This window comes from Stenella coeruleoalba (assembly GCF_951394435.1).
Source record: "Stenella coeruleoalba genome assembly, chromosome: 10".
In the NCBI taxonomy this organism is placed as follows: Eukaryota; Metazoa; Chordata; class Mammalia; order Artiodactyla; family Delphinidae; genus Stenella; species Stenella coeruleoalba.
Genome location: NC_137156.1, coordinates 36,740,211 through 37,227,797, shown reverse-complemented (window position 1 = coordinate 37,227,797; position 487,587 = coordinate 36,740,211). Strand labels below are relative to the sequence as shown.

At 41.2% G+C, this 487,587-nt stretch overlaps 4 protein-coding genes and 1 pseudogene across 20 annotated transcripts; 3 read left to right on the top strand and 2 right to left on the bottom strand.

Annotated features, from left to right (window-relative positions):
* Window positions 1–16,802: 16,802 nt before the first annotated feature.
* On the bottom strand, window positions 16,803–44,774 carry GLO1 (glyoxalase I). Its single transcript, XM_079934166.1, has 7 exons — window positions 44,590–44,774; window positions 32,687–32,769; window positions 29,757–29,897; window positions 28,830–28,897; window positions 28,026–28,115; window positions 18,008–25,374; window positions 16,803–17,852 (listed from the first exon to the last, which is right to left on the bottom strand). Exons 1-6 carry the CDS (start codon window positions 44,671–44,673, stop codon window positions 25,286–25,288), a joined length of 555 nt encoding a protein of 184 aa, XP_079790292.1. The 5' UTR covers window positions 44,674–44,774; the 3' UTR covers window positions 16,803–17,852; window positions 18,008–25,285.
* Window positions 44,775–50,431: 5,657 nt separating this feature from the next.
* On the top strand, window positions 50,432–377,632 carry DNAH8 (dynein axonemal heavy chain 8). Of its 15 annotated transcripts, none has more exons than XM_079934717.1 (95): window positions 50,432–50,674; window positions 55,582–56,139; window positions 56,249–56,383; window positions 60,135–60,219; window positions 62,600–62,649; window positions 63,014–63,125; window positions 66,540–66,691; window positions 67,438–67,627; window positions 68,126–68,289; window positions 74,715–74,891; window positions 77,128–77,241; window positions 80,904–81,011; window positions 83,376–83,477; window positions 88,859–89,005; window positions 93,661–93,858; window positions 95,736–95,812; window positions 97,123–97,222; window positions 98,835–98,954; window positions 100,359–100,494; window positions 103,869–104,056; window positions 108,642–108,722; window positions 109,121–109,237; window positions 110,051–110,170; window positions 123,603–123,738; window positions 124,594–124,709; window positions 126,869–126,975; window positions 138,312–138,387; window positions 139,351–139,546; window positions 141,327–141,523; window positions 142,510–142,636; window positions 143,468–143,703; window positions 145,669–145,773; window positions 150,276–150,389; window positions 153,061–153,123; window positions 156,553–156,653; window positions 159,858–159,995; window positions 160,159–160,399; window positions 175,329–175,528; window positions 178,276–178,429; window positions 180,435–180,598; window positions 181,722–181,824; window positions 182,837–182,872; window positions 183,311–183,472; window positions 194,039–194,263; window positions 197,379–197,551; window positions 199,383–199,561; window positions 204,683–204,870; window positions 207,784–207,870; window positions 207,961–208,068; window positions 209,268–209,402; window positions 211,013–211,174; window positions 213,157–213,403; window positions 213,533–213,774; window positions 213,862–214,002; window positions 215,335–215,572; window positions 219,430–219,572; window positions 220,490–220,624; window positions 221,439–221,561; window positions 228,064–228,277; window positions 232,925–233,034; window positions 237,819–237,982; window positions 239,197–239,389; window positions 242,188–242,310; window positions 243,863–243,993; window positions 246,176–246,329; window positions 247,631–247,795; window positions 249,322–249,548; window positions 251,389–251,507; window positions 253,930–254,033; window positions 255,051–255,227; window positions 257,016–257,183; window positions 257,705–257,920; window positions 261,059–261,196; window positions 262,374–262,501; window positions 263,313–263,484; window positions 264,981–265,136; window positions 269,002–269,157; window positions 270,624–270,806; window positions 274,861–274,966; window positions 276,635–276,887; window positions 276,987–277,177; window positions 282,131–282,252; window positions 285,259–285,377; window positions 286,954–287,156; window positions 316,358–316,431; window positions 318,977–319,129; window positions 319,497–319,652; window positions 329,897–330,013; window positions 331,865–331,966; window positions 337,236–337,396; window positions 358,512–358,668; window positions 362,519–362,671; window positions 362,755–362,944; window positions 374,295–374,416; window positions 377,219–377,632. In XM_079934717.1, exons 2-95 carry the CDS (start codon window positions 55,627–55,629, stop codon window positions 377,504–377,506), a joined length of 14,349 nt encoding a protein of 4,782 aa, XP_079790843.1. In that variant the 5' UTR covers window positions 50,432–50,674; window positions 55,582–55,626; the 3' UTR covers window positions 377,507–377,632. The 15 variants fall into 15 exon arrangements, 14 of the variants coding, with proteins under 14 accessions (XP_079790843.1, XP_079790837.1, XP_079790844.1 ...); XM_079934711.1 differs by having other exon boundaries at window positions 182,837–182,941; XM_079934718.1 differs by lacking the exon at window positions 77,128–77,241 and having other exon boundaries at window positions 182,837–182,941.
* LOC307192349 (dnaJ homolog subfamily C member 2-like) lies at window positions 84,618–86,302 on the top strand (annotated as a pseudogene). Its single transcript has 2 exons — window positions 84,618–85,474; window positions 85,553–86,302. The product of its transcript is annotated as a dnaJ homolog subfamily C member 2-like (transcript).
* Window positions 377,633–397,809: 20,177 nt separating the features above from the next.
* On the top strand, window positions 397,810–435,959 carry GLP1R (glucagon like peptide 1 receptor). Of its 2 annotated transcripts, XR_013830119.1 has the most exons (14): window positions 397,810–398,027; window positions 405,272–405,368; window positions 406,395–406,502; window positions 414,052–414,170; window positions 414,512–414,618; window positions 418,030–418,183; window positions 418,719–418,878; window positions 423,854–423,914; window positions 424,453–424,522; window positions 424,643–424,731; window positions 425,074–425,212; window positions 426,115–426,156; window positions 429,654–429,876; window positions 433,683–435,959. XR_013830119.1 is itself a non-coding variant. In XM_079933571.1 (13 exons), the coding sequence occupies exons 1-13, from the start codon at window positions 397,950–397,952 to the stop codon at window positions 429,819–429,821; spliced, it is 1,392 nt and encodes a 463-aa protein (XP_079789697.1). In that variant the 5' UTR covers window positions 397,810–397,949; the 3' UTR covers window positions 429,822–432,636. The 2 variants fall into 2 exon arrangements, 1 of the variants encoding a protein (XP_079789697.1); XM_079933571.1 differs by lacking the exon at window positions 433,683–435,959 and having other exon boundaries at window positions 429,654–432,636.
* A 10,912-nt stretch (window positions 435,960–446,871) lies between these two features.
* SAYSD1 (SAYSVFN motif domain containing 1) lies at window positions 446,872–466,262 on the bottom strand. Its single transcript, XM_079933572.1, has 2 exons — window positions 465,983–466,262; window positions 446,872–460,689 (listed from the first exon to the last, which is right to left on the bottom strand). The coding sequence occupies exons 1-2, from the start codon at window positions 466,187–466,189 to the stop codon at window positions 460,339–460,341; spliced, it is 558 nt and encodes a 185-aa protein (XP_079789698.1). The 5' UTR covers window positions 466,190–466,262; the 3' UTR covers window positions 446,872–460,338.
* Window positions 466,263–487,587: the final 21,325 nt, after the last annotated feature.

Here is a 487,587-nt window from a genome sequence, read left to right as displayed (position 1 = left end):
CGGTTAATGTGTAAGGCTGCTGAATGACACTCGTTAACTCAGCAGCAGCGTGTGATGGACCGGGCCTTGAATTCCTCTGTTTCCTCATTTTATAAATGAGGATAACAATACCCATCTTTACTACGTTGAAGAATTGTACCGCTAAAAGGAAATAATGTATGCAAAGGTGCTTTTTAAAGTATAAAGCTCACTAGACTTTAAAATATCTTTATTATAAGAGAAGGCAGTCGAGCAAGAGCAGTTAAGAGCATGGACTTTGGAGTCAGGGAAACCTAGGTTCAAGTCTGATCCTGGATGTTGGACAGTCAATTCTGCTTGAGGCTTGGGCGAACTGGAGGTCCACTGGGGTGTGGAGATTTGGAGAGAGTGACTGGAAAGGACGTAATTCCAGCCAAAGGAAGCTTCATGAGTAAAGGTATGGAAGTGAAAATAGGAAGAACAAAACTTGAGGCAGAGAGATCAGTTATGAGGCCATTGCTGTACCCCAGGAAGAGATCAGAGCCTTAACCAAAGCTTTGGCAGTGGGAGTGTAGAGGAAGGGATAGATGTGAGTGCTGTTAAGGTGGTAGAATTGACAGCGCTGAGTGAGGGATAAATGAGTAAGCCAAGTTTCCAGCACGGGTGCTGGGGTAGGTGGTGGAAACATTTAACAAAATGTGAATGAAAATGAGTCTGGGTTATCCACAAGTTTCTGATCCAGCGTATTAGATAGTGCTGGTGACAGTCCCAGGAGGATGATTGGATTTCTAGAAAATGATGGTGTGTTCAAAAATGGATATGTTTGTTGGGGAAACACTTATTCTCCACTCATGATGTTTCCTCCCACACAGAGTAACATCTGTTAATAAAATACATAATATATATAGTATGATATTGGCCTCTCACTGCACCTGCCCCAGCTCACTCCTCCCTAGAGCAGTGACCTCCTAATTGGTGAATTTAAAAGGAGAAACGGGACAGCTGTAGCCCATCCCATCACTTTCCTCTTAAAGGAAAGCTTCTGTCAGGGAACTATCTTTGTGTTCTTTTCTGATTCACCAGGAGCAGGGCCTATGTGTGGGATTGAGGGTGCCTGGTCCAGGGCTACAAAGTTATAAGCCTATTTAATACCAGAGTTTCGCATTAGGAAGCTCTCTGTCCACAGGTAATATCCAATACTAATTTTGTCAATTGTAGTATACAGAATTATGGCTCCTGAAAGATTTTCATGTCCTAATCTCCAAAACCTGTGAATGTTACCTTACAGGGCACGAGGGACTTTGCAGGTGTGTTAAATTAAGGATCTTGAGGTGGGGAGATTGTCTTGGATTATCTGGCTGGACTGGAGGCAGGAGGGTCAGAGAATGAGATATGATGATGGAAGCAGAGGTCAGAGAGAAAGATTTTAAGAATCTGTGCTGCTGGCTTTGAAGATGGAGCCAAGGAATGCAGGCAGCTTTTAGAAGCTGGAAAAGGCAAGGAAGCAGATTCTCCCCTAGAGCCCCAAGAGAGAACGCAGCCCTGCCAATGCCTTGATTTTAGAATGTCTGACCTCCAGAACTGTAAGCTAATAAATCTGTGTTGTTTTAAGCCACTAATTTTGTGGTAATTTGTTACAACAGCAATCAAAATGAATACATTCAGTAACAAAGATGATAGTTGGTCCCCTGCTGCATTCTCTTTTATCTAGAAAAAAGGGTGTAATTTATTAGGCTCCCTCAAAGACTACTGCAAGGTGACTGTGACTTGAAGAGAACCTTCACATCCAGAGGGAAATATCCAATAAACAGTCGAATTACACAAGTCTGCGCATGAGGAGAGAAGTTGAGTTAAACTAGATTTAGAGGATATTAACTTATATCAATAATTGGTAATTTAAGTCCTAGTCATGGATGAGATCAATCAGAAAATATAGAAGAAACGATAAAGAGGACCAAAGATAGATCCCCGGGAAGCACTCAGTTTAAAAGGCAGTGGCAGATGAACGGAAGCCCACAAGGTGTGAGGAACAATGGCCAGAGAGATAAAAGAACTAGGTGAGTGTAATGCCTCTGAAACCAAGGTGGGAAAGAATTGCAATATGGTCTCAGCAGAGTTAGAGACCACAAATAGGGCAAGTATATCAAGGGCTGAAAAGCACTGACTGGATTTAGCAACACAAAAGTGATTGATGACCAACAATAGCAGCTTTAGTGAGGTAGTAGAGATAAACACCAAATTACCTGATCAGAAAGGCAGGTCAGTATACTGGATTGCCATCTGGACTAATTGATGGCAGTTTGAGATTCTACTCTTAGTTCTGGCCATTAACTAGCTAAGTAACCTTTGGCAAATCACTTAACTATTCCATGCTTTGGTTTCTTATCTAACAAAGAAGAAGATCAGACTGACTGATTTCACATAAATTCCTAGAGAGTCCCCTTAACTTTATTTTTTTTTAACATATTTATTGAAGTATAATTGCTTTACAATGGTGTGTTAGTTTTTTCGGTATAACAAAGTGAATCAGCTATACATATACATATATCCCCATATCTCCTTCCTCTTGCACCTCCCTCCCATCCTCCCTATCCCACCCCTCTAGGTGGACACAAACCACCGAGCTGATCTCCCTGTGTATGCGGCTGCTTCCCACTAGCTGTCTATTTTACATTTGGCAGTGTATATATGTCCATGCCACTCTCTCACTTCATCCCAGCTTACCCTTCCCCCACCATGTCCTCAAGTCCATTCTCCACATCTGCGTCTTTATTCCTGTCCTGCCCCTACATTTATCAGAACCTTTTTTTTTTCAAATTCCATATATATGTGTTAGCATACAGTATTTGTTTTTCTCTTTCTGACTTCACGCTGTATGACAGACTCTAGGTCCATCCACCTCACTACAAATAACTCAATTTCATTTCTTCTTATGGCTGAGTAATATTCCATTGTATATATGTGCCACATCTTCTTTACCCATTCATCTGTCGATGGACACTTAGGTTGCTTCCACATCCTGGCTATTGTAAATAGAGCTGCAATGAAAATTGAGGTACATGACTTTTTGAACTATGGTTTTCTCAGGGTATATGCCCAGTAGTGGGATTGCTGGGTCTTATGTTAGTTCTATTTTTAGTTTTTTAAGGAACCTCCATACTGTTCTCCATAGTGGCTGTATCAATTTACATTCCCACCAACAGTGCAAGAGTGTTCCCTTTTCTCCACACCCTCTCCAGCATTTATTGTTTGTAGATTTTTTGATGATGGCTATTCTGACTAGTGTGAGATGATGCCTCATTGTAGTTTTGATTTGCATTTTTCTAATGATTAATGATGTTGAGCATTCTTTCATGTGTTTGTTGGCAGTCTGTATGTCTTCTTTGAAGAAATGTGTGTTTAGGTCTTCTGCCCATTTTTGGATTGGGTTGTTTTATTGATATTGAGCTGCATGAGCTGCTTGTAAATTTTGGAGATTAATCCTTTGTCAATTGCTTCATTTGCAAATATTTTCTCCCATTCTGAGGGTTGTCTTTTCATCTTGTTTATGGTTTCCTTTGCTGTGCAAAAGCTTTTAAGTTTCATTAGGTCCCATTTGTTAATTTTTCTTTTTATTTCCATTTCTCTAGAAGGTGGGTCAAAAAGGATCTTGCTGTGATTCATGTCACAGAGTGTTCTGCCTGTGTTTTCCTCTAAGGGTTTTATAGTGTCTGGTCTTACATTTAGGTCTTTAATCCATTTTGAGTTTATTTTTGTGTATGGTGTTAAGGAGTGTTCTAATTTAATTATTTTACATGTAGCTGTCCAGTTTTCCCAGCACCACTTACTGAAGAGGCTGTCTTTTTTTTAATGCCTTTTATTCATTTTATTGTGTTAATTAACTTAAATTAATTTTTATTGGAGTATAGTTGATTTACAATGTTGTGTTACTTTCTGCTGTACAGCAAAGTGAATCAGTTATATCCACTGTTTTTTAGATTCTACTCCCATACAGGTCATTACAGAGAGTACTGAGTGGAGTTACCTGTGCTATACAATAGGTTCTTTTTTTTTTTTTTCACAAACACACTGTATTTTATTTTTACAAGAGATAACTAAACTGACACCAAGCATTGTAAATAGATGACCACAACAAAAGCAACAATGATTGCAATTACCAAACTGGAAACACACTCATACTATGTCATAATATTGACTTTCAGTCCAGTAATCCTCCACTGTAACAGCTCCTTTACTTTGCAGTGAAAATTGATTTCTATATTTTTTTGAAGAGGTTGTCTTTTCTCCATTGTATAGTCTTGCCTTCTTTATCAAAAATAAGGTGACCATATGTGCATGGGTTTATCTCTGGGCTTTCTATCCTGTTCCATTGATCTATATTTCCCTTTTTGTGCCAGTACCATACTGTCTTGATTACTGTAGCTTTGTAGTATAGTCTGAAGTCCGGAAGCGTGACTCCTCCAGCTCCGTTTTTCTTTCTCAAGATTGCTTTGGCTCTTCGGGGTCTTTTGCGTTTCCATACAAAATGTGAAATTTTTTGTTCCAGTTCTGTGAAAATTGCCATTGGTAGTTTGATAGGGATTGCATTGAATCTGTAGATTGCTTTGGGTAGTATAGTCATTTTCACACTGTTGATTCTTCCGTTCCAAGAGCATGGTATATCTCTCCATCTGTTTGTGCCATCTTTAATTTCTTTCATCAGTGTCTTATAGCTTTCTGCATACAGGTCTTTTATCGCCTTAGGTAGGTTTATTCCTAGGTATTTTATTCCTTTTGTTGCAATGGTAAGTGAGAGTGTTTCCTTAATTTCTTTTTCTCATTTTTCATCATTAATGTATAGGAATGCAAGAGATTTCTGGTGCATTAATTTTGTATCCTGCTACTTTACCAAATTCATTGATTACCTCTAGTAGTTTTCTGGTAGCATCTTTAGGATACTCTATGTAGAGCATCATGTCATCTGCAAACAGTGACAGCTTTACTTCTTCTTTTCTGATTTGGATTCCTTTTATTTCTTTTTCTTCTCTGATTGCTGTGGCTTAAACTTCCAAAACTATGCTGAACAATAGTGGTGACAGTGACAACCTTGTCTTGTTCCTGATCTCAGCGGAAATGGTTTCAGTTTTTCACCGTTGAGAATGATGCTGGCTGTGGGTTTGTCATATATGGCCTTTATTATGTTGAGGTAAGTTCCCTCTATGCCTACTTTCTGGAGGGTTTTTATCATAAATGGGTGTTGAATTTTGTCCAACTTTTTCTGCATCTACTGAGATAATCATATGGTTTTTCTCCTTCAATTTATTAATATGTTTTATAACATTCATTGATTTGTGTATATTGAAGAATCCTTGCATCCCTGGGATAAACCCCACTTGATCATGGTGTATGATCCTTTTAATGTGCTGTTGGATTCTGTTTGCTAGTATTTTGTTGAGGATGTTTGCATCTATGTTCATCAGTGATATTGGCCTGTAGTTTTCTTTCTTTGTGACAACTTTGTCTGGTTTTGGTATCAGGGTGATGGTGGCCTCGTAGAATGAGTTTGGGAGTGTTTCTCCCTCTACTATATTTTGGAAGAGTTTGAGAAGGATAGGTGTTAGCTCTTCTCTAAATGTTTGATAGAATTCACCTGTGAAGCCATCTGGTCCTGGGCTTTTTTTTTGTTGGAAGATTTTTAATCGCAGTTTCAATTTCAGTACTTGTGATTGGTCTGTTTATATTTTCTATTTCTTCCTGGTTCAGTCTCAGAAGGTTGTGCTTTTCTAAGAATTTGTCCATTTCTTCCAGGTTGTCCATTTTATTGGCATATACTTGCTTGTAGTAATGTCTCATGATCCTTTGTATTTCTGCAATGTCAGCTGTTACTTCTCCTTTTTCATTTCTATTGATTTGGGTCTTCTCTCTGTTTTAATTGATGAGTCTGGCTAATGGTTTATCAATTTTGTTTATCTTCTCAAGGAACGAGCTTTTAGTTTTATTGATCTTTGCTATTGTTTCCTTCATTTCTTTTTCATTTATTTCTGATCTGATCTTTATGATTTCTTTCCTTCTGCTAACTTTGGGGGTTTTTTGTTCTTCTTTCTCTAATTTCTTTAGGTGTAAGATTAGGTTGTTTATTTGAAATGTTTTTTTTTTCTTGAGGTAGGATTGTATTGCTATAAACTTCCCTCTTAGAACTGCTTTTGCTGCATCCCATAGGTTTTGCGTTGTCGGGTTTTCATTGTCATTTGTTTCTAGGTATTTTTAATTTACCCTTTGATTTCTTCAGTGATCTCTTGGTTATTTAGTAGTGTATTGTTTAACCTCCATGTGTTTCTATTTTTTACAGATTTTTTTCCTGTAATGGATATCTAGTCTCATAGCATTGTGGTCAGAAAAGATACTTGATACATTTCAGTTTTCTTAAATTTACCAACACTTGATTTGTGACTGAAGAATGTTCCATGAGCACTTGAGAAGAAAGTGTATTCTGTTGGTTTTGGATGGAATGTCCTATAAATATCAATTAAGTCCATCTTGTTTAATGTATAATTTTAAGCTTGTGTTTCCTTATTTATTTTCATTTTGGATGATCTGTCCATTGGTGAAAGTGGGGTGTTATAGTGCCCTACTATGCTTGTGTTACTGTCAATTTCCCCTTTTATGGCTGTTAGCATTTGCCTTATGTATTGAGGTGCTCCTATGTTGGGTGCATAAATATTTACAATTGTTATATCTTCTTCTTGGATTGATCCCTTGATCATTATATAGTGTCCTTCTTTGTGTCTTGTAATAGTCTTTATTTTAAAGTCTATTTTGTCTGATATGAGAATTGCTACTCCAGCTTTCTTTTGATTCCCATTTGCATGGAATATCTTTTTCCATTCCCTCACTTTCAGTCTCTATGTGTCCCTAAGTCTGAGGTGGGTCTCTTGTAGACAGCATATATACGGGTCTTGTTTTTGTATCCATTCAGCCTGTCTGTGTCTTCTGTTGGGAGCATTTAAACCATTTACATTAAGGTAATTATGGATATGTATGTTCCTATTACCATTTTCTTAATTGTTTTGGGTTTGTTATTGTAGGTCTTTTCCTTCTCTTGTGTTTCCTCCCTAGAGAAGTTCCTTTAGCATTTTTTGTAAAGGTGGTTTGGTGGTGCTGAATTCTCTCAGCTTTTGCTTGTCTGTAAAGGTTTTAATTTCTCTGTTGAATGTGAATGAGATCCTTGCTAGATAGAGTAATCTTGGCTGTAGGTTTTTCCCTTTGATCACTTTAAATATGTCCTGCCACTCCCTTCTAGCTTGCAGAGTTTCTGTTGAAAGATCAGCTGTTAACCTTATGGGCATTCCCTTGTGTGTTATTTGTTGTTTTTCCCTTGCTGCTTGTAGTATTTTTTCTTTGTATTTCATTTTTGATAGTTTGACTAATTTGTGTCTTGGCATGTTTCTCCTTGGAATTATCCTGTATGAGACTCTCTGCACTTTCTGGACTTGATTGACTATTTCCTTTCCCATATTAGGGAAGTTTTCAACTATAATCTCTTCAAATATTTTCTCAGTCCCTTTCTTTTTCTCTTCTTCTTCTGGGACCCCTATAATTCAAATGTTGGTGTGTTTAATGTTGTCCCAGAGGTCTCTGAGACTGTCCTCAATTCTTTTCATTCTTTTTTCTTTATTCTGGTCTGTGGTAATTATTTCCACTATTTTATCTTCCAGGTCATTTATCTGTTCTTCTGCCTCAGTTATTCTGCTATTGATTCCTTCTAGAGAATTTTTAATTTCATTTATTGTGTTGTTCATCATTGTTTGTTTGTTCTTTAGTTCTTCTAGGTCCTTGTTAAACATATCTTGTATTTTCTCCATTCTACTTCCAAGATTTTGGATCATCTTTACTATCATTACACTGACTTCTTTTTCAGGTGGACTGCCTATTGCCTCTTCATTTGTTTGGTCTGGTGGGTTTTTACCTTGCTCCTTCATCTGCTGTGTGTTTCTATGTCTTCTCATTTTGCTTAACTTACTGTGTTTGGGGTCTCCTTTTTGCAGGCTGCAGGTTCATAGTTCCCATTGTTTTTGGTGTCTGTCCCCAGTGGCTAAGGTTGGTTTAGTGGGTTGTGTAGCCTTCCTGGTGGAGCAGACTGGTGCCTGTGTTCTGGTGTATGAGGCTGGATCTTGTCTTTCTGGTGGCCAGGACCATGTCCGGAGGTGTGTTTTGGGGTGTCTGTGACCTTATTATTATTTTAGACAGCCTCTCTGCTAATGGGTGGGGTTGTGTTCCCTTCTTGATAGTTGTTTGGCATAGGGTGTCCAGCACTGTAGCTTGCTGGTCATTGAGTGGAGCTGGGTCTTAGTGTTGAGATGGAGATCTCTTGGAGAGCTTTCACTGTTTGATATTACATGGAGCCAGGAGGTCTCTGGTGGACCAGTGTCCAGAAGTTGGCTCTCCCACTTCAGAGGCACAGGCCTGACACCCAGCCATAGCATGAAGACCCTGTCAGCCACATGGCTCAGAAGAAAAGGGAGAAAAAAATAAAGAAAGAAATAAAATAATAAAATAAAATAAAGTTATTAAAATAAAAACAAAAAAATATTAAAAATTAAAAGAAATTAAAAGGTAATAAAAAATGGAAAAAAGAAAGAAAGAAAAGAGCAACCAAACCAAAAAACAAATCCACCGTGATAACAAGTGCTAAAAACTATACTAAAACAAACAAACAATAAAAAATGGACAGATAGAACCCTAGGACAAATGGTAAAAGCAAAGCTATACAGACAAAATCACACAAAGAAGCATACACATACTCACAAAAAGGGAAAAAGGAAAAATATATATATATCTATATATATATAAAAAAAGGAAGAGAGCAATCAAATCAATAAACAAATCTACCAATGATAATAAACTCTAATTACTAAACTAAGACAAACATAAAACCAGAAACAAATTAGATGCAGAAAGCAAACCCCAAGTCTACAGTTGCTCCTAAAGTCCACTGCCTCAGTTTTGGGATGATTCGTTGTCTGTTCAGATATTCCAGAGATGCAGGGTACATCACGTTCATTGTGGAGATTTAATCCGCTGCTCCTGAGGCTGCTGGAAGAGATTTCCCTTTCTCTTCTTTGTTCGCACAGCTCCCAGGGTTCAGCTTTGGATTTGGCCCCACCGCTGCGTGTAGGTCGCCTGAAGTCTTCTGTTCTTCGCTCAGACAGGACGGGATTAAAGTAGCAGCTGATTAGGGGGCTCTGGCTCACTCAGGCCTGGGCGAGGGAGGGGTATGGAATGCGGAGTGAGCCTGCCAGGGCAGAGGCCGGCGTGACGTTGCACCAGCCTGAGGCACGCCATATGTTCTCCCGGGGAGGTTGTCCCTGGATCATGGGACCCTGGCAGTCGTGAGCGACACAGGCTCCCGGGATAGGAGGTGTGGATAGTGACCTGTGCTTGCACACAGGCTTCTTGGTGGCTGCAGCAGCAGCCTTAGCATTTCATGCTTGTCTGTGGTGTCCACGCTGATAGCCACGACTCGCGCCTGTCTCTGGAGCTCGTTTAGGTGGTGCTCTGAATCCCCTCTCCTCGTGCATCCCAAAACAATGGTCTCTTGACTCTTAGGCAGGTCCAGACTTTTTCCCGGACACCCTCCCGGCTAGCTGTGGTGCACTAGCCCCCTTCAGGCTGTGTTCATGCAGCCAACCCGAGTCTTCTCCCTGGGGTCTGACCTCCGAAGCCGAGCCTCAGCTCCCAGCCCCCACTCACCCTGGCAGGTGAGCAGACAAACCTCTCAGGCTGGTGAGTGCTGGTCGGCACCGATCCTCTGTGCGGGAATCTCTCCACTTTGCCCTCTGCACCCCTGTTGCTGTGCTCTCCTCCGTGGCTCTGAAGCTTCCCCACTGCCACACCCTGTCTCTGCCAGTGAAGGGGCTTCCTAGTGTGTGGAAACTTTTCCTTCTTCACAGCTCCCTCCCACTGGTGCAGGTCCCGTCCCTATTCTTTTGTCTTTGTTTTTTCTTTTTTCTTTTGCCCTACCCAGGTATGTGGGGAGTTTCTTGCCTTTTGGGAAGTCTGAGATCTTCTGCCGGCATTCAGTAGGTTCTGTAGGAGTTGTTCCACATGTAGATGTATTTCTGATATATTTGTGGAGAGGAAGGTAATCTCCATGTCTTACTCCTCCGCCATCCTGAAGGTCTCTCTCCCCCTTAACTTTATATTAGGCTCATTTGCTTATGACAGCACACTTCAAATCCTACTCATTTCACCAAACAGTGAGAATCAGTATATTATGTTCCAGCTTATGTCCAGATACTATGGATGTGGTTATGATACAGTTAGTTGAGAAACTCACAGTTTTGGAAGGGAGATAAACATATAAGTTTGTAACTAATCGCCATAGCTCTTTTTTAAACAAAGCAAGGTATAAATCGAATGAACCGTGACTGTAACACAGTATTCTACATACTATAATAGAATTCTATATGAAGTGACATGAGGGATATATAAAGTAATGCAGATGAGGCAGTAGTCATTTTTGCCAAATGGAAATCAAGGTGTTATATTTACCTACTCTCTCAGGTGGACACAATGTGCCTCAAAAATGATGTAACCATAAGGCATTTCCGTGGTGATTAAAAAAAACAGGAGAGTTGTGCTAATCCACCACTGATCATTTAACATTACTTCTAGGTAGCTTTGTTGTGATATGAATTAATATTTTTGTACAGCTACTTGTGAACTTAAGTACACCCTTTAATTGGAAAAATGGACACATGTAAAATTTGAATGCAAGGGTAGTTTATTTACTTTTCCACCAGATCCAAGTGGAAACATTTGTTTTACATGCCATGCTCTCTTCCATTTGCTCATCTAATCCTCATATATTATCTCATTTAATTTCACAAACATCAGTTTATTGTATCAGTATCTGATATTATATCTCTGTTTTAGCAGGTGGGGATACAAAGTTTAAGTAATTGGGCCAAGTTCACGCTAACAGCAGTTAAGTAGTAAACCAGGCATCCTCTCTTTAGGAAACCTTCCCTCCAGCCCTTATTTGGTCTAAGTGCCCATCCTGTACTATTACATCATGTGTACACCTTTATTTTAGCGTTTACTGAAATAATGATGATGCTTACTATGTGCCAGGTACTGTTTTAAGTATGTTCTGGGCATTAACTCATTTAAGCTTCATACCCCTTTGAGAGAGGTAATATCATTAATCACAGTACTTTATAATTCAGGAAACTAAGACCTAGAAAAGTTAAGTAATTTACTCAAGGTCACACAATTAATAGTCATGGAACCAGGATTCAAACCCAAGTAGTTAGGTTCTAGAATCCATGCTCTTAACCCCCAGGCTGCTGCCTTCCTTCATACAACGCATGCTCTGCTAACATTGAGAGATTCTAGATGAAATAGTTTACAGAACTCACCAGTGCAGTTATTGTGTATGATATCACTTTGTATTCTTTATGAAGTGAACACAAGAGAATTTTTCTCTCATGGGGGGAAGGGGGGGTGGGATGAATTGGGAGATTAGGACTGACATATATACACTATCATGTGTAAAATAGCTAGTGGAAACCTGCTGTATAGCACAGGGAGATCAGCTCAGTGCTCTGTGGTGACCTAGATGAGTGGGATGGGGGGGTGGGAGGGAGGTCCAAGAGGGAGGGAATATATGTATACATATAGCTGTATACATATAGCTGTACACTTCATTGTATAGCAGAAACTAACAAAACATTGTAAAGCAACTATACCCCAATTAAAAAATAAATTAAAAATTTTTTTTTAAATTTTTAATAAGAGAATTTTTCTCTCTCAGCCAAATGCCATGAAACACTTGGCTACTCTTTTTTTTTTTTTTTTTTTTGCGGTATGCTGGTCTCTCACTGTTGTGGCCTCTCCCATTGCGGAGCACAGGCTCCAGACGCACAGGCTCAGTGGCCATGGCTCACGGGCCCAGCCACTCCGTGGCATGTGGGATCTTCCCAGACCGGGGCATGAACCCGTGTCCCCTGCATTGGCAGGCGGACGCTTAACCACTGCGCCACCAGGGAAGCCCCTTGGCTACTCTTAAGTAACTGATATGTTTTCTCCTTATAGGTGATGTGAATTACATAACTGGCTGTTTTCTCCTTTCACTCTGACTGCCAAGAAGCTCTGAGAAATTTGCGGCTCAGCCTTAGTAACTGGAAGGACCCTTGGCCTGCATATCTGTATTCTGTTGGTTTGAAATTTTTCAAAATAAAAACCTGAGGGAAAACAGTCTAAATTCTTCTTTATTTTCTAAATTATTGATATTGTACATTTATTTTATAATTAGAAAAAGTAAACTTTGCTTTTAAAAGAAAGGTTGCAGCTTTGCATGATTTCTCAGGCTTTGAGTCTGTGGACAAGGACTAGTTTCGGGTTGAGCTCCATGAGTTCAATATAGAATCATATAAAACCAGGACTTCTGTGACCTTGAAAGTCCAGATCAATAGAATTGGTGTTCAGACAGATCAGAAAGTATTTCAAGTAGCATAAAACAGGCAAGTTGTGGCCCTCCTTATTTTTAAACTAAATAATTTGAAACCACTTTTGTATTATTTGAACATATGCTGTCTTGCTTTGGAGATAAGAAAGTCAATCTTCCTTAATGCTGATGATATTTTATTATAATTTAACGTACGGTTGATTTTGTGGTTTAGCATTTGTCAGAAGTGGGTGAAGATCACCTGTTCTAAAACTAAAATAATTATTTTGGTACATGTCCTGAAATTTAACTGGTTTAGATCCAGTAACTCAGTATCAGATTCATTTCTTTACTTAAGGGTATGTTTTGCAAGGAATTCTTCCAGGTAGATTTACTGAGCAGTCACTTTGCTAAAAGCCATACATCTCATGGGAGCTTTATTCAGATTTTTCTTAGCGAGAGTCAGCAACTGTTAATTTCTTCTTTGAAAATTTTTCCATCCAAATCTTCATCCTCCAACAGGACATTCAGTTGCCTAGAGGGTGGGCAAATGCCCCACACCCAGCCAGCAGATTGTTGCCGAGTGGTGTGCGAGCATCTGGGCTTGCCAGATTTGAAATCTATTCATCTCTTAACATTGGTAACTAATGTGAACTTTGTTTAAAAAAAAACATGACTTGTCTGTGAGTTTGCAGACCCTCTTCTCTATTGAATAGAACTTTACAAACTTGAATACTTCGTTCTTATTTTGAAGAATTGGTTTTCTTAAGGAAAAACCTGCACTGCCTGCAGCCTCCCTCTGTCCACCCCCATGAAGAGAGAAATGTTCCTATTTAGGTGAGAATCTCAATGGGATGACTCACTCTTCACAAAAGGCTGTCAACCACCCACCATCTGCTGATGAGATTACTGAGTTCTGAACAATATGTATCTGCTTTTAGTCAGCCAGGGCATTAGCTGGTCCATCAGAAAACTGCATCCCTGACCACATTGTCCTGAGCTCATACACACAGAAACATTTCTCACCCTCTACCAGGAGTGTTTTTCTGACTTGTCTTTTGAATATTGTGGCTTCTACATACATTAAGGGATTCTAGAAGAGACAATTCCACAAAGCCCACTAGTGCATTTGCTGTAGAGCTATTGTGCACTTGGTCATTTTATGTTTCTTATGGAAAATCCCATGAGAGAATTTTCTTTCAGAGCCAAGTGTCAGGAAATGCTTGACTACCTTTGAGTAAGTGATGTGTCTTCCTTACAGACAAATAATGTAACCAGTTTATGTGTTTCCCTTTTCACTTTCATCGTCATGAAGCTCCAAGTCAAGTTTTAGCTCAGCTTTAGTGCTTACATAGGAACTGTGGCCTGTGAATCTGCGTTCTTATTCCCTGGTCCTGATCTATCTATCATCTATCATCTATCTATCTATGTATTTATTATTTTTTCACTATTGTACTTTTTAAACTTTTTATTTTATATTGGAGTACAGTTGATTAACAATATTTTTGCAGTTTCAGGTGTACAGCAAAGTGATTAAGTTATATATATACACGTATCTATTCTTTTTCAAATTCTTTTCCCATTTAGGTTGTTACATAACATTGGGCAGAGTTCCCTGTGCCATACAGTAAGTAGGTCCTTGTTGCTGACCTTCTATTTAAATTTGGGTTTTCTCTTGCTCAGATTTATTTATAATTTTCTACATTATGTGTATTGTTGCACTAGCCACCTCAGGTTGATCATGGAAAAGCTAGGGAAATAAGTGATAATTATGCTAATGATGACTACCTTATAGTCCCTTACCCTTACTTCAGGCAAGAGTTAAAACTTATTGATCCTTCCATGCTGATAAGAATGTTTTGTTTACAAGTTCTCTAGGGTTTTACATCAACTAAACCAACAGAACAATGAATTATTTTCAAAGAAGTTTTAATATTATTGCAAATCTAAAGAATGTCACTTTTAACTTTGCTTTTGCTCTTCTGAGGAAAGTAGATAGGTAAAGTAACGGCTGGCAAGCGTAAGTGCGAAACGTCACGTCCCAAATTCTCCAAACACTATTCTCACAGCCTCTCTTAGTATATTCTTCCGGTAGGCCACAATATGAAGAAGTAGCTTTCCTGTATCTAATCTATGATTATTTTGTTTTAAACCCTTTTATACCTCATGAATTAGTGATCTGATTTGTATACACTGGTGATATTTGCACATATACACTTTAACTGAAGTTACATGGAAAGATCTTAAGCAAGATTCATTGTCTTAATGCACCTTTTATATTTGCTAAATCAAAGGTAGAAAGATAACTGAGTACCCCCATGGCTATTAGGTATTGCTCTTAGACACTATATGTCTATGATTTAATATTTTAATCCTGTATCTTGAGAATAGGACAATAAAGCTGCTTTGTAAGTGTAAAGATTTAAAATGTTTGTCCAGAAAACACTTTTTGTAATCCTGTTTTGGCATTTCTTCTTTTAATATACCAGGAACCTCAAAAATGGAAGTAGTGCAGGCCTATTTCCTATTTCAGTTATTATTTACTGGGCTACTCTGTGTCAGGCACAAAGGGGATACAGAGATTGAAGATACAGTTCTTGCTTTCAAGGACGAAGAGTCTAGAACTGTGCTGTCTAACATGGGAGCCTCTAGCCATGTGTGGCTCTTCAAATAAATTAAAAATTCAGTTCCTCAGTCATACTAGTCACACTTCAAGAGCTCAGTATCCACATGTGGCTAGTGTACTGGAGTATACATAGAGAGTACCTTTCTATCAATGCAGAAAGTTCTGTTGGATGATGCTGGTCTAGAAATCATGTGGGAATCACAAGGTAGAGCAAGGTGATTTCAGACTAAGAAAGATCATGTGTGAAGTGAGCGTAAGAATGACTTGGGGGCACGTTGAGTCCTGCCAGAGATTCTGATTTGAGCAATACTGTGGGAGTCTGTTTTTAACAAATACCCCCAGGTGATTGCGATGCAGAGGGTGTATCAACTACATTGAGCAAAAACAATGTAGGGTAAATGGGAATAACTCAATAGAGTGATTCTAAACTTTCTACCTAAATAGCATCTGGGTGCTTGAGCCAATTTAAATTTGATTTAGAGAGACAAGAGTCATGGGACTACATTTGTACCTTAAGAGTTATGGAGCATTTTATACCCATTATGTGTCTGAAGACTTATATTATTATAAGAGCCTTTAATTTGTCATGTATACTTTAAATACCTGAAAAAAGGTATGCGATAGTTTCAGTCAAGATAGGCTAGGCTATGCAACAGTAAAAAAAAATAACCCCAAAATATCAGTGGCTTTTTCCAGAAGGAAAAGAGAAAACTCTGGAAGCCTCACACTAACAAATTCTTCAGCTCAAAAGTGACAGACACCATTTCTACTCACAATTCATGCCAGCATTAGTCACAGAACCAATCTTAAGGAAGTCTGGAAATGCATCCTACTATGTGACCAGAAGAGAGGAGAACCAGATATCAGTGTGTAGCACTAATGATTACCCCTGTGATGATCAGGGGTAACGTGGTGATCAAGCTGCAAGAGAGATGAGACCTCCAGAAACACACAGCAGGGTGGTGAATGGCAAAGACATAAAGGACTAGAATGAACTTTCAGAAAAATTCTTGGCTTAGAGAAAGAAGCCAAGATACAATGACCAAGAACAGAATGCTGAGTTAGTGTTTTCTGAATAAACATCCTTGATTACCTCTCTCTTCTAGAGAACCTTGATCCCGAACGGGATCTTATCTGATGCTTCCGGTTCTTTCTTGAGAAGCTAGTGTAGAGCATTATGATAGAGGCACAGGGACACATCTGTGTGCTAATATGACTACGCCAGAGAAGGACTAGGGAGCCAGCAGCCTTGGAGGAGTCCTGCGTCTTTCTGAACCTGGGGTGAAGAATGTTCAGTCCAGTGGCTGCCTGAAAGGCCCTTTCTATACCTCAATAAAGGCAGCTCTTGGAGAAGCCATTTATTCCACTGACACCAGGAGTTGCCTGTTCTGCAACTGCATCATTAGCTGTAGCTGAGATAATCAGTGGACATGCAGTGTGAGGGAGAAATAAACCTTTCTTGTAAGCCACTGAGATTTGGGGGATCATTTGTTACTGCAGTATAACCTCACCCACACTAACTGATACTATGCTTATTCTTTTAGTATCTATGCAGATGAAGCCACTGAGATTCATCAGGCAGGCAATGATGAATTAAAAATGGGAGATAAGGGAGAATATCTGTTCAAAAATACTATTGGGTGGGCCAAAGGTTCGGTTTTTTCCATAAGATAGCTCTAGTAGCACTTAGTTGTCTTTAACTTCATTCAAAACAATTTTGTTTGTATGTGACAGCTGTCATATCAGCATGCATTTAAAAAAAGACATCAAAATTGGTGAATTTTGGTGTAGCCATTTTAATATTGAATATGGAAGAAGAAAGCAACAATTTTGGTATATTATGCTTTATTATTTCAAGAAAGGTAAAAACGCAACTGAAACACAAAAAAAAGATTTGTGCAGTGTATGGAGAAGATGCCGTGATGGATCGAAGGTGTCAAAAGTGGTTTGCAAAGTTTCGTGCTGGAGATTCTCGCTGGACGATGCTCCACAGTTGGGTAGACCCGTTGAAGTTGATAGCAATCAAATTGAAACAATAATTGAGAACAATCAACGTTATACCACACGGGAGATAGCGGACATACTCAAAATATCCAAACCAAGCATTGAAAATCATTTGCACCAGCTTGGTTATGTGAATTGCTTTGATGTTTGGGTTCCACATAGGTTAAGCCAAAAAAACCCTCTTGACTGTATTTCCACATGTGATTCTCTACTGAAACATAATGAAAACGTTCTGTTTTTAAAACAAATTGTGATGGGCAATGAAAAGTGGATACTGTACAACAGTGTGGAATGGAAGAGATCATGGGGCAAGTGAAATGAACCACCACCAACCACACCAAAGGCCAGTCTTCATCCAAAGAAGGTGATGTCGTGTATATAGTGAGATTGGAAGGGAGTCCTCTATTATGAGCTCCTTCCAGAAAACCAAATGATTAATTCCAACAAGTACTGCTCCCAATTAGACCAACTGAAAGCGGCACTCGACAAAAAGCGTGCAGAATTAGTCAGCAGAAAACGCATAATCTTCCATCAGGATAACGCAAGCCCACATATTTCTTTGATGACCAGGCAAAAACTGTTACAGCTTGGCTGGGAAGTTCTGATTCATCCACTGTATTCACCAGACATTGCACCTTCGGATTTCCATTTATTTCGGTCTTTACAAAATTCTCTTAATGGAAAAAATTTCAATTCCCTGGAAGACTGTAAAAGGCAGCTGGAACAGTTCTTTGCTCAAAAAGATTAAAAGTTTTGGGAAGATGGAATTATGAAGTTGCCTGAAAAATGGCAGAAGGTAGTGGAACAAAAGGGTGGATATGTTGTTCAATAAAGTTCCTGGTGAAAATGAAAAACGTGTCTTTTATTTTTACTTAAAAACCGAAGGGACACATTATATACCCAAAATCAATTATCATGATTAGTACTATACTCCCAATAGGTATCATATGGGTTCAGCAACTACGGTGGAAAATATAAGCAGCCCCTCTTACCACCATTGCTCCAGTTATCTTCTTGGAGAATTTGTGTTTCCTATCCCCACAACTCCAGGTTCTGCTTGTCTAGAGGTCCTTCTAAAAAGTGAGACACTTTCACCAGGGCACACAATATGAGTCCCATTAATTCTTTTACTGTGGTAAAATATACAAAACGAAGTTTACCATTTTAACCATTTTTAAGTATACAACTCAATGGCATTAAGTACATTTACATTGTTGTGAAACCATCACCATCATCCATCTCCAGAACTTTTTCAGCTTCCCCATCTGAAACTCTGTACCTATATTCAACAATCACTCCCCATTTCCTTTTCCCTCCAATCCTTGGAAACCACCATTCTTTCAGTCTCTATGAATTTGACTATTCTAGGTATCTCATATAAATGGAATCACACAGTATTTATCTTTTTGTGTTTGATTTATTTCAGTTAGCCCAGCGTCTTCAAGGTTCATCTATGTTGTAGCATGTTTCAGGATTTCATTCCTTTTTAAGGCTGAATAACATTCCATCGTATGTATATATCACATTTCATTTATCCGCTCATCCATCAATGGACATTTGGGTTGTTTCCACCTTTTGGCTATTGTGAATAATGCTGCTAACAAACACTGGTGTACAAATATCAGTTTGAGTCTCTGTTTTCTTTTGGGTATATATCCAGAAGTGGAATTGCTGAACATACGGTTATTCTATGTTTAATTTTTTGAAGAACTGCCATACTGTTTTCTACAGCAGCTGCACTGTTTTACATTCCCGCCAGCAGTGAACAAGGGGTCTAATTTCTTCACATCTTTGTCAACACTTGTTATTTTGTTTTTGTTTTCATTTATATATAATAGCTACCTGAATAGGTGCAAATGGTATCTCATTGTGGTTTTGATTTTCAATCCTCTGCTCATTTTTTAACTGGGTTGTTTTTGTTGTTGTATTGGAGGAGTTCTTTATATATTCTGGATATTAACTCCTTATCAGATGTGATTTTCAAGTATGTTTTCCCACTCTGTGGGTTACCTTTTCACTCTGTTGATAGTGTCCTTTAATTTAAATTTAAATTTGTTTTAATTGGGCTTCCCTGGTGGCGGAGTGGTTGAGAGTCCGCCTGTCGATGCAGGGGACACGGGTTCGTGCCCCTGTCCGGGAAGATCCCACATGCCGCGAAGCGGCTGGGCCCGTGAGCCATGGCCGCTGAGCCTGCGCGTCCGGAGCCTGTGCTCCGCAACGGGAGAGGCCACAACAGTGAGAGGCCTGCGTACAGCAAAAAGAAAAAAAAAAAAAGCAGGTAAATTTGTTTTAAATTTTAGTGAAGTCCAATTTGTCTATGTTTTTCTTTTGTTGCCTGTTTGTTTTGGTATCATATCCAAGAAATTTGTGCCAAGTCCAATGTCATGCAGCTTTCCCCCATGTTTTCTTCTAAGAGTTTTATACTTTTAGCTTTTACATTTGTTTGATCCATTCTGAGCTAATTTTTACAGATGATATAAGATAAAGGTCCAACTTCATTCTTTTGTGTGTGGATATCCAGTTTTTCCAGAACTATTTGTTGAAAACATTGTCCTTTCCACACTGAATGCTCTTGGTATCCTTGTCAAAAATCATTTGACATATGTGTGAGGGTTTGTTTCTGCGCTCTATGCTATCCCATTGGTCTATATGTCTGTCTTTATGCCAGTATCATGCTGTTTTGATTACTGAAGGCTTGTGGTAAGTTCTGAAATCAGAAAGTGTGAATCCTCCAACTTTATTCTTCTTTTTCAAGATTGTTTTGGCTATTTGGGGTCCCTTGAGATTCCATGTGAATTTTAGTTTGAATTTTTCCATTTCTGAAAAAAAGTCACTAAGATTTGGATAGTTTTTTAATTGAATCTGTAGGTTGCTTTGGGATTAATCCCATTACTTTTAAGCTTTGGTTGCTGCCCTGTTACTTTGGACAAGAAGAATCACCATTCCGGCAGTAGCAAGTGACCCTTATCATTAGGAAGAAGTGGGGCTGCTGCTACACAATGGGGGCAGCCAGGAGTATGCTTAGCAACCATGTGACCCACTTAGGTGCCTGTTGGTATGCTCATGCCCAGTTTTAAAGGCAAATGGACAAGTGCAGCAACCCTGGCTGGTCTGAAAAGGACATGTCATCCAGGGGCTCAGACCCCTCAGAGATGACAGTCTGGGTCACTCCACCAGGGTCACCACCTATATACTAGCAGAAGTGCTAGCCAAGGATGGTTTTGTTTGTTCTTTTCCTTTAGGTGTAAGGTTAGATTGAGATTTCTTATTTCCTGAGGTAGGCCTCTATAACCATAAACTTCCCTCTTAGAACTGCTTTTGCTGTAACCCATAGATTTTGGATCATTGTGTTTCCATTTTCATTTGTCACCAGATATTTTTTAATTTCCTCTTTGATTTCTTCAGTGACCCACTGGTTATTGAGTAGCATATTGTTTAGTCTCCATGTTTGTGTTTTTTGCAGTTTTTTCTTGTAGTTGATTTCTAGGCTAAGAGACTAGATCTTAATCATTCCCATCACAATAAAGAATTGATTATTATGTGACATGATAGAGGTGTTACTAACCCTATGGTGGTATCAAATCAACATACTGCACACCTTAAACTTACACAATGTTATGTCAATTAAAAAATTATAACATCTGCTTTTATCTTCTGAGCCTAGAACTTCCATTTTACTTATTTGTATGTATAATTTTAATATTCACTGGGGACAAAACTACCCTATAAACAGAAGGAATATTATTCTTTTATTCAAAACCTCCATGAGAATTGATCACCATTTTGGAAAATGATGTTTCCAACAGTAGCATCATTCAATTTCTTTGAGTGACCAATAAAACACACCTGTTATCAGTATGCATTTAAAGTTGTAACACTGGTACTTCCCTGCCGGTTCAGTGGTTAAGACTTCGAGGGCACTGCAGGGGGCATGGGTTTGATCCCTGGTTGGGGAACTAAGATTTCCCCATGCCACGTGGCGTGGCCAAAAAAATAAATAAGTAAATAAAGTTGTAACATTATAGCTCTTCAGGAATCATGAATTTAGTCTCTATTTTAAAATACCAAATAGAGTTATCAGTACGCTATTGAACAGTTTTACTTCTTCCATATATAAGAGAAAGCACCTGACTACTTCATTGTTTTCTAGTGTAGTAGTATCTGGGCATTTACATATTGAAATGCATATTTTATTAAAAATTGATTTATTTCTCCTTTTTATTACAATAAAGGCATTGGACTGATCCTTTTTGAAACTGTGTATATAGGTAAGTTATATATGAATTTTGTTTTAGGATAGTGGGTGTGATAGATGTTATAAACGTTCCCATGTTATAATAAGGAGGGTTTGGTAAGTCTGGTATAGAGAAACACAATCTCAGAACAAGTTCTTTGAGGGCAGGAAATGTCTTCTGATTTCTTACAGCACGCTTGCACCCACTAAGTTTTCAATATTTAATTTCACCCTGTTGCAGCTTCTGTTTCGCCTTTTCAGAAGCCCTTATTTGCTCCTTCATTCTGGCAGTTTCAGTTTGGATGCGGTGTCTACCCTCATGTAGGTAACTGCAGTAAATACGATCTAAGTCAGAGTGGTCTCAGTCCCTCTGTCAATGATTAGAGCCAAGCGAGTGACCCAATTCTGGTTTGAGACATAAGGAGAATTCTGCTGATGAGCTTTGAGAAAGGTTTTACACTCATTAAAGACACAAAAGGAAAAACAGGTTATTTTCTTTCACTGGACATTGTACAGTGACACCTGGAATCATAGTAGGCGTTTTTGTTTTTTTTTAATTAATTAATTTATTTATTGTTGGCTGCGTTGGGTCTTCGTTGCTGTGCACGGGCTTTCTCTAGTTGCAGTGAGCCGGGGCTACTCTTTGTTGTGGCTCACGGGCTCTAGAGCGCAGGCTCAGTAGTTGTGGCACACGGGCTTAGTTGCTCTGCGGCATGTGGGATCTTTCCGGATCAGGGCTCGAACCCGTGTCCCCTACATTGGCAGGCGGATTCTTAACCATTGCGCCACCAGGGAAGTCCTCATAGTAGGCGTTTTTGATCACAGGTATTATTAGCCCCCCAAACAACTGCTGAGAATGACAGTTTGGCAAAGATAGAAGGAAACCAGAGTGCCTGATAGTTCTGAACCCTCTATCAACTAATTCCAGAACTTCTGAAGTGCTTGTTACATCTGATAGAGTTAGGACTTTTCTTTTTTTTTTTTTTTTTTGCGGTACACGGGCCTCTCACTGTTGTGGCCTCTCCCATTGCAGAGCACAGGCTCCGGACGCGCAGGCTCAGCGGCCATGGCTCACGGGCCCAGCCGCTCCGCAGCATGTGGGATCTTCCTGGACCAGGGCACGAACCCGTGTCCCCTGCATCGGCAGGCGGACTCTCAACCACTGCGCCACCAGAGAAGCCCAGGTCTTTTCTTATTGTCAGCAGCATGCATCTTTACCGATATAACCCTCTTCACAGGCAGTTGTGTTGCCAAGGAATATTTATATACACTGTACGCAATCCTGGTCAGAATGCTATATGGGGAAGCCGTAGCGATTCTCTCACAGTCATCAGCTCCTATTCAGACCATATGTATTATAACTGAGTCTCATGTAGGGTTCATGAGCAACTGATTTATTTTACATTAACAGTAAGCTATACAGTCTGGCTGTCCAATAATGGAAAAGAAGAAAACTTCTTGTGCTCTAATTCACCCTTTCATGTCACCGCTGCTCAGATAAATTAATTTAGAAGTGAATTGTTCTAATCCCTAGCAAGGCCCAGTGATACAATACATATTTTTTCAATGCATACAGGGATCAGATTTAAAGAGTAGCAAGGGCTATCTTTTGGCAAGTTTTACTTAGCAAGTAGAGAAGGCTTCTTTCTGAGGAAAAAAGGTTTAAATGACTAAATTTATGAATCTAATAACCCTCCCACTTGGTAATGCTAGTACCCAAAATGTACCAGCACTGGTTTCCATGACTCATTTTTGATATTTGTCTTCTCTTCTTCTCTGCACTTTTTCTACCAAAACCCTTTATCCATTTACTTTCCTCTTCTCATCTTCCCGACCCTTCCTTATCCATAGAAATTATGTGCTTTGCCTGATGTATAGAATTACAACTATTCCCAGTTCTCAATGAGTCTGCAAGCCCCTTCAAAAATCCTTGCAGTACCCCCCAAGGGCAGATTTTTTTTTAAAAAGAACATGCTGGATAGAAGTTTACAAACTAAACACAGTCTTTTCTAAAATTTTATTTTACTTCAGTCTATAAGTACTGCTTTTTGTTTGAACTGCTCACATAAATCCATTCCATCCAAAAAGGAAATGAAAGTGCTTCTAGCAGTGTAAGCACAGTTGGCAAGGCCTATCCAAAGGTCTTCCACTAGAGTCCACAAAAAATCCAGATGTAGTTAAACCACAAACTGGATGTTCTTATTATCTGTGCCATAAGAGATTTTCAAAATCAGTTTGTTTTTTAAAACCTATCAAATGTCAATCATGGGGCTTTCCTGGTGGCACAGCGGTTGAGAATCTGCCTGCTAATGCAGGGGACACGGGTCCAAGCCCTGGTGTGGGAAGATCCCACGTGCCGCGGAGCAACTGGGCCTGTGAGCAACAATTACTGAGCCTGCGCGTCTGGAGCCTGTCCTCCACAACAAGAGAGGCCGCGATAGTGAGACGCCTGCACCCCGCGATGAAGAGTGGCCCCCGCTTGCCACAACTAGAGAAAGCCCTCGCACAGAAACGAAGACCCAACACAGCCATAAATAAATAAATTTTAAAAATTAAAAAAAAAAAGTCAATCATGGCAGGGAAGACCACTGAGCTGATTTCTGATAACTAAGTTATGTTATCACTGAACATAATTTATCCTAAATAATTACTGGCATCTGGAAGACCTTGGGGTAGGGGCTCTTCACAAGAAACACAAGCACCACTTGCACAGGGACAACCAGGCACCCCCAGAGCAGCCGCATGCTCCAGACTTCCTCCACTGCTTCTTCCTCACCGTGGTACTCAGGCTCGAAAGCTGAGAGGACAGTGCTCAAACTCTTTGAAGGTTTTTACAAAGAACACTAGTGAAGGAGGTACTGTGAGGTACTAATTTTTTATTTATTTATTTATTTTATTTTTGGCTGCATTGGGTCTTTGTTGCTGCACGCGGGCTTTCTCTAGTTGTGAGCAGGGGCTACTCTTCGTTGCTGTGCACGGGTTTCTCATTGCGGTGGCTTCTCTTGTTGCAGAACACGGGCTCTAGGCACGCAGGCTTCAGTAGTTGTGACTCACGGGTTGTAGAGCGCAGGCTCAGTAGCTGTGGCACACGGTCTTAGTTGCTCCGTGGCATGTAGGGTCTTCCCGAACCAGGGCTTGAACCCGTGTCCCCTGCATTGGCAGGCAGATTCTCAACCACAGCGCCACCAGGGAAGCCCCAAGGTACTAATTTTTGAGGTATAATCTAAATACTAAAAATGATGATGAGATCTTGAGTCCTTAGCCTATTTATATTGCCTTGGATTCATTAAAGTTATTTTGCATGTCCAGCCTACTTTCTATCTCACAGGATACTGTGGAGGATTAAGGGAGATAAAGTATGTGACAGCCTAGTCCGTGTCTGCATACCCAGTATGTAATATTCCCATCCTCTTCCCCATCCCAAAATAAAGAGGTTAGTCCTTCAACTTTCAAAGTACTTTGTAACGAGAAGAAATTAGTTTTTCTATCCACATCCTTGTCAGCATAATTCTGAATTTCTCCCAAGAGTAACTTTTCTTTTGTAAAATAAACTTTATACTATTTGAAATATACATGAAGCTTCATTTTTGTTTGGGGTTCTTTACTTCCCATTCTGAAGTTACTTCTGAGGAACTGAAACCTCAGAAGGTAATCACAACAAAACATATTAAGTGGTTTTTTTTTTTTTTTAAATGATGATTCAAAGGCAGACTTGTAGACTTGTATCTCGTCAGAAGATAGAAGGCAAATGCAGCCTCTGAATGGAATTGTTCTAATTATTGTCTAAAAAAGTAGTTGTACAACTACATTCAAGGACATAAGACAAAGCACTACTTTAAAACTAGAATGACTGAACAGTTAGGTGAAAAACATAGCTGAAATAGGAAAGGGAAATAGACTTAAGAACAATTTGAATTCAGACAATAATCCATCAGTCCTAGTTGCTTCTGTTAAATGAATATCTTGAATCACATTGTCTCCTTTTTTACCTTCCACAATGTCTTCACTGAAATCTCAAAGCAGCATTCTCACAGAACTAAATAATAGTTATCATTTTGTTTGGATTCAAAATTTCAATCCAGTAGCCATCAGGATCTTGAATAAATGCCAGGCCTTTCATTTTACCTGTAAAACAAAATGATTTTCATTATTGAAAAGACTTTAAAAAAAAAACCTTAAAAATTTTAAATACATTTTTTATTAATTCAATTTTTAATTTGCATTTTAGTTAATTACATTGTTTTGTTTATAGTTTTAACTTAAAAAAATTCTATTGTCGGTGTTGCCCAGATGCACGATTTTCAGAATGACATATTTTATCTTCTACACATAGCTGTAAACCAACTCTCCTGAAATAAACTGTGGGACTGGCTGCATCTTGTAAGTATCAGGTATTTATTTCACCTGCACATTATCACTTCATGCTACTAGCTGAGTAGTCAAAGAAATTGTCTTATTTTTAAAGAGGATAAAGGAAATAGATAGGTGCTCAAGGGAGGAGGTAGCATGGCTTATCTACACAGCCAAAGGACCGAGATGCTTAGGTCATACACTATTCTGTGTAACCCAAGCTCTGCCAATCAGATTCTTTCTCCCAGGAATTCAAAACTGGGATTGAGAGGTTAGTAGGTCTAGTAGTAGAGTTCTTTGCTTAAATGGAAAAATGTGACCTTGGAAATTTATTTTGGTACCGAGATGCTGAAGTAGTTGACTCCTATCTCTGGCTCCTTTCTTCAAGATCAACCCCAGAGGAAAAAAAAATAGGAAAATTTTTTTTCCTATTAAAAAAATAGGAAAAAAAAAAAAAAGTACAATGCCCCTGAGGTGATAGTTGGGGAGAGGAATGGTGGGGATGGGGTAGTAACTGTTTAAACTGCTTTGTGTGGAAGGGGGTACTTTTGGCTGGACCACAAGGCTGTGGGAGAATAAACAGGAGTTTTGTTAGTTTGGCTCTTGCTTCTTCCAGTGCCTTGGGCATTAGCACCTACTCCCACGGGGTGGGGGTGGGGGGTTGAAACTACTGGTTCAAATGTCCTCAGGAGTAGATAAGGGCAGAAAGACAGGTGGGTACCAACTGATCTCACTTTCCCCACAACCAGGGTGAGGGAAAGACAATCCCAGAAGTGTCTCCTACTAATACTACTACTCCATCAGGGACAAAGTGGGGGAAAAGGATCTGACTACAGAATGTGAAGTATTTGTTTAACTCTTATTTTCTCTCTCTGCTCAGCACATCTCCCTGAGAACATGTGGATTTTTAAGGACTGAGGTCTGGCCTTCCCCCATTCACACTGCCTGATGTTTGGAATAGCTAATGGTTTCAGTTTCAAAACAAAAAAACAAAAAACCTCTGAGACCAAAATAATAAGAATTTGAGGAATATAACTATAAAACAAACAATGGATTATACATTCAAACAGAAGAACAAATATTAGATCAATGGGGACCAAGAACTATTAAGACATGTAAAAGCAACAAGGAATATTCAATACGACCAATACGAAACAAGAACAAGAAAATATTAAAGGAGCCCAGCAAAAATTCAGGATCAATATCATAATAGCTGAAATTAATTACATAATAGGTGAGAATACAGAAGATAAATATAAGAACAGATACATCTGAGGAAAAATTAGCTAACTGGTATGCCAGTTTGAAGAAATCTCCCAGAAGGAAGGCAAGGACAAAGAAATAACAAATATAAAAAGCCTCTAGAACAAAACAGAAGAAACTAGATGAAGGAACACAAATCAGATTTTTCAGCAGCAACACTGGATGGGAAAAATAAGACAATATAGATGTACTTTCAAGACTGAAGGAAAATAAACCTAAGATTTTACAGTCAACAAAACTGTCATTCATATGTATAAAGGCATGGTTCTGGGACATACAGAGCTTCAAGAGTTTTGCCTCACAAACCCTTTAAAAACAGTTTTGGTTGAGGTACTTAATAAAGGAATGGAAAAATCTGAAAGATGCTGCAAGAGATCTATGGAGAAAAAATATATACCTTGATATATTTATTACCTTAAAATAAAAAGCCAAAGCCAAAGAAAAAGGAAAAAGAGACCAATAATATCCCAGCCTGAGTAACAGCAACATAATGGAGGTAGAGGGAAGCAAGTTCTTTCCTTACTAGGGAGGAGGATATTTGGATATCAAATCTCCTAATTGAAAAAAAAAAAAGGATTGAAATGAAACAGTGAAATATTTCAAATGAAAATTAAATAATAAATTATGGTGGCAAAAACAGATCTAAATAAAATAATTATAATACATGTAAATCCAACAAAATCCAGATATATACTATGTCAAGTGATATATGTAAAACTGAAGGACACGCAAAGGTTGAAAAAGGATGAAAAAAAAATTCAGGAAATTATTAACTGAAGAGACTTGGTGTAGTTACATTAACAGCAGATGAAACAGACTTTAAGGAACTTACTTTTTTGGGTGGTTAGATATACCTGAGAGAGCGAAAGCTGGTGGTCACTGAGAGAATGGTAGGGTCAAAGGGTGGAGAGAGCCTAGGTCCTTGACAGCTCTCTAGATCCTGTGACTAGTCCCATGTGAAGCCACCCTAGGTGCTGCCTTTCAGTTCCCTGAGATAACTAGGTATTCTTCCAATCATTTCCCTTCTTTCCTTAAGCTGGCTGGAGTAGAATTCCAAGTTACTTGCAACCCAAATGATTTTATTACAACAGTACCCTCTGTGGGTACTTAGTAAATGTTATATAACTAAACATAGGCCTGAAGAAGACAAGTAGCAGACTCACCATCATCAGGTTTCTTCACAAATTTGACTCCCAGTTCTTCAAATCTTTTACAAGCACCGTGAACATCAGGAACAGCAATTCCAATGTGACCTTAGGTAATCACCCCCAAAACAAGGCAGAGAGAAAGAAGGAAAAATTACAACAGCGTACCCATGTGCCACAAGTGGCTTCCAAAACTAGTTTATTTCAAAACATAAGGCATCTGAAAACAGACTGAATCAAGCTGGTTCAAAACCTATAATACATTAAAGAACAAGAATCAAACTGGCTGGGTATAATAAATTAATTAGTTGCTCTGAATTATAAATTATTTAACATAGCCCAATACTGGCTCATAAATAGTTTGATCTGTTAAGAATAACCTACAACACAAAAGAGTAACCATTTACTCATGCTTAATGGGCTTATTATTGATACTGACTACATAGCAGCCAATTTAAATTGGTAATACTCTTGTTTTGGTTGAGAGATTTGAGATCAAGGCAGAAGTGTATGCTGGCAGAAATCGGGATTATTATTAACCATCATTTTTGTTTTTCTGTTTTTTAAATTAAAACATCTACTGGAAATATAATACTGAAACTGAAAGGTAAAATCATTGTGAGAGAGTAAATGTAAAAAGTTTAGACTGAGATGATGAAATTAAACAACTCCTAAATAAAATTATTTGTGGAAAATAAAAATAACCATACTCCTAACAAATTGACTATACTTAATGTTTTAGATTGCTTACAATCATAAATAGGTACATAGTGGAAAAATCACACAAATCCATGTTTATTACACACAAATAGGCAAACATACCAAATCCCCGAGGGTCTGAATTGCCACTGTGGTAACTCTGGGCCTCATCATCTTCAGTGCCCCAATTGCTACAAAAGGAGGGAAAACATAATTACAAGTGACCTGGAGAACAGATATTCTGAAAAGAAAGCTGCAACAATCTTTGAAATCTTACCATGTATATATGCTACTTAATATACTTGGTCTAATCTCTGTTACTGTAAATATTAAGTTTTCAACTATAGAAAGAGCTAATGGGCAAAGAATGACTAAGGAGACAATAAAACTAGGCATCTGGATAAGAACAATAATTATAATAATAGCAACTATCATTTCTTGTGCTAAGTACTTTATACTTCTTTAAGTCCTCAGAACAGCTCCAAGGGCTAGATCTGAGTATCTCCATTTTATAAATGAGACTGCCACTTAGGGAGGTGATATAACTTGTTTAGGGTCGCAGAGGTATTGTCAGAGCCAAGACTCATGTCTAGGTCTTTCTGATTCCAGGGCTGTTTTGAATCAGGGGACACATTAAATCACACACCCTGAAACAAATAGTCTTTTGATAGTTTTTAGCGGGTGCACAGAAACAACATAAAGAATAAAAAAGAAAGAAGGGGAATGCCAATTTCAACAAAAATGCTGAAATTATGAAGGCCTTACTTACAGTACCTAAACATTCATTAGCTACCGTTTGAAAAATATCTTGCCATTTCAGTCTTATATTCTCTATCTAAAAGGCAAATGATCTCACTTGCCCTATCCATGCCACAAGAACAATACAAAGACCATAAGATCCATATAAAATACTCAAACATACTGTTACAAGTTGAAAGTGATTAGGTAGACCTGGTTTGAATTAAGCTGATAAGAAAGGAAAAAAAGTTTAAAAAAAATAAGCTTAAAAAAAATGTAGAGTATATAAAAAAAATAAAAACTGATACTCACTGTGTCAGTTCAAGTGTAGCTTTTCTGGAGAATGCCCATGCTACTCTTTCATCTTTATCTTTTGGGATGTCATTTTTATCCTCATAAGCCAAGAAATAGAGTGAAAATTTCATAGTGGGAAAATCTAATTTTTGGAGTAGTCTGAAATTAAACAACAAGTCTGAATCAATTAACAATAGGAAAAGCTGATTCATACTAAAATCAACATAACAATATTCAAGTTCTACTAAGAATAAGAGCTGTACGTGGTGAGGCTGGGTTTTTTTGTTTTGTTTTGTTTTTTGCGGTACGCGGGCCTCTCACTGCTGTGGCCTCTCGCGTTGCGGAGCACAGGCTCGGGACGCGCAGGCTCAGCGGCCATGGCTCACGGGTGTAGCCGCTCCGCGGCATGTGGGATCTTCCTGGACCGGGGCACGAACCCGCGTCCCCTGCATCGGCAGGCGGACTCTCAACCACTGCGCCACCAGGGAAGCCTGGTGAGGCTGTTTTAATAGAAAAAGCAAGGAAAATCAATTTTAAAAAGTCTAATTTAAAAATATTTATTCATCTATATATATCAGTGAAATAAATTTTTTTTTTAAATGGAAACTTTTGGGCTTCCCTGGTGGTGCAGTGGTTGAGAGTCCGCCTGCCAATACAAGGGATGCGGGTTCGTGACCCAGTCCGGGAAGATCCCACATGCTGTGGAGCAGCTAGGCCTGTGAGCCACGGACGCTGAGCCTGTGCGTCCGGAGCCTGTTGCTCCGCAACGGGAGAGGCCACAACAGTGAGAGGCCCGCGGACCGCACAAAAAATAAAAAATAAAAATAAAAATGGAAACTTTTGTAATTCATCAATTCTTCAAATATAATGAAACTTAGCTGGATTTATGGTACTTGCTTATAAATGGCAAAAGGTATCTTCAAAAGAAAATTTTATTTATTTTTAGTGAAAAATATAACACATCACACCTTATTGTTCTTTCAGCTATAAGACATTGAGTTAAAGAAAAATAAATTTATTGAGTTCTTACTATGCCAAAACTCCTAGGAAACTGAGGATAGGTGTTAAGAGAGAAGGACAGATTAATATCACAAAAGACATGAATGTCAACAATAAAGTGGTTACAGTATCAAATACTGCAGAAAGGTCAGACAGGATTAGGTCTGAGAAGAGGTGAGCAGATATGGAAAGGTCCTGTGAGGGCAGTTTCAGCAGCATGCGACAGCAGAAGCTGGAGAATGGGAGGTGAGCAAGTGACACAGTAAGTGGTGGTCTACCTGTACAGATGGTCATGATGACGGGAAGGACAGCAAGAGAGCGGAGGGCAAGAATTATCCTAGAATAGAGAAGACTTAAGCTTTTTTGTAGGTTGAGGGGAAAGAGCAGTGGAAAAGGAGAGACTGATGATGAGAGTGCGTGATGAATTACTCATCCTGAGGTTCTGAGAAGATTCACTGAAGTCGTGGCCTCTAAACTGAGTTTAAAGACGGTAAGATTATTTTGCAAGGAGTAGGGTAGAATGAGGATACACACAATACAATTTTCTTTAGATTAGGGACGATTAAATGCTCAAACACGACCTCATTCAAAATCAACGAGAGGGAATTGTTGCAGCATAGCAAATGGAAAGTTTCTAGAGTTCTGTTCCAAATCTTTTACTTATTACTGTCATGTTATATGCCTTGGCCCACTAAGAGCTATGTACTGACTCATCACAAATAAGATTTACTCTAATTTGTTTATAACGATGTATCAAACACCTCAAATACTCCAATTCTGAAAACTATCTCTGCACCTACCAAAGCAGACAGACCAATCAGATGGGAAATGGAACACTTGAACCTGTTTTAACTTGCCTTTCTCAGCTCAGCATATCTTTCAATATAATGTCAAGTTGTACCCTAGTTGGGGGCTCTTTAAAAACAAGGTCAACGTTGGAGTTGATCAAACCTGGATTCAAATTCCAGCTCTGCCATGTGCCCACTGTGGAATCTGGGGTCATTAAGTTAATGTCTTTAAACTTTGGTTTCTTCCTTCCATGTAAAATAGGGATATAAGCTATCTCATAAACCTACTGTAAAGACAACGAAATGAGATATAAAGTGCCTGGCAAATAGCACGTGTTCAGTAAATCTGGTTTCATTCTGCCCTTTAAATATGTCATAAATACACACAAAACTACTTTTTCTGGAAAGCATTATAAGAAACTGTTAACAGCAGTTATCTTTGAAGAGGACTGGGGGACGGAAGCTGTCACTTTTCACTTTGTATTTCTCAGAATTGGTCAGATTTTCTAACATAGACATATACTGTATTACTTGAAGTTTTCTCTCAATGTCAATGGAGGTTATCTAGGCAGTAAATTAAAGATTGTTTTATTCTTTATGTATCTATATTACCCAAAACAAATAAAAACCCTCATGTTATTTTGGGAAACAAATCAAGAAAAAGACATATGTCTTAAAGATTATAAGATCAGTGAATATTACCTATTCAGCAAAAGAGAACACATCCTATAAAAATGGAATAGACGGCCAGTTTACCTAAAACTTAGAAAATGAATGAGTTTACCTAAAACTCATTCATTTTCTAAGTATTGTGTCTTAATAGCTATATCTTTTCTGAAGTAAACAAGAGGCTAAAAGTGGCCATAACATCAAAACAGTCTGGACACATTAAGGATTTAACTGGCAGCTCTTAGAGAGAAGGGAGTCAGAGAAAATGCAAGTATTGGTGTCATGTTGCCCAGTGAGCCTGGCTGGGATAGAGGAGAGGAACCTGACAGAACCCCTAGTCAGTCAAGCCTAGTCCCAGACTCCTGGCCAAAAGGACTTTTGTGACCTTTGAAGCAAACTTTAATCCATTTTTACAATGGATCTGAAAACATTCCCTATATTTGCAAAGCTATGTATTTAAACATTATAGGCACCAATAAACAGTTTACTTACGTCATTCCAAGAATTCTAGTATAAAAGTCCAATGACTTCTTAGGATCCTTAATTCGCAGCATGGTCTGCTGCAAGAGAAAATCCTAAAGGGAAACAGTATATATTAAACACCTTTAACTTTTACTACTTGTTATCAACACTAATTTTGCTTCCTGTAACAAAATACCAACAGTCCACCATTGCAACACACTGTTTAAGAAGAAAGAAATTTTGTCCCCTCAGTCCATCATGGCTTTATTATTATTAAATACCTGTGTTCAGTCCATAAAGGCTATGTTCAAATCCAGGTACCTTAGTCAGAGAGGATTTTTTTGTTGTTGTTTTGTTTGTTTGTTTTTCTTTTCTGTAGACTCTGTGCCAAGTGCTGTAAAACAAGTTCAACAACCCTGTTTATCCTATCCCTATCCTTATCCTATCCTAACCCTATACCTATCCTACAATCTTTCTAAGAAGCAATTTGGATCTGAAGAGTCTTTAAAAGTCTTAAAGAGTTCATACTCATCGATCAAAATGTTGCCCTTCTAAAAACCTATGTAAGGAAATAATTAGAAACTTGGACAAAGATTTATGTATAAAGACATTCATCACAACATTTACACAGTAACTATGGTCCAGACACTGTTCTAAATGATTTACAGAAATTAACTTATATAATCTTCACAACTACTCTCTGAGATAAGTATTATACCATCCCCATTTTACTGCTAAGAAAGTAAGTGGCAGAGAAAAAACTGCAGTGCAAACAGTTTGGTTCCAAAGTCCTTGCTTTCAACCACCTTGCTAACCTACCTCTAACAATGAAGAAATAGATAAATTATGACGCAGGCATAATAGAATATATGAAGACATTTAAAACGCTGCTTTAGAAGCACTTGGACATGCCCATGGTATATGACATACACCTTATATGTCAATTTTATCTCAATAAAGCTGGAAAAAATAGTTTAAAAAATGGAAAGATACACCATTTTTCTGACTGAGAAGACTTAACATGATAGATTATTTCTAAGAAAACACAAATATAAACTCTAAAATCATTTTTAACTTGTAAAAAGGAGTCTATACATGCCAAAAAGATTAAAAGTATATTCAATGTTAGTGGAGTTATTCATAAAAAATAGAGGTGTGTAAATCCTTTGTTGCCAAAGTATTATTTGGACGATATAAAAAAACAAGCAGGGCTTGCTTTTTATAAGATGATCAAGTTATTCTATGCTCAGATAACAGTTTTCTTTTTATCACCAAGATATTCTGCTAACTCTCTGTAACAGAATACCTCTGCTACTTTTGATAAACACTTGAATGATCTTGGAAAAATGTTCCTTTCTTTAAAAGTTTCTAAAAATCACTGTTTATTGCTATGGTTCTAAAATATTGTTTGAAATAAATATATCTTGCATTTAAAAAAGACTAAAGTTGATGTCTTGTCTCATGAGACAGTTCTTAACTTTGTCTTTTCCTTATTATGCTCTAAATTCAGAATAATAAAAGATGTCTTTTATGCTCAAACTATCTTTGGGTTTTCTGGGATGATTACAAGGTAACAAAGATTTGCTCCTTTGCCTTATAAAAAGGAAGAATGGTAGAAATAATCAGTCTTTTGTGAGGGTCGGGGTGGGCAATCTCCAAATCTAATTAATTTAAAACTACTGTGAAAAAACTTTAAAGGTACAATCAGGGATATTTCTAGTACATGTACTACGTGCCTACAATGTAATCCTGACAAAACTATAAAAAGTGGAGCAGGGAGTGAACCAAAGGGTCAAAGTGAAGGTCCCTTTGAGCACCTCTAAATGGATTTTCTGGTATAAGATGTGAACTCAGGTAAAGCTTCATTTTTTACCTATGGATGGCCAATTGCTACAGCACCATTTGTTGAAAAAAATCTGTCCTTTCTCCACTGAATTGCTTTTGCATCTTTGTGAAAAATCTGTTGGGTTTATTAGTGTGAGTCTATTTCTGGGTTCTCTACTCTTTTCCACTGATCTATATCTATCTCTCTGACAATACCATGGAGTAATGATTACTGCAGCTATATAGTGAGTCTTAAAATCAGGTAGACTGATTCCTTCCACCCTATTCTTTTCAAGATTTAGTTATTCTACTCTCTTTGCCTTCCACATAAATTTTAGAATAACCTTGACTATATCTAAAGAGAAAAGGTTTGATAGGGACTGTGTTAAACATGTATACCAATTTGTGGAGAACTGACATCTTTGCTATGCTGAGTCTTCCAATCATGAACACAGTATGTCTCTCCATTATTTAGATTTTGATTCCCTTTATCAACGATGTGTAATTTTCAGCATACAAATTCTGTACATGTTTGATAGATTTATACCTAGATATTTAATTTTGTTGAGCAATTGTAAATGGTATTGTATTTTTAATCTTGGTGCTCATGTGTTCTTTGCTAATATATAGAAATCCAATTGATTTTTGTATGTTTATCTTGTATTCTGCAACCTTGCTGAACTCACTTACTAGTTCCAGGGTTTTTAGACTCCTTAAGATTCCTATGTAGACAATCATGTCATCTGCAAATAGGGACAGTTTTATTTCTCTCTTCCAATCTGCCTGACTGTTATTTCCTTTTTTGCTTTACTGTACCAGCTGGAACTTCCAGCACTACGTCAAATAAGAGTGGTGAGAGCAAACTTGCCTTGTTCCCCCAAATTAAGGAGAAAGCATCACCATTTAGTATAATGTTAGCTCTTAAGTTTTTCATAGATGCTCTTTACCAAGTTGAGGAAGTTCCCTCCCATTCCTATTTTTTCTGAAAAAACAAAAGTGTTTAAATCATGGTGTTGAATTTTGTCATGTGATATTTCTTCTTTAGCTTCCTAATATGGTGAGTTACTGTGATTTTTTTTAATACTGAACCAGCCTTGCATACCTGGAGTAAACCTCACTTGATCATGGTATGCAATTCTTTTTATATACCACTGAATTCTATTTGCTAATATTTTGTTAAGGATTTTTACATCCATACTTATGAAAGATATCGGTCTGTAATATCTCTTTTTTTTTGTACTGTCTTCACCTAGTTTTGATATCAGGGTAGTATGACAGCTTTATAAAATGAATAAAAGTGTTCCTTCCTCTTCAATTTTCTTGAAGGGATTGTGTAGAATTGATGCTAATTCTTCCTTAATGTTTGGAAGAATGCTCCAGTGAAATCATCTGGAACTGAAGATATTTTTTTAAAAAGCTTATTATGAATTCAATTTCCTTATGCTATAGAGCTATTCAAATTATTTATTTCATATGGGTAAGTTATGGTAGTTGGTGTTTTTCAAGGAATCGGTGTATTTCATGTAAGTTGTCAAATTTATGTATGTAGAACTGTTTTCAGTATTCCCTTATCACCCTTCTCTTGTCTGCAGTCCGTAGTGGTATCCCCTATTTCATTCCTGATATTGGTAATTCGTGTCTTCTCTCTTTTCTTGTCAGTCTTGATACAAGTTTGTTAATTCTGTTGGTTTTTTTCAAAGAATCAGCTGTTTCACTGATTTTTTTCTAATTTGTTTTAAATTTCATTGATTTCTGCTCTTTATTATTTCCTTCCTTCTGTTTGCTTTGCGTTATTCTGCTCTTCTTTTTCTAGGTTCTTGAGGAGGAAACAAATTCTTGATTTAAGACATTTCCTATTTCCTAATATATGCATTTAATACTATAAATTTCCCTCTTAGCACTGTCTTAGCTGAGATGCTCTTTTCATTTTCATCCAGTTCAATGTAATTTTTAAAATTTCCCTTGAGACTTCCTCTTGATCCACGGATTATTTAGAAATGTGTTATTTAGTTTCCAAGTTTTTAGAGATTTTCCTGTTATGTTTCTGCTACTGATGTCTAGTTTGATTCTACTGTGGTTGAACATGCTCTATATAATTTCAATTATTTCAAGTTTGTTGAAGTTAGTTTTAGGGCCCATGATATGGTCTACCTTGGTATCTCTTCTGTGTGCACTTGAAAAAAAAACTATACAGGCATACCTCGGTAATATCATGGGTTTGCCACCACTGCAACAAAGCAAAGATCACAATGAAGAGTCACACAGGGACTTTGTGGTCCAGTAGTTAAGACTCCACGTTCCCAGTGCAGGGGGTTCAATCCCTGGTCAGGGAACTAGATTCTGCATGCTGCAACTAAGAGCCTGCATGATGCAACTAAAGGAGCCCACATGCTGCAACTAAAAGATCCCGCATGTTGCAACGAAGATCCTATGTGCCACAATTAAGACCCGGCGCAGCCAAATAAATAAATATTTTTTAAAAAAAGTCACAAATTTTTTGGTTTCCCAGTGCATGTATGTTTACTCTATACTGTAGTCTATTAAGTGTGCAATAGTACTATGTCTAAAAAAATGTACATACCTCAATTAAAAATATTTTATTGCTAAAAAATGCTAACCATCATGTGAGCCTTCAGTGAGTTGTAAAGGTTACTGATCACAGATCACCATAACAAATATAACAGTGGAAGTTTGAAATATTGCAAGAATTACTAAAATGTGACACAGAGAGAATCAAGCAAATGCTGTTGGAAAAATAGCACCAACACGCTTGTTTCATGCAGGGTTGCAACAAACTTTCAATTTGTAAAAAAAACCTAGTATCTACAAAGTGCAATACAAACAAGGTATGCCCCTATTCAGCTGTTACTGGCTGTAATGTTCTATAAATCTTGATTAGATCTTGTTTATTGATGGTGTTGCTGAGTTTGTCTATATCCTTGCTAATTTTCTGTCTAGTTCAATCAATTGTTGAGAGAGGAGTATAGTCTCCAACTAAAACTGTGGATTTTTCTTTTTCCTTCCATATATCAGTCTTTGCTTCACTTATTTTTTGCAGTTCTATTGTTTGAGGCACACACATTTAGGATTGCTATGTCTTCTTAGTCAATGGACCCTATTATCATTATATAATGTACTTCTCTATGATAACTGTCTTTGCTCTAGAGTCTACTGCATTTGAAACAATATAGCCACTCCTGCTTTCTTCTGATTAATGTTTATATATCTTTTTCCATCCTTTTAGTTGCCTCTGTCATCACATTTGAAGTAAGTTTCGTGTAGACAGCATATAGGTGGGGTATGTTTTTATTTTTCTTTCAGTTTTATTAAGATATAATTGACATACAGTATTATATAAGGTTAAGGTATACAGCATGACTTCAACTTACATATGTTGAGAAATGATTACCACAAATTTAGTTAACACCCATCACCTCACAAATAGATAACTTGAGGCATGCTTTTAAATCCACTCCACCAATATCTGTCTTAATTGGTATATTTACATCTAATGTAATTATTGAAATATTAGGGCTTAAATTGGCCATTTTATTTTTGTTTTCTGTTTGTCCTTTCTTTTTATCTTTGCCTTCTTGTGGGTCACTGGAATTTTTTTTTATAATTCCATTTTGATTTATCTATAGTGTTTCTGCATACACTCTTTGCATAGCGTGTGTGTGTGTGTGTGTGTGTGTGTGTGTGTGTGTGTGTATATACCACCATGTTATTCCTAGGGTCTCAAGGTCCCTAGCCAGTCTGCCATTCTCTCTGCTTTTCAGAGTCCTCCTGTTTTTGTTTTATCTAAGCACAGCTTGTTTTATTGCATTTCACTTTGTTGCAGTTCACAGATATTGTTTTTTTTGTTTTTTGTGTTTTTTTTTTTTACAAAGTGAAGGTTTGTGGCAACCCTGTGTCCAGCAAGTCTGTCAGTGCCATTCTTCCAAGAGCATTTGCTCACTTTATGTCTCTGTGCCACATTTTGGTAATTCTCACAATATTTCAAACTTTTTCATTGTATTTGTTATGGTGATATGTGATCAATGATCTTTGATGACACTATTGTAATCCTTTTGGGGTGCCATGAACCATGCCCACATAAGATGACAAACTTAATTGATAATTGTGTGTGTTCTGACTGCTCCACTGATAGACCATTGCCCCATCTCTCTCCCTCTCCTCGGACCTCTCTATTCCCTGAGACACAATATTGAAATTAGGTCAATTAATAACCCTACAATGGCCTCTAAGTGTTCAAGTGAAAGGAAGAGTTGCATGTCTCTCACTTTACATCAAATGCTAGAAATGATTAAGCTTAGTGAGAAAGGTGTGTCAAAAGCTGAGACACGCTGAAAGCTAGGCCTCTTGCACCAGTTAGCCAAACTGTGAAAGCAGAGGAAAAGTTCTTGAAGGAAATGAAAAGTGCTCTTCCAGTGAACACACAAATGATAAGAAAGCAAAACAGCCTTATTGCTGATATGGAGAAAGTTTTAGTGGTCTGGATAGAAGAGCAAGCCAGCCACACCATTCCCTCAAGCCAAAGCCTGATCCGGAGCAGGGCCCTAACTCTCTTCAATTCTAGAAGGCTATGAGAAGTGAGGAAGCTGCAGAAGAAAAGTTTGAAGTTAGCAGTGGTTGGTTCATGAGGTTTAAGGAAAGAAGCCAGCTCCATAACATAAAAATACAAGGTAAAGCAGCAAGTGCTGATGTAGAAGCTGCAGCAAGTTATCCAAATAGCTAAGATAATGAATGAAGGTGGCAACACTAAACAACAGATTTTCAGTGTGGATGAAATAGCTTTATATTAGAAGAAGATATCACCTAGGACTTTCATAGTTAGAGAGAAGTCAATGCCTTCAAAGCTTCCAAGGACAGGCTGATTCTCTTGTTAGGAGCTAATACGCTGGTGACTTGAAGTTGAAGCCAATGCTCATAACCATTCTGAAAATCCTAGGGTTTTTAAGAATTATGCTGGGAACTTCCCTGGTGGCGCAGTGGTTAAGAATCCTCCTGCCAATGCAGGGGATACGGGTTTGATCCCTGGTCCGGGAAGGTCCCACATGTCGCGGAGCAACTGAGCCCGTGTGCCACAACTACTGAGCCTGTGCTCTAGAAACTGCGAGCCACAACTGCTGAGCCTGCATGCCACAACTACTGAAGCCCACATGCCTAGAGCCCGTGCTCTGCAACAAGAGAAGCCACCGCAAGGAGAACCCTGTGCACCGCAATGAAGAGTAGCCCCGCTCACCGCAACTAGAGAAAGCCTGCATACAGCAACGAAGACACACCACGGCCAAAAATAAATAAATAAATAAATAATATATTTTTTAAAAAAAGCTACAACAGTGGCAAAAAAGTTTCTTGACTTTGTGTCCTACCTTTCAAATTCTCTTTCTAGTGATGAACACACTCATTTCTCTAGAACTGTTACTAAGGAGCTTTACATATTAAATCTTACTCAGAATCAAAATCAAAATCTCCATTGCCTCTACCATCTTCCATCTTCAGAAAAGGGAAGTTTCAATCTTGCAGCCATACCTCTAACCTCAGCTCTGGTTTTACATCTCCATCCAGTCTACTCAACATTTCCACCTGAGTCAAAATATCAAATTAATTACAGCCCAAATAAATATTCCCTCCTACATCACCAACAGGGAATGCCTCTAGAATCTGACTTGGGTGTCAGCCCAAGTCAGACCCCTGAAGTCTTCTCAGATTCCTTCCTCGCCACTCCCTCTGTAATCCAATCCAAGTGTCCCATTAACCTGACTGCTCAAGTCCCTCTGGAATCTTTCTCCTTGCCTTTCCAAAGATCACTACTACCTTGCTCATGTCCTCTCTACTTCCTGCCTAGACGACTGTCAAAGCCTGCCTGGTCTCTCTGCTTCTTGCAGGCTAACCCAAATGCAATCCAGAGTGATCTTCCTATAATGGTACCAGACTGATCTTTCTATAACAAAAGGCCAACTGTGTCATTTCTAGGTTAAAAATCAATCCTTCAGGCGCTTCTCTGGTGGCTCAGTGGTTAAGAGTACGCCTGCCAATGCAGGGGACACAGGTTCGAGCCCTGGTTCAGGAAGATCCCACATGCCATGGAGTGGCTGGGCCCGTGCACCACAACTACTGATCCTGCGCTCTGGAGCCCGGGAGCCACAATGGGAGAGGCCGCCGCAGTGAGAGGCCCGTGTGCCACGGCGAAGAGTGGTCCCTGCTCGCCACAGCTGGAGAGGGCCCGCACACAGCAATGAAGACCCAATGCAGCCAAAAATAAACAAATAAATAAATAAATAAAATCTATTTTAAAAAAAAAGATGTTAAAAAAAAATCAATCCTTCAGTAGTACCTCACAACTTTTAGAAGAAAGTCCCCAAAGGACACACATGCAGTTGCTGCATACTTCTCTAACTTCATCTTTTATTACCACTCCACTAAACTGGTCACCTTAAATGGTGTTGACTTCATACCTTTAGCAGTTAAAAAAAAAAGAGTATGCCCCATCATAAATGTATATATATTTTAATTGTATACACAGAGAAATATACATAAATAATAATAAAATAATAATAATAAAGCATATATTAAAAAAAACACATTTACCAAACAGAAATCTTCATAGGATGAGAAAAACAAATGAACCAAGTGAGAATGTTCATATTTTCTTTGAGCATCCCAATGACTGTTTTATGTACCTTCCCCTTAACTCCTATTGCCTGTAACTTCAGTCTCATTGTATACCTGTAGGTCCCTGCATCAGCTCTCTGATGTCACCGTGCTTTTATATATACTACAGTTCTCTCTGCCGAGAACAGTCATTCATCCATCTGGCCATTGTCCTTCTTCCTTCCTTGCCATTCTTTCTTCCCTCAACCCCTACCCGCAACTCTGCCTAGCTACCTCCTTTGATTTGGTAAAACCCAGCTTAAGTGTTGCCAACACTGAAAGTTTTCCCTGACCTCATCATTTACCACTCAGGTGGGAAGGGACTCCAAATAATTTTATCAAAGGACACTGATAGACAGTAAAAAGAATGTATTTCAGGAGATCACTACTTGGGAAAAGAAGCACTTGGCCTTTGAAGAAAGTTAGCTAAGTAAGACAGCCCAGAAGGTGGTGCAGCCGTACATTCTTTGGTCTGCCTTTATGACAAAGATGCAAATAATCAACAAACAAGTTGACTTTCTATCACTGCTGTTCTCTCTTCTTTCCAAACTAGGCCCTCATCACTTTTCTCACCTTCTGGAAGAGCCTTTTAGGTGTTCTCATCACCTCCAGGCTTGGATCCCTCCAATCTATTCTGTAGAATGATTTGAATCCCTCAGTGATTCCCCACTAACTATATAAAATTCGATTTTCTTAGAAGTAACATTCTAAGCTCTCTCCATGATCTGGCTCCAACCTACCATTCTAGTCTTCTCCACCACTGCTCCACCACTTAGATAACTTGAACGTGAACCAAAAACAAGGTAACTCATTTCTCCAGAACATGCTCCACATTGCATCTTTCTGCCATCTCACCACATTTTTGCTCAGATGTTTCCTCCCCCTAGAATGCCCTCCCATGTAACCGTCCCCCATGTGATGTTGGGACCCCATCCATCTTTCAAGGCCTAGACTCACCCCCACCTTCTGCTTGACGCATTCCCTGATATCCACAGTTGAAATACAACCTTGAATTGTATTGCTTTTCATAGTTTAAAGATCATAGATACATTTTATCCTTATAGCAGCTTTGTTTACACCCTGCTAAGATCACTATAGCCAATGATAGAATTGGGGATTCAAACGTAGGTCTTCAGCCTCCAAATACCCTGTGTATACCACAGACGCCACCTTTGAAAATCTCTACTTTCTGCGCTCCCACAGTGCTTTATAATTTCAAAAGCACATAATCCCAGTTCCATCTTATGTTAGAGTTGGTGTATGTTTGGTGAAGGGAGGAACTTCATCTTGTTCATTTGAATGTCCCCCAAGGTATCTACCATGCTCTTTACATATAGCAGATGATCAGTGATCAGACTGAATTAATTCATTTAGGTTTTCTATTTTCCTTCATGTCAAGTTCCAAAATTACTGCTGTAGTCAGTACTCTAGAAGCACAATAGGGAGTGTGGGTTCCTCGCTAGGCAAATTACTCAACACCTCTGTGCCATTGTCTACTTATATATAAAACGGAGATAATTTTGCCTTCCTCACAGGGTTGTTGTGAGGATTAAATTAAGTAATGTACTTAAAATAACAAACCGGGGCCTGGCACACTCAGTATATCCCAGCTGCTATTATATACTCCATTTTATGTCCCCCATACGGTGCTTCTAGGGTGCAAAACAACTAATCTCAAAAAATAATTACTGGGACTTCTCTGGAGGTCCAGTGGTTAAGACTCCATGCTCTCAATGCAGGGGCACAGGTTCGATCCCTGGTCAGGGAACTAAGATCATGCATACCACATGGCATGGCCAAAAACAAAAAAAACCTTCTAATCAAGAGAAATTGACATAAATTAAGAGTGTGTAGGACTTCCCTGGTGGCAAGAATCCGTCTGCCAATACAGGGGACATGGGTTTGAGCCCTGGTCCGGAAGAGCCCACATGCCGCGGAGCAACTAAGCCCGTGAGTCACAACTACTGAGCCTCTGCTCTAGAGCTGGCGAGCCACAACTACTGAGCCTGCGAGCCACAACTACTGAAGCTCGCACGCCTAGAGCCCGTGCTCGGCAACAAGAGAAGCCACCACAATAAGAAGCCCGTGCACCGCAACGAAGAGTAGCCCCCCGCTCTCCGCAACCAGAGAAAGCCCACTTGCAGCAACGAAGACCCAACGCAGCCAAAAAAAAAAAGGTGTAAATTAAGAATGGAAAGAATTGTACTCAATCAATTTTATCAAGCTCTCCTTCAAATATTTTTTTTAATAGTCCAGTATATAAAATGCCCAGTTACCTGGGAAATTAATTTACACTGAATAATCTATATTATGTGAAATAACAAGGTATTAACATTAAAGAGTATAAAAAGTAAGATTAAGTGTAAGAGGAAATGTATATATTTACTTCTTCCCTCTTAATTTTGCAGTGGCTAACATTTTTCCTAAGCTAAGTACTACCAGGTGCTAGTCAAAGGATTTAGCAATTAGAAGTATCTGACTCTTCACCCTAAAGGCAAAGAGCAAGAAGGGACTAAAGTCACCAACCGGTCTTAGAGGTCTGTACAAAGCACATACTCAAACTTCAGGGATTTTAGAACTTCCCCAGTCAAATGAATACATACAAAGGCGTTTTCTGACAGTGATGAGTACACTGGAGTAAACCCCCGGAGCGGCTGCCCGGTCTGATCTTGACAACGCCCGGAGGCACCACACCTGAGTGAGTTACAATGACTCTCAGTATAGACCTGTTAAGCAAGCTGAAGGGATGAGAGCCTTCATATGCAACTGGTCATTCCTCTTACTGGGTCTCAGCTGCAAGGAGATGGTCTGTGAAGGAATTTCCAAGATTCCCTTCGGATCTAAGCTCCATGATTCTGCCAGTCTCTCCCGGGGCCACCGAGCAAAGTGCGCCCGTGAGCAACCGGAAAGGCCAAACCCAAAGGGAAATTCTGGGCGCGGCTAAAGTCAGGAGCTATCAGATTGGTTTGGAGGAGTTAAACGCGGAGCCAGGACAGTTACAGAAAATGATCCCGGCTGGGAAAAGCCGGCCCGTAGACCTTCGAACGTAGACTGGAGTTCAGAAACTTCTTTTCTTACCCTCCACCTCTATTGCCCTGGGGAACACGCACACCCACAGACATGAGCTCTGACCCTGGGTTAGCCATGGTTTCCTGTTACCGTCCCAAATCAAGCAAGTTAAAGCAAGCAGGATCGCAGTCTTTCAAACAACTTGAAGAAACGGACCCTCTCCAGATCCCCCACTGGACACCACTGGCCCTCTTCCCAGCCCACTCCGATCCGCCCAAGGCGGGCAGAGCTGCAGTGGTGGTAGGATGGGGTTCGAATCCAGAGTTCGAATCATCCAGCCCAAGCGAGGCCTGGTTGAGCCCGAGGGACTGCTCCCTCCTTGGGGTCCCAGTCGCGCCACGCACGGCAGGCCCCGACTCTGGAGAATTAGGTTCTGCGCCCACCTTGGTGCTGGGGTCCGGGTCTTTGCAGCAGCCGAGGGCGGCCTCATCGGTGAGGCCGCCGGACGCGGGCTGCGGTTCTGCCATGGCCGTACTGTTGTAACGCGGACGAAGGTGGCCAGGAACGCAGCAGCTACTCTCACTCTGCCGGCCGCGAAGCTCCCTTCACCAGCGCCCGCAAGACCGCACCACGGGGTGGGCGGCCGCTGAATTCCAGCCAATTGCTACGCGGAGGGCAAGTTGGCTGTCTGCTGATTGGGTCCCAGTGAGTCAGCGCCTCGGGCCACAGCGCTCAACACCCAAGACTACAATTCCCAAGGTGCCTTGCGTATGATGGAGGGCACCTTGAGGTTAAAAAAAAAAATCCAAACCGGCCAGCTTGAAAGCGCGTTTCTCGCTGTTGCTTGATGACCTAATTTTGTTTCTGTTTAACTGTTGAAGTTCAGTAACCACCCATACCTCAGGGCTGCAACGTGGTAGGAAATACGAATCTGATGGAAAGAGAATTGGGAGTTATGATTTTTAAATTATAAGGATCCAAAACTATTTTCTCACTTTAAGCAGCACAGGATAATTAAAACAACTCTAGAAACCTAGGTTCAAGTTTTGGTTCCACTGTTTATTAGCTGTAGAAGCTTGGAGTAATTACTGAACCTTCTCTGCGCTTCCTTGCAGGATTTTGGTGAGGATCAAACAAGATTTAAGTTATGGTTTCACTGCTTATCTAAATGTCCATAACTTACAGTGAGTTTTACGTTAATTTTGCTAAGGCACATATTTTAATTGTGTTCATTGGAAAACTTAGTCATCACTGTGTTCTTTGATGACGGGCACATAGTAGATTCTCAATAAATACTTCCTGTTGTTGAAAGACTAAATGATCATGATCACTGTAACCATAATTTAGGAAAGGACTTTGTATTAATAAATGAATGGGGAATGAGATTTGACAATGTTTTTAAGTGAATAGGATGGTCTATATAAATTAGCAAAAAGATGGATGGATGTCAGGAATTTGGGTTTCAGGGAGTTGGGCAAAATGGGAATTTATTGGCTCACCCAATCAAACTGAAGCAGGGCAGGGAGGCATCTCGCACCAGGCATCTAGCACCAGGCACCTGGCCACCACCAAGATGTCTCCATCTCTTATCTCAGCTTCTTTCTTCATCTCAGCTTCATTTTGTCAGACATAACTGCTCCTCTAGTCTAGAAACCTGGAGCTCTCAGCCTCTCACCAGAGAAAGAGTGAACCTCTTCCCTGAATTCCAATTTTGATAAAATCCAGGGAGGAGCCTCTGTTGGCCTAGACTAGGACCTGTGCTTACTCCTGTGGTCAGAGCACAGTAATTGACAGCCTGGATTAGAGCCACCTGCTTGGAATCGGGGAGCAAAGCAGTTCCCCAAAAGAAGAGGGATGCTGTTCTTATAAGAAGAGAGTTCCTGTGCAAACTGAAGTATAGAGTTTCAACAGAAATTTTGTGCATACCTGGTGCTAACTTATTGAGGGATATCTTGTCAAAACTCAATGTACTACAACTACAGAACTTGGACATGGAGATAGACCTTAAAGCTGCTAAACCAAGGAGTTGAGGCAATACACTAACCCTCAACGCACTGTGCATTACCACTGAATTTTTGCATAGGAAGCTCAGACAAAAGAAATTTGTCTGAAACATTTTATTGAAAAGCCATCCCAAGCTGTGTTTTTCCTCTAACCCCTCTGGTGAACTTCCCAGAATATATGAGATAAACCATGTAAATGGGTAGGAAGACTCAATATCATAAAATACTGATTCATTTACAAATTAATACATTAATGTAGTGCAATTCCAATAAAAATCCTGATGGGTTTTTCAATGAACTGAATAAGCTGATTGTAGATTCTAATTTTAGAGCCCCAAATAGACAAGACACATTTGAAGAATAAATGAGGGGAGTTCCCTGGTGATCTAGTGGTTAGAATTTGGCACTTTCACTGCTGTGGCCCCAGTTCAATCCCTGGTTGGGGAACTGAGATCCCGCAAACTGCACAGCAAGGCCAAAAAAAAAAAGAAAAAAAGTAGGGGAACCTACCCATCCAAGACAGTATAAATCTACAGTAAGACAATGTGGCAATGGCACTGGTATAGATCAATAAATGGGAACTGCGGCAAGCAGCTCTAAAATAGCCCCAATGATCCCCACCCCCTGGTAATTATGCTCTTGTGTTATTCTCTCCCCATGAATATGGATTTAGTGACTCACTTCTAGGGAATAGAATATGGCAGAAGTGATGGGATGTCACTTCTGAGTTAGACTATGTAGAGGCTGTGATTCTTGTCTTGGGATGTCTCTCTTACTTTCTTTTTCTCCAGTCTCTCACTCAGAGGGTAAGCAAGCTAAAACGTTGTGAGCAACATATGGAGAGACTCATGTAGCAAGGAACTGATGTCCCCTGTCAACAGCCAGTGAGGATCTGAGGCTTGCCAACAGCCACATGAGTGAGCTTGGAAGTGGGTCCTCTCCTAGGAGAACGTTGAGATGACTGCTGCCCCAGTTGACCCCTTAACAAGTTGATCTTGTGAGAACCTTGAGCCAGAACTACCCGGCTAGACCACTCCCAGATTCCTAACTCACAGAAACTATGAGGTAATAAATGTTTGTTATTTTTAACTGCTAAGTTTTGGGGTAATTTGTTGTGCAGCAATACACAACTATCACACACATGTACACACATGAAAACTTGATTTAGATCAGAGCTAGTACTGCAGATCATTGGGGAAAGGATGACTTTTTCAATGAATGGTGCTAGGATGTCATCATTTATCTATATGAAAAAAAAAAAAAAAAGCAGATTTCTCCATTTCATACCATAAAGAAAAACAGAAGTCCAAGTGTGTATTAAAGATATAAAAGTGAAAAGGTAAAACTTAAACATGTAAAGAATAAAATATCAGAGAATATCTTTATGAATTCATGGTAGGAATTTCTTAGTGAGATGTAAAAGCACAAAATATAAAAGAAAAAATATCTTAACTAAAACACAGCATAAAAAAGTAAAAAGACAAACCACAAAGTGGGAGAAGGTATGGGCAACACACATAGCCAACAAAGGATCAGTATCCATAATATGTAAAAACCCTTACAAATCAATGAGGAAAAGGTAACTCAATAGAAAAAATGGCAAAAGAGAAAAATGGGCAGTTTACAAAAGAGGAAACACAAGTAACTAATAGGCACATGAAAAAATGCTCTAACTTACTGGAAAACAGGGAAATGCAATTTAATATAAAAATGAGCTTCCCTTCATACCCTTCAGACTGACAAAAATTTTTTAATTCATAGTGTATCAGTATCAAGTGTTGGTGTGAATGAGGAGCAGTGTTTGCTGGTGGAAACCTAAATTATTATAAACACTTTGGAAAATAATTTGACAGTATTTAAGTAAGGTTAAATACAGTACATCCTACTAAGTACATATCCAGAGGACTATTATGCCTACACTCTAAGTATAAGAGACAAAGTTTGAATAGAAAAAAAAATTGATAAAACCTAAATGTCCAACTGTGAGAAAATAAATTGTGTTATTTTCACAGTGGACTAATATACATAAGTGAAAATGAATCTGAGGAACATATTCCAACAGTGATAAACCTCACAAATAGAAATGAAATAATTAAAAGTTGCAGAAGAATTCATATGACCAATACAACTTTTAAAAAAGTTTTAAACTCTGTAAGAATATAATGTATTGCTTAGGGCTAAATATACATCCAGTAATGGCATCAGGAAGTACCTGGGAAAAACAACTCCAAATTCAAGAACATGATTTGCTCTAAGCAACAATGGAAAACGCCAAAGGGGAGGGATATACTGGGGATTTAAATGTTTTGACGTTGTTTCATAACTTAAGCTGGATGTTGAGTAAATGGATAGTTGTATTATTCTTTATACCTCTCTGTATCTCTTAAATATATATAATATACTTTTTAAAAGCTTAAAAGTAATAAGCACCACATAGAGAAACAAAAGAAAAGACAGCAATAGTCGGGAAGGAATAGTTTAGAATAGTCACTATTTTAGAAGACACAAATTCCAAATAGAGTTTAGAATTGTTTCCTTTTTGGTAGAAGGGATATTAGTTTCCTTGAGCTGATGTAACAAATCATCAAAAACTTGGTGGTTTAAAACAACAAAAATTTATTCTCTCACAATTCTGGAAGCTAGAAGTGTGAAATCAAGTTGTTGATAGGACTATACTCTCTCTAAAGGCTCTAGGGGAGAATCCTTCCTTGCCTCTTCCATCTTTTGTTGGCTCCATGTGTTCCTTGGTTTGTGGCAGCATAACTGCAATCTCTGTCTGGGTCTTCACATGGCCTCCTTCCCTGTGTCTGAAATCTCTCTCCTCTTTCTCTTCTAAGGACACCAGTCATAGGATTAAGGGCCCACTGTAGATCCAGGGTGATCTCACCTTGAGATCCTTAAGTTTACCTGCAAAGACACTATTTCCAAATAATGTCACATTCACAGACAGGTACCAGGAAACAACAGACTTGGACTTATTTTAGGGGGACACAATTCGACCCACTGCAAGGTGAACATACCTGTTTTGTTTTTTGTTCTGTTTTGTATGTTAGTAAAATTAAGATTAGGAAATCTACTCAGAGTATGTTTAAAATACTTTTATGGTAGAGTTAATTTTCTTTAATGAACTTTGTTTTATTAGTTGCTTAGGTCTCTATTGTCAGGTTTTTTTTTTTTCAAACTAAATAGGATGGACAACTAAACAGGGTATAGGTATGCTGTTTCAGCCATAAAAAAAAGCTCAAAGAATGAACTGTGGGTAGTTACTCAATATTTATATATATTTCATATATATTTTACTTGAATGGCTGGCTACTTAAATTGTTATTTGATAATAAGATCATGTGGCTATGTTAGGACAATTATAACAACAAATATTGATAATCTGTGTACTTTAATTGCACATTCCCTACAACATTTAGACATTTCCAGTGGGTTGTCTTGATGTTTTTATTTCTGTCCATAGTATCATCTTTCAGTCAATGAGTCTTGAAACCAAACATCACGGAGTTATAGATTTTTGGAACAGGAAACTTAGAGATCATCTTATCTCCTGCATTTTATTTTATAAATGAGGACACCCAGGACTACAGCATGTTCACAATCTGAGTTTCAGAACTAATTGAGTTACTGGGTAGCGCAGAATATATATATATATATATATATATATATATATATATATATATATATATATATAAACACCTAATTAAAATGGAGACCCATCACACCTCGTCAGGGGTAAACGCAGAAATGTACTGGAGGGCTTCCCTGGTGGCGCAGGGGTTGAGAGTCGGCCTGCCAATGCAGGCGACACGCTTCGTGCCCCGATCTGGGAAGATCCCACATTCCGCGGAGCGGCTACGCCCGTGAACCATGGCCGCTGAGCCTGCGCGTCCGGAGCCTGTGCTCCGCAACGGGAGAGGCCACAACAGTGAGAGACCTGCGTACCGCAAAAAAAAAAAAGTACTGGAAAGGGCGGAGGGGGATTGTAAACTTTGAAAAGTAGTCCATTTTTTTCCGTCCTTCTACTCTCTATATTACCAGTCATAGGTTTCTGAGCAAACAAATTCAAAAGAAAACATTTAATGTTCTCTGGTGAGACACGAAGTAACTTCAGAAAACGTAAAGGTCATAGAAAACGCTATTTTATATATCAACACATTTCCGTACCAATCCCCTCAGAGCCTACCTTGGAATCCTCCCAAGTCCCCACCCCCTGAAATATTCCATCTCTAGGCAGCTGCTCCTTCCGCGGGGCCCCTAAACAGTGTTTCACTTCTCAGGCTCGTAGGGTGAGTGTCCCGGCCCGCGAGCGCGCGGGGGCCGGCACGGGGTGGGGAAAGACCGCGTCCCAGCGCCCCGCGCCCCGCAGGGAGCAGAGCCCGGCGGAGCCCGCGCTACGCGCCGGGGAGCGAGCTGGCCTCGGACTCCCAACGGCCGAGCCTCGGTGGCCGCGGAGACCAAGCAGGAGCAGCTCCCGGGGCTTCGCGGCCGCTCGGGGTCGCCAGGCTGAGCTGAGTGGCTGGTGAGTGCGCCTCGGAGACCCGCGCAGAGCCGGATTCCCAGCCCCGCTGAGGTCCGGCCTACTTGCCTCCCTCTGCCCCCCAGCTCCCCGCTAATGCCCCCAAGCTGTCCAGTTCCCACCCGACTACAACCCGCAGCCAGCTCCTGCCCTTGGTGAATCCCAGTCTCTTCGTTGGACGTCTGACAGACTCCACACCCCGCTCCCCCTTTTAAGGATTCAAAAGTAAGACAAACAGAAGGCCTAGCCATTCAGGCTTATCTTCTGCTCCTCGCTCCTCCTCACTCCCCTACACCCCGAAATCTCATCACTAAATTTGCCACTTCTTCTAAGCAATCTAAGCCTTTCCCTGCTTTCTTGCTAGGAGAGTCCCCTCTCCCGTCCTCTCCTGACAGCTCTTCAGACCCAAGTCAAATGTCATCATCTCTGTCGTTTTTTTCCAGAAGTTTCTTTCCCTTCTAGTCTCTTTCAGCCCTTTGTTCATTCACCTTTTCTTGACGTTGACCACCCTGTGTGTGTTTAACAGTCTGCCCTCTCCCCCCCTCCGTTTGTGCGTTTTGCTTTGGAGGGGCTTCTCGGTTGTGTATGTCATCACAGCGGCCAAGCACGCAGAGACCCCTTAGTCATCATGAAGGGATAGGGGTACAGAGATGGGCACAAGAGAAAGGGGTGTGGTTGAAATGGCAACTTGCTCCTGGAAATGACTAGGAATGATTTTATGGGCGTCCAATGAAGCTCCAAAATTGAACTTAAAGAGAAGGGGTGGTGGGAATTTAAAATGATTGTATTTGGCAGCAAGTTGTCTGGGGAGGACACGGGGAGGAGGAGAACACGAAAAGGTGTTTATCCTGCATCCCCTCTGTGCTCTTATAGCCAGCAAAGCGTGAATACTTGGAGTAAAGACCCGCCCCTTCGTTGCCGAAGTAATCTTGTTAAATTCTAAAATTCAGAGGGAAATTTAGCTTCTAAATTTTAAGTCCTAAGATACATAGGAGAAAAATATAAACACATATTGTGTGTTATTGTATAAACACATATTATACGAGTAAAACATGCACATGATTATAATTTTTTAAAAACCATAAAGTTATCAAATTGAAAAGTACAGCTCTTCCTCTGCTTCTCTTATCTGGCCTTTTTTACTCAAGGTAATCATTGTTCATAGTTCATTGTGTATCTTTCCTGGAAAGCTTCTAATGCATTTTATTAAATCTAAACTGTTACTGATTATAATTTTATACAATTACATAGATGGAAACTACATATTATATGTAACAGCATAAAGAAAAAGATGTGAGGAAAGGAAAAAAGGTTGCCAGTTAAACCTTCTTAAAAGTGTGCATCTTAGAATAGGTGAAATACCATGTATATGCCTACATACACTTTAAAAAATTTATACAGCTTGATATACAATGCACTGTACTACCTTGGTTTTTTCTCCATGTAACAATATGTGATTGAGACGTTTCTATATCTGTATATATAGCTTTACCTCATTATTTTTATTGCTAATGTTAAATTAAAATTTTATTGAACAGTGTACTACGGTACAATTAATGCATCCTTTATTAAGGAACATTTTGGTTGTTTCCAGGAAGTGTATTTGTTTACTTGCTTCTTTTTGCTGTTGCAAACATGTTGCATATATGCAAACATGTGAATGTGTATATATAGTAAGCTAATTTATATTTACTAAAAATTTTTCCATTTCAACTATGTAATCTATTAAAATTTTTGCTACAGTTTTTAGGAATTCTTCTGTATAAAACAGCTGTGTACATTTTCTAAGTTACAGTTAAATAATTGCATCAGTCTTTGGGAGTGGTAAACTGACATTTTATATTTAGAGTTCATTACATGCCAACTATGATTTGACATTTGAAAACAATGTAGGAAAAGCATCTCAAATGATTTCATCAGAGGAAAAATTCTATAGCTTCCTTAAGCAAAATCTCCCCAAAATGGCAGTAGTAATTTATTTATTTTGAGAGTCTGAGGTATATGATTTACTTTAAAAATGTAAACTGTAACAAATTATTTAGAAATTACTTGTTTCTCAGTCATGATAGCAATTAAAACCTTATCATTTTCCGTATTGTCGGTGTGTACAGACTACTGACCATAAAGACTCTTTATGTTCACAAAATAAGAGCTTATCCTGTCCTTAGCGTGAGATATATGTGTCAGCACTCAATTCACAGAGCACAAATTGAACTCTTTACATAAAACATATATTCCGAGAGGAGTATTCTAATAAGTTTTAGAAATTAAATGCTGTTTCCCCCACCACCACCCCCTTATACAGCTTCACATAAATCCCAAGGAAACTGAGGTAAGGAGACACACATAGAGGTGGAAAGTATATGTATATTATATTTAAATATGTTTACCTGAATTGAGGCTATCGACTATGTTTATTATATCACCATGGGAGCAGAGTAACTCACAATGACCTCTTTCAGTGTATTTTATTATAAACTTGGGGAATTCTTGATTAGGAGGGAGAGGATTTCCGGGTTTTTTTCTTCTCTTTACACTGTATTTGTCTTATTTTCAGCTTTCTTTCCTTCTTTTTCCCATTCCTTTTTACTTGCTTTCAATTTTCCTTCTTTAAGCCTATCGATTCAGCCTGACCTTAGTCATAGATTTTGTTTAACCTAACTGATGTTATTCAGGACTACCTTAAGCTTTTTTAGCTTTTAATATCCTTTCATTGCAAGATTACAAAGAGCTAGGTGAACAAGGGGGCAAAACTAAATAGGGCCGTGATGTGACATGCTCTGAAGTTTAGAAAGATCAATTGGGTGTGCAGTTGGATAAGATCTGTGACTCTGCTGGATCTTAGTTTCATTATCAGTAAAAAGGGAGAGTTAAGCTAGGTGATTTCTGAGGTTTATTTTCTAGTTCTGAAATGATGTGCCATGAATCTTAACTATCTGGAATCTCCAGGGAATTAATTGTGTTGGGTAATAACATTTTCTGAAAATTTAATCTGTGCCAGTACTTAAGAAATAGTTGTCATTTTTAGATGGAAAACTCATTAAGATTTATTGTATACTTCCTTGATTTCTTAAACAAAATGTCATGATTCAACTTTAGTCTTTCCTTGATGGCTTAAATAATAGTGGCTCTATACTGGCTTAAATAACTGTGTGTCTCTAGAAAGAGCATTTATTGCCTATGGAGAAGCTCTCCGGCCCTACTGAGCTCAGTCAGTACATGTGTTTCACCATTTATTGAAATTAAAGTAAATTTTGCTTTCGTTTCAGAAACCAGACAACAATGCCTGTTGATATCCTTTGAGAGAAGGCACGATTCTCTTACGGGAGTAAAGTAAATTGTTTGGCAGAATTCAAAAGCATAAATTTGAGCAGAGTGACAGGTAGTTGATAGGACTTCACTAATGTGTATCATCATAATTGTTCTTGAGTTACTATAGATGGCACAACCAACTCCTCTAGGCCAGTTTCAAGTGTAAGAATGTAATGCACACACAACTCCTGGGTATTGTAGATCTTTATTGTGCCCAATAATAACTCAAGAGACATTTAATTAGTTACTATCCAAGCAAATTTTCTCTTGTGTGAAAAAGCTAGACATTAGATTGTGGCCAAGAGTCAAAGACAAAAACCAGGATCTATAAAAGACAGAGGAGAGAGGGATGAGAAAATAAATACTTCAGACAGTTTGAGAACATTGGTCCTTGTTTGACATCTTGGGTGTGGGTAGGTAAACTGGTTAGCTGGCAGCTAAAAGGTCAGTTTGGGTCTTTCTGTTCTTGAATAGGCCAACCTTAGCATATCAAAGAAAACAATTTCAGCTGTTTATGGGTCCTTTGGAAAACCTGGTGAGGGCAGATGTCAGGTGCAGGTTACAGGCTATCTCTGTCTGATGGAGGGCTGCTGGTGTCCCTTTCATACGAAGCACCGTCTTACTTAGGCCAGGTCTGCACCAGTGTCCTCAGAATTTCTCACTAGAAAGCCTCTTTATCTTCTTCTTTTGGACTGTCTGCTTTGGAATTTGTTCTTTTGTTCTTCAGGTATTTACTGTTTATACTGGTTTCTGGATCTTAGCCATATCCCAAACTCCTATTTATTTTGATGGAGGCTTGATTACTGTCCTAAATATGATTTTTTTTTCTGTAAGTAACATTTTGTCCCATTCCGCTGGTGCCCCCTAATTTTCCTTGTTATGTGCTCATGATAACTTCCACACTCCTTTATAATTGGAGCTTTTCTGATTGGGTAGGTTGGATTTATACTTTATATGATACCGTTGCTTCAGTAAATAGTCACAATCACATTTTAGCATGAATTTTATGTTTGGACTTGGGATATTCATTTTGGCTTCCAAGAGTATGTTTTATGCTTTTTGGGTGGTCCTGGTTATGCTCATATAGATGAGATGGCTGGACAGTTGAGTGTCTGATTGGTGAATTGGAGAGTAGCAGAGTTCCCCCAAGCAAGGAACATTTCAGTCCATGTAGTTCTTTGCTTGATCTCTTGGATAAGTATCCTGGTGTTGATCACCAGTTGGTCCTGGAGTACAGTCGCTCTCAATCTTTTTTCAGCCCTTTTTCCATACCTGAGGACAGGTGTCCTCCCATCAATTGCAGTGGTTACTTATAGTTTGAAAAAGACCCTAGAGGTGTGTAGGTGTAGGGGTGTGTGTGTGTGTGTGTGTGTGTGTGTGTGTGTGTGTGTATGTGCGCGCGTGCACGTGCGCGCGCGCGCGCGCTGTCCCACTTTAAAAAAAATTCTCTCTCTAGCCCTATAAACTTAGTTTCTTTAGATAATGCAGTATGAGAGAAACAGATAATTTTGCTACCTGTCTAGCTTCAATGGGAGGGATAAATTAATACATCATACTCAATTTATTGAACAATTAAAAAAAAAATTTTATAATCCTAGGTTTTGAAGTTTTAAGGTGCTCTGCAGGTGGAAGGAGTGGATAACATGAGCGCTGAAGAAGGTGACCCACCCCCTCCGGAAGAAGAAGCCCCGTCCTCTTCGGGAGAGGCAGCACCTCCTAGCTCAGAAGATGTTGCCCCTCCGGATCCAGGAGATGAGGCTCCCCCGCCTCCGGAAGAAGAGGCTCCTCCTCCTTCCAGTGAAGAGGCCCCAGGAGATGAGGCTCCCCCGCCTCCGGAAGAAGAGGCTCCTCCTCCTTCCAGTGAAGAGGCCCCTCCCCTCCCAGTAGAGGCATCTGCAGAAGATACTGTCTCTCTTTCCGAAAAAGGTCCTACTTCCTCTTTAAGTGATTATGTGAATCACATTCCTTCTGATGAAAGGATAGTTATGCCAGATGAAGATGACCCAGATCTGAGAAGGGTTCGACCTAGGCCTGCGCCACGATTGGTTCAACCAGTGCCTTCTGAGGTGCTCTCTCAGTCTTCCCGCAGATCATCCAAATATCTCCGAAGTATGAGTGGCGTTACAAATCTACAGGAAACATTAAAAGAGAGACAGGTTTTGCTTATAATACCATTTTTATTAAGTGTCGCTTTTATCTGAAATGAAATATTTTGGTGATTTTTCTTCATAATTACAATTTTTACACATGGTTTTCATTCTTTAGGCAAGATTCAGAGATGCAAGGGAAAACCGAAAAATGAAAATTGACCCTTCATACAAATATATATTTGAAATTCTATCAGCAAAGCTTGGCCTGGACATAACAACTGTTGAAGAATTAATTTTGGATTGCCCATCTGTAAGTTTAAGTCTTATTATTTTTTAATTACTCTTTGAGAAGTGATTGGTTGAAGAAACTTGAATCGTTGTGAACAACAAAACATTTAGAAAGAGAAGGTTGGGATTTAACTGAATAGAGAAGAAGCTTTATTTTACATAGTTATAGCCAGTTGGATGATATTTCTAGTTTGGCCTACTATTGTGGAGGAAGGGAAAAAAAGAGTTGGCAACTAGAATTGAGCTAAGATTCTAACTCAAAATGGCTTCAGAAGTTAGAGGGATGGTCAAGCACAGGTAGAGTGATATTTTAAAAGTACGGGTTATATAAACTACGCGTGCAAACCATTTGGATAGAAAAACAAATAGAGAAAATATTTCTATTCTGCAGAAATAGAGCTAGGGAACAGTGACTACTGCATGAATATAGTCGAAAACAACGAGGTGATTATCGTGCGTCTCTGCGTGCCAGGGAGAGCCCTGGATTATGCCTACTTTTCTAGCATAATTATTAACAGTTCCTCCTTTCACTCCTAAAAGGGTCCCAGATTTGGATGATGAATTTATATGGTCACCTTAATTATAGTAATATATGATAAACTGTGACATTGATAGCAGCTCCTGGAAGCACTGTCATAGCTTCCTTATAGCTCAGGTTCTAAATTTTCAACAAAATTACTCTTAGCTGCTTGAGTTTTTGTCAAGTCTAGGAGTGACCTGGGCTGGAGCTTCTACAAGACCCGTGAGCAGGTACATGCTGGTGGTGAGCTGATTGTCCCACTGAATGCAAGGGTGAGAGAGTTGCAATGGGGGCGGCATTGTGGTGAGGTTGCCATTATCAGGGTCCATACTCCCTGTTCTTGCCCAGTGAACTTGGGCAAAACTCTTTAGCTTGCTCTAGGAGCGAAGAGTCTGTGGAATGTTTCCTAAAAGAGCCTCTCCCTTGCTCGATGCAGTATGTTACCAAGTTCTGGAAGTTGTCTGCCCTTCATTTCTTCCAGGACCCTTATAAAGCTTTAGAACTGGCAGGCCCCTGACAGTTGAATGGGATTGATCATTTTCTTGTTCCCTTAGTGTGTTACAGTGACATGGGCATGTGATTGATGCAGAGAGATCAATAGCTCTGAGCTATTTTAATGGCAAAGGATAGACAACCTTGGAGATGTGTACGTAAAACAAGAGGTGCCACAGCAAGCGACTGGAAGTAGGATGGTTTCCCGGGTCACCAGAGTTCCCTGTGGGAGTGTGCGTGTGGCTAAGGAGGGCTTCACGGGCATGCGGGCTGTTAGTTGAGTAGGCCCTTGTGCTGAAGGGCCCTACCCTTGGATAAATGATCTCCTGTTGCCATCTTAAAATTATTAATAATTTCTAAACAAGTGGTTCTGAATTTTCAGTTTTCACTGGGCCTCACGAATTCTGTAACCTGCCCGGGCTATGGATGGTACCACCCAATGGCAGCAGGATTCTCTTTGCCACTCTCAATTGTTTTTGTTTGTTTGTATTGTTTTTTCATTTGTTTTCATCTCTCCTGGCCTCCCTTCTCTATTTTGGCTCCTCTGGTGACTCTGGTTATGTGTCTGCCTATTCTCTAGGTAGAAGGAAGTGATGCAAAACAACCTTGCACACATCACTGAGCAGATGACCAAGAGAGGAAGGGAAGGCCAATTTCTAAAAAATGTGACTAAGTTGGGGAGATGAGTATCTACAGAGGTGATATTATCACCCTTAAGTATTTGCCACCTGGTTTTCTGGGCTGGCATTCTCTACTTGGAGGAAGTCTCTCTCACTGGCTAACATGCTGCCCAGGAAGTGGGAGTGCCCAATGCTTGCAAACCCTTCCATTTGTCATTCCTGGGGCGTGTCTTGGACTTTGGGTCTTTGTGGTTAGCTTCTTCCTTTAAGGCTCTCATAGACCAGGCCAGACACTGCTTAGGCTGCAAGGAATGGGAAATCTAGGTTTAAGGGAAGAGTCAAGCCAGGAAAGGTGTTTCCTTAAGAGTTGCTGGTGAATTGCAAAGCCACAGTGGAGGGAAGATAGTAAGTACATCTAGGATGGAAACCAATGTCAAAATCTGGGAGAGATTAGAGTGCTCATTTGATTACATGGACAGAGCAAGAACACGTAGTAAATTGGCATCGCGATTAGTGGATGGGTGAGTAAGAAGTTGGAGCAAGAGGTGGTATGTTTTGTTGTGGTTGTTTAGGTAACTGGGTGTATGGAAAAGTTTTTCTTTTATGTGAGGCCTGTTGCGCAATCCAGAGTGAAAACAGTTCATTAAAGGCTCCGCAAAAGGGTAGACAGCAGCAGAGGTGGTGGTTATTTTGTTTGCCTTCAGATCCATTCCCGACTGTGCTCCACCCTGCTCTGTGGCCTGGAAGGCTGACCTCTCTGGAATCTACCACATGGGCTCCCTTATCCTCTGGTTTCCACGTGGCTCGGCTTCTGGGAGCCACCAGCAGGAGATTGGAGGGCAGAAGAGAAAGAAGCCTGATCCCTCCCCACTTGGCCACGTTTCTGCCAGTGTCCTCCCGAACAGTCCCTTTCCCCCAGCTCCAGCTCTCAGCCTGCTTCCCGCTACCCCATTCCCCCCAACGCCCTCCCTTCCAGGCCTCGAGGTGGTACTGGTTTTCCTCTGTTGCTAGTCCTGTGTTGCTGCTAGTGCCACAGCTTCCCTTACCCTGTTCTGGCCTCTAGAAGTAGCCTCTTTAGGTTTCTTCAGAGCCTCTTTGTTACGACTCCTTTGCTTGCCAGGACCCTAACCAATACAGAGGTTTCTGCCGCATTGGCATTCAAGCTTTTGCTACTTTGTGTGTTCCTGCTACTTTCATTCAGCGCTGCTCATGATAGTCACAGACATTACTTTCCTGGCTTACATGATAGTGTTTTCCAAAGTCAAGACAGCAGCAGCACAGTTCTGTGGAAAGAGAGCAGATCTGGAGTTCCAGGTTCTGCACTTGTGGGTATGTGTCTTTGGGTCCTTCACTCAAATTCTTTTTATTTTTATTTATTTTTAATTTATTATTATTATTATTATTTTGGCTGGGCTGCACAGCACATGGGATCTTAGTTCCCTGACCAGGGATCAAACCTGTGCCCCCTCCCTGCAATGGAAGCGCAGAGTCTTAACCACTGGACCACCAGGGAAGTCCTCAAATTCTTTTTATTTATTTATTTATTTATGGCTGTGTTGGGTCTTCGTTGCTGCGTGGGCTTTCTCTAGTTGCAGCGAGTGGGGGTTACTCTTCGTTGTGGTGCGCGGGCTTCTCATTGCAGTGGCTTCTCTTCTTGCAGATCACAGGCTCTCGGCACGCGGGCTTCCGTAGTTGTGGCACGTGGGCTCAGTGGTTGTGGCTCACAGGCTCTAGAGCACAGGCTCAGTAGTTGTGGCGTACGGGCTTAGTTGCTCCACGGCATGTGGGGGTCTTCCTGGACCAGGGCTCGAAACCATGTCCCCTGCATTGAGAAGCAGATTCTTAACCATTGCACCACCAGGGAAGTCCCCCACTTATATATGTAGATAAGTAATGGAGGTTTGGAAATAGAATTCACCCTATATTCCATGATAATTTTGGAGTTAAATTAGTTCGGATTCTAATGCTGCCTCTGATGTACCTGCTTCTGTGTACCTTGAATAAACTCTTTTAGCTTCATTTTCTTTATTTACAAAACTATGAGGACTAAGGTATGTAAAATGCCTAGCACAGGGCTTGGTTCATTTTATTGTAGTTTCTTAGTCATTTTATTGATTATCATTTTCTCTTTTGTTTAACAGCTGGAAGCATTTACTCTTTTTTTTATGAAAGATGGTTGTAAGACATTGAAGTTTTTGTACCAAGAAGGAGATGTACCTGGTCTTGGTAAGGATGTTTTGCAAGGGTAATGTGCCAGCTATTCATGAATGAATGTTAAAGTGCAGCATATCTTTTCTCTTATACATAGACAATCCTATATTTATAAAGAAAATTTACCAGGAGCTTACAAGATTGCTATAATGATTGAAGAAGAAAGCATCCTTATAGAAGTCATTGACCTATCCTGGGAATACACATTTTCACTAGAATTTAATTGCCTTTTCCTTGAAACAGGTAGAGCTATTTTGTACACGTGTTGTCAGATGACTAGAAATAGTCATGAAACCACCCGAAAGCACAGCAGTCGCTCCCTGTGGTCCTGGGTCTGCATCTTGTGTTTGCTGCAGCTGGCAGGGGAATATCTGGCTTTCTCTACTTTTCACGTTATTCCAAAAAGAATTGATACTTTACCAGGTCATTGAACTTTTGTCTTAATAACTAGGTACACAGATCATCCTTTGGTTTTAGACTACTTATCTTATAAATCTTGTGGATTTTACCGTGTCCCCTCTGTTGGTTCTTTCTTGCTTTCCTCCTCTGCTGCCTTTTTTTTTTTTTTTTTTTTTTTTTTTGCGGTACGCGGGCCTCTCACTGCTGTGGCCTCTCCCATTGCGGAGCACAGGCTCCGGACGTGCAGGCTCAGCGGCCATGGCTCACAGGCCCAGCCGCGCCGCAGCATGTGGGATCTTCGCGGACCGGGGCATGAACCTGCCTCCCCTGCATCGGCAGGCGGACTCTCAACCACTGCGCCACCAGGGAAGCCCCCTCCTGTGCTGCCTTTAAGCTTAGGCTCCTATCTCATGCCTGCCCCAGTTTTCCAGATTGAAAACCAGTATCTCTGTTACCAGATTTCCTCTCTGAAATCCATACTACTTATTCCTGCCAAGTAAATCTTTCATTGTCCTGTTGTTGGATTGAGTCCAAACTCTTCATTTATTCTACTAAGGCCTGTCATGACCTGGACACACAGTACTTGTTTAGTCTGATCTCCTATTCTGCCGAACATGAACTTGCTGCTCTCTCTAAGCCAGTCTTCATGGTTGTCTGTCCACACCAGTCATTTCTGTGCCCTTTTCTCCACCCTCCTAAGTGTCTCCACCCAGCCAAATCCTACCCCTCCTCCGGATTGCCTCAGGCATTCTCTTTACTTCAGAGCTTTCTCAGAGTGTTCCAAACCACATCCATCACTATCCTCCAGACGCCTGTCTCTTTTAAAGTTTGCATTGTAAAATACACCACTTGATCATGTTCTTCTGTTTTCATCTAATTGTTTAATATATATGTCTTTCTTCACCAACAAAATATGTAGACTCATGATTAGTGACCATGTCTGCTCTATTGATCTTCTGTCTCACAATTCTTATGCTGGGACATTATTGTAAGGTCCACATTTTCATAATTCATTAAAAATTAAAACAATAGGGGCTTCCCTGGTGGCGCAGCGGTTGAGAGTCCACCTGCTGATTCAGGGGACACGGGTTTGTGCCCCAGTCTGGGAAGATCCCACATGCCGCGGAGCGGCTGGGCCCGTGGGCCATGGCCGCTGAGCCTGCGCGTCCGGAGCCTGTGCTCTGCAATGGGAGAGGCCACAACAGCGAGAGGCCCGTGTACCGCAAAAAAAATAAAAATAAAAATAAAATAAATAAATAAAACAATAACTGAAAATATAGAAAGGTGAGAAAATATCTACAATTAGAAGAAAAATTAAAACTACCACCCACATTCCCACTCACTTGGAATAATCAAGTTAACTCCTTGATGAGTATCCTTCTGTAACTTCTTTGGTATATATATATATGTGTGTGTGTGTGTGTGTGTGTGTGTGTGTGTGTGTGTGTGTGTGTTTGTTTATTTCCCTTTCTCTATGTATTTTGATATGTATATGTACAGTATGTATGAGATATGTACATATATATACACAGTATATATACCACTATGTATATAGTTTGATCTTCTGCTAGTTTTATCTTCTGATCACTAATTTAGATGTTTGTAATGACCCAAATTATAAGTATGGCTGCAAGTCTAAGACATATTCACGGTTCATTGACTCCTTGACATCCAGAGTTGCATATATAATATGTAGAGTTGGATCCTATTTTGCAGTATATATATATATATATATATATATATATATATATATATATATATATATATATATATATATATATACTGCTATACATATATATATTTGGGGGGACACATTCAGTCCATAGCATTTATTGTTATCCTATATTGCCTCAAACCTTCTTTGGAAGAGTATAGTATAAATAATAATAATGAAACTCTCAAGTTTTCAGCCGAAAAAAAAAAAAAGTATCATTTTCAAACTTATTGGGCCAAAACAAGAATGTAGAGCTAGTGAGAATATTCCTTTTGTGCCAAGATTACAACACCAGACAGACAGAGCTCTCCAGGATGCTTCTGGATGACAAGGTAAGTTTGAGACGGTCTCTCTGTGCCTCCACCTTGGTCTCTCTGTGCCTCCACCTTTCCACAGCCTACGGCATTCTTGCTGCCTTTAACCAGGAAAGTAATCACCTCTTTTATGGCTCACAAGTAGCATCTCACTTATGCCAAATGTGCTGGAGGCTGGGAATGCTTTGTGATTTGCTGACCTTGTACCCACTCTGGTGCTTTGGGTCATTCTTTGTCAAAATTTATGAAAGTACAAGACAGATGAGAAGGGGGACGTGCATTCTTCAGCTGGAAGAGTGACCAAGTAACTACAAACTGCTGCCCCTCCCGGGATCGTGCTGGTCACTGCAAACTTCAGCAGCCCAATGACTTGTTCCTCCAGACAGCGACTGTGCCTATGCCTTGTTCACCCAGACCACCAGCCCTGTGGGTCCTGAGGAGGAAAAGCTTGATGGGGAGCAGGCGGGTACTGGATGAGAGTGTAAGGGGCCAAGGTAGGACTGCGAAGGAAGCCACTTTCCCCATACTCAGTGCCCTGCTAGATTCTAAGAACCCTCTACCCTAACAATTATCTTTCTAAATAGCCTTGGTCCAAACTTTGGAGCTCAGGGTGGATTTCAAGTCAGTGTCAACAGTGTGAAACTTTCCTTTTCTTCTAGACAGGTTATCCTGTGTATCCTGGTATATGGGTGAGAGTATCCCAGACCAGATGTTGTTTTCTTAAACTGCAGAGCTTATCACACCCTCCATTGACAGTGTGCAGACCCCTGGGCCTGCAGGGAGGAGGAGATCACAGATAGACACTGTTTGACACACTGGTTTAAAGCTCGATCCTGGAGAGGGTCAGAAGTGAGGTGGTGAAGACAAGCTCCACTCTTTACTCGCTGGGTCACACTGGGAAAGTTATTTCACCTCTCCGAGCCTTGGTTTTCTCATCTGTAAAATGGGAACAGTAATGGAACTCACCTCATGGGATTGGGAGGACCGTGGTTATGCTGGGCTCAGGGCAAGTGCCACGTAAACTTTGCCTCACTCCCTAAAAATGTCTTGTCCTCCAAGATTATAGTCCAGTCTCAGAAAGAAAAAGGAACTCAGTAGCCATGAGAGTTAGTTCAGCCTTCTCTTAATTATTTTCAAAAACATTGCATTTCCTGTTTGGGGACCATGTCACCCAAGATATGCTTCCTTTTTTTTTTTTTCAATTTAATTGAACTAAGAAAAAACAATTTATAGATGCTTTATAAAAATGTAATCCAACTCTATATATTATTCTATGGTAGCTTTTAAAAATTGATAATATTGTCTTCTCCATGCCACTGATACATTTCCACAATTAAATTTTAAACAGTTGCATTGTACTTCATTAGACTGAGACAACTATTAGGTTCAAAACTTATTATTAGAATTTAGGTTGTTCACAACTTTTTTCTCCTTTAAACAATGCCTCAATGAATATCATTGAAGCTAATTCTACGTGGATTAGGAAGACTTTTTAGGAAGAATTCTCAGGAGAAGTGCCAGAAGAAAGGGTAAACATACTTTTAATTATTATTTTTGCTATTTCCAAAAATAATATACTTATCAGCTTGGTGAGTATTTCTCTACATGTCTTTCTTATATGCATGTGCTAACACGTAGACACTTAGTATCATTTTAAAAATATGATCATGTAACACGTTTTATTCTTGACTTACTTTTTGGACTTGACAGTATAACCTAGACATTTTTTATGTTATTAAATATAGATTTATCTAATTTAAAAGATGCTGTATAATATTCTTTAGTGTAGCTGCATTTGAATTTTTAGAAGCCAGGTATATGTTCAGCTGTGAGTAATGGAAAACCTAATAGTAGCTTAAACAAATAGGGAGTCTATTTTTCTCTCATAACTGGGCAGGCAGTGGCTAGCAGTGGTTCAAGTGCTCAGTAACGCCATCAGAAACCCAGATTCTTATTTTATTTCTGTTCTGCCATTCTTTTTTTTTTTTAATTTAATTAATTTATTTATTCGGCTGCATTGGGTCTTTGTTGCTGTGTGCGGGCTTTTCTCTAGTTGCCGCGAGTGGGAGCTACTTTTCGTTGTGGTGCACGGGCTTCTCATTGCGGTGGCCTCTCTTGCTTTAGAGCACTGGCTCTAGAGCGCGGGCTTAGTTGCTCCACAGCATGTGGGATCTTCCCGGACCAGGGATTGAACCGGTGTCCCCTGCATTGGCAGGTGGATTTTTAACCACTGCGCCACAAGGCAAGTCCCCTATTCTGCCATTCTTAACACATTGCTTTGTGTTCATATTTGTTCCACATGGTTGCAAGATGAAGTCTAGACATTATGTACAGGTTTTCATCATGTAGGAAAGGGGCCTACTAGTCACACCTCTCCCCTTTATCAGGAAAGCCCAAGATTCTTAATGTCATATGACTACCCTAGGGGCTAGGGAGGCTGAGAAAGCAGTTGTCTCCCTGAGAATGTACAGATTGCTAAATGGGACAAATTCAGGTTGACTTATCAAGGAAAAAAGGGAGAATATTAAGGGTAAAGGTAATTCTGCCAACCTCCATGAACGAGCATTTGAGCTCTACATTGCTGCATACCATGTCTCAGGGTTCTTTGGCTGCAAGCAAGGTGCAGACTCTGGCTTAGGTAAGCAAAAAAATTAAAACATTTGGGTAGTTCACAAAATTTAGAACTAGCTGAACAATCAGGCCTTGGGAAAAATAGGAATAGAGCATTTCCATGGATTTCAGGGCAGTTTCTTTGGATTCATCAGTAGATTGACCTTGCTCAGATACCCTTTTATCTTTGTGTCTCTGCATTCAAGATTTACAGTCTTGCAGAGAGTCTAATTAGTATAGTTTTCACATGTGTACCCCTGCAGGGCTCTGAGACTGGTGTCCTCCAGAATCCCAGGATGGGAGAAATTCCCCAAACCCAAAGGAAGGAGGGCTGGGCAGACAAAAGATGTTTATGGTTTTGTGATAGGGATGTAAAATTTTCTTAGATCATACTTCAAATTGGTTATGGTTGTGAACAGGAAGACTGTTGATTTTTTGCTTATTAATATTGCAACCAAGGAATTCCCTGATGGTACCAGTGGTAAAGAGCCCACCTTCCAATGCAGGGAATGCAGGTTCGATCCCTGGTTGGGGAACTAAGATCCCACAACTAAGCCCGCATGCCACAACTACTGAGCTCACACGCCTCAACGTGAGAGCCTGCGTGCTGCAAACTACAGAGCCCACGTGCTCTGGAGTCCGCATGCCACAACTAGAGAGAGGAAACCTGCAGTCTACTACTAGAGAGAAGCCCACACGCCACAAAGAAAAGATCCCACATGCCTCAATGAAGATCCTGTGTGCCGCAACTAGGACCCGACGCAGCCAAAAAAAATAAAGAAAAAAATATTGCAACTAGCTATCTAACAGAATTCTCATATTTTAAATAGTTTTTAAACATCAAAGAAAGATTTCTAATGATACATTTTCATTGAAATTAGTTCAAGGAAGGATTTAATATAAGTCGGGTGCTATGAGAGTATTTAGTGGGGGACAGGATCTTCTTGGGGGAGTCAGTGAAAGTTTACCTGAGAGGTGGCATTTTGGCTGAGATACGAAAGATTAGCAAGGATTAAGGAGGCAAAGGGTTGAGAATGGGATAAGAGAAGGGTTTCCATGAAAGTTCTGCCTGAGGCCAGGCCAAAAGGAGCAAAGTGCAGAACTCAGTGAAAGGCACCCAAGGAGGCTGCAATTTAAGATTTGCAATTACATTTTTTTGTAGATAAAAAATTTTATTCCACAATTATATTGAAAACTTCTTAAACTAAAGCAAGGAACAAGGGTGTAAGATCCACAGTAATTTATCACATTTGATCAGTCATGTGATCGTATGCTAAGTTCTTGACTTTTGTTTTCAGAATGTGGTCGAACTATTCCTGGAGCAACCAAAGGGGCAAAAATGATGAGATTGTATATAGACAGCGCAGCCCCAGAGAAACTAAAAGGAGTGTGTGTAGTTTTTGTTCGCTGTCGCAATGATGCCCCTATAAATACTAAAAATATTCATGAAGTATGTTTACACTTTTTTCAAATATATGGTTAAGCATTTTTGCCAGCTTTATTGAGATATAATTGACATATAGCATTATGTAAGTTTAAGGTATACAAAGAATTGATTTAACACATTGTGAAATGATTACCACCATAGCATTAGCTAACACCTCCATTGCCTCACATAATTACCTTTTTTCTCCTTTTTTGGTAATGACACTTAAGATCTACTCCCTTAGCAACTTTTAAGTATACAATACAGTATCGTTAACTACAGTCACCATGCTGTACGTTAGATCCCCAGAACTTATTCATCTTATAACTGGAAGTTAGTACCCTTTGACCAATGTTTTTTCCATCCAAATTTCTGGGCAGAGGGCTAGTTTAATTGCTTTTTACCTCAACTGACAGAGTTTTTCTCGTCCCCTTTTCATGGACAGGGCAACTGTCCACCTAGAACTTTCTTTATGTAGGAGGCTCAGTTTCATTTCCCTCACATTGTATGGACTCCAGGCCATACCTCCTTCCCTATGCAGAAATTAAAGCACCAGGGAAAGTGTTTACTTGATGAGCAAGTATGTGAATGGTTAAATGCAGGCAGAATATAAGTTTGTTGATTTTAGAACCTTAATATTCACCACTTAAGTTTTCCTAATAGTTTATAAGATATATTGTCTATACTTATTGTAATGTAAAATAGGTTATGATTTTCAGTTCTTTAATGGGATCAGCATGTAAAATAACATTTGAACACTACCCTTTTAGGAAGTGCTATTTACTTTTCTGGACGTATCAGAAGGACTCCTAGTTGGGATTAGGAATATGCTGGCAAATATATTTCTACCAGCTATTCTTGCGACAAATAATTGGGGTGCTTTAAACCAGTCCCAGCAAGGAGAATCTGAAAAACACATTTTCACTGAAACCATCAGCAGATACCTTTCATCTTTAGATGGTAAGTATAGTATTTAATGTTTAATCAGTTACTACAAATGAGCAAATTAACTATAAGTTATTAAAAATAAGCATTAGAGAAAACATTTCCATCTTAAAAGATGTAAATCAAAGCAATTATGAGACCTAGAGATAAGATATCAAATCATTAGAACTTCTCTTTCCACGGATCTCTGAAGGCATAAGATACATTTTCTTTTATATCTCCCATTGTAGAAGGAGGATTCTCTTCCTATATTATTTGAGAAAATTTTTACCATATTTAAAAATATATATGTTATGATGAACTCTTTTTAAAATATAAATTATATTATTTCATATTGTTAAAATATGCAATTTTATTAATAAATCATAGTCACAATCTAATGATCAACTAGAATTATATTTCTATGAAGTGTTAGATCTCTAACATTTTAGTAATTACAGCTTAAAACCACACATTGGCATTTAATGCATTGACATTAAACACCTCTTGTCAATATTATTTTTTCCCTTTTAGGTGCTAGAATAAGTATTGAGGGAACAGTTAAGTTAAAGAAGATAGACAATGTTGATTTTTCCAAACTGCATACCTTTGAAGAAGTGACACTCGCAGCTAGCAATTCAGAAACTGTTCGTCAGCTAGAGGACGTGCTGATGATATGGTACAGACAGATTGAACAGGTGAGCCGACCTGAGTGATTTCACCAGATATGAGTCATAGTTCATATCTGTGTCCTAGTCACTGCATTTTGTCCCTAAAAGTAAAGGGAAGAGGAGCCTTCCAGATTCTACTATGAAATTCAGCCTATTTTTGATTCTAGTGCAAAATCATTGTTCTCTTTGGACCACTTAATATCAACTTTAAGATATTTCCCACTTTAAGGAGGAAACCATAACATTATGGCTTGAGAATGGAATAATGAAGAAACAGAAATAGCCAGCATTTATCTCCAATATCTTATGTATTGTTTATGCTCTTCATTAGAGAGAGAGGAAAAGTACACAGTGAAGAGACTATAGCCACAATGCTAGACACTTAATAAATACCTCTTGGTTGATCAATGGAATTGTCTGTGTTGACAGAGAGGTTCAAACTAGGCTCATTCCTATCAGTACTGCAGTGGCAAGTCTGCAGCTCTCTGGCCAAATACATTTTCTTTCTGGCAGTAAGAAAAGCAGTGATAGGAATGGGGGTATATGTCAACATTCTGAGAGGTGCCAACTTACACTACAAACGTTGACCACAACCAAATATTAGGTAATTGCTCTAAACAGAAAGAGGACTCTAGAAGCCAACTCACAGATCTCTAGTTCATGAGCACAGGACAGTGAAACTGGAGAAGAAAATCTTCAGTTGAATGAGGACTAGGGGAGGAAAATCTTGAGCAAGCAAGAGTTAGAGAAAAACATTTCTGATTTTACCTCTCTTAGAACTGTTAGAAGGAGGGAGGTGTAGTTGGAGTGGAAAAATTGGAGGACTTTGGAAACTCCATCAAGGCCTGGAGTGCCGGCCACAAAATTTGCTCCCAGGTGTCCCTAGGTACTCGAAGTAATTGTCCACCAAGGACTCCTGCAGCTGCCTACTATGCCAGTTGGCATAGGAAGAGGGAGTTGTAAGCCATTGTGGAATTCAAGCTGTGTCCTACACAGTGGCTGAGGAGATCTCCTCCAATTATCATGATCAATCAAAATAGATCTTCTTTTATAAAAATGAGCAAGCAAAAGAAATAGCTTAACATAAGGAGATTAGGCAACTTGAAATAAGAAAAGTTGGAGGGAATTCCCTGGTGGTCCAGTGATTAGGACTCTGCGCTTTCACATTGGTTGGGGAACTAAGAACTAAGATCCCACAATCCTGTAAGCCGCACAGCCAAAAAAAAAAAAAGGAAAATCATGTTGGGCAATTGTAGCAAATGGTCTCCAGTTAAGCAGAATCAGTGCAAGAAATGGGAGACTTCTTTAAAAAATATTACATCTAAAATAAACCTTGACCTCTTGTCATACACAAAAATTAATTCAAGATGGATCATAGACATAAATATGAAAGCTAAAACTAAAAAAAGAGATACATGCAACAACATGGATGAATCTCAAAAACATGTTGAGTGAACGAATCCAGCCTTAAAAAAGTAATGTGAAAAATAGAACAAAAAATATACTTGAATCAGAACATAATGCAGAACTATATTAATATCTTATTAAGATACAAACCCCAGAAGCCATGAAAGGAAAAACCTGACATATATGACTATATAAACAAATTAATGTAAGATCCATATGGCAGAAATCACTGTAAGCAACATTAGAAGATAATTGACCTTCTGGGAGAAAATATTATCAGCATATGTAACAGAGTTAGTATACATAATATGTAAAGAACGGCTATAAATCATTAAGAAATGGGCATTTCAGAGAAAACTTGGCCAAGGATATGAACAATGTCATTCAAAGAAAGTATGTGGACATATTTGACCTGGGAAAAGAAGGGGACCTAGGAGTGACGTGATGTCTTCAAATATTTGATGGTATTTCATGTGGACTTAAACTTGTACTGTAATGGCCCTAACAGGCAGAATTAAGAGTGGAGTGTGATGGTTATAAGGAGGGAGATTTTATTAGGATCACTTTCTCACAGACTTTCCCCCCCCCCACCCGAAAATGGAATGTTTTGTATCCCTGAAAGTATCCGATTTGAGGTTGGATTATCATCTATGAATAATGTTGTAGCAGGAATTAAACATCAAAAGTGTTGCTTGATTTAGTTAATTTTAAGGTCCATTTTCATTCTTTAATTCAGTGATTCAAATTATATAGACTTTCAGCCACTAAGAAAAGTTTAAATTATGTCTAGTATCCTTTATTTAACGAGGTGGAGAAACTTATAATAAGATTAGGAAAGAGTTCCATAAACCATGGTTAAAATTATAAGCATTTCATGGATTAAAGAGAGAAGCTTCATAGGTTTGAAAAATCAACTGTGTATTTTGACTCATTTGTATTCTTAATTCCATCACGATTGTAGTTATGGAAAGTTATAAGCATAAAAAATGTACAGAAAATAAGAAACACCCCTGTAAGTACCACTGAGATTAAACAGATACTAACCATTTGCTATTTTTGCTTCAGATCTCTTATTTTCACTAAATCCTCCACCCCTTTCCTCTCCGTCCCTGTATATTACCACCATTCTGATGTTATTGTCTCCTCCATTCCCCTGAAAGTTTTATACTTTTATTGCATTTGCATATTTATAAGCTTTATATTATATATAAATAAATTATATATATGAAAATACAGAATATATATTTGTGTTTAAAATCTTTACATAAATGGTATCCTTTTACAGTTTTTTTTTTATTTAACATTCTCTTTCATCCATGTTGATACAAGTAAATTTATTTCATTCACTTAACTATTGTCTGGTATTCCTCTATGAGAGAATCCGTTTATTCTGTAGATTTCCAGACATTTAGGAGACATTCAAATTATGTCTAGTATCCTCTGTTTAAGGAGGTAGAGAACTCACCTGTTCCCTCAGAAAGCAGTTGTTTCTACTTTTTTTCCTGTTACAAACAATAATAATACATCTTCAATGAATATCTTTATTCTGGTCTCGTTTGCACATGTTCAAGAGTTTCCCAGGGAATGGCCGAGAGAAGTAGTATAGATTTTTTATTGGGTACTACAAGGCCCTCCAAATAGTGGTTATATTAACTTATATTTTTTTACAGAAGTAAATGGGAGCTCCCATGTCTTCATATCTTTCGTTACACTTGGGACTGTTGGATTTTTAATGGATGCCAGTATGTTGGATGTGAAATGGTATCTTGATTTATTTTGCATTACCCTGAACACTGTTGAGGCTGTGGACGTTTAATGACTATTTAGATTTCCTCCTTGTTGAATTGCCTGTTCATATCCTTTACCTAGTTTTCTTTCAGATTGCTTGATGATATCTTAACTGAATTGTTGGAGTTTGAATAATATTTTCCGCCTGTTAATCTTTTGTTGGTCCCCATTGTGTCCTGCATTTTCGTTTGGTATTGGTGTCTTTAGTCATGTGGAAGTTTTACATTTTAATGTAAATATCTTTAAAAATGGTAATCCAGCCTCAATTTAGCTACCTCCAGTGACTAGAACCTTTGTGCTTTTTGTATTTTGGAAACACTTTCCTACTCCAGTGTTGTGAAGATATTCTCCTAAATTATTTATTTATTTTAAATACTGAAATATACAGAAATGAACAACAAATGAATAAAAATAAAATAAACAAATTATTGTAAAATTAACACCTGTGTAACTTTTGCACAAGACATAGAGCATTACCAGCACCTTGCAATCTCCATGCATTTTTCTTCCCAATTTTAACTCCCTTTTCTTCTCCCTAGTGGTAACCATTTTCTTGGCAATTATGTTGTTCAGTTCCATGCTTTTCTTTATAGTTTTACCCCCATCTCCTGTATTTTCTTTAAATGTTTTACCATTTAGGTTTTTAATCTTTCTGGAATTATTTTTGTGTGTGTATAATGTGAGGTAGGAATCTAATTTTGTCTTTTTCCATATGGTTAGCCAATTGTCTCAGAAGTGTATTTAGTAGTCCATTCTTTACCAGCAAATTTGTAATATCTATCAAGTCTCTAGACCCCTTTATCTATCCCACCTGTCTACTTATTTGTTTTTTGTACTCATACCATACTGCTTTAATTTATGTTGCTTTTTACTAAATCAACGTTTGGTATGGCAAGTCCCTTTCATTATTTTTCTTCAAAATTACATTGATTATTTCTGGTTGATTGTTCTTCCAAATTAATTTTAAGACTAGTTTGCTGGGGCTTCCCTGGTGGCGCAGTGGTTGAGAGTCTGCCTGCCGATGCAGGGGACGTAGGTTCGTGCCCCGGTCCGGGAAGATCCCACATGCCGCGGAGTGGCGGGGCCCATGAGCCATGGCCGCTGAGCCTGCGCGTCCGGAGCCTGTGCTCCACAACAGGAGGGGCCACAACAGTGAGAGGCCCGCGTACCGCAAAAAAAAAAAAAAAAAAAGAAGACTAGTTCGCTAAGTATCATGAAAAGAAAACCTTGTTGAGATTTTGACTGGAAATTTCATTGAATGAAATAAATTTCGTTTCATTAATTTAGAGAAAATTTCCATCTTTATATGTTGAATTTTTCCATCCATGAACATGGTATATTTCTCCACTGATTTAGGCCTTCTTTTGTGTGCTGAAAGTAAGTTTTCTAATTTTCTCCAAAAAGGTCTTGTACATTTTTTGTTAATCTCTAGATATCTTACATTGTTATTATTTGTTATAGCAAATACCGTCATTTTAGAAATTACATTTTCAGATTGCTAGATGGCTTGTAAAGAAATGCTACTGATATTTATATATACAGCCCCAAACCTTACTGAATTATTCACTTTTATTAATTGTAAAAGTTTGTCTTTAGATATTCTTGAATTTTTAAAATGTGGCCAACCATTCCCTCCATGATAATGCCATTGTTTTTTTATTTCCAATTCTTATACCTTTTGTTTACTTTCCTTATCCTGTGCTATGATCTCCATGACCTGGTTGAATGGAAGTGGGTGGTGATAGTGGCAAAATTGTCTTGTCTTTGGTTTTAAAGTGGTATTTTCTAAAATTTCATCTTTAAGTATGATGTTTTAAATCACAGCAAGATCCTTTTTGACCCATCTCCTAGAGAAATGGAAATAAAAACAAAAATAAACAAATGGGACCTAATGAAACTTAGAAGCTTTTGCACAGCAAAGGAAACCATAAACAAGATGAAAAGACAATCCTCAGAATGGGAGAAAATATTTGCAAATGAAGCAACCAACCGACAAAGGATTAATCTCCAAAATTTACCAGCAGCTCAATATCAAAAAAACAAACAACTCAATCCAAAAATGGGCAGAAGACGTAAATAGACATTTCTCCCAAGAAGATATACAGATTGCCAACAAACACATGAAAGGATGCTCAACATCACTAATCATTAGAGAAATGCAAATCAAAATTACAATGAGGTATCACCTCACACTAGTCAGAATGGCCATCATCAAAAAATCTAGAAACAATAAATGCTGGAGAGGGTGTGGAGAAAAGGGAACCCTCTTGCACTGTTGGTGGGAATGTAAATTGATACAGCCACTCTGGAGAAAAGTGTGGAGGTTCCTTACAAAACTAAAAATAGAACTGTCATATGACCCAGCCATCCCACTACTGGGCATATACCCTGAGAAAACCATAATTCAAAAAGAGTCATGTACCACAATGTTCATTGTAGCTCTGTTTACAATAGCCAGGACATGGTAGCAACCTAAGTGTCCATCGACAGATGAATGGATAAAGAAGATGTGGTACATATATACAATGGAATATTACTCAGCCATAAAAAGAAACGAAATTGAGTTATTTGTAGTGAGGTGGATGGACCTAGAGTCTGTCATACAGAGTGAAGTAAGTCAGAAAGAGAAAAACAAATACCGTATGCTAACACATATATGTGGAATCCAAAAAAAAAAAGGTTCTGAAGAACCTACAAGCAGGACAGGAATAAAGATGCAGACATAGAGAATGGACTTGAGGACACGGGGAGGGGGAAGGGTAAGCTGGGACGAAGTGAGAGAGTGGCATGGACTTATATATACACTACCAAATGTAAAATAGCTGGTGGGAAGCAGCCACATAGCACAGGGAGATCAGCTTGGTGCATTGTGACCACCTAGAGGGGTGGGATAGGGAGGGTGGGAGGGAGACACAAGCAGGAGGAGATATGGGAACATATGTATATATATAGCTGATTCACTTTGTTATACAGCAGAAACCAGCACACCATTGTAAAGCAATTATACTCCCATAAAGATGTTTAAAAATTATAATATACATGTAAAACAAAGTATGATATTTGCTGCAGACTTTTGGCAGGTACTAATTATCATGGTAAAGAAATTCTCTTCTAGTCTTAGTTTGCTAAGAGTTCTTAATATTATTCAGTTGTTGAATGTTATTTGTACTTTTAACTTTCTTTGAAAAGGTGCAAATAATGAGGTTCTAAAAGCAGAAAGTAACGTTTCTATACTCTGTGAACTTTTCTGATTGCAGGTACTTATTGAAAGTGTGCAGATGAGAAGAGAAGCTGATGACTCAGGTCCTCTCACTGAACTGGAACACTGGAAACGCATGTCAGCCAAATTCAGTTATATCATTGAACAGATTAAAGGGCCAAGTTGTAAGGCTGTTATAAATGTGCTTAATGTTGCACGCTCCAAACTCTTAAAGGTAAAAGGCCTTGTATTTTAAAGTTTACTTCAGAGCAACCAACTGGAAAATTACCCTTCTTGAACTGCTTCTTCACATCATATACTTTGCACCATGTATTTAGAAGTGTTAAAACTTTGAGTAAGGCTTTCTCTTGTACCATCGTTACTTCCAGAAGAGGAAAAGGAAGTATAGAAATGAAAATTTATTTCTCAATATTTCACACACCAATTTTGACAGTACTACTATGGGGTGATTGCTATTTATTTTTAAATTGTTTTTGAAATTGTAAATCAATAGAGGCTTATTGAATTAGAGGACTATATAGAAAGTCAAAAGCAAAAATGTCCTCTATCTTACATCTCATCCCCACTATTTCATCTCCTTTCCTAGAGGTCATATTTATTAACAGTTTAGCTTGATTCTCTCCAGGTCCTTTTCTGTTTCTTCCTTAAAAAAAAAAAAAAAATATATATATATATATATATATATATATATATATATTTGTTTTGTGTTTCTAAATTTTTAAAATTACATGGCATCATCATACTCTGTTTTTCTTTAACTCCTTGGTCCCCCCAGCAGCATATCTTGGAGAGTTATACCTATCAGATCAGGCTATTTCGTTTTCCATAATGTTAATGCATCAGGTTTTATTTAATCATTTTCTTGTTTTTAGACAAATTGTTTCCTTTCTTTTTTTGAACAGTCTTGAGATATAATTCACATATTACTCATTTCTGCCATTTAAGGAGCAAAATTCAGTGGTTTTTAGTACATTCACAGAGTTGTGCAACCATCACCACAATCAGTTTTAGAACATTTTATCACCTCAGAAAGAAACCCTGTACTCTTTAGCTATCACCTCCCATCTCCATCTGTCTCCTTCCCCTCATTCTAGCCCTAAGTAACCACCAATCCACTTTTTATCTCTATAGATTTGCTTGTTTTGGACATTTCATATAAATGGAATCATATAATATGTGGTCTTTTGTTACTGGTTTCTTTCACTTGGCATAATGTTTTCAAGGTTTATCCATGTTGTAGTATGTATCAGTAATTATTCCTTTTCACAGCTGAATAATGTTCCATTTTATAGATAACACCACATTTTGTTTATCAGTTTATGGATATTTGCATTATCTCTATTTTTTGGCTATTATGAATAATGCTGCTGTGAACATTCTTGTACACGTTCTTTTTTTATTTTTTTTGCGGTACGCGGGCCTCTCACTGCCGCGGCCTCTCCCGCCGCGGAGCACAGGCTCCGGACGCGCAGACCCAGCGGCCATGGCTCACGGACCCAGCCGCTCCACGGCATGTGGGATCTTCCCGGACCGGGGCACGAACCCGTGTCCCCTGCATCGGCAGGCAGACTCTCAACCACTGCGCCACCAGGGAAGCCCCTGGTACACGTTCTTGTGTGGACATATGTTGTCATTTTTCTTGTATATACCTGGGAGTGGAATTTCTGGCTCAATGTGTTTAACTTTTTGAGGAAAATTGTTCCTTTTCTATGTGTTCACAAACATTACTACAGTTAAAGCCTCTACACGCCTACAAGCAAGCATTTCCCTAGGGTGTATACTCCACAACTTTGTTAATACTTATTATCAGTTAAAAATTTTTGTTTGCCTGTCGAACATGTGGAAAATGGCTTGTTGTATTTTGCCTTTTCCTTATTAATAATGAAGTTGAGCATCTTTTAAAGTTTATTTGCTATTTGCATTTATTCTCCTGAGAATTGTTTGTTTCTATCTTTCCCTCACTCAGAAAGTTTCAGATATTGTTTTGTTCTGATTCTAGTAGTCCTTTATTACTATGGCTATTAATCAATTGTTATATATGGTGGATGAGGCAAACGGCCATGGTCCCTGAGCATCTCTGCACATTATTTCTGGATATGAAAAATACACTTTGCTGATGGGAATATTTTCTATCCTGAAGACCCAGAATAATGTAATGTCACTTTTCTAACCTAGAAAAGTCACTCCAGGTAGAAGCAGGTCTGGTTTAAGCCAACAGACAGAATGTTAATTACAAACAGAATGAGCCTTCAGTTTTAGTAAGTCACTTAAGGTTTTTATAATAACTTTAATTCTTAAATAATATAAGAAAAAGATATATCAATCACATTTAAGTATCTACTCTTTTAGTATATGAATGATTAGGGAAGACAGCTTGAATTTCATGATTAAACCTTAGCACAGTGATATATTTGGGTGTTTCATAGGACTCTTATACTTTCTTTTCTTAGAATTGGCGTGATTTGGATGCAAGAATCACAGATACAGCAAATGAATCAAAAGATAATGTCAGATATTTGTACACTCTAGAAAAAGTGTGTCAGCCTCTCTATAACTGTGATCTAGTAAGTATTCTTTTTAAAGTGTAGTTTAAAAAATTAGCGCATACACTTTGTTATAAAGCAGAAACTAACACACCATTGTAAAGCAATTATACTCCAATAAAGATGTTAAATAAAATAAAATAAAAATTAGCGCATAAAATCGATTTAATATGTGTGTATTGGGAAAAACATATTGCAGAAAAGTTATTTAAAAGATATCTTTTCCTATTATATATCTGTAATGAATTATAAACTATATTTATTATTTTAACCTACATTTAAATATATAGCATTATCATAACTATGACCTGATTTGTGAATTGAGAAAGACAAATATATTAGTTATTCATTGCTTCATAACAAATTACCCCAGAACCGAGTGGCTTGAAACAATAAGCATTTATTATATCACAGTTTTTGTAGGTCAGGAATTTAGGGACAGCATAGCTGAGTACCTCTGCTTCAGGGTCTCTCATGAGGCCACACTCAAGCTGCTGTCTTGGGATGTGGTCTCTTCTGAAGGGGAGGCTGACTGGGGAGGGTCCACTTCTATTGCACACCACATGGGCCTTTGCACAGGACAACTCGCTTCCCCTAGAGTGAGTGACCCAGGAGTGAGCAAGAGAAAGTGCCCAACTAGCATTACGCTGATACCAAAGCCAGATAAGAACACCTCAAGAAAATAAAATTACAGGTCAATACTCCTGATGAATAGAGATGCAGAAATTATCAACAAAACAGTGGCAAACCAAATTCCACGGCACATTAAAAGGATCACACACTAAGATCAAAGGGGATTTATTCCTGGAATGCAAAGATGGTTCAACATATGCAAATGGATAAATGTGATACACCACATTAATAGAATGAAAGATAAAAATCATATGATTATTTCAATAGATGCAGAAAAAGCATTTGACAAAATACAACACCCTTTCATGATAAAAGCTCTCAATAGAGTATAGAAGGAATGTACCTCAACATAATAAAAGAATACATATCCCTTAAAAATTGTATAAATAAAATAAACATGCAAAAATAATGTATATGAATATTATAACATCTCTGTACTTTTAAAAATATATTTAAAGCTTTTCACTATAAAAAGTAAACTTGGAAGAAAGATATAATGCTTTTTGCTGTTACCAAGACCTGTAAATTTTAAGGTATACTAATTTCAACTTCTTGATTCAAAAGACTTATTTAAATTCATATAATTTTCAAATCTTTTAGTTTTGGTTTTAGTTCTTTTCATCCTAGTATTTTTTTTTTCATCCTAGTAATTTAAAAAACTTTGTTCAATTCCTCTAGCGATGCATGTACTTTATTATTATTGTTATCATTGAGCTTTTTACATTCTCTGATGTAAGAATGTTTCTAACATTATCTTTTGAAATTAGAGAAGTACTGTTAGTATTAAGTCTTATAATTTCTTCCCCCTCATATACCAACTATTTCTGTAGATTCAAAAATTCTTTTTTTCTCATTTTCTTTATTCTCCTTAAGATAAACCAGAAGCTGCTGTTTAGTTTGTAACTGTCAGTTGAGCAGGAAAAGTGTAGAGGACTCATGCTTCCATTTCTTGTTGATAAAATTTTATGAGTTTTGTGTTTCATTTTATCATCTTGGTATTGTGCTATTGGCATATCGACTAATATATTTTATGCATAAAATGTGCGAACACTATGTATAGATAAGAACTGTGCACTCAAGGAGCTACTATTATAAATAATGATGTTTAAAATTCAGATGAAGGGTATTTCCCCGGTTGGCCCATTTGATACTGTCTCCAGGCCTTTTTCATTCTTTGTAGAGTTGCCTTATTGAGGGTGGAAGGGACTCCTAGGCATATTTTAATTAGAATCTTTTTGGTCTACAGATAACACGTATAATATGAATTCTGACAGGGTTAACTACAAAGTGACGATACTAATTTCCATAAGCCACATAAAATTGATTTCATTATGTCATGGTTACACCTCACAGCTAGGACATACAGTACACTCAAAAGTAGTTGTTCTTCCTGGCTTATTTATTCCACCACTATTAAAAAATCTTTTTATATATTTTAAATTGTCCTAGCAATTAAAAGTCCAGCTCCTTGAGGGTGGGAAGGCCACTGACCTTCTGTTGTTCTTCCATAGTGATTTATGATTTACATCAAGGTTAAAAGCAGGATCTCAAAATCTCGGGCACATAGCTGTGGTTATGCTACAGCTCTAGGACCTTGGACAAGGTACTCTACATCTCTATTTTCTCATTTGCAAAATGGGAATAATCATAACACTTTATTTTATAGATTCTAAGACTTTTCTTTCACATTTTAACATCTCTGTATTCAGAGCACAACTTACAGTCAGTCAGGTTTTATGAATCATTGTCAAGGTGACTTGACACCATCTGAGATTATTAGTTCTTTCCTTGCGGGGGAAGGAAAGAACTAATGTTTGTTTTGTTTTTGGTACCATGGGTGTGAATTCAGACTACAGTGATCGAGCCCCAGCTTGTGGAACAAGTTCTCAGGATAGTTTATTTTCCACTCCTCCCCCAAGGAGCAGGATTGGGACAGGTAGGCTTTATCCCTGTCTTTTTCTCCATGGCTTGTTAATTTCATGCATCGTTTGGTGGCTTAGATTTTTGTAGGAGTTAGACCCCCCATCTTGAGCCTTTTGTTTCCCTTCTTCAGTAGACTGTAAAGCAGTGGTACAGTCTTACAATCAGTGATGTTTTAGATCTGATGAAATCAAACCTGCCTTAAATGGTCATTGTTGGGACTTCCCTGGTGGTGCAGTGGCTAAGACTCCACGCTCCCAATGCAGGGGGCTGGGGTTTGATGCCTGGTCAGGGAACTAGATCCCACATGCGTGCTGCAACTGAGAGTTCGCATGCCGCAACTAAGACCCAGTGCAACCAAATAAATAAATAAATATTTTAAAAAATGGTCATTGTCAACATAAATTAAGATAATATGTGAAGCTCTTCACCTAGTGCCTGGTGCATAGTAATCATTCAATATACATTAGCAATAGTTTGATATCTCAGATGCACTTGCTCTGCTTTGCTCTATGCTGTTCTACTTGATGGCTCTAGGCTGTTCTACCTATTTCACTTCTCTGTGTGTGTCGTTTCCACCCTGCCTTGACCTCCTCCAGGATAGTTTCTTTATATTTGGAATTCTCTCAATATTCTCAGGACTTCGTGGTACTTAGTAGGTTTGCTGAAAGGTGAATTGAGTTGAATAATGAGGAAATGAGTTCTAGTCTGATCTCTGTTTCTAATTAGCTTTCTGGCCATACATTAGTCACTTTACCCTTTAAGATATCAGTTTCTTCATCCTTAAAAAGAGCAAGTTGAGCTATTAATACTTAAAATCACTTTCACCTCCAATATTTTATCTTTAAATAAAATTTTAAGTTTACACGTACAGAAAAGTTGCCGTGATAGTACAGAATTCTTTTCATCTAATTTCTCCTGTTAACATCTTGCAATACCTTGGTACCTTTGTCAAAATTCACGTCCTTTCTCTGTTTCAGTATCCAGTCAAGGATACCATGTTGCTTTTAGTAAAATTTGACTTTTAAGATTAAAATGTTACACTGTTTTATGTATGTTTAGAGTTTTGAATATTATAGGATGGGGGTTATTAAAAATATAAATGTATGCTTAATATATTTCAATTTTAGGTTTCCATGGCACATGGGATACAAAATTTGATAAATGCCATCAAAATGATTCACAGTGTGTCAAGGTATTATAATACTTCGGAGAGAATGACCTCATTGTTTATCAAGGTAAGTTTCTAAGGGAAGAAATCACATTGTAACCCTGTGAAAAGGTTAACAGTGCTTTCCCTCTGAGCCAGGGAAGGGAATTGGGAACTTCGGGTGCCTCTCAGAGTTCTGGATTTTCATACTTTGTGGAAAAGAAAAGAAAGGCATGCCTGGAGTCAGTTGTACTTAATTGAAGGGGGACCTTTCTGCTTGTCAGAGGTAAACCCCCAGGTTTTTTGTTTAAAAGTAACTGATGATTTTCTAATTTATTTGTTCCAAATAGTTTTGCATAAGAGCTAAGAATTGTGCCTAGACTGTTACAAGAAACGAAGAAGGACTCTACATAATGATCAAGGGAAAAATAATGCTTCTTTAGCTACTCCCACCCACACTGTGGTTTATGTAAAATCTTCCCATTTAGTGCCATATGATTAATTATTTTAAATAATTGGAAAAATCATCCAAGAAACACAGGAGTAGAATTTACTTATAAACAATTCAAGCAGAACGTAACAGTCACATTTCAACTTTCTTTTAGATCAAAGAATAGATTTAATCATTGTCTATGTCCCAAGCAAGGCAAGAACCTTAGGATTCTTCCCTGTCACTTGTCTTCCTCCTTGCTACATGTTCCACATTGAGATTTCTAGTTCCATATTATTGTTACTGTGTTTTCAGTGTATGAATCAACAAGTGATCAGACTAAAATCTAAGTATTGCTAGCATTTTTGATCACCTCTGTTTTGTGATTTCCACATCTTCCTCTGCCTTGGATTTATTATTTCTTTTGCTGAAAAAAATTCTTCAGTAGTTCTGTGGTGAACCCCCTGAATTCCTGCATGTCTGAAAATCACTTCATTTTGTCTTACCACTGAAATGTTAGTTTGAGATTCTTAAGTTCAATATAATTTTTTCCTGGAACTGTAAAGATACTGTTGTATACTATCTACAATTGTTGATAAGAAATTTGATGCTAATCTGATTTTTTTCCTTTGTGGGAAACCTATTTTATTCTCCCAGGAAGCTTGTAGGATTTTTTCTTCATTCTTGAACTTCTAAAATTTCAAAGTGATGTGGTTCTTTTTACCTTTATCTTGTTCTATACTTGCTGGGTTGTTTCATTCCCAAGACTTTCCTCTCTCTTCATTCCTGGGAAGTTTTCCTGTTTACCTCTGATTATTCCTTATCCACCTATTCAATTTATTCTCTCCCCTTGAATCTAAAATCCATGTTCCTTAACTTTTTTTTTGGGGGGGGGTCCATCTTTGTCCTTTGATCTTTCAGCTCACTCATTGACTGTTCATTTATGTCCCAATTGCTGGTCGGTGCATCAAAAAAAAATTCAATTTCTGAGTTCTTTTCTTTTATGATGTAAAAATCCTCTCATATCTTTCCTATAAACTTAGTTAATAAAAAATATTTTAAAAGATTTTACATATATCTTTTCTGTATTTTCTCTCTTTGTTGAATTTAATGCTTCTGTTACCATGTTTGTTTTCTTCAGTTGCTTGGTGATTCTTGGTTGTCTGCCCATCTTTGTGTTTGAGACTGCTGATTTGCCTCCCTGTTCTGTTTATTTTGTCTGTCTCTTGTGAGTAAGGAGTATAACTTACTGTTTGGAGGGGAGTGAGAATAGCTTTTTCTCTGATATGTCCTCCTGGGAGTGCAGTAGCTACCTGGGCCACACTTCTCGAAGACTGTGGTCCACACTCATACCTTTGTCCTTTCAGCATATGTCGCTGTTGCCTGCTGTACAAGTTGCTCTAAATTCGGTGTTCAGGGTTACAACTGAGGGTTACCTCACATTGTCTCCCATCTTGAAAAATTTCCATAACTGTTCTACCTTCAAGTAACCTTCTCCAGAACCGGGTTCTGGCTTTCTCTAGTCTTTTTTTTTTTTCTCTGTAGATTTGGTACTGTGTGATTTCCATATTTTAGGAATTCTCCAAAATTTCTGTGTGTCAGCCTGCCATCTTGATTTAACTTCCAGACCATTTAAATGGCTGTCTTGCTTTTTCTTTTTTCCTTCTTTATTTTGGGGGATGTGAGAGGTGGTTAACTTAATATTTAGTTTGCATGTTGAAGGATGGAGAAGAATCACAGTTGGACTGGATCAAGACCTAATTAGAGGAGAACTAGACAAAGAGAAAATATAGTTGACTTTGAAATTGATGGCCTCAGTGACGTAGACTTAAATACAGTAGGTAAATGTGACTTTGGGTTTTCTTTGTTTTACCCGGAATGTATATTTCTTTGTTTTTATATTCTGTAATTAATTCATTCCATAAGGTTTCTATTTATCATATTTTTATGCTTCTGATTTAAAAAACTTAAATTTTATTTCTTTCTCTACCTATAGTTATTCTGGACTTATATTTATTTTAGGTAACAAATCAAATGGTGACAGCATGTAAAGCATATATTTCTGATGGGGGAACTAACCACGTATGGGATCAGGAAATACCAGTTGTACTAAAGAAAATTCAGGTTTGTATAAGTATTTTTATTTTCATAAAGTAAAGCTTTTACCATCTGGCCCACTTTTGCTTACTTTTTTCATTGACAAAGCATGTTAGCTTTGAAAAAACATTGTACAGAGTAGCATGAGCATATAAGAAGAACTTCATTAAAATTATCTACTTCCCTTTATGCTTAGTGCTCCTGTTAGGGCATAATTTAATCCTCATCTTGTCCATGGCTGCCTGTATCAGACACCTCGCATGTGCCATTTCATATGCTCTGGCCCCCATCTTTTACTCCAGCCCCTGTTAGTTTCATTTTCTTGCCTTTTTGCATTGGTTAGGATTGCCATGCATCCTTAAATGGACCTGGTAATAGTTGGCATCTGATTCTGATCTTCTTTTAGAAGAAAATGCTTCTAACATTTCCCCATTTAGTTTGATGCTTTAATACATCATTGATTAGATTCAAGGAAGTTTTATTCCTAGTTTTAGTACTAGGAGATACTATTAAAAGTTATGAATGGGTTTTGAAAAAATTTTTCAGCACATATTTTTGAGGAGCTTATAAGATTTTTCTCCTCAATCTATTAATGTTATAGATGACATTTTTAGGTTTTCTAAAATGAAACTATTCTAATATCCCTAGGATAAACTCGACTTAGTCATGGTGTAATTATCTTTTTAAAAACATTCTTAAGTTCACTTTGCTACAATTTTCTTTAGGGCTTTTTGCAACTATATTCATGAGAGAGATAGCCTGTAATTTTTCCTTTCTCATAGTGTCCTTGTTAGTGTTTCTGGCACTAAGGTCTCAGAATAAGTACGACTGGAGGAGGGGAAGGAAGTACTCCCCTCTTTTCTAGCCTCTAGAAGAGTTTGTAGAAAATCAAAGCGATCTGTTATTTTGAAAGTCTGAAAGAAATGGCCATACCAGCAAGTCTCCATCTGGAAGTGGTTATTGGCTTTCTTCATGTGCTGGTTCCTGGGCTTCGTAGAGCCTAGGTGGGAGGCTGGGACTGTTGCGGTAGAGCAAGAAAGGATGCTCAGTGCCCTCCACCTAGGACGTGAACTGCTGTGCTTGCAGGGTTGGCCCTGAGCACTCTCATCACCACTCTCTGACCTCTGGAATTGGAGGATAAGAAAGAGTTGTCAGAGGAAACATAAGATGTACTTAAGTGAAACAGAAGATGAGGAATTGCAGTTAGGATAGTTTCTCTTCCTGAAAACACTTGATCTCAACGACTGGAAGAACCAGAATCATTATGCAGTTCTTGGATTTGTTCATGTAAAATACAAAGTTATGCAGAGAGAGACCAAAGCAGCACATAAAGCAGTGGTTCTAAACAATACCAAAAGCAGCTGGTGAATCCGTTAAAGAAGGAGATAATGACAACTTCACTTGCATAACTGAAACTTATGAAATGTCTGAGTCAGTGAAAAGAGGAGAAATTAACAGTGTAGATCTTACTTTTGATAACTCAGTTCCTTAGAAAAGTGAAGCAAAGGACAATTTCTTCTAAGTGTTTTCCCAAGTGTTTGAAATGCATTACAGGTGGTAAAAAAGAAAAAGTTCCTAAACTTGGTGATATGAATTCATCATTTGATGATGCAGAGGCATTTTATTCCTGCTGGCATAATTTTTATTACTGGAGAGAATTTTTCTTATTTAAATGAAGGAAAAAAAGCAGAATGTCATGATGAAAGGAGAGAGATTGAAAAGCAGAACAGAGCAGCAAGGGCACAAAGGAAAAAGAAGAAATGAATTGAATGTTAGATGATAATGCATATAACTGTGATGCAAGGATTTTAAAAATTCAAAGAAAAAGAAAAAGCCAAGAAAGAAGCAGAGGAAAAAGCAAAAGCTGAAGGAAAATTGAAGAAGGAAGAAGCTAAAGAAAAGCAGAGATGAGGTGAATTAGGAGCTGCTTGGATAGGTAAGGAGAAAGAGGAAGTTAGACAAAAGGCATTACTGGCAAAGAAGAAAAAGGATAACCAGGAAAAAAAGCCATTAAGAGGGAAAGGCAATATCAAATCATTATGTTGTATGCCTGAAACTAATATAATGTTATATGTCAATTATATAAGAAAAGAGAAAGGTAGCAAAAACTTCAAAATTCATGGAAGACCTGGAATTACTTTCCTGATGATGAGATAAAGCCGGTTAAAATGATGGAAGAAGTGGAAAAACTTTGCGATAGGCTCGAACTTGCAAGCTTACTGTATTTAAATGAAACGTTCACATCACCTACAAAAGAAATAGGAATTGCTGCTCTGCCAAAACAGAAGAAATTAATGAGCAAATTAGAAAAGAGAAAGAGGAAATTGAGGCTTGTGTGTGCCAAGTATCTAAGAATGCAGAGACATCAACTGTTGAAGGTGGAAATGGCAGTAAAAATTTGTCAGAAGAGAATTGATCTGCACTTGCTAATTAAAACTGTGAGCCTCTTTCTTGCTGGGACAAATTCAAGATGGGAAGTTATTGCCAAGTACATGAACACGCATTCTACTTCTGGAAGTCAAAAGAACTGCCAAAGATTTTATTGGCAAAGAACCGTCTCCCAAAACTTGGCCCTCATCAGAAAGACGACATACTGTGTGGAGTAGAGCCTCAGACTGTCAATATAACACCTCAGAACAATTTGGAAATCCATGTGCAGATTTCACCTCTTGACAACAGAAGCACAGAAGCTTTTGGAATGAGCTTTGAAAATGTATCCAGTAAAGATACCTGAAAGATGTAGCGTGTATCAGAATTTCATTTCGTTATGGCTGAGTAATATCCCATTGTATGGATAGACCCCATTTTGTTTATTCATTCGTCTTTTGATAGACATTTGGATTGTTACCACCTTCCGACTACTGTGAATAATGCTGCTATGAACACTGCTGTTTAATGATCTCTTTGAGTCTCTGCTTTCAATTATTTTGGGTATATACCTAGAAGTGAAATTGCTGGATCATATGGCAGTTCTGTTTTTAACTTTTTGTGGAACCACCATACTGTTTTCCCTAGCAGCTCTTCCATTTCACGTTCTCACCAGCAATGCACAAGAGTTCCAGTTTCTCCACACTGTGCCAATACTTGTTATTTTCTCTTTTTTTTGGTAATAGGTATCCTAATGCATATGAAATGGTATCTTATTGTGTTTTGATTTGCATGTCCCTAATGGCTAGTGATGGTTGAGCATCTTTTCATGTGCTTATTGGCCATTTGTATATCTTCTTTGGAGACATGGCTATTCAAATCCTTTACTCATTTTTGAAGTGGGTTCTGTTTTTGTTGAGTTGGAGGAGTTCTTTATATATTCTAGATATTAATCCCTTATATATATGTTTTATGAATACATATTGCTTCATTTAAAAAAACTAGTTATTTGACTATTCTTTCTATTTCTTCTTGAGACAGTTTTTGTAAGTTTATATTTTTGAGGAATTTCTTCAATTTTTCTAAAATTTGTAATTTATTGGCATAATGTTGACAATATTCTCTTACTAATCTTTGCCTTGTTATGTAATATGTCCCCTTATTCATTAACAATATTACTTATCTTCTCTGTTTTCTTAATCATTCTTGCTCACTCAATCCTCAGATTCAGAACAACCCATCCTCCTCCCAGGAGTTTATCACTTCTGTTTTCGTTGTTATTGTTATTTGCTGGATTCCATGTTTCCCTCTATAGTTTCTCCAGGGTTAATTTTGGGAGTGGGAGTGAGAAATCATTCCCCCCAAATTGTCCAATTGGCAGAAACCAGGACTCTTGACATAGAACTTAGCAATTTATTCTCATAATTGTTTTAATATGCTTCAAGTCACTAGCCATTTACTTACTGAATTAGAAATGAAAGCTTGGTTTTCTGCATTCTAGTTTAACTTGCTTTCTACTACATCTGAAATTTTTTCAGGAAACTTTTATTGTATAGTTTTGGGGAATAATTTTCAGATGAGTTGGAGGAAGCAATGAGAAGAATTGTTATTTAGGATGTTATCTGTCCAACAGGAAGGAATTGGTTGGTGAAGAAGAAGTAATAGAAAGTAATTCCTATTAGATGGCATATTCCAGGAGGGTAGGGATCTTATCTGTACTCCTAGCATCTCAAGGAGTTCCTAACATATGGTAGGCACCAAGAAACTTTCTTTTTTTAAAATATTTATTTGGCTGCGCTGGCATCTTTATTGGCACATGCGAGATCTTCATTGTGGCATGCTGGATTTTTTTAGTTGCAGCATGCAGGATCTAGTTCCTTGACCAGGGATCAAACCCGGGTCCCCTGCATTGGGAGCCTGGAGTCTTAACCACTGGACCACCAGGGAAGTCCTTAAACTTTTGTTTAATAAGTGGAAAAATAATCAGTGACCTCGAAGAGAGTAATGATTCTGTTTTAGAGGTTGAGAGGTGGGGAGGCGTATCATAGCTAGAAGTAGGTATGAGACTAGTTATATAAGCTTGAATGTTTATAGAATCACCTGGGCAACTGGTTGAAAGTACGGCTTCCTGAGTCTGACTCACAGAGATTCTGACTTAGTGGCTGAGGCAGGCAGAATAAAGATGTCCACATCCTGATCCCCGGAATTTGTGACTATGTTATATTAAATGTCAAGGGGAATTAAGGTTACAGGAGGAATTAAGGTTGGAGAGATTATCCTGGATTATCTAAGTGGGACCAACGTAAGCACAAAGGTCCTTATAGAGTGAAGAGGGAGATGGAAGAGTCAGAACCAGGGAGCTGGCATTATGTTAAAGATTTGACTGGCCATCGGTGGCTTTGAAAAAGTTTAACATTATTTTTTTTTTAAGACGGTTTGGTTAGCTGGACATGACAGTAAGTTCCTACTGGAGCCTAGTGACAATGTCCTCCTTTTTTAGCCTGGTTGAACTGACCTGGTATAGCTGTAGTCAAATATTAGGATTTCAGCAATGCACCCATCAAAGACTTTATGATCTCCTCATGGAGAACTGACAGTTGGATGATAAATCAGTATTGCACAGTCTTAATGTTTTTTATACCTGTATGTGAATAATGCTGATTAAAAGATGCCAACTGACTAGATAGATAATTGAAAATAGACAGAATTGATACATAATTTTTGGCCTCCTGGGAGCTCTGATTAGCCATGAAAACATGACAACAAATAGTGTATGTGGTAACTTTGATAAGGATAAGAGTTAAGGGGAAATAATGAGGATAAAGAAGATGAGACTATATTGTAAAATAGAAAAAAAAACTGTATTGATTTTCATAGGCCTTTCAATGTGTGGGCAGAGAACTTGAATTTTCAATGTTAACAGCGGCAGCCCCTATTGAGGGGTTGATGTGATCAGTTTTGTGTGAGGATAGAATTTTTGAATATTTCACTCATAAACAAGTGTCTCACTATGTATTATACCCCTTTTAAATCTCTCATAGGACTGCATTTTTCTATTCAAGGAGTATCAGACATCTTTTCACAAAACGAGGAAACAGATTTTAGAATCCTCAGGGGAGAAATCTTTTGAGGTTTCAGAAATGTATATATTTGGAAAATTTGAAGCTTTCTGCAAAAGACTGGAGAAGGTAAGCGTCGTGCAGCCACAGTTGCCACTACCAACCGTACCTTTCCAGTTATTTCATACTTTATGTAGCATCACTGAGAATTATTTTTCCAGATCTCTTGTCTTACTATTGATCTGACTCATCCACTATCACTCATAGATTACTGCATTTTATTTTATTTATTTTATTTTTTAATTTTTTTGCGTTACGTGGGCCTCTCACTGTTGTGGCCCCTCCTGTTGCGGAGCACAGGCTCCAGACACGCAGGCTCAGTGGCCGTGGCTCGTGGGCCCAGCTGCTCCGTGGCATGTGGAATCTTCCCGGACCGGGGCACGAACCCACATCCCCTGCATCGGCAGGCGGACTCTCAACCACTGCGCCACCAGGGAAGCCCTACTGCATTTTTTATAACTTATTTTTTCATTCCTAATTACTATCTTCTGCCTGTCTCACAAAAGCTATTGCAGACTTTCACTTCTCTTGAGACCTCAATTCTATCTTTACCTATAGAGCTTGAACTTAAAGCCTCTGCTCTTAACCATTTTATCAGGCTGAGAAAAGGTGTGAGGTGACATATCTGCAATATCTGGCAGAACCCAGTAGTTGTGTCATATCTGGATGTGTGAGCACCTTCCCTTACCAGGCCATATATATGGTCTAAACATAGAGATTGTATGGGCAATGTCTTTGCTGGGCGGATATGGGTTAGAAACTTCAGCACCCTTTTTTTTTTTTTTTGCGGTACGCGGGCCTCTCACTGCTGTGGCCTCTCCCGTTGCGGAGCACAGGCTCTGGACGCGCAGGCTCAGCAGCCATGGCTCACGGGCCCAGCCGCTCCGCGGCATATGGGATCTTTCTGGACAGGGGCACGAACCCGTGTCCCCTGCATTGGCAGGCGGACTCCCAACCACTGCGCCACTAGGGAAGCCCTTCAGCACCTTTGATTCATTCATTGATTAGGACTGGCTGGAGAGGAGTGATGTTTTTCCAGGGGATACAGGGCAGCCCATATCAGAGGCTTCTTCGAATCAACCTTTGCAAAGCCTACAAAGATATCATCTAGGTACCACCCTCCCCATGGCCCTACCATTCTGCCAACTCCCTAGGTCCTAATAACAGGAGTCTGCTCGTCATTTGTTGGAAATTGGTGGGGGGCATTTCACAAGTTGAAGGGCATTTCCTATACATGCCAGGATAGGAAAATATGGGTGGTGAACAAAACCAAGTTACTGAGTGGGGCTGTTTTTTGTTTGTTTCTTTAGCAGCTTAACTGAGATATAATTCACATACCATATAATGTATTCATTTAAAGTGTACAAGTCAATATTTTCCAATATATTCACAGGATTGTGCAACCATACCACCACCTAATTTTAGAATATTTTCATTCCCACTAAAAGAAACCCTGTGCCCATTAGCAGTGATACCCCATTCTCCCCTCTACCCAGCCCTAAGCACCTGCTAATCTACTTTCTGTTTCTATAGATTTGCCTATTCTCGACATTTCATATAAATGGAATCATATAATATGTGGTCTTTTGTGACTGGCTTCTTTCACTTAGTATAATATTTTCAAGGCTCATCTATGTTGTAGTATTCCTTTTTATTGCTGAATAATATTCCATCATCTGGATATACCATATTTTACTTATCCATTCATTTGTTGGTGGACATTTGGGTTTTTCTACTTTTTGGCTATTACGACTAATGCTGCTATGAATATATATGTATGTGTTTTTGTGTGAGCATATGTTGTCATTTCTTTTGAGTATATGTGTAGGAGTGGAATTGCTGGGTCAGATAATAACTCCATGTTTACCTTTATGGAGGAAGTGCCAAACTGTTTTTCCAAGTAGTTGCATCATTTTATAGTCTCATAAACAATGTATGAGGGTTCCAATTTCTCTGCATCCTTGTAACACTTATTGTCTGTCTTTTTGAATTTAGCCATCCTAGTGGGTGTGAAGTGACATCTCATTGTAGTTTTGATTTGCATTTCCCTGATGACTAATGGTGTTGAGCATCTTTTTTTTTTTTTTTGCGGTACGCGGGCCTCTCACTGTCGTGGCCTCTCCCGTTGCGGAGCACAGGCTCCGGACGCGCAGGCTCAGCAGCCATGGCTCACGGGCCCAGCCGCTCCGTGGCATGTGGGATCTTCCCGGACCCGGCCACGAACCTGTGTCCCCTGCATCGGCAGGCGGACTCTCAACCACTGTGCCACCAGGGAAGCCCGTGTTGAGCATCTTTTTAAATGCTTATTGTCCATCTGTATTTCTTCTTTGGAGAAATTTCTATTTAAATTCTTTGCACATTTTAAATTTAGTTATTTGTGTTTTCGTAGTTCAGTTTATAAGAGTTCTTTATATATTCTGGGTCTTAAGTCCCTTATCAGATATGGTTTTCAAATATTTTCTCTCTTTCTACAGGTTATCTTTTCACTTTCTTGATTGTGTTCTTTGAAGCAGGACGTTTTGTTTTGTTTTGCTTTAATATTTATTTATTTATTTTGGCTGCACTGAGTCTTAGTTGCGGCCCGTGGGATCTTCGTTGCAGCATGCTGGCTCTTAGTTGCAGCATATGGACTTCTTAGTGGCATGCATGCGGGATCTAGTTCCCCGACCAGGGATCGAACCTGGGCCCCCTGCATTGGGAGGGCGGAGTCTTGCCCACTGGACCGCCAGGGAATTCCTTGAAGCAGGAAGTTTTAAATTTTGATGAAGTCCAATTTATCAAGTATTTCTTCTGTTGCTTGTGCTTTTGGTGCCGCATCTGGGAATATGTTGTGTGAGGCTGTTTTGTGAACAGTGAGGATTTCTTGGGGACAAGTGTCCAATTTAGAATGATATTGGCATGGGGCAAATGAATAATAAGCCCCGTTGGTCAGGACCTGTTCTACAGAAATGTTTAACATTTCTGAAACCATTAGGATGTAAACCTGGAGGTGAGTCCTGGTTACTGTTCATTTTTCCAGGAGCGGGGGCCCTTGCTAACTTGGGTGCAGTTTTACATTTGGTAGAGTTTCCTGGCTGGACCTTAATTATTAGCCCATGTGCAGTAAAGATCTTTGGTGGCAGGTATAATGCTGGGCATAATGAACATCCATCTGTAGAGCAGCAGCCCAAGCATTCCTGATGCTAGAGGGAGTGGGTAATAATGGCCAGCTACATTAGCTACTCCTCCTGCCTTACCTCTGGAGAAGCCCTGCCTGTAGTCTTAAGGATACAACTTCATGCCACAAAGGCTCAGCAGTCAGAGCCAACGCAGCACTCCCTAGGGGCCTTACTTGAAGTGCATCCTGGTTACTAGGTTATTCCAACTCCCCTGTGCTAAGAATTCCTTGGCTGACTGGCATCTCTCCCAGGTGTAATTGGTGGATGTTGGTGTCCAGATTCTTAAAGGTGGGGCATAATAGTTACCCTGAAATGTGGCCAGAATTTTTATAATCCTCTAGAGGTGGTTACTGAACTGCCTTGGTGGGCTTCCCCTGCTGAGTGGGGCACAGCAGGGACCACTGTGGGACTACCCCTATGAGCTCTTAAATAGTTGAAGAGGAGAGACAGAAGGGCAGGTTAAGCCAGAGCCTGTAAGGGAAAGCTCAGATCCAGATGTCAGGATGACCAAGTATGAAAGTCAAAGGACAGATAGGATTGAGCTTGGGGTTGGAGAACCAAGACCTCAGAGTTGGGCAGAGATGTTGGGGATCTTTAAGGAACAAGTGAGGAGGAAAGTGCTAGTGTGTCAGCTTAGGGTGCCTGAAATGCATCTTTTTTGGTAGATGGAGACTTGGTGCATTGAGTGTTAGTCTGCCCTAAAGAACCAGAATTGTGTATAATATCCCTTGTTTCTTCTTCCTGTTCCTGCCATGTAAATTTTGGTGAATATTGGTTTCCCAATATTGATGAATTTGGTTTCCCAGAGCTCTGTCTTTAGTTTTCTTCTCACCCTGAACACTTGTGGGAGAGAAGCGAAGGAGTGGGAAGCTTTGAGGATTGTTTTCCAGAGCAGGAATCAAAATGGGGAATCATTTTGATGAATATTAAGGAACTGAGTAGCCTGTGGACATGAAAGACTTTTTTTTTTTTTGGTGAAGTAGGTGGTGTTGGTACGTTGAGATGGAGCCAGCTGTTTCTGAAATAAAGTTCATTGTGAGGATTTTCCAGGGTTCTTTAGGGGTCAGAAGTGACTACGGTCGTCTTTCAGGATTGTGTGACCTTTCCTTTGCCTGAATGTGGAATTATGCTAGTGTTACATATCAGAACTATGGTGAGGGCCAGAAAAATGGGAACACTTTTGAATCCAGTGATCCAGTGAAACGATTTTCAGAACATTCTCCAGAACAAAATGCTGAAACTATTTAGACATCTGCAAGGGCTTTTACTCACTGTCCCTCACCACCCCACCTCCTCTTGGAAGACAAGGTGATCAGATTCTGAGAAAGGCTCTAAACTCTCTCTACTTATGGCAGAACATCCTCCGTCTTAAATAGTCTAAGGGTAGTAATGACTGGAACAGAAATTTGTCTTCTGTTTTATCTCCTCTGGTTGGTTTTACCTTAAATGATTCTAAAGCCTGTTTATTGGCTTGTTTTTTAAAAATCATTAATTCATTAAGAGTTAATTCTAGGGAAGGGTGCTAATTTCTAACTTTTAAACTAAAGTAACACTTTTCTTTTTAAGATTACAGAAATGATAACTACTGTGCAAACATATTCAGCCTTGAGCAATTCTCCCATAGAGGGAATAGACATTATGGCAATAAAATTCAAAAATATATATCAAGGGGTTAAGACAAAGCAGTATGATATTTTGGATCCAAGAAGGACAGAATTTGACATGGATTACTTAGATTTCACGGCAAAAATCAAGGCTTTAGAGGTAAGTAATTATACATACTTTTGATTTAGTAAAGCTGAAATGTAATCAATAGTACTGAAATTCACATATTTACTATTTATTACAAATTACTCTTGCAAATTGATCAAAAATATTTGCCAGCATGAATAATTTTCTAACCAGCCCACAAAATGTTTTCTTTTTTTTTTTTAAATGAAAAATGAGCTTATTCAATAAAAGATATCAGTAACTAACCAGAAGCCCAAAGGGCTTATTGTAGCTGGGTTTATTTTTAATGTGCATTAAAAAATATATTTGATTTTTGTTGTGCCAAGGACTAGTGTCACTTGTCCTGTGTAAGAATTCGTAGGCCTTGTTCTTTGTTCAGTGTGAGAAGATTTGAGAGCAGATTAGGACAGTGGAACACTCTTCCCTTGGCACTGCGCTTTATGGCCACATTCTCTCTGCAGCTTAGAGGATGACTCTGAAGAGACCCTCCTCCTGTCTGTCGTAGCTGAAGGGACACCAGAGGGATGAGACTGTAACAGGTTTCTTTCTCACCTTTTGGGCTAATATGACTTCAGTTACTCTCTTACTGAAAACTGTTAACCCAGGTGTAGCCCCAGGGAATGGTCTCCTCTTTGCTGCAGAATGTCTTGGAGACACAGAGAGGGACAAGAATATACCCTGCCCACTTCCTGAGTCTTAAATCCTTGCCAAGAAGGTGAGGAAGATGATATATTTTTTCTCAAGACTCTCTAAAAACTATATTACATGTAATTTGTGCAATATAAATTTAAAAGATCCTAAAATTCTAGCAACAACACTTTTTCTTTTTGACACAAATTTCCTTTCAGTTTTTGAAAGTTAGACTCTGATAGGAAGATATATTTTACTTTTTACTTTTAATGTTTGGTTTTGGGAGTTATATCTTGATAGCAGTGAGAATTTGTGTTTTTTAAAAAACTTATTGCTTAAATTATTTTTATGATTCATTAATAAGATTATATGTTATAAAGCCTTAACTGTGGTCTTAGATACAAGTTTAGCTTTCAGTAAATTTAGAGGCCATATTAAGTTTTTAGTATCTAAAAAGATATGTCAGTGTTTTAACTTTTCTTCCTTTTCCAATGTTTGATTAATGGGTGTAGTATGTATTTGTAGACAGTACCAATATAATCTATAAGTGAAAGTAATTTGTGGAGTGCTTCAGTTCCGTCAGTTGGGCACCAGGAGTTTGGAGTTCACTGCTCGGGATGGTGGGAGTCTTGGAAGAACATCTTTGGCTTCTTATTCCTCCTTAGCGTGGCAAAGAGGTTTCTGAGAGCAGCAGTGTTAGAAAATGACACCTGTTCACGTTGGGTGTCTATAGTGTCATTACACTGCTCTACCGACATGCTAAGAAATCCTAAATCTCCCCCAAAAATGTACTTTGTAAGGGACTTACACTCCTTTCATAAATGCTCTAGGTCAACATCCAATAAATAATGAGCGGCAAATGCAAACCACATATATGATTTTAATTTTTTAGTAACCACGTGCATAAAAGTAAAAAAAGTAGGTGATGTTAATTTTAATGATATACTTTATTCAACCCAACATATTCAAAATATTATCATTTTAACATGTCACTAATAAAAACCATTATGAGATATTCTTTTTTCATACTGTCTTTGAAGTTTTGTGTGTATTTTACATTTATAGCACATCTCACTTAGAAGTAGTGACATTTTTAAGTGCTCAGTAGAAACATGTGGCCAGTGGCCACCATACCAGACAGTGCAGTTCTAGATGCTTAGGTGGTAGATGTATTTAAGGCTCGTATTTTGATTCTGTAGGAGAATCATTCATTGTTGTTAAACAAAACTAATCTTTTCCTTAACTCAAAAAATCATTCAAACATTAATATTGCATTTCAGGTACAAATACAGGCATTTATGAACAGTACTTTTGGAAAAATTTTGTCTTCTCAGCAGGCTCTTCAGCTGCTTCAGAGGTATTTATAATGCATTAAGCAGTATAGTTTCTAGGTGGGATAACTTTATAGCTGAAAATAACAATTTGAAAAAAATCTTGGAAATCTCTCCTATGTAAACTTTAAAACTTATAAACAGTAATCTCCCAATTACCATTAAATAGACTGGTGAAAATTGAAATATAGTATGATATTTTTCATTTTCAATTTTCATTGCATTTTTTGGTAGCGGAAAATCTTTCAATAAGGAAGTGATTTCACATTTTCCCCCAGCTATGTAATATGTTAAGGTTAATTTCGTAAGTGTTATTGGAAAGGGAACAAATAATGTTTAATTCTGCATACTGAAAGGATTTCTAACAGTGAAATTATCTAAGAATAGTAGGTCCCCAAACTTTCTGTTTTTCCTCCTGAGTGCTTCTGTAGCTGCCTTTCCTTCTAGTCCTGACAGCGGTGCTCCCCTAAAGGGCAGGAAAGCCTGGATTAGAAGGATGGGCTGGACCAGAAGCCGTTTTCTTGCAGCTCAGGAAGGGCTCACTACCCATGTTAGGGACCGTTTTGAAATTCTCCCCTGAGAGCCAGTGGATCTGGGTTTGGGTCTGACTTTGGGTTTGGGTCTGACTTTCCCATCTCTCTAATGCTGGATCATACCTGTGAAACCTTACCTCATGAGACCATCATAAGAGTTGAAACAGGCATATAATGATTTTGATGAGTGACAGTACTGTACAAACAGATGGCAGTACCATTTTCTTGGCAATTTCTCTGTCTCTGTCTCTCTCTTTTTACCTATGGTATGCTGGTGTCAACTCATTTTATTATCAGAAAGTTATGGTTCTAGTACTTCCGATGCATAACTTAGTCTCTTAGTGGAAGTGACATTTGGCTGACAAAATCATGATATCATTATGCCTATTTGGGATGACGTGAGCAGTAATATTGGCAAGGGGACATTCATTGAGCTCCCCTCCATCTTTGCTAAGCCAGCTCCCCACTCATCTTTTTAATCTCAGTTCAGATGTCACTTTTTCAAGGAAGTCTTTCTTGACTTCCCAGACTTGGCTGGGTTCCCCTGTTACATGCATTTCTGGCACCCTTGTAATTTAAATAATTATTTATGTCACTCCTGACCGATCTCTGCCTTTTCCGTAAGGTAATCATTGGCTCCAAGAGGGCTGGAACCATACCTGTCTTGTCCATCACTGTAACCTAGGGCAATGCATGAGGCCTGGTGTGAATATTTGTCAAATGAGTGAATGGATTTTTAGGATTGCAACAATTAAGTGTGTTTCTCATTTATTTTTACACTATTCACCCTCAATTGCTTTTAGATTCCAAAAACTGAACATTCCCTGTCTTCAATTAGAAATAAACCACACCATTGAGCTTATTCTTCAGTATTATGTGGCTGAACTTGAAGCTATTAAGAAGGCAAGTATCATATTTATAAATAGAATGGTACTCAGTACAAAAATATTCTGGAAGTATTTGCCATCATTATCCTGTGCCAAGCTTATCAGACAAATCCTGTCACTGCTGAGTATCTTTTTTTTTTTGGCGGTACGCGGGCCTCTCTCTGTTGTGACCTCTCCCGCTGCGGAGCACAGGCTCCTGATGCACGGGCTCAGTGGCCATGGCTCACCGGCCCAGCCGCTCCGCGGCATGCGGGATCCTCCCGGACCGCGGCACGAACCCATGTTCCCTGCATCGGCAGGCGGACTCTCAACCACTACGCCACCAGGAAAGCCCTGCTGAGTATCTTTGATGCTCCTCTCTCTGTGGGAGAAGGTGCTGACAGTGTGTGTCCCTGGACAGCCAGATCACACTCCTTTGCTCTTAAGAACTGTCTTTTTATGACAGCATTCATGTATGCATGGGAAAGCCCGTTTAAGTTAATATTTTTGGGTATCAAAATTTGGGCTCTGGAGAATATTATGACAGATATAATGTAGCTGTGTGCTCCTGCTTTATTTTTTAATTTTTTTTAAGATAAGAAGTGATTTATTAGAGCATCCCTTGTGGTGTGGTGGCTAAGAATCCACCTGCCAGTGCAGGGGACAGGGGTTCGAGCCCTGGTCCGGGAAGATCCCACATGCCATGGACCATGCATGCAACTAAGCCTGTGTGCCACAGCTACTGAGCCTGTGCTCTAGAGTCCGTGAACCACAACTACTGAGCCCACGTGCCACAACTACTGAAGCCTGCGTGCCTAGAGCCTGTGCTCCGCAACAAGAGAAGCCACTGCAATGAGAAGCCCGCACACCACAACGAAGAGTAGCCCCCGCTCACCGCCACTAGAGAAAGCCCGCACGCAGCAACGAAGACCCAACAGCCAAAAATAAAATAAATAAATTTATAAAAAATAAAAGAAGTGATTTATTAGAATAGGACGCTTGTGAGGCTTACAAGTGGGTGGGCCAGAGGGTGCTGCGCACAGAGAACTTAGTGGGCAACAATTTTATAATTAAAGGAAAAGTTGGGAGGGGGAGAAGACCACCTTCTTCCTCATTTTTTTTTAATTTTACTTAAAAACATTTTTTTTTATTGGGGTATAGTTGATTTACAATGTTGTATTAGTTTCAGGTGTACAGCAAAGTGAAACAGTTATACATATACATATATCCACTCTTTTTTTTCTTGATTCTCTTCCCATATAGGCCACTACAGAGTACTGAGTAGAGTTCCCTGTGCTATACAGCAGGTTCTTATTAGTTATGTATTTTATGTATAGTGGTGTGTATATGTCAACCCCAAGCTCCAGCTTTTGAATACCTCCTTAAAATTGGGGATAAAAGGCAGAAAAAAAGTATACATGTAATGGGAAGTAAGGGTTAAGAGAGAATTAAGTGTCGTATATTGTAATCATCATAGTTTTTGAGCCTCAGGTTGATATCTCTGGAGTGCATTTATGTATTTATTGACTACCTCTTGTGTATAAAACATGTGAATAATGGTAAAACATCAATACAAATATAGCTGTATATATTTTTGCCTTTTCCATTGTATTGAATTTCAAACATTAATGCCAGACCTTTAATTACAGCTTTATCATTCTCAAAAAGATGACCCACCTCTTGCTCGCAACATGCCCCCTATAGCAGGAAAGATCCTTTGGGTGAGGCAGCTCTATCACCGGATAAGTGAGCCCATCAACTATTTTTTTGTAAGCCAATAGTTAAATTTACAGTATGTGGATCATGGTGGTTTTTAATACAAGAAATATATTTTATCCTGTAACATTTGTGTCCAGTAAAGTAGCTAGAGCTAATTCTTTTACTGGGCAAAGGAAATTTAGTTTACAAATATGCTTGAGAGAGACTAAGCCATTTCTTTCATGTTTGGTAGATAATCCCATTTAATTATAGTTAATCTCTAAGGGGATGAATCTTAAAAACTTACGACGCTTAATAAACAGGACACTCTCTTTTGTAAAATAATTGTTTTGAAAATAATAGAACACAGACCTAGTACTGAAACTTACTTCTATATGCGGATGAATAGGTCACTGATACACATTAGTGAAGGTTAGGATGCACTCAGAGTATATTCCTGTGTATTGGACTGAGACCAAGAGCAGAGTATAATAGAGTACATTCATCCTCTGTGTCCTTAAGACTATTAGATTTCTGAAAAACACCGGGATAGTCTTAAGCCTTGTTAGCATTCTGAAATTGCCAGTTTGTTTTCTCTTTCTCTCTTTTTTTTTTTTTTTTGTTTTCTGTTTGTTTTGCTTTATTTGCTTTGTTTTTTAAAAAGACAGAGTAGCAAAGCAGAGTTGGTTTGCCTGGTGTTATGTCTTAGGCCTAAATGTGGAACAAAATAGCTACAAAACAACAGTCCTGCAAATAATTTTATTATTTAAGCATTATCAAATATTAAGTTTTTGTTGTTTCCGTTTGGCTGCTATCATTTATTTTATTGTTATCAATATTAAAAAAAAATTAAAACGATGACCTTAGACAAGAGGCCAGGATGGGGACTGAATTGTTTATTGACTTTATAGTGACAGAGCAGAGATTGTCCTGTTTTTGGTAATGTGTGAATCAAAACAAAAAAATGTTCAATTTCTTCATAAAGAAATTTGGTTTCTGTTCTTTGATGTACATTTACTTTTTTTTTTTTTTTTAATTTGGAGAGGAGGGAGGGAGAGGGAGGGAGGGAGGGAATCTATACTTACTTCTTTTTTTGGTGCTGAATTTAGGAATTTGCCCTGATAGTCACAGTTCAAGGAAAATCAGTTCATTGTATCTTGCCCAGAAAAGTAGGGAGGGAACAGAGCATTGGAGGTGGAGACTTTCAGTGCCTGGGACCGGCTGTAGGCCTAGAGACCTCTCTTTTTAAATCCTTTGTTTCCTTTTCCAGTTTCCCCTTTCTACTGATCAGGTTTCCCTACTTCCATCTGTAGCTTGTCTGGCCTTCCTCATCTCTGATTTTTGTCTGAGGTAAAATCTAAATGGGTAGTATCATTATTTGATGTCATTTAAAATGTAAATAGCTTTATGGTTTGGGTAAGAAAACAATCAGCAGACTTTTAAAAATAAATCTTTGTTTTTCCCTTAAAAAACAGAAAAACTCGGAAATTTTGTCAAGTGCGGAAGGCAAAGCTGTCATTCGTCAGTATAATAAAATTTCCTACGTTCTGGTGGAATTTGAGGTGGTCTATCATACAGCCTGGATCAAAGAGATCTCGCAGTTACAGTATGGTGTGTGTAAGACTGCAGTGACACTACAGAGCGGGTGTTAGGAGATTTTGAATGAGTTTGTGGTTCCGGAGAATTTTTACATCTTTTTTATATAACTGTATGATGGTTAAATTTAGATTTGGAGAGGATACAGTTATTTATTTCTTTACAGTTAATAATATTCTGATTTTATAAGCAGAAATTGTCATGAGCTTAAAGTTGATATACTAAGATTATGACTTTATCCTGAAAAATAGTATTTAAAAGTAATTAACAAGACTCCTTATTGATATTTCTCCATCTATTTGGGAAGGTTTTATATCCAGTTTTATCATGCTATAGATTCAAATCACAGTCCTAATCAGAGGAAAAGGAATTGCAGCTTGCTTGTCTTCCTTCCTTTCTCCCTCTCTCCTCCTTTCCTCCCTTCCTTCCTTCCTCCCTCCCTTCCTTTTTTCCCCTCCTCTCTTCCTCCCTCCCTCCCTTTCTTTCTCTTCCTGTAACTGAATTTAACTTCACTTCTGATCTCCATTAAATTAAGAGTATTAGGGCTGTGTTCAGGTACCTCTGAGGGGTGCCAAGGTGTTGGGAAGAGTTAAGTGTGAGGTGCGGGGGTGGATGGTTTTAAGCCATCATCCATCTATGCTGGCATCACCTGGGATGTTGTTGTTATTGTGTGGGCTCAGTTGTTGGTCAGTTCAGGTTCCTGCTTTGTCTCATATTTACCTTAATCTCTTATTCGTAACCTTGGTGGAACCCTGACTGTGTCCCCTGGTAGGAAAGTTTCTCCCTCCCACGCCAGGATCTCCACTTCAGCAGAGCACAGAATTGCAGGCATAGGAAGCACAAATTCGGAGGTCGGCTCACTGGGAGTGATGGTGAGAGGGGCCACTCCTAGTTCTGACTCTTGGTTCCAGACCCATGTACTTTAGTTGTTGGGGACACAGCACTATATACAGGCCATTGATCCACTGCATGATTGCATCCTGGAGGACAGGGCTTCAACCCTGCAGGATGTCTTCCCACCTGGCACCTTAGTTAAGCCTCAAATACACCACTTCTATCAGGCAAGCTGTTTCTGGGTAATGCACATGGTAGGGCCCTATGGATCCTAATGAAAACCTGCTAATGGAGCAACGGTCTCAAAAGAGCATTAAAAGAAGGTTATAATTCACATTATAGAAGAGAGCAAAGAGCATTTTTAGCAATTGAAATATGGAGCAGGTACTGTTTTGCTTCTACAATACTATGCACTTTTCTAAATTGTTTTTGTCCTGCTGATTTTTCCTCTTATCTGCACACATTCCATAAAAAGTTCAACAATCCCCTGATCTATAAAGCCCTTCTTTATTCTTCCTGGCCGATAATAATGTCTTCCTCCTCCAGAGGCCCCCCCCCCCAACACTTTATCATGACATTTGTTGCTTTATAGATCTGTCTTATCTCCCCTACACATTCCAGGAATACTCTCTGTGTCTGTTTCATCTTTGTGTCCTTTTAATAACAGTCATAGTTAACATTTATATAATATTTATCATATGCCAGGCTGTGTCTAAGCACTTTACATATACAACCTCCTTTGATTCTCATGGCAACCCTCTGAGGAATTATTATTATCCTCATTTTACAGATGAGGAAACTGAGGTACTGAGAAGTTAAGCAACTTGCCCAAGATCACAGAGCTAGGAAGTGGCAGGGCCAGGATTCAAACATGCCTTTCATGTGAACACAGGCTAGTGGAAATGAATTGCTCTGGAAGGCTTCTTCTTGTTATATTGATGTAACTATACTTAACCATATAGAAACTTGGAATAATAATTGGAGAACTAGTATTGGCCTCCTTTTGATCTGCTGTATAAAGTTTCTCTAATGATGATTCACATAGAATGTTCACTCAGTCCTGGAGCAGACTTCCTGGCTATCATTTTTTTTTTTTTTGTGAAGATATTGGGGGTAGGAGTTTATTAATTAATTTATTTATTTTTGCTGTGTTGGGTCTTCGTTTCTGTGCGAGGGCTTTCTCTAGTTGTGGCAAGCAGGGGCCACTCTTCATCGCGGTGCGCGGGCCTCTCACTATCACGACCTCTCTTGTTGCGGAGCACAGGCTCCAGACGCGCAGGCTCAGTAATTGTGGCTCACGGGCCTAGTTGCTCCGTGGCATGTGGGATCCTCTCAGACCAGGGCTCGAACCCGTGTCCCCTGCATTAGCAGGCAGATTCTCAACCACTGCGCCACCAGGGAAGCCCTGGCTGTCATTATTATTAGTGGTCTTGCTGATCATTTTGTCCTGTCAAGGAAGCTCAGAACTGTCTTGAGGAACACAAATTTCATTACTGGAATGTCCCAATGTTATTTTGGAATTTACTTGGGAGGATAAATGATTTCTAGCCAAATTTTAAAAAGATTCCAAATGAATTGGGTAAAGTTTTTAGTTGACATCTTCATGAAACCAGCATCATTAAGAATCATATCAAGACTAATTTTATTTGTTGAGTAAAAGTCAACTAACTTCAAAGAGAGATACAGTCTATTTTGCTTTACTAGAAATTTGATGCAGCCATAGTCTGTGAAGTAATGTGAGGCTTGGAAGATACATGTCCAATTCTCATGTTATCAGTGTTCGTCAATATAAAATGCAACTCAAGCTGGCACATACTAGTCTATAAGTGTGTTATTATTATTCCTCTAGAAGTAATTCATGTTGGGATAACAAATGATCTAAGGCTATTCAGCATGAACCATTTGGGATTATGTATTTCAATTCTCAATAAAAAACATATCTGAAAGTGCCTATTTATATGAATGATGTTCATGTAGTAACTCAGGTGTAGGCTAAAAAATATCTTCCTCTACATTCTAGGAGTTCACAACTCAATGGTGTTTAATAAATATTTCTTACTGATACTGAGCCTAGTTATTGATTTAAGTCAGACAAACCTCCTTAAAGAAGCCACTTTGGAGTTAGGTGTAGAAAAGTGTTTGAAATCTATGAAGTGTGTCATATTTTGTAGTTGGACACATCTTCCAGTTCTCTCTCCCAGGGGTTAAATCACAATCCATAAAAATAAACTGACAGTGTATTACAGCCCTTTTAGATCCACTCAGAAAAGTATCGCAGTTCATAGCACAAAGGCTAACCATTCTTGGTCCATTTTTATACCTCTCTGGATCTGATTTTATAGTTTGCAGATACTCTGCATTCGTTTATCTAAGTTTTGAGCACTGACTGTGTATCAGATACTGTGCCTTAGCACCTGGGATATCCAAAACTATTGTTCTATTCTTAAGAAGTCAGTAGTTCAATGGTGAAGACAGGCATGTAAACAGGGCTGGAAGCAGAAATCTAGAATAACAGAAATCTAGAATAAGTTATGTCAATAATTGTTTATTTGTAGCTTTGCAAGCCACACTTTTTGTGCGACATCCAGAAACAGGGAAGTTGCTGGTTAATTTTGATCCCAAAATTTTGGAAGTTGTTCGGGAAACTAAATGCATGATAAAAATGAAGCTGGATGTACCAGAACAGGCAAAGAGATTGCTAAAATTGGAAAGTAAATTGAAAGGAGATAAATTGTACTTGCAGGTAAGATGGATGCTATTTTCTAGTGATTTTGAAAGAGTTTTTTTTTTTTGTATTTTTTTTTTTAAAGAAAAAGATACCTTTGCAGTTGTGCTAATGCAGCATTGGGGAGAAATTTGTTATTATGTTGATTCTTTTAATTTTTTCAGCTTTATTGAGGGTTAATTGACAAATAAAATTGTAAGATAATTAAAGTGTACATTGTGATGATTTGATATACATATATATTGTGAAAGGATTCCTTCCATCTAGTCAGTTAACTAACACATCCATCACTATATATATATGGGTGAGAACATTTAAGTTCTACTCTCTTAGCAGATTTCAATTGTACGATAACGGTGTTATCAACTAGTCACCATGTTATACATTAGATTCTCATATCTTATTTGTCTTATAGCTGAAAGTTTGTACCTTTTTACTAATACCTCCCTATTTCCCCTGCCCCTGACAACTACTTTTCTACTCTGTGTTGGATTTTTTAGATTCCACATATAAGTGATATTATACAGTTTGTCTTCCTCTGTCTGACTTACTTCACTTAGCACAATGCCCTCAAGGTCCATCCATATTGTCACAAATGCAGGATGTCCTTCTTTCTCATGGTTGAATAATATTCCATTGTGTATATATCACCTCTTTATCCCTTCATCCATTGATGGATGGCTGTTTCCATATTTTGGCTATTGTGAATAATGCTGCAATGAACATTGGAGTGCATATATATTTTCAAATTAGTATTTTTATATTCTTTGGATAAAATCCCAGAAGTGGAATTGCTGGATCATATGGTAGTTCTCCTTTAGTTTCTTGAGGAACCTCCATACTGTTTTCCATAATGGTTGCACCAATTTATATTCCCGCCAACAGTGCCTGAGGGTTCCTTACTCTCCACATCCTCACTAGCATTTGTTATTTGTTATCTTTTTTTTGATAATAGCTATTCTGATAGTTGTGAGGTGGTATCTCACTATGGTTTTGATTAGTGAAGGTGAACAATTTTTAATGTTCCTATTGGCCATTTTTATGTCTTCTTCAGAAAAATGTCTATTCAGTTCCTTTGCCCATGTTTTAACTGGATTGTTTGCTATTGAGTTTTGTGAGTTCTTTATGTATTTGGATATTAATCCCTTATCACATATATGATTTGTAAGTATTTTACCGTAGGTTGTCTTTTCATTTAGTTGACGAAAACAAAATGAGGACGTTTTTTAGTTTGATGTAGTCTCACTCATTTATTTTTGCTTTTGCTGCTTGTGCTTTTGGTGTTAAATCCAAAAAAATCATGGCCAATACTGATGTCAAGAAGTTTACCCCCTATGTTTACTTCTAGGAGTTTTATGGTTTCGGGTCTTAAATTTAAGGCTTTAATCCATTTTGAGTTTATTTTTGTGTACAGTATAAGGTAGAGGTCCAGTTTCATTCTTTTGCATGTGACTGTCCAGTTTTCCCAATATCATTTACTGAAGAGATTGTCCTTTCACCATTGAATATTTTTGACTTAGTATACTCTTGGTTGTTTGTAAATGAATTGACCATATATGCATGGGTTTATTTCTGGGCTCTATTCTGTTCCATTGTCGATTCTTGTTAGCATTAAAATACTGACATGCAAACAAAAGGGAAGGAAGTGAAAGGATTATCAGGAATCAGATTTAGACTTATGGATAACGACAATGATGAAGAGTGAGTTTAAAAAATTCTTAATATTATAATTTTATAGATTAAGTGCATTATATTTTATAATATGTTTAATGATACTAGTAAGATATAAATTAATGAAGTAGTATGACTGTAAAATGACGTGAGTGGAAAGTGATTTTCAACATTGTGGTGTAAAATGGAGCAACAACAAAAAAGATCAGAGTATTAGAATAGAGATTCTCAAAACCATTTTTTAAAAATAACAAGCTTATTGAGAGATAATTCACATACCGTACAATTTATCCATTTTAAGTGTACAATTTAATGGTGTTAGTATATTCACACACTTGCACAATCACCATCAATTTTAGAACATTTTCATCATTCCCAAAAGAAACCCCATATCCGTTAGCAGTCACTTCCCATGTTCCCCCAAGTCTTTCTACATCTTCCCCTGGCAACCACTAATCTACTTACTGTCTCTATGGATTTGCCTATTCTGGGCATTTCATACAAATGGAATCATTCAATATGTGGTGTTTTGTGATTCGCTTCTTTAACCTAGCACAATATTTTCAAAGTTCATTCATATTGTTCCATGGATCAGTACCTTATTCTTTTTATGGCTAAATAATATTCCATCGTGTGGTTATACCACATTTTAGGCATCCATTCATCAGTTGATGGACATCTGGGTTATTTTCACTTTTTTGCATTATGAGTTATGCTGCTGTGAACATTTGTATACAAGCTTTTGGGTGGACGTATGTTTTCATTCTCTTAGGAATATGAACTAGGTGTGAAATTGCTGAGTTTCATTAACTTTGTAACTCTATGTTTAACCTTTTGAATAACTGACACACTCTGTTTTCCAAAAAGGCTGCATGCATTATTTTATATGTGCACCAGCAGTGGATGATGGTTCCACTTTCTCCACATCCTTGCCAACACTTGTTACTGTCTTTTTCATTTAAACATCATTTGGATGTGAAGTGGTATTTCCATGCGTTTTGATTTGCATTTCTTCATGGCTGTTGATGTTGAGGATGTTTTCATGTGCATATTGGCCATTTGTAGATCTTTGGCGGAGTGTCTGTTCGAATTGCTACCCATTTATTTGTTATTTGTCTTTTTTATTATTGAGTTGTGAGAATTCATTATACATTCAAATCCTTTATGAGATATATGATTTGCAGATATTTTCTTCTGTTCTGTGGGTTTTTTCATTTCTTTTTTTTTTTATAAGCCAAGCAAATTAAGAATGGGTTTTTTAAAAAAATATTTATTTATTTATTTGGTTACACTGGGTCTTAGTTGCAACAGGCGGGCTCCTTAGTTGCGGCTCCAGGGCTTCTTAGTTGCGGCTCACTGGCTCCTTAGTTGCAGCTTGCCAGCTTCTTAGCTGTGGTATGCAGACTCCTTAGTTGTGGCATGCAAACTCTTAGTTGCGGCCTACATGTGGGATCTAGTTCTCTGACCAGGGATCAAACCCGGGCCCCCTGCATTGGGAGTGCAGAGTCTTATCCACTGCGCTACCAGGGAAGTCCCCTCTTTTCATTTTCTTGATAGTATCCTTTGAAGCACAAGCATTTAAAAATTTTGATGAAGTCCAATTTATCTACTTTATCTTTTGTCCCTTGTGATTTTAGTGTCATTTCTAAGAAATCATTGCTGAATCCAAGGTCACAAAGATGTATGCATATGCTTTGTTCTAGGAGTTTAATAGTTTTAGCTCTTACCAAAATATTATATACATATATATACACACACACATATATATATTTAAAAACCTGGACTTCCCTGGTGGCGTAGTGGTTAAGAATCCGCCTGCCAATGCAGGGGACATGGGTTCGATCCCTGGTCCAGGAAGATCCCACATGCTGTGGAGCAACTAAGCCCGTGCACCATAACTACTGAGCCTGCACTCTAGAGCTCGCGAGCCACGACTACTGAAACCCGCGCACCTAGAGCCCATGCTCCGCAACAAGAGAAGCCACCGCAATGAGAAGCCTGTGCACCGTAACGAAGAGTAGCCCCTGCTCACCACAGCTAGAGAAAGCCCACATGCAGCAAGGAAGACCCAATGCAGCCAGTAAATAGATAAATAAATGTTCCTTTAAAAAACCTCAGAGGAACGTTGGCATTGTGAAAACTTGGCTTCAGCAACAAAAGCCCTAGGTTTTCGTACTGGTTAGTTGCAACTTTACATGACTAAATGTCAAAGTACTGTTTATAAATTGAGGTTAATATCACATGCACTGAATCTTACAGGATTTTAGTTAGTATTGAATAATATTATGAAAGTCAAAGTCCTTTGCCAAGTGTCAAGTGTAAATAAAAGTTCAACTGCAAGTAAGAGAAAAGGAGGAAAGGACTTAATAACTTTGAAACTATTAAGCAAACATTGCAACAGTTTAATATTATTAATTTGGGGAAGAATTAACTTGAAACCACATCTCCCATCACAGTGCAATAAGTTACAAAATGGTAAAAAATTGATCATCATGGTTCATCTGTAAGAAATATCTAAAAGAAAGTAGAATAGCTTTGTGTGTACATTTATTCTGATTCAAGAAAACAAGTGTGGCATCAGTGATAAGTATGCTGTAATATGTCAGAAGACAGGGAGCAGAAAGGGTGAAAATGTGTAATGACAGACATAATGAAAGAAGAATTGTCCAAACCATTTAAAATGGCATAAATCTAGAAAGACAGATAATAATTATGAAAAATGTAAATCTAGGAATCTCCAATGACTTACTGTTTAAAGGGGATGCTCAGGTAATTTACAGGTGAGGAAAAAGTATAGCAAATTAGTATAAATAGTCAGCCTCCATCTTTCAGGGCTATGAGAAAACAGGTAAAATGAAACCTTCCGGGTATGAATCAAAATATGACTGTTGCTTTAAAATAAAGTAAAACATGCCATTTTGACTCTTAACAGGGTCTTCTGCAGTATTATGATGAGTTATGTCAGGAAGTGCCTCCTGTGTTTGTCAATCTGATGACCCCTAAAGTGAAAAAGGTTGGTAATATTGAAGGCTTATATTGACTTCCCTGTCGTTTAAAATTAGATTCCAGTTCTACAGATAATGGATTTTAGAACATCTATTCTTGCCAAAACCCTCTTTCTACTTCAACTTTATAGCTCTATTTTCCCTACAGGATGATTTCTTGTCTTAAGTTTTGTTGCCTTTGAAAAACAAATAAATCTAAATAATGAGCACTTTCTAAGAATCCATGATTGCTTTATGGACAGCCAAAGATGATTAAAAACAAAACGTCACCTTTACTAGGTATAATGGAGGGGAAATAGAATTAAGGAAATACAGCCTATAATATTTCCAGGTAATAAAAGGCAGCCTTTTTTATAAATGCAGATGCTCCTTTTTAATAATGGAAACTGTTTTTCTCTTTTTCTAGGTGGAATCTGTGTTGAGACAAGGGCTCACAATATTGACATGGTCATCTTTAACACTAGAAAGCTTTTTTCAAGAAGTTGACTCAGTTTTGGATATGTTCAATCAACTCTTAAAGAAGGTATGATGGATACATTTTTAAAAACTACATACATTAATACTCAGGCTGTAAGTAATGGTTTGATTACCTATGAAAGCTCTTTAAAGGGTGTGACTTTTAACTAAAAGAACATCCATTACGTTAAAAAAAAAAAGCTTTATATTTCTTTAACTGATTTGGGGCCTTTTCATTTAGGGTTGCCTTGTTCTTGTCCCCAAATTACCTTGCCTTTAATATGTTAAAACGATGGTTCAACACCACAGCATAGTTTAGAAAATGGAATAGTTGTAGACTGTGCAAGATGGCAGGATGGAGTGCTTACATTTTAAGGCATCTAATGTTAATTAGATGAGGTAGTCGTCCAGTTGGAGACTGTCTATTGATTTCTGAAATGTTTGCTACATGAAACTTGTAGATCTTTTTAGATGTGCTAGTCTGTCTGTGGTGGCAGCATAGTGTTACAGACAAAACCCAGAGGCTTGAGAGTCAGATAAACCGAGGTAGGATTCTTTGACTTTCACCAGCTGTGTGTTCCTCCCTGGGTTACTTGACTTATCTGAGCCTTGGTTTCTCTAGCTGTAAAACTGGGATAGTAATGATTCATGGGCTGGAATGAGGACTGAAGGAGATAACGCATATGAGGTCATGGCACATGTTGCTGCTCAATTAAACTTCAGTTCCATGTCAAGCACAGATGTACTCCTAAAATTCCCACCAAATTATGCTCGTCTCAGGCTGCAAGTTTCCAGATGTAGCCCTCTAAATCAATTTGTAACTCAAGGGCATTTTGGATGAAAGAGGATTTTTCTTCTATGTGTGTTTTCTCATTGGTAGATCAGTGACTTGTGTGAAATGCATATTGATACAGTTCTAAAGGAGATAGCCAAAACAGTGCTAATTTCCCTGCCGGAAAGCGGTGCTACCAAAGTAGAAGATATGTTGACACTCAATGAGGTATGCATTTATGTATTATATTTTATTCATAGAAATATTGGCTCATAAACCTAAAATGTGAATTTGCAATCTAAACGTAGAAATCTCTGTCCATGGCATTTAGACATTCTGGGGGCTTTTTGGACATCCTCAGCTCCAAAGACTTATAAGGTATCAACAGCTCAAGCCCAGGGTCACACCTTAGACATTATCTTAAAAATGTCCTCAGCCTCATGCTGGAGTCCCCTTGGGTCCTGTCAGCGCTCACTGCTCTTCTTCCTCTGTGCATGCTCCCAGGGCAATATCATCTACACTCATGGTTTTAACTACCACATCCTTTCCCCTTAAGTCATCCATACACCTGGGCGTCATCCAGCCTCCTCTCCTCACTTCCATTCCCAAACCCAGTCAGTCTTTTAGGGCTTAGCCAGGTTTTGCCTCTTACTAAGATTCTGCTTGAATTGCCTCTTCTTTTCCATACCTACTACCCTTTTCTTAGGTCACGCTTTTATTTATTTAATTTTTGAGCAGAGAAAGGTTTATCGCAAGGGCCATGCAAGGAGAACGTGTAAGCTCATGCTCAAAAAGCCTGAACTCCAGATCAGGCTTTTAATGCTCATTTGAGTTGAGCATGTGATGTTGTGATCTTACTGGTTTCTCTGCTGCCATATTTGGCCCCATCATCCTCCACCTTGCCACCAAAGCTGATTGTGGAAACTCCCCAGCTTAAATCCTTCAATGGCGGTGGCACCCACCTAACCTCCTCAGCATCACATTATAGTGATCTTATTTGATTACCTATTTATCCTCCATTGGCTCAAAAGCACAAAGACAGGAACCCTGTCTAATCATTTTTGAGGCCTGGCATATAACACAGTCTTTCTCAAAAGCACTCACTTTATGTTTTGTTCAAAACGTAAAGTGAAGGCATTTTTCTTTCTTGCCTGCCTTGTGCTTCAGCTATACCCCCACCTTGCTGGTTTGGGTCACCTTGCTAATGTCCTTTTCAAGACAACCGAGGATGGCTCCATCTCAAGGGATCTAACCTGACCCATGGGAAACAGGTGCCTTTGCCTCTCTTTCTATGGAAATGCAGCTTCTTCTTCCCAGGACACCTTTCTGGGCCTTTTGGGCAGCCAGCCAGCCTCTTGTTTCAGGACTACTTAGACATGGAGAAGCCCCTCTATTCCCAGATTGTAGAGGTCATGGATCAAGGTCTCTGAGTAGCTGTTTTGAAATTCCCTTCACTTATTTCTACCAAATCTCTATCAATGATCAAACTTCCCTTCTATAACCTCAAGGTGGGCAATGTGCTGAGGGTTACCTCCCCTGCTACCTTTGGATAAACTGCCTTTTTCATAATGTGTAGGATCTTAAAAGCATTTGTTCTCAGCGTTGGGGCCTTGGCTGTAACGGAGACAGCACTAAATGACCAATTATAACATCCTGTGTTCAGAGTATGCAAGTTTGAAATGATTATGTCTTCCTGGCCATTTTTCTCTTTTATCATTGTTAAGCTTTTTATCCTTAAAGTCTATTTTGTTTGCTATCAGTGTAGTTACACCAGCTCTTTTTGGTTATTATTATCCAGATATATCTTTCTGTGTTCTGTTATTTTCAACCTTTCTGGGTTCTCCTATTTTAGGTTTTCTCTTGTAAAGAACATTTAGCTGGATTTTGTTTTTAATCTACTCTGAAAAATCTCTGTTTTTTAAAAATCGGTAATTTTAGTCTATTCACATTTATCCTATCAGTATATTTGGGTATACTTCTACTCTCTACCCTCTTACTTTGAATTTTCTATTTACCCAAATTTACTTATCTGTTTCTTGAAGTTACTTTTTATTCTTTTTCAAATATATGTGGTCTTTTATATAATCTTCTTCCTTTCTCTTTTTTAAATTCTACTTCTTCATTTAGATATTTAAAATATATTTTATAACAGTCCCATTATCTGAAGAAATTGGAGGTCTAATTCTGCTCTTTGCTGTCTCTGTCAAATCTTGCTCAGGGTGGCTTGTGTCTTCATGTTTTTAATATTTTGGATTGTGAGCTAATCTGCACATGTCTGTTTAGTTGAGAGCCTGTCTCTTTTTATTTGCTCCTGTGTGGTACCTAGGAGGTTTACCAACTCAGTCGATAGTTTGAGTTAGTTTCTCACACGATAGAATTTCCAAAACTCCAAGGCAGTATAGATATAATCTCAAGTCCTAAACCTGTGTGAGGTGAGATAGTGGTTGTAAATTTCCAAGGGAGACGTTATCCGTCTACCCCAGAGCCTCAACCAAGGTCGCTAACTGTGCTTGAGACAGTAGCCCTTGATTAGCCTGGTGACATGTGGGGGAAGGGGAAGGGTTCCAACCTCCTACCCTTGTGAAGGGATCCAAGGCCTCATGTAGTTTTTTGGTTATGGGAAAAAAACCTACAAAAGTTGTAGCTTCAGCTTACTTTTCATTTTAGGCCTGTGTCTTTTTCTGTGTGTGTGAGATATAATGTGTATACAGCAGATTGCACAAATCTTAAGTGCACTATTCAGTGAATGTTTACCTATGACACACCCTTGTAACCTTCTCCAAGAGCAAGATTTTTTTTTTAAGATTTATTTATTATTAATTTATTTATTTTTGGCTGCGTCAGGTCTTAGTTGTGGCACACAGGATCTTCGTTGAGGCATGCGGTGTGCAGGCTTCTCTCTAGTTGTGGCATGTGGGTTTTCTCTTCTCTAGTGGAGGCACACGAGCTCAGTAGTTGTGGTGCGTGGGCTTAGTTGCCCCATGGTATGTGGGATCCTAGTTCCCTGACCAGGGTTCGAACCCGCATTCCCTGCATTGTAAGGTGGATTCTTTGCCACTGGACCCCAGGGAAGTCCCAATCCAAGAGCAAGATATTGAACATTTCCTTCACCGCAAGTGATTCCCTCCTGCTCCATTCCAGGCAACAAACATCCTCCACCCCAAAGTAATTACCATTTTGGCTTCTGTCACTGTATATTAGCTTTACCTGTTTTTGAACTTCACATAAATGGAATCATGCAGCATATATTCTTTTTTTCAAAGTTTTTTTTTTTTTTTTGATGTGGACCATTTTTAAAGCCTTTATTGAATATGTTGTAATATTGCTTCTATTTTATGTTTTGGTGTTTTGCCCATGAGGCATGTGGGATCTTAGCTTCCCTGACCAGTGATCTAACCCGCGCCCCCTGCATTGGAAGGCAAAGTCTTTACTACGGGACTGCCAGGGAAGTCCCACACATATTCTTTTTGTCTGGCTTATTTTGCTCAGGGTCTGTGAGATTCATCTGTGTAGTTGTGTGCGATAGTGGGTTCTTTCATTCTCATTCATTGCTGACTAGTATTTAAATTTCTGAGTTTATTACAATTTATGTATCTGTTCTACTGTTGAAGGCATTTGGGTAGTTCATAGCGTTTGATTATACACTGAGCATTCTTGGGCATGGTTTTTTTTGTGTGAACCTAAGCACCTATTTTGGTGGGTATATTCCCATACGTGAAATTGCTGGGTCATAGTCATAGATCATGAATATATTTATCTTTCGTAGAAACTTTCTTTTTAGAGTTGATGTGTTTGAATTAGGAACTAAACAGGTTCACACATTGCATTTGATTCATATACCTCTTAAGTTTCTTTTTATCATCTCCCCTTTCTTTGCTTGTATCTTTTTTATTGCAGTAAAATATACATAACACAAAATTTATAATTTTAACCATTTTTTTAGTGTACAGTTCAGTGGCATTAAGTACATTCACAGTGTTCTGTAACCATTACCACCATCTGCTTCCAGAGCTTTTTATTATCATCTACACAGGAACTCTGTACCTATTAAACAATAATTTCCCATTTCCCTCCCCTCCACCCCAGACCGTGGTAACCTCTATTCTACTTTCTATCTTTATGAATTTGCCTGTTCTATGTATGTCATGTAAGTGAAATCATACAACATTGTCCTTTTGTATCTGCCTCATTTCACTTAGCACAAGGTTAATCCATATTGTAGCATGTATCAGAATTTGATTCCTTTTTAGAGCCAGATAATATTCCATTGTATAGATATGCCACATTGTGTTTATCCATTCATCTGTTGGTAGATGTTTGGGTTAGCTATTGTGAATTAAGCTAGTATGAGCACTAGTGTATAATTATCTGAGTCCCTACTTTCAATTCTTTTGGGTATATACTCAGAGTGGAATTACTGGATCACATGTTAATTCTGTTTAGCTTTTGAGAAATCACCAGATATTTTTCCACGGTGGCCATACCATTTTACCTTCCCACCAGCAATGTACAGCAAGGGTTCCAATTTCTCCACCTGCTTGCTGACAGTTGTTATTTTCCACTTTTAAAGATTAAAGCATTTTTTGTAATAATCTGAATGGGTACGAAGTCTCATAGTGGTTTTGATTTGCCTTTTCCTAATGACTACTGATGCTGAGCATCTTTTCATGTGTTTATTGGCCATTTGTGTATTTCTTTGGGGGAATGTCTATTCAAGTTTTTTTTTTTTTTTGCCATCTTCCTTCTTTTAATGCTCTTCATTTGTTGAAGAAATGGGATCATTTGTCCTATAGAATTTTCCATGTTCTAAATTTTGCTAATCATATCCTAGTAGTATGGTTTAACATATTAACATATTCTTCTATCCCCTGAGTTTCCTGTATATTTTAATTAGCTCTGGAGGATTGATTCAGTTCAGGTTCAATTACCTTTTCTTTTCCTGACTGAATAGTCCACAGGTGACACTGTGTACTTCCTATTGCATTACATCAGGAGGCACATTTTATCGCGCTGTTTCCCTTTTCGTGATATTAAGGTTAATTAGTGGGCTGAGGTGCAGTCAGCTTTATCCATTATCATAAAGTTTCCCACCAACCTTTCACCTGAAGAGTTTAGCAGCCTTTGATTATTATTGCCTAGAGCCATTATTGTTGCCTAGAGATGGCAAAATGTTGATTTTCTAATTTTAGCATTTATGGATAAAATATTTCTATAAAGAAGAAATTTCCCTCATTATCTGGTGGGTTACTGTGAAATAATGTTTGTACAGAAAAGTCAGGTTCAGTGCTTCAGTTTTTCTTTTATATACCAGTTTTCAAAATAATGAGTTGGCTAACATACCCATTGCGGTTTAAATTATTTAAAGATCATTATGAATATATGGATTATTATATATTTGAGGGATTCAGTCCATTGCAGTCATTATTCTTTTTTATGTTTAAATTTTCTCATCTTTGTCCAGTGGAATTCTACAGGCTGGCTTCTATGTTTTTGATGTGACTCCAGTAGTCTTTGAAAGCTTTCCTGCTTCCTGGAACCGTAGGAAATCTTAGGCTTATCTTGCACATTTCCTGCCCTGATTACTCATTTTTCCAGTCAGCCCTCATTCCTTTCAGTGTTACTTGTGGAAAATGGTATTTGGAGATCACAACCTAGGTGCTAGGAAAGGCACTCATTGTTAACTTTTAGCTATTCTTATAGTATTATTTCTGCATCTCTAACTAATATACTTGGGGTACTATTTCTTGAGTTGGCAAATAGAGTCTGCCCTATTTCCTGGGCTCCGTGTTATTTTAGGACGGAGAGCCCTTCAAATGCTGTGTGGGTCTTTTTTCACCAATTGAAATTTTCCAAAAAAGTCTCCGGTTTCCTGCCTGGGGATGAGGGGTAATTTCCTCCTTGTCATTTTCTTCTCACTCATTCTAGAACCTGACTGTATATACTTCATACCAGGTCTTACTGATAAACGAACAGCATATGAAGGAGTAGGGAAATTTCTACATTGGTTTCCTTCATTTTGTCTCCTTTACAATGAAAATCATTTCTGTTGGTATGTGCACATAACTGTTCTGACACTATCCACTGCTCAGTGGGGTGAAATTCACACTACCAAAGAAAATTTACTTTGAACATACGAACAAAAAACTTTCATGTGCATAGAAAAAGAAATAAATCACACAAACGAGGCAAATTAGGATCGATTAAAGGTGACTGAGTGTGAATGTGCTGGTTACATTGATGGCACAAGTCAAAATACAGGAAGTGGAACTTTGAAGAGCACCTTTGTCAATCAGTATGCCGCAGTCACTTGCCCTAGAGGGATCTAAGATCTAGTAACACATGGGCTGCCTTCCCACAAGCCTATCACTAGGTGGACCATTACATTGAAGACAGAATAACATATGTAATGACAAAGCAAGTTGGATAACACTTTGGGCAGAAATCAGTTTTGGAAACATGCTATATATAATGCTAATTTTTGGGGACAAATTTAGTTTGCACTAACCAGTGGTTTCAGACAATACTGGGAACCAGGGCTATTTGCAGTAATGACAAGTCCTCCTTATCTTGGAGCACCTAATTGTGGTTGTAGGACAGATTATGTTAATTATTAAAAAGCTACCTTGTGTTAGCTTCAAATCTGTCCTTCTACTCTATGACTCTGCAAATCACATTTATCCTTGGCCAGCTGGCTCCCTTTTAGGCTTTGCAGTGGGGGCGATAGGAGGCTGGACAAGAGAGAATGGGCTTGCTCGTTCCTGTTTTGCCTCTTGTTGCTGACGCCTTTACATGAGCTATAGCTCTTCACCCTGGCAGTGGCCACTAGTTCCAGGCCCTAGCTTTTTCCAGCCTTTCCGGAATCAGCCTTGTGTGCCTCTCAGATGTACCAGCTTCAGGAGGTCCCTCTCTGAGCTTCTGAGCCAGCAGTGCTAGCCAGGCACCTCCCTCACTTCCCAGTTCCAGGTTCCAATAACTGTACCCCCCTCCGTGGGCTCCCCCGCACCCCGGAACGGGCACTGCTTCCTGTGGTTACTGTCTCTCTGTGACCTCTGTGTCCCTTTTTGCCTTTTTGGTCATTTAATAGCTGTTTAACCAATTTTTTTTTTTTTTTTTTTTTTATAAATCTACTTATTTTATTTATTACTTTTTGGCTGCATTGGGTCTTCATTGCTGCGCGCAGGCTTTCTCTAGTTGCGGCAAGCGGGGGCCACTCTTTGTTGTGGTGCACAGGCTTCTCATTGCAGTGGCCTCTCCCGTTGCGGAGCACAGGCTCCAGGCACACGGGCTTCCGTAGTTGTGGCTCGTGGGCTCAGTAGTTGTGGCTCACGGGCTCTAGAGCGCAGGCTCAGTAGTTGTGGCGCACGGGCTTAGCCGCTCCGTAGCATGTGGGATCCTCCTGAACCAGGGCTCGAACCCGTGTCCCCTGCATTGACAGGCAGACTCTCAATCACTGCGCCACCAGGGAAGCCCTGTTAGACACAGTTGTTTTTTTTTTTAACTTTTTATGACCTACATAGTCAATCTTATTAAAGATATTTATTTATTTTTGGCTGCGTTGGGTCTTCGTTTCTGTGCAAGGGCTTTCTCCAGTTGCGGCGAGCCGGGGCCACTCTTCATCACGGTGCGCGGGCCTCTCACTATCGCGGCCTCTCTCGTTGCGGAGCACAGGCTCCAGAAGCGCAGGCTCAGTAGTTGTGGCTCACGGGCTTAGTTGCTCCGCGGCATGTGGGATCTTCCCAGACCAGGGCTCGAACCCGTGTCCCCTGCATTGGCAGGCGGATTCTTAACCACTGTGCCACCAGGGAAGCCCTAACCAATTTTTTATATTAAATTTTCTCGTTCTGTCTGTTAAAATAGCTGGTGTGGCATCTGTTTTCCTTATTGGACCCTGATTAACATACCTGTATATTGGTAGATAGACAAATGGAATAGAAAATTCAGGGAAATATTATGATCCAAGTTATGATAGGAAAACACCAGGAAATACATGAAAGGGTATTAAAACTTCTATCAGCAAATTCACCCTGGCTCCATGGAGACAGAAAGTAGATGAGTGGTTGCCAGGGCGGTGGAGATGGGGGAGTGAGGCCTGACTAATGGGAATGGGGATTCTTTTGGGGTGATGAAAATGTTCTGGAATTAGATAGCAGTGATGGTTGCCCAGCTCTGTGAAGATACTAAAAACCAATGAATTGTGCACTTGACAAGGGTATATCTGTGTTATATGAATTATATCTCAATTTTTAAAAATAAGAACACCCCCCCTCCCCACCCATAAAATCAGTTTGGCTGCCTTCTGGTCCATCCCCGGCCCACTCCTCGGCGTTGCAGTCTGTTCTCCACTGACTTGTAAGAATGGTCTTATTAATCTTCGGTGACTAGTTAGTCTTCCCAAGAAGAGATGCTTTACTTTGTGTGGCCCCAGCTGGTAGTGACACCATATAGAGGCAGTTTGTGCAGTCTATTGTGCCATGGCATTATTTTGCCACTTGTTAAACAAAAGAGGATGGCTGGGCCACTGGGTCACCAACTGAGACAGGAAATTTCTTTGCAGTGGAATGTGTACATCTAAGTTTCTTACTCCTGGCTTTTATGGCAGTGTGAGTTGTCATGGTTATCTGGGATGATCTAATTCACCAAGGACCAAATGTGAGTTCTTTTTTTTTTTTTTTTTTGCGGTATGCGGGCCTCTCACTGCTGTGGCCTCTCCCGTTGCGGAGCGCAGGCTCCAGACGCGCAGGCTCAGCGGCCATGGCTCACGGGCCCAGCCGCTCCGCGGCATGTGGGATCTTCCCAGACCGGGGCACAAACCCGTGTCCCCTGCATCGGCAGGCGGACTCCCAACCACTGTGCCACCAGGGAAGCCCCAAATGTGAGTTCTTTGATCAGGGTTCAGGTACTAGGATGGAGCTGGGAATATTGTGTATGGGACAGTGCCAGTGAAGATCCCAGCAAGGTGAAACACCTCAGGAGTTGCAAGGGAGAGAGTCATCAGCACTGCTGGGGCTGAAGGTACCAAAGAAGGAAACAGTGCTTTCAGAATCCAGTAAAAGTGGGAACCATATGGGAGGGCTCATCGCGTAGGAGCTGAGTTTGTGAAGAGACACAGCCTCTACCAGAGATGCAGCCCTACCGTCTTCTACCAAGGAGGGGGTGAGAGTTACCCGCCCTGCAGCTCTCTTATCTTCTGCTAGTGCTTCCCGTTGGGTCAAGCCCAACTGCAAGTCAGAGAATAAGGGAGCCCCAGGAGGCAGCTTCCCTCTGCACAGAGCAGGGCAGAGAAGAGCTGAGAATGGGTTGCAGGGGGCGAACGGAGAATAACCAGCACCTGGAGTGCCTGGCAAGATGGCCTTGACAGAGTTGCAGGGATTATTTATAGTTTTCTGAATTAAAGTCATGTAAATAGTTTGCACAGCCAGAGCTCTTGGTACATTGCTGACTGCTTCTGCATCCAACTCTTCTTTCCTTCTGGTTCCATGGAGAAAGTTCCCACCTCTTTTCAAAATTGAGTTGGCACCTCTTTTCAAAATTGAGTTCCCACCTCTTTTCAAAATCCACACACAGGCTGTAGATTCCATGCCTTTTTGCCTTCTTGGCAACCTTACTCCACCAGTCTTTCTTCCTCTTCTAGGTCTTCAGCTTTGTCCTCTCTACGGGACCCCTCCCACCAGTAGTCTAATATACTCTCCCCTTTTCCTCGCCAACAAACAAAAACATTTGCATATCTTCTTCATTTCTTATTCACAACTAAACTTCTCCAAATGCTCACACATGCTGCTTTCACTTTCCCATCTCTCATTTCCCTGCTCCATTTTCCCCCCAGTTCCTGCTTCAAATTATTTCTGGTACTAGCTATTATTTTTGACAACTTTATTGAGATATAATTCACATACCATATAATTCACCCATTTAAAGTGTACAATTCAGTGGTTTTAGCTCACAGACTTGTGCAGCTATCGCCACAGTCAGTTTTAGAACTGTTCATCACCCCCAAAGAAATACCATACTCATTAGCAGTCATTACCAATTTCCTCTCAACCCTCCTAGCCCTGGGCAGCCACTATCCTACTTTCTGCCTCTACAGATTTGCTTATTGTAGGCATTTCATACAAAGGGAATCATATAGCATGTGGTATTTTGTGACTGGCGCTTTTGTCACTTAGCACAGTGTCTTCAAAGTTCATTCATATTGTCCCATGTATCCGTACTGCATTTCTTTTTACTGCTGAATAATAGTGCATTGTATGGATGGACCACGTTTTAGTTATCCATTCATCAGTTGATGGACATATAGGTTGTTTCCACTTTTTGGCCATTATGAATAATGCTGCTGTGAACATAAATGTACAAGTTTTGCAAGGACACGTTTTCATTTCTCTTGGGTGTATATTTAGGAGTGGAATTGTTGGGTCATATGTTAACTCCAAGTTTAACCCTTTGAAGAACTGGCAGACTTCTCCAAAGTAGCTGCATTGTTTTACATTCCCACCAGCAGTGTATGAGGGTTCCAAGTTCTCTGCATCCTTGCCAACACTTATTATTAGTGGTTTTTTTTTTTTTTTTGCGGTACGCGGGCCTCTCACTGCTGTGGACTCTCCCGTTGTAGAGCACAGGCTCCGGATGCGCAGGCTCAGAGGCCATGGCTCACGGGCCCAGCTGCTCTGTGGCATGTGGGAACTTCCCAGACCGGGGCGTGAACCCATGTCCCCTGCATCGGCAGGCAGACTCTCAACCACTGCGCCACCAGGGAAGCCCTATTTGCGGTTTTGATTATAGCCTTCCTAATGGAGTAAAGTGGTATCTCATTGTGGCTTAAATTTGTATTTCCCTAATTGCTAGTGATGTCGAACACTTTTTCATGTGCTTATTAACCTGTTATGTGCCTTCTTTTAGTAATGTCTATTCAAATCCTTTGCTCATTTTAAAATTGGATGATCTGTCTTTTTATGTTTTAGTTGTGATAGTTCTTTGTATGTTCTAGATACTAGTCCCGTATCAGATTGCAAAATTTTTCTCCCAGTCTGTGGGTTGTCTTTTCACTTTCTTGATGGTGTCCTTTGAAGGCCCAAAGTTTTAAATTTTGGTGATGTCCAGTTCATCTATATATTTTTTTGCTGTTGCTTTGCTTTGGTGTCATATCTAAGAAAAATTTGCCTAATCCAAGATCATGAAGATCCATACTTATGTTTTTTTAAAGAGTTTTATAGTTTTTGCCCTTACATTTATTTACTTTAAAAAATTATTTATTTATTTTTGGCTGCTTTGGGTCTTCATTGCTGCTCCCGGGCTTTCTCTAGTTGTGGTGAGTGGGGGCTACTCTTTGTTGCGGTGCGCGGGCTTCTCATTGCAGTGAGTTCTCCTGTTGTGGAGCACAGGCTATAGGTGCACGGACTTCAGGAGTTGCGGCTCGCAGACTCTAGAGCACAGGCTCAGTAGCTGTGGAGCAAGGGCTTAGTTGCTCTGCGGCATGTGGGATCTTCCTGGACCAGGGATCGAACCTGTGTCCCCTGCATTGGCAGGCGGATTCTTAACCACTGCGCCACCAGGGAAGTCCCTCGCCCTTACATTTAGATCTATGCTTCATTTTAAGTTAGTTTTTGTGTACGGTCCAAGGATCTACTTTCATTATTTTGCAAGTGGATATTCAGTGATCCTAGCACCAATTATCAAATTCCATTAACTTTATTATTATATAGTATTGGAAACATACAGAAGAATTTATGTGGCATCTTCCCACTTATTCCTGTGACCCTGTTCTTTTAACATAAAAGCTGACTTTATGTTATTTTGTCTAGGTTTCCAGAGATATCATGGGAGTACCAAGATAAACATATGTGTTTAATCTGTCATGTTTGACTAGTAGTCTGGTTTCTTTCTTAGGGATTTCAAAGCAAATGGAGGGGGTGTGTAAATAAACACGTGTGTCCAATCTTCCATGATCAGCTGTGAGTGTCCACTTGCTTAACACTTGTTTTCCTTGCTAGACTGAAGTGGCTCTCAACCACCATTGTCATTCCAAAGGTTAACACTGTGTTGAATAAATTAGAAAGGGTGTAATGAGCGAATGATGAAGCAAAATCTGAAGAGTTCGTGGGGGTGGGGAGGATCAGAGAGTGCCTTCAGGTGGGAGGAGGAACACCGTTTCCCCTGAGACTGAGAAAAGATGAAGGTGGGTTCAGATGCAGATGAGGTGGTGTAAATCGGGGGGACAAACTTGCAAGTCTCTCTCTCTCAATCTAGTAGCCAAGAAAGGAACACATGAAGGCAGTACAGAGGGAATATGGGATCTCCCAAGACTTATCTGGGGAGAGGTTGCATAGATAGGCTCGGGTTCCTTTGCAGAGGTGATTTTGAAGGCCCAAGTTGGCTGCTACCATTTACTTTTCTCTTTCCTAAGACGCATGGACATTGTATGTTAAAGGGCCTATTCAATTTTATAATCCAGTTTTCTTTTCTGAATTTAGTTCTGCACTTCTTCCTAAAGCCTTTGCTGACTATTAGAAAAGTTCAAAAGGCAAAAAGCACAGGCTTTTAGAATCACACAAAGCTGGTTTCAAACCCCTATTCTTACCACCTACTGTGTGACCTTGCGCAAATTTTTAATTCTTTCTGAGAGTCAGTTTTCTCATCTGTGAAATGGGTACAGTAATATTACCTATCCCAAGAGGTTGTCATTTAGTTAAATGAGTTCATACACATAAAGCTCTTAAATTGATGCCTGGCATACAACATCATGCTCATTTAAAAACCTTATCACATTTGAATCTCAAAACAACACTTTGGATTGTCCTTTTCATTCTTTTTCTTTTTTTAAAAAAATAAGTTTATTTATTTATTTATTTAGCTGCATTGGGTCTTTTGTTGCTCCGTCGGGGCTTTCTCTAGTTGCGGCGAGCGGGGGCTACTCTTTGTTGTGGTGCACAGGTTTCTCATTATGGTGGCTTCTCTTGTGTCAGAGCATGGGCTCTAGGTGCGCAGGCTTTGGTAGTTGTGGCACACAGGCTCAGTAGTTGTGGCTCACGGGCTCTAGAGCGCAGGCTCAGTAGTTGTGGCACAAGGGCTTAGTTGCTCCGTGGCATGTGGGATCTTCCCGGACCAGGGCTCGAATCCGTGTCCCCTGCATTGGCAGGCAGATTCTTAACCACTGCACCACCAGGGAAGTCCCTGGATTGTCCTTTTAAAAAACCATTTCTCATTTTCAACTTTGACATCTTCATCTCCTAGGCCTTTAGGCTTCTTTCTTTTTGCCCATATGAATGGGACTGTAGATCTCTGTGTGTGAATGAGTCAGGTAAGGTGAAAAACTTTGAATTTGCAACTTCTCTGGCAGTCCAGTGGTTAAAACTCCACGCTTCCACTACAGGGGTGCAGGTTCGATCCCTGGTCGGGGAGCTAAGATCCCGCATGCCACGTGGTGCGGCCAAAAAAAAAAAAAAAACTTTGAATTTTTCTTCTTTCTCCTTTTCTTTGCTTGAGACTTAGCAGCTGTCTCAAGCTGCTTTTAGCCATTGACACTTTGGGGTCTGAAACATTATGCTATTGGCCACTATCTCTAGGTATTTTCAAATGGCATTAGAGTTTGATAAGTTGAAGTCGTATTAATAAATTTCACAGTAGTTTTAAGTATCTGGAAATTAATAGTCATTTCTTTACTTAATAGACATACACAAAAGAATGGGCTGAGGTTCTAAACCACAAAAGTAAGCACGTGGAAGAAGCTGTCAAAGAACTTATATCAATATTTGAGACTATTTATGAAGTTAAATACAGTGGGAAAACAGCAAAACAGTTACCAGGTAATGTGGCTGGGTACAATGTTTGAATCACAAGTGTTACAGATACGTTCTCAAGTAGGCACCTTGTGCCCAGCAGGCACCAAAATTCCAGACTCCCAGAAGGAGAGCAGATGTTCAGCATAAACCACACCGTTTGCAGTTTAGGCACAGTGAGCCCTTTTTATGAATGAGGGAATGGTGGGCACCCCTCTGAAATCCAAGTTCATAGATACTTACTGGGGACCAACCTTGCAAGCAGGCCCTTCCATGGATAGCAGTCTCTGGCCTGCTATGTTAACTTTTTTTTTTTGGTACAGCATTCCACTATGCTGGCTGTCACACTGAGTGGGGATGGCATCTAGTGAGTAGAGGCCAGGGACGCTGCTGAATATCCTCTATGGCATAGGACAGCTGCAACAACAAAGCCTGTCAGTAGCGCTGAGGTTGAGAAACTCCAGCTTAAACAAGTATTCGCCGCATCTCTTCTTTCTCTGAGAGGTTTTCCACTTAGTTTAAGTAGTTTTCATCAGAAGTATCAAAAACACGAACATGTCAGCTTAAGATGGCAAACCCAAAAGGTAAACAGGTATTTTAGAAAGATAGCCTATAAAATAACCCCTCTTTAAATGTTTCTTAATTCTAGATACTAATACAGAGTACAGTATATTTAAAGAGGGTATTTCTTAATAGAATGTTAATTCTGTTGAGATGGGTGATTTAAATTGAATTCAAGGGTGATTTCTCCCAGCAACAAATTTTTAATTTTTAAATTAAGAATTCTTTTAAGAAGGACCTTCCTAAGAAGGTTTGGTTGCATAGAATAAACCAAATGCCAAGTATTAACTGTTATATTTTTGTTTTATCTTTTATCTATAGAACAGAGAAAACATGTTGTTTTTGGAAGTGAAACAGAAGAGGGTGAAAGTGTTGATTATGAGACTAATATTGTGCCTGAGGTTGATGTTAATCATAAAGAAGATGAATTTAAAAAGGTATTTATTGTAAAGCAACCTTATGCAATTTCACAGAATTATGACTTATAGGATTGTAGATAACCCCAAATGGTGGATTTTTTTTTTTCCAGGCAGTTCTGCAAGCAGTCTGTGTGGATTTATAACAAAATCCAGAAAATATAATTTTCAGTTCTACACTGTAGCATCTGACAAGACACAGCAATCCTTACAGTTTTCCCCAGCACTGTCAACTTTTAATGCTATTCTATCAATTACAGTTTATATAGTTGTCTCCCCTATTGTGACTGACTGTGTTTTCTTATGTAGTAAATGTCACATCTGGAATTGTAGTGCCAATCCATTTGACTCAAAGTGGAGAACTTTGTTCTCAGTTATTGTTTTTGATAGAATTACCTGTATTGCAAGACCGGGTTTTGATTCTCTTGGGGTCCAGGGATCTGCATTTTTTATTAACACTGTGGATTCTCCCGCAGGAGAAACCCTAGGTGGGCAGATTCTCACATTATGCTGAGCTGTGTTGAGAATGAAAGTTGAGGAGGAGACATGGGGATTCTTCATCCTTCTTAGGCCTTCTTAGGCCTTCTGGTCGTGCATCAACTCTAAATGCCACTCTCACATTTGTACCAATTTGTGCTTTCTCCTGCTTCCGTCAGTTTTCTTTTAATCCTCCGTACTCATCTTTTTTTTTTTTTTTTTTAATTTTTAATTTATTTTTGGCTGTGTTGGTCTTAGTTTCTGTGCGAGGGCTTTCTCCAGTTGCAGCGAGCAGGGGCCACTCTTCATCGCGGTGCACGGTCCTCTCACTATCACAGCCTCTCGTTGCGGAGCACAGGCTCCAGATGCGCAGGCTCAGTAGTTGTGGCTCACAGGCCCAGTTGCTCCGCGGCATGTGGGATCCTCCCAGACCAGGGCTCGAACCCGTGTCCCCTGCATCGGCAGGCAGACTCTCAACCACTGCGCCACCAGGGAAGCCCCGTACTCATCTTTTCATTCTTTCTCCATTTTACATTCTTTTACACTCTCTAACCCCTACCCTAACACAGTCTTGGAAATAAACAGCACACGTTTGTTTCACTTTCACCTTCTGGCTCAAGGATGCTATCACTAATTGATCGGGAAACACTTTCCCGCTGAGTCTAGATTTTAGCTGTAGATTGCTTCTCAATACCATGCACCAGGCAGCCACTATCAGTTGGTGGGGGTCAGCAGGAGAGTTCTTCGCTTCCAGCTGCATTCCCTTTGACACTGGCTGGGGTCCTTAGAGCAAGACTGAGTACCATCAGAGCCTCTCAAGATGGGAGATCACTTAGAGCTGCATCAGTGCAGACATCTCCTAAACAGCCTCTGCCTCTCAAATCCACCTTCCACATCGCTTCCACAGTGGTCTAACGTAAACATCTGATTATGTCATGCCTGCTCTTTAGCCTGGTAGTTGACCAACCCAATCATATTCCTCTTTGTTCACACCTGATAAGCCTCCCTTCTGACTCAACTCAACCTGGCTGGCCCACCCAGACTCAGAGGGTCAGGGTGTAGGGTGGAGAGGAACAGTGTGGCCAGAGCCTGGCTCCGGATGTGTGAATCACTGTGCAAGCAAGACGTAGTGCCCAGATTCCTGCCCAGGCTCAATATTTATTCTGTGCTCTGACCAATAAATGTGGCTACTTCTTCTCTGGTGGGAAAGAAGGGCTTGCAGAGAGGGACAAACCATGGTGCCAGGACGGTGGAAGTTTCATCCTATGTATTTTGGTATCATACATTTTAAAATATGTTTATCCACCAAGCTGAGATTTTTGAGGTTGGAGACTACATATCCTCTTGTGCCCATACCTCTAAGCATTGAAAAGTGCACCACACTTAAGTGCTTCAGTTTTGTTGAGTGAATTATTGAATATTGAGCAAACCAGGATTATTTTCAATTAGCTGTTTTTGAATTTTGGCTTTTGAGTAATGCCTTATAATTTGCTAGGGTGTTTATGAAAGCACACCTTTCACGTATTCTTACTTGTTTAAAAAAACAAGTAATTTAGGATTGAATTTATTTCTACAATATAATTGAAATTGTATAGTTTATTATTTTTCATCTTTCGCATGTCACTTCTAATATTGTATTATTGCTTTGGAGGTGTTAGAGTTTTTATTTTTTGTACCAAATTTAATATGATTTCTCATTACAGGAATGTAAAGAGGTCTACGCTTTTTTCTCTCATCAATTACTAGACAGTCTTCAAAAAGCTACACGGTTATCTTTGGACACAATGAAAAGAAGAATATTTGTTGCCAGGCAAGTTGAAAATATGCTAAATATGTCTGGTAAAACTATCACAGCATAACACTAAAGCACTTTTTATTTTTATTAATTAATTTTAATAATTGTAAAATTTAAAACACGGCATTTATGAAAAGACTGTATGAAAACAAGCGTGTAATACTGCAAGAACACTGATAAATGAACAGCCATGTTCCTAGCACCCAGGCCAAGACAAAGAACACTGAACACTACCAGTACCCTTACTGGTCCTTCCTCTGCTCACCCAAAGGTAACCACTATCCTGAACTTGATGTTTATCATTGTCTTGGTTTGCCTGACAGTTTACCCCATGTTTGTATCATTTAATTTGCCTGTATTTGAACTGTGTTCAGTATTGCTTTTGAGATGCATCTATGCTGATAGATTGGGTTGTTTCCAGTTTGGGCTATTGTGAACATTCTTGTGCCTGTCTCCTGCTGCACCTGCTCAGAGTGGAATGGCTGGGCCCTGGGCTGTGTGCATGCCTCAATTTACCAGGCAGTGCCTAGCATGAGAGTGCCTATGGATCCTCATCCTTGCACACAGTTGGTGTCATGCAATTAAAAAATTGTTGCCAGCATATAGGGTGTGAAATGGCGTATCACTGGGATTTAAATCATTTAAATCATTTTCCTGGTTACTGATGAGGTTAAACATATTTTCATGTTTATGAGCCATTTGTGCTTTCTCTTTTTAAAAATTTGCCTTCCCTTCCCTTTCTTTCCCCCTCTCTTCCTCCCTCCCTCCCTCCTCCTCTTTCCCTCCCTTGTTTCTTCCTTCCTTCTGCCTGTTTTTCTATTGGATTGGATTTATTCATGGGTGGTCTCAATGTATTATTTTGTTGATGATACTTTTAAACTCCTATTTATGATATTCTTTGCTGAGTTTAAAAATATTCAAATCTATCAGTCTTTTCCTTAGTAGTTTGTGATTTTTATGTCTTTTAAAAGAAATCTTTCTGTACTTCATAATATCTTCTAAAAGTTTTAAAGTTTTATCTTTTGCAGTTAGGGGTTTAATCCACATGGTATTTATTTTGTGTTTAGTGTGAGGTAGGAGACCAGTATATTTTTTCCCATATGGTTAATTAGTTAAAAGAAAATTAATTTTCCTTTTGGGATGGTTATTTAAATTACACTGAATCTATAGGTAGATTTGGAGAGAATTAGCATCCTTACAATATTGAGTCTTCCATTCAGAGTCATGGATTATCTCTCCATTTATTTGTCTTTTTTATTACTTCTCAATGAAGTTTTGTAATTCCCTGTGTAAAAGTCTTCTACATTTTTGTTAGGTTTATTCCTTGGTTATTCATTGCTGAATTTTAATTTACTTGCACTATTAAAATCTCCCAATGTGATAGTGAAGTTGTCAAATTTTCCTTCTGTTTCAGTCGTTGTTTTATATCTTTTAAGACTGTGTTGTTAGGTGCATGTGATGTCATATAGTTAAGTCCGCCTAGAACACTGTTTATTTTATTTTTATTTGATGAGCCTCTTTATCCATATTAATCTTGATTTCTCAAATTATTTTTAGTCTGTCATTAATTTTACTTTCCCAGATTTTTTGGTATACCTTTTCTATCCCTTCATTTAATTTTTTCTGTGAAGCTTTTTTGTTTTACCTTTTAAAAGCATAATATACCTGATATATTTTAATATTGACATAGAGTTGATTTACAATGTTGTGCCAGTCTCTGCTGTACAGCAAAGTGACTCAGTTATACACATATATATAGATACATTCTTCTTTTATGTTCTTTTCTATTATGGTTTATCACAGGATGTTGAGTATAGTTCTCTGTGCTATACATTAGGACCTGTTGTTTATCCATTCTAAATGTAGTAGTTTGCATCTACCAACCCCAAACTCCCAGTCCATCCCTCTCCCTCCCTCCCTCACCCTTGGCAACCACAAGTCTGTTCCCTATGTCTATGAGTCTTATACCTGATATTTTTATTTAATCTGATTATTTCTGCCTTTTAAAGAGTTTAATCTGCTTACATTTTTGTGATTTTTTAATATAGTTACACTTAATTTATGACATTTTATTTTGTGGTTTCTTACTATCCTTTGTCTGGTTCATTTATTATCTGTTCCCTTTGGAATGGATAATTTTTCCCTTTTATTCTCTTTCCTATACTTAAGTTCTTTCAGTAGTTACCTTCAAATTTAGAATACATATATTTAGCTATATTTTTAAAAAAGTACTGTGTATAGTTTTTTCAATTTTCTCATTTCTAACTACAAGGGCCTTGGCATGAGGGCTATCTACTTTCTCATTCTTTTATTTATTTATTTATTTTAACATCTTTATTGGAGTATAATTGCTTTACAATGTTGTGTTACTTTCTGCTGTATCACAAAGTGAATCAGTTATATGTATACATATATCCCCATATACCCTCCCTCTTGCGTCTCCCTCCCACCCTCCCTATCCCACCCTTCTAGGTGGTCACAAAGCACTGAGCTGATCTCCCTGTGCTATGCAGCTGCTTCCCACTAGCTATCTATTTTACATTGGGCAGTGTATATATGTCAATGCTACTCTCTCACTTCATCCCAGCTTACTCTTCTCGCTTCCTGTGTCCTCAAGTCCATTCTCTATGTCTGCATCTTTATTCCTGTCCTGCCCCTAGGTTCATCAGAAGTATTTTTTTTTTTTAGATTCCATATATATGTGTTAGCATATGGTATTTGTTTTTCTCTTTCTGACTTACTTCACTCTGTATGACAGACTCTATGTCCATCCACCTCACTACAAATAACTCAATTTCATTTCTTTTTATGGCTGAGTAATATTCCATTGTATATATGTGCCACATCTTCTTTATCCATTCATCTGTCGATGGACACTTAGGTTGCTTCCATTTCCTGGCTATTGTAAACAGTACTGCAATGAACATTGTGGTACATGACTCTTTTTGAATTATGGTTTTCTCAGTGTATATGCCCAGTAGTGGGATTGCTGGGTCATATGGTAGTTCTATTTTTAGCTTTTTAAGTAAGCTCCATACTGTTCTCCATAGTGACTGTATCAATTTACATTCCCACCAACAGAGCAAGAGAGTTCCCTTTTCTCCACACCCTCTCCAGCATTTATTGTTTGTAGATTTTTTTTTTTTTTCGGTATGCGGGCCTCTCACTGTTGTGGCCTCTCCTGTTGCGGAGCACAGGCTCCAGACGCTCAGGCTCAGCGGTCATGGCTCACGGGCCCAGCCGCTCCGCAGCATGTGGGATCTTCCTGGACCGGGGCACGAACCCATGTCCCCTGCAACGGCAGACGGACTCTCAACCACTGTGCCACCAGGGAAGCCCTGTTTGTAGATTTTTTGATGATGGCCATTCTGACCGGTGTGAGGTGATACCTCATTGTAGTTTTGATTTGCATTTCTCTAATGATTAGTGATGTTGAGCATCCTTTCATGTGTTTGTTGGCAATCTGTATATCTTCTTTGGAGAAATGTCTATTTAGGTCTTCTGCCCATTGGGTTGTTTGTTTTTTAGATATTGGGCTGCATGAGCTGCTTGTATGTTTTGGAGATTAATCCTTTGTCAGTTGCTTCATTAGCAAATATTTTCTCCCATTTTGAGGGTTGTCTTTTCGTCTTGTTTATGGTTTCCTTTCCTTTGTAAGTTTCATTAGGTCCCATTTGCTTATTTTTGTTTTTATTTCCATTTCTCTAGCAGATGGGTCAAAAAGGATCTTGCTGTGAATTATGTCAAAGAGTGTTCTTCCTATGTTTTCCTCCTAAGAGCTTTATAGTGTCAGCCCTTACATTTAGGTCTTTAATCCATTTTGAGTTTATTTTTGTGTATGGTGTTAGGAAGTGTTCTAATTTCATTCTTTTACATGAGCTGTCCAGTTTTCCCAGCACTACTTACTGAAGAGGCTGTCTTTTCTTCACTGTATATTCTTGCCTCCTTTATCAAAGATAAGGTGACCATATGTGCGTGGGTTTATCTCTGGGCTATTTATCCTGTTCCATTGATCTATATTTCTGTTTTTGTGCCAGCACCATACTGTCTTGATTACTGTAGCTTTGTAGTATAGTCTGAAGTCAGGGAGCCTGATGCCTCCAGCTCTGTTTTTCTTTCTCAAGATTAATGTGCCATTTAAAGCTTGTGTTTCTTTATTTATTTTCATTTTGGATGATCTGTCCTTTGGTGAAAGTGGGGTGTTAAAGTCCCCTACTATGATTGTGTCACTGTCGATTTCCCCTTTTATGGCTCTTAGCATTTGCGTTATGTATTGAGGTGCTCCTATGTTGGGTGCATAAATATTTACAATTGTTATATCTTCTTCTTGGATTGATCCCTTGATCATTATGTAGTGTCCTTCTTTGTCTCTTGTAATAGTCTTTATTTTAAAGTCTATTTTGTCTGATATGAGAATTGCTACTCCAGCTTTCTTTTGATTTCCATTTGCATGGAATATCTTTTTCCATCCCCTCACTTTCAGTCTGTATTTGTCCCTACGTCTGAAGTGGGTCTCTTGTAGACAGCATATATACAGGTCTTATTTTTGTATCCATTCAGATAGTCCATTCTTTTGGTTGGATCATTTAATCCATTTACATTTAAGGTAATTATCGATATGTCTGTTCCTATTACCATTTTCTTAATTGTTTTGGGTTTGTTATTGTAGGTTTTTTCCTTCTCTTGTGTTTCCTGCCTAGGGAAGTTCCTTTAGCATTTGTTGAAAAGCTGGTTTGGTGGTGCTGAATTCTCTTAACTTTTGCTTGTCTGTATAGATTTTAATTTCTCCTTTGAATCTGAATGAGATCCTTGCTGGGTAGAGTAATCTTGGTTGTAGGTTTTTCCCTTTCATCACTTTAAAGCCACTCCCTTTTGGCCTGCAGAATTTCTGCTGAAAGAAGAAACCTTATGGGGATCCTTTTGTATGTTATTTGTTGCTGTTCCCTTGCTGCTTTTCATATTTTTTCTTTGTACTTAATTTTTGATAGTTTGATTAATATGTGTCTTGGTGTGTTTCCCCTTGGATTTATCCTGTATGGGACTCTCTGTGCTTCCTGGACTTGACTGACTATTTCCTTTCCCATGTTAGGGAAGTTTTCAACTGTAATCTCTTCAAATATTTCCTCAGACCCTTTCTTTTTCTCCTCTTCTTCTGGGACCCCGTAATTCAAATGTTCATGTGTTTAATGTTGTCCCAGTGGTCTCTGAGACTGTCCTCAGTTCTTTTCATTCTTGTTTCTTTATTCTGCTCTGCAGTAGTTATTTCCACTATTTTATCTTCCAGGTCTCTTATCCGTTCTTCTGCCTCAGTTATTCTGCTATTGATTCCTTCTAGAGAATTTTTAATTTCATTTATTGTGTTGTTCATCATTTTTTTTTTGCTCTTTAGTTTTTCTAGGTCCTTGTTAAACGTTTCTTGTATTTTCTCCATTCTATTTCCAAGATTTTGGTTCATCTTTACTATCATTGCTCTGAATTCTTTTTCAGGTGGACTGCCTATTTCCTCTTCATTTGTTTGGTCTGGTGGGTTTTTACCTTGCTCCTTCATCTGATGCATATTTCTCTGTCTTCTCATTTTGTTTAACTTACTGTGTTTGGGGTCTTCTTTTTGCTGGCTGCAGGTTCATAGTTCCTGTTGTTTTTGGTGTCTGCCCCCAGCGGGTAAGGTTGGTTCAGTGGGTTGTATAGGCTTCCTGGTGGAGGGGACTGGTGCCTGTGTTCTGGTGGATGAGGCTGGATCTTGTCTTTCTGGAGGGCAGGGCCACGTCCGGTGGTGTGTTTTGGGGTGACTGTGAACTTAGCATGATTTTAGGCAGCCTCTCTGTGAATGGATGTGGTTTTGTTCCTGTCTTGCTAGTTGTTTGGCATGGAGTGTCCAGCACTGGAGCTTGCTGGCTGTTGACTGGAGCTGGTTCTTAGCGTTGAGACAGAGATTTCTGGGAGAGCTCTTGCCAATTGATATTACATGGAACTGGTAGGTCTCTGGTGGTCCCATGTCCTGCACTCAGCTCTCCCACCTCAGAAGCTCAGGCCTGACACCAGGCCTGAGCACCAAGACCCTGTCAGCCACATGGCTCAGAAGAAAAGGGAGAAAGAAAAGAAAGAAAAAAACATAATAAATAAAAAAAATAATTAGAATAAGAAATTTTTAAAGTAATAATAATAATAAAAAAGAAGAGAGTGGGGCTTCCCTGGTGACGCAGTGGTTGAGAGTCCGCCTGCCGATGCAGGGGACACGGGTTCGTGCCCCGGTCCGGGAAGATCCCACATGCCGCGGAGCGGCTGGGCCCGTGAGCCATGGACGCTGAGCCTGCACGTCCGGAGCCTGTGCTCCACAACGGGAGAGGCCACAACAGTGAGAGGCCTGCGTACCGCAAAAAAAAAAAAAAAAAAAAAAAAAAGAAGAGAGTGAAGAAACAATAAACAAATCCACCAATGATAACAGCACTAAAAACTATACTAAGATAAACATAAAAGTCAGAAACAAATCAGTCACAGACAGCAAACCCCAAGTCTACAGTTGCTCCCAAAGTCCACTGCCTCAATTTTGTGATGATTCGTGTCTGTTCAGGTATTCCAGAGACGCAGGGTACATCACGTTGATTGTGGGGATTTAATCCGCTGCTCCTGAGTCTGCTGGGAGAGATTTCCCTTTCTCTTCTTTGTTCTCACAGCTCCCAGGGTTCAGCTTTGGTTTTGGCCCCACCTCTGCATGTAGGTCACCCTCTGGCATCTGTTCCCACCAGACAGGATGGGGTTAAAGTAGCAGCTGATTAGGGGGCTCTGGCTCACTCAGGCCGGGGAGAGGGAGGGGTATGGTAATTATAATGGGAATGTGGGGCGAGCTTGTGGAGGCAGAGGGCAGCGTGATGCTGCAACAGCCTGAGGCATCATGTGTTCTCCTGGGGAAGTTGTCCCTGGATCAAGGGGCCCTGGCAATGGCAGTCTGTGCAGGCTCCTGGGGAGTGGAGGGGAGGTGTGGGTAGTGACCTGTGCTTGCACATAGGATTCTTGGTGGCTGCAGCAGCAGTGTTAGCGTTTCACGCTTGTCTCTGGGGTCTGCGCTGATAGCCGCGGCTTTAGCCTGTCTCTGGAGCTCGTTTAGGCGGTGCTCTGAATCCCCTTTCCTTGTGCACCCTGAAACAATGGTCTCTTGCCTCTTAGGCAGGTCCAGACTTTTTCACGGACTCCCTCCTGGCTAGCTGTAGCACACTAGCTCCTTCAGGCTGTGTTCACACAGCCAACCCCAGTCCTCTCCCTGGGATCTGACCTCCGAAGCCCGAGCCTCAGCTCCCAGCCCCGACTTGCCCCGGCGGGTGAGCAGACAAGCCTCTTGGACTGGTGAGTGCTGGTTGGCACCAATCCTCTGTGTGGGAATCTCTCTGCTTTGCCCTCTGCACCCCTGTTGCTGCACTGTCCTCCGTGGCTCTGAAGCTTCCCCCCTGCCACCCCCCGCCTCTGCCAGTGAAGGAGCTTCCTAGTGTGTGGAAACTTTTCCCCCTTCACAGCTCCCTCCCAGTGGTGCACGTCCTGTCCCTATTCTTTTGTCTCTGTTTTTCCTTTTTTTTTTTGCCCTACCCAGATACGTAGGGAGTTTCTTGCCTTTTGGGAAGTCTGAGGTCTTCTACCAGCATTCTGTAGGTGTTCTGTAGGAGTTGTTCCACATGTAGATGTATTTGTGGGGAGGAAGGTAATCTCCACAACTTACTCCTCCACCATCTTGAAGGTCTCCCCATCATTGTTGTTTGCTGTTTTACTTTTTACCTTTTTTTTGAGCACTCAAAAATAATTTGTTTACTGGTATATTTTATTAAAGTCTCCAGGTTCTTGTGTATTTATTTTATACCCCTGGTTTCTCAGGGAGTGTGAGGTGTAAACTCCGTTATTCTTCATTTTAAGCCTGAAACGATTTGGCTGGATAAAAAACTTTTTTTTGTCTCTCAGCACTTTCAAAGTATTTCTTCAGTTTTTTCCTGACCTGTATTCTTGTTGATGAGAAGTCTGCAGTGAGTCTAACTAAAAATTGTATTTTATCCTTGATGTTCTGTAGCTTCCTTTCCTGGTGTGGATTTGTCTTTATTTAATCATGCTTTGTTCTCAGAGAACACTTTCTGTTTGAGGGCTTATAGGGTTCCTTAATCCTGGAAAATCATCAGCAATTTCCTTTTTCAGTTATTGCTTCTGAGACATCCTCTTGTTATGGAACTCCTGTAGTTGAATGTTGAGTAAGTTGGTCACATAATTGTTCCATCTAGGACACTCTTTTGAGTGAAGAAGCACTGTGCAGATGAAGTGTTAGGATGGACTTAAACCAGAACTGTCCTGGGCACCATGGACACGTGACCATCTCAGATGTTGCAGCATCTCAGTCTCTCTTTCCTGTCTCCTAACTAGTCTGTCATATATTTTTGTCTTTTTGCCTTTCTGGGTTATGTTATGGGCAAGTATCTCTGTATCTAGCCTAAAGGCGATCTCATCTACTGCATCTTAAATATTTCAGTTAGTACTTTTTTCCTTATCCTCCAGATACTGTATCATTCCTGCCTTTTTAGTTTAGCAATTTATTATTTTTTGGAAGATTGCTTTCATTTATCTCTTTGAACATTCTCAATATATTTATTTTAGAGTTTGTCATACTTCTATACATTGAACTTTGTCTGGAGTGAGTTTTTGTTTCAATTATTGATATCTTTAGTCCTCTTTCTTGCTGTTAGACTTATGCATGCATATTGGGATTTTAGTTTGTGGACTCTCCTTGAGTGAGAAGTTTTTTTTGTTTTTGTGTGTTTCTCTCTCCTTCCCTCCCTTTCTAGGAGTTTCACTTTTGCCTCCACGTGACTCTTGGTACCTTAAGTGCAGAACTGGGTCCTATTTGTTCACAGTTACATATCCCCTGAAGAGATGCTGGGAAATGGCAGGTTTAAGCAGGGAGCACAGAAGTGAGCCGGCTTAGTGGCTTCTTGGGCATGCTGTGGACTTGCTTCTTTCACCCCAGGGCCACAGCTTTTGGAAAAGCTGCAGCTGCAGGCAGTAGGTTGACAAACTTTATCTTGCTGTTGTTTTGTCTCTCTTTACAAGTAGGGGAACATCACTTCAATGTCTGGCTTCGGGTAGCAAGCCTGGATGAGTCCCCTCTAACACGGACTACTTCAGTCCCTCAGAGTCCACAGGGGCCAACCTCCCACTCTCACTGCCTATTTCCTGACCAGAGCCCTGGCCAGGCTGTTGTGTGTTTCTGATGCGTTCCTGATTTGTGGAGATCCTAATCTTGTGTTCGAGCATTCTCAAGTCCTTCAGAGTCTATCCGTGATTGTGATGTGTTTGGCACAAAGAGGCATTTTTGAAGTCTGAACTCACTATGCCATGTTAATTTACAACAGTACTGATGTGAGTTTTGAAGAGGTATACATGAGTATAATATTGCAGAATCCTCCCTTGTCTAAAATGTCTTTCTCTTACCCTCACCCATGAAGGCTAGTAGGTCAACTTGGATCACAACCACTTTCTCTCACACTCCACAGATACTATTTCACTGGCTTCTTCTTTTTTTTTTTTAATGCTTCCTTTTTCATTTTTATTTGTGGCACTTGGCTTGCCAACCTTCATCTGGGCAAGCCCTGCACACTCCATCCACATAAACAGTAGAGATCTCTTTTAGTAATGAAGGATATTATTAATATATCTTGCCTCAACTGAAATGCAAACCCAATTTGATTTTTTCCTCAGGTGGGATGCAGACAGAGAACATCCAGATAAAAGGTGTTATCATTCACGAGGTCAAGACAGAACCGTTATTTTGTAGCTAAATGCCACTCACAAAGCACAATCACTGGCTTCTTTTGTTTCCATTTTCAGAGGCGGGTGTTGCTGCTAATCTGATTTTCTTTTCTAAGTAACAAACTGTTTCTTGCTGTTTACAGGATTTCCCCCTTTATTCTGGAAATTAACAAATTATGTGTTTAGCTGTAAGTCATTTTTCACCCATTAATCCCATCAGGCACACAGAGAATCATTTCAAGGTGAAAAAACAAGTCTATTCTTAAGATTTGAGAAGGGCTATGCTTAAATTTATTTTATGTAGGGTTCCCACGTTGGATCTAGGTCGTAGAGCGTCTCTGAGCTGAGTGACCCACTGTTAAGTTACTTAAACTCTCTGTGTCTTGGTTTCCTCATCTACAAAATGGAAATAATAATCATGGGATCCACATCAAGAGTTAACATGAGCATGAAATGTGTTGATTCATGGAAAGTGCTTGGAAAAGCGCCTGTCATACACTAAGCGTTCGATAAACATTACTTATCTTTTCTTTATTATTTCACTTACCTTTTCCTTAAGTAATTTCCTTCTCTTGTATTTTGCATCTGAAAGCTTGGAGAATTCCTTAAGCTAATCCTCTAGTTTGTCAAATAAGTCACCAAAGGATCGGCTGTTCACCGCTTCTGTTAGTTCAGCTGTTTGATTATACTTTATGAGACTCTTGTTCTCAGGTTGTACCCTTTCAAACACAGTCTACACTTGTTTTATTGCTGCATCTTGATTTCACAGTGAGACTATGAATTAGAGGTTTTTTCTGTTGTTTCTTTGCTTGCTTGCTTTTAGTTCAAAGAGTTCCTTATCTGGGAACCATTGACCCTGAATACTAAAGTTGGGTCTCCACTGTGAATGTGGGGGCTTTGTTTCTTGTGATTTTTTTCTCCCCCAGTCTGCTTGTAGTTATGAATGGAGGTGTAGTTTTCAGTAATGATAACGTTTCTTGCTGTGGAAAGTTTACGTTTATTATAATTTTGTCTGGGATGGGGACAGAGATCAGGCAGAGGGAGATCACCAAAGTAATTTGCAGTGCTGGTATGTTTCATTCATTAATTGCACTCATGTGTCTGTGTGTGTGTCTGTACTTCTGTCTGAGCATAACTGATATTGTTTACAAAGGCAGTTTTGGGAAGGTTTTGACTAGAAACCTCCTGTTTAATCTTGTACACACACAAAAATAAAGTATATGAAGGCATACGCTTTTTGTTGGTGATTTTCAGCATCTGTTCTGGGGCTGGGAAAAGGAGTGCTTTTAGTAAACATTATTAGGTGGTACTTTGCTGAGAGAAAGCAACGTTAAAATACTAGAAAATGGGTAGGAGACAAGTTTTTCACGTCAAAGAATATTAAATCATTCAGTGTTCTTAATTTATGAACTAGTTCATGAAATTTGTGGTTCCATTGTAAATAACGTTCTCTTCATTAATTCAGTATTTTGAAAATTGTCTTTATTTTTTTAGGATTGAAACTTGTAGCATAACCAAGCTATTTATGAAATTTTAGGTTAAGGTTTATAAGCTAAATGTCCATCTTATTACAGCCCTTATGGACGAAAGCGGTCAGAAGATGTTATTTCCCTTCTAAAATCTGAAGTACATCTTGTGATTCCTAATGTGGTAAGTATTATTAAATATTCAAGTTAATACAGTGATATTTTGGTAATGTATTTAAGAAGTATAGCATTAGAACTGAACTTTTATTTAATCTCTTGGTCCTCTGTGCTTTTTGACTTCACCTCCGTATTTAACAAAAATCAAAGTGTATCATTTATATCTGTTGTAAAACTTACTTCTGCAGAGCTCATGGTGTATTAAAGGTTGGTGTAAGAGTTAAGTATCTGTTGGGCCATCAGTTAGCAAGTACCCTACAAACCATCTTGGTTTTTCTTACTTCAGACATTAAATTATCTAAATAAGGCCATCTCAGAAGTCCAAATCCCTATACTGAACACCCAACTGTAAGACAACCCATGGCAGAATAGAAACAAAGAAAGAAAGAGAGAGCCTGTGCCCTGAATTCATGGGTCCCTTGTGCCTTCTTAGGGCACTTTCCTCTACCACCCCTCCGGCTGCTTATTGACATCTGGAACACCAAGCCATACAGGATGACTGAGGTGCATTCTGTGACAAGCCAAGGGTTAAGGCCAGGCAGGAACAATCTATGGCTCACCTGACACCACATCTACACAGTCTGGCCTCCTGGAGGACAGCTTCTTTGCTTATTTGGTGCATTTCAAAGAACTGAGGTCAAAATCTTGGCAGTATAGTTTCTTCAGTTACTCTGCTTCATGGACATCCAACACCTGCCCACAGTGTTGGGCTGCAGCCAGCCACCCTCCCAGGGAAAGGATGACAAGTACTATGTTTGACCTTTCTGCCTGCAGGAATTGGTAGAATAGGAAAGCTTGAAGATCGGTAAAGTCTGCAGCCTCCCTTCCTCTACCATCCCTCTCCTCGAAGCAGCCTTCCACTGGGCCAGCGGAGGCTCTCCCTGCTCAGTGGGGAACAGGTGTGGTGAGAATCAGAGGGATGGATTTGTATGTGTTGGCAGCACCAGGAACTTATTTCTTCTTTCCACAGGTAATGGTTCCCAGTTTGGATGACATTCAACAAGCCATTAACCGTATGATCCAATTAACCCTGGAGGTCAGCAGAGGAGTGGCTCACTGGGGGCAACAGCAGACCCGTCCCATGAAGACTGTCATTAGCAGCCCCTCCCATACCGCTACTGACGGGACCCATCCGAGCACAGGAAAGCAGTTGAAGAAGGAAGACAGTAAGAATGTTAAAACAAATCTTAGATGAATAAGAGTCTTAGAACTATAACAGTTAGTAAATGGTCTTTCTGATTCTTCCTGGGTATGACAGCCTATAGATATTTTTACACTCATATTTATATGTGTATTGGTTAAATTTTACGTTAAAAAAAAAACTAGTGTTCTCCATCTTCCATCTTAAACATAGCATGCAGACATTTCAGATTTTGATCATGGGTGAACAAGTATATTTATCACTGTTCTACTACCGTAGTCTCAGATTCAAAGTTAAAAATGAAAATAAACCTTAGAACTAATTCTATTTTCAGCATTGTATTTGATCTGATAAACTTAGTTTGCTAGAACATAGTGCTTAGAAAATCTGGGTCATGTGTTCTTTGTACATTGAAATATATATAAGCTATTCCCTTAAATAATTATTAGTGTGATATGACACTGACCCAAAATTCCATAGACATTTTTGGATACTTTCTTGTATAGAAAGCCAAATTCTTTTTTTCTTTTTTGCTGTTCTGCCACATTAACATTTTTATTTATTTATTTTTGACAAAAATTATACATATACATGATGTTCTGATATATGTATACCTTTGTGAAGTGGTTACCACAAAGTAAATAACATATTCATCACCTCCCATAGTTAACCATTTTTTGTGTGTGTGGTGAGAACACTTGAGATCTACTCTCTTAGCACATTTCAAGTATACATTATTATTAACTATAATCACCATACTACACATTATGTTTCCAGAATTTAGTCATCATATTAGTGAAAGTTTGTACCCTTTGATCAACATCTCCGCTTTTCTTCCACACCACCCCAAGTATCATTTATAGATACTTCAGCTAACTGTTGCCATGCAGGAATACCAGGTTAAACTGTTGCCATGCAGGAATACCTGCAATCTGGAAATTTTCATGAAATCTCATGATTTTTTTTTTTTTTTTTTTTTTTTTTTGCGGTACGCGGGCCTCTCACTGTTGTGGCCTCTCCCGTTGCGGAGCACAGGCTCCGGATAAGCAGGCTCAGCGGCCATGGCTCACGGGCCCAGCCGCTCTGCGGCATGTGGGATCTTCCCGGACCGGGGCACGAACCCGTGGCCCCTGCATTGGCAGGCGGACTCTCAACCACTGCGCCACCAGGGAAGCCCTCATGATTTTTTAATTGTTAACAACTGCTTTAAAAAAGTAAGGAACTGTTTGGGCCAAACAAAAGTATCCGTATGGTCTCTGCTTGATGGAGAAAACTTGAGAGTTTCAGTCAAGGCTGTGACATGACTAGGTTTCAGCAAGAGATGTTTATCATGGTGGTTGTGTGATCTTTATATACCAGATGCTGAGTTGAAGACAAGCATATGTTGTCTCATTTAATCCTCACAAGTATTTCCATGAAGATTAAATAATTGGCTTAAGGTCATTTGGGTAGTAAACGTAGTGGCTCTCCTTTACCCACAAGCCTGTTCTGTAGGGTAGCAATTTCAACTCTTCTGATCTTTCCTTGGAGGACGTTTTGTTTTGGGGGGAGTGGTTAATCGGCGTCTTTCAGTTCTCTCCTCTGAATAACAGTTTCCCCACTTTAAAGAAACCTAGACCTCAAAATCTGACACAGTAGTTTAATAAGAATAAGTGAAGCTAGCGAGAGAATAGCTGTTAATTACTTGGAACGGGATGGGGGGGTCTTTAAGAAAATAAAGTTTAAAAAGTCTATAAATATTACAATTGATAGTATTTAAAGTTGAATATAGGAGTTATCTATAGGATAAAAATGTCTGTTTTCAGAATCTTTTGAAGAAATTATCCCCACACGGAAGCTGAAGAATTTTTATCTAGGTGTGGCAGAGCACAAAGATGTTTCCAAGCTGGTCCTCCTCCTTTCTTCCTGTGTGAATTCTCTCAGAAAGGTGGCTCATGAGGCCCTGCAGGACTTTGAAAAGTTCAAGACGCTCTGGACAGAGGACCGAGACGTGAAAGTGAAGGTATGTTTCTGCTACTTGTGATGCAGTTTGGTTTTTTTTTAAACACCTTTATTGGAGTATAATTGCACTACAATGTTGTGTTAGTTTCTGCTGTATAACAAAGTGAATCAGCTATATGTATACATATATCCCCATATCCCCTCCCTATTGCATCTCCCTCCCACCTTCCCTAATCTCACCCCTCTAGGTGGTCACAAAGCACCAAACTGAACTCCCTGTGCTATGCAGCTGCTTCCCACTAGCTATCTATTTTACATTTGGTAGTGTATATATGTCCATGCCACTCGCTCACTTCGTCCCAGCTTACCCTTCCCCCTCCCCGTGTCCTCAAGTCTGTTCTCTATGTCTCTGTCTTTATTCCTGTCCTGCCCCTAGGTTCATCAGAACCATTTCTTTTTTCTTTTAGATTCCATATATATGTGTTAGCATATGGTATTTGTTTTTCTCTTTCTGACTTACTTCACTCTGTATTGTTTATCTCTAACTCCTGTGGGAGGACCAAGAAAACATCAGTGATAATGATGAGAACTCAAGAGCAGAGGCCGAGAACCTGTAAATGCCACACACCTAACACATCATGTCTTGCATAATTCTCACATTGACACTGGGGCAGTTGATAATAATGAGGTTCAGTCAGATTTTGTTTAATTTGGTTAAACAGTTGAGTACTAATTATGTTCCAGACATGCCCAGAGGTCGGGTATTCAAGGGTGTGTCCAGCTTACGTAGGCTCAGCTGTATATTTGGTTGGAGACTCAAGGAAACTTTAGAACTCTGAATAACCATTCAGAAATGTAAAATTCCCTCACATAACTTCCTCTTTCAGTGCTAACTGTTCATCCCTTTCTCTACTGAGCCACTGGCCTGATAGCACATACAAGAGGAAAAATATATAAGCAGATGCAGTTTTCTAATTCAACTATTAGAGGCGTAAGATTTACATTGTCAAAAAGCCGAAGAAAACGTTGATTCTTTCCTTGCTACAGGAGTTTTTGGCTAACAACCCCTCTCTGACTGAAATCAGATCCGAAATTCTACACTATGCTACTTTTGAGCAGGAGATTGATGAGTTGAAGCCTGTTATAGTTGTAGGAGCACTTGAATTGCATACAGGTATTTTATAAATATTATGTAAAGTGTCTGTATTTTCACATGAAATGTTACTTCATTTAGAAAGCAGTTATTAAGCTACCTTGGTACAATATTATATATATTAAGTATTTCTGGACCACCCATATTGTTCATATATATGCTATATATATTATATATTATCATATATTATGTATATATAATATTACACCAAAGTGACTTAATGTACTTGATACTAAATTGGCACTCAAACAACTAAAACTACAGGGGGAACTACAGGTTACTGCGAGGAGGGGATTGTGTACATGGGATAAGAGTCAAACAGTTTGAGGTCGCCTGAGAAGTTAGTCCAATTGGGGTTAGAGTATCAGAGGATTATGAGACAACCACTTAATGTCTGAAATCAAAAGCCCAAGCTGACTCTACTGCTAACTGTAGTGAGGGAGAGCTGTATTAGACAGGCACAGTGTTCTCAACAGCGTAGGCTGCTGGTCTCATATAGGGGTTACCTAGAGGAAATTGGGGAAATGAATGAAGGCTTCTAATGGGATGGCCAGAAACAGAGCAAGGCTCACATTGGATAGTGCTAGAACTAATTTCCAAAATTCTTCTCCATAGACTTGTGTCCTTCTCATGAATGGCTTAATATACTCCACCAGGATAGGAATTAAGTCTTCAGAATCCTTACAGAACATTTAATTCAGATGAACTACAGACTAACTACATTTCAAGTGCTCAGTGTGGCTAGTGGTCATCAAATGGACAGTGCAGTTATAGATGCTTAGATTACACATAAAATGAATTGTTTCAGAATGTCAGTTGTATTTTATTTTGACCTTTTCTTGTCTTCACCAGAGCCAATGAAACTGGCCTTATCAGTTGAGGCTAAGGCATGGAAGTTGCTACTCTGTCGATATTTGAATGAAGAATACAAAAAGAAAATGTCAGACATGATAGCATTTATCAATGAATACTTGAAAAAGTTATCTAGACCTATTCGTGATTTAGATGATGTCAGGTTTGCAATGGAAGCCTTGTCTTGTATCCGTGATAATGAAATTCAAATGGACATGACTTTGGGACCAATTGAAGTAAGAAATGATTGCATTTTTCTTTCTTGAAATGGTATTTTTTTTAAAAAATAGAGAAGCACTAAAAAGTAGATTTCTTCATCTATTTTATTGCACAGTCTGCCTATTTTTCCTCTCTGATGTTGATGTCCTTGGAGGGACTGACAATTATCAACAGTGAACAGTATACGAAGGAATGTTAATATATTCATAATGCTGTGCTGGTCTAGACAGGGTTCATTTTTTTAAGCTGGCGCTTACATTTTACAGAAAAGAATGGTTGTATTCTCTCACTTCAGTCCTGACATGTTAGGCAAGTTCCCCAAATATCTTTGGCTTTTCTTAGAAACCAGTTATGTGTCTCACCTATGACCAGCGGCATACCATGGACAGATGGTGGGAGTGGTCCACTGAGGCTCAATAGTAAATTGTTGGAATTTATATCAACAAGAGATGTTTTTAGGGAAGAGTACTGTTTTAGTTCCTATTGCTCCTATAACAAATTACCGTCAACTTAATGGCTTAAAACAAATTGTTTTATAGTTGTAGAGGTCAGAAGTATGAAAATGGGTCTTATGGGGCTAAAATCAACTTGTCAGCAGGGGCTCTAGGGAAGAATCCTTTCCTTGCTTTGTCCAGCTTCTAGAGGCTGCTTGCATTCCTTGGTGGCTCCTGGCTCCCTTCCAGCAGTGCCATCACTCCTACCCCTGCTGCTGTCATCACATCTCTAACTCTGAATCTCCTGCCTCCCTCTTTCCCTTAAATGGACCTCTGTGATTACATTGGGCCCACATGGCTAATACAGGATAATCTCCCCATCTCAAATATTTTTACTAATCACATCTGCAAAGTCCCTTTTGCCACATAAGGTGACACATTCACAGATTCTGGAGATTAGGGTGTGGATAACATTGGGGAGGCTGTTACTCTGCCTCTCACAAGTACTTATGACTAATGTTTAGAATTTCTGGCTCATGGTGATAATAAAAATCAGACTCAGTTCATTTTATTACTGTTTTTTAAATTCTCTGTGGACAGTGCACTCCCTTATTGCCTGCAAACCTGGGGAATTGGCACTCCCCCTGCCTCCTTTTGGTACCCAGTGTTCACGACTGAGCATTGCTTTCTTGAACCCATTTAGAGTTTATACACTTTGGGAGCTAGGTATGAAATTCATACCTTTACTACTTCTTTAAATCTTAGTATTTGGGTATTTTGAATGCTGACCACTCGCTTCTCAAGATTTAACAAATTATCATATCATTTTTTCCTGACTGCCGAAGCTTAGTTTTTCAGCGTAAGTTCTTTTGGTAAAGCCAGTTGCCAGCTCATCACTTTAAAAAATTTAGGCAAAGTTGGTATATAACATTATACAGATTTCAGGTGTACAACATTGTAATTCAATATTTGTATGCACTATAAAGTGATCACCACTGTAAGTCTTGTCACCGTCTATCACCATACAGTTGATCCCCTTCACCCATTTCACCGTCCTCCAATCTCCTTCCTCTCTAGTTACCCACCAATCTGTTCTCTGTATCTATGAATTTGTTTTTGTTTTGTTTGTTCGTTAGTTTCTGTTCTTCAGAATATCTCCCACATCGTCATTTCATTCCATTCCTTATATAGCCAACCCATATCTTAATAGCGTATGAGAAAACATTTTGCACGGTGTTGTCACAAGATCAAGGAGGAGAGAGGCAGAAAATTATTCCAGGGAGTTTTTCCTCGGATAGTATCTCAAAGCGATTTGCCTACTCTCCACCAGAATCACCTTGGTGCTTATTAAATTCAGATTTCAGGGCCTGGGATCTAGAGTCAATATCTGATGTAAGTGATAATCTAAAGGACCTTTTTATACACATTTAATTTTGGGACCCATTCTTCTAGTCTTTGAAGACATAGGAATGTGTCTTTAGAAGGCATCTAAGTCATTTGGCAGTTATATTCCTTGTGATGTTTCTGAACTCTACCCCCACCCCACAGGAAGCCTATGCTATTTTAAACAGATTTGAAGTTGAAGTAACCAAAGAAGAATCAGAAGCAGTTGATACCTTGAGATATTCTTTCAACAAATTGCAGAGTAAAGCTGTAAGTACAAATTTAATTCTTACTTTTTTTTTTTTATTGCTGTGTTGGGTCTTAGTTACGGTACACTGGCTCTTTACTGTGGCACATGGGCTTCTCTCTAGTTGTGGCGTGCGTGCGGGTTTTCTCTTCTCTAGTTGTGGCATGTGGGCTCCAGAGCACGTGAGCTCTGTAGTTTGCGGCATGCAGGCTCTCTTGCTGAGGCGGGCGAGCTGAGTAGTTGTGGTGTGTGGACTTGGTTGCCCCGCAGCATGTGGGATCTTAGTTCCCTGACCAGGGATCGAACCCGCGTCCCCTGCATTGGAAGGCGGTTCTTTACCACTGGACCACCAGGGAAGTCCCAATTCTTACTTTTTTATTAAGTCACTATCTCCAGAAAAAAATACATTGAAAACCTTTAAAAAGCTCAATATATATTATCTTAAAAGCTTTATTGAGGTATAATCCACGTACTGTAACATTTACCATTTCAAAGTATACAATTCTGTGATCGTTAATATATGCACAGAGTTGCATGACAACCATCATTATCTAATTTTAGAATATTTTCTTCACCCCCAAAGCAACCCCATACCCATTAGTAATCACTCCTCATTTTCCTCCTTACCCCAGCCCCTGGCAACCACTACTTTTTTGTCTCTATGGATTTGCCTTTTCTGGACACTTAATACAGATAGAATCATATAATATGTAGTCTCTTGTGACTGGCTTCTTTCACTTACAGTAATGTTGTCAAGGTTTATCCATATTGTCTCACGTACCAGTACTTCATTTTCCTAATGTCCAATAATTCCTAGCATCTTTACATGTACTTACTGGCCATTTGTATATCTTCTTTGAAGAAAGGTGAATTTAAATCCTTTCCTTGTTTTTTAAATTGGGTTGTGTCTTTGAGTTGTAAGAGTTCTTTATATATTCTGGATGTAAGTCCCTTAATCAAAGGATTTGCAAACATTTTCTCTCATTTGTTGGTTTTTTTCACTTTCTTGATGGTGTCCTTTGAAGTACAAAAATTTTAAATTTTGATAAAGTCCAATTTGCCTATTTTTTCTTTCGTTGTTTGTGTTTTGGTATTGTATGTAGGAAACCATTGCCTAATCCAGGGTCATGAAGAGTCACTACTGTGTTTTCTTATGAGAGTTTTATAATTTTACCCTTGCATTTAGGTCTTTGATACATTTTGAGTTAATTTTTGTATATGGTGTGAGTTAGGGGTCCAACATCATGTAAAAGCATGTGGATATCCTGATGTCTCAGTGCCGTTTGTTGTAAAGACTATCCTTTCACCAATGAATTGTCTTGGCACCCTGGAGAAAATCAATTAACCATAAATGTAAGGGTTTATATCTGGACGCTCAATTCTATTCTGTTGATCCATATGTCTACTCCTATGCCAGTCTTGATTATAGTAGCTCTGTACTAAGGTTAAAAAAATTGTGGTAAAATACACATAACCTAAAATTTACCATCTTAATCATTTTTAAGTGTGGAGTTCAGTAGTGTTAAGTGTGTTCCCATTGTTGTGCATCCAATCTCCAGAACTTCTTCATATTGCAAAACTGAATCTACCCATTAAACAACAATTCCCCATTTCACCCTTTCCTCAGTTCCTGGAAACTACCATTCTACTTTGTCTTTATGAATTTGACTACTTCAGTTTCCTCATATAAGTGAAATCCTACAATATTTTTCTTTATGTAACTGACTTATTTCAGTTAGCATAATGTCCTCAAGATTCATCCATGTTGTAGCATATGTCAGAATTTCCTTCCTTTACAATGCTGAATAGTATTCCCTCATATGCAGCATATATCACATTTTGTTTATTCATTCATCCATCAATGGGCACTTGTGTTTCTCCCACCTTTTGGCTGTTGTGAATAATGCTACTATGGACATGGGTGTGCAGGTATCTCTTTGAGACCTGCTTTCAGTTCTTTTGGATACACCCAGGAATAGAATTGATGGATCATATAGTAATTCTATTTTCAGTTTTTTAGAACTGCCGTACTGTGTTTCATAGCAGCTGCACCATTTTACATTCCCAGCAACAGTGCACAAGGGTTCCAATTTCTCCACATGCTCACCAACACTTGTTATTTTCTGTGTCCTTGATAGTAGGCATCCTAATGGGTGAGGTGGTATCTCATTGTGGTTTTGATTTGCATTTCCCGGATGAAAAGTGATGTTGAGCATCTTTTCGTATGCTTGTTGGCCATTTGTATGTCTTGCCTAGTTTTTTTGTTTTTTTGTGGTGCACGGACCTCTCACCACTGTGGCCTCTCCCGCTGTGGAGCACAGACTCCGGACGCGCAGGCCCAGCGGCCATGGCTCACGGGCCCAGCCGCTCCGCGGCACGTGGGATCCCCCCCGGACCAGGGCACGAACCCGTGTCCCCTGCATCGGCAGGCAGATTCCCAACCACTGTGCCACCAGGGAAGCCCTCTTGCCTAGTTTTAAGTTGGGTTGTTTGTTGTTGGGTGGTGGAAGTTCTTTATATATTCTGGATATTAACTTCTTATCAGACATATGATTAGCAAATATTTTCTCCCATTCTATAGGGTGCCTGTTTACTCTGTTGATTGTGTCTTTATAATCCTTTTTATTTCTGTAAAGTAAGTAGTGATGTCCCTTCTTTCTCTCCTAATTTTAGTAATTTGAGTCCTTTCTCCTTTATTCTAGGTTAGACTAGGTAAAGTTTTGTCACTTCTGTTGCTCTTTTCAAGGAAGAAACTTTTAGTTTGTTGATTTTCTCTATTGTTTTTTATTCTCTATATCATTTATTTGTGCTCTTTTTAAATTATTTTCTTCCTTTTGCTTGCTTTGGGTTTAGTTTGTTCTTCTTTGTCTAGTTTGTTAAGGTGGATGGTTAGGTTACTGATTTGAGGTCTTTTTCTTTTAATGTTGGCGTTTATAGCTATAAATCTCTCTCTAAACATTTTTGAAGTTGGTAAATATTTAGCCATTAAAAGTGAACCCCAAGGGGCTTCCCTGGTGGCGCAGTGGTTGAGAGTCCGCCTGCCGGTGCAGGGGACACGGGTTCGTGCCCCGGTCCGGGAAGATCCCACGTGCCGCGGAGCGGCTGGGCCCGTGAGCCATGGCCGCTGAGCCTGCGCGTCCGGAGCCTGTGCTCCGCAACGGGAGAGGCCACAACAGTGAGAGGCCCGCCTACCGCAAAAAAAAAAAAAAAAAAGTGAACCCCAAGGGAGGGTCCAGATTCTTTAATTATACTAAAAAATTTTATTGAATATTAATTAATTAATGTTGGCTTAAAATTTCCTGTTTATGGAAAGATTTGTCACTGAGATTGAAGCAAGGCACAGTAGCAAGGACACAGAGCTGAATTTGGGGTCATGACTTGTGATTCTGGCTCTGCCACCAGCCAGTTGGGTGGTCTTATGCAAGTTAATAACCTTTGTTTCTCAGTTTCTTCATGTGGCCCTTTAGGAATATTTTAGAAGCTTTTAAAAATGCAGTTATGAGGCTTGAGATGATGTACATAAAATACTTTTTCAATGCTTATTTCTATTTAAGTTCAATATTGACTAATCACTTAATTTGAAAAGTGCTTGCTGGTTAGTCTAGACAGTGAGTCTTAGCAAGGAAATGGGGAGCCCTCTGTTGAGATTTAGTGAAGCCCAGTTTTCTATTATTGTTCAATTTAACAGATTCACTTGGGTTTTTCTGCCATTTCTCTGTTAGTGTTAAACCTACTGACCCAGTCTTTACTACAGTCACCATTAAGCTTAAAGCAGTATATGTGCCAACCCAGAAAGATGCTATTGTTGAGAGCAGTTAAGAGCAAGAGCCCTGGAACCACACTGCTAGGTTTTGAATCTTGACCTTGTCTCATACTGGTGCTAGGACGTTGAGGAAGTTAGTCTCTGCGGGCCTCGGTTTTCTCACTTGTAAAATGGGTATAATATTAGTATTTACCACGCAGGATGGTTGTGAGCACTAAATGAGTTAACATATGTAAAGAGCCTGGCAGAGAGAAAACATGAGTTAAGTGCAAACTATTATGAATGCAGGTTTAAGCAGAAGCTTTGAAGACGATTGTGGAAGACATATTTGCTATTTTTTTAAACCAAGAGTAATATCATTTTCTTAGAGGAAACTGCTCCAATTATTGGAACCATGTGAACCTACTAGAAATTGTTAATCTCAGACTGTGGCCTCGTCCCAGAGACAGCATGTGACTCAGACTGGGCCCACGGTAGTAACTGTTTCCTTGGCCTGAACTGGGTCAGCCAGAAAATGTTTTCCTACCTGCAGTTAGATAGCTTTGCCTCTTGGGTCATGAACTAGAATGATCTGAGTCTCTTGATGGTCCATTTGGATTGTTTATTTCTGTGTTTTTTTTTTTTTTTTAACAAATAACATTGCAGAGACATCCTTGTTCGTACAGTACATCTGTGAGATAACAAACTTGCTGGAGCAAAATTGTAGTTTTCATTTAAATACATTACTTTCACTCTCACATTGAATATTCTTTTTTATTCCAGGTTTCTGTACAAGATGAACTAGTTCATCTGCAGGTAAAGTTTAAAAGTAGTCTACTTGAATCCGTGGAAGTTTTTCGTGAGGATGTAATGAATTTTGCAGAAGCATATGAGACGGTAATTTAAGTGTTGCCTGCTGTGTGTTAAGATGTTTGGTGGTATGTTTATATGAGGTCAAAGTAATGAACCCTGAGAAATACACTGTGATTTGTACATTGTATGTAAGAGGCTATCTTTGCATATTTGCAGCTATTAAAAAGGGGGGATAGCTCGTCCTTTAAGCATGTTTCATGTAGAAAGAGAGAAGATTTAACTGCTAAGAGGAGCAACAACTTTGGAAATTGTGGAAGGAACAAAGTCTGCTTTTGTCCTTTCTCAAGACCAGAATACTCATAATTAAAATGTAATACAGTTTTTGGAAGGCTGTAAGAAACTATAAATGCCTTAATGCCAGGGTTATGCAACTGATTTTTTTCCCACTAACTCTTAGAGAACCAATAGGGTCACTGAACATAAAAAATAAATGTCATCCTTGGTCAGTCCCACAGACTATTCAATCTGGTATAATGACTGATTAATGGTCGACCTCTTTGAAGTTAAACTCAGAAGTTGGATATAGTCCCCTAAAATATTCTACTTTCTTTTAGTGGTCACAGTTGATCTGACATCATAAGATAATTTAAGCCCTTGGCGCTACTTTTTTAACATTTTTTTAAACATCTTTATTGGAGTATAATTGCTTTACAATGGTGTGTTAGTTTCTGCTTTATAACAAAGTGAATCAGTTATACATATACATATGTTCCCATATCTCTTCCCTCTTGCATCTCCCTCCCTCCCACCCTCCCTATCCCACCCCTCTAGGTGGTCACAAACCACCGAGCTGATCTCCCTGTGCTATGCGGCTGCTTCCCACTAGCTATCTGTTTTACATTTGGTAGTGTATATATGTCCATGCCACTCGCTCACTTTGTCATAGCTTACCCTTCCCCTCCTCGTATCCTCAAGTCCATTTGCTAGTAGGTCTGTGTCTTTATTCCCGTCTTACCCCTAGGTTCTTCAAGACCTTTTTTTTTTTTCCTTAGATTCCATATATATGTGTTAGCATACGGTATTTGTTTTTCTCTTTCTGACTTACTTCACTCTGTATGACAGACTGTAGGTCCATCCACCTCACTACAAATAACTTAATTTCGTTTCTTTTTATGGCTGAGTAATATTCCATTGTATATATGTGCCACATCTTCTTTATCCATTCATCTGTCGATGGACACTTAGGTTGCTTCCATGTCCTGGCTATTGTAAATAGAGCTGCAATGAACATTTTGGTACATGACTCTTTTTGAATTATGGTTTTCTCAGGGTATATGCCCAGTAGTGGGATTGCTGGGTCGTATGGTAATTCTATTTTTAGTTTTGTAAGGAACCTCCATACTGTTCTCCATAGTGGCTGTATCAATCTACATTCCCGCCAACAGTGCAAGAGTGTTCCCTTTTCTCCACATCCTCTTCAGCATTTATTGTTTCTAGATTTTTTGATGATAGCCATTCTGACTGGTGTGAGATGATATCTCATTGTAGTTTTGATTTGCATTTCTCTAATGATTAATGATGTTGAGCATCCTTTCATGTGTTTGTTGGCAATCTGTATATCTTCTTTGGAGAAATGTCTGTTTAGGTCTTCTGTCCATTTTTGGATTGGGTTGTTTGTTTTTTTGTTATTGAGCTGCATGAGCTGCTTGTAAATTTTGGAGATTAATCCTTTGTCAGTTGCTTCATTAGCAAATATTTTCTCCCATTCTGAGGGTTGTCTTTTGGTCTTGTTTATGGTTTCCTTTGCTGTGCAAAAGCTTTTAAGTTTCATTAGGTCCCATTTGTTTATTTTTGTTTTTATTTCCATTTCTCTAGGAGGTGGGTCAAAAAGGATCTTGCCGTGATTGATGTCATAGAGTGTTCTGCCTATGTTTTTCTCTAAGAGTTTGATAGTGTCTGGCCTTACATTAGGTCTTTAATCCATTTTGAGTTTATTTTTGTGTATGGTGTTAGGGAGTGTTCTAATTTCATACTTTTATATAACACTTCTTTTTAATGTGTACTAAACATCTCTTTTAGGTTTGATTAGTCAACATTTTATTGCTCTATTATTCTATTACACTGGCAGTCTTGCATATTATTTAGCATATCCATAATATTCATGATTGTACAGACCATTTGGGATCTTTTTTGCAACTGTTTTCTGGCTCATGGCCACCAGAGACCGCCTTCTGCTTCTTCCAAGTATTCAACCTTATGTGTGTCTCTGTTTCCATATTGGGCTGGACTATTCTTGAAAGAAGGTTGTTCTCAGAGCCCTATCTCAGTTATTCTAATGCACAGCCACAGCATCCTCATTTATAATCATAAATGAAATGAAACAGAGCTCTTGTGTTACGAACTTCATATAGGATGTAATTTAATCACATTTTTTATTAGCTGTGTCAAGGTCCTTTAAAAAATGAATGGAAGTTACAGTGATGCAAATATACTAAAATTGAGTGTTATCATAGTCTGTGAATATAATAAAAACAGTTGAATTGTACATTTTAAATGAGTTGATTGTATAATATGTGAATTATATCTCAATAAAACTGTCGCAAAAAATAAATGAAAACTTCATGTACAGGACAAAATTAGATCATATAAATTAAAAATCATGGTTTTTGTTTAAAAGGAGATAATAGATAAACCTAATAAATAGATAAATACATGTGATTAGGAATTAAAATGCAGATTATATTATTCATTACAGGAAGGACCCATGGTTCCAAATATACCACCCCAAGAAGCTAGCGACAGGTTACAGATATTTCAGGTAAAACTACATTTTTTTGGTTACATTTACATTCCCTGCATTTATACTTAGGTGGCTTCCACAGTCATCCCACCAGGAAATATAGAGCTGTTGTCCAAAAACCAGTGTTTTCTTTACTAGGAATACCCAAGTTTTGCAGCAAATCTAGCCATATGAAGGCTTTCTGTAATTTATGCTTTAGTTTTGCCACATACTGGGTAGGTATTTCTAAATATTCCTTTACCTATGTTGGAGGTTACTTCGTATCTCTTGATGATTGGGTTTTTCACCCCAAACCAAATAAATGGAGTAGTCAGTAACCTTGTTTTTGTTGCTTTATATGTAGGTTCCATGGATGGTTCAGGTTGGTTCCATGCACACTTTTGCCAGAAAGGTTCAATCAGTTTGGATGGAACCTCTTAAACTGCAGGTTCTCCTGAGATTGGTAGGGGTAGTTCAGGCTTTTTCTTCCATCATAACCAACTGGAATTTTTCATATGCCATCTAATTTTCAAGTATCTCCCTTGATTTGAGTGTTTTAAAATGGGAAAGCCATACCCTGATAAGAAAAGTGTTTCTTCAGGATCATTGGAGCAAGCAGGAATTGCAGCTGGTCCCTAGTGGAATAAGCTTATGCAAAGTAGACAAGATCATCTGTCCTGAGCCCAATGTCTCTGCTGCCTGATTGCAGGAGGGTAGGTCTGGCCCAGTAGATTTCTGTAAGATAACCCTTGTGCCGGCAAGGGTTTTCGTGGGATGCAGCAGGCACAAGCCTTTCACCTAAATATGTTCTCCTCAGATAAAAAGGCTAGTCCCATGTTACTGTTGGGGTTCTCCAGAACTGTGGCCATCACTCTTGGACTAAAACCAGCTCCTCCCATCACCCTTGCCAGCTCTTTATGCTGTACCCTGGAGGAAACTCTGATCCTTTACTACCTGAAGTCCTCAGATTTGGAGCCAGGGTCCCAGGGAGAGGCCTTCCTCTCTGGAGGAGCCAGGACTAAGGCTGATGTGGTGGCTGCCTGCTGAGCCAACAGGAACCTCTCAGCAAGAAAAGCAGTAGGTAGTAATGTTGGATGGTGATAAGTGCCAAGGGAAGAAAAAGGCAGGGAAGGGGCATCAAGTGCTAGGCCGTGTGTATGTAAAGTGGAGGTGAAATTTAAAATAGGGTCTCCAGGGAAGGCCTCCTTGAGAGGTGACATTTGAGTAGAGACCTGGGGAAGTGAGAGAATGAGCCAGGCAGTTTATCTGGAGGGGCAGCTTTCCAGGCAGGGGAAGAGCAGTACAAAAGCCCTGAGTAAGAGCACGTAAGAGAAGCAACAGGAGATTAGTACGGCTGGAACAGAATGAGCAAGGAGATGGTTGTAGCAATAAGTCCAGAGAGCTAAGGAGAGGACAGACTGTTAGCAGCCTTGCCAGCCCCTGAGGGGCACTGGCTTTGACTCTGAGTGAGATGAGTGACATGATCTTATGATTTCATGGGCCAGCCTGTCTACTGCGTTGAGAATAGATTATTAGGAGTCAAGGCTAAAAGCGGGGAGACTGATTAAGAGGCTATTGCAATATTCCAGGGGAGGGGTGATAGTAACTTGGACCAGAGTGGTGACGTTGGAGTTGATGAAAAGTGGTTGGAGCCTGGGTATATTATGAAGATAGACGCCTCCCTTCCTTGTCTTTCCCTTGGGAGTTATCAATGTATCAGTCAACAACTGGGACTTGAATGAGCCACCCTTTTACTAGGGGTGTGTTCACTTCATTGAAAAGGCAATGTAGGGCCCGTCTTTTGCCTCCTTGTACCTTCTTTCTGCCTGTGCCTGGGCTTGTCAGCTGAGCAGCCTGTTTGCTGAGCAACTGGCTGGATATATGGCTGGGGGTCAGATTTGCAGACCTAACGCTTCTCAAAAGCAGGTGTTCTCCCTCCCCCCTCCAAAGCAGGTACCCAAGATCTAGATCTGGGGAAGAAGCAGGAGCCTCATCTCAGGTCCCAGTGGTGTTTTCTGATACAACTTTACTCTGATTTGGGGAGTTACTGGGTACTTGGCTGCTGACAAAGCTGCCATTTTGTTTCCTGTTTGGCTGGTGTTTTTTACATTATTTTGGACCTGAGTGGAAAAAGGGGTGAGGGATTGGCATTAATCAGGAGTCTTCATCACATTAACAAGATTTTAGGGACTTCCCTGGTGGCACAGTGGTTAGGAATCTGCCTGCCAGTGCGGGGGACATGGGTTCAAGTCCTGGTCCGGGAAGATCCCACATGCCACGGAGCAACTAAGCCCGTGCGCCACGACTACTGAGCCCGCGTGCCACAACTACTGAAGTCCATGCGACTAGAACCTATGTTCCGCAACAAGAGAAACCACCGCAATGAGAAGCCTGCGCACCGCAACGAAGAGTAGCCCCCGCTCACTGCAACTAGGGAAAGCCCGCACGCAGCAACGAAGACACAATGCAGCCAAAAATAAATAAATTAATTTTAAAAAACCCACAAAGAAAACCCCAAGATTTTAAATGTCGTCCTTTAAGTGTATGCTAACTTTGAAGTTTTCGTTTCTCCTTTCCTAATGTCCACATAGTCCCATGGACTTTTCATTCAGTACATTTATTGAGTAACCACCATACTAACCACCAAGGAATATAAAAAGTGCAAAATGGCTCTTCCTCTCTAGGCACGAAGAATTCGTTGGAGTTCCTCCTGCATCTTCACACCTTCCTGATTTGGCTCCTGTAATATGTGCTACTGTATCTGTCAGATCTGTATCATTATCTGAGCACTGTGAGGTCTGATGACAGACAGTTTCCAGGACTGGGAATTTAGGATCCTTATTGATAATGTTATACCATTTATGTAGATCACACATATCTTGTCACAAGTGAATAATTTCTGTTTGCTTTTGTGCTTTTAACACTGCTAATACTTAGCATTCTAAGTATAGGAGATTCAAATTCCACTTCAAAAGACCTGAACATTAACTTTGCTGATTTAAATTGAGTTATTTCAAATGGTGTTAAAATGGAATTCTTTATTTTATAGACTTGCTTGTAGAGAAAGCAAGGTTGAATGGATTATACCAATGCTTCACTCATTTGAACCGTGTAGGAGAGATGACCAGGCTAAAATAATAGAAAAGTCTGAATTATAGAATTTTTAAAATGCAGTTTCATTACTTTCAGGTGTATTTATGGGAACTTGAAAGTGTAAGTCTGGGGACCACTTAATTTATTAAGGAAATAATTTTACATAAAATGATTACTTTCAGAATGCTTGAAAGTTAATTTCCTAAACGCTTAACTTTTCCTCTGATAGCTTTGTATCAGCATAAATTTGCTTCACAAATCCTTGTTTCATAGATAAATAAACTTCAATGTAGCTTTTATTCCGATTATAATGAATTCTACTTTAATGGGCTCTGAATTTATTACATCTTACTATAATTTAAAAACCTTTTATAGGCCAATTTTGATGATCTGTGGAGGAAATTCGTTACATATTCATCTGGTGAACAACTTTTTGGGTTGCCTGTGACTGACTATGAGGTTTTACACAAAATTAGGTAAGTTTAGAAATTGAACAAGTTTATTATAAATAATTAACTGTCCGTTAGAAGAATCATGTCATCGTTAAATCCTTCATCATGCAGAGAAGAGTCTGGCTTGGAAAACTCCTAAATAGTTCCCTCATTCCTGGCTATTCCTGACTCATTGGATGCACAGTCTCCATATACAAAATAAATGTTCTAGGGGAGTAGAAAATACATGGCAAAAATTCTGGGCGTTAATGGCCTATATTTAGCCTGTGCTTTATTTTTTTTCTTTTCGTGATTTTGAATAGTGTCAATAATTGTACAGAAGCACTGCAACTTCGGATAACTTTTGTTTACTTAGAGGAATAGCCGTGCTCGGCGCTTGCTTCCTTCTTACTGCATTTATGCTAAGTGCTTTTCCCTATTGGGTAGGCATAGAATTCATTGAGATTGAAGGCCAAGGAACTTAATTGATTTTAAAGAGTAACAGTTGCTTTTAAACAGTGGATCTAGGATTTCACCAAGTATATTTTGGTAGAATGTTAAATATAACTTTCTTCAAAGGCAAAATTAAAACAGTGGTATTAGCTTATTAGGATCTTGGCTTTAGAACTTTATGTTGACTTGTTTGAAAATCCCAGCATGAAAATGTCATGGCACAAAGTACCTAACATTGTCTGAAGAGAAATGAATTCCTCAGCCATTTAGGGAAGATGGTTTGTATTTTTTTTTTTCTAAAAATAGGCATTTGCTAAGCTTAACCCAGTTACTAATTGTGTTAGAATTGCCAATGTCTGGTCCTTTCCCCTGACATTCAATCAGAATCTCTGGGACGGGGTCCTAGCAATCCTGCATTTTTATAAACTCTCTAGTTAATTCTTTTGCACACCCAGTCTGAGAATCAGTGTTTTATTTTGACCTGCGGTATTCTAGGAAAACTAATCGTTCTCATTTACCTTCTGGACCAATGGACCCTTTTAATTTTTTATGTTTTTAAGTAATTATGAATACTTTTCAGAAGTAAGAATAAAGGAATGGTGAAAAGCGGTTTTATTAGAAAATTTAATGAGAATTTAAGCAGAGAAAAGCCAAACTTTTACTCCATAATGTCCTGGTTTAAAGACGTATGTACACGAAATGGAGACCAACTTTTGAATGCAGCTCATCAGCTGTCATGTATGAACCTGGAGCATATCCATCCTGTAAACAGTGATCCCAGGTTTCGAATCCATCTTCAATAACTTCTAGCTTCTCATTACTTATGTTTTTTCTTGCACTTGCATTGTTAAAACTCAAAACTGTTGAAAACTCAGTCATAATTTTGTTCACCATCTTTTTTGCACTATAAATACAAAAATCTTTACTTTTAACTTTGAATGATCAGTTAACTTTTTCATTTCTGCATCATCTATTTCCTTTGAATACATATCTCCTTTCAACATTTTTCTTCTTGTGGAATATATCAAATAAAATTTATGTAAACATATAAATAACGAAAGAACACTGTCACTTATCTTTTTCACAAAATGGGATGCTCTAGGTTCTTGTTGCAAAATACTGTGTGATACAGCCCTTGCCCCTATTGAAATATATCTTTCACTCATACATTATTGAATTTTAAAAAATCCATCTAGGTTATCATGTAAAGACACAAAAGTCTGAGATTTCACTTACACAACCAGTTTCACTATCAAAATTAGAGTCTAGAGCATTGCTTTCTGTCTCTTTTCTGTTTAATACTTGGGAAGCACCTTCCTTTGTCAATTTTATTCTTTTGCTGTTTTTAGGTAGAAAATGAAAAGTACTGAATTCTTAACTGTATTAAGTGAAAGTTAAATAAACAAAAGACTACAAAAATGGTGTCTCCAGAGTTCTTTTTTATACTTTCTTGAAAGATGATGCAGTGTTTTAGCAACACAATTAGAAATTTGAAGGACGATGCAGTAGTGATTATTTTTTCACTGTTGCATCATCTCTTTGTAAGAGATTTCATCATTCATTTTTCTTATTATTTTAGTCATTTTTAGTTTAATTGGGAATAATCAGTGATTAATAATGAAATAATTTCTAGGATGATGAATTAGAAAAATGAAACAAGAACTGAAAAAAAATAGCTAAGATTCCAGAATGTATCTTAGATTTATAAAAAGGTCCTGTGCACCTTGGTAATTGCAAGAGTAAAAAATTAATAAACAGAAACCTCAATTAAATAGAGTCAGGAGACAAGAAGGGGGAGCTTTCATGCTCTGCAACATCAGCAGAGCCCAACAAGAGGAAAGACTCCTCTTCTTTCCTGGCAACAACTCAGCCAATGAAAACCCATGGACTCTGTTTACTCTAGCCCTCCAACTTCCTATTCTCCTTCCCTTGCCATTTGGGGACTTGCACATGGCTCACCATGGTTGCAGACCCAGAATTGCAATTTTCTACTGATCCTGAGTAACACATTTTTTCTGGAGAAATAACTGGCAGTCTATTTGTTTTCGGTCAACACAAGATAGAATGAGTTTTACTCCATCAAAAATATAAGCAAATTTATCTTTGGTTGCTGATTATCTATAATAAATAATAAACGTAACTCTCAATCCTTACAAAAAATTAGAACTACTCAAGAAATAAAATAAAAAAAACTAAAATTGGATTCAGTGGACCCTCATGGTATGCTAAGGGTTGAGGAATTCCTGGGAGAATCCACAAACTCTGTTGAGTGGTCAATTTTTGGTGTTTTACACACTGAAGAAATTTTCCTTTACTTGGACCCAGAATCCCTCCTTTTATTCTTGTTTTGGATATAACTCCATCTGAGCACATGAGGGAAAGCTTTTGATAGGAAAGTGATGTTTAAAGTCAGACTTAAAAGGCAGACATAATCATAAAAATCTAGCTTGCGTTTGAAAGAAAAAAGTCAAATAAAACCTTAGCCTTATCTTTGATCACGTTAACAAATTTTGGTCAGATTGTTTGCAATGATTGGTATGGTTGTAATAATCAAACCATTTGTTAATGTCATGTCATAGTATAATTTGGAATATTTGAAAGATATAAACTTTAATTGATGGAACTTTTAATAAAGTCTTTGTTTGGAAACCGACAGGAGTGTATGCGTGTTGGTGTACATAAGATATGATACACATAATATGTGAAATAATTTGATTAGATGAATTCTTCCTATCCAATAATGGAATTTATTTTTTAAATATATGTTATGTAATGACTTAATTATTTGGTTTCCAGAAAGGAACTCAACTTGCTGCAGAAGCTGTATGGACTATATGATACTGTAATGGGCAATATTAGTGGTTATTATGAAATACTCTGGGGAGATGTAGACATTGAAAAAATTAATGCAGAACTGCAGGAGTTTCAAAACAGGTGAGTTTCAATTGAATTAAACTTAACTGTTTATAGTGCCTATCTTAGGATCCCATAGGTATTTCACAAATGAATTTATCCTCTGATATATTGCTGTATATTCATAACACCTTCTTCAAAGAAATGTGTAGATGAAATAATTTTTTCTTTTTTTTTCTGAAAGATGTCATAAACTGCCAAAAGGACTTAAAGATTGGCAAGCTTTTTTGGATCTGAAAAAAAGAATTGATGATTTCAGTGAGTCGTGTCCTCTACTAGAAATGATGACCAATAAGGCAATGAAACAGAGACACTGGGATCGAATCTCTGAGTTAACTGGAACCGCATTTGATGTGGAATTGGATTCTTTTTGTCTTAGAAATATTATGGAAGCACCACTCCTTAAAAATAAGGATGACATTGAGGTACATAAGATTATAAGGTCTTACAAATGATCTATTAAAGAATCTTTCCTTTTTCTTTTCTGAAAACTGTACAAATAAACATGTTATTCGAGGGTGTATTGATTGCCCTATATAATGCACTCTCAAAACTTGAAATGATCCTGAACATTCCTTGATTTTGCAAAATAATGCTGTAACTCAAGGAAATAATATGATTATTTGAAATATTTTAGTTTTGGAGCTCCTCAGTCTATCCTCCTTGTCCCTTAACTAAACCGCCATTTAAAAAATTCTGTTTATTTCTGTATTGTGTTCTTGGTGAATTTCTCAGAACATTTTTCAAACTTCTAATTCTATGCTTTTTTACTATTAGTCTATTAAATATTTTAAATTATTATATCTTTCCTTTTTAAGATTTTTAATTGGTTCTTTTCCTTTTTCTATGCTTAGTGTTTGCATCAAATCCTTTCTTTTAAATGAGGTATAATCTATACCATATTAGTTTCAGGTGTACAACGTAACGACTCAATATATGTATACGTTGTGAAATGATCACTAAAATATGTCTAATTAACATCCATCACCACATACAGTTACAGTTTTTTTCCTATGATGAGAAATTTTAGGATCTACTCTCGTAGCAGCTTTTAAATACAATACAGTATTATTAACTATAGTCACTATGCTATACATTACATCCCAAGAACTTATTCATTTTATAACTGGATGTTTGTACTCCTTAATCACCTTCACCCATTTTACCCACTCTGTTTGGCAATGACCAGTCTGTTCTATATATCTGTGTTTCTGGTGTTCTGTTTTTGTTTAGATTCTGCATATAAATGAGATCATATGGTATTTGTCTTTTTCTGTCTGACTCATTTCACTTAGCTTAGTGCCCTCAAAGTCCATTCACCCATGTTGTCACAAATGGCAGGATTTCCTTCTTTTTACATCTAAATGACATTCCATTTTATATAAATATACCACATTTTCTTTATCCATTCACCCATTGATGGATACTTAGGTTGTTTTCACATCTTAGCTCTTGCAAATAATGCTACAATGAACATGGGTATGTATATATCTTTTCAAGTTAGTGTTTTTGTTTTCTTCAGATAAATATCCAGAAGTGGAATTACTAGGTCACATGGTAGTTTTATTTTTAATTTTTTGAGGATCCTCCATACTGTCTTCCATAGTGGCTGCACCAATTTACATTTCCATGGAAGGGTTCCTTTTTCTCCACATCCTCACCAACACTAAGTTTTGTCTTTGTGATGATAGGTATTCCAACAGACGTGAGGTGATATTTAATTGTGGTTTTGATTCGCATTTCCCTGGTGATAAGTGATGTTGAGCACCTTTCATGTACCTGTTGGCTATCTGTATGTCTTTTTTTGGAAAGATGCCTATTCAGATCCTCTGCTCATTTTAAAATGAAATCGGTCGTTTTTGCTATTGAGTTGTAAGAGTTCTTTATATATAGTAGATATTAACCCCTTATCAGAGTTATGATTTGCAAATATTTTCTCCTGTTTAGTAGGTTACCTTTTCATTTTGTATATGGTTTCCTTTGCTGTAAGAAGCTTTTTAGTTTGATGCTGTCCCACTTGTTTATTTTTGCTTTTGTTACCTTGGCTTTTGGTGTCAAGCCCAAAAATCTCATTGCCAAGACTGATTTCAAGGAACTTACCAACTCTGTTGTCTTCCGGGAGTTTTATGGTTTCAGGTCTTACGTTCAAGTCTTTAGTCCATTTTGAGTTAATTTTTTGTATGGTATAAGATAGTGGTCCAGTTTCATTCTTTTGCATGTGGTTATCCAGTTTTCCCAGCATCATATGTTGAAGAGACTGTCCTTCCCTCATTGTATATTCCCAGCTCCTTTCTCATGAATTAAGTAAATACATATGTGGGTTTATTCTGTTTCATTGTCTCCGTTTTTATGCCAATACCGTACATTTTTGATTACTATAACTTTGATATAGTTTGAAATCAGGAAGCATTATGCCTCCGGCTTTGTTCCTTTTTCTCAAGATTTCTTTGGCTCTGTGGGGTCTTTTGTGGTTTCATAAAATTTTTAGGAGTTTTTGTTCTATTTCTTGAAAAATGCCATTGGAATTTTGATAGGTATTGCTTTGAAACTGTAGATTGCTTTGGGTAATGTAGACATTTTAATGATATTAATTCTTGCAACCCATGAACATGGACTATCTTTCCATTTACTTGTGCCTTCTTCAGTTTATTTCATCAATGTATCATAGTTTTCAGTGTACAGGTCTTTTACCTTTTTGTTAAATTTATTCCTAGGTATTTTATTCTTTTTGATGCAATTGTAAATGGGATAGTTTTCTCAATTTCTCTTTCTGGTAGTTCATTATTAGTGCATAAAAATGCAAATGATTTTTGGGGCTTCCCTGGTGGCGCAGTGGTTGAGAGTCCACCTGCCGATGCGGGGGACACGAGTTCGTGCCCCGGTCTGGGAAGATCCCACATGCCGCAGAGCGGCTGGGTCCGTGAGCCATGGCCGCTGAGCCTGCGCATCCGGAGCCTGTGCTCCGCAACGGGAGAGGCCACAACAGTGAGAGGCCCGCGTACCGCAAAAAAAAGCAACTGATATTTGTATATTGATTTTATATCCTGAAACTTTACTGAATTATTAGTTCTAACGGTTTTTGGTGGCATCTTTAGGGTTTTCTATATGTAATATCATGTCATCTGCCAATATGGACAGTTTTACTTCTTCCTTTTCAATTTGGATGCCTTTTATTTCTTTCTTGCCTAATTGCTCTGGTTAGGTCTTTAGATACCATGTTGAATAAAGGTGGTGAGAGTGGGCATCCTTGTCTTGTTCCTGATCTTAGAGGAAAAGCTTTCAGCTTTTCACCATTGAGTATGATGTTAGCCGTAGGTTTGTCAGATATGACCTTTACTATGTTGAGGTATGTTTCTTCTACATCTGCTTTGTTGAGAGGTTTTATCATGAGTGGATGTTGAATTTTGTCAAAAACTTTTTCTGCATCTATTGAGATGATCATATGATTTTTATGCTTCATTGTGTTAATGTGGTACATCACATTGATTAGTTTGTGGATATTGAACTATACTTGCATTCATGGAATAAATCCCACTTGATCATGGTGTATGATTTTAATGTATTGTTGAATTCAGCTTGCTGATATTTTGTTGAGAATCTTTGCATCTATGTTCATCAGGGATACTGACCTGTAATTTTCTTTTCTTGTGGTGTCCTTGTCTGGTTTTAGTATGAGGATAATGCTGGCCTCATAAAATAAGAAGTGTTCTCTCTCTTTTTTTGGAAGAGTTTGAGGAGACTGGTAGTAATTCTTCTTTAAATGTTTGGTAGAATTCACCAGTGAAGCCATCTGATCCTGGTCTTTTGTTTTGGGGGGAGGTTTTTGGTTACTGATTCAATCTCCTTACTACTAATCAGTCTGTTCAGATTTTCTGTTTTTTCATAATTCAGTCTTGGTGGGTGGCATGTTTCTAGGAACTTATTCATTTCTTCTAGATTGTCAAATTCGTGTGTGTATAATTGATCATAGTAGTCTTTTATGATCCTTTGTATTTGTATGGTATCAATTGTAATGCCTCCTCTTTGGTTTCTGATTTTATTTAGTTGAGTTCTCCCTCACTTTTTCTTGGTGAGTCTGGCTAAAGTTTTGTCTGTTTTGTTTATCTTTTAAAATACCAGCTCTTAGTTTCCTTGATCTTTTCTATTGTCTTTTTAGTCTGTACTCCATTTATTTCCACTCTGGTCTTTGTTATTTCCTTCCATCTACTAACTTTGGGCTTTGTTTGTTCTTCTTTTTCTAATTCTTTGAAGTATAAAGTTAGGTTGTTTATTTGAGATCCCTCTTATTTTTTAATGTAAGGTTTATCTTTATGAACTTCCTTTTTAGAACTGCTCTTGCTGCATCCCTTTAAGTTTTGGTATGCTGTATTTCCATTTTTATCTGTCCCAAGGTATATTTTGATTTCTCTTTTGATTTCTTGTTTGAACCATTGGCTGTTCGATATGAACAACTCTTTGGTTGTTTATAACCAAATATGTGGTTAATCTTTACATATTTGTGAATATGTCAGTTTTCTTCTTGTAATTGATTTCTAGTTTCATACCACTGTGGTCAGAAAAGATACTTGACATGATTTCAGTTTTCTTAAATTTATTAGCACTTGTTTTGTGGCCTAACATGCTCTGTCTAGAGAATGCTTAATGTGCACTTGAGAAGAATATGTATTCTGCTTCATTTCAACGGACTGTTTTGTATATGTCTGTTAAGCTCATCAGATCTAACTTGTTTAAGGCCAATGTTTCCATATTGATTTTCTGTCTGGGTGATCTATCCATTGATGAAAGTGGGGCATTAAAATCCCCTACTGTTATTACATTGCTACCTATTTCTTCCTTTAGGTCTGTTAATATTTGTTTTATATATTTGAGTTCTCCTATGTTGGGTGCATAAATGTTTACAAACGTTATAGCCTCTTCTTGGATTGACCCTTTTATTGTTACATAATGATCTTCTTTGTCTCTTATTGTAGTTTTTGTCTTAAAGTCTGTTTTGTCTGATATAAATTTAGTTACTCCAGCTTTCTTTTGGTTTCCATTTGTGTGGTATATCTCTTGCCATCCCTTCCCTTTCAGTCTATGTGTGCCCTACATCTGAAGTGAGTCTCTTGTAGGCAGCAGATAGATGGGTCATGTTTTTTATCCATTTAGTCACTCTCTGTCTGTTGATTGGAGAATTTAGTCAATTTACATACACAATAATTATTATAGTTATGTACTTGTCATTTTGCTAATTGTTTTCTGGCTGTTTGTAATTCCTTTGTTTCTTTCTTCTTCTCTTGTGCTCTTCCTTTGTTATTTGATGATTTTTCCGTAGTGGTATGCTTAGACCCCTTTCTATTCACCTTTTGGGTATCTACTATCTACTATAGGTGTTTGCTTTGTGGTTACCATAAGGCTTACATAAAAAAACTTATATTTATAACAGTCTATTTTTTAAAATATTATTATAATAATTAAAATTATTATAAAATATTATTATTATTTATTTATTTGGCTGCATTGGGTCTTCGTTGCTGTGCGTGGGCTTTCTCTAGTTGCGGCGAGCAGGGGCTACTCTTCATTGTGGTGCACGAGCTTCTTATTGTGATGACTTCTCTTGTTGTGGAGCACAGGCTCTAGAGCGCAGGCTCAGTAGTTGTGGTGCACGGGCTTAGTCGCTCTGCAGCAGGTGGGATCCTCCTGGACCAGGAATAGAACCCGTGTCCCCTGCATTGGCAGGTGGATTCTTAACCACTGTGCCACAAGGGAAGTTCCTATAACAGTCTCTTTTAAGTTGCTAACTACTGAAGTTGGAATGCATTCTAAAGCTCTACATTTTTACTCCCCCCACCACAGTTTGTTTTTGGTGTCACAGTTTACATCTTTTTATCTTATGTATCCATTAACAAATTACTCTAGTTTTAGTTATGTTTACTAATTTGGTCTTTTAACCTTCACACTAGATTTGTAAGTGATGAACCCACCACATTTTACAACATTAGACTATTTTTTTTTTTTCTTAACATCTTTATTGGAGTATAATTGCTTTACAATGGTGTGTTAGTTTCTGCTATGTAACAGATTGAATCAGATATACATATACATATATCCCCATATCTACTCCCTCTTGCATCTCCCTCCCACCCTCCCTATCTCACCCCTCTAGGTGGTCACAGAGCACTGAGCTGATCTTCCTGTCCTGTGTGGCTGCTTCCCACTAGCTATCTATTTTACATTTGGTAGTGTATATATAAGTCCATGCCACTCTCTCACTTCGTCCCAGCTTACCCTTCCCCCTCCTCGTGTCCTCAAGTCCATTCTCTACGTCTGCGTCTTTATTCCTGTCCTGCCCCAGGGTTCTTCAGAACCATTTATTTTTTTAGATTCTATATATATGTGTTAGCATATGGCATTTGTTTTTCTCTTTCTGACTTACTTCCCTCTGTATGACAGACTCTAGGTTCATAGTTCACTACAAAGAGTTCAATTTCATTTCTTTTTATGGCTGAGTAATATTCCATTGTATGTATGTGCCACATCTTCTTTATCCATTCATCTGTCGATGGACACTTAGGTTGCCTCCACGTCCTGGTTGTTGTAAATAGAGCTGCAATGAACATTTTGGTACATGACTCTTTTTGAATTATGGTTTTCTCAGTGTATATGCCCAGTAGTGGGATTGCTGGGTCGTATGGTAGTTCTATTTTTAGTTTTGTAAGGAGCCTCCATACTGCTCTCTATAGTGGCTGTATCAATTTACATTCCCACCAGCAGTGCAAGAGGGTTCCCTTTTCTCCACACCCTCTCCAGCATTTATTGTTTCTAGATTTTTTGATGATGGCCATTCTGACTGGTATGAGGTGATACCTCATGGGAGTTTTGATTTGCATTTCTCTAATGATTAGTGACGTTGAGCATCCTTTCATGTATTTGTTGGCAATCTGTATATCTTCTTTAGAGAAATGTCTATTTAGGTCCTCTGCCCATTTTTGGATTGGGTTGTTTGTTTTCTTGATACTGAGCTGCATGAGCTGCTTATATATTTTGGAGATTAATCCTTTGTCAGTTACTTCATTTGCAAATATTTTCTCCCATTCTGAGGGTTGTCTTTTCGTCTTGTTTATGGTTTCCTTTGCTATGCAAAAGCTTTTAAGTTTCATTAGGTCTCATTTATTTATTTATTTATTTATTTCATTTCTCTAGGAGGTGGGTCAAAAAGGATCTTGCTGTGACTTATGTCATAGAGTGTTCTGCCTATGTTTTCCTCTAGGAGTTTTAGGGTGTCTGGCCTTACATTTAGGTCTTTAATCCATTCTAGTTTATTTTTGTGTATGGTGTTAGGGAGTGTTCTAATTTAATTCTTTTACATTTAGCTTTCCCGTTTTCCCAGCACCACTTATTGAAGAGGCTGTCTTTCCTTCACTGTATATTCTTGCCTCCTTTGTCAAAGATAAGGTGACCGTAGGTGCGTGGGTTTATCTCTGGGCTTTCTATCCTGTTCCACTGATCTATATTTCTATTTTTTTGTTTTTGTTTTTGTTTTTTTTGCGTTGCGCGGGTCTCTCACTGTTGTGGTCTCTCCTGTTGCGGAGCACAGGCTCCAGATGCGCAGGCTCAGCGGCCATGGCTCACGGGCCCAGCCACTCCATGGCATGTGGGATCCTCCTGGACTGGGGCATGAACCCGTATCCCCTGCATTGGCAGGCAGACTCTCAACCACTGCACCACCAGGGAAGCCCTATATTTCTATTTTTGTGCCAGTACCATACTGTCTTCATTACTGTAGCTTTGTAGTATAATCTGAAGTCAAAGAACCTGATTCCTCCAGCTCCATTCTTCTTTCTCAAGATTGCTTTGGCTATTCGGGGTCTTTTGTGTTTCCCTAAAAATTGTGCAATTTTTTTGTTCTAGTTCTGTGAAAAATGCCAGTGGTAGTTTGATAGAGATTGCATTGAATCTGTAGATTGCTTTGGGTAGTAGAGTCATTTTCAAAATGTTGATTCTTCCAATTCAAGTACATGGTATATCTCTCCATCTGTTTGTATCATCTTTAATTTCTTTCATCAGTGTCTTATAGTTTTCTGCATACAGGTCTTTTGTCTCCTTAGGTAGGTTTATTCCTAGGTATTTTATTTTTTTGTTTGCAGTGGTAAATGGGAATGTTTCCTTAATTTCTCTTTCAGGTTTTTTATCATTAGTATTTAGGAATGCAAGAGATTTCTGTGCATTAATTTTGTATCGTGCTACATTACCAACTTTATTGGTTAGTTCTAGTAGTTTTCTGGTAGCATCTTTAGGATTCTCTATGTATAGTATCATGTCATCTGCAAACAGTGACAGCTTTACTTCTTCTTATCTGATTTGGATTCCTTTTATTTCTTTTTCTTCTCTGATTGCTGTGGCTAAAACTTCCAAAACCACGTTGAATAAGAGTGGTGAGAGTGGGAAACCTTGTCTTGTTCCTGATCTTAGTGGAAATGGTTTCAGTTTTTCACCATTGAGAATGATGTTGGCTGTGGGTTTGTCATATATGGCCTTTATTATGTTGAGGTAAGTTTCCTCTATGCCTACTTAATGGAGGGTTTTTATCATAAATAGGTGTTGAACTTTGTCGCAAGCTTTTTCTGCATCTAATGTGATGATATATGGTTGTTATCCTTCAGTTTGTTAATATGGTGTATCATATTGATTGATCTGTGTATATTGAAGAATCCTTGCATTCCTGTGATAAACCCCACTTGATCATGGTGTATGATCCTTTTAATGTGCTGTTGAATTCTGTTTGCTAGCATTTTGTTGGGGTTTTTTGCATCTATGTTCATCAGTGATATTAGCCTGTAGTTTTCTTTCTTTGTGACATCTTTGTCTGGTTTTGTATCAGGGTGATGGTGGTCTTGTAGAATGAGTTTGGGAGTGTTTCTCCCCTCCCTCTGCTATATTTTGGAAGAGTTTGAGAAGGATAGGTGTTAGCTCTTCTCTAAATGTTTGATAGAATTCATCTGTGAAGCCATCTGGGCCTGGGCTTTTGTTGCTGGAATATTTTTAATGACAGTCTCAATTTCACTGCTTGTGATTGGTCTGTTGATATTTTCTATTTCTTCCTGGTTCAGGCTCAGAAGGTTGTGCATTTCTAAGAATTTGTCTATTTCTTCCAGGTTGTCCATTTTATTGGCATATAGTTGCTTGTAGTAATCTCTCATAATCCTTTGTGTTTCTTTGGTGTCAGTTGTTATTTCTCCTTTTTCATTTCTAATTCTACGGATTTGAGTCTTCTCCCTTTTTTTCTTGATGAGTCTGGCTAATGGTTTATCAATTTTGTTTATCTTCTCAAAGAAACAGCTTTCGGTTTTATTGATGTATGCTATTGTTTCCTTCATTTCTCTTTTGTTTATTTCTGATCTGATCTTTATGATTTCTTTCCTTCTGCTAGCTTTGGAGATTTTTTTGTTCTTCTTTCTGTAATTGCTTTAGGTGTACGGTTAGGTTGTTTATTTGAAATGTTTCTTGTTTCTTGAGGTAGGATTGTATTGCTATAAATTTCCCTCTTAGAACTGCTTTTCTGCATCCCATAGGTTTTGGGTTGTCGGGTTTTCATTGTCATTTGTTTCTAGGTATTTTTTAATTTCCTCTTTGATTCTTCAGTGATCTCTTGGTTATTAAGTAGTGTATTGTTTAGCCTCCCTGTGTTTGTATTTTTTAGAGATATTTTTCCTGTAATTGATATCTAGTCTCATAGCGTTGTGGCCAGAAAAGATACTTGATACAATTTCAATTTTCTTAAATTTACCAAGGCTTGATTTGTGACCCAAGATATGATCTATCCTGGAGAATGTTCCATGAGCACTTGAGAGGAAAGTGTATTCTGTTCTTTTTGCATGGAATGTCTTATAAATATCAATTAAGTCCATCTTGTTTAATGTATCATTTAAAGCTTGTGTTTCCTTATTTATTTTCATTTTGGATGATCTGTCCATTGGTGAGAGTGGGGTATTAAAGTCCCCTACTATGATTGTGTTACTGTCGATTTCCCCTTTTATGGCAGTTAGCATTTGCCTCATGTACTGAGGTGCTCCTGTGTTTGGTGTGTCAATATTTACAATTGTTATATCTTCTTCTTGGATTGGTCTGTTGATCATTATGTAGTGTCCTTCTGTGTGTCTTGCAATAGTCTTTATTTTAAAGTCTGTTTTGTCTGATATGAGAATTGCTACTCCAGCTTTCTTTTGATTTCCCTTTGCATGGAATATCTTTTTCCATCCCCTCACTTTCAGTCCATATGTGTCCCTACGTCTGAAGTGGGTCTCTTGTAGAACAGCGTATATATGGGTCTTGTTTTTGTATCCATTCAACCAGTCTGTGTCTTTTGGTTGGATCATTGAATCCATTTACATTTAAGGTAATTATCAAAATGTATGTTCCTATTACCATTTCCTTAATTGTTTTGGGTTTTTTATTGTAGGTCTTTTCCTTCTCTTGTGTTTCCTGCCTAGAGTAGTGCCTTTAGCATTTGTTCTAAAGCTGTTTTGGTGGTGCTCAGTTCTCTTAGCTTTTGCTTTTTTCTAAAGGCTTTAATTTCTTCATCGAATCTGAATGAGATCCTTGCTTGGTAGAATAATCTTGGTTGTAGGTTTTTCCCTTTCATCACTTTAAATATGTCCTGCCACTCCCTTCTGGCTTGCGGAGTTTCTCCTGAAAGATCAGCTGTTAACCTTATGGGGATTCCCTTGTGTGTTATTTTTCCCTTGCTGCTTTTAATATTTTTTCTTTGTGTTTAATTTTTGATAGTTTGATTAATATGTGTCTTGGCATGTTTCTCCTTGGATTTATCCTGTATGGGACTCTCTGTGCTTCCTGGACTTGATTGACTATTTCCTTTCCCATATTAGGGAAGTTTTCAACTATAATCTCTTCAAATATTTTCTCAGTCCCTTTCTTTTTCTCTTCTTCTTCTGGGACCCCTGTAATTCGAATATTGATGCATTTAATGTTGTCCCAGAGATCTCTGAGACTGTGCTCAATTGTTTTTCATTCTTTTTTCTTTATTCTCCTCTGCAGTAGTTATTTCCACTATTTTATCTTCCAGGTCACTTTTCCATTCTTCTGCCTCAGTTATTCTGCTATTGATTCCTTCTAGAGAATTTTTAGTTTCAGTAATTGTGTTGTTCATCATTGTTTGTTTGCTCTTTAGTTCTTCTAGGTCCTTGTTGAAAGTATTTTATATTTTCTCCATTCTATTTCCAAGATCTTGGATCATCTTTACTATCATTACTCTGAATTCTTTTTCAGGTAGACTGCCTATTTCCCCTTCATTTGTTTGGTCTGGTGGGTTTTTACCTTGCTCCTTCATCTGCTGTGTATTTCTCTGTCTTCTCATTTTGCGTAACTTACCGTGTTTGGGGGTCTCCTTTTCACAGGCTGCAGGTTCGTAGTTCCCATTTGTTTGGTGTCTGCCCCCAGTGGCTTAGCTTGGTTCAGTGGCTTGTGTAGGCTTCCTGGTAGAGGGGACTAGTGCTTGTGTTCTCGTGGATGAGGCTGGATCTTGTCGTTCTGGTGGCCAGAACCGCATCCAGTGGTGTGTTTTGGGGTGTCTGTGACCTTATTATGATTTTAGGCAGCCTCTCTGCTAATGGGTGGGGTTGTGTTCCTGTCTTGCTAGTTATTTGGCATAGGGTGTCCAAAACTGTAGCTTGCTGGTCATTGAGTGGAGCTGGGTCTTAGTGTTGAGATGGAGATCTCTGGGAGAGCTTTCACCATTTGATATCATGTGGAGCTGGGAAGTCTCTGGTGAACTAATGTCCTGAACTAGGGTCTCCCACCTCAGAGGCTCAGGCCTGACACCCAGCCAGAGTACCAGGACCCTGTCAGCCACATGGCTTTTGTAGAATTTCTTCAGGGACTTCTGGTTGAGGCTTGGCTCCTGATTGTAATAGTGCAGCTTGGAGGGTGCAGGCTTGCTTTTTCAATCAGCTTGGCAAACTTGCAGATTCACTCCTGCACACACTGGCTGCCCATTCCTGGAGCTTTCCAGCCTGCCGGCCTGAGGCTAGACTATTCTGAACTTTACTATTTATTTCCCTTTACCAGTGAGAGTTACACTTTCATATACTTTCCTGTTACCAATTAGCATCCTTTCATTTTAGCCTAAAGAAGTCCCTTTAACATTTCTTGGAAGACTCATGTAGTGGTGATGAACTCCTTTAGGCTTTTGCTTGTCTGAAAAACTCTTGATCTCTCCTTCAGTTCTGAAGGACAACTTCACCATGTACAGTATTCTTGGTGGCAGGTTTTTTCTTTTAGCACTTTGAGTATATTGTGCTACTCCCTTTTGTCCTGCAAAGTTCCTGCTGAAAAATCTGCTGATAGTCTCATGGGGTGCCCTTGTATGTACCAAGTTGTCTTTCTCTTGCTGTTTTTAAGATCTCTCCTTGTCTTTAACTTTTGACACTTTAATTATGTGTTTTGTTGTGAGTCTCTTTGGGTATATCTGCATGTTAAATAAATAGGCCTTTTTTTTTCACAGAAGGACTAGGTGCTTTTTAGTCAGTTGTCTCTGTGCTGGGCCCTGGGTTGATTGAGTACAAACAAGCCATTTAAGAACTATTTGTCAGTTTACTATGGCCTTGTGGGTCTCATGGACATAAGCCCTGAATTTTGGGGTGCTCACCTCTCAGGTACAGGTCTTAAAAGTTGGGGTGCCCGATGTGGAGTTCAAATCGTTTGCTCCTCAGGGAGAACCTCTGGTCTGTGGGTTCCTTCCCGATTGTGGGTCTCTGTGCCAGGAGTGGGGCTGAACATGAGATTCTGTCTCAGCTTCTCCTGCCAGTTTTGATGTGAGTTTTTCCTTGTTCACCTAATGTGTTAGAGTTGCTCAACTAGTTTTTGGGTTTCTTTGAGTTCCATATGTAGCTGTAGGTTTGGTGTGTCCATGGGAGGAGGTGAGTTCAGTATCGTCCTATGTCACCATCTTGATCTAGAACTTAGTTCTTTTTCTTTTGTGACCACCTGTTCTTTTTTCATTTCTACATTTTTTCTGTCCTTTTTATAGATTCTTAGATTTATAGATTATTAAATCTACATATATTCTCAAATATTTTATATATTCTCAAGCCTATAAATCTCAAATTTTTAGAGTTCTTCATTTATCTCTTTGAGCATCCTAAACATAATTATTTTTAAATTTTTTATTATGGAAAATTTCAAAGAAAAGTAGGGATCCTCTTGCTTCCAAAATTATCACCTCATGGCCAATATAAGTTCATCTCTACCTCCCATACTCCAAGGCCCCCAGATTAACCATAATTAAAGATTATTTTTCAGATTGTTCTATACAATTAATTTCACCTAGACTGAGTGTTTACTCAGATTGTTTTTTATGTTGGCTATCTCTCTCAGTATCGGATTTCTTTTCATGGGTTTTGCAATTTTTTTTTTTTTTCACTTTTTTTTTCGGCTGCACCACGCGGCTTGCAAGATCTTAGTTCCCCAACCAGGGATTGAACCTGGGCCCTTGGCAGTGAAAGCGTGGAGTCCTAACCACAGGACTGCCAGAGAATTCCCAAGGGTTTTGCAATTTTTATTTTATAGAGGACTCATTTTGAGTGGCGAGCTTTAAAAAATGTGGCTTTTATGATTTGTTAAAATTGTTTTTCTCCTTCTGCATTTTAGCCTTCCTTAGGAGTCTAGTGGTTTTGTGGCTTCTTCCTGCATCCCCCATCTCCTCAAGTCCAGAGCCAGCTGTTACAATAGTGGTTTACATCCCCTATTCTGCTGTGGTGGGGCAGACCCAGGCAGAGCTGACCTGTCTCAGGTCTTGGTTGTGGACCTGGATCTGTCACCCCATCCGCCACATCCCTAGGTTCATTTAATCTAGATGACCAGATTGCAGCTACAGACAGCCTCCTTCCACAGTGGAGGGATCTAGACCATAGTCCTGATGGTCCCTTTCATACAGGCCACTTTTAGTCTCCTCTGTCCTGCAGGAGCCAAGGGGTTGGCACCCACTGACCAGAGCCCTCAGGCCTGGGCTTCAGCTCCACCTCCTGGCTTGCATGTCTTTTTCACTTCTAGTTCATGGAGATGTTTACCTTGTTTTTAAGTCTTAATGTGTTTGTTTTTTACCTTCTCTTTTTGTGTTTTTTACATTATTCTATGTTTTTGGAGGCGAAAACTGCACCCCATGACCAGAAATATCCCCTAAATATATGGTTTTGAGTTTTCTGCCGCCTCCTTGCCTCTTTTTAGCAACATGCACGCCACAAGTTTTGTTTTCAAAGCATTTTTGTCCTATTTATAAATGCCATTCAGATACTACTGAGGGAAATAAAGAGTTTAAGAAACCTTTGGTGACCACCTCATTCTTATATAAGTAGGTTTTTACACTTAAGAGTATAGCTATTCATAGGCTGTGCTTTGAAAACTTGATTTTGCAAGTCCAAGGAATTCTGGGATTCAGTTATTAACTATTCTTACCCCAAAACAGACTCTTAGTGTTGTCTACACTGGTGTATTCTGTTTTCTTTACCCCATATGCCCTGCTGTTAGCCAAGCTGGATTCTTACTGTTACTTCATTCATGGCCTCTAAAGGAAGCCTTTTCCCTTCCTGTAAAATGTCTTCTCCCTCCCCCTTTTGGAAGCCCACTTATTCTCAGATGCTCCCTCCTCAATGAAGCCTTTCCTCCTTGCTGCAGGCAAAAGTCATTTCTCCTCCTCAGAACTCACAACAGTTCACACCACTCTTATTACACTTACTACACACTAACTTGTAATATAATCATTTGTGGAAATTCCTTGAACCTTTATATTCCTTCCCATCTCTGAGCTTCTGTGATTCTAAGTATGAAAATTAATTGAGGCATGTTGCAGAAAATACCTTACTTTTATTTTCCTTTGTGAAACTTTCATATCAAAGATTCTCAGAAAAACAGAAAAACCCATTAAAAATAGAATTAACTTTTAATCAAGTGAGATATTCATATTAGGGCCGGAACAGGCAGGAATATAGCAATGTTTATATGTTACTTTAAAGAGTTCAAAAGAGTCTCATATATATTCTCATTTGCTTCTCATAGCAAGCTGCTGAGATAGAGCAGCTGTGATTATATCCATTTTGGCTGAAAAACACCAACTAAAAATATAAATAAGAACATGATGATTTAAGTTCCATTATCTCATGTAGGTGGTACAATAAAATAAGTAGTAGTCAGAGTGTCAGAAGGTTCTGGTTTGAACTTGCAACACAATCATCTTGAGCCTTGGTTTTCTTGGCCGTAAAATGACCCAATGACTTCTAGGGCCAAGCTAAAAAATTCTGATTTTAAATGCACTTAATTTGTAATTGAAAATGTCATGACATATTCTTTGGTTTCCTTCTGAAGGATGTTTGCATATCTGCCATTAAGGAGAAGGATATTGAAGCCAAGCTGACTCAGGTGATTGAGAATTGGACCAACCAGAACCTGAGTTTTGCAGCATTTAAGGGAAAGGGAGAGCTGCTGCTCAAAGGAACTGAATCGGGAGAGATTATCACCTTGATGGAGGATAGTTTAATGGTCTTAGGTTCCTTACTAAGCAACAGGTAATTTTATAATTTTCAGGGGAGGGTTTTGATTTGGTATTTAGGGTTATATAATTTTAGATAAAAGCCCAGTTTTGTAGCGGTGGCACAACACAAGATTCTGACCTAAAGTGTTGACTCTTGTCTGTCCTTACATGAACTACCTATTTTCTCTACTAATCATGGCCTACATCTCTTCTATGGTACTCACCTCCCCTTCCTGTGTTTCCTGATGGGCCCCATCATAATTATTCTCCCTCAGATTGGCAGCTTACCTCCTAAACATCTGGACTCCCCACGAAGATGACACCTTCATTTTATCTCCTTTCTCTTTTCATTCTCTGATTTTTCATCATTGCCCTCCTTGGCTAAACCTGCTCAAGTGTTTAACCAATAGCCCAGGAAAAGTATGCTGTCAACACATGAAGGAATATAATGAAGGGCTTGACACTTACACACTTGGAATTTTTATGGTGAAAAGTGGCCATATCTGTGCTGGGTCCACTGCAGCCTAAACGAGGCAACATGTCCATCACTGGACTACTGAACCGCTTGAAGGTGACTGTTATCTCAAGGGCAGCTTTAGGAAATGGGACCCAGATTAAGTACACTGTCTTGGCATTAGCAGCCTCTAATCCGCTAGCTGACTATCCAGTAATTCTTAACTGGTCTTCACCCTAACACACCTAAGAAATATGTCACATTATCTCAGAGGTCATTAACAGAGGTCAGTGTCCATGGGGATTCTAATACCCTACCTCCAGGTTGGGACTGCTGTTTAATGAATGACATCCTGCATTACCTCTGGCTCAGAGGCAGTCTTGTATTTGGATAATGTACTAACTCACAAAGCTCCTAATTCTGGGTTGAAGTTGCTGGGGTTAAACTCCTAGGGTATGTCCTCTGCTTTCAGGGAATCTGAATAACCTGGCAAAGGTGACCATAGGCCATTCAGTGGTTCCTAGTCTTCACAGGCTGCTACTTCCCCATGGTTCATTGCAAATTTTTCCATCTTGATTTCCTGAATGATGACCTCTTGAGGAAAGGCTGTAGATTCACCTGAACCTGGTGTGTAGCCCAAGAATTCAGGACTTGAAGCCTTTCTTAATTTCATTCTTAACTTGCATATAACCTGAATATTATAGTACTTATTTATGATACTAGTAAATTCAATGTTGAGGCCCTGCTAGAAGGAGTATAAGGATATCTAAGAAGTCACAACACTTCAGTAGATTCTCCTCCTAGAGAACTTTGCAGCATCAAGTGGATGCAGAAAACCTCTTCTAGAGCCAACCACAGACTGATCTCATAGAAGGCAGTACCAGCTGGATCTCTAGGGCTACCTGGATGTGAGAATGAAATTGTGTATCTTCATGGATGAGGCTTCACTCACCTGGATTCCCTGGATGGTGACACTTTCCTGGTGGGTCCCTGATTCCCCGGCATTCCAAGGGCCTTCCTACCTGTTGTGAACAGGTTCCACCACACAAAGCTGTGCAATGCAGGTACCTGGCCAAACGACAAAAACTGGTCATTAGTGATTTTATTTCAAATCTCCCTTTTTCTTGTTGGGAAGTTACATACCATCAAAGATGATTTTTTTTTTATTCCGTGCAAAATTATTTTTGGCTCCAAATATCTAAGTGCTTCAACTCCCTGAAATGCCCTTCCATACCGTCTTGGTCTGTGTGTATTGATCTTGAAAGGTTTTTTTTTTTTGCATATTGACTGCCTTTCAGCTCTAGCCTGATGGCCAGATGGACACTATAAATTGGGAGTTGAGAAAAATGCCTCTTACTGCCAGATCAACGCATCTACCTCCTTGGGACAGTTTTTGTACAACCCCTTTATACCTGCATGTATAACATAGTCTTCCATAGAAGTGAAGGGTTATGCTTAGGCATCATACCATTCCCAGAAGAACCCCATTCTTCATGTGAGCCCCTTCAAGTCATCCTGTCCTGGATCAAGTAAAGTTTTAAGACTGTACTCAACAAATGCCACTCACCGGGAAATTCCACTACACAACTTCAAAGCTACTTGCCGTGGCCACAAACTGAAGTCAGCTTCTTAATTCAACTGTTGTTAATTAGGTCTTTCCCCAGTATCTTCCCATCACTTCCTCATGGCATCCACTCTGTTTCTTGTCTTTCTTAGTTGTGCCCAGCTTTCTGGACACCTTGTGTTCTCATGAACACTTCAGCTAGCCCTGATGGTGAAAAAACAGGAACCAGACTTTTGGGGGATAGCAATTCTGTATCGTTAACGCTGCAGAATCTAGGCGTAGTGCCTGGTGGAATTAGCAGTCTATGGGTGGGAAGAGCACATCTGTAGTAGACATCAGACCTCAAGCTTGACCCTGGCCTTGTGGTAGTAGTTCCATAGACAAGTAACAACAGTACCCTCTGTGTGATTTTCCACTTGGTTTTGGTTCACAAAAGACTCGGAAAGCCATCTTATTCCTTGTTTTCCCTTTACTCAGAGGAGCAACCAGCACAATTCCTTTACTGGACCTCTGTGGCTTAAAACTTGGTGAACTTCTTAGTTTATCACTGATACATGGGACCATTAAGTGAAATCACTATAATTATATGTTTCATTCATAAAAATGCAAACATCTTATTAACTGTATGAAATTTAATAGGAGCTGCCTTTTTTTTAGGAAAAAATATTCAGTCAAAGGAATTTTTCCCCTATTATTTGTTATAAGCCATACTATTTTGTGAATCTTCCTTAAAATGTAATATCTTTCCATTCTTACTTTTTAGATATAATGCTCCATTTAAAAAAAATATCCAGAATTGGGTGTATAAATTGTCCACTTCCTCAGATATAATTGAAGAGTGGCTAGTAGTCCAGAACCTTTGGGTTTATCTTGAAGCTGTCTTTGTAGGTGGGGATATTGCCAAACAGCTACCTCAGGTAAATATGGTTTTTGTAACTGCTGATAGAATAATTTAGTGTATGTTGTTTATATGTCTCTGTAAAAGTCTTCAGAAAGACATATAGTCACGTCTTGATTATTTGCACCAGGGGTTTGCAAACTATGGCCAACTCACCTGTTTTGTTTTTTAATTTTATTTTTGGCTGTGTTGGATCTTCATTGCTGCGCGCGGGCTTTCTCTAGTTGCGGCAAGCTGGGGCTACTCTTTGTTGAGGTGCATGGGCTTCTCATTGCTGTGGCTTCTCTTGTTGTGGAGCACGGGCTCTCGGGCACAGGCTCAGTAGTTGTGGAGCACGGGCTTATTTGCTCCGTGGCATGTGGGATCTTCCCGGACCACGGATCAAACCCGTGTTTCCTACATTGGCAGGCAGATTCTTAACCACTGTGCCACCAGGGAAGTCCCACCTGTTTCTGTAAGTACAGTTTTATTGGAATACAGCCATGTGCATTCATTTATGTTCTGTCTGTGGCTTCTTTAGCATTACAATGGCAGAGTTGAATAGTTGTAACAGAGACCATATGGCCTACAAAGCCTAAAATATTTAGCATCTTGCCCTTTACAAAGAAGTTTTTTTAAAAAAGTGCTGACCTTTGATTTACATTAGTAGAAACAAGAAACTCACATAATTTTCAAATCTCCAGGTTGTCTGAAGAGGTACATTTGAATATGATACTATTAAATTATAATAGTTCATCTCTTCTTAGAATTAGACTTATTCCTCTGAGAGTACAAGTTAAAATAATCTGTATTCTGTAACCACAAATTAACTATTAGTAAGTTGTTAACTAATAGTAGATCAGAAACATGAGGCAAGGAAACTTAGCCTTAGAAGCCTGTAACAAATTCTTTAAAACAGCTTTATGGGACCTTTTGAATGAATGCCAGTAACTTACTAATAATTATTCTATGAAGGTAATTTTCCTCTTATAAAATTAGGCCTACTCTTTCTTTTTTTAAACATTTATTTAAAAAAATTTTTTTTGGCTGCATCGGGTCTTAAGTTGCAGCATGCGGGGTCTTTGTTGAGGCGTATGGGAATCTTTCGTTACCGGCACGGGGCCTCTTTGTTGCGGCGCGGGGCTTCTCTTTAGTTGTGGCATAGGGACTCCAGGGTGTGTGGGCTCTGTAGTTTGCGGCACGCGGGCTCCCTCGTTGAGGTGTGTGAGCGCAGTAGTTGTGGCGCATGGGCTTAGTTGCCCCGCGGCATGTGGGATCTTATTTCCCTGACCAGGGATCAAACCCGTGTCCCATGCATTGGAAGGTGGATTCTTTATCACTGGACCACAAGGGAAGTCCCCTAAGCCTACTCTTTTGAATTTCCATACCTATGGCATCACTATAGATTAAAAATCAAGGATAAAGCATTTTGAAAATAGCTGGTTTCCCTTTGTAACACATTTTAAAAACATAAATCATTTTTAATCAGAAAGTTTTATTTTTTAAAAGTGCACTTAAAAGTTTTAACAGAGGCAAGATCATGCCAGTTTCTAAAAGCATTTTAAAAAATTGAATGCAAAGCTTAATATCATCCATGGTAAACAGTTTTCATTTGCAAAAATGCTTTGTTTTGGATTTTTACTGTTTTTCTTTTTCCTGGGGTACTATTAAGCTTTAATTATTCCAAAATACTGAGATCAAATTATTTTCATGCTTCTTCAGTTTGCTCATCAAACCAAAACACCTGGGGTACTGAAAGACTAGATTTGCGATTTAAGTTGATAGCTCTGCAGATTAATCCTGTGGCACTTTGAAAAATGTATTAAATGTAAGGAAAAATATCAGCGGTAAACCTCATTGTGATAGAGCAGCATTTCAATAAGCCGTTCTCTTGTTCCAGAGTTAATTCAGATGAAAAGAAAATTGCCCCTTTAAATTATGTAGCCTGAGACTAATAGGCTGGTTTGAGGAACTATAGGAGATGCCAAAGTGAAGACCTGGCTTCATTCAGTTATCCACATGCCAACTTTTACTTTTGTTTTTAGGAAGCAAAACGTTTTCAGAATATTGACAAGTCATGGGTAAAGATAATGCAGCGAGCTCATGAGAATCCCAATGTGATTGGTTGCTGTGTTGGAGATGAAACTATGGGGCAGCTTTTGCCTCATTTACATGAACAATTAGAAGTATGTCAGAAGTCACTTACAGGGTAAGAGTTTAATTTTTAAATTACCTATCCTTTTATATGTGATGGTGTTTTATCCCAAACAAGTTCATAGAATTGACTGCATTTTTGGTTTGGTAGTGATGGTTGAGGTGGTGGTAGGAATTTAACATGTCACATAAATTTAATTTCTCTGCAAAAAAAGACACCTTCAAGTTGAGGGTGGGTGAGTTACAGCATTGTATTAGTTTTGTGGGGCTGCTGTAACAAATTACCACAAACTGGGTGGCTTAAGACAACTGAAATTTATTTTCTCACAATCCTGGAGGCCAGAAGTCTGAAATCAAGTTAGCAGCACCTTCTGAGGGCTCTAGGGAGAATCTTTCTTTGCCTCTTCCAGGTTCTGGTGGGTCTTGGCTTGTGGCTATGTAACTCCAATCTCTGTCTCTGTCCTTCTCCTCTTCCTGTGTGTCTCTTATGAGGACACTTGTCATTGGATTTAGGGCTCATCTGAATAATCCAAGATTATCTCTTCTCGAGATCCTTAACTTCGGTACATTTGCAAAGACCCTTTTTGCAAATGAGGCCACATTCACAGATTCCAGGGAATAGGACGTGGACATATCTTTTTGGGGCTACCAGTCAACACACTACAGGCATGGAGTAGAGATGTGCACTCAGAGAACAATTAACCAGACAAACTCACAGATAGTTTTCTTAAAAGGCAGTTCATTCTCAATTTCTATTTGAAACAGGGTAACGATATATCTTAGTTTGTCCAAATTTATGCCTCTGTCCTGGCTGAATGGCTATTTGTCCCCCCTCTCTCTCAAAATATCTTGGTTTGGAGGTAAATTATGTGTTCCCCCTGGGTTTAAGCCGCGAGGTTCACAGGACTCTTAGAAAGGTTGCAGGAGGGCTCGTGATGAGAAAGAAGATAGGATGGAGCAGGCTTGCTCTGGGTCACGTTCTTATTTCCACTTGTTTTCCCAGATGCCATCCATGGTGCAGCAGGACTTTCTTTCTAACCAAACATTTCAGAGGCAAATGGGAAATGACTGTAGGTGTTTGCTACTATCTTATTGATGTTAGTGATTGCGTCTTGGCTAAAAAACCCCAAAATTAATAATTCAGAAAAAATTATTTGGTAACGTGACTTTATTTAAAGGTATTTGGAGAAGAAGCGATTACTATTTCCAAGATTCTTCTTTGTATCTGATCCAGTTCTCCTGGAAATTCTTGGACAAGCCAGTGATTCCCATACCATACAAGTATGTAATCTAAGTATCTGTTGCCTAAATCCTTTTTTTCCACAGCCTATGTGTTAAAAAATAAAAATGAAGTTAATGTCTTAAAAGTGCAGTCAGGAAAAAAGAGTATTAAAAATTATGTTGGTTATAAAATGTCTTATTTTCTTTGTATTCGGAGCCCATCAGCCTGAGGCAAGAGTCACCGATTATGCAACTCACCAGCTGGGTGACCTTGGCCAGCTTCTTAATTTTCCTGTGCCTCAGTTTCCTTGTCTGTAAAATCAGGATATTAATCATTTCCACCTCATGGGATAGTCATAAAGATTACACGAGATAATTCATTGAAAAGTTCTGGACACACAGTATGTGCTCACTAAATGTAATTCATTGTTATGAGTATTTTAATCTAAATATTCTTGATCAAATAGGGATTGTGGTTTGGATTTGTCCTTTTTTTGTCCCAAGTGCTTCTCAAATGCTTTTATTGCCATTTCCAAGGGCAATACTTCCAGGAGGAAGAGAAAAACTACAGAGAACTGGGTGTGAGAGGCACTGGAACACCCATCCCAGGGACATTTCTGGTTTGGGAATTTGGGAAACAGCTAGTAATACCTTCCTTGTTGGTTTCCAGGGAGTTGAGGGGATGAGAAAGGAAAGGAGGGAAGTAGAAGCTGTGTAAGGCTGACATAGAGCCAAGAGAGGACTGAGCTGTCCCTGGGAGGGAAGAGGGCAGGAACCATGTGGTTCAGTGTCCATCGGGAGGAAGATGACAGTTACTAGTCGAATCTCCATAATGTAAGAGATGCATTTGTAGGTCTTGGAGGAAACATTCTGTAGGGCTGGATTTTTAAAAGTGGGCTTCCAAGTCAGTCAAGGGTCAAAGAAGAGTCTTTTTTTTTTTTTTTGAGACAATGAAGTAAATTCTTAATCTCTTACAAATATAAAAAATAGTAAAGCTTTTAAAAACATCTCAGTGACTTTTGTGTTTAACGTCATGTATGATGTGTTTGCTCTGTCTTGTGCTTTCTTATAGCCACATCTCCCTGCAGTGTCTGACAACATAAATGAGGTGACCTTTCACGCAAAAGACTATGATCGTATCATGGCTGTCATATCAAGAGAAGGAGAAAAAATTATTGTAATTTAACTTGGTTAAAATTTTATTAGGATTTCTTTAAAAATTTAGATTTGAGGAGAATGCAATTCTCTTATGAAAGAAAGGGAGGGGAATGGTGTCGGGTTTTAGTTCTGTAGCCCTGGCTTTGTAACAGACTAGTTTGGATAACTCATTTAACTTCTCTGAGGCTCATTTTATTATCTATACAATGAAAGTTTTAGACCAAATGATCTTTATAGTTCTTTCCACATATAGTATTAGTTGATTTTACTCACGTTTTAAATATTTTATATGAAATTGTTTGCTTTGCCTGAGGTACTTTGATTTATGACATTTGTAAAAATACCAAATTATTATCAATTTGTAACGTATTTGTAATATATCTTTTAGTTGGATAATCCTGTTATGGCCAAAGGTCCCGTGGAGATTTGGCTTCTGGACATGTTAAAAATGCAGATGTCGTCCTTACATAATATAATTAGATCTGCATTCTATCAAATCAGTGATTCAGGATTTCAGCTCTTACCTTTCCTCAATCACTTTCCAGCACAGGTGAGAATACATGACATTTAAATAGCGAAATAAGGGGGAAAGATATGCAGGAGGCAGTTAGCCTGATGATGTGGAGGCTGTTCAAGCTTAGAACTAGTTAGAGAGGCCCACCCACCCTCAGCCCCCAACCACCTGCTTGACCACTTGCTTGTCCACCTACACCGTTCTAGGCCAACCCATCCCATCCCTGAGAAGAGGATTTGCCACTGTTCTTCCATCATTGAGGATATACACTGAGACTAAAGCACTAACGAGAAATTTCATCTTATGTATAAGCGACACCTATCTATGTATAAAAACCGTCTATCTATATCTATTCATACATAAATATAGACACAGATATAGATATGGATATGGACATATATAAAAGGAAGGAACATATCTTTTTCTGAAATGAAATCCACCTTGCCTTTTGTTTATTTTGCCTTCAAATAATTAAAAATTGGCATAATTTGTTAAATACGACTAAGTTCCTTTTTAATATTTAATTTAATTAATTTATTTATTTGGCTGTGTCGGGTCTAAGTTGTGGCACGTGGGATCTTCGTTGCGGCATGTGGGATTTTTCATTGTGGCACGCTGGCTTCTCTCTACTTGCGGCGCACAGGCTCCAGAGTGCGTGGGCTCAGTCATTGTGGTGCACGGGCTTAGTTGCCCCGTGGCATGTGGGATCTTAGCTCCCCGACCAAGGATCAAACCTGCGTCCCCTGCTTTGGAAGGCAGATTCTTAACCAATGGACCACCAGGGAAGTCCCACGTTAAATGTGACGAAGTTTTAAAGAGAGAAGACCTTGAAGAGGCTGGAGCAGGTGTTCTCTTGAACAACTCTCCTGCCCTTTGGCTCTTAGAAGTGCATTGTCAGGTGCCAGGTATTATTAAAACGGGGCACAGAAAATGAAGAGCTAACAGTTCCATTACATTTTCAGCCAAGATAAATGAAAAGTGATGGTTTGCGATCTGGGTCAGAGATAGTGTGGGATAGAAGGCAAGAGCTATCTAAGGAAAATATAGGCAGGTTTTACTTCCCCAGCTGCTCCTCCCAACCTGAACTCCAAATCCTATGTTACTGCACACACAGTGGAGGCAGCTGAAATGATATGAAATTGTTCAAATGACAGAAGTACAGACATAAAATCAACCTTCACTGGAGAGAATATTTTAGTATTGTTTTTGTATTGTATAATATCCTTGGTAAACTTTAATATTCTTATTAGCATTTGCGATAAAGCTTTATAAAATACTTTATTTGATAAGCTGAGAAAAATAGCTCCTTAGACTAAATCAACATACTTTCTCTCTCTCAGGAAAGCTTGATCACCCTTTATACGCTGAAGGAGATATAGGATTAAAGTTGGAAAAGTTGAAAAGCAAATTTAAAGTAGCAGTGAAGTTGAACAGGATATAGTAGGAAAGTTGACTAACTCTTAGGATTTTATTTAATGTGTGTATATATACATATATATATATACACACACACATACACACAAAGATTTTTAGATAAAAATCTTAACACTGTACTGGGCAAATTTCAGTTTTCTGGAAAAATTGCTTTAAAGAGTAATGAATATATAAATATATTCATTCTATATTCATTCAATATATAGTCATTCAATATATTCATTCAATATATATATTACTCTTTAAATTGCGTTTTATTTCATTTATTTTTAAAATAAATAAATTTATTTATTTATTTACTTGTTTATTTTTGGCTGTGTTGGGTCTTCGTTGCTGCGTGCGGGCTTTCTCTAGTTGCAGCGAGCAGGGGCTATTCTTCATTGCTGTGCATGGGCTTCGCGTTGTGGTGGCTTTTTTTGTTGCGGAGCACAGGCTCTAGGCATGTGGGCTTCAGTAGCTGTGGCACACAGGCTCAGTAGTTGTGACTCACGGGCTCTAGGGCTCAGGCTCAGTAGTTGTGGCACGTGAGCTTCGTTGCTCCATGGCATGTGGGATCTTCCTGGACCAGGGATCAAACCTGTGTCCTGTGCATTGGCAGGCGGATTCTTAACCACTGTGCCACCAGGGAAGTCCCTAAATTGCATTTTATAAAGCAGGTTTCCCAAATAAATTTGCCTATTATACAATGTTAATTTTTTATCTAAAATTGTTTAAAATTTCACCTCTATTTTCTTCTCAAACACGTTTTTAAGATTATGAACACAATGGATCCTTGTTGCAAAAATTGGGGAAAACTTGAAGAATATGAAAGTGAAAATAAAAATTTCCCATTTTTCCACCACTTGGAAATGATGACTTAATATTTCCATGTGGTCCCTTTCAGTATTTTTTAATATGCTTATTATAAGCATCAAATAATATTGATGAGAATGAGCATTCCTATTTTATTTTTTATTGTAATGAAACATCCTCCAGTTTTCCCTGGGAAGTCTGCTGCCTTCTTAAACCTAGTGAAAAACACAATTTAAGCTTTTCTTGGTGACTTAGGGTAGTCATTTTATTTTTCTCATCATTATTAGATTATAATTACTATACAATGTTGTGTTAGTTTATGCTGTACAACAAAGTGAATCAGTTATATGTATACATATACCTGCATACCCGCTCCTTCTTGGGCCTCCCTCCCACCCTCCCCATCCCACCCCTCTAGGTCGTCACAAAGCACCGAGCTGATCTCCCTGTGCTATACAGCAGCTTCCCACTAGCTATCTATTTTACACATGGTAATGTATATATGTCAATGTTACTTTCTCAGTTCGTCCCACTCTCCCCTTCCTCCTCTGTGTCCACAAGTCTGTTCTCTATGTCTGCGTCTCTATTCCTGCCCTGCTAGTAGGTTCATCAGTACCATTTTTCTAGATTCCATATAAATGTGTTAATATACGGTATTTGGTTTTTCTTTCTGACTTACTTCACTCTGCATGACGGACTCTAGGTCCATCCACATCACTAACAATGACTCAATTTCATTCCTTTTTATGGCTGATATTCCACTGTATATATGTACCACATCATCTCTGTCCATTCATCTGTTGATGGACATTTAGGTTGCCTCCATGTCCTGGCTATTGTAAATAGTGCTGCGCTGAACATTGTGGTACATGACTCTTTTTGAATTATGGTTTTCTCAGGGTATATGCCCAGTAGTGGGATGGCTGGGTCACATGGTAGTTGTATTTTTAGTTTTGTAAGGAACCTCCATACTGTTCTCCATAGTGGCTGTATCAATTTACATTCCCACCAACAGTGCAGGAGGGTTCCATTTTCTCCACACTCTCTCCAGCATTTATTGTTTGTAGATTTTTTGATGATGGCCATTCTGACCGGTGTGAAGTGATACCTCATTGTGGTTTTGATTTGCATTTCTCTAATGATTAGTGATGTTGAGCATCTTTTCAAGTGCTTGTTGGTCATCTGTATGTCTTCTTTGGAGAAATGTCTATTTAGGTTTTCTGCCCATTTTTGGATTGAGTTGTTTGTTTTTATTGATATTAAGCTGCATGAGCATTTTGGAGATTAATCCTCTGTCAGTTGCTTCATTTGCAAATATTTTCTCCCATTCTGAGGGCTGTCTTTTCGTCTAGTTTATGGTTTCCTTTGCTGTGCAAAAGCTTTTAAGTTTCATTAGGTCCCATTTATTTATTTTTGCTTTTATTTCCATTTCTTTAGGAGGTGGGCCAAAAAGGATCTTGCTGTGATTTATGTCAAGGAGTGTGCCACCTCTGTTTTCCTCTAAGAGTTTTATAGAGTCTGTCCTTAGATTTAGGTCTTTAAATCCATTTTGAGTTTATTTTTGTGTATGGTGTTGGGAAGTGTTCTAATTTCATTCTTTTACATGTAGCTGTCCAGTTTTCCTAGCACCACTAGTGAAGAGGCTGTCTTTTCTCCATTGTATATTCTTGCCTCCTTTGTCAAAGATAAGGTGACCATAGGTGCATGGGTTTATCTCTGGGCTTTCTATCCTGTTCCATTGATGTATATTTCTGTTTTTCTGCCTGTACCATACTGTCTTGATTACTGCAGCTTTGTGGTATAGTCTGAAGTCAGGGAGCCTGATTCCTCCAGCTCCGTTTTTCTTTCTTAAGATGCTTTGGCTATTCGGGGTCTTTTGTGTTTCCATACATATTGTAAAATTTTTTGTTCTAGGTCTGTGATAAATACCATAGGTGATTTGATAGGGATTGCACTGAATTTGTAAACTGCTTTGGGTAGTATAGTCATTTCCACAATGTTGATTCTTCCAACCCAAGAACATGGTATATCTCTCCATCTATTTATATCATCTTTGATTACATTCATCAGTGTCTTATAGTTTTCTGTATACAGGTCTTTTGTCTCCATAGGTAAGTTTATTCCTAGGTATTTTATTCTTTTTGTTTCAATAATAAATGGGATTGTTTCCTTAATTTCTATTTCTGAAATTTCATTGTTAGTGTACAGGAATGCAAGAGATTTCTGTGTATTAATTTTGTATCCTACGACTTTACTAAATTTGTTGATTAGCTCTAGTAGTTTTCTAGTGGCACCTTTAGGATTTTCTATGTATAGTATCATGTCATCTGCAAACCGTGCCAATTTTAGTTCTTCTTTTGACATTTGGATTCCTTTTATATCTTTTTATTCTCCGATTGCTGGGGCTATGATTTCCAAAACTATGTTGAAAAATAGTGGTGAGAGTGGGCACCCTTGTCTTGTTCCTGATCTTAGAGGAAATGGTTTCAGTTTTTCACCACTGAGAATTTTGTTTGCTGTCGGTTTGTCATATATGGCCTTTGTTATGTTGAGGTAGGTTGCTTCTATGCCCACTTTCTGGAAAGTTTTTATCATAGATGGGTGTTGAATTTTGTCGGAAACTTTTTCTGCATCGATTGAGATTATTCTATGGTTTTTATCTGTCAGTTTGTTAATATGGTGTATCACATTGATTGATTTGCATATATTGAAGAATCCTTGCATTCCTGGGATAAACCCCACTTGATCATGGTGTATGATCCATTTAATGTGTTGTTGATTCTGTTTGCTAGTATTTTGTTGAGGCTTTTTTGCATCTATGTTCAACAGTGATATTGGTCTGTAATTTTCTTTTTTTGTGTTATCTTTGTCTGGTTTTGTTATCAGGGTGATGGTAGCCTTGTTGAATGAGTTTGGGAGTGTTCCTTCCTCTGCTATATTTTGGAAGAGTTTGAGAAGGATAGGTGTTAGCTCTTCTCTAAATGTTTGATAGAATTCGCCTGTGAAGCTCTCTGGGCCTGGGCTTTTGTTTGTTGGAAGATATTTAATCACAGTTTCAATTTCAGTGCTTGTGATTGGTCTGTTCGTAGTTTCTGTCTCTTCTTGGTTCAGGCTTGGAAGATTGTACTTTCCTAAGAATTTGTCCATTTCTTCCAGGTTGTCCATTTTATTGGCATATAGTTGCTTGTAGTAATCTCTCATGATTCTTTGTACTTCTGCAGTGTCAGTTGTTACTTCTTGTTCATTTCTAAATCTGTTGATTTGAGTCTTCTCCCTTTTTTTCTTGATGAGTCTGGCTAGTGGTTTATCAGTTTTGTTTATCTTCTCAAAGGTTCAGCTTTTAGTTTTATTGATTTTTGCTATTGTTTCCTTCATTTCTTTTTCATTTATTTCTGACCTGATCTTTATGATTTCTTTGGGTTTTTTTTCTTCTTTCTCTAATTGCTTTAGGTGTAAGTTTAGGTTGTTTATTTGAGATTTTTCTTGTTTCTTGATGTAGGATTGTATTGCTATAAACTTCCCTCTTAGAACTGCTTTTCTACATCCCATAGGTTTTGGGTCATCATGTTTTCATTCTCATTTGCTTTTAGGTATTTTTTGATTTCCTCAGTGATCTCTTGGTTGTTTAGTAGCATATTGTTTAGCCTCCATGTTTTTTTTTCTTTTACTGTTTTTTTCCTGTATTTGATATCTAGTCTCATAGTGTTGTAGTCGGAAAAGATACTTGATATGATTTCAATTTTCTTAAATTACCAAGCCCTTGATTTGTGACCCAAGATGTGATCTATCCTGGAGAATGTTCCATGAGCAGTTGAGAAGGTGTATTCTGTTTTTGGATGGAATGTCCTATAAGTATCAATTAAGTCCATCTGGTCTAATGTGTCATTTAAGGCTTGTGTTTCCTTATTAATTTTCTGTCTGGATGATCTGTCCATTGGTGTAAGTGAGGCATTAAAGTCTCCCTCTATTATTGTGTTAGTGTTGATTTCCCCTTTTGTGGCTGTTAGCCTTTGCTTTATGTATTGAGGTGCTCCTATGTTGGGTGCATAAATATTTACAATTGTTATATCTTGTTCTTGGATTGATCCCTTGATCATTATGTAGTGTCCTTCCTTGTCTCTTGTAATAGTCTTTATTTTAAAGTCTGTTTTGTCTGATATGAGTATTGCTTACTCCAGCTTTCTTTTGATTTCCCTTTGCATGGAATATCTTTTTCTATCCCCTCACTTTCAGTCTGTGTGTGTCCCTAGGTCTGAAGTGGGTCTCTTGTAGACAGCATATATATGGGTCTTGTTTTTGTATCCATTCAGCCAGTCTGTGTCCTTTGGTTGGGGCCTTTAATCCATTTACATTTTTAAAAAATTTATTTATTTATTTATTTTTGGCCACATTGGATCTTCATTGTGGTGCGTGGGCTTCTCATTGCAGTGGCTTCTCTTGTTGTGGAGCACAGGGTTCAGGCACACGGGCTTCAGTAGTTGTTGCATGTGGGCTCAGTAGTTGTGGCTCACGGGCTCTAGAGCGCAGGCTCAGTTGTTGTGGCACATGGACTTAGTTGCTCTGTGGCATGTAGGATCTTCCCAGACCAGGGATCGAACCCGTGTCCCCTGCATTGGCAGGTGGATTCTTAACCACTGCGCCACCAGGGAAGTCCCTAATCCATTTACATTTAAGGTGATTATTGATATGTATGTTCTTATAACCATTTTCTTAAATGTTTTGGATTTGTTTTTGTAGGTCTTTTCCTTCTCTTCTGTTTTGTGCCTAGAGGAGTTGTTTAGCATTTGTTATAAAGCTGGTTTGGTGGTGCTGAATTCTCTTAACTTTTGCTTATCTCTAAACCTTTTGATTTCTCTGTCGAATCTGAATGAGATCCTTGCTGGGTAGATTAATCTTGGTTGTAGGTTTTTCCCTTTCATCGCTTTAAATATGTCTTGCCACTCCCTCTGGCTTGCAGTTTCTGCTGAAAGATCAGCTGTTAACCTTATGGGGATTAACTTGTATGTTGTTTTTCCCTTGATGCTTTAATATTTTTTCTTTTTGTTTAATTTTTGATAGTTTGATTAATATGTGTCTTGGTGTGTTTCTCCTTGGATTTATCCTATATGGGACTCTCTAGGCTTCCTGGACTTGACTGACCATTTCTTTTCCCATGTTATGGAAATTTTCAACCATAATCTCTTCAAATATTTTCTCAGCCCCTTTTTCTCTTCTTCTTTTGGGAGCCCTATAATTCAAATATTGGTGTGCTTAATGTCTCAGAGGTCTCTGAGACTGTCCTCATTTCTTTTCATTCTTTTTTCTTTATTCTGCTCTGCTGCAGTTATTTCCACCATTCTATCTTCCAGCTCCCTTATCCCTTCTTCTGCCTCTGTTATTCTGTTATTGATTCCTTCTAGGGTATTTTTCATTTCACCATTGATTGTCTGTTCTTTAGTTCTTTTAGGTCCCTGTTAAACATTTCTTGTATCTTCTTGATCCATGCCTTCATTCTCTTTCCAAGATTTTGGATCATCTTTACTATCATTACTCTGAATTGTTTTTCAGGTAGTTTGCCTATTTCCTCTTTATTTTTTTGGTCTTGTGGGTTTTTATCTTGCTCCTTTGTCTGCAAGATAATTCTCTGTCTTCTCATTTTGTCTAATTTACTGTGTTTGAGGTCTTCTTTCCCTAGGCTGCAGGATTGTAGTTCCTCTTGCTTCTGTTCTCTGCCCCTGATGCTGAGGTTGGTCCGGTAGCTCGTGTAGGCTTCCTGTTGGGAGGGACTGGTGCCTGCGTTCTGGTGGGTGGAACTGAGTCTTTTCCCTCTGATGGGCAGGGCCATGTCAGGTGGTGTGTTCTGGGGTGTCTGTGAACTTAGTATGACTTTAGGTAGCCTGTCTGCTGGTGGGTGGGTTTGTGTCTCTGTCTTGTTTGTTGTTTGGTCTGAGGTGTCCAGCACTGGGAACTGCAGGCAGTAGAATGGAGTCTTGTATTCAGATAGAGGCCTCCTGGAGAGCTCTCACTGCTTAACATTCCCTGGGACTGGGAATTCTCTGGTGGTCCAGCATCCTGGACTCAGCGCTCCCTCCCCAGAGGCTCAGGCCGACTTCCAGCCAGGGAACTAAGACCATGCAAGTTGCTCATTATGGCAATAAAGGGGATTTTTTTTAAAAAAAGATATAAAAGACAAATGAAACCCCAGACAAGTGGTAAAAGCAAAATCAAACAAAGAGAAACAGGGAAACACACACATACAAAAGAAACAAAAACAGAACAAAATAAAACAAAAAGGAAGAGAACAACCAGACAAACAAAAGAACCTGAAAACGAAATCAAACAATCAAAAACAAAACTAACAGAAACAAAAAGCCCCAAAACAAAACCAGAGCAGAGTGCCAACTGAAGAATAAAGCAAGGAAACAAAAATTGACAGAAATGATTAAAAAAGAAAAAAGGGAAAAAACACAGAAGAAAAGAAAAGAAAAGTAGAAACAGAAATATAAAAAAATAAAAAATACATTAAAGAAAAAGAAGAAAAAAAGGGAGAACACAGAACAACTGAAAAGCAAAGTAAAAATAGAAATATATTAAAAAATTAATAAAAAATAAAAGACATGTTAAAAAACAAGAAAATCCCAAAAGACTAAATAAGACTAATAACAACAAAAGAAGAACAACAACCAAAAAAAGAACCAACAACAGAACAAATCAAAACATAATAAAAATAATAGCAATAATAATGTTATCTAAGCTGTCAGTGTCCTTGCTCTTCCTGTGAGCCACAGCCCACTTCCACCTCCCCAAGAGGCCCTCCACTGCCTCTGGGCTGTTTTCTGGACCTGTTGTGTACCCTGTGGGGACCACTCAGGCTCTGATCTGGCCCAGTTCCTGCATGTGCTGCCCCCAAAGTCCACAGCTGCCAGCGCTAGACTGTTTTCATATGTGGGAACTCTCATTGTCGACTCAAGTATTCCATGGGTGCAGGTTCTACCTAGCTGATTGTGGGGATTTAATCTGCAGCTTGTGCAGCTAATGGGAAGATTTTTGATCCTCTTCCTTGGTTGCCCCACCCCTGGGGTTCAGCTTTGATTTTATCCCACCTCTGTGTGTGGGCCATCCACAGGAATCTGCTCCTGGGGCTGCCCTGAAGCACTTGGGTCTGACCCAGTGAGGACAGGGTGCAAAGGTGGTATGGCTGCTTGGGTTGTGGGAGCCCCAGCAGTACCAAATGTGCAGGGAAGCCAGCGGCCACGGGTGCAAGAGATATCAGGATAGTTATCATTTTAAAGATCAGTTTTTAGAATATACCTCTATGTAGTGATTTTGCAGGGTCTGCAAGTCTGTTTGGTCTTTAAATCAAGAAAGCCTTACACTGCTGTTTCTGTACTGCTTCTCTTTGCTTTGTGCAAATAGAATCTGCTTGCTCTTGGGAGCTTCCTGACAGCAGCTATTTCCTCTACATCCCATTACTCCTCTCAGCCAGGTGCTTCATTTATCTTTACCTGCAGACCCCAGGATTGGCCACTACTCTAGCAGGAAAATTATTGAAGTTCCAGAGGAAGCAGGGATAAGGAAAGGGTTTTATTCCTGCTTTGCCTACATCGAATGCCATGCCTGCAGTACCCGCTTTCCCTCACACACTTTCCTTCCCCTGCCAGATATGGAATTCCTTTTTGGTCCAAATGATCTTGGATCTGTTGCTTGACTCCGGGGATGAACAAAAGCTCCCAAAGGGACAATTGTTTTAGTGAGGGGGTGAGGGTAGGGCATGTTCTGACCAGTTTTATTTCCTTTTCTGCAGCAGAAATTGTAGGTAAGGTGACAGTCCACTCACAGTTTCCTTATGCCTTCATCAGGAGACAAAGGACAAGCTTTTCCCCTTCTCACTTTCTGTCTGTCTCTCTCGTAGATAAATATATAGACAGAGAAGTAGATGTAGATAAAGATATGGATATTAGAGAGAGTGTGAGATTAAGAAAAGAGATAGGCAGCATATCCTTTTTAGAAGATGCAAAGAAACTTTTGCAAAACCCTGCTGAAGAAAAATACACAGTAGTCTATTAATTCCATTTCTTTTCTTGAGAAAGAAAAATCACTGTATGAAGGTATATGGGTCTCAGGCCCTCTGTAGAAAAATTTCCCAAGCATCTTCCATTAACACACATATAATTCCATAAATCATAGCAATTATTTATCTATCGACATTGAAATAATTAAATAATCAATAGTTTGAACTTTAAATGTTTTTACCCTTTGGGAGTAGAAAAATGCATGTCCCTTTTTTAGTTTAAAATCAGTAAGACTGTTCACCTTTATGTGACTAAGTGACCACTAAATTTTATTGCAGATGTGCTTTAAATATTTGGTAAATTTATTTGTCTTCTGGATTTGTAGGTTGGGCTTCTGGGACTTCAGATGTTGTGGACACATGATTCAGAAGAGGCTTTAAATAATGCAAAAGATGACAGGAAAATCATGCAAGTGACCAATCAGAAATTTTTGGATATTCTAAATACTCTAATTGGTCAGACAACACATGACCTAAGCAAGTTTGATAGAGTGAAATTTGAAACTCTAATTACCATCCATGTGCATCAGAGAGATATTTTTGATGACTTGGTAAAGTATCATTTTTTTCTTAATTTAAAATAATTTAGTATACTAATTAATAAGTTAGTGCTTCTAATAATGAACATTTAAGTATTATATGTATTTCTTAACTTATATGAACCTTCCATCTGCTTGGTCCTTTTTCACAACTCTCCAGTATAGTTGTATAGTTGTAGACAACTATACGATGTCTACAAATATCTGTATTTGGAAGTTTTAACAATCATATGTGTATATTCCCCTTTGGCATTCTGAAAGTCTGGAATCAACTGATGTGATTTGAACTAATTGTTTCATTAAACCAATAACCAGGGATGTGATATAATTTAGGTGGGCTTGGTCATGAGTTATGATAATGTTAGTTCATAACTTGGCCCCTGTACAGAGAGGGCAAGGAGAGCCTGAAGAGAGAGGCATGTTACTCCAGGTTGGTAGGTGGAAGTTTTAATAAGCCAGGAAGTTTACTCATGAGGCTTGTCTTGGGCAGCCACGAGCAGAGCAGATCTCTGCATTTGTCTGCCAAAGTAGTTTCTAAGTTTATATAGAGGCCTTAACTGTCACATATACCATCCAGATGGTCTCAACAACACATTGCTCTCTCAAGGCTGCATCCTTGAAAACAGCCCCACTGTGGGAACAGTGGGCAGAATGCCCGTTCCAAGGACAGGGAAGGGGATGAGGATCCTCCAATTGCCTGTGTCCATCCAGCTCTTGGGTCAGCCTGCGGTCATGTCTTCTAGATTACCTCTTCCAACAGATGAGCCAACTGTGAAAGAAGTCCAGATTGAATAGAACCAAGCTTCAGGGAACTCTCACAGCTGTTCAACTGATAGTGTGCAACAGGGCATCATGGGCTTGCTTTGGGCAAAGTTCTGCAGGGTGGGAGTAAGAGGGATGATATTTGAATTCCCTTTGGAAATAGAACCCTAACCAGTGGTCTTGAGCAGTAGTTATCTATTATGGTGTAGGGGCCCCAGGTGGCTTTGATATTGCACCATTTGACTAGTTTTGTCTTTAACTGCCACTGACTTATTCTATTTGATTTTATCTATCTTTTAGGCCTCTTTTTTCTTCATCAGAGACACATAATTCATGCAACCTGGGGTGCTTTTTTAGAGACTATGATCCCAGGCTGTCTGTTTCAAATTTGTATCAAAAGTTCTGATCAGATAAGTTGTATTTATTGAAGATTGAAGGACATGTAGTCTGTCTATTCCCCTGTAATCTAGATCCTTCTTTCTCAAAGTGTTGTATGACAGTCAGCTGCATTGGGCCTCACCTAGGAGCTTGTTAGAAAAGCAGAATCTTCAGCCTCCCCACCAGACCTACTGAACCATAATCTGCATTTCAGTACGATTTCCAGGTGATTCATATGTGTATTAAAGTTCCAGAAACACTGTTCTTGGATTTCTCTGGTTCAAGCTAACCATCAAAAAGCTGCATACTTAGACCATATTGCTTTGGCCTTCTACAGATTTGCTTTCACTGAATTGCAATTACCATTATACTTTGGCTTTCCTTGAAGTCCACTTCAAGAAACGTTCATATGGAATCCATTACTATACCTGCTATGAATGTACTATTGAGGATATCTATATATCTCTCACTGGCTCTTAAAGCTGACGTCTCATGGAAGAAATTTCTTTTTAAAATCAAAATGCTCAGCACATCTTTACTTTCTGTACAGAATGGATTTTTTAAAAGAAAATATACACACATTTAAGACTGTGAAACTGTTTTTTTTTTTTTTTCTTAATTGCTACTGAACTCATGGTCAGTTTGCATTCCAAGTAAAATGAGATCTCATGGCCAGCATATATGCATTTTATCTTCCCATGTCTAATGCTTAGAACAGACTGACGTACAGTAACAACTCAGTAAATATTAGCTATTCTTCTTTACTTTTTCCTCCTCCACCCCCTCTACCATCTTATTGGATTGTTGAAAGTAGCTAGCTGACTGCATCTCCATGGCTGAGGGTCCTGTGTTAGAGAACACAGTCCCTGGGGGCGGTACTGGACTATGTTACCTGAAAGCAGCTCTTTTAAGATGATGAATACAAACTGCATTTCAAGAGGGAAGATAGGAGTTCTTAACTGGAGGGGGAAGCAAGATCATAAACAATGAAACAACAAAATGCAAGATGGTAAATAGCATGAAGACTTGATTAGATGGAGAACTGAGCATTGTACAGTTGCCAGAGTCCGTTTTTTAGTGTCGAATGACCTGGAAGTGGGCCCTGGGTTGCGGAGCAGTGAAGGCGACCACTTGCCACTTCCTGTGTTGGTTCCCCTGAGTGGGCAGGACTGGGGTTTCTCCAGGTTTGCTGATGCAAAGTCATGAAGCACTGTGGAACGTGGTGGCGGTGAGATGTTGTTCCTAAACGTGCTCACCCGGTTTCTATCTCTTGCATCCCTGGTGGTAGGAGCCCAGTACCTCTTGCCCCATGGGTATAAGCTGATGACTGGGCAGATTGATTGGTTTGGCCACAGTGCTGGTGCAGGAAGTCATGTGTGCATATATGACCATGCATTTCTCTGCTTAATCCCTTCCCATTTCTCATGGCTTCCCATTGCCATGAGAACAATGCCCAACCTCTTTCCTCTGCCCTGTGAAACCTCAGCTCTCACTCTTTCTCCAGAGTCCTGGATGCCTCAGCTGTACTGAACTTCTTTCAGTTTCTTGAACATGCTGGGTCTTCATCTAGAATGTTTTGCCCTCCCACACCTCCATCACCCCTTCTGTTTTATTTCCCTGGCTAATTCCTACTATTATTGCAGGGTTTAGTTTAGATGTTTCTTTCTCCAAGTATCCCACTCAGACCTTCTACACTAGGTGAGGTCTTCTTCCTACATAATTTCATTACCCTGAGTTTCTTTTCCTACTTTATTGCAACTGCTTGTTTATCTGATTGTCTTTGGTGCTCTTCTGTCAGCTCCAGAAGGCAGGAACCATGTCTGTCTTTGTTCACCCATCACAGTGTCAGGCCCAAGGAGGGCCTCAGTAAATATATGTTAAATGAATGAGAATCAATTCGTGAATGAGTGAATAAAAACTGCCCATATGCTTGTGTTTTATGCTACTGCAATGCAGTACTAATCTCTTTGTATTTCATGTTTTTAAGGTAAAAATGCATATCAAATCAGTTACTGATTTTGAATGGCTAAAACAGAGTAGATTTTACTTCAAGGAAGATTTGGATCAAACAGTGGTGTCTATTACAGATGTTGATTTTATTTACCAGAATGAATTTCTGGGATGCACTGATCGTCTTGTTATCACTCCATTAACAGATAGGTAGGAAACTCCATTTTTATTATTCCATTTTTGTAATTAAGTCATGTGCTTAAAATTGTTTTAAAATTGCATTTGCGGGACTTCCCTGGTGGCGCAGTGGTTAAGAATCTGCCTGCCAGTGCAGGGGACACGGGTTTGAGCCTTGGTCCGGGAAGATCCCACATGCCACGGAGCAGTTAAGCCTGTGCACCACAACTACTGAGCCTGCACTCTAGAGCCCGCGAGCCACAACTACTGAAGCCCACTCGCGTAGAGCCCGTGCTGTGCAACAAGAGAAGCCACCGCAATAAGAAGCCCGCGCACCACAATGAAGAATAGCCCCAGCTCGCCGCAACTAGAGAAAGCCTGCGCACAGCAACGAAGAGCCAAGGCAACCATAAATAAATAAATTAATTTTAAAAAATTGCATTTGAAATGTTAACAAAAGCATTGCTGTCGTGTGGGGTCCGTGCTAGCTCATCAAAGTCTAACAATGAAACAACCATCATTGTTAGTTAAATGCACATATACATTACATTTTTATGAAATAGAAAAAGATAAAAGAGTAAAAGGACACTTGAATGTTGACTATGAGTAATTTAGTAATGAAGTTTAGATTGCAAGATGGACAAATGTCTCTAGAACCATAAAGGGGGTCATTAGAATTGCAAAGAAGGAAAGGACCTTGGAGGTGGTCTAGTTTAGTCTCCTGGTTTTTCAAATGTGGAAATTACTACCTAAAGTGATGTTTCTTGGCCAGGTCTGAATAATCAGTCAATGGCAGATCTCCTCACCATTCTTTCCAATATAGGCCACTAGACAAGAGCTGGGTTTTTTTCATCTTTATATGTCCCGCAATTACCTGGTTCCACATGCTGTGCATAGAAGACAATACACGTTTGTAGAATTGACTTAAATTGGGTCATAGAACAATGAATTCTGCTGTTACTTTAAACAGGGCTGCCTCCAGGTAAAATTATGATACAGCCAAATTATATCTTCAACCTCCTCTAGACTCATCCAACATCCCTTTATATGCCCAGTCCCATCGCAGCATAAATTTTTCAGGGTGTTTTCCCTTCAATCGATGTTTACCTATAAAGCTTCACGTCTTACGAAGCTTTACTAAGTTTGCTTAGATCTGAAGTAAATATAACTGAAGCTGGATTTGGGATACAAGGAGATTCATTATATTATTCTTTACATGTGTCTAAATGAGCGAAACATTTCATAGTAAAATGATTTACTTGCAGTGGTGTGCTGGAGCTGGCTTGTACCGGCATGCAAGAGCCAATGTCATGCATCCCTCCCCAGTTTTGTGCTATCACATTGGTAGCTTGTTATCAGCCATGGTGGAAGTAGTTATGCCACAGAAATCAGCAGACATAAAAATCAGATTTAGGGAATTCCCTGGCGGTCCACTGGTAGGACTCCACGCTTCCACTGCAGAGGGCACGGGTTTGATCCCTGGTCAGGGAACTAGAATCCCACATGCCATGTGACGTGGCCAGAAAAAAAAAATCAGATTTATTTTTGTTCCTGGAGGTCCCATTGTTAAACATCTGCCAGTACACTGCTGCTTATTTGGTTCTCTGACTTGGGATTTATCGTGACCACAATGGAAGGAAGGCCTACAGGTTTTTTACGTCAGAGTTGAGCGTTTTTGCAAACACTGTATTACTTCTAATGAATATCAGATACTCCAGCCTTGTTTGGTTGCCTGTCTCTTATGTGGGCTGCTCAAATTCTAAAACAAACAGGCTCATTCCAATCACACTGGACTTTTGCTTATGCTTTACTGTAACATGTGTTATCCCATATTCACAATGCTTTATCTCATTCACTTTCGCAGATGCTATATCACTTTGGCACAAGCTTTGGGAATGAACATGGGAGGGGCTCCAGCAGGACCTGCGGGCACTGGCAAAACAGAAACTACGAAAGACATGGGAAGATGCTTGGGAAAGTATGTGGTCGTGTTTAACTGCTCAGATCAAATGGATTTCAGGGGGCTAGGAAGGATTTTCAAAGGCAAGTGTCAAACACTTATTTTTGGTGAATTTACTTTTATTGCAGTTAAATGTAATTTTCTGATAGCAGTCTAAAATGATAGTATCCCACATGACCAAAATTAATATAGGTTGATGCATATGTTATTGCCATTTTTCTGGGTCAGGATGGCTGGATATCATCAATTTAATATTGTTCAGTACTATTGCTGGCATTACAGTCCATGAGTTGAATGTGTATTAGGTGATGAAAATGGAATCAATTTATTACTGCCTGAAACAATGGTGGAGGAGATAAGATCAGGATAGCAAACTGATTACACATGTGACTTCCCTTCCTGCATTAAATCCCATTGAAATGAAAGATTTTTATTATTTATTTATCTACTTATTTTTGGCCACGCTGTGTGGCTTATGGGATTTTAGTTCCCCTACTAGGGATTGAACCCGGGCCCTCTGCAGTGAGAGCATGGAATCCTAACCATTGGACCACCAGGGAATTCCTGAAAGATTTTTAAAAAGGATGGTAACAGTAGAAAACAAGAAGGGGGGGCACCAGCAGATGGGAAATTTTGAGAATATCTGGAAAGATAGATAGCAGGTGGTTTCAGATGGACAAAGAAAAAAGATGAGAGAGCACTTCAGTCTTAGAACTCAGTGCTCTGTGGTCTTCTTTTGGTGATCGCATGCAGACCCAAACTTTAAATACTCTCTAAATGATCAAATTTACATCTTTAGCTCAGACCTACCCTTGAAACTCTGGATTCACAGAATACAACTGATATCTACTCTTTGACATTACCACTCAAATATCTTAACAGGTCCAGATTCACTGTATCCAAAACCAAACTCCTGGTCTTCCCTCCCTGTATCTACTTCTTCCTCAGCCTTTCCTGACACACTAAACACCCACTCCATTCTTCCAGATACTTACACACAAATCTTTGACTTATCCTTTACAGCTCTCTTTCTCTCATACTCACATCCAACTGTCAGCAAACACTATTAGCCCTACCTTCAAAATACAGCCAACACCAGCCACCTTCTATTATCCCCACTGCTATCATCCTAGTTCATGCCAATCATCATCTCTCACCAGTACTACTCCAATAAGCCTCCTAATTGGTCTCCCTGAGTTTACCCTTGTGCTCTCCATTCTAATCTCAAAACTGGTTCCTTCCAATTGTAAGTCAGATCGTGACACTCTTCTGCTGAAAGCTGGGCACTGGCCTCACTGAGAATAAGAGCCGAAATCCTTACGATGGTCCTGTATTGTTTTATACAGTCACACCTGCTCCTTCCCCATTGCATGGCTGTGACCTTCTGACCTCATCTCCTGATACTGTCCCCTCACTCTCTCTACTACAGCCACTTTGACTTTTGTGATGTTTCCCAAACATCCTGAAGTACACTCCCTCCTCCATATGATTGCTATTCCTTAGATTCTTCTCCCAGATATCCATCCACATAGCTCACTTGATAAAGGGCATCCCCAGCAAACATCATACTATTGAAAATTTGAAAGCATTTTCTTTGAGAGGAGATATAAGATGAGGATTTCCATTACTATTAGTTCTACTTATCACTGTATTCTGTATCCTGCCCAGTTGCAGTAAGGAACAACAACAATAGCGACAACAAAAATACAAAGACTGGAAAGAAATAAATATAAAATATAGTTATTTACCAATGATACGGTAGACAGTAAAGAAAATTCAACAAAACTATAGAAAGTAGAATTTAGCAAGTTCACTTGCATATGAAGTCAACACACAAAATAGATTTTAATTAAGCATGCACAAAAAAAGAAAATGAAAATTTCAGAAAGATATCATTTAGCACATAATTAAGAGAGTGTGGTATTTGTGTAGGGGTTGATAAATAGACCAGTGGAATATGGTAGAGAATGCAGAAATAGGCCAGGGACACTTGACATATGGAAAAGGTGGTATTGAAAACCAGTGATGAAGAGATAGACTTTGAAATAAGTCATTCTGGTACAATAGATGATTAATATTTAACAAGGGAAATTGGATCCCTACATATATAAAAATTGGATCCCTATAACTGTATAAAAATCAGTTCTGGGGATTAAAGGCTTAAATGTGGTAGGCAAAACATATATGGCTTTTAGAAGGTAATAAAGGCAAATATCTTTGTTCTCAGAGTAGAAAGAGACTTTTTATACAAAAATTACAAACTACAGAGAAAAGATTAATACACTTAAACAGGGTAAGAGAATATCCCTGTAATAGATACCATGGGATTGCTCATCCAGCTCTTATCTTTAATTACCTGCCTGTTGGATATATATACGTTGTACAGTTCAGATTTGAACTGAGCAGGTCCACTTATACACAAATTTTTTTTTAATTAATTTATTGACTTTTTGGCTGCACTGAGTCTTTGTTGCTGTGCACGGGCTTTTCTCTAGTTGCAGCGAGCGGAGGCTACTTTTCCTTGCGGTGTGTGGGCTTCTCATTGGGTGGCTTCTCTTGCAGAGCACAGGCTCTAGGCATGCGGGCCTCAGTAGTTGTGGCCCTCGGGGTCAGTAGTTGTGGCCCTCGGGTTCAGTAGTTGTGGCACACGGGCTTAGTCTGCGACATGTGGGATTTTCCTGGACCAGGGCTCGAACCCGCGTGCCCTGCATTGGCAGGCGGATTCTTAACCACTGCGCCACCAGGGAAGCCCTACACAGATTTTTTTAAACTAAATACATACTACAGTACTACACGATATCAGATTGGTTGAATACCTAGATGTTGAACTGTGGGTATGGGAGGGCTGACTGCAAAGTTGTATATCGATTTTTGACTGTGTAGAATGTCCATGCCCCTAACCCTGTGTTGTTCAAGGGTCAGTTGTGCGTGTGTGTGTGTGTATATATATATATATATATATATATAATTTTACAGACTTTTGTGATACATCTCTAAGAAGGAGAAAAAAATAAGCTACAGACTGAGGGAAGATATTTTAACCTGTATAGCTGACAAAAGGTTAATATCCAGCATTAAGAAAGATTTTCTTCGGACTTCCCTGGCGGTCCAGTGGTTAAGGCTCTGCGCTTGCATTGCAGGGGGCAGGGGGTCAATTCAATCCCTGGTTGGGGAACTAAGATCCCTCATGTCACATGGCGTGACCAAAAAAAAAAAAAAAAAAGAAGGAAAAAGAAAGAAAGATTTTCTTCAAATCATTAAGAAATGCAAAACAATAATGGGATAGCATTCTCACTCTTGCCAATTGGTAAGAATCGACAAGTCTGACAAACCACTGTTGGTAAGGGTGTGTAGAAACTAACCCTTGGTACTTCTTCTGTGTGTGTAAGTTGGCAGCGCTGCTTCAGAGAACCGCAAATAAATCAGATTTATTAATTTGATTATATACTGTATGTATTTATACTGTATATGTACAGTATTTTATAGATATATAGAAAAATAGATACACACACAACAAATTTTGAACGAGCAAGGTACGTAGCGTTTGTGAATACATGCATAAGAGCAGTAGTTTAAAAACATGCATAGGAACCATTGACATCAAATTCAGGATAGAAGTTACCTCTGGAGAAGGAGGGAGTGTGGATCCAAGAGAGACATACATGGACTTGAACCGTGGTTCTAATATTTTATTCTTTAGGATGAAATCTGAAGCAGAATTGTTAAGATTTGATAGGTGGGTACGTGGGTATTCATTACATTATTCATTATAATTGCCTGACCTTTAAAAAAAATTAAACCCAAAGAACCACTTTTTAATCAAAGAGAAAGTTCTTCTGTGGATCACTCCTGGCTTAAGGGTTGAAGATGGTTGAGAGAAGCAGACTAGAGCACCAGGTAAATCCTAGAATGCCAAAACTATAGCAGAAAGCAGAGAAAAAGAAAAGGAAGTGGCTATCTCCAGTAGTTTTCCTCCATGTAAAAGGTCTGAAGTGGGAGTCCTGACAAAGATCAGTGCCGGGTGGAGGCTTGTGCCAGAGAGGCAAGCACTGCACCAGGTCAGACCTCATGCTCCAGACCCAGAGGGTAAGCTCTCCTGCCTCTCTCCTCCCTTCCCCCAAATCGCCAGAGGCAGCCATGCATCCTGCAAACAGGAATTTGCATTTGGAATGAGGAAATACACACATATGAAGAGATAACCAAGTATCATACAATATTTGAAGGCATTAAGGAGGCACTCACAAACAGCAAGGAGACCTACTGACCACTTAACTGATTAATAGAGGAAACCAAAGAAAATGCAAAAGTAACTAAGATTAATGGTTTCAGAGAGATTCAAGAATTTACCACATACAACCAATTAAAGAAAAAATAAGTTGCTATGAAAAGAATAACAATTGGAATAATCAGAAATTGAAAATAAAAACTGAGAAAAAAACGAAAAACCTCTCTTGAGTTGGAATATCTAGCCAAGAGAGTATATTGCAAAAAGAAATGGAAAGTTTGAAAGAAAAATTTAAGGGCCATAGGGATAGATATATAAGTTCCAATATCCACATAATGGAAATTCCCAAAGGAGAGAGAAGAAAAAGTGTGGGGGGGGGGGGGTAGGTGGGGGGAAGCAATAATAAAAGAAAGAAGAGCATTTCATGCAGTTGAAAATAATCAAGGTTTTCATCCTTAGAGAATAGACAGGAGCTATGTTCCCAATATGCAGGTCTTCCTTCGTGCTGGGTTTTGTAAGAAGTAAATAAACATCCTTTTGACCATTCACTGTCTCACCTAGTTTCCTGGCACTTCTCTCATTGCAACAAGAAAGGAACAGAGTGATCTGACCCAGACGGGGCATCCGTTATTTTGTTAATTTCCCCCAATATTATGGCTGCTTCACCCCCATCCCCACTGGAGGTGGCACATCAAGACTGAATCAAATTTTTGTCACCCTTCAGCATCCCTGGTGTAATGATGTGTCTATACTTTCATTTTGGCAGTGTACTATTTTCATTGTTTTGGTGATGATGTACAAATAATTAAACCTTTGTATATCACTGGAATTAACTAAGTCTTTGTAAACAGCCAGGTATGAAATTTACATAGATTGTATTTCAATATAAAATTGTTTGAGAGTGCTTTGGAGAAATGATTGCCGTCAAGAAGATATATTACAAAGTAAAACTCACCAGATTAACTGTTTTTCATACCAGGTCTTGCACAGTCAGGTTCTTGGGGCTGTTTTGATGAGTTTAACAGAATTGAATTGCCTGTATTATCAGTGGCAGCCCAACAAATTTACATTGTTTTGACAGCAAGAAAAGAGAGAAAAAAACAGTTCATTTTTTCTGATGGTGATTGTGTTGATTTAAATCCAGAATTTGGAATCTTCTTAACAATGGTGAGAACATAGGTTTTATATATTTTTAAAATTTTTATTGAAGTAGTATAGTTGATTTACAATGTTGTATTACTTTCTGGTGTACAGCAAAGTGATTCAGTTTTATATATGTATATATTCTTTTTCATATTCTTTTCCATTATAGCTTATTATAAGATATTGAATATAGTTCCCTGTGATATACTGAGACCTTGTTTTTATCTATTTTATATATAATAGTTTGTATCTCTAATCCCAAACTCCTAATTTATCCCTCCCCCACCCCCTTTCCCCTTTGGTAAACATAAATTTATTTTCTATGTCTGTGTGAGTCTGATTTTGTTTTGTAAATAAGTTCATTTGTATCATATTTTAGATTCCACATATAAGTGATATCATATGATATTTGTCTTTCTCTGTCTGATTTACTTCACTTAGTATGATAATCTCTAGACCCATCCATGTTGCTGCAAACGGCATTATTTCATTCTTTTCACCTCCTTGGTCAGATTTATTCCTAAGTATTTTATACTTTTTGATGCGATTTTAAAAGGGATTGAAGAACATAGGTTTTAAATGCAATTTATTGGTTTAAGTGTTACAGACTCAAATAAAAGTAAGCATGTATTAGTGGGTAAATGACTGACAATCCAGGGGTCAGAGTATAGTCCCTGTTATATGATTTTTTTTTTTGAGTAGTAAAAATAATCCAGACAGAAGATAAAATAGTGATATGTTAAAAATAAAGATAGCTACTGTTTATTGAGCACTAATTTTGTGTAAGGGGATGGGCTAAATATTTTATATATTGTATCAGACAGGGGGGAAGCTACAATAACAATCTCCCAAATTTTAGTGGTTTAAAACCTCAAGGATGTATTACTCTCTCATGCCCCATGTCCACTTCGGGTTGATGGTATCAGGTGGAGAGGGCAGGGGATGCTTTACATGTCCTTACTCTGGTACTGTCTCAATCGTTACTGGTTGTTGTAGCAAAGGAAAAAGAGAACAAGAAGAATTATGCTCTGGTTCTTAGGATTTCTGTCCAGAAGTGACACAGGTCACAACCATGGGTTAAAACAATTCACTTGGCCACACCTAACTTTGAAGGGTCAGTGACGTATAGTCCCGTAGTATTTTGTGTGACAGATATTTTATAACCAAGACACCCGAGGCTCAGGGAAATTAAAAGAACTTGCTCAAGTCACACAGCTAGAGAAAGATGTTATTGTCTGTCTAACATCAAAACCTGACTACTTAACCTCTACACTTGGCTTTTCTCTGACACTTAATAAAGGATGATGGAAATGCTTTAAAATTTCCAAAATAATTCAACAAGGTCCTATACCAAAGTATTGTAACAAATTCAGTTACCGTGTGATTGAGGGCAGAGCTTTGTGATACAATGTTGTAAAGACAGAAAACCAAAGGCATGAATAAATAGAGGTGTTTATAAATTGGAGAAGTGAAGTTAATGTTGAACTGGTTTTACTGATGCTTTTAAATGATCTCTATTCTGTTAAGTCTCTAAGTCGCAAGATGATACAAGTACTCTGAGTTTTAAGTGTCCTGAGTGGATAAAGATAAATTATAGGAAGAAAAATCAGAAAATTTTCTGATAAGCTTTAATGTAAGCAAACAACCAGTTAAGCAATTGGGAGTAAATATTAATAATCCTGACGTGATCAGTTATAACTCAGGAAATTAGATGAAGAAGTTTATTCAGTGTGATGCTGTGGCTCAGAAGAATTTAAAAGAATCTTAATGTTCCCTTTGGATTAAGAATAGTATTGGAAATATCAATTAGATAATTGCATTAGGCTGTGAATAACTGAGACATGAAAAATAGTGGCTTAACATCTAAGGATGTATTCTCTTAAGATCCTTCAGTGTTTCAACACCATCATGGTTTCCATCTTCAAGGCCACCTTATAACCCAAGATGCTACAGAAGCATCTCTGTTGGAGCCAATTGATTGAATCAACGGCCTTCAAACCGACATCAAGGATATTTCATACACTGTGTCCCTTTGTGACTCACGGTGTAGAATTTAATCACACCAGCTGCAAGGCAGGCTGGGAAATGTGGTTTTAAACCTGGGTGGTGATGCACACAGCTTGCAACTGGGGTTCTGTGCCTAAGGATGAAAAAAAGGAGTATTGAGAGGCAGCCAGTAATGTTTGTATTCCCAGCACCTAGCAAGTTATCTGGCCTATTGACAGTGTCCAGTAAATGCTCAGGGACTGAAGGTTTCTTCATGCACTTTCCTAAAATGACTGCCTCCTCTTTGCCTTACTTGCCTTTGAACCCTCTAACTTTTCCCTTGGGACTTTTGGTTCTGACCTGTCCTCGGACTTTTGCTACTTATTAGCTTCCTTTCCACCTCTACTTTTGTCCTTTTCAATGTTTTTCTCAACATTCCTGTCTTTATTTCCCTTCATCCCCATGTTTTGTTTTGTTTTTTTAAATGGTACTTTGTCAGCCACAGAACTCTCTAATTCTCACTGCAAAGGATAATTGAAGAGATGAAATAAAAATTACCTAAGTAAACTGATGAATTTTCCTTCTCTTTCGATAACATAGTTTAGATCATAATTACCCCAGTATTTATTCAGTTTTCTTTTCTATTTCCTTTTCTATTTTCTTAATAAATAGATACACAGATACTTAATTTTTGCTACACAGAGTGGTGTGTGTGTGTGTGCACGTGTGTGACTTTATTAGTATAACGAAAATGGAAATATGTAAGAGGGAGTGATGTGACATTAATAAATATGGATGGTCCAGTACACATTTTTGTGAAAATAGGGACATTTTATGAATCTAATGTTTTTCAATACCCTCTTAGAATCTGACGTAGGGATTTGAAATGTATTTGTATTCATGAAATGAAAATTATATCAAGAGTTAAAATTAAATAATTTTAATTTTTAGAACCCTGGATATGCTGGGCGCCAGGAACTACCAGAGAACTTAAAAATTCAATTTAGAACTGTTGCTATGATGGTTCCTGATAGACAGGTATGCATCAGGATTTAAAAGCATAATACAGTTTATGTTCTTTACCTGTTTTCCACTAAAGTTGAAAAATCTCACTGTATTAATTTTCAGATCATTATGCGAGTTAAACTTGCAAGCTGTGGTTTTCTTGAAAATGTTATCTTGGCTCAAAAGTTTTATGTACTTTACAAACTCTGTGAAGAGCAACTTACTAAACAGGTAACTTTGTATATCTATTTTCCTCCTAGCAGAAAACTTGTTTTTTAACTTTGCAATTTTACCTTGATACATGCTAATTAGGGAGTTAAAAAATTCCTTGACTCTTTTCTAAAGTATATTTATAATTAATTTGACCTATTAATTATGTATTTTTATTTTATTTTATTTTTAAAAAATATTTATTTATTTATTTTATTTTTGGATGCATTGGGCCTTTGTTGCTGTGCACCGGCTTTCTCTAGTTGTGGCGAGCAAGGGGTACTTTTCGTTGTGGTGCACAGGCTTCTCATTGCGGTGGCTTCTCCTGTTGTGGAGCATGGGCTCTAGGGTGCGCGGGCTTCAATAGTTGTGGTGCACGGGCTTAGTTGCTCCGCGGCATGTGGGATCTTCCCGGACCAGGGCTCGAACCCATGTCCCCTGCATTGGCAGGCGGATTCTCAACCACTGCGCCACCAGGGAAGCCCCCAATTACGTATTTTTAAAACTTCCTTAATTTGAAATAGCTACAGATTCACAGGAAGTTGCAAAGAAGTGTACAAGAGGTCCTGTGCACTCTTCACTCTGCTTCTCGCAGTGTTGACATCTTATGACTATAGTACAGTAACAAAACCAGAAGATCGACATTGGTACAATAAACAGAAATTACTAAGACTTCACCAATTTTTCATGCGCTCATGTGTGTGTGTGTTTGTGTGTGTGTAGTCCTATGCAAACGTGTAGATTCATGTAACCACCACCACAGCCAACATACACAACTGTTTATCACCACAAGGTTCCCTCCTGCTACCCCTTTATAGCCACACTCACCTCTCTCCCAAATCCGTATAGCCCCTTGTAGCCCTAATCTTTTCTACATCTCTATAATTTTGTTATTTCAAGAATATTACATAAAGGGAATCACATAGTATGTAACCTGTTGGTCATGCATTTTAAATGGTTGCCACTCAGACTATCAGACTGTATTGTTCTCAAAAGATACTTAAGGTGTGAACACTGTATCACACAGCTTGATCTCTCCAGAGGAGTGATCATTTTTCAGTCAAAGGAAAGGCGGGAGAATTGAGCTAATAAAACTTTGCCACTCAGCCACTCCAAAACTATGGTGTATAAGTATCAGAATATCTACATGTAATACATAGTGAGGCTACATTTAGAATTTTTCAATTGAATAATCTTTTTTCTTTCTTTTCTCATCTTAGGTTCATTATGACTTTGGGTTGAGAAATATTCTATCTGTACTGAGGACACTTGGATCTCAAAAAAGAGCCAGACCAGAAGAGAGTGAATTAAGCACCGTCATGAGAGGACTAAGAGATATGAACCTTTCTAAATTGGTATCTTTCTTCTCTGAATTAATTTCTCTTTCAGGATTTCGACCTGGCTGACAAGTGGGGGTTGGCTCATATGAAGCTGTTAACATTAAAAACTGCAGGGAAGTGGGACTTCCCTGGCGGTCCAGTGGTTAGGCCTCCACGCTTCCACTGCAGGGGGCACAGGTTCAGTCCCTGGTTGGGGAACTAAGATGCCGCATGCTGTGTGGGCGCAGGAAAAAAAAAAAAATTGCAGGGAAGTTACCACTGAGCTGAGCTTTCAGAGGAAGGCAATCCCCCTCCCCCACAAAAAACGCCATGGCTTTGTATGACCCACATGGGCTGCAAATACATCCTTTTATCAGTTGTGTGCCATGAAACAGGCTTCATCAGTGGGCTCCAGCTTCCAAATGTCAGTCCATTATTCATAATGTTACACAGATTCTAAATATGAAAATCTGGATTCATAGGGAACCATGAAAGCTTTTTTTTGCTTTCTCTGTATGTGACTAGCTTAGCTATGTCTCTCCCAAAACACCAACACCACTTCTGTTTTCCAAATATGCCTTAAAAGTTTGCTGTAGAGATTATAATTATTTCACCGATTTCATGCTTGTCACAATTACAGCCAGGTTGTTTTAAACTGGTTGATGGACAGGTTCATGTGGCTTTTATTCAGGGGCTTCTGTATGCTACATATCATGTCCACGCCCTAGGAGTACAAGGTTGAGAAAGAAATGGATCTTAGGAGCTCGCATTCTAGTTACAAAACTAACAACTAACATCTGTGTAGTTCATGGCTATCACAAAACCTATCCAGGGATATTGTCTTGTTTGAGTCTTACAGCCACTCTGGGGGATATGGGTGGCTATCGTGCTCATTGCCATTTTCCTTATGGGAGAGGCACGTGTGTAGGACTCACCCATAATCACAGTCAGTTGATAAGCTGGAACAAAAGTCCACGAGACTTTCTGATGCTAAATCCTCTGCTCCCTCCAGAGTATAGCTCACTGCCTCCATTAATAATGGTACTCCTGAAACTTCTAGACGAGAGTTCCAGAAAGTATCCGGAGACCCTCCCCCACCAGAGAATGGGAAAAATTCAGAGGGGGTCAGCAGTTGGGCATGGGGCGATCTCAGTATTAAAGATGTGGTAAATAAGGATTGGAGTCCATTTACTCCAACCTGCTGCTTTCAAGAGAGACTGAACGCTGCTCTGGTGCAGTTTTCCAGCCAGTGTTGGATGAGCCAGACATGCAGGGTTACAGATCTTTTCCTAATTTAAGTGAAGTATTAATACTCTCTTCTCATGGGATTGGAACTATTACTTGCATGTTTTTAAGGTTAGTGCATATACCTGTCTGTGGGAAGCAGAACATTCATAGGATAAAGAAATGAGATCAGACCTTGGAGCAGTAGACTGGAGAAGACCTTGAATGCCAGGGAACTTTGGGTGCAATGCTGTAGGTAATGTGGATTCCGTGGTGGTGTTTGGGAGAAAGTACTAGGGCCTACACATGTGGCTAGGAGAGTGATAAAATGGTTCTCTGGGCATGAAGTGATAAGTGCTGTGAGCGTCTGCTACAAGCTTCGTTGTTGACTGAATGAGTAAATTTGTTCTCTGCCACCTTAGATTGATGAAGATGAACCCCTGTTCCTCAGCTTAATCAATGACCTGTTTCCAGGATTACAACTAGATAGTAATACTTACGTGGAACTGCAAGCTGCAGTAGCCAACCAGATTCAACTGGAAGGTTTGATTAACCACCCACCCTGGAATCTCAAGCTTGTGCAGGTAAAACATTTTTAATCTGTTATCAGTATGATGCTCAGTGGGTGTTGTTAAAGATTGTCACTTGAAGAGAAGAACTTGTGAAGTTAGTCTTACTGAATGTAAACGTTGAAACTAAATTAAAACACATCATTGCAAGAAGAGTCCTCAGTGAGAGGGGTTGGTCCCAGGGATGTTAGTGTGGATTTATACTAATCAAGCAGTTACTGAAGTTACTTGCACCTGATGAGGTTAGGTTAGGTGGTAACCAGAATCTCGAGAACAGTTGGGAGGGGATAGTAGGTTATAAAAACGCAGGGAGATGGAATGACCCAGCTGGCTCTTGTGCCAGTCGGGCAGCATCTCCCACAGCTGGGGGCCTTCGTAGGGCATGGAGCCTGAGGAATCTGGGGGTGGTACTTTGCTCCTGCTTTGTGTGTGGGCATGTTCACACCTAAACTCAATCCTTTGCCTGTGTCTCTTGGTGTGTTTCTGTCCGTCACATTTCATCCTTGTGACAACCTACCAGTGATTTTACCAAGCAGAGCCAAGAAGCTGTAGCAGCGATGCTGCATTAAATCCCCACGAGCCTGATGCATTGGGGGTATTTTCCAGGGCTTTTGGAAAGTGAAGATGCCGAAATTGTGCAGAGCGTTAAAAACTGCTTTTGAAAAAGAACGATTCTTTTTTTAACTTACTCTTCTTGCCACATTGTAAGCAGTTCAAGTGTATGAGACAGATCCAAATCTTACAAGGAAATATATAGGGAAAAAATCAAAGTGTTTTTCATCATCTATGTTTTGGAAACCATTAAACATTTTTAAAAAATTTCTGGGAAAACGTCATTTTACATGTGATATGTATACAGTATATTGAGTACTGAAATCTTAGTCACCTCATTTGGTGGGGCACTAGAATATTGTGTTTTTATTTAATGTCAAACACATGACTGTTGAGTATAATATGGCCAGTACCTCTGCTGCTTTTAAACTATGGATTACAGAGGTAATACATTTCTACCTAAAATGTGAGGAGAATAACTCAAATTTTACCTCTGATCAGCTGTGAGACCTTTGAATCGTTATTTTTATTAAAAGAAAAGATAGACAGGATATTGTAGTAGACACTGTCCATGTTCTTACTATGTCTTCTTGAATCCCTTTTACCATATCCATGCACCCCTTCCCCCGCTTCTAGAACTGTGATTCCAACCCCACATATATATACCACTCTCTGCAGGAGGGTTCACCAACCCCACATTTTTTTGGCAGGCACAAAGCGCAGGCAGTGCATGGGAGTTTATTTTCCCCTGCTCCCAAAACAACCTTCTTTAGTTAAGGAGTTGTGGGTGATGTAGTAGGAAAGTCAAGCTCTCCTGCTTCCAGATGGAACAAACACAGAGGTGTAACTTATGTTCCAAAGTGCCCCGCAGGGCCAGTCTTAAGTCTCCCTGCTACAGGATTTTGTCCTCAATCACACCTTGTTTGACCTCTCCCCATTTTGTCCTGCTTCCCTTACTCCATTAAAAGTTTCCCTGGTGAGCACTCACTTGCACAGGAATCCTCACCTCGAGCCGTGCTTCTGGGGAATCAGAAGGCTGGTGTGTGTGTGACTTGGGTCTTGGCTGAGTTGGTTTGTATTGCTGCTTTCTACCACCGGGGGGCAATATCACCACACAAACTGCTCCTTATGCATCAGCAAACTAAAATCACAAGGAACAGTAGTTTGAGACCCCAAAACTAGGTCCTGAATTAATTATTTCCAAAATGTAATTAAAGTTCCACATTGTCATTGCTTTATCACTTATATCGTTTTATAACGTGCTGCTCATTTGCTATCCACCTCTAGTAAGACAAAAAAAACTTTTTGGGGGGGCATATTCTCTTCTTTTAAATAGTGAACAAGTTACTTTAATGAAAAGCCTATTTAAAGCTTTTAAAATTTCTGCACAAAACTTCTATGAATGTCATAAGTTACATTTTTCAATTGATTATCTCATTGTGTAGTTATATGAGACGTCTCTGGTACGCCATGGTTTGATGACTCTTGGGCCCAGTGGTTCTGGGAAGACAACCGTTATAACAATCCTGATGAAGGCACTAACAGAATGCGGGAGGCCTCATAGAGAAATGCGAATGAATCCAAAAGCTATTACGGCTCCTCAGATGTTTGGCAGACTGGACACGGCGACCAATGATTGGACAGATGGGATTTTTTCTACTCTGTGGAGAAAAACATTAAAAGCTAAAAAGGGTACACATAAACTCTTTTCTGGTGATCATTCTTTTCCCCTGCCAGTTTATCAATAACACAGTATTGGTTTAATTTTCTGTTTTGATTATCTGCAGGTGAAAAGTGATTTTCTGTTTTCATTATTGGCAGGTGAAAACATTTTCCTCGTTTTAGACGGCCCTGTTGATGCCATTTGGATCGAGAACTTAAATTCCGTGTTGGATGACAACAAAACCCTCACACTGGCCAATGGAGATCGCATCCCCATGGCCCCTACTTGTAAGCTTTTGTTTGAAGTCCACAATATTGAGAACGCCTCTCCGGCCACGGTTTCTAGGATGGGCATGGTCTACATCAGCAGCTCTGCTCTCAGCTGGAGGCCAATACTGCAGGTGGGGACAACAGACCCACAGAAGCGCGTTCAGTGTATTTCCACGTCTCACTCTCCTATAAACAGAGACTCTCTTTCTTTGCTGCAGGCGTGGTTGAAGAAGCGTACTACACAGGAAGCTTCTGTATTCCTAAGTCTGTATGATAAAATATTTGAGGATATATATACATTTATGAAACTGAACCTCAGTCCAAAAATGCAACTCTTAGAATGCAACTATATTGTGCAAGTAAGTTGTTTTCTTTGTACATTCATGACTTAGATGTGAGATTTCCACCCCCCCACACACACACCACTCAGTTGCAGTTTAGAGGTATCTGAAATGGAAAATTCACGCAGTCCGTCAGAATCTTTTTGTGACGTGGAGGTGAAGCCTCTGAGAAGTTTGATTCCTATTAAAGACCTTATTGACGCTCTTACTGCCATCTCTTCATGAGTTTCACTTCCCAGGGCGGTATTGTCAGGGGAAGAGGAATGAACTATCTTTCCCATCGTCAAGCTTAGTATTACCTTCCCAGAAAGAGTGACCAAATATGAGAGTAGACTAAATAAATAAAGCTGGAAGTCCTACAGAAAAGCACAACAAAGAGCTGGTGGCAAGCAGGAAAATTTGGGTGGCAGTCTTGGCTTTGCAAATTTACTACACATATTAGATAGGGAAAACCTTTGAACAATTCTCCAAGTATTTTGTAGAATTATGTTTTTCCCCCTCTTCTCAGTTTTTCTTATTAGTCTTTGGAAGAAACAGAACCAATCATAGATTTTTCAGAGGCTCTCCTGATTCTAGTCCATAGGTGATCTCTCATTATCCCATTCTAGTGCTTTGATTCTCTCTTAGTGTAAGGGATGTCAGTCAGGGAGGGTGGGTAGCTTAGAACTGATACGTGAGGCCCAAATTAAGTGCAAATCTTATCTTGAAATAATTTTGTTATGAAAGACAAAGGATATCTTACTGTAGATACATTTCTTTCTGATGCCATATGGGGTTTGGCACACTTTTTATTAGAGGGGCAAATACATGTTTTAGACTTTGCACAACTTTCTGTCTCAGCCCCTCAGCACTTCAGTTGCATTGCAAAAGCGGTCAGACACAATGAACGAGTGTGACTGTGTTTCAGTAAAACTTTATTTGCCAAACAGGTGGCTGGCCCCTGGGGCACAATTTGCTGAGCCTTACAACATGTTAAAATAAATAAAATCTTTGATCTATAAAATTTGGAATACCCAAACTTTAGAACCAGAAGCTACCTTAGGAAACATCTAGTCTAGGCCTTTTGCTTTTTAGATCAGGAAACTGAGACTCAGAGATGTTAGTGGCATGAGCCGGGATACCTCCAGATTCCCAGTTTGGCATCCTTTCTGCTAGATCATGCAGTCTGCCTAAAGCACAATGGCCTTTCTTCTAAATGCTGCTAGCTGTAGGACACTGATCAAGCAATATCTGGAGATATATTTGTTTTCTTCTCTCTTTCTCGCCTTTTAAATTTATTATTGTTTTTAAATGTTTATTTAAAATATCTAAATACAAACCTTTATTTTATTGTATTTTAAATATTTTCAGTCTCTCAATCTTCTGGAAGGTTTAATTCCCTCCAAAGAAGAAGGTGGCGTTTCATGTGTCGAACATCTTCATAAATTATTTGTGTTTGCTCTAATGTGGAGTTTAGGAGCCCTTCTGGAATTGGAAAGCAGAAACAAGCTTGAAGCCTTTTTACGAAATCATGAGAGCAAGTTAGACTTACCAGAAATACCTAAGGGCACGAATCAAACCATGTATGAGTTTTATGTTACTGATTATGGTAAGCACAGTGACTTATACCTGAAATAAAATGACATTTTTTTTAATGGAAAAAAGATAAACTCTGTAAACTCTTCTGTGGGGAAATATTAAACCAATCATGAATAACATAATTGCTAATACCATTTTTAAAGGGCATATATGCAAGGAACAGTAGGATTTTGCATATGGGCCAGGCTGGGAACAGTTACAGAGGCTCTTGACTTCTCCTCCTTTTGCAGTGGTCTCAGTGAAATCTAACATAAATAAGTTAGCAACACTTCTTACAGCATCTATTTTCTCTTACTTGAAGAGGAAGGGTAGCAGTATAGAGAACACAGATTCTTCATGTTGCAAAGCATGGTAATTAATGCTCATGACAGATCAGTCTTAGAACTTCTCTGTTGGAAATGTCAGAATAAGCAGAGAATGAACCAAGCAGATGGGATCCTACTTACACATCGCAGACTCGGCAAAGTCCAGTGCTGTCACCTCAGCCCCCTAGCCTCCTGTGTGTGGTAGGGCCCAGCTCACCTCTCCCTAAAAGAAACTAACAGTTAAATGCACCCTTAAATCTAGCTATGAATTCTCTTAGAATCTAGAGCCAATCCAAAGATGGTTCTTTGAAAAGATCGATAAAATTCGTAAATCTCTTACCAGAGATATCAGGGAAAAAAAAGAGAAGACATAAATGACCATGATTCAGAATGAAGGAAGGAACATTACTACAAACCCTAAAGACATTAAAAAATAAGAAGTGAATATTAGAAACAATGTTATGAAAATACATTTGACAATGTAGATGAAATGGATAAATTCCCTGAAAGACACAAACGACCAAACCTTATCAAGAAGAAATAGATATCCTAAGTATCCCTATATCTACTAAAAATTTTTGATTTATAGTTTAAAACCTTCCCACAGAGAAAACTGCAGGCCCAGATGACTTCACTGGTGAAGTACATCAAATTCTTAAGAAAGAAATAATACCAATTCATTCTGCATAAACTCTTCCAAAATATAGAAAATGTAAGGAAGAAACACTTCCCATCCCACTTTATAAGGGTTTGTAAGTGTTGTTCTGATACCAGAAACAGAGAAAGAAAAGAAAACTATAGACCATTATCCCTCAGGAATATTGACACACATTTCTTAATACAATTTTAACAAATGAAATTCAATAGTATATAAAAGGATAACATATTGAGTTCCAGTGGGTATTTATTCTAGGGATGGAAGGTTGGATTAACATTTAAAAACCAGTCAATGTAATTCACCATATTAATAGAGTAAAAAGCAAACAAATTATATAGTCCTCTAAATCAATGCAAAAAGAGCACTTGGGGACTTCCCTGGTGGTCCAGTGGTAAGACTCTGTGCTCCCAATGCAGGGGGCCTAGCTTTGATCCCGGGTTGGGGAACTAGATCCCACATGCGTGTCGCAACTAAGAGTCCACATGCCACAACTAAGAGTCTGTGTGTCGCAACTAAGAAGTTTGCATGCCACAACAAAGATCCCACGTGCCGCAACTAAGACCTGGCATGGCCAAAATAAATAAATAAACATTTTTTTAAAAAAGCATTTGATGAAATTGTACATCCTTCCATGATAAAACAGTACACTAGGAATAGAAACTTTATCATTCTGATAAAGAATATGTGCAAAAAATCTAACATTATACTTAATGGTGAAAGACTGAATACTTTCTTCCCAAGATCAGGAACAAGACAAGAGTATTCCTTTCTCACCACTTCTGTTAGACGCTGTACTAGAGGCTCTAGCCAGTGCAATAAGACAGTAAATAAATAAACATGAAAAAACAAATGAAATACCTATAGATTGGAAAAGAACAAGTAAATCTCTATTTGCAGATAATATAACCATTCTCGAAAAACTAGTAAATGAGTTTATTAAGGTCACAGAATGAAAGAACAATATATAATAATACTTTGTATTTCTACATGCTCACAACAAATTGAAATTTTAATATACCATTTAAAATAGCATTCAAAAAATGAAATATATAGGGATAAATTTAACAAAATATGTGTAAGATCTGTATATTGAAAACCACAAAATTGCTGAGAGAAATTAAAGAAGTCCTAAATAAATGGAAAACTAAATCACATTTACAAATCAGAAAACTCAGTTTTGTTAAGATGTTATTTCTCTCCAAATTGATCTATAGATTCTGTGCAATCATAGTGAGAATTCCAATAGACTTTGTTTGGTTGAAATTTATAACTGAATTATAAAACTTTATGGAAATGCAAAGGATTTAGAATAACCAAATCAATTTTTTTTTTTTTTTTTTTGCGGTACGTGGGCCTTTCACTGTTGTGGCCTCTCCCGTTGCGGAGCACGGGCTCCGGAGGCACAGGTTCAGCGGCCATGGCTCACGGGCCTAGCCGCTCTGCGGCATGTGGGACCTTCCCGGACTGGGGCACGAACCTGCATCCCCTGCATCGGCAGGCGGACTCTCAACCACTGCGCCACCAGGGAAGCCGCCAAATCAATTTTTAAAAAACAAAGTTGGAGCACTCATACATCCTGATTTCATTAAAATCTATTTGAAAGTCATTATGAAAATAAAATTCCCATTCCAGCCACAGAATAGGAAGAAATGTTTGAAAAATATATATCTGATAAAAGAATTTTATCCAGAGTACATAAAGAACTCTTGCAATTCATAATAACAAGTGGCCAGCCAATCCAAATTTCTTAAATAGGCAATAATTTTAAATAGATGCTACACCAAAGAAGATTTATGAATGGTGAAAAAAGCACATGAAAAGATATTCAACATGATTGGTCATCAGGGAAATGCAAAATCATTACACAGACACTAGAATGACTAAATTCTAATTAATTTAATGGCTAAAATTAAAAGGTTACTAATACCAAATATTGGAGAGAATGTGGAACAAGTGGACCTCTCACATCCAATAGTATATCCACTTTGCTAACTACACAACGGTACACAATATACAGCCAGTTTGAAAAACACTTCGGCAGTTTCTTAGAAGTTAAACATGCACTTAACCATAGAACTCTGTAATTTGCAAGGAAAGTTGACATTGAGGTTATTCCCCCAGTGATGAATGTTTGTTTTGCTACTATCAAATGTGTGCTCCTCTGCTCTCTTTCCAAGCATTCTGTATACACGGTAACTTTTTTGGTACAATTCTGAATCATGGTATCTTTTGGAAGATCTTTAAAATGGCAGTTAAATTCAAGAATGCAATACCAACAATGCAAGTCATTCAATTTAAATGGCAAAAGTATGAACATCTCTCATCAAGTTTGCATAGCCAGCAGCGATTCTGACATAATAGATTGAAAGGAACGTTCCAGAGATGATAAAATGTAAATAAAATATTTTTCTTAGAATTGATGAAAAGCACTTACAATAATTGTTATAACAATAATATCAGTCAGTAAATTAGCAGTGACTATAAGTCAGGAATCTGGGCACTCTATTAACACTAGTTTTAGGGCCAGGTTTATTTTTTCCCGTTTCTCATGACAAACATCCTATGTCCAGTAATCTACAATCCCTTTTTTGGTCTTTCCCATCCTTTTAGTTAATGTGATTTTCCTACTAGATACTAAACATGTTATTGGTTGTAATTCCATTTCAGACCAAGATCTCTCTGGATAAATAATTAGCAATTTAAAGCTGACTTTGTAAAGAGGCAAAAACAAATTGAAATTATCAAATGCCACATACATTAGATAAGCAGATATGTTAACGTGTTTTACAAAAATGTTTTAAATGTTTATATATTTCTGTTAATTGTTTATAGCACTTGTGTTTTGTATTGAGATAACTTCTGAAGAATGCAGTTTTATTAAGATCAGCTTTAATTATTGTATAGGTGATTGGGAGCATTGGAATAAGAAACTTCAGCCATATTATTATCCAACTGACAGTGTTCCGGAATATTCATCAATTTTGGTTCCAAATGTTGACAATGTTAGAACAAATTTTTTGGTAGACACCATTGCAAAACAGCATAAAGTAAGTTTGATAGTTTTGTCGACTGAAAAAAAACGCACAACCTAAAAGTTGAGAGTTATGTTTTATTTGGTGGACGTTCTTAGGACTTCAGACCTGGGACACAGCATCTCAGGTAGCACTGAGAAAAATGTTCCAAAGAGGCAAGGCGGGTGGGGGGAAGCCAGAATATACAGAAGTTTTTGCAACAGAAGACCAGGTAGTTGGAGCACCAAAGAATTACCGTTAATGAAAAAAACCCCAGATATCTCAGGTTAAGGAATTTAGTGCTCTTCTGGGTACGGGAAGATACAAGAGTCTGGGCTCGCTGAAATCATCCCTTTGGTACGCACCTCAGCTATCTGGGGCCAGTATCCTGTGTTTTCTCTTCCTGAGTCTCCTCAGGGTGCGCCGTCTGGGTGGCTGTAATGTAATGGCTTGATGGCTGCAACATCCTCATTTACTGACATGGCAGGCAATATTTTAGTTTTCAGTTTCTTAGATGATTGCAAACCATGTAAGAAACACATCCCTTTTTACACCTATTGGTGGAAAAATTAAAGTACGAGGGGCCGGAGGTGGTGTCATTTCAGGGAAACCTATTTGGCAAATGAACTCCAGGTCCCAAGATTCACTCCAACTCAATCTTCCCTGAAATGCTGACTTCCAGCGTGCTAAGGAAAGTGGGTATCTGCTTACAAAGTCCTTCCAGGGGTTACGTGACTGCTCACCCACACTTTCTTCCAGCACTTTTATAGCATATATTTTACATTTAAATCTTTAATTCCACTAGGATTTATTTGATGTAGGTCTAATCCTTAAAAGTAATCAAAAATTAGTTGCATTAGTTTATAGAATGAAAGAATGGCTACTAGAACCTTAATATATTTAAAACTAAACATCTTATAACACCTTTCAACATGATTATCCTACGATTGCAGGCTGTTTTACTCACGGGGGAGCAGGGAACTGCAAAAACTGTAATGATTAAGGCCTATTTGAAAAAATATGACCCCGAAATACAGTTATCTAAAAGTCTAAACTTTTCATCTGCCACAGAACCAATGATGTTTCAGGTAAAGCTCATCACTTGCTGTAGTCATTATCATATTAAATATATTAAGTGGTTGATACAATAAAATCTGTTTGCAAATGAAACATTGATATATATATAGTTGTCCCTCAGTATCCATGGGGGATTAGTGCCGGGATCCCTGCTGGTATCAAAATCTGTGGATGCTCTAGTCCCTTACATAAAATGGGTAGTGTCTGCATGTAACCTGTGCACATCCTTCCATGTACTCCAAAATAACCTCTAGATTACTTACAATACCTGGTACAATGTAAATTCTATGTAAATAGTTGTAAATGCAATATAAGTGCTAAGTAAATAGTTTCCAGTGTGAGGCTAATTCAGGTTTTGCTTTTTGGAACTTGCTGGAATTTTTTTTCCAAATACTTTTGATGGAAGTTGGTTGAATCCAAGGATGTGGAAGCTGTGGGTAGGAAGGGCTGACTGTATATATATATATATATATATATATATATATATATATATATATATATATATATATATATCTCTGAAAAGAATTGGTGTTGAAGTTGGTATTCAGCTGTTTAACCTTCCTAAGGCTGACACTGAGGCCAAATCAAAATAGCATGTTTTGGCCTAATATTGAAGCTGAAGCTGAACATTGGAGTGTCTTTTAATATAAATTAATGATTAATATTCCAACAGCTTTTTTAAAGTTTGCAATATTTATTTTAATAACAATAGTTACATATATTAAATAAATAAGTCAATTATATTCTACTCTGAAAAGCATGTTCATCATTTTTAGAAATGGATTGAAATGTAATGCATAAGACAGACTATTTCCTTTTCTCTAGAGAACAATTGAAAGCTATGTGGATAAGAGGATGGGAAGCACATATGGGCCACCTGGAGGCAGAAAAATGACTGTATTTATTGATGATATTAATATGCCCATGATTAATGAATGGGGAGATCAGGTAGGACTAAAATATCTCATGTAAATGATATTTAATCAGTATTCTTAGTGACATATGAAAAGATCAATAACTGTCACTTTATTAAGCCTAGTAACAATTCTCAGTCTTTTTTGGCTTCTTGGTTATAGATGACGTTCTTCCTTTTTGAAATCCCTATATGCTTCCCCCCAACACTCCCTCTGCCTCTCTGGCTGCTTGATTTCAATGTGCTTTCTGGCTTCTTTCTTCCTTTCCCCAGGGTTTTATCTTTGTTCTCTTATTTCCCACTCTATATTCTCTCTCCCAGGAGTACCTGATGTTTAGAAAACACTTTTTTTTTTTCTTTTGGCTGAGCCGCACGGTATGCGGGATCTTAGTTCCCTCACCAGGGATTGAACCCGTGCCCCTGCAGTAGAAGCACAGAGTCCTAACCACTGGACAACCAGGGAGTTCCCAGAAAACAATTTTTAAAAAAACCCAAAACTCTGCCATGCACCACTGTCCTACTTGTGATCGTCTGTCATCCCCAGACTCACTCCCCTTAGAGGACCTCACAGTTGCTGCCAGGGTTCTGCCTGTTCCTGGTGGGATCCCCAACACGTCCTCCCACCACCGTCTACTGCCTCATCAACACCATCAATCTAGAGCCCACCAGGACCCGTCACATCCCTTCCACCCTTTATCCTGGTTCACCTCAGCCATCACCAGGATGTCAGGACTCCCAGGTCTGTCCGTGCTCATCCTGACACTAACCCCATCAGTTCTGCTTGGCCCTTGTCTGGCCCCATCTCCTACTTTCCCCACTCCTGAAAACTTTCTGTGTGCCCTTGGCAGCCATGGTTCATCCACAAAATCCCCTGTAAATTCAGCTTCTTCTCTGAGCTTTTCCCTCACCTTCTTGCTCTAATGGAAACCCAGGATGCTGCTTTCCCTGCAGACTTCTCACCTGCAGGTGAGGGAGATGTCCTTCTCCGTTCTCATTGCCCTCTTCCCTGAAAACCTATCACTCTGACCTCACACCCCCATGTTGTTGCAGTCATCTTGGACCCTTGGGTCACACCCGTCCCTCCCCGAAGATTTCAGTCCCCGGATGACTGTCACTCTCTCCAGGGCTGTCCCAGTCTCCGGGGCCAGCTTCATGGTGTGCACAGTGTGCCGTTGCAGAGGGATTCGCACTTCAGAGGAACTTGCATGTGGTTTAATGCTCTGCTGTCACTGTCTTGAAATTTCTAATAATGATTTTTGAATAAAGACACTTGAATTTTCATTTTGTCCTGAGCCTCACAAATTATGCAGCCATTCCTGCTTGTCATAATTCTCAGTGATGCCAAAAAATATCTACGTACATGATCTTGACCTCTTAGTTCCTTGACCTCAACTCCTCCAATGATCATGTCTTCCACTCCGTCTGAAATTACTCATTCACGCAGTCGTACCCTACACCTTGTCATTATCAGTAACTGTGACCTGTTCATTATCTCAGTTTCAAGCGTTTTATTCTCTGATCACCATGTCCACATTCTGTAGCTCATTCCCTCTACTACCCAGACTACAGATGGAGCTACCAGCCATTGTTCCTACCATCATTAAATTCTCCTTCATTTCTTCTCATTTCCTCACTTCCTTCCTTTCCAGCTAAAATTCCATAATCCATTATTATAATCACGGTAGCATGCACCCTCTACTCATTTGTGAAAGCCTTAACCACATTAAATCCTCGTTAAGCCTCTTTGCTCACCAGCCACCTGCACCTATGCAGCCAAACTTGGCTGGAGAAAAACACACAATACTGCTTAAAATCACTTTAAAATCATGATTATGGACCTCAGCTGAGCTCATAATACTACCCAGCAATTATACTGCGTGTTTTGTGTTACGTATCTTTATCCTGTCTATTCCTATCCTACATCTACATTCAGGTTCCTTTCATACCGTCTTTTTCTCAGACCTTGGACACCTTCATTTCCTTGCCCTCAGCTGAGCATGAAGTGCTACAGCCTTCTTCCTATTCCACTGAGGACACTGATTTTTTTTGTTCCTTTTTCCTTTTCTTACGATCCATTTACTGCAGTCAATTTCTGTGTTCTAGTGGTTACCCTAGACAGTGCATCCTACATACATAATCAAAAATAAAGATAATCTAACACTACTTTCCCATTTTGTATATCCAGTGACCTTTGAACACTTTAATTTCCTTTATCTTTCTCCTGATTTATAATTTTATTGTTGACTTGTATTTTAAGTCTATGCCTCTGTTTTTATTTTTTATTAGCATAAATCATATTATTCACCTTTATATTGTGTTATGCCAGTTTTATTTATTTTTAAAAAAGTTTTATTGGACTATAGTTGATTTACAATGTTGTGTTAGTTTCAGGTGTACAGCAAAGTGAATCAGTCGTACATATACATATATCCACTCTTTTTTATATTCTTATCCCATAGAGGTCATTACAGAGTATTGAGTAGAGTTCCTTGTGCTGTACAGTAGGTCCTTATTAGTTATCTATTTTATATATAGTAGTATGTATATGTCAATCCCAATCTCCCAATTTATCCCTCCCCCCATTTCCCCTCTGGTAACCATAAGTTTGCCTTCTACGTCTGTGACTCTATTTCTGTTTTGTAAATAAGTTCATTTGTATCATTTTTTTAGATTCTGCATATAAGCGATATCATGATATTTGTCTTTTGCTGTCTGACTTACTTCACTCAGTATGACACCTCTCGGTCCATCTGTGTTACTGAAAATGGCATCATTTTGTTCTCTTTTATGGCTGAGTAATATTCCATTGTATATATGTGCCACATCTTCTTTATCCATTCCTCTGCTGATGGACAATTACGTTGCTTCCATGTCCTGGCTATTGTAAATAGTGCTGCAATAAACACTGGGGTGCATGTGTCTTTTCAAATTATGGTTTTCTTCAGATATATGCCTAGGAGTGGGGTTGCAGGATCATATAGTAGCTCTATTTTTAGTTTTTTAAGGGACCTCCATACTGTTCTCCATAGTGGCTGTACCAATTTACATTCCCACCAACAGTGTAGGAGGGTTCTCCTTTTCTCCACACCCTCTCCAGCATTTATTGTTTGTAGATTTTTTTTGAGGATGGCCATTCTGACCAGTATGAGGTGATACCTCATTGTAGTTTTGATTTGCATTTCTCAAATAATCAGTGATGTTGAGCATCTTTTCATGTGCTTTTTGCTCATCTATATCTATTTTTAAAGTGAACTCCCATGAGGCATTATTTTTTACTGTTTTATATATTCACTCTTTGTTTGCATTACACACTTATTTACCACTTTTTTTACTCTTTATTCATTCTTAGAACTTCCTTAGGAGAAAATCTTTTAGTGACAAACTCTTAGTTTTTTTGTTTGTTTGTTTGGTCTGCAGAAGTCTTTATTTCATCCTCTTTATTTGAAAGACGTTGCTGGATAGAAAAATGTAGGTTGGCAGTTATTTTCTTTCATCACTTTAAATATATGATTCCTGTCTTCTGCTTTCCTTGTTGCTGTTGAGAAGTCAACTACCACTTAGTCATTGCACCTCTGAAATTAATCTGCTTTTTCTCACTTGTTGTCTTACTTTCCTGTAATTTTTTCTTTTTCGAATTATGTTCCTTGGTGTAGATTTATTTGTATTTTTTTTGCTTGGGATTCGCTGGGACTCATGAATCTGTGGTTTGGTGTCTTGTGTCAGTTCTAGAAAATTCCCAGTTCTTACCTCTACAAATATTGCCTCTGCCTCACTTTCTTTCCCTTCTTATCAAACTCCAAATGTATATTAGACTTTCTTCTTTGCCCTCTATGTTTCTGCCCTCTTTTTCTATACTTCCCAACTTTTTCTCTCTCCAATACTTAGTCTAGATAATTTCTCCTCTCCTATCATCCATCTCACTAATTTTCTTCTCTGCTTTGTCCAATCTGCTGTCAAATTCATCCACTGAGTTTTAATTTCAGTTGCTATTTGATTCTTTCTTTCAAATGCGTTGTCATTTGTATTCCTTGCATATATTTTCAAATCATTGTCTATTTCTTTAAACATGTTTAGCATAGTTGTTTTAAAGTCTATGTCTGTTAATTTCAGCATCTGAAGTCTACATGGGTCTGTTTCTGCTCTCTGTTGTTTTAATAGTTCTTGTTCACGTTCAACCTTTCTTGTTTCTGTAAGTACCTTTGACTGCTTGCCAGGTCATTGCCCTTAAAAAATTATCTGTGGCTGTTTCTTAAAGCCTAAGATGAATGTGTCCTCAACCAGACAGGTTTGAGTTTTCTTCTGTTAGATCCTTAAGCGCTTATTCAGTCAGGATTATCTCAAAGCAAGGTTAATATTTGAAAGTCTCTGGCCCACTTAGGCTATGCACACCCATGGTGCAATTCTGTGCAAGTGTCATTCTGAGGCTACAACCTCCCAGGGAAGACTTCTTTTTCTTTTTTCTTTCCCTTTTCCTCTCCCATTCATTAGGGATCCAGGGCAGATAGACCTCTCAGCAGTTCCTGTAAGGTGAGGAGAGAGGAGGCATATTTAGGTATCATCTATAAGATGAAAAGATCCTGAATTCAGACTTTTAAAATCCAATTAAGGATGTCTAGTTGGATCTCAAACTTAACATGTCCAAAACTAAATTCCTGTTACTCCCTAAACCTGCTCCTCCAACAGTCTTCTCCATCTCAAGAAACAGCAACTCCACATTCAGCCTGTTAGGAAATCATGTCGGCTCCATCTTCAAACTACATCCAAGATTTGACTGCTGCTCATCACTCCATTGCTAACACCTGGTGTGAGCCACCATCTGTCTTCTTGATCATTACACATCCTTCCTCATTGTCACCCCATTTCCCTTGCCCCTCTCAATCTATCCTCATATCAGCAACCAGTTAAAACATGCGTCAGGGGACTTCCCTCGTGACGCAGTGGTTAATCCGCCTGCCAATGCAGGGGACATGGGTTTGATCTCTGGTCCGGGAAGATCCCACATGCTGTGGATCAACTAAGCCCGTGTGCCACAACTACTGAGCCTGCGCTCTAGAGCCTATGAGCCACAACTGCTGAGCCTGCATGCCGCAACTACTGAAGCCCGCGCGCCTAGAGCCCCTGCTCCGCAACAAGAGAAGCCGCCACAATGAGAAGCCTGTGCACTGCAACAAAGAGTAGCCCCTGCTCGCCACAACTAGAGAAAGCCCATGGGCAGCAACAAAGACCCAACACAGCCAAAACAAACAAAGAAACAAACAAAAAATGTGTCAGATGGTGTGTCACACTCCTCTGCTCAAAATCCTCCCGTGAGACATGTAGCATATAAATGCCAAAATCCTTCCTGAGATCTAAAGACCCTATACTGTTTGATATTATCTCCCCATGATTCTCCAACCACATTTACTGATCCTTGTACACACTGGGTATAACATTCACTCAGAGCCTCTTCATTTGCTGTTTCCTCTGCCTGGAATGCTTTTCTCCTAGATATCTGAGTGGTTTGCTTTCTCACTTCCTTCAAGTCTTTGGTTATATGTCATGTGAGATGAAGCCTTTCCTGCTTCCATATTCAGTTGCATCCCTGAGCACTGCCTATTTCCTTTCTCTGCTTTATTTTCTCCAAAGGACTTATACCATTTTATTTACACACATACATACATACAGACATGCACGTGTACATTTTATCTCCCATCACAAGAACGTATGCTCCATGAAGACAGGGATTTTTGTCTATGTTACAACAGAGCCAGACACAGAGTAGTGATTGATTAAATGTTTCTTGAATGAAAGAGTGTCATATTACAGGGGCTTGTGTGTCTTCCACTCAAAGATGCCCAATAGGAATTTGGATATACAGGTGTGGAGTTTAGAAGAGAATCTGAAGCTAGAGTTACAGAGTTGAGATTCTTTAGGATTTAGGGTTGAGATGGCATCCCCTGAAATAGAAAAGAGCCAAGGATGGAACCCTGTAGAAGAGTTACATTTGAGGGATGAATGGAGAAAGAATGGCTTGGGAAGTGATCCAAGGTCTCCAGATGAGCCTGGAAAGAACTGAGCCTCTAAAAACAAGAGAGGAAAAAATTTCAATACGGAGGGAATGTTAGCAGTGGTAGAGGCTACAGAGAAGAAAGATAAGGATGTAAAATCCAATACCAAAACATTCAGGAGTAAAACTATCCCATTTTCTGATTTAAGGTATTTTAAACAGTTGAATGTGGAGTGTGAAAGATGTAAAAACTATAGTAAAACTTGTAACTCTGAGAACTCTTGTAATTGTACCAAATATTCTGTAACTCTCCTATCTAGATTTATCAGCGTGGTAAAGAGCGCATTGGATTTGCACCAGACATATTCAACTTACAGTTTAGGGTTTATGGGTGGTATCATTTAAGTCAAATTGCCTTGAAGGCAACATTCACAAACACTTCATTGATAAAAGTTGAGCGTTTTCTTCTGATCTCATCTGTACTATTTTATAGGAGCTTTGGAGGAAATGATAGTGATGTGTTACTAAAATGTTACTATATAAAATTCCAGATAACTAACGAGATTGTGCGACAAATGATGGAAATGGAAGGAATGTACAGCTTGGATAAGCCTGGAGATTTCACTACTATTGTTGACGTACAGCTCATAGCGGCAATGATTCACCCTGGAGGCGGTCGAAATGATATTCCACAACGTTTGAAAAGACAGTTTACTGTGTTTAATTGCACATTGCCTTCGAATGCTTCAATAGACAAAATTTTTGGTATGACTATTCTTGGTGTTTAATTTTTTATTGCATTACATAATGGACATAAATCATGCAAAACCTTATTTAAGAGATAAAAAGGCCCTGTCAGAAGTAGGGATTAAATATCCGAAATGGAGAGCTAAATACCAGGGACTAAATACTAAGAAGACTCATGTTTATAGCCTATTGTAAGACTCAGGGATATTTAGAAATAGCCTTGTTGAGGGTTGGCTTTAGAGGTAAGTAAACCTTTGTGTTGTGGTTTTCTTGGCACGATTAATCAGAGAAATTTGGGCTAATGAATGATAGCCCATTGATCAGAGGTTAACAACATAATATACTAAGTCAAATGTAGCACTTTGCTATGTTAATGAAAATGATATTTTGACACCAAATTTAGGCTCACATAAACCATTCCATTAAAATTATGTACATGAAGACATATAAGAGAAACTGACCCATGCGTATGTGATCATTAATTATTTGACATAGCAAGTACTGTAGATCAGAAGAGAAAGGCAGACTTTCAAGAAATGGTACTGGGATATTTAGTAATTCTTATGTGAAAATAATTGAAACTGGACCCCTACCTCACACCAAGCATAAAATCAATACAGAAGGATTAAAGATTTAAATATGGAAGGCAAAGCTGTAAAGCAATGGAAGAAAATATAGGAAAATATCAGAATGATCTCTGGGTAGGAAAGAACCTCTCAAATGAGACTCAGAAAGCATAGACTATAAAGGAAGAAAATGATAAATTTGACTAGATTAAGAGCTTTTGTTCAGTTAAAAAGCAACATTAGGGCTTCCCTGGTGGTGCAGTGGTTGGGGAATCCGCCTGCTAATGCAGGGGACATGGGTTCGAGCCCTGGTCCGGGAAGATCCCACATGCTGCAGAGCAACTAAGCCCGTGTGCCACAACTACTGAGCCTGTGCTCTAGAGCCTGCAAGCCACAACTACCGAGCCCACATGCCATGACTGCTGAGGCCCGCGTGCCTGGAGCCTGTGCTCCGCAACAAGAGAGGCCACTGTGATGAGGGGCCCGCACACCGTGGCGAAGTGTGGCCCCCACTCGCCACAACTAGAGAAGGCCTGCGCACAGCAATGAGGACCCAATGCAGACAAAAATAAATAAAATAAATAAATTTATATTTTAAAAAAGCAACATTAAAAGCGTAGAAAAAAGACAAGTTGCAAAGTGGAAGAAAAAAATTTCAACACATGTAACAAAGCAAAAAACTCAGTAATCTGAATACTTCAAGAAATCCAAAGAATCAATCAGATAAAAAGCAAACATCCTAATATAAACATGGACCAAAAGCCAGGCACTTTAAGAAGAGGAAACCATATGACTAATAAACAAAGGTAAAGATGATAAACATTAGAATTCAGGAATATGGAAATTTAAAACACCAGGAAAAAAACCATTTTATAACCACTAGATTTGCAAAAATGAAAAATTCTGACAAAAAAATCAGGCACTGGTGAAAATGTAAAGCAACTGAGACTCTCTCCCCTGCTGGTGGGAGAATCAATTGCTGCGAGCCCTTCATAATGACTGGACGTTATTACTGGTAGTAGAACATGTGCACACCCACCACCACTCCACTTCCAAGTATATACCAGTTCACCGTTTTCTTCCTTTATGGTTGTGCCTTATGAGTCTCATTGAAGAAGTCCTTTCCTACCCAGAGGTCATACAGGTATTTGCCTATGTTTCCTTCCAAACGTTATATAGTTTTGCCTTCCGTATTTGAGTCCTTAACCCATCTGTAGTTGATTTTTCACATGTGCACCAAAAGACTTACACAAGGAGGTTCTTAGAACAGTGTTCCTGACAGCAAAAACCTTGAAGTAACCCAATTATGTATTGACAGTAAAGTCGGATAAATACATTGTGGCGTGGGTGTACCATGTAGTGCTCTAGAGCAGTGAATGTGAACAAACACAGCTACATGCTTCAACATGGATGAAGCCCAGAAATACAATGTTAAGAGAAAAAAAGCATCACAGAGGAACATATAACATGATTCCATTAAATTAAATTTCAAAAACTAAAGTTAAAAGGAAAAGGTTAAAGTTTAAGAACGTAAGTGCCAAAGCTTTTTTTTGGAAAAGCGAGTTACTGATTCTCACCAAGTCAGCGCCCTGTCTACCTCTGGAGGGAGGAGGGATGGGACAAAAGAGGCTTCTAATGTACTTGGACAATCTTGTGTTCCTCAGTCTAGTGGCTGTACGTGAGTGTTTGATTATTTGTTAAACTTTTATACACTCTTTGATATGATTAATATTGAAAATGAGATATGGAAACAAACCAGAAACCAAGGCTCAGAGAAGTAAGATAACTGCCCAATTAAGGCCATATAGCTAGTGCATGGCAAACGTGTGATGCTGATTCTGTTTTCTGATTCCACATCCCATGCTTCATATATAACACATTTGTGCCACAGGAAGCTGGAGGTCTAGAATCATAGGATTTCAGGAAGCAAAAAGGCCTTACAGGCATCTAGCACAACCAACCATGACCTTGGATAATTTCACGTTCCCTCAAGGCTGCTCTTCTTTGGTCTATGTGAATGAAGCCCAGTTTCTTTAGCTGACCCACCCTTCATAAACCTGCTATGCGTCTCTGAGCAGATATTCGTATTCATTTTCCTCTGGAAATACCATGCTCAGAACTGAACATACTGCTCAACATAGAGTCTCACAGGGACGAAACAGAGTTAAATCTGTTTTTGCAGTCTAACACCAAACACATTTTGGAACTTCAGGAACAGTCTATATAACACAGTAGTTCCTGAGGGTGATTATGTCAGATTGTCACTGTGTTGGGTGTTTCCTAGGAACCATTACATCACCACCCAGGCCAGTGTGTTGGCTGACTGCAGGTCAGGAGATATGGGGGTCCTGATTTCACTTCTGTCAACAACCAATCTGAGTGAACTTGAACAGTTTGCTTTACTTGTCTGTGCCTGGTCTCCTTATCTGTAAGATGAGGAAGTAGTCTCTAAGTTCTTTTCCAGCTCTTCTACTCTTCAGACTGAGGGCTGTTTTACAGGTTCCAGAGCCAGGTTTCCTGGTTTCAAACCTCAGATTCACCCACACACAAGGTGGGTGACCTTGGGCAAGTTACTAATCTCATAATAAAATGGGAATAATAATAACCTCTAGGTCCATCTGTGTTGTCACAAATGGCAAGTCATGTCAGACAGAGAAAGACAAATACCTATGGTCTCACTTATACATGGAATCTGGAAAACAAAACAAATGAACAAACAAAACAAAACAGAAACAGACTCATAGATACAGAGAACAAACTGGTGGTTGCCAGAGGGGAGGAGAATGGGAAAATTGAGTGAAATAGGTGAAGGGGATTCAGAGGTATAAACTTCCAGTTATAAAATAAATAAGTCACGGGGATATAATATACAGAATTAGGAATATAGTCAATAATATAGTAATAATTTTTTATAGTGACAAATGGCTACTAGACTTACTGTGGTGATCATTTCTTTAATTGAGGTATAGTTGATTTGCAGTGTTGTGTTAGTTTCAGGTGTACAGCAAAGTGCTTCAGTTATACATACATATATATCTATTTTTTTGTTTCTTTTCCTTTTTAGGTTATTACAAAATGTTGAGTATAGTTCCCTATGCTATACAGTAGATCCTTATTAGTTATCTGTTTTATATATAATAGTGTGTATATGTCCATCCAAGTCTCCCAATTTATCCCTCCCCACCATTTCCCCCCTGGTAACCTAAAGTTTGTTTTCTGTTTGTGTGGGTCTATTTCTGTTTTGTATATAAGTTCATTTGAATCATGTTTTTTAGATTCCAATATAAGCGATATCATATGTTATTTGTCTTTGCCTGGCTTACTTCACTTAGTATGGTGATCTCTAGTTCCATCCATGTTGCTGCAAATGGCATTATTTCATTCTTTTTGATGGCTGAGTAATAGTCCATTGTATATACGTACCACATCTTCTTTATCCATTCATCTGTCAGTAGACACTTAGATTGCTTCCATGTCTTGGCTATTATAAATAGTGCTGCTATGAACATTGGGGTGCATGTATCTTTTCGAATTGTGGTTTTCCCTGGATAAATGCACAGGAGTGGGATTAATGGATCATATGGTAACTCTATTTTTAGTTTTTTAAGGAACCTCCATACTGTTCACTATAGTGGCTGCACCAATTTACATTCCCACCAGCAGTGTAGGAGGGTTCCCTTTCCTCCACACCCTCTCCAGCATTTATTATTTGTAGACTTTTTGATGATGGCCATTCTGACCAGTGTGATGTTTTAAATTTGAGTCACTATGTTGTACACCTGAAAATACCAAAATATTATATGTCGACTATACTTCAATAAAAATATAAATGAGAAAACGGGAATAATAATAATATCTACCTCAGATTCTTTCTCATAGGATGTTGGGAGGATTAAAGGAGTTAATACATATAAAATGCTTATCACTGCATACTAAGCTTTGCTAGCCCCACTGCTGACTGCCAGTCTTAGCTGATTCCTTGAGAGAAATTCTTCACATCACCTAGCTTAGTCATCTTGTAATGATTTATTCACTGGGATAAACATGTACCTTGTGATCTTATAGTAAGCTCATACCTTCAATCTTGTTTATTTTTCAGGAGTTATTGGCTGTGGGTATTTTGATCCTTGCAGAAAGTTCAAACCCGAAATATGTGAGATGATTGTGAATCTGGTTTCAGCGAGCAGAGTGCTGTGGCAGTGGACTAAGGTACAGAATCATCCGTTGTCAATAATCAGAAGAAAAAAGTCAACAATTATTCAGCCTAGTTCTCTCCTCATGGCTCATGAAGTTATCATCACATCATGGGTAGTAGTGTTTTTCTGGAAAAGACAAATTAGGTGCTGAAGTAGATTTATGACACCTTTTCCTTCCAGGGAGCAAATATTCTGACTGAATGATGCTTTCCATATATATGAGATATTACTGTAAACCAGACACGGCATCCAGGATAAAGTAGAGTTTTGCTGAGATGAGAACACTGCTTTTCCACTTGTTACTCTGATTTGTAACTCTTTGTATGTCTGTCTTCCTTACCTGCTGCCAACAGCCAAACTGTGTCAGACACTCAGATGTTCACTGACTGAGGGAATACATGGATTTCCAGATATTCTTAGCTAACCAAGACTTAAAGTCCAACTTGTGGATTTCTCTGAGGTGGAGCATGAATTAGTAAATGGATGGAATGTACTCAACAGAATAGTCTAGATTTTAATACAGAGGTCAATGCCCTAAGTAAAACTCAGTAAGCATTGAGGCTGTCACCAGACGTCTGAAGGCAGACTCATGAAAAAGCAATTAAGGGTAGGTCTGAGATTTGAAAAAAAAAAAAAAAAACACAACAAGATTGATACATTTGCTAAAAAAAATTGGTGAAGGAGATGAGGATTAATTGTCATAGTTCACTATACATTCATTTGGCCACTTACACACCATCTGGGCATAAGCTTATGTCCTGGGGAAGCTCCAGCATGGAGTTTCAGAAGGTCTGAGTGTCTGAGATAATTTTCTGTGGTTAGGTCCATCTATTTTCCAGTGGGGCTATTGTTCAATTTACTGTGCCCATATACATATTTTTCTGGAAAGCTTTGGCCTTCCTGGTATCTTTCCATCAAAGCTTCTTTTGTTTTATGAATGTTTATCAGCTTCACTTCCTCACATTTCTTTACCTCTTTAACCCGTTTTGTACAAGTTTTCATTTCCACTGCTCTCATCAAGGTCACCAAATTCCTCCGTCTTGCCAAATCCAAGGGTTGGTTTCTTCTTCCTCTGACTTGACTGACTTGACATAAATGATCCTTCTAAACACTTTCTTCACTTGGCTTCAGAAGGGCCTCTTGCTCTTGGTTTTCTTCCTACCTCACTGGCTACCTTTTCTAAGTCCCCACTCTTTCCCCTCCTCTAAATACTGGAGTGCACTTGATCTCCATGTTGGGACCTCATCTCTACCTCCATTCGTACTCAGGTAGCCTCATCCAGCTTCATGGCTTTAAACACCATCTCTGTGCTGATGAGTTCAAAGTCAGCACTTCCATCCCAGGCCTCTTTGCCCGGCTCCAGACTTGTTTCTTTCTTTTTTAAAAATTTTTTAGCCTCACTGCACAGTATGTGGGATCTTAGTTCCCTGACCAGGGATTGAACCTGCGGCCCCTGCATTGGAAACGCAGAGTCTTAACCACTGGACCCAAGCCTGGGAAGTCCCCCCACTTGTTTCCAGCAGCTTAGTAGACACCACTGCTTCAATGTCTAATAACTGTCTCAAAGTTAACAAGTTCTTAAGTATGATCCTCCCTCAGAATTTTGTATCAATTATCCTGCTTCTCAGGCTAAAATACAGGGCTCCGTCGTTGATTTGTCTCTCTTATTCCCTACATCCAATCCATCAGCAAGTCTCAGTAACCAGGCTTTCAAAATATATACGGAAGCTGAGCGCTTATTGCCATCTCACAGCGATCACCCTGCCTGGTCCATCGCCTGCTCTCTGGACCATGCAGTGGCTTCCTAACCAGTCTCCTTGCTTTCTTCTTGCCCTCCTAGAATCTGTTCTTTACACAGTCCTAAAATGCTTTTTAACAAGCACATCAGAGATCATCATTCCTTCTTAAAACCACCAGTAGATTCCCAGTTACACTTGCAGTGAAACACAATGCCTAGCTCTGGCCTGTGAAACTCACCCTGAGTCGGCCCCTGCTTACTCCTCTTCCCTTCCATCGTTCTGCTCCAGCCATGCTGCCCTTCTCACTGTGCCTTGAACACCCCAAGTTTTTCATGCCTCTGGGCCGTTATACTTTGTTTGACTCTTTCTCGTTATTTTTACCTTCAGAGAGGGTTTCTGGGATCATTCTCTCTAAAACAACTGTCCACGACCCCATCACAGGCATTATCTGTCTCCTGACTCTACTTCATTTCTTCTAACCATGACTTTTATCATTGTTATTTGCCTATCTGTTTATCAGTATATTTGTTTCTTATTTATTGTCAGGCTCTCCCACTCGAATAGAAGGTTCCTGATGGCAGCAGATTTAGCTGTGCTATTTACCATGGTATCTTTGTAAGGGTCGTGGGAGGTGCTCAAAAATACTCATTCACTCAAAAAACGAATGAATCTTCCTCCTCTCCCCAACCCCAAATAAGCAGCCTTCTTTGTATCTTTTCTTCAAATTTCTCATTTTCACAAAGCACTCCTTTAATCCACTCATGCCTTGTGTATCCCTTTGTATTACTTTACATAGCTTTAAAGCAGAAGCAGGTGAGAAAAGAAAGAAGCTGACAAAAGTTAAAAGGAAATGTTGGAAGATAAGGAAAGAAGCAGGTTAATAAATGAGAAGAAAAGGGAAAGAAAGGACTTTATTTAATTCTACTGAATAATTGCTTCAGTTGCCAACGGCTGCCATCTTAGCTGCAGTCTTACAGGAAAGAAAAAAAGCAATATTCACATAGCCTTATCCCTTTATTTTTGCATTTTTGTAATATAAGTGCATGTTTTACATTTTGGTGAGTAGAATGAACATTTTATCTTGGAATGGAACTGAGAGCAAAGAGGGAAATTGAAAGGTGATTGTTAACATAACACTTCTCTTTATTCTATATCTCCTCTTGCTACCTGCTGTTTTAACTTGCACTGTGAATTAGCCTATAGAAATTACTCTACAAACTCAATAGGGTACTTTTTCCATATGGAAAGGACATATTCCATGAATAGGTACTAAAGAAAGCATTTGCTTTCCTGAATTAGTCATGTAGGCAGTCTGCTTTGTATCTCCAGAGTTATCATTGTTTCACTTTCAAAAATGATGCTGATGGTATCAACTACAATCTTTACACTTGGCCAGCAATACTTCCCACACCTGACACCTCAAATTTATCCCTTAACTGGTACCTCTCTTTATAAGAATGTGGACTGTGTCATGTTATAGCTTTGCCTATTTGGATTCTAGAAGTGGGTAGAAATAAGTAAATTAGTGTTCAAACAAACAAGCAAAACTCACAAAAACCACCAAGTAATTATAGCAGTATGTCAGAATTGCCTGCCCATTTATTGCAGATATACAGACATATGAAAGCATGTTGACTGAGTTTGGATCCATAAGTGAAATCTAGATCATGATAAATGAATGTATTTGTGGAAATCCAAATGCACTCAGGACCTTAGTCAAAGCCATCTATAGAAGATGATCATTATTGACTTTAGATGTGAACATTCATTATTCTTAACTGAATGACAGCCAGCTCACACTCAGTGTTTTGTTATGACGTATTCCCGTATACACACTAATAATGATTAGGAATGCTTATTCCTACAATTCACATCATTTTTAAGAACTCAGGGGACAGTGGCTTGTTCAAAGCCAGCTCATGGTGGTAGAACAAGAGCTGGAGTCTGCATCCAGTGCATTATTCTTCAGTCCATCCTATTCAAGGTCTTAGGGTCTTTTAAATTCTGTGCTGGTTTATTTATGATGTGTCTTTTTTCCCATCAATGCTGTGACAAAAATATAAACTTAATTTTAGTTTATTTACTCAGCCTATTTTATTTAAAATAGGAACTGTGAAATAAAATCATTCTAAAAGCAGTTGTGTTTTTAGGTTTTTAAAATAATTAATTAATTATTTAAACATCATTATTGAAGTATAATTGCTTTACAATGGTGTGTTAGTTTCTGCTGTATAACAAAGTGAATCAGCTATACATATACATATATCCGCATATCGCCCGCCTCCCTCCCACGCTCCCTATCCCACCCCTCTAGGTAGTCACAAAGCACCGAGCTGATCTCCCTGTGCTATGCAGCTGCTTCCCACTAGCTATGTCTTTACAACTGGTGGTATATATATGTCCATGTCACTCTCTCACTTCGTCCCAGCTTACCTTTCCCCCTCCCCGTGTCCTCAAGTCCATTCTCTACGTCTGCATCTTTATTCCTGTCCTGCCCCTAGGTTCTTCAGAACCATTTTTTTTTCTTAGATTCCATATATATGTGTTAGCATACGGTATTTGTTTTTCTCTTTCTGACTTACTTCACTCTGTATGACAGACTCTAGGTCCATCCACCTCACTATAAATAACTCAATTTCGTTTCTTTTTATGGCTGAGTAATATTCCATTGTATATAAGTGCCACATCTTCTTTATCCATTCATCTGTCAATGGACACTTATGTTGCTTCTATGTCCTGGCTATTGTAAATAGAGCTGCAGTGAACATTGTGGTACATGTCTCTTTTTGAATCATGGTTTTCTCAGGGTATATGCCCAGTAGTGGGATTGCCGGGTCGTATGGTAGTTCTATTTTTAGTTTTTTAAGGAACCTCCATACTGTTCTCTATAGTGGCTGTATCAATTTACATTCCCACCAACAGTGCAAGAGTGTTCCCTTTTCTCCACACCCTCTCCAGCATTTATTGTTTGTAGAGTTTTTGATGGTGGCCATTCTTGTGCTTTTAGTTTTATCTGAAAAGTAAATTGAGAGTATTACATTTTGTTTCCCAACTCTAGGTGAAGATGCTGCCTACTCCTTCTAAATTCCATTACATTTTCAATCTGCGAGATCTTTCCAGAATTTGGCAAGGAATGTTAACCATAAAAGCCGAGGAGTGTGGTTCAATTCCTGTTCTCCTGTCACTTTTCAAACACGAGTGCAACAGAGTAATTGCAGACAGGTGTATATCACAGTGCTTGAGTTTAAATGTACTATATAAGTAGTTTATACTACTAGAATAATTCCTGCATTATCTGCTCAAATAAGTAGAATAAAGGAGTATTATCTTAAATTGCTCTGGGGCTTGTGAAGCATGGATGTCATTTCCCACCTGCTGGTGGGAAAACGCTCTGCCAATTTCCTTGAGTATTATTTCAACAGGACATTTAAAAAAATAACCACATTATCAGAACGTTGATAACATTTCAGAGGAAAATTTTGTTAGGTATAATTTCTAAAAAGTTTGAGGTCTGTGTAGTGAGAGCTCTGCTGCATGGTGACATCTGGTACATAAGCTTAGTCATCTTTCTGAGCCTCTGTTCCCTCCTCTATAAAATACGATGGCAATGCTGGTCTTACAAAGCTGTAAAGGGCCTACCACAGTGTCCCACGTAGGTGGTATCTGTCAGATGTTAGTCCCACTCCTTCCTCCCTTACCCCCTCTGAAGTCATATGTCTGAAAAGGACCTTCATATACTGCGTGCCCACAAACCTAGAAAGAGGATCCTCACCCACTACTGACTGTCAACTCCATGCTTCTATTGCAAGTTTTAGGGACCCTGAACCTCACCCATGGGACTCATCTATACTGTTAAAGAAAAAAGTTATTTGTGACACTTGTTGAAACAATAAGACTCTCATACTTTATTCAAGACTATCATGAGAGGTATAGGGCCTATGCAGTGAGGTTTTGCAGTAAGGGTGAGAAATTGGGCTCAACTCCAAATACAGCAAGGAAAAAGTGGGAATTTATAACTGAGGAACAGGATGGAGGAGTTTGGTGGATGCGAAAGTACTAAGCGGAAATAAGGGAGGTCTGGGAGGATTCTGGCTAAATGGATTTAGCAGGATTCTTGCTAAAATTAGATGGTGCAAAGAAGGACATGGAAGTCCAAAATTGGGGCTTAATAGGGAAGAGGATTCAGAAGAGCCTAAGTTTGGCCCAGGAGAGACTCTTTGTCAGTATTTTCTATAAGTGATACTATCAATATTATAGCTCTCTTGGTTGAGGTTACATCTGCCTCTGGTCAGAAGGCAGAACATATTGTTTCCCTGTTCTGAGGTAATGGAGATACAGGATGGGGGCTGAGAGGAGGTGGAGAGGGGTTGAAACCACGTTCAGTTAGAAAAGATGGCTTCCTATTTTGCATTTTTACTCCTGTATTTTTGTTTCAGATTTATAACTCCTGATGATGAGCAGTGGTTTAATGCACATCTTATTCGTGCAGTTGAAGAAAATGTTAGCCCAGATGTGGGATCATATATTCTTCCTGAACCATACTTCGTAGATTTTCTTTGTGAGATGCCTGAACCAACTGGAGATGAACCTGAAGACACTGTGTTTGAAGTGCCCAAAATCTATGAATTGGTATTTATTTTCAGCTTTTTGGATCACTTACCTAACCAGATATTTGCCATAACTTGTACGATAGTTATATGTTATGATTCGTGTCATCATACACCAAGTAAAATATTAATTTCAATGAAATTTAGCAGCAATCCCATTAAAGTCAGATATAAGACAAGTACGCGTACAATTATCACAGTTATTTAATATTGGTTTGAAAGTTCTAGGCAGTGCAACAAAAATGACAAAAAAGAAAATAGATGTAATTATCAGATAGGAAAAAACAAAAATATCCTTATTTGCAGATGATATGATTATCTCTTAATTTAATCCAAGAGAATTTAAAATCTGTTTCAACTACTAAGAGTTCAGTTAGATGACCAAGTATGATATAAATATGAAACTGCGTAACTATCGTCTATATCAGAGGTTGGCAAATCACAGCCAGTGGTCCGAATCCAGCCTACCGCTGGTTTTTTGTTAGATTCATGAGCTAAGAAGGGTTTTTATATTTTTTAATGGGTAGAAAGAATCAGAAGAATAATAATATTGTGTGACATGAAAATTATATGGAATTCAGATTTCATTGTTCAGAGTTAAAGTTGTATTGGAACACAACATGTTTTCTATGACTGCTTTTGCACTACAGTGGTGGAGTTGAATGACCACATGGGCCACAAAGCCTAAAATATTTACTGTCTTGCCCTTTACAGAAGAAGGCTGCCATCTCTTGCCAAACAATCTCAAGACAGGAGATGCAACATAAAAGTATTTCATTCAACAGCAACAAATATGTAAAATATCTAGGAATAAACGCGATAAAACTTTACTTGGTTAAATGGCAACACATTGTTTTCCCTAAATTAACGTATAGGTTTCATGAAGCTTGAAACAAGACTCCAAAGAGATTTTTTAAAGAGGGTTACATAACACAGTAGTTCTGAAGTGCATGTAGGTCAAAGAATTAGATGGAGAGAAGCAATTTACAACACAAATACGTGAATATTGACTTCAGAATAATTTGACTACATAAACAATGTAAAAGTTCTGTCCATTTTTAAAGCTCCATAAGCAATATTAAGAAGCAAATAAAAACTGAGAAATATATTTGTTATTTTACAACCTTAATTACCACAGATAGGAGTTAGTGCTAGGGTTCTTTTTTAACTTTTTAAATTAGTTAATTTATTTATAACATTTTTATTGGAGTATAATTGCTTTACAATGTTGCATTAGTTTCTGCCGTAAAATAAGGCGAATCAGCTATATGTATACGTATATCCCTATATCCCTCCCTCTTGCGCCTCCTTCCCACCCTCCCTATTCCACCCCTCCAGGTAGTCACAAAGCACCAGCTGATCTCCCTGTGCTATGCAGCTGCTTCCCACTAGCTATCTATTTTACATTTGGTAGTGTGTATATGTCAATGCTACTCTCTCACTTTGTCTCAGCTTACACTTCCCCCTCCCCGTGTCCTCAAGTCCATTCTCTACATCTGCATCTTTATTCCTGTCCTGCCCCTAGGTTCATCAGAACCACTTTTTTTTTTTTTTTTTAGATTCCATATATATGTGTTAGCATACGGTATTTGTTTTTCTCTTTCTGATTTACTTCACTCTGTATGACAGACTCTAGGTCCATCCACCTCACTACAAATAACTCAGTTTCATTTCTTTTTATGGCTGAGTAATATTCCATTGTATATAAGTGCCACATCTTCTTTATCCATTCATCTGTCGATGGACACTTAGGTTGCTTCCATGTCCTGGCTATTGTAAACAGTGCTGCAATGAACATTGTGGTACATGACTCTTTTTGAATTATGGTTTTCTCAGGATATATGCCCAGTAGTGGGATTGCTGGGTCGTATGGTAGTTCTATTTTTAGTTTTTTAAGGAACTTCCATACTGTTCTCCATGGTGGCTGTATCAATTTACATTCCGACCAACAGTGCAAGAGGGTTCCCTTTTCTCCACACCCTCTCAAGCATTTATTGTTTGTAGATTTTTTGATGATGGCCATTCTGACTGGTGTGAGTTTTGATTTGCATTTCTCTAATGATTAGTGATGTTTTGATTTGCATTTCTCTAATGATTAGTGATGTTGAGCATCCTTTCATGTGTTTGTTGGCAATCTGTATATATTCTTCGGAGAAATGTCTATTTAAGTCTTCTGCCCATTTTTGGATTGAGTTGTTTGTTTTTTTGATATTGAGCTACATGAGCTGCTTGTATATTTTGTAGATTAATCCTTTGTCAGTTGCTTCATTTGCAAATATTTTCTCCCATTCTGAGGGTTGTCTTTTCGTCTTGTTTATAGTTTCCTTTGCTGTGCAAAAGAGTTTCATTAGGTCCCATTTGTTTATTTTTGTTTTTATTTCCATTTCTCTAGGAGGTGGGTCAAAAAGAATCTTGCTGTGATTTATGTCATAGAGTGTTCTGCCTATGTTTTCCTCTAAGAGTTTTATAGTATCTGGCCTTACATTTAGGTCCTTAACCCATTTTGAGTTTATTTTTGTGTATGGTGGTAGGAAGTGTTCTAATTTCATTCTTTTACATGTAGCTGTCCAGTTTTCCCAAGTGCTGGGGTTATTGACGGAAGAGGTCAGGAATGACTTCATACTGGAAATCAACCAGTTAGGTTTCAGACCTCTGAAAATGGAAATAACTAAAAGTCGACTAATCCATGACAAATGTTTGGAAATCTGTTAGGTTTAAAAAAAATTTTTTTAGAATTACTTTTGAATGTCTTTAGAATTGCTGCTTTCCTAAATTTTGCATCTTAAATATTATTTTTTTCTCTCTCCCCCCCACCCATAGGTACCATCCTTTGAATTTCTGTCTGAAAAACTCCAGTTTTACCAGAGACAGTTCAATGATCTCATTAGAGGAACATCTCTTGATCTGGTGTTTTTTAAAGATGCAATGACTCATCTTGTTAAGGTTCTAAGTATTGACTGTTTACTGATATAAATAGATCATATAAAAGCTTCGTAAATTTCACAGATAAACTTTTTCAGAGAATAAATATATAGTATTGGGTAGTGTATAGAAGAGAGTCTATAGGTTGAGTCAGTTCACTGTCTCACAAAACAAAGGCTTAATCAGAAACCGCTTATTTGAATCCGCCTACATGGAAGCAAATGTTTTTCAAGGGCAAACTGATGGGTTTTGTGTTCAGAGCTTTTGACTCGCTGAGTCAAAGAGTTTTACTTTCCTAGACAGTAACTTGGAGAACCCTATGAAAAAAATATTCCCTCCTCAAATTACATTTTGATGTTATGGGAATCCTGTTCCCCATGGAGGAAGAGTTGATGCTTAAAAAAATGTCAATTTCATGATTGGCTTACAGTTTATGGGCAAACTGATGGGGAAAGGGGAAAGGTGGGTATATAGGACTGATAAAAAATAGAAACCAACTAGAGGCAGCACCAGAAAAGGAGCATGGCTTGATCCAAGTCTGAAGGGCTGCAGAAAGGAGTTGTTTATTTGTATAATTTATAGATCAAAAAAGGAGTTTCTCCAACAAAGTAGGATAGGGAGGTTTCATGAAGAGGAGGCAGTTAACTCTGTGTTTATTACAGAATCATCTTCTACAAAACCAGTGAATTTCCAGGTGCTCTAGGATTGTTTCACATTCATCTATTCAGCAAGTATTATCGAGTACCCACTGTGGCTAGATCTTGGGGGCCTGGAACCCTGTTCTGGGTGCAAAACCACATAAGTGATTAACATATTGAAAATATAATAGAATTGATACATATCAAGGTGTCTGCCATCTGTAAAACTTGAATTAAAAAAAATTCTGTGTACTAGTGATAATGAATTTAGTGATCTGTCTAGACTTTCTTCCTAATCAGTGACATTAATGTAAAAGACAGCTTTTTAGCAGTGTCTCAATTGGCCTGCATAAGATTCGAGCCACAATTTGAACCTTATCCTCCCTGAAGGTATCAACCATAGAAAAGCAACATAAGGCTAAAGGCTGTTTCCCTAAGTTTTTTTTCTGCAAATGTCTTCCTACCCCATTTTAAGTAGAATTTTGGTACTTTAAAAATTTTTTCATTGGCAGAGATATGATAGAGGTAGTATTTGTTGTAGAGCTAGGTGTCTACGTAAGTCAGTGTGTTAGACTGATGATAATAAGCAAACAATTCTAAACTTCTTTCTACAGATTGGGAAGAGCAGTTCCATTATCCATTGAGTCTGAAAATAATAAAATTACACACACACACACACACACACACACACACACACGGAAAATAGTTTTGAAATTGGAGATGGGAAGGCCAATTTGTTCTCTTTTTCATGATGTAAATATAGCTGGGCAAGGAAAGAACTGGAATTGAATAAGTCAATATGAAACCTTTTGCATTAAAGGAAAAAGTCTAATGTAGTCTAGAAGCATGTGGTCAAACCTTGGACCCATTTAGTGCAAGCAAATGTAAACAGTTGAATTCTATTTTCAAACATATACTATTTTGTTTCAAAACAGATTTCACGAATAATCCGAACATCATGTGGAAATGCATTGCTGGTGGGTGTTGGTGGTTCGGGAAAACAAAGTCTTTCAAGATTGGCTTCTTTTATAGCTGGGTATCAAATATTCCAGATAACATTAACCAGGTAAGATAAAATGAAACGCCGGTATGTTTTCTTCTATGGTTAATTTCACTGGAGTAAAATGTTTACTTAAAAATTTACAACAATTCGGTTGTATTTCTTTTTCAAGTAAACTTTGTATTTGAATGTAACATACATAAAGAAATGTACACAAATCATGGGTGTCAAAAAGTAAGTACACCTATGTAGTTAGCTCACAGATAAAGAAATAAAACATCACTAGCACCCGGAAGTACCCCTCAGGGTCCCGTCCCAGTCACTACCCTCCGAATGGGAACAATATTCTGATTTCTAAGCCCATTGATCGATTTTGCCCATTTTTTAGCTTTATATCAGTCAAATCATATGGGATTTACTCTTTTGTGTCCAGTTTCTGTTGCTTGCACTGTTTGTGAGATTCCTCCATAATGCTACATGTAGCAGTAGTTTGTTCATTTTTATTGCTGTGGAACCTTCCATTTTACCACAATTTGTTTATCCGGTATACTGCTGATAAACATTTGTGGGGTTTTCTTTTTGCACATATAGCTGTTATGAATATTTTTGTACATATCTGAGGATACTCCTAGAGATAGAAGTCCTGGGTATAATGATGCAAGGGGGAGTGAGTGAGGAGACAAGACAGAGGAGGAAACCTGGAGTGGTTTCCAGAAACCCAGGAAGTAGAGAATTAGCCTGAAACTGTGGATTAAATTAAAGCATGAAAAGTGGTGACTAATGTTTCAAAACTTTCAGTGCATTGGATGGGGGCAGAAGCCACGTTGCATGAAGGAGGTGAAGAAGCAGAGATAATAAGTTTAGAAATTCCTCAAGAAGCTTAGCTATGAAAGAAAGAAGCGAGAGAGGTCAGGACCTAGAGAGGGGTGTGCTGTGACTGTGTCTGTATATTGCAAAAGCAATACCTAACAGTCAGTTTAATTTTTAAAAATGAGCAAAATGGCTTTGTGACTTAACTGACTGGTCAGTGAGAGGGTAACCCTAACAGCACCAGGCCACACCACCTCTGAGGAAGGATGTGGGCTGTGTTGCTCTCATAGGTGCAGCTACTTCTCAGCAAATTAACTTACCAGTTTCCCTTTTTAATGAATTCTCCCCCTTGGGAATTATCTGACAGGACGTACGGTCTCTTTTTGATGACATTCCTTTTGCCGAGGTCTACAAGGTTTTTAACTAAAGTGCCACCCAGAAGGACTTCTAAGGCACTCCTAGTTTAAAACTAGGCTATTTATTCATTTAAATGTACGTATGCTACATCATCTCTAATGCCCACAAAAACCTTTACAAATAGGTAATTATCTTCATTTTGCAGATGAGGAAACAAGTTGACAAACGTGAAGGAACTTTTCTAAAGCTGCAGAGCAGGGATTTGAACCCTGGTCTTTCTGGTTTCAATGCCTGTAATCTTTCCACTAGACCCTATGGCTTACACAAAACTCCCTATTACCTACACTGTGAAGCCTCCTTCAAATAAGGGTGTCTTTATAATCCCTTTCATCGATCTACCCACACGGCTTTATATGCAACACTTAAGAAAATGTCTGCTTTATTTTTACACATCACGTGGCTTCTGGTAGCACATTCCTTTTGCAGGAAACAGAGTAAACAAAAAAAACCCAAAAGACCAAGATCTTCTCTTTTCATAATCCATAACCACATAATTGTAACACTTCTATTATTTATATCACATTGCATAATGCATCTTTTTCTGAAGGCTTTCTCTGAATCTAGCCATTTAGTAAGACATGCAAATGACCACTTTATGTAATTCATCATTAATTTTATTTGTAATTTATCTTGTTTTCTCACCAATCTAAGCTCACCCAAATTTCAGATTAGTTTTAAATATTATACATATATTCACTTGGGCAAAAAAATCTGTTACTGAGGACTGTCCGACTGTAGAGAATAAAAGTTCATTTCCCTGTTCCCAGTTATTGTTCCTGAGCCACGTCTGGTAAATTCCCCATTTCTCACTTCTCAAACTAAATAAAACCTATTTATGTAGAGTGGTAACATATAGCTATTTAGCTCTGTGTTTTCTAGCAGGCACTGTTACTTAGTATCTATTGGAGCAGGTGCAGATTATGCTCTAATTATCATGGATTATATTGTGTTTTGAAATAAATTATGATTTTATATATATATATTTTTTTAATTTAAAACCTCCTGCCACTTCTCTTTTTAGGTCTTATAATGTGAGTAACCTAACAGAGGATTTAAAAGCTTTGTACAAAGTTGCTGGTGCTGATGGCAAAGGCATCACTTTTATCTTTACTGACAATGAAATAAAAGATGAGGCATTTCTAGAATATCTCAACAACCTGCTATCTTCAGGGGAGGTATGTCTCAAAAGCAGAGAAAGAGCTTGTATTTTAAAAATGTAAATCCGAACAGAAAAAGCAGCAGCCCTTCAGAAGTGAGGCCATTTAGCACACATTTTTCATTTTAGAAATGATTAATGTATAAGGTTCAATAGATTTTTTGAAGTTTCTCTGAAATTAATGCTGTTCATCTCCAGATATTTTATATGCCTTCTTCCATCTTAAATATGGTTCCTTATTTGTCTCTTCAGTCTTCAGTTGGATCCTATAATTTATTTTAGGAGAAGCAAAGTTTATCTATCTATCTATCTAATAATCAGGAGTATAGAATGGTTGAAAGAGTTCCACTCACTGCAAGTAAGTAGATGTTTGTGTCACCACTGCTGACACCACTTATATCAGCACTTCTGTGACCACCCACATGCTGGTGCTTCATTAGTAGTTTGCACAGGACTCAGCGTAGTTGGACTTATGGCTAACATTTATTACAGCCACACAGTAAGGATTCACAGCTGGATCAGTAAAGAAAAAGACACATTGGGGGAGTCTGGGGAAATCCATGTGCATACTTACTATGTTCTCACTAAAGGGTCCATACGGAATGTGTTTTCTGTCCACATGAAGTGAAGTGCAGAAACACATGTGCTGTTTCTGTTTCGGGAAGCCCATATGAGACTCTGAATTCAAGGTCTTCTTGGGAGCTGGTTGTGTAAGTCATTCTCTGCCTGGCCACTACTGCCAAAATTCCAGACTCCCAGAAGGAAAGTAGATGTTCACCATCTATCCCAATGTTTGTATAAATAGTCTAGGCACAGTGGAACAACCTTATCAATTAGTAATGGAGGAGACATTCCAAAAGCCCAGCTCCCAGATGCCAGGCAAGGGCCAGCCCTGCAAGCACACCCTTCTCAAGATCAGACCTGCCGTGTGAACTTTTCCTTTCACAGTGGTGTGTATTGATGCTTACTGGTGCACGATCTAGTTAACTACTTTGGAACCAGAGTTGAGACTGACTGTGAGTCAGAACAGAGGGCATCGCTGGACATTTAAAGAGATGATTGGAATGGTAGAGGAGATGGCTTTTTGGTAATAGCTATTTGAGCCAAAGGAAACATAATTTGCTCCTGACTGAGCTAATGAATAAAAAGTTGCACTCTTGTAATCTCTGGCAAACTAGGGATTTGATTGTGGAGATGCAGGAAAAAATATGAAAAGAGATGACATGTGAGGGGAGGGGAGGGGAAGGGCCAGACTTCGGCAGTGCATTGGCTGTTGGGAACTCTTAAAACACTGAACACTCTCTTGTCTATTCCTCAAAGATCTCCAGTTTGTTTGCACGGGATGAGATGGATGAAATCACCCAAGGGCTGATATCAGTGATGAAAAGGGAGCTACCTCGCCATCCTCCCACCTTTGATAATCTGTATGAATACTTCATTTCAAGATCAAGGAAGAACTTGCACGTTGTTCTCTGCTTTTCTCCAGTGAGTTTTTATTTTATTGATTTCTGTGTAGGAGGAGTTACTTCTTTGAATGTACTCGGTTCTTGGAATGTACTTTTGCTGATGAGATGATTTGTCAGAAATGAACACTTGTTACATTGAATTAAAATCAACTCTTTACTAACACCAATCTTCACTGACCAAAATCTCATGACAAAGTGTGAAAATTTAAAATATTCATTTTATCAGTGATTATTGCCTAGCCTACAACTTTCATTACCTAGAGACAGAGATTATTTGATTTGTAAGAGGTTTGGTGATGTAGTCTTGTTCAGCTCTACCCCCAGTAAAGACATACCATCTAGAATGTCCCTGACGTAGGATTGAATGTCTCTGTCTCATTGTGCTGTCCAGTATAGTAACCATTAGCCATGTGTATCCATTTAAATTGTGCTCAGTTAAAATAAAGTAAAAATAAAAATCCAATTTCTCAATCCCACTAGCTGCATTTCAAGTGCTCAATAGCTACCTGTGGCTAGTGGCTACCATAATGGAAAGCACACATATAGAACATTTCCATCATCACAGAAAGTTCTATTGGGCAGCTCTGCTCTTGGGGGGAAGGGGAGGTATCTCACTAACTTATAGGGCAACTTGCTTAATTTTTAGATAGTCTGATAGCCAGAAAGGTCTTCTTTACAAACAGTGGAATTTTGTCTTTGTTTTTTCCCCTGTGATTCTTTTTTTTTCCCATTTATTTATTTATTTTTGGCTGCATTGGGTCTTCATTGCTACTGTGCCTGGGCTTTCTCTAGTTGTGGCGAGCGGGGGCTGCTCTTCGTTGCGGTGCGCAGGCTTCTCATTGCGGTGGCTTCTCTTGTTGTGGAGTGTGGGCTCTAGGCGCCCGGGCTTCGGTAGTTGTGGCACGTGGGCTCAGTTTTTGTGGCTCGCGGGCTCTAGAGTGCAGGCTCAGTAGTAGTGGCTCGCGGGCTCTAGAGTGCAGGCTCAGTAGTTGTGGCGCATGGGCTTAGTTGCTCCATGGCATGTGGATCTTCCCGGACCAGGGCTCGAACCCCTGTCCCCTGCATTGGCAGGTGGATTCTTAACCAGGGAAGTCCCTTCCCTGTGATTCTATTTGTCCTGTAAAATCAACCTGATCCCTCTCCCACATACAGCTCTTCAGATATTTGGAGAAAGTTTTTGCAGACTCCCTAAGTCGTTCCCTTTTTAGACCAAACACCTCCCGTTTCTTCTGCTGCTCTCACGTGCCCTAGTGTCCAGGCCTTTCACGGTCCTGGTCATCTCGCTTTAGAAGAGGTCTGGTTTGTCAGTTTCCTCTTAAAAGGTAGCTCCTAGAATTGAACAGATGTAGTCTTAGGATGGGGAGAGTGTGGAAATATTACTTCCTTTCATCTGGACACTTCATTTACATATTAATGCAGCCCAAGAAGGTTCCTGAAAAAAAATTTGTGGTGTCATATGCTATTGGCTCAGAATATATAAACGTCCCTCTGGCTGACTTATAATCCTTGCGTGTTTCTAATGCTTTTTTGCTCTTCTGTCGATAGGTTGGTGAGAAGTTCCGTGCCCGCTCTTTGAAATTTCCTGGCTTGATATCAGGCTGTACCATGGACTGGTTCAGTCGCTGGCCGAAGGAGGCTCTGGTTGCGGTGGCCTCCTATTTCATTTCAGGCTATAGTATCGTCTGCTCTAGTGACACCAAAAGACAAGTTGTAGAAACAATGGGCCTCTTTCACGACATGGTTTCAGAGAGCTGTGAAAGTTACTTCCAAAGGTAAGTGACATTACATAAGCATGATAACTACAGAAACACCAAGTTCACTCCAAAGAGGAATTAAATGTAACGTCCAGTAAGAGACTCGTCATAGTGATTGAGCACAAAATCCCAGCTAAATCCCACTTAGATATTTTTCCTTGCTTTGATGTTCTAGTGATTATGTATAGAAACGATGATAAGTAAGCAAGATTTAAAAATTAACTAGTATCCATACTTAAGTATCTCTTTCCCTCCAGACCTCAAAGTAACAGACGCTTAATAAATCATTTTATTTCATTTGCTTAATTTAATTATTTTTGGAAATGACTTAAAATAATTCATTATAAACTGTTTAAAATTAGTTTCTTATTCAAGTGCATTATTTATTTTGATTAAAGAAGTCCACTCTTCTAACGTTTCATTATTGCCTTATGCTAAGGGAACATTTAGGTTTTGTATTTGCATCATTTAATCTTACCCATGTTTTCATGCCAAATAATTATGAAGCTAAATTTTAATTGACTGCAGAACAGTCCAGTCCCTAAAAGCAGAAATGGTGTTCATGATGTGAAAGCTGGTGTTGGCAGTTCAAGAATATAGCATTTTTTCCCAAAGTGTGATAGTCACTGTGTACTATTGCTCTGAATAAAGATGGGCCACCCTGGGTCTCTAGAACTAAGGCTTCTTCCTTAGGGTTAATGCACAGGCTTTAGGGAGTGCAGAACCTCCCAGAAAGACTAGGCCTATTTTTCTGCATAGAGAGTCTGGGTAACACTTTAATTGATTTTCCAAGGGGGCGGGGGTTCCTATCTCACAAGTTTGTTTATCCTGTATCGTTTTCTTTATTTAAATCCATACTTGGACCATCCTCTTAAATAATTCTAGATCATCTCCCAGATTCTCTTGGTAAATCCGTGTGTATTAATCCTCTCCATTGGGAAGATTTTCTTTCTACTTAACTTGAACTCCACCCCTACTACCATCAACTGTGGAGCTACAAAAACCTACATCTTTATTTTTTTTAATTTCAGTGTATTTTCCAAAGTTTTCATATCCTCTTAGGTTGTAGAAGTTTATTCTGAAAGCAATATTTATATAATGCTTTAAAAATAGTCATATGTATGCCAAAGTCCTTAAAAATTTTTTTAATGTTAAAAATCTTCAGAACTCCAAAAGTGAAATTTTAATATAGAATAAATTTAATTTAATATAAAAATATAATTTTATAGTATGTGAAGATCTCTTCTTTGACTTGAGTTTCTCCTGTATAAAATTATTCCTTTTATTTATTTCTATTGTTAAATGTAATTATTATACTAAAGCCCATAGTGAGTTGAATGTTTGAATCGAGTGTGCCTGAGTTCAAGGACTATCCAGCGATTTAGGGGAGAGATTGGTTTTCACCTTTGTAAGCCTGGGTTTCTAGCAGAGAAGAGGTGTGTAGCAAATACCAGGTGAATGAAAACGGATCTCAGCACAAGTTCATTTCAACCACTTATCCCTACTATTTGTACAGAATTTTAAAGTTTACAAAGTGTGTTTATGTTTACATAATATGTTTTATTTTTGGATTTTCACAAAATTCTGGGAGGTGTAGGGCAGTGATTCTTTTCTGAGTTTTCCAGATGAGGAAACAGAAGCCCAAAATGGGCATAGGGTCAAGTCAAAACATCAATTAGAGATTTAGTGTTCTTTCCGCCTCACCTCTAGGTTTCCATTCACAATTCCTGCCCCCTTGCTAGTGAGTCACTCTCCAGAATTACACTGATTTCACAGTGAGAAGAGCGTCTCTGTTGACATTTTAGGAGAGTATGTCAGAATGATAGATGTGAAGATCTTTTTTCTTTTCTGCTTTCAGTTACCGCCGAAGAGCACACGTGACTCCCAAGTCTTACCTCTCATTTATAAATGGTTATAAAAACATTTATGCTGAAAAGGTGAAATATATTAATGAACAAGCTGAACGTATGAATATTGGTAAGTGGAACAGAATCTTATCTTTTAGGGCTTGTCTGATAGGGATGCCACTATTTTGTTTGGTGGATATTGTTGTATTTGAAAACAAAATATTGATTTTCTTGTTAGTAATAGATTATTTTGAGGGATACACTTATGGGTCTTTTGACCTGTCAAGAAACTCTGGGCAGAAAAAAATCTAAACAGAGGTGGGCTGTTTTTTTTGTTTTGTTTTGTTTTTTTTAATGGATGTTAACTAAATTTATTGAGGTGATCATTTTGCAATACATACATATATCAAATTATTATGATGTCCACCTTAAACTAATATAATGTTACATGATAGTTAAAAAAAAGAATCTATATTCAGCCATAAAAAAGAACGAAATAATGCCTTTTGCAGCAACATGGATGGACCTAGAGACTATTATACAAAGTGAAGCAAGTCAGACAGAGAAAGAAAAATATCATATAATATCACTTACATGTGGAATCTAAAAAATGATACAAATGAACCTATTTACAAAACAGAAACTGACTCACAGATTTAGAAAACAAACCTACCGTCACCAAAGGGGAAAGAGATGGAGGGGAGGGATAAATTAGGGGGTTGGGATTAACATGTACACACTACTAGATATAAAATAATCAACAAGGACCTACTGTATATAGCACAGGGAACTCTACTCAGTACTCTGTAATAATCTTTATGGGAAAAGAATCTGCAAAAGAAGAGGTATATGTATATGTATAACTAAATCACTTTGCTGTACTACTGCAACTAGCACAACACTGTAAATCAACTATACTCCAATATAAAATAAAAATTTAAAAAAAAAGAATCTGTTCTGTTCGTATATACCATGTATGTGACCACTGTGTGCACACATATACAGATGACACTGACTGTAAAGTAGTAAAACTAATTTCACCAGCTATAAGGGAAGACAGTTCTCTATATTATAGTTAACACATTTTATTTATGTGATAGAGGTGGGCTGTTTTTCTTCCAGAACCATTTTATTCAACTCCTTCAACTTTGGGTCCACCCTGTTGGTCAGCGAGTCACCACAGTCGCTGAGTTGCTGCTTGCAGATGGGGAAAAGCCAGCCCTTGGGAACACCACAATTTCAGTTTTTGGTTTCATTACAATTTCCCTCAATTTGTGTAAACTTTGCCATGTTAATGCTTCTCAAATTTCTAACAAAGAAAAAGACAAAACAGAAACAAAAATGAACAAATAAAAACAAAAAGAGAGTTTACGTGAGCAATGATTTTATGAGTGTCTAGTGTATGTAGCATAAGCAGGAAAAGTGTAAATGGGGACCGATTTTATGTCCAGAAAGCATTTGGCCCAAATAATCCAAAACACCTTAGTGCTGTCTTTTCACGTCTACACAGAACGTGGTCACAAAGCATAAAGGTCTGTGAAGTTATGGTGACGATAAGAACCCTATGAGAGGAACTTTCTTCTGTTGTCTTTCTAATGGCTCACCTTCTTGAAGCTTGTCTATATGATGCTCTAGACTCAGGGGTGTGCTGAAGCTACTTGCACTGGCTCATGAGAACTGATGGCTAAATTAGGAATTTCATGATCTGGTTGCTAACACAGCCTTTATTAAAAATTAATTAACTTACAATTAAATTAATTATGTTAAAAGTGAGGGCAATAAATACTCAAAACTCATTACTTCTTAGCTATTTTTACTTTAATTTACTCTTATTAATGTTCTTGAGGAACATTATCATTTCTGTTCTATCTGTGTGGTAGAAATATTATATAATGGTGTGTTACTGAGAATCTCTTGGTAGCTTGAAATCAGACATGGTGGGAGTATTTACACCACAGAAACTGGAAACCATACAAATGAGTGCCCTCATCCCAGACCCTGATGCTAAATGCTTACCAACACCACTCCATCTAGAGCCCAGTCAGAATGTGAGAAATTTAGTTAACCAGTTATTTTTCACTGGCGCACTGAGATTCTCAGAGCCAGTTGCAGAAGTTTTAGTGGTTATTTTCATTTTTATAGCAGAGAACCACAAAAAAAATTAATATATTATCTGTCTCGTTTGCCATGTCAGCTGCAATATGATTCAAAGGCAAAAAAAATGATAGTTACAAAGCCAAGGAAAGCATAAGTTTGTCAAAGAAGTTCCCTGGCTACATTCAGCTTACTCATTATAGCAATGTGACTTTCCCTTAAATGTAACTAGATGATATTCTTCAGTCAGAGCTATTTTCTTCATTTCCTGATGAAAGTCTCAGAAAATTGGTCAGTATTGTTGCTCCTAAAATATGTATATTTTTAAAGCATTTTGTCCATAATTATTTTGTGTTTGTTATAGTACAAATTATGGTGCCTTATAAGTAGTAAATACTGAATAAATGTTTGATGAGGGGATAGTCATATACTCAGTGTGTATGTGTGTATTTGTAAAGGTCTTGATAAGCTGATGGAGGCAAGTGAATCTGTTGCAAAACTCTCTCAAGATCTTGCAGTCAAGGAGAAGGAGTTGGCAGTGGCATCTGTAAAAGCAGATGAAGTGAGTTGGCATTTATTTTATCACTACTGTGAGGAATATTTTTCCATATTAAAAAAAAGCATTGTTTAAAAACGTTATTAAAAAGTAAACAAGGTATAAGCCTACAGACTGTTTCTGGTAAGGTAATGTTTACAAAGACCATTAGATATTTTTGTTTAACTTATACCAAGACATACCTAAACTATTATATCCTCTACTTGGTCTAAGACTATTTTTTTCTTCCCTGGTTCTGTCTGTCTCTCTTGTTTTCTGTCATCTGTTTAGGAAATTTCTGCTTGACTGCAAGTTATATTTGGTCTTCTCTTTAAGTTCCCTGCATGCTCTAGGTTTCTGGGATAACCCAAGTCCCATCTGAAGTTTGTGTCGAGGAAGGAAAAGGATAAAAAGAAGAGTTGGTTGAGTTTGTTTGTTTTTTTAAAGATACTCTTTCCAAGTTGATAGGGATATATGTGTGCTGCTCCTTTATCTACAACTCCTCCCCCCAGTCTCAGACCGCTTTCAGCTTCCACTCACTGACAGTCAGTTAAGAATGGATACTTAAGTCTTGACCCTTAGCCAGTTACTGAAATGAGAGAGATAGCATAGGAGAGACATTTAGGATATGACACATGTAGGCACTTAGCACCCTGACGTGTGGTAGGCACTCAATAAATATTAGCTATTTTTTTTGTTATTACATGAGGCTTAATATGACTTCTGACTTTATTCTCTTGCACTGACGTTAAATAGTTTTAAATTTCTAGAAATTACATAGAATAGAAATATCATTTTTCTGAAAGCTTAAAGTATTTATTTATATAGTTCATGCCTCAGAGAAGCTTAGGAAATAGAAGACTGCAAGACTGCTCAAAGGAGTTACTTTAATACACCTTAAAATATAGACAACTTAGATGGGGAATAAATTTGCTCTTACTCTTGTTTTACATTATATTGAATAAATATTCTCTCACTGCTCAAATATGTTAATTGTGCTGGAAAGGTTTCTATTTACCCTCATATGTTTCCTCAATTTAACAGGTATTAGCAGAAGTCACAGTAAGTGCTCAGGCTTCAGCCAAAGTAAAAAATGAAGTGCAGGAAGTAAAAGACAAAGCCCAAAAAATAGTGGATGAAATTGATAGTGAAAAAGTAGTAGCTGAGACCAAGCTCGAGGCGGCTAGACCTGCACTGGAAGAAGCAGAAGCAGCCCTGAATGTGAGCAGTGCGTTGTTATCTCTCGCAACACAAGTCCTAGCAGGCACCATGTTCTGTTACGTGAAATTAACTGTGGAATTTTTGTAATCAGGAAACTGAATTGAATTCTTAATGTGATTTATAATTTCTGAGTGTTGAAACAAATGTGTCTGTTGATTACATTTCCTAAGTTCTACCTTTTTTAAGTCTTTACTTCCCATAACTTATTTTCATTCTCAAATCAGCTTTCCATGAGAACTGAGGAATAATGCTAGTGATTATTGGCTTAAACTGTAGCCTAAGGGATTCAGATTCTTTAGAGAGCCTTCTCAGTTACTTCAGCATCCCAACTAGCCTATGTCTTGCGGCCTTTAACCTTTTAAAAAATCCCCTTGTGGTTCCCATTGTTCTTAGGATTAAAGTCCCGAGCTAGGTATCCACAGCTGTGAGGCAAGAAGATCTCCATTTGCCTCTCATGACCACATGATAGATGATCTGGAGTAAAATTTACTTAACTCTCTTGGGTCTCAGTCAGGATTCTAATTCTTCATTGATCCTTGAAGGATCAATGTAAACATAAAAAGTAATGAATAGTTTGCTGGGCACATAGGAAGTACTCAATAAATATTAGTGTTACTGCTGTGATAACCTGGCTCCTGTCTACCCCTTCAATTTTATCTCTTGTCATTTTGTCCCTGCACACAGTATGATCCAGCCATACAGAAACAGCTACAGGCTTCTGCAGTAATCATGGTCTGTTACCTTTAAATGGGTCTCTCCCTCTGCCAGGAATGCTTTCTATTTTTCCTAACTTTCACTAACTAGTAAGAGTCAGTCTTCAAGACCAAGCTCAGATCTCACCCCTTCCAGAAAGTTTTCAATTCTTCTGGACCTCCTTTGTTTTCCTGTAACTCCTATACTTCTAACATGGCAAATAATCATAGTTTAGGGTAATTGTGTTTTCTCTCTCTTTTCCTTGGAGGATTCTGAGGACAGGGCTGTTTTTGGTTTGCTTTTGTTTTATATGGGAGAATGCTTGTAGTTGTTAAATACATGAATAGTTGTTAATACATGTAGTTTTTAAATAAATGAATAGATTTAGGATCATCATTTAATAAAATCATGACAATGACCAGGACACATTCTCCACCCTAACTCCTTTTGTGGGTCCTATGATAACACACAAGAGACTGATCACTGGACCAAACAAGTCTTAGGAGTTTTTTAGTGATCATATGATGTCCCAGTCCTTCTTGACTTGAATGTCAAGTAATATCTTATTTCAAACCCGGCTCACAGATAGAAACTTCCAAAAATATTTTTATGAGCCATATGTTACAATAACTTTTCTTGTCTCCTTCGAATTCCTCTCCCTTCCATGGACAGTGCAGCCCTCAAAATGAAAACTGAAGGTGAGGTTTCTGATATTCAGGACCTTGCCCCTCTTTTAATATCCATATAATATAGATTCTGTGCTTTGAAGATGCAAATTATCTAAATGTTACACATGAATGATGGTTGTTGCTAACAGAGGTCTGGGGTGGTGGGCAATGAATGGTAGTGATATACTAAAGCAATTCATTGTGGGCTACAGGGGAAAAAAAATGAAAACAGAGAAACAGAAAGCCCAATTTAAACAATGAAAGAGCCATTATCTTGGAATGCAAACCCTTGAGGAGATAATGTCAGGGATTGGGGAGAAAATATGTTTTAAAGTTTTCTACTTTAATTATTTAAAAGTGTGAAATTTCCACATGACTAGGAATACTGCTTAACAAAAAATATTCTGATCCCTAACCCTAAATACAGACTATCAAGCCAAATGATATTGCCACAGTCAGGAAACTTGCAAAGCCCCCTCATCTTATCATGAGAATCATGGACTGTGTTCTGTTACTATTTCAAAAGAAAATTGACCCTGTCACCATGGATCCAGAAAAACCTTGCTGCAAGCCATCATGGGGAGAGTCATTAAAAGTAAGTAAAATCTATCTCTGTAAGTCCGGTGAGGTGCACCAGGTGTCCACATCCCAGGATACTCCATACAGACCAGACACACTGGCAGACAGTAATCAGTCATTGTGTACTGAAGAGTTTTTCTTAAACTGCATCTCCAAAACTGTAAGTGGGGAAAGATTTTAAAGCTGAATGCCCTCTTTTTATAAAATCTGTCCAGAACCTGTAGGTAGTATTGGCAAAGTCTTGATGTCATCCCAACCCAGTCTCCAAAGGGGGCTTTGTGTGGTTGGGGGCATTTAGATGCACTCACTAGATGGGAAACTTACATTGTTTTTCTTCTTTACTCTTCACTATAGAAACGGGAAGACAACCTGCAATTTATAGCTTTAGGTTGACTACTCCCATAGTCTTGATTTGTATGTCTAGAGCAAATCAATTATTACTTCTTTGAAAAAAATTCAACTTAGAAGTACGTGCTAACTCAGGAAGAAAGTACACATTTTCTTCCAGAGCTTACAGGCTGTAATACTATTTTTCAGTTGATGAGTGCGACGGGATTCCTGTGGAGCCTTCAGCAGTTCCCCAAGGACACAATAAACGAAGAGACTGTTGAGTTACTACAGCCATATTTTAACATGGATGATTACACTTTTGAAAGTGCCAAAAAAGTCTGTGGGAATGTGGCTGGTCTGCTGTCTTGGACACTTGCTATGGCAACATTTTATGGTGTCAACAGAGAAGTGTTGCCTCTGAAGGTAAAAGTTTCCCTTCCTCTCCCAGTAAATCAGTTCTTAATAAAATCATTCATTGTTATTGCTGCCATTAAAAGACAAAGCGTAGTGTAGTCTAATAAAGGTAGGTTTCTCCGTTACCAAATTTTTCTTCTTCACTGTATGTCCTCTCACAAGTTCTCATTCTTTTTATATCTGTTACATGTTTCTTGGCCTTGCAGACAAGAAACCAAAATCAACTTGTTAACTTAAACTAGAAGTGAACTTATTGGGTATAATAATTGAGCTATCATGAAAGAAAACTGGCTTTAAAGTTCGGAGATTAGGTTTGGAGACTGAATTTGATTACGATATTCCAAACAAATTTTATGAAAATTAAGATCAACACCTAGAAATGTTTTAAGTTTCAAAGACAGGAAGAGAACCTTATAGGCATCTAAGAAACAAAGTTTAAAAGGTTGCTTACAAAAGAGGAGAGATCAGGATGTGCACAGACTTGCCACAACCCTAAATACTAGAAAATAATGGAAAACATATGCAGAGTACTGAGGAGGAAATTACTGGGGTCCAAGAATTCAGTCGCTGGCCAAGCTGCCCTTAATGGGAACAAAAGACAAAAAGACATTCTTAAGGATGCGATTTAAGTGTTGAGGGATAAACACACACTCTCTCTGTCTCTTTCACACACACACACACACACACACACACACACACACACACACACATACACACAAACACACACCCCATCTATACTGGGCCAGATTGTCCTTTATGTCTGAGAGAACAGAAATACATTCTCAGGAGTGCAAAGGATTCATAAAATATATCACCCAGACACACACTACCCCCAATCCCCGCCCCCCAGCCTGTCCCATAAAGCTAAAAGTGTTGAAAGTGGTTGCTCTTTCCACTTTGTTGAAAGTGGCATGGAAAGTGGTGAGCGGGTGGGTGGCAGAGGGTTACTGTTTTCTAATAAGCCTTATAGAAATGGCTGCTTCTTTAAATTCTGCACATAGGTAGCTTTGAGAAAATTTAAAGTTTTAACAAAGGGAAATGATGAGCAAATACAGCAAACACACCCAAACAAAAAGATACCAAGAGAGAAATGTTACTATAAATGTAGAATTCAAGAAAAAAATAAGCACTTAGAAGAACAGTTATTTTTATTGATAAAAATTATGATCCACAGTGAGACTTAATTGTAATAATGCTTTATGCGATAAATAAAATAGCGTCAAGTTACGTAAGGCAAAATCCATTAATAGTTTAAGTGGAGTTTTTTAACAAAAAAGACAATCCTGTAATTTGATATTGTGGCATATGCTAGCAATCCACAACAGGTCTGGTAGGCAGAGGGCCAGCTTTAGAAGGGACCATGCTTGGCTTACTGCTCTGCTATCACCCTCTTAATTTTTAAACAAGGGGTTCTGCATTTTCATTTTGCACTTTTATGTAGCCAGTCCTGAGTAGGCATAAATTAATAATTATATAGAGATTTTGCACTATATTATTTTTAAAGTTGAATAGCTACATTGAACTTTCTTCATATGAACAAAGAATATCAAATTATTTCCAGTGTCCAAGAAACATTTACAAAAGTTGATGATATTCAATTGTAGAAGAAGACTTTGATTCAATTCCCCAAAGCAAAAATTTCTGAGACCTCATTCTCTGACTATAACAATAAAAATAAAATGCTTATTTTTTTTAAAAAAGCTAGTCACTTCTATTTAGAAAATGATGACAAAAAGCTAGTTACCAAAGCTTTTGTGATGCGGCCGAAATGCTACCTTCTCAGCCTTTAAGTGAATCAAAGAAACTAAACACTCCAGTATATATATACTCATTTATAAGCATACACACACACACACAGACAATTTAGGGAAAGTAGAAAGAGCTAATAAAAATAACATTAAAAATTAGAAAAAAGTAGTAAAATTAAAGAATTGGTGCTTTGCAAAAAATATATATATATGAGATATGTAATGAATATAAAAGATAAATCCATATAATTACAGATTATAGATTTAAATAATTAAAAAGCAGAATCTAAAGTTACTTGTAAATATGTTAGAAAATCTAAATGAACTTAAAATTTCCTGAGAAAAATAGCTACTTTCAAAAAAACAAATATTGAGAAAGAAAATAAGAAAGTTACAAAGGAACTTCAACCGAAGAAGGCCCTAGGGCTATATTACTTTACTGATTAATTACTTTAAATTTATAAGAAACATAAGTATCATGCTATAGGACTTAGAGAAAGAGGAAAAACTACTATTATAGTGATTTCACTTCAAAAAATCTTTACCAAGAAAACAATCCTAAATGTTTACATACCCAGTAGTATTCATCACAGCATTATTTATAATAGTTAAAAATGGGCAGAAGACTTCCCAGGTGGCGCAGTGGTTAAGAATCCATCTGCCAATGAAAGGGACCTGGGTTCGAGCCCTGGTCCGGGAAGATCCCACATACCGTGGAGCAACTAAGCCCGTGTGCCACAACTACTGAGCCTGCGTACTGCAACTACTGAAGCCCACATGCCTAGAGCCTGTGCTCTGCAACAAGAGAAGCCACCACAGTGAGAAGTCCATGCACCACAACGAGGAGTAGCCCCCGCTCGCTGCAACTAGAGAAAGCCTGCATGCAGCAACGAAGACCCAACGCAACCAAAAATAAATTAAAAATAATAATAACATAAAAATGGGGAGTAGGGGAGAAAGATATGTCTAAAAGTAAGGCAAAAGTTAAGTAAATTATGATATATCCAAATTGTGGGATATTATGCAGCCATATAACTAATGTTCATGAAAAAGTGTTTAAGGATGTGAGGAAATTATATTACTCTAAGTGAAAAAAAAAATCAAAATGCTAGTTATCCACTTCTTGACACAATACTCACAGACTCTTTCTGGGTAAAATCATGAGTAATTTTTTTTTCTCCTTCCCATTCATTTCTGCAATTTCCATATTGAACATTAATAATTAAAAGGAAAAAAATGAACTTTAATGAAATTTCTCTGCTTCCCCAGCTGAAGACAACGAAACAGATGACTTCCAAATAGGGCAAAAATTATGTAGTAACTTATGCTATTATTTACCAATTCAAGCACGAATGTTTTGTAGCACTAATACCTCTAATCACATCTTCTTCCTTTTAAGGCTAACTTGGCCAAGCAGGAGGGCCGTTTAGCAGTTGCCAACGCTGAACTGGGGAAGGCCCAGGCCCTGCTGGATGAGAAGCAAGCTGAGCTGGATAAAGTGCAAGCCAAATTTGATGCTGCAATGAATGAGAAAATGGTGAGGTTAAATACACAGAAATTACTAATACGACGTACTGAAATGTTACACAAGTATGTGTTGTGTTTAGAAATCCAGCAAATGTTTACACTGAAAAAATATTTACCTGAACGCCCTTACTCGCTGGCTATGTCTGCTTATTTTGGATCTTCAACACTCCACATTCTTTTTTTCTGTTTTTAGTAATTATTTTCTATAAGAAGAAGCTGTGATGTCATACCTAAGAGTATTGACTTTGGAGTCAGAAAACTAGGTTTGATATCCAGTTCAGTCACTTATGAATTGTGCAGTTGGGGGTGATTGACGAACTTTATCTGTTAAATACAGATAAAGCTACAACCTTATGGTATAGGTTGTAAGCAGTGGTGGTCTGGTAAACGTTCAACAATCAGCTTGTCGGGGCGGAGGCTAGGGGGAGAAGAAAGCCTTGATTTGCAGTGTTTGCTGATTTCTGTGGTCTAGGTACCCCCTGCCACTGTCCATTTTAAGCCATCAATGTGACAAGACGATGCATGTATGGGAAAAGATGCAGCATGCCATTATATACTATTTCCACCATGCAGATGCAATGAACTTAACCTCAAGAGTATAGATAATATGAAAATGTAGTAAATAACTAGGAATTGATGAATTTTGATTATTTATTACCTTTAACGTGTTTATGTAATTTAGTTGTGAGCTATGTAATTTAATTTAATACTGTAATTTAATTTTTAATAATGGCTGTGTTTAACACCAGCTCACAAATTTTCTGAAAAATGTAACAACTGACTCTTTTGAGCTGATACAAGCTGGCTTCAGCATACTACTGTCGCGTAGGATTTTTCTGGGGAAAAAAACCCTTTGTAAACTGCAAAGAACTCAGAATTATTATTAAATCCAAGAAAAAGGTATATTTATTGTTTTGAGAATATTTAATAGAAATACTATTTACGTTATGTGATTTGGATTCTCTCTTACAAAATGGCTCTTCTTGAAATTTCGTAAGGTAAAATAACTATATTATGAATGAATTACAAGAATTTAATATGTAAAATTTTACTGACACTATATTTTTAGATTATATTTATTTTGCAAATTAAGAAATTCCTCCATGTATTTTTATGTGTGAATATAATGGATGTTTGATTAAGCAATCTAAGAAGCTCTTTGAGACATTCTCCCTTTATGAATGTAGGATTTGCTTAATGATGCTGACATGTGCCGGAAAAAGATGCAGGCAGCTTCCACCCTCATCGATGGATTGAGTGGAGAAAAAGTCCGATGGACTCAGCAAAGCAAAGAGTTCAAAGCTCAGATTAATAGGTATAAATTTTGGTCTTTGATATAATTGCTTTCCTTCTTAGTCATCACCCCAAAGGCCACCTCTCTGTGGCATGGGGGAACATAAAGTCTCATTCCTTAAAGTGCTTTTCTCCTCTGTTTCCATATCCCCATCTCAGAATCCCATCATCTAAGAAAGTGCTTAGAGCTTGAGTCCCACACTCTCAGTAAAATGGAGAAGGAAGAAAACTTGGTGAAACATTTTTAACCTCAATTTTGGTTCAACAGTGTGGGCTTTCGGTGTGAGAATGCTTCTAATATTGTCTGGATTTGCCAGAACAATCTAGTTACTGGTTCCAGTTCTATACTGTTCACCTCAAGGATTTTGAAAGTGTGAATCAACAGTTTGTTCTAAATGGAAAGGTATCTTGGGCTGGTGTCTTCTGAAAACTGAAAGAGAGAGAATGAGAGGGGCATAGGAGAATGGCAAAAAAAAAAAAAAAAAGAGGATGAAGAAGAAGTAGTGGTTAAATCAAGATTGAATCTGAACAAGACTAGGGCATGGGATGGGAAAAGAATGCTTTCCTCATCTGGAAGTCAAGCTTCAGAACCTGTAGGCTTCAGAAAGGAGCCTTCTTTCTTGCTCCCTGACTTACTCCGAATGAGGCCACCCCTACCCCGTTTTGAGCCTTTAGGCTCCTTTTTGCATGGTCTCTCCACGTCTGGCTGCCAAGTGTTAAGCTGGGAGCAAAGAAGGACTTCATCTAGTAACAAAACTGACTGGTGGCCTTTCAAACTCCTTACTGGGAGAACTTAAAATGTGTTAGTGATTCACTTTGTTTTTTCTTAACAGACTTGTAGGTGATATTCTGCTGTGCACTGGATTCCTTTCCTATCTTGGTCCTTTCAATCAGATATTTAGGAACTATTTGCTTAAAGATCAATGGGAGGCAGAGTTGAAAGCACGCAAGATTCCTTTCACTGAAAATCTGAATCTTATTTCAATGTTGGTGGATCCTCCAACAGTAAGTGTTACTTTCCTTACAGCATTATTTGAATTTCATTTTATTTCCTACTCACTAAGAAATTAAGGTACACCTAATTTTTTCTTTTTGCATTTAATTGAAAAGATTGTTTTGAAAATGCTGAAGTGTTACAAAATTTTTTTTCTTTGTGATGCAAAAGTTCCTTAGCATTTTAAGAAATCTTGCTTTCAAATTAATACCAATTGCACTGCTATGAGTGAAAAGATCATTTGTGAGTTATAGGCTTGCTAATACTGAGCTCTTCTAATAATCCTCCATTATTTACACCAGTCCTATTAAATCACATTTTCTAACAAACATTCTAGGAAAATGTAGGTGTTAGCTGGACGTAAGTACTGGTATTAACTTTCTTTTGATCATTAACCATCTTTTTATAATGTCCAACAATATAATACAATAGCATGATCTGACATCACTGAGTAAAAGCATGCACTGCTGTACTAACCTTCCTCGCTGGGAATTTGATGCCACTGTCCATTTTTAGCATACCTTACAGAGCTCCTGTGGTATGAAATGCTTTCCAGGCAATCTGTATTCATGAGCTGCTTTTTGATTTGTAAATATGTTCCCCAGTTGCAGTTTCCCTAGGAAAGCCAAACTATTAATTTCAAGTTACCGCTATTTAAAAGTCAAAAAATAATCTTTTTCAATTCAAACAGTGTTCAACTGGTCCTTACAGGGAAGAGTAATGTATTGGAGATGCACTGGGCACAGGTGAGGTGAAGTGGGACAGGATATTCTTTGTCGATTGTGGCTTTTGGTGGAGCTGGGATAATTTAACGAAGGTGGAGGCTGGTTGGCTCATTGCATCTTGGATGATTTTGTTGACCACGTGGAGCCAGGCTGACAATCCCCTCTTGATTTTGAAAGAAAATATTAAGAAAAACGTCATTAATGAGTTCCTACCAATATAATATTTCATCTCCCCTAATTTCTCTGCCTCCAGCTATGCAATGTCCCTTCCCCCATGTAAGCAGAACCAGAGGGCAGGAAGGGGAAGTTTCAGAGACTTAAAATTAACCCTTAGGGCTTACCTACTCTGAGGTCTCAGAATATTCATTATCTCCACCACCTCCAGCCCATCTGGATCCCACCACCCGCCCAGTCTCACCATATTTCAAGTCCCTGCTGTTCTCTGAATGTTCAGCAACCATGCTTCAGAATCCCCAAATCAGGTTTAATATGCAATCGATTGACAATATTTCCTCATAAGTATGAAAACACAATATAAAGGACTAAACCTAGTCTTGGGTTACTAGAGAAAGGATTTATTAGATGATATATCTGTTTCTTTTAATTTGATGTTGTTTGGTTCACATTTACGAGTTTGGTTTTTTTTCTAGGTACTTGTTCCATAGTCTCAATGGGACAAATATGTCCAAATTTTAAATTCTTTTATATCGTGGCACTGTTAATCACTAACAAAAGCCTTCCTGTGTTCCTTTGAATGGCCACATCCATTTCCTGTTATTCAGATTGGTGAGTGGGGGCTGCAGGGATTACCAGGAGATGACCTCTCCATTCAGAACGGCATCATTGTGACAAAGGCCACCAGATACCCACTCCTCATAGACCCACAAACTCAAGGCAAAACTTGGATTAAATCAAAGGAAAAAGAAAATGACTTGCAGGTATGTACCATTTTGTGCATGGGAAAGTAATCTGGAAATCATGGAGTTTTCCCACAATTTCAGTTGAATCTGTCAGTCATAAAGTTGTCATCTCTATGATGATAATTGTTTGCTACTTTACACCCTTGAGTTTTGTAACAGTGATTTGGGACAAATGCTCTGATTATTTTCTCTCTTGTGCTCTCTCTTGATCTCACTGTCCTTCTCTCTGTCCATTTTTCTGGCTCAATTGCTTTTGCCAGTGTTGGATGTGGCCTTTATTCTGGTCCTTGAGTTTGAGCTTATAAGAAAATGACAAAAATAAGACTTGTGATTCCTCAGTTTAAGGCCATTTGCTCCAACCTAGCTTAGCCACTTGGTAGTACCACATAGCATGCTAGAGTCCAGTATTGGAGTTGGATTCTACCAAGGTGTTAATCCTAAGGTAGAGGTAGACAAAGGCAGGACTTCAACATTCCTGGCTCCTTTGGAGATCTTGTTACATGGATGTTTCAATTCAATATTACAATATGGACTATTCATTGTTTCCTCGACACTGTTCCCACTTCCAAGCCTTCTGGATGCATAGTTTTGCTTGTACTATGTCTGCTTACCAGAATGTCTTCTCTACCCAACTGCCCACTTTGCTTACATCCCAGATAAAAATCTTAAACATTATTCAAAGTCCACATCCAATGCTACTTTTACCCAAGCTTGCCTGAGTCCCCAGCTTAATATAGCCTGTCCTGACTCCTCACGCATCTTGTATTTTTGTTATGGACTAGGAGCCTGCCTTAAATTATTGCTCTTTGCACGTTTGTCTTCTATCTCTAATGTACCATAAACTTTTTGTTAGCAAGGCTTATGGTTTTACACCATCTTTATATTTTCTGCGCAGCTCTTTATATAGGGTAGTAATTCTGATATTTATTGGATTAAATGAATTAATCAAAGTGTGTCATCATTACAGGAAAACAAACAAACCCAGAAAAATCATGTGGTCATCTTGATAAATGCAGAAGAAGCAGTTGGTAAAACTTAAAAACTTAACAGCAATTCATGATAAAACTTCCAGCAAACTAAGATTAGGAGAGATCTTCCTTAATCAGATAAAGAGTATTTACAAAAAGCCTACAAGAAACACCATATTTAATGGTGAAACATTGAAAGATTTCCTTCTGAGATCAGGGCTTTGCAGGCACGTGGACACTGTCTAGCACTCTGGATCACCTCAAGATACTCCCACCTCATTAAGACTCCAGTCCGTGTTTGCTTAGAAAACCCAGAAAAGTCCTGGGAAGTGAGCATAAGTGGAAGGGAAGAGTTAAGGGAAAGGGAGTCGATGAGAACGCAGTTCCTGAGGAGCTGTAGACACAGAAGTGCATGAGTGGCGTTCCTGCTCCTGAACCCAGCTCCCTGGATCCAGCTCAGCTATAACTTGTCCCTTGCTCCCTTGCTCCCTTCCTCACTCCTCTTGTCTCCCTTGGCTGTTGATCTCCCTGCTCATCTTATTCTTATTTTTCCTGATTGTGTCTTTATCTCTCCATTTCGGCATTAAACTCATTGATAGCCTTCAGTCATGTCCTTCCTGATGCAACCCTGTCCCAAGAAGCTTCTTGAGGAAGTAACAGAAATATGCCAGAGACACTTCCTTATTTTAAAAACCATCAACTGCTAGGATGTAAGCAAATTGAACTGCATCCTTTTTACTCAGAAAACATTATTTTTCTGAATATGTGGATAAGCACATACACAAACACAAATAAAAGAAAATAAAATGAAACAAAACTATTATTTCTGTGCTTGGGAAGGAAGGCAAAATGAAAAATGAAACACTTTATAAATGAAAAACAAAACATATTTTATATGTCCAGGGCTGCATCAAGGCCATCTTCAATGCCCTCTCCAGCACCTACAGCTCTGACCTCTGGAAAGAGAATGTATTCACTTAATTCCCCTGTAAAGAATTCACTGACTACTTTGTAAAGCCTGAATGCCAGAGTATCCGTGCAGGAGATACAGGCTCTTGTGGTGGCTACCACAAGCATTCCTCCATGAGAAGAATCAAGTGAATTAAACCTGAAATTATGACTCTAAGATAGTATTTCAAGTTTACAAAAGATATTGAAGGTGGTTAAAGGTAATCTTTAATAAATTGACAATTTGAAAATTATTTTTTTACTTGGTGTATTAGTCAGGGTTTTCCAGAGAAACAGAACTGAAAGGATATCTAGGTATAGATATATAGAAAGAGTTTTATTATGAGGGATTGGCTTATGGGATTATGGGGTCTGAGAAGTCCTAGATCTGCTATCTACAAGCTAGAGCCCCAGGAAAGCCATTGGTGTCGTTCCAGTCCAAACCCTAGAAGGCCTGAGAACCATGGGAGTCCATGGTGTAAGCCTCAGTCTGAGTCTGAGGTCCCAAGGGCAGGAGAAGATGGATGTCCCAGCGTAAGCAGAGAGCAAATTGGCCCTTCCTCCACCTTTTTGTTCTATTCAGGCCCTTAATGGGTTGGATGATGCCCACCTACATGGATGGGGCCCATCTTTTCTTAGTCTGCCGACTCAAATGCTAATCTCTTCCAGAAACAACCTCACAAACACACCTTGAAAAGATGTTTGCAAGCTATCTGGGCATCCCTTAGCCCAGTCAAGTTGACACATAAAATTAACCATCACACTTGGGAAGGACATCACAAAAATAGAGTTTGCGTCTTGGGGAGTAGAGTAGGACAATTACGTTTAGTCTTCCTGGGACCTTGTTTCATCTTGTTTAAGTAAGCTAGTTGAAGCTCTTTGTTTAGATTCATTTACCTTATCAACTCATAGTAAGGTCTTTCGCAGCACATCATTTATATAAATAAAGCTATCCATCTGGGGGAAAAAATTCCTTCGTGTGCAGGATATTTTGTTTTAGTTATTTCCTTTTTAACCAAAACAGGACAAAGATAGACTTATTTAATTTTTCAATTCCACACCTTTTTTCGTTGCAAGTGGGAGATAATATTTTTAAATTTCACTCTCCTAATCACCTGCTGTCCCAGTGGATCTTCCTTGCGTCTTGGGATCGGCACTCACAGTAGCATAAAGGCAATAGTTGAATTCAGAGGATAGCATATGAGAAGGTAGAGAGTTGAGGACTGAACCTTTGGGAATCCTCACACTTAGGCAGGGGGAGGGATCACTGGAGAAATAAAGAGTTCAAAGCCAATTGGCTAATGCAAAGATCAACCAGCCCAGTGTGTCTATTTTAACTAATAACAAACATTGATCTAAAACTGGGGGGCCCCACCAGGCATTCAGAATTCTAATTTTTTTTAATGTAAAAATATAAAAAGTGACTGTATAGTCTTTTAGGTTGATTTTATGCAAAGTATCATATTCTTATTTTATGTCACTCTTAGAGACAGAATACATGGATGGACCCTTAGTTTGACTCAGTGTATCATTTTTGACATTTCCATGCTTATTTTTTAATCATTTGTTCATCTCATAGGTGTCCTGAGAAGATAAGTGAATATCACAAAAATGCAAGTTAGTTTGCTTTATCTGAATGATTGTAGCTATGTAAGTTTAAAGGATTAATCCTTGATCACTTCTCTTCCGTCTGCCGGAGCAGAGCTCTGACCTTCCATCTAAGGAATGCCACTTGATTCTCCTCTTTTGATCTGAGAGACCCCCATTACACACCCAGGGCTTCCACAAAGTCATGACCCACCAAGTTTTGAAAATTAATTTTTGTTTGTTACTTTCATTTTTATAAGTAAGTCTTCCTATACAGTCCTTAGAATTCTTAGTCACTTATCCAACATATCTCTGGTTTCCACTCAGGAACAGGCACATTCTTTGTAACATTTATATAGCAATGAACTCTTTATTTGTAGATAACCTCTCTGAACCATAAGTATTTCCGCACGCATTTGGAGGACAGTCTTTCCTTGGGCCGACCCCTTCTCATTGAGGACATTCGTGAAGAGCTGGATCCAGCCCTGGATAATGTATTAGAAAAGAATTTCCTTAAATCAGGCACCACTTTCAAGGTGAGCTTCGAAAAAGGGGGAAAAAAAAGAAAAGGAAAAGAAGAAAAGAACAATGGTGACATCTACTTATCTTTTTGAGCATAGCAGTGAAGACAATTTCCTTCAGGTGGTACTATTTGACACGCTGGAAAAAAATTATTTCCAAACTCATATTCAGTGTTCCTTTTTTAAAAAATAGTATATAAAAAATACAGGGGGACAACAATATCTTGGTAACAATAGCCGTTTATCCAAAACTAACATATTAAGGAAAGGCATCTTGTCATAATAATAATAATATATTAGTGTTACACACAAAATATGTACATTCTAGCAGCTCTGAGAAAGTTGGTTTTCAAGCCATGTATACATCTATACAATGAAGCCTGTGTTTCCTCACTGGATAAAATGGCATTTTTAGTTAAGTCTATGGACATTGATTTTACTTCTCTCTTTATAAACTTTCAATCCAAACTCAGAATTTGCTGGAAGCAGTGGAATACAGTTCCCGATCATTGGTGATAACATGCATTGTTTTCAATGCAAGTGTCTCTTTTTTAATTGGTTTCATTCTTTACTTTTAGGCTTCTGTGGTTTTATTGAATGACAGCATTTCTGACTGAGATATTTTTGCTTTGGACAACTTAATTTCATGAATATCAGTGAATAAGAATGCCAGTTTTCTCATTAAACAAAGACAGATTTATTCAGAAAAATTTTCTTCATAATGTGAATTCTTTTATATGCCATATTTAATATGCCAAAAGAGGTTGTAGTATGTCCATTCCTGAAGGCCTTTTAAAAGACCCAGATTCTTATCTGCAATGTGAAGGTCATGATGCCTGAGAATTAGTGCCTTAGCAATGTGGTTTTCAATCACAGGAAGGATTAAAATTAATTAAAATTTTAAGTCATTTTAAAATGTTATAATTTCCACCTGAGCTTTAGGTAGCAAACCCAGTTGTTTTCAATACACTGAAAATTGTGGTGTTTAAGATAAGTGTTATCTTTCTGGGGAAAAAAGTTGGCATTTTTTTCTCTGAAAATTTCATTAACCCTTTCTCTTGTCAAATATGCTTCAGATATGACTGTGAAATGCAAAAAGAAATAACACTTCTTTTTTTTTTTTCACTTCTTATAAACACAACAAATTTCCATAGTAGGAAACAATTTCCTCAGGTGGGAAAAAACAATCAAATATGAGGCATGTCTGAGTTTTCCTTTATTCAACATTTGTTTTGGATAAATTTTTCATTTAATTTGCTTGGTGTCATGGCTAAAAACATTTTCAGGCAGGACCACAAGTCTAAATTATTCTAATGGAATAGGCTTTATTATTTAAGATCACTGATTAAAATTTTACAACTGATTTTTGTAATTCATTCATTTCACTGCACTGACTTTTGATAAACTCTCTCCTAAACTGAACCCAAATTTCTTGTCTTGTCCTTTAAGCTGTTTGTAATTTAATATTTGAATTGATGTAGGTGAAGGTCGGAGATAAGGAATGTGATGTCATGGATACATTTAAACTTTATATTACAACAAAGTTACCAAACCCTGCCTTTACCCCTGAGATCAATGCTAAAACGTCAGTCATTGATTTTACTGTTACCATGAAAGGACTTGAGAACCAGTTACTAAGGAGGGTAATTCTAACAGAGAAACAGGTAATAATTTCTCAAGGTAAAGAACTTCTACTTATAATAAATTTTAATAAACGTTTTAAATGTATTGGGAAATTGTTGAGTATATGGAAAAGAAAAAATTGAGCAAATCATAGTTACCTTTGTTAGCATAAATATTTGTTTTGTAGTCTCAAGTCCTGTTGAGAAATCATGTAACTCACCTCTCCTCCAACACCAAAACCACACGTGCACACACACACCACTCTTTCTACTTCTGACTTTAAAGCTTTGGGTATGTTGACTTTCATATCTATTGCCCTATGGATGAATAGTCTTGGATACACCTGGAAAATTCAATAAAATAATGATCCTGGAAAAGAGGAACTTGCTCTGAATGAGTATTGTTACCACTATAGTAGTTTCAACTACTACACTGCAATAGTAATTGATAGTACTTGATTGTAATTGATAACACCACAATCTAATAATCTAATGATCTAGAGAGCCATACTTTTATCTTAATTAAATGAAACTTGCACTGAAGCAGAGAAATTAAGTATAATTGAGGGTTCTGATAAAACAAAGAAAAAGTTAAGGCTGGAAGATTTTAAGAGACTGATAGATTAAGTTTTAAGATAAAGCTCAGAAAACATTAAATGTTATGTATAAAATATAATTTTATATATTTTCATTGTATAAAATATATTTATAAAATCTGAGAAAGTTTGTATTTGCTAAAACGTAATTAATGTTAGTATTAAGGTTTCAAGGAAAAGGCAAGGTTAGAAATAATAAGACCAGAGATGCATAAAATGGGAAGGTGAGAGAAAGAATGGCAGAAGACTTAAGGAAAGGAGGAAAGGAAGTGATATGAACAGATGGCTACAAATACAGAGGAAGATTCAAAAAGGAAAAGAGAAATGATACTGACACCAGATAAATAGAGGGCTCAGTAAAAAGAGAAGTAAAATCCTACCTGGTTAACAAGAAATGGCTAACTTGGGGCAGGCCCTTGAAAGGCAGCCAGTCTGGTGGAGTAAAGGGAGCCCAGTTCCAGCTTCCACTCTCATTAGCTGATTTTTTTTCTTTTAATATTTATGTATTTATTTATTTATCTTGGCTGCACCAGGTCTTAGTTGCGGGCACACAGGATCTTCGTTGTGGCACATGGGATCTTTAGTTGCGGCATGCAGACTTCTTAGTTGTGGCATGCATGCGGGATCTAGTTCCCTGACCAGGGATCGAACCTGGGCCCCCTGCATTGGGAGCATGGAGTCTTACCCACTGGACCACCAGGGAAGTTCCCCCTCATTAGCTGTTTGATCTTAGTTTCCAAGAAACTGCCCAGGGCTTATGCAATCTAGAAAGGGAATCATCTCACTTTCACAGTCTGGCAGAGAGCATGGACCCCTCAGTTCACTGCCTCGATCACCTCTTAGGGCCATGTGGTATCAACTGTTGAAAATTAGTCCTTCCTTCTTGGTCTACCTGGTGCTGTTGGTCTGTTCTGAGATGGTGCCTCATCTCAGGTGCCAGATCCCCCATGCAGGCTACACTGACTTCTATAAGGCAGCCCACACCACCATCTAAAGTACACTCCACGTCCCCAGAGCGCCCCATGCTCACTCTTCTAGGCCTTAACTTCCTCTCCAAGAGATGCACTAGGATGCTAACACCAGCCTTGCTGGAAAAAACAAAGTGCACACTTAATCTGCAGGAGGACATCCTGACTGTGATGTTTAACCCTCCTAACAATCCTGCTCTTACACCCCCATTTTACAGATGAACAAATGGAGACCAAGGAGAATAAGGTCTTAACCCATAAGAGCACATAGACTTTCCACCCTGCCAAGCCTCGTAGATAAGCTCTACAGTTCATGCTGTAAAACTCACAAGTCGTCCATTGTACCATGATGCTTGTTTTTCCATATCACACTGAAAAGGACGCTAACATGATTTCATTTTGTCCACATATTTCTATACTGCCACTGTTGGGATGACTGCTTTAATGAAGACAATTCATTAGCTATTCTCTGCAAATACAGCCATGATCTTCATCACCACCCCATCAAATACTGCAAGCCACTAGTACAATGGCAGTATACTAGTCTTGGAGTTGGGGGACAAGGATATTAGGCTCATCCCTTCTAGTAAGTAGCTGTGTGTATTATATTGCCATGTTATTTGGAGTTAATATTTCTGGGTCCTCAGTTTCCCCAGATGTAAAATAAAGTTGTTGAACTAAATTCAGTACACTTCAATTTAACAAATATTTATTAGGTTGAGTCACTTCTCTGCAAAGCCTCAAGATAAGTGCTGTCAAGGATACAAAAATGAATAGGGGATAAACACCAAGGTCCTACTGTATAGCACAGAGAACTATATTCAATACCCTATGATAAACCATAATGGAAAAGAATATAAAAAAAGAATATATATATACACATATATATATATATATAACTGAATCACTTTGCTGTACAGCAGTAATTAACACAACATTGTAAATCAACTATACTTCAATTTTTAAAAATTAATAGGACAAGTTCCTGCCCTCTAGATGCACAGAATCTAATTGGAGGGATATAGCTGACACATAGATTGTGATGCAAGCCGTAGTAGATGTACAGAGGAATGCCGTGCTGTGGGTTTTAACTGACAGACTGGTTTAGGAAGACTTTCTGAAAGTGGTGGTATTTCCGTAGCAGTTTTTCAAGAGACTTTCTCAAATAAGTAGTTTAAAAACACATTTTTAATGCAATTCTAAGTACAGTGTGTGATTCTGTATAAGATCAAAAAAGAATGCTACAGGGCTCCCCTGGTGGCGCAGTGATTGAGAATCCGCCTGCCAGTTCAGGGGACACGGGTTCGAGCCCTGGTCCAGAAAGATCCCACATGCCGCGGAGCGCCTGAGTCCGTGTGCCACAACTATTGTGCCTGCGCTTTAGAGCCCGCGAGCCACAATTACTGAGCCCATGTGCCACAACTACTGAAGCCCACGCGCCTGTAGCCTGTGCTCCGCAAAAAGAGAAGACACCACAATGAGAGGCCTGCGCACCGCAACGAAGAGTAGCCCCCGCTCGCCGCAACTAGAGAAAGCCTGTGTGCAGCAATGAAGACCCAATGCAGCCAAAAATAAATAAATAAATAAATTTTTTAAAGTAATATTAAAAAAATGCTATAAAGAATGCTTTTGAGACAATTTAATTTACTCTATATTTAGCAAGAGTATTATATCCATGTTAAATATTCTGAATTTGAAAATTACACTATGGTTGTATAAGAGAATGTCCTGTTGCCTAGGAGATGTGTTAAAGTTTTTACAGATAAAGTATCATGACATATGCAAACAGTTCAGCAGTAATAATAACAGTAATGATAAAAAGTATTATATAGAAATAGTGATAAAGCAAAATGTTATTTGAGGAATCTAGGTGAAGGGTATATGAGAGTTCATTGTACCAGTCTTGTAACTTTTCTGAAAGTTTGAAATTTTTTTCAAAGTATAATTTTAAGACTATATTATTTATGTAGAAAAGAATATACCTTCCAGACATCCAATTTAGCCCCTCTGGTAGAAGATGCAAAAAAATGGAAAATGGATTTGTATTGGCAGCTGGCTATGTCAAAGCAGGTACCTGGTGTTCCTATAGTCAGGTCCCAGCTCAGGAGCTCCATTTGGCTTGAGTGGCCTCTTGGTTACTTGGTATTGATGCTTCTTTGTCTCTAGCCCTTCTGACTGCAAATGAAGTTAGCATTTCTGACTGAGGCGGTATATGGGAACAGGGTCAAGAGAATGGGACAGTCTTAATTTAAAAAAACTTAAAGTTGAGAAGAGAGCCGAGCAAAATTATTTTAGCAGGTTTATCTCATTCATGCCCGTGTAAGTGCTATGGAAACTTAATGCTAATGGGCATAATCTTTAAAAAACTGTCCAGAGAAATAAAAATACAAATAGATAGATTTGACTAACGATAGTGTCATTTGAATGGCACTTTTGTTTAAACTTTTAAAAATGAATAATAAACACTAGTAGGTTGCATTTGCCATAATAACTGGTAATTACAGTTCTGATGTTATTTTTTTTTAATAACAGGAGTTAGAGTCTGAGAGGGTTAAACTTTTGGAGGATGTGACTTTTAATAAGCGGAAGATGAAAGAACTTGAAGATAACCTTCTCTACAAATTAAGTACTACAAAAGGTATTGTGTTACTAAGAAATAATCACATAATGGATTGTGAATAAATAAGGATTTCTTGTACCCTCTTTTCAATGCTCTCATGATTACAGATATTAGGAAACAGTTGAGTTATTCACGCAAAAACAAGCAAGACAATTTCCATCTAGACATTACAGAGGGACTGCAGAGAATCTGATATCTGAATTAGCAACCGGCATCTGAGCATTTGATAATAACACAGTTTTCTTGATATAATTGCTCTCTCCCGAGAAAAATAAGGGCTCCCAATACAGCTAGGTAACTCACAACAGGCTAATTTGCTTGCCGAAAGGAGACTAATGTGCTCAATCTATTTTGTGTTTTTTAGATTGACTCTTTCATTTGGTGTTGAAATGCAATTGCCACAGTGGGTTATGATGTGTGTAATGTTGTCAGAGACACTTGAGCAGCCCAGGCTCAGTCACTCTGGACTTGACCTCCCACTTAGAAGTCAGGGATAGGTTCTCCTCTGGGCAGTCAGATCATCGTACCACCCCCTGGGATATATTGTTCTGTAGTAGGCAAATTACAGCAACCTAAATTCTACCATTCATTCGCAATCTAATGATGAATACTTCCCAAAAGCACTTTAACCCTTGGATTTAAAAACAAAAAAACTTAACCTCCCAGAAGTACATCAAGTGTTACTCTCACAGCAGTCTCCAGCACTTTGAGGTGACCTCATGGAAAAGGCCTTTTATCTGCCTTCATTGCACTGCTTGTGCTAATGAAGTTGTCTGTCTCGTGGTCCATGACATCTCCCAGCCATTTGATGCCTCTGGGCATTGTAAATATTACCAAGGAGGACTGACTGAGGATCCAGCCAAGAGTTTGAGGTTAGTCACAATTTGGACTTCCCTAGCAGACCTAGCGTGCCCATCAGAGCAAGTAACTCAGCACCTTCCAGAAGCACCCACCTGCTTCTAGGTAGGCCAGAGCACCGCTCTCTGCAGATATTGTGACCGTTATCTCAGCACCTCCAGGGCACCTTTCTGTGTCTTAAAATTGAGATATTTTTATTTCTATGTTTATTGTCGTTGACATGTTATGTCTGTTAAAAACAATAATGAAGAGTAAACCTAAAAATAAAATCAGGATTTTTCTTCCTGGTTAGACACTTCAACTGTCTCCTAACTCGTTAGAGACATAGAAGGACCAGAGTTCTCAATGTCAAGGACTGTTGAACTAAAGCAGGAGTAGAGAAAGTACGATTCACCTGTAAGCTGGTGTGTAATTCACACTGTGAGACAAGTGGGAAGGAAAAGCCTGTGATACTGTGAGGGGAACCATCAAGATGATAATGGAGGTGAAAGCCACGTCATAGGAACAACTGAAACCACTGGGACTGGAGGGAGATGTGAATTTTCTTCAGACATTTGAAGACCAGATTTGTGGGCTGCCTTGAGAATTGCCTTTTGCAGATTTTCAGGCAGAGTGGGGGACAAACCCTAGGCAGGAATGTTTAGAACGGATTCAGGCATCGGATGCCTGGTTAGACTGGAAGCCTCTCATGTCTTAAGATTCTGCCCTTCCATCCTGTGGGCTTTGAAGAAGTCAAGTTGAAAATTAACGAGGTGATTTCAGAAGTGATGCATCTCGTTTCGCGGCTTTCCCGTCTTGTGTTCCACAGCTTTCCTGTTTGGTTTTTAGGTTCCTTGGTAGATGACGAATCTCTCATCGGTGTCCTCCACACCACCAAGCAGACAGCAGCTGAAGTAAGTGAAAAACTACACGTGGCCGCGGAAACAGAGATCAAGATTAACACGGCCCAGGAGGAGTTCCGGCCCGTGGCCACCCGAGGCAGCATCCTCTACTTTCTCATCACAGAGATGAGCATGGTCAACATCATGTACCAGACCTCGCTGGCCCAGTTCTTGAAGTTATTTGACCAGTCCATGGCCAGGTGGGGCCTCACTACCTTGCCCCCCAAATTTTGTGTGTATTCCTACCTACTCTCTTAGAAATGGATTTTTACCTCTTTGATTTTTAAAACATATTGCAGGTCTGAGAAGTCTCCACTGCCTCAAAAGAGAATTACAAATATTATTGAGTATCTGACATATGAAGTTTTTACATATTCTGTCAGAGGCTTGTACGAGAACCACAAGTTCCTCTTTGTGCTCCTCATGACCTTAAAAATCGATCTTCAGAGAGGAACGGTGAAGCACAGAGAGTTTCAGGCTCTCATTAAAGGTGAAGGGTTTGGGATATGGATGTGCTATGTAAAGGAGATTGCTTTAGGTATGCTCTTTGATGTCCTGTAGACCCATTCTTGTAATACCCGGAGGAATTAAGTTCTAATGGAAGTGAAGTTCTTTATGTATACCTCTTCCCCCACCTCCCCCACCGATTTCCATTCATTTTATTCTGGTTACTCAAGATGATTGATTTCAGGTCTGTGTTAACTCTGCAGTTTTTAGTTATGTAATTAAATTAAGTTTGAGCATTGTTGCTTATGAATAAGAGACCCAAATGCCAAAGGGGAGAATAGTGATTCAGGTGATGATCTTTCTACTACTGCAAGAGACCAATTCCTTAAGCAAGGAGTTATAATGACATTTAAGACTGTAACAAAAAGCACACTTGTATTTTATATTTGAAGAGAGCCCGGCTCATTGCTTATCTCCATGTTAAAAGTATAATTAAGGAGACAAAAGAGTGGTATTTTCATTCAATTCAGTTAAACAAGTATTTATTGAGCATATACTATGCAAACCTGCCATACTGGTGTTTGGGATACAAGGAAAAAACAGACATTGCTTTAAAAGAAATAAAAGTCTCATAGTTCAAATAAAGATAATTGAAAAAAACCCTGCAAAATAAGGCAGAATAACCTGTGTTATAAGAGAGCTAAAAACAAAGTGTTATATCTAAAAGGAAGGAGAGATTACGTGTGGTTGGTGAGATCAAGAAAAGCTCCTTGGAAAATATGCCTTTGCAGGTTAAGCCAGGAATTTTTCAGGTTATTTGATACCTGGGGAAAATGGTCCAATCTTTTTCTTATTTTTTTTGATCTTTATAAGTAGTTTAATAAATCGTCTTCTGGCAGCCCTTCTCCCCCAAAAGAAGAAAGTGACATTTGAAATGGACCATGGATGATAGGTAGAAATGAAGAAAACGTCCATGCTAAGACAGAACAGCATGGAAAAAGACATGAGTGGAGTATGTACATTGGTGAGCCTTGGTTCCTAGAGGAAGGATTTCTTGATCTGATAAGAAATAAGGAGTTGTGTAAGGTAGTGATGTGATCCTTTTATTGTTCTTTAGGAAGGTTACTCTGGCAGACATGTGTAGGATTAGAGAAAAGTGCTTTAAGGGAGTCTGTTATAAGCTTCCCAACCACAGGAAATGCATTCCCATCCTAGGGTGAAGACAATGGGAATATAAAGGAAGACAAAAATATGAGAGCTCATGAAAGTAAAATGACAAAGGACTGGGTGTGAGAGCCAAGAGAGGGTCAGAAATGAGTCTAAGATTTCTGCTCTGTGCAAAGATTTCTGGTCTGGATGGTTGAAAGAAGAGCTACTTTGAGAAGTGTCAGAGTGGGGACATAATGAATGTGATTTTGGGACCTAGTTTTATTCAGGATAGGCCAGGTTTTGTGGCCATAAAAACAATCCTCAAATTTCAGCACAACAAAAGTATACTTATCCTTTACTCTCTATCTGACATGCTTGTCATGGTCGCCCAGGAATCCAAATTGCTTCCATAATTACTATGGAAGAGGGACAGGATGTGGCAAATTGTGTGCTGGCTCTTAAAGGTTACCCCACAAGTGACACACGTCACGCTCATATTTCATTAGCCAAAGTAAGATGCATGGCCACATCGAAATTCAAAGAGAGCAGGGAAGTGCCCCAGAGCCACATCCAACATGGAAGCTGCATCACAGCATCGGTGGAGGGTAGTGGATAGATGGCTAAGCCTAAGGTTTGGCAGGTGGGAGTGTGGTTGTGGAAATGCGGAGAGGGCTGGTGCACAGCGAGGGTCTGGGGTTCAAACCAAGAAGTTGCAGGACAGGGGGACTTTATAACTAGCGACAAAGTACCAACCTCTGTGGACTGCAGCCTAATGCCCCCATAGGTCAGACAGGATTTGTCGTGGCTCAGAGGATCCCAGCCTGTGACTGGGACGAGTGAAGCCTAGGGGGCAGCATGTAGATCTGAGGCATCCTCCCCATCAAGACACAAACCCACCCCACCTCACCTCTCCCTACCCAGCACACCCAGCCAAGCCAGAGCTATTCCCTGAAAAGAGATTGGATTCTTCAAAAGTCTTTAAATCAGAGGAGACCGAGAAACGCAGCAACACAGTGGGGAGGGAATTTGTGAGAAGGATTTGATTTGTCACAGAAAAATAAAGAAGGCTGCACATCTGAGCTGTGGTTAGAGCACATCTGTGACTCCATTTCATAAAACTGGAGAGTCAGGGAGAACCGGATTGTATAGGATCAGGAGAGTCAGTGAGAGGAGTTTGGATTTAATTGAGTTGGCGATAGAGAGCCACCGCATGTTTTATAAGCAGGGAAGTAGCATGAGCAGCGCTTCAGAAGATTAATTTGGGATTTTATGATAGGTGGACTGTCAGTACAGTCAGCACTGTCAAGCACAGTAAAAGGGTTGAAAAAAATACAAAACTGGTTTATTGTACAGTTTGTATTAGTTTTGAACCGCTTACAGCTTGACCAAATTATTTTTTAAAAGATGGTAGGCCTTGGGACTTCCCTGGTGGTCCAGTGGTTAAGACTTCACCTTCCAATACAGGGCGTGCCGGTTTGATCCCTGGTCGGGGAGCTAGGATCCCATATGCCTCCAGGCCAAAAAAACCAAAACATAAAACAGAATATTGTAACAAATTCAATAAAGACTTTAAAAATGGTCCACATTAAAAAAAAATCTAAAAAAAAAAAGATGGTAGGACTTTGTTTTTAATGTTTTTTTACAAAGTTAACAAATATGGCCCTTAGATCATTGATATTTTTTATCATTTTGAACTCAGTACTTAAGGGGGAAAGAAGAAAGACTTATTTATCATAGCAGAAATGTTTGATTTCCCTTTGTATTAATTCCTACTAGTTTTCTGCAATATTTGGAAGGTGGCTTTGACTTTCTTCTTCAACCGAGAATGTCAGAACACTTTGAAAAACGAAATAGATACCAGGGGCACTCCTGCACTGTATAGTAATTGATATACCTGTTTCCCCTGCCTGATTATTTTAGAAAAATATCATCTTTCTTTTATTGTAAACCATGGACAGAAAGACACATTAGAGGGTATTCTCTTGCCTTCCAGGTTGGATTGGACCTGAGCCTTCCAAAACAGAGAGTTAATGTCAAAATAACAGCTAATGATTACATAGCTCTTACTCTGGGCCATGACTATTGTTGGCTTTCTACATACATTCATTTATTTAATCTTCACAGCAATCAATCTGATGGATTCTATTATTACGCTCATTTGGCAGAAGAGAGAACTGAGAGAAACTGAGTTTTTGTCCAAGTTTATGCAGCTAGCGAGTGGCAGAGCCAAGATATTTGGGGGAACGGGATGGGCTGTGATTGTTCTGGGTTAGTTTAGGTGCATGATATGTTGGAAACACTGATGTAGCTTAAATATCTTCTCCTGATGTCTTTGAGGTATATGTTTACATGAAATCACTGTGAGGGGGAAACAACCAAGAAGAAAAGGTACGCATCTATCTCCGTGTTAGAGGAGAGAATCCCTTAAATCTGCAGGTGACTTACTCTAGGGCTTGCTTCTCCTATGGTAAACTCAGTGTTAGCAGAAATGGTGCTAGAATAAGGTCTTTTCACCTGGTCGCTGCAGGGGGTGGGGGCATGTGGGAGGAAGGTTTACAGGTTCTAAAGGTGTTGTGGCACTCAGAGCCCCTGACTCCACGGTGGAGCAAAGGGATTTACACGAAAGGAGTACTTCAGCTCATTCACCTTCTCAGGAAGATGCTGGAGGGGAGAGCAGAGACCTGTAGTCCCCTCCACCCGCCACCTCCCCTGTTTTTGTCCCCGGGGTTGGTAAGTGAAGTGGAGGGATTTGATGAGTTCTTCAGGAGGGTTATAGAATTTAAAAGTTCAAGAACCACTGTTTGGCAATCATCTGAATTAAACAACAGAGCTGGAATTATTATGATAAAACATTGCTAAAGACATGCAATAGAGGAATTTTGAAAGTGCAGATATAATCACACATCTTGGTGAAGATTGTCACACTGAATGTGCTCATTTGACTTGTGATTTGCTTCAAAGTACAATCCAGTGCTATCACTCACATTCTCCACTCGACTCGGTGAGAGCAGGAGCCCTGTTGGGTTTCCTCTGCTTTATCCCCAGTGCCTGGAATATGCCGGATACATAGAGGTGGCTCAGTGAATGTTCGTTGAATAAATGAATGAATAAATGATTTGAACATTAATTACCCCCTTAAAAACCCACAGATGTATTATACTCCTCTCTTCCTCTTTCCCTCCATCCCTTCATATATCCATCTATCCATCTTTTTGACCTGATAAAAAATATTTCAATAGTATTGAATATCAAACTTCTGGAGGAGTGATGACTAAGAAATGACTTTTAAAATCACACATGAAAAGATCAACCGATTCATTGATATCAAAATTATAAATTTCAGGGCTTCCCTGGTGGCGCAGTGGTTGAGGGTCCGCCTGCCGATGCTGGGGACACGGGTTCGTGCCCCGGTCCGGGAGGATCCCACATGCCGCGGAGCGGCTGGGCCCCCCGCCGTGAGCCATGGCCGCTGGGCCTGCGCGTCCGGAGCCTGTGCTCCGCAATGGGAGAGGCCACAGCAGTGAGAGGCCCGCGTACCGCAAAAAATAAATAAATAAATTTCAGATAGTTAAAAAACAATAAAAAGGCAAACATCTGCAAACAAGTGAGAAAAATTCTTTGCAGGGAAAAATGACAGGGAGTTGCTATCTGTATAAGATGGTATAAATCACTAACACTTGAAGGAACTGTACCAAAAAAAGGTAACCACATTTTCTATAACGTGATTGTTTTCCAATTTTCCCATTTTTGTGTGTGATATGGTTATCTCGTTTTTTATTATTTGGAAAATAAATTTCTAAAAAACAGAGCACAAGCTGACCTGATTCTCACTGATGCCTTTCCACAGGGGGAGCAGCTCTAGATCTGAAAGCCTGCCCTCCCAAACCGTTTCGCTGGATCCTTGATATGACCTGGCTGAATCTTGTGGAACTGAGTAAACTTCCGCAATTTGCAGAAATTATGAACCAGGTAATAACGGGTTGGATAAAAGTACAGATCTGTAAACCCAAACACACCTGGGCCATTTAAACTGGGGCCTCCTGGTGACAAACCCTTCACCCAGAGGAGTCAACACACTTGTGTAGCTTTAAGGCGCTGTGGCTCTCCTGGGGGGTTGGGGGCGGTGGACAGACGGATATCCCAAGGAATCTTTTCACAGGTGCAGGCAACTGTCTTTACTTCTGTGTGGTGGGCATGGATCATTTATAACCTGCTTGAGTTGCTGTCAGAATCAGAACCCTTTTATTCTGGGTGGGTGGACCCTTTTATTGTAGACTCCATGTTTTCACTGCCTGTGATTAAATAATTTGAGCAAATTTGAATTTGAGGCAAGTGAAGAGGTTGAGGTCCTTTTATAAAAAATCAGTCATTTCAATGGTGAAAATATTTATAAAATGGTGAAGTTATAATGGTGAAAATGGTGAAGCAGACCCCGATTTACCTGTTTTTCTTATCTGAAAATGTAAATTGGTTATTGTGGATTAGTTGTTGACTCAACTCTCGCCAGAAAACAATTATGCAACTCAGAATAAAGACAGTTGTTTATTACTGAGGTCTGTTGGTTACGACTGTGTGTCACCAATGGAGGGCCTGCAGTTTCCCAGTGTCAAATGCTGATAATCATCTTTTTTACGGTTGCTGGTGATGGACAAAGTGAGTGATTGGTAGCCTTATCCCTAGGCTGAGGATGGCAGAAGCCTCGCACTGTCACCATGTGATTCCCTCCCCTCCACAAACATCCTATCCCCCACCCAAGAGTACACTAGGTGTGTCTGTTTAGGGGTACTTCTGGAACATTATGTATTCTTTACCCATGCACCATGGTTGGGTCAGAGTCAACTGGATAAAGTCCCTGGACTATATCTGTGGTGGACAGTAAGCTTTGTTTTGTACTACAGCTACAGCTGAGTCTTCCAAGTCCAAACAAATACTTTGAAAAAAAAAAAAAGTGGTCTGGGTCCGGTCCGAGACTGGGTAAAGGCGGCCTTCAAGTACCACTGGAAAAAATCACACCTCTGCTGACGGGTTATATTAATATAAGGATATACAGTATCATTTGCCTCGGTCAGTTAGATTTTAAGTACCCTTGGTGTAGAATCTGGTGGCTACTACCGCTTACTATGGGTAGGTACTTTGCAACAATAATAACTGTGCAAACGAAGTATTATTGACACGATTTATAGATGAGATAACTGAGATTCAAAGAGGTTAAGCACTTGCCCAAGGCCACATAGCCCATACATGGTAAAGCTGTAATTTGACCCCATGGTCATGACACCATGAGTTATTTCTGTCCAGCTTCTTTTACACCATTGGATGGGCCAGAAGGGAAGAGGAAGAGTTGTTCTCCACAAACTTGCAGAAGTTAGCCATCAGGGCGACCTGCCATCAGATGGGCAAGAGTTTGGCCTGTCTGTGGGAGGAGGGGAGGAAACAGGAGATCAATCTCCCAGCTGAGTGGGTGTCAGAAACTGAAACAAAAATAGCCTCAAAGAGCAGCTGCCCTGCCTCGGCATCCCAGGCCAAACTGTGTAACACCTGGAGGTGGTTTTGCTAGCAGCGAGGGCCAGGAATGGGAAATGCAGGAGCAAGGCGCTGGGAGTTATCCTATCACAGATGCAGCTCGCCCTGAAAGCTTTATATGGTAGAGTCAAAATTAGCAGATGGAAGGCCAGTAGGTTGAGAATACGCACCTGTTTCTTCTTGGAACTCCTCTTTAGCAGCCAGTGTGGAGGAGACCTGCAGGGGGCACTCTGAGTAGCAGAGCACAGGTACCAGTGCAGTAGGGTGGGGCTGCAGCAGCACCCAGGCCCTCCAAGCCCTGTGCCAGGCAGATTCTTTTGGCAGCAGCCAACTAGGGAGAGCCGCTGCAATCTTCAGAGAAAGATGGCAGCTGTGAAACATTTCAGAAAGTCTCCATCTTTTAGCATCCCAGGGACAAAGTTGGAGCAACTGATTCACAGAGCAATTGTTTTGTTATTAACTTGCACCCTGTCTGTATCCTAGATGATGAATTGCTTGTGTGGTGTGGACTTTGGGCGGTTATTTAACCTCTCTGTGCCTCAGTAAAAAGTGGGGATAATAGAAGTAAAAGTACAGTCCTTGGGTCTGGCGCATAGTATCTGCTATATAAATATTTGCTATTAGTGCTTGCCATGGCTTTTAAAACACGCTTCAGACACTGTCTAAATAATCCAGCCTGATTGTTGCTGAGGAGCAGCGTCAGGCTCACCGATCTATAGTTTCTGTAATTAGTTTGGACAGCACTCGGACTTCAGGGAGCATCCTTTAATACCTCTGAAAACCTGTGGTTCTCTCCATGCTTCTGAAAGAACAGGTGTTTGAGACCAGCTCTTGGAGAGACTTCATCCATTCTTAGGTTTAAGGTCTCAAGGTGGGGGGATGACTAGGAAAATAAAAGTTTTGATTTTGTCATCTATCACTAGTTTAAGTAGAGGTCCACATGTAGAGGTTTGGGTATCAAAGTGGTCTATGTCAGTGGTTCTCATCCAAGGGCAACCTGGTGCCACACCCCAGAGTGCACTGACAATTCTGGAGACCTTTTTTATTGCCACAAATCAGGGGCAGAGGTGCTCCTGGTGACTAGTGGATAGAGCCAGGGATGCTGCTAAACAACGTAAAATGCACAGGACAGCCTCTCTCAACACTAAATTAATCTGGCCCTAAATGCCCATAGTGCGGAGGCTGAGAAACCCTGGTCTATGTTTTTTCCTGCCCAGTCGTTTAGCGTAATTGATACATAGTCCTAATTTTAGCGAATAACGTAGAAGAGCAATGGAAAAACTGAAAGGGAATCATAATATCCAATCTATCTGAGTCACTGGTTCTGAAGAAAAATGTAAACAGTGTGGTTATGTTTAAAAAATTAGCTGCCTATAAAGAATGGCTTTCTCAGGTTATTCAATTTTAATTGCATATATTCCCGGGGCTCACTAATCAGCTTATTTATTTTAGATATCTCGTAATGAGAAGGGATGGAAAATCTGGTTTGATAAAGATGCTCCAGAGGAGGAAATCATCCCTGATGGATATAATGACTCACTAGATACCTGCCACAAGCTTTTACTTATCAGGTGAGAATAGGTATTATCAGACCTAGAGCATCACTTTATAGTGTCAAATTACAGATCCCACCTCAGTGAGCTTACTTCACTATGTGCCAGTAGTTACTGTAATAGATGTATGTGCTTCCCAACTGAAGTCTGGGATGGCAAATAAAATGGTGAAAGGTATAGTTTGATAACGTGTTAATGATAGTGCTTTTAGCAAAACACGTATGAAAAATATGTTTGTACTATTCACTTTGGTCATCATTTACCATTGAGTGAATCATTTATTGTTGAATTTACTTCTGTAAAAGAATAGATCTCACAGAGTTACAAGGCAATTAGTTTTTAAGCTAAAACCAAGAATATTGTGCTATTGAAACATATAAATGCTGTTTTGGCTGTTAAAATGGAAGCAAAAGTTTGAAAGTGATGTTGAGGAAGAATATTCTTCCTTTTCTTTCTCACTTTTCATGTTTTCCCAACATGCAGTAGCTCAAAGAAGGATTCTATATTGGAAGATGTGTGTGTGTGTGTGTGTGTGTGTGTGGCGGGGTGTGTGTGTGTGGTGGGCAACACAGAAGGGTAGAGTTGGGGGAGACGAAACCACCAAAAGAATAACAAAAAGATGTCGGATTATGTTGGAGTTGTTTTTGTCTTTCCTAATGTTATACCCCTGAGTTTTCTTAGAAAAGTTGTTTCCTGGTTGTTGTCACTCTTTGAGAGTGATCAGAGCTGTCAGCAGTGATGACCTCAGGACCTGTAGACTGCAAAATGGCTATTTGTTTTTGTTTTATTAGAATAGATGTGTCTTATATCCATCATTTTAAAATTGAATCTTTGTCAAATGAATAATGCAATCTACTAACAAAGAAGAATCCATAGAGTTTGTCTGTGATCTAAAAATATCAAATGACATTTATTTAATGTGTCATTGTGTGCAGAACCTGCTACAGTGTAGTCTACACAGATGGTATTAAATAAATGCTTGCTGATCAAGCTACTTCTAACACCATTGACATATTATCTCCCTCTGAAGGCTGTAGAACCTCGAGTATGCAGCAGGCCAGCCCCCATCATGTACTGGACCTGGCAGAGGACGCCTCCCCTTGCATCCCTGCTGAGTCCCTGGCATCAAGAGCAGGGCGTGATGTATAGTATTCACTCCATAAATATTTATCAAAGAATGAATGTGCTCCTGTGTATTAGTTTGAATGAGGAATTGCTTCCCTGAAGCTGATAGCTTAGTTACTAGGGATAATCACTGATGTGTTTTAAAACGAAAATAACTAAAGCTTCAGAGTAGTTGCAGCTTCCTCTGAAAATGAGACGTTTGGATCAGTTGACTTCTAAGTTCCCTTCTAGATTGGCAACAGAACTGGCCCTGACCTACTCCTTGCCAATGCCTCGCATCAAAACTACATGAACAAACTTGCATTCATCCAAGGATAGAAAACATTGCCATCCATCTTACACATATCTGCATAAAGGAGGATTAGCTCACTATCCTCTTGCTAACTAACTATGTGTTCTTTATGTGCTTAGCATTAGATAGAATTTTTAAAACCTGAATTTATTTCCTCTAACATGTGTGCATTTCTAGGTCTTGGTGCCCAGACCGTACTGTTTTTCAAGCAAGAAAGTATATTGCAGATTCTTTGGAGGAAAAGTACACAGAACCAGTTATCTTAAATCTGGAGAAAACTTGGGAAGAAAGTGATACACGAACACCTCTGATATGTTTTCTGTCCATGGGATCTGATCCCACAATTCAAGTTGACGCATTGGCCAAGAAACTGAAGCTGGGTATGATCAGCAACCTATGAAATTTAGCAAAACCTCCATATTGTTGCCTCACATTTTGCCTTTCATAGTTTTATAGCTTATTCTTATAAATATATTGATAAAATTCATAAATATTAGAAAACTATTAAACTCCTTCTTTCCTCCCCTTTCAGATCTCCTGGAGTGTGTGATATAGATATCTTTGTGCAGAGAGGAACACACTCATTTACCATATAGTGGTTTTTTTTAAAACATCTTTATTGGAGTATAATTGCTTTACAATGGTGTGTTAGTTTCTGCTGTGAATCAGCTATACATGTACATACATCCCCATAATCTCCTTCCTCTTGCGTCTCCCTCCCACCCTCCCTATCCCACGCCTCTAGGTGGACACAAAGCACCAAGCTGATCTCCCTGTGCTATGTGGCTGCTTACCACTAGCTATCTAGTTTACATTTGGTAGTGCATATATGTCCATGCCACTCTTTCACTTTGTCCCAGCTTACCCTTCCCCCTCCCCATGTCTTCAAGTCCATTCTCTACGTCTGCATGGTATATCTCTCCATCTGTTTGTATCATCTTTAATTTCTTTCAACAGTGTCTTGTAGTTTTCTGCATACAGGTCTTTTGTCTCCTTAGGTAGATTTATACCTAGGTATTTTATTCTTTTTGTTGCAATGGTAAATGGGAGTGTATCATTCATTTCTCTTTCAGATTTTTCATCATTAGTGTATAGGAATACAAGAGATTTCTGTGCATTAATTTTGTATCGTGCTACTTTACCAAACTCATTGATAAGCTCTAGTAGTTTTCTGGTAGCATCTTTAGGATTCTCTATGTATCTGCAAACAGTGACAGCTTTACTTCTTCTTTTCTGATTTGGATTCCTTTTATTTCTTTTTTTTCTCTGATTGCTGTGGCTAGGACTTCCAAAACTATGTTGAATAATAGTGGTGAGAGTGGGCAACTTTGTCTTGTTCCTGATCTTAGAGGATAAGCTTTCACTTTTTCACCATTGAGAACAATGTTGGCTGTGGGTTTGTCATATATGGCCTTTATTATGCTGAGGCAGGTTCCCTGTATGCCCACTTTCTGGATGGTTTTTATCATAAATGGGTGGTGAATTTTGTTGAAAGCTTTTTCTGCATCTGTTGAGATGATCATATGGTTTTTCCCCTTCAATTTGTTAATGTGGTGTATCACATTGATTGATTTGCATATATTGAAGAATCCTTGCATTCCTGGGATAAATCCCACTTGGTCATGGTGTGTGATCCTTTTAATGTGCTGTTGGATTCTATTTGCTAGTATTGTGTTGAGGAGTTTTGCACTTATGTTCATCCGCGATATTGGCCTGTAGTTTTCCTTTTTGTGACATCTTTGTCTGGTTTTGGTATCAGGGTGATGGTGGCCTCGTAGAGTGAGTTTGGGAGTGTTCCTCCCTTTGCTATATTTTGGAAGAATTTGAGAAGGATAGGTGTTAGCTCTTTTCTCAATGTTTGATAGAATTGCATGGTTTATTCTTAATGTGCTGAAAATCTGAATGTTGTTGGAATTGCCATTTGGGATCATCCAGGTTCAGCTCATTAAGTATACCTTGTAGGGTTAATTCATTTATGTCTTTATAAAGATTATCAAAGTGATTGATTATGAATCCCTAAATCTACTCTATGAAATAAAACTTGAACTTATTATCTAGTTAATGTAAACATGATACAAAATTAATTTAGTCATCTTTAAATAGTTCCCACATGTCCCTCTTCACTAAGAAGTTCCTGTAAACTGTTAGCTTATGGTAGCATGGTCTGTGTTCACCCCTCTTTTCTCATCTGACTTTGCTCTGTTCACTGGCACCACACTGTTCTATGTTCTATATGGATCCATATTTGAATGGCCTCCTTCTTCTGTCTAAACACTGACACCCAATGCAGAGAGCTCCCATGTTCTGTTGGCAAGTACTCATGGTTAAGTCTCATTAACCACCTTTAAAGTAGGGTGTTTTGCTCTGACATTCACTGCAGCATGCCAGTCATCTGCATTAGTCTAAGAATGGTGCTTCTCTCGTAGCCTTGGAGTTAGCAAATCTCTTTGAGATCGACTCCTCCATGGATCTTTGTCCAGTTGCTTCTATGCCCCACTTCTCTCTGCATATAGATTCCTTTTTTTCTGTCTTGCCACAACCAAACTCCATGTGACAGAACTCATGGCTTCTGTTGGCTCATGAGCTTCACTACCTACATGTTCAGTATGTTCAGCACTCCCAGTGTTACCGAACCCAAACTTGGGTCCACTCACCTGCCATGCAGCAAAGCCAACTTACTGACCCGGGTTGTGGTGAAGGAAAGTACAGTGTTTATTGCAGGTTCCAAATAAGGAGAATAGGCAGTTCATGCTCAAAAGGCTTTCAGGGAAGGGTTTTTAAAAGTGACATTTGGAGTGAGAGCTGCAGGATGCATGACTTTCTTCTGATTGGTTGATAGTGAGGTAACAGGGTGGTGTTTCGGAAATCTTAATCGTCAACCTCTGGTTCCAGCCGGTCTGGGGTCTCCATGCTTGTGGTCTTCATGTAGTCACCATCCTCCATCTGGATGGGGGTCTTAGTTTCTTCCTAATAACTCAAAGGTATGCATCAGATTGTTATGCATATTCCTTGAGGAGGACCTAGGACTTTGTTTTATCACTGACTGTTGTTTAATCTGTCGTCACTTTTCTTCTTAACTGCTTTTCCTTTGTTTCTGTATCCCTCACTTCCCCTGTGTTTTGGAACTCAGGGAAGGCCTACGAGACTAAAGCATTTTTCAAAAAACAGGGAACACAGAGGGGCTTTTGTACCTGGGATGGCCCCATGGCGTCCTGCTTGGTTTCACCAGGGAAATTCCCGTTACTCTTGGTCCCAGGCCCAAATATCCAAGGAAGAAGTTCATTGGTTTTGCTTTGGTCATGTCTCCTTTCTGGGCCAATCAGTGAACTGCTGCTTTGTAAATGGGGTCCATAGCAAGAACCACATATATGGAGCTAGCATGGAGGGCATTTCTTAAAATGGGATACTGTTCCTAGAAGAAGGGCAGTTCCCACTAGAGTTACCCTTTCCAGTTTACCTCAAAATAATGCTGTTGTCTAGGACAAGGGTTTAAGAACAGAATTAAGAAATTAACTTGAGGTCTCCTTTGGGAGAAATTATAACTATAACTTTAAATAAATACATAAGGCCAGAATAGTGCTGTTACCTCATATTATTATATGTTATCATACTGCTTTGCTTGGCAATTTGGTGATTCCATTTCTTGGTACTACTTTAGTTTTTCCAGAAATTGTTCAAGCTTCTATTGGTTGCCTTGTTAGGAAACACAGTAGATTTAATTTTGACACTGAAGGAGCCAGTGAATTTTATAAAGAACTCTTCGCTCATTTTCAAGGAATGTTAGGAAGCATCATGCTGTTCATTGCTTTGGGTTACAAAATCCCCCAAATAGCTGTGAAAATGAAAGCATTATGTAGACATATTAATATTATATTAATATTATTATTATATATATTATTATTATATTATATATATTATATAATATATTATATAATATATATATTATATTATATAATATATATTATATATTATATAATATATTATATATAATATATATTTATATTATATATAATATATATATTATTTTTATATATATTATATATTATTATATTATATATATTATATTATTATTATATTAATATTAATATTAATCTCATCTCAACTAGAGATATTTTATTTGGATAACTGGATAATAGATAATCATAGAATTCTCAAGGTGAATAGGATTCTGGAAATCCTGAAATCCAAGTACCTTATTTTACAGCTGGGGAAAGTAAGGTCTGGAGATAAGGCCAGAGAGCTAGTTGGTGACATATATGATTCAGGACTTAATCTCTGGGCTTCGAAATCCCACTTCAGTGGTCTTTCTCTTTTATTCCATCTCACTGCCTTTAGTGGATGAATTAAACAGTTGCCTGACAGCACTTTGAGGGATGGGACCAAATCAAATAGGTTTTTGTAGAAAAGAGAAGAAGGAAACTTCTCACTGTGGAACCTGTCAGGCTCTGTGGTGAGCGATTCAGAGAAGATAAAGTCTGCACAAAAACACTGGGTGCCTGGGAAAGAGGGAGAAAACAGATGGATTTAGCATTAGAAAATCCTACCAGGAGCTTGGGTGAAGGAGAAAGGGGTCCCAAGGAAGGATGGATTTGAAAATAGAATCGAAACGTGAATGAAAAAGGACAAACAAATATAAAATATAAGCCCACAAATATATAAAAGGAATGAGAAAATGGGTATAACAAAGTATACAGATGAAAATAGTTAAATAATAAGATAATGGTATATAATTACAGTAATAAAGTTTTAAAATCTCATTAAAATGGACATTTGTAGAAAAATATAAATATACAAAATTTTCTCAGAAAAGGTTGAAAAACCTGAATAGATGAATAATCAAGATGAAAAAAATTAGAAGTTTTAAAATTATTACCTCAGCAAAGACACTGGGCTTGGATGATTTTTTTGCTAAGTCCTTTAAAACTTTGACTGCTATATTCCATTCCATAACACATAAAAAGAGGATATATTGGGGCTTCTGTGGTGGCGCAGTGGTTGACAGTCCGCCTGCCAATGCAGGGGACGTGGGTTCGTGCCCTGGTCTGAGAAGATCCCACATGCTGCGGAGTGGCTGGGCCCATGAGCCATGGCCACTGAGCCTGCGCGTCTGGAGCCTGTGCTCTGCAACGGGAGAGGCCACCAACAGTGACAGGCCCACGTACCGCAAAAAAAAAAAAAAAAAAAAGAGGATACATTTTCCTCTTTATTTTAAGGGAATAGCATTATCCTGGTATCAAAAACAGACCAAGATAGTCACTGTATAAAAGAAAGAAAACCACAGATTGATCCTACTTATCAATATAAATGTAAGGACCTTAACCAAAATGCAAGCAGGAAGAATTCTGCAAAACATTAAAATAACATGCAGAAATTAATAATGTGCCTTGACCAAGTAGGATGCATAGACAAATCTGAGAAAGATACAGTATTAAGAAATCTCATCACAGGAGTAAGTGAATGACTTTTCCTTAAGTTATCATATTATTACCTCGATAAATGCTAAAAAGGCATTTTATAAAAATTCAACATTCGTATTTGGTTTTTAAAAAATGGGGATAGGGACTTCCCTGGTGGTGCAGTGGTTAAGAATCTGCCTGCCTATGCAGGGGACACGGGTTTGAGCCCTGCTCCGGGAAGATCCCACATGCAGCAGAGCAACTAAGCCTGTGCGCCACAACTACTGAGCCTGCACTCTAGAGCCCACAAGCCACAACTACTGAAGCCCACACGCCTAGAGCCCGTGCTCCACAACAAGAGAAGCCACTGCAGTGAGAAGCCCGCACACCACAAGGAAGAGTAGCCCCTGCTCGCCACAACTAGAGAAAGCCTGTGTGCAGCAACGAGGACCCAACGGAGCCAAAACTAACTAAATAAATAAATAAATGGGAATAGAAGAATATTGTAATAATATGACAATGAATATGAACTTCAAACAACTTCATGCTTTTTGGTGAACAACTAGAGACATGCCCATTAAAGTCAGGAACAAGATAAAGATGTCTGTTATCACCACTTTCATTTAGTATTGCTGTGGAGGATATAGCTAATGTATTGTAAGAATCATAAATAAAAGATATAACTACTGGAAAAGAGGGACAAAAATCATCATTATTCTCAGATAGCATAATTGTCTAACTAAGGAACACAAATGAATCAACTGGAAAACTATTAGACTTAACAGGATAGTTCAGTAAGGTGGCTGGTCACAAAATAAATATATTTAAAAAATCAATGGAGCATTCTTGTAAAATAAAATGTAAAAATCCCATTCACTCTCTCAATAAAAATAAAACTGAGAAATGATCTTTAAAATACCTATTAGAAGAAAACTATAAAACTTTCTTAGAGACATGAAAGTAGACTAGAATAAATGGAGAGTTAAACCACATTCCCAGTATAAAGATTCAATATTGTAAAGATGTCAGTAGTCTCTAAATTAATCTATAAATGGAATGCAAGTCTAACTGAAATTCCAATAGCATTTTCCCCCTAATTGGATAGTAGAGGGATCTTCGATCATCCAGAGCAATAAATGGACAAAAATAGCCAAGAAAGCTTGAAAAGGAAAAAGAATAATGTGGAACAAGCCCAATCAGATTTTAAAAAATTTATCAAATGACAATAACTTAATCAGTGTAGAACTGGCTCAGAGAAGATAAACAGATCAATAGAGCAAAATGAAAGGCCCCAAATTAGACTCTAGTATATACAATAGCTTGTGATAAGACTGTGATAAGATTCACATTTTAAATCAGTGGAAGGAAAATGGATTAGTGAATAAACACTGTTGGCATAGCAGGTTAACTTCAAAAGAAAGAAAGGATTTTACCTCACATAAAACTAAAGTACATTCTAGGTTGATTAAGGTTTTAAATGGTTTAAACTATAAAAGAATAAAAAAGAATATATTGATACTATTGGGGTGGCTAAGATTTTCTTAATCATAATACCAGAATCCAAAACCAGAGGAAAAGATGTTTGACTGGATGAAGTTTTAAAACTTCTGTATGTCATAAATAAAATTAAAACACAAATTGCTGTCGAATCCAAGCTTGTGTGCCCAATGCACAGTGAGGCCAAACAAACTGAAATGGAGTTTGGAGCAGAGAAAGGTTTATTGCAAGGACCAAACAAGGAGTATGGGGAGGCCTATGCTCAAAAGACCCAAACTTCCTGATAGTTTCTGAAGAAGAGTTTTTAAAGGCAAAATTTGGGGTGAGGGCTGCAAGGTGTGGGATTTTCTTTTGATTGCTTAGTGGTGAGGTAACAGGGTGGTGTTCCAAGAATCATGTACTTAGCCTGAAGTTACCATCCTCCACTTAGGTGGGGGCATTAGTTTCTGTAAGAAGAACTCAAAGATATATTGTTATGCATATCACTTTAGGAGGAACTAGGACACTTTATCACTGCAGTATTGTTTGTTTCCTTTTTTTTTAACATCTTTCTTGGAGTATAATTGCTTTACAATGTTGTGTTAGTTTCTGCTGTATAACAAAGTGAATCAGCTATATGCACATGTATATCCCCATATCCCCTGACTTTTGTGTCTCCCTCCCACCCTCCTTATCCCACCTCTCTAGGTGGTCGCAAAGCACCAAGCTGATCTCCCTGCACTATGCAGCTGCTTCCCAGTAGCTGTCAATTTTACATTTGGTAGTGTATATATGTCAGTGTTACTCTCTCACTTGGTTCCAGCTTACCCTTCCACCACCCTGGGTCCTCAAGTCCATTCTCAACATCTGCATCTTTATTCCTGTCCTGACCCTAAGTTCATCAGAACCTTTTTTTTTTTTTTTTTTAACATTCCATATATATGTGTTAGCATACGGTATTTGTTTATCTCTTTCTGATTACTTCACTCTGTATGACAGACTCTAGCTTCATCCACCTCACTGCAAATAACTCAATTTTGTTTCTTTTTATGGCTGAGTAATATTCCATTGTATATATGTGCCACATCTTCTTTACCCATTCATCTGTTGATGGACACTTAGGTTGCTTCCATGTCCTGGCTATTGTAAATAGAGTTGCAATGAACATAGTTGTACATGTCTCTTTTTGAATTTTGGTTTTCTCAAGGTATATGCCCAGTAGTGGAATTGCTGGGTCGTATGGTAGCTCTATTTTTAGTTTTTTAAGGAACCTCCATACTGTTCTCCATAGTGGCTGTATCAATTTACATTCCCACCAACAGTTCAAGAGGGTTCCCTTTTCTCCACACCCTCTCCAGCATTTATTGTTTGTAGATTTTTTGAAGATGGCCATTCTGACTGGTTTGAGGTGGTAGCTCATTGTAGTTTTGACTTGCATTTCTCTAATGATTAATGATGTTGAGTATCCTTTGATGTGTTTGTTGGCAATCTGTATATCCTCTTTGGAGAAATGTCTATTTAGGTCTTCTGCCCATTTTTGGATTGGGTTGTTTGTTTTTCTGATATTGAGCTGCATGGGTCGCTTGTATATTTTGCAGATTAATCCTTTCTCAGTTACTTTGCTTGCAAATATTTTCTCCCATTCTGAGGATTGTCTTTCCTTCTGTTTATGGTTTCCTTTGCTGTGCAAAAACTTGTAAGTTTCATTAGGACCCATTTGTTTATTTTTGTCTCTATTTCCATTTCTCTAGGAGGTGGGTCAAAAAGGATCTTGCTGTGATTCATGTCATACAATGTTCTGCCTATGTTTTCCTCTAAGAGTTTGATAGTATCTGGCCTTACATTAGGTCTTTAATCAATTTTGAGTTTATTTTTGTGTATGTGTTAGGGAGGGTTCTAATTTAATTCTTTTACATGTAGCTGTCCTGTGTTCCCAGCATCACTTTTTGTAGAGGGTGCCTTTTCTCCATTGTATACTCTTGCCTCCTTTATCAAAGATAAGGTGACCATATGTGCATGGGTTTATCTCTGGGCTTTCTATCCTGTTCCTTTGATCTATATTTCTGTTCTTGTGCCAGTGCCATTCTGTCTTGGTTACTGTAGCTTTGTAGTATACTCTGAAGTCAGGGAACCTGATTGCTCCAGCTCCGTTTTTCTTTCTCAAGATTGCTTTGGCTATTCGGGTCTTTTGTGTTTCCATACAAATTGTGAAATTTTTGGTTCCAGTTCTATGAAAAATGCCATTGGTTGTTTGATAGGGAGTGCATTGAATCTGTAGATTGCTTTGGGTAGTATAGACATTTTCACAATGTTGATTCTTCCAATCCAGGAACATGGTATATCTCTCCATCTGTTTGTATCATCTTTCATTTCTTTCATCAGTGTCATAGTTTCCTGCATACAGGTCTTTTGTCTCCTTAGGTAGGTTTATTCCTAGGTATTTTATTCCTTTTGTTGCAATGGTAAATGGGAGTGTTTCCATAATTTCTGTTTCAGATTTTTCATTATTAGTGTATAGGAATGCAAGAGATTTCTGTGCATTAGTTTTGTATCTGCTACTCTACCCGATTCATTGATTAGCTCTAGTAGTTTTCTGGCAGCATCTTTAGGATTCTTTATGTATAGTATCATGTCATCTGCAAACAGTGACAGTTTTACTTCTTTTCCGATTTGGATTCCTTTTATTTCTTTTTCTTCTCTGAGTGCTGTGACTAAAACTTCCAAAAGTATGTTGAGTAATAATGGTGAGAGTGGGACACCTTGCCTTGTTCCTGATCTCAGTGGAAATGGTTTCAGTTTTTCACCATTGAGAACGATGTTGGCTGTAGGCCATGGTTTTCACCATTGAGAACGATGTTGGATGTTGGCTGTAATAATGACCTTTATTATGTTGAGGTAAGTTCCCTCTATGCCTATATTCTAGAGGGTTTTTAACATAAATGGGTTTTGAATTTTGTTGAAAGCCTTTTCTGCATCTATTGAGATGATCATATGGTTTTTATCCTTCAGTTTGTTAATATGGTGTAACATGTTGATTGATCTGCGTATATTGAAGAATCCCTGCCTTCCTGGAATATACCACACATGATCATGGTGTATGATCCTTTTAACGTGCTGTTGGATTCTGTTTGCTAGTATTGTATTGAGGATTTTTGCATCTATGTTCATCAATGTTATTGGCCTGTAGTTTTCTTTTTTTGTGACATCTTTGTCTGGTTTTGGCACCAGGGTGATGGTGGCCTAGTAGAATGAGTTTGGGAGTGTTCCTCCCTCTGCTATATATTGGAAGAGTTTGAGAAGGATAGGTGTTAGCTCTTCTCTAAAGGTTTGATAGAATTTTCCTGTGAAACCATCTGATACTGGGCTTTTGCTTGTTGGAAGATTTTTAATCACAGTTTCAATTTCAGTGCTTGTGATTGGTCTGTTCACATTTTCTATTTCTTCTTGGTTCAGTCTCAGAAGGTTGTGCTTTTCTAAGACTTTGTCCATTTCTTCCAGGTTGTCCATTTTGTTGGCATATCGTTGCTTGTAGTAATCTTTCATGATCCTTTGTATTTCTGCAGTGTCAGTTGTTACTTCTCCTTTTTCATTTCTAATTCTATTGATTTGAGTCTTCTCCCTTTTTTTCTTGGTGAGTCTGGCTAATGGTTTATCAATTTTGTTTATCTTCTCAAGGAACGAGCTTTTAGTTTTATTGATCTTTGCTATTGTTTCCTTCATTTCTTTTTCATTTATTTCTGATCTGATCTTTATGATTCTTTCCTTCTGCTAACTTGGAGGTTTTTTTGTGTTTCTTTCTCTAATTGCTTTAGGTGCAGGTTAGGTTGTTTATTTGATATTTTTCTTGTTTCTTGAGGTAGGACTGTATTGCTATAAACTTCCCTCTTAGAACTGCTTTTGATGCATCCCATAGGTTTTGTGTCATCATGTTTTCATTGTCATTTGTTTCTAAGTGTTTTTTGATTTCCTCTTTGATTTCTTCAGTGATCTCTCGGTTATTTAGTCGTGTCTTGTTTAGCCTCCATGTGTTTGTATGTTTTACAGTTTTTTTTTTTTCTGTAATTGATATCTAGTCTCATAGCATTGTGGTCGGAAAAGATCCTTTTTTTTTTTTGCTGTACGCCGGCCTCTCACTGTTGTGGCCTCTCCCGCTGTGGAGCACAGGATCCGGGCGCGCAGGCCCAGCGGCCATGGCCCACGGGCCCAGCCGCTCTGCGGCACGTGGGATCCTCCCAGACCGGGGCACGAACCCGTGTCCCCCTGTATCAGCAGGTGGACTCTCAACCACTGCACCAGCAGGGAAGCCCTGGAAAAGATTCCTGATACGAGTTCAATTTTCTCAAATTTACCAAGGCTTGATTTGTGACCAAAGGTATGATCTAACCTGGAGAATGTTCCATGAGCACTTGAGAAGAAAGTGTATTCTGTTGTTTTTGGATGGAATGTCCTATAAATATCAATTAAGTCCATCTTGTTTAATGTGTCACTTAAGCTTATGTTTCCTTATTTGTTTTCATTTTGCATGATCTGTCCATTGATGAAAGTGGGGTGTTAAAGTCCTCTACTATGATTGTGCTACTGTCGATTTCCCCTTTTATGGCTGTTAGCATTTGCCTTATGTATTGAGGTGCTCCTTTGTTGGGTGCATAAATATTTACAATTGTTATATCTTCTTCTTGGATTGATCCCTTGATCATTATATAGTGTCCTTCTTTGTCTCTTGTAATAGTTTTTATTTTAAAGTCTATTTTGTCTGACATGAGAATTGCTACTCCAGCTTTCTTTTGATTCCCATTTGCATAGAATATCTTTTTCCATCCCCTCATTTTCAGTCTGTATGTGTCTCTAGGTCTGAAGTGTGTCTCTTGTAGACAGCATATATATGGGTTTTGTTTTTGTATCCATTCAGCCAGTCTATGTCTTTTGGTTGGAGCATTTAATCTATTTAAATGTAAAGTTATTATCGCTATGTATGTTCCTATTACCATTTTCTTAATTGTTTGGGGTTTGTTATTGTAGGTCTTTTCCTTCTCTTGTGTTTTCGGCCTAGAGAACTTCCTTTAGCATTTGTTGTAAAGCTGGTTTGGTGGTGCTGAATTCTCTTAGCTTTTGCTTGTCTGTAAACATTTTGATTCTCCGTCAAATCTGATTGAGATCCTTGCTGGGTAGAGTAATCTTGGTTGTAGGTTTTTCCCTTTCATCACTTTAAATATGTCCTGCCAGTCCCTTCTGGCTTGCAGAGTTTCTTCTGAAAGATCAGCTGTTAACGTTATGGGGATTCCCTTGTATGTTATTTGTTGTTTTTCCCTTGCTGCTTTTAATATTTTTTTTGTATTTAATTTTTGATAGTTTGATTAATATGTGTCTTGGCGTATTTCTCCTTGGATTTATCCTGTATGGGACTCTCTGTGCTTCTTGGACTTGATTGATTATTTCCTGTCCCATATTAGGGAAGTTTTTGACCAAAATCTATTCAAATATTTTCTCATTCCCTTTCTTTTTCTCTTCTTCTTCTTGGACCCCTATAATTCAAATGTTGGTGCATTTCATGTTGTCCCAGATGTCTCTGAGACTGTCTTCAACTCTTTTCATTCTTTTTTCTTTATTCTGCTCTGTGGTAGTTATTTCCACTATTTTATCTTCCAGGTCACTTATTCGTTCTTCTGCCTCAGTTATTCTGCTATTAATTCCTTCTAGACAATTTTAAATTTCATTTACTGTGTTGTTCATCATTGTTTGTTTGCTCTTTAGTTATTCTAGGTCCTTGTTGAAAGTTTTTGTGTTTTCTCCATTCCATTTCCAAGATTTTGGATCATCTTTACTGTCATTACTCTGAATTCTTTTTCAGGTAGACTGTCTATTTCCTCTTCATTTGTTTGGTCTGGTGGGTTTTTACCTTGCTCCTTCATCTGCTGTGTATTTCTGTGTCTTCTCATTTTGCTTAACTTACTGTGTATGGGGTCTCCTTTTCTGAAGCTTCAGGTTCGTAGTTCCCATTGTTTTTGGTGTCTGCCCCCAGTGGGTAAGGTTGGTTCAGTGGGTTGTGTAGATTTCTTGGTGGAGGGTACTGGTGCCTGTGTTCTAGTGGATGAGGCTGGATCTTGTCTTTCCGGTGGGCAGGACCACGTCTGGTGTTGTGTTTTGGGGTGTCTGTGAACTTATTATGATTGTAGGCAGACTCTGTGCTAATGGGTGGGCTTGTGTTCCTGTCTTGCTAGTTGTTTGGCATGAGGTATCCAGCACTGTACCTTGCTAATCATTGAGTGGAGCTGGGTCTTAGCATTGAGATGGGGATCTCTGGGAGAGCTTTTGTCGTTTGATATTACATGGGGCCAGGAGGTCTCTGGTGGACCAATTACCTGAACTCGGGTCTCCCACCTCAGAGGCTCAGACACCCAGCCAGAGCATTAAGACCCTGTCAGCCACATGGCTCAGAAGGAAAGGGCGAGAAAGAAGAAAAGAAAGGAAGAAAGAAAAGAAAGAAAGGAAGGAAGGAAGGAAAGAAAGAAAGGGAAAGGAAGAAAGAAAGAAAAAATAAAGTTATTAAAATAAAAAATATTATTAATAATAAAAAAATTAAAAGTAATTAAAAAAAGAAGGAAGAGAGCAACCAAACCAAAAAACAAACCCTCCAATAATAACAAGCGCTAAAAACTATACTAAAAAAAAAAAAAAGGACAGACAGAACCCTAGGACAAATGGTAAAAGCAAAGCTATACAGACAAAGAAGCATGCACATACACACTCACAAAAAGAGGAAAAGGAAAAATATATACATATACGTATGTAAAAAAATAAACAGAAGAGAGCAACCAAATCAATAAACAAATCTACCAAGGGTAATAAGCTCTAAATACTAAGCTAAGATAAATATAAAACCAGAAACAAATTAGATGCAGAAAGCAAACCCCAAGTCTACAGTTGCTCCCAAAGTCCACTGCCTGAATTTTGGGATGATTTGTTTTCTATTTAGGTATTCCACAGGTGCAGGGTACATCACATTGATTGTGGAGATTTAACTTGCTACTCCTTCAGCTGGTGGGCGAAATTTCCCTCTCTTCTTTGTTCTCACAGCTCCTGGGGTTCAGCTTTGGATTTGGTCCTGCCTCTGCGTGTAAGTCACCTGAGGGCATCTGTTCCCTGCCCAGAAAGGACGGGGTTAAAGTAGCAGCAGATTAGGGAGCTCTGGCTCACTCGGGCTGGGGGGAGGGAGAGGTACAGAATGTGGGGTGAGCCTGCGGCGGCAGAGGCCAGCATAACATTGCAACAGCCTGAGGTGCTCCATGTGTTCTCTCGGGGAAGTTGTCCGTGGATCATGGGACCCTGGCAGTGGTGGGCTGCACAGGCTCCCGGGAGGGGAGGTGTGGGTAGTGATCTGTGCTTGCACACAGGCTTTTTGATGGCTGCAGCAGCAGCCTTAGCGTTTCATTCCCATCTCTGGTGTCCACACTGGTAGCCGCAGCTTGCTCCCGTCTCTGGAGCTCGTTTAGGCAGTGCTCTGAATCCCCTCTCCTCGTGCACCCTGAAACAATGTTCTCTTGCCTGTTAGGCAGTTCCAGACTTTTTCCCAGACTCCCTCCGGCTAGCTGCGGTGCACTAGCCTCCTTCAGGCTGTGTTCATGCATCCAACCCCAGTCCTTTCCCCAGTTCTGAACTCGGAAGCCCGAGCCTCAGCTCCCAGCCCACACCTGCCCAGGTGGGTGAGCAGACAAGCCTCTCAGGGTGGTGAGTGCTGGTTGGTACTGATCCTCTGTGCAGGAATCTCTCTGCTTTGCCCTCTGCACCCCTGTTGCTGCACTGTCCTCTGTGCCTCCAAAGCTCCCCCCCCCCGCCCATCCCCTGTCTCCACCAGTGAAGGGTCTTCCAAGTATGTGGAAACATTTCCTCCTTCACACCTCCCTCCCAGAGGTGCAGGTCCCATCCCTATTCTCTTGTCTCTGTTTTTTCTTTTTCCTTTTGCCCAACCCAGGTACGTGGGGAGTTTCTTGCCTTTTGGGAAGTCTGAGGTCTTCTTCCAGTGTTCAGTATGTTTTCTGTAGGAGTTATTCCACATATAGATGTATTTTTGATGTATTTGTGGGGAGGAAGGTGATCTCCACGTCTTACTCCTCCACCATCTTGAAGGTCCCCTGTATTTAATTTTTGATAGTTTGGTTAATATGTGTCTTGGCGTTTTTCTCTTTGGGTTTATCCTGTATGGGACTCTCTGTGCTTCCTGGACTTGATTTTCCTTTCCCATGTTAGGGAAGTTTTTGACTATAATCTGTTCAAATATTTTCTCAGTCCCTTTCTTTTTCTCTTCTTCTTCTGAGACCCCTGTAATTCGCATGTTGGTGCATTTAGTGTTGTCCCAGAGGTCTCGGAGACCGTCCTCAATTCTTTTCATTCTTTTTTCTTTATTCTGCTCCCTGGCAGTTATTCCACCATTTTATCTTCCAGCTCACTTATCCGTTCTTCTGCCTCAGTTATTCTGCTATTGATTCCTTCTAGAGTATTTTTAATTTCAGTAATTGTGTTGTTCAGCACTGTTTGTTTGCTCTTTAGTTCTTCTAGATTCTTGTTAAATGTTTCTTGTATTTTCTCCATTCTGTTTGCAAGATTTTGGATCATGTTTACTATTATTACTCTGAATTGTTTTCAGGTAGGTTGCCTATTTCATCTTCATTTATTTGGTCTTGTAGGGTTTTACCTTGCTCCTTCATCTGTAACATATTTTTTTGTCGTTTCATTTTTTGTTTTTTTTTTTGATGGGTGGTGCCGTATTCCTGTCTTACTGGTTGTTTGGCCTGAGACGTCCAGCACTGGAGTTTGCAGGCAGTTGGTTAGAGCTGGGTCTTGGTGCTGAGGTGAGGACCTCAGGGAGGCCTCACTCTGATTGGTATTCCCTGGGGTCTGAGGTTCTCTGTTAGTCCAGTGGTTTGGACTTGGAGGTCCCACCACAGGAGCTCAGGCCCGACATCCGGCCTGGAAACCAAAATGCCAGAAGCTTTGTGGTGCAGTTAAAAAAAAAAAAAAGGAAAAGAAAGAGAAAAAGGAGCAGTACAATATCAAAGAATAAGAAACAAAATAAAATTAGAAAGATAAAAAATATATTAGGAAAAATAAAACTATAATTGACCCAACTGCAACAAGGCAAAATAAAACTACAGCAGAAAAAAGAAAAAAAATGGGGTGGGTGGGGGGAACAGGCCAAAAGGAGGGAACAATAACAAAGTAGAAAGACTAAAATAAAATTAGAAAAATAAAAGATTTATTAGGAAAGATAAAAATATAAAAGAATCAACAACAATGAATCAACAAGGTAAAACAGAACCCCAATCTAAAAGGGGAAAAAAGAAATAAAAATATAAAAGCCTTGGCTATGGGGGCAGAGTTTAGGTGGGGGTGGAACTTAGGCAGGGGTGGGGTTTCGGGTGGGGTGGGACCTAGGTGGGTGGAGGGGGTAACGTTTGTGCGTGTGTCGTGGCCTAGGCTCAGGATCCATGTAGCCAGAAAAGGTCTTGGGGTGGGGCTTAGGCGGTGATATTCAAGAGTGGGGTGGGGCCTCTGCTTAGGACCTGAAGGGAAAGGGAGAGGCAGCACGTGGAAAGGAGGGCCTCTGGAGTGTGGAGTTCCGGAGTTTGGAAGTAGGGCCCTGAGTGAGGGTGTGTGGGTGGCGTTTAGGCCCAGCATGTTGGAGGGGTTCTCCGAGTGTAGAGGTAGGGCCCTGGGTGGGGATGTAGGGGCGGGGCTTGGGTTCTGCATGGCAGGAGGGAGGCTCCAAGGGCAGAGGATTAGGTCCAGGAGCCCAACAGCCTCCCTGGTGCCTAAGTGGACAGGGAAAGCACTGGCTGCGTTCCCTTCCGTTCCTTCGCAACCTTCCCCACTGTCTCCCCTAGGGTCTCCCTCGTCGCCACTGGACCCCTAACCATGGGTGGGTCCCTCTGGGTGTAGGAACTCCTCCCCTCCCCCAGCCACCCCTCAGGGGTGCTGGTCCTGTAGGTCTGGGCTTTACTTTTGCTCCCCCTGTCCTCCCTCCCACTCCCTCAGGACCCACATGGCTAGAGGGGTCCTCAGTGGGCAGAGGATCAGGCTCAGGATCTCAGCAGGCTCCTGGGGGCCCAAGCGGGCAGGGGAAGCCTGGCTATGCTCCCTTTTGATCCTCTGCTCTCCCAGTGGTTCCCCAATTTCCCCCTTTGGGCGTGGGATCCCTTCCCCTTCCCCAGCTGCCCCTTAGGGGTGTCAGTCCTGTCCCACCTCCACTTCTCCTCCCCCTTCACGCCCCCCCATGCCCTGTGTCCTACCAGTCGCTGGGGGTTCCTCCCATCTCCTTAGGTGTCCGTGGTCCCCCACCGGTGCCTGGTAGGTGCCCTAGTTGTGAGGAGACACGAATTCCTCATCCTCCTAGTACGCCATGTTGACTCTGCCCCCTCTGCACTACTGTTTCCTGACTGCTATTCTTTTGTTTCTGCATTCCCTCACGTCCTTAATTAGTAACTGTTGGAATCTGCCCTTTGGAACTCAGGGAGAGTCTAGAAGACTGAAGCATTTTTCCTACAGACAAGAAATGGGGGACACAGAAAGGCTTTTGTTATCTGTTTGGTTTCAAAAAAAAAAAAAGATAGAAGTGTGGGCTGGGAATCACAGCATTCTTATTCCAGCTGGAGACAGTGGCATCATGAATCTTTAAAATGTTTGTATGCTTTGTCCCAACGAGTCTACATGTACTAATTTATCATAAAAAAAGTAAAAGATACACATCAAGACTCATATACAAGGATGTTTAATCTAGTGCTATTTATAGTATTGAAAAATGGAAAGTGTCTTAAATACACAAAAGGATAGTGGCTGAATTGACAAGAATGCATCAACATGATGGAACATTGTGCCACCATTAAAACTATTTCCCAATAATATTTAATGACAATAAAATACAATGTACTGTTAAAAAATAGAGCTATAAAATGACATATGTATGTATTATTATACATATATATAATTTTTAATATACATAGGTCTACAATCTCTTATTCAAAGTCCTTGGGGTCAGATACATTGCGGGAATCAGAATTTTCCATGTTTTAGAAAGGTAGCATTTCATATATTATATAATACATTGCAGATGAGAGTATTAATATTCATAAAGATGGCGATAAATAAAGACTATAAGTAGGCTCATATCCATTCAGGTCAGCTTTTGCCACCAAAGTGATTTTGTGGCAAAACTGTCAGTTTTCAGATTGTTTTGAATTTTGAAATGAGGGTAAGTGGTTGTGGACTGTGCATACTAAAAAGATTAGAATGAAGGTCTCTATGGAAGGAAATTGGTGATTTTTATTTTCTTCTTTATAGTCTCCTATATTTTACAAAGCTTTCACTATAAGCCTATATTATTTAATTAGATTTTTTAAAGTTTTAAAAAGAAAGAGGAAAAGTGAAAGACACTAAAGCCTAATTTTGGGAAGATATAGAAAGGTAGTTGACATCTTACTAGTGTCTCTGAAATATAACCAACCAGCCAAACAAACAAAAAAACCCCAAAATCCCATACCACCAAAGAATAATCATGCTGCATTACCTGCAAAATAATTCCTACAACATCCTCTGCATCCTTCCTTCTCTTGGTAGTCCCCATCATGATGTTCTGGCAGCTTTTCCCACCCCCTCTGGAAATTCAGCCTGCACTGCCTCTTATCTCACTGGCCTCTGTCCTTTGGGATTCTTTCCTTCCTCAAGTGCAAAGCTTCCTCACTTTTCCAATGTCAATCAACCTAGTGTTTCCAGACTATTCAGAAATTTATCAAATATTTAGCAACCTGTGTTAAAAATGAAGAAAGACTGCAGATTAATAACTTAACCTTCCACCTTAAGCAACTATGAAAAGAAGGGCAAACCCAAAGCAATCAAAAGGAAGGAAATAATAAATATTTGAGTCGGAAAAAAATGCAAGAGGGAATTAAAACACAATAGAGAGTCATCCAACCAAAAGTATCTTCTTGGAAAAGATCAACAGAATTGGCAAACTTTTGTTTTGACTGACCAAGAATAAAGGAGAGGAGACTAAGATAACTAAAATCAGGAATGAAAGAGGGGTATCAATGAAAATAATCAATAAACAATCTATAATAAGAATAGAAAAGAGTTTTATTTGAGTCAAACTGAGGACTAAAGCCAGAACAGCCTCTCAGATAACTCAGAGGACCCTCTCTGGAGAAGCATGGTTTTCAGCACAGTTTTGTGTCTTGTCAGAACCAAGAACACCAAACAAGTCAGAGATACATTCCTTCAAGGTTTCAAGAAAAACAGATCAGCAAGTACATAGTGAGTCAGTATGGCCTTGGCACCTGGGAAGGGAGTCTTATCATCAAAGGAGTACAACATTGGCATCGCAGGAAGGGAGGCATTTATAAAATCTTTATTTTTAACATGGACATTCTTTAATTCTGGTCAATGTGTCCTTCTCTGTGATAATTAGAGCAGATGTACAATGTATGTTTGATAGGCCACAAACAGGCTGTTTCAGTTAGCATAAAATTCAAGTAAACTCATGTATAAGCCAGAATGACATTGCCATATCTCAATATGTGAAATTTTCTTTTATCAAAGGGCATCTCTATTGAACTGACAAAAATAAAAAGATCATAACATAATATTATGAACACTTATGCAACAAATTAGATAACCTAGATGAAATGCACAAATTATTGGAAAGAGACAACTACTGAAACTGACTCAAGAAGAAATAGAAAACCCGAATACATCTATAAGAAGTAAAAAGAAAGAAAAAAGAATGAAAAGAAATGAAGACAGCCTAGGAGACATCTGGGACAACATTAAATGCAACAACATTCATATTATAGGGGTCTCAGAAGGAGAAGAGAGAGAGAAAGGACGTGAGTAATATTTAAAGAGATTATAGTCAAAAAATTCCCTAACATGGGGAAGGAAATAGCCAGCCAAGTCCAGGAAGCACAGAGAGTCCCAAGGAGAAACACGCCAAGACACATAGTAATCAAATTGACAAAAATTAAAGACAAAGAAAAATTATTGAAAGCAACGAGGGAAAAACAACAAATAACATAAAAGGAACTCCCATAAGGTTAGCAGCTGATCTCTCAGCAGAAAATATACAAGCCAGAAGGGAGTGGCATGATATATTTAAAGTGATGGAAGGGAAGAACCTACAACCCAGATTACTCTACCTGGTAAGGATCTCATTCACATTCGACAGAGAAATCAAAACCTTTACAGACAAGCAAAAGCTAAGAGAATACAGCACCACCAAACCAGCTCTACAACAAATGCTAAAGGAACTTCTCTAAGTGCGAAACACAAGACAAGAAAAGGACCTACAAAAACAAACCTATAACAATTAAGAAAATGGTAATAGGAACATACATATTGGTAATTGCCTTAAACGTGAATGGATTAAATGCTCCAAACAAAAGACACAACCTCACTGAATGGATACAAAAACAAGACCCATATATATGCTGTCTACAAGAGACCCACTTCAGACCTAGGGACACATACAGACTGAAAGTGAGGGGATGGAAAAAGATATTCCATGCAAATGGAAATCAAAAGAAAGCTGGAGTAGCAATTCTCATATCAGATAAAATAGACTTTAAAACAAAGAATGTTGCAAGAGACAAGGAGGGACACTACATAATGATCACAGGATCATTCCATGAAGAAGATATAACAATTATGTATGCACCCAACATAGGAGCACCTCAATACATAAGGCCACTGCTAACAGCTATAAGAGAGCAAATTGACAGTAACACAATAATAGTGGGGGACTTTAACACCTTGCTTACACCAATGGACAGATCATCCAAACAGAAAATTAATAAGGAAACACAAGCTTTAAATGATACAATAGACCAGATAGATTTAATTGATATTGATAGGACATTCCATCCAGAAACAGCAGATTACACTTTCATCTCAAGTGCACACGGAACATTCTCCAGGATAAATCACATCTTGGGTCACAAATCAAGCCTCAGTAAATTTAAGGAAATTGAAATCACATCAAGCATCTTTTCTGACCACAACATTATGAGATTAGAAATTGATTAAAGGGAAAAAAACATAAAAAACACAAACACAAGGAGGCTACACAATATGTTACTAAATAACCAAGAGATCACTGAAGAAATCAAAGAGGAAATCAAAAATTACCTAGACACAACTGACAATGAAAACACAACTATCCAAAACCTATGGGATGCAGGAAAAGCAGTTCTAAGAGGGAAGTTTATAGCAATACAAGACTACCTCAAGAAACAAGAAAAATGTCAAATAAACAATCTAACCTTACACCTAAAGGAAGTAGAGAAAGAAAAACAAACAAAACCCAAAGTTAGCAGAAGGAAAGAAATCATAAAGATCAGAGCAGAAATAAATGAAATAGAAACAAAGAAAACAATACCAAGGATAATAAAACTAAAAGCTTGTTCTTTGAAAAGATAAACAAAATTGATAAACCTTTAGCCAGACTCATCATGAAAAAGAGGGAGAAGACTCAAATCAATAAAATTAGAAACGAAAAAGGAGAAGTTACAACAGACACCACAGAAATACAAAGCATCCTAAACAGACTACTACAAGCAAATCTATGCCAATAAAATAGACAACCTGGAAGAAATGGACAAATTCTTAGAAAGGTATAACCTACCAAGACTGAACCAGAAAGAAATAGAAAATATGAACAGACCAATCACAAATAATAAAATTGAAACTGTGATTAAAAATCTTCCAACAAACAAAAGTCCATGACCAGATGGCCTCACAGGTGAATTCTATGAAACATTTAGAGAAGAGCTAACACCCATCCTCAAACTCTTCCAGAAAATTGCAGAGGAAGGAGCATTCCCAAACTCATTCTACGAAGCCACCATCACCCTGATACAAAAAGCAGACAAAGAAACTACAAAAAACAGAAAATTACAGACCAATATCATTGATGAATATACATGCAAAAATCCTCAACAAAATACTAGCAAGCAAATCCAACAGCACATTAAAAGGATCATACACCACGATCAAGTGGGATTTATCCCAGGGATGCAAGGATTCTTCAATATATGCAAATCAATCAATGTGACACACCATATTAACAAACTGAAGAATAAAAACCATATGATCATCTCAATAGATGCAGAAAAAGCTTTCAACAAAGTTCAACACCCATTTATGATAAAAACTCTCCAGAAAGTGGGCATAGAGGGAACCTACCTCAGCATAATAAAGGCCATATATGACAAACCTACAGCAAACATCATTCTCAATGGTGAAAAGCTGAAAGCATTTTCTCTAAGATCAGGAACAAGACAAGGTTGCCCACTCTCACCACTTTTATTCAACATCGTTTTGGAAGTCCTAGCCATGGCAATCAGAGACGGAAAAGAAATAAAAGGAATACAAATTGGAAAAGAAGAAGTAAAACTGTCACTGTTTGCAGATGACAGGATACTATGCATAGAGAATCCTAAAGATGCCACCAGAAAACTACTAGAGCTAATCAATGAATTTGGTAAAGTTGCAGGATACAAAATTAATGCACAGATATCTCTTGCATTCCTATACACTAATGATGAAAATTCTGAAAGAGAAATTAAGGAAACAGTCCCATTTACAACTGCAAGAAAAAGAATAAAATACCTAGGAATAAACCTACCTAGGAGACAAAAGACCTGTATGCAGAAAACTATAAGACACTGATGAAAGAAATGAAAGATGATACAAACAGATGGAGAGATATACCATGTTCCTGGATTGGAAGAATCAACATTGTGAAAATGACTCTACTACCCAAAGCAATCTACAGATTCAGTGCAATCCCTATCAAACTACCAATGGCATTTTTCACAGAACTAGAACAAAAAATTTCACAATTTGTATGGAAACACAAAAGACCCCGAATAGCCAAAGCAATCTTGAGAAAGAAAAACAGAGCTGGAGGAATCAAGCTCCCTGACTTCAGACTATGCTACAAAGCTACAGTAATCAAGACAATATGGTACTGGCACAAAAACAGAAATATAGATCAATGGAACAGGATAGAAAGCCCAGAGATAAACCCACACACCTATGGTCAACTAATCTATGACAGAGGAGGCAAGGATATACAATGGAGAAAAGACAGACTCTTCAATAAGTGGTGCTGGGAAAACTGGACAGCTACATGTAAAAGAATTAAATTAGAACATTCCCTTACACCATACACAAAAATAAACTCAAAATGGATTAGAGACCTAAATTTAAGACTGAACACTATAAAACTCTTAGAGGAAAACATAGAAAGAACACTCTCTGACATAAATCACAGCAAGATCTTTTTTGATTCACCTCCTAGAGTAATGGAAATAAAAACAAAAATAAACAAATGGGACCTAATGAAACTTAAAAAGCTTTTACAAAACAGAGGAAACTACAAACAAGACGAAAAGACAACCCTCACAATCGGAGAAAATATTTGCAAATGAATCAACGGACAAAGTATTAATCTCCAAAATGTATAAACAGCTCATGAAGCTCAATATTAAAGAAACAAACAACGCAATAAAAAAATGGGTAGAAGACCTAAATGGACATTTCTCCAAAGAAGACATACAGATGGCCAAGAAGCACATGAAAAGCTGCTCAACATCACTAATTATAAGAGAAATGCAAATCAAAACTACAATGAGGTATCACCTCGCACCAGTTAGAATGGGCATCATCAGAAAATCTACAAACAACAAATGCTGGAGAGGGTGTGGAGAAAAGGGAACCCTCTTGCACTGTTGGTGGGAATGTAAATTGATACAGCCACTTTGAAGAACAGTATGGAGGTTCCTTAAAAAACTAAAAATAGAATTACCATATGACCCAACAATCCCACTACTGGGCGTATACCCAGAGAAAACCATAACTCAAAAAGACATATGCACCCTAATGTTCATTTCAGCACTATTTACAATAGACAGGTCATGGAAGCAACCTAAATGCCCATCGACAGATGAATGGATAAAGAAGATGTGGTACATATATACAATGGAATATTACTCAGCCATAAAATGAACGAAATTGGGTCATTTGTAGAGATTAGATGGATCTAGAGACTGTCATACAGAGTGAAGTAAGTCAGAAAGAGAAAAACAAATATCATATATTAATGCATATATGTGGAACCTAGAAAAATGGTACAGATGTACCGGTTTGCAGGGCAGAAATAGAGACACAGATGTAGAGAACAAATGTACAGACACCAAGGGGGGAAAGTGGCATGGGGGTGGTGGTGGTGGTGGTGAATTGGAAGATTGGGATTGACATATATACACTAATATGTATAAAATGGTTAACTAATAAGAACCTGCTGTATAAAAAATAATGAAATAAAATTCAAAAAAAAGTAAATAGATCGATTTAGTAATGAAAAACTTCCCAAGAAAAGAAATACCAGGACTGGATGCCTTTATGGGTGAATTCTACTGAATGTTTAATGAATACCACCAATTCTTCACAAATCTTTCCAAAAAATAAAAGAGAATACTTCTCAACTCATTCTGTGAGCCCATATTACTCTGATACCAATTCTAGACAAAGACATTAGAAGGAAACCAATATCCTTTTTGAATATAGAAATAAAAATTCTCAACAAAATCTATCAAACCAAATCCAGCACCATATAAAAAGGATTATACACCATGACCAAGGGGATTTATCCCAAGAATGCAAGGTTGGTTAAACATATGGAAATTAATCAATGTAATACACCATGTTAATAGAAGAAAGAACAAAAACCACATGGTTATCTTAATAGTTGCAGAAAAAGCATTGAAAAAATCCAACTCTCTTTCATGATGAAAGTGCTCAACAAACTAGGAATAAAAGGGAACTTCTTCAACCTGATGAGGGCACCTACAAAATCCCACAGCTAACATCCTACATAATGTTGAAAGACTGAATATTTTTCCCCAAACATCAGGAGCAAGAGAAGAATGTCTACTTGTACTTCTACTCAGCACTGTATTGGAGGTTTTAGTCAGACCAGAGGAAGAAATAAATGGCATTCACACTGGAAAAGAAGAAGTAAAACCATCTCAATTTGAAGATGACATGATTTTGCATATAGAAAAGCCTAAGCAGTCCACCAAAAGACTACTAGGGCTAATAAACAAGTTCAACAAGATCGCAGAACACAAGATCCTATTTGAAAATCCATTGTTTTTCTACACACTAGCAAGAAAAAACCAAAAATTAATATATAAACAAACCAAAAATTTATATAATTATAAATGCAATTTCATTTACAATATCATAAGATACTTAGGAATAAATTTAACAAAGAAGTGCAAAGCTTGTGAGTTGAAAACTACAAAACAGTTGAAAAATTAAACAAGATATAATAATGATGATGATAAAAATAGAAAGACATCCCATGTTCATGGACAGAAAGACTTTATTTTTTTATTGTTATTATTATTATTTTGGCCGTGCTGCCCAACTTGTGGGATTTTACTGCCCTGACCAGGGATTGAGACTGGGCCACAGCAGTGAAAGTGTTGAGTCCTAACTACTGGACTGCCAGGGAATTCCCAGAAGACTTTAAATTGATAAGATGACAGCACTCTCCAAATTGATCTAACAGCTTTAAAGCAACTCCCATCAAAATCCCAGCTGCCTTTTTTTGGTGGAAATTGACAAGCTGATCCTAAAATTCATATGGAAATACATGGAACCCAGAATAGCCAAAAGAACCTTGTAAAAAAAGAACAAAGGTGTGGAACTCACACTTCCTGCTTTTTAAAACCTACTACAAAGCTACAGTAATCAGACAGAATGGTACTGGCATAAGGATAGACATATATATCAATGGAATAGAATTGGGGGTCCAGAAATAACCCTCATTTATGGTCAGTTGTTTCTCAACAAGGGTGCCAGACCATTCAATGGAGAAAGGACAGCCTCTTCAACAAACCATGCTGGAAAAACTAATATCTATCAATACTTTCAAAAGAATAAAGTTTGACCTTTATTTCACACCATATACAAAAATTAACTCAAAATTATCAGAGACATAAATGTAAGAGCTAAAACTATCAAACTCTTAGAAGAAAATGTAGGAATAAATCTTTGTGACTGGATTAGGCAGTAATTTTCTAGATATGACACTTAAAACATGGGAAACAAAAGAGAAAATAGATAAATTGGACTTAAACAAAATTGAAAACTTTTGTACTTCAACGAATACCATCAAGAAAGTGAAAAAGACAACCTATTAATACAATATGAGAGAAAGTATTTGCAAATAATATATCTGATAAGTATCTGGTATACAAAATGTAAAAAGAACTTCTTACAATGCATAAATAAAGAGTCAAATAACCCAGTTAAAAAATGAGCCATGGATTTGAATAGACATTTCTCCAAAGAAGATATACATATGGCCAATAAGCACATGAAAAGTTACTCAACACCATTAATCATTAGGGAAATGGATATCAAAACTACAGTGAGATACCACTTCATTTCAAGATAGCTATAATCAAAAAGATGGACAATAGCAAGTGTTGACAAGGATGTGGAAAAATTAGAACTTTTATACATTGCTGATGGAACTGTAAAGTGGTGTAGCTACTTTGGAAAACAGCCTGACAGTCCCTCAAAAAGTTAAGCATAGAATTGCAGTAAGACCCAACAATTCTACTCCTAAGTCTATATCTAAGAGAATTGACAACATGTCCACACAAAGGCTTATACATGAATGTTCATAGCAGCATTATTCATACTCGCCAAAAAGTGGAAACAACCCAAATGTCCATCAGCTGATGAATGGATAAACAAAATATAGTACATCTGTGTAAGGGACTACTACTCAGCCATAAAAAGGAATGAAGTTGTGATGCATGCTACAATATGGATGAACCTTGAAAATATTATGCTAAGTAAAAGAAGACAGACACAAAAGGTCACGTATAATTCCATTTATATGAAATGTCTAGAATAGAGATAGAAAGTAGATTAGTGGTTGCTAGAGTGGGAGAGGGTGATGGGGACTGCTAATGGATGTGGAGTTTCTTTTTAGACTGGTGAAAATGATCTAAAATTGGACAGTAGTAATGGTTCCACAACTCTATGAATATACTAAAAAAACATTGAATTGTAGACTTTAAAGGGGTAAGTTTTATGATATGTGAATTATATCTGTTTTTAAAGTTTGAGAAAATATTTATTGAGTATCTACTGAGTGCTACGCACTGTCTAGGTGCTGGATAAGCCACAGTGATATAAGTCCCTTGTGGAGCTGATGTTCTAGTGTCAGGGGAAAACAGACAGTAATTAATTAACAAGTGAGTATATAATATGCTAAAAAGTATATAATATGCTAAGAAAAAGTAGGGTAAGGGGCAGAGTGACGGGGATAGGTATGCTGTACTAGATCAGATGGTCAGGGAAGGCCTTGTTGAGAAGGTGAGGAAGACCTGAGATGTAAGGAATTAAGTCAGTGGAGTGTTCGAGGAGACACATTTCAGACAGAGAGAACAGAGGTGAGGCTGGAGTGTGCCTGGGGAGGAGGGAGGAGGCCAGTGTGGCTGGAGAAGAGTGAATGAATGGTGGTGAGATCCTAAAAAGTGTGTGTGTGTGTGTGTGTGTGTAGAGTGCGGTAGCAGTGGGAGCCAATTGTGTAGGGTCTTAGAGGTAAGAATTTGAATTGGATTCTGGATTTTGTGCGGAATGAAATGGGAAGCCATTGGATGTTTCTGAGCAGAGGATGGACGTAATCTGATTTAGGACTCGACAGAATTCCTCTGTCTGCCGTGGGAAGAATAACTAGTAGAGAAAAGGAGTGGGAGAGGTAACCAGTTAGTAGGCTACTGCAAGAATACAGGCAAGAAGTGATGGATCGGGGACTAAAAGTGTAGATGTCCAGAAGTGGTCAGATTCTGGGTTTGTTTTGAAGGAATGCCTCTAAGTCTCCTCTTGACCCAGGTCAAGATAAGAAACTCAGGCCACCTGAACAAAAACCAGTTCTTCCTTTTAAAAGGTGTATTTCAGAAGAGTTGGAAGGACAGGGGAGATAGATTGTGGCTCATGCTCACATGTTAATAATTTTTGTCCCTATCAAACTTTCCTCCATTGACCTACCTAACATTTGTGGGTTCTTCTGAAACAAGAGGGCCTCTATCTCTTTGTACAGTTTGGAGGCTCCTCCCTTTCAAGTTCCACCTCTCCTTCCTTCTCCTATTATAGGGTGTGTGGATTCTTCTCAGATGCCCTGGGAGCAGTGCCTGGTTCCCCTTGAGCAGGGGACATTCATGAGGGCTTTGGTGGGAAAATCCAGCTTTGTTCAGTGACCTTTGGACAATTGCAGTTCCCAGTTTTTCAAGCAGTGCTCTGCCATCCTCTCTCAGGCACCCACTGCAGAGTTTCACCCTGTGACCCTGAGTCCACAAAAAATCCTAATGCTGCACCCTGCGAACCCTCACAGAATCTCTGGCCATTAACCCCATGGTGCTATATTTTAAATGGTGTGCCCTGGCAACTTCTTCTCTGGTTCCTGACATACTTCTAACTCCACCCCGTGAATTTCTCTCATCCTCTGTAACTTCTAAAGTTTCCAAATCAGCCTCATTGTTTGCCCAGCTACAGCAGCCCTTTTTTCTGAGGATTCAGGCGCCTCCAGTAGAGTAGGGCAAAAGCATACACTGCTTCACAATGTCTCCATTGACCTCCTTTCCCTGTGCCTCTAGAAATCTAGAGATCATGCCTCTAAAATTCAAGAAGACCTGGGTCCACGAAGACTTGCTTAAAAGTTAATTTCCAATTCCAGTTTCACAAACATGATTTAGAGACTTCTGCAGTTTAGTGAATTCATGTGACAGGCACAAGTGTGGTTCTCTGCCTGGAACATCAAATTCACTAATAAGCCTATATAGTGTATATTCTGCTGAATTATAATCACACCTCTAATCTTGGAGTGGCCTCCACTTTTTCTTCATGCTCAGTTACAAGATGGTGATTTAATCCTGAGGAGCCGTTATCCCTGAATGTAGCCCTCATGGGCCTGAGCTGCCACAAGTTCCATCTTGGAAAATGGACAAATATGCAAACAAAACCCAAACAGACAGACAGACAAAACACTGCAAACTTGACATTGTAAAAGAATAAAAAGCCAACTAAATCTTTACTGAAGCATCTGATAAAACACCAAAAAAATATTCTAGTCAAAACACAGAACAGGGAACTCTACTCAGTGCTCTGTGGTGACCTAAATGGGAAGGAAATCTAAAAAAGAGTGGGTATATGTATATGTATAACTGATTCACTTTGCTGTACAGCAGAAACAAACACAACATTGTAAAGCAACTATACTCCAATATAATTTAATTTAAAAATTTAGCAAAACTCAAAAATCCTCTTTCCCACTTAATGCCTATGATAGCATTATAGCTGCCTCTCCCTCATCAATCTATCTCCTCGTTATCTCCAAAGACCCCAGAACTCTCTAAAAGACCTGCCTTGTGCCTTTTGTCTCTCTTTCCTTGTCCTTCCCGTTCCAGTTTCTGCTCCACTCATTTCTCTCATCAACACAACTGAAAGCCAGACTTGTTTGAATAACAAAATCTTCTTAGAAGCCACGGAGGAGGGAGGCTGTGACCATAGAGAAATAAATTTCTTGTCCCAATCCTGTTATAAAATTTATGTTTTATCATAGTGATTCTTCTGTGTTGCAGAATGCAGAACTATCTCAATGGGGCAAGGACAAGAAGTACATGCTCGAAAGCTGATTCAGATGTCAATGCAGCAGGTATGTAGCAATGGACAACTACTCTTCATGCAACATTCTTGATATTATTCCTCTGGCCATCTGGTCTACTTAGGACCAACACAGTGATGGGCAAAGCATTCTACCTGTGATGTTCAATCATTATTTTTCATTTTTATTTATGTATATAGAGTCAACCTTTGATTTCCTACAAATTTTAAACCTCCAGCTAGTTTGCTCCTGACATCCCCACAAAATACTTGTTCCATTTTCTATAGCATATGCTCCATTTTATTTTCACTAAATATTTTTTGATAATTTGGCAGCCACACTTTCTGGTTCCTAAAGGATGCAGCTCTAGCAGTCTTGGAATGTCATGTTCAATATTAATAGATAGTGCTTAAGAAGTGACAGATTGAGACAGTCAAATTTCAATTTTCAGTTAAAGTGAGACTTTCATTTTTCATTAATGGGTAGTTTCAGGCAAATAAGAAATCTTTGAGGGTGTTATGTTTAAATATTGATAATGGTTTTTATTGAAAATTGCAAGCTGGATGGAATGTTGAGAACTATTTTTCATCCCACCTAATAAATACACAGGTCATTAATTTTCTAGAAATGGTTGGTAGATAGCAATCTCAGCAGCAATAAGAAATTGCGCCATTGATAAAAATAAAATAAGATCTTGGTTTATTTTTAAGCTTTTGATCTCATAACGTCTGTAGCAACTGTGGTGCAGCTTTTCCCTGGGAATTAATGACTGGAGAGGGTTAATGGGCTAAAACTCTGCTTGGTTCATCAAAGTTTCAGGCTAGTCATTAATTCTCAAGTGCGGCAAGCCTTAATCTTTACCACTTAATTAAATTCAATAATATATTGTATTTAATTTATATATATTGAAGAAATTATATATAATTATTTTTACTCAGATCAAATAATTCACTCTATTGAGTGATTTGACAGTTTGACTTTGGGTCTTAAATAAGTTCTTCAGTTTCCACGAGTGAGAAACTTCTACATTTGGTACAGCATTCACATTAACCTTCTTTGGAATCTTAGCTTTTATAACTTCCATGTTCTGTGTCTCAAGGTAGGATAAATATTGATAATAATGGCATTATCAAGCAAACAAACAAACAACAACAATAACCCATGAATAGGTACAGCCACACTGCCACTTGAAAGATTTAGGATAAAGCTGACACGGTGGAATGCAGAGCAGGGAATCAGAGAGTAACTGGATCCACGATGACACAAACCAACCATGAAGTCCATCGTGGTCTAGACATCCCAGTTGTCTAGACCAACAAGTCCCCTTTGCTGCTTAAGCCAGTCTGAGTTCTGTTTTCTCTTGCAGTAGAAGGTGTATATACAGGCCTTACCATATATACACTAAGCTCAATGATTTGTAGCTGTATTTATCTGATCTCATTATATAAGTATATCAAGATATTGTCTGGCTAATAAACTGTGTTCTTACAGAACTGTGACGGTCATGTGAATTACATTGTTAAAGAAGGTTTTATCAAGTATTTAGATAGTGCTTAGAAAGTTTTGTGGTTTCAGGAATATCTGGGAGGAGTGATGGCAAAGAATAAGGTTTAATATTATGGTAGCAAATGTCACCAAATGTATTTTATTGCCTCTGGTGAAATAAAATTGGTATTTTAAGTCAGGAGAAGAAAACTTAAGCATAAAATTCTCTCTCTCTGCTCATTTGGGCCTCCTCCCTCCCCTTTTAGTGTACAATGTGCATCTGCGTAACGCATTAACCAGACCTCCTCAAAGGTGGGAATGCCTGCTCGAATGCAAAGATCAATTTTTTTCCCCTTTTTTCTGACGCTAGCCAGGTAACTTCTTAAAAGATTAGCATGCTTTTCCAACTCTGCAGGGAGCCATGGTGACTTGTTGCTGGCTTTGTATGTGTACCTGGACTGTGTATCTTTGGTGAACCTCATGTGAAATGTCAGCATGTCATTTTGATGTATGATCCTTTGTCTCGAAAATGTATATGACTCTGCCTTTGACTTGTAACAGGCAAGACAGGTCTCAGAGCTTCTGTCTCCCAGGCTATAATCCTCAGTTTGGCTCAAATAAAATTCTCTCTTTTCTTCCTAACTTGATTGTTAATGAATTTTCGTCGACACCTCCAACTTTCATGAGGTAATGTGTATCTCTCTTTGTGACAGTGGACAACTTGGTTTCGGGGTGAGTCCCTTCTGATTTACCCTAGGCAGGACAATTTAAGTTACAAATTCCAAAATACCCATTCCCACCATTAGATGGTGCACAGACTGTACTTAAATAAGTCTGACTTCAAATTTTAACTTTTGTTCCCTTCTAAACCAGGGGTGGCAGGATACAATCATTTTGAACCCACTTGATTCCAAGTAACCAGCTTTACAACTAACAGAAAAAAGAAGATTGTATTGACATATAACAATTTCATTAAAATATATGTGCTCAAAACAGAGTATTCTTATGCCCTGAGTAAAAGTTTCAAAAAATTTGTTTGTATGTTTTGTTTTATTAAAGTCGTAGCAAAAAAAGTTATAAGGAATTAATATGAAATCATTTTTGAATACAGGGTGGCTGGGTATTACTGCAGAATTGTCACCTTGGCCTAGAATTCATGGAAGAATTGCTAGAGACATTAACTACCACTGATGCCAGCAATGATACTTTCCGAGTGTGGCTAACTACCGAGCCCCACGATCGGTTTCCCATTACATTGCTTCAGGTTTGTTACTGTGAGATAAGTATCCTTTCCTTGAGAGTTATACAAATAAAGATGGCACAAATATGATTATGGAAAGATGGCAAACATAACAGGGCTTTCTGGTCCAGTAGAGGCTGCGTTGCAAAATCTTATGCCATTATCGTCAAAATCTTGACTATAATTATCAAGATTATATGGTAAAGATTCCCACAGAAGAGTTATAAGACTCAGTATTAATTTATTGGGTTTTAGCTCTGATCAATGCAAGTAGCTTACACGGTGCCCATTTATGTACCATAAGCATATTGTTGGCTGATGTGTTGTAATTTCTATTTTATTCTTCACAGTAATTTATAGAAACAAAACTACTATTTGCTTTTTATGACAGACTTCTCTCAAATTCACTAATGAGCCACCCCAAGGCGTTCGCGCAGGTTTGAAAAGAACATTTGCTGGAATTAATCAAGACCTTCTGGATATCAGTAATTTACCCATGTGGAAGCCAATGCTTTACACTGTAGCATTTTTACACTCCACGGTGCAGGTAACTTCTGAGAGCAGTTTGCACATTTAGAGGATGCTAATGATGTTATGTTTGCCTCTCTGCTGCACTGTCTGCTCTCCTCACCTTGCTTTCTTTTTCCTTCATGGCACTTTTCCCCACCTGGCACAGGACATGCATATTTGTTTATGTATTTATGTGTCCTCCTGCCCCCACACCCCCACTTTGGGCCCCTAGAGTATAAGATTCTCCAGGGCAATGACTTTGTTCTTTTGTAACTGCTGGGTCTCCCCCTGTGACAGCAGAAGCTGGGGCATTGCCAGAGCTCAATAAATATTTGTGGGATGAACAAACGGATTACTGTGATAGGAGCTTGGTCTTGAAAGTGCCTGTGCTGGCCAGGAATGTTATATACACCATCTCATGTAATACTAACAGCCACCTTTCAAGGTAGGATTTATCACCATCTTACAAGTGAGGAAATTGAGACTCAGAGAGGTTAAGTTCCTTTCTAAACAGTAGATCTAGGAGTCAAGCCCCACGCTGTCTGCCCTGGATACAAGTATGTTTCAACCCTCCTCCCACCGGTGACAGAAGTGGTGGTGTTGGGAAGAGGAGTCACAAGGGTCACCTGTCTTCTTCACGTTGTTTGCTCTTTGCTTTTACTGTGTACTTATATAGTCATTTAATAATTTTATGGCTGCCCAGCAACATCTCTATGGGATTATTTTCGTTTTGTTATTGCTTTGTTCTATATTTGGATTTTGTATTTTGTTCTGTATTTGAAAGCTGTATAATTTTAATGTACTTGATTCACTCCTTGATTTCACAGAGAGATAAAGGGACTCCTTTAACTCTTTCCTACATTTCTTCTTTCCCTGAGGTTGGAGTGAGGACAAAATGAATCAACTGGTTTAAACCAGGAGTCATGGTTCAGCTGTGCACAGCAGCCGGCAGAGCTTGGCCTCATCTCTACCCACCCTGCCCAAAGGTGGAGGGGAATTTGGTGCCCACCCCAGAAAATACCGGGCGTGTTTACCCGTAGGTTCCTTGGCCCCACCACTTTACCAGGTTTCATGCTGCCCAACAGAGAGGGCTGTTTAGAGGGGACAGCTGGTGTTTATCTGTCCCCCAACTCTGAGAGACTTAAAATCAGGTTAAACGCTTAGCGGGTCGTTATTCTTGCTAAGTTCCATTGTGGCCTTTGGATTGATTGTAAAGTACAGCTTTCAAGTCACTGAAGCTGATTTCATATATTCTTATCTGGGAATTGTTGGGTTTGCTAGGCCTTATCACACTCTAATACAAATATTGCTTTAAACTCTGTTATTTAAAGCCCAATTCACAAATAATAAATTTTATGATTCTTTTCCTAGTAGTGATGATTCAACTCTTCCACTGTGCTTATCACAGACAGATGACTGAGGGATATTTTCCATATGGTCAACATGGCAACCTGTGTTTTTAGTGGCCATTATCCAAGGGTTAAAAAGAAGAACAGGACCATGGGCCAGTCATGGGGCCGAAGTGTGCTTGCACTTAAAGTGGCTTGTATCTGGGTTAAAACAGAAAAAAATCTCCACTGCTAAGGCCGTGAAGCTAACAGTGGCATGTCTATGAAAAAAAAGGTTGCGAAGATCTCTTAAAATCCAATCATAGAGTGTTAGAAAGAGCACTTCACGGAGAGTCAGGAAGCCTGGATTTTAGACCTGTTGTGACATCAATTAGCTACGTAAGGTTGGTCAACTTATGTCCCTCTCAAGGCTTCTGTTTCCCCATCTGTGTGTTTAGAGGCAGAAGGAGGTGATCTTTCAAGATTTTTCCCATTTCGAACATTCTGTTGTCCAGTTCTATGACTATACAAGGAGTGCAGATAATTCAAGCATTTTTCCCTCGGTTCTAGTTTTATCAATTTCAGAAATGTTTACTGTGATATTGCCTAAACATATTCTTTTCTTGGTTAGGATAAAGCCAGCTTGACAGAAAAATCTGGAATTCTTTAGGAGCTTGTGGTCCTGGGTCAGCACCATCTGCATCACCTGGGGACTTGTAAGAGTTGAATTTCAGGCCCCACCCAGACCCACTGAATCAGATTCTGCGTTGTAATAAGATGCCCAAGTGATTCGTGTGCACATTAGAGTTTAACACACAACTGTTACAGGAAGGACTGTTCTGAATAGACAGATTGTGGCTTATATTTTTCTAGTGTTGGATATAATAGTCAAGTACCAGATTTTCTTTTTTTAACATCTTCATTGGAGTATAATTGCTTTACAATGGTGTGTTAGTTTCTGCTGTATAACAAAGTGAATCAGCTATATGTATACATATATCTCCATATCCCCTCCCTCTTGCATCTCCCTCCTACCCTCCCTATCCCACCCCTCTAGGTGGACACAAAGCACCGAGCTGATCTCCCTGTGCTATGCAGCTGCTTCCCACTAGCTATCTGTTTTACATTTGGTAGTGTATATATGTCCATACCACCCTCTCACTTCGTCCCAGCTTACCCTTCCCCCTCCCAGTGTCCTCAAGTCCATTCTCTATGTCTGCGTCTTTATTCCTGTCCTGCCCATAGGTTCTTCAGAACTTTCCTTTTTTTTTTTTAGAGTCCATATATATGTGTTAGCATACAGTATTTATTTTTCTCTTTCTGACTTACTTCACTCTGTATGACAGTCTCTAGGTCCATCCACCTCACTATAAATAACTCAATTTCGTTTCTTTATATGGCTGACAAATATTCCATTGTATATATGTGCCACCTCTTCTTTATCCAGTCATATGTTGTTGGACACTTAGGTTGCTTCCACGTCCTGGCTATTGTAAATAGTGCTGCAATGAACATTGTGGTACATGTCTGTTTTTGAATTATGATTTTCTCAGGGTATATGCCCAGTAGTGGGATTGCCGGGTCGTATGATAGTTCTATTTTTAGGCTTTTTAAGGAACCTCCATACTGTTCTCCATAGTGGCTGTATCAATTTACATTCCCACCAACAGTGCAAGAGTGTTCCCTTTTCTCCACACCCTCTCCAGCATTTATTGTTTGTAGATTTTTTGTTGATGGCCATTCTGACCGGTGTGAGGTGATATCTCATTGTAGTTTTGATTTGCATTTCTCTAATGATTAGTGATGTTGACCATCCTTTCATGTGTTTGTTGGCAATCTGTATATCTTCTTGGGAGAAATGTCTGTTTAGGTCTTCTGCCCATTTCTGGACTGGGTTGTTTGTTTTTTTGATATTGAGCTGCCTGAGCTGCTTCTATATTTTAGAGATTAATCCTTTGTCAGTTGCTTCATTTGCAAATATTTTCTCCCATTCTGAGGGCTGTCTTTTCTTCTTGTTTATGGTTTCCTTTGCTGTGCAAAAGCTTGTAAGTTTCATTAGGTCCCATTTGTTTATTTTTGTTTTTATTTCCATTTTTCTAGGAGATGAGTCAAAAAGGATCTTGCTGTGACTTATGTCATAGAGTGTTCTGCCTATGTTTTCCTCTAAGAGTTTTATAGTGTCTGACCTTACATTTAGGTCTTTAATCCATTTTGAGTTTATTTTTGTGTATGGTGTTAGGAAATGTTCTAATTTAATTCTTTTGCATGTAGCTGTCCAGTTTTCCCAGCACCACTTATTGAAGAGACTGTCTTTTCTCCATTGTTTATTCTTGCCTCATTTATCAAAGATAAGGTGGGTTTATCTCTGGGTTTTTTATCCTGTTCCATTGATCTATATTTCTATTTTTGTGCCGGTACCATACTGTCTTGATTACTGTAGCTTTGTAGTATAGTCTGAAGTCAGGGAGCCTGATTCCTCCAGCTCTGTTTTTCTTTCTCAAGATTGCTTTAGCTATTCGGGGTCTTTTGTGTTTCCATTCAAATTGTGAAATTCTTTGTTTTAGTTCTGTGAAAAATGCCATTGGTAGTTTGATAGGGATTGCATTGAATCTGTAGATTGCTTTGGGTAGTATAGTCATTTTCACAATGTTGATTCTTCCAATCCAGGAACATGGTATATCTCTCCATCTGTTTGTATCATCTAATTTCTTTCATCAATGTCTTATAGTTTTCTGCATAGAAGTCTTTTCCTGATTCTTTAATCGATGAATTGATTCCTCCAAATTTACCTGGATATCCCTTGCTTTATACAAACACGATGTATATACTTTTGTCCATGCAGAGACTGAAAAAAAGAAGAGGGAATTGGTTTATGTCACATAATATGAAGCTTCTGGGCTGGGGAGAGTGTTGCCGAAACTCGGCCCCTGTTCACCCTTGCTGAGTAGAAATGCAGAGATAGAGTTTTGGATGAAGTAAAAAAGAATAGCTCTATTGCTTTGTCAGGCAGAGGGGACCACAGCAGGCTAATGCCCTCAAAACTGTGTGTACCACCCTGGAGGGGGTAGTGAGGAGTCTTATAGTGTTCAAGGAACAGGGCATGGTCAGCTCGTGCACATTCTTCTGATTGGTTGGTGGTGAGGTAGGTAATTGGGAGTCAGCATCGTCAATTGTTTGGTTCCAGCTGGTCTGGGGTCTATGTGCTTGTGGGCAGCATACAGTTAACTTCTTCCACCTGGTGGGGGTTTCAGTATCTATAAGACAGCTCAAAGGACATGGCTCAGAATATTATCTGTAGTCCTTGAAGAAGAAATAAAGGTCCTTGACTTTGTTTAATGACTAAAGTATTATTATTTGGTCTTGTTTTTTCTTTTCTTTTTGTATTTTCTCACCTCTCTGATTAAATTTATTCTTTGACTGAAGGTTTTCTACAGACAATAGGCGGGCGGAGGACATGGGTGAGGGGTTCTATCCTGGGAAGGCCTCAGGGGTTCCTGCTCGGTTACAAGGGGTTCGTGCTGGAATCCATAACACATGAGAATGCAGGAGCGAGTGGTAAAATAGCCAACCCCTGCCTGCCCTCCAATGTGTTTCTCTTACTGAATCAAAGTTTGGCATCATGCCATCAGCTCACTCCAGCTCAAGAGCATCGTGTGTTATGCGGACCCTACTCTTGTTGCAGAGGACAAAATGAGCATCCCTCCTCTCCTATAAGAAGGGGAAGTAGATTTGGCTGGTCAAGGACAATCTTGGGCAGAAGAGTGGTGGAGGGTGTCTTGGGATGGGAGCAGGATTACCCAGTAGAAGGGGGTGCACTGCCATGGCAACCTGCATAGTTGCACCAGCCACTTCTGCACTAAGCTCTGCTTGCTTCCTACTCCCCCTGGCTTCCCTCCCCTCTCCTCCAGGAACTTGACCTCCACGTTGGCCAGGAGGTTACTGCAGCAGCGGCCGCTCTTGCTGCAGTCGGCCGATGTCTCTGCCTCGGCCAGCCAGCCCTCCTGCCCTCCCCGTGGGAGCCTTTCATCCCCAGCACCATGGGGCATGCCTCTGCTTATTAGGACACTACTTCCTGAGAACGTTTCCCGCATCCTCTTTTATTTATTTATTTATTTATGGCTGTGTTGGGTCTTCGCTGCTGCGTGCGGCCCTCTCTAGTTGCAGCAAGTGGGGCCCACTCTTCGCCGCAGTGTGCGGGCCTCTCACTGCAGCAGCTTCTATTGTTGCTGAGCACGGGCTCTAGGCGCGTGGGTTTCAGCAGCTGTGGCACATGGGCTCAGTAGTTGTGGCTCACGGGCTCTAGAGCTCAGGCTCAGTAATTGTGGCTCATGGGCCCAGTTGCTCTGTGGCATGCGGGATCCTCCCAGACCAGGGCTCGAACCCCTGTCCCCTGCATTGGCAGGTGGATTCTCAACCACTGCACCACCAGAGAAGTCCTCCCGCATCCTCTTGAAGATGACTCTAGGGGGAAACTTCCCTCTGGCCTCAATATTCTCTCTACATTTTGCCAGAAAGTCCAGTGTAGCACTGTTCTGGCCTTCAGAGCAAGCCCACACTCACCCTTCAGGATTTTAATTTTAAATATACCTTCCTTCAAAGTCTTGGTCTTCTGAAATTCAACAATTCTTCTTCAACAATTCCATTTGTAGTCTCCTCCCAACACCTCCTGCAGGTCACAATAACGTTTCCTGTTTTGTTCCTATTGATAGTCAATATACTGCCCCTTGTAGTGCAGCACATTGGACCCATGAGCATCTTAAGCAGTGGTCCTCAGCCATTGCCTGGGCCCCAGAATCCCCTGGAGGAGGCATCGGGGTGAAGAGCTCAGACCTTTTAAAAACTTCCCAAGTGATTCTAATATGCAGTGAGAGTGGAGAATAATTCCCAAAGAGCCACTGCCCTTAAGGGAGGAGTCTTTAGTCATTTTTATGACCTTTTCATGGTTTGGATATTTCTCCCCCTCACCTTGGCTCACCCACATTGAAGCCCACATTCGGGACTTTTCTTACGGCTTATACACAGCTTTGTGAGGTTTACTGCAAGAATCTTTGATTAGGAGTTCTAAGGGCCTGCGATGGCAGTTGCAAACTCGGAAATTTTACCATGGCTCTTAAAATATTTGTTTAATATTTAATAAAAATGGCCATATATATGGGGCTCAGAGAGTACCACTGTTAACAGTTCCTCATTCAGAAAAGTGTTTACTTCTTTGACATATATATATATATATATATATATATATTTTTTTTTTTTTTTTTTTTTTTTTTTTTGCGGTACGTGGGCCTCTCACCACTGTGGCTTCTCCTGTTGCGGAGCACAGGCTCCGGATGCACAGGCTTAGCGGCCATGGCTCATGGGCCCATGCGCTCCACGGCATGTGGGATCTTCCCAGACCGGGGCACGAACCGTGTCCCCTGCATCGGCAGGCGGACTCCCAACCACTGCGCCACCAGGGAAGCCCCTCTGACATATTTTTTAGGCTTAAGCCTTGACAAACACTCCCTTCAAATTTAATACTGTTTATAACAGTTCTCCCTTTGGGGAGGTGTGATTATAAAGTTCTTAGTGCAAATCTCTTCAAAATAATTACAGTAACATGATACAGATTTTTAAGAAGATCTTTTACACGTACCTCTGTAGTGTTTCCCAGTGGTTCTGACCATTTCTGTTAATTATTTTTACATATTCAAGTTTCCCTTATATTGTCTAGTATAGATTGCATTTTTCATCTTATGCTAACTCCAGTTATTAAATAAATAGGTGTGATGCTCCACAGAGAGCTTTGTTTTAAAGATGGGACTGAAGTGAATCTGCGCTGGACTGTGGGAGGCGGGGGATCATTGGACTGAGGTAGATTCTAACATAAAACTGGAAATAGCTTTGACATCATTAAAATGATGACTCCATTGAACAGCCTCTCTTCGGTGTTCTGAGGAGTATTCCAAGTTTTCCATATTTCACTAGTAGTTGTGTTTTATATATTCTTTGGAATAAAAAGAAGGAAGCTTATTGGTTCAGTCTAGCAGGGAGTAGACTAGTCTTCCTAAAATCATCATCTCCAACTTAATAATGGATGATAACCCCCTTCTGTTGAGTCAGGTTTTAGCTCTTTCTCCTAACATCAAATCTGTCTATGTTTCATCCCTGAATCATCACGTGGGGACGTAGTTCCAGCTACTCACCAGAGGTTGTCCTCTGCTGCAGTGGCACAGTCCTGCAGCCTCCTTCTGGATGAATCGTGAACTTTGCATTCCTGTCTTTGCTCCTGACCTTTGCTAAGCCCGGGATTCTTTTCCCCCTTCTTTTCAAAGACCAGCTTCAGTTTCATTCTTCCCAGGAGCCCTTGATTGAATGTCTTCTTCAAGCTTATCACCTGTGAAATTTTGACAGTTAATTATATTTAGTACCCTGTTGTCCTTTCCTGTTTTGTCTTATTTTCTCAACTAGATTAAAACTTCTTGAAAATGCACTGATTCTAATATTTTTCTATTATTGGACTCATCCTAATATTTTTCTAAACATAAGACTCATCCTATAGTTTCAAAAATACTAATTGGATTGGAGAGATTCAATATGCCAAATATTCCAAATTCTAGCAAAGTCCTCTGTTTTTGAGCTTCCAAATGAGGTCTTAGGTCCCAGTGGTTTGAGTCTACCCTGATATTATTCCAAGATGATACTTAGGGGTTGTTTTTTTCTTTATTGTCACTTACAGGGGTCAGTGACTTAAAAAAAAAAAACAATAGCAAGAAAGTGAAATGACCTCATTTGTGAAAGAAAAGACACCACATTTTGTCTTGTTTTCTAAAAGGAGTTAAACAGTTTATGACTTTAGTGAACCAAACTAAAAACTGAACATTTTAAATAAAAATTGATAGTAAGTAACATAAAATGAAGCAAACCTCAGCATTAGGGCAATTTTCAAAGATCACATTTTAAGGAGCAACTGAATTGCAATTGCTCAGTGCATGTAAACGGGAGTGTTTCCACAGAGACAATTTAAGCAGCTTCAGTAGTTGGAAAGAAAGAATTGTTGTTCATTCAGTCTCCTACCTAATTGAACAGTAAATTTTAAAAACTAAGTCAAAAGAGGTAAAACTGTTTTAGAGTTGATTCTCTTTTTTTAAACAATGGGAAAACATTTGTGTTTGCTTCGTAAGTGGTTAGCATTCTTCTCTTTGAAGCCCTCAAGGTGGAAGAAACCCCAGAGCCTCAAGTGTTAGCTGAACGCATTTTCGTGTTAGTACCCCATAGACCTTCCAGGCCCCCCTTGCTCCTGGAGCAACCTGGAGGAGGCTCACCATAGTGCTTCTTGGGACCCACGCAAGAAATTCAAAACCACATGTCAGCTTCCTAACTGACCCTCCAGAGAGTGAGAGAGAGTGCCTTTCATGCTGATAATAATCAACTCACATGTTTGTTTATTAGACAACCATGATCCTTCTCCCAAGGCACAGGTACAAAAGGGGAGACAAAAACGGGAGATATGTCTCCTCCTGTCAGGGCCTCCTCCCAGCCCCGTGGCTCCTCCTAATCTTCTCTGTGTTCAAGGTGGAAGACGGTTCTTCACAGCTCCTGAGTTTACAAACCTCTCTAGTTTTTCTGACTAGGACAAACTCTGAATACCTGTTCTGAACTCTAAGTCCAAATGCCTGGGAGAAGGGATATTGCTGGCTCTTCTTAGGCTGGTTGTTCACCTTTGGTCTAATTAGCTAAGGAGTGGGGAGTCACGCCATGCAAATGTCCAACACCTGACAGCCTAACCTAAAGAAGAACAGCTCTAGAAATAACGCTAGTAGTTGACATTTGTTGTTGTTGTTGTTTTTGTCTTTTTGCGGTACGCGGGCTTCTCACTGTTGTGGCCTCTCCCGTTGCGGAGCACAGGCTCCGGCCGCGCAGGCTCAGCGGCCATGGCTCACGGACCCAGCTGCTCCGCGGCATGTGGGATCTTCCCAGACCAGGGCACGAACCCGTGTCCCCTGCATCGGCAGGCGGACTCTCAACCACTGCGCCACCAGGGAAGCCCAGTAGTTGACAATTTTAAGGGTTGTTTGCCCTCAGTCTGACCTCCCAGGGTGGACATCTGGACCCAAATTATTTTTGATGTTTTTATTTAATATCTTAAAAGAGGACTTCCTGGTGGAAGGAAGTTCCACCAGTTATTTATTCCTGAATAAATAATTGGACCTTTCTTAGAGAGACTGATTGTGTGCTGAGGCAGGGACAGCTGATGGTATGGTAATGTTTGAGTTAATCCGTGTTGTGTACTAGGTGATGACGGCCTGGAAATATCAGTTCTAACACTCACATACCTTTAAAATGGTCTCCAGAATATCAGAGCAATTGAGTCATTTGGCCTGAGCCTCATTTGATTATTTGTGAGTAATTTGGTGATTTGAAACAGCCGCTGTTTCACAGGAGAGACAAATGAAGGCAATATGAATGTTTTAAGAGAGAGATGTCATATTTTACCATAGAAAACGTTTAGTTTTCAAAACCTGAAACTGCAAGATTACAAAGTGAAACTAGCAGGAAGTCTAAATGCCGTTGAGTGCTTAAGTCATTCACCTTAAAAAACTAAAATTCAAACCCTTGCATTTAACATTTGAAACTTTCAACAGTCCAGTTTAGAATAAATTAATTCATTCAACAGATATTTATTGAGCACCTACTGCACTTTTTGAGTTGATGATGGAGACCTACACTTTTTAAACCCAAGAACTCCAATTTGGCAAATATTTGGAGATTTGCTCTTGAAAGCCTTCTAGAGCCAAGGAGTAATATCTCTATTTGTTACTATATCCAAAATCATATACTGTTCTTTTATGATGTCAACTTATTTCAATATCATGCCTTAATTTTACTGTACTTTATGTTTTAATAATAAAAACAGGTATCAGCTGCAATACAATTTAAAACTCTTGCTCAATTACTTTTCTCTGTTGTTTTTAAGGAGCGACGCAAATTTGGTCCCTTAGGATGGAATATTCCTTATGAATTCAATTCTGCTGACTTTTCAGCCAGCGTTCAGTTTATTCAGAATCACCTTGATGAATGCGATATTAAGAAAGTGAGTGAAATTGTTTTTTTTTTTTCTGTCTTCATTGCCATCCTTAAATCAAAGTTCTACAGACATTCCCAGTCTGGGATATGCAGTGGCTCTGCTGAGGTTCCCCCCAGCTCTCCCAAAGGGGACCGATCATTCCAATCACCTGTTTACTGGTCCAGCCATTTCCACTCACACCCCTACTGCCCATAGGAGCGCACTGGGACTCTCCATCTCACACTTGTGTCCCCCTCCACCCAATCTCTCTCTTTCCTGAGGACATGCACAACAGAGGCAGAGCCCTGACAAAGGAACTCATTGTGTTGAGAAACACCACAGCCTTCTTCATGTCACATCCAAGTGCCACAGTGTACTTCAAGAGAATATATACCTTAAATCAGACTTTTCTTCCTTTATCTCACTCATGCTTCCTCAGAATCCTCAGAAATGAGAATATCTCCCAGCCCATGTAAAAGTTCTTTTGTACCTTAAGTCACATCTTAACAGACACTTAAGCTTATGCAGATAAATAGCAATGATTTGAATAATGGTCACTGATCCTTGTGTAACACTTCACAGTTTTCAAAGTGCTCGCATGTGCAGGGTCTCGTTTTTATTTTCACAACTCAGTGAGGTAGATACCCAAGGTGTTACTATGATCCCCATTTTACTGATGACGTACTAGACAAGAGAAGACAAGGAACTTCCTCAAGGTCACCGAGCTAAGAACACAAACCCAGTTGTCCTTTCACACAAGTGTTGCAAGGAGTTGGAAATCTGTTTTTTCCATGATCTTGAGGAATTTTATGAGGCTCTCAGAGCCTGTTTCCTCATCTATAAATGGCCGTGGTTTCCGTGAGGAATAAATGGGCTAGCATTTGTGAAAGCACAGTGTATGATACATAATCAGGGCTCAATAAATGCAAGTTTCCTATCGTCTCTCCCTCTCTTCCTTCTCATAGTTGATCTCAAAGATAATCATACATTCTGCAGTATCAGTATGATGACAGTGAGCCATGATGAATTATTTCTGGGTAGGGGGGAATCTAGAATCAAACCATCATTTTTCTTAGAAATTACAAAGGGATATTAAATTGAGTAGGACATTTTGATGAAAAATTATATCATATGGGTTCGTATTCTGGGACTGTTTATCATTTTGGTATATACAAATGACAGTTACCTTGAAATAGTTGCTTTGAAAGGCAATGAAGCTGAAAAATAAAAATTTAACCAAGAGAAATTAAATAAAAATTAAGCATCCTTACTTCTCCTACCCCAAATGTATTGAAGTATTTTTTAAAATAAAAAAACTATTAATATCTGAAATGTATTGCTAGTATAAGATTGCTATGGAAATTAATAAATACTTTGATGTAGTCATAGCTCACATAATGAAACAGGAAAGGATTGCATTGTAGAAAAATCTTGTGAATAATGTTCTAGTTGTTCTTACACTGTTTCAGAAAATATATTACTAAGAAAGCATATTAGAGCATTGATTACTTGATTTTTCTCCTTTCTTCACTAAACATGACTTTTTTCTTCTCTAACAGCTTGGCATTACTATAATAAGTATTACAGATAATTACATCCACAGATTGAAAAATAGTCTTCTTTTCCCCCTATTTTAAATAATCAATGAGCAATATAGTCACCAACGTTTACTACTGTAGATTTTTCTTTGGTGAACAAACCATAGCAGTTCCAGTCATGTAAGAGCAAAAGAGTTATTAATATAAGATAAGGAGTAATTTTAAATGCAGTCTAGCTAGTGCTTCCTTTTCCAGGCCTTTCTTTTAGAGGAAGATCCAAAATGTTTAGAACTATTTGTTTGGGTTGACAATGAATAATTCTTTTCTGTTTTTAATAAAGGGTGTGTCGTGGAGTACTGTTCGGTACATGATCGGAGAAGTACAGTATGGGGGCAGAGTCACGGACGACTTTGATAAACGTCTGCTTAATTGCTTCGCTCGAGTAAGTCAGTTTAGGGAAAAAAAAGCATGGATGCACATCTCATTGCATCTTCCTATTAAACAAGAATATTTTTTGTCTGTAGCAGGTAAGCCAAACTTAAAGGGAAAAAAAATACAGAGCAGAGCTTCTGAAAAGAACCAGCCAACCAAACCAAACCAAAACCAAACCAACTAACAATCTACTTGTGGTCCAGGACAGAACAAAGGTCAACTCTCAATGGTCTATGAATCTTCTCCCGTATAGATTAGCTGCTCATGTCCACGGTCTCTCCCCACTTCCCCTCCTGTAAAAATACTGGACATAATATCTCTGCCTTTTCCTCTGATTGCAAGTCTTCAGGGCAATTTGAAGCCCCAAGATAAGTGATTGGAGAATGAACCAAAATTTGAGTTTTCTCATCTCTTTCCATTAGGACAGACAATTGAAAATTGATGAAGTGTTCATTTTTTTCCTCTGTTCCCAGTAAAATCTGCATATATCATGTGGGTAAACATTTTCTAGAGAATATTATTCTTAGCAATTCTGGCTTTCACATCAAGGGTGAATAGTATAAGTACATCTACCAGATTCAAGTTATTCCTAAAACTTTTACACGTTAAAGAAGCAAAGTACATTACCTGAGCGGGAAAAAAATCAGATATTTTACCGTTATCTGAGTTCTCTATATTAGGATCTAAGTTGTTAATTCTTTGATTTTTTTCCCCCTTTTAACAAAATTAAGACCTCAACAACAAGGCATAAGCTTTGAGGGTATTTTGGTAAACGGGAGGTTGACCAGAAATCTGAATTTTTTTTCAACCCTTACTAGTATTTGCAAGTTTTTCTTAAAGCTGAATGTGGAGAAAGGTGGATGATAAGCGTTGGTAAGGATGTGTGGAGGCAGATCTGGTACAGATCTCTGGGGAAGCAATTAGGCAAAATTTACTGAAACTAAGTATCCTGGGTAAACATCCCAGAACATTTCTAGAAAAAGCCCACGAATGGATATGTATAAAAATGTCATAACAATATTGTGTGTGGAGCTGCAGGTGACCATCATAGGTTGGGTTCTCCAGAAACAGACTCTGAGATGGAGATCTGCTTGTGGGTCATCCCTTCCCCCAGGGCATGATCTTGGTTGAGGCGTCTCCCTTCTGCCAGGGCAATTCCTGGGAGGGACAATGTTGTGAGCCCTTAGTAGCCAGTACTCCAGACAGCTGGGGGAGCGAGTGCCTAGGTCCTGGAGAAGGATCTGGTAGCACATTACAGCATCCACTGTGAGGCCAAAGAAGCCTAAAAGAATAGATAAGAAGCCTAAGAGAATAGATAAGCAGTAGTGGGTGAGCACATGTAATACTATTGCACACCCTTCAAGGGTGCAACCTGGTGGCACTTAGTCATATGAAGCATGTATGGGGACTTCCCTGGCAGTCCAGTGGCTAAAATTCCACGCTTCTACTGCAGGGTGGGCGCAGGTTCGATCCCTGGTCAGGGAACTAAGATCCCACATGCCGTGCGGCGTGGCCAAACTAAGATTTAAAAAAAAAAAAGAAGCGTGTATGATATGACTACCCTCTGAACCAGAATCCCACTCTTGAGTGTATCCCACTCTTGAGTGTATGTCCCAGAGGAATTCTCAGACAAGTCTGTGGACATGTACAAAGATATTATTCATAGTATTGTTTGGGATAGTGGGAAGTGGAAAGCAACCTGGGAGTCTGTCACGGAGGAATAGATGAATTAAATGTTATAGATGCCTATCATGGAATACAATGCAGCACTTGGAAGAAATGATCCACATGACACCATGCATAGATCTTAGGAACATCGTGTTGAGCGCAGAGCTTTAAAAAATAAAATGAGATCTATAAAGTGGTACATGTATATTTCTCAAGGATAAATACATGAATTCAAGGACATACATCAATATCTTTAAACAGAAGCCCTCAAAGGGAAGGAGGCTGGGAGTGGATATCAGGGCTGAAGAGGGAGAAACTAAAATAAAAAGGGTCTAGAGTCATGAGAATAATAAAATGCAGGAGATGATAAACTCACCTCTGTATCTGAGGTTCAAAAGAGAAAAAAAAAAAAGATGTCTTAGTAAGCATACTTTGTGTTAGAATAACTGTACAAGTACCTAAAATTGGAGTTTTGGCACTGGAGACTGTGAGAGGTGGTTAGATTCTGGATATATTGTACAGATACTACCAGCAGAATGCTGATGGGGAAGGAAGGGGGTTGGTCAAGGATCACTCGTAGTTTTGACCTAAGCAACTAGATGGAGCATGGGACTATTTACAGAGAAGGGAAAGAACTGCAGGGAAAAAATGAGTTTTATTGGCTGGGGGTAGAAATTAGGAATTCTGTTTTGATCATGTAAACTTTGAGATGCTTACTGGACACCCAAGTGCAGTTGTCCAAGACTGTAAGCTCCATAAGGGCAGGCACTTTGCTTGTTTTACATCACTACCAAATTCCCAGCACCTGGAATGGAATCTTTCACATAGTAGGCGCTCAGTAAATATTTGTTGAATAAGAGAATGAATGAAGATAAACAAAGCAGTTGGATTTACAGGTGTGGAGCTCAGGAGAGAGCTCAGGGCTGGAGAAAAAGATTTGGAATTTGTCTTATACAGATGGTATTTAAAGTCAAGATATTAGATGAGATCATCATCTAAGAAGAAAGTGTAGAGAAAGGAAAGGAAAAAAAAAAAAAGAAGCTAAGGACAAGGCCCCGAGTATTTTAATGTATTGAGAAGGAAGAAATGTCAACTGAGAGAGGTCAAGGAAGAGGAGGAAAGGGAATTGACCTTTACTTAGTATTTGCTTAATAAATTTAAAAAAAATTTTAACCTACTTTAAAAAAATTATGTAAGATAGCCCAGTATAGAAAAACATAAACATTCAGCTTAATAAATTTCTTCAAATAGACATAAAATGTGAATGACTAGGGAGGCAAAGGCCTGTCCTCTGCTGCCCCTTTACCCCGACCATGTTATCCAGAATTGCCTGAGTGAAAATCACTTCAATTGTAAACCAGTGCCTTCAAATGGGATCCTCTTTCCCTATGACTTTCAATTTGGGGCTTATCTTTGAACCCTTATTTGTTTTCTCTGTTCTCAGCATCTTATGGTATGTCTCCCTTAAAACCAATAATTGTAGAACCTTATTCATTGTCCTTGGAGGATGACTGCTTATTTTTGTAGGGTACCTTCTAGAGTCTCCCAAAGTAATTCCATGTAGACTTCATACTCTGTATTTTGATTATACCAAAAAAGTCCTCCAAATTTGGTGAAACTCAACTACATTTGTGTTTTTGAGTCTAGCTATTTGTGGATTTACAATATATACTTTTGTACTTTATAAATAAAGTAGTGGAAAAACGAGAGGAAACTTCATTTTCCCTTTATACACATATGTCATCTGGCAACACAAAACTCAGTGTGGTCATTTGTTGTCTGTGTGCTGAAGACCCCATGGCCTTTGCCCCCCCTAGTCATCCACATCCCTAAAAAACTAACCTTTAAATAATGACCAAAATCATAGCACTGTTTTTCTTTAATGACCTTCAACTGCTCCCCATTTTTTAAGTTAAGCACTAGTCCTCACCCTGATATCCATAGTCATCCACAAGGTGACCTCACTTCCCTTTTTCTGTTCGATCTCTTACCACTGCATTATATTTACCTTAGGGTAAATACAGTGATTTCATCATTTACCCAACCTGCCTCACATTTTTTTGTGTGTGTGGTACGCGGGCTTCTCACTGTTGTGGCCTCTCCCGTTGCGGAGCACAGGTTCCGGACGCGCAGGCTCAGCGGCCGTGGCTCACAGGCCCAGCCGCTCCGCGGCATGTGGGATCTTCCCGGACCGGGGCACGAACCTGTGTGCCCTGCATCGGCAGGCGGACTCTCAACCACTGCGCCACCAGGGAAGCCCTGCCTCACATTTTTGCGTCAGTTTTTTTGTGTGTGTGGTCTCTTTGACAAGTTCCTTTGTCAAAATTCTATCCTTCAAGGCTTATCTCCAAAATCACCTCCTAGATAAAGCTTTACCTGACATCCATCTGGCTATTCTTTCTTCTTGGCTTTAAGCCTCCTTAGTACTTTGCTTATTTTTATTTCCTCTGTCTCTTACCTTTGTGCACTTTATCTTGTGGTTATTATGTAATTGGCTTATCTCTCTACTGTGTCACAAACTCCTTGAAGGAAAGGATTGTGTGTGTCTCATCTTTGCATTCCGTTCCTTTTCTAAGCTCAAGGCCTTGTGGACAGGAGTTGAATAGGATAGAACTGTGATGAGTAAAAAATGAAGAAAACCAGTACACAGGGTATTTCAGAGCAATCACTGGACCTAAAAAGAGCTGGAAGAAGAAGGATATGGAGGGAAGATACTAGAGAAAGTGTGACCAACCGAAGGAAGGCACAATCCCCCTCTCTTTTCACGTGGAGTCCTCTGAGTGATTCAGACATCCTGCCTGCATTTCTGCTCCTCCCACCATCCCATTATTTCCCTCCCTACTGGGAAAATCACTCCGTTAGACACAGAAGTTATTGCCTCAAATGAGGCTCACAGGCATTCAGCATTTTTTTTTTCCTCTTCAGAATAAGTCTATTCACACCAAGTATATATCTGTTCTCTCACTGTTACCTTACGGATAATCAGTTCATATGGAATGAGAAAAGGATGTCTTAAGGAAAACAGTAAGATGGTTGGATATATCTGGTTCTTGTGTCGAGGGACGTAACTTGATTAACAGAGGGAGCTCTCCAGCTCAGGGTGGGAAGGGAGACGTTTGTAAGAAGTTTTCCTGCTCGTGTGCAGTGCTCAGCGCCACTGTGAGCCACGCTGAGCACAACATAAGCCCCCAGGCATGAGCCCTGTTTGCGGGGAGAAAGGAGGCGGTGAAAATGCCCAGATATACTCTCATGTGTCTGGTTATTGCTTCTGCAATACATTCCCACATCTCTTTAAAGTGAGCTCGAGGGTCATCAGATTACTTCAGCAGAGGGTGGGCTTGCAAGGCTGGCTCTCTCCTCCTCGCCCTTAGAAAGTATCTTCTTTGGTGTTAAACAAAGACCGGGTTTCATTGTTTTTGTGTTGTGGCCTCTCTCTTTCCTTAATCTATGTCTAATTATACTATCAGTGGTTTTGTTAAGGTACTTTCAAACCCAATATAAAAAATGATTAAGATGGAAATAAGGTGACCCTATCTCCTTGATAGTGGCAGTTTTGGGTTTTCATTTAAATGTTCATCAATTTTATTTCTCCTGTTTTCTCTCCCATATAGGTCTGGTTCAGTGAGAAGATGTTTGAACCATCATTCTGTTTTTATACCGGGTATAAAATCCCCGTGTGCAAAACCTTGGACCAGTATTTTGAATACATCCAGTCATTGCCATCCCTAGATAACCCCGAAGTCTTTGGGCTTCACCCTAATGCCGATATCACGTAAGTTCCTGGCATATTTTAATTAGAAAGGATCATTTGTAACCCAGCCTGGCAAAGACTGTGCATTTCATTTTCCCCTTTCCCTTCTTTTTATTTTACTGTGAGAAATAGTGTCACTTCCTATCACTTCCTATCTCGCAATTACAATTTTGTCATATCTTGACCTGCTCCTGGTCACTAAATCCTACTGCTCCAGAGTTTATAACAATGTTAAAATCTCTAATTTATGCATTGATTATTTCTCCTCTGTCGTGTCATAAAACCAGTTGGTGTTACTGGTCTTGATGCCATTGGTCTGATAAGACAGTAGCGTCCCAGTTCTTTGCCTTTTACATCAAAAAACCTAATAAAAAATAATGGTCATAAACAGAACCACAAAGGGCCAGGAGGGTAGACAGAGGAGGAGGACTTGTATTTCTGTTTTGATGGTCCCTCTCCCCTTACTTGCTCACCTGCATCCTTCTGTAAATACCTGCCCATGGAGGGCACGATGCAGCGAGCACAGGAGCACAGGAACACAGATGCAGAGCCCGGGAGGAAAGGCTCAGAGTGATGTCCCTGCTCCAGTCACTGTGGTAAGAGGTGGTGAGGGAAGAGATAAGGCATGCATCCAAGTCCCAGGCCCCTTCTCAGACCCGTCCTTTGGATGAGATCTCACCCCTCATCTCTCCAGAGACCCCTACCTGAACACAAGACCACCCAGCTCCACAGAGAGGGCTCCAAGAAACCCCAGCTGAGAGTCTCCCTGGATGGTCAAGCCTTGGGCTCACTGGCCAAAGACCACAAAGTTTATGTCCAGCAGAGTGGCTGGTTTCAGGAAATGGAAGAAACCAAGACTCCTGTGGTAGATTCTAAGCTGTGACAACTGAGAGGAGTGCACTGTACCTCTCTCCTGGTCACTCACCTGCTGTGGCCATTTCAGCAGCGCTGCAATGGGGCACGGACATCTCCACCCTCTGGTTCCCTGCCCTCGCCCAACATCACAGAGTCCTGTTTGCTTCCATTGCATTGTGTCTCCACCCTGAGCATGCTCCCCGCCCCAGCACGAGGCTTGGCCTCCTGGCCTATGTGTCCCCCACATTCATTCTCACTTCTCCATAGCCTCTAATCTCTCCCATGCCTCTTTTCATCTTCAAAGATGTGGGCGTGACCCCCAAAGACCCACGAATGGCCATCACTCGTTTCAGACCCCGTGACAGAACCGTGATGGTACTTTGGTGGCGGCTCTAGCTATTATTTGAAGAGTCTGTCATCAGTTAGCAGGAGACTTTTGAAATGAAGAAATAAAAAGGCGTCCTCAGAGATCCGTTCGTGAATCAACATTATCTGAAAGAGAACACACAGAGAGGGAGTTTTACTTTAGCTAAGACTTTAGAAATGTGAGTCAGACCACGTCACTTCTCTGCCCAGGACCCTCCTGAGGCTCCTATCTTCAAGTCAAGGGCAAAAGCTGACAATGACCTACAGGTGACCTACAAGGCCCAGTAGTACCATCTGCCCCGCCCCTCATGGCCTGGTCTCCTTCTGCCCTCTCCCTCACTCTCGCCACTCAGCTCCAACTTCCGCTAGCTTCCTGTTAGTCAGGCCAGACGGCTCCCACCACAGGATACTTGTACTTCCTGGAACATCCTTCCCCCAGGTATCACCGTGGCTTACCTTTTCACCTCTTCCGGTCTTTGCTTAAATGTCACCTTTTCAATGACGCCTTCCCTGGCTGTCTTATTTAAAAATTGCAAACCACTCCCTAACCCCCACCCCAGACTCCATCCTCCTTGCTTGCTTTGTTCCTATCACTTGTATCACCAACTCTTTACTTATTTATTTGCTATCATCTACCTACCATCACTAACATAAACTCCATTATGTCTGAAACTTTTGTCTTTTTTCACTACTGTACCTCCAGGGCTAAATAGTGCCTGATACTCAGGGAGTATTTGTTGAATGCATCAGCAATACTAAATTCTCCTAGGCTGCGGAGAATCTAATAAATGGGGATAGTCCATGGAAAGATCTCATGAGTTCACGCGAGTGGGCAGAAAAATGGCTAATAAGTTTTAATGCACTTGTAAATTAGCAATTGGAGTGGTTCACATATGAGGGCTCTAAACTTTGATTCCATCCTTGGGAAGAGCCCGAGGAGTCACCATAGCTGGTACCTGGAGAATCTGATCCTGTCTGGTACTACAGGATCCTACCAAGGAGTATATGAAACAAGGTTGGAAGCACCTCACCCTGACTTACAGGGATGGCATTCCTGTGCCTGGATTACTGCAGGCAGTTCTGGTCACCAGCTCTCAAGAGAGATAAACCAGAGCTAGAAAAAGTCCAGAGAAGGGCAACCAAATTGTAATCCAGATGGGAGGAAATGATAAAGACAAACTATTTTTTTCCCTTGAATTTTATCTTCAACTATTATAAACCCTCAGAAAAGTTGCAAGTACAGTGAACACCTATATACCCTTCACCTTGGTTCACCAGTTGTTAACATTTTGTTCCATTAGCTTTTTCTTGTTCTATATTTACATCTCTGTATATTTATATATCTACAGCTATATCCATACATAACCACATCTATTTCTCTCTCTCTCTGTGTGTGTGTGTGTGTGTGTGTGTGTGTGTGTGTGTGTGTGTGTGTGCGCTTATAGACCCTCTGAGTGGACAGAGCTAGGAAATACGTATTTTTTAAAACATTATGAGCTCATACTGTAACTCCAATACCAATTGTACACCTCAGGGTTCTTCCTTGTCCTCCCTCATTATCTCCTTTCTCCCTCGGGGAGAACCCTGGTTCCCAGCAGCTTCAATATGTTTACTCATTTGCTCCAAATTACACTGCTGTTACTGAAAGTGGGGTCCAGCTTCTCGCCACTCAAAAGCCAATAAAGAAGCAAGTGGGTGGAAAGGAAAGTTTGCTTTATTTCGGATGCTGGCAGCCAGTGGGGAGGGCGGACTCCTATCCAAAGGCCGACTTCCTCCACTGACAATCAGTGGGCAAGAGCTTTTATACACAGAGGGAGGGGACTACATGCAGAAACAGCACAGTCAGCTCTGATAGTCATCTTGAAATTGGTCATGCAGTGGTCTGATCAGCGTCATCTTGATTAAGTACGGTTAATCTTCAGTTCCAGGGTCGGTTTGTTTTCATTTCTCGGAATTGTGGCAGCTTATATCATGGCTACGGTTTCATCATCATGTAGTTAACTTCTTCCACCTGGTAGGGGTTTCAGTATCTATAAGACAGCTCACAGGATACAGCTCAGAATATTATCTACAGCCCTTGAGGAGGAGCTAAAGGTCCTTGACTACGCTTAATGACTACACTATTATTATTTAGTCTTGTTGGACTGTTTTGCTTTCTTTCTGCATTCTCTCGCTTCTCTGATTAAACTTATTCTTTGGCTAAAGTTTTTCCACAGACAAAAGGCAAGCTGAGGACATGGGGGGCAAGGACCCTAGGGTCCTGCTCCGTTGCACCACCAGTACCATGACCAACGACAAATGTACTAAGTGGAGGTCAAGATTTCTTTGCAATTCCTTTCGTCCCTAGAATATATCCCACTGAGGGTGTACAGAGCACTATGTTCAAAAGTTACTCAGATTGTTTTAAATCTGTGAGGTTATGCTATCCGTTGATGTATAGGTACATTCATTTGTTTCTATTTGTATTACATTTTAGGTTTTTTTAAAAAAAAATTGTTGATTTTTTTAAGTATATGAAACATGATCATGGCTCAAAAGCCACAACTAGATAATAAGGTTCTTAGAGAAGTCTCGCGCCCTCCCAACCCATTTCCCCTTCCTTTACAGGCAACCAAATGCATTAGTTTCTGGTTTATCTCCCCTGTGTTTCTTTTTGCTCATATGTAAGTACTATGTATATTCTTATTATCCTTTCTCTCTGATACAAAATTACCATACCATATATATATATGTATATATATATGTACATTATTTTGTGTCTCACTTTTTTCACTTAGTGCATCCTATAATCATCTATATGTTCATAGGTATCTTCCTCATTAAAGGCGCACCTCGGAGATATCACTGGTTTGGTTGCAGACTACCACTATAAAGAGAATATTGCAATAAAACGAGCCACATGATTTTTTTAGTTTCCCAGTGCATGTAAACGTTATGTTTACACTATGCTGAAGCCTATTAAGTGTGCAATAGCATTATGTCTAAAAAACAATGTACATATCTTAATTTAAAATACTTTGTTGCTAAAAAATGCTATCATCTGAGCTTTCAGCAGGTCATAGTAGTAACATCAAAGGTCACTGATCACAGATCACCATAACAGATATAATAATAATAATAAATAAAAGTTAGAAATATTGTGAGAATTACCACAGTGTGACACAGAGATATGAAATGAGCAAATGCTTTTGGAAAAAATGGCGCTAATAGACTTGATTGACACACGGTTGCCACAAACCTTCCATTTGTAAAAACTGCAGTATCTTTGAAGTGCAGTAAACCGAAGCACAATAAAACAGGTATGCCTGGATGTTTTTTTTTTACAGCTGCATGCTCTTCCATTGTTTATATGCATCGTAGTTTATTCATCCATTCTCCCATGGGTGGGCATGTAGGTTGTTCCCAATATTTTGCTATCTCCAGTAATTCCTCAATTAATAATCTCATGCTCGTGGTTCCTCATATTATTGGAGATGTATTTTTCAGGATAAATTGCTATGGGTGGGATTGCTAGATCAAGGATTAATGAATATTTTCAGTTTCCCTTACAGAAGGCTATGCTGTTTTGCACTCTCACCAACAACATGACACGCACAGTGTCACGCAGTCAACAACATGATTCACGGTCTCATCAACAGAGTGTTGGTGAAGCTTATTTTTCACCAATATGACAAGTGAGAAATGGCATCTCGGCATAGTTTTAACTTATTTCCTCTTATTTTAAGTGAAATTGAGCACGTTTTCCTATACTTAAGGACTATTTGGACTAAGGTACCATCTTGGAGACCCTGTGAATAAAGCCAGGTGTGCAATGATACCGGCAGGGATTAAGGATGATGACGGGGTGGAGGCTAGAGTGAAGCTGCAGGACCAGTCCCACAAGGGGGCTGATAGGCTTTAGTGAATATAGAGCAATGGCTGAGAATCTCCTGTGGTTTTCATCTATTTGTTATTGTTGTTGCCTGCTGTATAGAGAGGGGCACAGCGAGCCTTCTTTGTCCTTTGGCAAGTCTCTCTTCACAGCTCTGTCCAAAGACTTACATGCTGCCACTGGCAGGCATGCTACAGATGCCATAAGCCGTCTTTTCCCAAAGTAGAGTGTTGGGATCTTGCAATCTCTCATCACACCAAGTGAGGTCAAGTAAAAAGTGCTGTACCTCTGCTTCAAATGAGGATTATTTCTGCTAGAAATAACTAGCTGGCCTGTAAGACCTGTGACCTTCCTCTGATCTCTCTTCATTCTTAACTTCCCCCTTGGTCTGTCCTAGGGTCTTACTGAGGCTTCCCCTCTTTCCAGGGACCTTGCCCTGTTTCTGGTTCCTGCTCAGGTAGTAGCCTGTGTTCAGAAGCTCCATGTTTGGTCATTTTCTTGGCCTCTGAGTGAGTTTTGTCCTAGGTTTGATTCTTCTTTCCTCTGGTCTCTCAAGTACGTGGTGACTGTAACCCTAGCCTCCCTCTTCCTGGCAGTTGAGCCCGCCTACTCGGAGGGCTGTGCTCCAGCGCCTCGCTGTTCTCCCACCAGCCACCAGGAGGCAGTAAGCAATAACGGACGAAGCTTCCCAGCTAAAACCTAACCCTGCTCTCCTCCCAGCTACACCCTTCCCACTCCAAGGAGAAGTGACTCTCCAACTTCTATGTGAAATGAAAGAACTAAAGGATTCCTTGTTATTTCTGGTCTGGAAGCTGGGATGGTGGAGGAGTTGGGAACAGGAGTGCATTTGAGGGGGAATTACAGAGTCCCGTTTGGGTTGTTGAGTTGGGAAAGAAAGAGTGGGATGTATCTGAGTGGGGATAGAGTGTATCACGTGGACTGGAGCCCAGGTGAGAGGTTTGAGCGCATTTGTGCAGAGATAACAGTTGAAGCCAGAGAGGGGGGTGACCTCTCTAAGATTCACTGGCTATATCTGTGTGAATGTCCTCAGCTAGAAGAATCCTTATTAATTTTCCTGACTGTCCACCCCATTCAACAACACTCTTGCTTCCAGTCAGGCCCACCAGCTATAATTGGGCCGTGGTAGAGAACCCTCTGTTTCTGCTGATCAGAATCTGCACTCTGAAGTTAGCATCCATAAATTTGAGAGAAGAGGGAAATCTGGGGAAGGGGACCACACGTCCTTCTCCTCCATCCTTGCTTAAGAATGCGGAATCCCTGAAGTAGAGGGGGTGGAATCCATCTGAATAAATGCTTTAAAATAAGTAGAATCTCTCCCAAGAGCTTAGATACCTTGCTGACAGGGACCATAAAAATGCATAGTTTATTCACATTTTATTATCTAGATTTGTAAGGTACCAAGGACTCTGCACATTCAACTACCTCAATGTCGAAAACAGTTACTTATTTTCACTTTTAGTCATTAGCAGTTATGCATATTTTTCTACCTTCTGAAATTTAGCAAGTGTCTTATTAAACTTTCATATTCATTTCTATGCAGGATGAATTTAATTGTATTCCTTTGAGTATTAGCTGACTTTTGAGCTCCAGATTTTTATTAAGAAAATTATGCTCATTGATATTTCATGTGCGAAGAGGTATATAAATCTAGGCTGCTTTGGATGTGATAGTGCACTAATAGCTCATTAGACGGTTAATTGTTTATTTTATACACCGTTCTGTTTTTTAGTTAGTTTGCATTTTATTCTTCTTTTTTTTTTTTGCAGTACGCGGGCCTCTCACTGTTGTGGCCTCTCCCGTTGTGGAGCACAGGCTTCGGACGTGCGGGCTCAGCAGCCATGGCTCACGGGCCTAGTTGCTCCGCGGCATGTGGGATCTTCCCGGACCGGGGCACGAACCCGTGTCCCCTGCATCGGCAGGCGGACTCTCAACCACTGCGCCACCAGGGAAGCCCCATTTTATTGTTCTTGACCTCAACTATCCCACCCAACAGAGATGACTTAGACATCTCCCCCAAACCACAAAGCTGCAGTTCCAATATGAGCCACTTCCCATATTTACCCCAAAGAGAGATTTTCTGCTAGAAGTATCTCGGGACCAAAGCTCATGGAGTATTATAGTTCCTGTTCCTCATCTCAGAGTGTCTATGGGGACTGTTTTCTTGAAAGCCCTTGGACTTTGAGGCACACAGAGATACTCACAATTCTCCATTATAGCTAGCTAACTAGACTTCTGCCTTTCCTATCTTTGCAAACAGAAAACCACCTTGTGGAAAAAAGAAAGGTAAGCTGTAAAGCCCTGGCATTCTGTGCCTAATAAAATATGTGGTGGAACAACGATCTGGAGAGCTTGTCCAGTTCTTATGCAAAATGGGTCAGCTTTTCAGGGCTTCGTGCCCACATCCATAGCTTGAGGACTGTTTTCAGATCACCTCATAAAAAATAAAATCACCCTCATGAAAATGATTTCTTAGGTGAAATCTAGCAGCAGCATATCCATCAAACCCTCCCTGAGGCGCTGGTGAATGTGATCAGTGCCAGCCAAGAACAAGCATGTCGTTTCCATGCTGGTGTGCGCTGTTGGCACCCAGTCACTGGTGCAGAGCGTGTTTCCAGAAAGGATTCAAGATGGAGGTGAGCCGAGAGAGCTCCTGAGAATCCCAGATATGGGGTCTTTCCCCTTTTTTATTTGTAGCTAGAACAGGTGTAAAGAATGAGCTAGGATTTCCTTAGTATGAATGGGAATTTACTGCCTTTTTCTTCTCTTTAAACTTTAAAGATCTGTGTTTAAATATAATCATATTTAAATTATATCTATCTGATTCGCCTGTGTTTTGAGGAGTATACATATATATTTCCCTTTGTATATGGAAAGGTGCCAGGAAATGGATAGTAATGATAACATACTATACTTTTGCCATAAGAAGGAACAAATAATTAAATTTTCATGCCCTTTAAATATTGGAGAATTGCTCTCCTTTATATTTGAGGTTTAATAAAATCCAAGCCGGGCTTCCCTGGTGGCGCAGTGGTTGAGAGTCTGCCTGCCGATGCAGGGGACACGGGTTCGTGCCCCGGTCCGGGAGGATCCCACGTGCCGCGGAGTGGCTGGGCCCGTGAGCCATGGCCGCTGAGCCTGCGCGTCCGGAGCCTCTGGAGCCTGTGCTCCGCAACGGGGGACACCACAACAGTGAGAGGCCCACGTACCACCAAAAAAAAAAAAAAAAAAAAAAAAAAAAAAATCCAAGCCAACTGGCCTCAATTCAATAAACAAATATTTATTGAGAACATACTCTCTAGCCAGCTTGGGGATACAAATATCAGTAAGAGGCAGTCCTTACCCTTGGAGCTCATTGTCTATTAGGGAAGATAGATGAGTGACAGATAGTTGTGCAATTCGATATGGTAAACTCTAAAATCAGGAGGGATTATACACTCTGCTGTGAGAGCAAAGGCAAAGGAGTAATAAATTCCAGCTTAGGGATCAAAGTAAGCTAGTGAGACAGTCGTACCTTAAAGGATGTGCTGGAGTTCTCAGACTAGAGAAGGGGTGGGGAGGAAGTGACTGCAGTATGGGGGTGGGGGGAACAGCAGCAAGAAGGACAGAGTGGAAGGACAGAGGAAGATAATGAGCAGGAAGGATGTGTACATATATCAAATCATCAAGTTGTACACCTGCAATATGTACAATTAAAAATAAATAAATAAAACAATTAAGCTCAGTGAGAAAAAAAGACATAGATTAGGGCACCTACACAAAGGGACAATCCAAGGAAGGGTATGAGGATATAAAAGTGTATGATGTGTGTGGAGAACCGAGTCCAATGTGCCTAGAGCATGGTGAGGGGAGGGGCTTGAAGAGAGGTGTCACCTGACCTCGAGGCTGATGCAAATGCAGGGATTGGCTTTTGAAGATTTTGGGTGTCATGGGAAAGAGTTTGGGGCAGTTCTGAAGGCAGTGGGATGAAGATGCTGAAATTTTCTAGATGGATGCTAGAAATGATTTGGAAGTAGGACTTGGAAACCAAGAAGCGCTGGGAATATGACATCAGGAGGAAGCTATCGCTGAATTCGTAAGCTGGGCAGCTGGGCAGCTGGGCAGTTCGGCAAAGACATTGTTAAAGGAGACGGGGCAAGAAACAGTTCAGATGAAGGGAAAGAGAGAATTAAAACAATGAGTTAGGCTTGGGGTTTGTTTGACTTAGGAAACAGAGAGCCCTAGGAGTCAATGGAAATGTGGGTACTTGGAGTTCATGATAAAGTCAGAGATTTAATGTTGTATTTCATGATACTTAGTGAGATGTCAATGACAGTGACACCTACATCTTGTCTAATACAGCAATTCACCCATATATTCTATCGTCACTGTATCTAAAGCTACAATGAGATCATGGAATATTATGAATCACATAGAAATTAGATTTCTGAAAAATGCATATAACAGCATGTGGATCCTTCACCTTTGATAACTTCATTTTGTTGTCCCATCAGCTATTTTCATAGGATTTTCCCTGCTTAGAGTTAGTTGCATTTTTCTTGTACTTCGTATGACTTTTTAAAACTGGGATAACACCATACTTCAAAATTTAGGGATGGGTTCAAGTGCCTTTGGTGCCATTTTACCAGAATGTTTTGCTTTCTATTCATGTGTTCAACTGTGTATGTGCTTGACATCTTCATCTTTCAACTTTTAAAATAAATGTCTTTTGGGATACTCTAAAACCACAACATCTGAATAGAGGCTACTCACCACAAATTAATTTAAAAATTAAAATTATATGTAAAATTACACAAAATCCATTTTCATTTGTTAAAAATCACCTTTTATCTTATTGCCCTTATTGTGTAATTCATATGTTTAAAGGTCATGTGGAGTTAATACCCCAACTCTGGTTGGGTTACAAACATTTACTGCTCTGACACAGGACCCTCATAATCACCGTATCCGACCCAAAATCCAGCATGTAAAGCCTGGTGGCAGTTGCAGTTACCTTAGCTATGACTTTTGGAGAGGATGCGGTTGTCTGGACATGCAGGTTTGAATCCTGATGCCAATCAATCAGTAAAAATGATTCGACCTGCCAATCAGTTGATAAAAATGCTGAAGACAGAAGCATCTCAGGTTGGGAACTCAGCCAGCTTGAGAACGGAGAAGAGCTAGTGTTTCAGTTCCATGATGCAGCAAACAAGGACAGCCGCAGGCTTTGCCCTGTGAGGTGCCAGGCATCCTGACTGCAGAGGAGAAGGTGGGAAATGAGCTGCTGACTGCAGCGGTAAGCAGCCTTGCCGAGCGTCAGAAGAGTGACCTAATAGAGCCAGTCTGCAAGGACTGGAAAGGGAGGACCAGATACAGCAACTTATTCATGGCTGTAAAAGGGAGAGCTTGACATGCCCACACCACTGGATCTCTAGAAACTTTCCTGAGTGAATTACAACAGGAGAAAATCATACTTCTATGCAGTGGATGTTTGATGCATTTTTAGAAGGCCAAACTGTGTGGCTGACAGGGTCTTGGTGCTCTGGCCAGGTGTCAGGCCTGAGCCTCTGAGGTGGGAGAGCCGAGTTCCGGACATTGGTGGTCCACCAGAGGCCTCCCAACCCCTCATAATATCAGTCAGCAAGAGCTCTCCTAGAGATACCCATCTCAATGCTAAGACCCATCTCCACTCAATAACCAGCAAGCTCCAGTCCTGGACACCCCATGTCAAACAACTAGCAAAACAGGAACACACCCCCACCCATTAACAGAGAGGCTGCCTAAAATCATAATAAGTTCACAGACATCACAAAACACACCGCCAGATACAGTCCTGCCCACCAGAAAGAAAGATCCAGCATCATCCACTAGAACACAGGCACCAGTCCCCTCCACCAGGAAACCCACACAACCCATTGAACCAACCTTACCCACTGGGGGCAGACACCGAAAACAACAGGAACTACGAACCTGCAGCCTGGGAAAAGGAGACCCCAAACAAAGTAAGTTAAGCAAAATGAGAAGACAGAGAAATACACAGCAGATGAAGGAGCAAGATAAAAACCCACCAGACCAAACAAATGAAGAGGAAATAGGTAGTCTACCTGAAAAAGAATTCAGAGTAATGATACTAAAGATGATCCAAAATCTTGGAAATAGAATGGAGGAAATACAAGAAATGATTAACAAGGACCTAGAAGAACTATAGAGATAACAAACAATGATGAAAAACAGAATAAATGAAATTAAAAATTCTCTAGAAGAAATCAATAGCAGAATAACTGAGGAAGAAGAAAGGATAAGCAACCTGGAAGGTAAAACAGTGGAAATAATTACCGCAGAGCAGAATAAAGAAAAAAGAATGAAAGGAATTGAGGACAGTCTCAGAGACCTCTGGGACAACATTAAACACACCAACATTCGAATTATAGGGGTCCCAGAAGAAGAAGAGAAAAAGAAAGGGACTGAGAAAATATTTGAAGAGATTATAGTGGAAAACTTCCCTTATATGGGAAAGGAAATAGTCAATCAAGTCCAGGAAGCACAGAGTCCCATACAGGATAAATCCAAGGAGAAACACACCAAGACACATATTAATCAAACTATCAAAAATTAAATACAAAGAAAAAATATTAAAAGCAGCAAGGGAAAAACAACAAATAACATACAAGGGAATCCCCATAAGGTTAACAGCTGATCTTTCAGCAGAAACTCTGCAAGCCAGAAGGGAGTGGCAGGACATATTTTAAATGATGAAAGGGAAAAACCTACAACCAAGATTACTCTACCCAGCAAGGATCTCATTCAGATTTGATGGAGAAATTAAAACCTTTACAGACAAGCAAAAGCTGAGAGAGTTCAGCACCACCAAACCAGCTTTACAACAAATGCTAAAGGATCTTCTCTAGGCAAGAAACACAAGAGAAGGAAAAGACCTATAATAACAAACCCAAAACAATTAAGAAAATGGTAATAGGAACATACATATCGATAATTACCTTAAATGTAAATGGATTAAATGCTCCCACCAAAAGACACAGACTAGCTGAATGGATACAAAAACAAGACCCATATATATGCTGTCTACAAGAGACCCACTTCAGACCTAGAGACACATACAGACTGAAAATGAGGGGATGGAAAAAGATATTCCATGCAAATGGAAACCAAAAGAAAGCTGGAGTAGCAATTCTCATATCAGACAAAATAGACTTTTAAATAAAGACTATTAGAAGAGACAAAGAAGGGCACTACATAATGATCAAGGAATTGATCCAAGAAGAATATATAACAATTGTAAATATTTATGAACCCAACATAGGAGCACCTCAATACATAAGGCAAATACCAACAGCCATAAAAGGGGAAATCGACAGTAACACATTCATAGTAGGGGACTTTAACACCCCACTTTCACCAATGGACAGATCATCCAAAATGAAAATAAATAAGGAAACCCAAGCTTTAAATGGTACATTAAATAACATGGACTTAATTGATACTTATAGGACATTCCATCCAAAAACAACAGAATACACATTTTTCTCAGTTGCTCATGGAACATTCTCCAGGATAGATCATATCTTGGGTCACAAATCAAGCCTTGGTAAATTTAAGAAAATTGAAATTTTATCAAGTATCTTTTCCGACCACAATGCTATGAGACTAGATATCAACTACAGGAAAAGATCTGTAAAAAATACAAACACATGGAGGCTAAACAATACAGTACTTAATAACGAAGTGATCACTGAAGAAATCAAAGTGGAAATCAGAAAGTACCTAGAAGCAAATGACAATGGAGACATGACGACCCAAAACCTATGGGATGCAGCAAAAGCGGTTCTAAGAGGGAAGTTTATAGCAGTACAATCCTACCTTAAGAAACAGGAAACATCTCGAATAAACAACCTAACCTTGCACCTACAGCAATTACAGAAAGAAGAACAAAAAAATCCTCAAAGTTAGCAGAAGGAAAGAAATCATAAGGATCAGATAAGAAATAAATGAAAAAGAAATGAAGGAAACGATAGCAAAGATCAATAAAACTAAAAGCTGGTTCTTTGAGAAGATAAACAAAATTGATAAACCATTAGCCAGACTCATCAAGAAGAAAACGGGAGAAGACTCAAATCAATAGAATTAGAAATGAAAAAGGAGAAGTAACAACTGACACTGAAGAAATACAAAAGATCATGAGCGATTACTACAAGCAGCACTATGCCAATAAAATGGACAACCTGGAAGAAATGGACAAATTCTTAGAAATGCACAACCAGCCAAGACTGAATCAGGAAGAAATAGAAAATATGAACAGACCAATCACAAGCACTGAAATTGAAACTGTGATTAAAAATATTCCAGGGCTTCCCTGGTGGCGCAGTGGTTGAGAGTCCGCCTGCCGATGCGGGGAACATGGGTTTGTGCCCCAGTCCGGGAAGATCCCACATGCTGCTGAGCGGCTGGGCCCGTGAGCTGTGGCCACTGGACCTGCGCGTCCGGAGCCTGTGCTCTGCAACGGGAGAGGCCACAACAGTGAGGGGCCTGCATGCCGCAAAAAAAAAAAAAAAAAAAAAAATTCCAACAAACAAAAGCCCAGGACCAGATGGCTTCACAGGCGAATTCTATCAAACATTTAGAGAAGAGCTAACACCTATCCTTCTCAAACTCTTCCAGAATATAGCAGAGGGAGGAACACTCCCAAACTCATTCTACGAGGCCACCATCACCCTGATACCAAAACCGGAAAAGGATGTCACAAAGAAAGAAAACTACAGGCCAATATCACTGATGAACATAGATGCAAAAATCCTCAACAAAATACTAGCAATCAGAATCCAACATCACATTAAAAGAATCATACACCATGATCAAGTGGGGTTTATTCCAGAAATGCAAGGATTCTTCAATATACGCAAATCAATCAGTGCGATACACCATATTAACAAATTGAAGGAGAAAAACCATATGGTCATCTCAATAGATGCAGAGAAAGCTTTTGACAAAATTCAACACCTATTTATGATAAAAACCCTGCAGAAAGTAGGCATAGAGGGAACTTTCCTCAACATAATAAAGGCTATATATGACAAACCCACAGCCAACATCATCCTCAATGGTGAAAAACTGAAAGCATTTCCACTAAGATCAGGAACAAGACAAGGTTGCCCACTCTCACCACTCTTATTCAACATAGTTTTGGAAGTTTTAGCCGCAGCAATCAGAGAAGAAAAGGAAATGAAAGGAATCCAAATTGGAAAAGCAGAAGTAAAGCTGTCACTGTTTGCAGATGACATGATACTATACATGGAGAATCCTAAAGATGCTACCAGAAAACTACTAGAGCTAATCAATGAATTTGATAAAGTAGCAGGATACAAAATTAATGCACAGAAATCTCTGGCATTCCTATACACTAATGATGAAAAATGTGAAAGTGAAATCAAGAAAACACTCCCATTTACCACTGCAACAAAAAGAATAAAATATCTAGGAATAAACCTACCTAAGGAGACAAAAGACCTGTATCCAGAAAATTATAAGACACTGATGAAAGAAATTAAAGGTAATACAAATAGATGGAGAGATATACCATGTTCTTGGAATGGAAGAATCAACATTGTGAAAATGACTCTACTACCCAAAGCAATCTACAGATTCAATGTAATCCCTATCAAACTACCACTGGCATTTTTCACAGAACTAGAACAAAAAATTTCACAATTTGTATGGAAACACAAAAGACCCCGAATAGCCAAAGCAATCTTGAGAACGAATAATGGAGCTGGAGGATTCTGGCTCCCTGACTTCAGACTATACTACAAAGGTACAGTAATCAAGACAGTATGGTACTGGCACAAAAACAGAAATACAGATCAATGGAACAGCGTAGAAAGCACAGAGATAAACCCACACACATATGGTCACCTTATCTTTGATAAAGAAGACAAGAATGTACAGTGGAGAAAGGACAGCCTCTTCAATAATAGTGCTGGGAAAACTGGACAGGTACATGTAAAAGTATGAGATTAGATCATTCCCTAACACCATACACAAAAATAAGCTCAAAATGGACTAAAGACCTAAATGTAAGGCCAGAAACTATCAAACTCTTAGAGGAAAACATAGGCAGAACACTCTATGACAAAAATCACAGCAAGATCCTTTTTGACCCATCTCCTAGAGAAATGGAAATAAAAACAAAAATAAACAAATGGGACCTAATGAAACTTAAAAGCTTTTGCACAGCAAAGGAAACCATAAACAAGACCAAAAGACAACCCTCAAAATGGGAGAAAATATTTTCAAATGAAGCAACTGACAAAGGATTAATCTCCAAAATTTACAAGCAGCTCGTGCAGCTCAATAACTAACAAACAAAGAACCCAATCCAAAAATGGGCAGAAGACCTAAAGAGACATTTCTCCAAAGAAGTTATACAGACTGTCAACAAACACATGAAAGAATGCACAACATCATTAATCATTAGAGAAATGCAAATCAGAACTACAATGAGATATCATCTCACACCAGTCAGAATGGCCATCATCAAAAAATCTAGCAACAATAAATGCTGGAGAGGGTGTGGAGAAAAGGGAACACTCTTACACTTCTGGTGGGAATGTGAATTGCTACAGCCACTATGGAGAACAGTATGGATGTTCCTTAAAAAACTACAAATAGAACTACCATATGACCCAGCAACCCCACTGCTGGGCATATACCCTGAGAAAACCATAATTCAAAAAGAGTCATGTACCAAAATGTTTATTGCAACTCTATTTACAATAGCCAGGACATGGAAGCAACCTAAGTGTCCATCATCGGATGAATGGATAAAGAAGATGTGGCACATATATACAATGGAATATTACTCGGCCATGAAAAGAAACGAAATTGAGCTATTTGTAATGAGGTGGATGGACCTGGAGTCTGTCATACAGAGTGAAGTAAGTCATAAAGAGAAAGACAAACACCGTATGCTAACACATATGTATGGAATTTAAGGAAAAAAAGAAATGTCATGAAGAACCTAGGGGTAAGACAGGAATAAAGACACAGACCTACTAGAGAATGGACTTGAGGATGTGGGGAGGGGGAAGGGTAAGCTGTGACAAAGTGAGAGAGTGGCATGGACATATATACACTATCAAACGTAAAATAGGAAGCTAGTGGGAAGCAGCCGCATAGCACAGGGAGATCAGCTAGGTGGTTTGTGACCACCTAGAGGGGTGGGATAGGGAGGGTGGGAGGGAGGGAGATGCAAGAGGGAAGAGATATGGGAACATATGTATATGTATAACTGATTCACTTTGTTATAAAGCAGAAACTAACACACCATTGTAAAGCAATTATACTCCAATAAAGATGTAAAAAAAAAGAGAGAGAGGTGTAATACTCTCATTCCATATGCTATAAGAAAAGGCAGAAGGGGACCTTTTTTTTTTTTTTTTTGTGGTACGCAGACCTCTCACCGTTGTGACCTCTCCTGTTGCGGAGCACAGGCTCCGGACGCGCAGGCCCAGCGGCCATGGCTCACAGGCCCAGCCACTCCGCAGCACGCAGGATCCTCCCAGACCAGGGCCTGATCCCGTGTCCCCTGCATCGGCAGGCAGACTCTCAACCACTGCGCCACCAGGGAAGCCCCATGTCTTTGTTTTTTTGTTTTTAAATAGCCTTTATTTATTTATTTTGCGGTATGCGGGCCTTTCACTGTTGTGGCCTCTCGCATTGCGGAGCACAGGCTCTGGACACGCAGGCCCAGCGGCCATGGCTCACGGGCCCAGCTGCTCTGCGGCATGTGGGATCTTCCCGGACTGGGGCACGAACCCGTGTCCCCTGCATCAGCAGGCGGACTCTCAACCACTGCACCACCAGGGAAGCCCATGTCTTTGTTTTTGATGTTAAACATTATCATGGTGATATGTCTACATATGGATTTCTATTTACTTATTTGTTTGTTTTTCCTGTTTAGGATGCATTGAGTTTCCTGAACTTGAGGATTCAAATCTTTCATCACTTCTCAGCCATTATTTCATCAGTTATTATCTCTTTTTTATTCTCCCTTTTCTATCTTTCTGAAACTTTTTTGAGATGTATGTTAGAGCTTACCACTTTAGCCTACATGCCTCTTAACCTCTTCTTTATATTTCCCATTTATTTTCCCTTCTGCAGCATTCTAGATGAGGTCTTCAGATCTATTTTCCAGTTTTCTAATTATTTCCTTGACTATATCTAATCTGCTGTTTAAGCTATCACTAAGTGTTATTAGGTAGACACCTCCCCCAAAGATGTCCACATCCTAACCTCAGAACCTGCAAATATGTTACCTTATGTGACAGATAGGACTTTATAGTTATTATTAAGGTTAAGGACCTTGAGATGGGGATGTTATCCTAGATTATCCAAGTGGGCCCAATTTAATCACATGAGCTCTTAGTGGAAGAAGGAGGCAGAAGAGTGGATCAGAGAGATGAAATGGTACAAGGAGGAAAGAGAGGGGCTTGACCTGCCACTGATAGCTTTTAAAATATAGGAAGGGGACCATGAACCAAGGAATGCAGATGGACCCTAGAATCTAGGAAGGGTCCTTACCTGACAGCCAGCAAGGAATTGGGGGCCATGGTCCTACAACTGCAAGAAAGTGAATTCTGACAACAACTCAAATGAGCAAGGAAATGGGTCTTTCCCAGCAGCCTACAGAAAGGAACCCAGCCTGCTCACCTTAATTTTAGCCCAGTAGGACCGATATCAGACTTATTAACTGCAGAACTGTGAAATAATACCTTTATGTGTGTTTTTTGTTTGTTTGTTTTTTGTTTTTTTGGCTGCATTGTGTCTTCGTTGCTGCGCGCAGGCTTTCTCTAGTTGCGCCGAGCGGGGGCTACTCTTTGTTCCAGTTTGCGGGCTTCTCATTGTGGTGGCTTCTGTTGTACGGAGCACTGGGTCTAGGCGCACAGACTTCCATAGTTGCAGCACACGGGCTCTAGAGCGCACGGGCTTCAGTAGTTGTGGCGCAGGGGCTTAGTTGCTCCACGGCTTGTGGGATCCTTCCCGGATCAGGGATCAAACCCGTGTCCCCTGCATTGGCAGGCAGATTCTTAACTGCTGCGCCACCAGGGAAGTCCCACATTTATGTTGTTTTAAGCCACTTATTTTGTGGTAATTTGTTACAGCATCAATTAAAAAAAACTAATGCAGGTTTTAATTTTTTTAATTTTCATGAGTTCTATCTGGCTCTTTTTCAAATATGCTATTCATGTTTATAGTTTCCGTTTCATACTTATATTTTCAATCACCTTTTTATTCTTCAATATAGTAAAAACATAATGTGCACCTGAAAATTCACTATCGGAGATCTTTGCAGGTCTGGTTCTGCTTCTTTTTGTTTAGTTGGCTCTTGCTCACAGTGCCTGTTTCTCTATGAGTTTTTTAACTCCTGACTGTGAGCTCATGTTTATTGGAAATTAACTGTTGGATTCTTTGAGACTTGGGTCGAAGGCACATTGTTCCAGGAAAGATTTATGTTCACATCCGCCAGATGCCACCTGTGTCTTCCTGGGACCACCTGAAAATAAATCTTTAGCTTGAGGTTTTTCAAATCACACAAGTAAATGAATGAATGCTAATTAATGTCACAAATTAAGAATTCTTAGGAAAGTTTTTTGTTGTTTTTTTTTTTTCCCACCAAGCTAGGTAGAACAATTTACCTACCATCCCCTTCTGACAGGTGGGTTATTTCTAGTTGACTTTGATACTAAGTGATTAGCCCTATGAAGTCCCAGATTTATGTAGGAGTTTCCTATTAGACTTTCTTCCTGGGGCATATGGGTTACCTATTCTCTCATTGTACCATCCCAACAGACGCGCAAGAACACCAGGGCTTAGTTGATGCCCCCTTGGTAAAATCTGGCTTATGTTTCTGGATTCCAGTTTTCATTCTATATTTTGTTCGACCCTCTGGATTTCTTAGTTTCTTGCCAGTTCAGTAATGTTTTTCATATCTTATCCAGCATTTTTAGCTATTTTCAGGAGAGTTGTTCAGGGTAACAATTGCACTGTACTGTCAGAAATTAAAATGTCTGATTCTCTCTTTAGAATGAATTCTTAGGTGTAAAATTGCTAGATTAAAAGGCAAGCACATTAAAATTTTTATACATATAGCCATATTACCAAGGTTTATTTTATGTCCAAGGAAATAAAACAGAAAAACAAATCACTAATCTCAAGCATTTGTTGGATTCCTTTTAAATTTGCCTCTAACATCTACGAAAGGAGTTGTAAATGTGGTTTACATCTGAACAGGAGACAAAATTTACAAACAAAACAAAACAGTAACTCAAAACAGTTTAACTGTGAAATGTTTATAGATGGTAAATTAGGAGTTCAAGAAAGACAGAAAAATTTAAATCTGGTCATGCTGCACCCCTGCTTGGGAAGTCTTCTATGGTTGCCTAAAGCAGCCCACATGACCCTGCATGGTCTGGCCCTGACCTTATCTCCATCCTCATCTCTGCTTCTAACTCTCTGGCTCCAGTATCGCTGGCCTTGTCTCTGTTACTCAAATGCAGTGAAGTCCTTCTCGCCTCCAAGCCTTACCTCTTATCTGAATGTCCTCTCTTGCCTCCCACTTCCACTCTGTTTTGCCTGGATGACCTGCTTATTCTTCAGGTCTCAGCTTACATATGACATTTTAAGAGAGAACCTCCCTGATCTTCTAGAGTAAACCACCACATGCACACACACACACCCCATATCTGTGTGTTCAGACTGCGGGTCGACCGAGCAACTTTGGGACCAAAACTAAGTTCGTGCTCCTCAGAGCACCTGGTCAATTCAAAACAAGAGCTAGAGGGCTTCCCTGGTGGCGCAGTGGTTGAGAGTCCGCCTGCCGATGTAGGGGACATGAGTTCGTGCCCCGGTCCAGGAAGATCCCACATGCCACGGAGCGGCTGCGCCCGTGAGCCATGGCCGCTGGGTCTGCGCATCCGGAGCCTGTGCTCCGCAACGGGAGAGGCCGCAGCAGTGAGAGGCCCGCGTACCGCAAAACAAAACAAAACAAAAAAGAGCTAGAGAGTGAGAATGAGAGAGAGAGAAAGAGAGACTATACTATCTTAAAGCATCCTGTTCTTCTTTTCCATAGCACTTATTACAGTGGTATTGACTAATGTCCCCCTCCTCCACTAAAGAAAGGGACAAAGTCAGGGAGCTATTCACTACCATATCCTAACACCTAGCTCAGTGCCTGGTGCATTGTAAATCTTTATTGAATATGTGAATTTTAAAGATGGGTAGCTGCATTTAGATAAGTGGTGCCAATAGAACACTTTGGAAATCATAAAACAAGTGGGGGGCTTCCCTGGTGGCGCAGTGGTTGAGAGTCCGCCTGCCGATGCAGGGGACACGGGTTCGTGCCCCGGTCCGGGAAGATCCCACATGCCGCGGAGCGGCTGGGCCCGTGAGCCATGGCCGCTGAGCCTGCGCGTCCGGAGCCTGTGCTCCGTAACGGGAGAGGCCACAGCAGCGAGAGGCCCGCGTACCGCAAAAAAAAAAAAAAAAAAAAAAAAAAAAAAAACAAGTGGGAAAGTAAGAAACAAAACAGAAAAGACCAAAGAAATTTTAATAATTTATAACTCAGTGAAGAAATATGAGCAGTGCTTTTCAAGCTAACAAATTGTCTATAATGGCAGATTCTTAGCGCCAGTCCATAAGTAGGGGAGAATAAAAGGAGGTGGGCTTCTTGTCCAGCGTGAGGTTAGCTACAGCAAGATTGGCTAGCACTGCTTTGGATTATTAAGGACTTTCATGGAATCTTTCCCTGAAGATGGAGAGCTTTCATTTCTGAGATGTTCTTGATGTCCTAATAGGAGGAAGTAGAATGGACCTCTAGTTTTTTCATTCCTGTATGTTGATGGTAAAGTTTTCCTTTTTCCCCCTTTTTTGGCTGAATTTGATTTAAGTTATTCATAATTTAATTTTCACGTTGATAATTATCTCTGAAGATATGTTTCCATGCCACATTCTGAACAGTTCAGTTCTTTTTGTCAGGTATCAGAGTAACACTGCTTCTGCTGTTCTTGAAACAATTACCAACATTCAACCCAAAGAGAGTGGAGGTGGCATGGGAGAGACCCGGGAAGCCATTGTTTATAGGTTATCCGAAGATATGCTGAGCAAGCTGCCTCCTGATTACATTCCACATGAGGTGAGATACCCTTTCCGCCTGATGCACAGGGCTGTCTTTGGGTTCCACAAGGCTGAGCACAGTCCTGGGACAGTATGTTTCAGTCAGTCCCTTCCTCCCTCTGCTCAATTCTTCTTTTTTACCTTTTGGTCTTCTCTCTCTTACCCTTGCTCAAGCATCTTGCAAAATTACAATCTGCACTTTTCTACTCCACTTTCTCTCTCAATTGCCTTTTCTGTACCCTTTCCCCATCTTTGGGTTCCTTTGTCTTTGGGTCTCCAGATATCTTAATCCTCTGGACTGGGAATCTCTCCCCACCTCTCTTACCCAAGTCTGCTTTGTCCATTATTTAAATTTAGCCCTTTTTTCTGTCTCTTGCCCTACATACTTTTCATTCTCTCAATCCACTCAGCCAGGTAATAGGAAAGCAAGCCATTTAAATGAATTCACTACCCAGTTTGGATGGCAATAAGTTTCTACTTCTTGAATCTCCCAGATGTTTGCTTGTTAATCAACATCAGTTTTTCTCAAAAATTTTTTTTTAATCTCAAGACCCCTTTACAAAATGATTGAGGACCCCAAGTAGCTCTTGTTTATATGGATTATAACTACTGATATTTAACATATTAGAAATGTAAACTAAAAATTTTCAAAAATATTTATTAATTTATTGTGAAATAACATTAATAAACCCATCACATGTTAGCATAACATTTATATTTTAAAAATAAATATATTTTCCAAAACAAAAACATTCAAAGAGAAAAGTGGGATTGTTTTACATTTTTGCAAATCTCTTTAATGTCTGGTTTAATAGAAGACAGCTGGATCCTCATATCTGCTTCTCCATCCAGTCTGTTGTGGTATTACAGGTCATGTAGCCTCTGGTAAACTCCACTGTACACTCCCCAGAGAAGGAGAGTAAAAAGTCAAATAATGTCGTAGTATTACTATGAAAAAAATTCAACTTTGTGGACCTGCCTGAAAGGAACTTGGGGGCCTTCAGGGGTCCCAGACCGCACTTTGAGAACTCATCTAAATAAATCTTTAATTGTGGTAAAATTTCTGGACGGTCTGAAAGTTCTGTAATACACCATCCTTCTTCCCGCAAGAAAAACAGGGTCGTGCCCTCTGGCCATCCAGGGCTTCCTCTCTCCTGTTCTCAGCTTCCACCCCTCACTGCTGAGGGTTAGAGCTTCACCTGAGCCTTAGGCTGGGCTGAGGCAAGTTTAGCTTTTCAACCAAAAAGTGAGAGGCTGATGTCCTAATGCAGGTATGACTATGGTCCTGTGTCTACCCTGTCCTGCATCCCCAAGTCTGGGAGAAATGCACTTATCAGTTGGGAGCCCCGAGGCTACCTGGGCTACAGCCCTCCCGCCTGCAGTGAGTGCCCCCAACAATAAAAAACGTTTTCTTGCTTCTTAAAACAATTTTTGCTTCCATTGTGTAGATGGGTACCAAGGATTTGGCTAAGATACGGAAATCAATGACTTCACATAGAGATGTTTATAGTCAGGGGAGAAAATATTTTTTACATGGATAGGTATTATAAGCACATACTTTCTGCGGTTCATTGTAAATGATCTTCAGAAGACAGATGAGGCATAATACCTGTCTTCACAGATTTTAAAAACCAGCATGTGAAAGCGAGATAAAATTTACTCTGTATGACTAGACCGCAGGTTGGTATTACCAGAAGAGGATTTCAAGACCCTTGGGGTAATTTGAGCTGTTCAGGGTTAGTCGGGGCCGCTTCACCAAGATCTCTGTTCCGGCAACATCCCAGCAGGCACTGAGTGAGGGATGTCCCTAAACGGATTGCTAGATGGGAGGGAGTTTGTACCAAGAGACATCTAAAACAGCTTCCTCTTCCAGGCTCACTTACTTTTTAGTGTCCTTTGTTTTACAGAAGAGATGTGTTTTGAAAAATGTGGCTGTAAAGTGAATTTAGTTAACTGAAATGTAATTATACTATTGACTTAAAAACATTCGTGTAGAAAAGACTACCTGGTTTCAGAAACATAACAAAAATTCTAAATAAGACTACAGCAGATCTTTCACTTATTAACAGAAAGACAGTTTTAGGCTGGAACAATAAGCAAGTAAAATCAGTGCTAAAGTTAGATTTTCTAGAGCCTAAGTTTTAAGACACATTAAGCATGTGTCTATTGCAAGGGAAGTCTCTCTTTTAAAACCCTAAGTAGGGCAAGGGGATTTGTTTGGGACTGTTAGCACACTAAAAGCTACCCGGGCTATTGATTTGATAGTGTAGCCAACACCAGGGCTTAATTTCTAATGCCGGTTGCAAAAGCATTTCCATAATTTCCCTTTTCCTTAAAGTGTGAATTTCCACAAAGCAGTCCTGATTTAAAGAGAATGCTACATAGGCTCTTTAGCCACTGGAGGCTGAGGGGCTCAAGATGAGAACAGGGCAGCGGAGCCTGCAAAAATGTAAGTTCTAGAACAGGAATTTAGGTGAATACCTGAAGGTTGGTATGGCAGACCGAGTTAGGGCCCTCCACTGGCATGTTTGACTGGGATTTCAAGATCATTTGCTCTACCTGCGCAGGTAGTCCCGTCCAGGTGTTCAGTTTTACATCACTGCTTCCCTCTCATCCCTCACACACTAGAAGTTGCCCAGCTGCAGTTAAGCAGAGGTGTTCGTTGCTGAGTAGGAAACATCAGCACCATGCCAGAAAACCTGTTCTGTAAAATGAGGAGCATGGTCCAGATGAGCCTGGAGCCCATCTGTCTCTAATATTCCATGACTCAAGAAGAGGCAGTGGGTGCCCTGGTCCGGGAAGATCCCACATGCCGCAGAGCGGCTGGGCCCGTGAGCCATGGCCGCTGAGCCTGCGTGTCCGGAGCCTGTGCTCCGCAGCGGGAGAGGCCACAACAGCGAGAGGCCTGCGTACCACAAAAAAATAAATAAATAAATAAATAATAAAAAAGAAGAGGTAGTGGGCATCTCCAGCAGAGAATGCTACAGTTTACTGGCTTACTGGTGATTGTGTGGACTGGTACCTCACTCCAAATTTTCTCCCACTCCATGTGTCTATTCTTACCCCTCCTATCCTGGCATCTCTTCGACTGTGGCCAGCAGAAAGTTCAGATCTCTTTATGAGTTCTTGCCAATATTCGTAGTCAATCTTTTCTCGGGCATATGTCACTAAATTGAAATGTGTATATATACTGGCTTGTTTCCAAATAATTGTTATATTGTATTGTTCCCACAACCAGATGATTTTATATTGATCTCTTCAAAATGGCCAATAAATTATATACAAGAAGGAACAGGTGCTTGATGGCCCTCCCACAAAGTCAAATATTTTCATTGATTAGATTAGGAAAGACTCTCCTTAGTCACCCTAGCCAGGGCAATAGTGACCTTAGGAACCTGCAGCCAGACATAGTTATTGGTAACTGCTCTGTAAAGATTTGGGCTATATTAACTGTCTGTGACATTTCTGATAACAATTCTGCAGGCACTATGAAAAGAAGGTATTCCAGACTGTGCTCTTATAAAGGTTAGATTGCAAAAGGGTATTTAATTGACACTTAGTACTTAATCATTTGAAAGGGAAAAATGGTATAAGTTTATTTCAGCTTTTCATAGTACATTTCCAATTATCAACTAAGTACAATCAGTAGGAAATAAAAATCATTTTAGTTGAACAGTAGTTTCTGAAGCCCAGAAAATGGGGAATTTAATGGCAAATTTCGTGCTGCAAGAGATATTTTAGAGTTCATCTGGGCTTGTAGAGATACATCCAGAGGAAGAAAAGGAATAGAGAAAGGAGAGGTCATTGGAAAAGAAGTGGCAGATGGTTTTTTAAAACTCTCTGTCATTGTGTTGCATGCTTTGTGTTAGGTGAAAGCTCGTTTGATGAAGATGGGACATCTTAATTCAATGAACATATTTCTCAGACAAGAAATTGACAGAATGCAAAAAGTCATCTCAATACTTCGCAGTAGCCTGAGTGATCTAAAATTGGCCATTGAAGGAACGATCATTATGAGTGAGGTGAGCTATTGTTGTCTCAATAGTCGTTTCCCTCTTTTGTTGGTTTTTCTTTTCCTCAGATTTTAACTTTACCTCTTTTCCAGAACTTGAGAGATGCTCTGGACAATATGTACGATGCTCGCATACCTCAGATCTGGAAGAGAGTGTCCTGGGATTCATCCACGCTGGGCTTCTGGTTTACTGAACTCTTGGAAAGAAATGCTCAGTTTTCCACCTGGATATTTGAAGGGAGGCCCAGTGTGTTTTGGATGACCGGTTTCTTTAATCCCCAAGGTAGGTGCTCATAGGAGAGTAGGCAAACTTGGAAGTTGTGGATAGTGGTACAGTGGCACTGTGTGATAAATGTATGTTATACAGAACAACACAGAGGTACGGCTTGCTGCATGCGGACCTGTGCTTTCAGCATTGGAGGCCAACAGATGCTTCTGCTATATTTGTTTTACAAATTCAGTCTGAAATTCTTCCTGCCATATTGCTTCCACAAGATGGGGGCAAAACTCCATTTTTTTTTTTCTCACCCACTTCAGCAAGCAAGTCCGTGGTTAGGACAATGTGAAATAGTGGAAGAGTTTTGTTCAAACCTGTTTTTAAATGTTTATGAAAATGACAAAAACGAAGCACCAAAATATGCAAAAAAATGTGCCTAGAGTTCAGAAGATGAGACTGATTTAAAAGTGATCATGCGGCAAAAGTCTTATTCAGTGAACTTCTGGAGTCTGTCCCTGCTCAGCTTTTTTTTTTCTCCCCTGAAAAAGTGCTTTGTGATTCCACTGCATGTATTCCTTCATTCCATTCTAGAAATATTTACTGAATAAGTTTCTGACTAGATCTCATAGAGTTCATAAAAGTTTAGAAACGTGACAATTTTGGGCCTTACTACAACATGGAAAGTTTTTTTAAGTAATTCTTGGCTAGAATGAAGAGATGCTGGGGTCCTTACAGTTCAGCACCTTATAGCTCCATTAGTTATACAATTTAAGAAGCATTCACACAGATTTTGGGTGTATTATTGTTACTCACAGCAGTATGGTTGAATCTCATAAAATAATATTAAGTGAAGGAAGTCAAACAGAACACATTGTAAGTACGTATACAGTGTTCACATAGGTATACATTGTAATGTATGCATATTGTATGATTCCATTTATACAAGGAATCGAAACAGGCAAAACAGATCTTAAAAGTAAGAATAATGGTTCCCCTTGTGGGAGAGGGCAGTGATTGCAAAACAGCACTAGGGGGCTTTTGGGTGTTTGGAAATGTTCTGCTTCTTGAACTGGATCTTGTTTACAGGGCTGTATTCCCTTGGTGAAAATTCCTGGAGCTGTGTACTTATGATTTGTGCACTTTTCTTTGTATAAACAATACTTCAATAAATAGTAGACATTTATTTGTCCTCTGGGCACATACATTCATTCACTTCATGCATTTTCAAATGCCTTAACATTTTCTAAATTTAAAACACTAACCATGGTGGTTTTTATGAACTTAAATTATACATGGTACATTATTATGTTGAAAGAATTTAGATTTGTGAAGGACAGCCCCCAGATTTCACTTATCTTTTTCTCCCAGAATTTCCATTGAATTTTGGGAGGAAATTTTTTATTATGGTTCTCAGATTTTGTGTGTCTACTTATGAGTCTCTTTCCTCCTTACCAACCCTCAATTTGAGTAAGTTGTCACCAGGGAATTCCTGACTTGGGAGTCTGAAGAAATAGTATTTAACTTAACTAGGATTGTTCAACCATCTTTCATTTGCCAGCCCCTCTGCTAGGTGCTTTCAATAGAGAGAGATTTGAGACCTAATTCTTGCCCTAAAGGAGTCCATAATCTGGTTGGTAGGACAGAAATATTAGCAACTTCAACATAATTTGATAAATGCTCCACCCAGTGAGGACGAAGCACCACACTAGCACAGAGGAGAGAAAGATCAATTCTGCTAAGGCAAAGCTTGAGAAGAGCTTCACACGGGAGGCAGTGAGCAGAGTCTGCAGAGGCGGGGACTGGAGACAAGAGCATCCCAGGCAGAGGCCAGAGCAGAGACAAGGCATGTCCAGGGAGAGAAGCCCAAGGCGGCCCAAGCTTGGGAAGCAGGAGCAGGGGTGTTGGGGAGTGAGGCTGGGATGTGAAGTCTTCCAGGGGAGTTTGGGCTGCATCATAAAGGCAACAGCAAGTCACCAAAGATCACAAGATAACCCCAGGTGGAGGCAGACTGTAGACTGTAGACTGAGGCTTTTACCGGATCCAGGGGAGAGAGCCTGAGACCTTAACCAGGTGCAGAGAAGGAGGCAGATTTGCTGGAGTGATTAAATGGGGACCTTTGAGAGAGCGGGGACTGGCAGTGGCTGAGGCCGAAGGCCAGGTACAAGACAGGGAGCATTGATAGAGGGGCCAGCTGGGAGGAAGGGCAGGGAGCTCTGGATTTGTCAGCTTGTGCTGGTGGGACATCCAGGTGGGGAGGTGTGTTGGCAGACTTGGGGTTTGGCAAAGGGGTGAGGATCAGTGATATTTTTAAAAAGTGAGAACATGAAGTGTAGTTTTGATATTTAGAAGCCAAGGGAGTGGGGTTGGTTCATCCCTGGCTTTCCATAGACATAGCTAAGTCGTATATCACAGCACACAATCTCTTTGAGTGATTGCTTTTTCCCATTAGAAATGTAACTTTCAATAGCAAAGTATTAATATGAACTCATCTTTGTTACTATTTCTTAAGATATACTACAAACCAGAGCAACATTTAAAGAAATATAAATACAAATCAGTTTTCTTATTTGTCTTTACTTGTAATAATACTAATCCTTTCTCGTTTTTTTTTTTTTTTCTTCATTTATGTTTTTAAACTGAGCTTTGATTCTTTCTCTCATGGCTCTCCATGTCTCAGAAAGTCTTGGACTTATTCGAGCATCCTACCTTTACACGCAAGCATCCAGACACATACCCTTATCTGTGATTGCTTTCTGTTTGTAGCACAGAAGAGTGGAGGTCAACTTTCCCTACATACTAATCGTTTCTCTGCTTCCTTTTCCTTCTCTTGACATGAGAGACAAATCACTTTCTGTTCCATATCACCTGGCCAAATCTGGAAAGCATAGAGATTACAGCAAGCCTCTCTGATCACCTTTTGACACCTGTGATTGATTTCTCAATATGAGGTATCTCCTGGGTTTTATATCTTCTAATCCAGTCCCCTTCAATGAAATAATTTTTTTTTGGCTCAAAACATTTAAATAAATTATTTAATGTTTTAAAAACCACGTTTAAGTAAAACACAGTGCAGTTTGAAAAGAGGTCATAGTTTCATCACAAATATGTCTAGTCAAAATTACCTAGACTTTAAAACACTTGAAAATGTTCTTTTCACCTATGACCATTTGTTTTGTGTTCCTATAATGTTAATGTGGCATCTGATGTGTGTTTCCCATCATGCCTCCGGTGAGTGCCCCCCAAGCCTAAGTCACTTTGAGGCGCACACCGCCGCAGGGACAGGTGACAGGCCCTGTTTGCCCCCTAGTCTGTGTCTGAGCTCACGCTGCTCCGTCCCCTCATGGTAGCCTGATATTTTGTCATACTGAAGAGGCCGAGTCAGCCAGCCACCCTGGAACTAATCTGGTACGTTCAGCCCCCTTCACAATCATTTCTGTAGCAAAGGATGAGCTCAATCAGGTGGCAATTAGATTTGATTATTAAAGTGGTCAAGCTCCCTGTACCCATGACCCTGTGACATCTGTTCAATGGCACAGCTTTGGGCAGTGCATGGATTTGCCTCCCAGCAGATTACTCAGGCCCAGTAGAACCTTTGTGTTCCACTGGGGCTTCCCAGCAGTCACTGGCACACACACTCACCTATTGTTTAAGACTGTGCTGCTCAGGGTTTTCAAAGGATTTCTGTGGTCGCTTGTTCCCACAGGTGTACCTTTTCAGAGCGTCATGCATACGTGATTGAGATTCTGATTTGTGTGTGTGTGTGTCTGTGTCATAGGTAGGGATGTGTTTAAACTTAAAGATTATGAGTGGTCATGAGCCTGACTTCAAGCCAGGGGATTGCCTGCGTTCCACTTCCAGAACCTCTTAATCGATAGCCTCGCTTTGCCATTCGATGTTCGGCATGACTTGCAGGCGCTGCTAAGGAAAGGGCGGCAGAGGCTGGACGTGCTCTCGAGGTCTCACACCTCGACGTGAGGGTGAACGGTGCAATATCATTGTTTTCCAAATGTTTAACTCAATCTGGAGCGTGATGCCATTCGGATGCCAGACTGTGCTAGTTTTTCTTGTTTTGTTCCTCAGTGTCTGGACCAGCCACGCCAGTCTTTGCAGCAGAAATCAGCGACAGCTTAGTACTCACTACTACACATCAAGATTTTCAGTTAGAGGAGATTTTACCGAAGCAAGGAGATGGATAATTTTTGTCCCGTTATCTTTTGTTCTTGTAAAAATCACCTACAACCTCTTGCCTGTGTGTTTGTTTTCAGGGCAACGTCGGCAGCTACCAGCGATTTCTGAACGCTTGCCTTGAGGGTAGTGATAAAAGCATGATGTTTGTTGGGCAGAAGAGTGCACCAGGGTTATTAGCAGAACTTTAGCATTGGAAGGGTCTGGGGATTTCTTCTAATCTTGTAACAATTCTAAGCGTGTACCCGAGCTGCTGTTTGCCAAACCAGAGCTGCCCCTAATGTCTGAAGGAACCTCTCAGGCCTCCAAACCTCAATTTGGGTGATAGCACTCACTACCCTGACCCCAAATCCCAGAACCAGAGGACTGTTGACACCTTAGAAATGCCTCCAAGTGAATAACAACCCATCCTTCTTGCCTTTGTGGGGGAGACACTTAGATGCACTGGCTTCAGTCTCAACCACATCCCTTGTAATTCTGGTCTCTGCCCACGGTTACCTTCCTTACTAATCCTCTAGGCCCTTGTAATCTGGCCGGCTTCATGACTATACTGAAACTGCTGTCTCCAAGGCCACCAAATCTAGTGACCTTCCTGCTAACTTCACTTCATACCTTGGTTTCCATCCATCACCTTCTTCGGTTCTCCTCCTACCTCTCAGGGGGTTGCTTCTCAGCCCACTTTGTGGCCTCTTCTCAGGCAAGTTCTGCCCTTGGCCCTGGTCCCTTTACTGATGACCTCAGCCATTTGCATAGATGCAACTATTCGTCTCTACTTATGGACTGATTCATCGAAAGTCCCAGTGTTAGCTTCTGATTCTTACTTCCAACTGCCATCATAGAATATCCCATCCCCCTGTGAACCTCACCAGTACTACCATCTGTTCATCTTCCCCCCAAACCATCCTCACCAGGATTCTGCTATATTTGCTTGTGCATCACCACCCTCCAGATCACCCTGACCCTTGTAGCGAGTCCCCTAACATCCTAACAGCTTGAAAGAGGGAAACCAGGAATGCATAGTGTGGTGGAAGATGAGAGGGGAGGGGAGGAAGGAAGGACAGATGCTGCCAGAGGTCAAGTAAGATAGGGCCAAAAGTGGTCAGATGGCTTCATCAGCAAGGAGACTACTGGCAAGAGAAGTCTCAGTGGAGTGGGTGGGGAGGTGGAGGAATGAGATGGCAGGGTGAGTGAGAGACCAGGAAATGGAGAGACAGAGAATGAGGATGGACAACATGGGTAATTCTCTCAAGAAATTTGGCTTGGAAGAGGAGAAGCAAGTTGGAGGAGCAGCTGTAAGAAGAAAACATTTTCTTCCTTCTTCTTGTAATGACAGGACAGGCTTGAGCCCATTCAAATACTGGTGGGAAGGAGCCAGGAGAGAGAGAGAGAACAAGGATACAAGAGAGGGGTAAAAGAGGCAGGAGGGGATGGCTCCCAAGTGGAGAGATGCACTCCGAGCAGGAGGAGGGACACCTCACCCATTGTGATAAGGATAACAAGGAAGGAATGCAAGTGAGTTTGTTGGTTTGGTGGCAAGAAGTTGAGAGAATTCCCATCTGATGATTTCTATTTTCTCTCTGACTAAGGAGGCAAAGTGACCTCAGGAGCAAGAAGGTGTTAGAGGAGAGGTTTACACAGAGTGGCAGAAATTTGAGGAAGAGGGTTAAGGAAAGGATTCCTCAGTGGCTTTGACTATCCCGTCGAGGCTGGTGATGGCTAAACCGTGGTGGCAACTGTGTGATGGTCTCAGTATTGTTCAGCAGCCTGGAATAGGTATAAGAAGGAGGACATTTGGATTCATTTAGCACTGGGGGTTTGCTGGGCAAGTGAAGAGAAGGGGGTGGAGTTGAGGAGAAGGTCTTCAGAAATGATGAGGTCAAGGAACTGAGAGGTCAGGATGCTGAGTGGGATACTGAAGAGACCCAGAAGGTGGCAGGAGGCTCAGTGAGTGGGGGCAGGTGGGCACTTGGCAGGGACAGTGAGGGGAGGAGCATGGGACCAGAGGGTGTGGTTGTTAAAGCTGCAAAGATTTTCATCAAAGGTGGAGGGACAAATGGGGAGGACAGTGTCTTCAGAGTTGACAGGTTCCAGTAAGGGCAAGAAGATGGAGAGAATGTTCTGTGAAGAGGTGGAAGATATGGGAGAGTCTGTTAACCACAGAACCACTCCAGAGGGAACAGTGGAAAGGTTGGGAGGGAGGGGAGAGGTGAGGGAGAGGAAGCACAAAGTAGCAGAGAAGGGATGGAGAAGGTAAAGCAGTGCAGGGAAGTGCATTTTGGCACATGAGACATGGCGGGGTTAGCTGATCCCAACCCAGCCAAGAGAATTAGCCCTAGCTCTCTGGCTTGTACTCAGGTTTTGCCAGAGCCAACTGTGTCCTGCATTAAGGACATTTCAGAGAATACATGCATCTCAGGGGACTCTGGAAAGAGTCAGCTCGTATTACTGACAGTTTTCCTAATATTTTGCTTGTATCATGGGGCATTTCTCTTCCCACTTGTCAAATTTGTTCTGAAAACAAATACGGGTCCGTGATCGCTCACTGTCCTGTCATACAGATCCTTTTACAGAGCAGAGGTTCTCAGCCCTGCCTGCACAGTAGAATCACCTGGGGAGCTTTTAATACATGCTAATCCCTGGGGCCCCAGACCAACAACATCAGAACCTCTGGGGATAAGACCTCTAGACTCTTTACAGTTAATTTTAAAAGCTCCTTTGGTCATTTTAATATGTGAGGAACCTGGGCCTTAGACCATTGCCACCCAGTATGTTGTCCACCAGCCAGCAGGAGCGGCCATCACCTGGGAGCTTGATAGAAATGCAGAACCTCAGGACCTACCCTCGACCTACCTACCAAATCAGAACTGGTGTTTTAGTAAGTGTTCCTTCCCCTGGTGATAAGTATGAACATTAAAGTTTGAGAAGCCCTGCCTTAAAACAGGAGTGAAGGGCTTCCCTGGTGGCGCAGTGGTTGAGAGTCTGCCTGTCGATGCAGGGGAGGCAGGTTCATGCCCCGGTCCGGGAGGATCCCACATGCCGCGGAGCGGCTGGGCCCATGAGCCATGGCCGCTGAGCCTGCGCGTCCGGAGCCTGTGCTCCGCAACAGGAGAGGCCACAACAGTGAGAGGCCCGCGTACCGCAAAAAAAACAAAAACAAAAAAACAAAAACAGTAGTGAAGCCTGGTCCCACCTCTAGAGATTCTGATTTTATTGATCCGGGCTATGGCTTGGGAAGCGGGAGTTTTAAAGACTTTCCAGATATTTCTCATTTTCAGCCAAGTTTAAGATTCCTGCCTTACAGCATCGAGCAAACCGTCAGGAAGGGTCCCTGGGGCATTTTTATTCAAGTGGGTGGATCATCCCCATCTTTGTTTAATGATTTCTGACCTTTTATTTAACTTACCAATGAACCACATTTGCCTCTCATTTAGGGAAAAAAACTGCCTGTCATAAAGTTATGGCAGGAACAGCATTTGTCCTCATCTTCCAAGATGCTAACGGGAGGCTTAGTAACTGATAAGACAGGAAATACTGAACAACCATAAGCCCATTACATAAGGACTGGTTCATTTATTAAAGAAAAAAAAAGCATTGCCTATAGGACCATCATTACAGAATACCAACCAACTCCTTGTAAAATTGAGAAGAGCAACCTTCTTGATTAGTTATTTCTTTTATCTCTTCCAAGACGTTGTTTGAATTGATACCGAAAGCCTTCTGTGGCTTTCTTCAAGCCGACTAATTGCACATGTCAAACAACAGTAATTTGTTTGCCAAAATGTTGGGTCAGGACTATTATAGGAATTAAGACATAACAAGTGTTATTTTAGACCTGAGTTTCCAAAGTATGATCCAAGATTTAAAGTGCGTTTCTTATATATATATATAAATTTTTAATGTTTTTTATTGATTGCTGGGAAGATGTTTTATTTATTTATTTATTTGGTTGTGCTGGGTCTTAGTAGCATCAGGCAGGCTCCTTAGTTGTGGCTCGCCAGCTCCTTAGTTGTGGCAGGCGGGCTCCTTAGGTGTGGCATGTGAACTCTTAGTTGTGGCATGCATGTGGGATCTAGTTCCCTGGCCAGGGATCGAACCCAGGCCCCCTGCATTGGGAGTGCAGAGTCTTAACCACTGCACCACCAGGGAAGTCCCTAAAGTGTATTTCTTGAAAGAACAAGCTTGACAAGAATTCATTACGCTGTATGAGTCGGAAGGCAAAAAAATTTTTAAAGCACTTCAGTTAGCCCACATGTTACTCAGGTGTTTGAATAGTTAAATCACCCATTTTCATGTAGGTGGTTAAATCTCATAAAGAATAGATTACTTTTGTTGAGGACTTTCCCCAACTTTTTGTTTCTCTCTTCTGAGTCAAACACATGAACATCTGAATCACTTTTCCACCACTGACAACTGAAGTTTGTTTTAAGAATTATTAAAATTAAATTAATGCCAAGACAGTAGTACCACTTTTCAAGCTTTTATAAAGAAAAATATATCAATAGTCTTTTAAAATTATATAGGCTTCAGAAAACAAGAGATTTTGATTCCATTAGACTTGATATCAGTCTACAAGAAAGATGGTCATTCATGTTTTAAATTCAATAAAGAGCAATTCAGTGGATTCACTACGGTCTGAATTCTGCAAGATCATGTTCTTCTTTTTAGGAGGCTAAAAAAAATATCAAGACTTGAAAAAAAAAATGTATCTTCATGTTCTGAGGGGGAATGACCCATGGAACAGTTTCCTACCCTCCACTCTCAGGCCTCAAATTATTTATTTAACATTTTCCTTTCTTAATAGCTCAAGGTAATATGGATTCTAGATTTCATCTACTGACATGCCAAGAGTGCTTCCTAAACATTAAGAGGCTTATTGTTGAAGTCAGCTAGGCAACATCATGCATATTCCCCAGGAGGGAGAAGAGAGAAGATGGTCTCTCCTTAACCACACTAGAGTTTTTCAGAGCTCTGCACCAATGACTGAAGTCTTTGTCCCGGGTGTGTTACATAAGAAAGAACCCCTCTCATCCCTCCCCTGGCACCTATGGCATTGTCCTGAGTGCCATATGGAGTGAGGTCAAATTTGCAATTTATTTGGAACTTAAAATATAGTAGAAAAATCCAGTTATTCAACTAGTACAGATGGATGGTCAAGACCAGGATTCATGCCTTGTGCGTTATGACCTTGTAGTGATAGATTCATTGATCAGTGATGAATTTTAAAATATCATAAAATAGGGCCAATTTAATTCCAGGTACTCTACTTGGATACACGGTGTCTGATACTCCATGTGAATGCAAGCTTAATGTTGAGTGATGAAAATGACATTTTCATAGAGTCGCTTAGAAGGGAGAATTGGATTTTATTATTGTGGTCATATATACCTGACTACCAAACACACAACATGTTAACTACTAAAAAATGGGATCCCCAGTATTTAAAATGGAAGTCAACATAATCACACTGATCAGATCACCTCAAGTGACTCCACACGTAGAGTACGGATAGGCCTGGACCAGCAGTTGCTGGCACTCTTGGTTTTATGAAACTACGACCTTATAAGAATCACTTATAAAAGTCCTTCAATCAGCTACTCTGGTTGATTGACCAACTTTTCATTTGGATTACTGCAAGGGTTCTTCTTGAGCACCCAAATTCTGTTTTGGTGAGGGCTCTGAGTAGACCTTATAAGATGCAAATACAACCAGATTATGTGCCTGCTTCAAATATTCAGTGGCTTCCCACCATCCACAGAGTCACCAGGTCCAAACTCTGACCCTGAAAAATCCTGCCTCTACCTTTGTTCTAACCTCATCTGCCATCGTTTCCTCACCTTTAGCCTAGACCTGCATGCCTTTGCACGTGCTCTTCCTCTAACTGGAATCGTCCCATCTGGAAGACTCCTACGTATCCTTTCAAGACTCATCTTCAACTTCATCTTCTCAATTCAGCCTTCCCTGAGTTGTCTTCCCGAGTGGTCCACGTTGTTCTCACCTCTTTACTCATAACGACGTCGTGTTGTATGTCTACGTTCCCTCTAGACTGGGCTCCTTGAATGCAGGGCTCATGGGTGGCCTCTTCATCATTGTGGGCATCTCACCTAGAGCAGTACCTGGTACATGGTGGCCACTCCTAAGAGGTTTAACAAATGAATGAATGAATGAAGGAAGGAGTGCCTCCCCAAGTGTCTAATTTAATAATGAGGGAGGGGCTTGAGAATGGAGAGAACTTGACTTTCTCACTAAGCAGGCTAGGGTCCTATTCTTGCTCTCTAATTCCAAGGGATATTAACTCACCGCCTGCCATTACGCCTTGTAACTTCACCTCTTCTTTCCACTCTCATTCAAACCTGATAAAATATTATCACTTATGTGGTGGTTTGTGCAGTAAAGTTCTCAGAGTTCACAAATCTAGGAGTAGTAGGGGCACACAGGTTCCAAAATCTATTCATGATTATGAGTAAAGGGCCTCATGGTTTCCAGTATTAACATGGAGGCCAAAATATAATATATAGGTCACAGATAAATTTTCCTAAGATTTTGAAGTCCATGTTGAAGTTTAAGGTATACTTTTTAAACATCAAATGCTGCTTTACAAGGTAAACTTCTCTTATTGAATTGAATGGCACGATTTGCAAATACTAAGTTAAAAGAAAGCCCACAATATACAGAACCATGTATTGTCTTAAAATAACTGTATTATGCACATTAAAACACGGAGCTTTCCTTTCCAGTGTGATTGCTTTGTTTGATCAAACTGAAAGTCGGGCTTTCTATGTTGGCATTATGCCTTATTTCCTTAGACTAAATGAAATTGTTCCATAATAGCAAAAAGACGCTGATAATGGTTTGATTCAAGTTTTAATTGGAATGCTGGTCTCAGAATATTTGACCATTTCAGTCTTATTCCTAGATACTGGATCTTCAGAGACTATAGGCTAGCACTGGGTTACAACCCTTAGGAGACCTGAGTGGTTGAAATCCCAGGAGAATTTTAAACCAAGACCTTGTCTGAGGCAGAGAGGGTGCTGCTTTCCTGCTGTCAGCTGGCAAGGCGTATTTAGCTCATTGAAACAAAACACTGAAAGAAATCTCCCCCCTGAGGCCTGATCTCAACTCCTCTTGGGTGGGCACGCATCTGGAGATGGACAAGCAACTAACATGACCCCCTTCTTGTTTCTAGAGTGGACTGCACCAAGGCATCAAAATCATTTCTTTCTCTTTTTTTAAGGCTTCCTCACGGCAATGAGACAGGAAGTGACCCGCGCCCACAAAGGCTGGGCCCTGGACTCCGTGACCATTCACAACGAAGTTCTGCGGCAGACCAAGGAGGAGATCATGTCACCCCCTGCGGTAGGTGCCAATGGGCAACAGCAGGAACAGTTCTGGAGCTGGGGCTCAAAGTTCAAGTTCTGCTGAACACTGACCTATAAGTGTCTCCGTTAAGTCCTTTGCCTTTGCAGCGAGGGTTTCCTCGGTTGTGACCTGGAGACCTCCATGCCAACACTTCCAGCATTTGCCAGAGTGGGAATGAATGACAAGCACTGGGAACTCCCCAGACTGCATTTCTTTGTAATTACGAGTTACACTTGTGTTTGCTGAAAAGGATTTTCCACCCGTCTCCATCCACTGCTGTGGGGTACTCACAGAATTGGCAAGAGCTGCAGGACGCTGTGTGGAAGGACACCTGGGTGGGGGAAGGGCAGACGCTCTAAGATAAGCAGACACCCCTGGGAGCCACTGCTTGGACACTTACCTGCCCTTTGAACTCGGGCTAGTTCTTTAACTCTTTTGAGCCTCAACTTCTTCATCTGTAAAATGAGGATGATGATTCAACCTCAGTAAAGATAGCTGGGAGACTTCAGTGGGATCATTTAGGCTTGGTTCCAGACCCCACATAGATATTCAATAAATCTTAGTTCCTTCTTCCCTTTCTCTGATCCTTATTCTCTCGGCTGTCAAATCAGGGGGCTGGACCAGATGATTTCCAAGTTCTGGCCCTTTTTGCCACTTTATAACAAGGATCACCATTCTTCCAGTTTCCAATAACATGGTCCTTATTTTTGTCTGAGATCCCACCAGAAGAAGCACCTTTAACCTCCATATTTCCACCAACAATCTCTAGATTCAAGGAAACATAGGCTTTTTCAACTATGCCTTCAAAATTCTTCCAGCTTTTTCAGGTATTTGTTACAGCAGCATCCTGTTTCCTGGTACCAAGATCTGTATCAGTTTCCTAAGGCTGTTGTAACAAAGTAGCACAAACTGGGTGACTTAAAACAACAGGAATTTATTTTCTCAGAGTTCAGGAGGCCAGAAGTCCAAAATCAGGGCATTGGCAAGGTTGGTTTCTTCTGAAGGCTCTGAGGGAGAATCTGCTCCATGGCCCTCACCTAGCTTCTGGTGGCTGCTGGCAAACCTTGGTGCTCCTTGACTTTGTAGCTGCATCACTCCAACCCCTGCCTACCTCATCACGTGGCCTCCTTCCCTGTGTGTATCTCTGTGTATCTTCTCCTCTTCTTATAAGAACTCCAGTCATATACTTGTCCACTATGACCTTAACTAATTACATCTGCAAAGGTTCTATTTCCAAATAGTCACATGCTGAGCTTCTAGGTGGACATGAGTTTTTGCAAGAGACTATTCCATCCAAACACCTTCTAACTACGACTTTGTAAAGTTCTTAGAGTGAAAGGAGCCTAAAAGGATACAGTTTACTATTGGATGATGCCTAAGTGGTTGTATTTTCATGTGGCAATTGTCACCTACTGACTTAATGATGGTATCATATGTCCTGATTTTCTGGGATTGCCCATGGTTTTACTGTCAAATCATGTACTTCAGGTTTTGGTTCAAAAAGTATGGTTCTTATACTGTTAGCCCACATGAGGGATTCCAGAAAACACTTTGCAGCTAATCTCCCTCTCTTTTATTATAATCTACGTTTACTTCCCCTTACCCTACCCTCACTGGAAATGGAACACTGTTCACCATCTTCTACATAAGTATATCTTATGATCTTACGTGATTATTGGAGTCTCCACCGTGATTCCCTTTAGACTTTTTTTCTTACTGAGTACATGTTCTATGGCTCCCCGCTGCCTACAGAATAAAGTTCACGCTCTTCAGTCTGGCATCTACACTCTTCCACAGTTAAGCCCTAACTTATTTTTCATAACCATTGAACCTGCTGCTAAATATTATAAAATGCTTGGGCTTTGCTGCTCATCCTGCCTTTCTTTGCAGTATTGCTCCTCCCTGGGATGCCCACCCTTTCTCCTCTATCTTTCCAAACGCAGCCCACCCTTCAAGGCCATCTCCTCCACAAGGGTCCCCGAGCATTCCAGCCCTTACTGACCTTTCACCTCAAGTCACTGCACTTAGCCTCAGTCAGTGCTATTCATCAGGCAGCCCCTCTAACAAGCGTGTGCTGGTATTCAAGTCATGTCTTCTACATTTTGTTCTGTGTGTGTGTGTGTGTGTGTGTGTGTGTGTGTCTTGTCTCCTGATTAAATGAGGCCCTTGAGGGCAGGTCCTACTGTGTGAATGACAGAGACACAAGGATGAGGTCAGCCACTCTTGGACCAATTCTCACCGCCCTCACCGCCCTCCCCCTACACCCATTACACCTGCTCTCCCTCTACCATACCCAGCCTCCGAGGGTGCTCGAACCCCTGCTGGCCAGACCTGGCTGCTCGTCAGATCTGGCTGCTCGTCTCACTAGATCCGACAACCGAGATGAAATTAGAGCCACGTATTGGCTTGGCCAGCGTAGGCTGAGATCCCGAGTGGCATCCAGCTCTGAGTCCTGTTCTGTGCTCCCACCACCCCTGTCAGACACTTTCATCGCCCTGCAGAGGCGATTTGGTGCTGCTGGCTAAGTTCGCAGTCCCAGGCAGGCCACCCCCAGGCTCAAATCTCCAGTAATAGGAACATTTCAACAGCACTAATAGCCTCAAGCTATGCCACAGGGGAACACTGGGCTCAGTATTTCACTGGAATGCGTCCAGTGGTGTTTTCTTCTTCTGGTAGTGTTTTAAGATTGGTGTACATTTTCTTTCCAAACTGACAACCTTTTTTACAGTATTGGATGCCCATCTCACAGCACCTAATTTTTAAAAAAAATTCCTGTTACCTTACGCTTGGTTCTTCCAGGAAGGTGTATATATTTATGGGCTGTACTTGGATGGAGCAGCCTGGGACAGACGGAACGGGAAGCTCACGGAATCCACCCCCAAGGTGCTCTTCACGCAGCTGCCCGTGCTGCACATCTTCGCCATTAATTCCACAGCGCCCAAGGACCCCAAGCTGTATGTGTGTCCTATTTACAAGAAACCGAGGCGAACTGACTTGACCTTCATCACCGTGGTGTATTTGCGAACAGTCATATCCCCAGATCACTGGATCTTGAGAGGTGTGGCCCTTTTGTGTGACATCAAGTAAGTCCATTTCCGCTTGATGAGGGCAGAGGAGCCACGTGGGTGGCCAGTGCTATTGAGAGACTTGGTGAGGCATATCTTTTCTCCCTGATAATTGCTTGATTACTCTTTCTAAATTAAAAAGTTGATATCCTACAATCACTTGTGTGTATGTGTTTTCCCTCATATCAATATTTATTTATTTATTATTATTTTTTATTGGAGTATAATTGCTTTACAATGTTGTGTTCGTTTCTGCTGTACAACGCACTGAATCAGCTATACATATACCTATATCCCCTCCCTTTTGGACCTCCCTCCCACCCACCCACCCCCCATCCCACCCATCTAGGTCATCACAGAGAACCGAGCTGAGCTCCCTGTGCTTTCTAGCAGATTCCCACTAGCTATCTATTTTACACACGGTAGTTAGTGTATATACATCAATCCTAATCTCCCAGTTCATCCCACCCCCCCTTCCCCCTCTGTGTCCACCTATCCATTCTCTTCGTCTGCGTCTCTATCCCTGCCCTGCAAATAGGTTCATCTGTACCATTTTTCTAGATTCCACATATATGCACTGATATATGATATTTGTCTTTCTCTTTCTGACTTACTTCATTCTGTATGGCAGACTCTAGGTCCATCCACATGTCTACAAATGACCCAGTTTTGTTCCTGTTTATGGCTGAGTAATATTCCATTGTATATAAGTGCCACACCTTCTTTATCCATTCCTCTGTCGATGGGCATTTAGCCTCATATCAATATTTAAAAAGACAACTCTAAAGTAAGGTTTTTTATTCCAGGCAATCATATTCCATTATTATTATTTTTAGATAAAGTCCTATCTTCATGTTAGAACACTTCGGAATGTTTGAATTTTAAAAAACTGTAAGTATTAATTTGTTGCATCCTAAAAGGAGTCTAGCAGATGAAATCGTCTCTCTCAAATAAAACCCACTTTTCCCTTGAATAAAATGGACCCATGTGTGAATTTATGCTAATGTGTTAGCCTTTGCTCGTTTGAGCTTGGTCTTCTCTCTGTGTTTCTGAAATGGAAACTGGAGGGGTCCAGTCAGTACCCCCTTAGGAGTTATAGCTGGTGGTGTGAAGTATTTGAAACAGAAAATCCACTGGGATGGCTGCTCTTGCAATTTATTGTAATTTTATTTAATATTATCTTTTTAAGTGCTTTTGAGCCCCAGAGAACCCTGAGTCTCCAGCTCTCCCCTCCCAACCTCAACTCCGCAGGAGATAAGGAAGCACACATTTCTAGCAGCGAGTGGAGAAAGAAAAACAAAGTCCATCAAACGAAATTAGGTTACATGCTGAATCCCTTAAAAAGGAAAGTCTTTAAAAAGTGAAGCCATTTCTTACTCTGTAGCTAGTCTGAAACTCGATATGAACCTTTATTTCCTGCTGAAGGAAATTGTCAATTTAACAAAACAGATGGGGTCTCATATTGAATGTTCATGCAGCTTCTGGGTACTGAAGAACTGTCTCTACTGGTTTTCCCATCCAGAATCCTCTTGCCTGTCCCCAGCTAAATCCACAAGCTTCGTTCCCTCTGTTTGTTCTGAAGGAAGGGGGTGTTTCACGTTGCCTTGCTCCCCTCTCATCCTTGTGTCACCCTGATCAGAGATGGCCAAGCAATAGCCCAGAGACATGTCCAGGGAAGAACCCAGAAGAAATTCCACCATAATCTAGTGTATTTTCAAACAGTGGAAAATATATTATAGGATGCAAATTGTAGCTGTGGCCTCTGGTCTGCTCCTGATACTGATTCATGTCAAAGCCATAGAACCCTCCAGGGCAGTTTAAAAAATCAAGTAAACGAGGAATTCCCTGGTGGCCCAGTGGTTAGGACTCGGTGCTTTCACTGCAAAGAAAATCAAGTAACTGAGGCCCTGGCCCAAGTGTTTTGACACTTCCCCCAACCTGTAGTCACACTAAAGGAAAAGATGGCATCCTCCGGAAAGAATGTCCTGAACGGAAGCTAGAATCTGGAAGCAACTGCCTGTCTGGGTGAGCAGAGCGGAAGTAAAACACATTATAGCAAACCAAACTACAGGTTCCCAAATAAAACATATTTTATTCATATTCCTATCCAGTTGCCAAAATTATTGAAGGCACATTGCATAGTCTAAATCCCTGGATGTCGTGGTAGGTTTTCAGAGAATAACAATCAGGTTTGATGTTTTCTAATGACTTGAATGTCCTATGGAAAATTTGGGAAAGAGACGGGAAGGATGTGAATCTAGCAAAGATGATGGATCAGACTGTTTAAGGCTACACACATCGCATTTCCTGGGAACTCTCCGCGGTTGCTGATTATTTTGTTGTGTGTCAACACAGAGGCGAGAGAGATGAATACTGAGTCTTCCTCAGGGATGGGCACCTGGCTTCCAAGCGGTGCCTCAGAAAATGGTCTTCCTCACGGTGGGTACCTCTCCGCTCTCCCTAGTTCTGCAGAGCTGGCTGGGGTCCAGATCTGTTTGCTTTCTCCAGGCTTGCTTAATGGTTTCCTTAGATGTTTTGAGCCATTGAACTTGCATAAGCACATAACCATTTTCTCAGAAAAATTGTTAACTCTTTTATTAATTACATAATTTGCCACACTTGAGTGAGGGACACCTGGTGAGCATAAAGGAGCAAAGGATCAGGGACTAAGTGGTTAAATCGGCTGAAGCTGGGAGAGGAAAAAAAAGTAATTTTTGGTTCTCCTTGGAGTCAGTCCACATATTCTCATTTTGGTCTCGGCAAAATGAGCAATGAGATTTATAACTTTGTTGATTTAAAATGTTATTTTAGTTTGGATTTTGCATAAAAATAAGACCAAAAAAGAAGTGTCTCAAGATACATCTTGTGAAAGGGACGAGTCTTGAGGGTGACGTTGCATGAACAAGCCCCACTCTCTTCTGTCAAAGAGACCTCAGGTGAATAGGGGACTCACCTGTACTGTGGGTGTGACTCAGGGCCATGGGTGAAGTACAAAGGAATGGTTAAACTCAGGGATGAGGGATGAACTTGAAGACAAGTTAACCTTTCAGTTGGGTCTTTGTCTTTCCATAGATGGTACCAAGATGGTACCAAGACAGTAGATGGATATATTCTAAGGAAGGGAACAGTGTGAGGGGAAAAAACAGTATAAAGATGGGAAACTTCATGGAACGTCCAGAGACAGAGACCAGACCGTGTAAAGTCCTCCTCAAGAGCCTTCAAAAAATTTCCATCTCCTGGAATGTATACTCCAAATACCAAAGCCCTCCATGAGCTAGCCTAAAATAAAATTTCTGCCTGTCGCCCACCCCATCACTCAACTTGCTCAATTGCCTTTAGGACTATTTGATGTTGCCTGAACATCACACATATTTTCATCCTTATGTTGTTCCCTTATCAAGAAATACTTTCCCGTACAGAACAACCGGAACTTTCATATACTGCTAGAGGAAATGGAAGATGGTGCAACCATTCTGGAAAACAGTTGGACAGTTTCTTAAAAGTTGAACACATGACCCAGGCATTCCACTCCTAGACATTTACCCAAGAGAAATAATAGCATTGTGCCTACAAACACGTACCCATGAACGTTCATAGAAACTTTATTTGTAATAGCCAACAACTGGAAACAACTCAAATGTCTATCCACAGCTGTATGGATAAACTATGTACACCCATTCTATAGAATACTGCTCATCAGTAACACAGAACAAACTGTTGGTGAACAAACATGGATGAACGTAGACAAATCTCAAAATAATTATGCTGAGTGAAAAAAGCCAGACAAAACAAGAGTGCATAGTGTATAGTTCCATTTTCATACAAAACTCTAGAGAATGCAAACCGATCTATAGCGACAACAGATCTGTGGTTGCCTGGGGGAGTGGAGCAAAGGCAGGAGAAAGAGATTGCAGAGCAGCAGGAGGACACTTTGGGGGGTGAGAGATGTGTTCATTCTCTTGATGGTGGTGATGATTTCACATGTGTCAGAATGTGCCAAACTGTACACTTTGAACGTGTGTAGTTTATTGTACACACGTTATACCTCAATAAAGCTGTGAATAAAAGTTCTCCCTGCACCACTTGATCCTTTCTTCATCCTCCGTGAGGACTTCGTGACCCCTCTCCACTCCCCCAGGTACGATTTATTGCTGCTTCTGCACTTTGATTGCAACTGAATTTAGGGATTTTCACCCTGGGAATGAATAACATGTGTCTCTGGCTCCTCATTCTATAGCAAGCAGAGTCTGGCTTTTGGCACCCCAGCAAGTGTTGACTGAATGCAAGAAGGAATGAACAGCGAGTGACCCCATTTGGTAAGTGTAGGCAAATGATGGGAAAGGAGGGCATGTCGAGGGAGGGGGGCATGTTGGGAATACGATGGAACGACAGTGGGAAACCACTGATGGTTCTGGACTGATACAGGAACGGAAGTGGGGAGGCTGTTGCTCTACACCCAACAAGATGAAGTGAGCATTGAACAAGAGAGACCATTAGAATGGAAGTAAAACAAGTTCATGTGAAAGATGGTATGGAGGCCAAATTGGGGCATTCAGAAACTAAGTTGATTAAATGAATAGTAAGCAGGGATGGTTGAAATATACAGCAGTTTAAACCTAAAAGTCCATTGACAGATGAATGGATAAAGAAGATGTGGTACATATATACAATGGAATATTACTCAGCCATAAAAAAGAATGAAATGATGCCATTTTCAGCTACATGGATGGACCTAGACATGACCATACTAAGTGAAGTAAGTCAGAAAGAGAAAGACAAATACCATACGATATCACTTATGTGTGGAATCGAAAATACGACACAAGTGAACCTATCTATGAAGCAGAAACAGATTCACAGACATAGAGAACAGACTTGTGATTGCCAGTGGGGAGGGGGGCAGGGGAGGGTTGGAGTGGGAGTTTGGGATTATCAGATGCAAACTCTTACGTACAGACTGCATAAACAACAAGGTCCTAGTGTATAGCACAGGGAACTATATTCAATATCCTGTAATAAACCATAATGGAAAAAAAAAGAAAGACATAGCAGGTTATAGCCTGGAGAGTCTAGTTGGATGTTTCTTCTGTCATTACAATTTGGGGAAAAGAGCTGTTTTCCTAGCCAAGTCCTTACGAATAACTGCCAGGGTCTCTGCAGAAAGACTCAAAGATCTGTGTGCTCATCGTTGCTTACGATGAGGTCTGTGACTTAATAACACCGTGTTACTGTGTCCCAGGCGCTGGTCTGAGCACTTGACATGCATTAACTTATGTAACCTTTATATCAACCCTATGAGCTCTGATATTATCATCTCCATTTCACAGATGAGGAAACTGAGGCCCAGAGAAGCTAAGTAATTTGCCCAGGTTCTCCCAGCTAGTAAGTGACAGAGCTGGGGATTTGAATCCAGGCTGGATGGTTCCAGTCTATGCTCTGATGAACTTTGCAAGGCAGTATTGGATTTTTTTTGTTTTTTTGAAGCCAGAGTCTAATGGCATAAACCTCTAAAATTCATCATTGTGCATAGAAAATAGGACATCTATGTTTCTCTGACTGGTTAATTTGAGCAGCTTTCATTGTCTGGCTGGAAAGGATAACATGCACAGGAGAGAGACTATTAGGCAAATAACAGCAGTTGTATGGTGTGCAAACAACGGTACATTTAAAATTCAGGAATTTTGAAGGCAATTAGCAGGTTCATTTAACATGCTCTTTGTGGGCTTTCTTGAACATTCTAGACCAGCAGATGCATTATCAACAGGAAGGAGCTGGAGGAATTAGCTCTAGATTCCAAGTGATAAGACTCGAGGTCCGGTCCTGGGACACAGGCCCCCTGTAGGGCAGCTTCCTTGTCCACATGCAAAAGAAGAAACAGTAAGACGTTATTTTATTTTATTTTTATTGAAGTATAGAAATAGATGATTTACAATGTTGTGTTAATTTCTGCTGTACAGCAAAGTGATTCAGATATGTGTGTGTGTACACACACACACACACACACATACACATTCTTCTTTATATTTGTTTCCATTATGGTTTATCCCAGTACATTGAGTATAGATAGTTCCCTATGCTATATAGTAGCATATCCATCCAGGATATAGGATGTTTATCCATCCTATATGTAATAGTTTGCATCTATTAACTCCAAACTCCCAGTCCATCCCTCCCCCATTCCCCTCTTCCTTGGCAACCACAAGTCTGATCTTTATGTCTGTGAGTCCATTTCTGCTTCGTAGATAGGTTCATTTATGTCATATTTTAGATTCCATATATAAGTGATATCATATGGTATTTGTCTTTCTCTTACTGACTTACTTCACTTAGTATGATAATCTCTAGTTGCATCCATGTTGCTGCAAAAGGCATTATTTCATTCTTTTTTATGGCTGAGTAGTATTTCTGTACATATATAAGTACCACATCTTCTTTATCCATTCATCTGTCGATGGACATTTAGGTTGTTTCCATGTCCTGGCTATCGTAAATAGTGCTGCAATGAACATAGAGGTGCATGTATCCTTTTTTTTTTTTTTTTTTTTTTTTATTTTTGGCTGTGTTGGGTCTTCGTTTCTGTGTGAGGGCTCTCTCTAGTTGTGGCAAGCGGGGGCCACTCTTCATCATGGAGCGCGGGCCTCTCACTATCGCGGCCTCTCTTGTTGCAGAGCACAGGCTCCAGACACGCAGGCTCAGTAGTTGTGGCTCACGGGCTTAGTTGCTCCGCGGCCTGTGGGATCTTCCCAGACCAGGGCTCGAACCTGTGTCCCCTGCATTAGCAGGCAGATTCTCAACGACTGCGCCACCAGGGAAGCCCGCATGTATCCTTTTGAATTAGAGTTTTGTCTACATATATGCCCAGGAGTGGGATTGCTGGATCATATGATAATTCTGTTTTTAGTTTTCTGAGGAACCTCCATACTGTTCTCCATAGTGGCTGCACCAACTTACCTTCCCACCAACAGTGTAGGAGTGTTCCCTCTTCTCCACACCCTCTCCAGCATTTGTTATTTGTAAACTTTTTAATGATGGACATTCAGACTGTTGTGGGTTAGTTTTGATTTGCATTTCTCTAAGAGTTAGCGATGTTGAGCATAAGATGTTATTTTAAAGAACACAGTTCAGCAAAGTGTAAAAGAGAGCAAAAGTATGAAAAATAACTCACTATCCTAAATGAAAAAAATCAGGGAACTATGGAGATCCTTTCCATTTTAGCCTAAAAGCCACTCACAGTTAAAGTAACTCAGTGACTTAATCTTAGGTGCCTAATGGAATCCCTAACGTTTTTAAAGGTTTTAAAAAATGATCCTGCTTTAGACATAAAAAGATGTCACAGGACAGCATTCTGGGAAAAGTTAGGACCTGTAGCATACGTCCCAAAACATGCCTCATATTGAATGGAGAAGGAATCCACCAAGGCTTATCCAGGGCTGTATAGACATTGGCTTATGAGCCTTTTCTACTTTTGGTAAAAAAAACATGTCCACCCATTAGAAACACTAAACATTTTGCTCCTTCCCTGTCTTAGGTCAGGTTCTCTGGAAACAGACTCTGAGCTAGAGATCTGAGTGCAGGTTTCCTGGGAAGAGCTCCTGGGGACAGCATCTGTCGAGGAGGGAAGGAGGCAGGATTGGGCAGAGGGAGAAACTGGGCTGCGATGCGGTCACAGCAAAGGCCCAAGCCACCCCACGGGGACTGTGGAGCAGGGATGGCCCTGCAGGCAGCCCCACAGGAGCCAGGGGGGTCAAGGGGACTGGGAAGATTAAGTATCTGCAGCCTACGCGCCTGGCAGCTGGGGGAGGAGAGCCTGGGACTTGAGCGGGACTTGGGAGGCGTGGGGTATCCATGGACTACCTTTCTTCCTCCACACCCTTGCTTTTCTCCTCTCATCCTCTTTCTTCACCTCCTTTGATTAGAAAACAAATCATGAACATGTTTTCTCTGGCTTTCTCTTTATATTCTCCTCTGAGGACCTTAACAACTTCAGTGAGAGTATTTCTGACATCTGCATGCCAACTCCACACCCCTGAAATGAAGGGAGCTTTCCGAGTGCCTAGAGGGGTGAGAAAGAGACCTGAGTGGGTGTGATTCCCATCCCTTCTGAGTGGCTGGGGAAGAGGGGCGTCCCTGCCTGAGGGAGCCCCCAGGGCTGAGTGGAGCCACCGGACAGATATTGAAAAACCCTCAAAACACAAAAAACAACTGAAATCTGAAAGCATCAATTCTTCATGACTATTTTGCTCCCAGCCTTAAATTTCTAAGAATGTTTTTCTTTTTTGGCTGTGTTGGGTCTTCGTTGTTGCACGTGGGCTTTCTCTAGTTGTGGCGAGCGGGGGATACTCTTTGTCGCAGTGCACGGACTTCTCATTGCAGTGGGTTCTCTTGTTTTGGGGCACGGGCTCTAGGGGCACAGGCTTCAGTAGTTGCAGCATGCAGGCTCAGTAGTTGTGGCTCACGGGCTCTAGAGCACAGTCTCAGTAGTTGTGGCACACGGGCTAGGTTGCTCCGTGGCATGTGGGATCTTCTGGACCAGGGCTCAAACCCGTGTCCCTTGCATTGGCAGATAGATTCTCAACCACTGCGCCACCAGGGAAGTCCCTCTAAGAATTTTTGAAAGAGAGAACTGTATTCAGTCTTAGAAAAAAATGACTTTTGTACCTTAAGCACATGGATAAAAGTCCACTCCATTGCTTCTATCTTCTGGCATCTGGCTTTGACTGCAAAAAGGAACTCTATCCTTTGAATGCTCAAGTCTTGATTTACACACAATATTCTGAGATGAATATAAACACTTTGGAGTCATGCTCAAGAATGAAAATGTTTTTCGTCTACCCTGAATCAATACCAGCTCCTTAGAAGCTGTTGGTTTATAGCAGATTCTCCCAACCTGTTCCTTTCCCCCCAAAAGGAGCCAGGGAACAGTGGGACTCATACTGCTTCTTCCCCTGGTGCTTGTATAACCACCCTTGCTGGGAGTGTGGGATGTGGCAGGCTGACAGGGTTACAGTTGTTTCTTTATAAACAGTTTTAATTGAACAGGTGTCCTCAGGGAGCAGGGAAATTCCTCTTCACTTCACACGTGTCGTGCTGGCAGCTCCCTGCCTTTCCCGACAGAAGCTGCCTCTCCTCTCATTTTCACTCAGGCTGGGGCTGATTAATTAAAGCACCTCCTCTCCATTTCCAGGCAAAATCCTCATTTGACGCAGTGCAGAATATTCGATGCTTAAGCCTCTAATTTCCTGGCACCTTCACAGCCTCTTCAAGATGGTGTTTATGAAAGGGGGGCTCTCTTCCCATCTCCCAACTGACAGATTCACAGGTGTTTCTGTCACTGAGACCCCAGCCCCCCACAGTCCCCATCAGGGACTTCAGCCCGGGTCTGAGGGGTCAGGATATCCGTCTGTCATTTGCGGTTTCCACATATTCCTTCCTGATTATGCAAATCCTCCCTCTTTCTATTTGTTCCTCTCCTGTTGTCCCCGCAAAGGACATCCAGTGTCCATCATGATGAGAACCTGAATGAGAGGTGGCCAGACAAATAGAAAATACTCCTATTAGTCCTTCTCTCCCTCCCTCTTTTTCTCTTTCTCTCTCTCCCGCTTTCTCTCCAGAGCTGAGAACCAACTGTTAGGCATTTAGCTAGATCAGAAGCTTTGCCTGTTATGTGTCACCCCCTCTCTTGGGGAAAGCAGTCACTTTTAGTTTTTTTCCATGTTTATGGAATTTTTTTAGAGGATAGACTTGCCCTTTCTGCCTAGTCTGCTTTCTCCAGAAGCCCAAGCCCGTCCCTGGCTGCCGGCAGTCAGCTGGCACAACCAGTGGCACTCCCTGGCGGATTCCAGATCCGACAGCACCCCCAGGTCCCTCCCCTGCTCACGGAACCCTGTGGGACAGCTGGCCCGGGGGATGAGCAGATGCATTTCCTCTTCTGGCCTTGTCCTTGCCTCTCACGTACCTGCTCTGCCTTCCAGGCTCCTTGGAGGGCAGGGACTGACACCCTCAGAAGGAAGGTGGTGCTCACACTCGTTTGCTCGCATTACCTGCTCCGGGGGGTCATGCCAGGGGAGGGCACCGCTCGCAGGTCTGTCTCTTCCTCTCATCCTGGAGGAGGGCATGGGTGGGAAGGAGCCAGAGTGCTGCCTGACATCTTCTAAGAGCCCCAGAAAGGCTCCGGAGCCAATGGGAAAGTGGCAGCAGCCTTCCATACCACGTGTCCCCGAACAAATGATGTGAGCATTTCCCCTATTCTGGAGAAAAGTCTGGGCTCTTTCAAAGTTGTCTTGATTAGAGTAGTCTTTTCTTCCAGCATCTTTTTGGGAAACTCCAACCTGACCGACACATGATGTGCAGATATCCGCTACGTCCCGCCATGAGGAGGTCCTGCAGGTCCTCACGCCATGCTCGTCCAAGGGAGTGAGAGTGTGTGTCTCTAGGTCAATTTATGTGTTAATTTGTCACTTGGTGCATAATATTTAGCACTGCGATAAAAAAAACCAAATAAGCCAATCTTATGAGGAATTGATTTTCCCTTCCACATCTGTTCACGGAGACATGTATCTAAAGTTTTGCTATTTTAAAAGCCTTCCATACAAACATAATCTAAAATTGCTAGGCTTTGAAGTTTGGGGCTTTTCTGTCAAATGATGTTTATGGACCTGCTCCCTGGAGCCGGGCCACTCATCTTCTGCCTCCAGGCCCCAAAGACATTGATTACCTCTTGAGGTCCTTTTCAACTCATTGCAAATTAATATGATGATTTTGAGCACCTTTTGCACACAAGCTCCATGCTAACCCTCAGCTAAGATGCAAGAGGGACCCTGTCCCCAGGCGTGTGCCGCAGCAGAGAACACAAACTCTACACAGAAACAGTCACGATGCCAGACAGAGAGTGATCGCGGTTAAAGGTGAAGTGGGCGTGGGAGCGCAGAGGAGACAGACTGGGCTTTTCAAGTCAAGGGTTGGGCAAGGCCCTTGGAGGAAGTAGAATTTAGGCTGAGCCTTGAAGGTTGGATGGGATTTGGCCAAAGGAAATAAAAGAGAAGAGCATTTTAGGGGAAGGGCACAGCAGGAGCAAAGGCCAGATGTGGATAAAGGCAGGCCGACAACATGACAGCAACCATGACAACAGATCCGGGCTGGCTGCAGCACCGGACACTTGAGGACAGCTGGGGGGGGGACCAGGGAGGGTCAAGAACATTGTGGGAATGACCGTGAATCTTCCTCACGTCTAGGCTTTGCAGTTTGCGACGCTCTTAACACAGGTATCCTCTCATCTGATCTTCGCAACAGTCCTATAGGTGGGCAGTGGCAGGGATGATTATACAGATGAGGAAACTGAGATGCAGAAAGTTGAGGCCATCTGCTTTAGGGGACAAAGGAAAATAGCAGAAGAACCAGGGTGAGAGCCCAGGACTTCCCACACCTGACCGGGGCTTTTCCCCTAAACCAGGCCGTAGTAGGGAGCCTGCAAGGGAACTTGCTCCTCAGTGCCTGACGGTACTGTGCGTTCGTGGAACTTTTGTTTGTTGGTTTGCTTTTCAAGTTTAATTCACTGACTTTTCTTGTATAAAAGCACCATGAGGTGGCTGCCCCCGGATGCTCTGGTGTGGGTAAGTGAGTTCCTGAATGGGAGACGTAGGGAATAGTCTCTTTCCAGAGGTCACAGCTATTGGGCGTGATACTGAAGGGGCCTCGGCAAAGCTGACAGAGCTGGCAAAGACCTGCCATCAGCAGCAGCTTCCTGGACACAGGGGCTGGGACAATGCCCAGGGCAGGGCGGAGCAGGGCGGGCAGGGGTGAGGCTCGTTAGCACCGAGCCGCAGTGTCGTGGCACGTGTGGGGCTCGCTGGTCTCCTTCCCCCAGCAGTCCCGCCGCACCAGGATTACGAAAACCGTGGTCAGGATGAAGGCCCTGTGGATGGCAGTGGGTACCTCTCGGGCCACCTGACATCCAGACCGACAGGACTGCTATAGTCCCCGATGGTTACAATCACCTTGAACATGGTCTACTGGCCAGCCTAGGTCTGCTTTTGAACGAGCATGATCTTTAGAACCTTGTTCTTGAGGGGCATCCCCAGAAAAGTGTCAAAGGTCTCAAACTCCTCGAAGGACAGAGAGAAGAGACTTGATGTTTGTGTCCTGGACACAGGCAACCTGGCTTGACGATGCGGACACACTCCGTGTCCTCGATTTGCCTTCACAAGCTCAGGGGCCTTAAGCCTGGTGTTGACCACACTGAGACTGCAGCCCAGCTGCTGCCGAAGCCTCCATAGCCTCCCGTTCCAGGACCCCTGGGCCCTCCAGCCCCTCCCGTAGCAGCAGCTTGTGTCTCGGAGAAGTGTTTGTGCCTTTTTCTATGGCAAAACTGCCATGCTTGAAATTAATTGTGTGAGCCCATCTCCCCACCCCGAGGAGCTCCTCCTGAGAGCACCTGGGTGGTGGAGGACTGGACAGCTGAGCCATTAGGTGCCGGATAGTCCCATCAGATGTGTTTGCCATCCCGTTTAGCAAATGAGCCAGAAACCAGAGCATGATTGAGTGCATGGAGAGTGAGAGCTTTCAGAACAGGGAAGGAAGTGACTCTTGGCCTCGGGAGGGAAAAAATGAAATAGACTGGGTCCTCAGAAAACGTCACCTGCCGGGCCAAGTCACTGGTCCACTTGAGGCCGGGTCTAGAGATCAGGCCACAACAACAGAGGGAGACTGTGAGCTTCCTCCAAACATAGGCCAGTCTTGAATCCTGAAGTATTATCGTGTCACTCGTCAGAGCTAAGAGAAACGACCAGTAATGGGAGCAGAAATTTCTGGACTATGATCCTGCGAAGGTGCAGGAGACATCGGCCGGGTCAGAGGTCCTACAGTCCTGCAGGCCCAGGTGGCTGCAGCCACTTTAAGCTGCATCCCAGGTGTGTCCTGTGATGTCCGAGTCGAGTAGGCACTCAGAGAGTCAAGGCGTGGTGGTGCGGGTTGCTGGGAGGAGCTGGCCCGGAGACTTTTGCGTTTTCCCTTTTACATTTGTTTTCTGTTATTCAGGAGAAGGGCGTGAGTGGGTACCACATTCCTATCATGCAAAACTGAGGGCGATGAGTGTGTCAGAGAGCGTGCGATCCAGAAGGCTCCGGGTAAGAGCCGGGCGATTGCTCGTCCTTCCCTGCTTTGGGGGACTCTGCCAGGATTTACGGTGACCTTGACTCAGCCCTGGAGGTGATCCTGGCTCCTGAAAGCCAGTGGCAGCTTCCCCACCCCAGCGCGGAGCCATTCTTTTCAGAGAGAACTTGTGGGGCCTGCAGGTCCCTCCAGGGAGCATTTCCTGCCCCGGTCTTTGAGGCCCGTGACTGGCTGGTTTGAAGGATGCTACGAGAGGGGACCAGCTGGGGAGAGTTTCTAAGAAAGAGGCTGTTGCCCGTGTACCGGGTAGCCTGTCAGCTTGGGACACCTCTTATTTTAGACCTGGGTTGACAGTTTCATTTTTCATTTTGGTCACAGTGGGTTTCTCCACCGTGACGCCATGACGAGGCGCTGAAAGGCTACGGGGAGAAGGCCTGTGCGATGCTTCCTCTTCACTTGATTTCCAAACGTGTGAAGTTTGGCACGTTTCCTCTTTTCCTGCAGAGCTTTAATTCTGTGAAGGGGCAGTGTGGGCTCTGTCATAACCTACCCCCCCACCCCACCTTCTCTCCGGAGAAAAGGCAAACAGGTGGGAACAGCTGTGGGTGAAGGCTAGAGAGAGATGGATTAGGAAAAACAAGAGCCGCGGCCACGCCATCCGGAATCCCCTTTGCGATGCTGCCGTCCACTGACGAAGGGGAGGAGGAGATGGGCCCAGAGTGAGGGGTCTCATTCACCTACTCACAGCCACAAAGAGGGGACCTCCACGAGGCCTCTGCCTGGACTAACCAGCCCTGCCCCCAGGGGCGCACGCCGGCTGTGTCTGTCGGGTAGATTAACCGCGGTGACAGTCAGCTCCCCAGTCTCAGTGGCTTAACACCATGCAATCCAGGGCAGGTCAGCAGGAAACTCTGCTCCATGCTGTCATCCAGGGACCCAGGCTCCTTCTGTCTTGTGGGCCTTGGAATTCTCCACTGGATCATCTGTGTCCAGCTGGTTGATGGGGGAGGAGAGGGTGTGGAGGATTGTGTGGGAGGTTTTATGGGCCAAGCCTGGAGAGAACCTAGACCACTTTCCTCCCCAATCCCCTGGCCGTACTAAACACCAAGGGAGACTGGGAGATGTGGTCGCCGTGTGTTATAGTTTGAATGGTGTCCCCCCGCAAAAGGTATCTCGGAGTCCTAACGCTCAGTACCTTAGAATGTGACCTTGTTTGGAAATAGGGTCTTTACAGAGGTAATCAAGTTAAAATGAGGTCATTAAGGTGGACCCTAATCCAATATGACCGGTATCCTTATACAAAAGGGAAATTTGGATGCAGAGATGTACACAGAGGGAAGACAAGGTGAAGACACGGGGCGAATGCCATCTACAAGCCAAGGATGCCTGAGGCTACCAGGAGCTGGGAGAGGGGCCTGGAGCAGATTCTTCCTCTGAACTCTCAGAAGGAACCAACCCCGACGACACCTTGATTTCAGACTTCCAGCCTCCAGAACTGTGAGACAATACATTTCTATTGTTTAAGCCACCTAGTTTGTGGTGCTTTGTTATAGCAGCCCCGGGAAACAAACACACACCAGATTTGGGGAGCATCCAGCCAGCTCTGCTATGCAATCTTCTTGTTAAAAGGAAGGGGACAGATGGCTCCTAGGGCAACACCTGCCCCCTCACTGGTTCTACCACTCTCACTAAGCTCCCCTCTGCACGACCCTCTCCCTCCCCTGGGTTTTCTCTCACCTGCTTCCCACTGCTGACACTAATCCCTCCCAGGGGAGATAGAAGGAGCCCCAGTCATTTCTGGCCGGAGTCCCCAAGCAGAGAAGAGAGAGGAATTTTGCTGTTCTCACCTCAATTGCTTTCTCTTCCTTGCTCCACTAACCCTGCCCGCACTTTGTTGAGTGACCTCAAGCAAATCCCCTGACTCTTGTGGGACTCAGTTTCCCTCCCTGTAAAGTGGGAGCAATCACGCTGACTTCTCCCTCAACAGAAGAGTCAGTTAGGAAACCGACGCTGTGATGCTTTGTGCTGCATCCGCCCAAGACAGCAATAATCACTGTAGCTCAAGAGGCTATAAATCCTCCCCAGCTGACTGCCCAGAGCTGAACAGGACCCAGCACCTGGCAGGCTCGGCTGGGCTGGAGGATGGGGGGCAGCGATAGAGGCACTGCACAGGGGGGAAGGGCCTCTTGGGTCCAGCTAGCCTCCCCCTCCCCCAGACCTGGGGGACTGGGCTGTAGCCACCTGGACCGGGAAGGGACGGACTGAGCTGGAGCCCTGGGCATTAGCAGCCATACCTGCTGCCTTGCTGAGACCTGGCTCCGCTGGGGCAGTGACAGCTGGGAAGAGGGAGGGCCATGGGGAATAACAGTGGTGGCAGCGTTAACACTGCCATTTGCCGAGGACTTAGGAGTGCCAGATTCTGGGCAAGTGCTGCTTCTGATCGTCCAACAATCCTGTGAGGTGTGACTGTGGTTGTGCAATCAGTGTGCGAGGTCTGGGAGGGTCGCATCCAGGCTCTCTCAGGCTATCTTGACCTATCTTGGGTTAGTTACTCCACTGCTTTGCACTTTGGGGTCCTCCGTTGTAAAATGGGGAGAAAAGTGATCCCACTTCACAACCCGGGGTTGTGCAGCAGAGGACAGGGTTGCCAGAAGAGAAGCAGGAAGTGGAGGGGTGGAGCCCTTGCCTCGGGGCATCCCTTGGTGACATTCTCCTTCACTCCGGGAGCTGCTCACAGCCACATTCCCCTGGCTCCTGGCAGAACAGATTCCTGGGCCTGCTCCTGTGGTCTCTGTCTCCTCCTAGCAAACCTTCAGACTCTCCAGGCGATGACTAGGGTGAGGGCGATGGTGAGCATTAAATGGAATAACACTCACGAGGCTCCTGGAACACTGCCCGGCTCAAGGCAAGTACTCAGTAAACATTGGCCTTTATTATTATCCCCATTTTACAGACTGTGAGACCAAGGCTCAGAGATGTTCAGTGAGTGATTGAGCTGGATTTGAACCCAGGACTGACAGAGCTTAAGATCTGTGTGTAGGTGTGTGTGTGTGTGTGTTTGTGTGTGTGTGTGTGTGTGTGTGTGTGTGTGTGTGCGCGCGGGCGCATGTGTATTTATACTAGGCTAGAAGATTTTGGCTCTTTCCTCATCTGGTCCACCAGAATGGGGATATGGTCTTGAACTTTGGAAAATAAACAAGCTTCTTAGGAACCTGGAGCTTGGAAAGAAACCTGAACTATATGGACAAGAGACACCTGTCCTTCTTAGCAGTTTTTTCTTTTCTCCCCATCCCACCCTCTTTTTTCCCTCTACTTAGCCCCTCCCTCCCTCCTCACCCTTCCCCCAAGTGAAAGACTCCTTTCTGCCCACTGGCCAGGTCTTCCCACTGAGGAGAGGGTCCCCTCATCCAGGAGCAAAGGAGGTGGGGAGGCCTGCTCTGGGGTCTGTCTCCACAGGTCCAGGGCCTTTACAGCATCTTTTCCTCAGGTGCACACATCAGTTGCTCCCATTCCCATTTCTGAAAATAACCTGAAAACCAAGTTCTCTTAGTGGAAGCTGAGGGTACCCCACTTTAGGGCCATGGGAGAAGCTTTGGGCATAGGGGTTAGGAGCCAGACCCAGAGGTCTGGGCTGAGGAGGAAGGACCCACAGGGGAGGGCTCCCAAGACGGGCTGGCAGAGCTGGAGCCTGTCCCCTCTCCTGCACCAGCCTTCGGGGCAGGTGGACCTAGGGTGAAAGCCAGCATTGCTCTCTGAGAAGCTCATCTGTTATCCCTGAGCCTCAGTCTCCTCATCCATAAAACGGGTATAATAGTACTTGGTCCTCAGACTTGAGGAGATCAGGGCACACTAAGCATTCGGCAGCACCTGGCCCAGAGAGGGAACTCAGTACGTGGTACTGATAGCGATTGTTTTTGTTCATGGTTAGTGTTAGTCTAGAGAGCGGTATTCCAGCCCTTCCATTCCTATCCCTCTGAGGATACGGACTGCATCACCACTTTATGCCCAGGACCTAGTTCAGTGTGTGGCTCATGGCAGGTGTTCAACTGATATTTATTAAGTGTAATTTGGAGGTTGATAATTTCATGGTAAAGACTCAGTTCTAGCCCCTTATTTTCCTCTCTCCTCTCCTCTTCTCCCCAACCCCCAGCCCTCATATAGCAGAGCCTGCAAGTCATTTGTCTAGCTGTCTGTCTATCTATCTGTCTGTCTGTCTATCTATCTGTCTATCTGTCTGTCTATCTATCTGTCTATCTGTCTGTCTATCTATCTGTCTATCTATCTATCTATCTATCTGTCTGTCTATCTATCTATCTATCTATCTATCTATCTATCTATCTATCTATCTTGCCTTCTTCTAGAGTAATACAAGCCCTAATATTTAACCTTGCCAGTGACTGTTTGGAATTAAGGGTACTCTCCCAGCCTCCTTCAAAGCTAACCGTGCCCATGTGTCTGAGGGGGGACCATGGGGTGTGGAATTGATGGCTGCGTCTTTCAGGATGTGTCCTTACTGGCGGAGGTGCGCCCATCTTCCCTTTACTCCTTCCTGCTGGCTGGAATTTGCACCCATCTTCCCTTTCCTCCTTCCTGCTGGCTGGAATTTGCACCCATCTTCCCTTTCCTCCTTCCTGCTGGCTGGAATTTGCACCCATCTTCCCTTTCCTCCTTCCTGCTGGCTGGAATTTGCACCCATCTTCCCTTTCCTCCTTCCTGCTGGCTGGAATTTGCACCCATCTTCCCGTTCCTCCTTCCTGCTGGCTGGAATTTGCACCCATCTTCCCTTTCCTCCTTCCTGCTGGCTGGAATTTGCACCCATCTTCCCTTTCCTCCTTCCTGCTGGCTGGAATTTGCACCCATCTTCCCTTTCCTCCTTCCTGCTGGCTGGAATTTGCACCCATCTTCCCGTTCCTCCTTCCTGCTGGCTGGAATTTGCGCCCATCTTCCCTTTCCTCCTTCCTTCTGGCTGGAATTTGCGCCCATCTTCCCTTTCCTCCTTCCTGCTGGCTGAAATTTGCGCCCATCTTCCCTTTCCTCCTTCCTGCTGGCTGGAATTTGCATCCATCTTCCCTTTCCTCCTTCCTGCTGGCTGGAATTTGCACCCATCTTCCCTTTCCTCCTTCCTGCTGGCTGGAATTTGCACCCATCTTCCCTTTCCTCCTTCCTGCTGGCTGGAATTTGCACCCATCTTCCCTTTCCTCCTTCCTGCTGGCTGGAATTTGCACCCATCTTCCCTTTCCTCCTTCCTGCTGGCTGGAATTTGCGCCCATCTTCCCTTTCCTCCTTCCTTCTGGCTGGAATTTGCGCCCATCTTCCCTTTCCTCCTTCCTGCTGGCTGAAATTTGCACCCATCTTCCCTTTCCTCCTTCCTGCTGGCTGGAATTTGCATCCATCTTCCCTTTCCTCCTTCCTGCTGGCTGGAATTTGCACCCATCTTCCCTTTCCTCCTTCCTGCTGGCTGGAATTTGCACCCATCTTCCCTTTCCTCCTTCCTGCTGGCTGGAATTTGCACCCATCTTCCCTTTCCTCCTTCCTGCTGGCTGGAATTTGCACCCATCTTCCCTTTCCTCCTTCCTGCTGGCTGGAATTTGCACCCATTTTCCCGTTCCTCCTTCCTGCTGGCTGGAATTTGCGCCCATCTTCCCTTTCCTCCTTCCTTCTGGCTGGAATTTGCGCCCATCTTCCCTTTCCTCCTTCCTGCTGGCTGGAATTTGCACCCATCTTCCCTTTCCTCCTTCCTGCTGGCTGGAATTTGCGCCCATCTTCCCTTTCCTCCTTCCTGCTGGCTGGAATTTGCGCCTATCTTCCCTTTCCTCCTTCCTGCTGGCTGGAATTTGCGCCCATCTTCCCTTTCCTCCTTCCTGCTGGCTGGAATTTGCACCCATCTTCCCTCTCCTCCTTCCTGCTGGCTGGAATTTGAATATCATGGCCAGAGTTGGAGCAGCCACCTTGGATCATTAGATTGAAGCCCTGAACCATGAGAATGGTGGAAACTGAAAGAGCTGGAGACCCTAATGGTCAGGGAGCCTTTGCTCCAGCCCTGGGCTGAACCTCTGGCCTTGCTTTACATAACAGAGCCCTTGGTTATGCCACTGTTATTAGGGGTTTTCTGTCACTCGAAGCCTAAGTGGCACATAAGGTGACTGTTAGACTGACTTCTGGGTAGAGGAGGGAACAAATGACTCTCAGGTAGTGAGAGGGAGCTTGCAGGACAGGAAGACCTCTCTTGGCAAATGGGAGCCCCTGGTTCCTTCCACTGGAGGCCTCCTCCCCCCTCCCCCTCCCCCTCCCCCTTCCTCCCCTCCTCGGTGCTCTGAGATTTGAGAAGTCCTGTTCTCTCCCTGAGGGGCAGCTACTCCATCAGCTGCTCCCTTTCCCTTTGGAATGGTCCAGACATGCCCCGTGGTAGGTCAAAGCTGAGTGCTGCTGCCCACCCCGCTTCCTAATAGTGACATCAAAGTTCTTTTGGGAGAGGGGTGTAATTCCCTTTTCCCACTGGCACTCCACACTGGCTTTAGGGAACAGAAAGTCAGTGCCTTCTTAGCACTGTCTTCCACAGCCCGGGTGAGGGTGAACCTGTGTCCCACCCTACTCCCTGGCCTGCACTGCGTTGGGGGTTGAGGCGGGTGTTACAAAGGCAGGTATAATACAGAGCCTCCACGAAGCAGGGAGACGGAGACGCAGGAGGCACAGAGGACAGCCGTGGGCACACGTTATCCCAGGGACACGGGGGTTATAAGAGCCCCAGGGGCCATGGGGGCTGCGGGAGTCGGGGACCTTCTAGACCCTCCCCACCGGCAGGGCTCCATTGATCCATTTGTCACTGTCCCCCCAACCTTGGTTGTCCCAGGGCTGCCTTCGGGACAGAACCCGGGAATAAGGAGAGGTCTTGGGGACCGGGTAACCCCTCCGGGTGGATCTGTCTTACTCGCCACTCGCAGCTCTTGGGGTTACACTTTTCGGAAGGGGTTTGACTGGCGGTGTGACCTTGGCCAAGTCCCGTGCGCTTCTCCACCTCAGTTCCCTACGGGGTATCCTGGACAGCTGTGGAGTGGTTTGGCTTTCTTTAGCGGGGGGATCCGGGAGGAAGGCCGGCTGTGGGGTGGGGGCGGCCCGGCTCCTGCACTGCCCGAACCCGAGCGGCGCCAGCCCGGAGCGCAGGGCCCGGGACCTCCGGTCCGGAGGTGGCCGGGCCCAGGGGCCTCCGCGGGCGGGGGCGGAAAGCCGGGACCCACCCGGCCCCTCCTTCGGGCGGGGCGGCCCAGCGGCGGCTCCTCCCCCGCGCCCGCGCCGCCCGGGCTCAGTGGCGTGCGCGGTTCCGCAGGTGGCAGCGATGGCCCAGTCCTGAAAGCCCTGCCATGGCCGGCGCCCCCGGGCCGCTCCGCCTGGCGCTGTTGCTGCTCGGGGCGGTGGGCAGGGCCGGCCCGCGCCCCCAGGTGAGACCCGCGGGCCCCGGGGCGGGGGAGGCGGCGGCGTGGGCCGCTGCGGGCGCGGCGTCCGGTCAGCGGCGGCTGCGACTTGAGCGAAACTCCGCGACCGCGGGCGGCGGGAAGCCAAGCCTCGGGGAGTTGGACCTGGAGAGTTGGGTGTCTGAGGTGGGGTCTCGGACGGCGGACGCCTCCCGCAGCCCCGGCCAGGCGCCCCCTTCCTGGCCGCCCGGGCCCCTCTGCCGGGCCACCGGCTGTCCCGCGGCCGCCGTGCGCTGACTTCTGCGCCGCATCTCCCCCCGACCACTTTCCCAACTCCGTCTGCCGCAAACGCGTGCCAGCGGCCCGGCCACAGCCCGAGCTCCCAGACCTCCCCTTTTCCACTGTGCCCCAGACCCCTCCCCGCCGTGCCCCGCTATCAAAGACCCCCTGGGAAGGCAGAGAGGCCTGGGCGTGGACCCCCAGCTCTATCCCCCCGCACCAGCCCCCCAGCACAGCCTTTGACTCATAGCCCCAGGTACCCTAAGGTGGCAACTTGCTGTCCTTCCCCCTGACCTCCCAGCTGGAACTCGAGAGCCACCCCTGTCCCCAGCTCTGCGCCAAGGCAAACGCTAGAAGGCTCCCTGCTCCTCTAGAAGCAGGCAGGCCTCCCCTCACACACTCGCCTGACACACCCCCATTTTGACCCCCTTGGTGGTCAACATGCACCAGAGCCCATACTGGGACACGTGGAGACACCTTGGCCTCCTGGATGCCCTTGGAGGGCTGACCACAGGTGGACCCCTGCAGCCCCTCTCTGCCTTTCCTGCCTCCAGGCTCCTGGGCTGGGGGCTGTGGTCAGCCTGCTTTAGGAGAGGAGTTGTCCAGAGATGCTGTGAGATGCTTGAGCAGACAGGAGGTGCAGGCTTTCCTGTGCCAGAGAGCCGTGTCTTCCCGTGACCTCCTACTCTTACCCCCAGACCTGAAGAGCTTTGGGGAGGGGGCTTTCACGGGCCTTGAAATTTGTCCCAGCGCAGGTGGAAGGCGGGAGGAGGGGTCTTTGATGAGTGCCGACTCCACCCCTGGCTGAGAATCCAGATGTGGACAGATATGCCTCCCAGCTAAGGTGCCAGCCCTTCTTCAGCCCCCACGTTTTTTTCCAGTCTCATTCCCTCCCTCTCCCTGTCCCCAGCCCAGCTACTGCCCCCAGCTGCAGGAGGCATCTCCTTCCACACCACTGTCCCCCCAACGCTCAGCCAGACTTTGGCTTCCCTGGTGTGCGTGGGATCTTTTGGGAGCCAGAACTGCAGACCCACTACCTGCTTCTCTCTCACCTTTACCTCCTCCTCCGGCTGGGGCAGGGTTGGGGCGGAAGGCTCTGCTGCCTGGTCCCATCCTGCTCCAGGCCATTTGCAGACTGGCTTTGGATTAAGGGAAGAGGAGAGGTTCTGAATGCTGCCTGTCTTCTCCCCAGAGTTCCTTTGCCCAGAGGAGTCAGGCTCCTTGAACCTGCCCTTTCTTCCCACCCCTCATTCCTCAGCCCTGGGCCAAAAGCCCAATATCCTGGGGCCATAACAGTCCTGGGGTGACAGAGAAGGGCAGGATGAGCCAGGCTGTGAGCAGAGAGGGGGAGCTTCGGGGGTTGCCCTGCTGTGAGCATCCCTGACCCGTGGAGATCTGAGTGACAGGCTTTGAGGTCAGACTGCAGTAATTGCGACACAACCTCATGCCCGCGTGTGACTCTAAACAATGGTGGATTCTGTATTCTATTTTCTGTTCATGAAATCAGCAAGACTAGGTTGCTCCCTTCATGTCACTGCCGGTGGGGACGAATCTCAGAAAAGGAGGATTCCCTGTGTAAGGTGAACCCAGCAGTCCAGGAACAGAGAGGACAAAGGGGTGTGGGGCTGGGCTGGTGCCTAATACCTGCTCACCCAAGTGGGACTGAAGGGAAAATGGAGTGAGCTGCCCACAGTCAGGCTGGCCAGGCTGGAAGGGGGTGCCGGCAGGAGGGTGGCAGGACTGACCTCTGAAGAAGGGGACCTAGGTTACTCCTTCATTATTGCCGGGAAGGACCACCCCCTCCCCTATAATTTTCCTCCGCAAGACCCCTGTGAGGGAGCTGGTCTACTGAGGAGACGGGCAAGACTTTGACACTCCAAATTAGAACCAGACAAAACCGGGTTCAAATATCAGGTCTGCGGTTAGCTGGTGATCTTGGGCAGGACATCTGACCATCCGGAACCTCTGTTTCCTCATCTGTAAATAGGGATCACCAGCCCTGCCCCATGGGGTAATGGAGAGGGTTGGGGCGCTGGCACCCAGAAATGGCAGCTTTAGTCACTTGGGGGATCTGACCCGCTTGTCCTCGGGAATCTGGAAGCCTTCTCCAGGGCAGGGGAAGAGGGCTGGGAGGGGGGCTGTCAGAGGCCCCGTGCCTCTGCACTCTAGTGAAGGGTGGATGGAGTCCAGGGTGCGCGGCGGTCACCATGGACTTTGTCTGGAGCTGGGCTCCCTCCCAGACATGGAGTCTGGTGGGGGCCAGGGCAGAGCAACCAAGAAACCACATCCTGCCCTTGGATGCCTTGCTCTGAGGAAGAACAGGCTCTCCTTAGCTGCAGCCTGCCCCTGAACAGATTCCTCTGTGCGTGTGAGATAGAGAGATACAGAGATACAGGACAGAGACAGGTAGAGAGAGACAAAGAGAGAGGGACCAGGGGGAGAGGGGTGGGCGGTATGAACCCCTGTTTCTCCTCCGTACTTGGATGTGACCCTCTTTATGACAGCCTGCCTGTGAGTCCCCGTGTATGAAACATCTCAGCATGTCATTGTGTGTCTGACAGTGTGTATGTGTTTGTGACTCCAAGTGTGATACTGCATCTATGGGAAGGTCTGTGTGTGTATGAGAGAGACATCGTAGTGTGTGAATGAGTGTCTGCCAGTGTGTGTCTGTGTGTGGGTGAGAAAAGTGTGCTTGTGACAGAATGTGTATCTGTTTCTCTGTACTTATGCATGTGACAGTGTGACTTTAGTATATGTCAGTCAAGGGGTGTGTGTGTGTGTGTACGTGTGTGTGTACCTGACAGTCTATGTGTTCATGTGTGGGAGAGAGACTCCGTGTCATGTCTTAGTATGTAAGCATGTGCTCCACACACGTGTGGTAATGTGTGTGACAGTGTATCCATGTGAGGGGTCTGGTGCACGTGAGAGTGTGTGTGTGGTCTTCCTTTCCCTGCCCTTCTGCTCATGTATCTGGAGTCTATAAGGAAAAAAAATGGGGCCAAGAGCCCAGGGTCCAGCAGCACCATCCCTCCAGGTCTCAGAGGGCCTCGGGGATGGTTGGGCTCTGGAAGTTGGGCAGAGAAGAAGGAGGCAGGGGTCCTGGGAGGAGCTGCAGGGAAGATGCAGGGCTGCATCTGTTGGGAGGCGCCAGAGTTGTCATGGGAGCCCTCTTTTTCCTTTGGGGAGGCCCTCTCCCATTTTTCCCACCTTAGTGGCCTCTCTTTCCTCCTTCCTCTCAATCAAAAAGGTTACCAGAAAAAGAAAGAATCTGGTGCACTTATTCACACTGAGAAATGAAACTGCCGGAGGAATTCTTCACATTAGCAGCCAGTGTTTGGAGAAAGCATGCCGTCCTGGGGTGCTGGAAAGCCCCTCACCCTCTCCACATCCTTCTCTTCCTGCTCTTCTTCCTTAGAACACTGCTCACTCGTACAGGGCTGGATAATTCCTAAGGGTTTTTACTACTTTATCTTGCTGGATCTGTACAGGAACTCTTTGAAAAGAACGATATGCCCATTTTACAGATAAGGAAACTGAGGTCCCAGAAGATTAAAATTTGTCCCATCAGTCCCACGTTAACAGACAAAGCTGGAATTTAAACCAAGGACGTGTGACTCTCTGTCCAGTGCTCTCTTCTGCCACCACTCCTTCCTGGCATCTTCTTTGTCACCTGCTGCTTCCTTCCCGAACACCTGGATCTGAGAGACGCCCTCTCCTTACTGTAAACTCTGCCCCAGGCATTGCCCCCATTTGCCTTTACCCCCCCATCAGAGAACTCCCATGAAGCCTGGTGAGTCCTGATTCTAAAAACTGCCAAGCTGCCCTCACCCTGGTCTGCTGGGCCCCCCACTGCTGCCCTGATCTCCTGGCCAGCTCTGCTGCCTCTGAGGGGCAGGGGCCTCCACCACTGCATCCTCCCCACCACTTACCACCCCCAGCCCCTCCTCACCAGGCCTGGAGCGGGCACTCACATCACAGGAGGATGAAATGGGTCCGAGGCTGGTGGGCGGGGCCTTGCCCCTCCTCACGGTTCCTTGCCCTGGGGCATGGAGGCTTTGCTAATGGCTATGTTGCAGCTGGAAGATGCCACAAATTTAGCAGGATGATCGGTCCTTGGCAGGAAAATATGCTCCTTTCTTCCTGCTGGGAGTTTGTTGTTCCTGGAAATGAGGGAGGGGTGGGACCCGGACTCCCCGGGAAGCCTGGCCGCCCGGTCTGCTCTGCCGTCTCCTGTCAACAGCAGAAATCGAAGACAGCTGCCGTTGACTGTGGATTTTCCACGTGCCAGGGGCCCTTCTAAGCATTAACTCACTTAATGCTCACGGGGAGGCAGGGACTATCGTTATTCCCAATTTGTGCAGGTGTGAGCTCAGGCTAGAAGTTAAAACTGTTGCACAAGGTCACAAACTTAATTTACCGGAGAGCCAGGGTCAGGCCTGGCTCTGAGCCCAAAGCCAGGGCTATTCACGCTTCTCTGTGTAACTGTGTTCCCCTGAGCCCCTGGGCCCTGCTGCACCGGGTGACCCCAGCCTCGTTCCAGACCGGAGCCTCACATCTGTCCCAGGTCCTGCCTACTGCTCTCTCCCTGGCCCAGAAAATTCTCCTGAACATCAGTCCAAAGCTGTCTTCTGCTTGCTCACCAGAGCACCGACGTCCCCACTTCTGCCCCTTCGTTCCTGCTGGGTCCTCCTGCTGAAATGCCTACCCTCTGCCCTTGCTGGGCCAGTCTCTCCCTACACCCCTTCCCTCCGCCAACCCCAGCTTACAATCCCCGGCGTCCCCCAGGGCTCTCAAGTCTTCACCGAGCCCTGCCCCAGCCATTCCCTGAGCACTTTCACCGCTGTCTTCTCTGCTGTGTCCTGAAGAGCATTTGCTCCCACCCGATCCCCGAGTAGCCTGGGGACTCTCTCAGGCCAAGGGTCTGGCCTTCATCTCTGCGCTCCCCATGTTCCCTCAGTCCGTCCCCCCACCCAGAGCCTGGCACAGTATTACTTCCATAAACGCCAGGTGGGGAGAGGCCAGAGGTCTGGTAGTTCGTGTGTTTGGGCAGGGGGGCTGCGGTGAGCAGTATTTGGAGAACTTCAGCTGGGGCAGGAGGCAGACGGTGGACCCCTGTTGTCAGGAAGCTGTCTCAGGGGGCACACAACCCCTGTTCTTAAGGAGCCCCAGCCTCAGGGAGGCTGCCCTCAGGGAGCCCCCGTCTGAAGATAGTTTCTTGTCCGAGGCTCTGCTCCGAGCAGGTGACAGGGCTGCTTCTGTCTCGAGGCTCTCCGGGGCGCTGGTGGCCAGGCTGGCTTCCTGGTGCTGTCCTTTGCCTTTCTCGCCACCCTGAGACTTCTGGTTCCCATGGGCTTCCTAGTCCGCGCTCCCTGCCCCAGACACACCTTCTGCCCCAGTTCCCAGCAGCGACCTTGCTTGCTGCCTGCTTTCGTCCTAGAGAGATCAGGTGGGATTTCTCCCTGGTCTCCCTGCCCTGACCACCAGCAGCTGCTGCATTCCGGGGAGGAGAAGGAAGGCGGGTGGGGGTTGGGGGGTGGATCCACCAGGACTGGCACTAGTGAAAACTGCGCTGACCCCTCAGTTGTAGCTAAAATTGACACTGCCTTCGCTGTTGGGTTTGATTATTTATTTGTTTAACAAGTACACTTGACCTTTGCGCTCAGAAGAGCACTGTCTTTTAGGTAGCTCTGCCTGTGGCCTCAGCACACTCACTCCAAGACTGTCCCCTTGCTTGTCAAGCGAGCTTTGTCCCCTCCCTAGGGCTTCCTGTGCCGCCAGGGATGAGCCCAAGACAACCTGTGTCTTTACGGGAAGCGTCTTGTAAGCCCCAACGCAGCCTAAATCTGGGCAGGATTACCCGGAAACCAGATCCAGTGTGCTTAGGGCACACCCGTCAAGGGTGGTGCAAACTCCCCAGATGAAGCTGTTTTCACTTCAGCACGCATGCGTATTTTTGTGATTTCCAAAAGTGAAATTTTGTTTTAAATTATGTATAGGTCCTGAATTTTATACAAGGGGCTCCCTGGTCATCTGTGTGTCTGAAGGCTCTAAAGGAGGAATATTTATAATCTTAAGCCTGTTCAGGAAAAAATACAAATAAAAAAGAAACATAGTCCCAGGACATATCTAAAGAAGTACCCTGAAAGGTCTGGGCGTGGATAATTCTCACTTGGGTGCATCTGCTTGGGTCTCTGCTAAAAAGCCAGTTCTGTTACCTTATCTATTCACAGAGAGGGGGACCCCTCCCATTGCAGACCCAATCTCTGTGTTCTGGAACTTTTCTGACCCCTTCACCCCATGTCCTCAGGACTTCTCCCACAGTTGACAGAGCTGAGACGGTGGGGGTCATGTTGACCTCCCAGGTAACGTGACTGCATTTTGCAGGAGGGATGCTAGCGGTCAGCATTACCAGCGCTGAATCCCACCTCAGCCCACACCTTCCACTGCTGCGTCACAGGCACTGATCTGGGAGACTCCAGGTCCTAGCCTTAGCTCTGCTCCTTGGGGTGCTGTGTGACCTTGACTGAGCCCCTCTCCCACTCTGGGCCTGCGTGTTGCCTTCAAGACTGGTGGATGAAAGTGTGAGAACCTCACGGGAAGGCTGACTGGGTGCTGGAAAGGAGCCCGTGGCAGTCACAAAGCCCAGGGCCCTCAGGAACGCTCTCTGCTGGGTGAGGGCAGATGAAACCATGAATGAGACACACGCCCAGCCAGTGGCCCTTCCCCCGCTCACCCCCAACAGTGTCCTTTCAGTAGCCACTGGCTGGACATTTACTACACCCCAGGCTGTGCCCTGGGAGGGATAAAGACATAAAAACATCCACCTGGAGCCCCTCTTTGTGTTGTCACCCTCTTTCAGAGATGGCCAAAGCCTGTGGAGTTTGGGGCTCTAAGGTCCCCTGGACATCAAGAAACCAAGTGTGTGTGTGGGGTTGGGCATAAAAGAGAGGTTGGTTGGACCTAAGGGGCCCCCTTTTCGTTCTTCTCCCCAGGGTGCCACCGTGTCCCTCTCGGAGACAGTGGAGAAATGGCGAGAATACCAACGCCAGTGCCAGCGCTTCCTGACCGAGGCTCCGCCCCCAGCCACAGGTGAGTGCACCCAAGCAGCTCTCCACGGCGCTGGGAGGCCCCACGCCTGGCCGGGCATCATTCGCCTCTCTAGGACCCCTCATCTACCCTACGCCTGGCGGTGCGGCCTCGTTGCTGCTGTGCTCCCCCTCGCCCCTGGCTGGGGCCCCTCAGGAGCAGACACCTGGCCTTTCTATTCTGCCTCCTCCTCAGCACTTCCCAGCCTGTGCCAGGGCAGGAGGCCCAACGCACGTACTTATGGTAATAAACGTTTAGGGGGAGTGACAGACAGAATGGACTGGAGGACACGGGGAGCGGGAAGGGTAAGCTGGGACAAAGCGAGAGAGAGGCATGGACATATATACACTACCAAATGTAAAATAGATAGCTAGTGGGAAGCAGCCGCATAGCACAGGGAGATCAGCTCGGTGCTTTGTGACCGCCTGGAGGGGTGGGATAGGGAGGGTGGGAGGGAGACGCAAGAGGGAGGGGATATGGGGATATATGTATACATATAGCTGATTCACTTTGTTATACAGCAGAAACTAACACACCATTGTAAAGCAATTACATTCCAATAAAGATGTTAAAAAAAAGAAAAAAAAGAGCAGAGGACTGATAGGCCTGTGTTCCAGTCCTGACCTGCAGTCATGACCCAGTCACCTGAGGAGGGTTCTCTTAGCCTGGAGAGCTACCGTCCCCCTCATCCGTGGTGTGTAATTTAATAACAGGCCCACGAGGATCGTTTATTGAGCACTTACTATGCTCAGTTATCTATGCTAGCTATGCTATTTGTCCCCACAAAGCCCTGTGGGCTGGGGATCAACCCCATTTTCCAGGTGAGAAAACAGAGACCTTAAGTACTTTGCTGCAAGTCCCACTGCTGATAAGTGGCACCTGCTGGGTGGGAATGTGCTGGGTGGGTAGGAAGCCTCAGTGGAGGTGAGCCGAGCACAGGTTTCTGCCGGGCAGCCTCCCCGGTGGGGAACTTGGGGGGCAGTGCCCCAGCCAGGCTGTGACTCAGATGCCATCGTCCCGCTGCACCAGGCCTGTTCTGCAACCGGACCTTTGATGACTACGCCTGCTGGCCGGATGGGCCGCCGGGCTCCTTCGTGAACGTCAGCTGCCCCTGGTATCTGCCCTGGGCCAGCAGCGGTGAGTTCCCTCCCCCACCCTGTGCCCAGGAGGCTGGGGTGGGAGTGGAGTTGGCACGGGGTTCGTGCTGCCTCCTTTCCCCTGAGACGCAGCCTCCCTGCTCCGGGAGGTCTTTGGGCCTCCTCCCGGTGGTCTGCCTTTCTTTCCCTGGGGGTGGGGAGCAGTACGGGGTGGCATCCGGTGTGACCTGGGCCTGAGGCCCATCTGGCAGGTGGGGTCTGTGGGGAAATCGTGGCGTCTGACTTAAGAAAGAAATGAGCACCCTCCTGCATCAGGAAAGGAGTCAGGTAGGAACAGTTCCTGGGGGTTCGGTGTGGGGTAGGGTTACTCAGAGGTGTCATTGCTCTGATGCGTGTGTGTGTGTGTGTGTGTGTGTGTGTGTGTAATGTGTGTGTTTGTAGGTGCCGCCCACCTGGTAGTGACCTGTAGCCACCTCCTGACTCTTCAGGGGTTCACTGCTCAGATGAACCCAGACGGGAGTAGTGATCGGGGCCTTGGTGAAGTTGCCCCCCAGGTCCTCCCCGGCTCACTCCTGTCTGCAGGGGACAGCCTGCACTGGGAAAGCTGAGGCTCTTTGGAGTACAGAGATCTACAGAGGCTGCAGGGAGAGCTCTGACTGGAGGGGGAGTTAATGTGCCCCTCAACACCCACCCACCTGTCCCAGGCACCAGGGAGGCTAACAGGAGACAAGCGCCCTTGCCTCAAAGAGCTTACGGTCTCAGGAAGGGAGAAAGGGTACTACTTTATAATAATGATGTTAAGTACCTGCTCTGTGCCCAGTCCTGCCCTAAAAGCTGAGTATTCATTTAATCTTTACAACTACCCCGTGGGCATGCTTGTTTTGTACAGATAGGGAAACTGAGGCCCCAGAAAGTTTAAGTCACTCGCTCCAGATGACGTGGTAAATGGCAGGGCCAGGATTTGAAGCCAGCCTGTGCTCTTAATTACAGTGCACCGAAGGGGCCTGAGACCAAGCAGAAACTGGCCCAGAAGCAGGTGTGATTGAGGTCATACTCTGGGAAGCTAGAGGGCTTCCTGGGAGAGGCAGCCCCTTAGCGGAACATCAGGGCACCTGGCAGGGCCCGGTGTGAGCTTCACCTCAGAACACAGGACTGGAGTCAGATGAAGCCCAGGCAGAAGTCCTGAGGAGACTCTCTCCTGCTGTTCCCTCCCAGTATACCCACCCCACCCTGAGGTGCACAGGGAGAGCCTGGGCCTGGAAAGAGGCAGGCGCCTGCGTAAGACACAGAGCGGATCAGTGCCCGTCACGCAGCATTTCTGCGGCCAGCTGTAAGCACTTTACACACCTACACTCATTTAACCCTCACAACAACCCTGCGAGGCAAGCACTCTGGTGACCCTCCCCTTTTACAGAGGAGGAAACCGAGGCACAGAGATGCTAAGTGACTTTTCCAAGCTCACACAGCAAGTGAGTGGCAGACCCAGGAATAAGCCAAGGAGTCTGGTTTAGAGTAAGCATGTTTCACTGCTACACCAGGCTTCCTCCAGTGTGCAGGCACGTATGTGTGCATGTGTGTGTGTTCCTGTGCACGTGGCTCTGGGCATGGGGACAGGCGAGTGGCCTGGGCCTCTGCTGGCTGGGCACACCCTGAGGGAGGGCAGTGAGCTGCCTGCCCTCTCCCTGGAGATGAAAACGTCGAGTTGTACAGTCTTACGGTTCTGCCTGATGCTGCTCTGAGTGGCTGTGTGAGCTTGAGTGAATTTCTAGACCTCTCTGTGCTTCAGCTTGCCATGTGGGAGATGGGATAAAGCCAGGTGATGGGGGTGTTGGGAGGATTGTAGGTTCTTGAAAAATGGTTGCTGTTAATTTCTTCCACCTACCCGACTTACCTCGTCCACTTCCCGCAATACGCACCCTTTCCTTGCTCCCCAGTGGTTTGGGACTGGCTGTCTGTCCAGCTGGGGCCGGGCCTCTAGACCCCAGGGAGCCAGGCGCAGGACAGGGCCCATCACTCAGCACTAAGCTGTCCCCAGCTCTGCCTGTCGCTCGCGGCTCCATCCATCACCTTTAATTTTATTTGAGCAGGAAATAGGTCCTGGTGGTGCCCGTTTATGAGCGAACACGGTTTTACTGCTCTCTCCGTGAAGACAGCGGCCACTGTGCAGGCCCCCTGCCAGCCCCCGCCCCCCTCCCCTGACTCACCAAGCTAATTCACTCCCTCTTCTGACACGTGGCATCACAGACTCTGCCTCCCTCTCCCCTCTCTCTGAGTTAGGGACCTGCAGAGACACCCACCGTGGGCTCCTGCAGCATAATTGCTGCCTCTGGCCTGTCCTGGCTGTTCCGCTTGGGAGAAGCTGGCACTAGGGGCTCCCCTCACCCCCTCCCAGAGCATGGGGGAGCAGGAAGGGGGCAGTTCTGGAACTTTCTTGGGCTGATCAAGGGGGTAGACTGTGGAAAAACGTCATAGTGGGAGTTCGAAGTGGGGAGAAACAAGGGGGACGGGTCTCAGGCAGGGTCCTGGCAGAAAACACACTCAGCTGGGAATTTGAAAAGAATTCAGTGGAGGGGCCACTTCAGAGGCTGGCAGGGTTAAGGGGCCAAAGAGGTACATAAAGCACCAAGGACCACAACAGTGGGAAGCTGTAGCATCCCTAGACCCGAGCGGGGCAGGAACAGCTGGAGGTCGTGGTGATGCAGAGGCCACCAGCAGGGCAGGGCCCTGGCCACAGAGAGGCAGTGCCACTGCCAGAACCTCAGAATCAAGGCAAGAAGGGAGCAAGGGAGACATACCCCAGCCTCTCTCTCCTTCCACCCTCCTACCTTCTGCTGGTGCCTCCCATTGGCCAAACCCAGCGGAGGGCAAAGAGCCCAAGTGATGCTGTCCACAGGGGTCAGCCTTCTGGGGTGCAGAGCAGGGAAGAAGAATGAGTGACTAGAGAAAGAATTAAATTCAGAACAATTCCCCGGGGCAGGTCTGTGTCAGGAGCTGGGGATGTCAGTGAGACCTTAGGGGTGTGTGAGTATGTGGGTGTTGGGGAGAAGGGGTGATCTTCCCCATGGGGCTGAAGAGGTCAGCTCAGGGGCCTGGGAAGTGGTGCTGAGGGAGGTCAGAGCCACCTCTTCTGCCTGGGGTGTGGCACCAGGAAGGCTTCCAGAGGGAGGTGATATCGGGACCAGGCCTGGAAGAACAGGCAGATGGAGAAGGGGGAAAAAGTGCCCTCCAGGGAGGGAGGATGTCAGGCTCAGAGATGGGGCCAGGCCAGGCCTCAGAACTATACAGTATCCCAGGGAAGCCAGCCAAGTCCTTGAATTCTGACCCCTCTAATTCAGAACTGGGGATTGCACAGAGAGGGTGGGAACAGGTGAGTCAAGGAAGGAAGGCGTTCAAAGGAGATGCCTTGCGTCCGCAAGATTTTCTCTGTAAACCAGAAGGCTGGAGTGGCTTCAGAGAGCCTGTTGCCACCCGAGTGCCCTCCAGCAGCCTTGTTTAACCACAAACAGCTGATCTGCTCATTACAAATCATTCCAGTCTCATTAGCTGCACCCCCTTCTGATCCCTACCTGTTAGCTTGGTTCTAATTATAGGAGAGTCATAAAATGTTTTAAAAATTGTCTATAACTCACAGTTCTTGGAAGCTCTGACAGGTGCCTCCCTTGAGCTCATACAGCAGGCCGGGGTTGCCAGAGGGAAACCGAGGCCCCAGCTTGGCCCTGGAGGAGCTCCGGCTGAGGCGGTGTCCTAAGCTCCAGCCCGCCCCCCAGTGAAGGGGTACCCTTTTGAGGAATTGGTGCGGGCAGGGGGGGTGGCAGCAGGTCTTTCACTGTGACTCTAGTTTGAAGACGAACCAGGTACCAGGCACTTCACATGCTTTATCTCCTAATCCTCACACCACAGACCTGGGAAGTTATCAGGGTTCCCATTTTACAGATGAGGAAACTGAGACCTGGGGAGGTCTGCCCAAGGTCCCATAGCTGGTTGAGGGCAGAACCAGGATTGACCTTGAGTCTGTCGTTCAGAACCCGAGCTCCTTCTCCTAGGCTGTGATGTGATGCGTTGCCCCTCACCCCCACCCCAAGCGGACACCTTCAGTTCGAGCCCTGCCTTTGACCCTCATTCCAGCACTCTGGGGAGGGCCTATGACTGCCCGCTTTGAAACTTGGCTTCCCGGCCCAGGAGATGGGGGCCCAGGAGCTGGGGGCCCAGGAGTCCATGCTGACCATTGCTGTTGCCAGGATGCAGGAGCTAATGGATTCATGAGCGGCTCTCCACAGCCCTGAGTGCCCGCGTCCACGTGGAAGGGCGGCTGTTAGCTTGATTACAGACGCCGCTGTGGTTTCCGGGAGGGGAAGTGTTTAATTGGGGGTTTTAGTTCCAGCACCAGGGTCTGACTTAATGAAATATCCCTAGGCCTCCTGGCATGCGGCTGGCTGCCTCCTGGTGTTGACAAGACCAGAGCCAAGCCTCTGGCTATGATCAGCAGCACCTGGGCCAGATAAAGCTGGGCTGATAAGCCAGACAGTGCCCACACCCACCCCATCTCCAGCCAAGATGGGCACCTGGGGACCGCAGCCCGGCCAGGAACCAGCCCTGGCTTTTCATATTTGCTGCTAATGAAGGATAATTGACAGACGCACTCGTATAGGCTCACTGAGCTTCGCAGGGACGCAGTGATCCCTTGACACTGTTCCAGTAACACATACATCTGTGCACACACTGCCTCCCTACCCTCCCAGCTTGCCCTGAGCAGAGGGCCCAGGAATGGCAGGGTGCCGGGGGCCCAAACTGGCAAGAGGACCTGCTGGGAGGATGCTGAATGTTGGCAAGTCCAAGCCTGGAGGAAGGGCAGATAAATGGCACATGGCCATTGCTGACTGTTAGCAGTGAATTTGGCTGCTGACTTTTGGCCTCTGGAGGCCAAGAGCTGAGGGCTGCAACCTTTTTTTTTTTTTTTTTGCGGTGCGCGGGCCTCTCACTGTTGTGGCCTCTCCCGCTGCGGAGCACAGGCTCCGGACGCGCAGGCTCAGCGGCCATGGCTCACGGGCCCAGCCGCTCCGCGGCACGTGGGATCTTCCCGGACCAGGGCACGAACCCGTGTCCCCTGCATCGGCAGGTGGACTCTCAACCACTGTGCCACCAGGGAAGCCCCACGAGGGCTGCAATCTTGATTCTGCCGCTTCCTGGCTGGATGACCTTGGGCAAGTCACGTGGCCTCTCAGAGGCTCAGTTGCTTCATTTGTAAAGTGGGATTTGCTGTGCCTACCTTGTAAGGTGGTCGTGATGTTCAAAGGTGTCAGGCATACAGCAGGTGTTCAAAACCTGATTCTATGAGTGAGCAGCCTGCAGAGAGGGTTCGAAAGGAGCAGGTAGGAAGGAAAACATCAATTCGAGTGCCTCCTGTATGCCAGACCCTGTGCCAGCGGTGGCAAGTGGCTGTCATTAGGGTCACACTGCTGCGGGCTGCGTCCTGGGTACGTGGCGCTTCGACAGTTTGGGCCCCTTTGCGATGTCCTCTCCCTTCCCCTGGCCCCTCTGCCTCCTCTTTTCTCCCCATTTCCTCCCATCTAAATGGGTTTCCAGAGAAGGTTCTGATATAAGTCTCACTCCATGGAGTCAGCCCAGATCACCATAACTGCTCTGGGGTCATCGACTCCTGAAGACTGGTTTTGCTCTTATATCAGAAGACTCAACCCCTGGTGAAGAACTCCAGGCATCCATGCAGCAGATAAGAGAGACATTTGGGGGCCCTTCTAGTTGCTTAAATCAGACCTGGTGCCTCCTGTTCTCTGCCTTTGTCCTTTCCTGATTTTGTTCATAAATGAGCCAGGGGGCTATTGGGACACTGCTCCTCCCACTGCCCAAAGTCCCATCATTACATTTTCAGGCTTTTGTTTCTCTTCCTGGGGAAGTCTCTTAAAATGCAGTTTCTTCTAGAAGCAGTGATGCCGCAAGCTGACTCACCCCACAGTATTACCAGATAACTTCTGTCTCCTGAAGCGGGTCAGGGTCTCTGAAAGGGAGTGGAGAAAGGGGAGAGTGGGCTGGGAGCCAGGGACCGGCTCAGGGAGGACAAGGGTCCCACTGGCAGGCCCTGCAGGTGCCTGACTGTGCAGGCAGAGAGCTGTCCCTGGCCCCTAAAGTGAAGGTGTCCTGGCATATGGCAGCAGTGGGCGGGTTGATGGTTTGTGAACTGTGAAATACAGCCCCGTCCTAGAGGGTGCGTCCCTTCCCGGCCCTGGTGGTGTGGGCCCTGGGGTTGATGCTGCCGCCATCAGGCACTCATGTTAATGATCCTTTTCCACAGACCTGTCCTTACTGCTGCCTCCCCACCTGGAAACTTCTGAGCGGCCACTGCCAGCCAGGGCCTTGCGGCTTCTCCATGCTCCCTCCTTCACGCTGAGCCTCCTTCCCACAGCCGGGAGGCTGGTCTTTAAAATCTTTTGTCTTTTAGAATTTTTAAATCTTTTAAAATTCGTCCTGGCTCCAGCTCCCCTCCTTGATCCCCCCTGTGCTAAATCTCTCCCCACTTTTGTCCCCAGTTTCCTGGCCCTGCGGTCAGACTTACATTTCCTCTCAGACACAAGTAATCCCCTGTCCCCTCTTGTGATCTCACTGCAAACTTGGGGCTGCAAGCCACCCCCTCCCTGGGTGGGCAGACAGTGAGGCACGGCAGGGTGGTCGCCTCAGCGCCAGATGCCCGGGTGGGATGTGAGTGGACACAGGGACATCCCACCCCCAGCCCTGCTGGGCCTGTGTTTGCTCTCTCTCGGTTTGCATTTCTGTTATTCCTTTCTGCACTTTTTGGTTTTTGTTTTCTGTGAGAGTCTTGATTCTCTGAAGCCAGGGACTGTGCTTCCTTCCTCCTTCAGACTGGGAGCTCCTTGAGGCCAGGGGCTGGATGTCTCCCCACTCTCAGCCTGGGAGGTCTCCAAGGACAGTCTCCATCTCCAGCTACTTGCAGCTACTTGAAGGGAAGAGCTGGTCTTCCCTCCCCGCACCACTACCCCTTGGAACAGAGTGTCTCTAAGGGCTATGTCTCTGACATTGACTCTGTGTTCCTTTTAAATCAGATGATCTTTGAGGGTAGGACTGGGTCTCCTCCATCAGATGAGAACTTCTTAAGGGCAGGGCTGTGTCTCCCCTCAGACCGGGGCTCCCTGAGGATGAGGCTGGGTCTCCTTCTTTCTCTCAAGAGCTCTTTGTTCCTGGGGTCTGCTCTGCCCGGGAAGGTGGGGCCTGAGTTCTGTGAATCAGCAGTCTCAGAGGGTGGCTGTGGGTCTGTTGGGGCCACTGCTCGTCAGCACCAAATCTTGTCCGTAGCACGATTTGAGGCAGGGGTGTGGAAATGGGCTAGCGCAGTCTCATCTCAATAGTGTGAATTCATCAAGCTGCATTCCAGGGTGGCTGAGAGGAGAGGCTGAGGGTGGGTCAGACAGGCACATGGCAGGAGAGGAAGGCCCGAGGGTGTGTGTGTGTGTGTGTAGAGGGGTCAGTTCTGGGGCAGCTGGGGTGACCCCCAGGGTGGAGAGGGGTGAGGGGCAGGTGGCCTTGGGACGAGGCTCAGCTCCTGCGTGTCTCCGCCCCAGTGCTGCAGGGTCACGTGTACCGGTTCTGCACCACCGATGGCCTGTGGCTGCACAAGGACAACTCGAGCCTGCCCTGGAGGGACCTGTCCGAGTGCGAGGAGTCCAAGCGAGGGGACCAAGTGAGTTGAGCCGGCGAGCTGGGGGGCAGCAGGGTGCCAGCTGCCTGGGAGCAGGGACCTGGGCATCTGGCGAGTGGGTCTGTGGCCATCTGCCCATCCCCCTGCCTCTCGGGCTTTGCACACCATGCTTTCTGGACAGAGGTGGTGTGCGTTCACCTCTCTGGCCTTGGAACAGGGCCCTAGAAATCCGAGGACCATCACCGTAGGCTATTCTCTTTCTTAGTTCCAGGATCCCAGTGGGGCTGCGTTGGGGCCCCACCTCTGCCCCGTGGGAAAGAAGAATGTGGGAGAGGAGGGTTGTGGGCCACCCCTTGTACACTGTGTCCCCCGTGTGCACACAGAACTCCCCGGAGCAGCAGCTCCTGTCCCTTTACGTCATCTACACGGTGGGCTACGCACTCTCCTTCTCCGCACTGGTCATCGCCTCGGCCATCCTCCTGGGCTTCAGGTAAGGGGGCTGCTTCAGCCTTACCTGCCGTCCTGTCCCCAAATAGAGGAGGGGGCACCAAGCTGAAACAGCAATGCAGCAGGTTCCTCTCCTAAGAGATGTCCAGAGAACCCACACCACCTATGTGGTAGACTGATGAGGCTGAAAACGCAGGCTACCACACTGTGTACTTAGTCTAATCTGTGCTGTGTAAATGTGTGCGTGTAATACTGCAAAAAAGGAAAAACAAACACTACACATGCACACACAAAGCACGTGCTCCACACCTTAACAGTGGGTGATAGGAGTGGGGGGAGTCCTCTCCGGTGAGTGTGTGTAACAGATCATCGGGAATTCAGTATGATTTTAGACAAGACCTCGGGGGTTAGAGATTCTGTGCTCTTTGGAGCTTGTCAGCTCCTATGGAAAATTTCTTTCCTAGGTCTAACCTAGATGAGCCATTCCTTCCAGAGTACCGGGCTCTTCCCATGCCCTCTGCACTGATGGCGGTGGGCCAGGAGGGCTGGGTTCAAGGGCAGGAGGGATTCTGAGGGTAGGGAGCTCAGGACACCAGCCAGCAGGAACAGGAGAGGTGACATTCCTCCTGTGGTCCCCATGGCTTCTGGCACAGTCAGGGCTGGGCACACAGTCAGTGTTTAATAAATGCCCTCACTGAGAATATTCTCTCCTTTTATTATGCAATGTTCAGAGATCTGAAAATACAGTGGCTGATACTATGATCACCTGTGCACACACACCATCCAGCCCAGGAACTAAAGCCCACCGCGCGGTTAAGCTTCCCCGAGTAACGCTCCCTCCTCACCAGAGGGAACCCCTGAGGGGCCACTGATAATTCCCATGCATCTCTCTGTACTTTTACCACATTTCTAAGAATCTATACAAATATATAGTGTGGGGTTTGCATATTTTAATGGCGTGTTGGACATATGCTTCAGCAGTTATTTTTGGCCTGACATTATGTTTCTGTGAGGTTCTTTCACATTGATACAGGCAGTTCTGTTTCATTCATTTTAAGTGTCACTCCATTGTATGATATATTACAGTTTAGTTATTTGTTATCCTTTTAATGGAGATTTGAGGTGTTTCTCTTTTTTTTCTTCTCTGAGTTATAAGCCTTGCTACAATGAACATTCTTACCCATGACTCCTTGTGCCTTTCTCCAGGGGCACATGCCTCTGAGTAGAATTGCCTGGTCTGAATACAGCGTGCTGTTGCAAATTTATTAGGCGTTGTGAAGTTGTTCTCCAAAGTGGTCATGCCAGTTTGCCCTCTTACTGATCATACATGAGAGTTCCCTTGGCTTCACATCCTCACCAATATTTCCTATTTTCAGACCTAATTCTTGCTAACCTGAAGTGTGTGAAATATCTCACTATGATTTTAATTTGCATATCACTGATTCCTGGAGAGATCTAGCATACTTTTTATGTTTCATTCTGTGAATTGCTTGTTCGTATCCTTTGCTCACTTTTTTATTGGCTTATTTGGCTTTTTCTTTTTATTTTAGGCACTCCTTGTATATTCTGGATAGTAACCCAGGCTATATCCTCTCAGCCTGGGGTTTGTTTATTTTTTCACTCGCTTTATGGTGCCTTTTATGCACAGAAGTCCTTAATTTTAATGGAATGAAATATATCAATGTATCTGGCTTTATTGATAAGATAAATATATCAGTAAGTGTTATCAATTGATAAAAATTCATTTTTCCAATTGATAAAAAAATTTATCAATTTTTTTTCCCAAAGGCCAAATTTCTTTATGATCTTGTTTAAGAAACCTTTCCTTATCCCAGGGTCATAAGTTTTGCACATCCCTTATGGCTGTTTGGTGAACCTGGAATTTATTTTTGTCTGTAGTGAAAACAAGAGATTTAATTTCATTTTTCCATGTATACATATTCCATGTGTACATGTTGATTGCATCAGGACCATTTATTGATAGCAGTGCCTGCTCTGCCCTGCAGCAAGCATCGTCTGTGCCTGAGTGGGTCTCTGTCATGTGGATTGTTTTCCATTGGTCTAGTTATCTGTCCCTTTGCCTGTGCTATGGTGCCTTAACCACTATAGATTCGTCAAAAACCTTGGTTTTCTTGGGACTTCCCTGGCGGTCCAGTGGTTAAGACTGCACGCTTCCGCTACAGGGGGCATGGGTTCAAACCCTGGTCGGGGAACTAAGATCCTGCATGTCATGCACTGTGGCCAAAAAATAAAAACAACTTGGTTTTCTTCTAGCAAGGGCCCCTACACTGTGGTTCTTTAGGAGTGTCTGGAATATTCTTGGCCCTTGGCTCTTCTTTATAATAAGTTTTTAAAATTTCCATCAAAAAACTGTTGGAATTTTTATTATCGCTATATCGAATTTATTGGTTATTGTGAAGAGAATAGACACTTTCAAGATAGTCTTTCTATCCATGAATCTGGTGAATCTCCCGTTAATTTGCATCTTCTTTAATAATTTTGAGCAAGTTTTACTGTATTCTCCATAGAAATCGTGCCTTCTTCTGTTAGACTTATCTCTAGGTAGCCAATTAAAAATAGTGCCAATGAATTTTTTAAATTTACTTTTAATTGTTTATTGCTGATGTACATAAACGTACATATCAGCAACCTTATTGAATGAACTCTGATTAGTTCTAATAATTTGTGTGTTGATTCTCTTGGATTTCCTGTGAAGATCGTCTATCGTCTACAAATGATGACAGTTTTGTGTCTTTATTTCCAGTTCTTATGCATTTTTCTCCTTGCCTTCTGACAGTGGCTAGGATCTGTAGTACAAAGTTGAGTAGGTGTGATGTAAGTAGATCTTACAGCTGGATAATCCTAATTTTGTTCCTGATTTTAAAGGGAATCTTTCTAAAAATTTTCAGGTGAGAATGATGTTTGCTCCTGTTTGGCTAGATAGCCCTTATTGGGTTAAGAAATGCCCTCATATTTCCAGTTTGCTACGTGTTTTTGCATGAAAGGATGTTGAAGTTGTATCCAATACCTTTTGAATTCCTGCCATATGCTGAGCCTCACTCTGCCTCTGTAAGGCAGCCTGGAGGCATATTAGACATGGGCCGTCATCAAGAAGCCAAGCAAGTCCCCAGTGGGGACAGTGGTCCTCACACAAATCACTTGGGTTACTTGTGACTTTGTAGAAGAGAAGATGCAGCAGAGAAAAGATAAGAGTGTGGACGGGGTTGGGAGTGGCAGTAACCACACAGCTGAAGACTTCATGGCCAGGCAGGATTTGAGTTGGACCCAAAGGATTTTCAAGGTTATAGGAAAGAAGGGCATCCAGAGGAAGAAAGACAGGAGCATGGTCCCAGAGCTGGACACATGCCTGAGGTGTGCTTTGGCCTGAGAACCGGGGGTTGTGGAGCAGAAGTGTCGGCCATTGTGCCAGGGCGGGCCCTGCTTTCTCCTGCAGACACCTGCACTGTACCCGAAACTACATCCACCTGAACCTGTTTGCATCCTTCATCCTCCGAGCGCTGTCCGTCTTCATCAAGGATGCAGCCCTCAAGTGGATGTACAGCACGGCCGCCCAGCAGCACCAGTGGGATGGGCTCCTTTCCTACCAGGTGTGTGGTGTGTCCATGGAGGGCCTGGGGAGGGGGTGGACAGTCCATGAAAGTCTGTCTCCCCCACCCCACCCAGGCCTGGTACAAAGAAAGGCAAGAGCTTCCCAGGCCTGGTCCTCAGGGAGCCCCCAGTGTGATGGGAGAGGCAGGGAGAGGCTGTCCACGCTGGGGAGCCCCCAGCCTAAGAAGGGAGTTACTGCCCTGCCCTTAGGGAGTTCTGTTTGACTCAGGCGAGTGGTTTTTGGAGACAGACCTGGGTTTGAATTCCAAGCTAACTTTTAGGCAAGTGATTTAACTTCTTGGGACTCCAGTTTTCTCACCTGTATGGGGATAATATTAGTTTCCTCCATCCAGGGTAGTGAGGATCCGATGAGCTAAAGCAGGTCAAGTTCTTAACACTGGCTCTGGCTGGAGGTTGTCAGCTCTGTCACCCTGCATTCACCACGGCAGGATTGCAGCTGGGGCGACTGGGAGCGGGGTCGAGAGAGGCAGGGGCAGAGCTGTTGTCCCCTGGGGACCCTTCCTCTGCCCCCAGGACTCTCTGGGCTGCCGCCTGGCGTTCCTGCTCATGCAGTACTGCGTGGCGGCCAACTACTACTGGCTCCTGGTGGAGGGGGTGTACCTGTACACGCTGCTGGCCTTCGCTGTCTTCTCCGAGCAGCGCATCTTCAGGCTCTACCTGAGCATAGGCTGGGGTAAGGCCAGCTGTCATTCATTTCACTCCCCACCCCCTGACTGAGCATGGGGGGTGGGGGGATGGGAGACCCTGACCCCTCTTGGAATTGCTGCCTTCAGGCTACCCCAGGAGGCCAACTTGGTACTCAGAACACACTGCTGGGCCAAGGTATGGGGCCCACTGGAGAACCCCCTCCTGGGCACAGGACTCGCTGCCCATGGCGCTGTCAAGCCATTGTCCCCCATCCCCACGCCTTTGCCTGACTCTCCTCCCTTAAAGGAAGCAGAGGCCTTCACCCGATCTGGCCAGATACACGATGCACACCATTGGCTGTCATGGCACCGGCCTCAAAGATCCCCGCTGCCAAGACTCTTTGGGGATAGAGCCCCACATCCCGTCCTGGACAACGCAGCCCCTGAGGGAAATGGAGGGTCCTGAGCCTCATGGCGGGGGGTCCCTGGGGGTGCGGGCTGAGGGGCCATGGCTCTGTCACGTGATGATGAGAGGATGGCTCAGAGGAGAGCCGAGTAAGGGCGGGGGGTCGGCCGGAAGCCAGCGGAGGAAAGGGTGGACCCTCGATGTGCCTGGAGCCCAGCTGGAAATGTTCTAGCCGAAAAAGTCTGCCAAGAACCATTGTGTCTTTTTTTTTGCTGGAACATTTCTGGTTGTGCTTCTGCCTCTCGCCATGTGGGATTCCGATGAGAACAGGGGTAGGATGGGGCAAGAGCTGAGACACCCACCCTAGCGGCCCCTCACCTCCACTTCCTACCCTGGAAGCAGATGCAACAGCGCTTCCTCTCGAGGGGCCCACGGTGCCCATCCAGGATGGAGTCAGAAGCGGGCCCGTCTCTGGGCCTCCCACACCACAGGACCTGCCTTCCTCCTCCCGCTTGCCACACACTCACTCACTCACTCCTCTTGCCTGCCTCGGGCTGCCCCCTGACCTCTGGGGACTTCCATGCTCCTCCCTTGATGTCCCCTCCTGCCCCTGAGCCTCTGCAAGGCTGTGCCCGGTCCAGCCCGCCTCCTCGGGAAGCTGCCTCGGGTTGCCTGGCCCCTGGCTCTGTACTCTGTCTGGCCCTCTCGGTCTCCCTGTCCCTGTCCTCACACTTCATCCCTTGTTGCTGGTGCTCTTAGGCTACTTCATACTGTACGGCCCCATTTAGAGTACCTTGAAAGGGGCTTTCACGTGATCAGTGTCCTGAGGGCAGGGCCTTACAGACAGAGCAGGCGTTGGAACCAGGCCTCCCGACTCCCAGGCCCTGGGCCCCATCGCCTGTCACACAGGGTTCTCTGGCCTGCACTGCATCTCTTTAGCCCCTGAGGGCCTGGTCGAGCAACCTCAGGCCTCTGCACAGGTGGGCAGGTGGGCCTGGCCTCTGCACACAGCTTCCTGCTCCTACCCATCCTCCCTCCTCCGCCAGGGCCCAGCCCTTCCCTGCTTGGCCTTCCTCCCCTCCCAGGGCTCTTCGTCCTGCTAGGGCCGTCAAACAGGCAGTGGGCAGCTGGAGAGCCCTGCAGCCAGCTAGGGGTGGGGGTGGAGTTAGGCCACCGAGGGGAGCCCTGGGAAGGCTGTCCTCAGGGTGGGGGAGCATGTCTGTCCATTCTGGGAAGCAGCATCAGCACTGTAGTGCTGTCACCACGGTGACCCGAGGGCAGGAACAATCTAAGGGATGGTGTGATGTGTGCAGAGGCATGTGGGTGGGTGGTGGAGGGTTTGGGGTGGGGGGCGCAGTGTCTCTGAGTAGGAAATGGGAAAGGGGGTGCCAGTCCTTTCCCACCACTTCACGCCCCAGCTTGGGGCTCAGAGTCTGAGGAGGCAAAAAAGGGCAGGACCCAGGGGACACCCCACTTCCCAATCATAACGTTCTTTTCTTGAGGAATTGGGATGGGGAGATACAGAGAGAGACAGAGGGACAAAGACAGAAGGACAGAGAGAGAGACTCACAGAGTGCCCAGAACTCTGTTGTGATGTCAAGAGGCTTGGCCCATGGTGGGATGCTCAGGAAACAACTTTTAGCTTCATATGCAAATGTAAGAATTAAAATTAGGACTCTGACACGTTGGGGGAATCCCCGAAAGGCATGTCAGCTTCTGCTGCTGTCCACGGGCGGCCGGGTGCCCCCGTAACCCACCACAAGGAGGCTGCACAGGAGGGAGGCAAGTGATGGACGAGGGAATCATTACTTCCTCAGAGCCACTTCTGTGTGTCTTAGCTCAAGCTTTTTACTCCAGCCTGTCTTGTTGATTTTCTAAACAGGCAAAGGATGAACCCAGCAGGGAGTGTGTCATGTTTGCAGGCAGCAGAGTGGTACCTGCATTTTTTTTTTTTTTTTTGTGGCTGTGTTGGGCCCTCGCTGCTGCACGCGGGTTTCTCTAGTTGTGGTGAGCGGGGGCTACTCTTCGTTGCGGTTCGCGGGCTTCTTGTTGCGGTGGCTTCTCTTGTTGTGGAGCACGGGCTCTAGGCGCGCGGGCTTCAGTAGTTGTGGCACGTGGGCTCAGTAGCTGTGGCTCGTGGGTTCTAGAGCGCAGGCTCAGTAGTTGTGGCGCACGGGCTTAGTTGCTCCGTGGCATGTGGGATCTGCCCGGACCAGGGATTGAATCCATGTCTCCTGAGTTGGCAGGCGGATTCTTAACCACTGCGCCACCAGGGAAGCCCTGTACCTGCATTTTTAAAGACTTTGTTAAGGAGATGCTGATGAATGAATGAAGTTCACCAGGTCTGGCTGATAACGTGAGTGTGCTCCCCAGTCCTGGAGTGGGGTCTCAGAGGAAGGCCAGCAGGTGCCTGGGGATGTCTAAGATGGAGGTTTCTGGACGTGTGTGTGGCTCAGGGTGTTGGCATGTTCTTGCCTGGACAGCTTCCCTTCTCTCATTGATACACTGACCCACTCACTCATTTGTTCATGCATCCGTTCTTACTGGGCCTCTTCTGTGTGGCAGGCTCTGCGCTACGTGCTGGAGCCTTTGCAGGCCATCTGCCTCTTGTCCAATCTCATGAAGGCCTGTTACTAAAGCATCATGGATGCTGAGAGGTCAGGGTTATATAAAAATAAATGGCCAAGGAGAGGGCTATCTGATGACAGCGCTGGTCAGCCGTGAGCCGCTCTGCTTCCCCCAGCTGTCTGCACCGTCAAGCACAGTAGCTCGAGGCGTACGAGCTGCTCCGTAGCTACTGTTGAGTGGACATCCGTGTGCTGATGGTGTGGGTGATGGTGATGGGAAAGGCAATGAAGTGGGTTCTGCCCTGGAAATGTGCTCCTGGGGGAGACCCCTGAAGCCACACATGTATACACATGGACCCCCCACCACCACACACACATCGTGTCCACACCCCTTAACATGCACGCTCTTACTAGTCTCAGACACCCACATCTCCATCCCTGAGAGGCACTGATAGAGACAGGCTGGAGAGAGTTGGTGCGGAATGCCATCGAGGGTGGTGGCATTGTGGTCCTGTGTTCTAGTCCCACCTGTGTCCTCCTAAGCTGCCTATCCATCTTCTCATCTGTCACACGAGGATGGACAATCCAATTTTAAGTCAACAAACACATATTGAGCTCCCAGGTGAGATGGGCGCTGAGGCTCTGGAGATGAATGAGGCTTTGTCCTCAAGGAACTGGAAACCAGTGTATTAGTTACCTATGCTGCGTAACAAATGACCCCACACTTAGCTGCTTAAGACAGCAATTATGTCTCCCAGTTTCTATGGTCAGAATTCTGGGTTCAACTGAGACGTGTGCCTCGGGCTCAGGATCTCTAAGAGAGGTGCAGTTGAGGTGCAGTTGAGCAGTTGAGTTGAAACCAGTGTATTAGTTACCTATGCTGCGTAACAAATGACCCCACACTTAGCTGCTTAAGACAACAATTATGTCTCCCAGTTTCTATGGTCAGAATTCTGGGTTCAACTGAGATGTGTGCCTCGGGCTCAGGATCTCTAAGAGAGGTGCAGTTGAGCTGTCAGCCAGGGTAGCTGTCATCCCAAGGCTTAACAGGTTGGAGAATCCACTTCCAAGCTCACTGTCGAGTTTGTTGGCAGGAAGCTCAGGTCCAGGCTGGCTGTTGGCTGGAGGCCTCCCTCCCTCACCACAGGGGGCTCTCTGAGTGCCCTCATGACACAGCAACTGGTGTCCCCCAGGGCAAGTGATCAAATTAAGAGAGAAAGAGCCCAAGACATGCCTTTTATAACCTTTGAAGACCGTCTTTTATAGCCTAACCTCAGAAGTGACATGCCATCACTTCTGCTGTACGTTATTGGTCACATAGACCAATCTGGATACAGTGTGGACCGCACCTGGGTGGGAATACCAGGGGTGGGGTGGTTGGAGGCCATCCTAGAGGGTGCCCACCACACCATCCAGCCTCAGCCATGTGGGCAGTGTTGTGGTAGCTGTTGTTGCTGTGGCCACTGTGCAGTCTTGGGCTGTCAGCGTCAAGGACAGGGCTCCTGTCCAGGCTTCTGCCCAGCCACATGCAGGGGCGTGGGGGTAGGGGCAGGAGCCTGGAGGGGCTTCAGTGCCTAGAGGAGTTGACTGAGATGGACAGGCGGGCCGATGCAGGGGTGGGTGGCATCAGAGAGTTGGCCTGTTCCCACCTCGTCCAGCATGTCCTCCCTACCCCACTCTTGGGCCCCGTCTCTCACTACTTTGGTGTCTTTGTCCTTGTGTCTCAGCCAGGACCCTGGGGGCCAGCCCTGACAGTGTGCCTGGCCCGCGGGAGGGGGAGGGCTGTGAGGAGTGTGACGTAGCCCCAGCATGGTGGGGACCTCTAAGGAAGACTCTGGGGTGTTGGGGTGGGTGGTTCCTGCCGCCTCTTCTCCGAAGCACCCAGACCAGCCTAGTTCCATACCTGCCAGAAAGCATGGCTTGGGGCCAGGCAAGGAGAGGGGCTGGAGGCGGGAGAGGCCCTGGTAGGAGAGGCCTCTGGGTGTGCCTAGTGGTGGCTCTGGCCTGCCAGCCCCTCTCCCCCTTCTCTCTTTCCCTCTCTCCTCTTAGGTGTTCCCCTGCTGTTTGTTATCCCCTGGGGCATTGTCAAGTACCTCTATGAGGATGAGGGGTGAGTGTCCTTCCTGCTCTAAGGGGGTGAGGGGTATGCTGAGGTCCCTGTCCTCAAACCCCATGGGTTTCCTTGGCCCCTGGCGTGTGCAGCTGCTGCCTGTTGGGAGGGTAAACTGAGGGACCAGGAGCTAAATTTATGAATTTAGTTCTCTAGTCCCCCTCCCTCCCCCTCCCCGGATGGTACGATGCCAAGAGTGCTGGGTCTGTGGGGTCCATGGTACCCCCTGCAGGTTTTTCTGTAATAACTGTGAGTGAAACGTTTCTGTGATTTTGTGTTTGAGGCTGAGTACACACACGAGTGTGACTGTAGGTTAACGAAGGGGCTGTGCGTGTCTGTGTGTGTGAACGTGTGTTCAGGACTCAGTGTGTGTGTGAGTCCTGGGACTGGTTGTCGGGTAGCTCCTGACGGCAGTGTTTGTGTGGGTCTGTGTGTGTCACTTTGCATGCCCACGTGTCTTTGTGTGCCCTGTGCCTGCACTGGGAGCTGGGGGGGGTCTGTGTGTCCAGCCGGGTGCCCGTGTGTCTCTCCGCTCCAGCTGCTGGACCAGGAACTCCAACATGAACTACTGGCTCATCATCCGGCTGCCCATCCTCTTTGCCATCGGGGTGAGTGACGCTGTGGGGTGGGAGTGGGAGCTGCTGTGGGCCTGGGGGGCACTGGGCGGAGGAGGGGGGAGAGAGGGTGTCTTGAGAGGGCCTCCAGCCGCCCTTCCCTCTGCCCTGCAGGTGAACTTCCTCATCTTTGTCCGGGTTATCTGCATTGTGGTGTCCAAACTGAAGACCAATCTCATGTGCAAGACAGACACCAAGTGCAGGTGACGTAACTGAGCTGCCTTTGCTGGGCACCCTCAGCCCTTCCTTCCGGCAGAGTCAGAGATCCTGGGGTGCTGAGCCTGGATCCCTACATGATCTTTCTTCCTCCACCCAGGCCTGGCCTGGGACCCCAAGCCTTGCCCTCACCTCTGTACCTGGGCAGCTCCTGGGCTTCTGGGGGTCTCCACCTCTACTTCCTCCCCTCCAGGCAGCCTGTCCCAGGGTATTCGGTGGGGGAGGATGCCCGTGACCGAGATACCAGGGCTTGGTGGGGGTTGGGGGCACAGAACAGGGAGAAGAGTCCACGGGAGAGGTCCGGAATGCCACCTCCACCCTGCCTCCAGGCTTGCCAAGTCCACGTTGACGCTCATCCCCCTGCTGGGGACCCACGAGGTCATCTTCGCCTTCGTGATGGACGAGCACGCCCGCGGCATGCTGCGTTTCATCAAGCTGTTCACAGAGCTCTCCTTCACCTCCTTCCAGGTGACCTCGAGCCTGGGGCCCCCCTCGAGCAGTTCCAGGGTGGGGATGGAGCAGGGACCAGCCTGTGTCATGCAGCTAGGCAGCCTGAGGCCTGGGGGGAAAGTGGCCCTTACGCAAGTTATGTGGTTGGAGCAGAGCCAGAGTCCCCAGGTATGCTGACACCCAGGACAGTCTTCTCTATGAGCACATTGGACAAGAAATCTTCCCGGATGTCGCCGAGGGCACCCAGCCTGGCATGGCAACCGCTGCCCACTGGGCTGCTAGCTGGCAGCAGGTACCCTGCCAGGTGCTTTACACACACTGTGCAGCTAATCCTAGCAGAATCCCAGGAGGTGTGCAGGACTATCCCATTTTCCAAAGGAGGAAACTGAGGCTCAGAGATGTTAAAATGAGATTTTCCAGGTCACATAGTTTCCAAAGCCAAGAATTGACCCTCTCCACTAGTATTAGATGATGCTGAGGGGGTGTGAATGTCAATGGGGGTGTAGGAATATAAGGAACTGGCCCCAGCTCCTCAAATGTCTTATGGGATGTCCACGAGCATGTGGGTCCACGCATGTGCACACACACAAATGGATCACAGGCCTGGAGCACTGGGGCTCCTGAGTGAACGAATAGGGCCAGGCAGGGAAAATTCCGTGTGATCAGAGGCGTACTTTCTCAGCTCAGGCCTCCTCCAGGAGCGGGTGGTCGAAGAACTTCCGCAGTTTCTGGGCAAGGGGTCTTCTCATTCTTCCAGAAAGGAAAGGAGAAGGAACCCACCACCCCCATTTCTGGGCCTGACTGGGCTGCCCAGTCTAAGGAGGGGGATGTTGGGGGCAGAGCCCCAAGGAGCTTCAGACTAGGCCCGCCTGCCGGGCGCCTCCCTCCCCTCCCTCCTGCTGACACGACTCTTGTTCCAGGGGCTGATGGTGGCCATCTTGTACTGCTTTGTCAACAATGAGGTAAGGCCTGCGGAGGGACGTGGAGCCCTGGTGGGCTGCTACCAATGGCCGTCCTGTGGCTGTGCAGTGGGGTTCTTCAGTCTTTGCAGCTGAAATCCTTACTCACCCCACTGAGGCACTGGAGTGGAGGAGGCACCTTATCCCTGTATGGTTTCCTGTGCCTGGGTCTCTCCATCTCTCTCTCTCTCTCTCTCTCTCTCTCTCTCTCTCTCTCTCACACACACACACACACACACACACACGTGCAGGATGCCCTAACCATATATGAACTTGGGGAAGACCCAGCCTCATGTTAAGAGGGTCTTGAGTGAACAAGTGGTGGTGACTGTTACAAGTCCTTTGAAAATCACCATCTCATGGGCTTGTCCCTGCCTCCCCGCAAAAAATATCGCTGCCAAAATTCTGGTTTCGATACTCTCATTTCTCACACATGAGAACGTTGAAGATCAGAGAGTCAGAGGCACACCCCAGGTTTGGCCTGGAAATAGTGCAGAGTCAGGATTGAAATGAATTCTGACTGGAAGGAGAAAGCTCCCTTCTGTGCGTGCAGGCAAGGACCCTGTCCACCACGGGAAAGGGACCCTGTCCACCATGGGAAGCCACCCGTGGCTTCCTGGTGGCTGGGGTCGGGGGAGGGGGTTCTTGCTGAGCAGATCCCCAGCTAGCCTCACCCCTCGGGCTCTCCCAGGAGACCCCGCTCGGAGCGCCCAGAGAGCCTGCCTTGTTCAGGCACATTGCCCGGTTCCTTTCAACCCTCCGCAGACGCCTCAGGCCCTGGCTCCTCCAGGCCCACGGACAGACATGTCACCATCACTGGGTCACAAAAACACACGTGGCTCCTGGGCTGAGACCTCTGTCCATAAGAGCTGTTCTCCAGGCCCAGGGTTGCCTTGGCAATGCGGGGTACTTGTGACCCAAGGAGAAAAGATGGCCCTGGCATTGGTCCTGCGTGGCTGCCAAGGCCTGCGCCAGCTGCCACTGGGCAGGGAGTGGGCACAGGGGAGGGGAGGCCTGGGGGGTGGCTTTGCTGTGGCTCTTGTGACTCGGGAGCCTGAGTGCTGGTCCTGAGTTCTGCTCCTGCCCGGCTGTGCGACCGGGGCAGTCACCGCTTCTCTCCCCAAGTGTAAATGCAGGTGAATGAGCTTTACCAACTCAGCCCAAATCCCAGAGCCTGGCGTGGTGCCCGGCCCGAGGACATCAGAGGCAGGAATGAGGGTGAACTGAGGGTGAGGAGGCGTGCTGACAGGAGTGCTAGCACAGGGGTCCAGGATTCATGTTGTCGTCTTTGTTGTTTCACTGTGAGAGCTCAGTAACAGAAGAAATCCAATGTCAGGTGCTCGTTTAGTCAGTCATTTATTCATTTGGCTCATTTAAAACAACATGTATCGGGAGTACCTGATACATGCCGGGCACTGTGCGAGGTCCAGGAAGGAAGGTGTGGTCCGGCCCTCATGGTGCACCTCCCAAGTGTGGGGGAGAGGGGGAGACATGGCCAGAAACAAGCGTGGCCTAGAGTCATGGGCGGGGACTTCCCTGGCGGTCCAGTGGTTAGGACTCCGCGCTTCCAGTGCAAGGGGTGTGGGTTCGATCCCTGGTCAGGGAGCTAAGATCCCACCCGCCGCAGGGCATGGCCAAAAAAAAAGAGTTAAAAGAGTCATGGACGGCAGGAGACCAAGGGTTAGGACACCGGCTTTGGAGTCAGCCCAGATCTAGGTTCAGGTCCTGGCTGAGATTGGGAGAAATACTTAAATCTCTGCACCTCAGTTTCCTTACCTTTAAGCAGGTTTCTGTGAAAGTCAATACTCTATGGAGAGCGCTGGGCATGTTGTAAGCGCCCTGTGAATGATGGTTTCTAATGACAATTGTCATTACGGGGGCCACAGCAGAGGAGCAGGAAAAGTGCTGAGGGAGAGGGAGGCAGAAGGGGACACAGTCCTGGTCCTGTCCGACTTCTTGCTGGTATCCGTGAGACCTCTCCAGTCCCCGAGGTGGCTTCCCATGGGTGTGCCTCAGTTTACCGTCTCTCTCCCCACCTCCCCAGTGAAGGGCTGTGCCACGAGACTGGCCTGCCTGCTGCTGCACAGGCAGAGGCCACCACCGGCCTCGGGTGTCCTCATCCTAGCTGTCAACACACGCGTCACACACTCAGCCGGGTATCGAACTGGCACGGAGCAGGGGGGCCATGGGTGGTGTCTACTCAGCCTCCCTCCCTCACCCAAGCCTGGGCTTGGCGACGCTGCCTGGGATACTGGGGCCATCCTGGCAGGCAGGCTCTGGGCCATCTCAGCTTCACTCAGTTCAGAGAAAGTTCTTTTAAGGAAAGGCATGTGGCCACGGCAGGCACCCTGCTGGGCTTAGCTAGATGGATGGCAGCCCTGCAGGAAGAGAAGCGGGGTGTTTGCACAGGGACTGATGGGGCGTTGGCAGTGAGCCTCTTACCCACAGCTGCTGACAGCTGGCCGTCCTGGTGGCTGGGGCCTGAGAGGGAGAGTCCAGGCCCCAGATACCCTGATGTGGGGAGGCCTGGTGGCAAGGCGGCGGGGGTCGGCGGGGGGGCATCAGAGAAGCTCTGGAAAGCAAACATGGGCACATCCCCTGATAGGGCACTCCAGATGCCCTGGGCTGGCTGTGCAGGTTCCAGCAGCCTGTCTGGGGGACCAGCATCATGGGCCATCACGAGGAACCACGGCATTGCCACAAGCCCTCCAGTGACTTGGGCTCTGCAGCGTTACTTGGTTTGTATCCTTCTGCTCCCACAACCTGGTCCCCAAGCATCAGCTCTCTTGAGAAGGCTTTTCCTGATGGGGACGCTAAGCCCAGCAAAGCAGGGATTCTCGTTGGTTGAACTCACCTGGGCAGCACCCACTGTGGGTTGGGACCAGTTCCTGGATGGGATTAGTGCAAATCCAGGCTGAGAAGCCCTTGTCCACAGCCCCCTCTTCACTGCTACTACTAGTTCCAGCCTCATTCTCCCCGTCTCCTCTTCCTCCCCCACGAGGCACTGGGGCCTGGATAAAAGCCCTTGGGGAGTTTAGAAAGGTCTGGTGTGGACGCCATGAGGGGCAGGGAGGGCTGTCCTTCTTCTCAGTCACCCAAACTGAAATCAGCAGAGTGCTTGCTCTGAAGTCAGATTCTCTCTTTTCCTTTTCTTCTCTCTCCCATCTTCCGTCTCCTCGCATCTCTCTGTCACTCCTTCTCTTCCGTTAAATAATACTGTGATGGATTGTAAAAGGTACTTAGCCGAGTCACAGAGTTTAGAGATGGAAGAGACCAATTAGATCATCAAGCCCGGCTCTTTCCCGAGAAGAAGCAGAAAATAGGAGACAACAATAAACAATTTTATTGGGATATTAATTTAGGCGCCCGGAGGCCTTGACTTGTGTCTCTTAATATAATGCGGTGGATGCTTTCTCTTCCCTGCTAATGTAATAATGGGGCCATATTGTGGGCAGTTGGTTTGCATGATGGCTTTTTCTTCCCTCCTTCTCCAACGGAAGGTCCAGATGGAGTTTCGGAAGACCTGGGAGCGCTGGCGGCTCGAGCACCTGCACATCCAGAGGGAGAGCAGCATGAAACCCTTCAAGTGTCCCACCAGCAGCCTGAGCTGTGAGGGCACAGTGGGCAGCAGTGTGTACGCAGCCTCCTGCCAGGCCTCCTGCAGCTGAGACTCCAGCACCTGCCCTCCCTGTGGTCTCGCCGCCGGCTGGGCAGCCATCCCAGGTGGGAGAGACCCTCCTGGGGAACGGGGGAAGGGGGTGCAGGGGGAGCTGCACATGCACACACACATACTTCCCTGCCTTCCCTCCCTAAGCCCATCAGACAGGCAAATGGGACCTGTGGACACATTTTCTCCGGGGAGAAGTGGCCTGTTAATTTGATCACTGTGGCGGGCAGAGGAGAAAAAACGATTGCTGCTAAAACGAGGAGGATTTCTTCCTGTTAAGTCACAAGGCCCCTGGGGTTCCCCCGGACTCAAACTCAAGGTCAATGGCTTATTAGTGGGACTGGGGCTTGTAAGAGGACACGGCTCCGAAGGAGGCGGATGTAACCTCCGCCAAGCACGGAGCTTGGGTAACGCCAGCCACCCCCGACCTGCCTCCTCGTTAAGGGAGCCCGAGCACATGTCCGGGTGGCTCGTTTCCCTCATCTGGGCCCTCATCTCTCACCATTCACTGCCCCAGCGGGTGGTGTTGAGAATGCACGTTGAGAAGGTGTCTGAAAGTTTTCTTTTCTGGTCCTTCCTTCTTCCCTGGATATTTGAGTTGCTTTGGTGCCTGCGCCCACCACGCCCAGGGAACCAAGGCAGGGCCGCCGCCCAGGAGTCCAGCCCTGGGTATGAGCTCTGAATACTATTCTGGAGATGCTCAGGAATCCTGTGGGGCTCACCTAGGGGACTTCAGGAATGTCCATGCTGGGGGTGTAGACTACTCGCTACTGTTGGGAACCCGGAAGGCAGAGAGAGATTGCCTCCTCCTCTCCATGGACGTGCTTTTTACTTGTGAACAGATAGTGTATCTCGCGTGGGTGTTTGGGTGCGCCCTCTTAACTTTAGGGGATGTGGCCAAGAAGAGACTCTTCTGGGGACTCTACCAGTCCCCACTGTGACCGTGCAGGCGGGCTTCCCCTGCCCTTTGAAATTCCCCCGCTTGGGAGCTTGTATGTACTTTGCTCATTCTTCTCTGTTGCTGTGACTAGTCTGTATGTGCACATGTGCAACTCTGATTTCCCCCACTACATACTAAATCACTAAGTCCTAAGTCACTGGTGGTTTTGATGTTGCTTGGGGTTGTGGGATAGACAATGATTTGACTCATCCATGCTTTGGGCTACTGAATGTTTGCCCTGCCTCCAGCATCATCCCATAAATGATGAGCATCGGAGAGGCTAGAGGGAGAAAACCTAGCAATCCTGCCCCAGCCACAGGGGAAAAGCAGACATGTAGCACCACTGCAGAGACCGAGACAAAAGGGGAACAGCCGTACCCCAGAGGCTGGCAATGGAGTTCATGGATGTGGAACTCAGAGCAGAAGAGAACTCTTGGGAGTCCAGACCTTCTGGGAGGGCAGAAGGAGACTCTCTGGATGAGTTCCTTTATGAATTGATCTTTCCCTCCTCCTTTTTGAGTGGCGGGGACCCTCCCCCAAAGCCTCGTGCCAGACACATTCTCCTCTGCCCCTCAGAAAGGCATGTGATGTGCAGGGAAAATAATAATGGGACGTAAAACACATCAAGCAGAAAATTTCTTATACTCCGGCTTCAGTGAAGTGTTGTGTCTCTGTTAATAGGGAAGTGGAACCTCAGGCTAAAGAAAGGATTTATGAAGACTGCCTCCTAGACTGAGAAAATGTAGACAGGTGGGGGCAAGGACAGTCCTGCTTCCCCAGAATAAGGGCAAACTCCCTGACAGCCATCTTGCATTTGCTTTTCTCTTCGGGGTGGCGAGTGCGGGGGGAGAAAAGTGCTGGTGGGCTGATTGGGGGGAATACAGCTCTGGTGCCAGTGTTTCCATTTTGGATAAAGTGAAAACATTTGAGAATCATTAATACGCTACACAGCAACAAAGAAAGGGACCGATTGATATTATCTTCAAGAAATAAATTTTTGAGGGGAAGAATTGTTGGGAGAAGGTAGTTAGGCACTTGAGACGCTCAGACCATTTTGTTTACACTGTAAGTTCTTTTTCCAGTTGGTACTGATTCCTGGTTTCAGAATGCTCATCACACCCCCCTGCCCCAAGCCTTTTAACACCAAGGAACGGTTTCCTTATCGGATACATACCAGATGCTGAATTGAAGAAATATTTTCTTTGCTCCAAGACCTGCACTATTAATATTCATTTGAGTGGCAGTGCACTCCCTCCAAGGCTATTCCCAAACTCTCCTAAGCTAAATACAGCACTCTAACAGATCTGGGAACTATCGAATGCAATGTACTCAGAAATCCCGCTAGCTGTTTCCATGCCTGGCCATAAGTCTGGAGCTTGCGGAGAACACTCTTGCTTGCCTCTGTCCTGGGGGTACTGTCACTGACCCGCAGGATTAGGTGTTTTGTGAGTTGTGCAGTCTGGTCGCATTACTGTCATGAAGAGAGGCTGAGTTCAGCACTCTGGCCAGCTCCCCCCTGAACTTGCAAGGGGCAACTCATCTTTTCATATGAATCTTTGGAGCCACTAAATCACAGAACTGAGACAAACCACTTACAATGCAAAGTTGCCTTCCCTTTAAAACAACTTTCCCGATTTGCAATTGCCTCAATGCAATTTATGCTGAAGACTACAGCAGTGGAGTTCTCAGAGACTCAGAGCGGGGAAAGATCTTGGAGATCGCTCTGCTCTGGTCTAGAGAATTGAGGAGGGTAGCTTGCAGAGGTGATCTGCCCAAGGTCACAGTGCTAGATGGTGGCTGAGCTGGGCTAGGACCCAGGCCAACTTCCACCTCCTGGTCCAGTGAAGCCTCTGGAAAGGATAGGTGAAAAATATAAATGGCCATTCAAGACACTCGAAGTGAAAGTTGGCAGTGTTATCTGGAGTTGCAGTTAAAGAGAAAACACAGCAGCAGAAATAGACAAGTCAGATGGCACAGGTGCCGTCTCCTCAATGATTTATACCGCTGAGAACAGGGGGAGGGTGTGCTTTACTACCTACTCTAGTACCTCATTCATCCTTGTCTTAAAATTAAGAAATGAAATGCATCAGAGCACATGTATACATAGAAACAGCAAGTGAGCGTTTTTTTTAAACATCTTGAGGTATAATTGCTTTACAATGTTGTGTTAGTTGCTGCTGTATAAAGAAGTGAACCAGCAACACGTATATATGTATCCCCATATCCCTCCCTCTTGCGTCTCCCTCCTCCCTATCCCACCCCTCTAGGTGGTCACAAAGCACCGAGCTGATCTCCCTGTGCTACACGATATAAATGAACATTGTGGTACATGACTTTTTTTTTTTAACATGACTATTTTTGAATTATGGTTTTCTCAGGGTATATGCCCAGTAGTGGGATTGCTGGGTGTATGGTAGTTTTATTTTTAGTTTTTTAAGGAAACTCCATACTGTTCTCCATAGTGGCTGTATCAATTTACATTCCCATGAACAGTGCAAGAGGGTTCCCTTTTCTCCACACCCTCTCCAGCATTTATTGTAGTTTTGATGATGGCCATTCTGACCAGTGTGAGGTGATACCTCATTGTAGTTTTGATTTGCATTTCTCTAATGATTAGTGATGTTGAGCATCCTTTCATGGGTTTGTTGGCCATCTGTATGTCTTCTTTGGAGAAATGTCTATTTAGGGCTTCTGCCCATTTTTGGATTGGGTTGTTTTTTTGATATTGAGCTGCATGAGCTGCTTGTATATTTTGGAGATTAATCCAGGTGAGCCATTTTTGACAGCAAATCCAGCACTCTTTTGATGGGTTGGCTTAATGTTTTTCTGATGCATCTGTGCTTGTTTGGGAAGTTGTACTGATAGCCACACATAGTGGACAAAAAGAACCTAAACACCTGACCCTCTTCTTTGCCTCTCTAGTGCTCCCTGAAGTTGGAGACGACTAGCAAACTGGGCAACTTTAGCCTAGCAAAGATGGCACAGCCGCCACGGAGGGCAAACACAGTCAGTTCACATCCAAGTCCCAAAAGGCTTGGTCCCCTCATCGGTGTGGGCCATGTTTCAGCAGCTGCTGTCCCCATTCCCTCCTGTTTCTTCCAGAAGCAAAGAACACTGTGTGTGTGTGTGTGCGTGTGTGTGTGTGTGTGTGTGTGTGTGTTGTGTTGTGTTGTGCATAGCAGCATAAAGTTAGGAGATGATGAATCCAGAATCATCCCACCCACTGTGAAGGTCAGGGGACCGCAGAGCCTGGGGCAAGGATGGGTGGGAGCCTGAACGATAGATGCTTCCTCTCCATGCACAGACAGGGCTCCCATTATTGCTAATGCCTGCGACGTGCTCAGGGAAGGCAAGATACACTCCGAAGGGTTATTTTCCCTCCACTGAATTGATTCTAATCTACAGTGCTGACCCTGCTTTTGGTTCCTAAGAGCCAAACTCTGTAAAAAATATGTCCGCTTACTCTGCTAAGACAGCTATATGAATGACATGCTAAAACTCAACAGAAACCAAATTAGTATCAACTCTTTTTTTTCCTTTTCACGGCTGCAGCGAATTTTCTTGAGGGGAAAAAAATGACCCAATGTGAGAAACTCCTGCAAACAACATCACCTTGTCCCTACGGTGTTACCTGCTGGCTCAAACCAGCTCTCCTGCCTCATGCCGAGGGCCGTATCAAGGAAGCGTTGTTAAGCAGTATAATTTCAAACACTTAAAGCCACAGTGTGTCCACAGTATCTATAATTATTTCTGCTCTGGATACAGATTGGCAGGAAGCAGATAAGCATAATCATTTTCCAATTAACTCCCCAAAGTCTTTTGGACTTGGCCTATACCTGAATCTATCAGAGGAGAGAGTTTTCTCTCTTCCCTTCTCCCACCCTCATTCCAACCAGTTTTTCGGGATCTCATCCAGCAGGGGTGCATTTGTCCCCTGAGGCATCCGACCTCCTCCCCAGCCCCACATTTACCCCCTCTCACCTCCCATCCCTGAGGTGAGCTTCCCACACTTCTCCCCCAGCTGCCTCAGTAAGAGGTGACCCTGCCAGGTGTGCTGGGAATGCCGTGCTCTTGGCTGTGACCAATTTCGGGGTGCAGCTGAGAGTGAGGCGTTGCCAGGGCTGAAGTGATGCCCCACATCCCACACTCTGGCACAGCGAGGAGCATTGCAGCCAGCAGTGTGGATCCTAACTTACATTGGGGTTATGCAACCTTGCGGATGGGGCCTGTCAAAACTATCAGTCATCAGTCAACCCCGACAATCTAGCGTGACTAATTATCTCTGTGTCAGAGCAATCCAGGAGAAGAAAAACATATATAAATGAGAGTGTTTGGATTTGGTGGGAAAAAAAGAGCTCCCAGCAAAGTATGGAACATACAACAAGTTAGGGTCTAGGCTTTCCTGCAAGGGGAACCAGTGGGGGTGGTCAGGAAGGGGCAAGATTCGCAGCAGACAGACAGACAGACAGCGCTGGATCTTGCCAAATGGTTCACGCTTTACTTCCAAATCTGCAGTTCCTCTAAGCTCCTCCCACTAAAAATAATCACACCCTCAGAGCAGATAAACCTGAACATTCGTTTTGGAGGGGGGTTGATGCAGAGCTTAGGTGCACCAAGAGAGACGCGAGCCAAGCTCTCAGGAGGGACAAAGCTGAATTTTATCTTCAGTGCTCTCGGGGGATGTGTGCGCTTCATGAATGTTTAAACAAGATCATCTTCATGTGATTTCTTAATGCATAAATTCATGTAAAATATGACCTGCGTCTATAGGTAGCAAATGTGTATGGTGTATAATTCCTTGTACAGATGTGAATGGATTCGGGCTCTTTCCTAATTTGCCTTGTAAGTCAAATAAAAGCCTGTCGTTACTGTGTCTCTCCTGCTTTTCCTTGGGAGGAGGTTTTCTGCAATGTTGACCCAAGTGACTCATGGTGCAGTGGGAAAACACAAAAGATGCCGTTTCCAGCCCAAGGAGGGGAAGAATCCTTGCTCATTACTCATATCGTGATTTTCACCTTCAAAGCACTTACCAAGTACTAACTTATCCATCGCAGCCTTTGTGCAGGGGCTGCACTGTCATTTAATTAGGGAAGTCGGGTGGTCGAGTGGCTTTTACACAATGACTGAAAGCCATATATGGATGGGTATTTAATTCCACTCATTCGTTTGATCTCCTGTCTAAATGAACTCAGTCCATTAAATCCATCTTTTAAAAAATGCTATAAAAGCACAAACCTTGTGTGCAAAGCAGCCACAGAATCTGAATGGAGCTGCCACTAAGAGATTCATCTTCAGAAAAATGAACTTTTCTCCAGTTTTAATAATCGCACGCTCTCCGGATTTGCAACTCACTCTCACGGAAGAGCAGAGGAATTGCAGGTTCTCCCTAGTCCCTCCACCATTTCAGTCACCCCTGTTTGAAGATCACTGTACTGTTCTTACCTGAATGTCTCCTTAAACACACCTCTTTTTTAGACAAGCTGTGGGAATTGTTCCTTTCAGACATAAGAATCATAATTCTTACTCTGAGAGCAAACTACAAATACAGCCAATTCCTGAGACGTGCCGACAGAACATCTGCATTTTGGTTTATCTGTACCCATCCTGCTTTCAGCTTCATTCACTCCCCTGTTGACAGTCTCGCCTTTCTGGGTCCTCATTCTTCCACTCAGCAGGAGCAGGATGGAGCCAGAAGGTTTCTTCTCCCTTCCCCACCTCCAGGAAAACACCTGCCCAAACCAGTAACGACCGCCACGTTTGTACGACATATGAGTCAGAGAGAGGCGACCTCAGGGAAAAAGGTGCACTGCGGCTTAATGGGGCTTAGCCCCAGCCTGAAGAAAGGGTAAGCGGAGCTGCCTTCTCTGCTGAGGGCCAGCCACGGAGGAAATAAATGAGAATTGCTGGCCTCCAAACTCACCCATGTTCACATGCGTTGTAAAGCCACATTCCAGGGACTGATGCCCCACCGGTGTGAAGGATCTCACTCATATGCCATGTGTGTTGACATTCCCAAGGGGTCGGAATCTCCCCCCAACCAACCCAAAATCTTCAGTCACTGTCCTCTCAAAAGCCTATGCCATAAATGTGCTATTCAGTGTCTTTCAATCTCTCTCCACCCTCCTTCTTTCCCTCCCTCTCTCTCTTACACACACATTTCTCTACAGAGAAATACTGAAAACAGGTCTCCCTTACCAGAAATAGTGGGGAAAAAAACCCAGCAGTACAAACTGGAATAGATGACAAATGTAGCCGGAGAGTTGGAGAACATAGGAAAATAGATTCAATATGGGGACAAGGAAGGAGTAGAAACTGAGTGTCCTCAAAGGTGGGAAGGATAGGTGGGAAAGAGGCGTTGAAGAGGCCAGAACATAAGCAAAGTGAATAACGAAAAACAGCAGGCTGTTTAAATGTGAAAAAGAGCTGTAGTGAAAGAGGGGAGGAAATTGCAGAGGTAGAAAAAAGAATGAGAATTACAAGTGGCGAGCCATAGCGGGCCAAGTTGGGAGCCTGTCTCTAGTCAATGTTATTAACTCCTTCTTCCATAAATCTGAGCTCTTCCCCTGGAGAGTTCTCTAATCCCAAGCTGTGATAGATTATTTTCTTTGGTACAAAGGCTCATTTTAACTAACATAATGATTTTAGAAAGAGAAGAAGACCCACAGCCTAGAGCAAATCCAATAAAAAAAATTTTTTTCCCCACTGATAACAGGACTCCAGTGTTAGAATGAATTAACGTGGCTCTTCCTCATGTAGGACCAATAGTCCTCAGAATTTATTGGTGTTACAACCTCCAAGAATAAAATCAATAGCTGAGAATTATAAATGCTGAGCAGTCCCATGCCAAGGGATGGGAAGCTCTTTGGGGCTGAAGCAGGCTGGTAACACCTGGAGGGGATTGGTAAGCAGTTTTTTTTTTTTTAACTTTCCGTATCTCTAGGGTGAAAGAACAAGGACTTGAAATAATGTTTACAGAAGCCTTTTCAGTGCCAATGACCTAAGGTGCAATTAGAAACACAGTTCAGGACTTGGAAACATAACTACACAAGTTTAATAGCTACAACAAAAAGACCATGGCTACTCTGCCTTTTAGGTCCAGTCTTCAACAATCTAGAACCATTTATGTACATTTCTGGCTTAAAAAGACAAGTGCTTTAATGCCATACATTTTGCCCTCCAGAAAGCTTCAGAACCTTCAAAATTCCTAGTAACTTGAATTTACACTTATATTGAACCCCACTGGTACCCACCAATTAGATGCCACTTTACAATGAAATTACCCTCAAGTTCTTTCATCTTTCAAATCCTGGTATGTGAGGCAGAGAGTGGAGAACCAAAACGCAGGAGACACATACCCAAGTAAAGGCATCTCACTCTGGTTATGCTAAATCAATGTCCTTCCAACAACATCCTTTGGAAGGATAGTTAAAAGTACAGTTGAAAAGACATCTTATATGCATTCATATTATATAAGTGAATCATGTTACATTAAGAACACAGTATAATTCTTCAGTATAATTTCTTGGCAATCAAGAAAAACATCCTTAACACCACACTTTACATAAGGTATTTACAAAAACACCTTCTTTTAGAAACTGGTAAAGATCATGAAACCTGCCAACCAAAGCATGATGGAGCCACAAGTCCAGAAAAGATGCCACATCATAGAGTCTTAGCATCAGCTGCCACCACAATTCTTTCACATTCTCCTGGCCTTGAACTCCGTCTGCTTCTCATATACAGCCCCTCTTCTAGCAGGAGGGGTCCCTTGCCTTTCAGGCACCTTCACTGGGTTAGTTTTAGTGTCACTCTTTACATCAGAAATGCAACAGCTCTTGAGATACTTTGCATCCATGGTGTAGACCCCTTGAGAACACGCCAAGTCACCCAAATTCCAGTACTGGAGTCATCTCCATGACATGTGGCACACACTCTCTGCATCAGCCACCCACATGGAGAGACCTTGTTCAGCTGCACTTGAAGTGGTGCACTAATGCAGATTTCCTAAGGTTACAGCAGGGAGGTCACGGACACCTGGTGTGGACTCTTCAGGATCTGACCTCTCTCTCCTCCCTGGGGTTGCATCCTCCAAAGCCATCAGATCCTGACATTAATTTCCTATCTGATCATCTCCCAATTCCCAGCCTTGCACTGACCAGCCTTGTGGCTTCCTCTGCTTCTGTGAAACAGGTAAATCATCTAGGAAATTCTCTTTCCATAAATAGTTCTTTGAAAATTACACATGGGGCAGAACTTATAATCTATATGAAGAGCCAAAAGAGCCAAATACATTATTTTTTTCATGGATGGGGATCTAGAACAAAGCAATTCTTTCATATCGCCCTGTGCCAATCCAACATATAATACATTTGGCACTGCCAAACTCAGTCTAAATCTCAGGGGAAAAGTCATGAGAGGAATACAATAAAAACAAACTCTGCATAATAAAGCTATTTTGGGGGCTTCCCTGGTGGCGCAGTGGTTGAGAATCTGCCTGCTAATGCAGGGGACACGGGTTCGAGCCCTGGTCTGGGAAGATCCCACATGCCGCAGAGCAACGAGGCCCCGAGCCACAACTACTGAGCCTGCATGTCTGGAGCCTGTGCTCCGCAACAAGAGAGGCCGCGACAGTGAGAGGCCCACGCACTGCGATGAAGAGTGGCCCCCGCTCGCTGCAACTAGAGAAAGCCCTTGCACAGAAACGAAGACCCAACACAGCCAAAAATAAATAAATTTAAAAAATAAAGCTATTTCTGTCCATAGAGATTGTTCACTGTAAATGGACTGCTACATGTATAAAAAAATATTCTGTCTATAAACACAACAACTAAATGAAGTGGAGATAGGCAACCTTCCAGAAAAAGAACTCAGAGTAATGATAGTGAAGATGAGCCAGGACCTCAGAAAAAGAATGGAGGCAAAGATCGAGAAGATGCAAGAAATGTTTAACAAAGACCTGGAAGAATTAAAGAACAAACAAACAGAGATGAACCACACAATAACTGAAATGAAAAATACACTAGAAGGAATCAATAGCAGAATAACTGAGGCAGAAGAATGGCTAAGTGACCTGGAAGACAGAATGGTGGAATTCACTGCTGTGGAACAGAATAAAGAAAAAACAATGAAAAGAAATGAAGACAGCCTAAGAGACCTCTGGGACAACATTAAGCACAACAACGTTCACATTATAGGGGTCCCAGAAGGAGAAGAGAGAGAGAAAGGACCTGAGAAAATATTTGAAGAGATTATAGCCAAAAACTTCCCTAACATGGGAAGGGAAATAGCCACCCAAGTCCAGGAAGTGCAGAGAGTCCCATACAGGATAAATCCAATGAGAAACACGCAGAGACACACAGTGATCAAATTGGCAAAAATTAAAGACAAAGAAAAATTATTGAAAGCAGCAAGGGAAAAACGACAAATAACATACAAAGGAACTCCCATAAGGTTAACAGGTGATTTCTCAGCAGAAACTCTACAAGCCAGAAGGGAGTGGCATGATATACTTAAAGTGATGAAAGGGAAGAAACTACAACCAAGATTACTCTACCTAACAAGGATCTCATTCAGATTCAATGGAGAAATCAAATGCTTTACAGACTAGCAAAAGCTAAGAGAATTCAGCACCACCAAACCAGCTCTACAACAAATGCTAAAATAACTTCTCTAAGTGGGAAACACAAGAGAAGAAAAGGACCTACAAAAACAAACCCAAAACAATTAAGAAAATGGTAATAGGAACATACATATCGATAATTACCTTAAACATGAATGGATTAAATGCTCCAACCGAAAGACACAAAATGGATACAAAAGCAAGGCTTGCTGAATGGATACAAAAACAAGACCCATATATATGCTGAATGGATACAAAAACAAGACCCATATATATGCTGTCTATAAGAGACCCACTTCAGACCTAGGGACACATTCAGACTGAAAGTGAAGAGATGAAAAAAGATATTCCATGCCAATGGAAATCAAAAGAAACCTGGAGTAGCAATACTCATATCAGATAAATAGAATTTAAAATAAAGAATGTTACAAGAGATAAGGAAGGACACTACATAATGATCAAGGGATCAATCCAAGAAGAAGATATAACAATTATAAATATATACGTACCCAACATAGGAGCACCTCAATACATAAGGCAACTGCTAACAGCTATAAGAGAGCAAATTGACAGTAACACAATAATAGTGGGGGACCTTAACACTTCACTTACACCAATGGACAGATCATCCAAACAGAAAATTAACAAGGAAACATAAGCTTTAAATGACACAATAGATCAGACAGATTTAATTGATATTAATAGGACATTCCATCCAAAAACAGCAGATTACAGTTTCTTCTCAAGTGCGCACGGAACATGCTCCAGGATAGATCACATCTTGGGTCACAAATCAAGCCTCAGTACGTTTAAGAAAATTGAAATCATATCAAGCATCTCTTCTGACCACAATGCTATGAGATTAGAAATAAATTACAGGGAAAAAAATGTAAAAACACGAAACACATGGAGGCTAAACAATACGTTACTAAATAACCAAGACATCACTGAAGAAATCAAAGAGGAAATAAAAAAATACCTAGAGACAAATGACAATGAAAACACGACGATCCAGAACCTATGGGATGCAGCAAAAGCAGTTCTAAGAGGGAAGTTTACAGCTATACAAGCCTACCTCAAGAAACAAGAAAAATCTCAAATAAACAATCTAAGCTTACAACTAAAGGAACTAGAGAAAGAAGAACAAACAAAACCCAAAGTTAGCAGAAGGAAAGAAATCATAAAGATCAGAGCAGAAATAAATGAAATAGAAACAAAGAAAACAATAGCAAAGATCAATAAAATTAAAAGCTGGTTCTTTGAGAAGATAAACAAAATTGATAAACCATTCGCCAGACTAATCAAGAAAAAGAGGGAGAGGACTCAAATCAATAAAATTAGAAATGAAAAAGGAGAGGTTACAACAGACACTGCAGAAATACAAAGCATCCTAGGAGACTACTACAAGCAATTCTATGCCAATAAAATGGACAACCTGAAAGAAATGGACAAATTCTTAGAAAGGTATAACCGTCCAAGACTGAACCAGGAAGAAATAGAAAATATGAACAGACCAATCACAAGTAATGAAATTGAAACTGTGATTAAAAATCTTCCATCACACAAAAGTCCAGGACCAGATGGCTTCACAGGTGAATTCTATCAAACATTTAGAGAAGAGCTAACACCCATCCTTCTCAAACTCTTCCAAAAATTGCAGAGGAAGGAACACTCCCAAACTCATTCTATGAGGCCACCATCACCCTGATACCAAAACCAGACAAAGATACTACAAAAAAAGAAAATTACAGACCAATATCACTGATGAATATAGATGCAAAAATCCTCAACAAAATACTAGCAAACAGAATCCAACAACACATTAAAAGGATCATACACCATAATCAAGTGGGATTTATCCCAGGGATGCAAGGATTCTTCAATATACGCAAATCAATCAATGTGATACACCATATTAACAAACTGAAGAATAAAAAACATATGATCATCTCAATAGATGCAGAAAAAGCTTTTGACAAAATTCAACACCCATTTATAATAAAAGCTCTCTAGAAAGTGGGCATAGAGGGAACCTACCTCAACATAATAAAGGCCATATACGACAAACCCACAGCAAACTTCATTCTCAACGGTAAAAAACTGAAAGCATTACCTCTAAGATCAGGAACGAGACAAGGATGTCCACACTCGCCACTATTATTCAACATCATTTTGGAAGTCCTAGCCACGGCAATCAGAGAAGAAAAAGAAATAAAAGGAATACAAATTGGAAAAGAAGAAGTAAAACTGTCACTGTTTGCAGATGACATGATACTATACATAGAGAATCTTAAAGATGCCACAAGAAAACTACTAGAGCTAATCAATGAATTTGGTAAAGTTGCAGGATACAAAATTAATGCACAGAAATCTCTTGCATTCCTATATACTAATGATGAAAAATCTGAAAGAGAAATTATGGAAACACTCCCATTTACCACTGCAACAAAAAGAATAAAATACCTAGGAATAAACCTACCCAGGGAGACAAAAGACCTGTATGCAGAAAACTATAAGACACTGATGAAAGAAATTAATGATGATACCAACAGTTGGAGAGATATACCATGTTCTTGGATTGGAAGAATTAATATTGTGAAAATGACTACACTACCCAAAGCAATCTACAGATTCAATGCAATCCCTATCAAGTTACCAATGGCATTTTTTACAGAACTAGAACAAAAAATTTCACAATTTGTATGGAGACACAAAAGACCCCGAATAGCCAAAGCAGTCTTGAGGGAAAAAAACCGAGCTGGAGGAATCAGACTCCCTGACTTCAGACTGGCACAAAAACAGAAATATAGATCAATGGAACAAGATTGAAAGCCCAGAGATAAACCCACTGGCACAAAAACAGAAATATAGATCAATGGAACAAGATTGAAAGCCCAGATAAACCCACGCACCTATGGTCAACTAATCTATGACAAAGGAGGCAAGGATATACAATGGAGAAAAGACAGTCATAAGTGGTGCTGGGGAAAGTGGACAGCTACACGTAAAAGAATGAAATTAGAACACTCCCTAACACCATACACAAAAAATAAACTCAAAATGAATTAGAGACCTAAATGTAAGACTGGACACTATAAAACTCTTAGAGGAAAACACAAGAAGAACACTCTTTGACATAAATCACAGTAAGATCTTTTTTGATCCACCTCCTAGAGTAATGGAAATAAAAACAAAAATAAACAAATGGGACCTAATGAAACTTAAAATCTTTTGCAAAGCAAAGGATGCTACAAACAAGACAAAAAGGCAACCCTCAGAATGGGAAAAAATATTTGCAAACGAATCAACGGACAAAGGATTAATCTCCAAAATATATAAACAGCTCATGCAGTTCAATATTAAAAAAACAAACAACCCAATCAAAAAATGGGCAGAAGACCTAAACAGACATTTCTCCAAAGAGGACATATAGATGGCCAAGAAGCACATGAAAAGCCGCTAAATATCACTAATTATTAGAGAAATGCAAGTCAAAACTACATTGAGGTATCACCTCACACCAGTTAGAATGGGCATCATCAGAAAATCTACAAACAACAAATGCTGGAGAGGGTGTGGAGAAAAGGGAACCCTCTTGCACTGTTGGTAGGAATGTAAATTGATAAAGCCACTATGGAGAACAGTATTAAAAAACTAAAAATAGAATTACCATATGACCCAGCCATCCCACTACTGGGTATATATATACCCAGAGAAAACCATAATTCAAAAAGACACATGCATCCCAATGTTCACTGCTGCACTACTTACAATAGCCAGGTCATGGAAGCAACCTAAATGCCCATCCACAGATGAATGGATAAAGAAGATGTGGTACATATATACAATGGCATATTACTCAGCCATAAAAAGGAATGAAATTGGGTCATTTGTAGAGACGTGGATGAATCTAGAGACTGTCATACAGAGTGAAGTAAGTCAAAAAGAGAAAAACAAATATCGTATATTAACGCATATATGTGGAACCTAGAAAAATGGTGCAGATGAACCGGTTTGCAGGGCAGAAATAGAGACACAGATGTAGAGAACAAATGTATCGACACCAAGGTGGGGGGGAGCAGCAGGGGACGGGGGTGGTGGTGTGATGAACTGGGAGATTGGGATTGACATGTATACACTGATGTGTATAAAATGCATGACTAATAGAAACCTGCTGTATAAAAAAATAAATAAAATAAAATTCAAAGAAAAAAACAAAAACTTATTACATTCAATTTTTATAGGATATTAATAAATACTGCCCCAAAATATGAAGGATTAAGTAATTAATTTAAAGTTAAAAGACAACTTTGGAACAGATATTTAAACTCCCCAAATTATCCAAAGAAACACACACAAAAAAGAGAAGCCATATGGTAAAAGAAGCAATATAAACAGAAAGTGTAACAAAACATGTGAGAAGATAAATAAGATTTCAATAAATATGACTGAGCTAAACTCACCTATTAAAAGAAAAATATTCTCATAGTGGATGATAAAGCAAAACCCAATTATTCTCTATATACAATCAACACACCTACTAAAAATAGCTCAGGCTGAAAACCAATGTATGGACAGAGGCATACTTAGCAAATGCAAACAAAAAAGTAGGTGAGCCAGTCTTAATATCAGATAAGGGTGAATTCAAGGCAAAAATCAATAAAGAAAACAAAGATGGCTTTTTATAATGGTAAAAGGGGACAATCTGTAATAAAGACCTAAAATAATGCTTTTATGTATTCCAAAATCTGAATTTAGAAAATTGCTCAAATATCTTAAAACTTGGTCAAAAATACTATAATCTCATGAAAATTATTGAAAATTTCATGAAAATATTAGCAACAGACCCTATCAGCACATTAAAAGAATAGTACATTATAATAAAGCATCATTTATTCTAGGAATAAAAGGATGGTTCAGTATGAGTAAATCTATAACATAATTGATTACATTAATTGACCAAAGAGAAAAATCACATAATCAAGTCTCTGCTATACTGGATTTCTTAAAATCCAACACCCATTTTTATTTTAAGGAAAAAAAAGATTAACAACCTAAGTACAGATGAATAATTCCTTGAGATATAAGTCTGTCTATCCATGCACCCACTTACCCCGAAGCCAGCAGTATGTTTAACGGGAAACTACTAAAGCATACTCATTAAAGTCAAGAACAAGACATCACTGACTCTTATTCTGATTTAACATTTTTCTGGACGTTCTAGCCAATGTCATTAGACAAAGAGAAAAAACAAGAAGTATAAAAATCGGGAAAAGAGGAGCTAAATTTTACATTATCTGAAAAGAAAATAATTATCTAACTATTTATGTGGAAAGTCCAGGAGAACCAACTGAAAATTATAATTAGTAAGAAAATTCAGTAAAGGGGAAGAGCTGGTACAAAATTAATACACCAAAATCAAAAGCTTTCATACTTATGTAACAACTAGTTGGAAGAAATAATGGAAGTCCTCAGGATGCATCACTTTTTCCCAAGCATGCTCTTCTCCTTCATGAGTATCACCTTTTTCCCAGGTGGTTTCCTGTGACTGAAATGCTACCTCCTTTCCCCTCCCTTTTTCCCTGCAGAGTACCTGATGCTCCTTCAAATTCAGCACCATGTCACCACTTCCAGGAAGCCCTCCCTGCTTCTATAAGTGTTTTGATATCCCTTTTCTATGCTTTGGCCCTTCTTTAAATAGCACACTCTCAAAGGGCTCACCACGCAGTACTGTAACTGTCTGATTATTGGCTGCCTCCCCCCTTTGACTGTGAGCTCCTTGAGAAAAGGAACTTTGTCTGCATTATCTCTTTGTGTGCTGAGAGCCCAGCACCAGGCCTGTAAAAATAAGGTATTCCATCAAAGTCCACAGCAGATACTGTGTTAGGCTTTTGATTCTCTTCGTAAGAAAGCATGACCCCCACAACTATAGAGCCCACGCGCTCTGGAGCCTGCACACCACAACCGGAGAGAAGCCTGCACGCCGCAATGAAAGATCCTGCATGCCACAGCGAAAGATCCCGTACGCATGCCGCAACTAAGACCTGACACAGCCATAAATAAATAAATAAATAAATATTAAAAAAAAAAAAAAAAAGAAATCATGACCCGACGACGAACAGCTAAATGGAAGGTAGACAGATGGACAGATGGATAAACAGATTAGGAGAGATATGATAGATTCATATAAGTTGAAAAAGTAGGTGCTGGTTAGTAGGTTGTTAGGCCGGATTTGGTCACATTTGTGAACTGTAATTCTTTCACTGATGAAAGAATGAATTTGGGGAAAAATAAAATTTTATTCAGTAAAATGCTGTCCAAAACTGTTAAATCAATGAATGCATAAGTGTATCTGTTCTAGAAACAAATGGTTACTGATAGTATTTGGTCCCTTTTCTAAAATATTTGTAATTTTTGTTGTGTTGATTTTTAGGATATTATGCTTTAGTTTTTAATTATCATGATAATTAATATTATTGGTTTCCCTCAATTAAATCTTCCACTTAAAAAAACTAATGAAATGAAATTTTTAAAATGTATCTCAATAAAATAAAATGTATCTCAAAAAAAATCTTCCACTTAACCATAAAAAGTAGAATGTATGAACATATTTCGTAAGCCAATCATTTTGCCATAACGTCAATATTTGTTAAGAAAATCTTAAAAGACGGCTGAATAAAACATTATGTAAATGTTTTCACCAATAGGAAAAAAAAAAAGATAAGGTGCTCCGTAAATGAATGGATGGATGGATGAGTGGGTGGACAGATGGACGAATGAATGAATGACACAGAAAATCCCGTCTCCACATGATAGCCCAGGTGACCTTTTAAAAATGGACATTGGATCATGCCATTCTCTTACATAAAACTTCAAATGCATGTAAATAAAAGCCAAACTCCTAAAAAGGAAAGCGAAGGGCAGAATCGTTTGTAGAGTGTGCTATCAAGTGTGGGCTTGAGAAAGAACAAACATGATGAAGGGAGGGAGGCTTTCTCATTGTATATCCTGTGGACCTCTTGAATTCTGGAACACATGCATATAAGTACAGAAATTAAATACTTTGTTCCTTTTTATATTTTGAAAGTGTTCTAAAATAAGCATGTGCTTCATTCTGTAATAACTTTTTAAAACTTCAAAAAATAAAGCACCTTTAATTATTATATAGTCTTGGGAGTTAATTCCTAATCGTTTAAAAGCCGTATGTGTGTTTTTCTCTAGTTTTGCTTTCCAATGAACAGTTCAAAAAAATGGCAAGCCTGTTGCCCCCCTTTTTTTTTTTAATTATTCTGAATCTTTTCTTTTTTTTTTTTGTTGCCCCCTTTTAAAATACACACCCATCTGTCTTTGCTTCATTCTAATAATCACTAAGTTTTCTTCCTATTTTAACATTTATGATTTATTTCATTGGCTCTTGATCTTTAGTAAGCTGGAGATAACCCCAGGGAGGCTGTTGAAATGAAAATTCTTGGGGTCCTACCCCCAAACATTGAGTCATGAGTCTGGTTGGGGCCCTAGAATCTGCATTTTAACATTACCACAGGAGATTCCAATACAGGTGGTCCACAGACCACACTTTCCAAAACATTCATTCATGACTTGAGGAAACGTAGTATTTTTCATAAAAAGTGACAATCCTACGTAGTGTAGAAGTCAGATTTGAAAGTGGTCTCTCCTTTTGATGACTATTCTCCCAACACACACATGCACATACTTATACCTTTATAAACATCTGTATTATGTTATACGCCTTATAATGTGGTTCTCTGTGTACTCACCTTGTCTTCTTTCCAGCTTTTTGAGAGTGAGATCCAAGTCTTTATCCACCCAATGCTCCAATGCTGTGAAATAAAAGTACGTGTGACAGCAACCAAAGCATACAGTTCAAATTTGACTTCCTTTGGCCTAGGGATCGAGTTTCTCTGCCAGCTGTATAAGTTCCTAGTCTTTTTCCCCCTACAAAGCTTAGATGTGGAAAAGCCCAGCGCTGACCCCCTCAACTGCAATGCTGCCTGCTGAGTGTAGAGAGGGGGTGTTTTATTTTAAAGTATGCGTATAAATCACTCTGATAGCTTTCTCTGCCTTTCCCAGGACCTCTGATGAGCCCCTTCCTCCGTGAATCTTAAAGTGAAAAGAAAGTCTGAAAAAGCAGTGCAAACGGTTCAGATAAATATCCCAATGGGTTTTCTACATTCCATAAATTGTGAGGTAAAGGGACCGACTTAGAGCAGCAGCTCCATGCTACCCCCTGGTGGCACGATGCTCCATGGCATCCCAGCTCCACCCTGCATCCTGGCTCTTACAGTGGACACAGATTGGAGAGGCTCATCTACGTGTCCCCAGCAGCACCAGGCTCAGAGCACCTACACATATTTGCTGATAAATAGGTTAATAGTGTGAGTGGCAGGAAACAAAAACACACAGTTAGAATTTTACTTTCTTCTGCCCAACTGAGGATCACTGATTCTGCCAATTGTGTAACTTCCTAGTTTTTTTGTTTTTTTAGCACAGAGCCTGTGAGCCTAATCTTAATGCACAGATCAGTCAAAAGGAAAATGTGGAAAACACTAGACTCACAGCACAATCCCAATAGCACAAAATATACATGCATAAATTATCACTGGTAAAAAGCCAGAGGTTTTGAGAAAAGTCACTGCACCCACCAACTGGGACACTTACTGCCGCCCAGACCTTGCACCTGCAGAATGGGTCAGGGCTAGCTTGAAAGTGATTGTCCCAGAGGTACAACTGGATGATTTAGCCTGAAGAACAGAGAGGACTAAGTGAGAACTGAGTAACGGTTTACCAGTCCAGAGGATGCTCTGTGTCCACTGAGATTAGAATAAGAAAAAAGAACCTGGGATGGCCTGAGTTCTTTCAGTAAAGAACTTCCTAAGAAGTGCCTGAACCTTGTACCTGGATTCTTCTTTAGGGATCACTAGGGAAAAAAATGTTAGTCAGCAATGAATGCAGACCTGCCTAAGGGGGGGGTGGGTACATTTGATGGCATTTTGGGGGCTCTTCTAGCCCTATAAGCAGTTAGAGGCTCATTTAAAAGTCCCTGTGATTAGGCAAGATGGGATAATGTAAATAAAAGCAAAAACCAGTTTACTTGCAAGACTCAGAGACAACCTCATCTGTGCACACAGCTGTCATAGAGACTGAATGCATCTCTGGGGTCTCTGTTCCCTGATGACAAAGCAGCCTTTAATGGAAGCTGCTTGCTGGGCTAATGGTCAGGCCCTGAGTGGAAATTCTGAGATCAATAGGCCTTTCTAAATTCAGGAAATTGGGGCTTCCCTGGTGGCGCAGTGGTTGAGAATCTGCCTGCTAATGCAGGGGACGCGGGTTCGAGCCCTGGTCTGGGAGGATCCCACATGCCGCGGAGCAACTAGACCCGTGAGCCACAACTACTGAGCCTGTGCGTCTGCAGCCTGTGCTCCGCAACGAGAGGCCGCGATAGTGAGAGGCCCGCACACCGCGATGAAGAGTGGTCCCCGCTTGCCACAACTAGAGAAAGCCCTCGCACAGAAACAAAGACCCAACACAGCAAAAATAAATAAATTAATTAAATTCAGGAAATCAAGACTGCACCTAAAGCTTAATGGGCTGATGAGAACAGCAAACACATAGCATCCTTTCCTTTCTTCCCTGTCAGGCATTTAATTGGTTCACACCCCACTTTTCCTAGAAGTTAATGCTGTCCTTACATGCAACCTCTGGGAAGAGGTGAGCAAGGAGAGTTGACAAATCACTCACAGAAAAATCCCATGAAAGGTGGGCTTAAGGCAATCCAGGCTCCACCTTGTTATAAATGGCTACATTTTCAAAGAATGCTAGAGAGGTCTGCTCCTAAATTGAGTCTCTTCTGTCCTTAAGAGAAGTCTCTACTTTGCTGGGATTAATAATTGGACCAAATGTTCCTAATTCAGAGTTACGGGCACTTCGTTTTAGGTAAAAGTTTGAATTATACATTTTTTAAAATACAAATTAATTCTTTCCTAGTACGGTATTTATTGCCCTAGGCTTTGCAGTGAACCTTTGATCAAGGAAGGATATTTCTTCTTGGTATCTGGCTTTTATGAAATGGAAAAGTCCAAGTAAAATATCAAGGAGATGGAGAAAGCCTTAAGAAAATAAATCAGGAGACAAAATCATGTATCGCAAATACAATAGAAACTTGCACGTTTAATAGAGGTTCATCTGTTTCCCATACTTTCTACAGGTCCAGTTCACACAGGAGTCACAGAAGAAAAGACTTCTTTATGAGCTACAGGAAACTTCAGCTCAAGGGATGACTCTGAAAGACAGTCAAACTCCCAATCAGCAAGGGGCTAGAGAGGAGCAGTGCACGTAAATTTTCAACATGGGCTGAAACACATGGGGTTAGTTGTCTACAAAGTGTGATTCATGAGAACATCTGCTCTGCAGGCCTTCTACTGATACAACTAAAACATCTCACTCAATTACTGGCATTGCTTGTTTTATTGTGTCCACCACCCCATTCCCAGTTAGAATATATGCTCCAAGAACTGGGAAAATGCCTGCTTTTTAAAAATTATTATATCTCAAGCACCTAGAAGAGTGCTGGCATTCAATGAATAAAAGTTAAATTTAAATTAAGATTTTACTATAAGTAAATCAGACAAGAATAAAAAAAGAAAATAGACGACCGTTATTTAGTAACGTCTCCTAGACAATAAAGTTACTTTCACAGTATAAGAATTAATAACTGAATTCTGAAGCTGAAAACCTACTGAGGAGACATTAATTGCTTAAAATCTGAAATTTGGAAAGAAAACTATTGCTTTAAAGCTTGAGTCCTCTTACTAATCAGTATGACTAGTAAAACAAACAAACAAAGTATTCAATGGTTTGCTTTGCCCAATTTTAATGAGCCCAAACTCTAACTTCACACTGGAAGAGGCAGGAACACGAAGCATGGCTGATTACCACTATTGACATAACTTCCCACCAGAGGCCCACGGTCAAAGGCACTGCTCACTCTAAAGTCTTTAGAATATAAGAAACAACTCAAGCAGCCAATAAATCAGGAGCTCCCCTTCCAGAGCTCCCCTTTGTACATACTCAAGAATTTCTTCTTGCTGAATTCATCATTAGTAGCCACTTACCATATCTACCAATGTTGACTTTGTGAAATCACTCCCCACACTTGGCACTTAGAACCCTGCCTTCTCTAATCTTCCTTCACTGTGTGGCGGCAGAATAACTGAGGAGCATGGAAAATGGGGATGGGCGATGGGGGCCTGTTTCTGAAAAGCACATGTTTCAATAGCACTGATGACCAAAAAAGCAAGACTTCAGGCAGAAAGAAAAAAAAAACCCAAAACCCCAAAATCCCAGACACTTCCAACTTAAACTTTTCAGGAAAAATAAATATGATATGAAAAGACTTAAAGAGGGACAAGGTGGCAGAGTAGGAGGATTTTGAGCTTACCTCCTCTCACAAGCATACCAAAATCACAACTAACTGCTGAACAACTATCGATAAAATAGACTGGATTCTACCAAAAAAAGATGTTCTACATCCGAAGACATAAAGAAGAAACCACGAGATGGTAGGAGGGGGGCCCTCACAATGTAATCAAATCCCGTACCACCCGGGAAGGTGACCCAGAGACTGGAGAATAATTATATCACAGACGTTCTCCAGTGGGAGTGAGAGCTCTGAGCACCATGCCAGGCTCCACAGCCTAAAGGTCAAGCACTGGGAGGAGGAGCCCCCAGAGCATTTGGCTTTGAAGGCCAGCAGGGCTTGATTGCAGGAGCTCCACAGGACTGGGAGAAACAGAGACTCCATTCTTGGAGGGTGCATAAAAGGTCTTGTCGTACCGGGACCCAGGGCAAAGGCAGTGACTTCATAGGAGCCTGGGCCAGACCTACCTGCTGGTCTTGGAGGTCTCCTGAAGAAGTGGGGCAGGAGGGTGTGGTTGTGGCTCACTGTGAGAACAAGGACACTGGTGGTGGAGGTACCAGGGACTATTCATCAGTGTGAGCTCTCCTGGAAGCCATCATTTTTGCACCAAGACCTGACCCCACCCAACAGCCTGTAGGCTCCAGGGCTGAGACATCTCAGGCCAAACAACCAACAGGGCAGGAACACAGCTCCACCCATCAGCAGACAGGCTGCCTAAAGACTTCCTGAACCCACAGCAACCTCTAGACACACCCCTTGACACAGCCCTGCCCACCAGAGGGCCAAGACCCAGCTCTACCCACCATTGGGCAGGCACCAGCCCCTTCCACCAGGAAGCCTACACAAGCCTCTAGAGCAGCCTCACCCACTGGGGGCAGACACCAGAAGAAAGAATACTACAGTCTGGCAGCCTATTGAACTGAGTCCACAAACACAGAAATTCAGACAAAACAAGATGGCAGAGGAATATGTTCCAGATGAGGGAAGAAGACAAAACCCCAGAAGAACAACTAAGTGAAGTGGAGATAGGCAATCTACCAGAGAAAGACTTCACAGTAATTATCATAAAGATGATCCAAGACCCTGGAAAAGGAATGGACGCACGGTGTGAGAAGTTACAAGAAAATTTTAACAAAGAATTAGAAAATACAAAGAACAACCAAAGAGAGTTGAAGAATACAATAACTGAAATGAAAAATACACTAGAAGGAGTCAACAGCAGAATAAATGAGGCAGAAGAACAGATAAGTGAGCTGGAAGACAAAATGGGGGAAATCACTGCTGCGGAACAAAAGAAAGAAAAAAGAATGAAAAGAAATGAGGACAGTTTAAGAGACCTCTGGGACAACATTAAACATACCAACATTCACATTATAGGGATCCCAGAAGAAGAAGAGAGATAGAAAGGGCCTGAGAAAATATGTGACGAGATAATAGCTGAGAACTTCCCTAACATGGGAAAGGAAAACAGTCAACCAAGTCCAGGAAGTGCAGAGAGTCCCAGGCAGGATTAACTCAAGGAGGAACATGCTGAGACACATAGTAATCAAACTGACAAAAATTAAAGACAAAGAAAATAATAAGAGCAATAAGGGAAAGGCAACAAATAACATACAAAGGAATCCCCATGAGGTTATCAGCTGATTTTTCAGCAGAATCTCTGCAGGTCAGAAAGAAGTGGCACGATATATTTAAAGTGATAAAAGGAAAAAATCTACAACCAAGAATACTCTACCCAGCAAGGCTCTCATTTGGATTGATGGAGAAATCAAAAGCTTTACAGATAAGCAAAAGTTAAAAGAATTCAGCACCACCAAACCAGCTTTAAAACAAATGCTAAAGGAACTTCTCTAGGTAGAAAAGGTCACAACTGGAAACAAGAAAATTACGAAACGGGAGAGCTCACTGGTAAAGGCAAACATACAGTAAAGGCCGGAAATTATCCACACACAAACATGATATCAAAGCCAGCAATCATGAGAGGAACAGAGTACAAATGCAGGATATTTGAAATGCATTTGAAATTAAGAGATCAGCAACTTAAAACATCATGTATTTATACAGACTTCTATATCAAAAACTCATGGTAACTGCAAACCAATAATCTGTAATATACACACAAAAAAGAAAAAGGAATCCAAACACAACACTGAAAATAATTATCAAATCACAAGAGAAGAGAACAAAAGAGGAAAGGGAGAAAAAAGACCTACAAAAACAATCCAAAACGATTAACAAAATGGCAATAAGAACATACATATCAATAACTACCTTAAATGTAAACAGATTAAATACTCCTACCAAAAGACATAGACTGGCTGAATGGATACAAAAACAAGACCCGTATACATGCTGTTTACAAGAGCCCCCCTTCAGATCTAGAAACACATACAGACTGAAAGTGAGGGGATGGAAAAAGGTATTCCATGCAAATGGAAACCAAAAGAGTAGCAATGCTCATATCAGACAAAAGAGCCTTCAAAATAAAGACTGTTACAAGAGACAAAGAAGGACTCTCCATAAAGATAAAGGGATCAATCCAAGAAGATATAACAATTGTAAATATACATGCACCCAACATAGGAGCACCTCAACATATAAAGCAAATATTATATAAGGCACCTCAATATATAAGGTGTAAATTATATATGGCAATATATAAGGCAAATGTTAACATATATAAGAAATTCTGGGAGACTTTAACACCCCACTTACATCAATGGACATATCATTGAGATAGAAAGTCAATAAGGAAACCCAGGCCTTAAATGACACATTAGAGCAGATGGACTTAATTGATATGTATAGAGCGTTCCATCCAAAAGCAGCAGAATACACATTCTTTTCAAGTGCACATGGAACATTCTCCAGGATAGATCACATGCTGGGCCACAAAGCAAGCCTTGGTAAATTTAAGAAAACTGAAATCAAATCAAGCATCTTTTCTGACCACAATGCTATGAGATTAGAAATCAACTACAAGAAAAAACCTGCGATAAACACGAACATGTGGAGGCTAAAAAATATGCTACTAAATAACCAATGGGTCACTGGAGAAATTAAAGAGGAAATCAAAAAATACCTAGAGACAAATGAAAACGAAAACACAACAATCCAAAACCTATGGGACACGGCAAAAGCAGTTCTAAGACAGAAGTTTATAGCAATACAAGCTTACCTCAGGAAATAAGAAAAGTCTCAAATAAACAACCTAACCTTACATCTAAAGCAACGATGGAAAGAAGAACAAACAAAACCCAAAGTTAGTAGAAGGGAATAAATCATAAAGATCAGAGAGAAATAAATGAAGTAGAGACTAAAAAAACAATAGAAAAAATCAATAAAACTAAAAGCTGGTTCTTTGAAAAGATAAACAAAATTGATAAACCTTTAGCAAGACTCATCAAGAAAAAACAGGAGAGGGCCCAAATTAATAAAATTAGAAATGAAAAAGAAGTTACAACCAACACCATAGAAATACAAAGGACCGTAAGAGACCACTATGGGCAACTATATTCCAATAAAATGGACAACCTAGAAGAAATGGACAAATTCTTAGAAAGGTACAATCTCTCAAGGCTGAACCAGGAAGTAACAGAAAATATGAACAGACTAATTACAAGTACTGAAATTGAATCTGTGATTTAAAAACTCCCAATAAACAAAAGTCCAGGACCAGATGGCTTCACAGGAGAATTCTACCAAACATTTCGAGAAGAGTTAACACCTATCCTTCTGGAACTATTCCAAAAAATTGCAGAGAAAGGAACACTTCCAAACTCATTCTATGAGATCACCAACACCCTGATACCAAAACCAGACAAAGATACCACAAAAAAAGAAAATTACAGGCTAATATCACTCATGAACACAGATGCAAAAATCCTCAACAAAATAATAGCAAACTGAGTCCAACAATACATTAGAAAGATCATACACCATGATCAAGTAGGATTTATCCCAGGGATGCAAGGATTTTTCAATATCTGCAAATCAATCAGTATGATACACCACATTAACAAGTTGAAGAATAAAAACCATATGATCATCTCAATAGATGCACAAAAAGTTTCTGGTAAAATTTAACATCCATTTATGATTTTAAAAAACCAAAAGAAACTCTCCAGAAAGTGGGTATAGAGGGAAACTACCTCAACAGAATAAAGGTCATATATGACAAACCCACAGCTAACATCATACTCAAGGTGAAAAGCTGAAAGCATTTCCTCTAAGATCAGGAACAAGACAAGCATGCCCACTCTCACCACTTTTGTTCAACACAGTATTGGAAGTCCTAGACACAGCAATCAAAGAAGAAAAGAAATAAAAGGAATCCAAAGTGGAAAAGAAGTAAAACTGTCACTGTTTGCAAATGACATGATACTATACACAGAAAATCCTAAAGACACTACCAGAAAACTACTAGAGCTCATCAATGAATTCAGTAAAGTTGCAGGATACAATATTAATACACAGAGATCTGTTGCGTTTCTACCCCTAACAACAAAAGATCAGAAAGAGAAATTAAGGAAACAATCCCATTTACCACTGCATCAAAAAAAATAAAATACCTAGGAATAAACCTACCTAAGGAGACAAAAGACCTGTACTCCAAAAACTATGAGACACTGAAGAAAGAAATCAAAGATGACACAAACAAATGGAAAGATACACCATGTTCTTGGATTGGAAGAATCAATACTGTCAAAATGACTATACTACCCATGGCAATCTACAGATTCAATGCAATCCCTATCAAATTACCAATGGCATTTTTCACAGAACTAGAACAAAAAAATAAATAAAATTTGTATGGAAACACAAAAGACCCCAAAAAACCAAAGCAATCTTGAGAAAGAAAAAGAAAGCTGGAGGAATCAGTCTCCCTGACTTCAGACTATACTACACAGCTACAGTAATCAAAAGAGCATGGTACTGGCACAAAAACAGAAATATAGCTCAATGGAATAGGATAGAAAGCCCAGAAATAAATCTATACACCCATGGTCAATTAATCTATGACAAAGGAAGCAAGAATGTACAACAGAGAAGACAGTCTCTTCAATAAGTGGTGCTGGGAAAAGTGGACAGCTACCTGTAAAAGAATGAAATTAAAACATCCTCTAACACCATACACAAAAATAAACTGAAAATGGATTAAACACCTAAACGTAAAACCAGATACTATAAATCTCCTAAAGTAAAACATAGGCAGGACACTCTCTGACATAAGTCGCAGCAATATCTTTTTAGGTCCATCACCTACAATAATGGAAATAAAAACAAAAATAAACAGGACCTAATTAAACTTAAAATCTTTTGCACAGCAAAGGAAACCATAAACAAAACAAAAAGACAACCTCCAGAATGGGAGAAAATATTTGCAAACGATGCAACTGACAATGGATTAATCTGCAAAATATAAAACAGCTCATGCAGCTCAATATCAAAAAAACAAACAATCCAATCAAAAACTGGGTAGAAGATCTAAAAAGACTTTTCTCCAAAGAAGACATACAGATGGCCAAAAGGCACATGAAGAGATGCTCAACATCACTAATTATTAGAGAAATGCAAATCAAAACTACAATGACGGGGCTTCCCTGGTGGCGCAGTGGTTGAGAATCTGCCTGTTAATGCAGGGGACACAGGTTCGAGCCCTGGTCTGGGAAGATCCCACATGCCGTGCAGCAATGAGGCCCGTGAGCCACAACTACTGAGCCTGCGCGTCTGGAGCCTGTGCTCCACGACAAAAGAGGCCACGATAGTGAGAGGCCCGCATACCGCAATGAAGAGTGGCCCCCGCTTGCCGCAACTAGAGAAAGCCCTCGCACAGAAACGAAGACCCAACACAGCCAAAAATAAATTAAAAGAAAAAAACACCAACTACAGTGAGGTATCACCTCACACTGGTCAGAAAAGCCATCATCAAAAAGTCTACAAATAATAAATGCTGGAGAGGGTGTGGAGGAAAGGGAACCGTCCTACACTGTTGTTGGGAATGTAAATTGGTGCAGCCACTATGGAAAACAGTACAGAGGTTCCTCAAAAACTAAAAATAGGGCTTCCCTGGTGGCACAGTGGTTGAAAGTCCGCCTGCCGATGCAGGGGACATGAGTTCATGCCCCAGTCCGGGAAGATCCCACATGCTGCGGAGCGGCTGGGCCTGTGACCCATGGCCGCTAAGCCTGCGCATCCGGACCCTGTGCTCCGCAACGGGAGAGGCCACAACAGTGAGAGGCCCGTGTACCATAAAAAACACAACAAAAAACAAAAAAACTAAAAATAGAGTTGCTATATGATCCTGCAATCCCAATCCTGGGCATATACCTGGAGAAAACAATAATTCAAAAAGATACATGCGATTAGAGACCTAAATGTAAGACCGGACACTATAAAACTCTTAGAGGAAAACATAGGAAGAGGAAAACATAGGAAGAACCCTCTTTGACATAAATTACAGCAAGATCTTTTTTGATCCACCTCCTAGAGTAGTGGAAATAAAAACAAAAATAAACAAATGGGACCTAATGAAACTTAAAAGCTTCTGCAAAGCAAAGGAAACTACAAACAAGATGAAAAGACAATCCTCAGAATGGGAGAAAATATTTGCAAACAAATCAATGGACAAAGGATTAATCTCCAAAATATATAAACAGCTCATGCAGCTCAATACCAAAAAAACAAACAACTCAATCCAAAAATGGGCAGAAGACCTAAATAGACATTTCTCCAAAGAAGACATACAGGTGGCCAAGAAGCACATGAAAAGCTGCTCAACATCACTAATTATTAGAGAAATGCAAGTCAAAACTACAATGAGGTATCACCTCACACCAGTTAGAATGGGCATCCTCAGAAAATCTACAAACAACAAATGCTGGAGAGAGTTTGGAGAAAAGGGAACCCTCTTGCACTGTTGGTGGGAATGTAAATTGATACAGCCACTATGGAGAACAGTATGGAGGTTCCTTAAAAAACTAAAAATAGAATTACCATATGACCCAGCCATCCCACTACTGGGCATATACCCAGAGAAAACCATAATTCAAAAAGACACATGCACCCCAATGTTCACTGCTGCGCTACTTATAATAGCCAGGTCATGGAAGCAACCTAAATGCCCATCCACAGATGAATGGATAAAGAAGATGTGGTACATATATACAATAGAATATTACTCAGCCATAAAAAGGAACGAAATTGGGTCATTTGTAGAGACATGGATGAATCTAGAGACTGTCATACAGAGTGAAGTAAGTCAGAAAGAGAAAAACAAATATCATATATTAACGCATATATGTGGAACCTAGAAAAATGGTACAGATCAACTGGTTTGCAGGGCAGAAACTGAGACCCAGATGTAGAGAACAAACGTATGGACACCAAGGGGGGAAAGCGGCGGGGAGCGGTGGTGGTGCTGTGATGAATTGGGAGATTGGGATTGACATATATACACTAATACGTATAAAATGGATAACTAATAAGAACCTGCTGTATAAAAAAATAAAATAAAATTCAAAAAAACAAACAAAAAAACAACAACAACAAAAAGATACACACACTACACCCTTCTTCACTGCAGCACTATTTACAATAGCCAAGACATGGAAGCAACCTAATTGTCCATCAACAGAGGAATGGATAAAGAAGATGTGATATATATACACACAATGGAATACTACTCAGCCATAAAAAGGAATGAAATAATGCCATTGCAGCAACATGGATGGATGGACCTAGAGATTATCATACTAAGTGAAGTTAAGTCAGAAAGAGAAAGACAAATACCATATGCTATCACTTATATGTGGAATCTAAAAAATGATACAAATGAACTTATTTACAGAAACAGACTCACAGACATAGAAAACAAATTTATGGTTACCAAAGGGGAAAGGTCGGGGGGAAGGGATAAATTAGGAATTTGGAATTAGCAGATACATACTACTATATATAAAATAGATAAACAACAAGGACCTACTGTGTAGTACAGGGAACTATACTCGATATTTTATAATAACCTATATGGGAAACGAATCTGAAGAAGAATATATATCTGAAACATTTTGCTGAACACCTGAAACTAACACAACATTATAAATCAACTATACTTCAATGAAAAATAAATTAATTTTAAAAAGATTTAAAGAGAATATTTACTTTATACAGTCTTGATGTACCAAACGATTACTTCAAACAGCTGGGTATTTTAAAGTTATCTCCCCAATGCCCTCTTAGTGCTCTAAAAATCACCTCTCTCAAATAAAGAGACAAACAGGTCTCCTTTCTTAAGCGTCTCTCTTTTTATAAATTGCATCAGACCCACAGTGAATGTCTTCCTGGGAGTTTCACCAAAACCAAAAAGAACTTCTGATATAAAACTGCAGCAGGAAATCGGGGAAAGAGTGTGGAATTGCGGGGTCACAGAACTGACCCGCAAGCTGTCCTTAGTCAAACCCACAAGTCGGTGCCCCAGGGGTGAAAGGACCTTGGGAGGCCAGCCGACAGCAGGGCCGGTCCTATCTCCCCTGCAGGGGTCGCAAGTGCAGCTCGCGCTCCAGCTGCTCCGCAGTCAGGGTACCCTGGATGGCCTCGCAGCCCGGGTTGAACACGGAGTACGCGCTCTTCTCCCCCTCCGTCTTCTCCTCGGGGCCTCGGGTTCCCACATACATCCAGTAGAAGAGGGACAGGACAAAATAGGCCAGGCCAAATTCCAGTTGCACAAACAGTCCCAGCAGGACCAACCAGAGGAGCACCTTCAAGAAGGTGATGTTGGTCAGGAGAGACTGGTCCTGCGGGGGCGGGGCCGGCGGACGCTCGGCTGGATTCCCCGGTGGCTGTGACGCGCGGCCCCCAGGCCGAGCCGCTCCCTAGGACACACACAAACAAACCAAAGTAAGAATAATGGGCAGTGGGGCCGGGAGGATCAAAACCGATCTGGAGAGACAGCTGTCCTTGCTCAGGAAAGGCTTCTGGCTCATCTGTGTCTATTTTCTGGCCCTGCTCTCTAAGACAACCATCTCCAAAGAGCTCCTATGCATTCTGCTCCAACAGAATCAAAACTGATCAGTGAGACGTGAGCCGATGAAATCCTTAACAGCGTTCAGAGGGATTCCCATCTGAGGCAGACATTTCCTCAGATTAATCTGTTGCTAACAGGAGCTAATTTTTGCCTGGTACAGAGACTCCCCCGTAATTGATAAGGCAGTGACCACATGCTTCCCACACAGAATCAATGTATGTTTGCTGCTTTGTCTAGAGGAGCTAAAATTTTGTTGAGTGACATGATTCTAAAATGAAGACTACACCAGAAACAGGAAACAAAAATCCCTTCCACACATTAAAAAGAAAGTCACTGTTATAGCCACAACCTTTCCATCCCCTGTGACCATCCTACACACCCCCAGGATCTCCTAACTGGACTCCCCACCTCCTAACTCTTCCCTCCCCAAACCATCCTATGTGCAGCTGCTAAACGGATCTGCTAAAACACCCATCAACCCCCTGCTCACAAACCTCTGACAAATTTTTATTGCCTACGGGTTAAAATTTAAACTCCTTGGGCTGGAATCCAAGGCCTTGCATTCACTCAACAGACAGAAATGCCAGTACACAGGCCCCTGCGCTGTGTGCTAATGGGAGACACAGGTACTTAAGGAGCTTTAGGGTGCTTGATCTCCAGTCCAGTATTTTGCAAACTTTTTTGGGTATGACCCACAATAAGAAAGACATTTTGTACTGCAACCCCACACATATATATCAGGGGAAAAAAAGGTCACAAATCAACAAATACCTTCCTTACATATGAAGCTTTGATTTTCTATTCTATTTTTTTAAATTTAGTTTTAACAGAGGACTAGATCCTCTAAATTGATTTCACCACCCACTAATGAGTCATGACTTGCAGTTTGTAAAACAGTGGTCTAAAAATTTTCTGAACAACATGATCCACCATCTATTGCTCTATAAATGAACACTCTACTCCAGTTCAACTGGTCTTAGGACCCAGAGACATTGCCCCTCGGTGGCCAGGAATAGCCTCTGCGTCCTCTCCATTCCTCAGCAACTTGCTTCCTCCAGGCAAGCATGACTGGTGAACTGTATATGCCCTGACCTCCTGGGCCATCAAGGAGGGTGTCCCCTCTGCCACCTAGAGCTCTGAATGGCTGTTTCTCAGCACCAAACTATTCGTCATTCAAGTGTCTCTCTTTTAATACAGGTCACATGTGTCCCTAGACTGTTGCACGAGGCCCCAAGCTACCATTTATTATCTTCTGGTGTCTCCAGAGCCAAACACAGTACCCCACACATAAGTTCTCAATACATAGCAGACTTTTAGCTCATTTATTCAATTATATCTCTTATCCTTCACGTGGCAATTGAAAAGGGACCACAAATATTATTTGGTCTCAATTAAAAATACAGGTCATCTGATTTATGTTGCTTCAGAAATTCTATATTTTTCAACCCTTGATTTTTAGTATCAATATTGTAATTATTACCTTTTCAATTAGATTGGAAAGGTTCTTCACATATAATCAACAACCCCCCACACACACAAACACACACATTTATTAAACAAATAAATGTCCCTTTCAGATGTAACCAGTGTGCACAATAGGGAAATCACTGAAGGTCTTAGCAGGGAACTAATACAATCTGATTAATATTTAAGACTACTCTGGCTGCCAGGCAGAAAATGGGCTGCAAGAGTAGAAGAAAGGAAATTGTTAGTAGCTCATGCAGGAGGCCCAGCAAGACAGGATCAGGCAGAGATCAGGGTGGTGACATGGAAGACGGAGAGAAATGATGGATACAGAATACATCTTAAATGTGTACGACTTGAAACTCACAGTAGACTGAATTCATTTTATTATTGAGGGAGTATAACAAGAATAATGCTATGGCCACCATTTACTGAGTGCCTTCAAGATGCCTGATCTGTAATCCAGCAAGCAGGTATTATTATTCCCAATTTACTGATAAGAAAACTCTGAGGTGTAAGCAACTCCCCTAAAGTCACACGGCTGGTGACAGGCAGAGATGAGTTTGGTCTAGCATCCTAGGATGATCTCCCTCCAGAGCCCTTTTTACTTAATTAGGGCCTTTACGGGGGGTGGTAAGGGGAAGGGTTAGAGAGCTAGAAGGAGATGAGGTGGGGTAGGGGGTTAAATGAACTGGAAAAGGGAACAAACAAAGAGGGGGGATAAGGAAATTCCTCTGCCTCGTTTGGCATTTGTTTTAGAACCAGTGTGCCTTCTGCTGTAAAAGCTGTGTGTGGAAGCGTTTGTGGTCACCACAGTCACCACAGCACATATGGTGCAGTTAAAGGAAGGGAATTCCGTTCCTTGAATGCCAAGCTGCTTCCCACCTCAGGGCCTTTGCACTCGTGGTTCCCCTCTGAGAAGAAAGCCCCTTCCTCTCACACCACCTGGCTGGCTCCCTCTTCTACAAACCTCAGTAAAAAGGTCACCACATGGACCCCTGGCCTGTCCCAGGCTTCTGCAAAAGTGGCTCCTTCTTATGAAAAAGGTGAGGTCACCTCCTCAGTGAGTCCTCCCTGCCCACCCAATTTAAAGTGGCACTCTGCATCCCTCACCCCCGATTCACTATCACAGCACCTGGGTCCCCCCCACCTTTTTGTAGCATTCATCATTCTGTTCTTTCAACTCGAAGGCAAGTTCTGTGAGAGCAGGGCTTTGTCTTTATCACACTGTCTCCTGGGATACAGGAAAGCAGCTGGAACATAGTGGGCACATGAGAGGATTATACTGAATCAGTGAATGCTGACGGGGAAAGGGAAAAGTTAAAAGATGACTCCTGGATTTGAGGGGGTGATGCAAAGGCTGTGCTTGGCCAGGTGACGCCAAAGAAGGAGAGCATTTGAGCAGTGGGCCAACCTGAGGCAAGGCTTGGAGGGGAGGAATTGCAGGATGACTGTGGGCAATGGACCTTGGGGCTAGATGATGCATTGGGGGCCTGGGAGGGAGATGGGGGTTGGGTGGGGGGCTTGGCAGGATTTTTTTAAAGTTACAGGCATATCTGTCCTAATGTGGTAGACGCTTGTCACAGAAAGAAATATTTTATTTTAGTGGACTGCTTTTCCCCAAGCTAAATTCGAGAGTGAGGGAAGGAGGAGGTGGATGCTTCCTTGTCAATGGCCAGCAAAAAGCAGCAATTAGAAACAGAAGGTTAAAGAAATCTCTGACAAGCCACTGTGTGCCACCTAAATTATTAGGTAGAGATAGATTATAAATTAGGGGAGAAAAAAAGCAGTTTAATGAGAATTTCACACCACAACAAACCCAGGAATGGTAGCTGAGTCAATGAAAATGAGCTTCAAAGTTCCTCATGAAAAAACAGAGTAATTAATAAGAAGCACTGGAGGTCCAGCATTTCCTCTCAATCCTTTGTCAGGCCATCAGCTTTTGGGTTTTTAATAATGAAAACTTTCTCCAAGTTCAGCTTCTCTGGATCCAACTCAATGATCTCATATTCCTTTGGAAATGAGACATACAGTCAAAACCTCATTGTGTGGACTAGATACTATTTTGTAACTGGGAGAGGAAAAGAGGTAGAGGAAATGGATTCTAAAATCCTAACCAGGGACTTCCCTGGTGGCGCAGTGGTTAAGAATCCGCCTGCCAATTCAGGAGACATGGGTTCGAGCCCTGGTCCGGGAAGATCCCACATACCATGGAGCAACTAAGTCCGTGCATCACAGCTGCTGAGCCTGTGCTCAAGAGCCCGCAAGCCACAACTACTGAGCCCACGTGCCTAGAGCTTGTGCTCCACAACAGGAGAAGCCACCGCAAGGAGAAGCCACAAAGAATAGCCCCTGCTCGCCCCAACAGGGAAAAGCCCATGCGCAGCAACTAAGACCCAACACAGCCAAAAATAAAATAAATTTATTTTTAAATAAATAAATAAAATCCTAAGCAATTGTGCGCAGTGAGTTCTAATCAACAATAAAGTCATCCTGAGACAAACTGCATGCAAGGAAATGGATTGTTTGAAATCTGCTGCACTCACTTTCTACAAGTCAGTTGGAACCCTGAGTGTCATGGAGAATAATATCTAATCCAAACTGAGTAACAGTAAGCTCTCCTTGATTACAAAAAAAAAAAAAAATCCTTAAAACCAGATGTGGTCCAGTGATAGATGAACTGAAGTAATTTTAAGAGGAGTAAGGTACATTTTAATTTTCAAAAGGAATTTTTGGCTGTTACTACACTTGGGAGAGACAGAGGCCATGTCACAGATTGCCTCACAGCACAGATATCCCCTTGATGTTTTGTCCTGTATTCCCACATAGATGCTCCAATCTCACACTCAAGTCATCACCTTGCCACCTTACTCATGAGTGAAAACGAAGATACCGAGACGTGAATAGGAAATTACCAAAGACTCACAGGGTGAAAAGGATATCATACTAATCTATATATTGTCTTCGCCTTGAACATTCATTGTTAAACTTGAATAGGGCTTGCTAGTTCAATAGTGAGACAAAGGTACATGCCACCATGGCAGTCACAGTTACCACACTTTTGCGAGTTCTGTATTCAAATGCCATTTCTAAAGCGCAGGCTATCTGGGTGACTGGCTGCATGTGGCCCAGATGCGAAATCAAATGAAACTTTAATTACTGCCACCTTTTATCAGAATCCAATTAGACCTTTTACCCTCCATTAGCAGAGGGCTGTGACTCAACACCGTTGTGGAGAGGTTTCCCAAAGCCACCGGGGGCACAACGATAACTCAACTCGCTGTGAATAACACAAGGGCAGAGGTCCTTTCTTCCAGGATCCTAGACCCTCCCTTCAAACCTGGAGTCGGAGCTGCGTGGGTCGCGGACTGGAAGGAAAACGTGGAAGCCACTCATCGGGGCCCATGCGAGAGGCTGGAGACGCGAGGGCCCGCCCCCGAGCTGGCGGGAGGCGCCAGCAGCCCCGCCCCGCCACCGAAGGCCCGGCTGGGAAGCTATGGAGGGAGCGTGGCTGGCTGGGCGGGCTGCTCCTTGACGCGACGAGGTGGGGGGCTGGGGGTGTTGCCACCACGTGGTGGCGGGGCGGGGCCTCGGCAGGGCCTCGGCGGAGCTGCCCGAGAGGCCAAGTCGGCGGCTCACAAGCCAGGTACCCGGGGGTGAGGCCTCGTTTCTCTCACCTGAGCGAGGTTGGGCTGGGCCTGGGCACTCGCGGGCCTCAGTTTCCACACCAGGAACCGTTTTAGCCAGCCTGGGGCTGCCTTTGGAGTCGCAGCTGCTTCCGCCTTCTCTCCCGAGGTTTGTGCACGCTGCCTCGAAGTGCTGGGTTCGGCCGCCAGCCCGGCGCGCTTCCGGGCCTCCCGGAACTCAGCTAACCGCCTCTCCATAGCGCGCACCCCGTTTCCCGCGCTCCCGAGAACGCGCGCGCGCCCGCTCGCAGGGGCACCTGTCCCGGCTTTGCCCGGCTCAAGGCTGCAGTGCGCCTGCGTAGCGGCGGCTGTATGCTGCGCGTGCGCGTTGTGGGCCTGGGGCTCAGGCCGGGCGTTCGCCGAGTTTGTGACGTTCAGTGAGCTGAGTATACAGCTAGTTGTTCCCTCCAAACGCGTGGACGCGGTGTTCACGTCCTCGCCCCGGCCTCAGCTCTGCCGTGCTCCATCTCACTTCAGGGATCTGCTCCCTAACAGGTGGAGTATCCTCTAGCAGTTGAGCAGACTGAGACTGAGAAACTGGACCTGGGGCATTGAAGAAGGCCCGTGGTCTGTGGGATGTTCTGGTGTCAGAAGGAAGGCAGGATACAGCCTACCCTTTTCCTTTTAGCCGGTTTGCCAATCTTAGCACTTTGGAAGGTTGCTTTCTCACTGATCATTTGGCAGGCAGTCTGTTCAGACCTCTCACTCGTCTGCCGTGCTGGAAACTACCTGTTGATGTGTCTAGATGGGCTAGAAACTTAAAACAAAACAAATCTTTTATTGGGGTGCAACTTAAAATACACAAATGTGAAGTGTTTGGCTCGGTAGATCTGTATTAGGTGTATACCTATATAACTATTACCCAGATAAAGAACGTTTCTAGTACCCAGAGGACTCCCTTGTGTCCTCTCCCAATCACTACTCACCCAAAAAAGGTCACAGTTCGGGTCAGGAACTGTTAGATTTTTAAAGCTCTAAGCATCTAGCTAAGTGCCACTCACTTAATTGAGGCTCAAATATTTCTTCGATCTTGCTGAGTGTGAGTCAAGAAATCAGATGACCTAGAATGGAGTCTTTCATTCACTTAGCAAATATTTATTGAGAACCCTCTACGTGTCAAGTATCATACCAGGGATGCTGGGGTGAAGGAAACAAACCCTTGTTTTCGTAGTGCTTAGCATTCTAAATGGGAAGACTAATGCATAATTACATATTTATATTTAATGTAATGTCAGGTACTGATCAGTGCTGTGAAGAAAAGTAAAGTAAGGAATAAGGATGTTGGGGTTGTTTTGAGCCAATGACCAGGGAAGGCTTCTCTGAGTTGTCATTTGAGCAGAGACCTAAATGAAATGAGTGGTGGAGGCATGTAGATATCTGGAGAAGAGTGTTTCAATCAGAGGAAACAGCAAGTGCAAAGGTTCCGAGACCTCAAGTACTATGCTTGACCTGCTCACAGAACATTAAGGGTCAGTTCGGCCTTACAGGCCATGGTGAAGACTTTATACTACATTCTGAGTGTGATGGTAAGCGACTGGAGGATTTGAGTAGATGACATGATCTGATGTATTTTTAAAGGATCACACTGGCTGCTGGAGGTGGGACCCTGGAAGAGGGCAAGTATAGAAGGAGGGAAACAAGTTCGGAGCAAGTACAGTGGTATAAGAGAGTCTGAGAAGTTGGAGCTAGAGTGGGAAGTGATGCAGGTGGTGAAAATTGGTCAGATTCTGAATATATTTTTGAATATCTGAGCCCACATAATGTGCAGCTGGATTGGATGTGGAGCGTGAGAAAAAGGAATCAAGGATGATGGATTTCCACCAGCCCCCCTCCCCACCAGTCCACACACCTGAGCAACCAAGTGAAGGATGCCAAGGCCCTCTACTGAGATGGAGGAAGACTAGGAAGAGAGGATTATTCGATAAACTTGGTGAGTTTTGTTTTGGACATGCCAAGAGTTTGAGATGCCTGTTGGACAAACAGCATAGGCAATTGCATAGTGAAAACTGGAGTTCAGGGAAAAGTGAGAACTGGAGCTACATATTGGGAGTCATCAGCATGTGTGTGATATTTAAAAGCCATGAGATCAACTAAGGAGTGAGTGTGGATAAAAAGAGGATATATGAGGACTGGGCGCTGAATAATTAGAGATGGTCTGTGAGACAGAAAAGAAATGGGGATGTTATACCACAATGACCTGTCATTGAGAAGCCACAAAAAATTTCTTGCCCATCATGGCGTCCAGAGTAGATCTGCTTCTCTGGAGGGACTGGTGACTCTTTTATCGATTGTCTTTCCCACTTGATAATCACACTGAGACCTTAGAGCTGTATTTATCATCTACTTCTAGTAGGCATTTAGACTTAAGGCGTACGGTTTGTGGGCTATTGCAATCAGGGTCTCTGGCAGGAAATATGACACCTTCAAAAAGGTTAAGTAAGGAGAACTTCGTGTTACAAAGATGTGGCGAAATTAAGGGAGCCAGCAAGGAAGTTCACAGGAAGTGTTACCAGCCTCTGGGCCTCAAGCAGAAGAGGAGAGAGTGGTCATCAGAACTCAGTGAGACCTGTAGCTATAGGAGAAGCCCGAGACGAAGGAGCCCTTAAACAGGTAGAGAAAAGTGGGGAGAGGATAAGAGGAGCAAACAGAGAATATCCAGCCAAGTGCTAATGGCATTTCTAGCTCCATCTTGTTTCAGTAACCTGATTATCCCTTTGCTTTGTTTAATGATGATAAATTTATTTTGTCTCAGTGCTTTGTAAACCTCTTTAAATTCTTTTTGGAAGAGGCTGAAAGAATAGGAAAAAGTAAAGATGAAAGAGATGAACATGAAGAACACCTCATGCCAAACTAACTCCTTTTCCTTTTTGGATAAGATTATGAGACTAGTAAGTAGGAAGGGTCCCAAAGTGTACTTAATGCGTGAATTTAAGTTTTATCATGAAATACTTTGTGTATACCAAATTTCACATATATAAATTGGACACATAATAAACATACATATAATGTGTATACATGTATATCATATTTGTAAATTATAAGTAATAACATATACACATGCCCTCTTAGTATCCATGCCGTGGAGAGTATACTTCCCCATTCTTTGACTTTGAACTCAGCCATGCAAGTTGTTTTTGCCAAATGGGTGATGGCAGGTATTATACAAGTATGGGGGCTTGAAGTGTGTTTGTCCTGTTGAGTTCACCCTCTTAATACTCTGCCCTGCCATGAGATGAACTTGCAACAACTAGCCAGCTGGTCCAAGAATAATGAGAGTTTTGTGGATACGGTCACCCAGCTGACTCACTGACCAGTTGAGCCCAGCCCAAAATAGTTGCCCCGGCTTACCCAAGATGTATGAAAAATAAATGTTTATTTTATATCACAGAAATTTTGTGGATTTTATTACACAGAAAAAGCTACTTAAAAAAAAAAAAGAAAAGAACGTTCCTCTGTGTGCCTGTGGTCCATTCCTGACTCCTACCCACCTCTTTAATCTATTAATGTAGTAAGTTACATTAATAGACTTTCTGTTAAATCATCCTACATTCCCAGAATATACAAAACTGAGCCACTTTATGCAATATAAAATTCAAAGCTAGATCCAGTTTGGTAATCTTTAAGGAATTTTGTATCTATGTGCATGAATGAGATTTTCCTATAACTTTTTTTTCATGCACTGTTCTTGAAAGGTTTTGGCTTTAGAATTATGCTAGCTTTCTGAAATAAGCTGAAGTCTCCATCTCCCTCCCATCTCCCATTTTCTAGAACAGTTGGAGTAAAATAGGAATTAACTGGTTCTTGAATGTTTTATAAGACTTAGTAGTAAAACCATCTAGACCTGGTGTTTTCTTAGATCAGATAAATAAATGTAAGCTACAGTTAAGTGACTTCATAGCTGGTCAATACAGCCTTACCCAAAAAGAGTTAAGAAGTGGATCAACATCAGTCTGTCCTGTCTGATGTTTTTAGGAGTGGCATGGATGAAAATATAAAAGACAATTTATCGTGTTTTCAGGTAACAAAAATTTTACAGAGAAATCTACAATTATATCTTTCGGGTAAAAAAAAAAACTAAACGAATTTGATTCAATTTGTCGTGATTAAAGTGTTGTGTAGACGGTCAGAGGGAACGCTACTTCCTAGATTTGCATTTATGTTTTTATATCTTTGTTTTTATTTCCTAATTGCTGGCTTGAGAGCAGTTTGCTTCAGTATGACTTGGAGCTTTTCCCTGACCCCAGACTGGGGAGGAGGGGAGTATGTGGTGGATGCTTCAGCTGCTCTAGTCAGTCCCATTGTCAGAGTGAGAGACGACGCCCATACTCGTGCTTTCTTTGGTCCTGTCCCTGCAGGCACCGCATGCCAAGTTCTGAGCACTGTGCTTTATATGACCAGCCGTAGGAATGTCCAAAGGAGAGTGGCCTGGATAATGATGTTTCTAGAAAAGGGTTTCTTGACCTTGGTATTTTAGACATTTGGGGCCAGATAATTCTTTGTCTTGGGGGCCGTCCTGTATCTTGTAGGATTCTTAGCAACATCCCTGACCCCAAGCCATACTTGCCAGTAGTGCTCCCTGGTAGTTATAACAGCCAGAAATGTCCCCAGACGGTGCCAGATGTCCCCTCGGAAGCAAATTTGCCCCTGGTTGAGAATGACTGGTCTAAAGACCATATTTTAGTAAGAGTAATAAAGGCAGTGGATGATTTGGGCTGGAGAAGAAGAGTCATAGTGAAAACATACCAGTTAGTTTTAGAAGCTGTTAAAAGGGCTATTGTGAATGGAAGAGCAGAATCATTTTGTGTGGCTCCAAAAGGCAGAACTAAGGCCAACAGTTGGAATTTACAAGGTGACTAATGTGGAATCTTTTTTAAAAAAAGGGGGGGCGGATTTTTCAGCAACTCAGTTATTCCAGAAGTAGCAAGTTGCTGGAATAATTTCAGTGCAGTGAGTTCCCTGACACTAGCAGTGTTCAAGCAGAGGCTGACACCACTTGTCAGGAATGTTGTAGAGGGGATTCTGGACTGAAGAGGGGTTTGGTTAACGTAGATGATTACCAAGTCTCTTCCAACTGGAGAACTTTATGTTTTACTCCAAGTAGAGCAAACTGAGATGAGAAGATGGAAGACTTTAGGGCATCAGTCTGGAATGTGTCGCATAAGGTGTTGGTGCCCCTGCCCAGATCCCCTCAGATCTCACTATTGCTGTACATGCTGATGGCTTGTTTCTACAAGCCCCTGGGTGCTTTCTCTGCCTGCAGGAGTGTGTTTAACTAGTACATGAGGCAGACTAGCAGTGGTGGGGGATTATTCCCCCTAACCTTCAAACAGCCTTCAACCAATTTTGGATGGGAGTTGGTGGATACATATCCCAGCTCCCTCACTCCTCATTGGGATGACCCTGAGGTACATTCCACAGAATCTCCCAGGGGGTCTTCAGGAGGAGTGAACCTCAGTTGCCCACAGCAATATCTGCTCATTAAAGCACCCTATATTACCTTTTTTCTCTTTCCTGTCTCACTTCCCTGCTCCACTATCAGTGCTCCGTGGAATCACTTCCCCAGTAAGCCTCTTCCATTCAAATTGTTATGTCAGGATCTTCTTCCAAGAGACTCTAAGGTCAGACCTAGGTAAGACCTTAGGAAGGTCTATGGACTTGGTTGCAGAAAGGGAAGTAAATGAGAGGACTGGTTGGTATTTCACATTTAAGAGACCCCCCCAGTATTGAAGTTTGAAGCAAGCACAATGGCTTTAGAGTGGTACAGTCCAAGGAGAATGATATTTGAAGATGGGAATAAAGAAGTTAAGAAAAGTGAAAGGAAGGGGAGGAGAGGCCATGGTACTTAAACTGAAGCAGCCTGATCAGGACAGCTCCTGGGGAGGCTATTTGGCCCACACTTTATGCTGAGCTCTGTAGAGGACAGAATCAGAACAACCAATCCAGTCATTCTGATTCTGTCCTCCAAGGACTGTAGAGACCATTCAGTTGGTAAATGTTGATTGAACACCTGCTATAAGCCAGGCCCTGTGCCAGGCTTTGAGGATGCAGAGAGGATTAAAATACAGTCCCAGCCCTTAGGAATTTAAGGCTTAGCTGGGGAGGCAGACTCACTAACAGACAATTATACATGGAGGTCTGAGGGAGCAGAGGAGGGTCACTAAGACTGGGGAGTAGTATGACTTCTTCGGATTTAAATATGGGGAAACCGAGGCCAGTGGAGGAAAGCTGATGAGGTTCTGTAATTCCTGGGCATTGCTGTAGACGACAAATAGTTCTGGTGATAGTTCATTCCTTTATAGCACTGTCTTTTGCATTTGCTCTGGAAAATATCCCCACATGACCCCCTTGCCCCCACCCACTCTTGGCTTGATGGTCACAGCTTGCTTTGGCCTGACAACTACTGCTGGTTTGAGTTTTGCCTTTTTGTGCCCCCTACCCCCCACCCAACTACAGGGATCTTGTGGTCCAAAAGAGCCCAGCAGTCTCTGCTGTCTTTTTAGTCAGTCCTGCCTGATCCCATTATCTGAAGCTTCCTCATTCCCCTCCTCTGCATCTCCTTAACTCCATTTAGCTTCCAAAATCTCAGGTTATAACAGTTGCCCACCCACCTGATGTGCCTTACATTGTTCCGTTTTGAGTTCTATTGTGTTAGAACTGATGCTCAGAGAAATGCCTCCTATGACTTGCAGGACAGATGATCAGACAAAGCCCACAGAATTACAGAAAAGATAATCTGTATGTAAATCCCATCCCAAAACTCTCCTTAATATTTTCAGAAAGTATTTGGAGAAGAATCTCTTTGCAAGTTGAGAATGGGCATAAAGAAAGCAATAGGTGCTGTGTTTCAGATGAACTTGCTCCCGCGTGGTTATGTATGGGAGTAAAGTTGGAAGGAAGGCAAGCTTTTGCCCTTTAAAGTCCTTTGAAGAAATGGACTGTTTGGTTAAAGTATGCACATGCACCCAGAGTGGTATATTTCCTGATTCTTGACAGCAGCTCAGCCTCTTTGCTGGAAACTCCTGCTTCAGCCCTTGTATTTTCTTTCCAGCCATTGACCTTCTAGAGTGCCTGAACACCATAGTTTAGGCCCCAAATGGACCCATCTTTCATCCTGACAGCATTAGCTGCTGCTGAGGCTCGCAGTTAAAGCTGGCCTCTTCTGCATGACTTAGCAGCAGGAACACGGCCAGGGACCCTGATTCTGCTTGGCTGTCGTCACCTGCTCAGCTGTTAGTCATTTCAATGTTCTGCACACTGGGGAGCCATTATTGCTTCTGTAGTAAGTGAACGTGATGGAGGGGAAGTGAGGCTATTCCTACCCAATATCCGGCCTCCTTCCAACTTGTGTGTTGCTTTTCTAGACTCATATCCTATGGAAAAGAGATTTTCTGTCTTAGTTCTTTCTTTAAAAAATTTTTTTTAACCTTGAGGACCAGTTGAGTAATTATCAACAATGAATACTTGTTGGGTTCCATAATAGTTTACCTTTGCAGAATGACTAATGTGTGCCAAGCACTATGCTACACCCTGAAAATCATTATGTACTTTAATTTTCTCAACAACCCTTCAGGAAGGCATTTGGACAGAGATTAAGTAATTCAGTGTTACACAGCAAGCCACTAGCAGAACCAGGATTTGAACCTGAGTCTGACTCCAGAGCCCAGGAATCCACTTATTCTGCTTCCTCCTCCGTGCAGACCACTTTCAAGGTTCTATGAATAAAAATAGGTGTAAACCAGTCAGAATGGCCATCATCAAAAACTCTACAAACCATAAATGCTGGAGAGGGTGTGGAGAAAAGGGAACCCTCTTGCACTGTTGGTGGGAATGTAAATTGATACAGCCACTATGGAGAACAGTATGGAGGTGCCTTAAAAAACTAAAAATAGAACTACCATAGGACCCAGCAATCCCACTACTGGGCATATACCCAGAGAAAACCACAATTCAAAAAGATACATGTACCACAATGTTCATTGCAACTCTATTTACAATAGCCAGGTCTTAGAAGCAACCTAAGTGTCCATCGACAGATGAATGGATAAAGAAGATGTGGCACATATATACAATGGAATATTACTCAGCCATAAAAAGAAACAAAATTGAGTTATTTGTAGTGGGGTCGATGAACCTAGAGACTGTCATACAGAGTGAAGTAAGTCAGAAAGAGAAAAACAAATACTATATGCTAACACATATATATGGAATCTAAAAAAAAAAAGAAATGGTTCTGATGAACCTAGGGGCAGGACAGGAATAAAGACACAGACATAGAGAACAGACTTGAGGACACGGGGAGGGGGAAGGGTAAGCTGGGACGAAGTGAGAGAGTGGCATGGACATATATACACTACCAAATGTAAAACAGATAGCTAGTGGGAAGCAGCTGCCTAGCACAGGGAGATCAGCTCGGTGCTTTGTGACCACCTAGAGGGGTGGGATAGGGAGGATGGGAGGGAAACGCAAGACGGAGGGGATATGGGGTTATATGTATATGTATGGCTGATTTACTTTGTTATACAGCAGAAACTAACACAATGTAAAGCAATTATACTCCAATAAAGATGTTAAAAAAAAAAACAACTTAGCACGTTGCCTGCAAAAAAACCAAAAAGCAGGTGTAAGTTGTGATCCCTAGTCTCCAAAAAAGTTTACAAACTCATAGGGAAGATGAAACAAGAATGTGAAATGCTAAGTAATGCCAGACACTATCTGCTAAGTGTCCTATCAGTGGAACAGACAGTCAGGAACTCACCAGGTAGAGGAAAAGACCAGAGAGGACAGGAGTGTTCTAAAAGGCTCCATGGAGGAGCATGGCATTTGATCGGCCTTGAAAGGTGGAAAGGACTTAACGTAAGCTGAGAGGAGGAAATCAACCAAGCTATAGCGGACTTCAAACACATGGGTTCAAGTCCCAGCTCTGACATCTGTGCAATCATAGGAAAGTCCCTCATTTTCTTTATTGCTCTAGAAGGCTAAGGGAAGGGGCATGGAGTCAGGGAGAAAGCAGAAGTTTGGAACCAGAAGAGGCTTCAGAGAAGTAGGGAAGGGGTAGGTAGTGGTTTGAGGGAGAAAGGGTGTTGACAAAGATCCCTCTTGACTTTAGTGGTGGTTCCATGAGTAATTACTGTGATAATCCATTGAGCTGTAGAAGTAAAACAAACAAAACCCCCTAGCTCCTAATTTTTATTTTGCCTTGGGCAAGGCACTTGTCCCTCTGCTTCATCATCTGTAAATGGGGATAATATCTCACAGGCAGATATCAAGATGAGGTGAACTGATAGGAAGTGCCCACCAGTACCTGGCTTGTTGTAGACCCTTAGTCAACATGGGCAACTAAGAATATGAAACCAGCATGGCCCATACTCGGTGGGTAACCAAAGACCTGGGAAGAAACAGAGGAAGGAGAGAAGATCTTCCTAACCCAGACAAATTGGAATGCATGTGGAGAATTGATACCTTGGTAGGTTCTTAGACTAAGGAAGATAATATTCATCTGAGATGGTTGAATTGAAATTGATTCCATATCCAAAAGCTGACATACAAGTGTTGTTCTGCCTTCTTCCTGATTCCTGTCACTGTCCAGAGCTTGTCTGAACCAAAATAAATCTCTTTCTCCCATTACCTTGATAGGCTTGGGTTAAATTTACTCAGCCATTGACCTCACTTTGAGGTTGCTTTGAGGTGGTATTGACAGGCCCATCAATCAGCCAGCCTCCCACAGTCTGTTTGTAGGAGCCATTGGGGATTCCTGTCTGCCTCGCAAGAAATCCAGCTGTTAGGAACAATGGACTGAGCCCCTCTGTGAATCTGGGCTCTCCATTAGGAAGTTAATAATAGGGGAAACCGTATAGTACTTATCTTCAGCTTTCAGTCTCCTTTCTCACCAGCAGCTGCTAAATACAGAGAGAGATTCCATGGTGAGGAATTCTCTGATTCATCATGTCACCACACCATCTTCTTTTCCCATACAAAATCCATTCCCAAGCCCCAGCGCATTACTTCCCACTGCCCATTCAAACCCTACTCTTTGCTATGCTAAACTACAACTTTCCAAACATCCCGTATTGTTTCCTGCCTCTGTAACTTTGCTCACACTTTTTCTTTTTATCTGGGGCATCCTTTCCTCCCTTCCTCACCTACCTAAGTGCCACTGATCTTACATACTTCCCTTAAATATCTCCTTTGCTAGGAAGCCTCTTAGGCTTTGCCTCCCAGGTAGGGTTTGGTTCCCTCAGGTATGCTCTCGCAGCACCAAGTGCATCCCCTATAATAACCCTTATCACCTGTATTACAGTGGCTTGTTTAATGGTTGGTAGGATGTAGTTTCAGATTTTTGAATAATGACCAAAAATAATAGTGAACAAGATAGAAGTTTGAACAAGATAGAAGTTTGTGCTTTCCTTTTAGGCATCACTTGAGAGTGCCACTGGGCAATGACCCAGACCCCTTGTATCTTCTTGCTCTGCATCCCTAGGGTGTTGACCAGCGTAGTGCAAGTTGGCTCACAAACACACTAGAATTCCAGCCTGCCTTATTCCAAAGCCAGCCTCTTAAACACCAGGTCATACTGCCTCAATTAGTGGAGCTGAGCTCATTGCTGACTGGGGAGGAAGATTTGAAAAAGTTAGAAAAGTTCAAGGTATATTGGGAGATACTTTGAGTGCCTGGTGGGGATTGATGGGAGTTGATACCTTTTTTAAAATATTTGTTTATTTTATTTATTTAATTTATTTTTTTGGCTGCATCGGGTCTTAGTTACAGCACGTGGGATCTTCATTGAGGCATGAGGGATTTTTTTGTTGCAGTGTGTGGGCTCTTCGTTGCCATGCTCTGGCTTCTCTCTAGTTGTGGCATGTGGGATTTCTCTCTCTAGTTGTGGCACATGGGCTCCAGAGTGCATGGGCTCTGTAGTTTGTGGCACGTGGGCTCTCTCGTTGAGGTGCGGGGGCTCAGTAGTTGTGGTGTGCGGGCTTAGTTGCCCCGTGGTATGTGGGATCTTAGTTCCCCAACCAAGGATTGAACCCACATTCATTGCATTGGAAGGTGGATTCTTTACCACTGGACCACCAGGGAAGTCCCAGGAGTTGATATCTTGAAGGTTGGGTCTTATGGTGCAAGACTTGAATGTCAAAAATACATTTGATGATTGTTGTCAGATAGTGTCATTTCTCAGGCACATAGTCCACAACCGCAGCATCTGAAATGGGAATCAGCTCTAAGTGCCTCTTACTACTCTCCTAAACTTTTCTTACATCATTTTGAAGAGACATGGGTCAGATCTTTGCAAAGGTAAATGGAGTAGAGATGCTAATACTCAGTGAATCACTTCTAAAGCAGGAGCCCACAACCTGAGCCATCCACCTTCAGAGCTGTTTCCAAAGCTGACTGATCATCAGAATCACCTTGACAGGGCTTCCCTGGTGGCGCAGTGGTTGAGAATCTGCCTGCCAGTATAGGGGACACAGAGTCATTCCCTGGTCTGGGAAGATCCCACATGCTGCTGAGCAACTAAGCCTGTGTGCCACAACTACTGAGCCAGTGCTCTAGAGCCCGTGAGCCACAACTACTGAGCCCACGTGCCGCAACTACTGAAGCCTGTGTGCCTAGAGCCCGTGCTCTACAACGAGAGAAGCCACCGCAATGAGAAGCCCGCGCACTGCAACAAAGAGTAGCCCCTGCTCACCGCAGCTAGAGAAAGCCCGCACGCAGCAATGAAGATCCAACACAGCCAAAAATAAATAAATAAATAAATTTATTTTAAAAAAAAAGAATCACCTTGGCACTTTAATTGAAAAGAAACAGGATCCTGAGCCCCTCCATGGCCCTTGACTCTCCAAGGTGGGCTCAGGAGTCTCTGTATTCTCCCAGTTATTCTGTTGACGAGGTGCTTGTGGGCACTTTTGCACTTAAGAGACCCATTACCACCCTATATTTATGCTAACTGAAGATTCACCAACAGAACCCCTTTGTCTTTCATGGCAGAAGCATTGATCTCTCTTTGGACCCATGGCAGGGTGATTCTCATTTGACATTCTCTCTAAACTCTGAACTCTACGTTATTGCAACATCCAAAAGGTTTTGGACTCTCCAAGCCTGCTCAGTGCCAAACCTATTCTATAGAAACTTAAACACAGAGCTGAGCAATTCAAAAGTTTGAGTAGTTGAAATTAATGATAAGCTAGAAATAAAATAATTAATATTAAAAAAAATCAAAAATTTAGTTAACCACAAACCCAACCATTTTACATCTTGTAAAGAGGTTTGGAAAATCATTAGCCCGCAAAACTTCCAGTGGCCCCCTGATAGAGATTTGTTTTCTTATATTTGACCATCCATATCCCATGATTCTCTTCTCTCTAATCCGCTGGATCAAACTTTCTGTTTTTAGAAAATTCCCCGGGCAGAGACTGAGCCCAGTGATGATAATAGAACACTTCCTTAGTGCCTTCATGAGCCATATGCTTTACATACATCATCTCCTGTAAACCCCCTTGACAAACTGGGTATATTAGCATTATTAGTTCCAATTTATAGGTGAAGAATCTAAGGCTCAGAAAAGAAGTCGAACTGGAATTCAAACCTAGATCTGAGTGCAGTTCTGAGTTACTGAACTCCTCCTCCCCATGGTGTTCACTGTACGACGGAGGGCAGGACAGAGGAAGAGGACAAGGAATAGAGGTGGAGACACAGCTTTTTGTTGTTGGGACCTGCTGCCTGTGGTCCTTTTCTGTCCCCATACCCCGCCCCTTCACATTCTCTTGCCAGTAGCAGCCAGCACAGGAACAGCCTTTGATGCTCCCAGGCAAACTTTAGCAAACAAAATTGAGCTATTTCTGCAGAAACAAGCTACCCCTCTGCATCATTTCAGAGCCTCAGTGGACCCACAAATATCATTTCCAGCTAATCACACATGCACCAGACAGTTATGATATACAATAAGTGAACACATTTTCAGCTGATTCCCTTGAAGACAGTTCACCAAATTTATTGGAAGGCACATTTATTCAAGATGACACACAGATGGGTTTTTTGTTCTGCATTTCCTTTCTTTGTTGATTCACTGTGTCTTGTGTCTGAATCACTTGGCTTTTCCAAGTCAACTGAGCTGAATGGGAGAAATCCAGGCATCGTGATTACTGCTGGGAAAATGGCAGATTTGCCTCATGAGACGTATGATTGGGGCACTCTGGGATCAAGAGACTTCTAAACCTGAGGCACTTGAAGAGGGAGATAACCTCATATTTGGTTCAAAGCTTCTCTTGGAGATTGAGTTCATCTCCCCAAATGCTATTATTTGCTGATGGGAGGAAAATTATACTGGATCCCCTCGGTTTGTAGCAATTAGAGTGAATTCTCCTGTGGCAGGCTGGGACCTCCAGAGCTTTATTTGGTTTTAATGTAGAGTGGTTTAAAATGGATTCACTCTTCCACAGGCTAATATCTCATTTCCTGGAGCAGAATGAATTGTTCAGAAATGAGCCATTGAGAGAATGCTTCTCATTCAGCCCTAGATTTGTGGCACATCTTTCTAGAAAAAAGAGGCTGATGTGGGGATGGGGTGGTAAGAGGCTGGCTGGGACTGTTCTGTGATGCCAAAAAACTTTTCTCCAGTCTGAACAGTCTCATCCTTGTCCCCCAAACCTAATTGATGAGCCCCAGATAAGGTACATTAAGAAAACCATTCTATCCCTTTACCACTCAGAGTACTGAAGAGCTAAAAAATAATGTTAGCCAGGTGCAACCATGTGGAAAGGGTGCCATGGTACAAGGTCTTGCCCTACCCTACACCCAACTAGCTCAGTTTTTCATCTGTAAAGTGAGCCAGTTGGACTCACTGCTCTCTGAAGAGTCTTAAATTGATTAAAGAAGAGTTGGATTAAATCCGTTTCATTATTCTGAAACAGGGTTTCCCAACCTCAGCACGAATAACATTTGGGGCCAGATTATTCTTTGTTGTGGCGGCTGTCCTGTGCCTACTAGAATGTGGGAAGCATCCATGTCCTCTACCTATTATATGACAGTAGCACCCGCCCCGCGAGTTTCAACAACAACAATTATTTCCAGACATTGCCAAATGTCCTTTGTGGGGGGGGGTGGGGGGGGGCAAAGTTGTTGAGAAACACCTTCAATAGCTCCCTATGGCCAACAGGAAATTTATTCATTTATTAAGTATTCAATATTATTTATTGAGTATTTACTAAGACCAAAGATAACTGAGACACAGTCCCTGTCCTCAAGGAGCTCATAGTCTAGTTAGGAGGACAGACAGTTATAATCTAGTGTGGCATACGTAATGACCAAGAGAGATTCAGAGGAAGAAATGGGGGAAATTTTCTGAGGGGGAAGGCAGAGGGAGCTCATAAAACTTTTTGGAGAAATTAATGATTAAATGGAACATTAAAGGATGAGTAGAAATTAGCCAGGCATCCCCAGCTGGGGAGACAGCCTGAGAAAAGGCATCGTGATGAGAACAATGACCTACTCTCACAAAACTCATTGAACTGGGGGGATGTGAGGATGAATCAGACGAAGAGACCACCCCTCACCTCCATCCCAGCTGTGTATGGTCTCTTTTAACATTCCTATCTTGGAAAGGAGTTCAAAACCCTAAAGAACTCCTAGTCATTGTTCTGCTGAGTCTCCAACGGATGTCACTGCTACGGAGCTCTCCAGGGTACTGAACCAAATCAATCTGAATAGCAACTTTACCTAGGGACATGCTTAGAACCTTGCTCCTTTCAGACTCTGACTCCTACCCATTCCTGCTGCCCTTGGCTGATGCCATGTAGTGTAAAAAGAATAGGTTTACCAACCCAAATGATTCAAGTTAAGAAACAAACAAATAAATGATAAATTATTATAAAGTATAAATTATGGTGAGTCCCTATGAATAGTACATAGAGTTTTGGTGACCTTATTTTTTTTTTATTTATTGGAATTTTATATGTTTTCTAAGATATCTATGACAGCATGTATTTCTTTACTCTGAAAAATATCATTTAAAATAAAATAATAGGACTTCCCTGGTGGCGCAGTGGTTGAGAGTCCGCCTGCCGATGCAGGGGACACGGGTTCGTGCCCCAGTCTGGGAAGATCCCACATGCCGCGGAGCGGCTGGGCCCGTGATCCATGGCCTGTGCTCCGCAACGGGAGAGGCCACAACAATGAGAGGCCCGCGTACCGCAAAATAAAATAAAATAAAATAAAATAATAAAGAGCTGTGGAATCAGAGGACTGGGGTGTGAATCCTAACACTGCCACTTAATAGCTGTCTGACCTCAGGTCAGGTAATTTGATCTTCAGTGGTCATTGTTTACTCAGTTGCAAAATGAAGGGGAAAAGGGACAAACCTTCAACAATTTGCCTTACATGCTCAGGATCTGGAGTCAGAATGGCTTTAGATTTCTTACTAGTAATATGTGAAGCAAAATGAGAATGAAGAAATGCCCTCAAAATACTGAAGGAAAAATTATCCCCCACCTGGAATTCTATACCCAGCCCAACTATAAATCAAGGACTATAGAATAAAAACATTTCTCGACCTGTATAAAAATTCCAAACAAATTTCCCTTCCTATGCATCCTTCCTCAGGGAGTTACTAGAGTATACGCACCACAAAAAAATAGTAAGTCAAGACAGAGAAGGGCATTAAATACAGGAAACGTGAGCTCCAACACTGGAGAAGGGTGAAAGAAATATCCAAAAGGGTGGTAAACAGTGATCTCAGATTGACAGTTGTGTACCAGGCATAGAGGCCAACAAGTCCAGATTAGAATAGAATGCCTCAGAAGGTAGATAGGTTGAGAATTGTCATCACCAGATCCCTACTGCTGTTGATCCTTTTTTTTTTAACTTGAGGACAGAATTCCTGGGTGAGTCTAGGTGAGATCATCTGTTCTTGACTTGCCTTAATAATTTCTGATGAGGTTGGTGCCTTTCCAGCAGCATATCCTGTTTTCTAGATCAACTAAGGATGCTCATTTCGCCCCATGGAATTGCTCTGCTTTAATCTATTTCAGGAACTGGAGGTAGGCTATAGTGAAGCAGAAAACCCAGAGCAGCCTCTGGACCACATTTCTTCTGGTACTTAGTGCCTGGCCCCCACTGCAGCCCTACCAGATGTCTGCAGATGCCCAACTCTGGTTTCCCAAGACCCATGCATGACCTTGTCCACCTACCTCCCCAGAAGGGGCTCTTGTAAACTCTTGGAGAAACTGAAACCAGACTGACCCAGAGACTCTGTTTAGTTTATCTCTCTCCCAGACGACTTCATCAAACAGGGGCTACATTGCCCTGTCATCTCTAGCTAGATTTGTGCTTCTACTCAATACACATTGTTTAGGAATATATACCTAGGTAGTAAAAACTATAGCAAAAATCAAGAGAATGATTAGCACAAAAGTCAACATGCTGGTTACTTCTGAGGGAGAGGTTGGAAGTTTTATTTAGAGAGGAGAATTTGGAGAACGTGTAAGGTACCAGTTAATGTTCTATTTCTCAGTTTTTGTGGTAAGTACATCGGTGTTAAATGTACTATATTTTTAACTCTACATATATTTAAAATACTCTTCTATACATATAATATACTTGATGGTAAAAATTTACATAGCAACCAAGCCACGCTGCAAAGTAATGAAATCATGTACCTTCAGTTAACTGGTAACCTTCAGTTAAACCTTTTTGAGTGTCCCTTCTGTGCTGGGACACTGACTGATACTTTAATATTTAGACGTCCCTGCCCAGTGATACATTTTCATGTTAATATGGATTTTGAGGACCAGAAAAGCCCTCAGAAGCCCAAATAAGTAGCTGTCTAATAGGTTGTATTTCAGGCAGTATTCCAGAGGAGTTTCCATGCCAGCTCTCAGATCAAACTGTGTTGCGGGTTGTTTTTACAAGCAGTCTTGTCCAAGGGAAGCTACACAACTAAAAACATCTCCCTCCAAGGGTGGGGGGGGGGGTGGTCTGCAGCTGTGGCTTTTTGTGGAAAGGTTTCAGACTAGTTTATTATTCAGTGAATTATACTGCTAGCCAAGTATAGAAAGGCCTGAGGGAATTTGCTTCTGAGTTGTGGAATTTTCATCCCTTTTCCAACTCTGTCCCAGAAAAAAGGAAGACTTCCATCCAGACACTGGCAGGGATGCACAGTTCTCATCAGCATCCTCGAGTTGCTTTAAAAGAGGGCTTTTTTTTTTTTTCTCACAGAATGAGTCAGATGCTGACAGACTCTTAGCATCTCTTGCCACCTTCCTGTTGCCCCTTCCCCTCTGAAGATCAAAGCTCACCTCAGGAGAACCTCCAGAGGGAAGAAATAGCCAGCGGAACCCCCAGGGCCAGGCAGGAAAAGCAAGTAAACAAGTGATTGACGCACTTGGTAGACAAGTTGGAGGGGCCTCCACGCAGGCTCTGCTGGGGTCACACGTGAGCAGGGGAAGTTGAGGAAGTGGTCCAGGATGGGGGCGGTGCCCCAGAGGGCTTGGGCCACGGCTCATTGTTCCTCCGGGTTCCCAGGGAATAAGGCAGGCCTCCAACAAAACAAACGTGCAAGGAGGACTGGCTATGTGTGTTGATAAACACTAAAAGAGGGGAAGTGACTAGCTGGAGGGAGGGTGAGTTTATTGTGCCTTATCACAAGCTCCTGAGGGACACCAGAGGAAGAGGGAGAAGGAGCTGGGACAAAAGGAGGCTGTGTTGTTAAATGCATGGGGCCTGGAGGAGGGCAGACCTGGGTTCAAATCCTGGGGCCTCTATTTCCTAATTCTGTGACTTGACCCTATTATTTCATTTCTCTGGGCTTTGGTTTTACTCTCTGTGTAATGGAAATGATACTTCTCACCCATAAGGTTTCCTTGAAGGCTTGATAAGATAATGCACTCTTAGTATCTGACACAGAGAGTTGGTTGGTTTTTGTTTTTGTTTTTTAATGTTAACTGTTGTCATTAGCCAGATGTATCAGTGGGGGTGGGCTCGGTGGGGAGGAAGCAGTGTGCTGTGGGGAGACGGCTCTGCATTGTTGAGCACCTGAGCGTTAGTCAAAGCTCTGCCCGTATTCGTCGTGTGAACTTGAGCAAGTAACTCCCCATTTCTGGAGCCGAGCTTCACCTGCCTGGAATGACGGTGCTGATGAAGGTCTCCAGGGTTTGTTCTGGTGCCAAGATCCTGGGTTCTAAAGAACAGAGTTCTAAAGAACTCTCTAAAGGAGGTGTGACTAGGAAATTCTTTGACGTGAAACAAAAATAATGCAGAGGCAAGCAAGGGAGGTGTTTTTTCCTATCATACTGGTCTCCTTGGGAACTTGAGTTTTATTATGATGATGCTGCCATTTCTCAAAACATTTTCAGATTCATTGGTTTAAAATGACCTGCAGAACCAGTTCGTGGAGCCAAACTAGAAAATCATCTCATTGCTTTGTAGCCATGGTATTCTTCTTTCTTTTTGTTTCTTTTAAATTTTAACCCCAACAAGCTCTCATTAGATTCCAGTTGCAGTTTTGCCACTAATTTGTGGAGGATTTTTATCTCTTCTGACCTTGATTTCCACCCCTGGAAAATGGTGATGATAGTATCCACCTGTACTGCCTCCACAGCTGAGCTAAGGACCAGGATGGCAATACCAGGCAGGATGCTGGGCTCAGGGTGGGCAATAGAATATATCAAATACATCCATCTGTGCATGCCTTCATTCTGTCATTCCTTCCCCACCATGATTACCTACTTGGCCGGTTTATCCACCACATAAATTCACAGCCCACTAAACTAGCATGCTCTATATTGGAAATATCTGAGTCTTTCTCTTCCTATGTCTTTCTCCTTGACACTCACACAGACTACTTCACTTCTGACATTTCTGGTCACCAGATGTATGGGGGGTTTCCCCACACCAAGCAATTCTCTGACACCACCTGGGTGTTCTACAGTTTAACTCAATTCTGATACTATCTGTCTGGAGACTGCTTCAGATACCACAGGTTAAGGGCTCAGTCCTATGAGACTACCCCACACTTCAGATGCCCATCACAAGTAGTAGGTCCCCAGGTTACCCACAACTTCTCTCCAAGTTGGCTACAAATCGGAGGTTCCCATGAGCCCTCCTTGGGTTCAGTTAATTTGTTAGAGCAGCTCACAGAACTCAGGGAAACATCTTCTTACATTTATCAGTTCACTAAAGTATGTGATAAAGGATACAGATGAACAGCCAGAGGAAGAGATACGTAGGGCAAAGCCTGGGAGGGTCCCGAGTGCAGGAGCTTCTGTTTCCATGGACTTGGGGTGCACCCTCCCAGTATGCAGATGTGTTCACGTACCTGGAAGCTCTCTGAACCCCGTACTATCGGGATTTTATGGTGGTTTCCTCATGTAGGCATGATCAATTATTAACTCCATTTCTAGCCCCTCTCCCCTCTTTAGAAAAGTGGGAGGGGGGCTGAAATTTCCAAGCTTCTAATCATGGCTTGGTCTTTCTGGTGACCAACCCCCATCCAGGAGCCACCCAGGAGCCCACCCTGAGTCACCTCGTTAAAACAAAAGACGCTCCTAGTGCTTTTATCACTTAGGAGCTTATAAGGGTTTTAGGAGCCCTGTGTCGGGGACTGGGGACGAGACCAAATATATACTTCTTCTTATGAATCACAATATCACAGACTCCAAATGATTTTCATCCATTTCCAAAAATCAAATACACTTTCAGAGGTAAAGATTTGCTACCATGAGGGATATTCAATGGGATGTGCTCGGATTCTAAAGATTTTTCTTTAGACTATATACTATGCTTATATGTGTGTATATGAATGTGTGTGTATGCGTTTGGTATTTAGTAAAACCCTCAACCCCTGGGAGACCAGCAGATAGACTTTCAGTCAACACTGTGGCGCTGGACCAGTACCTGGTTTCAGAAAGCCACGGCTCAGGGTGCTACCCAGAGGCAGGGAAATACTGAGGGCAAGGACACACTTTGAAGCCAGCCAGGCCTGGCCTCCAGGCTCAGGAAAGCCCACTCTGGGCTGCCCTGTGACCTGTGTCAACCACATCATCCTTTCAAATTTATTCACCAGGAACATGGGGAATGTAACATAAGCGTCATAAAGATTGATGATGTAAAATTATTTTTAAGGCAGGACAAGAAAAATTTGACATAAAATTATCTCTGCTGTTTGAGCCACTACCACTCCCCTTCAGTATGCACTGTGCATCTGTATTAAACCTTAACTCAGGGATCTATTTTTTTCTTGGCCACACTGCGTGGCAGGCATGCGGGAATCTTAGTTCCCTGACCAGGGATCAAACCCGTGCCCCCCTGCAGTGGAAGTGCAGAGTCCCAACCACTGGACCGCCAGGGAGTTCCCTTACATTAACTAATAAATTAGATCCTCTTAGAAGATACAGGAATGCCTGCTCACAAGAAAAGAAAAAACAAAAAAGGCAGTTTTCTCCTGCTGCCAGCAAGGTAACTCCTTAGGATATGACATTCCTTTCTCAGTCCTGCAAAGGATCACAATGGCCTACTTGCTGGACTGTGTAACCCGTCACCATGTTACTTTGATGTATAACCCTTTGTCTCAAAAACTTACAGAACTGCGCTTCGACCTCTAATGGGCAGAACAGTCCCCAGAGCTTTCTGAAAGACTGTCTCTCTGGTTATAATCCTCAGGTTGGCTCGAACAGAATTTTCCATTTCTTTCTTAGATTGAATATTGATTAATTTTTTTCATTGACAAAATGTTATGAGGATCATAAGTGCTAGTTTTGTGAGTGAGCAAAGAAGAGGCATCAGTGGGTGGAAACGTAAAGCATAAGACATCAACATACTTGCACTGTATCTTGTGTGGCAGGGAAATACGGGGTTGCTCTTCTCACCGGTGGAGGTCTTCCAGGTGGGCGTGGTGGACCAGGTGATGCCCGAGGACCAGGTGCAGAGCACAGCCCTCTCAGTGACGGCCTGATGGATAGCCTTTCCAGACCATGCTCAATAGCTGACCAAAAATACGATATGAAAGCCCCTGGTGGGCCGCCTGGTGAAACAGCATGAGGCAGACATCCAGAACTACATCCAGCGTTTTCTGCAGAGGCACTTAGAAAAGCTCAAACAAAAGAACAGCTAGGGAGGGCTTCCCTGGTGGTCCAGTGGTTAAGACTCTGCGCTTCCACTGCAGGGGTCGCAGGTTGCATCCCTGGTCAGGGAAGGGATGTTCCGTTTTTAGCCATATGAGCCCTTCTGAGGCCCTCTGGTTCCAAGGGGGTTTTAAAAACACAAGGTATTTTTCAATTTTTTTTTTTTTAAAAAGGAGAATACTGTCATCAGAGGGCTCTGGGTCGTCAGCCACGGAAGGATGGAAACAAAGAGACAGAAACAGCAAGAGATCCTTCACCAGATAGAGGGGCTTTGGCACTACCATCCCCACCACAGACGCAGCCAGGAAAAATGAAAGCTGCTGGGAGAGCAGGCGTTGGCAGACAGCCACAGCCCCAGAGGGCAGCTGAGGCCTTCACACAAAAACAGGTCTACGTGGAGGCAGCAGAAGAGGGGCCAACAGAGAGCACCAAGCCGGAAGAAACAACTCGTGCCACCCAGGACCCACGGCATGGGTGCTCAGGTGC

Bases quoted from the DNA above. Each gene is read 5' to 3' on its own strand.
- GLO1 (XM_079934166.1), bottom strand. From the start codon at position 44,673: ATGGCAGAACCGCAGCCCGCGTCCGGCGGCCTCACCGATGAGGCCGCC. The intron at 29,898-32,686 runs GTAAGTAAACTG...GTTTAATTTCAG, and splicing joins ACTAGAATTCTTGGAATGAC to ACTACTCCAAAAATTAGATT. The intron at 25,375-28,025 runs GTGAGTCTGCTA...TTTGTTTTACAG, and splicing joins TGTGAAGAAACCTGATGATG to GTAAAATGAAAGGCCTGGCA.
- GLP1R (XM_079933571.1), top strand. From the start codon at position 397,950: ATGGCCGGCGCCCCCGGGCCGCTCCGCCTGGCGCTGTTGCTGCTCGGG. The intron at 414,619-418,029 runs GTAAGGGGGCTG...TTTCTCCTGCAG, and splicing joins GCCATCCTCCTGGGCTTCAG to ACACCTGCACTGTACCCGAA. The intron at 418,184-418,718 runs GTGTGTGGTGTG...CTCTGCCCCCAG, and splicing joins ATGGGCTCCTTTCCTACCAG to GACTCTCTGGGCTGCCGCCT.
- SAYSD1 (XM_079933572.1), bottom strand. From the start codon at position 466,189: ATGGAGAGGCGGTTAGCTGAGTTCCGGGAGGCCCGGAAGCGCGCCGGG. The intron at 460,690-465,982 runs GTGAGAGAAACG...TGTGTGTCCTAG, and splicing joins CCCAGCCCAACCTCGCTCAG to GGAGCGGCTCGGCCTGGGGG.
- DNAH8 (XM_079934711.1), top strand. From the start codon at position 55,627: ATGAGCGCTGAAGAAGGTGACCCACCCCCTCCGGAAGAAGAAGCCCCG. The intron at 153,124-156,552 runs GTAAAACTACAT...AACCTTTTATAG, and splicing joins ACAGGTTACAGATATTTCAG to GCCAATTTTGATGATCTGTG. The intron at 242,311-243,862 runs GTTCTAAGTATT...GTTTCAAAACAG, and splicing joins CAATGACTCATCTTGTTAAG to ATTTCACGAATAATCCGAAC.